At 35.1% G+C, this 576716-nt stretch overlaps 4 protein-coding genes across 6 annotated transcripts; 3 read left to right on the top strand and 1 right to left on the bottom strand.

Moving 5' to 3' along the window:
* Window positions 1-149739: 149739 nt before the first annotated feature.
* Window positions 149740-185401, bottom strand: Exo70 (exocyst complex component 7). Of its 2 annotated transcripts, XM_069836226.1 has the most exons (15): window positions 185190-185401; window positions 184551-184716; window positions 183608-183816; window positions 181240-181348; window positions 179602-179837; window positions 176596-176645; window positions 171878-171925; window positions 171560-171660; window positions 167051-167235; window positions 164615-164794; window positions 161497-161740; window positions 157029-157245; window positions 154408-154519; window positions 150218-150351; window positions 149740-150004 (listed from the first exon to the last, which is right to left on the bottom strand). In XM_069836226.1, the coding sequence occupies exons 1-15, from the start codon at window positions 185241-185243 to the stop codon at window positions 149902-149904; spliced, it is 2148 nt and encodes a 715-aa protein (XP_069692327.1). In that variant the 5' UTR covers window positions 185244-185401; the 3' UTR covers window positions 149740-149901. The 2 variants fall into 2 exon arrangements, with proteins under 2 accessions (XP_069692327.1, XP_069692328.1); XM_069836227.1 differs by lacking the exon at window positions 171878-171925 and having other exon boundaries at window positions 185190-185396.
* Window positions 185402-247077: 61676 nt separating this feature from the next.
* sn (fascin domain-containing protein singed) lies at window positions 247078-504743 on the top strand. The gene is made up of 7 exons (XM_069836225.1): window positions 247078-247229; window positions 334951-335471; window positions 354525-354939; window positions 489494-489650; window positions 492883-493044; window positions 499528-499664; window positions 501868-504743. Exons 2-7 carry the CDS (start codon window positions 334989-334991, stop codon window positions 502068-502070), a joined length of 1557 nt encoding a protein of 518 aa, XP_069692326.1. The 5' UTR covers window positions 247078-247229; window positions 334951-334988; the 3' UTR covers window positions 502071-504743.
* Window positions 504744-516662: 11919 nt separating this feature from the next.
* On the top strand, window positions 516663-545155 carry RNaseZ (ribonuclease Z). Of its 2 annotated transcripts, XM_069836224.1 has the most exons (12): window positions 516671-516808; window positions 516968-517046; window positions 517129-517315; window positions 526364-526649; window positions 527649-527888; window positions 530088-530232; window positions 533287-533694; window positions 536647-536856; window positions 539280-539577; window positions 541077-541266; window positions 542145-542368; window positions 544884-545155. In XM_069836224.1, exons 1-12 carry the CDS (start codon window positions 516778-516780, stop codon window positions 545028-545030), a joined length of 2445 nt encoding a protein of 814 aa, XP_069692325.1. In that variant the 5' UTR covers window positions 516671-516777; the 3' UTR covers window positions 545031-545155. The 2 variants fall into 2 exon arrangements, with proteins under 2 accessions (XP_069692324.1, XP_069692325.1); XM_069836223.1 differs by having other exon boundaries at window positions 516663-517046.
* A 3232-nt stretch (window positions 545156-548387) lies between these two features.
* On the top strand, window positions 548388-566044 carry Cwc25 (CWC25 spliceosome associated protein homolog). The gene is made up of 8 exons (XM_069836222.1): window positions 548388-548529; window positions 548726-548764; window positions 549978-550150; window positions 554757-554920; window positions 557345-557502; window positions 560322-560660; window positions 560933-561222; window positions 565775-566044. The coding sequence occupies exons 2-8, from the start codon at window positions 548747-548749 to the stop codon at window positions 565887-565889; spliced, it is 1257 nt and encodes a 418-aa protein (XP_069692323.1). The 5' UTR covers window positions 548388-548529; window positions 548726-548746; the 3' UTR covers window positions 565890-566044.
* Window positions 566045-576716: the final 10672 nt, after the last annotated feature.

Below are 576716 nucleotides of genomic sequence, written 5' to 3'. Positions count from 1 at the left end.
GAATTGATTTTAAATTATTCATATAGCCTACTTTTATTTCACAACATTAATAAGAATACACTACTACACGAAAATAGTGAAACTGCAGTTTATATGGTATTCCACAGCCTTCCTTATTATCCATAGATGCTGTCATTGTTACAATCGATATATACGGTCAGTTACGTTTCATATTGTATTAACAAAAGAAGTATCAGCTTTATTATGTAACTAGCCGTACCCGTGCGCTCCGCTGCACCCGTTAGAAATAAATATAAAGTAATTACATAATTAAAATAGGACATTTGATCCAGGGAACATTCGTGTTTGATAGAAGGATAAATCGTTTAATATGTTACTTAATTTAAATTGTATTTAAAATATTAAAATGCGATCATTTTGATCCAGAGAGCACTCATTTGGTGCAATGACAATTCCTTTAACATGTTTCTTAATTGTTATTACCAATTATTTTTGGAAAAGCGAAAATTAACAAAAAAAATTTTGGCTACAGATTTATTATTATGTTTATATTATATTATATTATATTATATTATATTATCTCGGGAGGAAATTAAACGCAGAATAAATATGGGAAATGCCTGTTATTATTCGGTTGAGAAGCTCTTATCATCCAGTCTGCTGTCCAAAAATCTGAAAGTTAGAATTTATAAAACAGTTATATTACCGGTTGTTCTATATGGCTGTGAAACTTGGACTCTCACTCTGAGAGAGGAACATAGGTTAAGGGTGTTTGAGAATAAGGTGCTTAGGAAAATATTTGGGGCTAAGCGGGATGAAGTTACAGGAGAATGGAGAAAGTTACACAACACAGAACTGCACGCATTGTATTCTTCACCTGACATAATTAGGAACTTGAAATCCAGACGTTTGAGATGGGCAGGGCATGTAGCACGTATGGGCGAATCCAGAAATGCATATAGAGTGTTAGTTGGGAGACCGGAGGGAAAAAGACCTTTAGGGAGGCCGAGACGTAGATGGGAGGATAATATTAAAATGGATTTGAGGGAGGTGGGGTATGATGATAGAGACTGGATTAATCTTGCACAGGATAGGGACCGCTGGCGGGCTTATGTGAGGGCGGCAATGAACCTTCGGGTTCCTTAAAAGCCATTTGTAAGTAAGTAAGTAAGTATATTATATTATATTATATTATATTATATTATATTATATTATATTATGTAAAAAGTGTGTTGATAACGCATGTACTCGAATTAGAAAGTTTTTAATTTGTTGTGGGAGCTCTTGAATCTCATGAGGAACAGCTTTTACAACAGCGCAACATAATCTGCTTGGCTCATTACCCAATTTTTTTGCATTGCATTTACTGCATATATATTTTAACAGGATTCAATTGAGCATAGTTAAAATTTGAATTATACAATAATGGATTGCTAAGCTAACGTACTATTACTGCATACGAAATCAATACACTCTCGTTGTTAGTTAATTCTCTGAGATAAAAATGAATATGTTCATAAACATTATTTTAAGAAATACAGGAAATGAATATACAGAATAACCTATCAAGTTTTCTGTGCATAAGAAGCTATTTTAATCTTACCTGTCCTCAATTCACTCACAAGTTACTGTAATAACATTATAGCATTATGTCCATCCAGAGAAACTACACTTTCCAATGATGAAATAATAATTAATTATACAAATCGGTTAATTTAGCTTCCGATATGACTTCATACAAACACAGAAACATTGTCTGTAGGCTATGTTTCATGTCCAAGGCCCCTTATAGACGAAGTCATTTGTTTTTTATTTCAATACACCGCCTTAGATGACAGTTATTTTAATTTTAAAACTCATTTATCTCATTAAATATCAGACCTATCAAACTTTTTCAAAGAATAAAACTTATCAGAAATCATTTTTAAAGGAACTTTTGTTATGTAATATTTTTCACAAAAATCAATAATAAGCGAGATATTTCGATTTATTTAATTCAGGCCCCCTTATAACCCCCCTTGTAAATAACGTATTTTGAATGCCATATAGCCTAAAATCTAAGTTACAACGAACTTAATTTATATTCGAATTTTCATCGAAATCGGTTCAGCCATTATCGCGTGAAAAGGTAACAAACATACAGACAGACAAAAATTTCAAAAAAGCGATTTTCGGTTTCAGGGTGGTTAATTATATATTTTAGGACCAATTATTTTTGGAAAATCGAAAATTACCAGAAAAATTTCGGCTACAGATTTATTATTAGTATAGATGATAACAGAGCAATAATCGAGTTTATATGCAATGCCTTCTGTGTATCTCTATTTCTATTGTTTCCAAAGCAAAGTCCTCGTAACACGATAATATTTCAAATCGATAGCCACTTCGACTGGCATTTCTTTTGCAGCCCAGGTTACAGTTTAAATTTATTACGATTTTTGTATAAAGATTAATAAAGCGTTATAATAAATTTCTCTGATTTTAAGAACATTGAAATCAATAACCGATGGGTAATAAAGGGATTTATTAAGACATATTTAATTATTATTTTCTGAACAAGTAAATATTAGTGGCGTGAGAGTTGAATTACAAGCACTTCTATATCTTAATATTCCATACTGGAGAATATATATCGAAATAATTATACGTAGATTATAAAAGACGAGAACGTATCTATCACGGCCTCTTAGATAAAACCTATTCGGGAGTTTAAACTTTTATTCTTACGTCACAGCAGTCTGTCGGTAAATTTAGATATTACTCATAAGCATTGTTGGAAGTAGGCTATATACATTTTTGACAATCTGTGGACATCATTTTCATTAGCAAAACATGACAAGAATGACATGAATTGTTGCTTTCGAAACGTATGAAGACAGGCTGACCGAATCGGAGTCACATGGTTATCTTGGTCTAATCATGGTCATTGAGGTGTGGTAGTCCACACCTGTGGAGTAACGGTTAGCGCGTCTATCCGCGAAACCAGGTGGCCCGGGTTCGATTCCCGGTCGGGGCAAGTTACCTGGTTGAGGTTTTTTCCGGGGTTTTCCCTCAACCCAATATGAGCAAATGCTGGGTAACTTTCGGTGTTGGACCCCGGACTCATTTCACCGGCATTATCACCTTCATCCCATTCAGACGCTAAATAACCTTAGCTGTTGATATAGCGTCGTAAAATAACCTACTGAAAAAAAAATTGAGGTGTGGTGGCAGCACTGGTTGCGTACTTCAGCAGCGAAAGTAAGCTCCATATTTGTTAAACAAATCAGAGGTAAAACAGTAATTTAATTGGAAAATATTAATATAAACTAAACATTTAGGGTGCTATGCATAGACATTTCGCTAGCCCGCGCTACGAGCGTGCTAAACAACCCCCGGCTATCGAGTGATTACTTGTACAGGATTCATATCATATCATATCGCTAACACTGGTTTATGAATACGAAAAACGTTAGTTCGCTGATCATCCACCGAAAGCCCGCGCTAAGAATGTCTATGAATACGGCCCTTAACTTTTTTCCTACAGTTACATATATAAATTTTATAAATACGTAACAACTAAAATAGTTATAATTGAATGTTAGTTCCTAGACTCCCAATCAGCTGATCCGGCCGCCATATTGAAGTTGAATAGTACCTGACCAGTGCAAAACCCACTCGGACACATTGTCAAAAATAGTAATTAATTAATTGTATTTTGGTGTACATATTTATATTTTATAATCTTGAACTGTTGTGTACCTACTTGTAAAGAGCAAAATATAATAGATAAGAGGTGAAGCTAAATGTAAGAATAATACAATTTAGTGTCTTATTATAATCTAGACCTTGCATACTTTCACTCGATAATGAGTTTTGGAATAATATTCTGGGGAAATTCCACAGATAGTAGTAACAGTATATTCCTATTACAAAAAAGAGAAATTAGAATAAAAGTAGGTGCCAAATCTAGGGAATCTTGTAGGACTATTTAAAAAACTACAAATAATGCCCATGGCTTGTCAGTATATCTTTTCATTAATAATCTTCCTCTAATGTAATCGTGAAAACTTTGTAACTAATTCAACAGTTCATAGCATAAATACACGTCAAAAGCATGACTTTCATACTCCATCGGCAAGTCTATCGTGCTATCAAAAAGGAGTGCGTTATATGGCAGTAAAAATTTTTAATAGCCTCCCTATCGATATAAAAAATGAAACTCAAAACATAAGATTATTTAGGACCAAATTAAAGAAGTACCTAATTTCTCACGCCTTCTGTTCTGTAGGTGAATTCATGACATTCAGTAACACTTCATGAAATTGATACTAAAACTCTGTGTTGTACTAGTAGACTATATTGTAAATCTCTTCTGTATATATTTCATCTAGACTGTGACTATAAATTAAGACTTTATAATAGTATTAAGTTTTTTTTTTTACTTGTTCCATATTCTAGCTGTGAAGCAATGTATGAATCCCATGGAATGTTAATAAATACAATAAAATACATTGTAACAATCACCTAATACAAATACATATTTAAAGTTCTGAAAAATAAAGGAATTGCTATATTAAACTCATGTTAAATGTGCATTTATATATAAATTTGTTCAATGTTGGCCATGTTATGACTAAGAATGTGACGTCACGCCATAGCCTAACATAATATATGTGACGAAGTAGTACGTACCATTTAATGACGCTCATTTTTCCTGTACCTTGCGTCGTTTATCGGAGGCTGGGCCAGCTCTCGCTATGTTTGTGTTGATTCGGTCCTAGTGGGCAGTGATGGAGATCCGAACATGTCGCACAGGGAAATGCCATTAGTGAAACTCCGGGCTGTACACGGCCCAGATTTATCTCAGTCCCGGACAACAAAGCCGCGGTGAAGCGACGTTCGTGTTTGTCACTCCGAAACCAAAGTGACATTGTTGAGCACAGGTTTCAACCAACTTTTGTCTTTCCTTCAAAGGCAACGTAGTTTGAATCGTTACAGATCCTGCTACATGTGCGAGATGATCTATGTGAGCGGATCTTTTATTGATTGGTTAACGACACTGTATTATTTTGAAGCACTTATGTTTTACACGTTACAATATATCATTAATACATTACAATGAAAAGCAAAGAAAAAGTGGTAGAATTTCTAATATTTACGAGAAAAGTATTACAATACCTGTCTTCTTATAAAGTTACCGAGTAAATAACTCAAGACTTTGGAGAAACTAAATCTTAAGAGAGTTTAGTCATATCATGATATAAGATAAGAAAATACTGGCCTTAAAATCACTGCACTTTTCATGAAAAGTCAAGCAGCCATTTTATTTAAGCTAGGTTTCATAAGTGAAACAATTTCTCACCAAAATCTATATATATATAATTTGAACTGGTAATGGAAATTACGGGAAAACGGCTGAACGGATTTTAATAAATGGCCCCTCATTTTGAAGCTTGGAACCCAAAGTTTTTCAGAAAAATAGTAGTTTTCAGCGAAATGTTAATTTTCCTATATAATTTTCCTATTTTTCCAAAATCCATCTGCCGTCAGTTTTGAGAATTCAGAATAAAACAAAACACACACTACAATAAACAATATTACAAGAAGGCCATGATCTGCAGGATTGCTGACATATTTAGAGCTCAAATTCAAATGGTTATTAAAAACTTCAAAGCTTACTAAAAATAATTTACAGGCCTGATTCTGTAGCGTGTAATTTCTGAGTACAGCTGTGTATTGGATATTAAAAACTACAAAACTTGAGGCGGTTTGATGACATTATTACCATAATATTATGCCACGATGCGACTATTTTTCATTAATTATATTACATATTATTAATGCTATATTTATGATATGAAAGTGAAACGTTTTCGGGTTATATAAATGGATGTAGAGAATATCTTAAGTTAGATCTTCATTTCTATAAATTACTGAGTGGCGGCTATATAGTATATATAGTATATGTTACTGAAAACTACAAAACTTACGTAAGATAATATTATTAAAAATATAAAATATTTTTATAGTTATTAATTAATCAAGTTATCCTTCGAAGAGGTGGAAAAATTCAAATATCTTGGAGCAACAGTAACAAATATAAATGACACTCGGGAGGAAATTAAACGCAGAATAAATATGGGAAATGCGTGTTATTATTGGGTTGAGAAGCTCTTATCATCCAGTCTGCTGTCCAAAAATCTGAAAGTTAGAATTTATAAAACAGTTATATTACCGGTTGTTCTGTATGGTTGTGAAACTTGGACTCTCACTCTGAGAGAGGAACATAGGTTCAGGGTGTTTGAGAACAAGGTGCTTAGGAAAATATTTGGGGCTAAGCGGGATGAAGTTACAGGAGAATGGAGAAAGTTACACAACACAGAACTGCACGCATTGTATTCTTCACCTAACATAATTAGGAACATTAAATCCAGACGTTTGAGATGGGCAGGGCATATAGCACGTATGGGCGAATCCAGAAATGCATATAGAGTGTTAGTTGGGAGACCGGAGGGAAAAAGACCTTTAGGGAGGCCGAGGCGTAGATGGGAGGATAATATTAAAATGGATTTGAGGGAGGTGGGGTATGATGATAGAGACTGGATTAATCTTGCACAGGATAGGGACCGCTGGCGGGCTTATGTGAGGGCGGCAATGAACCTTCGGGTTCCTTAAAAGCCATTTGTAAGTAAGTAAGTAAGTAAGTAAGTATTAATTAATCAAGTGGGGTTGGGTCTTTTTCATATATATAATGGCGGTGTGGTGTAGATATTTATATGCGTGATTCTCTTCAGTATTGGCTCGAGAGAGCGCAAAAATAACAGTTCCTAAGGTAAAATAAGAGTCCTACAATGTATTGTAGTCTCCCGATCATTTCAGCAAGATTTCTTAGCAGGATGAAATGATTTTACCCTTTACATTTCAAAGTAGTTCACGAAACATGCAGCAGCTATACCAAGGTGCTATGTCTATTGTTCGAAAGCATGGCAAACCTGACATTTTTTTAACTTTCAACTACAAACCACTATGACCTGAATTAGCTATTGCTTTACTCCCACATGATTAACTCACTGATCGTCCTGACATTGTTACTGGCATTTTCGCGTTCAAACTCAAAAACTGAACACGTATAGGTTCAAGAAAATGTATTTGGGATAAAAAAAAGCCATTCAGAGGGAGTATGTTTCATTATTATGGAAGTAAATAACTTTCACAACATATAGTATTTTTCATTGAAAATAAATCTGAAAAATGATTATTTGAACGTCTAATGAACTTAGTTCGCAGCAGTTGCTGTACAAGCCACTAGTATTCTTATAAATAGGAAGTACACAATATAGAAACTGTATGAAATAAAAGTTCCACATTATCCTATAATTTTAAAACGCTGATGAAATGTTCCACTTCTCATGGAATGACCCTCTGGATGGCAGACATACATGCTTGCCGCCAAATTCGCAAGGTAATGCCCTGGGACTGATTTCAATTATAGGCTGAGTAAATTCTAACGCAATTGTGTGGACGGAAGGATTAGTTCAATGGAGAAAAATCCATGACCCCATCGGGAATCGAACTCGTGTTGTTTCGGCTTGGAGCGCAACGCCTTAACAGCTATCGTACCGCGTGCCCCTAACATCTGCGTTGTGTACCACAAATTCCATCAAGACCAGGCCGCGGATCGAACACTGGCTGCCTCATTTAAAATTTAATTTTATTTAAATTTAAATATACAGAATAATAAAGAATATAATTACAAAACAAACAAGAGAAATAGAAATAAAATAATACAAGCAATATAAAAAGAAGATACAGTAGTATTAACAAAATTTGAGACCGAATGAGCAGCGCTCGTGCTCGGTCGCAGTTCTGATATAATATTAAAAATAATAATAATAATAATAATAATAATAATAATAATAATAATAATAATAACAATAATAATAATAATAATAACAATAATAATAAATAAGCAAAATAAAATAGGAACTAAAATATAATTACAGCGGCAATGGAATTATATAATATAATATTAACACTACAGAAGAATAATATCGCACGTGAAAAGTAGGACTAATATATATTTCAAAATTATAGAATACAAATATAATATAGGTTGATTAATTCATACACATATGCTATAAATTTATTTAATCAACTTGAAGATATTAACACGTTTCTAATTTTCTTGTTATATGTTAGTGGGTTACATGTTAGAAGTTCTGGGTGTAATTTAGTTAAAGCATTGTACAACCGAGGGCCAAAATTTATGCTATGCTTTAGACCAGCAGATGTGAGACATTTAGGTTCTACTAATGTTGAATTAATATTTCGTCTTGTGTCATAATTGTGTGTCTGTAATACAAACTTATTACGATTTTTATGATAAAATTTTAACAGCGTATACTTATAAATTTGTTCAATATTAAATACATTAAATTCAGAATAAATTAATTTAGTTGGATAATCGAAACGTTTCTTCAAACAAATTTTAATTATTCGTTTCTGTAGTAAATTTAACGGACTAAGATTAATTTTTGTACTTCCACCCCAAACAATTATACCATATTGAATGATAGACTGAATAATGGCCAAATAAACATTTCGTAGAACTCTAATAGGTAAGTAGCATCGAAGATTAACGAATTTATAAATTGTTTTACGAAGCCTCATGGATGGCTAACTGGCATAGCAACTCTGTACGTCAGACGCAGTGTCCAGTGAAATTTTATTCTTAATTAGGATCATGTATAAGCCTATTATACGAGATTAAATACATTTAGTCCCGCGCCGTGCCGTCGTGGTCTAAGACATCCTGCCTAGGACTCGCGTTACGGAATGCGCGCTGGTTCGAGTCCTCATGGGGAAGAAATTTTCTCATGAAATTTCGACCAGTGTATGAGACCAGTGCCCAGCCAGCATCGTGATGCACTTGGGGAGCTACGATAGGTAGCGAAATCCGGTTGCGAATGCCAGCTGGGGGGGATCATCATGCTAACCACACGATACCTCCATTCTGGTTGGATGATCGTCCACCTCTGCTTCGGCATGTGGACGTGAGTGATGTCAACTGATGCCCATTGGAGCAAGCGCGCGCTTTAGAGCCAGGAGAGCCTGAGCGTTTTACAGCGGAAAGGAAAGAGACAGACGAAAGAGGTGATATATGCCGCTTGGTCGAGCTATATTCAGGGATGGCCAGCACTGATTGAATGGATAAAGGGAAAATAACTTATTAAAACTGTATCCATGTTAATTTTTTAATTTGTCTGAGAAGTATAAGTGCATTATAAGAATGTAAAGTTTTAATTTTAATTCTAATTTTTCACAAGTTTGCTTTTGTATACAAAAGAAATATTTTCTCAACTTTTTTTACAGAGAAGTGAAATTTTCAGATATGTTTGTTTAGTAGCCTTAGCCTTACAGGTACTAAAACAATGTTTTGTAAATCTAATATATCGTAAAAACGTATTACTAAAGTTAGTGTATTAAAATGTTTGAAAATATTCGCATGGAAAATGTTTGTAAGGAAATGAATTAACAAAGCAAATACTGTTGCATCACAAACAAAAGATATGTGCATATATGTTGGTAAAATGTCAGCTCTATAGGTTCAGCAGATTTCGAGATAATTTAATATTTTGATAACAGAAAGTTGCGCACCAATATCACCTAAAAGCATAATGCGATAAGAGTTTTATTATGTAATATTAGTTACAGTTAAAACATATACCTAGGCAACTTTGCTTTGTACTATAATATTGTTTTGATTACTTTTATAAGGCTAAAGATTCCATCAATATCAATTTCAACTTATCATGTCATATTCAGTGTCTTTCTTTGGGATAACACTTTCTTTATGAATGATGTGTTTAATTCACTTAGTACAGTATAGTTGTAGTTATTATGGAATTTGTATGAATATTCCTTCTTTACTCTTTTTTATGTTATTAACGTTCAAAACACAACTGCAATATTAGGAAATAGGTGTTAGTACTTTTGTTTTACAGACAATATAGAAAATAATAAACAGAAAGAAGCCATATAAAAATAACGACATAAAATCTCACATTCCGTTTGAAGTTTGTGCACCACTGTTTTCTTAATCCAACAAGCTGCTTATTCCTCCTAGCATACCTAGCGCTTAATGCCCGCGCACGAGGTCAAGGTCAGAAAAATGCGCTTGCTTTGACATCACTGGTCTAGGCCCTTCACGGGCTGTAGCGCCACGGATTAATTAATTAATTAAATACGTCTGTGTTAATATTTTCTCAAATTTTGTAAAAATGCTCTTCTACGCGAATGGTTAACGTTTGTCGGCTCTATTTGTCTTCAGGAAAAACGAAATTTAGCTTGAGAAACAATTTACAGTTTATCAGACAATACACACTGTATATTTGTGAAACTTTCCCCCCTCTAATCACGGGTACTTGACTGTTCGTCATTCACTTACATGAAGCCAGTTGTATAGAACTGTTGACCAATTTACCGACAGAGTCGTGGCCCAGGATGTGCCGTTGGAAGGTGGTCTACGCTACACCCCGATGAGATGATGATAGAGATTCATTAGGGTGCCACAGGGGAACCGGAGATCCCCGAGAAAACCCCTGTGTTACCTGGACAACGGGCTTGCCCATCACGAGTTATAAACTGGGGTATGCCGGGAATCGAACCCAGGTTCACACCATTATGAGTTCAGCGCTCTAGCCACTGTATTAGCGTGGCGGCTTTTTGTGAAACTAATTTCATTGGATATTTTAAAATGAAATTATCTAGAACAGGTTTTAGAGAGAGATGTCCGAATGTATGACCAAGCGAATTCATTCATTCATTCATTCATTCATTCATTCATTCATTCATTCATTCATTCAATCATTCATTAATTCATTCATTCGTTCATTCATTCATTCGTTCATCCGTTCGTTCATTCTTTCATCCGTTCGTTCATTCGTTCGTTCATTCATTCATTCGTCCATTCATCCGTTCATTCGTTCATTCGTTCGTTCGTTCATCCGTTCGTTCATCCATTCGTTCATCCATTTATCCGTTCATTCGTTCATTCGTTCGTTCGTTCATCCGTTCGTTCATTCGTTCGTTCATTCATTCATTCGTCCATTCATCCGTTCATTCGTTCGTTCGTTCATCCGTTCGTTCATTCGTTCATTCATTCATTCATTCGTTCATCCGTTCGTTCATTCGTTCGTTCATCCATTCGTTCGTTCATTCGTTCGTTCGTTCATTCATTCGTTCATCCGTTCGTTCATTCGTTCATTCGTTCGTTCATTCGTTCATCCGTTCGTTCATTCGTTCATCCGTTCGTTCATTCGTTCCTTCGTTCATTCGTTCATCCGGTCATTCATTCATTCATTTATTCATTCATTCATTCATTCATTATCCTCCATAGATCTTACATGAGCAATGAAGCTTTAAGATGTGGAACAAGTCAAAATTTTACAATATTACAATTAGAATTTTTACAAATTTTTACAATATTTTACCATTTTTACAGTTTTACAATGTAGTAATTTTCTACAATGGTGAGGTGAGGTCCGAGGATTCGCCAAAAGATTACCCGGCATTTGCTTTTTGGTTAGGGAAAACCTCGGAAAAACCCAACCAGGTAATCAAATCAAAGGGGGAAATAAAATGATGCCGAGGACTCGCCATAAACTATCCGGCTTCAGTCCCACGGCTGTTTCGACGACGATCTTCAAACTTTGCCTGACAATCGTACGAAACAAGAAAAACAATAATAATGATATAAAAAGACAGTTTTTTGGAGCTCATCATGTGTAAACTACTAAAATTACCATATATGAAGCCATCTGGTGAGTACACTCCCATTTCTTTAATGGAATGCATGTAAAGTGCAGCGATTGTATAAGAAAGTGTTGTTTAACAAATTTATAAAAGCTTGAAATCTCTTCCATTGAATATAAACAAGACATAACTTAATCGCATACACTCTTTATGCAAATGTAATGGGACAAACTGTAGTGTAATGGCACTGAGAAGAGAACTCTAGCGGTCGTTAAGAAACATCTTGTTCGCCTCGTCTTTGGCATGGCTGTTCCGGTATTGAATATCTGCTGGAGTGGAGAAGATTCATCTGTGTGGCGGACGAAACTCTCTCGCGTAGAAATGAGACAGCGATGTATCTGCTCGACTTGGAACACAGCAAAATAATGCCGTCCAAGTTTGCCGTCTTCCGGCTGATGGAAAAAAGAGATTAATTGTCCTTAAGAAAAGATGCGGTTTCTCGTACAGTTTTCATGCCATGCGAAGACCGTATCCATAGGCAGAAGCTGTGAGCTACTGTCATTTTCCAAGATTGGTGGCATATGTTCACGTGTCGCTGTGTCTGTCTATATCTATACAGGGTGATTCACGAGGAAAGGTCAAACATTTAGGATGATATCTTAGGCCATTTTGAGTGAAAAATTTCATATGAGCATAGGTCCGTTTTCGAATGATGTGCGGAGCTAAATGCATTTATTTTGGTAAAAGTCTCGCCCCAATGTTAATCAAACGTTACCATATGCTGCTGACGTGAGAACGTGAGACAAGGTCACCGATCGCAATGAATGACGTAACATTGGAATCTGCATTGTGAGCGATGTAGATAAGAGAAAGAAACCGGGTGGTGGGGCATTACAAATGTCCAATCGCCTGCCCTTGTCTGATGTAATGAGTAGGGAGCGGATTTTTATGTGCTAAAAATTTTAAATATATTTATTTTTTATGTGCTAAAAAGTACGAAAATATTTGCTAAAAATAAAAATATATATATTTTTTTTAATATGACAAAATACCTTACCTAGCTTGAAAAAATAAATGTTACTAGGTACTCACCAATCACACTTGAGTATCAGTTGCTAGTAGCTGTCCGAGAATTGCAGTGAACAACAAAGGTCATTTCCAAATTCTCTATCACAAATGCATGCCGATTATCTCTGAACAACGACTTATACTGTGAAAACGATCTTTCCACACCACAGGACGTCAGACGTGCATATTTAAAGAGAGGAATGTCACAAACACCTACACCGTCAATTTCAATTAGTCATACCCTCCAATACTTGGGCAACTTTACACATTTTTTTATATCCACTGTTTTGCCGTGAATGCACACGTGAAGCAGTGACAATGTGCTTGTTTCCAGACAAATGTTGGGTTACCTGAGAGCTCTGATCTGCACTTACTGATTTACCACATGGTTGGCAAAATAACACTTTTCCGTCGGTAGTAAAAATGTTTTTAAATTCATGTACATATTGCTGTAGACGCGATCTTAAACTCGATTTGATTTTAGGCATCTTAAGAGGCTAATATACACACGTCTTAACGTAAAAAAAAATTGTTTCTAGCTACTGACTGACAATGTCTGAGAAAAGCTTCCTATAGCGACGCCACCACGTCTACACTACGCAGCTTATGCTTATGGTCCGATAACGGGGAATCACAACAAGATGCATTTCCTCACTTCATAGGCATGAGCGAGAGGCAAGAGATTTGTTTAAATTAAATAATATACCCTAGCTCTTATCCGTTGTGTTTTACAAACAACGCGTGGAATGAAATCATCTTCAGCAACAACAAACATTCCTAATTATGTGCTGCAAAATCTCTCCTCCTTGTCCATGTTAATTTATTCTCTAATAATAACACTGATATGCTGCCTAGCAGTTCTCAGAACTTGAGGCGATACTATTACGAAAATGGATCACGGATACACCACACAGCCCATAGAAACACGAAGCAACCAAGAATTCTTAAAAAGATAACTTATTTCTGAGTGATATAATTGATTTAGTTTTAAAATATTTAAAAGTTCTTGCAAAAAAAAAAATAAAAAATAAAAAAACTCCAAGATTTATGTGTTTATAATAGATTTCCTGAAAATATGTATTTACATCAATTTTTTCTGAAAATATGTGTTTTTATGTGAAATAAAATTCGGGTTTTAAACTTGAAAATTGACATTCGGAATTTTTAACTTTGTTAATGGTGTTTTATCACACACAAGAAAAATATTTAATTACATAGGAATCTGCTCCTTAGTAATGAGACAGAACCCGGTGATGGGAAGAATTAATTAACTCTTTTTGTGTAATATATATTTATTTATGATTAGTTGATCCATTTTTGTTGATTATAAGATTAAATTACGTTAGGGATAACAGCGTAATCTTTTTTGAGAGTTCTTATTGATAAATGAGTTTGCGACCTCGATGTTGGATTAAGATTTAATTTAGGGGTAGAATTTCAATTTGTTTAGGTCTATTCGACCTACACTATCACTTATCAATTCACAGCAGTTCAGTCAGCTAGCTACAGTACAGTAGTTATACAGGTACAGTTATCGGAAGTGTTAAGTTGTGTTTTTCAAGATGCCTTATAAATTTTCGACTACAGAATACGCCGATATTGTGTATGTTTATGGTTTGTGTGATGGAAGTTCCTTGCGTGCCGTCGCTGAATATAAACGACACTTTCCGAACAGAAGAGTACCATATCGAAGAGTACTTACTGTCTATAGGGTTGGATGAAATACTTGGTATAGCAAAGGAAGGTGGAAATGAGAGAGGCACTAATCGACCGGCATAAAGAACAGCCACGTGCAACTCTCCCGAGCGTTGAGCGCGATTCACGCTCGAGCGCAACAGTGCATTGAAGCAGAAGGAGGTACCTTTGAAAATGTGCGAAAACATCGACCCCGACATCTAGAATATTAGGTATGTATTTATACGTGAATATAAACTTTAAATTTGTCCTCTATCTGTCTCTAAATGCGAGTTAGTAAAATGGAATCTTAGAAGTTTTTGTGAAATCAAAGCGCCATATCTCCGTAACCGTTCGAAAACGGACCCATATTCATATGAGCTTTTTGACTCAGAATGAGTTCAGAATTCACATCCTAAATTTTTGACCTCTCCTCGTGAATCACCCTGTATATCTGCCTGTCTAAATCAGTGGTTCTCAAACTGTGGAGGGGGTCGTGTAAAGAGCTTAAGGAAGCCATGAAGAGTGGGAGCATTTTTTTTTCTGAATATGGCGAAAAATGTTAGACGACATTAAATTATATGGGTCATTGCGAAGACTAAGAGGAAGGCAGAAAATAGAAAAAAAACATTGAGAATGGTGGGTTTGCAGTGAAAGACCTGCCCTCCAGCGTGTTTATAGAAAGTGTGTCAGCTCCTGTGTGTCTGTCGAGAGAAGCTACGGAGATCGAATGTAAATACAGGGTGTTTCCGGGCTAGTGTTACAAACTTCCAGGGATGATGGCGAAGGGCACATGTTTTAATTTGATATAAGGAACCCTGGTCCAGAAATGAATGAGTTGAAAGTTACAAGCAAAAATAGTTGTGTGGAAATGAAATAATTTTATTCCTCTATACACTTTATTTATGTGTATTTATCTGTACATCTTACACATACTGTATTCATCTGACGTTGTTTACGTTGTCTACTTACAATATTCCATTCAGTGCGCTGTCTGAGGGGTGGGGACAGGAAACTACACTAAAGCAATGCAGATAGCGTAATGTGTAACGGACATGGTCGGTCCTGATATGCACGTCTGTAGACAGCAGTGTATGTGTACAAGTTGCAGTGTCCAGTCGATCAGTCGTAGTGAAATGGAGGAGTACACGAGAGCGGAATAAGCAGACCTGATTTTCGAATACGGATGAGCCAATGGGAACAGTAGACAAGCTCACAGATTGTATCGGGGCAAGTACCCACGTAGGAGATATCCGGCCCATACCATCTTTCCACGACTGTTCCAAAGGTTAAGGGAAGGAGGGCACGTGGTGCGAAATTATAATTCCATTTCAACACAACTATTTTTGCTTATAACTTTCAACTCAGTCATTTCCGGACCATGGTTCCTTATCTCAAATTGATACATGTGCCCTTCGCCATCATCCCTGATAGTTTGTAACACCAGCCCGGAATCACCCTGTATAATCTAAGAATGCGATTGTGTTACAAATAGGAATGTAAATGATAAGTAAAGAAACTGGAATGTTTCGGAATGTAAAACATATACAGGGCCATTCACGAAGATCGTGCAATATTCTAGGAACTGATTCCTCATATCATTGTGAAGGGAAAAAGTTCATAATTATGCACATATGATCGACTTTGAATAGTTTTAAAAATAATAACGGTTCTTGCTTCCGTAATACAGATTCTTGTGAACTTCGCTCGAGCTTTTAGAATTAGTATTACACTGTACTGTAAAGAACTCACACCAGTTGCAATAATGGACAGAGCACTGCATAATAATTCACAACGAACTGGGAATTGGATCCATTGTCGACAATTTTGCTTGATTCATTACTGTTATATGTACTAAATTGGAGCGCGCAGTTCACTCTCGGGCGACCACGTGCATTGCTGCAGAAGGTTTCTTCCGAGGTTTTCCCCAGCCGTGGGACTGAAGCCGGATGGTCTATGGCGAGTCCTCAGCATCACTTCATTTCACCCCTTTGATTTGATTACCTGGTTGGATTTTTCCGACGTTTTCCCCAACCAAAAGGCAAATGCCGGGTAATCTTTTGGCGAATCATCGGACCTCACCTCATCTCACTACATCTCGCCAAAATATTGTAAAATATTGTAAAAAATTACGAAATTGTAAAACTGTAAAAATTGTAATTGAGGGGTTTGCCGGAAAAAGGGCGTATACGTCAATATGGCGAATTGAGATACATTCAATCTAAGATTTTAAAACGCACCTGAATAAAACGTTACGCACGCACGCAGTCCTATCCTGCAGGTATGTACAGTACAATCAAAACAAAATTTCGCTACTATAATTATTCACTACATTTTAAACCGTTTTCCCGAAGAAGGGAGTATAATTAGGTCTATCCGCCTTTCTTCAGGCAAAGCCCTCAATTGTCATATTGTAAAATTTTGACTTGTTCCACATCTTAAATCTTCATTGCTCATGTAAGATCTATGGAATGTAATGAATGAATGAATGAATGAATTCATTTATTTTATTCCATAGATCTTACATGAGCAATGAAGCTTTAAGATGTGGAACAAGTCAACATTTTACAATATTACATATTACAATTACAATTTTTACAAATTTTTATAGTTTTACAATTTAGTAATTTTCTACAATTTTTTTTTTTTTTTTTTTTTTTTTGGCGAGATGTAGTGAGATGAGATGAGGTCCGAGGATTCGCCAAAATATTACCCGGCATTTGCCTTTTGGTGGGGGAAACCTCGGAAAAACGCAACCGGGTAATCAAATCAAAGGGGGGTAATCAAATCAAAGGGGTTGATGCCAAGGACTCGCCATAGACTCGCCATAGACCATCCGGCTTCAGTCCCACGGCTGGGGAAAACTTCGGAAGAAACCAAAGACCAAAGGGGGATCCAACCCAAGCCCGAACGCAGCTCCGGATCAGCAGCCCAGCGAGTCTGCCGACTGAGCTACATCGATGGCTCTACTAAAAGTATACAATACATAGCCAATCAGATTAGTAAATTTACAAACGCAAACGATCATTCATAAGTTGAGCTATATGTATAATACAAAACAAGTTAATTAAATTTAAGGCATAAACAATTCAACCAGTTGTGATATACAGAAATTGATAATACATATCATGCAAACTACTTCAAATTAGAAACACAAACAATTTATCAGTAGAGCTATATATAGATTACTATTCAATTTAAAGCATATACAATTCATCGGCAAAACTATACAAATATATACAATACAAAGTAGCATACTTTCATTAAGCTATACAAATTTGTGCAATTAATATCAAGTAGATTAATTCAATTTACAATCATAAACAATTCATCAGTTGAGCTATACATATTACCATTCAATTTACAGTAGGTCTATATACAATTCATCAGTAGAGCTACAGAGACTAGTAATCATTTTAAGAACATATACAATTCATCAGCCAAACTATACAAACATATACAATCAAATTAGTTCAATTTACAAACTTATTTTCGTTAAGCTATACAATTCATATGAAGTAGATTAATTCAATTTATAAGCTTAAACAATTCATCAGTTGACCTATACAGTATACTATTCAATTTACAGTACATACAATTCATCAGTTATGCTAAACAAAAAAATACAATACAATGAATGGTGGGAACTTTGAAACCTGCTTCAATACCAATTTTTCTTGAGAGTAGTAATGTGAATAAATGTATAATACATGCAGTGCGCCATTTTGCTAGATATTTAAATGCTTATAAAGATTTTTATCACGTTCTGGCAAAGAGTTCCTAAGAAAACGGTACCAAAAAAATGCAAATTTTCAGAAAATTTGATTTCAGTGTTATAACTATTGTCATGGGAAAGAAAATAATCCTAGTTTTCGATATTTACTGTGGGTATAAATCAACTCAGCAGGGCCTATTTCATGATTGGTGACAATTTTTTTTCTGTCTTCTATAGTTTTGGAGAAAATTCAATCCATTTTCAAGTAAAGTAAAACATACTGAATAGCTGGCAATCTCTACCAAGGGTCCTTCAATGCAATATCACTGATGGAGGAGAAAAATGTTGATATGTATATTAATATGTATACATGGTAAATCGTAAATAATGTCATTAATTTCAGGGGATTATTATTTGAGATATTTCAAACGAAAAAGTTTAATAAAATTATGTTATATGAAACAATTTTTATCTCGGAAAGGAAGCAAAAACGAGTAAAATTGTATTACACTTTTTTGTTTGAAATGTCTCAAAGAAAAATTCCCTGTAATTAATGATATTAATTACGATTTATTCTGTATATTACTTTAAGCTTGGACAAAATGTTCTTTGTTATGAATCTTAAGAGGAGGCAGAGGTGAATATTTCAAAATCCACAAAATTTATCCGATTTGTTTGAAATTGATCATGGATACTAAGTATGTTATTAGTAATGGACATACCAAGTTTCAACTTTCTAAGTACAATAGTTCTGTAAATATTAATAATTGTATAAAACGTTATACCGTTTGATAGAGAGAGAGAGAGAGAGAGAGAGAGAGAGAGAGAGAGAAAAAAACTCATCCGGCCTTAATTAAGGATGGCCACGAGGATCCGGAAATGAATAGCAAACAAATACAATTAATTAAATGTGAATAGTGTTATAAAAATAAAATGTAATAATGAAGCACCATTGATTATCAATTGTAAAATAAAATCTTAGAAGATGACTAAATTATACTGACTATTACACTCTTACTACGTCATACTACTATCGACCAATAAAACGGTACGAAAGGACGTATTTCAACCAATCATGGCTGCTTATCGCACAATTTTATCACGTCCCTAGCATTTGTTTAATTTTATCACGTCCCTAGCATTTGTTTCTTTGTTTGCCAACATTTGAAACTGCGCTGGTCTGGACGTCAAAAAAAAAAAAAAAAAAAAAAAATATATATACATATATATATATATATATAATTACAAACCACTCCAGTCGATGCACAGCATTGGCATTCAAGAACAAGAATTAATAAAAATCACTGATCATACCTATGCATCTTCTGAAATCCTATTTACAAATAAATGAAGAGCACCATGCGGAAATCCTGAATAAGTTGAATACACCATGTAGGCCTAAATCAACGAGTTCCACTTCTATTACGCACACGTCCAATATAACATCAATTGAACCACCAACCACATTCAAATTCGAAAATTGTATATTCAATAATTATTCCTTTTAAAATTATTCATGTTTATTTTTTATGTCATTGTCGTTAATTAAAACTTTTCTAACACTTGTTTATATTATTTAGGTTATGTTATAGCTTCTGCTATATGATATTATGGATAGTCACGTATCAGAGATTGTTTAATGCTGAGATTTATTGAAAATCATCTATCAAGTGACGTTGATTACTGGGATCCGGATGATTGAAGTGGAATGCAAATGTTTTAATAAAAACGAAACTGAATCAACAAACCCTTCTTGACTAGTAACCGTCTACAGAGTTCAATGAAGATTCCATAGTTGACTCAACTGCCATCTTGCGTAATGGTGCAATAATACATTTGAAGACAGGTTTATTTTCGTAAGTCAATTAATATTTTATTGTATTGGAGTACTTTGTTATTTATAATCTTTATATACTTTCTTCTAATCGTGTAATAGTCAATTAAATCCCACTCGAGTTTTGATTTTCTCTAGATAAATCAAAACCTCTAGTGAGATTACTGTTGATAAAAAAAAAGATTTTATTTAAAATTAGCATATCCTTAATTAAGGCCTTCTGAGTGGTATAAATGAAATTGTATAATCTGCAGGGAATCTTTGAGAATTTGCGAGATGATTTTTTGAATTTCAAAAGATGATATTGATAATTGTTTTAAAAAATGATATGTAATTTTGGTAAAGAACTCCGAGCACCAAAAAATAAACCTGTCACTGACCAATTGAAGAGAGGGATGTTATACTTGGCACTGAGGTAGGGAATACAAGGTTCATAAATGGCCCTCTTTTCCTGATCAACCTGATGAGCTTGGTTGAGATCTCTCTCCATGCGTATAGTTGGGTCTATGATAATAGCCTTTTGTTGTTGCCTGTTTATTGCTATTATATCCGCTCTTCTGTGGGAGTCGTCTTCAGAAATACAGTGGACCTCTTCATGAACTTCCCAACTCTTGTTCCGAAGAAGACAGGCGATAGCTCCACGGACTCTATGATGCCTGTTGTTACGCAATAACTCTCCTTTCCGACAAAAGCCCAACACGTGGCTAAGAGTTTCTGTCTCGTTGCAGCCAGGTTGACGGCAACGGGTCGTGCTGAACGCTCCATACACCATATTGTACGAAATTTTTAATATTTCTTTTTATTTATATGTTCAGAGAAGGTATATAAATAATGATAAGTATTAGTTTATTATGGGAATAATATAGTAATACAGTTATCTTGGTTTTAATTTCATGCTTTTAAGGGCACAAAATCAAAAACTAACATCGGAATATCAAAATAAAGATAATAAAAATGGAAAAAAACAAATTTTCATTTTATCTTCAGTTTTGTTCGAAAATTTCACCTCTGTCTCCCCTTAAGCTTGGACAAAATGTTATTTATTATGACTACATGTACAAAAGTTATGTTTTTTTTTTTCAATAAATGTAATGTTACAGAACTAAATTCACTGTATTCACTCTCAATTTTAATTTTATTTTTGTCTGTATTTGAATCCCCTCCTGAGCACGTCTTACTCATTCAGGAGTGGGCTAGTTTATCTTTCATTGTATTTATTAATTTGTATTCATTTCAAACTTACTAGCAATAAATAAATAAATACATAAATAAATAAATAAATAAATAAATACACTTTAATAACTTTACGTTCATATTCAACTTTCAGGAGACTGAAACTAAGTCAATTTAAAAATTATTACTTACGTTTACATAAACTTTCTTCGTCGCAATTTTGTGATAAATCAGTTTGTAAAGTATTATATGACCTTCGTGAATCACCCTGTATAATGAGAAATCATACGAGGACTTCGTGACTCTCATTTCTATTCATGTTCTCTATTAGAGAGCTTCAATAATTCTTATTAATGAAGTGGTAGGCTGTTTTGGGATGAAAAGGCATCGTGCCTTTGTTTCGGCTTTCTTCGTCAGAGGCTTTTAAAGAATCTATATCAAATTGTGGGATTTCGGAATTAAACTCTCTGTGTTTCTCAACACTTTGTTTATAATGAACAAGCTCTGATTATGTTCAGCAACAGCGGTAGTTCGAAAGTGCAGACAACGTTATGATGTTACTCAAAGGAAAACAGATTTCTTGTGGCGTTGATAATAATATTGAGTCGTACGTGTTAATCTTAGTGCTTCTCTGAACGTCATATTGCTAAGTTGCCATGGTTACAGGTGGGTACGCCTTTTCTACAGTCACAACTTTGTTCATTGGAAGTCACAATAATTGTCAGTTTTCGTGCCACTTCCAAATCGTGTCCAATTTTTACTGTTTTCCGTTGTTTGATTCCCTTTCCGTTACTTTTTCCTTGCTTTCTTCCTTCTATTTGAGTATATTTTTTGTTTTATTTGTATTGTTTTTCTGGACGTCCTTTCTTACTGTTTTTTTTTTACATATCCTTATCTTTTTTCACCTCCGCTTCCACTTCTTCTTTGTCCTTCTGTGCTGTTTCTCTTTCTGTCTATAGCTATATCTTCATCTTTATCTCTTCCGCTCTTAGTTAGTCCATTTTATCCTTTTACCCTTCCTGCCTTTTCAGTCTCACCATAATAGTTCTCCAATCTTCCCTCTCTTTAACATTTCTTATTTTAACAATGCTTATTACAGGAGAAATTTGTACATAGAACTAAGGACCTGGGTTCGATCCTCGGCACTGGAGCGAATTTTTCTCCTCTAATAACCATTGTTTCCATAACAGATAAATTCTGTAGGACTATAAATTAATCTTTACGTAGATTTCTTATTCTGTTCATCTACGATTTTTTATTTCTATTGGTAATCATCATCTTCTCTATTTCTTTTTTTCTTTCACTATTTTGTTTATTTGCTTTCTCTTCTCTATTTTTATCTGTGTAACTTTCTACCATTTTAGATTTTTTCCTTCTCTCTATTTTCATTTCTCAATTTTTTCCCCTCTCACCCTTCTTTTTCTCTCTTCTCCTTGTTTTCTCTCCCTTCTTCTCTTTCTTTCTTATCTTCTCTCTCTCCTTTTCTCTTTTCCTTTGCTTTCGCCTTACTCTCCTTTTTTAATCGTCTCTCAATTTATTCTTCTATTTCTTTTACTTCTCTATCATTCTCTCTTTTTCTTCTCTCTGTTTATTTTTTCTTCTTTCTGTTTCTTTTTTCTTCTCTCTTCTTTATCTTTTTCTTTCTCTTCCTTTTGTCTTCTTTCTGTTTCTCTTTTTTGCTCCCTTTTTTATTTTTTATTCTCTCTTCCTTTTTTTCTTCTCTCTTACTTTTTCGTACCTATTTTTTAATTTTTTCCTCTCTCTCTTCCTTTCTTCTTCTCTCTTTCTTTTTCTTCTCCCTTTTTAGTGTTTTATTCTCTCTTCCTTTCTACTTCTCAGTATTTCTTTTTTATTTTCTCTCTCTCTCTTCATTTTGTCTTCTCTCTGTTTCTTTTTCTTCTCTCTTTTTAATTTTTTATTCTCTCTTCCTTTCTTCTCCTCTCTCTTTTTCTTCTCTCTTTTTAATTTTTTATTCTCTCTTCCTTTCTTCTTCTCTCTGTTTCTTTTTCTTCTCTCTTTTTAATTTTTTATACTCTCTTTCTTTCTTTCTTCTCTCTGTTTCTTTTTCTTCTCTCTTTTTTATTTTCTCTTTCAATTTTGTCTTCTCTCTGTTTCTTTTTCTTCTCTCTTTTTAATTTTTTTATACTCTCTTTCTTTCTTCTTCTCTCTGTTTCTTTTTCTTCTCTCTTTTTTGTTTTCTCTTTCCATTTTGTCTTCTCTCTGTTTCTTTTTCTTCTCTCTTTTTATTTTTTATTCTTTCTTCCTTTCTTCTTCTCTCTATTTCTTTTTCTTCTGTCTTTTTTATTTTCTTTCTCTCTCTTCCTTTTGTCTTCTCTCTGTTTATTTTTCTTCTCCTTGTTTCGTTTTCTTGTCCCGGTTTCTTTTTTTCTTCTCTGTTTTTTTCTCTTTTTTATTCTTTCTTTTCTTGTTTCTCTATCTATCTTTTCTTGTCTGCTTTTTCCTTCCTTCTCTTTTTTTCTTTTTTCTTCACTCTATTAATTTTCCCTTCACTCTATTAATTTTCCCTTCTCTCGCTTCCTTTCCTTAACTACCTCTTTCTTTTCTCTCCCTCTCTCTGTCTCTCTCTCTTCTTGTGTTTCCTTAATTCCTAACTCTACTTCCTTCCCTCTCACCCCACACACCTATGCTATCTAACAGCTGATCTCTGATATTGATGTGATCCACACTTTGTTCTGTTCCGGCGCTCTGGTTGCTCCATATTTCTCAAGTTCAGTTCACTGAGGACGTCGTATCTCCGTTTATCTTGCTTCCTGCAGGTTTTATTGACTTTTAATCAGAATGTAGCCTACATAGTCCAGAGCGCCAGGTGACCTGGGTTCCGCAATAACTGGTTACAAATTGAATCCTCGTTAATTTCGACACCGCACAGTCGGTTTGGTCGCGGACTGCATTCCGTTTCACCGCACATCGCAGCGACGCGCTCTTACGTGTTGTTCTTACGACGGGACAAAGGTTTTCCACGGAACAGCTCTGGCTTCCTGTGTCATTCCATCAATTATCTAGAATCACAGCCTTCAGGCGGGATGTCCGGCCCTCATCAGTAAACACTGCAACATATCTTCCGGCTTTATTTCTTATCGGCCATTTAACCTCAAAATTAAAATCGAGATTCAGGAAAACTCTCCCGTGACACCCGTCCATTCCGGTCAGTTTTCCATAGATTCGACTCCGGATCTATTTTACACCATCACATTCTTTTCTTTTTAACTAAATTACTTCACTTCGAAGCATAAGAATTCACCTGTTCTTTGGCTTTCTCGTATACAGGATGAATCGTAAGTAATTTAATTAATTTCAGGGAGTTATTCTTTGAGATATTTCAAACAAAACCGTATATTACAATTTTGTTGGTTTTTGCTTCCTTTGCGAAATTATATTATATGAAACATTTCATTGCGTATTTTGGGAAAGTCGTTGATTTAACTCCCAATATTCTCAGTCAATTTAAGAGAGCAGTGTATTATGATAATAAATGATTGAAACAATTTTAGTTTTGTCCTTTGCAGAAATTTGATTCGAACAAACGTAACTTTGCAAAATTCCTCTATTCATGGTAATTGGGCTTTGCCTGTTATAATAAATAAATTAATTAATTAATTAATTAATTAAATGTATGAATGAATTAATGAATTAATTAATAACTTAATGGATCAGTGAATGAATCAATGAATCAATGAATAAATTAATGAATCAATGAATGAATAAATGAATGAATAAATAAATAAATAATAGTGTTACATTTGATGATTGTCTTGGAGACCCCATTGCACAAGTTTAATTTCTAAATTCGAAGTGTTTGTTATCAAATCAGAATTTTGAGGACGACAATAAATCACGATGTATTAATGTCCTTTTATTTTGCACACGTTGAGTCAAGGCTTTCATATGGCATTTGTTTTTGGGGATCTGGAACCATGCTGAATGATATATTTATGGCTCAAAAGCGTATTGTCTGGAGCATAGCGGGCGTTGACACTAGGACCTATTGTAGGGAATATTTCTTACAGTATAATATTCTCACTATTTATGGTATATATATTATTAATGTTTTACAACTAATTTATAAAAATCTGTCTGATTTTCACCAAAATAGTGACTTTCATACTTATGATACCCGTAACAAAAGTAGTTTAACTATTCCAGTACACCATCTTACAAATATTAGCAGAACCTATATGGTCTTTGGTATCAAAATCTACAATAGTTTGCCTGAGGACATCAAATTTACAAAAAATACTCATAAATTCAGGAATTATATAAAAATGAAATTAATAAATTTGTGTCCCTACAATCTAGAGGATACATGCATGGGCCCTTGAAATGAAATGAATAATGTATTTTATATTTGACATATTTTAAATTTTAATGTAATGCACATATTTGACCATGTCTATGCATATATTATGCCTTCAACAATATAAGTTCTATAAATAAATAAATATATATATATAAATAAACAAACAAATAAACAAATAAACAAACAAACAAATAAACAAAAAATTAAATAAATAAACAAATAAACAATAAATAAATAAGAAACAAACAATTACAATAAGTTTACAAAGTTAATTTTTTTGTGATTTTATTTCTTGTCTGTTTTTGTTGTATACATTATATTGCTGTGTATTAGCGTTTTCATTTCTAGTGTGTACTATAGATAAAATAGAACTACATCAGAACAATAGCTTTGCTCATACGGAAGTTCCTGATTCTTTATATCTTCTATGTAATTTAATCAAAATATATAAAGAAATCGAATACTATATAATATTTTATTATATTGAAATATATTGCACTATATTCTTTATCAGCACTAACAAATTACCTATTGTATACCACTATTTGTAACAAAGCTCTATCTTTTCTGATATTTTACATTCTAAGCAGTGAACAAAATGTTGACTTGTGGAAAGAAAGTATTAGGGTGACTGCTATTTCATTTGTTTTCTCGCAGAGAACGATATTTTACAAACAATGTTGCGATTTATGTATATAGTTTAAGGAGTGCAATATTTTGTATAAAACAAGGGCAGTGTTTGTTGGAACTGTCACGTGGAGCGCTGAAAATTTATCATTCGCCTTTTTCATAAGAATTGTTGACTTCACTACATTATGAGAAAGACAGGCTACAGCTCGACGTCACATTCTTCGTCGTAACATGGCCAACATTGAATAAGTTTAACATGATGTTTAATAGCAATTCCTTTGTTTTTCAGAACTTTGAACATGCATTTATATTTGGCGATTGTCAAGATGTAAAAGAGACAGCAGAAGGCAACAATATAGGCTACGTTTTAGTGCAACTCATAATACAAATGTGTCGAGAGTTATCTGTCAGGCAAAACGTTTCCCGCGTTAAAGAATTTACGTATTTGAAAATGTTCATACAAATGAAATACAGTATAGCGTAGGTTACTATTGTGACATGGTCTTTCTTGCGTGAGAATACCAGACGTTCCATTTTCGCAGAAAGATATCCTGCATGCTGTAAGACAGCGTTTCTCAAACTATGGTCCACGGACCACCTGTGATCCTCGAGTTCTGGTCTTGTGGTCCTTCAAAAAAGACAGAAGAAAAAAATAAAATTCAAACGAATTGCGTATCACACTATAGCTGAAAATCTCAGATTTTGGAAATGATACATGGCAATCGTCTTTCACTTTTTCTCCGAGTACTAATATTTTATGAAATTTCTTACCCTACCCGTCTACCCACTTCTGATTCTACTTTCAACAACAAAAGAGGGCTTTAAAGCACTATGAACGTGGCGTTTCTCGCCATCTTTTCCCTGCATATCTGGTGCCAAGCCTATAACCCAGCCAGGGACCACCCAAATTCATAACAGAGGACCAAAGTACCGAATCTTTTCATGTGTTGATGATTTTCTTAATAGTTTTGCCGACACCCAATCTGCACATTGAAATGGGCACGTTTTGTACGTCATACACCAATAATAGAACGTGCCAAATTGCATCTTTACTTATTGAAAATCGGGTACGTTTCTGCATTAACTTTTCTATTTGTTTTTCCAGTTGACGATATAAGAAATTTTATACTCCTCCTATTTTAAAATCCCACAGGTTTACTTTTTACACTTGCGTGTTTCGTCTCTAAGTGTCGTTTCAATTTCGCGGGTTTCATACACTCGTTGGAAAGCACTTCGTAACAAACAACGCACCGAGGTTTTTGTTCACTCTCATTGCCACACCAAGTAAATCCGAGTTCCAAATAACTCTTGTCATATTTACGGAAGGGCTATTCCATATGAAATCGGACAACGAAATATCATGACATGTCAGAATTGTCTGAAGATTCGTACAGACGTTTAGTATATGGGAACTAGTAAATGTACAATTTTTGGCTTTCCTTAGCCCAGTAGTTTTTCAGATAAAATTCCTTAAAATTTAGCGTATTTTGTATTTTCTTCCTGCTTTAAACGCGTACTACTACGCCTGGCTTCCAAATAAAAATTTAAGCTATAGCTAATTTTGTAGTGCACATTTAAGTGTATTAATGGGGTGTAACACATATATTTTATTGTTTGTGGAAATCATGGATATACTGTTTTTTGTGATTTACAACTTGTTACCACCAAAAAAGTATGGATATAAAATACTATAATATTAGTTATTGTTGAGACAAAAACCATACAATTTTTTTTAAAAAGCTATTTTAAATGAAAAGCCTTAAAATAAATATTTCAAATCTCGCTATAAAAATACGCGCTCCCTGCAGCGTCATGCGGCGATGTGAGAGAAGCCAGAATATTCTTATCAGCTGGCCTTGAAACAGCTGGTGTGTAGTCACAACACAAGGAATTAGACGAATACGTGACCCACCAGCCAGTCTTCTGCGTATATTATTACAGGGTGACAGTAGATATTCAATTCCAGTGTTTGAAAGTTTTCTTTTATTGTGTTGCAGAAAATTCAACAAAAACTACTAGGCCTATATTAAGGTAAGATAATGATTACGTATTGCTTAAAAGCAAGACTTACCGATATCAATCATGCTATTACAGAATCGCGTTACAAAAATACATGTGCTCATTTTCGGTACTGAAAAGTCAAATCCTTTTTTATGGGGTGCCCAAAATGGAAAATCGTTTTAGGACAGATCGCTGCTTCAACCCCTTCCAATGATTACATAGAAAAAGGACCACAGAAAAGTTAAAGATAGTGCCAAATCGGATATTGGAAAAGTTTAACATTCCCATTAACTTAAAAAAAACCTCTGTGAGAATGTGTAAAACTTGTTCCGTGCAATTATACAAGCCTAGACCATCCCCTATGGATTATACCGGTACTTCTAATGAAACTTTTCTCCCATGCTGCTGACAGCGTTGAAGTAACCATCAGTAAACAGTAACAGGTTACTGTAGTGTTTATGTAATTATTTTAGTATTCAGAGAAATACATCTTTCATTTCGAGTTGTTTTCAAATGCGTGAACTACTCGCATGACGTAACTTACGAGCTGCTAGCGCTGGCCAACTACGCATGCTCAGCTTGCTGTGGGATGGAGCCGCGTGGCGAAGAAATCCACGATGAGAATTCTTTTCTTTATTTTTTTTCCACCCTTACCCAAAGAAAATTTCGGATCTGTAAACTGTGTTTTATTCTATATTAAGTCGCCCATATTGTCGTATTTTTATGTTTGAGCTATTTCGTCAAGAAAAAAAGTAAAATAAATAAATCTGCCTAGTCATGTGAATAAAAATTAAAAAAAAAATCTCTCCGAAGTCATTATATTACTCTCTGAGTCTGCTTTAAAAAGAGATGTCGTTGAAAATTCTACCACTAAATGTCTCTGAACAATGTTCTTCCAAAGCTGGGAATTTTACGAAAGTACGATAAATTTGACGCTATATAAAATGAAAAGTAATACTAGTTAGGGATACTTTAATTCACCATTAGGCTTGTCCAGTGAAGGCCTTTCAATGACGGAAGCACCGCTTTTTTTTTTAAAAATGCGAGGTCAAATTTTCTGAAATTTTGTCCGATTTCACATGGAACAGCCCGGAAGTATTTTTATTTGAATAACTACCACTAGGACTAGATATTTCTTTAATGACACTGTAATTAATATATTTCTTCACATATGTAGCTTCTGAACTATTAGCACTGCCTAAATAAAGCGTATCATCATGTTTCTTTCTTTTCAAAGATCCGGATCAAAGCCAGTTTTCCATTATTTATAATGGACACTATTTAACGGAGACATGGACAACTACTAGCGTGTACCACATAAGAAGGATTTTAAACAACTAACTGCTAACAGGCAAGCGATGAATCAATAATGCACAGAATTTGTTATACAGGGTGTTTCAAAAATACAGGGCATAATTTCAGGTATGTATTTCCCACATGTAGACAATCAAAATAGTTCATTACAACATGTGTCCGGAAATGCTTCATTTCCGAGTTATGGCCTTCACAACATTGAAATTCACCGGAAAGTTTTTCTTTCCGCAGGTCGTTGTCATTACAGAAGATGTTCAAAATGTCCACCTCCTGCCTGAATACAGACCTCACATCGATGTCTCATTAACCTGCGAACACGATTCCAAACTCCAGGAGTATTGCGTATGTCCTCAGAACATGCCGCAATTCGATTCCGAAGGGATTCCAAATCAGGCACCGGAGACGAATACACCAATGATTTTAAATGGCCCCACAAGTAGAAATCGAGAGGGTTCAGATCAGGTGAGCGTGGAGGCCAAGCAATTGGGCCACCTCTACCTATCCATCGATCAGGAAACCTTCGATCCAAGTACTGAATGTAACCTTCGCCTCGGAATGAACTGTCAGATTGCCCTCTTAATGTCATTTGAACGGCAACGACCTGCGGAAAGAAAAACGTTCCGGTGAATTTCAATGTTGTGAAGGCCATAACCCGGAAATAAAGCATTTCCGGACACATGTTGTAATGAACCATTTTCATTGTCTACATGTGGGAAATACATACCTGAAATTATGCCGCGTACTTTTGAAACACTCTGTATGTTACTTCTAATTGGCTACAAAAATGTAATTACAAAAGTATTATAATTAATTAATTCTATTTTAAAATATAGGTATACTGGTATTAAAATATGCTACAAAAATGAGGGGAAAAAGATTAAGGTAGTCCGCGGAACTGTTCTGACTGAAAAGAGTGGTCCCCGCTTCAAAAAAAGTTTGAGAAACGCTGCTGTAAGACAAGCATGTTCTTCCGTTGATAATGTCCACTTCGCACACTCAGTAAAATACTATCGTATGTCGAAAATCACATATTACTTTCGTAAACTATTTCCAACGCTGTTTTACTAGCCGGAGGTATGAAATTCTAATAATAAAATAGTAAGTTATCAAAGGCCTCGGTAATTGTTTAGTTAAATGTTTTTGTGCGAGATCGTGCGTATTTGCTTGGTTTCCGCACAGAACCAATACGCGGTAAGTGTGAAATACCACATTCAGTATTCCCAACGTAACACACATAACAATTTCCCTCTTCTTACCGCTTAAGTGACATATTGATTTTACTGCTTTAGGCTTTTAACATATTATTTTTAGAGACGTTTAACATAGTAATAATTATAAATTGGAAACTTACCACTGCAATTTCACCTAAATTTCACTGTTAATTATTACTTTTAAATATTTGCAAAAATTAAATAAACTCTACAACTCCACTAAAGTTACTGCATTCGTGATGCAATTAACATTAAGGAAGCCGTGAAAAAAATCAACAAGATTCCAGATGCCGATGTTATTACTGCAATATGTTATATAAATAATATTGTTAAAATATTAAAATGAAAAATAAATCATTACATAACCTTAGAGTTTGTTTTATGTTCGCATTTATAGATTGGGAGAAAAAAAAAAGACAGACGTATATCACGGCCTGCTGGAGTATAGTAAACACAGAAAACATTTTAAAGCAACAATGTCGAAGATATATATTTTTGTTTTGCAAATTTGCCGTCATTGAACAGAAACCAACATGGAGATTTCATTGCAACTAATTAGAAATTCCTCTTTCAGGTATGTAATAAACGATCTTCGCACAAAATAATGTACGATACTCGAGCGGTAGGCCTATGTTTTCTTTCAATTCTCGGAAATTAAAAAAGCTCAACTACGTTTCGCTTTTTCAAACTTTTCCTCGAACATGAAAACTTCAACATACCGCTCTTGTAACGCATATTACTATTACAACAGTATTTGTGCGAGATCGTGCGTATTTGCTTGCTTTGCGCACAAAACCAATACGCGATAAGTGTGAAATACCACATTCAGTATTCTCAACGTAACACACATAACAATTTCCCTATTCTTACCGCTTAAGCGCCATATTCATTTTACTGCTTTAGGCTTTTAACATATTATTTTTAGAGACGTTTAACATAGTAATAATTATAAATTGGAAACTTACCACTGCAATTTCACCTAAATTGCAATGTTAATTATTGTTTTTAAATATTTGCAAAAATTAAATAAACTCTACAACACCACAAAAGTTACTGCATTTGTAATGCAAGTAACATTAAGAAAGCCGTGAAAAAATCAACAAGATTCCAGACTCATCATAGACTGGGGGAAAAAAAAGACAGACGTATATCACGGTCTGCTGCAGTATAGTAAACACAGAAAACATTTTATAGGAACAATGTTGAAGATAGATATAGTTGTTTTCCAAAGTTGCCGTCACTGAATAGAAACCAAGATGGAGATTTCATTGCAAGAAATTAGAAATTCCTCTTTCAGGTTTGTAATAAACGATCTTCGCACAAAATAATGTACGATACACGAGCGGTATGTTTGTTTTCATGTTCTCGGAAATTAAAAAAGCTCAACTACGTTTCGCTTTTTCAAACTTTTCCTCGAACATGAAAACTTCAACATACCGCTCTTGTAACGCATATTACTATTACAACAGTATTTACAAGGCAATAGCATATCTTTACAAATCAGAATTTTCGAGTTACGCCACTATTTTACTGGATATATCCCACACGGTGTCCCATTTCACTGACAGGTACTGATCGTCATATCTCTACAATTAACCATGCTGCAGTGTTAATTCATATACTTAAATTAATCGGCAATATGTTCTCTTACCCCGCAGTTGTGTATCAAATTTTGCAGGCTGGCGGACGCATGGCGTCGGATGACGTCAATCTATTAGCAGCAGTGTGCTGTTTGTTGCACTAATACTAGCAGAACGAGCCACAAACATTTAATAGGAATCTACGTCCAATGTTGCGATGTGCAGTTGTTACGCACACGCAAAATAAATGCTGAGTCGAAGTCGCTATCGATTTCAAATATTGTCTTACGATGAGTTCGCATAGAAATCAATAGAAATAAAAATTTCTAAAGAGTTTTTATTCCATGCAAAAGAGAAATTCAATTAGATTCAATTTTCAGTTATGTATCTGTATTCATAATAAAATTTTATATTTATATTTGTAACAAAATTGATAATTTTTTTTGTTCGTACAATATGAAACGTAACTGGCCGTATATATCGATTGTAACAATGACAGCATCCGTGGACAATAAGGAAGGCTGTGGAATACCACATAAACTGCAGTTTCACTATTTTCGTGTAGCATTCTTATCAATGTTGTAAATAAAATTATATGATTAATTTAAAATCAATTCATATTAAATAATAACGCGAACATGTTATAAAAGTCGTATATGCATGTTTTTAAAAAAACTAATCTCAAGAAAATAGCTTTCCACCTCGCCATGTTTTCTGAAGTCCTCGGAAAACGATATAATTTTGTATCGACGTTTCGTTTGCAGCCCAGTGTATGTCTAAGACGAAAGACAAAAACACTTCGGGCCTTATTCATAGACACTCTTAGTGCGGGCTTCCGGTGGATGATCAGCGAACTAACGTTTTTCGTATTCATAAACCAGTGTTAGCGATATGATATGATATGATATATATGATATGATATGATATGATATGATATGATATGATATGATATGATATGATATGATATGATATGATATGATATGATATGATATGATATATGATATATGATATGATATGATATGATATGATATATGATATAATAATAATAATAATAATAATAATAATAATAATAATAATAATAATAATAATAATAATAATAATAAAGCGCACAAATTGTGCATAAATGAAAGTCACTTGGATTGAACAAAGTTAATGACTGATAGCTGCCGATTCCCACAGACTAGGATATGGTATCTATCACATGTCTTGTTGCATAGGACACACACACAGTTGTCGTCCGGTTCGTGGAAACACTGAATTCTGCATATCTTTGTGGTGGTATCCATGAACCGCCAGCGATGTCACGAAGTGGCGGAGCTTCTGGTTCGTGTCTGTCCAGGTCCGGTTTATCATGGCCTCCGTTGTGTAGAAATCCTCCCAGATGTCTTCCCTCTTCCTTATCCTCTCGTCTATATGATATGATATGATATGATATGATATGATATGATGTGATATGATATATGATATGATATGGTATGATATGATATATGCCATATGATATATGATATGATATATGATATATGATATGATATGATATGTGATATGATATGTGATATGATATGTGATATGATATGATATATGATATGATATGATTTGATATGATATGATATGATATGATATGATATGATATGATATGATATGATATGATATGATATGATATGATATGATATGATATGATATGATATGATATGATATGATATGATACGATATGATACGATACGATACGATACGATACGATATGATATGATATATGATATGATATGATATGATATGATATGATATGATATGATATATGATATGATATGGTATGATATGATATATGCCATATGATATATGATATGATATATGATATGATATGATATGATATGTGATATGATATGTGATATGATATGATATATGATATGATATGATATGATATGATATGATATGATATGATATGATATGATATGATATGATATGATATGATATGATATGATATGATATGATATGATATGATATGATATGATATGATATGATACGATATGATATGATACGATACGATACGATACGATATGATATGATATATGATATGATATGATATGATATATGATATGATATGATATGATATGATATGATATGATATGATATGATACGATATATGTTATGATATATGATATGATATGATATGATATGATATGATATGATATGATATGATATGATATGACATGATATGAATCCTGTACAAGTAATCACTCGATAGCCGGGGCTAGGTTAGCACGCTCGTAGCGCGGTCTAGCGAAATGTCTATGCATAGTACCCTTCCTGTGCAATGAATGTATTATATTTTATTGAGATTGGCTTCTAAGTTATAACAACTGTTTGATCGTGAGTACGATTTTTTATTTTATTAATATAAATATTGCGTCTGATTGAGGTTGTGGATGATACATCTATTACCAGTATTATCAGGCAGTACATTTCACTTGACGATAAGTGTCAGAGGAAGAACAATTGTTCGTATGCATCTGAAGCCTACTAGTGTATATGTAGCTACTTGGCGATGTATGTAATGGAAGGCGAAATGAACTGGAAACCCTATTCCATTATCTCCTGGCCTAGTTGCCTCATAAGTGATGCCTTGTTGGTATCACTTGTGAGGTTCAGACCTGTCTTTGGACAGTTGAGTGAACAACTATATAAATATCACGGGGCAAGCTTTTTAATATATTTTACTTACTTCCCTATTTACTTGCTTACTTATTTTCTATTTGTTTAATTATTTATTTGTTTGTTTATTTATTTATACATTTATTTATGTATTTATTTATTCATGTATTCATTTATTTATGTGCGTATTTAATTGTTTATTTATTTACTTATTAATTTAATTATTTATCTATTTGTCTGTCCGCCTGTCTATCTACCTACCTATTTGTCTACCTATTTATTTATTTCTTCAATTAATTATTTATTTCATTATTTATTTATTCATTCATTCAATTACTTAGTCGATTTATTTCATTATTTATTCAATTATTTATTTATTTCTTCAGTTACGCATTTATTTAATTATCTATTTATTCATTCATTCAATTACTTAGTCTATTTATTTCATTATTTATTCAATTATTTATTTATTTCTTCAGTTACGTATTTATTTAATTATCTATTCATTCATTCATTCATTCATTCATTCATTCATTCATTCATTCATTCAATTACTTAGTCTGTTTGTTTCATTATTTATTCAATTATTTATTTATTTCTTCAGTTACGTATTTATTTAATTATCTATTTATTCATTCATTCATTCATTCATTCATTCATTCATTCATTCATTCAATTATTTAGTTTATTTATTTCATTATTTATTCAATTATTTATGTATTTCTTAAATTATTTATTTATTTCATTATTTATTTATTTATTCATTCATTCAATTACTTAGTCTATTTATTTCATTATTTATTCAATTATTTATGTATTTCTTAAATTACTTATTCATTTCATTATTTATTTATTTATTCATTCATTCAATTACTTAGTCTATTTATTTCATTATTTATTCAATTATTTATGTATTTCTTAAATTACTTATTTATTTCATTATTTATTTATTTATTTATTTATTTATTTATTCATTCATTCAATTACTTAGTCTATTTATTTCATTATTTATTCAATTATTTATTTATTTCTTCAGTTACGAATTTATTTAATTATCTATTTATTCATTCATTCAATTACTTAGTCTATTTCATTATTTATCCAATTATTTATTTATTTCTTCAGTTACGTATTTATTTATCTATTTATTCATTCATTCAATTACTTAATCTATTTATTTCATTATTTATTCAATTATTTATTTATTTCTTCAGTTACGTATTTATTTAATTATCTATTTATTCATTCATTCAATTACTTAATCTATTTATTTCATTATTTATTCAATTATTTATTTATTTCTTCAGTTACGTATTTATTTAATTATCTATTTATTCATTCATTCATTCATTCAATTATTTAGTCTATTTATTTCATTATTTATTCAATTATTTATGTATTTCTTAAATTACTTATTTATTTCATTATTTATTTATTTATTCATTCAATTACTTAGTCTATTTATTTCATTATTTATTCAATTATTTATTTATTTCTTCAATTACTTATTTATTTCATTATTTATTCGATTATTTATTTATTTCAATTACTTATTTATTTCATTATTTATTTATTTATTCATTCATTCATTCATTCATTCATTCATTCATTCATTCATTCATTCATTCATTCATTCATTCAATTACTTAGTCTATTTATTTAATTATTTGTTCAATAATTTATTTATTCAATTATTTATTTCATTACTTATTTATTTATTTAATTAATTATCTATTTGTCTGTCTATTGTCTGTTTGTCTGCCTGTCTATCTATCTACCTACCTACCTATTTGTCTACCTGTTTCTTTATTCAATTACCTATTTATTTATTTGTTTATGTATGTATTTATTTGTCTGTTTGTTTGTCTGTCTGTCTATTTATTTTTTATTTTTTTATCATTTTTTTTTATTTTTTATTTATTTATTTATTTTATTTTTTTATACGTCCAAAAAATGTCCAAAAATCGTACGACTTTGAACAACCTGAAAGTATCGAACTCTACTGGTTTGGGTCCACTTCATCTATAGTTTTCTGCCCAAGGGCAGGTCTTTCATTGCAAACCCAGCATTTTCTAATCTTCCCTATTTCCTTCTTATTTTTTCAACAGATTTATGTTATGATCTGTAGTACCTCCCGTAACACAGTGTCTCCCACCATCACGAGGAAAATGTATGACTTGAGAGCTGTGCCCCACAAATGTGTGTGACATGGAGGGTCGTGTGTTATGACTTGTCGCCGACACCCAGCCCCAGAGGAGGACCACGCCTCTGCGTCCACCTCATACATCACATTGGCCTTAAAGCAGAGGCCCCTGAATTCTAGACACATGCTAGTCTCGTGTGACAACGCAGATCTGCTGTCCACGTGTACGGAATTCCCACTCGTTGGATGACGTAAAAATAATGAAGAAACGAAGAACTGGATGGTAGATGAAATAAAAAAAATTAGTTTCGGAACCATCTCGTCTATCAATATTTTATAAAAATAATTAATATTTCCCTTACTCTTATTATATTTTCGTCCCCTAGATGACACTAGTGTTTCTCATCCGGTGATCGGTGGGGAATATATGAGCCGTTTAGAGCATAAGTGGTGTAAGTCAAAATTGGGATAATGAGGTTTAAAGTAAAAATTCTGTAAAATAACTAGTTCGATTAATTAAAATGTGTCTCAGTGAAACATACAGCAGAGTCCGTATAGGTCAGTTTCTATCAGATGCTTTTCCAATTCACTGCGGGCTAAAGCAGGGAGATGCACTATCACCTTTACTTTTTAACTTTGCTCTAGAGTATGTCATTAGGAAAGTTCAGGATAACAGGCAGGGTTTGGAATTGAACGGGTCACATCAGCTTCTTGTCTATGCGGATGACGTGAATATGTTAGGAGAAAATCCACAAACGATTAGGGAAAACACGGGAATTTTACTGGAAGGAAGTAAAGTCATCGGTTTGGAAGTAAATCCCGAAAAGACAAAGTATAGGATTATGTCTCGTAACCAGAATATTGTACGAAATGGAAATATAAAAATTGGAGATTTATCCTTCGAAGGGGTGGAAAAATTCAAATATCTTGGAGCAACAGTAACAAATATAAATGACACTCGGGAGGAAATTAAACGCAGAATATATATGGGAAATGCGTGTTATTATTCAGTTGAGAAGCTTTTGTCATCTAGTCTGCTGTCAAAAAATCTGAAAGTTAGAATTTATAAAACAGTTATATTACCGGTTGTTCTGTATGGTTGTGAAACTTGGACTCTCACTCTGAGAGAGGAACATAGGTTAAGGGTGCTTGAAAATAAGGTGCTTAGGAAAATATTTGGGGCTAAGCGGGATGAAGTTACAGCAGAATGGAGAAAGTTACACAACGCAGAACTGCACGCATTGTATTCTTCACCTGACATAATTAGGAACATAAAATCCAGACGTTTGAGATGGGCAGGGCATGTAGCACGTATGGGCGAATCCAGAAATGCATATAGAGTGTTAGTTGGGAGGCCGGAGGGAAAAAGACCTTTGGGGAGGCCGAGAAGTAGATGGGAGGATAATATTAAAATGGATTTGAGGGAAGTGGGACATGATGGTAGAGACTGGATTAATCTTGCACAGGATAGGGACCGATGGCGGGCTTATGTGAGGGCGGCAATGAACCTTCGGGTTCCTTAAAAGCCATTTGTAAGTAAGTAACAGCGCAAAGTAGCAATTAATATGTCCTTCTTGCTATCCACTGACTACTAATAGCTTAAATAAAGTGAATATTAATTGTTACTTTGCGCTGTATTTTACAGAATTTTTACTTTAAACCTCATTATCCAATTTTGACTTACACCACTTATGCTCTGAACGGGTCATATCCTCTGTACTTGCGACGCTCTTGGTTCAGTTCATTTCAGTTCAATAGTGACTTGAAGTCGTGTGTTAAACACATTGCCTGTAAGGTAATGACTACGATCCGTAATTTGTACGAGGTTAAAGGGAGTCTGTACACCGAATTTTGACCAAAAAAAAATGAAATTTTGGTTTTATCGTTTTTTAGTAGTTTAATATGTGTAAAATAATAATACGATTTTATTTCTTCTAATTGTCAACTTTTAGCTCTATCTTCAGAAAAAAATATTGTATCAATTCTTAATGCAAAAAATGCTATCAATGAAACATTTTTTCTTGCCAACAGCTCAGTGGAATTTTAAAGTTATTTAGCATGTTCTATACATAAAAGTATGTTAACATACGCCCTATTTTTTCTACATTTGTATCTTCTATCACTTCTGAGAAAAGTGCACCCAAAATTGAGGAATTCAGGGGAGAGTCGGGTAGTATCGGACAGTGCGTTTCTTTCGTCTACCACCATATGGTAGTACCTGAATGACATGGTTACGTTTCTCTATGCGACATCACAGAAACGTAACCATGTCAATCAGGTACTATCATCGTGTGGTAGATGAAAGAAACTCACTGTCCGATATTACCCGATGTCCGATACTACCCGATTCTCCCCTAACATTGTAAGATACGGAAACTTTGACACCATTTTTCTGCACTTTCTTATTTTTGTGACATTGGTGCACTTTTCTCAGAAAGTATTGTACCCATAAGGCTGAAATTAATATACAATATCAATGTGATGGCATTTTACACAGTAGGTTAAAAAAATTAAGATTATTTCTATCTTCAGCAAAAATAAAAAAATAATTTGCAGTAATCCTTAATGCAAAAAATGTTATCAATGAAATGTGTTTTTTTATTATATATATATATGTTTTGCCAACAGCTTGGTGGAATTTTAAATTTATTTAACCGGTTGTATACATATTAATAATAATAATAATAATAATAATAATAATAATAGTTTTATTTTCGCTGGCAGAGTTAAGGCCATAAGGCCTTCTCTTCCACTCAATCAGCCTTAATCAATACAATACATACATTTAAATTACAAATATTTTCACTACACTTAAAAGGTTCTCCAGCAATATTCTTCACTACACATTTATTTAAATTTAGATAAATCTATAAGGTAAAGTAGTAACTTAATTTATGAGCTAATTTAATTCAATGAATTATAATTAATTTAATATTTGAGATAGCTAGTAATATGATGAAAATTAATTTAATATAAGCTTACTAGGACTATGTTACAGGGAGAATATATATATATTTCTATTTCTATAATGAGAATATTAATGTAATTGCCATTAGAGGTTTTGTAAATCTATTTAGAGAAATTAAAGATAATAATAATAAGAATGGACAGATGTTAGTTTCATTATAAGTAACAAGTAACATAAAGGTATGTTAGCCTACATATGCCCTATTTTTTCTACATTTGTATCTTTCATAACTTCTGAGTAAAGTGCACCCAAAATTGAAGAATTTAACATTTTAAGATATGGAAGTACAGACTCCCCTAAGTATTATTGAAATTCTCACCGCGAGAGTGCGTGCATGTAGCAAGCTATTTGCGTCTACTCTAGCAACTCCTGTTTGGTCAAGTTGGGCAGAACAAACCACATACCACTTTAACAATTTCACTGATATTTATAATTTATATTATTTAAACTATGTGCACTAGAATACGTTATTCTCACTATTTACACTATAATAAAGAATGTAGGCTTACATTCATCAAATGGAGCCTTTACTTAGATAAATACACATTTTCATATCTTCTTTCAGACTTTTCTGGTATTAATTTAGCGCAACCTACCTTCCACGTTTCTTAAATCTCTTCGTACACTGAATCCTCAACTAATTCTTCTCTTATAAGCATTAAATAATTTATTAAGCTCATATTATATTGATCAGATTAATACAAATTATTTCATTATCAGAAGCAACAATAACTGTTTACACTGAAACAAAATATGTACATACATCTTGATTACACAACTTTTAGCACTGTATCACTTCGGAATATGTATGATAAGAACTTTCTTGTGTTAAATTTTAACGTACCTTGTTAACATGTTTCGACCTATTTTGGGTCATCTTCAGAACTGGTCGTTGTTGGTCTTGGCGCCTCTTGTTTCCTGTGAGGGTGCGTTCGTAGTGAAGAGTCAAAGAGTGTAGAGCTCAATTTCAAAACACATACACTCTTTGACTCTACACTACGAACGCACCCTCACAGGAAACAAGAGACGCCAAGACCAACAACGACCAGTTCTGAAGATGACCCAAAATAGGTCGAAACATGTTAACAAGGTACGTTAAAATTTAACACAAGAAAGTTCTTATCATACATATTCCGAAGTGAAACAAAATAACTTACGTACTGCCTTGGCAACGACGTTCAAACTTTGTTACTGGAGAAATGTTTACTTATGAAACAAGCTTATGCAATATTCAAAATTAAAAACAAATGTGTTTATTTAAATGATGATCGTCCAAAAAAATAATATGCAATACACATGCGTTAAATGCGTAACAGAATCTCGGAAAATGACAAAACGAAGCGAAATCGAGTTTTTTCAAACTGTTTCCTCGATTCTGTTATAATACACTTATCACACTTGTTTTGCAATATACAGGGTGTTTCTAAATTAGACCGACAAACTTTTGGATCAGATAACCTTCTTTCAAACACTTTTTGTTAAGGAACCCATGGGATCGGACGCTTCGTTTCAGTGCAATACAACCACCCAGTTTTTTTATTCCATCAGCGCAATATCATTTTTCGATCGGGTTTATTTATTTCCTGATCATGCACTAACTCAATTTTATTATTGCCTTTGGTTTATGAAACCCCTGTTGACTCTGAAGAAGAACTTGCAACACGCATTGTCTGTGCAGTAGCTGAAATCAGGGAAATGCCTGGTGTCTTTAAGGGTATATGTACGTGAACGACCACAAATATTATCAGAAAATGCAGGCTCTAAATGTATAAACTTTTATAAGAAAACGAACTCACAATTGGACAAAAATTACAAGGTACCGCAACAAGACTTATTAGAACTTAAATATCTGATAAAAGTGTAAAAAAAAAAGATTACTAATAATTAGACTTCGTGGAATTGCCACGAGAATCGCAAGGTTTACTGCGCACGCGGTATAGACTGTATGACAAGGGAGCGTGCAACGGATGGACTATGCCTCTAATGTAAACACTGAGCGGTATACTGCGGTTACAATAAAACCTGTATCCTGCATTCAAGAAATATAATGAATGATCATTGAAGTAGGAAATGTCTAAACATGTAAATACACAATTATTTTATACTGAGATATATTAACTCTTAAAATTTAATGTAATATACTCACATCATCCTTGAATATGTGCATTGCAGATAAGAGTTACGTACATTTTGAGCGACTGCAAAGTAACCTCCTCCGATGGTCACTTAAACAGTTTTTATATTGGGAAAATGTACGTTCAACATCACACGACGTAATACGTACATATTTGAAGAACGGAAAGTCACTACTTTTTAGTACACCAACTTCATATGTCTTGTCGTGACCTGATAGTACATCATTTATAATACGAAGTTGTGAATAGGCAGAATTTTTAGCAATAATGTTTCTAAACTTACATTTCACTTTTTCTAAAATTAGTGAATTGTTATTTTGGATAACGGTTTGTGATACTTTATCCATTATATTAAGGGCTTCTGAGAGTTGTAGTTTAGACGATTCTAACAGGATGATGCTTTTGGACACGATTTTAAAATTAGAATCAATGAACAGAATATCTTCCAATAGCTGTTCAGAAGGAATGATTTTACAGCTGCAACAGCGGAACTGTCTGTGCTATTCAATGCATCAATTACCTCCATTATTTTGCCGTAATGTTCTGCATAATAATTAACAGCATCCAACCACGTTCCCCAACGGGTCAAGATTGGCTGCGGGGGTAAGGGTATTCCAGGGGCAATTATTTGTAACAGCAACACTCTCATTGTAGTATGTTTGATTGAATTCTTGTCTGCATTGAACAAATGTTAAGCTTTGACTATTCCAACCACAGTCATGCAAAAACAAGTGCTTACATAGGTATACATTAGCTGTAGCTGCTCTCTTTATTGGACCGGTCACAACTCTTAACATGAACTGCTTATACTACGAGATCGGGCGGTCGCTCACCTCCTCTATACTACCGTACATCGGCAACCTGATTGCATGCTGCGTATGGCAATTCAACGAAGTTTACTAATAATATTTTTCAAACCAGTTTTATCAAACTATGAAACAAAAAAAAAACAACAAATTCTGCAGTTACAGCATTAATTGGTAACCATAACATTGTTATGGTCTCTCTGACATCTTTAATGTTTTTCCTTCATGTAATAAAAACTTATTTCTGAAAAGTAGACTACTCTCAGACATGTAGAGTTGTTTATTTTAATACATTAATTTTTTATTTGTCCTATATAAAATATATTAAAATTTACGTAATGTTTTGTGACCTAATTTTTCTATTTTCAAAGAAATGGGCATTATTTTAGTCTAGCTTTTGTATAAATGCATGTTAAATCAGTATACAAAATTTCATATTTCTATCTCTAATGGTTGTGAAGTTATAAATAATATGTGTGAAAATTGTCAAATTATGGAAAATTTAATTTAAAGTAAAAAGTGAATTAAAAAAATATTATTAGTAAACTTTTTTATACTTTTGTCAGATATTTAAGTTCTAATAAGTCTTGTTGTGGTACCTTGTAATTTTTGTCCAATTGTGAGTTAATTTCCTTATAAAATTTTAGAAATTTAGAGCCTGCATTTTCTGATAATATTTGTGGTCGTTCACGTACATATACGATAAAGTATGGCACGTCGATGCATTCTTTGTCTGGAAGTCAATGGGCGTTTATTCCAGCACTTGTAATGATGAGAAAATAAAGTAATGTATCCATACTGATAATTTAACATTGAAGTGAGTGTTTTTCCTTCTCATTCGGTTTGTTTTGTTTGTATTTTTTGTATGTTTGGGTCAATAAATTGTGCCTGTAACATTAATGATTCGTTAATTCACTTTTCACGTAATTAATTACTTCGATCCTTTCCTGTATCATCGAACTATGTAATGACATAAACCCCTCTTGCTCTAAAGAGAAGTGTCGCAGCCCATGGGTTTCTTAACGAAAATTGTCTGAAAGAAGATTATCTATCCGATCTCAAAGTTTGTCGCCCGAATTTAGAAACACCCTGTATTATTAAAATGTTTATCTGTTCATTTTTTCCATCTGGTAACCGTAGCTCGGGGCCCATTCAATCCATCGAGCGCTCAATATCGGAAGAGTGTGACGTCACAAACACTCATTGACAAAAAATTCCTAAGAATTAAAAAAACAGGGTCATTGCAACCGTGACGACATTCGTTTTTGATGCTGTCGGAGATTCCTCCCCGCGCCATCGCATCTCGATTGTGTTTGTAGCGAAGTTGTACCTCAGTCTACTATATACAGTCACGAAACTTGAGTTTCGAGAGTGCTGGAAACAATAGACTGTGACGGTACTATTTTGCATTTCCTGTAATGAGGCGATATTAGCGATCCTAGTGGTGAGCAACTATCTAATGTTTGCATATTTACTACGTATTGAGCTTCATGACTGTATATACTAGACTGTGGTTGTACTCTCTTACGTCACTCGCTTGTTTTGTTGTTACGCCTGAAACAAATGACGACCTGCAGCCGCAGTTAAATAATGCATGACGAATATGGCCGCTACCAGCAATCTGGTTAATTGGGCAATTACTAATTATCGATAGACAGTACTACGGGCTGTGTGACGTGAGACTGGTGCAGCGTGCCCGAAACACGATTTCCTGCCCGATATCTAATTAGTTCCATCGATGTTCTGCGTATGACGTAATTAATATATTATGGAATTAGTGTGAGTTCATGTTAGGTGCAATTTTGCATCCTGATGATCACTCTTCAGTGGCAAATTCAGACGATGGCTTGCAGCTCTCTCTGCAGAATATTTATAAATTGAACAGAATTATTTATTACCTGGAATTTCAGTTAATAAAACAAAAGTATATTATTCAGCGGTCATGTAATAGGGATAATTCCATTGTAACGGTTGTGACATTTATAGTATAATCCACGAAAGAAAATATGTTTAATAATAGAACTACATGCTTGAATTTGTTTACAGAAGTACTGCAAAATCTCTAAAAACAGCACTACAATAGAAACTGTAAATTATATAAAATTATATTTATTTATTTATTTATTCATTTGTCCATTTCTTTGTTTTTTGTTTATTTATGTACTTATTTATATATATTCTATATATTTATTTACTTATTTATTTCTTTATCTACTTATTTATTAATTTATTTATTTATTATTTTTATTTGTTTCTTTATTTATTTACTTACTTTCTCACTTATTTACTTATTTATTTACTTACATATTTACCTATTTACTTACTTATTTACTTATTTATGTATTTATTTATTACTTACTTATTTATTATTACTATTATTTTTATCATCATCATTATTATTATTATTATTATTATTATTATTATTATTATTATCATCAATAATTGTCTTATTTTTTTATACTTTGTATGTCTCATTTATTTTGACCTGCTGTTCACATTTTATTATGCTTTTTTCTTTCTTTCTGTATGTTATATATTATGTCTGATTTCTTCTTACTTGTTGTTTACATTTTATTATTATTATCTTATTCTGTTTTGTGTGTAAAATTGTAGTGTACTTTGTAAATTTGTAGTGTTTTTTGTAACGCAGTTTTACTCCTGGTTGAGTGTTAGAGAAGGCCGTATGGCCTTAACTCTGCCAGGTTAAATAAATTATTATTATTATTATTATTATTATTATTATTATTATTATTATTAAAAGCTAGGAGTGAACTATGAATTTATGCATCGCTGTATTACAACAGAAAACTTTTGTAGCAAAAATTCTTTAAATGAGTCATACATTGTAAAGTGTTATAAACATAGGCCAAATTATTGGTGCAGAAATAAAACGCAAAAGTTTTCTTTCTTACAAGGTATGCGGGATGTTAAGATATTCCACTACATTCTGAAATACGTTGGCTGGGTATTTCTCTGTCTAAGAAAAGAAATTCTTGCATTTCATAAGAAAGAGATTCCGAGGAAAGAATTCACAGTTAGCTGGATAGCATGCAGTTCATACGTTCTGTTGCATTTCTTGCTGATTTGATATCCCACGTGAAGACATTGAATCAGGAACTACAGAGCATTTCCTAGTTGGTTGGACATGTAGAAGGATTCCGCAAGAAACTCAAGCTGCTTGAATATGAGATGGATAAAAGCATTATTATAAATTATTATCCATCTAAAGGAGGAAGCGAATGATACAACATATTTCACCTAGGTTAAAAATATGTGATATCTTGTATTTTTAAGGCATTCTGACAAAGATTTCGTGATTTTGAATCGTCAGGTCCTAACTTTTACTTTTTCTACGACTGTATGGGCACTGAAATCAAACATAAAGTTTCGTTAACTCAACCTGATTCATTTTCGTATAAGAAGATGGCTAATTACAGTGACTATTTCTCTTATAAATATCAATTAACCAATGTAATGTAAGAAACCGTTGAATTTCAAGCAATCAGAGCCATCTATCACTTCAATATTGTCGATATTTACTTCTGTTTTATTGCATACTAGCCGTACCCGTGCGCTCCGCTGCACTCGTTAGAAATAAATATAAAGTAATTACATAATTAAAATAGGACATTTGATCCAGGGAACATTCGTGTTTGATAGAAGGATAAATCGTTTATTATGTTACTTAATTTAAATTGTATTTGCATAATTAAAATGCGATCATTTTGATCCGGAGACCACTCATTTGGTCATAAAAATTATTTTAGGAAATACAGGAAACGAATGTACAGAATTGCCTATCAAGTTTTCTGTGCATAAGAAGCTGTCCTCGATTCACTCACAAGTTACTGTAATAACATTATAGCATTATGTCCATCTAGAGAAACTACACTTTCCAATGGTGAATTAATAATTAATTATACAAATCGGTTAATTTAGCTTCCGATATTACTTCATACAAACACAGAAACATTCTCTGTAGGCTATCTTTCGTAGCTTTCGATTGTTGCTGTCCAAGGCCCCTTATAGACGAAGTGATTTGTTTTTTAATTCATTACACGCCTTAGATGGCAGTTATTTTAATTTTAAAACTCATTTATCTCATTAAATATCAGTCCTATCAAACTTTTCAAGGAATAAAACTTACCGAAAATTATTTTTAAAGAAACTTTTGTTATGTAACATTTTTCACAAAAATCAATAATAAGCGAGATATTTCGATTTATTTAATTCAGACCCACTTATAACCTCCCTTTTAAATAATGTATTTTGACTGCCATAGAGCCTAAAATCTAAGTTACAACGAACTTAATTTATATTCCAATTTTCATCGAAATCCGTTCAGCCATTATCACTTGAAAAGGTAACAAACATACAGCAGACAGACAGACATACAAACAAAAATTTCAAAAAAGCGATTTTCGGTTTCAGGGTGATTAATTATATATGTTAGGACCAATTATTTTTGGAAAATCGAAAATTACCAGTAATATTTCTGCTACAGATTTATTATTAGTAGGCCTATAGATGATTCGCAATTGTTTCTTTCCACGTAGACAATGTAGAAGGCCATGGCGACCATGCCGCTATTAATAAATTCTAGCATTAACAAATATAAAAGTAAATAATACAGTTGTTTGGAATCAATATTCAGAATTCTGCGTTGAAAGAAATTGCGTGATTTAATAAATATCAAGCAATGAAAACCTGCTTCTCTACTATCACTAAATAAAACTAGCTAGTTTAGAAATAAAATGTTACATAACCTCAAACAGTTGTCTGATTTTAATGCTTGTTGATGAATTTCTATAGCTATTGTCAAATGTTTACACTTGAATTTCACATGATAGGAGGTCAAAGTTATGACGGTCATTGAAGTATAGCTTATTGAGTGAGTGAATTAATTAAAATAAATATCTTCTTTAAGTACTACACGTCATCTTCTTTTGCCACGTAATGTGTATATTCGACCTAATAATTTAATATATTTTTTTTATTTAATCTGGCAGAGCTAAGGCCAATAGTGTTATGATCGTGTGTCTAGATTATGGTGGGTGGATACATTTTGAAAACGAGACGCAAGATAGACAGGAGTGGAGAAATTTAATATGTGAAAGAGGAGGGAAAGACAGTGGATTTTCCTAGAATCTTCTAAACGGAGCCAGGGCAATATTTCGAGGAATGGTGTTACGTGATCAGCCCGGCGAATATTGCAGACGAAACGGACACACATATTATGAACACGTTGCAGTCTCTGCGCTGAAGTAACGCTTAGAATATCACAGTAATCGAAGTGGGGCATCACGAGTGTCTGTACTAAAATCTTTTTCAGGGAAAAGGGTAGAAAATTCTTCAATCGCCTAAACGAGTGGATTAGTGAGAATACTTTTTTGCACGTTTCTGCAACTTGAATGTTCCAATTTAAACTTTTATCCGTATAAATACGTACACTAATGCAAAAAATAAAAAGATTTTGTGGAACGGAAATTACACTATTGACTTCTATAACAGCACTAAAAATTGATTTTCAGAACATTTTTTTTTTCGAAAAACTGTTAAATCTATATAGACAAAGTTTTTTAGGTAGGCATATCTATGAAAGGGGCATTTACTAATAAAATATTATACCGACATATCTTTATATGCTTAAATGTACCTCTAACGCATACAAAATTTATACTCTACTGGGTACAAGCCAGGAAATTCTTGAAGTAGATGCAAAATTAAATAATAACAAAATGAGAAAGACAATATATATCTGACTGAATATTTATTCTACTAATTTCACGTCTACTAATTTACAACGTTGCCAAAGCAGCTGGATCTTAGCATGCAAGCTTCAATTGATACAAGATAAAGAAATGTGACAACATTGTTGTAAAAAGGTATTATCTTTTTGGAGAAACGGCTGACCGTCCATGCCTACAAAACTGACGTGTTAGAGTCTACTCTTCAAACCCTACAAATTCGTATATACAGTATGTATTTCATTGAAATGTCCCGTACCTAAGTTACCTTTCCTTCATACACGTTTACACATCTGTCAAATTTTATGACAAATTATATATACAAGTGATAAAATGTGATGGCAATGTATTAAATTATAATATATTCAGGATGTGTTTTCTTGTAGGTCCGTCCTGAACTTCGGTTCATTTAGTGAAGGATAATATTCACAGTAATTCCTTGGTCAATAGAAGATACAACACAATATGAGGAGGCATTGGTAAAGCAAACAACACACTTGCGGTCACAAACAAGAAATAAAGATGTCTTGCTGTCACATACCAGTTAAGTAGCCTACATTTCCATGTTTTCGAATTGCTTGTCGATTAAATGGCATTACTGTATAACTGGGTGATGTAAATAGCATTTGTGTTACGATACAGAATACAATACTAACAACCATTTCATTGTTAATATTCTTTGAAGGCTCGTTATATTACACATAAGTCGAAGAGGTAGCAAGAAGTGACGTTTTAGCGTTGCTAGTATCTGCAACACTACGTACAATACATTCTTTTAGTAAGTAAAAATTTAGAGTGTTTCTGAAAATTTACTATAATTGCTTTAAACCTGTAGCTATATTATTGACTCAGTATATACTTTGAATTCAGCGCACTATAATTTAATGGGTTATTTATAAAAGGGCCTAAGTGGCTAATTTTGTGAACATGAGTTTGTAATGTAATAACTGCTCTTTGGGTGTAGATACATGGATTTAGATATGAAGGGACTAAGTTTCACACCCTAAAGCTTTGTAGAATTTATGATACAATTTTTATTTCGGCCATAATTTCAAAATTTTGGCCTGTAAGCAGTTCTTCTTAAATTACTAACAATTTAGTATTCAAGACTTAGGCCCTTTCATAAATGACATTACCCAAGAACTAGTTGCTTGATACAATTTTCAAAATTTCCCTCGAATAGAGCAATCAATACACTGGCTATGTATTTTTAGACAAACTGTATTACTTTTCATTTGTAGTTACAAAATTTATTATAAAGCGCATCTACAGTCAAAAAGAACGATTATTAACGTATTTTCAGATTAATTATTCCCCTTTAGTTCTACAAAGTGTGTCGCCATGAATTTCACAATTTTAGATGCTCTATTAGTGAGAGTGGCATAATGATGAAATTCTATTATTTTCATAATAATAATAATAATAATAATAATAATAATAATAATAATAATAATAATAATAATAATAATAATATTATTATTATTATTATTATTATTATTATTATTATTATTATTATTATTATTATTATTATTATTCATAGTGTTCTGCCCAACAACACATGTTTCACTGCAAACCCAGCTTTCACCGATCTTCCCTATTTTCTGCCTTCCTCTTAATCTCCGCATGTGATCCATATATCTTAATGTCGTCTGTCATCTGATATCTTCTTTTACCTCGAACGCTTCTCCCGTTCACTATTCCTTCCAGTGCATCCTTCAGTAGGCTGTTTTTTCTCAGCCAGTGACCCAACGAATTCCTTTTCCTCTTCTTGATCAGTTTCAGCATCATTCTTTCTTCACCCAGTCTTTCCAGTACAGCTTCATTTCTTATTCTGTCTGTCCACTTTACACGCTCCATTCTTCTCCATATCTACATTTAAAATGCTTTTAGTCGCTTCTCTTCAATTCGTCGGAATGTCCATGTTTCTGCCTCATACAATGCCACACTTCACATAAAGCACTTCACTAGTCTCTTCCTTACTTCTTTTTCCAGAGGTCCGCAGAAGATGCTGCTTTTTCTATTAAAAGCTTCTTTGGCCATTGCTATCCTCCTTTCGTTATTATTGTTGTTATTATTGTTATTATTATTATTATTATTATTACTATTATCATTATTGTAATATTATTAATATCATTATTGTATTATTACTATTATTAGTACTATTATTATTAATATTATTATTAATATTATGATGATGATTATTATTATTATTATTATTATTATTATTATTATTATTTACTTACTTACAAATGGCTTTTAAGGAACACGAAGGTTCATTGCCGCCCTCACATAAGCCCGCCATCGGTCCCTATCCTGTGCAAGATTAATCCAGTCTCTATCATCATATCCCACCTCCTTCAAATCCATTTTAATATTATCCTCCCATCTACGTCTCAGCCTCTCTAAAGGTCTTTTTCCCTCCGGTCTCCCAACTAACACTCTATATGCATTTCTGGATTCGCCCATACGTGTACATGCCCTGCCCATCTCAAACGTCTGGATTTAATGTTCCTAATTATGTCAGGTGAAGAATACAATGCGTGCCGTTCTGCGTTGTGTAACTTTCTCCATTCTCCTGTAACTTCATTCCTCTTAGCCCCAAATATTTTCCTAAGCACCTTATTCTCAAACACCCTTAATCTATGTTCCTCTCTCAGAGTGAGAGTCCAAGTTTCACAACCATACAGAAGAACCGGTAATATAACTGTTTTATAAATTCTAACTTTCAGATTTTTTTGACAGCAGACTGGATGATAAGAACTTCTCAACCGAATAATAACACGCATTTCCCATATTTATTCTGCGTATAATTTCCTCCCGAGTGTCATTTATATTTGTTACTGTTGCTCCAAGATATTTGAATTTTTCCACCTCTTCGAAGGATAAATCTCCAATTTTTATATTTCCATTTCGTACAATATTCTGGTCACGAGACATAATCATATACTTTGTCTTTTCGGGATTTACTTCCAAACCGATCGCTTTACTTGCTTCAAGTAAAATTTCCGTGTTTTCCCTAATCGTTTGTGTATTTTCTCCTAACATATTCACGCCATCCGCATAGACAAGAAGCTGATGTAACCCGTTCAATTCCAAACCCTGTCTGTTATCCTGAACTTTCCTAATGGCATATTGGACATATTGGACATATTGGACATATGTAATGGAGTGTTAGAGAAGGCCGTATGGCCTTAACTCTGCCAGGTTAAATAAATCATTATTATTATTATACTAAAGCGAAGTTAAAAAGTAAAGGTGATAGTGCATCACCCTGCTTTAGCCCGCAGTGAATTGGAAAAGCATCAGATAGAAACTGATCTATACGGACTCTGATTATTATTATTATTATTATTATTATTATTATTATTATTATTATTATTATTATTATTATTATTATTTTATGACTCCACTTATTGAATTCAATATTAATTTTCAGACATCACTGCTACTGTTGCATCATGAAACATTTCTGGCCGATTGTAGCAACACTTCTTTCTCTCCTACGATGCGTTCGATCACATGCTTTAGTCTTCGAGGAACAAGTGCCGGTGGAAAAAGAGATGTCTCATACTGTCATCGATATTGCTAACAAATACTTCGACACAGACTTGCCTGTGATGATGATGACAGCAAACAAAGGGCATTATCCCTTTATAGATCAACTGCTGAAGTCAATGGATCTCATAAATATCTCCCGTTACACTCTGACAGCTGATGGAGATCGCTTGCCAGACATCATTGTAAACAACGTGAAGCCCGGATCAGCGGTCTTGGTTCTGAATGGAGATGATGTACAATCTCAACTGTCCGAAGGGCGACGGATGTTGGTGAAGCTGAGAACTGAAGCGTGGTACCCTACAATTCTCATTGTTGTCGTCTCAATGAGTAGCAACATGGATTCCGTCATGCAGACTCAAGTAATTGGTAACATGTTTAATTATGCATGGAAATATCTGGGCTCTCAAAACATTGTTGTGCTGGTGCCAGAAACAAGAGTATTCGGAGTAGATGATATCCATGTTTTTACTTGGTTTTCACATAACCAGCCAGATCCTTGTGTTAAATACGTCAGACACTTCGATTATCTGGATACCTGGGTGTCTACAAGAGGAAATTTTGTCTATAATGTTGATTTATTTCCAGCGAAGGAAATTACTGATATGAAAGAATGCTGTATCACTTTTGATGTCGTCACATGGATGCCCTTTATATCAGTACCACCCCTCTATTTACGGAACATACTCCAGGAATTTCACATAGAAGGTTTGCTAAATAAAGTGGTCAAGGTTTTTGCTCAAAAAACGAATGCCAGAATATCATACCATTCAAAATATGAAGACACTTTTGCAAACGGAGAAAGACAAGGAACATACTCAATAGCCGGAACTGGTTTAACCATGCATCAAAACACAGAAGAATTCTTCTTCACTTATCCATATTTTAAAGACGATATCAAATGGTTTGTACCAGCTGGTGTTCCTATTCCGTTATGGCAAGGTCTGATCAGAGTTTTCAGTCCCAAGATGTGGGTCTTAGTTTTGATATCTTGTATTTCTGGATCTGTTACATTTTGGATTATTCTTAAAATGGAAAATCAGACTACACAATATCAATACAGAGTAACTGATAACGAATTTTATGTCGTAGCTATGAACACGATGCTAAGCCATCTCGGAACAGCGATTAATGCAAAATTCAGGAGGTCGGGATCTTTGTTATTCTTTGCATTATGGTTGATTTATGTTCATCAGATAAACACAGCTTATCAATCTGCTCTTATAGGGTTTATAGTTAATCCAGGAGAAATCCCACCCATCAGAAATCGAAAAGAGCTAGACGAATCAAACCTGAAGCGAGCTTCTACAGTTTCCTTCTCAACGGATTTCTTAAATGAAGACGAAATTGATCGTCAGGATTACATTGAATGCATTGTGCTAGATTGTATATTGCAAGCAACGACTCACCGCGATATAGCCTTTCTATCAAGTTCTTTCACAGAATATATCATAGGCCTCAATTTTACTAAAAACGGCAAACCACAGGTTGTTCCCATAGAGGAGACACTGGAGAGCGTCTTCATGCCGTTAATGGTACCGAAAGATAACATTATGTTCAAACGCCTGGAATATGTCATGCACACATTAATGAGTGCGGGTTTTATCCAGTATTGGTTGGCATTGTATGAACGTATTTTCACCGAAATTTCGCAGGAGAATATGGTGGAAGAGAACGCCCTCAAACTGTCCCTAGCACATCTTCAAGGCGCTTTTTATGTCTTATGTATTGGATTGTTTTTCTCTCTTGTGGCCTTTACAGTTGAAATAATCTATAATAAATTCCGTTTCCGTTGTCTGTAAACTTAAATTATGTAGAGTGGTCCACTTGATGTTTCGATCTGTTATGCTTTACTTATTTGTAAATACCGGATGTCCCAAAAGCGTGGACAACAGGCGGTAGTTCTACATTGTATTTGAAATAAATAATGATGCAGAATTGTTGGGATGTCACAGGACAACTGGAGTATCCGGGGAAAACCTCCTATGTTGCCCGAACCAAAGGCTTGAGCAACAAAATTATAAAATCAATGTGGATCGATAGGGATTTGGACCAGAACTCCCTGACTTATGAGCCCAGCGCAGTAATACAGACCCACCTTGTCGTATTATGTTATATAAATTAATTATTTTATTAAAATAAAAATGGGACAGCATCAAGTTTTAATAATAAAGGTGTATTAAAAATAACTTATATTAATGGATAATTATATAATGTACGTAATTCTTCAATTAATTATTTCCTAATAAATAAGAATAATAGTGTAGAAGATGCTGAAGATTGTGAAAAAAACATTATTCCTTCCACTCGAACTACAGTCTTCTATTAAATGCTGTATATAATTTCAAGACTCGGGTTAAAAGTCATAACTATTAATTTGGAATAAACCTCTATTGACTATTGGTTGTTTAAAACATGCACTACAAATTGTTTTTTTGCACGATCGTATTTTTGTTATATTTACAGCTATTGTTGTTAGGCCTTGAAAGTTAGGATTCCCACACAGAAACTTGTTGCTAGGGAAACCATTCTTCATAACATAAATCTATACTGAAATACGCCCATTACAGTGCAGATTTGCGAAGGCTTTGGAATAATATTGCTCTAAATTTTCAATGCAAAATATAATGTATTTAAAATTTTAAAAATATGATCGTGCAAAAAATGTTGTACAACACACGATTGTGAAGTGCATTAAAAAATCTCAGAAATTGAAAAACTCGAACTGTTCGTTTTTTCAAAGTTTTCTTCGATTTTGTAAAAAAACACTTCCTAATCTTGTATACTATTATTTGATGTATGTATGTATGTATTTATTTACACTGCAAGTGGGCATGCACCCGGTGGCAGTGGTATACACAATATAAACAATACACAATAAAGAAATGATAAGCAATATTTACAATACACAATACAATTATACAATACACAATAGGCCTACAATTTTATACACAATACAATAAGAATACACAATATAATTTAACACAATAATAATAAAACATAAATAAAATACCTAATTTTACATTACAACCTACATTATTATGTACAGGCCCTACGTAAGTTTCAATAGTCTTTCACTTTATTCTCATCTCACTCACTGTAGTGGCACTATGACGCATTTCACTGGCACTTTAGCACACATTTCACTGACACTATAGAACACATTTCATTGACGCTATAAATTATCACTGATCGGAACTATTCACTGCACTGTAAAACCATAACTTCACTGACTCACCTCGCTTCACTGATACAACAGTTCAAATAAGTCAAATAATTACACCATTATGCATACTTATAAACAGAACTACATTTAAACTAAACATTTCTAGTCTAAGGCCCTCTTACACGCTATTTTTAAATAATTTACAATTCAAACCAAGGAAGTAACTCGTCAGGCTAAATAAATACACGTCACCTTAAAAAATTAAATGTTAAATGTCGCCTTAATTTTAATTTGCACTTTAAACACAACTTTTTAAATTATTCTTGAATCTCCTTAAGGAAGGACACCCCTCAAAGACCGCTGCAGGTAGGTCATTCCAATCATAATTTCCGAATATATTTACTTGTAGAGGTTGAATAAGAACAAAAGACATCCAAGATTTTCGAAGAAATACATGCACTCAAAGAGAGAAAATAATGGTAAGATCGAATCCACTTTATTGGAGAAGAAATACCAAAAACGTGTATTTCCATGAACATTACAAATAATTCACAATAATTGGATCTCCACTTGCTATAATGGAAATTTAAATTCTTCAAAGAGATTATAAGGAATTCCTATAAAGCAACGAAAATGTCATGATCCACACTTATCCAAGTCTAATATATTCGTGATTACAGTACTGCTGTACATTCTCTTTTCATTTAACCCAATGAAAAAATAAAAATTTCATATATTTTGTGTTTCAGTAAATACATACTTATATTCTCCGTTGATTTATTGAATAAAACAAAGGTTCCTACAATAATTGTAAATACTGTTTGGTGCCAATCTTCTGCAAGTACGCAAATCTTATATAACTTGTGTGTTTATGTAATATTTTTATTCCGTTCGATGAGATGAGGCTAGACATGTTTTGGTTTGGAATTTACTATGCTGCTAGTTCCGTTTGTTGTTGCAATTTGATTAAATTCAAATGTTTAATATGATTTTAGTAAAGTTGACCTGTGAAACTATGTTCGTCTGCCAAAGTTCTCGCACAATCCTTTTTAAAAACTACGTTCGTCTGCCAAAGTTCTCGCACAATCCTTTTTAAAAACTACGTTCGTCTGCCAAAGTTCTCGCACAATCCTTTTTAAAAACTATGTTCGTCTGCCAGAGTTCTCGCACAATCCTTTTTAAAAACTATGTTCGTCTGCCAAAGTTCTCGCACAATCCTTTTTAAAAACTATGTTCGTCTGCCAAAGTTCTCGCACAATCCTTTTTAAAAACTATGTTCGTCTGCCAAAGTTCTCGCACAATCCTTTTTAAAAACTATGTTCGTCTGCCAAAGTTCTCGCACAATCCTTTTTAAAAACTATGTTCGTCTGCCAAAGTTCTCGCACAATCCTTTTTAAAAACTATGTTCGTCTGCCAAAGTTCTCGCACAATCCTTTTTAAAAACTACGTTCGTCTGCCAAAGTTCTCGCACAATCCTTTTTAAAAACTATGTTCGTCTGCCAAAGTTCTGGCACAATCCTTTTTAAATACTATGTTCGTCTGCCAAAGTTCTCGCACAATCCTTTTTAAGTCATATAGCCCACTATCAATTACTATATATTTTAAATGAGCTTAAGTTGTCCACCATCACTGGACAAGTTTTAGCACCATGAAAGAGTGAAGTAATTGTTTTTACCAATATGCAAGACTGTCTTGAAAAACATTTTTAGCAAGAATAATGTTAAATTGTATATTTCACTTAAGATAAAATTATGTTGTGTGTAGTGTTGTATGTTCAGCAAGATGACCAAAAGATATATATTTCACTTACGATATATTATATGTGTTGTTTTATTGTGTCAATGTTAATCAAGAATAATGCTAAGCAAAATTTTTTATTTATGATACATGTATGTATATAAAGAATGCACCTTAAGTAATTTAATTAATTTTATGCTCGACCATGCCGAAATGTAGTAATTATACACCTGGTAGCAGTCCTTTAATGCATGTCATTAAAGTACACCTACTCATTAAAGTACAGGTGTTCAGCCAATGACAACTCAGGTTGCAGGTGTTCAGCCAATGACAAGTCAGCTTTGTACCGTTATAAAACCGCAAGTATCGATTATTCTCGGATATGCAATCGAAAGAGAATTAGCGAAAAGTCACGGAGGCTGGAAATCCAATACTGTCGCAGAAGGTTATGTTCTGTTACTATAATAATTAGCGTTAATTGTAAATAATATTCAAATAAATTCAATTTGTCATCTAGTTTTTCAATGTCGAATTCAATAATCAAGTTTATATCAAGTTTAACGGGATTACATCAAGGTCAATGACATTATTGTTCCTCGGAAAAAATCAATACTTTCGCGTCTGCGCACATCTCACAATTCACGACCTAGAACAAGGTCACTTCCGATCTTCTGTCAGATACAAATAAAATGTATACATCTGAATAATTTCAAGTTAGAAATATGGTCGAGCATAAAAAGTAGTATGAAACTTGTCTATAATGGTAATTAAGACGCTCGTATGAATATTATGAAACTCGCTTGCGCTCGTTTCATAAACATCCATACTTGCGTCTTAATTACTATCATTATAGGCTCGTTGCATAATGTACTATTATGGAGTTATTATTTGAGATATTTCAAATAAAAAAGGTTTAATACATTTGCTTCCTTTTCGAGATAAAAATTATTTTATATGAAACATTTCATAACGTGTTTTTGGGAAAGTCATTGATTTAATTCCCAAAATGCTCAGTCAATTTCAGAAAGCAATGTATTATGACAATAAATTATTAAAGATTTTTAATTTTTCCCTGTAAATGTGCAGAAATTTTACCAGAACAAATGTAACTTTTTGGTTCTGAAAAGGAATTTTAAAATGTTTCATTTATTCGGATCGAAATTTCTTCACATTAAAAGGTCAAAACTAAAATTCTTTCAATTATTTATTTTCATAATACACGGCTCATTTAAATTCACTAAGTTTATTGCGAATTTAATAAGTGGCTTTCGCGAAAAACACTATGAAATATTTCACATAAAACCATTTTTATCTCGAAGAAAAAGGAAAAACGAGCAATATTGTATTAAACTACTTTGTTCGCAATATCTCAAAGAATAACCCACTGAAATTAATGATATCACTTATAGTTCATCCTGTATATACATACACATAATTTATAATTTATTCTGGGTAACATTCGGTGCTGGACCCCGGATTCATTTCACCGGCATTATCACCTTCATTTCACTCAGACGCTAAATAACCTGAGATGTTGATATAGCGTTGTAAAATAACCCAATAAAATAAAAAATATATATAATTATTGTGTTGCGTCCAGCAAGAATAACATGATATATTTCACTTACAATTTACATGATTTATTTCTTGTGTGTTATGTTCAGTAAGATTAACTCAAGATGTATATATTTATGTTGCGTTCAGCAAGAATAACACAAGATCAGTAGCGGCTGGTGGTCAAAATAATGAGTGTGCTACAATCTCTATATAGGCATACTGTAGAGGCCTACACTTATGTATTTATCTTAATTTGGAGTCTCGTCTAGTGATGAAATATGAAGTCCATACGACGTTCTTTCGTACTGCAGAACTTGTCATTTGGTGTTAAACCCCTCCATCTTGGACATCATACACTTTTCTATTGACAGTATTGCAAGAGCAGTGAGGCGATCCTGGGACATAGTGTTCCTTAAAAACGTTTTTACGCGTTTCAAGGAAGAAAAACATATTTCTGGCTCAGCAGTGGTAATTGGTGTTGTAACCAAACTATTTAACAACTTCGATACTTCACAGAATGGATCCTGTAAATTGTTGGATACTATGTATTGTGACAATTGAACAGCCATCTATATTTCGGAAGTCAGGTCTTCCGTATGGAAATCCAACGTGTATCTGGAATACTCTTTTGTTCAGTATAGTATAGCTGTTGACAGCAACTTTAACTGGTAGATGGCAGCAGCAGTCGGACACTTGAATTACCAAACACATTGTACATAGTTCCGAATTCTTCCACAAACAAGCATTCTTTCGTTACGTTTTACTTTTGCAATCTCCGAGCTGTGTTGTGCTGAAGCTCACTACAGCACTTTCCCGCGTAAAAATAGCCAATCGGAGCAGTGATTTCAGCTTCGCACATGCGCATAACTGTCTACATTTTTCATGTGGATCTTCGAGTAGCACAACGAACTCCCTGAGGCACCAAAGAAGGCACGAAGACTAAACACTTTATAACGCGTCATGAACATAACCACGGGAAATTGTCAAATAACAGATCAAATACTATGGTGGTATTACAAATACATTATTTGAGCCAAAATTATCATTGTGCTGTAGCACTGTAGCACATAAGGACGGGCCGCCCCTGCACAAGATGATATTTTACTTATAATTTACGTTAATTGTTGTGTTGTATGTTCAGAAAGAATAACTCAAGATTATATATTTAACTGACTATTGTGGTATGTTGCATTACATTCAGCAAGAATAACACAATATTATACATATTTCACTTAACCAGCATGAAATGTAATATCATCTATTGGATCTATAATTTCATTTGTAGGAGTTTTAATATTTATTTTCGGTTCACAATTATCTTACAGAGCACCTTGTTTATGATCATTAGGATTTGTATTTTTATTCACCATTGGAGGTTTAACAGGTGTTATGTGTCGTGTGCTGTGTTCAGTAAGAATAACTCAAGATTGTTTATTTCGTTTACGATATATATTTTGACTAATTTACGTTTCGTTCAATAAGACTAACACAAGATTATATATTTCTCTCGCAACATATTCCTTGTGTGCTGTGTTCAGTAAGAATAACTCAAGATTGTTTATTTCGTTTACGATATATATTTTGACTAATTTACGTTTCGTTCAATAAGACTAACACAAGATTATATATTTCTCTCGCAACATATTACTTGTGTGCTGTGTTCAGTAAGAATAACTCAAGATTGTTTATTTCGTTTACGATATATATTTTGACTAATTTACGTTTCGTTCAATAACACTAACACAAGATTATATATTTCTCTCGCAACATATTCCTTGTGTGCTGTGTTCAGTAAGAATAACTCAAGATTGTTTATTTCATCTACGATATATATTTTGACTAATTTACGTTTCGTTCAATAAGACTAACACAAGATTATATATTTCTCTCGCAACATATTCCTTGTGTGCTGTGTTCAGTAAGAATAACTCAAGATTGTTTATTTCGTCTACGATATATATTTTGACTAATTTACGTTTCGTTCAATAAGACTAACACAAGAATATATATTTCTCTCGCAACATATTCCTTGTGTGCTGTGTTCAGTAAGAATAACTCAAGATTGTTTATTTCGTCTACGATATATATTTTGATTAATTTACGTTTCGTTCAATAAGACTAACACAAGATTATATATTTCTCTCGCAACGTATTACTTGTGTGCTGTGTTCAGTAAGAATAACTCAAGATTGTTTATTTCGTTTACGATATATATTTTGACTAATTTACGTTTCGTTCAATAAGACTAACACAAGATTATATATTTCTCTCGCAACGTATTACTTGTGTGCTGTGTTCAGTAAGAATAACTCAAGATTGTTTATTTCGTCTACGATATATATTTTGACTAATTTACGTTTCGTTCAATAAGACTAACACAAGATTATATATTTCTCTCGCAACGTATTACTTGTGTGTTGTGTTCAGTAAGAATAACTCAAGATTGTTTATTTCGTTTACGATATATATTTTGACTAATTTACGTTTCGTTCAATAAGACTAACACAAGATTATATATTTCTCTCGCAACATATTACTTGTGTGCTGTGTTCAGTAAGAATAACTCAAAATTCCACTTGTAAGAGATGTAACTTGTATTATATTGAACAAAATAACACAATATTATAATAATATTATTTTCCATGTCCTGTGTGCATAAAAAATAATGTAAGATTGTATTTTTCACTTATGATAGATACGATTTGTAGTATTAATTCAACAGAATAACACATATGTGGTATAGACCATTTTCCTTGCTTCTATTTCCCTCAAAAGAAACAATTTCATCTCCTTTCACATCGTTTTTTTAATTTTGCAGTGTTTGTAATTTCGTAACAATGAAGTTTTGCAGATAAAGATCGTTATTAGCGACATCTGTTGGCTAATATGGGAAACTATTACGATGCATGTGCAGGGATAGTGAAAGAACATGATAATGATAAGGAAATAATTTTTCTAAACTAAACTAAAGTAAATATCATTGCAGGGTTACGAAATTCGTAGAAATATTACAGTACTACGAATCTTTGCTGTATAACCTATCTTAAAATGCAACATTACGATTAAGTAGACGAACATAACCTAATTTGACAAATGAAATACGAAGATAAACAGCTGTTTCATGTATGACGTATGTTCGTTGATATGATGTCACTTGTAGCGATTCACTGGGAATGTACATGACCAAAGGACGGATCAGAGTGACTGTTCTTACAAGTTTACTAACCATTTACTATAGTCTGTTTATGTTGAAGCAGAGACGGTGACTGCAGAAGTACACAACGGGCGCGTACCTGCAATGTCCGTACAGTTGTGTCAAAAGAATGCGTACACTGTGCTGTACATGACGGCTGTGAATTTGTACTCCGTTATGTTAAAAATGTTATGTTTTATTTAACGACGCTCGCAACTGCAGAGGTTATATCAGCGTCGCCGGATGTGCCGGAATTTTGTCCCGCAGGAGTTCTTTTACATGCCAGTAAATCTACTGACATGAGCCTGTCACATTTAAGCACACTTAAATGCCATCGACCTGGCCCGGGATCGAACCCGCAACCTTGGGCATAGAAGGCCAGCGCTATACCAACTTGCCAACCAGGTCGACTGTACTCCGTTATAAAACACTACTTGTATTTACGTGTAAAGTGAATACTACATAGTCTGTGCATTGCAGTGGACAATAATGTACATGCGGAGATTGTCGAAAGTGAACGTTCTGCGTCTTTCACTTAAACAAAAATTATATCGTGAGAAACTCCTTTCGACATTGCAAGACGTAATAGGTGCATACGAATAATATACTATATCAGGAATATCAATATCAATATCTGATATATTTCTTTCACTGTTTGATCTCGAGGGCTCTGTTTTTTTGCAGCAACACATCTCGCACGCCATACATGATTGAAAAACCATTATTTTTTGCTAACACATTCTGAAGTTTCTCGTCCACTTTTTTCGTAACTTCAGGCTTTGGTTTCCTTAAGTTTTACAGATATTTCTTCTATATGTTTATAGCCTTTGGCATGTGTAAATCAGATGTTTGTAACAACGTTATGGCTTTCGGTAATTGATAAAAGTTATTCTGTATGAAATCTAAAGTGCTCGCAAGATCATCTGAAATTAGGAATTTTGCTATTTCAATTTTACATATGCCTTTGTAGAATCTAAACTATTGATCACTTTCACAATTTGAACACAATATATGGCATAATAGAAGGCAGCCTCCAGCTAACTACCCCATCTTGTTATTATGGGGTTTGGTGGAAGGGGAACCCTGAGAGCGATTTCCTTGAATTTTTGTATTCGGGAAGGTTCTTTCAGAAAAATTAACATTGCCTATAAAGCTATTGACGTCACTATAAGTAGACCGAATTACTTCCGCCACCCTATGGAGTCAATGTGCTAAGCAAGTAAGGTGAACCAACTTAGGATATATTTTTTTATGTCCTTGGCCCCTTTATCTTATAGGGCGCAGCATCTGTGACTAAAAGAAGTACATTATTATACCTGATACCAGTAGGACACAAAATACTCATTGCATTAGAAAATACAGTTGCCATTGTTGTGTGGTTCACATTTTCTATCGTCTCACACGTTAGTACATATTTCTTTCCAGTAGTTTCTATCTGATGCTTTTCCAATTCACCGCGGGCTAAAGCAGGGAGATGCACTATCACCTTTACTTTTTAACTTCGCTCTAGAATATGCCATTAGGAAAGTTCAGGATAACAGGCAGGGTTTGGAATTGAACGGGTTACATCAGCTTCTTGTCTATGCGGATGACGTGAATATGTTAGGAGAAAATACACAAACGATTAGGGAAAACACGGAAATTTTACTTGAAGCAAGTAGAGCGATCGGTTTGGAAGTAAATCCCGAAAAGACAAAGTATATGATTATGTCTCGTGACCAGAATATTGTACGAAATGGAAATATAAAAATTGGAGATTTATCCTTCGAAGAGGTGGAAAAATTCAAATATCTTGGAGCAACAGTAACAAATACAAATGACACTCGGGAGGAAATTAAACGCAGAATAAATATGGGAAATGCGTGTTATTATTCGGTTGAGAAGCTCTTATCATCCAGTCTGCTGTCCAAAAATCTGAAAGTTGGAATTTATAAAACAGTTATATTACCGGTTGTTCTGTATGGTTGTGAAACTTGGACTCTCACTTTGAGAGAGGAACATAGGTTCAGGGTGTTTGAGAATAAGGTGCTTAGGAAAATATTTGGGGCTAAGAGGGATGAAGTTACAGGAGAATGGAGAAAGTTATACAACACAGAACTGCACGCATTGTATTCTTCACCTGACATAATTAGGAACATAAAATCGAGACGTTTGAGATGGGCAGGGCATGTAGCACGTATGGGCAAATCCAGAAATGCATATAGAGTGTTAGTTGGGAGACCGGAGGGAAAAAGACCTTTAGGGAGGCCGAGACGTAGATGGGAGGATAATATTAAAATGGATTTGAGGGAGGTGGGGTATGATGATAGAGACTGGATTAATCTTGCACAGGATAGGGACCGCTGGCGGGCTTATGTGAGGGCGGCAATGAACCTTCGGGTTCCTTAAAAGCCATTTGTAAGTAAGTAAGTAAGTAAGAGGTAGGTATAAAATGTTCCTACAATTACATTTGCATCCGATGTTGACGGATTCTCTTGTATGTATTCCCTGTGATGTCTGCTGTTGCAATGCCTTTCTAAGTGCCATTTTTTCGTAGCTCTTAACGTCACTTAACATATATTACACGTAAATATTTCTCCTTCACTGCTGAAGATATTACCTCCGAGCTGGATACAAGCGTTCACTTTTTCACTTTGTAGACGTTTTTCCTTAGGCATATCTGACAGTTTATAAATAACACCACCAATAGCACACGCTTGTTCCTAACTGTTCTGTTTAATTGTAGGCCCACTACTATGCGTAGTATTCCCAAATAATGACTTCGCATTTGCTTTCATTAGTAGTAGCATACGCCACATGTTTGGGAAGGGGAACGTGATGTTCCTACTACATACTGTATAATTCTTTATCCACTGTCTGTACCTAGGGAACACGTGCCGAGACATTCTGCTCTCTGCATCAGTAATATGAAGCCACGGAACTTGGTCACTCTGATCCGCCCTCTGTACATGACACTTTAATTCTTTCGTGGAACAGGAAGATACAATTCCATACTTTACAACTACTTTCACACTGTAATTTGTAATGTACAACACAATACCTTTGTGGAATAGGGCCCGATTGTAGTATTCAACGGATGTAGTACGACCAGATAACCTGGAGATATTGCAACATTTCACTGAATTACACGAGACGCTACCAGTCGTATGGGACTCGTACGAAACGTCATATGTGAACAAAAATAAACACAATACAGCTATTGACATACTGTTGGGCATGTTCAAGAAAATGAAGTCAAATGCTAAAAATAGTAGAGGTTTAAGGGGGGAAAAACAAATAGCTTGCACTCAAATTACTGGAAGGAATAAAAAGATAATAGCGTAGAAAGCTCTAAGGAATTGGTACCGATGATGAATATGAACCATATATGAAGGGTTCAGAGCGATAGTGGGCCAAGCGCCATTTATTAAAAACGGAGACAGCAAGGGTTAAAGTTAAGTGAATAATAATTGGGCAAGAAAATTTGGGCTAAATATCAATCCAGATAAAACCCAAGCCATTCTCTTGGGACAGCAAAGGCTTTTATCCTCTATTACTATGAACACCCTTCAGCCTGTCTCTCTCAACAACAAAATAATTCCTTTCAGTGCTACTGTAAAAAACCTCGGCATCTATTTCGACTCTGATATGAACTGGAATACGAAAATCAGATATATCTGTAGAAAAGTTTTCTCTATCATGCATTCTTTGAAACGCCTGAAAAATTTCCTTCCTACTAAACTAAAACAAATTCTAGTACAGACCCTTGTAATGCCTCACTTTGACTATTGTGATGTTTTATATAGGGTGTTTAAAAAATACGGGGCATAATTTCAGGTATGTATTTCCCACATGTAGACAATCAAAATAGTTCATTACAACATGTGTCCGGAAATGCTTTATTTCCGAGTTATGGCCTTCACAACATTGAAATTCACCGGAACCATAACTCATGTTTTAGAAGACACTCCACTGATCAATCGTCAACACATTCACTTCTTGCATGATGGCACTCCTGCACACTTCAGTCGTACGACTCGCCGGTACTTGGATCAAAAGTTTCCTGATCGAGGGATAGGTAGAGGTGGCCCAATTGCTTGGCCTCCACGCTCACCTGATCTGAACCCTCTCGATTTATTCTTGTGGGGCCATTTAAAATCATTGGTTTATTCGTCTCCGGTGCCTGATTTGGAATCCCTTCGGAATCGAACTGTGGCATGTTCTGAGGACATACGCAATATTCCTAGAGTTTGGGATCGTGTTCGCAGGTCAATGAGACATCGATGTGAGGTCTGTATTCAAGCAGGAGGTGGACATTTTGAACATCTTCTGTAATGACAACGACCCACGGAAAGCAAAACGTTCCGGTGAATTTCAATGTTGTGAAGTCCATAACTCGGAAATGAAGCATTTCCGGACACATGTTGTAATGAACTATTTCGATTGTCTACATGTGGGAAATACATACCTGAAATTATGCCCCGTATTTTTTAAACACCCTGTATAGTGACCTAAGTGCTGAACTTTCTCAAAAACGTCAACGTGTACATAATGTCTGCGCCCGATTTATTTTCAATATCCGCCGACATGATCATATATCGGAATATTTTCTACGACTCTCCTGGCTCCGCTTGCAAGATCGACGATTAGTACATTCTCTTTGCCTGCTATATCGAATTATACATGATTCCACATCCAACTACCTTGCCTCTCGGTTTACTCTCCTAGCTTCACATCATAATCGTAATACACGTTCACAGCACAATCTGTTGCTATCAATACCACGTCATCAGACATCTCTGTACTCAAGTTCTTTCTCAATAGCCATGGCCCGCTCATGGAATTCGCTGCCGCTGGAAATCAGGAGTAGTCTTAGTCCCCAGTTGTTTCAAATTAGGTTGTTTAGAAATATTTTAAATGCACAGAAATAGTTTTTAGGTATTATTATTATTATTATTATTATTATTATTATTATTATTATTATTATTATTTTACACAGTCATTACTTTATTTTTCCATTAACACTAATATCTAGGTAATTGTCATTGTCTCAATGTAACACGTGCTGTGCTGATCATACTAATTGTACTATTCCTTTAGTTGTGAGATTATATTCATATGTAGTAATTCTTTTTTTTTTTCTTTTAACTTAATACTTGTATACTAGAATGTATTTTTCTGTTTGTGATTATGTATTCAGTCTCTTTTTTTTATTACATATATATTTTTTTTATTATTGTTATTTCAAAGTTAATACTGATTGTGTATATGTATTCAATCTCTCTTTTCTACTTAATTATGTTTATTATTATTTTTAAGTTCATATTTGTATACCGGTATGTATTTTTTCTGTATGTGATTTGATCCTGGTTGAGTGGAAGAAAAGACCTGAAGGCCTTAACTCTGCCAGGGAAAATAAAACTATTATTATTATTACCATAGTTTAATGAAGATTGGCATATCATTCAGTTTTAATGTGTATACTTTATATTACTTGCTATATGTTTCCATTGAATTATGGTAATAACTTCATTTTAACCCTTGTTTTCTACGGTTTTAGTAAATGGCGCTTGGCCCACTACGGTTCTGGACTCCTCATCTGACTCGAGGCTTTCTCGGAGCTGGTACTCTGTTATGATTTCACGGACTATCAGCCGAGAAGATATCAACAATTTAATATTTGCAGATTTTCCCCGAAATCATCATGGATGTTTCATGCCATTAAATTTCTAAAGAAATCAGAAGTTCGTCTTTCTCTCAACAACAAAATTTTCAACTCCTAATCGAAAGAAATACAGAGTGTACCGTAAGTAATATCATTAATTTCAGGGAGTTATTCCTTGAGATATTTCAAATAAAAAAGTTTCATACAATTTTACTAATTTTTTGCTTCCTTTTCGAGATAAAACTTGTTCTACATTAAACATCCCATAGGGTGTTTTGTGAAAGCCATTGATTTAATTCCCAATATGCTCAGTCAATTTAAGAGAGCAGTGTATTATGATAATGAATGATTGAAGGAATTTTAGTTTTGTCCTTTAGATGCGCAGAAATTTCATTTGAACAAATGTAACTTTGTAAAATTTATTTGCACAACTGAAAGTTACATTTGTTCGGATCAGATTTCTTCAAATTTAAACGAAAAAACTAAAATTCTTTCGATCATTTATTATCATACTAAAGTGCTCTTTTAAATTGACTGAGCATATTGAGAATTAAAGCAATGATTTTTCCAAAACACGCAATAAAATGTTTGATATAAAACAATTTTTATCTCGAAACTGTAGCAAAGGCGAGTAAAATTTTATTTAACATTTTTGTTTCAAATATGTCAAAGAATAACCCCCTGAAATTAATGGTGTTAGTTACGGTTAACCCTGTATACACTTTTATTAAATGTCGTATACCTGGATCGTAAACTCTACTTCTCACGCACTTTCAAATTCTGTGGCAAAATGTACACAGCCAATAAAATTGCAGTAATGTATCGTAAATTATGATATATTGAGCCAGTGTTTTCTTCTAGGTCCATTCCGAACTTTGGTTTGTTTTGTGAAGTATAATTCGTAGTAATTCATTAGTCAATAGAAGATATTATAACATAAAAAGTTAGAAGACAGCCAAGTTGTAATATAAACAACACACTGTCTCCTAACTTTTTATATGTCAGACAATAAGAAAGTATGTCTTATTGTCATACACAAATCATTAAGTATGTTTTCACTGTTTTCGAATTATTTGTCGATTAAATTATATTACAACTTTGTGGCATAAATAATATTGTTGTAATTATACAAAATGCTATAATACCAACCACTTTGCTCCAACTATTTTGTGATTGTCCGAGAAGTTTTATGCAAGAAGTTAATGCGTTTGTGGTCGCAGAGGTCACAAGAAGTGTGAATTTCTACGTAGCCAGTTTAAGAGACAATCAGTATCTATGTTCTTGTAGTAAGTAATGAGTTTAAGTATTTCTGAAATTCTTAAGGCGTGTTTCAAATATTCCCTTCAGATATTGTGTGATAAATATCAAGTAACAATGTACCCTAATGTTCGTAGTGAGTTATTGTTTAGATTAGGTAACGGTGTTCAACTTTATGCGAGATTTTGTGGCTTTTGTTGCGAGTCATAATACGTGTATTATGAAGACACATTCATCGTTTTCAATGTACAGCGCTTATGAAAAGTAGCACATACTTGCAAGTAATTGAATCACGAGATTTTTGGACAGACATTTCAAATACGTCAAATCTTGTAAGAGTTTCGACGTGATCGAGAATATTTTGAAGCGAAACCCTATAGTTTTTTTAATATCATCCAAGAGAGCACATATTCTTCGTATAGCTATGCAATACTTCATTTGTTTTTTACACAAACACTACTGTTATGGTCACTACGGTAACATCTTTTTGTTGATAAATTTTGTTAGTCCTTTTTTTATGAAAGTAGTTTTATTGATGAATTAAACAACAAACAAGATTTAACAGAAAATTAGAGAATTTAGGTTCTGGTAATTACGGGATTTAGTGATAGAAAACGTACAGTACACATCACGAGATATGTATGCACACTTTTTAACGCTCTCATTAAAATCGGACTCTTATTATTCAGTCAATTGTCTAAAGATCAGATCTCAGTTCCTTCATTTTGCGTTAAACAACTCGAAAAATAACCTCTTTAGCTTATTTATTTATTTATTTATTTATTTACTTATTTATTTATTTATTTATTTATTTATTTATGTTTGTGTTTGTGTTTTTTGTTTTTGTTTGTGTGTTGTTTGTTTGTTTGTATCTTTCTTTCTTTCTTTCTTTCGAGAAATTCTAAAGGATTCAATTCAAATTTTGCAGTTTCATCTTTATTTCAAGTAATATGATTCACTTTAATTTTCTTTTGAAATTTATTGTATGTATTTTCATTTATATATGCATTTGTTTTCTGTACCCTTGTGGTCATCCTTATTGAAGGGCAGATGGTTTTATTTTATAAATCCGATATAAATATTTGTTTATTTACTTGGTTATATGTTTATTTATCTATTTGTTTATTTATTTATTTGTTTACATGTTTATTTATTTACTTATTTATTTCTTAGTTTACTTATTCCTTTACTTATTTATTTTTTATTTATTTATTTTATTTATTTATATGTTTATTTGTTCGTTTATTTATTTCTTTGTTTATTTATTTATCTATATATCTATTCATTTATGTTTATTTACTAACTCATTCATTTGTCTGTCTGTCCTTTCATTTATTGAGGCGGAGATAAGGCCACCAGATCTTTTTTTTTTTCCACTCAGCCAGAAACAAAAGCATACAGTAATCTACAAATAAATTAATAATCACAAAATATAACTTTATAACTGAAAACAATCACAACCGTAATATTAAAATAGATAATATTAATTAAGCAACTGCCTAAGGATATTATACATAATCATCAGCTAAAAAACAAGACAAATGAGATATTACAAAATAAAATAATTCCAAAAGTAGGCTAAATGATGATTAACTCTCGAAGAACACTAGGGCTAAGGTAGAAATAGGTAAATAAAGTTTTGTAATTGCACAAATTAAAAATAGAAAGTAATATAGTGTGTTAATTATATATAAAACCTCGAGAAATATCTTAAAGCAGCAAAATTAAATGTAACATGGCAGATAGAAATACAGTGCATAAAATTGTTATCAGTGAATTATTTAATGACATAGTAATTAAAAATTTAATAAACTAAAAAAAAAATATAAGGTTAACCGTGGTAAGTGTAACTTTAGGGCAAGTGTAACCCATGCTATTAAACAGAAAAAGGCGAGGTTGTAAAGTGTCGCCAACTATCGAATGTTCATGCTACTATAGTCGCGACGCTGTTATTCCCGGCGTGACTCCTCTTTGCTTACGTCTTAGGAAGTGAAGGCTCTATAAAGTCTAGGTAGGTAGTATCGTTCGCCATTTTTGTTCTTTCGTTGCCGAGCTACCATACGAGGAATCTATTTGTCGCACCGTTAAACATTATGATGTCGTAGCTCCTATGATAATAAATCAAACGCACTGTAATTCAGCAAATAATTGAGCGGCAAATAACGTCCTCTGTGAACGCCGACGAAAGAGCCAAAATGGCGGGTGATTATATTAAGTATTTATCCAGCCTTAAGAAATGAATGACGTCTTCATCAGCGAATCACAAGACGCACACGTTTAAACGTAGCCGACCTGCAACGCGATTGACTGCCGGAAATTAGAGCTATAGAAGCTACTTCAATAGTATATACTTGACAAGAAATATTTTAGCGCCCAAAATATATAATTCTTTTCCTATGTGTTCTTTGATTCTTTCAATTTGTCTTAACCAAGAGTTCTTAGGAACATAAAAAAATGCTTTTTATTTAGTTTATGTGTCATTTTGTCATTTAAATATTTTCACTGTAGTAAATGCCCAAAATATAGCCTAAAATTCTCATTCTATACAGAATGTTATGCTCTTTCATATCCACTTGCCCCAAGACTTCTCCTGATCTTTGCTGCAGAAAGGTACTATGTTACATTAGCCCCAACACTGGGGGCAAATGTAATGAGCCTACAAATATGTTTTTCATTCGTTGATCTCAACTTAATAACGTAATTTTTCTTTCTTTTCACCACAGTTAGGTAAGGTATTGATGGTCACCTGTCCAAATTTTAGACAAATTTTAATTTCAATTCACCAAATTATTAGATGTCAAAGTTGAACTAATAAAGTTATAGGTTGCGCTTATCCCTGGTTAACTTAGATAAAATAAAACCTTATATATAAATTATTGCTACTATTGTTATTGCTGTGTATTAATTTAAGTCGCCACTACTTGATTTCCTCATTGTTTTTCAGACCTCACTGCTACTGTACCATCATGATCATGAAACACATCTGGTCGATGTTACCGACAATCTTTTGTCACCTACGATTCGTTAACTCCTATTCCTTATTCTCAAGAACACAACAGCAGATAGAACACAATATGTGTAACTGTGTCATCGATATCGCTAACAGATACTTCGACACAGACTTGCCAGTGATGATGATGACAGCAAACAAAGGGCATTATCCCTTTGTGGATCAACTGCTGAAGTCAATGGATCTCGTAAATATCTCCCGTTACACTCTGACAGCTGATGGAGATCGCTTGCCAGACATCATTGTAAACAACGTGAAGCCCGGATCAGCGATCTTGGTTATGAATGGAGATGATGTACAATCTCAACTGTCCGAAGGGAGTCGAATGTTGTTGAAGCTGAGGGCAGAGGCATGGTACCCTACAATTCGATTTGTTGTCGTCTCAATGAGTACCAAGAATGATTTTCGCGATCAGAGGAATATAATTGGTAACATGTTTAATTATGCATGGAAATATCTTGGCTCTCAAAACATTGTTGTGCTGGTGCCAGAAACGAGGAACCTCGTAGCAGGTGATATCCATGCTTTCACATGGTTTTCACACAACCAGCCAGATCCTTGCGTTAAATACATTAGGCACTTCGATTATCTTGACTCCTGGATATCTGCAATAGGACGTTTCGTCAATAATGTTGATTTATTTCCTGATAAGGAAATTACTGATATGAAGGGATGCTACATCAGTTTTCTTGTCAGCACGTGGATGCCGTTTGTTACAATACCACGCATGGAATTATGGAACACAATCGAGGAATCTGATACGGAAGGTTTACTTAATTACGTGGTGAAGATTTTCGCTCAAGTGACGAATGCCAGAATCTTGTACCATCCTAGAAAGGACGGTACTCATTTTTCAGAAATATCAACACAACACCCCTACATAGTAGCTGGAACTGCTTTAAACATGTACCAAAACACAGAAGAATTCTTCTTCACTTACCCATATTTTAAAGTCGATATCAAATGGTTTGTACCAGCTGGTGTTCCTATTCCGTTATGGCAAGGTCTGATCAGAGTTTTCAGCCCCAAGATGTGGATCTTAGTTTTGATATCTTGCATTTTTGGGTCTGTTACTTTTTGGATCCTTCTTAAAATGGAAAATCAAACTAGAAAATATCAACACGAAGTCACTAACAAAAGTTTCGTTGTCGTTGCTATGAACACTGTGATAAGCCATCTGGGAATAGCGATTAATGCAAAATTCAGGAGGCCGGGATCTTTATTATTCTTTGCAATATGGTTGATTTATGTCCATCAGATAAACACAGCCTATCAATCTGCTCTTGTAGGTTTTATGGTTAATCCAGGAGAAATCCCACCGATCAGAACTCAGAAGGAGCTAGACGAATCAGACTTAAAACGGGCCTCTTCCTTAGATTTCTCAGAGGAAGTTTCAGGTGATGAAGGTCGCTATGATTATATAGGTTGTGTCCTCTTCGAATGCATAAAGCGAGCGTCTACTGCCCGCGATATAGCCTTTCTGTCTCCTTCTTTCACTGAATATCTTATAATCCTCAATCAAAGTCGCGCTGGTAAAACGAAGGTCGTTCCCCTGCAGGAGCACTTGGAATCTGTGTTCATGCCCATAATGGTACCGAAAGATAATGTCATATTGAAACGCCTTGATTCTGTGATGCACAGGCTATTCACTGCTGGTTTCATGCAATTCTGGTTGGATTTATACAAATATCTTTCATTTCAAATTTTGCAGGAAAGTAGGATGGCAGAAGGAGCCTTCAGGCTCTCTCTAGCGCATCTTCAAGGCGCTTTCTACGTCTTACTTTTTGGATTAGCATTCGCGTTTGTTTCCTTTATAGTCGAATATTTTTTTATTAAATTCTGATTTCACTACTTATTAATCTTGCATGTGGGCTATTCCATCTCAAATCGACCGAAATATAGAGAAAATTGACCTTGCAATCTTTAAATACAATGAAACTTTTTTTGTATGTAGAGAACTGTGATACAATGCTTTGTGCAAAGTTTGAGGCATCAGAACTTCATAGTGTTTAAATTAAAAATATTTAAATTTATCGTATTTTCATAAAATTAGCAATTTTAAACTGTTGTGGCTCCGAAACCCTTTCACCCAATGATCAAAATCATGGTTTATTTTGATGCTGAGAAATTAAAGTTCATACTGACATGTAAACAGTTTTTCTTACTTTTTATGGAAATGGAGAAATTTAGATTTTTCTACATTAAGACGCCTTTGCCCACGAAAAAATATTTTAAAAATATATAGTTAGATTCCGCATTGAAAGTACAAATAAACACATATTTTTTACAGGTGCACCGTTGATAAGAAAGTATTGAAAATATCAAATAAAGAATATAAATAGTACGCGCGTGAACTAACCAGCTGACTGTGAGACGGGATCTAGCCGAGGAAAGCAAGGCCAGGAGACATAAACACGTGATGTTTCGTCTAGTAGCGCATAGCTGGGCTAGCTTTATCACAAGTTTTCATAAACACAGGAGTAAAATAACTTCAAACGCTCGCTTACCTTCATCTCTCGACCAGTTCGTGCGGTACTGCGCCGTTCAAGTGTAGGGGTGTGAAAATAATTTATTTAATACCCTCGAAACTTATTGCCGAGCCACTAAGCAAATAATGCCGAATCCCTCTTAATAATGGAAGGTTTTTTCTCAATATTTTTTACATTTTTACAAATGGACAAAAAGCCTAAAAGTAAGTAGGGCCTAAATTCAGATTATCTGTCTCTCTGTAGAAAATAAAAATAAGGATTACTTCTTAACATAACCTACCAAATGTCAGCTTCAAAATGAGCTCCCGTTCAATATTCTGCAGTAAATGGTTCCAGAGTTCTGAGCGCTGAAAGAGGCTTGTTTTTTTTTAAATACGCTAAATTTGTCGGTCAATAGTACGAAAACCGTTTGACTTTCGATAGTATATTTTTGAAAATGCACTGTCCTCAGCACTTTGTATAAATAGGAAAAAAAATAGGGTATTAAAAAATGCGAGGTTTTTTACTGATCGATTTCATGTGGAATAGCCCATGTGAAATGAACCACTTGCAGCTGCGAACGTTTTGGACAGTTATGTAGGCACTAGAACTACAAAAAATCGAATATTTATGAGACCTTAAATAACTACGTAATTGTCGGCAGCGTTTAACAAAGGTTACACAGTTAATAGTGTGTTAAATCTAACTATAACTATTATAAAAATAATTGTCTGTATGTTCCACCCTGTTCTTCGAAAACGGTACCTCATATAGACAGACACTAACAAGGAAATATTCTCATGGGGGTAGATAAAAAAGTTAATTTTTTTCTACCACCATGTTAATGATGTCAAAGCAAGTGTTTACGAAAATTTTGGCCACTCGAGCGCAGTTACGAGGGCTGTAAAAATAAGTTTCTCTGGGACCGTTTACAGAAAGAAAACACAATTTCATGAAAAAATTTATTGAAAGAGATACAGCAATTGTTCAGCTATATTTCAACCAGAATTGAGACATTTGTCATACCGTTGTTTCAACTTTTGTATACCTGTGTTGCCTGGGATCGGAACCAGTGTGTGACAGTCATCTGCACCTCTCTGTCAACCCCACGGTACCACAAAAGGCTCAGTTCGGATTGGGAATATGCTGCAAACTAGCTCAACAGTTGTTGTATCTGTTTCAATAAATGTTCCTATAAAATTGTGTTTTCTTTCTGTAAACGGCCTCAGGGAAACTTACTTTCTACGGAGATCTCGTAATTGCGCTCGAGTGGCCAAAATTTGTATAAGCATTTGTTTTTCCATTATTAACATAGTGGAAGAAAAAAAAAAGTAATTTTATCTCCCCCATCAGAATGTTTGTTTGCAAGATTAAAAACATTCCATTTTGAAAGAATAATAATAATAATAATAATAATAATAATAATAATAATAATAATAATAATCCGTGCCGCTACAGCCCATGAAGGGCCAAGACCTACCAGCCGGCTGCTGGCCTCACGGCCAAATGCCGAAGCAGAGGTGGACGATCATCCAACCAGAATGGAGGTATCGTGTGGTTAGCACGATGAGCCCCCCAGCCGTTATAGCTGGTTTGCGTAACCGGATTTCGCTACCTATCGTAGCTCCCCAAGTGCATCACGATGCTGGGTGGGCATCGGTCCCATACACTGGCCGAAATTTCATGAGAAAATTTCTTCCCCCATGAGGATTCGAACCAGCGCGCATTCAGTAACGCGAGTCCTAGGCAGGATGCCTTAGACTGCGACGCCACGGCGCGGGACATTTTGAAAGAATACAGTGGAAAAATTAATCGTTTCCTTCTCATCCCACTGTGAGCCACTGTCTATCAACAAAGAATGTTCATTTTATTTTGTTGCAAGGCCTGCTACTATACGACGTTAACAATAATGTAATACAGATAAATCTGTACAGAAGCAGGCCGTGGATAGAGATGTAACTTTGCTTTCACATGTTTCTCGCATTACGCTTGTTGTAGTCATTTGCAGTTGTTGTACATTAACTGTTACGTAATCACTGGGAATATATTATATACTAGCCGTACCCGTGCGCTCCGCTGCACCTGTTAGAAATAAATATAAAGTAATTACGTAATTAAAATAGGACGTTTGATCCAGGGAACATTCGTGTTTGTTAGAAGGATAAATCGTTTAATATGTTACTTAATTGAAATTGTATTTAAATAATTAAATTGCTATCATTTTGGTCCAGACACCACTCATTTGGTGCAATGACAATTCCTTTAACATGTTTCTTATTAGTTATTACACGCAACTATAGTTTAATGAAGATTGACATATCATTTAGTTTTATTGTGTATACTTTATATTACTTGCTATATGGTTCCATTGAATTATGATAATAACTTAATTTTAACCCCTGTTTTCTACGTCTTCAGTAAATGGCGCTTGGCCCACTATGGTTCTGAAACCTTCAAATAACTTAAATAGTGATACAGCATAAACAGTGATATGTAATTATATTTCTTTCTTTCGAAAATGTAAGAATTCACGATCTCCTATGTACCATTGCCATGGAATGAATAAATGTGTTTTTTCTTCCTACTCAAAAATTTTATATTTTGCACATGGGAATTACTGCAGGAACAACAACGCTACAATCTGAGGCGGCGGTGAAAACGTATTGTATTATTATTTTAAAAGTCTATCAGACCTACCAAATTTTGCATAGAATAAAACTTATCGGAAATCATCTTTAAAGAAACTTTTGTTATGTAACACTTTCACAAAAAAACAATAATAAGTGAGATATTTCGATTTAATTCAGGCCCCGTTAAATGAAGTATTTTGAATGCCATATAGCCTAAAATCCAAATTACAACGAACTTAACTTATATTTCAATTTTCATCTAAATCCGTTCAGCCATTATCGCGTGAAAAGGTAACAAACAGACAGACAGACATACAAACAAAAATTTCAAAAAAGCGATTTTCTGTCTCAGGATGAATAATTATACATGTTAACACCAATTATTTTTGGAAAAGGGAAAAATTACCAGAAAATTTTCGGCTACATATTTATTATTATATTATATTATATTATATTATATTATATTATATTATATTATATTATATTATATTATATTATATTATATTATATTATATAAAAAGTGCGTTGATAACGGACGTACTCCGATAAGAAAGTTTTTAATTTGTTGTGGGGGCTCTTGAATCTCAGAAGCAACAACCTTTACAACAGCGCAACATAATCTGCTTGGCTCATTACCCAATTTTTTTTGCATTGCATTTATTGCATATATAGTCTATTTTATGTATTTTAACACGATTCAATTGAGCATAGTTAAAATTTGAATTATAAAATAATGGATTGCTAAGCTAACGTACTATTACTGCATATTAAATCAATACACTCTCGTTGTTCATTAATTCTCTGAGATTAAAATGAGTGTGTACATAAATATTATTTTAAGAAATACAGAAAACGAATGTACAAAAAAGCCTATCAAATTTTCTGTGCATAGGAATAGTTTAATAGCTTTCGACTGTTGCTGTCCAAGGTCCCTTTTTCGATTGTTGTTGCCCAAGGCCCCTTATAGACGAAGTCATTTGTTATTTCATTGCACCGTCTTAGATGGCGTTATTTTAATTTTAAAACTCATTTATCTCATTAAATATCAGTCCTATCAAAATGTTGCAAAGAATAAAACTTATCGGAAATCATTTTTAAATAAACTTTTGTTATGTAACTTTTTTCACAAAAAACAATAATAAGCGAGATATTTCGATTTATTTAATTCAGGCCCCCTTATAACCCCCCTTTTAAATAAAGTATTTTGAATGCCATATAGCCTAAAATCTAAGTTACAACGAACTTAATTTATACTCCAATTTTCATATAAATCGGTTCAGCCATTATCGTGTGAAAAGGTAACAAACATACAGACAGACATACAAACAAAAATTTCAAAAATGCGATTTTCGGTTTCAGGGTGGTTAATTATATATGTTAGGACCAATTATTTTTGGAAAATCGAAAATTACGAGAAAAATTTCGGCTACAGATTTATTATTAGTATAGATTTGATGTCTTTGAATATTTCTATTGTCGTGTGTTATACAGTAGATAGCCTGTGTTCGTGTAACTGGTTTTAGATTTTGATTAATGTCATGATATTGATGATTGAGGCTGTGATGAATCATGATATATAAATTTCCAACTCGACATTTACCTTTGTGACTGAAGAAAACCATGAACCCTCCCCCAAGTCAGATTGGATTGCCATAGAGTTTGAACCCTGGACCTCTCGAATGCTGAATGTTACCGTCTAAGCCAATTCGCTTCGTCGAATTAAATTTGTTAAATATTTCATGAGAAATACCTGTGCGATAACGGAATGTTACAAACCACGCACATTGATTTCTTGTTTCTTCATGTTTGCCTTGCATTATTTTGGTCCAATAAAAATGTAAAATATTTATCTCTTTCCAGTTCATTAAATATATAATTATGTTTGCCGTAGTTACATTATCGAATGCCAATAGCTCTTCCTCCTCTTTTTCCGTGACAATATCATGAAAAATTGAATTATCGCCAGTCTAAACGGGAGAAATGAGAATGTTGGAAGCAATAAAATTGAGAATATACGCGTTATTTTTCTCCTGTTCAACTCCGTACTAATCAACACAAATTACCTACAAACTGACAAATCTCATTTCTTGTCTGTTCACACAAAGTTAATTCTGTCCAGTGAAGTGAGACGTTTTTTGGTTTGCAAGTTATTCTGCTGTAAATTTAGTCTATTATTACAATTAGGTTAAGCTCAAATTATACGTTCTATTTAGTTTATAGACTTTTTAACCCTATGTCATCGTAATGTATGTTCGTCTGGTTAAGTTATCACTCACACAAATTGATGCTACGTAATCTCAGTTAAATCTAAAATTAAATCAAATGGATCACCACTTCGAAGAAAGAGTTATAGACTTTGTACTACCAGACAGTAAAGTAACTCGAACAGTGTGCACGATTGTCTTGATATTTTTCGGAAAGATTAACACAAGATTGTATACTTCATTTCATACAGTATTGCTTGTGTTATATACAGGGTGATTCAGACCACCTGTAACAGTAATTTATTTCGGAAACTAGTGCATTAAAATTTTCGAGACAAAAATATTTATGACTAAAGCACATGTGAACTTTCACTTGAGCTTGATTTCATCAATCAATCTTAACAGGAAGTAGGGTCAGTGGCGTATCACTTTAAAAATTTCAAATGGGAGTAGTAGTCAAATATGGTACCATTTGATAGAGCTCTTCAAAACAAACAACTTTCATAGGAAACGTTTTTTATTAATTCCTACTATTTCAATGAGAAAACGTACGAAAAACAATGCCATCAATATTGAGAAATGTTACAATACGACTTCCTGAAGAACATCTTAAACCAGCTTTTGGAAGACGTGCCACTGGCAACACGAGGAGTAATGTGGCTACAGCAGGATGGTTGCCCAGCCCATTTCTCTTTGGTGGCACGTGACATGGCAAATCAGGTCTTCCCTGAACGATGGATTGGGAGATTCGGTCCTGTGACATGGCCAGCAAGATCTCCTGACTTGAATCCTTTGGATTTCTATCTTTGGGGACGGTTAAAAAACATCGTCTATCAAGATCGTCCCACAACAAGAGATGACATGAAACAGCGAATCCGAGAGACCTACCAGTCACTTGACCACGCCGAAGAATTAGGAGTCACTGACAGTGTTAGAAGAAGAGTACGGGTGTGTGCTGCTCAGAACGGCAGATAGTTTGAACATTTGTCAAAATTAATGAGATTGTCCAGTTTTCAGTAACATCTGTCAACATTAATTGTCTTGTGTAACATTTCTAATATTGATGGCATTGTCTTTTCGTACGTTTTTTCATTAAAAGAGTAGGAATTAATAAAAACGTTTCCTATGAAAGTTATTTGTTTTGAAGAGCTCTATCAAATGGTACCCTATTTGACCCCGACTCCCATTTGAAATTTTAAAGTGATACGCCACTGACCCTACTTCCTGTTAAGATTGATTGATGAAATTAAGCTCAAGTGAAAGTTCACATGTGCTTTAGTAATAAATATTTTTGTCTCGAAAATTTTAATGCACTAGTTTCCGAAATAAATTACTGTTACGGGTGGTCTGAATCACCCTGTATATTCAGCAAGAATGACACAAGTTTATTGATTTAACTTAGAATACAGTATTACTAATTGTGGTGTATATTTAGCCAGAATATCACGTCTTGTATGTTAGAATACTTACAGTTTTATATTTTGTGTTACATATTCATAAAGAATAACACAAGTTCGCTCATTTACTTTACAATACAGTATTATGTTGTATATTCAGCAAGAATAAGACGTTTATAAATTAATATTACAGTGTATAAACTTACAGTATTATTTTTTATGTTGTATATTCAACAACAATAACACGTTTGCAAATTGAACTTATATGTGTAATATTATTTTTGTGTCGTTTATTCCCATTTGTAAATTAAGCTTACAATATAATATGCAGTATTATTTTTATGTTGTATATTCAACAACAATAACACGTTTGTTAATTAAAGTTATAATATATACAGTATTATTTTTTGTGTTGTGTACTCAGCAAGAATAACACGTTTATATAATGAACTTACAAAATATAGAGTACTATTTGTTGTGTTACATATTCAGCAAGAATAACACAATTTCTTACAATATATACAGTCCTATTTATTGTGTTATATGTTTACCAAGAATGACACGTTTGTATAATGAAGTTACAAAATATAGAGTACTATTTGTTGTGTTATACATTCAGCAAGAATAACACAATTTCTTACAATATATACAGTACTATTTGTTGTGTTATATGTTTACCAAGAATGACATGTTTGTATAATGAACTTACAAAATATAGAGTACTATTTGTTGTGTTATATATTCAGCAAGAATAACACAATTTCTTACAATATATACAGTACTATTTCTTGTGTTATATGTTTACCAAGAATAACACGTTTGTATAATGAACTTACAAAATATAGAGTACTATTTGTTGTGTTATATATTCAGCAAGAATAACACAATTTCTTATAATATATACAGTCCTACTTATTGTGTTATATGTTTACCAAGAATGACACGTTTGTATAATGAAGTTACAAAATATAGAGTACTATTTGTTGTGTTATACATTCAGCAAGAATAACACAATTTCTTACAATATATACAGTACTATTTGTTGTGTTATATGTTTACCAAGAATGACATGTTTGTATAATGAACTTACAAAATATACAGTACTGTTTATTGTGTTATATATTCAGCAAGAATAACACAATTTCTTACAATATATACAGTACTATTTGTTGTGTTATATGTTTACAGAAATGACATGTTTGTATAATGAACTTACAAAATATGGAGTACTATTTGTTGTGTTATATATTCAGCAAGAATAACACAATTTCTTACAATATGTACAGTACTATTTGTTGTGTTATATGTTTACCAAGAATGATATGTTTGTATAATGAAGTTACAAAATATAGAGTACTATTTGTTGTGTTATATATTCAGCAAGAATAACACAATTTCTTACAATATATACAGTACTATTTGTTGTGTTATATGTTTACCAAGAATGACATGTATGTATAATAAACTTACAAAATTTAGAGTACTATTTGTTGTGTTATATATTCAGCAAGAATAACACAATTTCTTACAATATATACAGTACTATTTGTTGTGTTATATGTTTACCAAGAATGACATGTTTGTATAATGAACTTATTCTAACATTCACCGTTTTGGAAGAAATCGTTATGTTTCTATGAAGCATTTGACAACATCACGGCTACTGTAATAGCTCTAGCAAGCGGTGCCTGCACTCCTTACCTTCCCCTCCCTCTCTGCTGTACTCAGTCGGAGACACGCGACAATGTGCTGCGTTGCAAGTTTATTCTAGCGATTTTCGCAGTAAATATTCAATTTAAATTTATGGTTAAATCGTTTAATTTGCAAAAAAAAAAAAAAAAAAAAATTAGACATTAACTATTCAGAATATGTTTACCTATCTGCTTGTATAGCAATCAGCCATTTCTCTCTTGTTATTACCGCAATAGAGCGCTGCTAACATTGGATAACTACTATTTTTTTCCCGCTTAGCGGTGCTTCATCGAAAAAAAGTGTAATAAAAGCTTTAACATGTAGAATAGCCCCTTAAATTTTGGTGTATCGGTCCCCTTCCACCCTGTATAAGGGTGCAAGATTATTATGATTGTGCTATTGAGTTCTACCTCATATTTTTATAATGTCATAAATGTATCATGTCTGGGCAATAAAGAATTTCTATTTATGTTTGTGTTTATCATTGACTGAATGTCCACACCTATAAAATATTTGTATTGGTGTTTACACAATAAATCTCCTAATTTCAATAGGTTTCCTTAATATATCATATTCCCAATTCGTGAAGTCTCCTTCACACAGCTGTATGATAATTTTTATCCTTGACACAGCAAAAGAATTTTGTACTAATACTAGCATATTAAATTAAAATAAACTATGTTGTATTTTCTTGTTGGTCTGTCCACTTCAACAGTTTGCTTCGCGAATTAAAATAACGTCGCCATTTCGCAGTAAACAGTAAATATAAAAATGTGAGGCTAAATGTCAAAACAAATAATAGAACTGCGATCAATGTCGATTACGTATATTTTCATATGTTTTAAATTACTTGACTGTTAAATTGTTTTAAACTTGTTGGTGTAAATTGTATTTTCATTTCAATTATGGTACACAGTACAATAAAAAAAAAACAAATATTTCTTTGTTTCTGTTATGATAGGGCATGTTGTGTTGTATTCATGAAGCTACAGTAGTAAGAATTACAGCTAGGAGGTAAACTGCATCATAGACAGTATTTGCAACACTCAGTAGGTATATTTTATAATACGTAGGTTAACAGTTCTATGACTCCAAGGCAAAATGTGATGTCATTTCTTACAGTTTTTTTAGGAAGAAGTATTTAAACTTCTAACTACTGTAAAAATGATTGTAATCATGTTTCATAGCAACGGGTTAGAGAGAAAAATAATAAAGATATTCATGTCATCTTTTGCTGCAATTGAGATACCATCAAGATGCACAACATATCGCAAAATCTCATTTTCGCCAAAAATTGACATATCACCTTTCGCCCTGGAACTACAGAATTTAAATGGATGGTGAGGACTGATTCAAATGATATCTTGCGATATTGCGGATATAAAATAATTATATTCAGGGTTAACCGTAAGTAATGCCATTAATTTCGGTGGTTATTCTTTAAAATAGCCCAGGAGGGAATGGTAGTGGATAAGTGATAAGTATAAAGATGAACGGGTGAATAATAAAATCAATAAAAATAAGTAAATTCTTAGGATGGACAGTGTAAGAAAAGTGGTTGCTAAGAGAAATAATGACAATAAGAAAAATTAGTATATAAATGGTGAATAGAAATGATAGGAAGTAGTAGACTGATTGTAGTAAATAGAAAGTAAATAATAGTATTAGAACAAAGACAAGTAGAGAGTAGAGTGGAGATAAGGTTTAGTGGTTAAGAGGTATGGATAGATGGATAGATAGATAGATAGATAGATAGATAGATAGATAGATAGATAGATAGATAGATAGATAGATAGATAGATAGATGGATGGATGGATGGATGGATGGATGGATGGATGGATGGATGGATGGATGGATGGATGGATGGATGGATGGATGGATGGATGGATGGATGGATGGATGGATGGATGGATGGATGGATGGATGGATGGATGGATGGATGGATGGATGGATGGATGGATGGATGGATGGATGGATGGATGGGTAGGTAGGTAGGTAGGTAGGCAGGCAGGCAGGCAGGCAGGCAGGCAGGCAGACAGATAGATAATTGTCATTCAGCACAAATACAGCACACAAACAACGTCAAAATACACACATATATAATACATGCCCTACTATATTACGAGTAGACAATGAAATAAAATCAAATTAAATACAGGATGTTTCAGAAATACTTTGACAAACCTTGGGGGCATGTTTCTCATAACAAAACAAGAAAAAAAAGTTCATATAAACATATGTCCGAAAATCCTTAGTTTTTTAGTTATTAATGAAAGAACATAATGAAACATCTGTTAGATATTGTCAGCTTGGTAGTAAGTGTTGCAACTTTAATCAAGTCAGAAACTCATAACAATGAAAGTGGAAGCAAGAAGAGAACATTTTGAACATTTGTTATGAGCAAAGACTGGAAGTTTAGGCATTATGAATCATTAAAATAGGCAGGAAAAAAGGCATCATAAATAGCTAAAATAGGCAGGCAAAAAGGCATTATAAGTAGCTAAATACGCAATAAAAGGCAATTACAAAAACCTTGCACTAGACCGACAACCTTGCACTTTCCACAAAGGGATTTCGGCAGCAAGGAAAGCTTTAAATAAGTCGAATGCAAATTGAGATTTTCGAATCGATGTTGCAATTACTGTTGCAAGCAAAGAAATCTTCTTCCCAGTAGCCTTGGAAAGTGCATTTTTGTGTTTGGTTGTACTGATATGTTGCTATATGAAATATTTAGCTAGCTACAACAACGTCGCAATGAAAACTGAAAGAAAAATAACCGTTAAAAATAACGTTAGACCCGCACTCATTGTTGCCTTGTCAAATAAACACAAGCGATAATTAAAACGCTTACTGTTACACATTTTTGCACGGCAGCATTCATTGTTGCAAAGAGAATATGAACTGACTGAAAGACTAATATACATTCGGTGAAGTCACTTTCATTGTAGCGGTTCTGCAAATAAATTAAAATATACCTGCAGGCAATTGTTAATAATAAATTAATAAATAATAAATTAATAATAATAATAATAGATAAATAATCAAATAAAGGCAAAAAAGCATTTATTTTGTAAATTATAGTCGCGACGCTGTTATTCCCGGCGTGACTCCTCCTTTTTTTCTTACGTCTTAGGAAGTGAAGGCTCTATAAAGTCTAGGTAGGTAGTATCGTTCGCCATTTTTGTTCTTTCGTTGCCGAGCTATCATATGGGGAATCTATTTGCCACACCGTTAAACATTATCATGTCGTAGCTCCTATGATAATAAATCAAACGCACTGTAATTCAGCAAATAATTGAGCGGCAAATAACGTCCTCGTGTGCTTTCTGCGAACGCCAACGAAAGAGCCAAAATGGCGGGCAATTATATTAAGTATTTATCGAGCCTTAAGAAATGAATAACATCTTCATAAGCGAATCACAAGACGCACACGTTTGAATGTAGCCGACCTACAACGCGATTCGCTGCCGGAAATTAGAGCGACGGGACTATAGGCATTTATATTAAAAAAGGCAGAAAAGGGCAACATAAAACTGTGACGTTTCAATCACAAATGTATAATTCGTAGAGATTTACTTTCAAAATGGAGATAGATTTAACATATTTAGAAAAGGTATTCTGCCAAAGTTTCAGTCTCTTATTATGAGTTTCTGACTTGATTAAAGTTGCAACACTTGCTACCAAGCTGACATATATCTAAACGATGTTTCATTATGTTCTTTCATTAATAACTAGAAAACTAAGGATTTTCGGACATATGTTTATATGAACTTTTTTTCTTGTTTTGTTGTGAGGAACATGCTCCCAAGGTTTGTCAAAGTATTTCTGAAGCATCCTGTATACAATTTTCAGATAATTTACAAAAGCAGTTTAAAAGAAGTGATATAAGATCAGATTAACATGTATAAATAAAAGCAAAATTTATAAAATAATTTATTTTAGAATAAAAATTAATCTAAAACATTTAAAAAGATTTACAACTAACCACTTCTGTAACCTTGCTTTAAAACTTTGACATATCTCATTGTATTCCTATTAAATGTTTGAGATGTCATTTACCTAAAATTAAAAGTATTGTATCTAAAACATAATATTACTAAACTCATATATATCGAGTCTTGAAGGGTTGAATAATTATGAAGGAAGCAAGTAGGAAGATTATGTACATTACGCTTAACATACAGAAGGCAATCGAGAATAAACATTGACGGTAACATAAGCATTCCTAGTTGAACGAAAAGTGGTTCACAATAAGTATAGAATCTTAGATGGTAGTAGGGGCTAAACTTGGGAAATTATAGGAGAAGAGTATAGCAATGTAATAGGAAAAATACAAATCAAGTGTCAACCATTCTGCTACAGCTGGCGCCAGCGTTTTTGGCGTGTGTCCTAGATATATAGTGTCCAGTTTGTGAGCATGTTGCTAGTGCAGATGAGAATGGTACCACTTCCTATACACGTCACATCAGCCATTTGCCAAACACAATTGTCAGAATGACTGTGGAAAATGTAAAACACTCGCACTTAACGTTCCCATTACTTATTTCACACGCCAAAAACGGTGACGCGAACTGCCAAAAGGGGTAATAGGATTACCCAAGTGATTATTTTTCAATATTATTTTCATTTTTCTCCATACTACTGTTTTAAATTCCATGTATTTCTCCGTTGTATGTCCACTAAATATTCGAATTACAGTAAGTGTAACATACATAATTGATCTATTTTAAGATGCAATTCACATTCATGTGGGGTGATCTTGATAGTTTGTGTCGTGAAAATTCCACAATATTATATTCCATCTAATTTTCTTCATTTATGAGTCTGTCTGCTTCCAAATTATTTTATTTTGTGTTATTTATAACAATTTTTGTATTGATACTTATATTATCATGACATTTTGTTCACAGTTTTTTTTTTCTGTGTGTATGGTTTTTCTAAAAGTAATTTTGTTAGAGATAATTAATGAAGTTTTTTTTTGTTTGAGATGCTCATTGTAGTACAGGTGATGTTGAAATATTTGAATTTCAACAGAGAACTAAAATTTGGTTTATTACTTTTATATTTTTATTTATTTATTTTTAGAACTTAATATTTTATTATATTTTATTATAAACAAATGTTCTTGAAATGCTCATGATTGTATATATATTGTATTCGAATGTTTAAATTTCAAGAATAAACTGAAATGATTTCTAATTTATGTTACAGTACTGTGACCTTCATTTCTTGTAAATGTGTTTTCTACCATGCCAGAACTATATAGCATTGAGTAGTTTATCTTGAAATGGAAGGGAGGCAAATTCAAATATATTGTATATGTTACTTCATAATGTCACCAGTAAGACATCGAAAGTTACTGTAATTAATTTTGGTATGCGTTTTCAACAAAATGGAACGGGACTTTCGAATCACTCTGTGTTTTTAAAATAGTTTTATATATTTTATATTTTTACATTTTTTGTAAGTCTATAGTCAATAATACATAAATTGTTTATATTCCAAATCATTAACAAAGTTCGGGATATGATTTTGATGGAGGTAATTCTATTACCCCTTGGTAGTAGTAAGTTTGCGAAAAAACTTGGTAACAAGAGGGTTAAAATGATAGTAATGTAAATGTAAATAAATGTAGTGATGGTACCATATGCAGAAATGTGAGCCACATCGCTACATGTAGGTATATGAAACAGCTGTTGACAATAAATATTTATAATTGATTAAATGGCGATCTTACTCGTGTTAATTATGTAAGCATGTGTGCCTTACAGCTGTTTCGGTGTTACTTGACACCATCCTCAGAGCCTACTAGATCTCGGCGCTATCTCAACTTCGCTGCTTGTTGAAGTTGAGATAGCGCCGAGATCTAGTAGGCTCTGAGGATTGTGTCAAGTAGCACCGAAACAGCTGTAAGCCACACATGCTTACCTAATTAACACGAGTAAGATCGCCATTTAATCAATTATTTATATTCAAGTGTTAAAAGTAGTGTACGAAAGATCAAAATGGAATAAATACTTATTCTCATTTCATTATTATTATTATAATTATTAGATGTTCAGTCCTTGACTTCAGTATTATCTTTCTAGACCTCTCTGCTACTGTTGCGTCATGGGGTATTTCTGGGTGATGTTAGCGACGTTTCTTCCTCTCCTGGAATACGTTCAATCACATGCCTTAGTCTTCGAGAAACAAGTGCCGTTGGAAGAACAGATGTCTCATTGCATCTTCGATATCGCTAACAGATACTTCGACAGAGACTTGCCTGTGATGGTGATGACAGCGAACGAAGGGCATTATCCCTTTATGGATCAACTGCTGAAGTCAATGGATCTCGTAAATATCTCCCGTTACACTCTGACAGCTGATGGAGATCGCTTGCCAGACATCATTGTGAACAACGTGAAGCCCGGATCAGCAATTTTGGTTCTGAATGGAGATGATGTACCATCTCAACTGTATGAAGGGCGACGGATGTTGGTGAAGCTGAGAACTGAAGCGTGGTACCCTACAATTCGCATTGTTGTCGTCTCATTGAGTAGCAACATGGATTCTATCATGCAGGCTCAAGTAATTGGTAACATGTTTAATTTTGCATGGAAATATCTGGGCTCTCAAAACATTGTTGTCCTGACGCCGGAGACCGAGGTCCTAGAAGTAGATGATATCCATGCTTTCACTTGGTTTTCACATAACCAGCCAGATCCCTGTGTAAAATACGTCAGACATTTCGATTATGTGGATACATGGGTGTCTGCAAGAGCACGTTTCACGAATAATGTTGATCTGTTTCCTGATAAGGAAACTACGAATATGAAGGAATGCTTCATTTATATATTTGTGAAGTCTTGGTTACCCTTTGTTTCTTATCCCCTTGAACATTCAAGTGATTTGAAGCAGGAAACCGATACCGAAGGCTTGCTGAATAACGTACTGAAGGTTTTTGCTCAAATAATGAATGCCAGAATATCATACATTTCGAAAGACGATGAGACTCGATATGAAGAAATAAGACAACAAGGACCGAACTTCATTGCTGGAAATGGTTTGGCCATGTTTCAAAGCACAGAAGCATTCTTATTCACTTATCCGTATTTTAAAGACGATATTAGATGGTATGTACCAGCTGGTGTTCCAATCCCATTATGGCAGGGACTTGTCAGAGTTTTCAGTCCAAAATTGTGGACTTTAGTTTTGATATCTTGCATTTTTGGGTCTGTTGCATTTTGGATTTTTTTTAAGATAGAAAATCAAACTATGAAAAATCTATACAAAATACCAAACAATGGATTTCTTGCCATAATTATGAACACGATGCTAAGCCACCTGGGAACGGCAATTAATACAAAATTCAGGAGGCCTGGATCTTTATTATTCTTTGCAATATGGTTGATTTATGTTCATCAGATAAACACAGCGTATCAATCTGCTCTCGTAGGTTTTATAGTTAACCCAGGAGAAATTCCACCGATCAGAAATCAAAAGGAGTTAGATGAATCGAACTTAAAACGAGCAACTACTGTTTCCTTATTAGGGGACGTGTCACGTGATGGTACCTATGAATATCTGAACTGTACCCCCTTCGAATGCATTCAGAGAACGTCCACTGTACGCGATCTAGCGTTTCTGTCTCCATCATACACTGAATGTCTAATAATATTCCTCAATCAGACACGCGCTGGTAAGCCAAAAGTCGTACCCCTAGAGGAAGTCATGGAGACTATATTCATGCCCATATTTGTACCGAAAGAAAACGTCCTGTTCAAACGTCTTGATTCTGTCATGCACCGACTAGTGACTTCTGGTATTATTCAATTATGGTTAGGGTATGTTAAAGAATTTGTTGCGACAATTTTTCGGGACAATATCATAGAAGAACACGTCTTCAAACTATCCCTAACACATCTCCAAGGCGCTTTCTATGCCTTATCTTTTGGTTTACTATTCGCTCTTGTTGCTTTTATAGTTGAAAATGCCTTTAACCGATTTTGAACCCACTACCCGTAGAAGTGCATTATGTCAGCGTTGCTGTGAGTTGTATTTCCTGCATTATTTTCTTTAGGTTTTAATAATAGTAATAATCAGATCTTGGAACTTCGTACCGATCGCTATCTCCCTATGCAGAGTACGTCCAGCCAGGTGCGACGTCATCAAAACACAGCTACGGCTACTCATATAAATAGGAACGTACAGTGGAAAGGAAAACAAACTCGTCAAGGCAATTCCAGTTACCGGTAAAGAAACACCTATGGGGCATTCGTAAATGCACAGCTAGTTACATAATTATGTTTGTGTACAACTACACAAATTGTTACATACATAAATCGGTCGGGGAGAAAAGGAACTAAGTCAAAATATACAGTTTTGTGTTATGCAGTAATTTGAACAACAGATGTCATGCGCATCGAACGGTGGAAGAAGGAACTAAGACTTTTAAATATTCTTTTGTCTTCTATAACATGAAAATATAATATTTGTGTTATTAGTGGAATGTTTTTTGCTTCTTCTGAAAAGTTGTGAAAAGTGACTTAGTTCCTTTTAGCTCCGACTGATTCGCTCTTCACATATTTACATCATTTACACCTATAAAATATAACACAGAGTCTAAAATTTACAGAAATGATGCAAACAATAGGTTAATAATGAAATACATTTCGTAAACATATTGAAACTTTTACTAAGTAAAGACCAAAGAATAAAATAAACTGAAACATGCATACATACATACATACATACATACATACATACATACATACATACATACATACATACATACATACATTCGACCTGGTTGGCGAGTTGGTATAGCGCTGGCCTTCTATGCCCAAGGTTGCGGGTTCGATCCCGGGCCAGGTCGATGGCATTTAAGTGTGCTTAAATGCGATAGGCTCATGTCAGTAGATTTACTGGCATGTAAAAGAACTCCTGCGGGACAAAATTCCGGCACATCCGGCGACGCTGGTATAATCCTTGCAGTTTCCAGCATCGCTAAATAAATCACAACATAACATTTACATTCATACATACATACATACATACATACATACATACATACATACATACATGCATGCATACGTACATATACACATACATACATATACTGGGTGTTCAGTTCAAAGTGTGTCATGGCTCGCTGTATGCCGTCATGTGGCTAGTCGATGAGCCTAGAGAATTCAATCTTCCTACACTTCCGCAGATACGTATTACTTATGTGCCAGAGAAGTTGCCTAGCAAGTACGGCGTTCATTCAGAAGAGTACTTACCGATAAGTACGGTAACGCCGGTAGTGGCAGGAATGTGAACTGTTTCGAAACGTACTGAGGTGAATTTTTTCTTACTATTTGTTGACATTAACTTGGACGGTCAACATGAACACGGAGCATTTGATTTGCGTTGTGGAATGTTGCCTTACGCAACCGATGATAACAAATACCTGCGTACGACTTGCCCGCGCAAAACACAGTTCGAAAGAGGTTATGGTAGCACACAGCCCATACAGACCGCCATCTGTTGCTACGACGTTTAAGTTATACCATACACGTTCTCAAGTTCAGATTGAACACCTTGATTAATAGGCAACTTCTCTGACACAAAAGCTGAAACTCGCTTCAAATCGCTGACTCATCAACAGTGACGTCATGACACACTTTGAAATGAACACCCAGTATACATACATACATCATACATACATACATATATACATACATACATACGTACATAGATACATACATACATAGATACATACATACATAGATACATACATACATACATAGATACATACATACATAGATACATACATACATAGATACATACATAGATACATACATAGATACATACATAGATACATACATACATACATACATACATACATACATACATACATACATACATACATACATACATACATACAGTGCTAGGAAACTTACTGTGTTTATACAGAGAATGAATCTCGCTCACATTTGCAGTAGAACAATATGTTGTTACTCAAACGTCTTCTATACTGCCGATGTGGCCCTGTTGCATGCAGTAAGGGTTCCTAACATGAATATGATGCACTCCAAGGCTCGCAGGTCGCCCGTTTTGTATGCCCATTTCCTGGCTGCTCGCACCCTGAATAACGAGATCGGTACAAAGTTCCTAGCGCTGGTAATAATAATAATAATAATAATAATAATAATAATAGTAATAATAATAATAATACATAACAAACAGAATTAAATTTTGAATACAATTAAATAAATAATTAATTAATTAATAATAGTAATAATTATTATTATTATTATTATTATTATTATTATTATTATTATTATTATTATTATTATATCTCCTGTGAATTACTTTAAAATATTGAATGTCCACAGACTGTTTACACAATAAATAAGATTCAATTATATAGAATTTTATCCGTGCAAAAAATAATATTAGCTTTATGGGACGAATCTTTTAAGTGACCATCATTTGCAATCTGTACGAGCTTCTAATAACTGTAAGGTGGACTTTATTTTGGAAAACAATAAACAAATGAATAACAATGGTTAGAAATTAAACAATTTCAAAGACAGATTTATGCACTTTTGCCAGTAAATGGAGGCCATTTTAAGGGAACTGGGTAGTGGTGCTTGTGCGATTAAAAAATTTCAATACAAAAGTTTAGTTCAGTATTTCTAGGCTTCTAGTGGTCAGAATGGAATAAAAATTTCCAGGCTCATACAATCAATCATTCTGAATTCAGTGGTATAAAAGACAACTAATTTGTTTCGTATTCAAATGGAAGAGAAAGGTCCTAACTGATAACCTGTTTTCCCACGTTGCTAAGTGTACCTGATTCTTCAGGTGCACATTACTTGCTACAATTTTCTCTCATATGCCTTGTACTTTTTAAAATTATCTAGTAATGTGTATTGTAAATTCTAAAGCAAAATTTAGTTAAATATTTCACTCCTAGTGAAACAGAAAAAAATACTGAACTTTGCTTAACATATTTTACAATTTTTTTCAATGCATATACTATTTTTTTCTCGTGTTATGTATGCGACATTCTTAAACCTGTAGGTGTACTGTGTAGGACACAGGCTGCAGGAAACACTGTAAAAGTTTCATGTAAATTGATTCAGTAGTTTCAGAGAAAAATTCACTTAGTTTGGAAAATGTCAACATATGGAAAACTGCATTAAAAAAGAAGAAGAATGTATGAATTACATGCACCGCCAAATTTATTTAAAAGGCTAAGTTATATGCAGAAATACTCCCATAATATTTAAATTGTTTTAAAGAACAGTTTTGTACTTTATTTTAAAATACAAAACAAAAAATCGGATTTTTGACCTCTAATACCTACCTGGTTCCCTTAAGCACCTTTTGTGAATTGAAATCAACACGTGATACAACACTACAATGCTAATTTTGGTTTTAATGGGTTTTCTTGCTTTAAAATCCATGTATTGCATTATTATTGCAATCAAATTTCAATGTTGCATATCTTACAATGTTTCTTCTTTGAATTATAATTTTAAATAATATTAATATTGTTATTCAACAGTTTTATTGGTTTTTCACTTGTTTCTATTAGATTTTGTCTGCATTTATTTAATCCAAAGCTTCCTCTAATTGATAATTAATTGATGTACTGAAGCATTAAAATTTCCCTTTATTCAGTACACATACATTGCCATTAAAAGAAGTAATTTTTGCAAAAGAATAGTTTAAAAATGACAAAAAATATGATTTTCTACGTACTGAGACCTGGAGAATCCAAAATTTTAAAAATGAATGCATGATGCTATTTAATAAAAAAACAGACACATTGGCACAACCTTTATAAATGAAAAGCATAGTATTTGTAAACATGTTCAAAATATTCCTTCTTTGATACCCTCCAAATTTTGTATAAATAGTTTCTTCATAAAATTAGAAATAAGAACGTTACAAGGATTGTTCCATACTTTTTACTCGCCCTGTATATATTTCAAAATTTAACTTACTTTTGAATAACCCTATACATAACCTACTTGGGAGTATTTGTTGTATCCGATGGGGCAGTTGCAATATAGGTATGGTTTAAAAATAATATTATTCAGTTGTGCTTTGATTTTTATTATTTTTTTTAATTTTACTTCGTTATTTAACGACGCTGTATCAACTTCTAGGTTATTTAGCGTCGATGATATTTGTGATAGTGAGATGATGTTCGGCGAGATGAGACAGAGGATTCGCCATAGATTACCTGGCATTCACCTTACGGTTGAGGAAAACCTCGGAAAAAACCCAACCAGGTAATTAGCACAAACGAGGATCAAACCCGAACCCCGAGCGCAACTTCAGACCGGTAGGCAAGCGCCTTAACCGACTGAGTCACGCCGGTGGTTTGTGCTTTGATGTTGGCGCATAACCGATGCGTGCACAACACATGCGTAACTATAAAAAGTTAATACAAACTTGGCATTACTCACATAGAGGTGGATAAATTATAATATTTACTGTATATTCTCATGTGCTTATATGCAGTATACCAGTTAATTGTTAATTCTGTGACTCAGAAACAGTTCTTTACCTTTACACTTAATAGTAGGCCTACTTACTTACTTACTGGCTTTTAAGAAACCCGAAGGTTCATTGCCGCCCTCACATAAGACCGCCATCGGTCCCTATCCTGTGCAAGATTAATCTACTCTCTATCATCATATCCCACCTCTTTCAAATCCATTTTAATATTATCCTCCCATCTACGTCTTGGCCTCCCCAAAGGTCTATTTCCCTCCGGCCTCCCAACTAACACACTACATGCATTTCTGGATTCGCCCATACGTGCTACATGCCCTGCTCATCTTAAACGCCTGATTTAATGTTCCTAATTATGTCAGGTGAAGAATACAATGCGTGTAGTTCTGTGTTGTGTAACTTTCTCCATTATCCTGTAACTTCATCCCTCTTAGCCCCAAATATTTTCCTAAGCACCTTATTCTCAAACATCCTTGATCTCTGCTCCTCTCTCAAAGTGAGAGTCCAAGTTTCACAACCATAAAGAACAACCGGTAATATAACTGTTTTATAAATTCTAACTTTCACATTTTTTGACAGCAGACTGGATGACAAAAGTTTCTCAACCGAATAATAACAGGCATTTCCCATTTTTATTCAGCGTCTAATTTCTTCCCGAGTGTCATTTATATTCGTCACTGTTGCTCCAAGATATTTGAGTTTTTCCACCTCTTCGAAGGATAAATCTCCAATTTCTATATTTCCATTTCGTACAATATTGTCGTCACGAGACATAATGCTATACTTTGTCTTGTCGGGATTTACTTTCATACCTATCGCTTTACTTGCTTCAAGTAAAATTTCCGCGTTTTCCCTAATCGTATGTGGGTTTTCTCTAACATATTCACGTCATCCGCATAAACAAGAAGCTGATGTAACCCATTCAATTCCAAACCCTCTCTGTTATCCTGAACTTTCCTAATGTCATACTCTAGAGCAAAGTTAAAAAGTAAAGGTGATAGTGCATCTCCTTGCTTTAGCCCGCAGTGAATTGGAAAAGCATCAGATAGAAATTGGCCTATACGGACTCTGCTGTAAGTTTCAACACTTAATAGTAAGCAAACAAATTAAATTACTTTATGTTTGTTATGGAGAATTGAAAAACATAAACTGTGGATATTTACAGAAAGCAAAAAGCGAGTTAAAATAAACAGAGGAAAATGTATGAGAATTAAGTTGTGAATTTTCATGTGTGCTTCTCATTAAAACGGCAAAAAAAGTCTCTCACGTGAGCTGTGAGCCGCTGGACATCGTCCAGAGAGAAGCGAGTACGATGAGAATTGTTACGTTCATTTTTCTTTCATTTGCTTACGTAGTTCTCTAATTCATGAGCAAAGCCGCCTGGACGCTTACTCTAAACCAAAGCCTGAATATTTATAACAGCTGCACAAAATCAAGTTCAGTATTACAACACACGAATTAAAATAAATTTACATTCCTAAAACTGAGGATTAAAAAATCACACTGACTAGTTTCGACCAATGAAATGTAATGAAATTTTGAATTCCAACCAATCACAGAGACACTTTGCGATAATTTTTGCAGCTAGATTTATCGCTATCAATTTATCGCATGGTCGTTCTTTTGTTTAGTCGTTGTCGCCAATTGTTTCCCCGTAAATTGATATCATGAATACATTAAGATGCAACTACACGGTTAAACATTTCTTTCAACTTTAAAGCAATGAATGCAAGATTGATATTTAATATTAATTAATATATTTACGCAGTGAAGACGACGTTCAAAACGGCGCACCATGTAGACACAAAAGCTTCATGCATCTTAATTGAACGTATCTTTTAAACTTGATTCTTTCAATATTCTTCCCAGATTGCATGCATACGCGATTGGAATATTGAACTGTGTAGATGCAGCTTTAGTTCCGCTACGCACTACAGCGAGAATGCGTTTGTCGAGCTATAAAAAGTGCACGAGTAACGGTCGAAATAAGACACAGCTGACATTGGTCCTGCTCCCACAGGTAACTTAATTTATAATTGTAGCCTATAAAATTTGTATTTTGTGAATGAAATTAAACAATTAATAGAAAGTCAGATGTTCAAATTTATGTAACATCATCGCATATCAAACACAAAGACCTTGCATAGTAATATATATCGCTTCACTGTGTAGCAACATGTCTCGCTGTGGATACATAAGCATTCCTATATAGCTGTCCCCACACAGTTCTTAGTTTCTCGATGTAGTGTGTAATAACTACGTTTTAAACAATTCTTCATTTATGTAATGTATTAATCAGGTTACTGTAATTATATTATAAGATTTTAAATTATATTATGATTTCAGCAGATAATGAAAATGTATTTATGTTATAATAATAAGAGAAAAGTGCAGTACATGTAATTAACATTGTTAGAACTGCATTTTGCTTTTCCCAATTGGCATTACTGAATAATAACATCGAATTTCCTTATTGCAGTAATCGATATTCATCTATTTCAACTTCACAATGTCTGAATAGTTTAAGTATTCGTAAATATATAATTATTAATATTTTGTAATCGAATTTTAGGAATATATTATTTACATTTTTATTTTATTCACGAAATAGTCCTAATAAATGTAAAATAAACAAAAATTTGAGCAGAATATCCTTGCAGATATTTGCAAATGCTTACGAAAACACGCTGTTAAATAAGCAGAAATTATGAGGAGAAGAAATGTCAAATTATGACAGATTTCATATTAAAAACATTTTCCCAATTCGTTCGTAATTTTTAGTGCTATAGAATGACAGACACTAAAGGTTGGTTCACAATAAACCGGGAACGGAAACGAGAACGAGAACTGAAATATTGTTAAAATAAATCTATTTAAATGTGAGCCTTCACAATTCTTTATTGGAACACATAAAGCAACTGTTGAACTATTTTTCAACATATTCTCCACCGGAATTGAGACATTTGTCATACCGTGGGATCAACAAAGAGGTGCAGACTGGTTTCGATTCCAGGTCACAGACTTCTACGACACAGGGATATAAAAGTTGATCCTACAATATGACAAAGTCTCGATTCCGGTGGGGAATATGTTGAAAAATAGCTAAAAAAATTGCTGTATCTGTTTCAATAAATTTTTCCAAGAAATTGTGTTTTCTTTCTGTAAACAGCCTCAGGGAAACTTATTTTTACTGCCCTTGTAATTGCATTCGAGTGGCCAAAATTTGTACAGGCACTTGTTTTTGTATTATTAACATGGTAGAAGGAAAAAAAAATAACTTTTTATGTGCCCCCATGAGAATGATGTTTGCTGTCAGTCGTTGTTCAGTTTCAAAGAAAGAATACTGAGGGCAATTGAATAAGATTTAATTAAATGAATACGACATGAATAAACCTTTTTTCAAAATTATGAGGTTGTTACAGTGTCAATGAAACTTAACTTGTGCTTTCTTTCTATTTGTATGGAGACCTGAGTTAGTTCATAATAAAATAAAATAATTTTAGTTCTTCTTTCATATTACACGGCATATAAGAACGATGTAAACAGTTCATTCATTTAAATACGAATACACCTCTACCAACATAATTTCCATGATTGATGTTTATTTAGTAAAATTACGACGTTTGTTCTAGTAGTAGTTACTGCTGTTGAGAAATCAATAGGAATGTAGACAGGCCAACTTCGAAATGCAATGCAAAGCATGCGTAACAAAATATCTTTGAAGTTTCTCTTTCCTTTAATGTACTATTTGAAGATCTTTTTGTTATGTTATTTTTGGTTTCTTACTTGTTTATGTACTCTTATTCGCCATTATCAGTCAAAATTATCCTCGTTTCAGGATATATCATAGTCCATTATATTATATTGCATTGCATTGTATTGAATCGTATCGCATAACATATTATCATATCATATATAATATCATTATTATATTATATTAAAATGTATTGTATTTTACTGTATTGTATTGCATTATATTGTATTGTATGGATTGTATTGCATAACATATTATATCATATCATATATAATATAATTATTATATTATAATAAAACCGGCCCGTGTTATGGCATTGATAGGTACTAATGATTTGAAACAAACTTCAAATGGAATGAAAATAAAATGTATTTACCTTCATAATAAATGTTGGAAGTGCCCTCCATCTGCATCTAGACACTTCTGTGCACTTCTGTTCCTTGTTACATTTTTTATGGATCCAGTCGTACGCCATTTTCGCACCATTTTCTTGAATGCTGCTTTTCGCTGGTACTGAGCGAAGCGGATATTTGTCTGTGAATAATTGTTGTGTTTCCTTAATAGAGCTGGTCTGTACGTACGCCTCCACAATGAATATTCGCTCTGGTATCGAATAAGTCACGCTTATTTAAAGAACAACTCTTTACATGTGTTTAGAATGTCTGACTTTTAAACAGCAACCAGAAGAGGTTATAAGCAACAATAATGACACAAAACACGCGGAAGATACAGTACATAATTACATTTTCAAGAAAAAAGAAACAAAAGAAATCAATAACCTACATAATTTATTTTCCAAATCATATGACATGAGATGGGGCCGGTTTTATCTGCCCAACCTGTATTAAAATATATTGTATTTTACTGTATTGTATTGCATTATATTGTATTGTATTGATTGTATTGCATAGCATATTATATCATATCATATCATATATAATATAATTATTATATTATATTTAAATGTATTGCATTGTACTGTATTGTATTGCATTATATTGTATTGTATTGATTGTATTGCATAGCATATTATATCATATCATATATAATATCATTATTATATTATATTACAATGTATTGTATTGTACTGTATTGTATTGCATTATATTGTATTGTATTGATTGTATTGCATAGCATATTATATCATATCATATATAATATCATTATTATATTATATTACAATGTATTGCATTGTACTGTATTGTATTGCATTATATTGTATTGTATTGATTGTATTGCATAGCATATTATATCATATCATATCATATATAATATAATTATTATATTATATTACAATGTATTGCATTGTACTGTATTGTATTGCATTATATTGTATTGTATTGATTGTATTGCATAGCATATTATATCATATCATATATAATATCATTATTTTATTATATTATATTACAATGTATTGCATTGTACTGTATTGTATTGCATTATATTGTATTGTATTGATTGTATTGCATAGCATATTATATCATATCATATATAATATAATTATTATATTATATTTAAATGTATTGCATTGTACTGTATTGTATTCCATTATATTGTATTGTATTGATTGTATTGCATAGCATATTATATCATATCATATATAATATCATTATTATATTATATTACAATGTATTGCATTGTACTGTATTGTATTGCATTATATTGTATTGTATTGATTGTATTGCATAGCATATTATATCATATCATATATAATATCATTATTATATTATATTACAATGTATTGTATTGTACTGTATTGTATTGCATTATATTGTATTGTATTGTATTGATTAGCATATTATATCATATCATATGTTGTGTATATTATATTATATTGTATTATGTTGTGTTGCATTGTATTGTATTATATTATATTATATTATATTATATTATATTATATTATATTATATTATATTATATTGTAGTATTATGTTGTGTTGCATTATATTATATTATATTGGGCTTTCATTTCAAAACTTCCCTGTCTAAATGACTATTTCAATTAAACAAAAAACATTTCAATTAGAAAAAATGTTATGTTTTATTTAACGACGCTCGCAACTTCCGAGGTTATATCAGCGTCGCCGATGTGTCGGAATTTTGTTCCTCAGGAGTTCTTTTAAATACCATTAAATCTACTGACATGAGCCTGTCACATTTAAGCACACTTAAATGCCCTCGACCTAGCCCGGGATCGCACCCGCAACCTCGGGCATAGAAGGCGAGCACTATACCAACTGCGCCAACCAGGTCCACTTTTAACTGTAGTTATTGAGAGGGAAGTTTAAAACCAGTATTAATTTCATTTCAGGTTTCACCCCATCATCCCTACCCCCCCTTTGAAATTTGAAATGGCATTCCTATAATTATAATGATACTTAAATTAATTGAAAGAGTATTCAATTGTTTATACCCGTATATCTCATTCATTTGTTCTCACACCTCTGTTTTCTTTTGTCGTCTGGCAACCTGGATTGTTATTGTCAGTTGGTTATAGTATGGAAAAACAGTTTACTTTAGGTAATTCGTAAATTTAATTAATTAAATCAAATGTTCAAAAGTGTTCTATTGTTGGCTAGACACTAATAAGCCTATTTCGGAACTCCTCCGCCTAAGGATATTCAAGAACTGAAGAATGTAACCCAAGAATCTAAGCGGATTAGTCAGTCTACTTACTTTATACTTTATACTTCTTACTTTTATGAAATCTAACTATTTTGGATATTACTACATACTGTGCTACTGAATTTTAAAATTATCAGGTTGATTTTTTTTTTGCCAACTTTGCTTTGAATGTTCGTACTAACAAGTACTACTACTGGCAGTTACTTTTCCGTCATATTGACATCATCCTTAGCCTTTGAAGAAACTGCCAACGTTCATGAAATGAAAGTTACTAGCGAGTGTTATTTGAAATTTGAAGGTAATTAATAATTAATAAAAAAATACTCATCATAAATAATATTCTAAGTGGTATTCGGTTTTCGGAGTTGCAGGTAATCACTTCATGTGATCAGAGAAAATAAACTTTTGGATTAGGTCTCATGAATCATAACACTGTTTGTTCAAACCAATGAATTTAATTTATTCAGAGAAAATACGCTAAATTTTAATACTAGATCAGTCATTATTATTATTATTATTATTATTATTATTATTATTATTATTATTATTATTATTATTTATGTACATAACATTGTGATTTTACCTACTTTGGTCATAGCTGGTAACCGCTGGCAACATTAGCAACTAAATTTTGTGAACCCCAGTGTAATTATATTTGGATGGATGGATGGATGGATGGATGGATGGATGGATGGATGGATGGATGGATGGATGGATGGATGGCAGATGAACAAACGAATGGACGAAAAGATGGACAAAGTATTTTTACAAATTAATGAATATGTACAGTGTATGGAAAAACAAATGACACTGAAATTATTGCTCATCTGCCGTCCACGTTTCCCTAGAAACGAAGTATTTAATTATTGCTCATCTGCTGTCCACGTTTCCCTAGAAACGAAGTATTTAATTATTGCTCATCTGCTGTCCACGTTTCCCTAGCAACGAAGTATTTAATTATTGCTCATCTGCTGTCCACGTTTCCCTAGAAACGAAGTATTTAATTATTGCTCATCTGCTGTCCACGTTTCCCTAGCAACGAAGTATTTAATTATTGCTCATCTGCTGTCCACGTTTCCCTAGAAACGAAGTATTTAATTATTGCTCATCTGCTGTCCACGTTTCCCTAGCAACGAAGTATTTAATTATTGCTCATCTGCTGTCCACGTTTCCCTAGAAACGAAGTATTTAATTATTGCTCATCTGCTGTCCACGTTTCCCTAGCAACGAAGTATTTAATTATTGCTCATCTGCTGTCCACGTTTCCCTAGAAACGAAGTATTTAATTATTGCTCATCTGCTGTCCACGTTTCCCTAGAAACGAAGTATTTAATTATTGCTCATCTGCTGTCCACGTTTGCCTAGAAAAGAAGTATTTAATTATTGCTCATCTGCTGTCAACGTTTCCCTAGAAACGAAGTATTTAATTATTGCTCATCTGCTGTCCACGTTTCCCTAGAAACGAAGTATTTAATTATTGCTCATCTGCTGTCCACGTTTCCCTAGAAACGAAGTATTTAATTATTGCTCATCTGCTGTCCACGTTTCCCTAGCAACGAAGTATTTAATTATTGCTCATCTGCTGTCCACGTTTCCCTAGAAAAGAAGTATTTAATTATTGCTCATCTGCTGTCCACGTTTCCCTAGAAACGAAGTATTTAATTATTGCTCATCTGCTGTCCACGTTTGCCTAGAAACGAAGTATTTAATTATTGCTCATCTGCTGTCCACGTTTGCCTAGAAAAGAAGTATTTAATTATTGCTCATCTGCTGTCAACGTTTCCCTAGAAACGAAGTATTTAATTATTGCTCATCTGCTGTCCACGTTTCCCTAGAAACGAAGTATTTAATTATTGCTCATCTGCTGTCCACGTTTCCCTAGAAACGAAGTATTTAATTATTGCTCATCTGCTGTCCACGTTTCCCTAGAAACGAAGTATTTAATTATTGCTCATCTGCTGTCCACGTTTCCCTAGCAACGAAGTATTTAATTATTGCTCATCTGCTGTCCACGTTTCCCTAGAAACGAAGTATTTAATTATTGCTCATCTGCTGTCCACGTTTCCCTAGCAACGAAGTATTTAATTATTGCTCATCTGCTGTCCACGTTTCCCTAGAAACGAAGTATTTAATTATTGCTCATCTGCTGTCCACGTTTCCCTAGCAACGAAGTATTTAATTATTGCTCATCTGCTGTCCACGTTTCCCTAGAAACGAAGTATTTAATTATTGCTCATCTGCTGTCCACGTTTCCCTAGAAACGAAGTATTTAATTATTGCTCATCTGCTGTCCACGTTTGCCTAGAAAAGAAGTATTTAATTATTGCTCATCTGCTGTCAACGTTTCCCTAGAAACGAAGTATTTAATTATTGCTCATCTGCTGTCCACGTTTCCCTAGAAACGAAGTATTTAATTATTGCTCATCTGCTGTCCACGTTTCCCTAGAAACGAAGTATTTAATTATTGCTCATCTGCTGTCCACGTTTCCCTAGAAACGAAGTATTTAATTATTGCTCATCTGCTGTCCACGTTTCCCTAGAAACGAAGTATTTAATTATTGCTCATCTGCTGTCCACGTTTCCCTAGAAACGAAGTATTTAATTATTGCTCATCTGCTGTCCACGTTTCCCTAGCAACGAAGTATTTAATTATTGCTCATCTGCTGTCCACGTTTCCCTAGAAAAGAAGTATTTAATTATTGCTCATCTGCTGTCCACGTTTCCCTAGAAACGAAGTATTTAATTATTGCTCATCTGCTGTCCACGTTTGCCTAGAAACGAAGTATTTAATTATTGCTCATCTGCTGTCCACGTTTCCCTAGCAACGAAGTATTTATTTATTGTATACAATAGTTTGATATATTTTGAGTTCAGTGTTGTGTTTATTTTTGCAATTATGGTTCTCACAACAGAGGAGAAGGTGTTTATCGTCGAGCATTATTTCCGGTCATACGGAGGGGGCGTTACAGTTTGTAATTTCAGTATTCTGAAAATCAAGATAAGTCATCATAACATGCAAGGCGACATAAGACTAATCCCGTAGTAGTTTATAGTAGATTTACGGACACCTCCGAGATCTTCCATCGTTTTCAATAAGTCTACTACCAGAGGAAAAATAGCGCAGCGCAACTAGTAACTGATGCAGAAATTCAACAGAATGTCTTCAAAAATAAAAAAGAAATCATTTATCCCTTCAAGTAATCTTTAAATTCAAACCCTAAAACACATATTTTTGCACTTTCTCATTTTTCTGTTTCATGTTGTATCCGAGTTTCAATTTTTCGGAACAAGGTTAGGACTGTATGATTTGAGGCTTTCTCGGCGTTGGTTCGCTAATATGTTTTCGCGGGATATCAGCCGAGTTAAGATTTTGGAATGCTCCAAGCTTTCGACTGCTATCTCTGCAGCCATCTTCAGGGAAGTGATGTCCGAACAGAAAGTCGAAAGGTAATATAGATGTTAGACTGTCTCAGGTGAAACGGGATTGGTTGGCGGATCGGCCAATCCGGGGCCGGGAATTGTCATCCCTCGTAAGCTCCGCCCCTCCCGGGATTCCTGCGTGAAGTTTGGCGGGCGGCGAGCCCTGTTCCGCCGGTTGGAAACGGTTGCCGTCCTCGGTCCGTGATCTTCATGACCTTGATTGTAAGAGGGCCTAAGTTGGTCCAAGGCCGGTGTCCATGCCTGACTGAGCTGGAGTCCACTGTCTCTGTTAAAGTTGTTTTTCTCCAGCTTGATCTCTATGGCCTCCTTGATTGTACGATCCCAGTAGTGGCTTGATTTGTTAATGACCTTGGTGTGGTCAAACAGTATTATATGCTCCTTTTCTATGCTGTGTTGCGTCACTGCAGATTTTTCCGGGTAATAGAGCCTCAGGTTCCTCTTATGCTCTTTTATTCTGTCTTCTATTGTGCGGCCAGTCTGCCCTATACAAGGTTAGGACTATAAGCCTAATTCTGAAGGTTTTCTGTTTTTAAAACTTATGTTCATCTATGTGTATTTCATAGTGGTGCACTCTATTTTGAAAAATTCTTGGCCGCCGTGGGCGTTCAGTAATATTGATCATTCACATATCGTCACTCACAAGTTCTTGAAAAACATCTGCAATATCCATGTGCATTGCGGGAACTGCCATCTTGCACTGATGAGCCTTGAACTGCAGTTTAAAAGGCAGAGAACTGCCGATCTAGTTAAACTCAAGTTAACTCAAGATTAACTGGTAGTTAAGGTTTATAATACGAAGCAGAACGAAAAACTTCAGTTTAAACTGAACGTAAGGTTTAAACGGCTTTTATAATACCGGCCATTAATGTTACTAAAACAATATTATCTATACTAATAATAAATCTGTAGCCGAAATTTTTCTGGTAATTTTCGATTTTCCAAAAATAATTGGTCCTAACATATATAATTAACCACCCTGAAACCGAAAATCGCTTTTTTGAAATTTTTGTTTGTATGTCTGTCTGTCTGTCTGTCTGTATGTTTGTTACCTTTTCACGCGATAATGGCTGAACGGATTTCGATGAAAATTGGAATATAAATTAAGTTCGTTGTAACTTAGATTTTAGGCTATATGGCATTCAAAATACATTATTTAAAAGGGGGGGTTATAAGGGGGCCTGAATTAAATAAATCGACATATCTCGCTTATTATTGATTTTTGTGAAAAATGTTACCTAACAAACATTTCTTTAAAAATAATTTGCGATAAGTTTTATTCCTTGAAAAATTTTGATAGGACTGATATTTAATGAGATAAATGAGTTTTAAAATTAAAATAACTGCCATCTAAGGCCGTGTAATGAATTAAAAAACAAATGACTTCGTCTATAAGGGGCCTTGGACAGCAACAATCGAAAGCTATGAAAGATAGCCTACAGAGAATGTTTCTGTGTTTGTTGTATGAAGTAATATCGGAAGCTAAATTAACCGATTTGTATAATTAATTATTAATTCACCATTGGAAAGTGTAGTTTCTCTAGATGGACATAATGCTATAATGTTATTACAGTAACTTCTGATATAATATAATATATAATATAATATAATTTATAATGTAATGTAATATATTGTAAATTTATTTCACCTCAACAATGTAATTTTATTGTCACAACAATAAAATTCTTCACTCTCTACAATTTAACTTAAACGCTCTCGTCAACAATAGGATTTTCACTCAACATAGTATTCGTTATAGCACTCCACTGACGATAATGACAATTCACTTGGACTATTACGAACAACAATGAACTATTAATCAACTAATATTTACAAAGCACTATTTACAAAATCAGAACTGTCAGTTCTCAGTTCATAGTTCTTCTAGCTCAGTCACTCGAGTTCGCAGTATCTCGAACCACAGACCTTTAGAGACAGTCCACTGTACTCGAACTCAGGTCCCTCCAACTGCGGTCCACTGCACTCGAACTCAGGTCCCTCCAACTGCGGCCCACTGCACTCGAACTCAGGCCTTCGGATGCTGACACAGTTGCGGACGCACACTCGAGTCGAACTCCGGTACTGGCTTGCTTGCTCTGGCTTACTCACTGAATGGCTGAATAAACTGAAAAACTGCCCAAGTTCGCTCGCGTTTCTTCTTTTATAGCAAAATCATAGTTGCGAGAAATTTCTACGGGTGTGCAGAGATAGCTCTCTCGAATTATCTGGCTATCTCCACTTCGACGGACTTCTGGAAGAGTCGGGAGGGTCCGTCCCCCTTCACTCCGCACGCAGCAGTTGCGCGCGCACCCTCCCTCGCAGCGTAGGCCCTTTCCCCTCTCTTCTCTCCGCCGCGCGCCGTCCCTCAGTGCTCCGTGGAGCCCGCGCGATCTTCTCTCTTGCGGGACGCTGGTCGTGAGTTCGAATCTCACGTCGCTGTCACAATATAATATAATTTAAGTTATTTGAAGGGTTCAGAACCATAGTGGGCCAAGCGCCATTTACTGAACAGGCTACGTAGAAAACAAGGGTTAAAATGAAGTTATTACCATAATTAAATGGAAACCTATAACAAGTAAAATAAAATATACATATTAAATCTAAATGATGTCAACGTTCATTAAACTATGGTTGCATGTAATAAAAATTAAGAAACATGTTAGAGGAATTGTCATTGCACCAAATGAGTGTCTCTGGACCAAAATGATCGCATTTTAATTATTTGGATGCAATTTAAATTAAGTAACATATTAAACGATTTATCCTTCTATCAAACACGAATGTTCCCTGGATCAAATGTCCTATTTTAATTATGTAATTACTTTATATCTATTTCTAACGGGTGCAGCGGAGCGCACGGGTACGGCTAGTTAATAAATATATTAGTATGAACCTTCAAGAGTAAATGCTGTTAGAATAGAATTCAGGAGCAAATAAGGTCTCGGCACGGCACTTTTAGCGCGTCTTCTCTTGCCTGTCCCCACCTTTACGGAGCCGTAGACTCGCGAGTTGAGTAGCCCGCTGCTGCAGTGTTGCACTGATATTTTAAACATGAAGACAAATGTGGAAACTTTGCAAGCCAGAGATTAGCATCTCGCATCAAAGAGCCCGGTCCACTGTGAGCATGCTGGTTTGCCTCATCCGCTCTCTGCCCTTTCAACTTCGTTCAACTGTTTATAGAGAGAGAATAATGTTTATATCAGTGGGGCAGATTTTAAGCGCAGCAAGGACAATGATTTTGAAGGCCTAGAACGTTTTATAAATAAAAACGTGTTTACAGGAAGTAAGCGTGCGTATTCAACTTACTTACTTACTTACTTACAAATGGCTTTTAAGGAACCCGAAGGTTCATTGCCGCCCTCACATAAGCCCGCCAGCGGTCCCTATCCTGTGCAAGATTAATCCAGTCTCTACCATCATATCCCACCTCCCTCAAATCCATTTTAATATTATCCTCCCATCTACGTCTCGGCCTCCCTAAAGGTCTTTTTCCTTCCGGTCTCCCAACTAACACTCTATACGCATTTCTGGATTCGCCCATACGTGCTACATGCCCTGCCCATCTCAAACGTCTGGATTTAAGTTCCTAATTATGTCAGGTGAAGAATACAATGCGTGCAGCTCTGTGTTGTGTAACTTTCTCCATTCTCCTGTAACTTCATCCCGCTTAGCCCCAAATATTTTCCTAAGCACCTTATTCTCAAACACCCTTAACCTATGTTCCTCTCTCAAAGTGAGAGTCTTTTTTACCCTTGGCTGATATCCGTTCTTAAATTCCTTTATACCCTTTTATAAATCTCGAATGTTTTTATTCTTACTATTTGTTTCTACCTCATTCAGTTTTTCCTTCAAGTAACCTCTCTTTTTATTCCTAAGTGTACGACTTGCTTCCCGTCTTTCATTGAAATAATTATCTCTCTTCTCCTTAACTGGATCCTGTAAGAATTTCAATTTTGCCTGTTTCCTTCTTTCTACTACCATGCAACAATCTTCATCAAACCACGGTTTCTTTTTCTTAGTTTCATAATAACGCTGATTTTATTTTTAATTTTAGCTGAGTTGAATGTTGAAGCTTTTCATATGATTGAAGACCTGAATTGACAACATCGCAAATCCAAAATTTTTAGAATTTAAATTTTTACCTGACATGTGTTTTGCATAGGCTACCATCCTGTTAAAGAATATCCCAAGCCCGATTCTAATGGCCAGTTTGTCCAAGTAATGTTTAATTTTGCTTAACGAATGTTAAATTAACAGTCTTTATTTTTAACGCTTTGTTAATCTATTTTCCATTTGTTCAACATAATTTTGTTTAACATAACCAACACTTAACTATAACGTCTGTTAGCAATATTTTAACTACTCAACAACAGTTGGTAATGATTCTACACATGTAAGACAGTTTTTGATTGGCTAAAATTAATCTTTAAATTCTATATTATAGAGTGAGTCATGAAACTTGCATAAAATGACAACCTGTTATAGTAGGCCACGCTCCATAAACAAACAGTTGACAAATGAAAGTTGTAGGTGACGTGCTGAATAATAATTACAAAGTAAGGTTATATTTCCTCATTGCTATTATGGATACGAAATACGAAAGAAATAAAATAACACTGATGTATTTAAACAGTCCAAAGTATTTTTTAAATGTTATATTACCAGTCATATGCTAAACATTCCCTACAGAGAGAGACAAAATATTAATTTCGCAACTTCTGTTCGAACAGATGTGGAGACATCGGCCATATTTAACTAACTTTTAAACGAGTTAACTGCCCGAAATCCTACATTTAAAATTAACAAACTGTTAACAATCCGAATAATTTCAAGGGAAAAATTTTTCCGGGGCCGGGTATCAATCAATCTGTTAAACCAAACTGGTGTTGAAAAAATACAATTTTATTAATTAACAAACTGTTTAGAGTTTAACAGACGTTAAATTTTCTAACAATACTTGGAAAAACCGGCCATAAGACTATGTTTTTTAATCATACAAATATATTCCAAGCAAGCCTATGTAGTTTCCTAGCTCTCCTGAACAATTTATTTCAGCCATCGGCGTGGCTCAGTCGGTTAAGATGCTTGCCTGCCGGTCTGAAGTTGTGCTCGGGCGCGGGTTCGTTCCCCGCTTGGGCTGATTACCTGGTTAGGTTTTTTTCCGAGTTTTTCCCCAACCATAAAGTGAAAGCCAGGTAATCCATGGCGAATCCTCGGCCTCATCTCGCTAAATACCATCTAGTTATCACCAATCTCATCGACGCTACATAACCTAGTAGCTGATACATCGTCGTTAAATAACCAACTAAAAAAATAAATAAAAATCAAAGCACAACTGAATAATATTATTTTTAAACATATCTATATATATATATTGGTGAGTTGCAATATAGGTATATATTAGAACTACAGAACTCACGTAAGATAATATTGTTATTAAAAATTATATATTTTTATAGTTATTAATCAAGTGGGGTTGAGTCTTTTTCATATATACTTAATGGCGGTGCGGTGTAGATATTTATATGCGTGATTCTCTTCAGTACTGGCTGGAAATAGCGCAAGAATTACCCACAGTTCCTAAGGAAAGACCAAAAGGTATTACTTACTGACAAAATATGAGGCCTACAAGATTTTGTAGTCTCCCGATCATTTCAGCAAGACCTCTTAGCAGGATAAAATGATTTTACCCTCTACATTTCAAGCTTTCCATATAGCAGCTATACCAAGATGCTATGTCTATTGTTCGAAAGCATAGCAAACCTGACATTGATTTAACTTTAGCCTACTATCCACAATGATCTGAAGCAGCTATTGCTTTACTCCAACATGAAAACCCCACTGAACGTCTGACATTGTTACTTACGTTTTCCAGTTGAAACTCAAAAACTGAAGGAGGATAGGTTCAAGAAAAAGTACTTGGCATAAAAAGTACCATTCAGAGGGAGTATGTTTCATTATTATGGAAGCAAATAACTTTCAAAATGTCTGGTATTCTTCATTGAAAATAAATCTAAAAAAATTTTATTTGAACGTCTAATGGACTTAGTTTGCAGCATTTGCTGCAACTAGTCATAATATAAAAGTGTATGAAAAATATAATATAACAGAAGATCGCAAGCTTTCACATTTTATCTGCGCAATTTCAATATTGAGCAGCATGGTTCCATTTCACTACTACACTTGAGAACCTTTTGTCGAAATTTGAATAAAAACAGAGTAAGGCCCGATTGTATAAACCATTTAATCTTAGATCAGAGGTTAAATTGATCCTTGTTTCAGCTGAACTTGGAATTTTGTGTTGTATAAAGTCTAATCTCAGATTAATTTGTCTCAAACTAAAGTCAACTTTGACTGAAGAAATTTCTCCGATTAAGTTAGATGATCCAAGTTCAGTTATTTCTTTTCTGTTTGAAATATACGAGTGACAGATTGTGCAAATAAAATATCCATTATTATTAATATTAATAGATATGTTAGGTACATTTATATATATTTCTTTCAATTTCTTGCCTTAATACACAAACATTCTTATATTTTATAAGGCTCTATCGTGTTCAGCAGTATCAAATAACATAACCTATAATTATATTATGTTTATAACAATCATTAATTATTAATGGATATGATAGGTACATTCATAAATGTTCAATTAACTGTATTACTAAACGAAAATTGTCGTTTTATAAAGCTTTATTATGTTTAGCAGTATCAAACACCATAACATGATAACAACTTGGAGAACAGTCAACCTTCTTCTTATTGTCCGCCATTATTTACATTGCAAAAAAAAACAGTGTCTCCAACAGAGTGTAATACGGAAAGTCGCCAAAAAGTAGTTGTAAAGTCGCTAGATTTCTCATTATCAACAAAGAAAGATTAAATTTTGTCACTATGGGGTGCTAAAAAGGTCACTAAATCCCTATTTAAGCAATATAAAAGTTAAAAGAAATTGTTGTTGAAAAAGAGTTAAAACCGCTAGATTGGCAACACTGAACAAACCTGTATAACATGGTCCGCGCATCACGTATTTCACCTGTTTATGCGATGTTGCCAAATCCTTTTCACGTGAACTTAGGTTGCATTTGAACCAAGGTAATTTGATCGCAGAAAAGTTTTATACAATAGAAGAAGTGTCTGAACTCGGTTTACTTTTCGATCTTCGATCAAAGTTGATCTTTAGTCAGGGAGTTTTATACAATTGGGCCTAAAAGTATTTAAAAGAAAACGTATGCTTTGTGCCGTCTACAACAATAGTGACCATAGCTGAACTCCGTCCCGGTCTGTGCTTCCGTAACAACAGAGCGCTAATTAATGCCGTATTTATACGCCAGATTGTGCTGCTGACTCACTCAGCTACAACACATGATCCAAGTGGCTCTTCAATTCCATGATCCGTTTGTGGGATACCGGATTATCTGTCCCACAGCACGCCAGATGCGCGAGCATTTGCTTCACTAATTCAGCCCTGGTTATGAACACAAGCACCTCCTCTTCCCAGTTTTTAGCTGGATGCTGCAACTATTTGAATGAAGCGATATAATATTTAGCGAATTACTATTCGATTCATCGATCGTCCATACTGCATCATTCTTCTTCTTCTTCTTCTGCTTGTATTGTTTCATTCACAAACAAACTTAGGCTTAACGTTGCTATGGTAACTGGAAACGTCGCCTTTATGCTAAATACAACAATTTGCAATACGTTCACATGGATTTAACCACCACGTAAACTTAGAAGCTCGGTAGATTTAAAGATTATTACGCAAGCCAAGCCTCCAGACATGTTTGGAAGTCGTAGGAATTTATATTGAACATATTTATTATTCAGCTCCTTCGGAGCGGGAGAGCGGTGTTTACCGCTCGCCGAAACGGAGAGGAAGATACGTCAGAATGACATAGACTTGCTATAGGGTAGAGGAGAGGGAAACGACCACTCAGCTATCTAGTGGAGTGCAGTGTGTAATTGAAAGGTCGGTAACTGTTTCACGTTCACCTACTGCTACAGTACAGTATGGAGGAATCTAAAAGACGGAACATAACATTTAAAATTTAACGATTTACAGCTCGAACTTATTGATCTTCAATGTGACTTAAGGGCTAAAGACCGTTTGAATAATACTACTAGCCTGGTTGAGTTTTACAACACTAAACATTAGCATTAGTATCCACGACTACACAGGCTGACTGTGAAAATGATTGCTATGTTTGGTTCAACATTTATATTTGTGAGCAACTCTTTCTATAATCAACTTTAATAAAGGCAGACATCGAACATCTATAACTGATGTTTCATTACGATCAGTAGGCTACTGTTTCTTTCAGCTGCCAACAGCATAAAACCTCGTTTTGATGTACTGATAAATAAAAAATATAACAAAATGATATTGTACATTTAAGTAGCTATAGAATTTCTATTAATAATAATAATAATCCGTGGCGCTACAGCCCGTGAAGGGCCAAGACCGACCAGCCGGCTGCTGGCCTCACGCCCACATGCCGAAGCAGAGGTGAACGATCATCCAACCAGAATGGAGGTATCGTGTGGTTAGCACGATGATCCCCCCAGCCGTTATAGCTGGTATTCGCAACCGGATTTCGCTACCTATCGTAGCTCCCCAAGTGCATCACGATGCTGGGTGGGCACCGGTCCCATAAACTGGCCGAAATTTCATGAGAAAATTTCTTCCCCTATGAGGACTCGAACCAGCGCGCATTCCGTAACGCGAGTCCTAGGCGGGATGCCTTAGACCGCGACGCCACGGCGCGGGACAGAATTTCTATTACCTCTGTAAAATAAATATTTCTTTATTAATTAATAATAGTCCAAGATAGTTTTGCAAACACTGAACGGGAATTCATTTCATAACACTCGTAATAGCACTTCATTTTGTGTACATTTTGTACGAGATCCACCCCTTCTTCTCAGGTCCACACCTGTGGAGTAACGGTCAGTGCGTCTGGCCGCGAAACCAGGTGGCCCGGGTTCGAATCCCGGTCGGGGCAAGTTACCTGGTTCAGGTTTTTTCCGGGGTTTTCCCTCAACCCAATACGAGCAAATGCTGGGTAACTTTCGGTGCTGGACTCCAGACTCATTCCAACGGCATTATCACCTTCATTTCATTCAGACGCTGAATAACCTAGATGTTGATACCAGCGTCGTAAAATAACCCAATAATAAAAATAATTAATCCACCCCTTCTTCCAGTCCACCCTTATACAGAGCGCAGCTAATATCTGCATTCCGCTCATGAGCTGTGAGCCGGCTCGGAGAGCGCAAACCTTGTGCAGGCCTGATTTAGCCTATGATACGGGACTTGTCGGACACTCTGTAGTTACTGTGGACGAGGAATAGGTATTGGAAAAGATACGGTTTTATACAGAGTGTTAAAAATTATGGAATATTACTCTCAACTTCTTAAATTTTAATTTTACAATATATATAACATACAAAAGCTGTTCGAGATAAACCATACAATAAGATGCAGTGTTCGAAAAAAGTTAGTTATTCAGACATACAGAGTTTCGCAGTAAACATTTTTTAAATGGCACCCTATATTAAAAATTATATATCCCGAATCGTCATTAAATTTTACGTATAAATATGTAGAAATTTCACCGTTTTGTTCTTTTAACTATTTAGTAAACTTGTTTCGTGGACTTAAACTTCAGACAAATAAGTATATAAAATCATGTTGAGTAGGCCAAAAAACTAAACAAAACACTATTACTAATACGGCTTTACAAAATATGCTCAAAATGAGAACCATTCACAGCCAAGCAATGTCCCAGTCTAACACAAAAACAGTTCATTGTCTTTGTCACAGTTACATGACTGATCTGTTCCATTTCATATCACAATGGACAGTTTTCGTTATAGACTGGAACATTGTTTGGCTGTGAATTGTTCTCATTTTGAGAATCTGTGGTAAAGTTTGGTTAGTAATAGTGTTTAGTTTTATGACCTACTCAACATGATTTTACATACTCATTTGTATCAAGTATGAAGTTAACGAGAAACGTACAGCGAGATCGTATAGGTCAGTTTCTGTCTGATGCGTTTCCAATTCACTGCGGGCTAAAGCAAGGAGATGCACTATCACCTTTACTTTTTAACTTTGCTCTAGAATATTCCATTAGGAAAGTCCAGGATAACAGAGAGTGTTTGGAATTGAACGGGTTACATCAGCTTTTTGTCTATGCGGATGACGTGAATATGTTAGGAGAAAATCCACAAACGATTAGGGAAAACACGGGAATTTTACTGGAAGCAAGTAAAGAGATAGGTTTGAAAGTAAATCCCGAAAAGACAAAGTATATGATTATGTCTCGTGACGAGAATATTGTACGAAAAGGAAATATACAAATTGGAAATTTATCTTTTGAAGAAGTTCAAATATCTTGGAGCAACAGTAACAAATATAAATGATATTCGGGAGGAAATTAAACACAGAATAAATATGGGAAATCCCTGTTATTATTCGATTGAGAAGCTTTTATCATCCAATCTGCTGTCAAAAAATCTGAAAGTTAGAATTTACAAAACAGTTATATTACCGGTTGTTCTTTATGGTTGTGAAACTTGGACTCTCACTTTGAGAGAGCAACATAGGTTAACGGTGTTTGAGAATAAGGTGCTTAGGAAAATATTTGGGGCTAAGCGGGATGAAGTTAAAGGAGAAAGTTACACAACACAGAACTGAACGCATTGTATTCTTCACCTGACGTAATTAGGAACATTAAATCCAGACGTTTGAGATGGGCAGGACATGTAGCACGTATGGGCGAATCCAGAAATGCATATAGAGTGTTAGTTGGGAGGCCGGAGGGAAAAAGACCTTTAGGGAGGCCGAGACGTATATGGAAGGATAATATTAAAATGGATTTGAGGGAGGTGGGATATGATGATAGAGACTGGATTAATCTTGCTCAGGATAGGGACCAATGGGGGCTTATGTGAGGGCGGCAATGAACCTCCGGGTTCCTTAAAAGCCAGTAAGTAAGTAAGTAAGAAGTTAACGAAACAAGTTTAATAAATAATTAGAAGACATAAAACGGGTGAATGGGTAAATGCGTAAAATTTCTACACATTCATATGTAAAATTTAATGGAGATTCGGAATATGTAAATTTTAATATAGGGTGTCATTTAAAAAAATAAAGTTTGCTGCCACGCTCTGTATGTCTGAATAAGTTTTTTTCGAATACTTGTACCATATTGTATGGGTTATCTCTAACAGCTTTTGTACAAAACTTTTTTTTTTTTTTGTAAAATTAAAATTTAAGAATTACGAGTAATATTCCATACTTTTTTTTAACATCCTGTATATAAAATATAATTAAGTGCAATTTTTAAGCTATGAAACAGCTTCCAAACACGCCGCTTGCCGGAAATGGTCATCGATCCGCCTACAAAACATGACGTATGCGTAGTTCCTGGCAGAAAATCAAAGCAGAATTTTTAAAAATACATTAATAACAGTACTCAACCATTTCACAATATTAATTGCTGTAAATATCTGGGCCTGCGCCTAGCTGGTTGTGTGGAAGAGAAGGCCTTACGGCCTTAACTCTGCCAGCTAAAATAAATCATTATTATTATTATTATTATTATTATTATTATTATTATTATTATTATTATTATTATTATTATAGGTATAACTGACATGGCCTGAGGAAGTTCGAATTTGCACAAAGGCGTTCTTGGAAGCTTACGAGGGAAATCCTCTCCTAATATCGCGTTTCCTTTCTTTTGAAGAAGACTGGTACAAATCACACAGCATGATGCCGGGAGAGAGATTTCCAATTTCATCCAACTTCCCTTCTCTTTTAGCACAAGACGTAAGCAATTCCGTTGTCTTTATTAAAGCAGACCCGTTACTTTTAGTTTTAATTACAGATCTGTATATGGTGCTCCTGTTGGAATGGCGATATCATGGAACTCACTTTGTAATACAGTATGCTTGTTGATCCCAGTGACTCACTACCCACGTAAGTAACGTATAAAAATGTTGTAACGCATAACGTATTGATTTAAATAGCGAGGGAGGAAACGTGGTGAATTGTTTAGACGACTTATACAGGGTGATTCACGAGGAAAGGTAAAAAATTTAGGATGTGAATTCTGAAGTCATTCTGAGTCAAAAAGTTCATATGAATATAGGTCCGTTTTCGAACGGTTACGGAGATATGGCTCTTTGATTTCACAAAAACTTCTAAGATTCCATTTTACTAACTCGCATTTAAAGGCAGATATCGGACAAATTTAAAGTTTATATTCACGTATGCATACATACCTAATATTCTAGACGTCGGGGTCGATGTTTTCGCACATTTTCAAAGGTACCTCCTTCTGCTTCAATGCACTGTTGCGCTCGGGCGTGAATCGCGCTCATCGCTCGGGAGAGTTGCACGTGGCTGTTCTTTATCCCGCATCCAAAATACGGTCGATTAGCACCTTTCTCGTTTCCCCCTTCCTTTGCTATACCAAGTCTTTCATCCAACCCCATAGACAGTAAGTACTCTTCGATATGATACCCTTCTGTTCTGAAAGCGTCGTTCATATTCAGCGACGGCACGCAAGGAACTTCCACCGCACAAACCATAAATATACACAATATTGGCGTATTCTGTAGTCGAAAATTTATAAGGCATCTTGAAAAACACAACTTAACAGTTCCGATAACTGAACCTATATAACTACCAGAGGTCTGCATCGGAAGTTTTCGCTCGAGCGCCAAGTAGTCCATAGCATAATCCGATAGGTAGCGCACATGCATGATGGGTAAAATTGTCACGAGCGATAAATCCTCGAACGGTATAAGCCGAGCGTTAGACATTCGTTCTTGTTACAGTGATGAACTATGTAGTAACATCATAGATGTTTATCATTTCAAAACTTTGCAGTGTTTAACTAACCTCCCCATAGTACAACTGCAAAACTTGCTTTAAAATGTAATATATATGTTGTAGGTAATTTTTTTTTCCACACAGGAGTGATTTTGTTTTTGCCACATCTGATAGATGTTATTGGATGTAAATGTAATTATTATAAACGGAGAACACAATCACGATAATGCAAGAACTGTATCAAGTATTCTAGTAATAATAATAATAATAATAATAATAATAATCTCTAATAATAATTAGTGTTTCAATCTTTGCGTCTGTAACAGTTGTGAAGCATGATTATTCGTTTTATTATATTTTCTGTGACGTTATATCTGTACTAATATTGTTATTAATCTACTGCTATATCAATAATATTGTAAATTTTTATACTAGACAACAATGTAACTTTATTATCTCAACAATAGGATTTGCTCTCCACACCGTAACACAGTATTCGTTAGTGTACTCCACTGGCGACAATGACAATTTACTTGGACTATTACGAACAACAATGAACTGTTAATCTTAACTAATATTTACAAAGCACTATTTACAAATCAGAACTGTCAGTTCTCAGTTCACAGTTCTTCTAGCACAGTCACTCGAGTTCACAGTATCTCGAACCACAGACCTTCAGAGACAGTCCACTGTACTCGAACTCAGGTCCCTCCAACTGCGGTCCACTGCACTCGAACTCAGGCCTTCGGATGCTGACACAGTTGCGGACGCACACTCAAGTCGAACTCCGGTACACAATACTGGCTGGCTTGCTCTGTTCACTGGCTTACTGACTGAACTATTCATGAATCACACAATGTCCTAGTTCCCTCGCGTTTCTTCTTTTATAACCACAGCGACGTAGCCTGGAAAGTTCGAATTCGCGATTTTTCCACTTCGACGGACTTCTCGGCCTCTCTAGGCAAGCAGAAGATGCGCGCGCAAACTCCCTCGCCGCGTAGGCCCTTTCCCCTCTCTTCTCTCCGCCGCGCGCCGTCCCACAGTGCTCCGTGGAGCCCGCGCGATCTGCTCTCTTGCGGGACGCTGGTCGTGAGTTCGAATCTCACGTCGCTGTCACAATATTTTGTAAAACGTTTCTACATTGTCGCAGTATATAGACGGAACACTATGTATGGACCTATCATATTATATATGTGGTAAATCAAATATTGAATAATTATTAATTAACAATAATAACTGTATATCGAAGTTTTTCATACTATTTTATTTATAACTTCATGTTCCTGTTTTGGTACGTTCCATTGACTGTTCCATTAAACGTTTGTCATAAACGCAGAAAATAAAGCCTTATTTTTACCGTGTGAGCAAAACATATGTGTATCTTATCTGTCGCCTTCCATACAAGATAAGACATGTCGGTGAGATGACCTTGTACTGTGCTTCTATTTATTACGAGCGTATGACGACCGATCGTATCTCACTCGAGGGTGCGACACTCGACCGAGTTCATGCGAGCGATTTAACTCCAATGCAGCACTTTGATTAACTACTGTACTGTAGGTAGCTGACTGAATTGCTGTGAATTGATGTCATTACATCAGACAAGGCGGCAATGAACCTGCGGGTTCTCTAAAAGCCATTTCTAAGTAAGTATGTCACCCTAATTTTGGTGCTCCAGCTAGGCTCTTACCCTGACTAAGGAATAGCTTGAACTGAAGATTTCAGAAAACTTTCTGTAGTAAGATTGTGATCTACAAACTCCCCCGCGAGTTCTCCGCATCTTAACAAGTCTGCCTCCCTTCCACATCAGTATTCAAATCTCACGCATTCAGCGACTTCCCACCGAAAGTGTCAGCAGATGGCTTTCTGATCAGCTTTGTGAACTTGCGAAGGAATTAGTCTGCATTTAGCAAACAAAATTGTTCAGTTCTTATGGATTACGTCATCATTCTTTATGCATGTATGTATGTATGTATTGTATGTATGTATGTATGTATGTATGTAAAATGTTACGGTTTATTTAACGACGCTCGCAACTGCAGAGGTTATATTAGCGTCGCCGGATGTGCCGGAATTTTGTCCCGCAGGAGTTCTTTTACATGCCAGTAAATCTACTGACATGAGCCTGTCGCATTTAAGCACACTTAAATGCCATCGACTTGGCCGGGATCGAACCCGCAACCTTGGGCATAGAAGGCCAGCGCTATACCAACTCGCCAACCAGGTCGACTGTACGTATGTATGTATGTATGTATGTATGTATGTAATATATGTAATATATGTATGTATTCAAACTGCAAATGGGTAAATACCCGGTGGCAGTGGTAACTAATTGCACTTGATAATGACAATAATGAACACAATTAATAATAAATACAGTTAATAATATATACAATTTTAATAATCAATTAATAATACTAATAAAATAATTAATACTAAAAATAAAATTAATACTAATAATAATAATAATAATAATAATAATAATAATAATGTGTCTCAGTGAAAAGTACAGCAGAGTTCGTATAGGTCAGTTTTTGTCAGATGCGTTTCCAATTCACTGTGTGCTAAAGCAAGGAGATGCACTATCACCTTTACTTTTTAACTTTGCTCTAGAGTATGCCATTAGGAAAGTCCAGGATAACAGGCAGGGTTTGGAATTGAACGGGTTACATCAGCTGCTTGTCTATGCGGATGACGTGAATATGTTAAGAGAAAATCCACAAACAATTAGGGAAAACATGAGAATTTTACTGGAAGCAAGTAAAGAGATGGGTTTGGAAGTAAATACCGAAAAGACAAAGTATATGATTATGTCTCGTGACGAGAATATTGTACGAAATGGAAATATAAAAATTGGAAGAGGTGGAGAAGTTCAAATATCTTGGAGCAACAGTAACAAATATAAATGATACTCGGGAGGAAATTAAACACAGAATAAATATGGGAAATGCGTGTTATTATTCGGTTGAGAAGCTTTTATCATCCAGTCTGCTGTCAAAAAATCTGAAAGTTAGAATTTATAAAACAGTTATATTACCGATTGTTCTTTATGGTTGTGAAACTTAATGAAGTTTTGTGCATTTAAGTATTTTAAAATCTTTCTTTCTTACATATAATAGTACATGATGCAACGAGCCTATAATGGTAGTAATTAAGACGCGAGTATGTTTGTTTATGAAACGAGCGCAAGCGAGTTTCATAATTTTCATACGAGCGTCTTAATTACCATTATAGGCAAGTTTCATATGACTTTTTATGCTCAACCATTTTTCTAACTTGAAATTATTCATAAGTATTCATGTTATGGTTATGTAAGTGAGGAGCGGAACTGACCTGAATTGTGAGATGTGCGCAGACGCGAAAGTATTGATTTTTCCGAGCACGAATGTCATTGACCTTGATATAATCTAGAGAATAACATGAACATTAGTCTTGATATAACCTGGAAATTTATTTAGAATTGAAAAACGAGATGACAAATTGAATTTATTTGAATATTATTTACAATTAACGCTAATTATTATAGTAACAGAACATAACCTTCTGCGACAGTATGGATTTCCAACCTCCGTGACTTTTCGCTAATTGTCTTTCGATTGCATATCCGAGAATAATCGATACTTGCGGTTTTATAATGGTACAATGGTGATTTCTCATTGGCTGAACAACTGAACTATAATGAATAGGTGTACTTTAATGAGGTGCATTAAAGGGCTACTACCAGATGTATAATTACTACATTTCGGCATGGTAGAGCATAAACGTATTTATTCGTTATTATTATTATTATTATTATTATTATTATTGTTATTATTATTATTATTGTTATTATTATCATTATTATTATTATTTATTGATACTCGATACTGCAATTTTAAAGTGAAAACTGAAAACGGGACACAACAAAAGATTTAAATATGGTATCCAACTTCAAAGAAAATTGGAATTATTGATTATTTACACTTTACTAACAGATTTTTACTCCATAGAACGATCCTTCAGACAATCCGTAATAAAAGTTTAATTTTTTGATGCTAAGTATATGCAAATTCTTTGAAACAATTGCTCCAAAATATGCATAAATGTAACTAATAAAAATATACATTTCTTCACAGACATCAAAGATAAGCATACTTTGTTATTGTAGCAGCAAGAGTCGAGCAAATGAGCATCGCGTTGCGAACAATAACAGTTGAAAGTGGAGCTGCGCGTATGATCTGCTTTAATATTCCAATTGTAAGTGCTGCTCTCTGTCCCTGAATATTCAGCAAGCCACTTGAGGGACCACATTAGCATGCCGTGGTAATATGTGCACACGGACTGACTGTGTCCCGCTACCAAGACCTGACTGAGTCACATTCCTGACGAAATACAGTTCTCCCTCGGTATGGAATTCTTGCTTAGTTCATCGTCATCATTATCATCATCAATCATCGTTGAGATTTTGTACTGAGTGTCAAATTCTTTTGTGCGAGGTCGTGCGTATTTGCTTGTTTTCCGCACAGAACCAATACGCGGTAAGTGTGAAATACCACATTCAGTATTCCCAACGTAACACACATAACAATTTCCCTCTTCTTACCGCTTAAGCGCGACATTCATTTTACTGCTTTAGGCTTTTAACATATTATTTTTAGAGACGTTCAATATAGTAATAATTATAAATTGGAAACTTACCACTGCAATTTCACCTAAATTGCAATGTTAATTATTGTTTTTAAATATTTGTAAAAATTAAGTAAAGTCTACTACTCCACGAAACTTATTGCATTCCTGATACAAGTAACATTAAGGAAGCCCTGAAAAAATCAACAAGATTCCAGATGCCGATGTTATTACTGCAATATGTTATATAAATAATATTGTTAAAATATTAAAATGAAAAATAAATCATTACATAACCTTACCGTTTGTTTTAAGTTCGCATTTATAGACTGGGGGGAAAAAAAAGACAGACGTATATAACGGCCTGCTGGAGTATAGTAAACACAGAAAACATTTTATAGCAACAATGTTGAAGAAAGATATTTTGGTTTTCCGAAGTTGCCGTCATTAAACAGAAACCAACATGGAGATTTCATTGCAACTAATTAGAAATTCGTCTTTCCGATATGTAATAAACAATCTTCGCACAAAATAATGTACGATACACGAGCGGTATATTTGTTTTCATGTTCTCGGAAATTAAAAAAGCTCAACTACGTTTCGCTTTTTCAGTCTTTTCCTCGACCATGAAAACGTCAACATACCACTCTTGTAACGTATATTACTATTGTGCGAGATCGTGGGTATTTGCTTGGTTTCCGCACAAAACCAATCCGCGGAAAGTCTAAAAGTCCATATTCAGTATTCCCAACCGAACACACATAACAATTTCCCTCTTCTTACCGCTTAAGTGACATATTGATTTTACTGCTTTAGGCTTTTAACATATTATTTTTAGAGACGTTCAATATAGTAATAATTATAAATTGGAAACTTACCACTGCAATTTCACCTAAATTGCACTGTTAATTATTGTTTTTAAATATTTGCAAAAATTAAGTAAACTCTACAACTCCACTAAAGTTACTGCATTCGTGATGCAAGCCGTGAAAAAATCAACAAGATTCCAGACTCATCATAGACTGGGGGGGGAAAAAAAGGCAGACGTAAATCACGGCCTGCTGGAGTATAGTAAATACAGAAAACATTTTAAAGCAACAATGTTGAAGATAGATATTTTTGTTTTGCAAATTTGCAGTCATTGAACAGAAACCAAGATGGAGATTTCATTGCAACTAATTAGAAATTCCTCTTTCAGGTATGTAATAAACGATCTTCGCACAAAATAATGTACGATACACGAGCGGTATGTTTTCTTTCAATTCTCGGAAATTAAAAACCTCAACTACGTTTCGGTTTTTCAAACTTTTCCTCGAACATGAAAACTTCAACATGCCGCTCTTGTAACGGATATTACAATTTTTCTTGTTGAACTACTATTTTTCAAGGAATATAAATATACAGGGTGACTCACGAATAGTAACGCCACTTACGGGGCTTATTTATGAATACATTCTGAGCAAAAAAAGTCATAAAAATGTAGGTCCTCTTCTCGATATTTTCAGAATTAAACTAATTTGAATTTGTTAAAAAAAATCCTATTTTGTTTAGTTTTAAGGATAAAAGAATGTTATAAATAGCGAATGAAACATTCAGAAGTATACTTTATTTAATTGGCCAGTGTTCTGAAGCTAGAAATGTGTTAATTTCTCTACTGGCTGTCATTCCAGTCCACACTTGATCACTATTACTGTCTGTATTTGTTAATTTACTTACAAATGGCTTTTAAGGAACCCAAAGGTTCATTGCCGCCCTCACATAAGCCCGCCAGCGGTCCCTATCCTGTGCAAGATTAATCCAGTCTCTATCATCATACCCCACCTCCCTCAAATCCATTTTAATATTATCCTCCCATCTACGTCTCGGCCTCCCTAAAGGTCTTTTTCCCTCCGGTCTCCCAACTAACACTCTATATGCATTTCTGGATTCGCCCATACGTGCTACATGCCCTGCCCATCTCAAACGTCTGGATTTAATGTTCCTAATTATGTCAGGTGAAGAATACAATGCGTGCAGTTCTGTGTTGTGTAACTTTCTCCATTCTCCTGTAACTTCATCCCGCTTAGCGCCAAATATTTTCCTAAGCACCTTATTCTCAAACACCCTGAACCTATGTTCCTCTCTCAGAGTGAGAGTCCAAGTTTCACAACCATACAGAAGAACCGGTAATATAACTGTTTTATAAATTCTAACTTTCAGATTTTTGGACAGCAGACTGGATGATAAGAGCTTCTCAACCGAATAATAATACGCATTTCCCATATTTATTCTGCGTTTAATTTCCTCCCGAGTGTCATTTATATTTGTTACTGTTGCTCCAAGATATTTGAATTTTTCCACCTCTTCGAAGGATAAATCTCCAATTTTTATATTTCCATTTCGTACAATATTCTGGTCACGAGACATAATCATATACTTTGTCTTTTCGGGATTTACTTCCAAACCGATCGCTCTACTTGCTTCAACTAAAATTTCCGTGTTTTCCCTAATCGTTTGTGTATTTTCTCCTAACATATTCACGTCATCCGCATAGACAAAAAGCTGATGTAACCCGTTCAATTCCAAACCCTGCCTCTTATCCTGAACAATACTGACAATATTATTGACCGCGTACTATATGCATTGCAAAAGTCATTGCCATCACCAGGGAAAGGATTTATATGTAAATACATATTTACTTATAAAGCTAATATAATTTATATTTTGCATTATCTTTATGTTTCACAATGTGTAGGGTTGAAAAATCCTACTTTTATTTTCCATATTTTTCCATATTTTAGAGTTTAGTACATATTTTCGTTAATTTCCATATATTTTCCATATTTAATATAAAACAGTCCATATTATATTAGGTTTAACAATAAAACAAAACAAAATTCCATTAACTTTTAAAAATACATTTCAACAATAGAGATTTAAACACATGTTCAGTAATCCCTTTAACATCAGAGTTATTTGAAAATTAGCAGTCCTATCAACAATGGGAAAGTAAGTTACAAAACTGTATTAATTTAATTTAAAATTTTTAACAGACTTCAGTTGTGCAGCTCAACAGTTAAATGCCAGTCAGAGTACACATAGGTTCAGTTTTGTAAATCATACTATAAAGACGGTAAATATGCCAAAAGTACGTCATTCAGTCAATTTAAAATCAAAACTAACAAGTTACATTTCAGAATTTAAAGAAGATGGTTTATCAACTGACAATAAAATATTATTTTGTAATTTGTGTCAGTGTGCAGTATCATCTACACAAAAGTTCCTGGTGCAACAACACATTACAACTAGTAAACATCAGGCCAACAAACAACTAAATTCCAAGCAGAGACAATTGTTTTTAACACAACCAACAACATCGAATGTAAGATCTGAGTTTAACATCGACCTGTGCCGTTCTCTCATCTCTGCTGATATTCCTCTCTACAAACTAAAGAATAAGGTCTTCAGGGAATTCCTTGAAAAATATACTCAACATACAATCCCGGATGAGTCAACACTTAGGAAGACGTATGCTCCATCCATCTACGATGAGACAATACAGAAGATAAGAGATGAAATTAAAGATAGTTCAATTTGGGTTTCCATTGATGAGACTCCCGACAAAGAAGGTAGACTTGTTGGTAATGTAGTTATCGGTTTGTTAAGTGAACAATATTCTGAACGAATTCTTTTACATTGTGATGTTCTAGAAAAGTGCAATAACAAAACTATAGTTAAACTGTTCAACGAAGCTATGGGTATCCTGTGGCCAAAGGGTATTATGTACGATAATGTGTTATTCTTTATTAGCGATGCTGCCCCTTATATGGTCAAAGCTGGACAAGCATTATCTGTTGTATATCCTAAATTGACTCATTTTACTTGTGTGGCGCATGCATTTCATCGTGTGGCAGAAGTGGTCAGAGACAATTTCCCTAAAGTAGATTTGTTGATTTCATCAGTGAAAAAAGTATTTCTCAAAGCTCCCAGTAGAGTTAACGTGTTGAAAGAAATGTACCCTGAAATTCCATTGCCACCAAAGCCAATTTTAACTAGATGGGGTACATGGCTAGAAGCAGTTGAATATTATGCCGAACATATAGACTCTATTAACAATGTTCTCCTTGCATTGGACTCTGAAGATGCAGTCTCAATTGATACTGCGAAAACAGTTACCTGTGACATAAGTGTGAAGAATGACTTAGCTCACATTCAGCATACATTTTCATGCATCATAAAAACGCTCAAAAGTCTCCAAAATAGGCACCTTTCACTATCTGAAAGTTTTGAAATTATAAATAGTACTGTGGAACAACTGAATCGTGGTAGAGGTAAAGTTGCAGATGCAGTAAGAGCTAAGGTGGACACTGTACTTTCAAAAAACCCTGGATATGAAGAACTACAAAAGGTTGTTGCTGTGATGAGTGGTGAATCAACAGTGAAGATTAACTTGGACTTATCCCCAGCAGACATTGTGAAATTGAATTATGTACCAGTTACTTCTTGTGACGTCGAACGCTCTTTTAGTCAGTATAAATCTATCCTCAGAGACAATAGAAGAAGATTCACTTTTCAGCACTTGAAAGAAATGTTTGTAACCTATTGTTATGGTAACAGACAATAAAAATTGTGTTTTGTTGAAACTACATTGGAAGATAAGGTACGTCCATTATATTTTTTGTTTAGTTTGATTAAAATGTACCAATATTTAACGTACATAGTCATTTTTTTATAATTTTAAGTCCATATTTAATTCCATATTTTGGTAAAAATCCATATTTAATTCCATATTTTGGTAAAAATAACTACATATATATTTACATATTTCATATATTTTTAGTCCATATAAATCCGTTCCCTGGCCATCACTATTAAACCTTTCCACTCAACTGAGTCCATTTGGAATCACTAAATATATGCTCTTTCTAGCAACATGATATTATACATAGTACATTGCTTGGACCATACCCTTATCGACATCCCAATAATGCCAATTGGAATCGTTTCAGAAAAACCAGATCTGAAATATATATATATTTTGTTTTTTTTCACAAAATTCTTATAGAAGTTGGTATTCCGAAGAAACTAGTTCGATTAATTAAAATGTGTCTCAGTGAAACGTACAGCAGAGTTCGTATAGGTCAGTTTCTGTCAGATGCGTTTCCAATTCACTGTGGGCTAAAGCAAGGAGATGCACTATCACCTTTACTTTTCAACTTTGCTCTAGAGTATGCCATTAGGAAAGTCCAGGATAACAGACAGGGTTTGGAATTGAACGGGTTACATCAGCTTTTTGTCTATGCGGATGACGTGAATATGTTAGGAGAAAATCTACAAACGATTAGGGAAAACGCGGAATTTTACTTGAAGCTAGCAAAGCCATAGGTTTGGAAGTAAATCCCGAAAAGACAAAGTATATGATTATGTCTCGTAAACAAAATATTGTACGAAATGAAAATATAAAAATTGGAAATTTATCCTACGAAGAGGTGGAAAAATTCAAATATCTTGGAGCAACAGTAACAAATATAAATGACACTCGGGAGGAAATTAAACACAGATAAAATATGGGAAATGCCTGTTATTATTCGATTGTCATCTAGTCTGCTGTCAAAAAATCTGAAAGTTAGAATTTATAAAACAGTTATATTACCGGTTCTTCTGTATGGTTGTGAAACTTGGACTCTCACTTTGAGAGAGGAACAGAGATTAAGGGTGTTTGAGAATAAGGTTCTTAGGAAAATATTTGGGGCTAAGAGGGATGAAGTTACAGGAGAATGGACAAAGTTACACAACGCAGAACTGCACGTATTGTATTCTTCATCTGACATAATTAGGAACATTAAATCCAGACGTTTGAGATGGGCAGGGCATGTAGCACGTATGGGCGAATACAGAAATGCATATAGAGTGTTATTTGGGAGGCCGGAGGGAAAAAGACCTTTGGGGTCGCCGAGACGTAGATGAGAGGATAATATTAAAATGGATTCGAGGGAAGTGGAATATGAAGCTATTTAGGGACTGGATTAATCTTGCTCAGGATAGGGACCGATGGCGGGCCTATGTGATGGCGGCAATGAACGTCCGGGTTCCTTGAAAGCCATTTGTAAGTATCCAATATTCCTCTTTTCTTAGGTCAAAATACAAAATAGATGCAAAGAAAAAATTTTCCACTCACAAAAAAAATAATTCAGGTCAGAAAGGATCAAATGGTTCATAAATAAATTTTTGATCTATTGTTTACTGGATTCATTATTATTATTATTATTATTATTATTATTATTATTATTATTATTATTATTATTATTATTATTATTATTATTTGTAACGAACCAATATCGTAAAATTTTATAATAGGCTACATTAGTTGTTTCATCTACGTGTTGATCTATAGTCTACCAGTTCCTCCATGTTTATTTTAAAGTGACACAAAAAATGAAACAGAAGACTGTCGTTTCTCGGAGAGGAAGTGAGTTTGTCTCGATCTCATTGCTCCATTTTATTGGTGTTCTTAACGCAGACAAATCGTCTCAAGTTTCTCAATATAAAATTTATGTCATGATTTTATAGCTTATTCAGACGAATTTATTTTTATGTTGTAATACGATAAGGATTTTATGACGTAACAATCAGGAGTACGTTCGTGTTTGTTATTGCCTTTTTCAAGATTCTCGCTCTGGACAAGTCGTTAAGGATTTGACATGTGCGATTATAGCCTTTACTAGTGCAGAAATATGTCCCTGTATACAATATATTAACAATGATCGCTGGACACATAATGAACTCGATTACTGACCATCTTTCGTTCACTCGTCGATATTCCTTCTCTCCTTTTCTTGTTCTTTATCTTTCCTTTCTGCTTCTGCTGGCTTCCGGAATTTCTGAAGCGAACATCAGAATGGCGTCCGTTTCGGTGGAGTACGGACGTCAGCAAAGGATTTATTATTATTATTTGACTTTCTAGTAATATTATATTACTTATAGATGTTATTACATGACAGTAACGTTCTACTTACATGATTATTCATACTGTTGACAGTAATGTTTTGTACATGGACATCATTTTATTTTACTTCAATTTTCATTGTACCTGAGTTTTTGAATGTACTTCACTCCCACCCCTTCTACTAAGGAAGTTCCAACTCCACACAGAACCAAGACCGCAGATAGTAAGCAGTACTGAGTTACTGAGTATAGTACGTTCCAGAAATATGTTCACGTTTTTCAGTGACGAAAGAGCTTTCAATATTGAATCATATTTTCGCACAGGTACTGTCCGTTTGCCTACGTCTCATCCCGATTTCCCCCACCTGCTTCTGCTCGCCCCTCTGTAATAGCTGGGCTGTCTTAGCTCTTTTCTGAGAACATTAATTTCTGTTAGGAATTGGACGTCTATGTAATATTATACAACTGTTTCAAATAACTTAAATAAAAGGGCCTCGTTAAGTAATTAACTGTCACGTGATTTCCTCCCTTTCTACAATCCTGCGGCATAACCACTTGGACGGACAGTAGATAGCATGTCTGAGTAATTTTATATTTTCGGGTCGGGAAGAAGTGAAGATTGAATTTACAGTACGTAGAGTAGGTACAGAATTATTTCAACATGAATTACTAGTACGAAGGACGAAACTGGCAATTGGAATTAGATGCAATAGTCTATAGTGCGATAATATGCACAAAAGAACTTAAGCCTGTATCGAAATGAACGGCCACCATTTTCAAAATTGTGTTTAAATATTCATATTATGATTATTTTTCAATTTAACTTCTTTCTCTATATTGTACGCTAATGTGCTGTATACAGTATAATATACACTGCATAATGAATACGTTCGCATGGATAACTCACTTCGTGAGTAAAAACACTTATTCTTAATACAGTACTGTACTTTGATTAAAGAAAAACCTAATGAAAATTATCAAACTCAAAATCGCGATATTTCCTAGTTTACGTAAATGGATGAACTACTTTTCTTCCTTCCTATACCTAGTAGAGTGATTTGTGTTTTACGCCAGTATCATCGAACTCCAGTCTTGGAGGGGGGAGCAAGCGGTGTTTCCGGTTCTCTAAAGGTATAGACAGGTTAATATTAAAAATGTTAGTAAAAATAAAATGATGTCCCTGTATATTGATAGTGATTTTTGTTTCCAAATTGGAATTAATATAGATGTTGGAATTTCGGAACGTATCTGCTGAATAGACCGTCCCTAAATAAGTCAAACAAAATCAAATCATAAAATGAACATAACTAGAACATCAAAGATAATCTTTTTCCCTTGCAAATTATTATCAAGCCTTAAATTCTTACATTCAGATCTATTCTGTTGCCTTGTTAATCTCTAAAATTCAACCTTTCTTTTTTTCGTTTGAAATATTTGGACACATTTCAACAATTTATAGAAATTAATAAGGTTATAAATGAATCTAAAATTTTAATTTGCGCGTTTGAATTTATTTCCTTACTGATAATCTTTATTTATTTATTTGTTTGTTCACTTGTTCACTTATTTATTTTATTAATTTATTTACTTATTTGTTGTTTATTTATTTATTTGTTCATTTATTTATTTGCTTATTTATTTGTTTATCCGTATACATTATTCATTTATTTATCTATTTACTTGTTTATTCATTCATTTATTCATTCCATGTATTAATTTATTCATTTATCCATTTATTCATTTACTCTATTTATTTGTTTGTTTTTGTTCATTTATTTATTTCTTTGTTTCTTTGTTCATTTATTTATTTTATTTACTTACTTATTTATTTGTTTGTATTTTTTATTTATTTATTTGTTTATGTGTTTGCTTCTTTATTTACTTGTTTAGGTATACATTATTCATTTATTTACCTATTTATTGTTCATTCATTCATTCATTTTTTTCATGTATTAATTTATTCATTTATCCATGTATTCATTTATTCTATTTATTTATTTCTCTATTTATTTATTTTATTTATTTATTTATTTGTTTCTTTATTTGTTTATATATGCATTATTCATTTATTTATCTATTTACTTGTTTACTCATTCATTCAGATATTTCATGTATTAATTTATTCATTTATCCATTTATTCCATTTATTTATTTGTTTATTTATTCATTCATTTATTTATGTATTTATTTATTTGTTTATTTATTTGGTTATTTACGTGTTTATTTATTTATTTATTTTTCTTTATTTCTTGATTTATATATACATTATTCATTTATTTATCTATTTACTTGTTTGTTCATTCATTCATTCATTCATTCCATGTCTTAATTTATTCATTTATCCATTTATTCATTTACTCTATTTATTTATTTGTTTATTTATTTATTCATTTATTTATGTATTTATTTGTTTATTCATTTATTTATTTATGTATTTATTTGTTTATTTACGTGTTTATTTATTTATTTGTTTTTTTCTTTATTTCTTGATTTATATATACATTATTCATTTATTTATCTATTTACTTGTTTGTTCATTCATTCATTCATTTCATGTATTAATTTATTCATTTATCCATTTATTCATTTACTCTATTTATTTATTTATGTATTTATTTATTTGTTTGTTTATTTACTTGTTTCTTTATTTATTTGTTTTTCTTTATTAATGGTTTATATATATATACATTATTCATTTATTTATCTATTTACTTGTTTGTTCATTCATTCATTTCATGTATTAAATTATTCATTTATCCATTTATTCATTTACTCTATTTATTTATTTATGTATTTATTTATTTCTTTGTTTATTTACTTGTTTATTTATTTATTTGTTTTTCTTTATTAATGGTTTATATATATATATATATATATATATATATATACATTATTCATTTATTTATCTATTTACTTGTTTGTTCATTCATTCATTTCATGTATTAATTTATTAATTTATTCATTTACCCATTTATTCATTTACTTTATTTATTTATTTGTTTCTTTGTTTATTTATTGATTTGTTTCTTTATTAATTTATTCACTACTTTCTTATTTACAAGTTATTTTATTATTTGCTTATATTTATTAACTTAAAATAATTATTTTTTTAATTTATTAATTTATACACTGTTTATTTCTTTATATTTACATGCTTTTATGCATTCAAAATGTATTGTTGTTAATTTAATAACTTAATTTTTTACTTGTTTATAAAATTAATTAATAATGAATTCGTTTCACTGTCATTCAAGACGACATTAATTAATTTGTGTGTATAATAGGTCCACAACATCTTCGGGTGTCAGTCTCTGTAAAAAGTGCGATTTGATGGCATTAAATGTTGTAGTAAACATCTAATTATTTTGACTGCGTTATAAAAAGTGTGATTTATTTGACTGAAGACGTTATATCGTAACTCACCGCTTTAAACATAATGGTCTGCTGTAAACCTTCTTTCTAAGAAACCCATAAAAACTTAAATAACTTCTTAAAATCTACGAAATCGTTAAACACGCATCTAATAAAAACTAATTTGGATTTTTACATCCTAGAGCTTCTGAATTTAGTTATTATTCTTGACTGTGCTATCATCTCGTTAAAAGAAGTACGTGGGTGGCTACGAATGTTTTGAGAACGAAGGCTATAAATGGAAATAATATATTATTTTATTCAAGTCAATTCTTTATTTCTATCCATAACACCTCCTGGTGTTATGGATCATATTGAAAATAATAAAATACATAAGAAACTGATATTTCAAATTTATTTACATTACATTGTGTAACTACAAATTTACATTTTGTAGGTATATACAAAAAATACACATAAATATGAAATACAGATAAATAGCAATACAAATAGAAAAAATAATAATAATACATAAAGAGGATACAATAATATTAATAAATTTAAAGACCGATGAGTAGTGCTCGCGTTCGATCCTAGTTCAGATATATGAAGGGATGAGAATGAAGCAATCCAAAGCCACACTTTTAACATTATGGTTTTTTGTTCCAGTTCATTTCTTGCACAAATGGGGAAGCTGCTATTAAGATATCATAAAAATTACCCTTTAAGTGACGTAAATATATGCCGAGGCAACTAATAGCATTGAACTCTAAACCTTTAACACGCTCTCCTGGTCACGGAACTGTTCACGGTGGTGGTGGTCGTGGTGTTGGTGGTAGTGGTGGTGGTGGTGTTGATGGTGGTGGTCGTTGTCGTGGTGGTGGTGGTTGTGGTCGTGGTCGTGGTGGTCGTGGTGTTAGTGGTGGTAGTGGTCGTGGTGTTGGTGGTGGTAGTGGTCGTGGTGATGGTGGTCGTGCTGTTGGTGGTGGTGGTCGTTGTGGTTGTGGTGGTGGTCGTGGTGTTGGTGGTGATGGTCGTGATCGTGATGGTGGTCGTCTTGGTGGTCGTGGTCGTGGTGGTCGTAGTCGTGGTGGTCGTGGTCGTGGTAGTCGTGGTGGTGGTCGTGGTCGTGATGGTGGTCGTGGTGTTGGTGTTGGTCGTGGTGTTGGTGGTGGTCGTGGTCGTGGTGGTGGTCGTGGTGTTGGTGGTGGTCGTGGTGGTCGTTGTGGTGGTCGTGGTGGTCAGCGTGGTCGTGGTGGTGGTCGTAGTGTTGGTGGTCGTGGTCGTGGTCATGGTGGTCGTGGTGGTGGTCGTGGTCGTGGTGGTCGTCGTCGTGGTCGTCGTCGTGGTGCTGATCGTGGTGTTGGTGGTGGTCGTGTTGGTCGTGGTCGAGGTGGTCGTGGTGGTGGTGGTCGTGGTCGTAGTGGTGGTCCTGGTGTTGGTGGTGGTCGTGGTGTTGGTCGTGGTCGTGGTGGTCGTTGTGGTGGTCGTGGTGGTCGGCGTGGTCGTGGTGGTGGTCGTAGTGTTGGTGTTGGTCGTGTTGGTGGTCGTGGTCGTCGTCGTGGTGCTGATCGTGGTGTTGGTGGTGGTCGTGTTCGTGGTGGTCGTGGTGGTGGTCGTGGTCGAGGTGGTCGTGGTGGTGGTCGTGGTGGTGGTCGTGGTCGTGGTCGTGATCGTGGTGGTCGTGATCGTGTTGGTCGTGTTGGTGGTCGTGGTGATCGTGGTGTTGGTCGTGGTGATCGTGGTGGTGGTCGTGGTCGTGGTGGTAGTCGTGGTCGTGGTGGTGGTCGTGTTGGTGGTCGTGGTCATGGTGGTCGTGGTGTTGGTCGTGGTGTTGGTCGTGGTCGTGGTGTTGTGGTTGTGGTGGTAGTGGTAGTGTACTACTCTGTACGTTGGCACAGTAAAAATCCATGGTAAAACTGTAAAGCATTGACGACATTCACGGTTCAGTTTTAATCTTCAATGTATACATAAATTAGACCAAGACAAAATTACTTCACGCTGTAATAATATCTGAATTACCAGTGAAGGGGAACTTAAAGCGCCACAGTCCGCTTCTAGGCGATTACCCCCCACCGAATCAGCCAGCAGAGGAGGAACTTAAAGTTTGCCAGATATTACTGTGATTTCGTCTTCCCTGTCACTGCACTGCAGAATCCGCCAGCGAAATGAGAGCAGAACTCTTTTAACTTCCGCGCCTGTACGAGGCAGTGTAGAGCGGAAACTCTGATTTTAGCTGATTGCTCCACATTTCAAATGGATACCGACTGCAGAGATGGAATAATGGGTGGCGCACTACCAGTTGCTGGACGGTGAGTTTGAAAGTTAGAGGAGGCCGAGACGTAATGATGAGAGGTTGCGTTATATATATATATTAAAAAAAAATAAAGAGCCTTATTACATACTTGTACAGCAAATTCACTCAACGATCCTTCTTTTTCACAAACGATCAATTAGGTCACAACGTGCTCAATAACTGCTACAGTGTGGTCCAGAATAAAGTATACACGGAAGTTTATGTTTCACTCGCAGCTCATGAGAAAAAATCATTGGAAGCATTGTTAGTTGTTACTTCAGTTGTTGCTGAAGAAGGCTGTGAAAGAAACATAATCAAAATGATAATCATCAGAGCTAGAAAGTTGGTACAGAAAAAGTTAAGTTGTGTTAGGTTGAACCATATCTCTACCGAATGAAAAGTAGTAGCGCAGCTTGCAATGTCAGTAAACCAGAACGACAAACATGTACAGCCGGGTGGTAACCAAACGTGTGCTCCAATCGTCCACGGCCTTAGAACAAGAAAATAATACGCGAATAATATAAAAAAACAATAATTTGTAATTATAAACTTCGTAACTCCCACATTAAAATAATTTACTCATACATACTGTATAAGAATAACATACATAGTATGCAATTATGATTTTAGCCCCATTATAAAAAAATAACACTGAAACTTTTTATTTTATCGAAAGAAATACTCATTTTATGTTCAGAAAAAAAAAACAATATTTGCACTCTGTAAATATTTGTTCTACGTCACAAGAACCTCGAGAAAAACCCCAACTGCGATCTTCCATAAGTCTCACTATGTATGTTTTAATGAAAACTCCCGAGCCTAACCGCGACTCGAACCCGGACCGTCTGCGCGACAGGCTGAAAGTCTGAGCTCTCAGTCACCGCAGAGATCCAGGGCCAACTTACGTGAGAACACGTTTAGCTGAGACTTGGACAGTAATGCCAACTGAGTAAGAGGAGCTGAAGGGTTGTAGAAGGGGCCAACTTAAGTGAGAACACTTTAGCTGAGACTTGGACAGTAATGCCAACTGAGTAAGAGGGAGCTGAAGGGTTGTAGAAGGGGCCAACTTAAGTGAGAACACTTTAGCTGAGACTTGGACGGTAATGCCAACCGAGTAAGAGGGAGCTGAAGGGTTGTAGAAGGGGCCAACTTAAGTGAGAACACGTTTAGCTGAGACTTGGACGGTAATGCCAACTAAGTAAGAGGAGCTGAAGGGTTGTAGAAGGGGCCAACTTAAGTGAGAACACGTTTAGCTGAGACTTGGACGGTAATGCCAACTGAGTAAGAGGAGCTGAAGGGTTGTAGAAGGGGCCAACTTAAGTGAGAACACGTTTAGCTGAGACTTGGACGGTAATGCCAACCGAGTAAGAGGAGCTGAAGGGTTGTAGGGCAGTGGGTCAGGCGACACCTCGCAGTGCGGCGGGAAGGGATCGCGCAGCTCACAATGCACCGAGTTAAAGCGAATTCAATTTTCTGAACAAATTGAATTCTAATCTGTTGGGAATATAACCCAGCCGGCGTTGAGGATAAAGATGATATGATATATTTTATACCTTCTTATATTGGTTGAATGGGAGGACGAGTGAATTACTAGCTGGCTGAATTAACCAACGTATTAGATCCAGCACCTAGCGCAATGATAGGGGTGTGATTTTATGGTGATTATTTTACCCTGATTTCGATGATTAAAATGGTTTCATTCTGGGTAAATATTTCGTAAAAAAATCAATTTTGCTCACATTTGGCAACCAAAAGAATCTTAAAAAGTAATAAAATAATATTTTTATATTATTATTGAAACAATCCCTTTGAAACTAACAGAAAATTGTTTTATTGTTAATTACATTCATAATTATTCAATTTTAGTCCACACCTGTGGTGTAACGGTAAGCGCGTCTGGCCGCGAAACCTGGTGGCCCGGGTTCGAATCCCGGTAGGGGCAGGTTACCTGGTTGAGGTTTTTCCGGTGTATTCCCTCAACCCAGTACGAGCAAATGCTGGGTAATTTTCGGCGCTGGACCCTGGACTCATTTCACCGGCATTATCACCTTCATCTCATTCAGACGCTAAATAACCTGAGATGTTGATACAGCGTCGTAAAATAACCCATTAAAATAAAATAATTCAGTTTCATTCAATTCTAATTATTATTGAAACAATCCCTTTGAAACTAACAGAAAATTATTTGTATTATTAATTAAATTCATAATTCAATGTCATTCAATTCAAATTATTATTGAAACAATCCCTTTGAAACTAATAGAAAATTGTTTGTATTATTAATTACATTCATAATTCAATTTCAATCAATTCTAATTATTATCGAAACCGTTTGAAACTAACAGAAAATTATTTGTATATTAATTAAATTCATAATTCAATGTCATTCAATTCAAATTATTATTGAAACAATCCCTTTGAAACTAATAGAAAATTGTTTGTATTATTAATTACATTCATAATTCAATTTCAATCAATTCTAATTATTATCGAAACCGTTTGAAACTAACAGAAAATTATTTGTATTATTAATTAAATTCATAATTCAATGTCATTCAATTCAAATTATTATTGAAACAATCCCTTTGAAACTAACAGAAAATTGTTTGTATTATTAATTAAATTTATAATTCAATTTCATACGAAGTCAGTTGTTGCGGGAAAGAGAAATGACCGCGCTGCTCTCTAGAAATAGTCTCTGAAACTATGCGTACATCGTTGCCAGATGTCACACGCATGTGTGAGCTACGCCGGTGGCTTGTTTGATGGACTGTGAATGAACTAATACATGAATAAACTAATGACTGAAAGAACAGACTCATGAATGGACGAACTAATAATTCAATGAGTCAATTATTGAAAGAATTAATGAATAAATGAATTAATTAATGAACTAACTAATTAATAAAATATTAAATTAATAATCAAATTAATGAATGAACAAACTCATGAATAGACGAACTAATGATTCATTAAAGGAACGAATTCATTAATTAATGATTGGATGAACGAACTACTGTATGAACAAACTAATTACTGAAGGAATTAATGAATTGGTTAGGGAATGAATGAACTAGTGATTGTACGAACTAATGAATTAATTAGTGATTGAACAAACTAATTCATGAAGGAATTAATGAATGAACGAACTAATGAGTGAACGATCTAATGAATGAAAGAATAAATGTAACTAATTAATGAACGAATTCATTTTAAAAACAATTAGAAGTATCCCGCTGTTGTGGCTATGTAAATAGCGTTTGCGCTTCCCAATTCAGGGGTCCAAGGTTTAATTCTCGACATGGGAAATGAAAGAAATGTATTTTCCGTCCGCCGGACTGCGTGTTTGTCCGTTGTATTTTGATTGTCCTGTGATGTCTCTGAGGTGGTCCTACGTCATTACCAGGGATTTGTAAGATGTGTAGTGTAAGATCAAATGAATCTCCCTCCTGGTGTGTAAGTTGGATAAAAGGAGAGGTTAAGCAGAGTAAGAAAGAAAGAAAAAAAATATTAGAAGACTACACAGAGCTGTAAAAGAGAAAGATGAGAAAAAGGATAAATATAGGAAAAGGATGCACAGGAAGAAAAGAATGAAGAAGGGAAAGGAGAAAAAGGAAAATAACTAATTAAGAAAAATGGAAAAGAACAGGAAACAAAGAGAGACATGGAAGGAAAATAGAAGAGGATATAGTAGAGTGAGTAAGCATCGGTAGGAAGAAACGGGAAATGAAGGAAAGACAATTAGAAGAGAAGGAAATCAAATGTTATTTACATAATTATGCAACCAATTACAACGTTTAGATCTTGAAGAGAATTATACGATATTTTTCTTTTATCAAGTAATTATCGCCATTTACGAGGTAGAAGTAGAGAAAAAAGTAATTTGAAATCATCGGTATAATTCCTGCATGTTGTATCGATGATTGCATAATCCATTTCACCTCAGTATAAATTAATTTAAAGTTCTATTAGTTGCTATTTAAAGACATTGTTTAATTTAATTATTGAATCTTTGTATCAGCAATGTACTCGTAGCAGTCATTATTGCATTTTACACGAGCGTCTTTGATTCCATAAGTCTTCTACTTCCTTTCTTATTTAAATATCGTCAAAGCAGTCGTTGACATTATCGTTACTACATTCATCACTATCATCAGCTTCCGTTTTGCATTTCATCTTGTACTTGTATCGTGCTGTACGTTGGCAACATAGATAAAAGTAAACTTGTCTGCTTTCTAATTTAAATTGTATATTGGGTGCAGTTCTATCTCTGACTGTACACAAGCCAGAACTAATACCAACAACGCCGAAAATCATTTATCTACATTAAAATGTCGACAAATCAAATATGTATGAATAATCAGTAGCTAATTGCATGCATGGAATTTTTTAGCTTAATGTTGTAGTCATCAGCTCGTGTCAACGATGAAAATTTTTAATTACTCAAACTTGTGTTCCAATGTGATAACGGGAATTTAATTTCCACAAAGCACTGCAACATTATTGGTTTGCAATCCATGGAAGCAATTACCGATGTATTTTGTTTGTGACCTTCTTTTGTTTCAATTCCATCAGCGCTTGTAATTGTCGGCAGTTCACTAGCTCTGAGAGTCTCTCAAAGTGCTAATTTCCCTTTGTGCTACTTTTCTATAACGAAATATACCCTTTCTCAATCACTTCCTTTACACTTTTACAAATGTGAAAAATTTTCACTGTGTATACAAAACGCTATTCAATCCATTCGTTAAACATAGGCCTAGTTCCACTCTTCAGACATTTAAGCTTCCCTGCACAATTTCTGGAGTAGTTTTCAATATTTTATTTGTTGACTGTGTTTTGTTTTGACATATTCTACAAATAACTACGTAAGCCCACTCAACCAAGTCCATGAGTACCTTTTATGGAAATATGATTGTTTGCGTCTGCTGACGAACATTAGATCCTTTGCTACGGGATGCGGCATTCAGATATGACTTTTTGACATAGAATACATCTTTTCCTGCACCGAGAATGAGCATCCGTTCCAGGATCCTCCCCAAAGGTCTTTTTCCCTCAGATCTTCCAACTAACACTCTATAATTCTACATTTCTGGATTTACTCATACGTGCTACATGCCCTGCCCATCTCAAACTCCTGAATTTAATGTTCCTAATTATATCAGGTGAAGAATGCAATGTGTGCAGTTCTGCGTTGTGTAACTTTCTCCATTCTCCTGTAACTTCTTCCCTCTTAGCCCCATATATTTTCCTAAGAACCTTATTTTCGAACATCCTTAACTTCTGTTCCTCTCTCGAAGTGAGAGTCCAAGTTTCACAACCATACAGAACAACCGGTAATATAACTGTTTTATAAATTCTTTCAGATTTTTTGACAGCAGACTAGATGACAAAAGCTTCTCAACCGAATAATAACACGCATTTCCCATATTTATTCTGTGTTTAATTTCCTCTCGAGTATCATTTATATTTGTTACTGTTGCTCCAAGATATTTGAATTTTTCCACCTTTTCAAAGGATAAATTTCCAATCTTTATATTTCCATTTCGTACTATGTTCTAGTCACGAGACACAATCATATACTTTGTTTTTTCGGGATTTACTTCGAAACCTATCACTTTACTTGCTTCAAGTAAAATTTCCGTGTTTTCCCTAACCGTAATGGATTTTCTCCTAAATATTCACGCCATCCACATAGACAAACAGCTGATGTAACCCGTTCAATTCCAAACCCTCTCTGTTTTCCTGGACTTTATACACACTTTTAACATTTTTATGGGTTAAATTAAATTACAAATTCACGTTAGATCTATTTATTCCCACATTTCTGATTATTCTGATATGTCGTCTGATGATACTTAATTTCACCATAATCGGAATTTAAAAATTAACAAACGTGTGGTCGTCCTTGGTAACGCAGTTGGTATAGCGCTGGCCTTCTATGCTCGAGGTTGCGGGTTCGATCCCGGCCGAGTCTATGGCATTTAAGTGTGTTTAAATACGACAGGCTCGTGTCAGTAGATTTACTGGCATGTAAAAGAACTTTGCGGGACAAAAATTCCTGTACATCAGCGACGCTGATATAACCTCTGCAGTTGCGAGCGTCGTTAAATAAACCATAATTTTTTGATTTTGTATTCCTGAACCCTGCAGTGCCCACTGAACTGTCGTGGTAGACACATAGAGGGCTGTTGTGGAACCAGACGAGCAGTGTATTAGAGTCAACAGGCAGTAAACCTTTCTCTAAAGGTAAGCGTTCACTACATCGTATCGCACTCCTCGTACGAATCGCACGCAACGGATATTTTAAGTGCAGTGCGTTCACTGTAACGGCTCCACCTCATCGCCTCATCGGATTCCCTATCAGCTGTTTAAAACATGACGTCGTACGATATTGACATTGCTGAAAACAGAGGAGTTGAGGTTAGGTATATTAATTATGACTGTTAGCGAATAAGAATTTGTAATTGCTTCATGCGTCTTAATTGAAGAGGAAGAAACGAAAGAAATATTGGTTACATAATATCATCATCATCATCATCATCATCATCATCCTAACAAGTATTAGGCCAAGTGGCCTGTTACGGTCTCAAACTAGAATTTTCAGTCCATCTCTTCTTTGGACGGCCTAGAGATCTTTTGCCATATGGATGGTAATGAAACAGTGCTTTTGGAATTCTGTATCGATTCATTCGTTCGAGATGACCCTTCCACTGAAGTTGATATTTGCTGATGAACTGCATAATAGGTTCTATTTGAAGTTCTTGCATTATGTCCTCATTTTTTTATGATCCCAGCGAGTATATCCAGCTGTTGCTCTCATAAACCTCATCTAACTTCCTGTTATTCTACTGACATCTTTATTCTTCACAGTCCACGCTTCACTACCATAGCTTAATACTGGCTGTGCTAAGGTTTTATACAAGCCTATTCTTGTGTGTCTTTGTACTAGTGAAGGTTTCATGATTTTATTAATGATCCCCATTGTTTTATTATATTTACATATTTTTCAGCAATATCTACTTCATCATAAGGTGATAGTGTATAGCCAAGATAAGTGAAGGTATTTACTCTTTCTATTATTTTATTATTCAAACAGATTTTGCTTGGTACAGGGAATTTCCCACAAAATGACCGAGTATCAGCAGTATAACTGAAATGACATATGCAGAGGAAATGCTGTATAGGTGGGAACCCCACTAATTGCACCTCTTTGGGCTAGCAACCCATTGAGCGTCATTTTTACATTGCTTTCAAGTCTCAACAGAAGCCTCGGTTACATAATATATTTGCAAGAAATGACTTGATTACTGTAATGGGAACGCCTCAAATTATATAATTCTTCGCAATTTTCTACACGCGAAATAAGTTTTCCGTCTGCCATTTTGGCGCGACACTGAACATGGCACAACATAATAGTAACAGTTGACCAGTTACAATTGATTTATTAAAGGAGGCCATGATCGCACGCATCGGAAAAGTTGCCCATCCGAGAAACGTGGACGGATTTGTCGCGAGGCGATGCGTCCGATACGATGTAGTGAACGCGGTTACGTAACAATTACAGCAAAGATAGTCTTTTTCCGATCCGTGCGATTCGTCCGATGAGTGCGATACAATGTAGTGAACACTTACCTTAATAGTCACTATGCCTCGTCGTGCTAAAAGGGCGCAGTATAAACAAACAACAGAGATTGAAGAGGGACGAATGATTGGCCTGCGTGAAGGTGGATTTTCTTATCGCGATATTGCTGCTCGTGTGGGACATCATGCCACTACAGTGATGCGAATGTGGAAGCAGTGGACCGAAGAGAATCAGACACATCGAAAATCCGGCAGTGGATCACGATCTGTGACGACATCACGGGATGACAGCACAGTCTACTATATACAGTCGCGAAGCTTGAGGTGATTTTTTGCAAATCTCGTGATAAAGCACTCCAAGTGGTTAGCAACTAGAAACAATAGACTGTCCACGGTCGACTTTGGACTGTGTCGTATTTCCATCGAGTGCTAGCTCGTTGCGTATTTCACATTGATGTTGTGAAATGTTCGTTATTGGTTGTAATGAAAATGTTAATGGCTAAAATACAATAATTGGAATAATAATATTTTAATTAAGTTTGTTTTAATGAAATTTATTGATAACGTTTTATTTTCAATTCTGGTGGGATTATTATTGCTTAGGCCTACTTTTTTTTTCAAAGGATATGTTTTTAATTATAGCTGTTAATTTTGTTGTTATTTTTATTTGTTACTTTACTAGAGACGTAGAAAAAGTCTGTTACAATAAAATTTATTGATCACGTTTTATTTCCAATTCTGATGTGATTATTATTGCTTAACCTCATCCCACTTTAACTACGTAAGCCTACACTACAAGTACCGGTACACGTAAGTTACTCCATTAATTCATATTTCCATTATTATTGTTGTAAAGGGAAATGCAAATTAATATTTATTGGTTTCATACTTAATTATCGCTATAATCTTGAATGAGTGAAGCGATTATAGTAAATTTCAGTTCGTTTTGCACAAACAAAAATAATATTAACCTATTTCTTGCAGGTATCTTCGAGTTTATGGTGGAATTTAATATACTTCATTAAAATAATAAATTAACTTTATGCATTTAATATTTCAATAATGGAAGGAAGGTGTTAATTTTTCCAAAAGAACACGACAACGAAAGTGTAACATTTTGTCGTGTGCTAGGAGAGAGATCTGCGATGATGAGGCGATAGTAGCGATCCTATTGGTGGGCAACTATCCATGTTTGCATTTTTATTACATATTGAGCTTCGCGACTGTATATAGTAGACTGTGATGACAGACTTCTCGTCCGCATGGTAGTGACGGATCGTTCAGCTTCATCACAAGTGTTAGCACAACGGTGGAACACTGCAACAGGTGTAGAATTGTGTTTTTCCACTGTTCGACGACGTTTGCTTCGTAGAGAGCTGGTTGCACGCACTCCTTTGCGGCGGATTCCCTTGATTCCCAGCGGTGGCGAAAATGTAATCGTGCGCCGAGCCACTGTGTAACCTGCAACGTGCATAGCACCTATGGAGGGAGGCGGACACCCGAAGCGGAAGTGAAGCAACTGTCTGACTTATTAACGGATTTTCATTTTCCTTCAGTCAAGAACTTAAATATAATTTTATACAGTACAAGGCTACAAACTAATGTTTAGCACGTGTAACGAAGAAAGAAATGAATAATAAAACATAGGCCACTTTATCACAACCTAAAATTAACTGTCTTCAGAATGTCTCTGCGACAGAGTTTCAAAATCAGGAATTATGTCACTTACTGCCAGTCGTAGTTGATCACGAAGGTATTTGTCTGTCAGTCGTGATCTAAATTTGGTTTTTACTATTTTAATTGTTGAAAATAATTTTTTACAAACGTAAGTTGTAGCGAACATGGCTTCAACAGAGCAAGCGAAAGAACGAAGCTTCGGATATTTATTTTTTGGCAAAGATTTGAAAGTTCAACATTTGTCAAGTCCTTACATCTAGCTTTCATTTGACATCACATAGTAAATCAGTGAGTTCAAATTGAAGAGCTAACCGCATTATTCGTACATCTGCTGAAAAAGGGACGACGTACAGAGATGATGATGATGATGATGATGATGATGATGATGATGATGATGACGATAACATAACCTTTTAATGTTTCATCAGTACGATGTAGTATAATGCCGTTTTATGTTATACAACCGTTTCCTCGTAATACTTGTGAACAAATCATACATTTAATATTCTCATCATATTGACAGCAAAAAATGCGTCCTTCCATCCTACTTGGAACTTTCGTACATGGTTTCGAGAGAGAAATATGCCACTCGCAGGTCAAAGACAAATACAAATGGAACGGAGTTTGACTCCAGTGAGTGAGAGGGTGGGGGTTGGCGGAGGTTAGAAACAAGCGAAATGCAAAACTATCACTATGAGCCACAATGTCTCGCGAGTCACGTTCTCGCCACGGCTGCTCTAGATCACCGACGTCTCAGGCTACAACGGCCTCGTGAACACACAGAGTGGCGTACAGATTGGCAACACTGGTGTTTTCGGACGAATCCCATTTCAAATTGACTACAATGATGTTCGTATACGCATTTGACGATATCGTCTTTCAGCGCACTCCTGACGCTATATTCCAGCAAGACAATGCCCGACCACGTGTTACCAGGACTGTACGAACTCTCTTCAACGCACAGCTTCTTCAATGACCTGCCCGTTCGCCAGACATGTCGCCTGTTGAACATCGTCGTTGTTCCTGCAATAACTCCTATGTGTAAAATATACATTTTTTTTTTAGTAGGAAGAAAAAACACATTTATTCGTCCTATGGCAGCCGTACATAGGAAACTGTGAATTCTTACATTTTCGAAACAAATAAATATAATTACATATGGGAGATTTTATTATTTGCTGTATCACTATTTAAGTTATTTAAGTACTAAAAAGTACTAGAAAAGAGACAAAAATTAAATTTTATAAGGTAATGGCAGTGCCAATGTTGCTTTATGGGTCTGAATTTTGGATCCTGACTAAAAAAGAAGAAAGAAGAATAGAAGCAGCAGAGATGAAATTTTAAAGGCATATTGGTTCCTTTAAGTACAATGTTAACTGATAAATTAGTTTATCAATTAGAGATGAAATTTCTAAGATCTGTAGCAGGTTACACCTTATTGGATAGGAAAAGAAGTGAAGATATAAGGAGGGAACTAAGCATTTTTAAATTAATAGACAGAATAAAACAATATAGAAACGATTGGAAACAACATATACAAAGAATGGAAGCAGACCGCATACCAAAACTGATGATGAACTATAACCCAATAGGTAGAAGAAATGTTGGTAGACCGAAAACAAGATGGGCTCAACAGTGTTTAAAAAAAAAAAAAAAAGGAGACCGGAACGAGCCTTATAAGGCTTAATCCATGATTATGATGATGATGATGATGATGATGATGATGATGATGATGATGAAATATGTCACATAGGAGTTATTGCAGGAACAACAACGATATGTATGGAATATGGTTGGTCGACAAGTAATCTGTCAACAACCTCGAGTAGCCAACTGCAATGGACTGTGGGCATGTAGGCTATACAAGCAACCTGGCAGGCCAGTCCCCAGAAAGAGATCCAAAGCTTCTTTGATTCAATGCCACGACGTATAGCAGCTCTGATTGCAGCTCGTGGAAGTTTCACAAAATACTGATGTCCTCATGTGTATTGGTCTGAAACGTTAATCATTTGTGTACATCAATATTAGTAATATGTAAAATACATTGGATTCAGATCTCATGATTCCTTCACGGTGTTGTAATTTTCACAGACAGTAGTGTAATTATGATCATCACCATCATTATCAAAATCAATCATAAAATAGTCGCGTGATGAGCAATATCAATATCGTCAACATTATCATCTATAAGATTTAGTCCTTCGTGACGCTGTTATTTCCGACGTGACTCCTTCTCTTTGCTTACGTCTGAGGAAGTGAAGGCTGTTCGCCATTTTTGTTCTTTCGTTGCCGAGCTACCATACGAGGAATCTATTTGCCACACCGTTAAACATTATCATGTCGTAGCTTCTATGATAATAAATCAAACGCACTGTAATTCAGCAAATAATTGAGCGGCAAATAACGTCTTCGTGTGCTTTCTGCGAATGCCAACGGAAGAGCCAAAATGGCGGGCGATTATATTAAGTATTTATCGAGCCTTAAGAAATGAATAACGTCTTCATAAGCGAATCACAAGACGCACACGTTTAAATGTAGCCGACCTGCAACGCGATTGGCTGCCGGAAATTAGAGTGACCGACAGGATTATACATTTACATTTTACATGGAATATGAAATGATTTGTAAGTCTGAAGGATTTTAAATAAACAGGCGACCATACTTACAGTAACTAAAGCGCAGAATTCTTCGGAATTCAAAAAAATTATCAGGTTTTTCAAAATAATTTTTAAGAAGTTATTGTTGTTGATCCAATGTCTAGGCACTAGACAATGCAGTCCTTCACTGTCTTGCACTCCAGTATTTTTGTACGATGTCATCATCTTCTTATAGTAATGCCATGCATCTTTCCATTTGTTTCATGCTCATCTCTTCATTTGCATCACACAGTACACACTACACAGATGTATGGGAAATTCCTATCCTGTGCAGGTGGCTTGCCGAACAATCCTGACCTGTTATCAACCTGAACATTGCAACAGCAGATTTACGTGGCTCTGGGGTTTAGTCACTAAAATTTCCCAAGTTTTATCTTCTGCTCCATCAAAATTTTGTTTTTGGGCAGATCTGAAATTACTTTTGATTAGTTCTTTCTTTAGAATATAATGGAAATCTGTTGTTATATGGTTCTGAAATTTCAGTGCCCTTTTCAGCCAGAAAGTCTGCCATTTCATTTCCCTCTATACCACAATGGAACGGAATCCACTATAAACAATTATTTTTTTTCTGAAGTTTAGTTAGATAATAGGTCATTTTCTTACAGTCCTGAATTCCAGCACCTTTTGTACATTGTTATGAAATTATAGCTTATATGGCTCCCTTGAGTCTGACAATATGACAGCATTTTGGAACCGACTTTATTTAATCCAAATAAGTTTTGCAAAGATATAAATAGTATTATCTTCTCCATATTGTTTATATAGTTATTTTTGTCTGTGTTAGTTTGGATATTCTCTATATTGTTTATATAGTTATTTTTGTATGTGTTAGCTTGGATAGTTTGTTTGCGTGTTTAGCAGGTAAAATTTATGTGTTTAGTTGGTATAATTTATGTGTTTAGTTGTACAGTTTTTTTGTGTGTTTAATTTGGATAGTTCGTGTTTTTAGTTGGTACAATTTAAGTGTTTAGTTTGTATAATTTGTGTGTTTAAATTGTACAGTTTTTTGTGTGTTTAGTTTGGATAGTTTGTTTGTTTAGACTATAATTTGTGTGTTCACTTTGTGTAGTTTTGTGTGTGTGTGTTTAGATTGTATAATTTATGTTTAGTCTGTATAGTGTTTGTGTGTTTAGTTTGGATAGTTTGTTTGTTTAGACTATAATTTGTGTGTTCACTTTGTGTAGTTTTGTGTGTGTGTGTTTAGATTGTATAATTTATGTTTAGTCTGTATAGTGTTTGTGTGTTTAGTTTGGATAGTTTGTTTGTTTAGACTATAATTTGTGTGTTCACTTTGTGTAGTTTTGTGTGTGTGTGTGTGTGTGTGTTTAGATTGTATAATTTATGTTTAGTCTGTATAGTGTTTGTGTGTTTAGTTTGGATAGTTTGTTTGTTTAGACTATAATTTGTGTGTTCACTTTGTGTAGTTTTGTGTGTGTGTGTGTTTAGATTGTATAATTTATGTTTAGTCTGTATAGTGTTTGTGTGTTTAGTTTGGATTGTTTGTGTGTTTAGCTGATATAATTTGTGTGTTTAGTTGATATAATTTTTTTTGTTTAATTTGTATGTTATTTGTGTATTTAGTTTGGATAATTTCTTTTGTGTGTTTATACTGTATAATTTATGTGTTCAGTTTGTATAGTTTTTTTGTGTGTTTAGTTGTATAGTTTTTGTGTGTTTAATTTGGATAGTTTCTTTGTGTGTTCATTTGGTACAATTTATGTGTTTAGTTGGTATAATTTTTGTGTTTAATTTGTAGCCTATAGTTTTTTGTGTATTTAGTTTGGATAGTTTCTTTGTGTGTTTAGACTGTATAATTTGTGTGTTCAGTTTGTATAGTTTCTGTGTGTTTAGTCTGTATAGTTTTTTGTATGTTTAGTTTGGATAGTTTGTGTGTTTAGTTGGTACAATTTGTGTGTTTAGTTGGTATAATTTATGTTTTTAAATCCTACAGTTTTTTTGTGTGTTTAGTTTGAATAGTTTGCTTGTGTGTTTAGACTGTATATAATAATAATATAATATGTATTTATTTTGCTAATAATTGTAACATAAAATATAATATAAACAGATAAATTTATGTGTTTAGTTTGTATAGTTTTTTTTTCTGTAGGTATATTTAGTTTGTATAATTTGTTTCTATGTTTAGTTGATATAATTTGTTTCTATGTTTAGTTTGTAAGTGTACAGTGTAAGCTGTCTTGGACTGGCTCCCCAAGTTTAGTAGACCTTCAGCTCACCCTACACTACTGTAGGAGGCCGTTGCCCTTATGGGATTTCAGGCTTTTCATATTTCATATCTTCATCAAAATTTGTTGTATATTCTCCTACAGAAGTTGTAGTAAACTTAATCTCATAATAAACTGAAATTCTAAGCTTATGTCAGAGGACAAGCAAAATATGAAATTTCATATTCCAAACCATGCTTACTAACCTATGGGAATAAGAATTGTCATCACGATTCACGCCAAAAAAAATTTTCATAGTTCATAATGTTTTGTAAAATTTTCCTATTTTCATAAAAAAAAACTCTACATTTTTTCCATTACACATTAATATTTCTATAACTACGACTGAATAAGGTGACAATAGAGATGTTATCCAGTACAAGCCAGTACATTTTTGGAGCCTTAAAATCCCTGGTCTGTGCTGTTCTACAATATATTATTTTCATGTTTAAAGTCTACTTTGACCTCAGATACACTGGACTGCGATAAGAAAAAGTTGTTGTTGTTTTCTAATGCCAGACGTTTGACAATAAAGTCATTTGACCTCTTGCATTCCAATATTTTTCAAAGATATTATCATGGCCAGCCACTGAAGCACAGATTTTGAGGTGTTCCGAATCCATTTCTTGGTTTGAGTTGCACAATGGACAGTTAGGGGACTGATATATTCCAATTCTATGCAGGTGTTTGGCCAAACAATCATGGCCTGTTGCCAATCTAAATGCAGCTACAGACGATTTTCGTGGTAAATCGGGAATTAACTGTGGATTTTGATGCAGAGAGTTCCATTTTTTCCCTTGGGATTGTGTTATCAAATTTTGTTTATTGAAGTCTAAGTATGTAGATTTAATAAATCTCTTCACAGAGTAATACGTAGATTTAGTAACAGGTCTGTAAGTAGCAGCGCTGCCCTTCTTTGCTAAAGCATCTGCATTCTCGTTTCCCAGGATTCCACAATGGGATGGTATCCATTGGAATACAATTCTTTTATTGAGTGATATTAATTGAGAGAACATTTTAGTTATTTCTGCTGTTTGAGATGAAGGTGTGTGTTTAGAGACTATGATAAGAAAAAGTAGTTCTTGCACAACAATAACAATAAATTGATTTATTATTATTATGCAGTATACATGTATTGTACTTTTTTTTATTTACAAAGCATATTTCCACTTATTTGCCATCTCTAATATACAGAATTACAAAATCCTCTAGATACATTTATTTACAAAACGCTTATTATCCATTGCATATACAGTTAGGCAGCAACATCGAAGAAGCGGTCTATCAAAGCAGACACTTGTGCAGGGGTGTACTTGATGTACTTCTCAGGATTCTTTGTGAATGGAACATTGCTGTACCTGCAAACACAACGCACGAAGTCACATCATTACAAACCCCGAATATTTTAGATCTGAAAAACTTATGTTAGTGCTTTTTCTATATGTTTTTCAGGATTTTATTAAAAAAATGCCATCTAGGATTTTAATTTTTTCTTTCTATTTTGAAACAAACGAAAAAAATTTTTGTCCCATGCATTTAAAAGACAATCTAGAAGGTACTGGTGTACACACTTTTCATAGAACGCGTGATATTTGGGCAGGATGTACTCCTTGTTGTCCCTTTTTAAACTCTCTCGCAGTTCCACATCGGGAATGGAGTAGCTGCGTTGAACTTTTGCAATCTCTTCCATCTCCTTGTTGAAACCCTGAAACAGTGAAAAAATACAAATTACTATTGTAGTTTACACAAACCTAGCACTTACTTTTTCCTTCATTTCGAAATGATAACATTACTTTTGATTGTTTGGTCCTCAATCAATGGGACATTTCTCTCAAAATTCACTGCTTCCGTGAAATGTAATGCATGTCTAAATTTGACACTAGAATACAAAGTTCTAATTTTATGACGAGTTTTATTCTCTTGATTGCTTGCTTGCTTGCTCCTCAACTCAAGCTCAAACTTGGCCGAGAATAATGGATTTGTAGACAGAAAAAATGTGTTCCGCAAGACTATCAGTATTAGTAACTTATGTGTATCTTCTTTAGATTTCTTGGAAGAGAAAGGAAGGTGATACTTTTAAATAGTATTATTTTTATACAGTATTTACTTCAATTGATTTAAATACATAGTAGAGTAGACGCAAGAAGAGCTTGCCACGGAAAGCTGCGCGAACTTTCGGAAACGTTCGGGTGCACTCGACCTCGCTTCGATTCGATTGGCAAACTGTCGACAGTTCTCATTCGTCTGCTGGCTTGATGTTTCGAGTGAGATTTATCACAGCGCATGTAACGTAACCTAAACCTAGTTGCAGAGTAACTAATAACATAACATTGTTGAAAACACAGAAGCACGATTTCTTTTACATATAAAATCACTGAATGAAATGACAAAGATGTTATAAGAAATATGTGATCGTGTAATAATTGATATTTGACATTGTAATAAAATACTAATAACTAATACTGTGTGATTTTATTAAAATGTTCCGATAACTAGCGTGGTACTATGGTCGATTTATTTTAATCTGTATATACTCCTTACATTACGAGCGGAGTGTGTTTTGTTTTTCATACATTTATAAACGTTATAAATAATTCCCTAGTTTGACTGTGTAACGTTTTATTAGCACTTCCTAATTTAGAGCCAACGGGGGGCGTTGTTAAGTACATAGAATGTTATACAGAACTCTGTTATTTAACAAACACACTTTGAACTATATAAAAATCCTGATATGAGGGATAAAATGCAGGACATGTAACGCATACGCTGGCTTCTATCCGCTCTGTACAATACATTTTACGATACGCACAGCTCAAGACTGCGCTTTCGAATGCGCCCTGTAATCAGCATTAGGTGATTCATAGCAGCCCTGTAACGAGCATGGCGGCACGAGGACCGAATAGCATTCTCTGTGCATCAGTCAAATGGGCAAGCTTTCTTTGTGCTTCCTCCAATAGTAAAAATGATGCTGAAGTTAACGAGTTTTGCCTTGTATCTAGAAAAGGAATAAACAGCTCTATTCTATATTGTTAACAGGAGGTACAGATCAATATCTTTGCATGACACAGAACTATGTTATAACATTCTACATACAGCAGCAAAGCATGTCAGTTAGACATCAGTAGTTACTAACTACACTGCTTCCTTATTCAATATGCCATATAAGTTCAAAAATCTCTTACTTTCCAGGGATGCAAATAAATTATTAATGAATTATGCTATCAGTTGTAACTACTGACAAATGAAGTGTTTGCTAATAATATAGCGGACTTGCATGTCATATTGTGGAACAGAAAAATACAGCTCCATACTTTACAAGAAGTTTTATTTATAACCTACAAATTATTAATTAATCTTTTGTCATTATTATTATTATTATTATTATTATTATTATATTACATTTTTATTATTATTTTCTTATTATTATATTATTGTTTCCCATTATTATTTTATTATTAAACCATCATGAACTAGACCTGACAGACCTATGTCATTCAGCCTTATCTAAAGCTCTTTTCATTGGTCTTCTAGGACATCTGTTAATCAAAATAAACAATGAACTATCTGATTTAAATATAATCAACAGAGGAGTCCGACAAGGCTGTCCACTCTCACCCACATTGTCCAACATTTATATAAATGAAATTTTAATAAAATGGAACCAAGTTAATAAGAAAAGATTCAAAACTGGAGATAACACCAGAGTAAATACATTCTTAATCGCAGATGTTGTTGTTTAGTCAATTATCCGAAGACAGACCTGAACCTCACAAATGATACCAAGAAGGCACTACTTATGAGGCAACTAGGTTAGGAAATAATGGGGTAAGGTGGCCAGTTTCTTTCTCCCTTCATTGCATTCATCACTGACTAGCTACATATTTCACTAATCAGACTTCAGATGTATACAAATAATTGTTCTTCCTGTGACACATATCATCAAGTGAGATGTACTGCCTGATAATAGATGATTCGCGGATGATCAAGTGATAATTAAAATTCTGAAGACAATTTACAGGAGGAATATTCACCTTAAATAACATGGCAACCGATTTCAGAATGGAAATTTCAACAATAGAATCAAAAGTAATGCCTTTCATTGGCACAATAATAATGGATGATAACTGTTTAGAACAAATACAAAACTTTAAATGTCAAGGTTTCGAATTATCTTACATTAATGTAGTAAGATATAAACCAAAAACTTTCGAAATACACACAAATTTTATGAATTCTGAACAACAGATTAATACCCAGTCTTGTACAAAAATCTTCAACATTAAAAATATACAAAAATTTGGCTCTACCAACCCTACTATATGGTAGTGAAATGTCAACAGTGAAACAAAAACATAAAAGAAAGATTGCAGCCAGTTGAGATATTTTTACTACAAAGGGGAGGTTACACACTTTTCGATTATAAGAAGAATGAAAATATTTTAAAGGAATTAGAAATGAATGAAGAGAAAATTCAAAACTACAAAACATAATTTATTGCAGCATATTTTTGTGGTACGCCTTTATCTGTAATAGATACTGACCCTCCCTACCAATCACATGGTGATTTTATAGGAGATTTTTTCGCCCATCTGTTGCCATAAGGATCAGTCTTATGTTAAGTCTACCTTCAGGATATCAATGGCTCAGAACCTAACTGTTCCAAGTCTATTTTACTATTTCATTTTTCAGGAGAGCTATTTTAAGCTCCTGACATTCAAAGCTTCATGAAACAATTTGGAATAGCTTCATAGCAACCTTATGGGCAGGAGTATTCACAATTTTGTTCAATTCATATGCAGACAAGAAATGTTGTTGTCGTTTTCTAATGCCAGGCATTTGAAAATGAAGTCATTTGACCTCTTGCACTCCAATATTTTTCAAAGATATTATCATGACCAGCCACTGAAGCACAGATTTTGAGATGTTCTGAATCCATTTCTTGGTTTGAGTTGCACAATGGACAGTTAGGGGACTGATATATTCCAATTCTATGCAGGTGTTTGGCCAAACAATCATGGCCTGTTGCCAATCTAAATGCAGCTACAGACGATTTTCGTGGTAAATCGGGAATTAACTGTGGATTTTGATGCAGAGAGTTCCATTTTTTCCCTGGAGATTGTGTTATCAAATTTTGTTTGTTGAAGTCTAAGTATGTAGATTTAATAAATCTTTTCACAGAGTAATATGTAGATTTAGTAACAGGTCTGTAAATAGCAGTGCTGCCCTTCTTTGCTAAAGCATCCGCATTCTCGTTTCCCAGGATTCCACAATGGGATGGTATCCATTGGAATACAATTCTTTTATTGAGTGATATTAATTGAGAGAGCATTTTAGTTATTTCTGCTGTTTGAGATGAAGGTGTGTGTTTAGAGACGATTGATAGAATAGCTGCTTTGGAGTCTGACAATATAACTGCATTCCTAAATTTATTGATGTGGCATAGAAGATTCCTGAGACTTTCCCTTATTGCAATGATTTCACCATCAAAACTTGTTGTTCCATATCCAAGAGATCTATAAAGTGAGAAGAGACAGCACGTAACACCTGCACCGGCACCTTGTTCTCTGGAGATCAAGGATCCGTCGGTGTATAAATGAAGCCAGTTTTGCGGATGGTACCTAATATTAATTGTCTCTAAAACAATTGTTTCAGTATTTTAGTGTTTACACAATGAAACACAGATTTATTTATTATAAAAATTTGGACTTAGAACAGTCTGGTTCTCAGCCATCGATATATTGTAACATCACTGAATACTCACTGCAAACCTCTCCTTGATGAGATGTCTATCTTTGTCTCGCAGTTTTCCTGCATGCGGCATGGCTACGGGTGCATCCTCCATGCCCCAGATGTGACTCAGGACTTTACTCCAACTGGAACCCAGAACAACCACAAAATTCATCACAACGTTTCCATTGAGACGGCAGAGGTGAGTAGGCATATGCTGTTTTCTTTAAGCTTTTTGTCTGTTAATGAGCTATAGCACATTGTTTTTCTTTTTTTCGAATAAATGCTTCTTGTTCTTCTTCAAAATTAATGATTTTACTTCATTTATTTGGAAAATGGACTTTACTACAGTCTGCATTTACTGACGTTTTATAATGAGATACCACCAGTTAAATGGTCACGAAAAACGTTGTACAGCTGCGTTGAGATATGGGAGATGTAGCATTGTCAGTTACTAAAACATTAGTACGACAATGTGAGTTTAATTGTTCAAGTGGCAGGATTGCTTTTATTATTATTTACCCACGTGTACATGTCTTGAACCATACGAATTTGGTAGATAGTTTAGCGAATAAATCTTTTGCTTACCGAAGTTTGGAAGAAAACTTAGAAATAGGCCTACTCCAGATATAAATTCAACACAAAAAGCGCAAAGGTTGACATAATGTTACGTACAATAGGATAAGGTACAGTTGGATATGTGGTTGTGAGGTTAGAAATGCTCTCTTTGGTTTCTTATGACTCCTTTATGAATTCTGGACATATAAATATAATGCTTTAGATCTTTACGTCATTAGTAGTGTAAACATTGTATTTTCTTTAATTGGTTATTTAATAACGCTGTATCAACTACTAGGTTATTTCGCGTCGATAGCATTGGTGATAGTGAGATGGTATTTGGCGAAATGAGGCTGAGAATTCAACACAGATTATCTGACATTCCTCTTACGGTTGGGGAAAACCTCGGAAAAAAACTAACCAGGTAATCAGTCCAAGTGGAAATCGAACCCATGCCCGAGCGCAACTCCAGATCGGCAGGCAAGCGCAACAGCCGACTGAGCTATGCCAGTGGCTAATGTATTAAGCTGTGTCTATCACAATGAGAAAGTTATTGTTTTTATTGACTAATGTTGAGTTCCTAGCAATAAAGCCATTAACTTTCTTGCTCTCGAATATAGAAGCGTGATGTAGCAAAAAATATAACTGTTCTAAAGCTGTTGTTGTTTTCTAATGCCACGTTTGACAATAAAGTCATTTGACCTCTTGCACTCCAATATTTTTCAAAGATATTATCATGACCAGCCACTGAAGCACAGATTTTGAGGTGTTCCGAATCCATTTCTTGGTTTGAGTTGCACAATGGGCAGTTAGGGGACTGATATATTCCAATTTTATGCAGGTGTTTGGCCAAACAATCATGGCCTGTTGCCAATCTAAATGCAGCTACAGACGATTTTCGTGGTAAGTCGGGAATTAACTGTGGATTATGATGCAGAGAACTCCATTTTTTCCCTTGAGATTGTGTTATCAAATTTTGTTTGTTGAAGTCTTAAGTATGTAGATTTAATAAATCTTTTCACAGAGTAATACATAGATTTAGTAACAGGTCTGTAAGTAGCAGTGCTGCCCTTCTTTGCTAAAGCATCCGCATTCTCGTTTCCCAGGATTCCACAATGGGATGGTATCCATTGGAATACAATTTTTCTATTAAATGATATTAATTGAGAGAGCGTTTTAGTTATTTCTGCTGTTTGAGATGAAGGTGTATGTTTAGAGACTATTGATAGAATAGCTGCTTTGGAGTCTGACAATATAACTGCATTCTTGAATTTATTGATGTGGCAGAGAAGATTCCTGAGACTTTCACTTATTGCAATGATTTCTCCATCAAAACTTGTTGTTCCATATCCAAGAGATCTATAAAGTGAGAAGAGACAGCATGTAACACCTGCACCAGTACCTTGTTCTCTGGAGATCAAGGATCCGTCGCTGTATAAATGAAGCCAGTTTTAATGTAGGCACCATATTTTTATATTAAAGCAATGCACTATCACCTTCACTTTTTAATTTTGCTCTAGAACATGCCATTACGAAAGTCCAAGAAAACAGGGAGGGTTTGGAATTGAACAGGTTAAATCAGCTGCTAATTGATGCAGATGACGTTAAAATCTTAGGAAAAAATCCACAAACGATTAGCGAAACACGGAAATTCTACTTGAAGCAAGTAGGGAAGTAGGTTTGGAAGTAAACCTCGAAAACACAAAGTATGTGATTATGTCTCGTGACCACATTACTGTACGAGTTGGAAACATAGAAATTGGAGATTTATCCCTCGAAGAGGATGAAAAATTCAAATATCTTGGAGCAACAGTAACAAATATAAATGACACTCGGGAGGAAATTAAATACAGAATATGGAAAATGCCTGTTATTATTCGGTTGAGAACCTTTTATCATCTAATCTGTTCTCGAAAAATCTGAAAGTTAGAATTTATAAAACAGTTATATTACCGGTTGTTCTGTAAGGTTGTGAAAATTGGATTCTCACTTTGATAGAGGAACAGAGATTAAGGGTGTTTGAGAATAAGACGACGAGGACTCAGTTGGTAAGCCCGCACAATACTGCACTGACTACACTATGTTGCAAAGACCCACCTCTGAGAGTACGTCTTCTTGTGCTCTCTGATCATATCATGGTAGCTCTCTTCACAGTCAGGCTCTGATAAGCGGACCAAATCCAGCAGTCCTGCACGCTGCAGAGCTTTCAAAACATAATTGTTGTTGTTGAGTCTGAAGACGGCTCGCAGATATACGTCATTGTACAAGTCACTCTTTCCCACCAGAGTCAGGTTCAGCTGCACCAGGACCTTCTCTGTGAAGGACAACAAATGATTTATTTAAATACTAGCCGTACCCGTGCGCTCCGCTGCAGTCGTTAGAAATAAATATAAAGTAATTACATAATTAAAATAGGACATTTGATCCAGGGAACATTCGTGTTTGATAGAAGGATAAATCGTTTAATATGTTACTTAATTTAAATTGTATTTAAATAATTAAGATGCGATCATTTTGGTCCAGAGACACTCATTTGGTGCAATGACAATTCCTTTAACATGTTTCTTAATTTTTATTACATGCATTCATACTTTAATGAAGACTGACATATCATTTAGATTTAATGTGTATACTTTATTTTACTTGCTATATGTTTCCATTGAATTATGATAATAACTTAATTTTAACCCTTGTTTTCTACGTATTCAGTAAATGGCGCTTGGGCCACTATGGTTCTGAATGCTTCAAATAACTTAAATAACTTATATTATATTATATTATATTATATTATATTATATTATATTATATTATATTATATTATATTATATTATATTATATTATATTATATTATATTATATTATATTATATTATATTATATTATATTATATTATATTATATTATATTATATTATATTATATTATATTATATTATATTATATTATATTATATTATATTATATTATATTATATTATATTATATTATATTATATTATATTATATTATATTATATTATATTATATTATATTATATTATATTATATTATATTATATTATATTATATTATATTATATTATATTATATTATATTATATTATATTATATTATATTATATTATATTATATTATATTATATTATATTATATTATATTATATTATATTATATTATATTATATTATATTATATTATATTATATTATATTATATTATATTATATTATATTATATTATATTATATTATATTATATTATATTATATTATATTATATTATATTATATTATATTATATAAAAAATGTGTTGATAACGGATGTACACCGATAAGTAAGTTTTTAATTTGTTATGGGGGCTCTTGAATCTCAGGAGGAACAAATTTTATTTTACAACAGCGCAACATAAACTGCTTGGCTCATTACCCAATTTTTTTGCATTGCATTTAATGCATATGTATTTTATGTATTTTAACACGATTCAATTGAGCATAGTTAAAATTTGGATTATAAAATAATGGAATGCTAAGCTAACATATTATTACTACTGCATACTAAATCAATACACTCTTGTGGTTCGTTAATTCTCTGAGATAAACATTATTTTAAGAAATACAGGAAACGAATACACAGAATAGCCTATCAAGTTGTTTGTGCATAAGAAGCTATTTTAATCTTGCCTGTCCTCAATTCACTCAGAAGTTACTGTAATAACATTATAGCATTATGTCCATCTAGAGAAACTACACTTTCCAATGGTGAAATAATAATTAATTACACAAATCAGTTAATTTAGCTTCCCATATTACTTCATACAAACACAGAAACATTCTCTGTAAGCTATGATCATAGCTTTCGATTGTTGTTGGCCAAGGCTTCTTAATAGACGAATTCATTTGTTTATTTCATTACACCGCCTTAGATGGCAGTTATTTTAATTTTAAAACTCATTTATCTCATTAAATATCAGTCCTATCAAAATTTTTCAACGAATAAAACTTATCGGAAATGATTTTTAAAGAAATGTTTGTTATGTAACATTTTTCACAAAAATCAATAATAAGCGAGATATTTCGATTTATTTAATTCAGACCCCCTTATAACCCCCCTTTTAAATAATGTATTTTGAATGCCATATAGCTTAAAATCTAAGCAACAACGAACTTAATTTATATTCCAATTTTCATCGAAATCGGTTCAGCCATTATCGCGTGAAAAGGTAACAAACATACAGACAGACAGACATACAAACAAAAATTTCAAAAAAGCGATTTTCGGTTTCGGGGTAGTTAATTATATATGTTAGGACTAATTATTTTTGGAAAATCGAAAATTACCAGAAAAATTTCGGCTACAGATTTATTATTAGTATAGATAAACAACGATAAAAGAGGAAAAAAATGCAACAGGACTGGGAAGGGTGGAATATACAGAAGAAGAAAATAGATACAATAACCTTCAGGTTAGTCACAAATGTTTTAGATGGGCAGGGTATGTAGCACGTATGGGTGAATCCAGAAATGCATATAGTGTTAGTTGGAAGACCTGAGGGGAAAAAAATCTTTGGGAAGGCCTGGATTAATCTTGCTCAGGATAGGGGCCAATGGTGGGCTTATGTGAGGGTGGCAATGAACCTACAGATTGTCTAAAAGCCATTTGTAAAAAGAAAGTTAGTCACAGTCTGTATGTGGTTATTGCCTGAATATCGAATTTTGAAAAATGAAATTGTGTGGCACGAAATTGCAGAACTCAGAACAGATTATTTCGAACTTTAAACCATCCATGCAAATTATGATACTGTATTTTTTTCACACAAAAGAAAAAAAAAGTGACAGGGAACTCATCGAATCCTATAATGCTATCAAAAGTGTATGCTGTTCGTGATTGTTATTGTGAGCATGGTTGGGATTGTGAGGATGTTTGGGATTTGAAATTAAATTTTGATATACTTTTATATTTCTGTATTATAGCCTATTCTACTATTACTCCTATTTATTGTTTCATTGTTTGTTTATTGCCAGTAGTGTAGTTAAATGGATTTACAACAAATTATTAACTGATAACTAAAGGACGTTGAAATGTGGTGCTGCCTGAGAGCTCTTTAACTTTCAAGCATGAAGAAGAAAACAAAACAGAAGTTTAATAAATAATGGAAAGAGAACGGTTATTACTTGAGGATGTCACACAGAGAAAAACGAGCATGGTTGAGAGATCCTGTAGATGAAATGAGCAAAGAATTCTAGAAGAGAAGATGATGAAGACTAGGCAAGGAGGGAGAAGAGGAGGAGGAGGAGGAGGAGGAGAAGAAGAAGAAGAAGAAGAAGAAGAAGGAGGAGGAGGAGGAGGAGGAGGAGGAGGTTGAATGATTTAAAAGATTGGATGGAAATAAAAACATACTCTGAAGGAAATTAAATGGTAGAAGTTAGGAAAAAAAATGGAAAGCCATGATTGTACATCTTCAAGAAGAAGAAGGAAGAAGAAGAAGGAGGAGGAGGAGAAGGAGGAGGAGGAGGAGGAGGAGGAGAAGGAGGTGAAGAAGAAGGTGAAGGTGAAGAAGGTGAAGGTGAAGGTGAAGAAGGTGAAGGTGGTGAAGGTGATGGTGGTGAAGAAGGTGAAGGTGGTGAAGGTGGTGAAGCAGGTGAAGGTGGTGAAGAAGGTGAAGGTGGTGAAGGTGAAGGTGAAGATGAAGAAGGTGAAGAAGAAGAAGGTCGAATGATTTAAAGGGTTGGATTAAAAAAAACATATCCTGAAGGAAATTAAATGGCAGAAGTTAGGGAAAAAATGGAAAGCCATGATTGTACATCTTCAAGAAGAAGGAGGAGGAGGAGAAGGAGGAGGAGGAGGAGAAGAAGAAGGAGGTGAAGAAGAAGGTGAAGGTGAAGGTGAAGAAGGAGGTGAAGGTGAAGAAGAAGGTGAAGGTGAAGAAAGTGAAGGTGGTGAAGAAGGTGAAGGTGGTGAAGGTGATGGTGGTGAAGCAGGTGAAGGTGGTGAAGAAGGTGAAGGTGGTGAAGGTGGTGAAGAAGGTGAAGGTGGTGACGGTGGTGAAGCAGGTGAAGAAGGTGAAGGTGGTGAAGGTGAAGGTGAAGGTGAAGAAGAAGAAGAAGAAGAAGAAGAAGAAGGTCGAATGATTTAAAGGGTTGGATTGCAAAAAAACATACTCTGAAGGAAATTAAATGACAGAAGTTAGGGGAAAAAAATGGAAGGCATTATTCTAGAAGAAGAAGGCAGAATGATTTAAAGGGTTGGATTAAAAAAAACATATCCTGAAGGAAATTAAATGGCAGAAGTTAGGGAAAAAATGGAATGCCATGATTGTAAATCTTCTTCAAGAAGAAGAAAAAGAAGAAGTAGCAGCAGAATAGAAGATGATGATTCAGATATTACTAATTCGGCAAAAAGAATCTCATTAAAACTGATGTAACATTTATCTGAAGTGGCAGTAAAAACTCAGTCAGGATATTCAACCTTTCCAATTAAACCTCACAGTAATCAACAAGAAGAATGTTAACCAAAAAAATCCTTGCTGTAAAGGACCCAAAAAAAAAAAGTGTTTGTAAAGCGACATAATGTATATAAACCGAACGCACTGATATATATGCCGACCAAAGCCTTGTTCTTGTCAACTTTTCCATGTCCTGGGATGAGAGTCAGGGCGTTGCTGTACACAGAGTCCTGAGCCAGGACACCCCCGATCGTGTCCACGTAGTCCAGCAGCTGTTCCAGGAAGACGAGAACATTGCTGGTCAGTTCATGCACTGTACCATCCTTGGGCAGCTGGGTGCTTGGATCTGACCGCACACTTTCGATGAAGTCTTCCAAAGCTTTTGCTCCCTATGAACACACAGACATATAAATACAGTGAAACCTGTCTAAAGCGGCCATCTGAAGTTACCTTGTAAAATGGCCGTTTTATCGGGTGGCCGCTTGATCAAGGTTACGGTTTTTTATGAATCAGCATGAAAATACTGATTTTCATTGACTTTTTAGTACTGTGCGTGTACAATAATCGTGCATATGGATGATTACTACAAACTCTACATGCAAATGGGGCATCCATATTCTTCATTTGTATTTATTTACATATTGGACGAGGAATATACTACGGCTCATATAAATTTTTACACACCTGATCAGTGGGTATAATAATTTTATTCTTAACAATAGCAACAGCTTGTCTCTTCCATTCTTTCAACTAGCCTTTTCAAATCTCGCTTGCGGTACCTCAGTTTAAATGACTGGATAATACCTTGATCAAGGGGCTGGAGATGTGATATCGTATTTGGGGGAAGAAACACCAATTTCACGGATCACATTGCGATAAAGTTTTGTTAGGGAGGGCACTGAAAAAAAAAACCTGTTTCGTCAACATTGTAAATGTCTCTGAGTTCATATTCCGCAGGAATTGAAGGCAGTCTATTTTTTACATTCTTCAATAACATTGGTTGCAATGTCTTCTCCTTCACCAGACACAGAACGAAATGCAATGTTATGCCGTTTTCTAAAGCTTACATTGAGTTCTTTGGCAATTTCAAGAGCTTTCTCTTGAATCATAGGCTCATTTACTGACAATTTCTTCTCCCTCGCACACTTGAACCATTCATAAACGAAATCATTCATATTACTAAATACAGATTCTCTCTTCCTTTTTTGGCCGCCACGCATATTTTTCTCCCATTATTTTAATATTTCATCTTTATTCTTAATTATATCGTTTATTTGTGTCCTTCCACATTTTAATATTTCTGCAATTTTTCTCGCAGATGTTCCCTTCTCACTTTTTTCAATCATTTTTCGTCTCACCTCTAAACTTAACTTATTGTTAGACATGATTTCTCTCTTAGACTAACTGCACAGTTCCTCTGAATCAACTGAATGAAAAGAAGAAAAATTCGTAAAAGCTGGTCCAAATAGAGAAAGACGAGAAGAAAAAATAAAAATTCGAATGGTTAACTACTGACCTAAAACATTCTGTGACATTTTCGATAGAAAAAGTCCGTGTTTCAATCCTTTAAAAACGAGTAAGAATTTATAGCTGTGCAGGGTCGGAGTGGAAAGTGACAAAAGAGTCATAGAACAGTAACCAACTAACCCCAAGATATGGAGGGTGTACTGTTGTACACTTAGCTATTGTCCTCGTGACATTGCTTCCTGTCCTTAACCATCGAAAAAATAGGTCAGACAGTATTCGTGAAAAGATTTTTTGTCGGACAGTGACTGTTCTAGTCAGGTTCCAATCCAAATAGACCCCGGCCGCTGGCCGGCGCATGAGGTGGCCACTAAATAAAGAGAGAATTTGTATTGATCTTATGGAAAATCCAATTGGTTCCAGAAAAAATTGGCCTTTTGGCCAGATGGCCGTTTAAATGAAGAGACCACAAAGGCAGGTTTCACTGTAGATGGGAATCGAAATCTCTCAGAATACTTCCAGTGATACTCTCTATATTTCACATCAGAAATAAAGTACATCTAAAAACTGATATCAAGAAAATTGTTTTCCCACTTATTAAGGTATGGTACTTATCTACCCTTTGAGAGAAAATTTGCCATTTTTATCTAATTTTTAAAAACTCTTTTTTCCCTGATTACTTGACACAAAATTAAGGGTTTTCACATAAAATAAATCCCTCAAATATTTTTTAGGTAAGGGAGACGATTTTTCGAAGCAAAAACTGAAATTCGTTTTAGTCCTTGGCCCACAATTTTTATGTTAAAAGAAAATTTATTTCACTGTCCTTATTCCTAAAAGAACACAGAATAAGCTGTGAAAACGTTTTTTCCTGTCTTATCCCATTAAGGAAGAATGTAATTTTTATTTTATGAAAATTTCAAACATAAAACTAAAATTTAAGTCCTTGGAATTTTAAATTAACTTTCTCAAGAAGTAGGACACTGTTTGTAGTTTGGCACGTAACTACGATAATCAGCTTCATTTTGGTGCAAGAATGATTAAAATAACTCAGTTCTAAGTGCACTTTGTGTTAACATTAGTGTTGTAAAATGCTGTAAAACTGAATATGGAGAAAAATCATCTACATCCTGAGGGTATGAAAAAATGAAAATCAACACAGCTTCCTGACTGTATGGAAAATAATACAAACTCTACCACCAAATTCGAATCATTACACGAAAAATATTAAAAAACTGACAGAATGTGACGGATTGAACTTGCAGAATTGCACTTCTGGTTTAAAGAAAGGGTGCTTCTGGTCAATAAAAACTCAGCCAATTAATTGAAGTGTCGGCTGGAACAATGTTGTAAGTTACAAAATTTTTATTCGGCGTGTTTCTGTGTAATAATGTTGTATGTCATGTTATCTTACTATGCTCCTTGGCTTGCAACTGTCCATCAATGCAGTATGTGAAATTTGTCCACTCAAAAGTTTGCTACCCTATAACAATAATGTTGTACGTGTACACATTTTTGCAGCTCCTGTAAAGTTTACCAAATGTAACTTATAACATTGTTTCAGCCGATGCTTCAATTAACCAAACATCATAGAGACAAATCTGATATATTTTTGAAAACTAGAAAGTTCAACTTTTCAGATGACATAAAAACAGAGAAATCAAATTTTTGAAAGAAAATTAAAAATTAAATTCACAAGAAAGTGGCAATCATATTCATGCAGAATTAATGATTTTCAGGAATAAATATTGCTATTAAATGGAAGATACAGTATCTATATCACACAACTGTTTGCTTACTGTGCTATGTAATGTGTTGAGAATAGAGGCGAACTTGGAGCGGACATTGTAATCGCAGCCTTCCACAGTCCGTTCAAATTCAGGGCGCATCGTCAGCAGGTGTTTCAAAATAGGGAATACAACTAGCACTGCAGCGAAGTCGTGTCGGTTGATGCATCTCTTGGCTCTTGATGCTATGTTCTGAAACAGGACATGATATGATTATGATTTGAAGAAACAAAAAAGCACAAAAAGGATTTTAAAAAATGTTACACAATCTTATCGGGGTTTTAGTTAAACTTTGTTTTGATTTAAACACATTGTTCATGACACCAGTAATCTTTATGAAATTGTTTAATTTATGATAATATCAAATTCAGTTTCATATGAAATAATGTTACCTAAATATTTAAACTGATTTAGCTGTTCGATAATTTGGTTACTTATGGCAATTTTGCTTCTTATTGGTAACTGACCTTTAAATGCCATTGACTTTGTTTTCTGTATAGTGATAACAGAATAATTTTTCTTGAGAGTTCTTATCAATGGGGCGGGTTTGCGACCTCGATGTTGGATTAAGATTTAATTTTGTTGTAGAAGTTCAAGTTGTTCAGGTCTGTTTGATCTTTAAAATTTTACATGATCTGAGTTCAGACTCTCATAGGCTACATTGGTATCTATTTACAATTAATTTTATGTCTTAGTACGAGAGGACCAGGTATTTGAAATAATTTTTATTTTGTGAACATTATATTAATGACTAGTGGCTTGTGCAGCAAATACTGCAAACTAAGTCCATAAGAAGTTCAAATAAAAATTGTTCAGATTTATTTTCAATGAAGAATACCAGACATTTTGAAAGTTATTTGCTTCCATAATAGTGAGACATACTCCCTCTGAATGGTTTTTTATATGCCAAATACTGTGGGAGTAATGCAGTAGCTATTTCAGGTCATTGCGGATTGTAGGTGAAAGTTAAGAAAAATGTAAGGTTTGTCATGCTTTGAACAAAAGACTTAGCATTTTGGTATAGCTTCTGCATGTTTTGTGAACTACCCTGAAATGTAGAAGGCAGAATCACTTTTTCCCACTAAGAGATCTTGCTGAAATGATCGGGAGACTACAAAATCTTGTAGGCCTCTTATTTTATCAGTAAGTAATACCTTTTGGTCTATTCTTAGGAATTGTAATTTTTGGCTTCCCTACAGACAATACTGATCTACCAAATAATGCTGGATTAATTTGTGTAACAATGAATGTTATTCCGTATATTTTCTGTAATATAGGCTGTTGTGAGGAATCTATTGCTGAGATGCGGAAAATGAGACGAATGATATGTCAGAGTTGTAGAATCTTATATGCGCCCTAAATAAAATTGTCCATCGTAAATCGTTAGCAGTTTCAGTGTTTCATTTGTTTCTGGTTGTGGGAAATAAACTTACTCATCAGGGTAGCAAGAAGTGAAATGGCCTGCTATTTTCCCTACAACAAAATATGCTTGGCAGCGATCACAAATACAGTAATCTAATCGATTAAACGAAAGAAATATGAAATTAACTTTGATGTAGTTTAAAGACGCAGCTAAAGTAGGAAGCATGACTCAATTACTACCAAGGAAAATTAGAGAATCAGACATGTAAATATCTATATCACACTGTCATTAAATATATGAAAAAGAACCACACTAGTTAATTAATAACTATACAAGTATTTCATTTTTAATAACAATATTGTTACCTTACGTAAGTTTTATAGTTTTCAGTAACATATATAGCCGTTACTCAGTAAATTATAGAAATGAAGATCTAATATAAAATATTCTTTCTCTGTGTCTACTTACAAAAGGTTTCACTTTCATATCATCAGTATACCATTATGAATTGCATTAACTATAATAATATTTCATTTTTAATGGTAATGATGTCATCAAACATTCTTAAGTTTTGTAGTTCTTAATATCCAATGCACAGCTGTACTCGGAAAACTACAGACCAGAGAATCAGACCTGTAAATTATTTTTTATACGTTATCAAAAAATTACACAAATGAAGATCGACATATTGGCATTATGATGTGAAAGAATCTGAGCCATCTGAACCCTAACTATGTCAGCAATCCTGCAGGTCATGGCCTTCGTGTAATAGTCTATTGTTTATTGTAGTGTGTGTTTTGTTTTATTCTGAAATGCAATTAATTAGTTCTCAAAACTGACGAAAGATGGATTTTAGAAAATAGGAAAATGATGTAGGAAAATTGACATTTCACTGAAAACTACTATTTTTCTGAAATATTTGGGTTCCAAGCTTCAAAATGAGGGGTCATTTATTAAAATCCGTTCAGCCGTTTTCCCGTAATTTCCATTACCAGTTCAAATTATATATATAGATTCTGAAAATAGCCAAGACGCATAACAAGCCCAAAACCACTTTTATTATATATTTTAATGAAGATGTGTACCTCGCCGTCTTGTACAACCATGTCCATTGCGTCACGGATCACGATCTCGAACACCTGGTGCTGGTGCTGTAACGGCACGATGCCCACCATCAGAGAGCGCTCGCTTTGCATCAGCCGCTGCAGTGCCATGACGCACACCAGGTAGTTCTCCATCTCCTGCTCGTCCACTATGTCCTCACGGGATTCTAAACCAAGTAACCACCATTACAAACAGACAAAAATTATGCGACCACTTTAGTAACAACCAATACCTACAGAGACTTATTTAATTGGCTATTTAATGATACTGTGAGGTTATCTAGCATTGGTGTGTGGATGCTACAGCATGGACAAACAATTAAACAGAGACGCAAAATTTAAATTTTATGCTTTTCATTAAGTAGAACAAAATGGTAAACCAGCCGGTATAGTGAGACCAGAATTTCTATAGTATAATATGACAAACTAATATAAATATCAACCATTACCAGTGCACAATCAATGTAAAGTTACCAACCAAGGCATAACTACTATAGAATATCACTTCAGTATTTTTTCTACATATCCACACTCTTTCTCCATGAACTGATCCAAAATTACAGTAATGATTTATTTAATCATATTAAAAGAATAAATATGATAAGTCTTTCTTGTGTTAAATTTTAACGTACTTTGTTAACATGTTTCGACCTATTTTGGGTCATCTCAGAACTGGTCGTTGTTGGTGTTGGCACCTCTTGTTTCCTGTGTGGGTGCGTTCGTAGTGTAGAGTCAAAGAGTGTATGTGTTTTGAAATTGAGTTGTGTGTTGAGAATATCGTTGGGGTGTGTTTTCGTGTGTCTGTATATTTCATATTGTTCTAGTGTGTTGAGTTTCTGGCTTTTTGGTTGGATGTGCAGTATTTCCATGTCTGTGTTGATGTCTCTGTAGGTGTGGTTGGCATTTGTGATGTGTTCTGCATATGTGGAGGTGTTTCGTAATTTTGTTATGGCTGTAATGTGTTCTTTGTAACGTGTTTGAAATGATCTGCCTGTCTGTCTTATGTAGAAGTTGTTGCAGGTGTTACATTTGAGTTTGTATACGCCTATGTGGTTGTATTTGTTTGTTTGTGTGTTGAGATGTTTTTGTAGAGTGTTATTTGTTCTGTATGCGATGTTGTAATTTAATTTCTTGAATGAGGTTGCAATTTTATGTGTGTTTTTGTTTTCGTATGTTAATGTGATGTATTTTTTGTGTTCTTGTGTTTGTGTTGTATTCTTCTGTTTTTTTTTGTTTGTTTTGTCTTACGTATTATGTTGTCTATTATGTTGGGGTTGTATCCGTTTTCTTGTGCTATGTATTTGATTGTGTTTAGTTCTTCGTTGTAATCCTGTTGGTTTACATCAACACAGACATGGAAACACTGCACATCCAACCAAAAAGCCAGAAACTCAACACACTAGAACAATATGAAATATACAGACACGCGAAAACACATCCCAACGATATTCTCAACACACAACTCAATTTCAAAACACATACACTCTTTGACTCTACACTACGAACGCACCCACACAGGAAACAAGAGGCGCCAACACCAACAACGATCAGTTCTGAAGATGACCCAAAACAGGTCGAAACATGTTAACAAAGTACATTAAAATTTAACACAAGAAAGACTTATCATACATATTCCGAAGTGATACAGTGTTAAAAGTTGTGCAATCAAGATGTATAAAAGAATAAAGTTTAACTTAACGAATTTAGTTACAATACAGACTGTTCGGAAAATGCAATCCAAGAAGCTCAGAATGTAATATGAGATCAAAATGTTCAAAATCAGGATAGCAACTTATTAACTCGCAATTTTACCCAATAATAATATGGCACAGATCGAATTTGTATAGTTTAACATAGTTTTAACCAAACCTTTGTCTATGTATCACTCTAAGTATCCCAAACGAAGCAGGCTAAACTTCATACTGGAGAACCAAAACCTGACTCAACCAAACAACTCCTGGCTTTGGAAGGGAGAATTCTGAGATGGGTAACCGGACTTTTGACCGGACACTGCCATCTTAATAAGCACCTACATAATATATTGGGTCCAGGGTTGCCAGATTCATCAGGAATCCAGGACAGATGATGATGTGCGTACCTTAACATAACTACACATTTTAATTAATTCAATTTGCAATACAACTTATTTTATTCGTTTTATGTATTTCAACTAATTACACAGGGCCTGTCTAAACTTTTAATTTTGTTAAATTTTTGCTAGATTATGAGATTTCCTTTGCATTATTGATAAAGTCTGAAAAAATAATGTCACATTAGAGCCTGACCTACACAGAAAAAATGCATGATACAGTATTTAAATCCTATGAATAATAAATCAATTTTCAAACAGAGTAAAGAATAAAGTTACTGTACAATAACTAATACATATTATAGTCATCATCATCATCAGTAGACGTTTCCACTCTGTTACATACATAATATTAACGTTTTTATTTAAATACAACCCGACGCTGAACATAGGTCGGACACAGTCTTGAAAAAATGAATAAGGAATTTTAAAAAATAACTTTATAAAAATGAGCGAAAAATTGTGTTTTTATAATTTTTTTGACGTTTCAGGACAAATATAATTATTCAATCCAGGACACATCATTAAACTTTAGAACGATCCTGGCAACCCTGACTGGGTCTTAGTGATGACCCAACTTGTAGGAAATGTGGCATGAAGGCTGAGTCATCATCTCACACTTTTCTGGACTGTCCAGGTCTAAGTCAAATCAGATACTGTTATCTCGAGACACACAGGTTGTCTCCAAGGAATTTCAGAAAATTAAATCCAATGGCATCGCAAGGATGATATCACATTGCGGTCTTCTGGGGTGCACAATGGGCCATTTGTGCCTTAGTGTTATACTATACTTGTTTTTTCGAAAGATGGGACATGACAGTTAAGCGGTCGAGCATGGAACTACAGTGCCATGTTGCCAATATGGATTACCATGCTGCCAGCTGATGGAAGCTAGCAATTGACGTTAAAATGGCTGATGTTAAAACATTCAATGACAGTTGACACGAAGATAAGAAAACAATACAAAAATCGACAGAGAATCAAACACCATACGTACCAATGCAACATTGTGTGCACAATAAATGTCGCCCACAGAGCTATTAAGCACTCACCACGTGGGAACGGTAAGTTCGACAACTCAACCGTTGTTACCATAGCAACAGGCCCACCACGCTATGTGATATTCAGTTGTTTTCCTGATCGCAACACTCTTGTCATATCCCATCTTTCAAAAAAATAAGTATAGTAGTAGTATACATCTTTGTAGAAGAAGAAGAAGAAGAAGAAGAAGATCTCAAACGAAGTCCCCTACACTTTCAGAAGTCAGTTTTGTAATGTTAGAAGCAATTACCAGTACTTATAAATTCTGTAAACAGAGCAGACATCTGATGGCCAACTCATTACTTTTGTAGAAGTGGCACAGTAGAAGGAAGTAGTACGTGTTTTATTAAGGTAAGCGTTCACTACATCGTATCACACGCATCGGACGAATCGCACGGATCAGAAAAAGACTATCTTTGCTGTAATTGTTACGTAACCGCGTTCACTACATCATATTGGACGCATCGCCTTTCGGCAAATCCGTCCACGTTTCTCAGATAGGCAACTTTTCCGATGCGTGTGATCATGGCCTTCTTTAATAAATCAATTTTAATTGGTCAACTGTTACTATTATGTTGTGCCATGTTCAGTGTCGCGCCAAAATGGCAGACGGAAAACTTATTTCGCGTGTAGAAAATTGCGAAGAATTATATAATTTGAGGCGTTCCCATTACAGTAATCAAGTCGTTTCTTGCAAATATATTATGTAACCAATATTTCTTTCGTTTCTTCCTCTTCAATTAAGACGCATGAAGCAATTACAAATTCTTATTCGCTAACAGACGTAATTAATAGACCTAACCTCAACTCCTCTGCTTTCAGTAATGTCAATATCGTACGACGTCATGTTTTAAAAAGCTGATAGGGGAATCCGATGAGGCGATGAGGTGAAGCCGTTACAGTGAACACACAGCACTTAAAATATCCGTTGCGTGCGATTCGTCCGATGAGTGCAATACGATGTAGTGAACGCTTACCTTTAGAGTACTATAACAAAAAATGAAGAATATGTGCATTGAAGGCTAGCAGGCAGTTAAACCACTACCCTAAATGGTAGTGCTTAAGCATTTTCGGTTCTGAATTAAAGAGTGCATTCGGTGCACAGTGTAGCAGAGCATTGTGATGTGTGTCTCGTCTTGTTGCAGTAGACCAGCATCATTTCAAAGACTGTGGAGAAAGATATCTTGCAAACCACAAAAGACTAACAATAGCACATATTAATAACAGCTTTTCATGTAATCAAATCAATCGGGATTAAATCCTCTTCCTGCGGTGCTTACTTGTAAGACATTTTCCGAACACCCTGTATATAGAAAACAGTTTTCATTTGAAGAAATGTAATAATGTCAAGACACTCTCACCTAAATGTAATGCAGAACGTCGAGTCCCAAGAGTGAAACCTGTGGAATGTTCCAGAGTTTGTGTTGCAATCTGCAGCATCTTATTTGCTTTCTTTTCAAACCTTAACACAATGAAACATTCTTATTAGACAAAAGAATAAGCTGTATCAAGCTGATTATTGAACTGGAAGGTCACGGGTTTTATCATAATGAGAAACTAGGTACTTTTTTCTTCACCACCACTTTGAGAATGACTTTGACCTCATATCAGAGAATTCTGGGTGACCTCCTCGTTGGGGGGGGGAAGTGGCCAACAGAGCAATATGTGATTCAACTCACCTCCTTTTTATGCCCCCTATGCATCTCCTTAGCATGCCGTATAGTTCCCTGGGAGGACATTATCAAGGACGAGAGTTAGTGGTGTGGTGAATGAAATTACATCTGAAGGAACAACGTAATTGCATCTGCGAGAGAAGCTCCAAACTAAGGTACACTAGTGCTGCCATCGCACAATTCTCAAGACATAGCAGACCTTCGTCACTAATTGTCTTGTGACTCTCAGTTACATATTGCAAAACATGCATTTTGAGGTTATGTTTGTATTGTATTTATTTACATTCCATAGTATTCATACATCGCTTCACAGCTAGAATACGGAACATGTCAAAAAAAATCTTAGTAGTACTATGAAGTCTTAATTATAGTCACAGTCTAGTTGAAATTATATACAGAAGAGTTTTACAGTATAGTCTACTAGTACAACACAAGGGATTAGTATCAATACTTAATTACAAGACAGAAATATTCATGCAGCGTTGTTGAAAGTCATAAATTCACCTCCAGAAGGCGTGAAAAATTAGGTACTTCTTTAATTTGGCCCTAAATTATCTTATGTTTTGAGTTTGATTTTTTACATCCATACCCTACAGAGGCTATTAACATTTGTACTGTTATATAACGCACTCCCTCCTTTCTGATAGCACAATAGACTTGCCGATGGAGTATGAAAGTCATTTTTTGACGAGTATTTATGCTATGAACTGTTGAATTAGTTACAAAGTTTTCACGATTACATACGAGGAAGATTATCAATGAAAAATTAAGCCATGGGCATTATTTGGAGTTTTTTTTTTTTTTTAATGGTCCTACACGATTCTCTAGATTTGGAACCTACTATTATTTTAATTACACTTTTTTCTAGTAGGAATGTACTGTTACTATCTGTGAAATTTCCTCAGAATGTTATTCCAAAACTCATTATCGAGTGGAAGTATGCAAAATATATTGTTTCTAAGGTATGGATATTTACTACCTCTTGCCTAGATCTAATAGCAAAACATACTGAATTTAGTTTGGGAGTAATTTCTTTAATATGATTTTTCCAATTTAACACATTATCGACTTTTAAGACAAGAAGTTTGGTTGTTGTTGTTGTTTCCAATAGAGCCCTATTGTTAATTATTGCACTTGAAATTTGCGAGGTTGAATTTGGGTAAGATTTAAATTGAATTATGTTAGTTTTGTTAAAATTTAATACTGATTAATTGGCTGAAAACCACGTTTCAAAATGTTTTTGACAGAAGAAACATCCAATAGAGGGGTTTGTGCTGTAATTTCGTTTTCCAATGCAAACCAAAAGTCATCACCAGAAGTTCTCAAAGAATCAGTGACACTCAAATTCTTCAAAAACCTGAGAAAAACTATTTGTAAAACAATAGTGAAATCAAACGGTACCCAGGTGGGAATTACAAGAAAAGAAGATATAATATCAATTTGTTTTTACCTATAACATTTATTAAACCCAGTAAGTCTACACACCTATAAAAACCCTAAAATCCATAAGTCAAATATTGATTTTTTTCCCCAGTACATGTAAAATGTGTAAGGTTCAGTAATTGCCACAACATTCATACAGTAAATTGCCAGTTCAGTTGCAATAGAACATTTCAATTCAACTATTTTTAATGTTCTACTGCTTGCTTATACAGTCAACTTTAAATTATCTGGGATCAGATTATAATGTGAATAAACAGGTCTCCCCACCCCCTCGTTTACTTCCCTTCTCTTTACAATCCTGACTCTCATGTCAGAATCCAACTGTGTGAAAAACTGAGAGAATACTTTCCAGGAAAAATTTTTGTCTCTGAATAATACTTGAAAAATGAAACACGAAATTGGCTTGCCAACTCATTTGAGAATTTTTATAAAGAAAAAATTTTGAAACTGACATCACATTGAAGCAAACACTTTGAATATTCTTAGAAATTATGTAAAGAAGTATATCGTCGTTGTTCCTGCAATAACTTCTATGTGCAAAATATAAAATTTTTTAGTAGGAAGAAAAAACACATTTATTCATTCTATGACAGTGGTACATAGGAGATTGTGAATTCTTACATTTTCGGAAGAAAGAAATATAATTACATAATAGGAGATTTTGTTATTTGCTGTATCACTATTTAAGTTATTTAATAAAGCAAAAATCTGTTGTTGTTGTTGTTATCTAATGCCAGGCTTTGGCAACGAAGCCATTAGTGTTCTTGCACTCCAATATTTCTCTGTGGTGGATCCATCAGGTAGAACTTCACAGGTTTGTAGATGATCTTCAGTCATTTCTTCTTCTTTGTTGCATTAGAGGGCAATTTGTATTTGTGTAAATTCTTATTTTATTCAAGTGTTTGGCCAAATAATCGTGTTCTGTAAGCAGTCTGAATTTTGCTACTGCAGATTTACGTGGGATTTCTGGAATAATTTCTGGTTGTTTTATTAAAATGCTCCATTTTTTATCGTTGGCTTTGGTACATAGTGCTTGGTTTTGCTTGATTTTATATTTATTTTTAATTAGTCTTTTGATGGATGTAAAAGGTAGGCTTGTATTTGTATTCTGAATTAAATTGGATCCTTTTTTGGCAAGAAAGTCAGCAGTTTCATTTCCAGCAATTCCGCAATGTGCAGGTATCCATTGCAATTGAATTCTTTTCTGTAGTTTTTGAAGTTGTTGGACCATTTTGTGACATTCTTTAATTTGGATTGACATCATTTTATATGAATTTATTGCATATAATGCTGCTTTAGAATCAGAGAGAATGACAGCATTTTGAAATTTATCTATTCTGTATAGTAGGTGTTGGAGTGAGATATGAATAGCCATTATTTCCGCATCAAAATTTGTTGTACGATATCCTGCTGGTTGATAAAATGAGAATAACGCACACATAATTCCTGATCCTGAGTTGTTATCGATAGTAGACCTATCTGTGTAGCAAAAATCTCAAAATCGATAAATATGTCACATAGGAGTTATTGCAGGAACAATGACAATATATGAAATATATTTCATTTTGATAAACGTGTTCACCAGTATTTGTCAGAGGCGTATACTGGTTAAAGGGTTTGGGCTACCGCTGACCCTATTATTACACAAAATATATCTAACAATTACTTTAATTTTAATTACTATGGTAAAACTAATAATACAAAATTATTATATTATGTTATATTATAAACTTTTTCTTTTGTAATTTCCTTGGGCTACCACCGGTAGCCCCGGTAGCCCGCAAAATACGCCCCTGGTATTTGTACTATAGTCTATAGCAGTAACGAAAAAAAAAAAGCAAATGGAAGACATGTTGTCCTAGTTACACATAAATCATTGCTCATGAATTAATTAAATAAGGATAAAATTGTCACATTTTTAAAAAGTGTACCTTAGTTTTGGAACTTCCTTCGTACATTATTTTCATATTTCTAGAAATTAAACAGGTGACATTTAAAATACAGATTTAAGAAATAAACGACACATTGTCCAGTTCAGAGTTTTCACATTCTGGTTTCTAAAATTTTATGTAGAGAATTTCATTCGAAAGATTTTAAATGACGAATAACATCGAAACGTGCTTTTACTAGTTTTCTAGGTTATGTCAGCTGTTTAGATTTGATAACAATTGACTCTCAACCAAACAGCCACGACATCCCACACAATGAGCTGTTAATTAAGAATTAATATGAAAATTCATACAGGACGAAACTTCCGAAAAAAATATACATATATTATACTGATATCGAAATACTGAATAACGAATTCAGTTATCTCTTACTTCCAAATTTCCAAACTATTTTTAATTTCTGCATAATTGCACACAAAATTTCAAAATTATAAGAACATCAGTAATAAAAGTGAAAGACACCCCATGGAAAGGATGTCTTGGTCCAAGAAAAGTTGAGAATTCACTAATCTGCATCATAATGGTCACAGAAGCATGATTATAAACGATGTCTGATAACTACAATACTGGTAACCATTAATTAAAGAGCCTTAAAACAAATCTACGCAGTTGCGTAATAAATCTTCAAAACTGGATTATTGGGTTTCAGACTATTGACATATTCTGAAGGGATAGCATCTGCGCACCAAATTTTGTTAAAAATCAATCGATTTATTCAAACTTGTATGTGAATCTTTTTATACAACATTCACACACTCGTATTAGACAACATGAGTTCGTCTTTTTTCATAACTTTCAATTGTTTTGTATAAACAGATCTTGACACATAAAATGTACGTTTCTTAAGATGAAAATAATACAGAGATTAGATAAAAAAAGTAGTAAGCGTGCACCAAGAATCTGTTCTCTTTTAAAATCTATCAAGTTTGTTATTTTATTTTACACTTTTCATGCTATTTTATGTTCAATTCACTGAAATTATTTTCAACAGTACACAAATTATTATAACACAAAACAAAAGATAATCACAAGAATCATTATAGCATTGTTCTCAACATAAATATACACAGCTAAATTATATTGTGTTTCCATTATTTTGTGTATCCCCAGTAGAAAATTTATTTTCACGTAATAAAACATGTGTAGAACATGTTATGACCTGAAAAAATCATCCTGTAAATAGTTAACCAATTTCTCGCTTAAAATGACTAGAAAATCCTTCTTTGAATATTTATATAGAACACAAATAAATGCATTACCATTTCTGTACAATTTCTACAAAATTGTTTAAAAAATATTTTCACACTGATGAAAAATGGATAGAAAACTCACATGTGTAGTCTTTTTGATGCTCTCCGACTCGGGGTTTGAAATTTTGGTCTCTGGAACATGACACATAGTTATGAAAACTACTTAGATGGTCAGATCAGAATATTTGTAACAAGTAATGATATAGCAACCAAAAAAAGGCTTAAAAGAAGCACATATTTCATGAGGACAACAAAACGAGAAGATACTGCTCAATCCTTCATTACATTACACATGATTATTATGAAATTTTAGAAATGTTTAAGTTGAAATACAACTTCACACGATCAAATTGTTAGACAGAAACACTAATTCTTAATATAGAATACAGAATATAAAACAGACTACAGAATATAATTTCAACAATATAAATAGAATAAAATAATACGTAAGTATAAAAAAGAGGATAAGTACAATAAATTAATAAAATTTGAGGATCGAAAGAGCAGCGCTACATATACTGGTAAATCAAAATTAAGAGAAACCAAGTACATTAAATTAGCCAACAGGTAACCAGCGAAATCTTGTAAAATATATTTTAAAAAGTTGTGAAAAGTATAAAAACAAACCAAAAAAGAAGCTTAAGCTAGCAAAAATTGACTCCAAAGACTTTTTTTTTTTTGCAATTTTAAATAATAATAATAATAATAATAATAATAATAATAATAATAAATTTAGTGAACTACTAATGTAACTTTAATATATTTGTTTTTAATTATTCAATAATAACGACAGTCGACTGAACAAACAATGACTTACTTGTCATGTTGTCATGTGTAAGTAGGCCTACTTATTTAAAGTGCATTATTTTTATTATTATTTTAAGTGTCTATGTACTTATATCTCAATTATTTTAACCAATTTAACTTACAAAATGTAAAATGTAGTTATTGCAAAAAAAGAAAAAGTTGATGATGCCACAAAGGCGAAAATATTCGTTTAAACCGTTTGTAATATGATAACAAAACAATAAATTTTCATACTCACACATGATAAGTCGTTACCAAGCTGCGGATTTTTAGGCACTAAAAACAGTTGAAATAGGCAGGCAAAATAGGCATTCAAAATTCTAAAACAGGCATTTAAAAAGGCACTAACAAATTTCTAATTCTCAAAGGCTAACACGACCATAGCGTAGCATTATACACTACTTTCTATAGTAATGTCATTATGGCAGTGAATAACTAAATATTCGTCCAAATGTTGTAATGAGAACTGATGTCTATTGTCTATAAGAATGTTCTTAAATTGGGAGAACCTCTCTTCCACTTCACATGAAGTGATGGGACAATACTTCAGGGATCCAATCTCATCTGGGGACCAAAGCAGTGGGAACGCAGTAATGTTAATGTATTTTCCAATCAGTACTTCTGATGACTTTTGCTTTGGCATATCTCCACGATATACTTCACGTATTATAGCAGAAAACTCAACTCCATACTCAATTCACAAACTCACAAAACAGATACACAGTTTAAAACAACTACCCTATAGTCAACTACCACAATGGTTCATGCGGCTTTCGAAATACATTTTTTTTCTTGTTGGTTGATTTTAAATTATTCGATTTCTCCGTGCTCTGGTGGCAGTAAAACATAACACACAGAATTATCGATAGTTCTATATCACTTCTCTCTGCTGGATAAAAAAAAGAAACAAATTACAGATTCAAAAAATATCGATAGAATTGTCAGTAAAGTCAAGTATAATATATAATACGGATATTTAGGTAACTTTTAGGCATTTATAAGCAAATAGGCATTTACTAGTGAAATAAGCAATTATAGGCACTATAGAATTCGCATATAATACTCACAATGTCTTAAAATGGATATATATAAAACCTAGAATTTTCCGCCTTCAGATTAAGGATTAAAATAGGCATATAGGCATAAATCCGCAGCTTAGTCATTACGATTAAATAATTAATGGTGGTGGGTCCCTATCACCATGGCATGGCGCGTCCTCAGGTTGCGGATAGAGGAGACGGCCTCCAGATATGGAGGGTAGTTGCGAATATATTGAATAAGCAGTCGTGGACAGCCGATAAGGGGTGGCCCTCCAGCTTGGGGGTTGGGCGAAGGGCTAACAACCCATCACCGTAAAAAACAGCTTGTTACGAATCTCTACAATAAGCCTCGGAATAGGACTGATTCTCTGGCACGACCACAGCAAAGGAATAAGGTTTTGAGATTTGGCACTTGGAACGTAACTAGTCTTTACAGAACAGGAGGGGTAACATTAGTAGCAAAAGAACTAGCTAGATATAGAATAGACTATGTGGGAGTACAAGAGGTTAGGTTAGATGGGAATGGCATATCACAAATAGGAGATTACTTGTTGTATTATGGGGAAGGAAACAATAATCACCAATTAGGAACAGGATTCTTTGTTCATAAAAGAATAAAATGAGCAGTAAAAAAGGTCGAATTTATCAGTGACAGGTTATCATATTTAGTACTTAAGGGTAGATGGTGCGACATCATAGTTATATATGCTCACGCCCCTACAGAAGAGAAAGACGACCATATAAAGAATAGCTTCTATGAGGAATTGGAACATACTTTTGATCAGTTCCCTAGATATCACATGAAAAATTAACGTATGGGCGAATCCAGAAATGCATATAGAGTGTTAGTTGGGAGACCGGAGGGAAAAAGACCTTTAGGGAGGCCGAGACGTAGATGGGAGGATAATATTAAAATGGATTTGAGGGAGGTGGGGTATGATGATAGAGACTGGATTAATCTTGCACAGGATAGGGACCGATAGGGATGGCGGGCTTATGTGAGGGCGGCAATGAACCTGCGGGTTCCTTAAAAGCCATTTGTAAGTAAGTAAGTAAGTAAGGTGGTAGTGGTAATAATAAGAAGTGAAGGAAAATGTTAACTTTATCATCATCATCATGAAAATATGGAAAGAAAAAAATATATCGAAAAGAAGAAGACAAAGAATGTGACGACAAAGATGGTGGAGGATGATAAAAGGAAATAAAAATTAGGACAAGAGGAAGACGATATGGACACTCACCACCATTGGGGAATTTGCAGCCTGCACTCCCTGTATGCTTCCACCACTGGAGGACCTCTGCTGTTCTTTGAGCTGCTGCAGGGATTTCATGAGCACCGTGGCACGAACGCGGGCATATACGTTCATGTATTCATCCCGGTTGTGCACGATCAGCCAGTCTGCTATGCGAACCAACTCGCCAGACACTGATTCTGGGAAGTTATTCAGTGAAACTGGAGTCTCTTCTACAGGCGTGTCTGTCAAATTAAGTCATCCACATGATTAATTTTATTTCCTATATGTAGTACATTTGGGAAGAGGTTGTCATCTAAGTTTACCATTCAATATAAATATGTGTTTTTTTCTTTCTCTATTATGCCCACCCTGATACTTCGTAATATTTCTCTTCCTGTAAGTGTGTTGTAACAACTGCTATATAAGATGTAGTTGTTGTTGTTTTCTAATGCCAGGCATTTGACAATACAGTCATTTGACCTCTTGCACTCCAATATTTTTGAAATATATTGTCATGGTCAGCCACTGAGGCACAGATTTTTAGGTGTTCCGAATCCATTTCTTGGTTTGAGTTGCACAATGGGCAGTTAGGGGACTGATATATTCCAATATATTAATATCACTCAATAAAAGAATTGTATACCAATGGATACCATCCCATTGTGGAATCCTGGGAAACGAGAATGCGGATGCTTTAGCAAAGAAGGGCAGCACTGCTACTTACAGACCTGTTACTAAATCTACGTATTACTCTGTGAAAAGATTTATTAAATCCACATACTTAGACTTCAACAAACAAAATTTGATAACACAATCCCAAGGGAAAAAATGGAACTCTCTGCATCATAATCCACAGTTAATTCCCGATTTACCACGAAAATCGTCTGTAGCTGCATTTAGATTGGCAACAGGCCATGATTGATTGGCCAAGCACCTGCATAGAATTGGAATATATCAATCCCCTAACTGCCCGCTGTGCAACTCAAACCAAGAAATGGATTCGGAACACCTCAAAATCTGTGCTTCAGTGGCTGACCATGATAATATCTTTGAAAAATATTGGAGTGCAAGAGGTCAAATGACTTTATTGTCAAACGCCTGGCATTAGAAAACAACAACAACATATACCAATTCCATGCAGAACTGTAGATTATGATGCAGAGAGTTCCATTTTTTTCCCTTGGGAATGTGTTATCAAATTTTGTTTGTTGAAGTCTAAGTATGTAGATTTAATAAATCTTTTCACAAAGTAATACACAGATTTAGTAACAGGTCTGTAAGTAGCAGTGCTGCCCTTCTTTGCTAAAGCATCCGCATTCTCGTTTCCCAGGATTCCACAATGGGACGGTATCCATTGGAATACAATTCTTTTATTGAGTGTTATTAATTGAGAGAGCATTTTAGTTATTTCTGCTGTTTGAAATGAAGGTGAATGTCTAGAGACTATTGAAAGAATAGCTGCTTTGGAGTCTTGACAATATAACTGCATTGCTACATAAGATGTAGTAATGTCTAATAGAAAACATCGATTACAGGAGAGATACTTCTAAATATACAAGATTATCAAATTAAATGCGTGTTCTTTTCAATGTAAGTGTAATTTAAGTGATAATTACTCAATATTTACGACATGAAAAACATTACCTTCAACCAACTCCAGAAGCATTATTGGGGGAACAGGTTTGCTATGTCGAAATAGCAAATCTTTAAATTCTCGATTCAGAGCATCACCACCAGAATTGAACAATGTTGACTGAAAATTAGAGAAACAACGCATTAAGCTCAAAAAACACATTCTTCATAAAAGTTACTACTATAAGAAATCAGCACTGACGCCATTATTTATTGAATGCCCTGGTACGTGCAATTTTTTTTAACTTATACAGCACTGTAAGTGCCAACATGTCAATTCAAACATTTCTCAAGAGCTGAGATATTATGAAATACCCCTCAAGAGGTAATACATTATTTTAAGTTAGAAAATTGATAAACTTGATCAGTTTCTTTTAAGTAAACATAGTATCATAATAGTCCTTCTAGCATATCATAATTTCCCTAAAAAGTGCATCATGGTAGCCTTTCTCATTCACACACTAATTACTGCTAAAATGGTCAACATTCACAGCTTTTCTTTAGAGAAAAATGAAGCTGGCACTATTTTGAGTGAAAGGAAAAGTAAAAAATTATTCATTCAAGAGAATAACAAAAGTAAAAGAGTATCACATCAAAGTTTTTTTTAAGGGGTTAAGTACAGCTTCCAGCAGTAAAATTTTGAAAATATCCAACATTTTTTTCCTTCATTACTGTATCTTGTACAATAATGAAAATTACTATGTGTAAAACACGGTCCTTCTGCTATATGAAAAATATATATATATTTTTACGATTTAAAAAAAAAATATTTATATATTTTTCTTTTTCAAAATTCAAAATGGTGGCAGTTCACTGTGGAGTGACGAAGCATTTCCCTCATAACTGAAAAATTATCCAACATTCTGTGATGAAATTGTTTGTGTGTATTTATGCATGTCATATCTACAATATGATGAAAAATCACTTCCCTACCTTTGATAGATTGTCTGATAAAAAATAAATTCATTTAATAAAATGGTCAAATATCAGTATTTTCTTCAAACACATGAAGAGAAATGTGTTATATACCTTCATGCTGTGATGATCTCAGTCATAAATATAATATTCAAGATTGGAATGTGATTGGACTTATGTTTGGTGCGCGAGGAACAATTCCCAAATTTACATTGGAGATCCTCAGAAAATTAAAGGTTCCTGATAAGACTCTTCAGACAATTGCATCAACCATTTTAAAATCTTCATTGAACATCATTACCATCTCTATTCATCTTTATAATATTCAATGTATATTATTTATTTTCAATAAATTTTTATCGTTTTGATAGCTACCAAATCTTGTCGCAGAATATTCTTTTTTAAAATTTCATTATGTATTTTTTAATATTTATTTACATTTTCTTTTTTGTTCATTTGAATTGATTAGGATGCCGATATTTTAAATCCAAGATTTGGACGGCTATCATTTCGATGATATTCTCTCTGAGGAATGTAGTTGAAACAGCATGGTATTGTAAACATGAGTTTCAGCAATAGAATTAAAAGAGAGAGAACGTGAAAAAGTTAACACGTTTATGAGTTATGAGGAAAATACTTCAGCACAGTGAACTACCTTCATTTTGAATTTTGAAAAAAATATGTAATTTTTTTTTTAGTCATAAAAATATTTTCTTCATATAAGAGAAGGACAGTACCAATTTTCATTATTATACAAGATAAATAATAATAATAATTTATTTATTTAATCTGGCAGAGCTAAGGCCAGTAGGCCTTCTCTTCCGCCCAGCCAGACTCTAATTCTAATTAAATACATTTGCTTACATAGTTATTACATTAATATCTAGATCATAAAACAACATGAAAGTAAATGATGAAAATTGGATAACTAATGTTAGTGTGACAATAATAAACACTGGTAAGAAATAGTTATAATAATAATGATAATAATAATAACAATAATAATAATAATGGTAATTATAATAGTAATAATAATAATAATAATAATAATGAGATAAATTATATATTTATCTGTGATATATATAACCATTAAACACTGAGAAACCTGAAACAGCTATTATTGTTGACAATAATTGTTAGAAAAATATCTCGTTAACCTATTCTTAAATTGATTTGATGTCTGACAGTCCCTGACATTACTCGGTAGGGCTGGATGAAGAAAATGTTGAATATTTCCAAAAATTTTACTGCTATAAGCTGTACATAACCCCTTAAAGAAACAAAACTGCCTTTTTTTTTAATGCATTTATGAGATTAATAAAGCCTTTTTAAACTTTGTTCAATATTGCTCCTTAAACAGCATGAAATGTACTTCATATTCACAGTTTTAGTGTTGAAAAGATATGAGAACGTTCCAAATTGAAAGCACTGCTAAGCTAGTGATATAATATGGTCTAAGCCTTACCACATTCTCCAGTTCCACACTTTGAGGATTGTTCTTTTCAAAGTACTCCTGCGCAAGTTGCAGCTTGTCCATTGCCTGCAAGAAGGCCTCTAACCCAGAGCCACCATTTGCTATTGGCCCTGGACCTGACCGAACAACAGGTTCCACCTCTTGGCTCACCCCATAGAAACCAATGACATGATCTAATGCTGTTAGAGTGCGCTCAATATCTTGGGGGAACGTTGAGGAAAATTTATTTCTGAGCATTAGAACGTAACTAGAGGCGATTTTGGTTAGTCCTGGGTTCTTTAAGCTTCTATGAGTTCATTGTTCTACCTCTCCTCACAAATTAAACTCACCATTTATTATGTTGTGGTTTTCTCTGAATATTTATGATAGTAAACTGCTGATATATCCTAAGTCTTAATGAATCATGCTTATATAATTACATGTTAGACTTTACATAGCTCAAAAATTCTACAATAAGGGTTTCCATCAGTGTGTCTCATTTGTTTTCTAAGTGGAAATGTATAGAGTATTTCAAAAGTCAGTTCAAACATTAAACTGCTATAAACAGGCCTATTATAATATTTGAGATAGGGGAAAAAACAAAAACATCACAGTGTTGGGCAAACAACGGGGTTTACAAAACATTGGGAAGATGTCAGCCGTTCTCTTGTTCAATGTACAGCATTCTGCCAGCAACACCATGGACAGCATTTTGCAGATAATATCTTGGAATACTGGCAATTTCTTGCGAGATGGCATCTTTCAGTTGAAGTAGGGTTGTTGGAAGTGTCAGGAAAACTCGTTCTTTAAGGTAACCCCACAACCAAAAGTCGGCCGGATTGAAATCTGGAGATCGCGGAGGCCACACTGTTGGAAAGTGCCAAACCAACCACGTTAGTATCGTTCAGTGAATGGTGTTTACGTTTATGAATCCTGTCACTGGTTAAAAGGATACTTTCCTGTCGACGTTGCAGGTTCCCCGTTTCATTGTAAACAGGAAGAATTGTTTCTTCTAGTCGAGCCAAACGATGTTCAAATGATGACAAAATTCCGACCATTCCTTTCGTAAGCTGGCTACTGCGACTCACTCTCTCTTTCAAGAGATTGAGGTTATTTAGTTCCTGATATACAAAAACCCATGTTAATGCACCTCGTAAGACATGTCTGTTATTACCTACCGTACGCTGAATCGGTTGTATTTACGATAAACTTACTGATAGGTTAGCAGAGTAAACATTAACAATTATTATGATATACAAAAAACATTTGAGTGTAATATGTCAAATTGTTACATATATTGTGCCACAATGTTACAATAGATTTAGGCCTATAATATTGCACTTTTTATGAATAGTTTAGTTGCGCTAAAAATCTAGATAACAAAAAGTCGTAAGTCATGATCCAAAGTCAAATTAATGTGTTTAATTGCTAAGGTAAGTATTGTCTTGCCAACAACTTGAAAGTGACACCTTGATATACAATTCAGTTTTAGGTTATGTTCGTGAAACCGCCCATATTCTTCATGAAAGTCGGTCATTGTACTTAAGACATATAAAACGCTTGAAATTACTGTGAAATACTTGTAAGAGCTCACCTTTTCTAATTTACTTTCTATTTCGTACTTCCTTTCACTTGGGTCATGCATCATTACAACTACGAAAAACACTTGTAAACAAAAATATTCAGTTTCTCTGTTTTTGCTGACATATAGCAAGGCTACCAATACTTAGTGCCTAAAACTAAGAAATATATAATATGATATTAATTAATTTGGGAAGCTTCTTCTGCTTCAGGTGAATAATAAAATTGTATTATATGTTTACTGAGATATATAAATAATGTTTTGTGATAAGAATGAGACTAATGTCTGCAGGTAAGTGATGCTATATTGTTGGTACAACTGCTGGTGACGTTTGCGCAAGTTGGGATGTATAAGATCGAGGCGTTACAAATTCAGTCACACCCATCTCGTAATAATGTTTTTTACATCGCTAGTCTAGCATCAAGCTTCTAGAAAACCTTTATTATTTCTTCATTCTTATACCGAATTCAGCACAGTCGTGTGTTACTGAATGCCCATGACAAACAACAAATAATAATTATGTTGCTTTAGAAATATTTATCCTTGTAATGTAAATGTTAAGGTTGAATATTTATGGTTATGAAATACGCAAATAAATAATAATAATAATAATAATAATAATAATAATAATAATAATAATAATAATAATAAATATTTTAATTCGGTCGTGAATTAGTGGTTAGTGGTTGATAGATTGAAATTAAAACCATCTGAATTTTCAGTCAGGTGTGATTTACGTTTTGTGGCATAGTTTCCAGTGTCACTTTTGTTTAGAAAATATTATAATCTCGTTTATTAAAATAGTTATAGCCTATACAGTAATTAAAAATATTTCAATTTACGATGGCAAAACAACAAACATTGTTTACTTTTCTTATAAAGAAAAACGTATTGATGAGTCAATGGAAGATACATTAGTTGTCTTTTATTGAAGAAAATTCTGAATTGGCTTTAAGTCAAAGTGAAATCCGTAAACACGAAATTCCATCTGTCTTAGCTTCACCTATTACTGTTAGTGGTAATTAAATGAATAAAATGGTTGAACGCGTGTAAAAAAATGATCCCGAAACGTACGTCACTGTTCGTTAACAGACAACCACAATTCAGTCACTTAGGACCGTATTCATAGACATTTTTAGCGCGGGTTTCCGGTGGATGATCAGCGTTTTTCGTATTCATAAACCAGTGTTAGCGATAGGATATGATTTGAATTCTGTACAAGTAACCAGTCGATAGCCGGGGCTAGCTTAGTACGCTCGTAGCGCGTGCTGCGAAATGTCTATGAATAGCACCCTTAGAGCCGTATTCATAGACATTCTCAGCGCGGGCTTCCGGTGGATGATCAGCGAACTAACGTTTTTCGTATTCATAAACCAGTGTTAGCGATATGATATGATATGATATGATATGATATGATATGATATGATATGAATCCTGTTTAGCACGCTCGTAGCCCGGGCTAGCGAAATGTCTATGAATACCACCCATAGAGTTTGTGGGCACTCAATATTGGGCCTCTGGCAGCCTGTCAGCCCACTTGAGGTATGTGGATAAAAGGAAAAATTGACCCGGTGTCTTGTGTAGTTCCTGGGTAGCTCAGTCGGTAGAGCGTTGGCGCGCTCAGTCAAAGATCCCGAGTTCGATACCTGGCCCCCGGAACAATTTTTCACTTGAAATGATTCAAATCAGTTTTACAGGGAGCTATACCTGAAAGCTAGATTTGTATTCTCTCCCCTGTTTATTTCAGGGAAAAGTTTAGGTATATATTTTTTAAGAATTAAAAAATGAATCTGAATACAACAATAACAAATTTATTTTGTATTTACTGTTAGAGAAAAATAGCAATCTTACTACTTTTATTAATTTTTATATGAGTAATTCTGTTTCATTAATGTCGGGCGACTGCCTCCGTGTTGGTCAGCATGCTGGCTTTCAGATCAGGAGGTCCCGGGTTCGATTCCCGGGCTCGGCTCTCGGTGAATTTTTCTTGAAGAACAAGAAAAATTCCCTGAGTGTCTAGAGTCTGGAAATTTGTATGAATGTGAGTGTGATTGTGAGTGTGCCGGGTTAATATTAATTAACCAATCATCACAAACATAAAAATACATCAGGACTGTCGCTGGGCAGTAACCTGAACACACGTTTCAGCGTCACATTGTTGACAAGTAACTCCATCTGTTGGCACAACCATAAAGCATCTAATAGATGCTATAGTTACCAACAACGAAAAAAAAAAATTATGTCGTGCATGATTCACAACAATGTTGTAACGTTTATAACAAATGAAGATCATGAGGTAAAAGGCATTTGGCGTGCAAGAAAATTAACTGTAAATATTATATCTCTTACATAGCGTATGGAATTTCCACCATAGTATAATTTCACAATCAGTACTTCTTCTTTCACACTGTAATTCATTTCAGTTTTGTTGTTAATGAAAAGCATTAATAGCAGAAAACTCCCATAATCTTTTGGATCTACGAACGATGAACAAATTCAATATGGCTTCAAGGAACGTTTATTGACAATGGAATCACCAAATCAAATGACGATCTGCGAGTCGTTAAACAGCAGGAATATCCCACAGATTTACTTCTTAGACTCAATTTTGCTTTCACTTTGAATAATCCGAGAATCAACATGTATGTTAACGCCACGTCTAATGCATCAGATTCTCTCTCTGCGACAGAAATAGAAGCAATAAACTATCTCGTACGCATTGCGTCACAGACGGATCTGCAACACATCATCAAATTTTTGCACTTTCAAGCACTGACATGAATTTAATGCTACGGAAATGCCTGCGTACCAGATATTAGACAGATTTCATACTTCCAATAATAAAGTCATGACAGAAAACGAAGAAACAGTACACAAGAGTAAGCTGCAGGCAGTACGCTGTTAGAGAGTGGTTTGTCACCGCTCGAAATCGGGTTCGATCCTCGGTTGGAGTTTTACTTATGGCGGACAAGACTGAAAGAAAGCCATTGAAGTAGATCAGGGGTAAGGAGAGGGGTCTCCTGAACCAAGGCTCCGCTCGGGCTTGGGTTTGAATCCAGTTTGTGTTGGTTACTAAGAAATATTTTTTTCGAGATTTACTCCAACATAAACGGAAAAGTCAGACACCGGCATAGCACATACATTAACGAGTTGGACTCAATATCTAAGCCTGTGCTGGGACAAGGGTTTGAATCCCGATTGAGGTGATTACATGGTTTGTTTTTTCTTTAGGTTTTCTCCGACTGTAAGGCGAACGTCAGGTGATTCCATAGCGAATTCTCGGTCTCGTCTCGGCAAATATTTCGTTCACCTATTCACAAATACTAGATAAGGTATATAATATTAACAAATATTTGTATTTTTTACCCTTTATTTCTTTCGACTATATTCATGTTTTTATTGAATATCACTGGCTTCTGTCTGATTGTCAGTTTATATTAAATCTGGTTTTCTCTCTTTTTATCTCTCTCTCTATTTTTTTGCGTTATTTATCGGTTTGAAGAATTAAGTTACTTACTGTATTTAGTAAACTGTTCTTGTAAATTTTATGTTATATTATTGGCTAAGACCACACCGTACACGAACCTGTACGGTATGGCTAGAAACATTTTTGTTTTATAATTTTAATTTGTACTCGCTAGCTAGCTAGTTAAATAAATTAAAATTAAATAAGATCGCAATCGATACAGCGTCAATTAGTAAAGAATTAAAAAATTCCTCTTCATGTCTTTTGAAAGTAGACATACGTCGTGCTGTCCCCAATTGTATGGTATGTATGTATGTATGTATGTATGTATGTGTGTATGTGTGTATGTATTGTATGTATGTATGTATGTATGTATGTATGTATGTATGTAAAACATGTTATGTTTTATTTAACGACGCTCGCAACTGCAGAGGTTATATCAGCGTCGCCGGATGTGCCGGAATTTTGTCCCGCAGGAGTTCTTTTACATGCCAGTAAATCTACTGACATGAGCCTGCCGCATTTAAGTACACTTAAATGCCATCGACCTGGCCCGGGATCGAACCCGCAACTTTGGGCATAGAAGGCCAGCGCTATACCAACTCGCCAACCAGGTCGACTGTATGTATGTATGTATGTATGTATGTATGTATGTATGTATGTATGCATGTATGTATGTGTGCGTGCGTATGTATGTATGTATGTGTGTATGCGTGCGTGTGTGCGTATGTATGTATGTATGTATTTTTTAAACCTTGTTTACAAGCATGTTCCATTACAAAAATGCAATACTACATGCTAACAGATTACACATTACAATATTGCTAACTCTTCCGAATACAATGTATACACATTATTGCTAGCCTATTCTACTTTCCCTAAATCTACTATATACAACATGTTAACATCTATGCTACTGTTGAAGCTTTTAAATACTTTGTACAACACTATTTTAGTACCTATTCCTTTTCTATTTACAGATTTAAAAAAATCAATACTAATGCTAATCATTTTAAAAACTATGTTCAGAAATACATTAATGTATGTATGTATGTATGTATGTATGTATGTATGTATGTATGTATGTATGTATGTATGTATGTATGTATGTATGTATGTATGTATGTATGCGTGCATGCGTGTGTGCGTGTATGCGTATGTGCGTATGTATGTGTGTATGCGTGCATGTGTGTGCGTGTGTGCGTATGTGTGTATGTATGTATGTATGCGTGCATGCGTGTGTGCGTATGTGCGTATGTATGTGTGTATGCGTGCAGTGTGTGTGCGTATGTGTGTATGTATGTGTGTATGTGTGTATGCGTGTGTGCGTATGTGCGTATGTACGTATGTAAGTATGTATGTGTATGCGTGCATGCGTGTGTGCGTATGTATGTATGTATGCATGCATGTATACACGTATGTACGTATTTGAAATTAATATCACAGTTAAGTACTTCAGATTTAAACTAGGTTAAATCATCCATTTCTGTTTTTATTTTCTCCACATTTGTTAGTCACCTCCATTTGTGTACGAATAATAATGAATTCATTATTATTTCACATTCATTTTATCACAGCTGGCTGGATCCGAAACTAACTTATTTTGTTTTAAACACATTATATCCAAAGTACTTAATGACGTCACCGCATTACCAGAAAATTTTGATCATATTTTTCCAATGCCAAGTGCATAAACGTTTCACGTTAAAAAGGACGAATGTTTCTGTTACTCTGTAAGTTGTAACTTTGTGTAAGCACTGTACTGTGCCAGCTTTGGGGCTGGCAAGGTATCGCAGCATTGCTACCGTAACACCCACAATCTGCTCCAAGCTCTGAATTCTCGATAGCTCAATAACTGCGTGTAGAAAGATAGGATTTGATCTCTTGAGCCGATCACTCATCCCCTTACGTGCTGCAACCTCTCGCGCAGCTCACCGGGATAGGGACTTGTTCCAGCGCTAAGTGCAGCCTGCTGATCGATTCTTGGCAAGTACAATCGACGTCTGTGCTTGGTTTTACGACTACAATAACGATTACAGCAGGCCGTGCTCAACGCAGCGGTTAAGTGCAATTTTGATGTTCCGTAGAGTTTACGGTTGCGAGTTCAAATCTCGCCTTCTACACCAGTATTTCTTCATTGTTAATGGGATGTTTTGTGCAGTGGCGATTTTATTTCTGGATGTATTGGGCTTCTGCCAATGCTGACTTTGTAAAGATGTTTATATAAAGTGAAATTTGGAATTATCTTGCGTTTGTGCTTTTCAGTACTTGTTCTGCAGCAAATAACACATAATTACAAAAATTATAATTACAAAACAAACAAAGAAAAATATAAATAAAATAATACAAGCAATATAAAAAGAAGATACAGTAGTATTAACAAAATTTGAGACCGAATGAGCAGCGCTCGTGCTCGGTCGCAGTTCAGATATAATATTAAAATAAAAAAAATAATAGTAATAATAAAAATAAATAAGTAAAATAAAATAGGAACTAGAATATAATTACAGCGGCAATGGAATTATATAATATAATATTAACACTAGAGAAGAACAATATCGCACGTGAAAAGTAGGACTAATATATATTTCAAAATTATAGAATACAAATATAATATAGGTTGATTAATTCATACACATAGGCTATAAATTTATTTAATCAAATTGAAGATATTAACACGTTTCTAATTTTCTTGTTATATGTTAGTGGGTTACATGTTAGAAGTTCTGGGTGTAATTTAGTTAAAGCATTGTACAACCGAGGGCCAAAATTTATGCTATGCTTTAGACCAGCAGATGTGAGACATTTAGGTTCTACTAATGTTGAATTAATATTTCGTCTTGTGTCATAATTGTGTGTCTGTAATACAAACTTATTACGATTTTTATGATAAAATTTTAACAGCGTATGCTTATAAATTTGTTCAATATTAAATACATTAAATTCAGAATAAATTAATTTAGTTGGATAATCGAAACGTTTCTTCAAACAAATTTTAATTATTCGTTTTTGTAGTAAATTTAACGGACTAAGATTAATTTTTGTACTTCCACCCCAAACAATTATACCATATTGAATGATAGACTGAATAATGGCCAAATAAACATTTCGTAGAACTCTAATAGGTAAGTAGCATCGAAGATTAACGAATTTATAAATGTTTTACGAAGCCTCTTACAAAGATAAGTAATGTGATGGGGCCATTTTAAATTCTGATCAAAATAAAAATTTTAAACTCTATTTTCTATTTCTATTTTTTTCTGTTTCTTTTTTTTTTTTTTAGAAATATCTTCAAACCCAAGCTTTTAGTACAAAATCTCAATTTTTAAGCTTCCCTTTTTTTGGTTACATTCACAAGACGTAGAGAAACATTTCTATGCATTCATTTTATGAAATATCTCATTTATTCACTTTCAAATTTTTTTAAAATTTTGAATGTATTATTTTTTCTGTAATTCATGAAAAAATATTAATAAAATAGACTAGCAGCATTTCTTACAAAATAAATGCATAGAAACATGCAGCTACCTCATAAATACTTGCAGTAAAATTTTCACCGAAATTATTAATATTTGGCATAAAAAAGTTAGTGTTGAATCAAGAAAAATAACCTTACAGAAAAATGTATTTGAAAGTAAAATGAATATTTATGTAACACACATATATTAAAATACTCCTTCGCTACATTCATCTAGTAACTTTAGGGAGCCAAATTTAGAACAAAAATGTACTAGATTCGAAACCAGAAATCTGTAAGTAATTCCTGATGAAAAAATAATTTCGACAGCTCTTTAAATGCCACGTCCCCTCACAGTCTTAATTAAAAAAATTAAACGTATTTCGAGTCATAATTGAACTAAATCCATTTTGGGTATAAAAATAACCATTCTAAAGAAGTGAAATAGCCAATAAAATCTTTTTGAAAAATTTTCATGATTTTCAGTGGAGTCTCCCCTTCAAATTAAATAAAAATAGTAATTGAATAGTACTACTAAGGAAAAAATGTGAGAACTGTAGCTTTAATTCTAAAACGATTCACTTTTACAAGCGCTTAAAAAATAAAAGACGAGATTTGCTGGGGCTAATTCAGGAAGTTGTTTGTGGCAATGGCATATCATACGGCAATGCCTCGTACCATTAGGAATGCACCAAAAATATGATTTAATTCGCTGCATATTATTAAATGTTAATATTTTCAGCGTATAGAATAAATTTATAAAACTTGTCTTTCAAACTGTGAATTATATAACAATTTTTCTGCTATGAATACGTATTTAAAAATACACTTTTTGTAGAAAAAAAATAATAATAATAACTGCAGAATGGGTGAACTTAGATCAATGAATTTTGGGTTAGAGTTAGACATTATCTGAAATGTTTCTTGTGTAAATATCACTTTTAATTTTAAAAATTTGTGACAGCTCGTTCACGCATTGTAATCCATATTTTTTCTTTTTTTAATTTAGAAAAAATTGTCAGTTTCTAAAATTCTCTTGAGTTTTGAATTTGCGGCAAATTGGTAATGGACCGCCACTGGCATTTACATCATAACGTTGGGAGTTACCAAAACTTATCAATCAGCTTATTCCCTCCATTTTTAGTAAACAGTTGTGGAGTTTGTTACAAGTGTGGAAAGGTTAGATTTATTCCTTAAAAAAAAAAAAAGTAAAAATGGTTCGAAATTCAGAGAATATGGTTCATAAAGTGGCAGATTATTGTAATGCGGAAGAATGACTTGAGATAATATCTAACTCTATCCCAAAATTCATTGATATAAATACATCCATTCTTAGTTTCATAATAACCTATGCTCTGCTCAGCTGCAATTTTGATATCTCAGATATTCTCCCACGCGCTATTAACATCTAACTCTTCCTCAACTTCGTCGGAACTTGCTAATACGGCAAACCTATTTGAAATTTCGACCTGATAATGTTGCTTAGTTTCCTCGTTCTTTAATTTCGGAATATTGAATCTTCTAATATTAACTTGTTGCTCTACTCGCTTGGCTACTGATAGTCTTTCTCTAAGTTCTCCAATTACCAAGTAATGGTCAGAATTACAATCTGCCCCCCCCCTAAAGGTTCGAATATCTATTGTACTAGTTTCTTGGGAATACCAAATTCAGTAAGCCACTGAACCATCTGAAGTGAACGAAGAGAAAAAAAAAATCTACGAGCCTACGATTCAGTACCTATCGGCGAAATGCAACATAGAAAAAATCACAGTTACCGGTCTCTTCTTCGGAGCGAGAGGCACCATTCCGAAAGCCTTTGTAAAGTGAAGGGAAAAATACAAGCTGACGAGAGATCTTCAAGATGCCATCGTCACCACCATAATAAAATTTTCTTTGGCGATATTTCGTCTACATCTTTATGGTGTACAATCAATTTAAATTACACTTGGTTCTATTTTTTTTATGTCTTATTCACTTTTATTTGAAACCTGTTTATATAATTTTTCATTCTAAATTTTATTGTGAGCTATTCTGAGTCGCAGGGCAAACCCAAAATATTGGGTCAGACCAATAAATTAAAAATAAAACTTCTCTCTTTACCGAGTCATATGCCTTTTTGAAATCTATGAATAACTGATGCACTGTGCCTTTATACTCCCATTTTTTCTCCATCATCTGACGAATAAAAAATGTCTGATCAATAGGCAATGAACTTCTGGGTTCCTTAAAAGCCAGTAAGTATGTAAGTACATCCATTCTAAAGAAATTATTTTTTTCCAACAAAAAATGCAACAGAAAAATTGCTATAAAATCCACAGTTTGAAAGGTAGAGAGATTGAGTTTGCGGTAAAAAAAAAACTTTACCTTTCAAATTCATTTGGTCCTGTATAAAAATCAAGAGGTTTCACAAAAGTATAAGGACAGGAGTGAAACATCTATTTTGAATGGATGTCCTCAAACTTTTGGTAGAAACTGTAATTTCAAGACAGCAATTTTTTCCCCTGAAAGAAAACCTGGCAACCCTAGTCCAGAAACATCACCACTAAACCCGTCGTTGGTTCAATACGTAATAAAAGCGCCTAGTCGTGCCTGCTGGTCGATCCCGTCAAGTGTAGTCGACGTCCCTCGCTGCAGATGAGTCCCATTGTTCTCCACACTTCTGTCATGGCCTCATGCGTTGTTTTATGACCTGCAATACCGACTGCAGCAGGCCGTGTTGAGGCAACGGTTAAGGTGCAGCTTTAGCGTTGCGTGGAGGCTACGGTCATGCGTTCGAATCCCGTCTCTGGTGCGTGTTTGCCTGTTAATTAGATGTCTGTGAACTGGAGATTCTAGCATCAGTACGCCCGGGTCCACCTAAGAAGCGAGCTTTTTTACATGCTCATTACACGAAGTATCGTTTTCTAAGTCTTCGGTCGGGGTTGAACCCACGAACCTCGGATTGAAAGACAAGTATATTGGCCACTATGCAAGGTGATTCACGAGGATTTATCGTCACTTACGGAGCTTATTTCCGAAGACATTCTGAGCAAAAAAAGTCATATAAACATGTGTCCTAATCTCAATACTTTCAGAGTTACATTAATTTGAAGTTGTTAATAAAATATATTTTTTCTTTAATCTTTATGGGTAAAAAAATTACAAATAGAGAATTAACTATTCAGAAATATCATTTCTTTTAATTGGCTAGTGTTCTGAAGCTAAAAATGTGTTGTTAATTGCTTTGTACAGATTTTATTTTTCAATTTTTAACTAAAAATGACATCATTCTTATGCACTTATCACAAGAATCGTTACAAATCATACGACTTTAGGAACTTGATTCTTTACAGTTTAATCTAATGTATAGTCTTGAAGAATTTAAAAGAGCGGCGTGATTTGTAACAATTGTTGTGATAAATGCGTAAGAAAATGTAATTTTGTAGTTAGAAATCGGAAAAAAAAATTTGTACGGAATTTACAACATATTTTTAGCTTCAGAATACTAGCTAATTAAAGAAATGATACTCCTGAATAGTTCATTGACCAATGACGTGATTTGACCAATGAAATACAAGCAAGTCTGGACAAACTTGGATTGGCAAATACAGGGTGTTTCAAAAATACGGGGCATAATTTCAGGTATGTATTTCCCACATGTAGACAATCAAAATAGTTCATTACAACATGTGCCCGGAAATGCTTCATTTCCGAGTTATGGCCTTCACAACATTGAAATTCACCGGAACGTTTTTCTTTCCGCAGGTCGTTGTCACTACAGAAGATTTTCAAAATGTCCACCTCCTGCTTGAATAAAGACCTCACATCGATGTCTCATTGACCTGCGAACACGATCCCAAATCCAGGAGTATTGTGTATGTCCTCAGATATGATAATGATACAATTGATACTCTTTCAACAGTCTCCAGACAGTCGTATGAGGAACATTGACTTGCAACGCTACCCTTCGTGTGCTGATAGAAGGAGTCATGTTCACAGCCTCCAGAATCTCCTCCTGTACTTCTGGAGTTGTAGATCTTGGTAGTCCCCTTCCCAAACCAGGAGAGTTAAATTTTCCATACTCGCACAGACGCTAATGGAGACGTACAAATGTCTTCCGATCTGGACATTGTCGCTGTCGGTACCTCTCCTGGTACAAACGTCGAGCCAGCGCAGCATTGCCGTCCGCCTTACCGTACACGAAGTGTATCTCTGCCAGCTCTTGATTTGAATACATGTCGCACAGTCTAACGCCTACACAACACTGAATGTAACCTTCGCCTCGGAATGAACTGTCAGAGTGCCCTCTTAATGTCTCCTTTGACGGCAACGAAATGCGGTGAATTTTAATGTTGTGAAGGCCATAAATCGGAAATAAAGCATTTCCGTACACATGTTGTAATGAACTATTTTGATTGTCTACATGTGGGAAATACATACCTGAAATTATGCCCCGTATTTTTTAAACACCCTGTATTGACTCCTCTGATCAGATAAACGTATCATCTTTACGAAAACTCCTACGAGACAAAGAAAGGAAAGGGAGTCATTCTATATAAAGAATACACGCCTGGTAATAAATGGCTATCTAAACCGAATGGATTGACCAGCAGCGAATGGAAGGACGCTATTAAGATGACTGCCAATGTACGTGCTCTACCAGGTAGGTCTCAGAATGGAACCCACTGCCGAAATTGTCGGAGTGAGAAAGAAACACTTGCTCACATTCTGGGAGCCTGTCCTCATGGAGAACTGCTGAGAAATAGTCGTCACCACAAGATTCGATCCCTCCTAGCATCGGCCCTACGAGGAAAAGACTACCAAGTAGAGGAGGAGGTCCATGGTTTGTCCACAAATGGATCTACAAGGCGCATTGACATCATCGCTATCCTGACAAGATCAACAAGCGGATTCATAATTGATCCAACTGTAAGAATGGAAAGGTACGAAAATCAACCTACTGAGGTACATCAGGAAAAATGCGACATATACGACCCCACTATACCATATTATAAGGAAAAATATCATCTAACATCGATCGAAGTTGTTGGATTACTGATTGGGGCTATATCTATATAAATGAAATTATTTTAAAATGGAACCAAATCTACACATCAGTAATCAAAATAACCAGTGCTCTAACAATAAATACCTTACTCTATGCCGATGATCAAGTCATAATTTCCAATTCAGAGGATAATTTACAAAGGGGATTGTGTACATCAAATAAAATATTAAAAGATTTTGGGATGGAAATATCAGCACAAAAATCAAAAGTAATGGCATTTTTAGGACAAGACCCAGTCAGAAGTAAGATAATACACAATAACCAATGTCTCGAACAAATGCAAAATTTCAGTTATCTGAGTTGTGAAATATCTTATCAAAATGAAAAAGATGTGAACAAGAAAATTACCAAATTTACACAAATTCTAGGAATAATAAACAATACATTAAAAGCTAAATTAGTACAAAAATCTACAAGAATAAAAATATATAATACACTAGCATTACCCTCCCTTTTATATGGAAGCGAGATTTGGATATTAAAGAAAAAAGACATGAACAGAATCAAAGCAACGGAAATGAAATTTTTCAGGAGGACAGCAGGATATACTCTTTTAGACCGAAAAAGGAATGAAGAAATTTTAGAACAATTAGAAGTAGAGTCAGTAGAAGAAAAAATCAGCAGATACAAATTCAATTGGCTAGATCATGTAAGAAGAATGGAAAATTCAAGAATCCCAAAAATTATGATGCAGTATAAACCTAGAGGACATCGTCGACCAGGAAGACCTTTTAGAAGACTGCTAGATGGGGCCGAAACAGGTCTACAGAGGCCTAATTCGTGAAGGATGATGATGATGATGATGATGATGATGATGATGATGATGATGATTGGGGCTAGAGGGACCATCACAAAAAAATTCGCTCATTTTTGCAAGCAGTTTGGTCTAGGACAAACTCTTTTCACTGAAGTATATCTGTCTGCAGTGAAGGGATCTATAAAAATCCTAAGAAACTCTCTCTACACGTAAATAGATTGATCTTTTCCTATGGCGATCTGCTCACTTAAGTTGGGTCTTGCAACTAGTGCTAAATAGACGACTGCGATCACTTGATAGCAAATACATACCGTACTAGGAAATTTTATGTTTCTTCTGGAATTAATGATCTTTTGTTTAGTCGTCTTCAATTATTTATAATTCTGTTATTTCTTTTTCTTTTCCTTCTCCATTGTTTTTTTTTCATTATAATTGTGTACCTACCATTTACTCAAAAAAACAACCATTTTTTCGTAAGCTTTGTCTTCTAGGCAGCCTTCACTTGGAGGAAGCTGAATAAAATTCAGAATAATAATATTCTTTTACCCTTAAAACTCAAGAATAATGGTATTTTACAAACAACTTCAAATTAGTGTAGCTCTGAAAATGTTGGTAGATCAATTCTTTACAATATTTAACCATTTTTTCAAAGAATTTCGTCCTGATGTGAGGATTCACAAAATATTATTGTGCGAGATCGTGAGTATTTGCTTGGTTTCCGCACGAAACCAATCCGCGGAAAGTCTAAAATTCCACATTCAGTATTCCCAACCTAACACACATAACAATTTCCCTTTTCTTACCGCTTAAGTGACATATTGATTTTACTGCTTTAGGCTTTTAACATATTATTTTTAGAGACGTTCAATATAATAATAATTATAAATTGGAAACTTACCACTGCAATTTCACCTAAATTGCACTGTTAATTATTGTTTTTAAATATTTGAAAAAATTAAGTGAAGTCTACAACTCCACTAAAGTTACTGGATTCGTGATGCAAGTAACATTAAGGAAGCCGTGAAAAAATCAACAAGATTCCAGATGCCGATGTTATTACTGCAATATGTTATATAAATAATATTGTTAAAATATTAAAATGAAAAATAAATCATTACATAACCTTACCGTTCGTTTTAAGTTCGCATTTATAGCCTGGGGGAAAAAAATACAGACGTATATCACGGCCTGCTGGAGTATAGTAAACACAGAAAACATTTTAAAGCAACAATGTTGAAGATAGATATTTTTGTTTTGCAAATTTGCCGTCATTGAACAGAAACCAAGATGGAGATTTCATTGAAACTAATTAGAAATTCATCTTTCAGATATGTAATAAACGATCTTCGCACAAAATAATGTACGATACACGGGCGGTATATTTTCTTCCAATTCTCGGAAATTAAAAAAGCTCAACTACGTTTCGCTTTTTCAAACTTTTCCTCGAACATGAAAACTTCAACATACCGCTCTTGTAACGCATATTACTATTATTTGTACAACAACCACTTAATCCTAGGTTCAGACTGTGGGGAAAACACAATAAATCAATTACATTCCTAAAAAGTTTATTCTCCTGATGTTTTCCGTAAGGTCCGGAACTTGTTTACATAGCAACGAATTCCTTGCGGTAGCAGATACTTGCGAGATTTGTCTGCACAATTAAAGAGGCTGCGAAAGCGTCGACATGTAGGTTATTGGTCTGGCGAGGTCTCCTTCACGCTGCTGCCTCTTCCTGCAAAGCGTGGAGCGTAAACGTGGACTCCTCAGTGGGTGAACACTGCCTTATCCATAATTTATAAGAGTTGTCATGTCCAGTAATCATTTTAATTACATCTTTTTATTATGTTTCAGTTCCCTGCCTTCACACGAGACACAGAAAGAAAGAGAGACAGAGATAGTGAGTCAAGTTCACTGACTTGGAGTGCAGAGCTAGCTAATAACGCTCCCATTGATTAGTTTTATGGCGTAATTGCTTATCAGGCAGTTACAATTGCATTGTAACAGTTGTTAAAGCGAGTTGTTTACGTATGTGTGCTTCATGGAAAGAAAGCTTAGTAGAAGGAAGAAGATAAAACGTAATTCAACCCACAATGTACGATGTGTTAGGCAAGCGGTTTAATCAGGGATGGACAAATATATATTTTATCTGTTACTCACCAAAAAGATAACGCACAATTTCCTCATTCTATGTTCTACGCTTTTAAAAGGAATTCATTTATTTTTATCATGTTGCCAATGATGACACACAAGCACCCAAAGAAGATTAAATTTCGTTTTATCGAATTCCTACGATTGCTTGAAATATTTATGTTGTTCGTGTTATTGTGACGATGGTTGGTATTATAAGGCTGTTTGGAATTTGAAATAAAAGTTGATATTTATTTTCATTTACCTTCATACTTACTTACTAACTTACTTACTTACTTACTTACTTACTTACTGGCTTTTAAGGAACCCGGAGGTTCATTGCCACCCTCACATAAGCCCGCCATTGGTCCCTATCCTGAGCAAGATTAATCCAGTCCCTACAATCATATGCCACCTCCGTCACATCCATTTTAACATTATCTTCCCATCTACGTCTTGGCCTCCCCAAAGGTCTTTTTCCCTCCGGCCTCCCAACTAACACTCTATATGCATTTCTGGATTCGCCCATACGTGCTACATATCCTGCCCATCTCAAACGTCTGGATTTAATGTTCCTAATTATGTCAGATGAAGTATACAATGCGTGCAGTTCTGTGTTGTGTAACTTTCTCCATTCTCCTGTAACTTCATCCCTCTTAGCCCCAAATATTTTCCTAAGAACCTTATTCTCAAACACCCTTTATCTCTGTTCCTCTCTCAAAGTGAGAGTCCAAGTTTCACAACCATACAGAACAACCGGTAATATAACTGTTTTATAAATTCTAACTTTCAGATTTTTTGACAGAAGACTAGATGACAAAAGCTTCTCAACCGAATAATAACACGCATTTCCCATATTTATTCTGTGTTTAATTTCCTCCCGAATGTCATTTATATTTGTTACTGTTGCTCCAAGATATTTGAATTTTTCCACCCCTTCGAAGGATAAATCTCCAATTTTTATAGTTCCATTTCTTACAGTATTCTGGTCACGAGACATAATCATATACTTTGTCTTTTCGGGATTTACTTCCAACCCTATCGCTTTATTTGCTTCAAGTAAAATTTCCGCGTTTTCCCTAATCGTTTGTGGATTTTCTCCTAACATATTCATGTCATACGCATAGACAAGAAGCTGATGTAACCTGTTCAATTCCAAACCCTCTGTGTTATCCTGAACTTTCCTAATGGCATATTCTAGAGCGAAGTTAAAAAGTAAAGGTCATAGTGCATCTCCTTGCTTTAGCCCGCAGTGAATTGGAAAAGCATCAGATAGAAACTGGCCTATACGGACTCTGCTGTAAGTTTCACTAAGACACATTTTAATTAATCGAACTAGTTTCTTGGGAATACCAAATTCAGTAAGAATATTATATAAAACTTCTCTCTTAACCGAGTCATACGGTTTTTTTGAAATCTATGAATAACTGATGTACTGTACCCTTATACTCCCATTTTTTCTCTAATATCTGTCGAATGCAAAAAATATCTTCATACTTTCCGAATTTAAATTTAACAAGGCGGAACCTTCTCGTAAATTACTTTATAATTGCTTTCTTAGTCCATGAGGCCTAGTCTCGAGACAACAATGCAATTGATAGTCGAAACGATTCGCACACCAATATCACGTCAGTGAGTTATTTGAAGTTTTACCACAGTCTAGTATAGACAATCACGAAGCTTGAGTTGTGAGGGTGCTAGGAACAATAGACTGTGCCGGTACAATTTCGCATTGTGTGTAATGAGGCGATATTAGCGATCCTAGCGGTTAGCAACTATCTGTGGATGCATGTTTACTACGTATTGAGCTTCGTGACTGCATATACTAGACTGTGGTTCTACTGAAATAATATTAACAAGAAATAAATTCATTTCGGAATTTTGTTATGACAACTTTTTTCCGTCATTTTTTTTTCAACCAAATTCTGAGATCATGTTTACTATGTAAAGAACCAACAAATGCTTTCGCTTTTGATTTTTTACTTTCTTTTTTCTATTATTTTTAGAAATATTTTCAAACCCAACTTCATAGTAGAAAATCTACATTTTTAAGCTTCCTTTTTTTGGTTACATTCACAAGACATAGACAAACATTTCTATGCATTCATTTTATGAAATATCTCATTTATTCGCTTTCAAAACATTTTTTGAACTTTTAAAAATGCTATTTTTCTATAATTCATGAAAAAATATATTAATAAAATAAATTAGTAGCATTTGTTACTAAATAAATGCATATAAACATGCAGCAGCCTCATAAATACTTGCAGTAAAAATTTCATCCAGATTGATTGGTAAAAATTTGGTGAATAAAAAAAATAAATTTACGGAAAAATGGATTTGAAATTAAAATGAATATTTATGTAACACATAGGCCTACCTATTAAAATTCTCCTCCTCTACATTCATCTAGTAACTTCAGGGAGCCAACTTTAGAACAAAAAGTTACTAGATTTGTAATCAGAAATTTGTAAAAAAAAAAGAATTCTTGATGAAAAAAATAATTTCGACAGCTCTTCTTCCTTAATTAAATAAAATTTGAAACGTATTTGTAGTCATAATTAAACTAAATCCATTTGGAGTATGAAAATATACATTCTAAATAAGTGAAAGTTTCAAAAAAAATATTTTGCAGAATTTTCATATGATTTTTCAGTGGAGTTTCCCCTTAAGTACTTCAATTGTGCTTTAAAATGTGTGTCTTTCGACACTGGTAGGAATTCCATTGTATTCAATGATTTTTCTCTCGTGGACTGGCAATATTGTTGCGTTTCCGCGTTAGACAGGTTTCCGTTTTGAACTGTATAAAATGCATTATAACTTCTGTGGACCAGAGAAAATTACGTTTAAGGGAAGACTCCACTGAAAATCATGAAAATTTTTCCCAATTTTTTTTAGCTATTTCACTTATTCAGAATTTATATTTTCATACCGCAAATGGATTCAGCTCAATTCTGATTACAAATACTCGTATGTTTACACTTTTTAAATTAAGGCTGGAAGGGAAAAATTTTCATGATTTTCAGTGGAGTCTTCCCTTAAGGCAGGTTTCCGGTTTATTCAGGTTCCGCTTTAGATGAATTGTATGTACTGTAAATTGAATAGTATACTGTATAGGTCAACTGATGAATTGTTTAAGCTTGTAAATTGAATTAATCTACTTCATATGAATTGTATAGCTTAACGAAAATAAGTTTGTAAATTGAACTAATTTGATTGTATATGTTTGTATAGTTTGGCTGATGAATTGTATATGTTCTTAAAATGATTACTAGTCTGTGTAGCTCTACTGATGAATTGTATATAGACCTACTGTAAATTGAATGGTAATATGTATAGCTCAACTGATGAATTGTTTATGATTATAAATTTAATTAATCTACTTGATATTAATTGCACAAATTTGTATAGCTTAATGAAAGTATGCTACTTTGTATTGTATATATTTGTATAGTTTTGGCCGATGAATTGTATATGCTTTAAATTGAATAGTAATCTATATAGCTCTACTGATAAATTGTTTGTGTTTGTAATTTGAAGTAGTTTGCATGATATGTATTATCAATTTCTGTATATCACAACTGGTTGAATTGTTTATGCCTTAAATTTAATTAAATTGTTTTGTATTATAATATAGCTCAACTTATGAATGATCGTTTGCGTTTGTAAATTTAATAATCTGATTGGCTATGTATTGTATACTTTTAGTAGAGCCATCGATGTAGATCAGTCGACAGACTCGCTGGGCTGCTGATCCGGAGCTGCGTTCGGGCTTGGGTTGGATCCCCCTTTGGACTTTGGTTTCTTCGGAGGTTTTCCCCAGCCGTGGGACTGAAGCCGGATGGTTTATGGCGAGTCCTTGGCATCAACCCCTTTCATTTGATTTCCCCCTTTGATTTGATTACCTGGTTGGGTTTTCCCGAGGTTTCCCCCACCGAAAAGGCAAATGCCGGGTAATATTTTGGCGAATCCTCGGACCTCATCTCATCTCACTACATCTCGCCAAAAATGTAAAAAAATTGTACAAAATTGTAAAAATTGTAGAAAATTACTAAATTGTAAAACTATAAAAATTTGTAAAAATTGTAATTGTAATATTGTAAAATGTTGACATGTTCCACATCTTAAAGCTTCATTGCTCATGTAAGATCTATGGAATAAAATAAATGAATGAATGAATGAATGAATGAATGAATGAATGAATGAATGAATGAATGAATGAATGAATGAATGAATGAATGAATGAATGAATGAATGAATGAATGACAGATTTAATTGTAATAATATGATTCTTTACTTGTCAGAGGTCATAAATGGCTCGAGCATCAGAGTTTGGCTATCCCTGGGCAAGAGCTCTGTTTTTCACGTCGACCTGGGTCTAGCTAGCCGATAGTGGGAATGAGATTGCTTTGAACTGAAGATAGGGCTTCGGAAAAAAGTACTGTTAACACATCATGGTAAATATAAGAGCACATGTTGTCGCATTGTTTGCTGAATGACACACTTCTGTATTTGCTTTCGAAGAGCTTTTTAACGCTTCCCTGTCCATGTATGGGTATGCACACCCATCGAGACAAGTATTTGTCTCGTTAGCACTTCGCACTAAATGTTGTTCTCTATTGTAATGCCGGTTTGCTGTTTGAGTCCGGACAGCGGAGAACGGATTTTCAATGTTTGGTATAACTTAGTTTGGAAAGACGTGAAGCCAGGTGATTCTGTAAGCAAGACTTTTCCTCGTGGTAAAATTAATATTTCTACAATGTACCCTGCGGTGGCTGAGTGGTCAGGCCTGCAGCCTGTCACGCAGGAGGTCCGGATTCGAGTCCCAGGCAGGCCCGAGATTTTTCACTGAAAAATCCATAGTGAGACTGGCGGATATTAGGCATCTACATCTTCCGTTAATATTTCTCCATTTCGTCATCATTCCATAGCATTTCCCGAACACCGGCTGGCGACGTACGGAGGGGGCTGGCCTAGGGACGGGTGGCTTGCTCGAAACGTGGGTACGCAACGAACCTTATTGTTGTCAGCCGATGTGGGTTTTGGAATGCTCCTAGCTTGAGGGTTAGCGCAACAGATCGTGAAAGGTCGCAGTCCATTCCAGTTCCCTTACAATCTCTCTCTTTCTTTGGCGTTAAGGCCTCTCTAGAGCCAGTGGCTGTCGAGTATTGAAGACCCATCTTCCTGTCATGAGTTCGTCTTCTCCAACAGCTTATTCCCAGTTCTTTAATATCCTTCTCCACATCTTCCAATCATCTCTTTCTGGGTCTGCTGATGGATCTTTTACTATTTGGTTTACCATTGAATATTTTTTTGATTAGGGATATCTCGTTGCTTATTTCAATGTGCCCAAGCAATCTAAGTCTTGATATGCCTACAATAGAACTTGGTTATAAGTGGTAAGAACAAATTAATTCCTTTGGAAATTTTAAGGCGTTATTGAAGATTACAATGACCAAAACTCACAGGTTATCAATTAAAATTATATATCTTGGAATATATTAAACTAATAATCACCAAACCTAAAAAAATGATATATATATATGTATAGCCTATATATATATATATATATATATATATATATATATATATATATATAATAGGCCTATGTGTGTATCTTGCGTATGTCACATGAATTTTATTCTGATTGGATGAATTGTTTAGCTATATTGAAGAGTTCTTTCAAATTACGTTTTTTCTTTGGTAAATCAAAACATTAGTTTTTAATGTTAATTTTGGTTTTAATATTGATATTTGTGTTTGTAATATTGTTGTAGTTAACGATAATGCTCGTGTTAATATTGATACTGTATTTGTGTTCTGATATTGTTGTAGTTAATGATAATTTTGGTGTTATATTGGTATTTGTGTTTGTGATATTCTTGTAGATGACGATAATGCTAGTGTTAATATTGATACTTAATTTGTGTTTCTAATATTCCTGTACATCATGATAATTTTGGTGTTACATTGATATTTGTATTTCTGATATTGTTTTAGATGACGATAATGTTGGTGTCAATATTGATAATGTATTTAAGTTTCTGATATTGTTGTAGATAATGAATTTTTATGTTATATCAATATTTGTGTTTCTGATATTGTTGTAGATAATGATAATTTTGGTGTTATATTGATATTTGTGTTTCTGATATTGTTGTAAATGACGGTAATGCTGATGTTAATATTGATATTGTATTTATGTTTATGCTCGACCATGCCGAAATGTAGTAATTATACACCTGAGTAGCAGTCTTTTAATGCATGTCATTAAAGTACACCTATTCATTAAAGTTCAGGTTTTCGATTATTCTCGGATATGCAATCGAAAGACGAGGGAAACGTCACGCAGGCTGGAAATCCAATACTGTCGCAGAAGGTTATGTTCTGTTACTATAATAATTAGCGTTAATTGTAAATAATATTCAAATAAATTCAATTTGTCATCTCGTTTTTCAATTCTAAATCAATTTCCAGGTTATATCAAAATTAGTTCATGTTATTCTCTAAATTATATCAAGGTCAATGACATTATTGTTCCTCGGAAAAAATCAATACTTTCGCGTCTGCGCACATCTCACAATTCACGAGCTATGCACAAGGTCACTTCCGCTCTTGAGTCAGATACGAATAAAATGAATACTTCTGAATAATTTCAAGTTAGAAATATGGTCGAGCATAAAAAGTCGTATGAAACTTGCCTATAATGGTAATTAAGATGCTCGTATGAAAATTATGAAACTCGCTTGCGCTCGTTTCATAAACAAACATACTCGCGTCTTAATTACTATCATTATAGGCTCGTTGCATAATGTACTATTCTAATATTGTAGATAATGATAATTTTGGTGTTATATTGATATTTGTGTTTGTAATATCGTTGTTGATAATGCTGGTGTTAATATTGATACTGTATTTGTGTTTCTGATGTTGTAGATAATGATAATTTTGGTGTTACATTGATATTTATGTTTGTATTATTGTTGTAGATGACGATAATGTTGGTGTTGATTTGATGGTAACCGTGTTGCTTATAATATTGTTGATGGCGATAATTGCAGTGGTGTAGTTGATGGTGGAATACCAAGTCGTCCTGTACTCGAATTGCGCCGTGTCCTAAGAGCAATTAGCAGCGGTCTGGTGCCATGACTCCTCGAGGCTCGACTAATTGCGTCCTCGATGCAACCAGAGCGTAAGGCACGCAGATCTCAGATAAACGCCTAATTAACCGTCAGATAACGTGCACATGCGTTCATCCATCCAACCATTCGTAGTAACCACCATCATCATCATCATCATCATCATCATCATCATCAACGTCATCATTAATTGCAACATATAGAACTTTCAAACTGTTACTTACGTACAGCTTTTAGAGAACCCGGAGGTTCATTGCCGCCCTCACATAAACCCGCTATCGGTCAAAACTGAGCAAAAGTAATCCAGGCCATACCATCATAACCCACCTCTCTCAAATCCACTTTAATATTATCCTCTCATCTACGTCTCGGTAGCATATAAAGTCATAATACTCTACAATAACTTACCATACCATAACTTATCCTTCCATGCCATAACATACCATGCCATACCTTACCATATCATACAATATCATACGTTATCATACCATACTACATTATACCATACCATACTACACCATACTATACCGTACCATATCTTACCATGTCAGGTCCACACCTGTGGAGTAACGGTCAGCGCGTCTGGCCGCGAAACCAGGTGGCCCGGGTTCGAATCCCGGTCGGGACAAGTTACCTGGTTGAGGTTTTTTCCGGGGTTTTCCCTCAACCCAATACGAGCAAATGCTTGGTAACTTTCGGTGTTGGACCCTGGACTCATTTCACCGGCATTATCACCTTCATATCATTCAGACGCTAAATAACCTGAGATGTTGATACAGCGTCGTAAAATAACCCAATAAATTAAAAAAATCTTACCATGTCATACTATATTATACCTTTCCTTACCACACCATGCCATGCCATACCATGTCACAACACACATAACCATACCATAATATGCCATACCATAACTTACCGTACCACACCATGGCATACCGCAGCATATCTTGTCATGTTATACCATACTATACCATACCTTACTGTGCCATACTAAACCTTAACGTAAGACATTATATTTATCATAACATACCATACCATATCTTATCATACCATGCTGTACCATAACTTACCATATCATACTATATCTTACCACACCACACCATGCCATACCATATTAACCATATCATACATACCATACCTTACTATACCATACCATAACTTACCGTACCACACCATGCCATACCGCAACATATCTTACCATATCATACCATATCTTACTGTGCCATACTATACCTTAACATAACATATCAACTTATCATAATATACCATATCATATCTTATCATACCATGCTATACAATAGTTTACCATACCATACTATACCTTACCACACCATACCATACCATACTAACCTTGTCATGCATACCATACCTTACTATACCATACCATAACTTACCGTACCACACCATGCCATACCGCAACATATCTTACCATGTTATACCATACCTTACTGTGCCATACTATACCTTAACATAACACATTATACCATGCCATGCCATAGCTTACCATACCATACTATACCTTACCACACCATGCCATACCATACTAACCTTGTCATGCATACCATACCTTACTATACCATACCATAACATACCATACCATAACTTACCGTACCACACCATGCCATACCGCATCATATCTTACCATGTTATACTATACTATACCTTACTGTGCCATACTATACCTTAACATAACACATCATACCATGCCATGCCATAGCTTACCATACCATACTATACCTTACCACACCATGCCATACCATACTAACCATATCATACATACCATACCTTACCATAACCATACATTACAATACAACACCTTACTATACTACACCATACCATAACATGCCATGTTATGTCATACCATACCTTAAAGATTTATTTTATATTCATATTTTGTCTTATTGTATTACGTATTTATTTACAAAAAAATTAGTCTGGAATGGATTTATTGTCAAGAGATCAGTGCGGTAATAAACGTCCTATTCTGACTTTTACATAGTTCTATTGTATTGACATACAGATTTTATTTCACCTGTTTTTAAAACATTTTTGACACTTAACTGAAGCTTAAGTTATTTCCTCAAAGACTTTCTCTCTAAAGCTACTTAATTAATAGTTAAGTAGCTACTTTTTTTCTCAGAAATTGTTACATTAAATTGTTTTCTATTTCTCATTTCCAGAATGATAATTTTGTCAGTTAGGAAGGAGATGGCATTTCATGATTAATGCCATTTAAAATTTAATATTACGAATAATATGCCTCTGAGTATGTTTAAATCGGTGGTGCAGCAGCTAGTACACCTGCTATTTATTCGGGAGTTCCGAGTTCGATCCCAGAGGCCGGCTATTCTGACTTGAGCTTTTGTGGATACTCAAGTCTCCGGAAATATCGAGATACTGTATTAACATTTACAAAAGGCCTACGATTGGCTTTCTGCCCATCTACAGTATGTATAAAATGTGAAAGATAATGAAATAAAAACATAATAACGATTTCTATATACATTTAAAGGTTCATGGCCCTCTAATCTATATATATAATTTGAACTGGTAATGGAAAGTACGGGAAAACGGCTGAACGGATTTTAATAAATGGCCCCTCATTTTGAAGCTTGGAACCCAAAGTTTTTCGGAAAAGTAGTAGTTTTCAGTGAAATGTCAATTTTCCTACATAATTTTCCTATTTTCCAAAATCCATCTGTTGTCAGTTTTGAGAACTAATTTTATTGCATCACGGTCGACTTGATTGAATTTCAGAACAAAACACACACTACAATAAACAATAGGCTATTACACGAAGGCCATGACCTGCAGGATTGCCGACATATTTAGAGCTCAATTCAATTTGTTATTAAAAACTGATTCTGCAGTGTAAATTTTCTGAGTACAGCTGTGTATTGGATATTCAAATCTACGAAACTTGAGGTGGTTTGATGACATTGTTACCATTAGAAATTAAATATTATTATAGTTAATGTCATGATGCGTCTATTTTTCATTAATTGTACATAATATTGATGCTATATTGATGACATGAAAGTGAAACGTTTTGAGGTTATGTAAGTAAATGTAGAGAATATCTTAATTTAGATCTTCATTTCTGTAATTTACTGAGTGGCTGCTATATATAACTACAAAACTTAAGTAAGATAATAATATTGTTATTAAAAATCAAATATTTTTATACTTACTAACCCAGTGGGGTTGGGTCTTTTTCCATATACTTAATGGCGGTGTAGTGTAGATATTGATATGTGTCATAGTCTTCAGTATTGGCTCGAGAGAGCGCAAAAATTACAGTTCCTAAGGAAATGTCAAAAGGTATTACTTACTGATAAAATAAGAGGCCTAGAAAATTTTGTAGTCTCCAGATCATTTCAGCAAGATCTCTTAGTAGGATAAAATAATTTTACGCTCTACATTTCAAGTTCTACATGCAGCAGCTTTACGAAAATGCTATTGTTCGAAAGCTTAGCAAACCTGACATTTTTTTAACTTTTGCCTACAATCCACAATGACCCGAAATAGCTACTGCTATCGTCCTGACATTGATACTTGCGTTTTCGCGTTGAAACTCAAAAACTGAAGTTGGATAGGTTCAAGAAAAAGTATTTGGCCTAAAAAAAATCCATTCAGAGGGAGTATGTTTCATTATTATGGAATCAAATAACTATCAAAGAGACAAGTATTCTTCATTGAAAATAAATCTGAAAAATGTTTATTTGAACGTCTAACGAACTTAGTTTGCAGCAGCATTTGCTGCACAAGCCACTAGTTAAATTATATTATTAAATAAGTATAATTGTTACCATGGTTTCGCATGTAGAACATGTTACAACGGAATATTCCGATTAGACTTAACAAATATCTGTCACAAGCTTGTATGTCAATCAGTGAATATACACGTAGAGTTCAGAGACATGTTCAGATATTTAGACAAGAAATCTGACACCCAAGCCCGTGAGTTCCTTTTTATGTTCTACAGTGACTCCAATCAAATAAGACTTTAATAAGATACTAATTACAGGCCTAATATATAGTTATAATCAGATATATTTTGCTTATTCAACAAGGTTTGAGTTCAGTCAGTGGTAGTTTGAGTTTGTGGAGGTTTCTGGAAAACGATACGAGATTTTACCGCTTGCTTTAGCAGAATAGTTTTCTTCGCTTAAAGATCTCCAGACAGTCTGGAGTTTGACTGTCAAACCTCCAAATCTGCTCTTGAAATGCGCCAATTCTGTATTCGACTCGAAGATAGTAAATATTATTCGCTTATATTTTGGACAGTAATTGCTGGTATACGTTTTATAATATTTATCTCACTTTTCGAAAAATAGCAGAACGTGGTTTGCCTTCCATTAAATGGAATGGGAAATTACGACCTAAAGGGGCAAGATCTATAAAAACACTTTTGTTTTACACACACACACACACACACATATATGGCGATTCACGAGGATTTACCATCACTTACGGAGCTTATGTCCGAAAACATTCTGAGCAAAAAATGTCATATAAACATTTGTCCTAATCTCAATATTTTCACTTAATATTGTAGTTGTAATCCCCTGGTAGAGGGGAAGAGAAAGCCTGATGGCCTTATCTCTACCAGGTTAAATAAATAAATACATTAAATAAATAAATAAATAAATACATTGAATAAATACATGAATAAATAAATAAATTGAAGTTGTTTGTAAAATACCACTATTCTTGAGTTTTAAGGATAAAAGAATATTACAAATAGAGAATGAACTATTCAGAAGTATCATTTCTTTAGCTGGCTAGTGTTCTGAAGCTAAAAATATGTTATCGGTTGCTTTGTACAGATTTTGTTTTTCAATTTTTAACTAAAAATGGCATCATTCTTACGCACTTACCACAAAAATTGTTACAAATCATACGACTTTAGGAACTTGATTCTTTACAGTTTAATTATGTACAGTTTTGAAGAATTTAAAAGAGTGGCGTGATTTGTAAAAATTGCTGTGATAAATACGTAAGAAAGTGTAATTTTGTTGTTAAAAATCGAAAAAAAATCTGGACGAAGCATTTATGGAATTCACAACACACTTTTAACATCAGAATATTAGCTAATTAAAGAAATGATACTCCTGAATAGTTCACTCTTTATCTGTAATATTCTTTTACCCTTAAAACTAAAGACTAATGGTATTTTACAAACAACTTCAAATTAGTGTAACTCTGAAAATATTGAGATTAGGACGAGAGTTACTGCGTAACAACAGGCATCATAGACTCCGTGGAGCTATCGCCTGTCTTCTTCGGAACAAGGGTTGGGAAGTTCATGAAGAGGTCCACTGCATTTCTGAAGACGACTCTCACAGAAGAACGGATATAATAGCAATAAACAGGCAACAACAAAAGGCTATTATCATAGATCCAACTATACGCATGGAGAGAGATCTAAACCAAGCTCATCAGGTTGATCAGGAAAAGAGGGTCATTTATGAACCTTGTATTCCCTACCTTAGTGGCAAGTATAACATCCCTCTCTTTAATTGGTCAGTGACAGGTTTATTTTTTGGTGCTCGGAGTTCTTTACCAAAATTTACATATAATTTTTTAAAACAATTATCAACAGTAATCTCACTAGACGTTTTGATTTATCTAGAGAAAATCAAAACTCGAGTGGGATTTAATTGACTATTACACGATTAGAAGAAAGTATATAAAGATTAGAAGTAACGAAGTACTCCAATACAATAAAATATTAATTGACTTACGAAAATACAACTGTCTTCAAATGTATTATTGTACCATCTCAGCATTACAAATATTACGCTAGATGCATGCTAGATGGCAGTAGTGAGCAATGCCTTCTCGTCGAGAAGTTGTCGATCTATATACACGATGTCTACTAGTCAAGAAGGCTTTGTTGATTCAGTTTAATTTTTATTAAAATGCAACATTCCACTTCAATTATCCGAATCCCAGTAATCAACGTCACTTGACAGATGATTTTCAATCAATCAATATTAAACAATCTCTGATATGTGACTATCCATAATATCAAATAGCAGAAGCTATAACATAACCTAACTAATATACACAAGTGTTAGAAAAGTTTTAATTAACGACGATGACATAAAAAATAAACATGAATAATTTTAAAAGGAATAATTATTGAATGTACAATTTTCAAATTTGAATGTGGTTGGTGGTTCAATTGATGTTATATTGGACGTGTGCGTAATAGAAGTGGAACTCGTTGATTTAGGCCTACATGGTGTACTCAACTTATTCAGAATTTCCGAATGAATAATTTTAAAAGGAATAATTATTGAATGTACAATTTTCAAATTTGAATGTGGTTGGTGGTTCAATTGATGTTATATTGGACGTGTGCGTAATAGAAGTGGAACTCGTTGATTTAAGCCTACATGGTGTATTCAACTTATTCAGGATTTCCGAATGGTGCTCTTCATTTATTTGTAAATCGGATTTCAGAAGATGCATAGGTATGATCAGTGATTTTTATTAATTCTTGTTCTTGAATGCCAATGCGAGTCATATTTGAAACTGCTGTGCATCGACTGGAGTGGTTTGTAATTTTATATATATTTTTGACGTCCAGACCAGCGCAGTTTCAAATGTTGGCAAACAAAGAAACAAATGCTAGGGACGCGATAAAATTAAACAAATGCTAGGGACGGGATAAAATTAAACAAATGCTAGGGACGCGATAAAATTGTGCGATAAGCAGCCATGATTGGTTGAAATACGTCCTTTCGTACCGTTTTATTGGTCAAAAGTAGTATGACGTAGTAGGAGTGTAATAGTCAATATAATCTTTTGAAATTCAAAAAATCATCTCGCAAATTCTCAAAGATTCCCTGCAGATTATACAGTTTCATTTATACCACTCGGAAGACCTTAATTAAGGATATGCTAATTTTAAATAAAATCTTTTATTTATAAGTATAATTTTATAGTCATATTCTAAGATTTTATTTTATAATTGATAATCAATGGTGCTTAATTATTACATTTTATTTTTATAACAATATTCATAATTAATTAATTATATGTATTTGCTATTAATTTCCGGATCCTCGTAGTCATCCTTAATTAAGGCCGGATGATTTTCTCTCTCTCTCTCTCTCTCTCTCTCTCTCTCTCTCTCTCTCTCATATGATATTTTTTGCTCAGAATGTCTCAGAAATAAATCTTCAGATTTCGCAAATAATACCTGATCATCTGCATATATAACAACTCAATAATGTTAAATCAAATTATACAGACAATGTAATAATTTTGATATGTGAAGCAGAGCGCTGATTCAGTAAAAATTAAAATTATTCTGATTCAATTAATACTGTGAAAGTGACAGTCTAGAAATAGGCTACTGGAGACTAGAAGCATTAGTACTGGTCTTCATGAAAAGTTACAAAATAAAGCAGAAAACTGCGTGGGAATGTGTGTGCTGCGTACGGTACTAAAATTAACAACAAAATTAATTACACAGAAATTCTTGGAAAAGCTAGTAATTACTGTAAGGAAGAACAACAAGAATTTCGCAGAGGACGCTATTACACAGAAGCTATTTTTATCACGAGAACAAATGAGGAGCCTCGTATCAAAGACGGACAAGAACCATTTTTATTATTTGTCAGTAGAGTCATATTTTTGTTTCATTATGTTTAACTTGTAGTATAAGGTATGAACATTTTTGTGTGTCATGTTGGTAACTTTATTAACAAAACAATTCAGGTCTCAACTTAAATATATTAGTTTAATGCGCTTTAAAGCATACCTAAAATAACATTGTCCACTTTTGTAACTAAGTTTGACTTCTGTCCGTTTTTAAAACAAACGAAGATGCAAGTGTCCATTTTTGAAACCTGCAAGAATCAGGATAATTCTATGGAAGTAAATATACCACACTTTTATAGCATAGAACCCTATAATATATATTGTCAAACATATACAGGGTGAATCAAAAGTCTGAAATCATATAAATATATTCGACATGCTTGATTTTCGATTACTAATGGTGTTACCAATATTTACAAGACCAAATGCTCCACCAGTGACACATTCGATTCTAGCCCTCAGCATTTTGAATGCAACTTTGGTATTTTAAATGGAAAGGGGGTCATGTAGGTGCTCAAAATCATGTGAAATTTCCTGAGAAAAACAATGGTGCAATCCGTTTTGAGATATCTCTAATTGTTTTCAAGTTATTTAAAGATAACTGTAATAATGACACAGACATTAGTTATTGCATCTACAGATATTTTGTAACATGGTACAGTACTAAGGAGGCTTTGGAAAGGGTATTTTATGCAATTCTGGTAATTAACTTTTCCTGCTTTACTGTTTGCTTAACCTGTGACTGTTTCAATGCATTGTTGTGATTATTTGAAACTTTTCTATAACAAATTTCTTGATTCTACTCTCTCACGGGGAGCCATATGACTTCTCTTCAACCCCTTTCTTCTCTGCCGAACACCGCTCAGCGTTGATGCCGTTACGGATGAATATTAAGCGTCAACGTTTAGAATTTGAATTCGCTCCCGGTGCCTAGCCCTGGTCTAACCAGTCTATTTGATAACCGGGTTTTGAAATTAGTAAATGTCTGACAGCCCCTTAAGGTATGAGGTAGGGAGTTCCAATGACGAGAAATTGAAACTGTGAATGGTGAAGAGTATTATTGGGTCTTAACCCTGTCAGAATAAATGAAATATTATTATTATTATTATTATTATTATTATTATTATTATTATTATTATTATTATTAAAACTCACCAAATCATCTAAGTAAATTCTATAATAATGCAAAGACGCAAGTAAACAGTACCTTTCCGTACCTCATATCGTTTTTTTAATTGGGTTATTTTACGACGCTGTATCAACATCTACGTTATTTAGCGTCTGAATGAAATTAAGGCGATAATGCCGGTAAAATGAGTCCGGGGTCCAGCACCGAAATGTACCCACCATTTGCTCGTATTGGGTTGAGGGAGACCTCCGGAAAAAACCTCAACCAGGTAACTTGCCCCGACCGGGATTCGAACCCGGGCCACCTGGTTTCGCGGCCAGACCCGCTGACCGTTACTCCACAGGTGTGGACCATATCGTTTCAGTTCAGCAGAACGACACTGGCCTCGTCTTCTCCTGAGCAAAATCACAGTAAAAATCTAAAATCTTTTATATTCTTCTCAATAATTCACCATTGATTTCTACCTCACTTTACAGCTCCTTTACCTACAATGTCCCCCTCACTACTGAAGGAAGTAATGGGAAGAAGCGTTTCCAACACGGAGGTAGGCGAAGTCAGAAAATCCAGATCTCCCAGACGTAAATTTAGAACTATCCACCACAAAACTGATAATAGACAAAGCAAGGCTTCTGACCCGATTAAATCAACTTCCATCTCCTTATACGATATGAATAACACCAAGTACGTGAGTCCTACAGCAGAAAAATCCCCATCTACCTTAAGGAGCGAAACACAAACCCAAAATATAAACGAAGATTGTGTTAGGAGGAGCAAAGTTGGTGTAGAAAGTGACAGGAAAAGTCGTACAAAGCACAAAAACGAGCACAAAGATTTTGAAATGGATTTGCTCAAAATTCAAGACATTGGATACCCAGTGTCAAATACTCAAGAATATAAATCTGTGTCTCCGTCACTAGACAAAAGGAGTCCGTCAAGAAGAAGAAGAGAAAGGAGAAGCAGGAGACGGTCTTCTTACTGCAAGTTCGAAGCCAGTTTTGATCGATTAGATCGCAGTCTATCAACGTCGCCAGTTCCAAGCGTCGTTTATTTCCCACTTTTAAAGTTGTCTCCAACGGATCACCATATTTCCTTGAAGTCTAAGAAAAATAAGTCCTCTAGACACAGTGAACATTTATTTTCAAATAATTCGTCTGAAAATAAGCACTTAAGACACCAAAGAAAATTGTCTCCACAAGTACTGGACAATATTTCTTCCTCACTGCGTGGAGTCAACTTACTTGCAGAGGATTCATTTGGAGAATTGCTCTTGAACAGTGCTGAAAAATTACGGTCCCGGTACCCGTGTCAAGAAGAGTGCGTAGAATATGTTGAACATTTATTGGCACAGAACTCGAGTGAAAATGAACACTCAGGATGTATTAAAAATGTACCAGCACGTATTTCAGGAAAGAATCTGGAATCAAAATACGCTGAGAATTCATCGGCACAAGTTTCGTGCAAAATTCGACAGATAAAAGAAGTTGACAATACAACGAACCAAATTTTATATGGAAATCGGCATTCGATATCGAATGGTAATTCATCAGCACAAATATCATGTGAAAATGCGTGCTTAAAACCTGCCGATATTTTGACAAAATCTTCATGTGAAAATCTACACTCAAGACATGCTAAGACTTCAACGACACAGATTATATTTGAAAAACAGCACTCCAGAAATGTTAAAAATTCATCCACTGAGATTTCACTTGTAGATGTTCACTCAGAAAATATAAAAAATTTATCGACACAAGTTCCATTTGGAAATGTGCTTTCAAAACACGCCAGCAATTCATTTACACCAATTCCATGTGAGAAATTGGAATCAAAACACAATTTAAATTCACTGACACAAGACTCGAGTGAAAATCGACAAACAGACCATGTTGGAAATTCATTTTCACAGGTCTTATGTGAGAAATTGAAGTCGAAGCATTTTGTGAATTCATCGACACATGATTCGAATGAATATCGTCACTCAGTACAAGCTAGAAATTCATCGAAACAAGTTTCATGTGGAAATATTCCCTCAGAATTCAGAAATTTATCTACACAACTTTTAAATGAAAATGTGAGCTCAGAGCATGCTGGAAAAACATCGACAAAAGTTCCATGTAAAAATAAGAGCTCAAAGTGTCATGTAAATTCATCGACAAAATTTTCATGTGATAATATCAGCTCAAAACATGCTGGAAAGTCATCGACACAAGTACCATGTGAAAATAAGAGCTCAAAACTTACACAAGATTCACCTGCAGAACTTTCGCGTAAAAATAGCAGCCAAAAACAAGTCATAGATTCATCGAGACAACTTTCGTGTAAAAATGTGAGGTCAAAACATGGTGTAAATTCGACACAAGTTTCGTGTGAAAATATGAACTCTAAGCATGCTGGAAATTTATCGACACAAATTTCATGTAAAAATCAACTCTCAGATAATGATAATGTAGCCATTTCTGCTCCATTGAAAAATCAGCACTCAATATATGAGAAACTTACCTACCAATCTCCATCAGAACTAAGAACTAATGATATCGATAATGGAATGAGATTAGATTCAAATCGGTCTTTGAGAAACTATATTTCAACTGTTACTGAAGTTCAGATAAATGTTCAAGACAACAGGAGAGAAGATAATGAAGAACTAACTTGTCCTTTAAATACCACCAGAAAAGCTATGAGTTCAAGAATGTTCAGTAATGTTACAGTACCAGAGGAATCAAATAGAGAGAAAAGTAATCATGATATGTTTGACCATCCCCCTCTGGAGGAAATAAATTTGCTGAATACAAGCAAAGAACAGAAAATTAATCACAAAACAATGACGCCATTTTCTGAACATGAGATGACATTGCAAGCTTTCCAGCATTTACGTAATGAGGCCTGGTACGAAGATTCAAATGTTGACATTGCAAGATCGTCCACTGACAAAAGCCATGTAACATCGAAGGAGTCTTGGAAGACATCTGATATCGATTATACAACAGCTGACATTTTATTTCCTAAAGAAACGGCTCAGAATGTGTTTATGTTCAGGCATCAGAAACAACAGGAAGATTGTTTAGTCCCTTCCAGATGTCGTGTATCAGGAGTCCAATCTCTTCCTGAAGTCGTATCTAAGCAACGCAGGCAGGAAATAAACAAATCGCAACAAAATGAGAAAACAAGTGAAGACCAAATATGTGATCTTTGGTGTAAAGAAACTAATTTATACCAATCAAAGAAATTAAATTCCACTGATGTTTCTAGAAAAACTGAAAAACTATTAATTTCCATCGAAATTTCACCATCGTCACACACTGAAAGTGTTGTAAACGAATGCATTGTGTTCGATTCTGATGAAATATTAGACAATGCTGAAGAAAAAATGAGAATAGAATCTCAGGACGCTGATACAACGAGAAATACAAACAATTGTAGAAGTAACACATCTGGTATAGTTACTAAAGATGTCAGCACAGAATCATGGCTTTCCGAACATAAGATTGAAGAAAAATTGTGTCCTTCTGAGTACAATATCGATGTGGAAAACGCTGGTACTTGTTTTACTGGCAGTCTTCGTATTGACAGCTCTGTGCATTTGGCTTGCAGGTGTTCTCCAGATAGCATAAAAAAATTCTCAACAAAAATAGATAATATTTGTAATGAAATGGCTAATAGTAAGCATAATGAAGATGTAGAACCTGCAACATGCTTTATACTTCCAACAGGGCTGATGCATGACATGAGAAATCATAGCAGAAAGAATATTTCAGAGGACTGTGAACATCCTTCTACTAATGAATATGCAAATTGCAAATGTTTGAACCTTCTTAACGATGAAAAGCAGAGAAGTTCTTCCAGTAAGAATAGTAATTCGCAGACATTCATAACTTCAATTAAGTCTGATCACGACCAGCGACTACCAAATTCAAACGACAAGAGTAAGTCAGAAAATTTACATCATTATCAACTTCATCATTATTAGAGCTGGGATTTTGATGCATTTGCGTATTTTTTTTAGCAAGATCTACACATTTTTCAGTATTTCGAAACAAAAGAAGCTAAAATCAGCATCTAAGGGAATGTTTTGTTGTTGCTTTATTATTATTTTTTTTATCTCATGGGATATGGCATTTTTGGGTGTTCTATTGAATTCTAGTACATTTTGAACTAGTCTTAAACATTTTATTTCCATTTTCAAATGTTTCCATCCTTGCTATGTATTAATTTTATTATTTTATGAATAAAATAAAGTTAGTTTTGAAAATTATTTCACATTTTTATAATTTAACATAAATTATTATATTTCGAACTAAATCAAATTTCAGTCTAAAATTTTGAAATTTCTTTATATAAATTTCGCTAGACTTCCTTTGTACTCAACGTTTGTTGTAGCACATGAATAATTTTGTGTTTCAACCTATAGAATAGTATATGCACTGTATTTTACATTATAGAGGAAGACATCTTAATTTTACTGATCACATTCCAATTAAAACTCTCAAATCCAGAATTTGACTAGCTCTTCTTACAGTGCTTACTAGAAATGTTCATTCCAGGAAACACAAATATGCTAAAAAAAAATGTATGATATCACTAATTTTGTTATATAAATTAACATATGGAAAGTGATATAATCAATTATGAAAATATAAAACTTAGAATCGCTTATCATTGCTTACTTAATGGAATACATTACTTTATATTTGCATACCTTCAAGAAAAGGAACAATTCTTAGCGCTCATGTTCCTTTTCTTGAAAAGCAACTGAGCATTTTTCTTAACGTTTTGGAACTAAACACAGGTTCCTTCAGAGCAGATGGTCATCCTATTTGCACTGATGATGGAACCTGTATGTAGTTCTTAAACTATGAAAAATGTTGATTTCAAGGACACGATGGTATACTCAGAAGTCTGTTAATGATCACATTATCCTACAAAAAAAAAAAAAAAAAAAAAAAACACATATAAAGTATAATACGTTTTGAAATTCATGCATATTTTAAATTCGGGTTTATTGTAAAAGAATTTACTATTCCTTACTAACCGATTTGTTACGCGTCTGTGAACAACTGAATGGAAGTCTTGAAGATTATAACACTTTAAAATGCCGATATTGGTAAATTAAAATGATACTAGAAGTAATTACAATATGTATGAAGTAATTTTAAGTAAATTTGTGGGGGGGGGGGAGCATTTGCGCTTTAGAATTGAGAGTGAAGTGTAATGCCTTCATTTTGTATTATAGACAAAGCTTTTAATGTGTAGTCCAGAAACCTAAAGATAATTTCCTTATTTTAGTGCATTTGAATTAAGATATGTGTTTTGAAAAATAGTTCCATACAAACTACAAACGAATAGACAAGTGAAGCATTCTTTATATACAGAATGTTTCAAGAGAAACGCAAAATTGTAATTAAAATTGAATGATGGGATTTTGAACAAAGAGCTCAAACACGTCAGGGTATTTAGAAAAGAATATTTTTTATGGAACAACATATTTTTTTAGTTATTGTTGTGTGAGTTATAACTACATCGAGAACATTTTTAAATAGCATCCTATAATATGTAAAATGATCTGAAAGAGTATATTTTTTATGTAATATGTAATATTTCATATTTCATTTGTTTATTGAATTATTAGGACCTATATAAAAATTAGGGCGGCCGGGTAGGCTACGGACAGGAAGGTCCGGGGTTCGATTCCAGGTGGTGACAGGATTTTTTGTCGTTGCCAAACTTTCAGAACGGCCCCGAGGTTCACTCAGCCTCCTATAAATTTGAGTACCGGGTCTTTCCCGGGGGTAAAAGGCGGTCAGAACATGATGCCGACCACACCACCTCATTCTAGTGCCGAGGTCATGGAAAGCATGGGGCTCTACCACCATGTCCCCCAAGTGCCTTCATGGCATGTTACGGGGATACCTTTACCTTTTTATATAAAAATTATGCTGACTCAGCGATGATATTAAACTAAAGGGTGCAATTTATAAATGTTCTCTATGACGTCATGACTTGCACAACAATAGTCTAAAAAATACTGGTTGTTCATTTCAAAGTGTGTTATGACGTCACTGTTGTGAGTCAGCGATTTGAAGCGAGTTTCAGCTTTTATGTCAGAGAAGTTGCCTATTAATCAAGGCGTTCAATCTGAACTTGAGAACGCGTACGGTATAACTTGAACGTCGTAGCAACAGATGGCGATCTGTACGGTCTGTGTGCTACCATAACCTCTTTCGAACTGTGTTTTGCGCGGGCAAGTCATCGCAGGGTATTTGTTATCATCGGTTGCGTACGGCAACATTCCACAATACAAATCAAATGCTCCGTGTCCATGTAGACCGTCGAAGTTAATGTCAAAAAATACGTAAGTAATCGTCTTAACCCTCTCCCCAAATCCCGACAGTAAGAAAAAACTCACCTCAGTACATGTTTCTAAACAGTTCACATTCCTGCCATTACCGGCGTTACCGTACGTATCGGTACGTACTCTTCAGAATGAACGCCGTACCTGCTAGGCAACTTCTCTGGCATATAGGTAATACGCCTCTGCGGAAATGTAGGAAGATTGAATTTTCTAGGCTCATCGGCTAGCCACATGCCGGCATACAGCGAGCCATGACACATTTTGAACTGAACACCCAGTATGTTGTTCCATAAAAATATAAAAATATTATTTTCTAAATATAAGGTTTGACGTGTCTGAACTTTTTGTCCAAAATCTGCTCATTCCACTTCAATTGCAATTATGCGTTACTTTTGAAACGCCCTGTATATTCATTTTATAGACTTAAGGAGCTTGCTTTTTGATTCCCACTTACTTTCTTGAATTTTTCAGATGGCGTTGGACGTTGCAGCGAGGGAAAGTATGTATCCCACTCCTCGAAATACGACGGACATTGTGAGTCTAACGTGGCAGATTGTTTCAAAGACAAATCAAAAACTCTTACTGCAGAAGTGGTCTCTATAGATAATACTCTAAATTCACCGAAACAAAACATTATGACAGTTGTCAGTCGCAGTAGCAAAGACGTCGTTGAAGATGATGGGAATAGTGATGCATCTGTCCAATCGCTTAGAAGGAAGAGTGGGAGACATTCTGACGCTGCTTCTCGGTATTGCGACCAGCTTCATGAGCAGATCAAGAAACATCGACGCCGCATTCAGGACTCCAGCGACAGTGTATCCAGAAAGTCCAGCGGTGCGTCGTCTAACAATGTCGGGCCTGGACGGTGCAACAGAGGCAACGGCTGCGTACCACCGTACCACAAGACACTTGCCTTGTTCCAGAGGAAGTCTGCAGAACCACAGATGCCCTTCTACGACTGGAAGCGGAAGCGACGTTGTGGCAGAACGAGAAGAATCGTGGACGACGGTGAGTTCTGCCGACTTAAAACCCAGTAATTTTTCTGTATGATTTTTTCAGAGAGAGCAGATATTTTGTTAGTCTAGACCAGCAATTTCAAAGCAAGCGCATTTTTCTGACCTTGACGTCGTGCGCGGGCAGCAAGCGCTAAGTATGGAAAGAGGAATGGTTGTGTATATGAACAAGCAACCTGTTGGATTAAGAAAACAGTGGTGCACAAACTTCAAACGGAACGTGAAATTTTATGTCGTAATTTTTATATGGCTTCTTTCTGTTTAATATTATCTATATTGTCTGTAAAACAAAAGTACTAACACTGATTTCTTAATATTGCACTTGTGTTTTAAATCTTAATAACATAATAGAGAGTTAAGAAGGAATATTCACTTAAATTCCATAGTAGTATAATATTATACTGTATTAAGTGGATGAAACACATCATTAATAAAGAAAGTGATATACCAAAGAAAGAGATTGAGTATGACATGATAAGTTGGAATTTATATTGATGGTATCTTTAGCCTTACAAAAGTAATCAATAAACTAATCAAAACAATATTACAGTACAAAGCAAAGTTACCTAGGTGCTGTATCTGTTTTAAGTGTAACTAATATTACATAACAAAACTCTTATCGCATTATGCTTTTAAGGTGATATTTGTGAGCAACTTCCTATCATCAGAATATTAAATTATTTTATCGAAATGTGCTGAAGCTATAGAGCTGACATTTTTACAACACATGGGCACGTATCTTTTGCTTATGATGTAACAGTAGTTGCTTTGTTAATTCATTTCCTTACAAACAATTTCCATGCGAATATTTTCAAAATTTTCAATACCGGTACACTATCTTCAGTAATACGTATATACGGTTTATTAGATTTACGAAAGCATTCTGTAAGGCTACTAAATAAATAGGCCTATGCCTAAAAATTTCACTTTTCTATACGAAAAGTTGAGAAAATATTTCTTTTGAATAAAAAAATCAAACTTGTGAAAAATGTGCATTAAAATTAAAACTTACATACTTATAATGCACTTATACTTCTCAGGCAAATCTAAAAATTAACATGGATACAGTTTTAATAATTTCTCTTCCCTTTATCTATTGAATCAGTGCTGGCCATCCCTGAATATAGCTCGACCAAGCGGCATATACCACCTCTCTCATCTGTCTCTTTCCTTTCCGCTGTTAAGTGCTCAGGCTCTCCTGGGCTCTCAAGCGCACGCTTGCTCCTATGGGCATCAGTTAACATCACTGGTCTACTGTGTACAATATTTCAGTAATCTATGTCACCAATATTTGTTTTTTACTTTATTGTGCCTTGCCGATAATATTATAGCTATCAACTTCTTTAAAAGAACCCTTACCTATAATAATAATAATAATAATAATAATAATAATAATAATAATAATAATAATAATAATAATAATAATGTTTTATTTTAGCTGGCAGAGTTAAGGTCATAAGGCCTTCTCTTCCACTCAACCAGCCTTAATCAATACAATACATATTTAAATTACAAATATTTACACTACACTTAAAAGGTTCTCCAGCAATATTCTTCAATTTTAACGACTAGTAGACTACATATTTATTTAAATTTAGATAAACCTATAAGGTAAAGTAGTAACTTAATTTATGAGCTAATTTAATTCAATCAATTATAATTAATTTAATATTTGAGATAGCTAGCAAAATGATGAAAATTAATTTAATATAAGCTTACTAGGACTATGTTAAAGGGAGAAAAAAATATATAAGTCTAAAATATATTTTTATAATGAAAATATTAATGTAATTGCCATTAGAGGTTTTGTAAATCTATTTAGAGAAATTAATGATAATAATAAGAATGAACAGATGTTAGTTTCATTATAAGTAACAAATATTAATCAGCAATTAATCTGTTAAGTAAGAATTTATGTAATTTTGACCTAAATGAAGTTATTGTCCAACAACCCCTTACATCACTCGGAAGCAAAAAGTAACCAAATAATTTTTTTTTTTTTCAAATTTTTATAAAATAAGATTCCACAATAAATTCTAAACGGTTTTATATATGTTCCGACATATTTAAATGGCCGTGGTTGCCTACAAGAGGGGATATGTACAGTCTTAGAAAAACGTTTCGTCGCACAGATACTTTATAAATCCCAGAAAGGAGGCAGTGGGCATGATCAGACATACAACGAAACAAAACTAATTTTATTACCTCAAATGGTCCTCTTGTGAACCAGGTCGCTCGTTCTCTGATCATGACAAAACGTTTTTCTAAGACTGTACATGCTATCTCTAAGGATTGTACATAATTATACGTCGTTTTGTAGTTTATATATATATATATATATATATATATATATATATGAATACATAAACCTTATTAGCTAAATTCATTACCGTCCTTCATAGACGAAATTTAATTACTGGAAGAAATTATCATTAAGTTATTTCGAGTTGTTATGAATCTTCAGTGATATATGATATGATATGACATGACATGGCATAACATGATATGAGAGATAGGCTGAAAACTTTTGTGGACAGTAACAGTCCTTCTGGAACTATAACCTGTGTGGCTGATGATGATGATGATGATGATATGATATGATATGATATGATATGATATGATATGATATGATATGATATGATATGATATTATATATTACACGATATAATATAATATACGATACGATATATGATATATATGGTATGATATATGTTATGATATTGGTCGACCTGGGTAGCGCAGTCGATATAGCGCTGGCCTTCTGTGCTCGAGGTTACGGGTTCGATCCTGGCCCAAGTCGATGGCATTTAAGTGTGCTTAAATGCGATAGGTCATGTCAGTAGATTTACTGGCATGTAAAAGAACTCCTATGGGACAAAATTTCGGCACACTGGCGACGCTGATATAACCTCGGCAGTTGCGAGGGTCGTTAAATAAACTATAATTTAATTTTTTATATGATGATATGATATGATATGATATGATATGATATGATATGATATGATATGATATGATATGATATGATATGATATGATATGATATGATATGAGTCGCGCGCCGTGGCGTCGTGGTCTAAGGCATCCTGCCTAGGACTCGCGTTACGGAATGCGCGCTGGTTCGAGTTCTCATGGGGGAAGAAATTTTCTCATGAAATTTCGGCCAGTGTATGGGACCGGTGCCCACCTAGCACCGTGATGCACTTGGGGAGTTACAATAGGTAGTGAAATCCGGTTGCGAAACCAGCTATAAAGGCTGGGGAGGATCATCGTGCTAACCACACGATACCTCCATTCTGGTTGGATGTTCGTCCACCTCTGCTTCGGCATGTGGTCGTGAGGCCAGCAGCCGGCTGGTAGGTCTTGGCCCTTTATGGGCTGTAGCGCCACGGATTATTTATGATATGATATGTTTGATATGATATGATACTATACGATATATTATATGATATGATATACGGTACGATATGATATGATATGATATATGATATGATATGATATGATATTATACGATATTATATGAAATGATATATGATATGATATGAAATGATATATGATGATATATGATATGATATGAAATGATATATGATATGATATGATATGATATGATATGATATGATATGATATGATATGATATGATATGATATGATATGATATGATATATATGATATGATATGATATGATATGATATGATATGATATGATATGATATGATATGATATGATATGATATGATATGATATGATATGATATATGATACGATATTATATGAAATGATATATAAAATGATATGATATGATATGATATGATATGATATGATATGATATGATATGATATGATGTCCACACCTGTGGAGTAACGGTTAGCACGTCTGGCCGCGAAACCAGGCGGCCCGGGTTCGATTCCCGGTCGGGACAAGTTACCTGGTTGAGGTTTTTTCCGGGGTTTTCCCTCAACCCAATATGAGCAAATGCTGGGTAACTTTCGGTGCTGGACCCCGGACTCATTTCACCGGCATTATCACCTTCATCTCATTCAGACGCTAAATAACCTAAGCTGTTGATAAAGCGTCGTAAAATAACCTACTGAAATAAAATAAAATAAAATATGATATGATATGATATGATATGATATGATATGATATGATATGATATGATATGATATGATATGATATGATATACGATATGATGCGATATGATATGATAGTAACATTCAATGTAATTATAGTTACTTCAGTGCTTAACAACTGGCAAAACCAGATTGGCTTGAGGGATCACGTGATTGCGCATACGCAAAAACATTCTAAATCTGGACTTCTTTGAAACTGACAGTCGGAGTAATAAATTTTGTCTTCTCATCGAGGCTAGAGGATTCTACCTTACAAGTATTCCTCCCGCATCTCAGAAATTGAATTCAATAATATATCAAACTAAGATAATTCCAGGAAGGTCTGAGTTGGTCATATCTGGAGGCTTTGGAAGCCAACCAACCAAAAAGGAATACTAAGTAAATAATGGCCATGGTATTCCATAGAGTGCATGTACCTTCCTGGAACGTGTTAGCGCCAACAGATCCATGAACAAACCTGAAATGATGCCAACCCAGAGTGTTGTGTACATGACTCAACGAGGGATATAGCGGGGTGGGTTCATTAGTGACGAGCAGCTGAGCAACTGGGCTGTCCCGGGCAGTCACCTAGCAGAACAGGCGCTGCAGCTTGGTGGCATGTAAATCAACACCAGTGCCAACAACCAAGTAACACTACAGTCACCTATCCATCCATCAGTCCATCTTTACTTCGTTCCATCCTTCCTTCTGTTCTGTTCTTCTATCCAATTTTCTTCAACCCCTCCCCCCAAGTCATTCATCCATTATCACTGAACAACAAGAATTTAGTTCCGACTTAAAACAATGTGTCCCTTATGGTTTGGTGTGCGCTGAATCCGAAAATGCATCTCTTTTCTTCGTATCACGTAAGGGTTTCAAGATATTACTATGATTTCACTCTTCGATAAGCGCTCTGGCGCGGGTTGGGGGATTGTAAACCAAAACAAAAGTTAATGCATTTTATGAGTTTATGACCTATTTCCGGTTTCTTATGACTGTTGGCATGTTCTTTTGTACTTCTACAGTCTTACTAATAAACTCTGTATAGTTTTATACGAGATTTATGCAGAGTTGAGACAGAAAACTTTACTAATAAACCATGCGTAAGCAATGGATGTATAAACAGGCTGTAACTATACAATGGGAATTGCTTTGCAGTAGTTATATACACGAAACCCCTTGTTTAAGCGTTATATATAGAGAAAAAAATGGCCACCCCTCAAATAGCTGTTCGTATCGACTGTCATTTCATGATGATGGTTGCCTAGTAACCACAGAAGAATAAACCAAAGAGCACAGAATAATTAGAATAATATTGCTGTAGCTTGTACTCTTTGACCAAAATATAGTGTGGTAATCGATTAGGGCCAGTTGTACTGTCGATACTTAACACGCCACACTAGAGCGCTCTACCGGATGTAATAGAGAACCTAAGATATTCTATTACCTTTCGTAACGAAGTAATGACGTGTTATACACGACGTATGTAGTGATTATTAGTAAGGAATTTACACACGACTTATAAACGAGCTACTCATTGTTTAAGTGTAAGACAGGTAAACGTCTGTATATAGAGTTTTTATTAGTAAGACCGTTAATAAACAAGCAAATATTGGTCCCTTCTATTCAGTAAATTTCATAACAGTTCAAAGTGAGGTCTAACAATGAACAAACAAGAGTGTGGTTTTCTGTATTTGAAAGAAAAGTTTACCATTTTGAGTGAAGGCAAATTAAAAGAGGGCATTTTCATTGGTCCACAAATTCACAAAGTTATAGCTGACTCTTTGTTTGAGGAAAAACTTTCCGTTACAGAAAAAAAAATGTCATGGCGCGCTTTCAAAGTTATCTGCTCAAATTTCCTTGGAAATTCTAGGGCAGATAACTGCATAGAAGTTGTTGTGGAAACCATGTTAAGTTCACATGAGAAAATGGGGTGTAATATGTCTCTCAAAATACATTTTTTACATTCTCATTTGGATTTCTTTCCTCCTAACCTTGAAGCGGTAAGCGACGAGTATTGGGTAAGATTAAATTTCATCAAGAAATATCTGAAAAGGAAAGGTGATAGGCCTATAAAGGAAGATCATCATCATCATCAAGCATGTTTGTAGACTATTGTTGGTTCCTTTTAAAAGACAGCCCGGGTCTAGTTATGAACAGAAGTCATCCAGAAAATTCTTTTAAATGTAAGTTCAAATTCCGAGATTTTTCTCGTTATACGCATGAAATATTTTTATTGTTGTTGTATTTTAAACTATGTAACATCATTTTTGTATCCAGTACACATTTTTCAAATATTATGAGGCATTTTGAATTCCTAGTGTGTTGTAATTTTATCAGTAACAGTGAAAAATAAAAACAAGAAGTTTCTTCATAAAAAACTAAATTCATTTTCCCCGGAAAATGGTACGTGATGGAACAATTTGGATTTCGAATTCATATTTAGGGCACACATATTAGTAATATTCACCTATTTATTTCGGAGCAAGACAAAAATTAAAAATTTTTTGTTCAGTGAAATTATCATTCCATCCAAGCAACCTGATTCTTCTTCTCTTGTGACTGGTTCATAATACACCGGGAAAGAGAACCGGAACGAGAATGGGAAGTGGAGGATGTGAAAGTGAAGATTTTTTTATTCACACTAAATCGAGAACGGAAACGACTATGCATATCGATTTGTATATTAATAACAATATGTTGCGTCCTCCCATCCATACGGCCATCCTTCTTCCACTGTATCCTTCCATCATATCATCTTGTCACACATTCATTTATCCTTATTCATTTCCATCCATCCATATATCCATGCATAATTACACTCATACATTAATCTTTTCATTATTCTTACTTTTATTCCTTCTTTCCATCCAACGTTCCGTCCACCCAAACATCTCTTATCCATTCATACTCCTCCCTTTCTTCCATCTAAATTCTCTTTCGCCTATTCTTCTGTCATTCGACCATTCTTTCATTTCCCATTCATTCATGCCTGGTGAATTGTTCAGTTAATTACGAATTTGTTCAGTCAGACAGGTGAGCAATCAATTAACCTGTGAGACATCTAGCTGGCAATATTTAAAATAATGAACATTTTCAAAAAAAAATTATTCGCTATTTCACTTCTTTAGAACATATATTTTCATACCCCAAATGGATTTAGTTCAATTCTGATTACAAATATATTTAAAAAGTCTGTAAATTAAGGTTTTAAGAGTACGTAGCATGTAAAGATCTGTCAAGACTATTTTTTCATAAAATAATTCCTTTTTACAAATTTCTGATTACAAACCTAGTGACTTTTTGTTCTAAAGTTGACTCCCTGAAGTTAGGAGATGAATGTAACGGAGGAGTATTTTAATAGATATGTGTTACATAAATAAACATTCATTTTACTTTCAAATCCATTGTTCCATAAGTTTATTTTTCTTGATTCAACACCAACTTTTTAAAGCCAAATATTAATCAATCTGGATGAAATTTTTACTACAATAAATTATTTACGAGGCAACTGCATGTTTCTATGCATTCATTTTGTAAGAATGCTGTTAGTTTATTTTATTATTTTTTTCGTTGTTGGTAACTCTACAGCATCTATTAGATGCTTATGGTTGTGCTAACAGTTGGAGTTACTTGTCAACAATGTGACGCTGAAACGTGTGTTCAGGTTACTGCCCAGCGACAGTCCTGATGTACAGTATTGCATTTTATATTTTGATGATTGGTTAATTAATATGAACCCGGCACACTCACAATCATACTCACATTCATACAAATTTCCAGACTCTAGACACCAAGGTAATTTTTCTTCTTCAAGAAAAATTCACCGAGAGCCGAGTCCGGGAATCGAACCCGAGACCTCCAGATCTGGAAGCCAGCATGACCAACAGACCACGGAGTCAATATTTTTAATGAATTATAGAAAAAATAACATATTCAAAATTTTATATTTTTTTTTAGTGATTAAATGAGATATTTCATAAAATGAATGCATAGAAATGTTTCTCTATGTCTTGTGAATGTAACCAAATAAAGGCAGCTTAAAATTTAGACCTTCTATTAAAAACTTGGGCTTGAAAATATTTCTGTAAAAATTTTAAAAAGTCAAAAGCCAAATACATTTGGGAGTTCAAAATTTGGATTTCGTTAGTCCTTTACATAGCAAACATGCTATCAAAATTTGGTTGAAAAAAAAGAGATTAGAAAAGGAGTTGTCATTTTTATAATCAGTATTCTATGAGAAGGTACAGTTACCCTTAAAAGGAATGAGACGACTCTTGGTCGTCGGAAGTTAAAGTTCTACAGCGCGGTTCACTCGATATCGACGTAACGATAAGTTTCATGACAATACAACAAGAATTGTTACAAGGACCACAACAAGGACAAGGACCAGAATAAGGATCACGAAGAAGACAGCCATTTAAGGCCACGATTTCACAACATAGCTCGGGTCACAAAATATCATTGTTTCTCTGTACCGAATGGCAAATGCCTGCTATGGGATCTACATTCTAGACTGCTGCTGCTGTCACTGTCTTGTCTCGGTAGCTCATATAGTAGCGTGTCGGCTCCACTGCTTAACCGAAATGTCTCCTGTTCGATCCCAGGTAAAACATTTTTATTGAGGTGTAATTAATTTCTTCAGAGTTCCTCGACTATCTAATTTGTCGAAAAATATGAATAATTTATGCCCAATTTCTGGGTCTTACAAGTGGGTTGAACCTCGTCAAAAAAAAATAAATCTTACTTGGAAGTTAAAAGTATTCTTCCTCAAACAAAAATTATACGAAACAAAAAGAGACCTGTTAACTTAAAATCTTGTCCACATGCCATCAGCTTCTATTACAGCTCTAAGTCAGTACGGCATGGATGTCACGAGATCGTGGAATAAGTTCTAATCCCCGGCGAGATCTTCCCAGGTTTCAACAAGTTGATCCCACAATTCGTCTCGATTTCGATGGCGTCGGTGGGCATAGGTGGCTATCCTTCTCTTTTTCAATTATGAAAGAGGGAAATAGAATACATTTGAATAGAAAAGTTTAAAATTCAGATAATGCAATTAAAGCTATTCGGAATATTATTAAAGGTGAACTTGTAGATATCCTAAGAAAGAAAATATTTTTTCATTAAAACCAGTGATTATAAAGTAGAGGATCCCAAATCTATTGAAAATTCTTTTAACGTCTTATAGTATATAGTACAGAAATATTATTGACAACTTAAACATTCAAGATTTTGCAAAAGATACTGCAATTAGTTACTTAACAGATGCATTTAATAATTAGTATTAATATATGTAATCAGTCAATAACTGCAACAGTGCTTTTTCATTCAATCATAATATGAATAAAGTTGAAAGCACATTAAATTAAACACTATTGCAAACACGTAGATAAAATAGTTAAAATCAACTGAAGGGGTGAGAATAAAATAATCCAAAGCCACACTTTTAACAAAAATTGTTTCGTGCGAGTGCATTTATTACACATTTGGAAAAGCTATTAATAAAATATTGTAATAATTACTCAACAAATGACATAGCCTAAGGACTCTAAACCTTTGTAAAAGTTTGTCTGTGTGGCTTAGGAATATCTTTTAGTTTCATTTTAATTGTTAGTTTTTAATATATGTGCATTTACATTGTATATGTGTGTATATAAATGCATTCATTAAATTAACGTTTATAATATTATAACTTGTAATTTTGCATTGTTTGTGATCATTAACACTTAATCTGAGGACTTTGTAAAACTCTATTTCAACGTTATTTAGACAAAAAAATCGTTGATGTAGACTAAGAATCGAACTCGCTCTCTTCTACACAACACGCGGAAGTCTTAGCGTCTGAGCTATTGCAACGACACGAAAGCTTTCCTTTCTGTGCGGAGTGTCGATCTAGTCATGAAGGTCCATTGTCGATTTAACTACACGATTTATGTATATATTTATCTTTTATTTACGTAATATTATCATATTTTTTGCAGTTTTTGAAGTGAATTTCGGAACGATGCTAGTAACAAACCAAATAGCCTGAATCTAAGTAACTCAATATTCGTTATCTTGTGTATCAGTGCTCTGGTCTCTGATCATGCGCAGTGTCTTACATCTGAGACTTAGGAATATTCAATCGTCTCATTATTTTCCAGGGAAACTGTACATACAGGGTGATTCACGAAGATTGTGCAATACTCTAGGATGTGATTTCTGACATTCTGATGAAAAAAGTTCACATGTATAATTTTGTGTCCGATTTTGATAACATTTCGGATAAATTAACGTTTCTTTCTTCCGTAACACGCATTCTTGTGAACTCCTCTCTCTCGCTCTCTCTGGACATCTGGAGCTGTATGTGTTACAGTACAGCTGATAGCAGCGACACAAAATCTCGTGACATGAGGGTCACAATTAGAGATAACTCAGCACCGGTACAATGTATCTACGGAAGTTAGGAAATGCGACGCGCGCCGTTCACACTCGGGCGGCTACGTGTATTGCTGCAGAAGGTGGAGTCTTTGAAAACTTGCTTTAATACAGATTTTTCAGGTGAGTAATAACGTGAATGTTCTTTAATGAATTTATAATACACCCTGTACCATTGTTGTAAATAGTTTACATACTTAAACCATCATAATATCTACGTTTATGTTTAACATTCAGGAGGGAATAACTCACCCAATTAAAAAACTATAACATAATATGTTTATATGAACTTTTTCATCAGAATGATGCCGGAAATCACATCCTAAAGTATTGCACAATCTTCGTGAATCACCCTGTATACCACGACTATCCATTCACGCAGCTGAACAATTCAATAGTATCCATTTGAATATCGTGTGAATCAAAATTTCGAATTTATTCGTAATATGTGGAACTCGAATCACGAAAAGTGAAGTGGGTATATACTCGTATTTGCTACATATATAGGCCTACATACAAATCTCAAACTGAAAAAGCATACGGGACGTATATTATGGGTATAGCAATCATAAGAATAAAATCTACATTACAGCCCAAGTACTAGAAAATCCTAAAACCTCACATGGGAATAGAAGATACGTGGTGGTAAAGGGAACTTCAGATATTCCTTTTATGATTCTGCAGACCTTCCGAATAGCTCTGAAAGTTACATGAGCAGGATTTCTTTTCGTTGTGGAGATGTTTAAACATTTAAAGCCAGCTTTGATCGCTCGTCGCCAGGACATGCAGCAAAGCGGAAAATTTACATGGAGAGCGGCTTCAAGTGGCTTCAGCTGAGGCCAGAAAAAAAATTCAAGTGCTTGTCTTACAAAAACACGAATGTAAGTGTAAGTTGTTTCAAGCAAACATTTTAAATTGGGTAAGAAGATATAAAATGCTGCAGAAGAAAGTATAGAGTATAAATCAGAAGAAATAAGAGATTGAAGGAGCCACCGGCGTAGCTCAGACGGTAGCGCGTTTCCCTATTGATTCGGAATTGCGCTCGGGCATGAGTTCGATTACCGCTTGGGTTGATTACCTGGTTGGTTTTCTCCAAAGATTTCTCCAACCATAAGGCGAACGTCCATATGAAAGAATCTTATCCAGACGCTTGTGATGCTCCATTTTGATTATTGCGATTCCTTGCTAACTAATGTAAGTTCACTCTTAGCTGAGAGACTACAACGTATTCAAAATGTGTGCATACGATTCATCTGCAATACTCGTAAATTTGACCATATAACACCTTCCTTCCAGTTACTTTCATGGGTGCGTCTGAAGGAACGAATAACAATACATTCACTGTCTCTTCTGTTTAGAATCATGCATACTTCTACTCCGAATTATCTGTTATCGCGCTTTCAATTTCTTACAACTCTTCGAAACCGACATCAAGCACTTCTTTCTATCCCTCATCATAGAACGTCTTTATACTCATCCTCCTATACTGTAGAAATACCTCGCCTCCGGAATTCGTTACCTAATCACGTCAGGGACTGCCGGACTTTATCACAATTCAAAACTAAATTGGAAAATTTTGTCTTAATGTTTTTAGGTATTGCTAGAAGTATTGATTTGTGTTTTTTTTCTTTTTTAATCTAGATTAAAATTGTAAGTTTCTTGTTCATGTTAGTTAATTAGTTAGGATACAATTAATTATGATACTTAATCACTCATTTAAAGTTTGTGTGACTGAAACCTGTATAGGCCTATATTTTTGTGTGGCTTTACTTTGTTTATAGTGTTTTTTCTCTCTTTCTATTTTTTGTGTAGCTTTATTTGGTATATAGGCTAGTGTATTTTTTTCTGTTTACTTCTATTATTGTATTTGTATTTCTGGTGTTGTGGAAGAGAAGGCCTGATGTCCTTAACTACACCAGAATAAATAAATAAATAAATAAATAAATAAATAAATAAATAAATAAATAAATAAATAAATAAATGGCAGGTTATCTATAGCGATTCTCGTCCTCATCTCGCAAAATACCATCTACCATCAATGACATCGACGTTAAACAACACAGTAGTTGATACAGCGTCGTTAAATAACCAAATAAAAAAAGATTGCATGAGGAAGAAGTGCAAGAAAGGAGCGAAGGAAGGAAGAAATACAAGAAAATGAAAGGAATAGAAGAATTTTTTGTTTTTTTGTTTTTGTTAATGGCGAGTACTTGACTGTTCGCCATTCCTAAACACAGAACATCCTCCTACTCTTCATCTTTCACCGTCTCTGCAGCTCATCTCTGGAACTCTCTACCACAACATGTCAGAGACTGTCGGACATTGTCTAGTTTCAAAAATAAATTAAAATTGCACTTTTCGAATTAGATTCCTTTCAGTTATAAGCCCTTTCCTCTGCCATAGTTTTGTAAAAATATAGGCTATATCTTTGATGAGCGATCATAAGAGTACAAGTCAAAAAACCTTATTTTACAGGAGAGGAAAAAAACTGTTTAACATCGTACATGATTTTGAAGATACTGTTACGTGCATCAGAGAATGCGGCGTTCTACAGCAGGTTTTGACTTGTACACTTTTTACCAGACATAGATGTCGAGCTGATGATGACAAAAGCGTACATATCTCAATTTCGCCAAAAATTGACTTGTACTCTTATGATCGCCCATCAAAGATATATTTCTTTTTCCTTCCTTTCCCCTTTTTGTTCTCTTTATCAGCCGATGAATTTATTATCATAGCCTTTTTATCGTGAATTTTATTTAATTTTCGTATTTCTTTTCTTTTTTATTATTATTTTATTACATTCAATTTTGATATAATCTTCCTTACGTTTTTCCATATTAACCATTTGTACTAAATGAGTTGCTTTTACTATATTCCAATGTATTTTACATTTTTTTCTATTATGGTATTGGGCCTATTTTCATGTTGTTTAGTGTCGATTTTATTATGCTATTATTATTATTATTATTATTATTATTATTATTATTATTATTATTATTATTTTTTGTAATATGTTAGTATTCTGTTCTTTAACTATTTGTTAAATTTTAACTGCTTGTATACTTTGTGACCTGGTAGAGTGTAAGCGAAGGACCTATGGCCTTAACGCTGCCAGTATAAATAAAGAATTATTATTATTATTCACCTATGTGAAGCCAGTTGTGTCGATTAATTCTGTAGTGCTCGGGAAAAGTGGCACAAGTCAAAAATGTTAATTTTACAGGAGAAGGAAAGAAACCGTCTTCACACTGGTTTATGTCGATTTGATTTTCTTCTGTATGAATTATTGTAATGGGAGAAATACTTATGTCTCTTTTCCAAGAGAGCAGATGTTCCGTAAGTTGTCAATAAATTAATAAAAAATGTTTGTGGAAACTGACTTATGCCACTTTTCCCAAGCACTGCAGAATTCACCGACAGAGTTGTTGCCCTGGGTGCGCCGTAGGAGGCTGGTCTACGCTACACCCATGAGGAGATGATGAAATTTTTTTGGGATGTCACAGGGGAACCGGAGCTCCCGGAAAAAATCCCTGTGTTACCTGGACCAGGGGCTTGCTCAACACAAGTTATAAATCGGGGGTACACCGGGGATCGAACCCGGGTCCATAGGATTATACATCCAGCGCACTAGTCACTAGACCACCAAGGAGGAAATATTGACTGTTACGAAACAAAAAATTAAGGAAGGAATGGTTTACGATGTCAGGGAGGTAATAGGAAAGAACGACGGTGAGAGTAAAGAAAGAAAGAAAAATAAACTGAGAGAACGAATAAAAATTCTATTATTTTTTTAAATTCATTGTTAACTCTTTATACTACATAATCTTAGTGCTTCTTACTTGTGCTCATTGATGGCGTTACTTGCCAACAATGTGACGTTGAAACGTGTCTAGTGTTCAGAATTATCTGACATACGTTTTTATGATCGTATAAGCGAACTTTCCAACCACGGGATAAGTCAGAACCAAAGATATAATAAACTGACAAACTTTGAAAGAGTTTCGCCAGTTCTCAACAGGTGGCACCATTATTGGGGCATTTAAAAAGTGTCAGGAAAAATGATTATGTAGATTAACATAAATTATTCTCACAATTGACAATGTCAGCGGTTTCCAGCTAACCCAGTGTTGTTTTTACAATCAGTAAAGTGGGATGAAAAATTGAATTCTATAATGCGGGTATATTTATGTACGATTGGCAACAATGACTGTTACCTTCGCCATCTATTCAAAGCAGTAATAACTAAAGAGCCCACACTTACAACAACAAATTATCGATCACTATCGATTAGTAGGTAGAACTTAATGACGTCACAATATATAGTGTAAAGTCTGTAGATTATGATCATATTATCGTTTTTGTTACATTGTAAAAATTTAAATTATAGCAATATGTTGCTCATGACTTTCAGCTCGACCCTTTGTAATTGAAGGGTTCAGAACCATAGTGAGCCAAGCGCCATTTACTAAAACCGCAGAAAACAAGGGTTAAAATGAAGTTACTGACAGAATATGTGCGTCAGATACGTGTGCAACATCCGACAATATGATCACATATCACCGTCCTTCGCAAGTCTTTCGTGGCTCCGACTTAAAGAACGTAGAACTTTACACTCTTTGTCTTTACTCTTTCGAATTCTGCACACCTCAACACCAAATTACCTTTCGTCTCGTTTCTCTTATCTATACTCTAACCACGACGTAAATACCAGATCACTTATCTGTGGCACGCTAAGTATACCTCTTCATAGAACATCATGTTATTCATCATCTTTTACAGTATCCACCTCGCGTCAATGGAATTCCTTGTCACAAAGTATTAGGGGCTGCAAGACAATAAACACCTTTAAAAACAACTTACAAGATAACCTTATTAGCATTTCACTCCAATCATACTGATTTAAACTATCACTGACTACATTGTTACTTCTTTCTTTAGACATCATCCTGATAGTGCTGTATTTTCAAAATTGTCTCATAATAATCTCTTTCTATTATCTAATATTATTTGAAATATATTAACGTTCTATGTAATTTAGCTTAATTTTGCTACACAGTTTATTTCAGTGTTTAATTAATAGTTCACAGTATTTTGTTGTTTAATTCGTAAATAACTCTTGTATACATGTAACTCTCATCTAAGTCAAATTGTTGAATTCTTTGCAAGTTTATGCATATGTATATATACTTTCTGCTGGTTGAGTGGAAGAGAAGGCCTTACGGCCTTAACTCTGCCGTTAAAATAAATCATTATTATTATTATTATTATTATTATTATTATTATTATTATTATTATTATTATTATTATTCAATGGAAACATATAACAAGTAATATAAAGTTTACACATTAAAAGTAAATGGTATGTCAACCTTCATTAAACTATGGCATTCACTTAACTTTAACCCTTGCTTTCTCCGTTTTTAATAAATGGCGTCTTCATCAGCGAATTACAAGACGCACACGTTTAAATGTAGCCGATCTGCAACGTGATTGGCTGCCGGAAATTAGAGCGACGGGTATATAGTTAATTGGTCAATAAATAAATAGTACGTAATACATTATCAATATATAGCCTCAATTAGTTAATTATTGCATCACTCAGTTCGCCCACAGAAACGAATAACCATGCAAAAGCACGAGGAATTGGCTAGACTCAACGGGACAGGAAGGATCAGAGCGGGGACCGCATGTCGTGTGTCTGTTTTCACGCTTCGTAATTGGTGTAATTAGGTGTAGGCCACTCACCTGAAGAAGGTGACCGAAGGGCCGTCCATGAAGGTGTCGAATGATGCGTGAGCTTGCAAATTCCTGTTAATTTAATTTATTGGTTAATGTCCTCTCCTTTCCGCAGGATTTACATCAATTAATTAGCGCTTCTGCTACATAACAACCATGGGTTACAGGAAAATGGTTTCCTCTTCAATTCTTTTCGATTAATTCGCCTGCAGTAGGTGTTTTTCTGTGTAGGGATTTAATAATGCCATTTGAAATCTATGTAAGTTTGTAATATTAATATGCGTTACAAGAGCAGTATGTTGAAGTTTTCATGTTCGAGGAAAAGTTTGAAAAAGCGAAACGTAGTTGAGCTTTTTTAATTTCCGAGAACATGAAAACAAACATACCGCTCGTGTATCGTACATTATTTTGTGCTAAGATCGTTTATTACATACCTGAAAGAGGAATTCCTAATTAGTTGCAATGAAATCTCCATCTTGGTTTCTGTTCAATGACGGCAAATTTGCAAAACAAAAATATCTATCTTCAACATTATTGCTTTAAAATGTTTTCTGTGTTTACTATACTCCAGCAGACCGTGATATACGTCTGTCTTTTTTTTCCCCAGTCTATAAATGCCGCCATGATGAGTCTGGAATCTTGTTGATTTTTTCACGGCTTCCTTAATGTTACTTGCATCACGAATGCAGTAACTTTAGTGGAATTGTAGAGTTTACTTAATTTTTGCAAATATTTAAAAACAATAATTAACAGTGCAATTTAGGTGAAATTGCAGTGGTAAATTTCCAATTTATAATTATTACTATATTGAACGTCTCTAAAAATAATATGTTAAAAGCCTAAAGCAGTAAAACCAATATGTCACTTAAGCGGTAAGAAGAGGGAAATTGTTATGTGTGTTAGGTTGGGAATACTGAATGTGGAATTTTAGACTTTTTAGACGGATTGGTTTTGTGCGGAAATATGCACGATCTCGCACAAAATATTTAACATATGGCTTGTATGGTGGGCCATGTTCATGAATTTAGTAGGCTTAGGAAAAGAATAGAATATCATTTACAGACATTCTTCAATTATTGTAGTAAAAATTAAAACATTTTCCACGCTTTATCATTTTGAAGACCGAGAAGTAATGACTAATATATTATTGTGCCATGAAGAAAAAATATTTTGTTCGTGAAACTGTACTGAGCGTGAATTCGCTGAGAGAGGTGAATGACATATTCATTGCAAAAGATGGCTTGATTAAGCACATTTTCAAGTAATTCGATTTGTCTGTAATTTCTTAATGTTGTTCCTTAATTTGTTGTAAGAGTTACTAGTTAATAAATTTTATCTTTATTATTTGTTACGTTTTTCTTCCGGTAAAACCAAAACTAATCATTAAGAAAAATAAATACAAAACTAGTTGTAGCATTGTTTAAATAGTACATAACCTAAAAATAATGAAAACTATCAAACCACTGCCTGATGGATTGCATCTTATGCCTGCGTAAATAGCCATAGGATGTGATCCAGCAGGCAGTGCATCAAACATTAAATAGCTTGATGATGGGGAGATGTTTTATTGTTTTCCTAAGCCTACTAAATCCCTGAACATGACCCACCATATAAGCCACAATTTTTATCTCTTTATACTAGATTTTAAATGGCAATATTGAATCTCAATGCTCAGAAAAACACCTGGTTTATTTAACATACATTTTTTTATAAAGGCAAATTTTGCTGCGGAGATGATTTTTTCTGATGAATCCCATTACTTTAATTTTATTACCTGAATTTTCCATCCCGTATTCCTCAGAAATTAGTTTCAATTGGAAACAGAACGATAGAGGCCCTCTTCAGAATCTGCTAATAATATTACATCATCTGCGCACTGTAAAATATCTAACTTTAAATTTCTATTGATGCTCAAATTACCATGTTTTGTTCTTTACCAGTTTCTAATCATATGATGCATCTATATATATATATATATATATATAGATGCATCATATGATTAGAAACTGGTAAAGAACAAAACATGGTAATTTGAGCATCAATAGAAATTTAAAGTTAGATATTTTACAGTGCGCAGATGATGTAATATTATTAGCAGATAATATTATTATTATATTAATATTATTAATATTATTAGCAGATTCTGAATATATATATATATATATATATATATATATATATATATATATATATATATATATATTGTGAATTTTATTAGTAACAACAATGTAATTTATTCGTCACAACAATAATTCCTTTCTACAATTCACCTTAAACGCTCTCGTCAACAATTGGATCTTCACTCAACACAGTATTCGTTATAGCACTCCACCGACGACAATGACAATTTACTTGGACTATTACGCACAACAATGAACTGTTAATCTTAACTAATATTTACAAAGCACTATTTACAAATCAGAACTACCCGTTCTCAGTTCACAGATCTTCTATCTCAGTCACTCGAGTTCACAGTATCTCGAACCACAGACCTTCAGAGACAGTTCACTGTACTCGAACTCGGGTCCCTCCAACTGCGGTCCACTGCACTCGAACTCAGGTCCCTCCAACTGCGATCCACTGCACTCGAACTCAGGCCTTCGGATGCTAACGCAGATGCGGACGCACACTCGAGTCGAACTCCGGTTGGCTTGACTGGCTTGCTTGCTCTGGCTTACTCACTGACTGAATAACTGAAAACTCTAAAACTGCTGTCGTTCCTTCGCGTCCGTAATTTATAACCACAGCGACGTAGCCTCGAAGGTTCCACGCGTCTCTAGAGATGGCATTCCAGAAAAAGCCAGAGGCCTCTCCTCTCTACCAGCACCAGATGCGCGCGCACTCTCGCTCCACTCTCTCGCCGCGTTGGCCCTTTCCCCTCTTCGCCGCGCGCCATCACAAAGTGCTCCGCGCGATCTTCTCTCTTGCGGGACGCTGGTCGTGAGTTCGAATCTCACGTCGTTGTCACAATATATATATTAATGGGGATAGTCTACAACCTTAGCGAACACTTTGATTAATTGATTTCCACTTAGTTTGTTTCCAGTCCATACCGAAATATAATGTTAACAATATAAATAAATTAATTATAGGTTGCATTTATTAATTCGTTTAGAAGATGATCTTCTTTCAGTATTTCAAATAATTTTTTCTTTTAACTTTGTCAAAAGCCTTTTTAAAATCGATAAAAGCCAAATACGTGTCTTTATTAATCTCCCTTTATTTTTCTATTATCATTTTTAGAGTATAGTACCCATCAGCACATGATCTACCTTTCCTAAATCCATTTTGATCTTCCATTAATTTGGTTTCGTCAAATATATGTAATTTTTGTTTTAAAAGTTAATATTTTCACTGCTATTAAAGATAGGCCCCTGAAACTTTTACCACCTATTAAACACATCTTTTTTTAATATAAAAATGTGAGAATGATTCCTATGGGAGTGCTTGTTTATGATTAGGTACAAGATTTTTTTAATTATGAAGTGCACAGAAAAAAAATTTTTCAATATATATACATAGATAGAACCTATCGAAGATTTTTTTAAATCATGCTTTATTTAACGACGCTCGCAACTGCCGACGTTATGTGAGCGTCGCCAGTGTGCAGGAATTTTGTCTGGCAGAAGTTCTTTTACATGCTAGTAAATCTACTGACATGAGCCTGTCGCATTTAAGCACACTTGAATACCATCGACCTGAGCCGTGATCGAACCCGCAACCTCGAGCACAGAAGACCAGCGCTATACGGACTACGCTACCCAGGCCGACCCTATCGAAGATAAAGTGATGATTTTTGTATACATAGGGTATTATATTTTATATGAAGACCTATTATAGTATTTTGTAAAGTTATTGAATTAAAAAATGAGCATAAAATTTATATATATATATATATACAGAGTGTAACAAAAGTTTCTGGTACAGTTTGTTAAAATTATTCTCTTGTTTAGTTCCCATTTTCCCAGGAATGATGACCAAATTTTATGATGCAGGAGTTGGTACTACTTGATTGTGGTGTGATCCAATTCTTTATTAATAATTTGGCGGGAAATGTCACATTGTTGAAGACAGGTGTTCAATATATTAACAGTGTGAGTTAATTTGTAGTAAAATTAGGCAGTGTAAATTACGAGGTCATAAATTTTTCCTGTGATTTGTGATTTTAATTCTGGTGAGTATTGTTTTATATTCTTTAATCAATAAATTATCGTGTAGTATGATTGAAATTAAGTGTCATCTTCTTTCAATATTAATTATTCGTAACACAAAAATGTAACAAAAGTTTCTGGTACGTACGAGGAATTATTGTTACATCTTTATTTTTCTATACTTTCCGGATAATAAACCAGTTAAATGTAATTTTTAATGCGTAATTTTAATAAACGATATTGACACTTATTTTTAATCACTCAGGTCACCATGGCACCAACAAAACGTGAGCATGCTCGGTCTCAGGTTCAAGCCTTGGTCAAGACTGGAAAATCAGTACGTGATATTGCCAGGTTGTTGAAAATGTCACCAACAACAGTTTTAAAATGGAAGAATCAAACGGATGGTCCTGTTTCTGATGCTAAACGATCAGGCCGACCAAGCAATGTGTCACCTCAAACAAAAAGAAAAATGAGGGAGTGGGTGAAGGACAAGGTTGGTGTAGGAACTCGGGCTGTGGCTAAAAGGCTGAATTTTTCGGAGTGTTACCGCTCTATAAACAACAACATTTCACACATGACAATCGGTAGGCATTGTCGTAGTCAGGACTGGGGTCGCAGGTATTATGTACCAAGAATCAAGCCAATGCTGAGTGAAAAGAATATATCCGATCGAATTAAATTTTGTGAAAGGTTGCTGAAAGAAGGATACATAGAGGATGCACCTGCTGCCAGAATTCTAAGGGCTCATATTCTGTTCACGGATGAGTCACTTGTGGAACTTCACTCTGTTCCGAATCGTCAAAATGCCAGAATTCGAACAGCGGATCCATCCTCTATAAAGCCTTCGCAGGTACCCAAGTTTGGCGTTAAGATTATGGTGGCCGGAGGAATCTCACGTTATGGAAAGACACAACTTGTTATAGTGAATGAGAAGAAAACTGTGAATGGCGAATGTTACTGTACACACATTCTCCCAGTATGTTCTAAAGTTCTAAGGGATACCACTAAATTTCCAAAACAACATATTGCGTTCCTCATGCAAGATGGAGCCAGAGCCCACACAGCTAAGAGTACACTGGACACAATAAAGAATTCTGGCATCAAAGTCTGGACAGACTGGCCTGGAAATTTTCCAGATTTAAATCCCATAGAGCACCTGTGGAGCAGATTACAAGAAAGTGTGTTTCGAACACACAGACCAAGAAATCGCAATGAGTTGATTGCCCGAGTGTTGAAAGAGTGGGAGTCCATTACTCAGGAAGACATTTTCAGACTCATAGATAGTTTTGGTAGACGTGTGTTGCAATGTCTTGGAAAAAAAGGATGTAATACCGACTACTGAAGAACAGTAATGAAAGGACTGTTCACTAAGCTATAAAGTGGCGTTATTTTGTGATATTTACCACAAAAAATTAAGAAATAAAGTAAAATTTTCACTGTACCAGAAACTTTTGTTACACTCTGTATATTGTATTTTATCTGAATACAAGTAACAAAAAATTTCACCGTCTATGTGAAATAAAGTGTGTAATATAAGATACCGCTGATTGGTTGGCCCAAAAGAAAGGAGTAAAAATAGCCTTTCATTTAACTTGTCAAGTAATATGGCATGTTTAAAGTAAGGAATAATGTTTGGTCCAACCAATCATAACTGATTAAGCCTGTCTTAATTCATAGCACAAGAGAACTCTGTTTTGTGGTTTCTTGGTCTGCAATTCTAATTTTATAAAATTATTTCAGAATCAGTTAATCATCAGTATATTTCGGAATTTAGGTTAAATGTCCATTTTTTTCTGTTGGAATAAATTAAAGCTAGTTAAATATCTTCACATTTGATATAAAGTAAGAACGTTTGAAAGCGGTTTTGTGGTGTCTGAAATGCCTAGTTTGCCCATTGAGGCCTATTTTAAAGATATTAGAGCCTAAAATTTTCCATTTCTATTTATTACGTATATACTTTTTTTTCGTGTAGCAGTGAAAGAGAAAGTTTTGAATGTCGAGGGGAGGGTTTAAATATGTATCCATTGCTTCAATATCATAGGGAAGAACTTTTTCGCTTATAAAATGGTATTTTTGATTGTTCTATATACACTTTTAAAACTTTTGTAATCACTGATTAACCCTTAACCACCCAGGTCTATATTAAGTCACACACTCACCCAGACATGGTCACAGAGACCGCTGAAAAAAAATTATATATAAAAATAACAAAACAGCACAGACTACTGAAAATTATTCCAGATATATTTCAATATGTCTGAAACAAGATTATCACATTGAAATTATTTAAATGAATAATATCAAAGTACTATTTTGATAATAGTGGAGGCTGTCATAAATGTTGTTAAAATGAAAGGGATTTTCAAAATGATCAATTCTATGAATTTTTTCTTGCACTGATTAACTTTTCAACTTCTTTACTGTTGTGAAGTTAATTATTGAAAATGGTTTTGCCTAGCCAATTATGAATAATGTGTTAATTGTAAATTCATTGGTAAATTAATTAAATTCTAACATGAGCACTTACTATATGTATCAACGGCCTTACAACAATAAGGCCGATGAATTCATTTAAAATTACGTACCGGTATTAATAATTTAAAACTTAACAAAAGTAAAATTTCTAACCGCAATATTTTTAATGTTTTTGTCACTGTACCGTAATGTCAAATACTCACTAATTAATTGCATTTTTTTTTAAATTAGCCTACTGTAGTTTGTGTGGATAGAAATTAAACATTAGTAGCATAAAATAGTATTGTAGCTGCTTGAAATTGTGTTTTTAGATGTCTAAATCTATGTTTTTCGTGCCTATTATGATAAATTCGGTGCCTGGTTTTGATTCCTATAAGTTAGTTTATAAGTGCCTAAAAATCCGAGATCTAATCATCGGCTATATTCGTCGAAAGTAATGCCAGCATTGAGCATTGAGTGTTGTAAATAATTATAGATTGTAATTATTGTTAATAACCATGACGACTAAAGCAGGCGATGTCCATCTAGTAAACAAACGAAAGCTAATTTTTCGGTGATCGTCAGTTTTGTTTCCGCGGATTCCAAAATGTCGTCACGCGTGTTTGTTATCTTGTAAATAACCTTTCAATCAACAATAAAATCTCTCATAGCTTTAAGAAGATGTGACGACGGAAAAGGAAGTACAATTAGTGGCCTCTTTTGTTTTGTAGGGGAGCGGAATATCATAAACCAAAGTAATCTCGTTTTACTTAAGTTTCAGTGCGTTTCGCGCGGTCAGCGTCGGGCTACGGGTTTTTGTAACAGCTCTCATGATTGGCTAGTGAGTAGGGTAACAAGACGCGTGGTTGGTATCTGGAACCAGAGAGCGTGGAACGTGACGTCACAACATGTCTACTTGTCTGTTCTTGCTGGAAGAGCGGTCAGTTCGCGTTGGGCTGAGGTACCGGTCGTGTGAGAGCTAGCTTTGTGTGGTGTTTTGTAGGCAGTTCATTGTTTACGATAGCTACAAATTTCAGTGGGTCTTATAAAGCTTCTAACGTGATAAATATTGTTTTTGTGGTGAGTATTGTGATTTAATTCTCATACTTTTACTGTAAACGTAGCCTGTTTTTGTCCAGAATATCTCAGTCAAAAGTCCTCATTCCTTTTTATTATTTTTGATCACAGCTATTGTCATACGATGGGAAATATTTTTGTTGTTCTAACTTTAAAGCGTTTTCAGTGTGAATTGTTCGGCTTTATTATAAGTACAAAATTATTTCTGTCTTCCCGCATGTGATTGATGTTTCGTGTTACAATTAAGAAAAGGGGAAAGTTTAAGTATACGGATTCTTCATTGACGTCTTCGAGTCTTATTGCTGCGAGAGCAGATTTGTTTGCGTTTGTCGAATACGTATCATCATGCTTACGAAAAGCCAATAATTTATTTTGTGTGCACAAGGTTGGAATCCGTGTTCTGAAATTTATCTGCGTAAACCAGCATGCTCTTGATTTTTATTATATAATTTTGAACATCTCGCAATTAATAATGCAATGTACTCGCGTTTTGCTATCATTCATGTGATCCTCTGTCATTGGAATCTACACTGAAATGGCATGTAATCGATTTTTTTTTTTAAATCATGGCCAGGTTGTTCAACTTGCCATCCCAGTGAGTCACCTAGGTTTTTTTCGAACGTACCGTAAATATAACTTTGTACGTATATACTAAGGTTTTCAAATTTGGGTAAAGTGGAACAAAATTAAAGGTAGTAGATGTCAACGTCATCTTCTTGCCGCTGCATAATTATGCCGAATATCTAAGGTTCTGTCTCTCTTTTTTCTCTCTCTTATATAAATAAGGAGAAGAGAAGATACTAATTGATTAGATTGTATTGATCATCTGGAATAGGGGTATTTAAGCGTGGATTAGCCTCTTGGTCTAGTGGTTAGCGATGCTGGCTCCATACCAAAAGGCTTCGGGTTCGATTCCCAACTCTGTCCAAAGATTTTTCTTTGGTAAATTAGGTTTAGATAGCTGTGTTAGGAAGAGACTGGTGCTCCCTACCAAAAATCCCTACCTTTAGGGATCACTTGGGCGCGACAAGATGGATTTACATTCATCCATTTAAATGTTTATTAATTCATAGTGTACTGCCGAAGGGGAGGTAGCCTATATCATTGCAAACCCAGTATTCTCTAGACTTTCTTCGTAGCCTCCGCCTAGGGGAGTAGTGGGTACAGTGAGACAAAAAATATTAAGAAATATGTATGCAAGTTATAATTCAAGTATTTTAAAAATCAACTGCAATAGAAATAGACATTAAAACATGGAGTATAATAATACACAAACAAAAATGTTAATAGATAAAGGACATAATATACAATACGTGTTTGTCAAAAAAATGCAAATGTCTCACTGTTCCCATTCAGGAGGGTACAGTGAGACACCACAGTGTCTATTAACGGACATTGAAATGATTTACATTTATTTCAAAAGAAAACAAAAACTTGCTGTATCTCTATCTTGACATGTTCTGTAGACTTATTTAGAATCATTTTGATGTCTGACTTCGAAACCATTGAAACATCTGAAACATTTGGAAAAGTGAATTTTTCATGACATTTCAAACTTTTGCGAAAAAATGAAATGAAATCCTCATTTTGATTTCCTGGCAGCAGCTCATGTTACTGCTTATAGTACACGTCAAGTATTTGAAGCTGTCCACTTTGTTCTACTGCAACATTTCGAAGTCGCACGTTAACCTTCGTTATTTTTCGTCTTCTTTGCATTTATCTTCATCCTAAACTTTACAAAAGTAAAAATATCTCGAAATGTAACGCAGTTAACAATCAGAAAAAGAAAACAAAACACAACATGGGCAGTTTGTTATATCAACAAAACTAATGGCATCGTATAGTATACTAGACCCAGAAATAGTTTTTAAGATTAATCTCTCATACTTACGACGTAATTTATTGTCTCCTCATCCAAATCCTCCATTTCCAAATCATCCGCGGTAATTGTTTTCCTTTTCCCTTTGCTTTCGGCCATCTTCTACTCTAATAGGCAAAATGGACGCTGTTTCTATGGAAACTGCGAGAGCTATTGGCACTGCCCCCTGCACATCTTCCGTGATTTGATGCACTTGGATTCAGATGCATCACACGCATTGGCGCCATCTAGCTATGTTACGTTAATAATCTGTTATTAATGTAAAGGCAGTACGCGTTTCAAGACCCGAGTTCTAATTCCGATGAGCCCAAGTAGAATTTCTGACGAAGACTGTATTGGAGCAAGTTTTGAAACAGTTTTTCCTTTATTTTATCTTGAATCTTCTTTCTTAGAACCAATTATCCGTACTTATCATGCGCAAAATGAGGGACGCTGAAATATAATTATGAGAAAATTGTAATGGACATGAGAAGACTATAAACATAGGGTGGAGCTCGGTGTAGTAATCCTGTGGTGACCAGGCACCGAGGTTAATGCGACGTTGCCTAGATAATAAACGAGCTACACCAGAAAATCACCCACTGAGGTTACCGGTACTGAGAAATTGGTGTATTGGGTGCAATGATTCGATATTTATTCTGCAGATGTTCCGTATACGTGTTGTTTTTGGGTTTACCTGAAAATTTAGCAATCTCGACCACATTATTTTGATGTAATTATACAGAGTGGGCGGAAAGTTCCGTTACCCCCTGTATGTACCTCAAATATACACACTATTTATGTAATTCCGATCATAATGCAGATATACATCCACTTTACACTAACTGTGTGTCCAAAGGGTCGGTATATCTCCCATCATTCTCCTTACTCAAAATAATGCATCGCCAGGTTCGGTGCGACATTCACCTCAGCATTGCTGATGTACTCTGTTGGAAAGCGCGTCACACGGCGTCCTTTAATTCATCAATGGTGTCTTACCGTTTCTGTGCAACAATGCTCTTGAATGAAACCCCACAGCGCATTGTCACAGATTGTGAAGTCTGGACTGCGGGGTGGCCAGTCGAGAGGTGCTAGTAAGATGGGTCACCCACGGCCAGCGTTGTGAAAGTAGGACTTGTTAATGTGAATATTACCTTTAAGGAAAAAAAAAAAAAAAGAAATTTAAAATCTTGGAGTAATTTTTAAAGAGAAGTTTGGTACAAATCACGAAATAAAAATTCCTTAGGTTGTATTAATTGTCCACAAGTAAAATCCAGTTTTAAATGCAACGGTTTTTGGTCATTACGCCTGTACTGGATTTTAAACAAAAGGATCCGAAGGTTATGCTACTGTAAGCATAATATTTACGTAGATAAGAATTTCGTGTCATGGTCGCGGTTGTGTGATGGACTATTTACTATGAAGATAATTTCATTTGCATGAACGTATGGGGCAAGCGTTAAAAGTGGGTCTTGTTAAATGTCGCATGCTATCTCATTTTCATTATAGGCTTACATGTTACGCAATTACAAACGAGGGACTGAAGGTAATAACTTCTGAAACAAACGTAAAATAGCACCGAATGAGAACGAACACTTCAGAGAAGATGATATCAATGCAATGGCTAGGAGCCATAGAATTTCGTATTTATTTTGAAGTAATTCGTGATACAAATTTATATTTCGCGGTTTATCGCAAGTTAATTATCATATCATAGGTAATATTACAAGAGTTATGAACTTGTCGATAATTACCGAATAATAAATATATAATTAATAAAAATACGATAACATTATTATGTTACTTTAAATTATTTGACTTATATTTTATTCATACATATTATTTTAATGTACCGAAGTACATATGATATTTCCATGCAGATATTCTGCATCATCATACGATGAAAGACGTCTATGACGTAGTGCAGAGGGCGGCCACTAGAGGGAACCCAAGAGTTGGAGCTTAATCTGAGACGATTCTGTCCGACGCCGGGGTGGTATCCGGTGTGGCTTAGTGGATAAAGCATAAGCACGTAGAGCTGAAAACCCGGGTTCAAATCCCGGCGCCCGAGAGAATTTTTCTCCGTTCCATTACTCTTTCATCGTATGATGACGCAGAATATCTGCATGGAAATATCATATGCACTTCGGTACATTGAAATAATATATGATATGCGTAAATCACTAAGTGATTTAAGACTGCGCTTATTCCGTTGGATCCCGGCCAACTAGTCACTCATAACGAGTGCACCTCAGCACATGTGTGGACTTCGGTCCTATGTTCATAGACATCTATGACGTAGTGCAGAGGGCGGCCACTAGAGGGAACCCAAGAGTTGGAGCTTAATCTGAGACGATTCTGTCCGACGCCGGGGTGGTATCCGGTGTGGCTTAGTGGATAAAGCATCAGCACGTAGAGCTGAAAACCCGGATTCAAATCCCGGCGCCGGAGAGAATTTTTCTCCGTTCCATTACTCTTTCATTATATTTTATTGCTTGTCATGGTCTTGGCCTCCTGCAGTATGAAATTCATAGGTAAACATTTGACAGTAGCTATAGAAATAATGATCAGTGAAACAGCAAAATTAAACAAATATTTGAGGTTATAATATTTTATTTTGAACTAGGTTTTTTTCTTTTAGTGAATTATCGACAAGATAAGAACTCTTGTGATATTTGAGTGTAGATGGAAGTACAGTTGCTCCATGCAATTCAAATGGGAGATACGACGTGACTCCCTCTACTGTCGCTAGATGGCAGTATAGTAAACTTGATAAAAGTTGTTGCCGTCAAACCTATAAGGCTGAACAATCTGTTATACAGGGTGTTTCCGAGGTGGTATTTCAAACTTTCAGGGATGATGGCGAAGGGCACATGAATCAATTTGAGATAAGGAACCATTGTACGGAAATGACTGAGTCGAAAGTTATAAGCAAAAGTAGTTGTATGGAAGTGGAATTGTAATTTGGCACCACGTACCTTCCTACCTTTAACCTTTGGAACACTCGTGTAAAGATGGTATGGGCCGGATGTCTCCTACGTGGATACTTGGCCCGATACAATCTGTGAGCTTGTCTACTGTTTAAATTACGCTGTCTACATTGCTTTAGTGTAGTTTCCTGTCCCCACCCCTCAGACAGTGCACTGAATGGAATACTGTAAGTCATACATGGGCATCGTGCCTCACTTGAGAATTAGTGCCTCACTGACCTTCACAGAGCTTATCGCTCTGAGTGACATCATCTTCACAGTCCCCGTTCCTCCCTCACGTAGTTCCTAGGCGTGGGCAGGTTCTATATCAGTTTCATAAGCAATATCAGTGGTGGCATAATGGCATTATCAAAGCAGTGTACGCGTTAGAAAACGATTTCATGGAAAATGGGAGGAAGAGTTTTTTTGCTGTTTAGAAGGGGAGAACATACGATGTATGTTATGCTCGAAAATCCTATTAGGCATTAATACATTTAATATACAACGACATTACTGCTTATGTCATAAAGAACATGCTGAATTAGAAGGTAAGACTAATTAAAAGTTATTTTTTCGTGCTATTCCGAAGAAAATGTATGATCTTTACATTTGCATAGTGTACTAAATACGACATTATACCTTAAACACGCTGCATTAAAAGGTAGCCTACGAGGAATTAAATGTTGTTTGTACGTATTATTTCCAAAAGAAATTTATAAATATATATATGAAATGTGCGTAGAAAACGAAATATGATTTTCTGAAATTATTTTAGGTCGAGAACGTGCAAATCTATTAAGTAATCTTGAGAAACGCCAGAATATTCAACAAAATAAACGTAGACAACGTGATGGAATATTATTGGCTAGTTACGCAATTTCTCGCCTGTGATTTAAATCAATTCAATGATGGAGAAATAGTAAAGAGGTTTATGATTAAAGCTGCCGAATTAATTTGCCAAATTGAATAAAAGTTTTCGAGTGTCTCACGTTAACCAAGCGCTTTCCTAATAATTCGCCACTGACCGCCTTAGCGATTACGATAAGGTGACGCAGGTCACAGCAGTTTATATTTCCCATCCTACTCTGCAGTCTCCTCTCCTAGTAAACAAACTATTTCAAATCGAGTGCCTCACGTAACCGAAAATTGTGCCCATGTATGCTGTAAGTAGACAACGTAAACAACGTCAGATGAATGCAGTATGTGTAAGATGTACAGATAAATACACATAAATAAGGTGTACAGAGGAATAAAATTATTTGATTTCCACACAATTATTTTTGCTTGTAACTTTCGACTCTGTCATTTCCGGCCTAGGGTTCCTTATCTCAAATTGATACATGAGCCCTTCGCCACTTCCCTGAAAGTTTGTAACACCACCTCGGAAACATCCTGTATAGTGATCAGGGCTTATAGGTCGCAGTGCCTCCTCCCAAAATTCATTCAATTCTTATTATAAACTAGCCGTACCCGTGCGCTCCGCTGCACCTGTTAGAAGTAAATATAAAGTAATTACATAATTAAAATAGGACGTTTGATCCAGGGAACAACTTTTACAACAGCGCAAGATAATCTGCTTCGCTCATTACCCAATTCTTTTTGCACTGCATTTATTGCATATATATTTTATGCATTTTAACACGATTAAATTGAGCATAGTTAAAATTTGAATTATAAAATAATGGATTGCTAAGCTAACGTACTATTACTGCATACTAAATCAATACACTCTCGTTGTTCGTTAATTCTCTGAGATTAAAATGAGTGTACATAAATATTATTTTAAGAAATACAGAAAACGAATGTACAAAATAGCCTATCAAATTTTCTGTGCATAAGAAGTTATTTTAATGTTACCTGTCCTCGATTTACTCAGACGTTACTGTAATAACATTATAGCATTACGTCCATCTAGAGAAACTACACTTTCCAATGGTGAAATAATAATTAATTAAACAAATCGGTTAATACACAGAAACATTCCCTGTAGGGTATCTTTCATAGCTTTCGATTGTTGATGTCCAAGGCCCCTGTTTCGATTGTTGTTGTCCAAGGCCCCTTATAGACGAAGTCATTTGTCCTTAATTCATTGCACCGTCTTAGATGGCGTTATTTTAATTTTAAAAGTCATTTATCTCATTAAATATCAGTCCTATCAAAATTTTGTAAAGAATAAAACTTATCGGAAATCATTTTTAAAGAAACTTTTGTAATGTAACATTTTTCACAAAAATCAATAATACGCGAGGTATTTCGATTTATTTAATTCAGGCCCCCTTATAACCCCCCTTTTAAATAACGTATTTTGAATGCCATATAGCCTAAAATCTAAGTTACAACGAACTTAATTTACATTCCAATTTTCATCGAAATCCGTTCAGCCATTATCGCGTGAAAAGGTAACAAACATACAGACAGACAGACAAAAATTTCAAAAAAGCGATTTTCGGTTTCAGGGTTGTTAATTATATATGTTAGGACCAATTATTTTTGGAAAATCGAAAATTACCAGAAAAATTTCGGCTACAGATTTATTATTAGTATAGATAAAAATGTAGGACTATCTGAAGTTAATCTGACTCAGTCTAACCTAACCTAACCTAACCTAACCTAACCTTTCTCCACTTCCGCGTCATCTCTCCCATGCAGATATGTAACTTAAAAATAAATAACCTGACTTCAGTTGGCTTCCCTATAAGATAACGCTAGCGTCTTGTGTTTTTTTTTTTTTTTTTTTGAACTCTAGACTATGGCGTAATGGTGGATATCGTAGTATCTATTTAATTGTGAAGGAGATAAAATTCAGGAAATAATTAATACTGTTAAATAACACATAGTGTACAGTGTTCCTTTTACATGGTTTTAGACTAAAAAGGGACAAAAACTTGAGATATGGTTTGGTTACTTATTTTCTCTCTACTACTGAATGCCCATCAATAATTACATTGGCCACTGTGTTGCGTATTCTTTGCTAGATGTTTGGATGGATTTGAGCTGTAGGATGGGACAAACTCACGCTATTCATACAGACACGCATGTTACCGCCAGAGTTAAGTTTTGACGTGGACGAAAATGAACTGTAAATTTTGCCTTTTGTAAGAAATTTCATCTTTCGGTTTCTTGAATCACTCTTTCTAAGTGTCCATCATTTGTAGCGAAACAACTAAATATGTGTTTTGTGCGAGATCGTGCGTATTTGCTTTTTTTCCGCACAAAACCAATCCGCGGAAAGCCTAAAATTCCACATTCAGTATTCCCAACCTAACACACATAACAATTCCCTCTTCTTACCGCTTAAGTGACATATTGATTTTTACTGCTTTAGGCTTTTGACATATTATTTTCAGAGACGTTCAATATAGTAATAATTATAAATTGGAAACTTACCACTGCAATTTCACCTAAATTGCACTGTTAATTATTGTTTTTAAATATTTGCAAAAATTAAGGAAACTCTACAACTCCACTAGAGTTGCTGCATTCGTGGTGCAAGTAACATTAAGGAAGCCGTGAAAAAATCAACAAGATTCCAGACTCATCATAGACTGGGGGAAAAAAAAGACAGACGTCCTAGATCATATATGTAACAGATAACTCCTCGCTACGTTAAAATCGGCAGCACTTTGAAGAGAACAACCGCCAGGATCGCCACCCGTCCGCCGTAAACGAACACGAGATGGCAGCACAGTCGCTAATGCAATTCAAATGGGAATTATGACGTGACTCCTTATGTAACAACTAGATGGCAGCGTAGTAAACCTGACAAAAGTTGTTAACCTCAAAGCCTGGAAGTTCGACATATATGTTACATATATGATCTAGGCAGACGTATATCACGGCCTGCTGGAGTATAGTAAACACAGGAAACATTTTAAAGCAACAATGTTGAAGATAGATATTTTTGTTTTGCAAATTTGCCGTCATTGATCAGAAACCAAGATGGAGATTTCATTGCAACTAATTAGAAATTCCTCTTTCAGGTATGTAATAAACGATCTTCGCACAAAATAATGTACGATACACGAGCGGTTTGTTTTCTTTCAATTCTCGGAAATTAAAAAAGCTTTTTCAAACTTTTCCTCGAACATGAAAACTTCAACATACCGCTCTTGTAACGCATATTACTATTGTATATTTCAGTGATTGAACCTCAGTTTCGTTAAGGCCCGATTGTATAAACCATTTAATCTTAGATCAGAGGTTAAATTGAACCTTGTTTCAGCTGAACTTGGAATTTTGTGTTGTATAAAGTCTAATCTGAGATTAATTTGTCTCCAACTAAAGTCAACTTTGACTGAAGAAATTTCTCCGATTAAGTTAGATGATCCAAGTTTAGTTATTTCTTTTCTGTTTGAAATATACGAGTGACAGATTGTGCAAATAAAATATCCATTATTATTAATATTAATAGATATGTTAGGTACATTTATATATATTTCTTTCAATTTCTTGCCTTAATACACAAACAATCTTATATTATATATAAGGCTCTATCGTGTTCAGCAGTATCAAATAACATAACCTATAATTATATTATGTTTATAACAACCATTAATTATTAATGGATATGATAGGTACATTCATAAATGTTCAATTAACTGTATTACTAAACGAAAATTGTCGTTTTATAAAGCTTTATTATGTTTAGCAGTATCAAACACCATAACATGATAACAACTCGGAGAACAGTCAACCTTCTTCTTATTGTCCGCCATTATTTACATTGCACAAAAAACCAGTGTCTCCAACAGAGTGTAATACGGAAAGTCGCCAAAAAGTAGTTGTAAAGTCGCTAGATTTCTCATTATCAACAAAGAAAGATTAAATTTTGTCACTATGGGGTGCTAAAAAGGTCACTAAATCCGTATTTAAGCAATATAAAAGTTAAAAGAAATTGTTGTTGAAAAAGAGTTAAAGTCGCTAGATTGGCAACATTGAACAAACCTGTCCGCGCATCATGTATTTCACCTGTTTATGCAATGTTTACAAATCCTTTTCACGTGAACTTAGATTTCATTTGAACCAAGGTAATTTGATCGCAGAAAAGTTTTATACAATAGAAGAAGTGTCTGAACTCGGTTCACTTTTCGATCTTCGATCAAAGTTGATCTTTAGTCAGGGAGTTTTATACAATTGGGCCTAAGAATGTCGCTGGTGTGCCCTCCCGAACACCTCACAAATTGAACTCCTGGCCTCTTCATCCTGCTGGTATTTCAACACCGCCCTGCCGTCAGGCGCTTCCAGGGCGTGGGACAGTTCCGCGCATTCTCACTTCTACTCGTCAATAGGCGTCTATTGAAGTGTGTGGCGTCGGCACAGACATTATTGACTGCCTGCATTCCATTTTTTCACTCCTAATTCCCTGTGGAGCATCACCCAGCCCCTCGTCTCTTCTCATCAGTTGACAGCCCCTTAACAAAGAGACAGCCCAGAGGTTGACGTAAAATCCTTCATAAGGAGCTCTTGTTGAAGACATGTTTGAAAGCTATCGTTTTTGTTTTTCTACAGTAATCTCACTAGAAGTTTTGATTTGTCTAGAGAAAAACAAAACTCCAGTGGGATTTAATTGACTATTACACGATTAGAAGAAAGTATACAGGGTTAGTTAAAAGTCCCGCACCACCTAAATAACTTTTGAAGCATACGGTTCAGTGACATGAAACTTGGTATGTGGGGATAACCATATATAGTTCGCACGAAAACATGACGACCTTCCCTCATACCCTTCACCAGTTAACTGCAGGCACGCGCAAGGGATAAACCCTAGGCCGAGTTGCCATTTCTTGAAGTCGTTGTGATTTGCGAACGTTTTTCAAACTGTGTTCCGTGAAACCGCGATTTTCAGCGAGACTATATTATCTTTTTAAATATACCTTAATTTATGATTACCAAAACAAAATTGGTATAAAAATGAACAAACTTATTTTAAAAACACTTTATTAAGATTTGTACTTATCAAACTGCCTCAACTTTCGATTACTCTATGGATAGAATTTCTAACGTTAGACACAATTTTAACACTTTGTTTTCTTAGCTACGCTCCTCTGCAAATAAGATATTCTGTTTTCTTCGACGGTGTTATTTGTTCTTGTCGTGATCTTCAGGTGAATCAGGAGGCCTGGCTGCGGATCATCTGCTCCAACACCATTAATCATGGCCGGAATAAATTAGACATATTGAAGCGCACAACGGTATAAAACAACACGTCGGCAAATGTCTAAAAAGACACTGAGAACGGGTGAAACCCAACAGGTAGAAGCAATGACTTAAATTTGGCAATGCTGGGATCCATTGTATTTCTGCCACGCGGCTAGGGGTTGAGTAGAGGGTGGGGGTTTGTGAGGGATTACCAATTCCAAGAAGAGAGGCCGTCATGTTTTCGAGGCAAGTATACTAAGAACTCAATAATGGTATTACCGAGTTTTTTCTACTTCCGGTTTAACCGGAAGTAACTCCAACTCTCTTATTTTAAATGGAACACCCAATATATATTTTTTTAATTTTTAAATAGTACTCATTAAGAGCTTTTCAAAAAGTACCCACACTCGATACTTCTGTACAAATTCAGTGTTGCTAAATAAAAATGGAAGTGGTGCAAGATATTCCTAAAGCCTGGTTAAATCATTCCTTAAATGGTTTCTATGATCAAGTGACACATTGTAAAGCAGTTGAGGGCTACCAATTTGAACACATATTTTAGAAGGTGGGCTACCTTTGTTTTGTTTTTGTTAAGGAAGGAGTATTTTATTATTTTAATATTCGATACACATTTCTGTTTCCTTGCATATATCCTTGCTTTAGTCAATAAATCAATCAATATTACGCGTAAATAAAGGTCTCATGCGAGATGCCGGTTTTGGTGCACACGACGATTAAGGCGCACTTGTGGTCGTGTGTTCGACTCCCGTGTGTTCCGCTGGCGTGCCGTGCCGCTCGGCTGCGCTCACTTCCGGTCTGCGTGCCCCTTTGTTGAGGAGTCTGTGCACATGAATGGCAATGATCTTGGGCCAAGGACAGGAAACCAGTCGGCCGGCCGGCGGAGAAAGCGAGGTGTGCTAGGTAGACCTGTTTTAAAGGGGGAGCACCACGTAATATGCAGCGGAGGAATTTATGGAGACGCTCTGTACAGCCGGTTTCATTATCCACAAGCAAGACATCTAGACAAATAATATCGGATGTGTTAGCAACGGCCGTCAAGGTTTGAATTGATTGAGCGCTCTTTGAGATCTGAAATTAGGTTTATTTCCTGGAATACACGTGCAGTATTTCGGGTTATTACATTTTCTAGTCTATCACCTATTTCCAGACTGCATCTCTTTCATTGGATTATGTAAGATAGTAATTACTAGACGTCAGATGTATATATTTTTCTTAAAATTACCAATTCACTGCGAGCTAAAGCAAGGAGATGCACTATCACCTTTACTTTTTAACTTCGCTCTACTCTAGAATATGCCAGCTAAGCAGAGCATAGGTTATCATGAAACTAAGAAAAAGAAACCATGGTTTGATGAAGATTGTTTCCATTGCAGTAGATAGAAGGAAACAGGCAAAATTGAAATTCTTACAGGATCCAATTGATGAGAATAGAGATAATTATTTCAATGAAAGACGGGAAGCAAGTCGTACACTTAGGAATAAAAAGAGAGGTTACTTGAAGGAAAAACTGAATGAGGTAGAAACAAATAGTAAAAATAAAAACATTCGAGATTTATATAAGGGTATAAAGGAATTTAAAAATGGATATCAGGCAAGGGTAAACGTGATCAAGGATGAGAATGGTGACTTGCTTGCAGACTCTCATTCAATACTAAACAGATGGAAAAACTATTTTAGGCAACTACTAAATATACATAGGCCAAGTAGAAATGATCGGGACGAAATACAAATACAAACTGCTGAGCCATTTATACCGGAACCCACACTTTCTGAAGTCGAAATTGCGATAGAAAATCTGAAAAAGTACAAGTCTCCAGGTATTGATCAAATTCCAGCAGAATTAATACAAGAGGGTGGAAGCGTATTATATAGCGAAATTTATAAACTTGTACTTGCAATTTGGGAAAAGGAAATTGTACCAGAACAATGGAAGGAGTCCATAATCGTACCTATTTTTAAGAAGGGGGACAAGACTAACTGTAGTAACTTTCGAGGAATATCACTTTTGTTGACGTCGTACAAAATTTTGTCCAATATTCTTTTGAGAATATTAACTCCATATCTAGATGAAATTATTGGGGATCATCAGTGTGGTTTCAGGCGTAATAGATCGACTATTGATCAGATTTTTTGTATTCGACAGATATTGGAGAAAAAATGGGACTATAAGGGTACAGTACATCAGTTATTCATAGATTTCAAAAAGGCTTATGACTCGGTTAAGAGAGAAGTTTTATATAATATTCTTATTGAATTTGCTATTCCCAAGAAACTAGTTCGATTAATTAAAATGTGTCTCAGTGAAACTTACAGCAGAGTCCGTATAGGTCAGTTTCTATCTGATGCTTTTCCAATTCACTGCGGGATAAAGAAGGGAGATGCACTATCACCTTTACTTTTTAACTTCGCACTAGAATATGCCATTAGGAAAGTCCAGGATAACAGACAGGATTTGAAGTTGAACGGGTTATATCAGCTTCTTGTCTATGCGGATGACGTGAATATGTTAGGAGAAAATCCACAAACTATTAAGGAAAACACGGGAATTTTACTTGAAGCAAGTGGAGCGATAGGTTTTTTAAGTAAATCCCGAAAATACAAAGTATATGATTATGTCTCGTGACCAGAATATTGTACGAAATGGAAATATAAAAATTGGAGATTTATCCTTCGAAGAGATGGAAAAATTCAAATATCTTGGAGCAACAATAACAAATATAAATGACACTCTGGAGGAAATTAAACGCAGAATAAATATGGGAAATGCCTGTTATTATTCGGTTGAGAAGCTTTTATCATCCAGGGCTTGGGCTTTCTTTGAGATCTGAAATTAGGTTTATTTTCTGGAATCCACGTACAGTACTTCGGTTTATTGCATTTCGTAGTCTATCACCATTTTCAGACTGTATCTCTTTCTTTGGATTATGTATTGTAATAATTACTAGACGTCAGATGTATATATTTTTCTTAAAATTACCAATTCACTGCAGCTAAAGCAAGGAGATGCACTATCACCCTTACTTTTTAACTTCGCTCTAGAGTATGCCATTAGGAAAGTCCAGGATAGCAGAGAGGGTTTGGAATTGAACGGGTTACATCAGCTGCTTGTCTATGCGGATGACGTGAATATGTTAGAAGAAAATCCAGAAACGATTAGGAAAACACGGAAATTTTACTTGAAGCAAATAAAGCGATAGGTTTGGAAGTAAATCCCGAAAAGACAAAGTATATGATTATATCTCGTGACCAGAATATTGTACGAAATGGAACTATAAAAATTGGAGATTTATCCTTCGAAGAGGTGGAGAAATTCAAATATCTTGGAGCAACAAATATAAATGAACTCGGGAGAAAATTAAACGCAGAATAAATATGGGAAATGCCTTTTATTATTCGGTAGAGAAGCGTTTGTCTTCTAGTCTGCTGTCAAAAAATCTAAAAGTTAGAATTTATAAAACAGTTATATTACCGGTTGTTCTTTATGGTTGTGAAACTTGGACTCTCACTTTGAGGAACAGAGGCTAAGGGTGTTTGAGTATAAGGTGCTTAGAAAAATATTTAGGATTAAGAGGGATGACGTTACAGGAAAATGGAGAAAGTTACACAACACAGAACTGCACGCATTTTATTCTTCATCTGACATAATTAAGAACATTAAATTCAGACGTTTGAGATGAGCAGGTCATATAGCACGTATGGGCAAATCCAGAAATGAATATAGAGAGTTAGTTGGGAGGCCGGAGGGAAAAATACCTTTAGGGAGGCCGAGACGTAGATTTGAGGGAGGTAGGATATGATGATAGAGACTGGATTATTCTTGCTCAGGATAGGGACCAATGGCGGGCTTATGTGAGGGGTGCAATGAACCTCCGGGTTCCTTAAAAGCCAGTAAGTAAGTAAGTAAAAAAGAAATTTATAAAATTATTCATGATATATAATATTAACAAATGTTTGTATTTTTTTATCTTTTATTTCTGTCGACTATATATTCATGTTTTTATTGAATATCACTGGCTTCTGTCTGATTGTCAATTTATATTAAATGTGTATTTTTCTTTCGTTTTCTCCTTCTTCTTTATTCTTGCTCTTGTGTTGTATTTATTGCTTTGAATTAAGTTACTTACTGTATTTAGTAAACTGTCCTTGTAAATTTTACGTTATATTATTAGCTAAGACCACACCGTACACTAGCCTGGCTCTTACGGTAGTGGCTAGAAACATTTTTGTTTTATAATTTCAATTTGTACTCGCTAGCTAACTAGTTAAATAAAATAAATAAATAAATAAAATAATCATCCATATAAGTGTTAACATTTTCTTAATCACTCTGTATAGCATTTTTGAGGCTTTCTTCAGGTTGGAGGAAACTATCGGTATATTTTGACAGCTCTTAAGACAGCTATGAAGAGATCCAATAAGAACTCTGAAAATGAATAGCAAGTTGGGATTTCAGACAAGCTGTGACAGATTTATCAAGGCGATAGTGAGTTTACGATTACTTGCAAGAGAAGAGAGGAACGCAGTTAAATAAAATTGATCGTTAATGGATCGAGCTAGGAACACATTATCGGGATGTTGTACTGGTAATATGTATTCATCATCTCTGCCTTATACTTGTTAACATTTATGCAGTAAGAAGTTAGGAATACTTTCATTTGGTGGAGAACCTTTCTAAATGTCAGCTTCATTGAAATGCCAACCACATCTGTCGCACGTACCGTACTGCCGTGAGAATGAGAATTAAGTGGATGCATCTTGCAGCGTTGCCGGCTTGAAAGACTTGCAGTACACTTACGTATTGAAGGGACGGAAGTGAGCTATTTATCCATTACTAGAATCAATTTACTCCTTTTCTTCATCATCACAATCTGTATCATATCGCCATATCATCTCCCAGTTAGTCTCATCAGCATTGTATCAACATCTCAAGAATATCATCATTAGTGTTCCCAGAAACACCAGAAAAAATACGGGACACTCAGCACTGACTTTAAAAATTAAGCTTTGGTGTGTATTTTCCGTCGCGATTATCCATGTTGTCTTTTTCGTTAGGAAAAAAGTATTTACATGAAGCACTATTTTAAGCAACGTGATATTTTTATATACCGCTCATAATGAGAAGTAAAACAAATGCTACCGTTTAAGACACTTTTCTAGCCATAACTATCTGTATAAGAGTTAAAAAGATGACTGCAGATGTGGGTGTAGTTTCTATGGAAACAGGTTTGTCAGCTTTGCGCTGATTCCTAGAACTACACACAAAAAGAATACAATGACACCGTAATAGGATGTGAGGGCCATTGAGGTGCATGTTCGAAATGTAAGAACTGAGTAGTGTTACAACTTGCTGGCTGTTTGCCATAACTTTACAATTCTGTCACGTTTACAAGAAATAAACTTTTCTAGCCACTTTTATTGCTTCTAATGATGTTCGATAGACACACTTGTCTGTCCTTGTGAATAATTCGTTCTTTACATTTGTATTGGAGAAAGGAACTTGCCACCCTACTCTGTTATCTTCCGACCTAGTTGCCTCGTAAGTGGTGTGATGTTGGTATCACTTATGAGGTTCAGACCTGTCTTCTGACAGTTGACTATCGATTGTATGAAACGAAACAGTTTTCACAGAAGCCAAAGAGTACAGAATGGTTTTCTAAAACGCTTAACAATAAAATTTTACACAATATTCTCTATAAAATTTACATACAGGGTGTAATATAATACATTATACAAACTGTGCGAAATTTTATAGCAGATAAGGGTGTTAAAATCGTATAATATTTTGAGAGAAGGTAATAGGCTATTGATGAAAACAAGAAAATATGTCTAATAAATATGGGTCCTAAAATTGATATCTTTTTAAGAAGCTAATAGACCTACAAAGAAATTGGCATTGTAACAACAGTATATCTTCTAATGTGAATTCTTTGCTCGTTTATTTTTGGATTTCATATCTGTCTGTCTACTGAATTGCAATAAGAAAAAAAAAAAAAAAAGGAATTTTAAAATGTTACATTTACATTTCTTTTGATCAAATTTCTGAATATTTAAAGACCAAAACTAAAATTCTTTAAATCATTTTTTATCGTAACATGCTGCTCTTTTAAATTCACTGAGCATATTGGAAATTAAATCAATGGCTTTTCCAAAACGTGTTACGAAATGTCTCTTATAAAAATTATCTTCTCGGAAAGAAAGCAAACACGAGAGAAATTTTATTATTTTTGTTTGTTTGAAATATCTCAAAGAATAACTCCCTGAAATTTATGACATTACTTACGGTTCACCCTGTATAAAAGATAATTCTTTTTTCTTCATGGTTTGAGATTAAGCACATTTCGACTTTACAATTAAAATGGACTTCATATAGTTCAATATTTCAATACTTGTTTCGGATTACTATGTCTGTCATTTGTTCCTTTTGTGACTTCCAGTTTCTTTTTTAATTTATTTCATGCCACCCGTATCTACAACAGAATAGTACATTATGTAACGAGCCTATAATGGTAGTAATTAAGACGCAAGTATGTTTGTTTATGAAACGAGCGCAAGCGAGTTTCATAATTTTCATACGAGCGTCTTAATTACCATTATAGGCAAGTTTCATACGACTTTTTATGCTCGATCATATTTCTAACTTGAAATTATTCAAAAGTTATGTTATGGTTATGTAAGTCAGTAACGAACTGACCTGAATTGTGAGATGTGCGCAGACGCGAAAGTATTGATTTTTTCCGAGGCCGAATGTCATTGACCTTGATACAGAATATGATGAAGATTAGACTTGATATAACCTGAAAATTGATTTAGAATTGAAAAACGAGATGACAAATTGAATTTATTTGAATATTATTTACAATTAACGCTAATTATTATAGTAACAGAACATAACCTTCTGCGACAGTGTTGGATTTCCAGCCTCCGTGACTTTTCGCTAATTGTCTTTCGATTGCATATCCGAGAATAATCGATACTTGCGGTTTTATAACGGTACAAAGGTGATTTGTCATTGGCTGAACACCTGAACTTTAATGAAAGGTGTACTTTAATGAGGTGCATTAAAGGGCTACTACCAGGTGTATAATTACTACATTTCGGCATGGTCAAGCATAAATTATATTAAGTTGGTTCTTTCCTTATGTCTTTTTTTGTTTTTTGTATTAACCCTCAGCATCTCTTTACAGGTCTTTAAAATTCCATTTCGGAGTTCTATTTTTCTTTTCTGCGTTGTCCAGGTTTCGATTGCATTAATTAAAGTTGTTACGGTTATAATACAGTTCATTGCACTAAAACTTTGCTTAGAATGTGACAATTTTCTATTATAAAGTATTTTTGTAGCTCTTTGAAATATTACACTGTAGTCTGGCATATCTTCTATTGTGATTATTATATTTAGGCATATTTTTATTATTTCAATTTCCAAGTATTTCGGATTTCTTTCTAACAGATCAGTACCGTTATTCATTTTTTTCAGTAGGCTATAACTTCATGTAGTTTTGCGGTGAAGCAATAGTGTCAAGGCAATTAAATGAATTTTATAGGGTCATATTACTGGTATCTAATCTGCTGTTTCTTTCGTTGTCCTTGGCAACCTGAACATGACTTTATACTTAGCAGTGAATTAAACAATTTTTGCGTTACCCAGAATGTAAGGTGATCATTATTAACAAATTTTTGTTAGAGTAAGTAGAACTTTCACTTCATTTACTTTTTGCCATGGCAACAGGACTGTAATATTTAAAAGTTAATATATTACAAGGCATGAATATCCACGTTTTTGCGCTGCACTATTTTCGAAAAGGATTATAACTAAATTTATATCTTCGCTTGTATTTTTTTTGGGTAAAAGTGATGTAAAAACAATACCTGCAGCTATTTCGAAACGAATGTCATCCAGTCTTATCACTTTTTACTGCATTAACAGTTTTACCACTATATCACAGTTCTTGGTATGCAATATATTATTGACTATGAAACATTTGAAATCAGCGTCTCCTTGACAACCATTTTAACTGTTTATTTTATTTATTTATTTAACCTGGTAGAGATAAGGCCATCAGACCTTCTCTTCCCCTCTACAAGGTGATTACAACTGCAATATTAAGAATACAATTACAATTATAATTACAATTAATATTAAATTTACAAATACAATAAAAATCAAAGTAGGTACTAAAATATTAACTGATTAATAAAAGCTAGAGAGTTTATTGTAAAAGTTAAGAAGAGAGAAGCATTTCTTTTATTAACTAAGTAAAAATTAAACCTACTCTACGCAGTAAGAAAATGCTTAATAAGTTTGCTTTTGAACGCTACTAAATTCCGACAGTCTCTGATGTCACTGGGTAGGGTATTCCACAAGCGCGAGAGCGAGATTATCACCAATTTCCAGTTCGGGGCTTTTCTTTAATACTCGAATAGGCAGAAGGCATTTTCTAGTAGGAACTCTGCATATGGTGGATTAGTGGCAAGGGATGACACCCTTCGTTTTCAACCCCACTGATCCTGGCGCGAACAAGACGTATGGGAGTTGGTTGGGGTGTCTGTGGTGTTATTGATCACTTTGGAATGCTTCCCTTATTCCAATAACATCGACCCTACAAGAGTGACGTCAGTAGTTATATCAAATGATTTTCCTTCTTTGTACTTAACCCCTAAAATCTTGGAGAAAAGGCTAGGAACATAACATTTTTACTGCTTGTTTTATACAGTGTGGTTAACAAATTAGAATATCAGATTTTTTATATGTTAATTACTTTTTAGATTAAAAACTAATTTGTATAACAATAGGTACTAGAAAAAAATATATATCTTTTGACGAAATAATATATTTTTTTTCTTTATTCTAAGGATATATTTCTAAAATATGGATGTTTAGTGTTTTTCTAGGTACATCAAAGATAACTGTAATTTTTTTCTAGTTCATGCACTTAAAATTTGTACGAGAAGATAGATTTTGAAAATATGTCCCAATTTTTGTATAAAAAGGGCAGAAGATATCTGGGTGACATGCATGAAAATTTGTAGTATGTGTATATAGGTCTTATCATAATGTGGAATGTGTGTGCCAGAATTGAACCATCTATCTCAAAAACTACAGAAGTTAGAAATTTCACCCATTCTCCGTTAACTTACCTTTAAGATAAATTCCTTTATTACACTTACTTACTTACTGGCTTTTAAGGAACCCGAAGGTTCATTGCCGCCCTCACATAAGCCCGCCATTGGTCCCTATCCTGAGCAAGATTAATCCATTCTCTATCATCATATCCCACCTCCCTCAAATCCATTTTAATATTATCCCCCCATCTACGTCTCGGCCTCCCCAAAGGTCCTTTTCCCTCCGGCCTTCCAACTAACACTCTATATGCATTTCTGGATTCGCCCATACGTGCTACATGCCCTGTCCATCTCAAACGTCTGGATTTAATGTTCCTAATTATGTCAGGTGAACAATACAATGCCTGCAGTTGTGCGTTGTGTAACTTTCTCAATTCTCCTGTAACTTCATCCCTCGTATTCCCAAATATTTTCCTAAGCACCTTATTCTCAAATACCCTTAACCTATGATCCTCTCTCAAAGTGAGAGTCCAAATTTCACAACCATAAAGAAGAACCGGTAATATAACTGTTTTATAAATTTTAACTTTCAGATTTTTTGACAGCAGACTAGATGACAAAAGATTCTCAACCGAATAATAACAGGCATTTCTCATATTTATTCTGTGTTTAATTTCCTCCCGAGTATCATTTATATTTATTACTGTTGCTCCCAGATATTTGAATTTTTCCACCTCTTCAAAGGATAAATTTCCAATTTTTATATTTCCATTTCGTACAATATTCTCGTCACGAGACATAATCATATACTTCGTCTTTTCTGGAATTACTTCCAAACCGATCGCTTTACTTGCTTCAAGTAAAATTCCCGTGTTTTCCCTAATAGTTTGTGGATTTTCTCTTAACATATTCACGTCATCCGCATAGACAAGCAGCTGATGTAACCCGTTCAATTCCAAACCCTCTCTGTTATCCTGGACTTTCCTAATGGCATACTCTAGAGCAAAGTTAAAAAGTAAAGGTGATAGTGCATCTCCTTGCTTTAGCCCACAGTGAATTGGAAACGCATCTGACAGAAACTGACCTATACGGACTCTGCTGTACGTTTCACTGAGACACATTTTAATTAATGGAACTAGTTTCTTGGGAATGCCAAATTCAATAAGAATATCATATAAAACTTCTCTCTTAACCGAGTCATACGCCTTTTTAAAATCTATAAATAACTGATGCACTGTACCCTTATACTCCCAATATAAAATATCTGATCAATAGTCGATCTATTACGCCTAAAACAAAACAGGTTACTAATAATATTTTTCAAACCAGTTTTATCAAAGTGTGAAAAGAAAAGAAAAAAAAAACAAAAAAAAAGTTCTACAGTTACATCATTTGGTAACCATAACATTGTTATGGTCTCTCTGACATCTTTAATATTTTTCCCGCATGTAATAAACACTTATCTCTGAAAAGTAGACTACTCTCAGACATGTAGAGTTGTTTATTTTAATGCATTTAATTTTTTATTTGTCCTATATAAAATATATTAAAATTTACCTAATGTTTTGTGACTTAATTTTCCTATTTTCAAAGAAATGGCCATTTTTGTAGTCTATCTTTTGCATAAAAGCATGTTAAATCAGTGTACAAAATTTCAGAATTCTATCAATAGTTGTGGAGGTATGAAATAATATGTGTGAAAATTTTCAAAGTTTGGAAAATTTATTTAAAGTAAAAAGTGAATTCTAAAAAATATTATTACTTACTTACTAGCTCTTAAGGAACCCGAAGGTTCATTGCCGCTCTCACATAAGTCCGTCATAAGTACCTATCCTGAGCAAGATCAATCCAGTCTCTATCATCATATCCCACCTCCCTCAAATGCATTTTAATATTATCTTCCCATCTAAGTCTCGGCCTCCCCAAAGGTATTTTTCCCTCCGGCCTCCCAACTAATACTCTAAAGTAACCTTTTTTTTATTTTTATCAGATATTTGTGGTACCTTGTAATTTTTGTCCAGTTATGAGTTCATTTCTTTATAGAATTTTAGAAATTTGGTGCCTGCATTTTCTGATATTTGTGGTCGTTCATGTACTTATACCCTTAACTTACCTTTAAGTTAAATTCCTTTATTATTATTATTATTATTATTATTATTATTATTATTATTATTATTATTATTATTATTATTATTATTATTATTATTGTATTTTAACGTATAGTAATGAAATGTATTTAACTTGCGTCGTATATTCTATTGTCGACAGACTTTTTGTGGCCACACTTTTATTACCTACAGGAGCATGGTAAGAAATACAGTACAGACGTATCGAGTGTATGGCCATAAACTCAGTAGAGAGATTGCAAACTGCTCGGAAATCCCCTTCTCCCTCTCCAGCGATTCGTTCTTGTTTCAGTAACTATGGCATCTCGTATTGCATTGCACGTAAGAGCGATATCCGTGAACTAGTGCATCCGTTTGAAAGATTATTAAACTTCCAGGGGTTTCCGGCCTCCCCCCACATCCCCTTCCGCCTTCCTGTGTTCTTTCTTTTCTGTTATTTTCGAACTTTTATTCCCTCCCTGTCTTCAGTTTCCGTTATACGTTTTTATTGTCTGTTTTCACATTTAATTGATACCTTGAACTGCATGTTCGTATACATTTATGTAAAGTGTTAGCATTGATTTTCGTTTCTCAAGTAGTTGAACCTTAATTTCATTTTCATTTTCCTCCCTCTTGTTTCCCCGTTCGTCCCCTTGTTTGTCCCTTAGTATTCTTATCACAATTCTCTTCCTACTCTTTTCTTTCCTTTTGATTTCTGCTTCTATTTTTTCTTTTGATAAAGGTAAAGGTAAAATTTTCCTTCTAAAACTCCAGTGAGGACCACGAAATATAACTTTCATAGTTATTTGACCTCTGCACTACAAGATTTTGTGTTCAGTACACTCTATGGCTGTCTTATGCCTCCGAAAAAAAATGATACTCAATTGTGTGTAGTTTGAGTGGACCACTTGGCGATTTAGAATTCCACACGATGAATTTTTCGCCTTAACCCAATTTTGAACCCTGTCTCTTTCAGTCTGCAATCTGTCGTTCTGCCCACAGAGCTACGTATTGCAACTTTTTCATTCTTCTAATTTTCTTTCTCATAATTTACTTCTAATTTTTATTTTCCATTTCTTGACTACTTCTTTCATTCGAATTCATATGCTCGTGGGTTTTTCTTCTGGTCTTAGGATTTTCTTCTGCTCGTAGGTTTTTCTTGTGCTCGAGGGTTTTTTCTTGTGCTCGTGGGGTTTTTCTTGTGCTCTTAGGTTTTTTCTTTTGTTCGTGGGGTTTTCCTTGTGCTCGTGGGTTTTTCTTGTGCTCGAGGGTTTTTGTTGTGCTCTTGGGGTTTTTATTGTGCTCGTGGGTTTTTTCTTGTGCTCTTAGGTTTTTTCTTTTGTTCGTGGGGTTTTCGTTGTGCTCGTGGGGTTTTTCTTTTGCTCGTGGGTTTTTTCTTGTGCTCTTAGGTTTTTTCTTTTGTTCGTGGGGTTTTCGTTGTGCTCGTGGGGTTTTTCTTTTGCTCGTGGGGTTTTTCTTTTGCTCGTGGGGTTTTTCTTGTGCTCGTGGGGTTTTTCTTGTGCTCGTGGGGTTTTTCTTGTGCTCGTGGGGTTTTTCTTTTGCTCGTGGGGTTTTTCTTCTGCTCGTGGGGTTTTTCTTCTGCTCGTGGGGTTTTTCTTCTGCTCGTGGGGTTTTTCTTCTCCTCGTGGGGTTTTTCTTGTGCTCGTGGAGTTTTTCTTGTGCAAGTGAGTTTCCTTCTGCCCAAGGGTTTCTCTTCTTCCAGAGGGTTTCTCTTCTACCCGAAAGTTTCTCTTCTGTCACCGACTTTTCTTCTGCTCGTGGGGTTTTTTCTTCTATTTGTAGGTTTCTCTTCTTGTCCGTTTCTATTCTTCTGCTTGTGAGTTTCTGTTCTTGTCAGTTTGTCTTTTTCTTCTTGTGGGTTTCTCTTCTGCTTATGGGTTTTGTCATCTTCTGCTTGTTTGTTTATTGTATTTATGGGTTCTTTCCGTCTCGTCGATTTCCGGAACGTGAAGTAAACCGGTTTATGATAAAGGGTTCAGACAAAATTCATCACTCATTTTTGTTCGCGTCGAATTTTGATTCAGAATAACTTCTGTAGTTGAAAGCCTTTTAAAATGAAACACTATTGTCTTCGTTTGTTTATCTATTTTTTCTTTTTCTTTTTCTACTACTATTTTTTCCGTTACTACTAATTTTCTGTTTGTAATCCTAGTAGTAGATGCTAATTTTTTTATTTTACTTCTACTGTTGTTGCTACTCTAACTTATCTACTATACTATCAGTAGTACCACAATTTACTATTTTATTTAGATTTATTTATTTAACCTGGTAGAGATAAGGCCGTCAGGCCTTCTCTGCCCCTCTACCAGGGGATTACAACTATAACATGAACAATAAGATTACAATTAATATTAAATTTACAATTACAATTACAATAAAAATTAAAGTACGACAAGAATACCTGATTAATGAAAGCTAGACATTTTATCATAGAAGTTAAGAACAAAGAATATTTTTGTATTTACTAAATTACAAATTAAACCTACAATAACAAAATTCTATAGTGATGAAATTACCGGATATTGAGATATTTTGTGGTAGATTAAAAGAACTATTTACAAGAAACCATGTCTTAACGAGTCTCAATTACTGACCAAGTGCCTCGTAAGTTTGCGTTTGAATTGAATTTTATTTCGACAGTCCCTGATGCTAGCAGGTAACGAATTCCAGAGTCTTGGCAGGGCTATTGTGAAAGAGGATGAGTATGAGGAGGTGTGATGGGATGGTATTGTTAGTATTGTTTCATGGCGAGAGCGTGTGTTCAGATTGTGGTGGGAAGAAAGGTAAGTGAAGCGAGACGACAGGTACGAAGGAATAGAAGAGTTCAAGATTTCGAAGAGAAAGAGAAGTGAATGTAAATTTCTTTTCTTATCTAGTTTAAGCCAACCTATTGCTTCCAGGGATGGGGTAATATGATCATATTTACGAACATTGCTTACAAAACGTACACACAAATTATGAGCACGTTGAAGTTTCATTTTGTTGTCGCTGGAAAGGTCAGTCAGTAAAATGTCAGCATAGTCAAAATGGGGAAATACAAGGGTCTGCACAAGGGACTATTTTAAGCAAGAGGGAAGATGAACATTTATCCTTTTTAGCACATGAATAATAGAATATACTTTTCTGCAGGTTTCTGTGATTTGCATGTCCCAGTTGAGATTATTATCCATGTGAATGCCAAGATTTTTTACCGAAGAACTGAAAGGGATATGCACTGTACTTACTTTAACGGGGGAAATGTCGAGGTGCTTTACAGCGTCGGTTTGCCGTTTGTGTCCCAATATGATTGCTTGTGTCTTTCCAGGATTGATATTAAGATGGAATTTCTTTGTCCATGTCACAATCGAGTTAATGTCTTTGTTCAATTTATCTATAGCGTCAATTTACCTCTGTGAAGTAACGGTTAGCATATCTAACCGTGAAACGAGCGTGCCCGGGTTCAAATCCTCGTTAGGACAAGTTACCTGGTTGAAGTTTTTTCCTGAGTTTTCTCTTAAATGCTGGGTAACTTTCGGCGCTGGATCCTGGTCTCATTTCACTCTGACCCTAGATAAGCATAACAGTTGATAAAGCGTCGTAAATAAACCAATTAAAAAACTACTACATTACTACTATAATTATTATTTATCCTCTTGTTTTCTATCTCTATTATGTTCTTTGGTTATTTCATAATCAACTCCAGAGAAAAGTATTCTCTTTGTAGCCTGAATCGAGCTAGAAGAGAAATTAAATGAGGCAATATAAAAATATCGTTGCATCCCCAAATGCGTGCTGCAGCATCACAAGCCGATGCGCCATTGTTTCCTGTCAAATCCAGCGTCGACGGAGGCTCTGGAGTCTGTTGTGGCGATGCTCCTTTGTTTGGCATTCCTATATGTTGTAGAATGTTGTCGTTATTTCGGGAACTAATATCTTCAGAGGGGGTAGTAAAAATATCGTCGGCCTGCCCGCCCGTGTCGGGCGAGATCAATGCAGCCCCTGTTGCCAAATGGGCGGCTGGCGGGCGTGGTCGGCCCAGCGCGTGTGTGCACCGCGGAGGGAATCTCTTTCACATTCATGCAGACCTCGCTGATCGATGCCGTCGTTCCTTTCATCAGCTGCTTCCTTCATCTGTTTAATTTAGTTGCCAAGCGACGAAGTGATTAAATCCGATTCTGTGAATAATACACACAAATTATGAGTAATTAAGACTGACGGTGTTGAATGTGGTCCGAGGTGTTCATACTTTTATACCGTACTCCAGATAAAGAAACGCCCAACGTTTCGGAGCTATAAATCGGTTCTAAGATCAGGGAAAACAAAATGTGGTATGAAAGTCACATATTCTTTTGTGCGAGATCGTGCGTATTTGCTTGTTTTCCGCACAGAACCAATACGATGTAAGTGTGAAATACCACATTCAGTATTCCCAACGTAACACACATAACAATTTCCCTCTTCTTACCGCTTCAGCGCGACATTCATTTTACTGCTTCAGGCTTTTAACATACTATTTTTAGAGACGTTTAACATAGTAATAATTATAAATTGGAAACTTACCACTGCAATTTCACCTAAATTGCAATGTTAATTATTGTTTTTAAATATTTGCAAAAATTAAGTAAAGTCTACTACTCCACGAAACTTATTGCATTCCTGATACAAGTAACATTAAGGAAGCCGTGAAAAAATCAACGAGATTCCAGATGCCGATGTTATTACTGCAATATGTTATATAAATAATATTGTTAAAATATTAAAATGAAAAATAAATCATTATATAACCTTACCGTTTGTTTTAAGTTCGCATTTATAGACTGGGGGGGGGGGAAGACAGACGTAGGCCTATATCACGGCCTGCTGGAGTATAGTAAACACAGAAAACATTTTATAGCAACAATGTTGAAGAAAGATATTTTGGTTTTCCGAAGTTGCCGTCATTAAACAGAAACCAAGATGGAGATTTCATTGCAACTAATTAGAAATTCGTCTTTCAGGTATGTAATAAACGATCTTCGCACAAAATAATGTACGATACACGAGCGGTATGTTGACGTTTTCATGGTCGAGGAAAAGATTGAAAAAGCGAAACGTAGTTTAGCTTTTTTAATTTCCGAAAACATGAAAACAAACATACCGCTCGTGTATCGTACATTATTTTGTGCGAAGATCGTTTATTACATACCTGAAAGACGAATTTCTAATTAGTTGCAATGAAATCTCCATGTCGGTTTCTGTTTAATGACGGCAACTTCGGAAAACCAAAATATCTTTCTTCAACATTGTTGCTATAAAATGTTTTCTGTGTTTACTATACTCCAGCAGGCCGTGATATAAGTCTGTCTTTTTTTCCCCAGTCCATAAACGCGAACTTAAAACAAACGGTAAGGTTATGTAATGATTTATTTTTCATTTTAATATTTTAACAATATTATTTATATAACATATTGCAATAATAACATTCGCATCTGGAATCTTGTTGATTTTTTCACGGCTTCCTTAATGTTACTTGTATCAGGAATGCAATAAGTTTCGTGGAATAGTAGACTTTACTTAATTTTTGCAAATATTTAAAAACAATAATTATCATTGCAATTTAGGTGAAATTGCAGTGGTAAGTTTCCAATTTATAATTATTACTATGTTAAACGTCTCTAAAAATAATATGTTAAAAGCCTAAAGCAGTAAAATGAATGTTGCGCTTAAGCGGTAAGAATAGGGAAATTGTTATGTGTGTTACGTTGGGAATACTGAATGTGGTATTTCACACTTACCGCGTATTGGTTCTGTGCGGAAAACAAGCAAATACGCACGATCTCGAACAAAAGTCTTTAATGCAATTTTGCTCGTTCTAGTTTCTTTTTCGAGATAAAAATTGTTTTATGTGAAGCATTTCATAGCGCTGTTTAAGAAAGTCATTGGTTTAATTCACAATATGCTCAGTCAATAATGGTGAAAAATTAAGAAAATCGATTTAAAAATTTATTGTGGCTCTCTATTTAGACGGAGCTCAAAAAGCTAATTAATTTATGTTCCCATGACTATTTTCAAGCTTTTGAGCTAATATGAATTAAAAATTGTGAAAATTGTGACGCAAGGAGCCTTTTTAGTGATGTCAATATAAAATACATTTAAAAAATATCATTTCAAAACTATTAGCCCTAATGGCACAAAATTTTGTACAGATGATAGTATTGTAGGTATGTTTATTAGTTTAAAATTCACAAATTTTGGATGAAAATTGTTAAAGTTTTAAAACTCGCAGAACTGTCCCCTTAAGAGAACAGTGATATTATAACAAATGATTGAAAGAATTATAGTTGTGTCCTTTAAATGTGCAGAAATTCAATCCGAACAAATGTAACGTTGTAAAATTCCTTTACACAACGAAAACTAGGTATAATGGCCAAGGAGATCATCGTACTGACTACACGTTACCTCCGTAATGATTGGATGTCAGTTCACTTCTGTAGAAGCTTGTGGACGTGAGGCCAGTAGTTGGCTTATCGGCCTTGACCCTGTGTGGGTTGTCGTGCCATTATTTAGTTTCTTCCCAGAATTCTGTAGCGTTCGAGTTGAAAGCACGTAAGATTTATTTACATTTACTTGAGAGAAACTTCTAGAAATTATTCAAGAATAAACGAGTAAATACTTACTACAAGATGTACAATATATCTCATTGCAGTGATGTGATCTGCGAACTAGTTTCTTCTGTTTTTAAAATGCCTTTCCAGGTTGTATGTTGTATGTGTGTATGTATTTATCTACACTGCAATGGGTATATACCCGGTGGCAGTGGTAACTAATTACACTCAATAATGACAATAATAAACTTATTAATTAAAAATACAGTTAATACCGATAATTAATAATAATAATAATAATAATAATAATAATAATAATAATAGGGAATATCCTAAATTAAATGAAGCACGATCACTTAAAATAACATTTAAAATAAATCTAATTCGTATCTTAAATCTAAGTTCGAACTAAAACCCACGAGTATGATATGTTCATATCTGCACAAGTACCTTTCAAATTATACTCATTTCGCTGTCAACTCACTCACTGCAATGGAACTACGACACATTTCACTGATTCTATCCTGATTTCACTAACACTTCAAAAACATTTCACTGTTCAAATACTTTGCACTGCCACTATAAACTATAAAGCTTCACTGACAGGAACACGTTTCACTTACACAGCACACTTCACTGACACGACATACTTCTTCACTGATACAACACACTTCACTGACACAACGTAATTCTTCACTGATACAACACTTCAATAACAACATATCATTTACACCCTTTAAATACTGTGTATAATTACCGTCTATTAGTAAGGTCCTTAAACCTATTTTTAAATACATTTTTGGTTGTTGGTAAAGACTTTAGTAAGTCTGCAGGTAAAGCATTCCAGTCCCTGATAGTACGATTGAGAAAAGAAAACTTTCCAGTGTCCGTCCTCTGCCTTCTTTCCCTCAATTTATATGAGTGGTCGTTCCTTGAAGAGTAATTTGGCGGCTGCAACCTATTTTTTATTTCTCTCCAGGCAGGCTCACCTCTGTATGTTTTGAACAGTGCACATAATCGAATTCGCGTTCTCCTGTCCGTGAGTGTGTCCCATTTTAATGGTGAATTTTTCCGACAACACTTGAGAGCCCGTTTTTTAATCTTTTCCAGTGTCTTAATATGTTTTAAACTGCAAGGATCCCAACATGCAGCACCATTACTGGACGTTGATATTTTGTATGGTATTTTCAACTCCTCTGTAGATTACACTTGCATCTGGAAGCCAATGTTAATCGACGACATTAAAAGAATCACAATCCCACGCAGGTCTGTATTTATGTCTGTGTTCAACTAGAGGAAACGACGGATTTGTTTTGTTTTGTTTCCATGGCGACTATAAATGTGATCGTATTTTATTTTATAATGTTTCTCCTTTATTGCATGAAAGGTTGTGTAGGGGAGAGTAGCTGAAGAACAACATACTAAATTATTACCGAGATCTAAAAAAGAAAACTCCCTTCTTCTTTTTTTTTTACATTTTTTTTTTACCTTCAGCTATGAGACTATACAATATCAATGGATAAAAATACTTCAAAGCAGAGTAATATCAACAGCTAAAGATTTTGCCGACAACATTAATGTAAACACTTAAAACTACTGGTAACAAGATGAAGACCTACAAGTACTGTAAACAACATTATACCGTTAACTCTTGAAGATGTTGTCAACAACAGTCTAATGGTAACTGTTGTGAATGCTTGGTACTTGTATTTTTTTTATAAAGTATTAGCAACAGTACATAAGTTTTAAGTCAGTTTCTGTCAGATGCGTTTCCAATTCACTGTGGGCTAAAGCAAGGAGATGCACTATCACCTTTACTTTTTAACTTTGCTCTAGAGTATGCCATTAAGAAAGTCCAGGATAACAGAGGGGGTTTGGAATTGAACGGGTTACATCAGCTTTTTGTCTATGCGGATGACGTGAATATGTCAGGAGAAAATCCACAAACTATTAGGGAAAACACGAGAATTTTACTGGAAGCAAGTAAAGAGGTAGGTTTGGAAGTAAATTCCGAAAAGACAAAGTATATGATTATGTCTCGTGACGAGAATATTGTACGAAATGGAAATATAAAAATTGGAAATTTATCTTTTGAAGAAGTGGAGAAGTTCAAATATCTTGGAGCAACAGTAACAAATATAAATGATACTCGGGAGGAAATTAAACACAGAATAAATATGGGAAATGCCTGTTATTATTCGGTTGAGAAGCTTTTTATCATCCAGTCTGCTGTCAAAAAATCAGAAAGTTAGAATTTATAAAACAGTTATATTACCGGTTTTTCTTTATGGTTGTGAAACTTGGACTCTCACTTTGAGAGAGGAACATAGGTTAAGGGTGTTTGAGAATAAGGTGCTTAGGAAAATATTTGGGGCTAAGAAGGATGAAGTTACAGGAGAATGGAGAAAGTTACACAACACAGAACTGCACGCATTGTATTCTTCACCTGGCATAATTAGGAACACTAAATCCAGACGTTTGAGATGGGCAGGGCATGTAGCACATATGGGCGAATCCAGAAATGCATATAGAGTGTTAGTTGGGAGGCCGGAGGGAAAAAGACCTTTAGGGAGGCCGACACGTAGATGGGAAGATAATATTAAAATGGATTTGAGGGAGGTGGGATATGATGGTAGAGACTGGATTAATCTTGCTCAGGATAGGGACCAATGGCGGGCTTATGTGAGGGCGGCAATGAACCTCCGGGTTCCTTAAAAGCCAGTAAGTAGGTAAGTAAATAAGTACATAAGTTTTAAATTAAAAAACTGAAATAAAGCTTCCTGGCACTTACATCGTTTCCCACAAACACTTCTCAATTGCATTCGAAAGCTGTAGACTAAACATATCACTTCAGCATTGAGAAAAGGCCTACTTGGATTTAACAAAAGAGAGGGATTTGTACGAAAATAATCATTGATAGTTTGCATAATTAGTGCTAATTTTAATTGCTTCTCAGTATATTTTATGAGACAACATGAATAATTTAATGCCATGTTCATTGTTTTCCATTATTTTCTCGCAAAGTACTTAAATCGATACAATAAAGTTAGGATTATGACATTTTAGATCCTGAAGATGATCTTCTGTCTCGTTTTCGCTCCGGGTCACATAAACTCATTTGTATGACTTCAACGGACGCGGAATCATTTAATTTCGCTGAAACCAGCTCCAGTTTGTGCTGCGTGCAATGCAATTATCTCGCATCTCTCATGGGTACAGTCCGTGCCAGGCACCGGATGTAATTTAAAGTGTGTGAAGGAATCCTAAGTTTGTTGAAGACGAGTACAATATTCTTTACTACCCCTAGTGCCCGGTTTTATTAAATGTGCGAAAACTGAAACCTTGAAAATAAAAGCTGTCTAATTACTCGTAAAAGATTTGTTATATATATATATATATATATATATATATAATTTGAACTGGCAATGGAAATTACGGGAAAACGGCTGAACGGATTTTAATAAATGACCTCTCATTTTGAAGCTTGGAACTCAAAGTTTTTCAGGAAAATAGTAGTTTTCAGTGAAATGTCAATTTTTCAACATAATTTTCCTATTTTCCAAAATCCATCTGTCGTCAGTTTTGAGAACTAGCTAATTGAATTTCAGAATAAAACAAAACACACACTACAGTACACGAAGACCATGATCTGCAAGAATGCTGACATATTTAGAGCTCAAATTAAATTGGTTATTAAAAACTTAACTTACTAAAATAATTTACAGGTTCGATTCTGTGCTGTGTAATTTTCTGGGTACAGCTGTGTATTGGATATTAAAAACTACAAAACTTGAGGCAGTTTGATGACATTATTACCATTACAAATTAAATATTATACATGTAGTTAATGCCATGAAATGACTATTTTTCATTCATTATACATACTAATGCTATGTTGATGATATGAAAGTGAAAAGTTTTGGGGTTATATAAGAGATGTAGAGAATAACTTAAATTAGATTTTGATTTCTGTATTTTACTGAGTGGCGGCTATATAGTATATGTTACTGAAAGCTATAAAACTTGCGTAAGATAATAATATTATTAAAAATCAAATATTTTTATAGTTATTAATCAAGTGGGGTTGGGTCTTTTTCATATATTTAATGGCGGTGTGGTTTAGATATTTATATGCGTGGTTCTCTTCAGTATTGGCTCGAGAGAGAGTATTTTTCATTATTATGGAAGCAAATAACTTTCAGAATGTCTGGTATTCTTCATTGAAAATCTGAAAAAAATGTTTATTTGAACGTCTAATGAACTTAGTTTGCAGCATTTGCTGCACAAGCCACTAGTAAATATATAAATTCGTCTACTTCACGGCTTGAATTTCAGTAATATAAGTTTTGTTTGTTATTTTGTCGTCTTCGATTTTTTTTTTCTTTTCGGTGTGTACATTGGTGTTCATTAGAAATGCCAGTAAATTTTTCACGTCTCACGAAAACCTTGGTAAGTAAAAGAACGTATTGTGGACTATATTCGATCTATTTTAAAGATATGTTATATTTTAGCGAATCTTGTTTATTTCGCTCGTGCGATAGTGATTTATTAAATAAAAAGTTGAAAGTAGCGTTTCATTTCTTATTGTTGTTGTTTTGTTATTTCTAGTTGGTCTCATCTTTCACATGATTATTAATATTTTAAGAACGTATTTTTATTATTATGATATAAAACAGCAATAAACAAAGAAAAATAATAATTGAAATAAAGTTGAAATATAGTCCAATCACATTTCGGATAATTTTTTAGAATTAATTAATTTTGACCGCGACATGCCTCGTCGAGTTCTCGAAAAATGGTACAAAAATTTACTTGGATTTCTGATGAGCGCTAGTGTAGCCTATACTGCGCTGCAAAAAAAATGTCGTGTCAAGGTCGCTATCGATTTGAAATATTATCGTGTTACGAGGACTTCGCATATGAAACAATAGAAATGGAGATACACAGAAGGCATTGCATATTATAAACTCTATTATTCCTCTGTTATCATTAAATCATTCAGCTTGTCCGTGTATGTCTTCAATAAACTATACATATGAAACGTTACTGGCCATATGTAGTGTACAATATCGATTGTAACAATGATATCCATGATTCCTCTGTTTTTATAGTCTAGAACCGGCCTAATGAAATAAATGTTCACGTTATTACATGGAGTAAATTAACGTTAATGAATTAATTTTACTCTTATGGCCGGTTTTTCCAAGTATTGTTAGAACATTTAATGAATGTTAAACTCAAAACAGTTTGTTAAATATAGTTTTTTCATGTCTGCAACTCCAGTTTGGCTTAACAGATTGTTAAGTGTTTGTTAACTTTAAATGTAGGATTTTAGGCAGTTAACTCATTTCACAGATAGTTAAATATGGCAGATGACACCACAGCTGTTCAAACAGAAGTTGTGAAAATAATATTTTATGTCTCTCTTTAAGGAATGTTTCCTGAATGACTGATAACATAATATTTAAGACACATTAGAAAGCTAATATCAGGAAGATAATTCTTCAAAAGTGACCTGATTATCATATTGGCTGCGTATTTCGATACTGAGCTAGTATTTATTGAATATTTAGAAAATGTTTGATCTTAACGTGGCAAGGTAACTAGGAATGATTATTTACATACTATGCTTGATACTCAATTTGTGACAATATAGATTTTCAAAACAAGTAGGCCTCAAGATTTACAAGAAATCCTACAAACAGAAATAGACCACTTACTTCAATTCAGCATCTACTATTTACTCTTGATTCTATGATACTGGCTCTTTTCAACTAACTACAGTCAATGTCAATAGTGTTTCAAAATACACATTGAGTATAACAGTATATTAAAAAGTTTTCAGCAAAAATCGCTTCTTTGAGAAGTCATCTATTAGCATTAGTACTATAACCTCACTTTTTAATAATATTATTATTCAATAGTAGTCATCTACAACTTTCATTTGTCTTCCTCTTTATCGGCCATGGCCTACTGTACCAGGTTATGATTTTATACACGTTTCATGACTTACTCTACAATACAGAATTTAAAGAACAATATCAGCCAATAAAAAATTGCCTTACATGTGCAAAATCATTACCAACTGCTAATGAATGGTTAAAATAGTGTTAGCTACTGTTATAGTTAAGTGTTGGTTGTTTTAAACAAAACGATGTTGAAGAAATGGAAAATATATTAACAAAACGTTAAAATAAACAGGCTATTAATTTAACACTAGTTAGGCCAAATTAAACATTTCTTGTGGAAACTGGCCATTAATGTTTGGAAATAGATTACTTGCTGAGCAACTTTTATTGTATAAAATATTCAACGGTCTACTGAATAATAGCGAAATATTGTCACAAATCCAGCTTAACGCTAGAACAACACATTTAACCCTTTGCAGCACAATTTAATTTTTTAGGTTTTTCATATCATAACAAAGCTTCGATCAATTTTTTTTTTTCATTAGGAAATATTAACCACTGCCTCCTTGATCGTCAGTATCATTAGGGTGAGTGAAAATCCCATCCGTATTTTAATGACTCTTTGAGTACGTTAAGTTTGCTTTAAGGAATAGCCTATATTGACTTTCATTCGTTCTACAGGCTACCTTAATTTTTTTTCAGCTTTTCATATTTAAGTGCTGTTTGCACTGAAATATTTCAATAACAAAAAATAATCCTTTCCGCCGAGTCCAAATTAAATTGTGCAATGAGAAAACTTTTGAGGCAGGTTTCCTCGAAGTAATTCAGTTTTTTCAGCGATCATTCTACCAGTCAATCTATTACTCATCAGTAGACATCAGTAGACTTCGTGGAATTGCCACGAGAATCGCAAGGTTTACTGCGCACGCGGTATATACTGTATGAGAAGGGGGCGTGCAACGGATGGAGTATGCCTCTAATGTAAACACTGAGCGGTATACTGCGGTTACAATAAAACCTGTATCCTGCATTCAAGAAATATGATGAATGATCATTGAAGTAGGAAATGTCTAAACATGTAAATACACAATTATTTTGTAGTGAGATACATTAACTCTTAAAATTTAATGTAAGATACATCATCCTTGAATATGTGTATTGCAGTGAAGAGTTACGTACATTTTGAGCGACTACAAAGTAACCTCCTCCGATGGTCACTTGAACAGTTTTTATTTTGGGAAAATGTACGTTCAACATCACACGATGTAATACGTACATATTTGAAGAACGGAAAGTCACTACTTTTTAGTACACCAGCTTCAGATATCTTGTCGTGACCTGATGGTACATCATTTATAATACGAAGTTGTGAATAGGCAGAATTTTTAGCAATAATGTTTCTCAACTTACATTTCACTTTTTTCTGAAATTAGTGGATTGTTATTTTTGATAAGAGTTTGTGATAGTTTATTCACTATATTAAGGGCTTCTGAGAGTTGTAGTTTAGACGATTCTAACAAGATGATGCTTTTGGACACGATTTTAAAATTAGAATCAGTGAACAGAATATCTTCCAATAGCTGTTCAGAAGGCAATGATTTTTACAGCTGCAACAGCGGAACTGTCTGTGCTATCCTATGGATCAATTACCTCCATTATTTTGCCGTAATGTTCTGCATAATAATTAACAGCATCCAACCACGTTCCCCAACGGGTCAAGACTGGCTGCGGGGGTAAGGGTATTCCAGGGGCAATTATTTGGAACAGCAACATTCTCATTGTAGTATGATTGAATACTTGTCTGCACTGAACAAATGTTAAGCTTTGACTATTCCAACCACAGTAATGGAAAAACAAGTGCTTACATAGGTATACATTAGCTGTAGCTGCTCTATCTATTTGGACCGGTCACAACTCTTAACATGAACTGCTTATACTACGAGACCGGGCGGTCGCTCACCTCCTCTATACTACCGTACATCGGCAACCTGATTGCATGGTGCGTGTGGCAATTCAACGAAGTCTACTCATCAGTAAGAAAGTAAATTCGTGCTAAATCGAGCGGATTCCACTTCTCCAGACATGTCATGTGTAGTGGTTGGTGTTTGGGAACCAGCCCTCAGTAAAACAACCCACAATAGTTGTGTAATCTCGCTTTCCCAAACAAGACAATATTTGGTTTGTTTTATCTTGGATGTGTTTCCTTTGCACATAACTAAAATCTTCGTTTTATCTCCGATTTTGTAATGTGGCCCTTGATAACTCTGCCATTAGTTTCACAACGAAAATATTTTTACTGCCAACATAAAGCTCTCTCTCGTATCTGAACAGGACGTTGCTATAATAAAACTCTGTGGTAAGGAGGGCGACAACTGTGCCGCTCCCGCACCTCTGCTGTCCCAGCCGCATCTGAACCTGACGACAGATTCCCGTAGATCACTAATTTAATTAGTTACCGGTACCTGTTATGTTTCATCAAAGATAATGTGGATAAAAGTGATAAGAAAATTTGGACTGTACAGAACTCTTCGCCAGGAAGAAAGAATGGAAATCGAAATAGTATAAATTCTGTAAACAGTATCATGTTAACTAGTTAAACAACACACTAAACGAGCCATTGGCGTAGCTCAGTCGGCTAAGGCGATTGTCTACCGGTCCGGAGTTCTCGGGACTGGGTTCGATTCCCACTTGGACTGATTACCTAGTTTGGTTTTTTCCGAGGCTTTCCTCAACCGTAAGGTGAATGTCAGATAATCTATGGCTCATCGTGCCATCACTCCTGCTGTTGTTGCTGAGGTTGATGGTCTTATATGGGGAAATCGACGGATCACCGTGAAAGAACTTTGTCGTTTGGTGGGAATGTCATAATTCCGTACACGTCATTGTGACGAAACACCTGCATTACCGAAAAATCTGCGCGCAATAGTTTCTACGTCAGTTGACGGAGGAACAAAAAAACAAACGGAATGACTGCTTCACTGAGTCACTTGCAACGATACCACGTGGAAGAGTATACATTTCTGTCTGGTATTGTCACTGGGGACGAATCGTGGTGTCACCATTTTGAACCGGATAGCAAACGGCAGAGCCAACAATGGAAACACATGGATTCTCCCCCTCCGAAAAAAATCCAAAGCAATACACACAAGTTCCGGTAAAATCATGTTGTGATATTCTTCTTTGATTCTGGGGTCCTCTGCTTGTTGAATTTCTTGAGCATGGGGCCGCAATCATTGCGCAGCGTTATGAAGAAACTTTATGCGCCACTAAGTCAAAACGGCCTGGAATGTTATCGAACGGCGTTATCCTTCATGATAATGCCCGCCCACATATTGCCAACTCCGTGAGGAATACGATTCAGAGATTTGGTAGGGAAACGCTACAGCCCAGATCTCTCCCCATGCGATTTTCACATTTTTGGAAAGTTTAAGAAAGACATTCGTGGACTTAGTTTTGCATCGGACGAAGACGTATGTGACTGGGTAAAGAACTGGTTCGACAGACAGCCCACAAGATTTAAAAAAATTGAGATTGATCGTCTTGTCTCGCAGTGGGATAAATGTATCAACAGTTTTGGAGATCAATTTTGAGGTAATAAATGTTTTATTATATTTTTTGCCATCTGACCCGTTTTCATTTGACTGCCCCTTATATGTCGCTGCTACGACTTGACTTGATTCTCGGACCTCGATGCTTAATATTTTCCAGCGTGAATTTCGCGTTAACCCGAATGACAATTTTAGACAAATTCACGCTTCAGGAGAGCGAGCATTTTTCCGTGTCAAAGGGTGTACATCTATTATTCTATTATGAGACAGTACATCTCACTTGGCGATATGTGTCGGAGGAAGAACTATTGTTTGTATGCATCTGAAGTCTGATTAGTGCAATATGTAGCTAGTCAACGATGTATGCAATGGAAAGGGAAAGGAACTGTCCACCATACCCCATTTTCTCCTGGCTTAGTTGCCTCATGAGTGATGCCTTACTGGTGTTACGAGGTTCAAACCTGTCTTCGGACAGTTGACTAAACAAGAGAATTTTTATAATACATTCAAACTGAAATACTAGGGCATTCAACAAGTAATAACAATACTGTAAATCAGCGCTTCTGGCGGTGAGCATTGTAATCTTTTAGTACATAATAGAGGAGCGATGCATAAATATGGGATATAGCCTATTAAATGTTTTTTAAGTAACCATATTTTGTGAATACAGGGCCTGTTTCTGATTTGTATTAAGTAGACTAATACCGCTAAAAAATGTTCAGTAGGTTTGAACAAAGATCCTTCATAAAATACAAGTTGCAAGAGGAAGAAATGCAACCCAGTGCTTTACGACATTACAAGAAGCATGTGGGAGAGAAGTCCTACCATAACGAACTATTGCAAGATGGGTGGAGACATGGCATTCGCTTTCAATTAAGAGTTGGCATCCAAACAGCTTGAGACAGAGATCCAGAAATGATATTGCAGATGGAGTCCGCCGTCTTTCAAGGATTTGGCATCCTGGAACTATAAGGGCTCCTACAAATGACCTTTCCGCTTTCGTTCTATCAACTTGAGGTGCATGAAAACAGTACCAATGGAAATATAAACGCAAAAAGTTTAGTTTCATACCTTAAAGATGTTCAATGTGTCCCCCTTGGTAACATGGCACACATCAAGCCTATAGTCAAGTTCCACGTAGGTATGCGGATTTCCCGACCCACAGATCCTGAGGTTATGTCTGTTCACCTTACCAGAAGGATGAAAAGTGGCTTCATCGGAAAACACCACGGAACTAATAAATTCATGATCGTTTTCAATTAAAGTGTGCATACTTATGTAGAAATTTCTTCGTGGCAATTTATCCTCTGGTTTTAGGGCTTGCAGTGACTTGCAGTCGGTACGGATGAAATCGCAACCGCTTGCGAAGAATGTTGCCTTAAAATCAGTGTACCATTTACGGATTGTAAGCCCACTGGATGAATCTGCACCAAATTTTGTTCGATAATGCCGTTGCACATGAATAACTGACTAGTTCATATGAAAATAAAGCTTATCTATCCTCTGTAGCAGCCATTTCGCCTCAACAATGAATAAATTTGTTTATATGCGCTATTATGAGGCAGTGTTACCAACTAGGAAAACAATGTTGCCACAACTAAACTTTATGAGTTTCTCTTTCCATTGGTGCTATTTTAATGCATTTCAGATTCATAGAACGTAAATTATGTGTTCGAAACTGGAAAAGTCTTTTGTAGGAGCCCTGTGTTTGAAGTGTTTAATGCCAAAAATAACACAAATAAATGTAATGTGAAACAGTAACTATGTTGCCATTACTTTTCGAGTGCCTTAGTATAACATTATATAATATAACAGATGTTTGTTGATTTTGAATGAGATGTGATGAAAGATTATTTTAGATAGCCTAATTGATTTTTAAGCCTGAAAATCCGAAGTTTGTTGGTGATATAACAGATATTCAAGGAACGTTCTTCGCTTTTCATCTTTTTTTTTTCTTTTGATACCTATCACATTGTTGTCATACTTAATCGGAAATCATTGCTTCTAATCGCCATAATATACTCCCGACGTACAATAGTAATATACGTTACAAGAGCGGTATGTTGACGTTTTCATGGTCGAGGAAAAGATTGAAAAAGCGAAACGTAGTTGAGCTTTTTTAATTTCCGAGAACATGAAAACAAACATACCGCTCGTGTATCGTACATTATTTTGTGCGAAGATCGTTTATTACATACCTGAAAGACGAATTTCTAATTAGTTGCAATGAAATCTCCATCTTGGTTTCTGTTTAATGACGCCAACTTCGGAAAACCAAAATATCTTTCTTCAACATTGTTGCTGTAAAATGTTTTCTGTGTTTACTATACTCCAGCAGGCCGTGATATACGTCTGTCTTTTTTTTCCCCCAGTCTATAAATGCGAACTTAAAACAAACGGTAAGGTTATGTAATGATTTATTTTTCATTTTAATATTTTAACAATATTATTTATATAACATATTGCAGTAATAACATCGGCATCTGGAATCTCGTTGATTTTTTCACGGCTTCCTTAATGTTACTTGTATCAGGAATGCAATAAGTTTCGTGGAGTAGTAGACTTTACTTAATTTTTGCAAATATTTAAAAACAATAATTAACATTGCAATTTAGGTGAAAGTGCAGTGGTAAGTTTCCAATTTATAATTATTACTATGTTAAACGTCTCTAAAAATAATATGTTAAAAGCCTAAAGCAGTAAAATGAATGTCGCGCTTAAGCGGTAAGAAGAGGGAAATTGTTATGTGTGTTACGTTGGGAATACTGAATGTGGTATTTCACACTTACCGCGTATTGGTTCTGTGCGGAAAACAAGCAAATACGCACGATCTCGCATTGTACCCTACATTAAATTCAGTTTACCTAGTAGACAAACAAATTGTCTTCGCTAAAACAATATTGCCTTCGATAGCGTGAGACAAACTTAAGATTCTCTTATGGCAGATCACATCAAGTAAGCACGTTGTTACGAAGGCTTGAACCCTGCACGGTGTGCGTGCGGTGTGCCTGTGGTTTTGTGGACAGGAAGCGTTTCCTGGAGTGTGACTGGACTGTGTGTGGCAGGCAGGCAACTCTGTTTAAGCTTTTTATAACGAGTGTTGGTATCTCTGGCGAAAGAAGCGTTAGCTAACGGAGATGAAATGCCTCGTACGTGTCCTTGTGAGCAGACCGTCTGACGTGGTTCAAGTGGGACTATTCGTCTTCATTTTGTTGTACGCCAAGAACGGGGAGATCTGAGGCCTGCTGTGTTTACAAGAGATACATTTTCATCTTCTCAATTTCTCTGCATCTTCCAGGTTGATAGTTCAACATTTTATGTTTGCGTTTCCTTTTTTTATGCGGGACTTCCATTTCAAAACTTCTCAGTCTAAATAACGAATTATTTAAATTGAATTCAATTTACTTACTTACTGGCTTTTAAGGAACCCGAAGGTTCATTGCCGCCCTCACATAAGCCCGTCATTGGTCCCTATCCTGAGCTAGATTAATCCATTCTCTATCATCATGTCCTACCTTCCTCAAATCCATTTTAATATTATCTTCCCATCTACGTCTCGGCCTCCCTAAAGGTCTTTTTCCCTCCGGCCTCCCAACTAACACTCTATATGCATTTCTGGATTCGCCCATACGTGCTACATGCCGTGCCGATCTCAAACGTCTAGATTTAATGTTCCTAATTATGTCAGGTGAAGAATACAATGCGTGCAGTTCTGTGTTGTGTAACTTTCTCCATTCTCCTGTAACGTCATCTCTCTTAGCCCCAAATATTTTCCTAAGCACCTTATTCTCAAACACCTTTAACCTATGTTCCTCTCTCAAAGTGAGAGTCCAAGTTTCACAACCATAAAGAACAACCGGTAGTATAACTGTTTTATAAATTCTAACTTTGAGATTTTTTGACAGCAGACTGGATGATAAAAGCTTCTCGACCGAATAATAGCAGGCATTTCCCATATTTATTCTGTGTTTAATTTCCTCCTGAGTGTCATTTATATTTGTTACTGTTGCTCCAAGATATTTGAACTTCTCCACCTCTTCAAAATATAAATTTCCAATTTTTATATTTCCATTTCGTACAATATTCCCGTCACGAGTCATAATCATATACTTTGTCTTTTTGGGATTTACTTCCAAACCTATTTCTTTACTTGCTTCCACTGCAAATAATGTGTTATTGTAATAATATGTTAATGGTGGCACCGGATACAGAAATGTGAGGTACACGATTACATGTAAAGAAGTGCTGTGACGAAATATATATGATATATAATATATCATATATCATATCATATCATATCATATATCATATCATATCATATCATATCATATCATATCATATCATATATCATATATCATATCGTATCGTATCATATCATATCAAATGGACAAGATATTGTCACGGCCTCCTTGCTACAAAATATGCGACCAAATAGCTTTTGGATGACAACAGAATGAATCTAGTAAGCTGTGATCGGAAACTAGAACTGAAAAGTTACAACTTGGCCAACTCTCCGTTCTCTTTCCCGGACTCAGACAAGCTTCTCGTTAATAGTGAATGCTCACATTTAAATACATTTATTTAAACCCTTTTCCGTTCTCGTTCTCGTCGTTTCCGTCCCCGCTTTATTGTGAACCAGTCTTTACAAATGGTTAAATCCAAGTCAATTTAAGTCTTCTCGCCCTTCCACTCATTTGAATCAAAATTATCTTCATGAATGTATTCACAGAAGTTCTGGTAGTCCCTCGACAAGAAATCTTTCTCTCTCTTTCGCTCTCTCATTGTTAGACGGACGCGTGGCCTTACAAACTTGGTTGTCGTTCCTTTGTGAGGCCATCTCCGGTTCCCAACGCTGCTTTGGGACTTGATCTGGGAAAGGATGACGGAAGGTAATGATGATGGGAACCTTCTAATAAGAGCTGGTCTTCCTCCCATACCTTCACGGACGAGCGGCCTCTGTGGTCAGTGCACTTTCATGGGCAGTTGCCTCCCGGCTTCTTCGTAATACGGAAACTGTTACCGGTTACAATTGAAAGTTGTGTTCATGCAACTCGGTCGTGGTCCACTTTTCTCCCAGAGTTCATCTCAATGGATACCGTGAAGAGCTGACCAGCATATGTATCAGTAGCGTAGTCTGAATTTTGAACTGGAATGAATTTAAGACCTTCCCTCACAGGGAAACTGATTAACGTACCGTACTGATCTACCCCTGGGGGTAAAATTGCAGTTTTTAGCCAATTTTTAAAAACTCTTTTTTTCCCTGATTACTTGACAAAAAATTGAGAATTTTCACACAAAATAAACCTCTCAAATATTTTAGGAGGTAGGGGGGAATTTTTTAAAGCGAAAACTGAAATTTGTTTTAGTCCTTGGCCCACAGTTTTTATTTTATTTATTTATTATTTAAATTTAAATATAATAAATACAGAATATAATTACAACAAATAGAAATAGAAATAAAATACTACAATCAATATAAAAAAAGAAGGTACAGTAATATTAACAAAATTTGAAGACCGAATGAGCAGCGCTCGTGTTCGGTCGCATTTCGGATTTATTTATTTATTTATTTATTTATTTATTTATTTATTTATTTATTTATTTATCTATTTATGTCTATAACAGGGCAAAGCCCCAATTACAATAGACAGTACAGATATTTGTAAAAAAAAAAAAAAACAAAATTGCACATAACATGAAAAAAGAGATAAAACAGATACAAATGCAAGATACGAGTGTAATTACAAATTAAAAATTAAAAACGAAAAAAAAAAAGAATAGATACTACCTAAATAAAAGACACAGATATAGATATAAATGAAAAATACCAAATAAAAATAAATTAAAAAGAGTTAAGTATAGATATCATACCCAAAAATGTAAAATGTAGGTATAATTGGCAAATTACAGAGTAAATATAACACTATGTTAATGGATTCAGTATACAGTGTTTGTTATATAATAGGACTAATAGGCTTAATTAATTTATTTATTAATATAATTAATATAAATATTAATATAAATTAATAATATAAGAGGCATATAGCAAACTGAAATTAAAATTACAGCTGCAGTGAAATTATATAATATAATTTTGTCATAGAGAAGAATAATATCGTACGTGAATAAAGTAAGACAATTTATGAAAAAATAAATATTCCAAAATTATAGAATACAAATATAATGTAGGCTAATTAATTCATACACACAAGCTATAAATTTATTTATTCAAATTGAAGACGTTAACACGTTTCTAATTTTCTTGTTATATGTTAGTGGGTTACATGTTAGAAGTTCTGGGTGTAATTTAGCTACAGAATTATACAACCGAGGGCCAAAATTAATGCTATGCTTTAGCCAAGCAGATGTGAATTATTTCGTCTTGTGTCATGACTATGTGCCTGTAATATAAACTTATTACGATTTTTATGATGAAATTTTAACAGGGTATGTTTACAAATTTGTTCAAATTTTATCATAAAAATTGCAATAAGTTTATATTACAGGCACATAGTCATGACACAAGACGAACAAAATTACGTTAGAACAAAACTTCTTTCACCGTCTTACCCTTAAAATAACACAGTTGTGGAAACAGTTTTTGCCCTATCTTATCCCATAAAAGAAGAATGTCATTTTTTTTTAACATTTCAACATAAAAATAAAAAATTAAGATCTTTGAGTTTTAAATTAACTTTCTTAAGCAATAGGACACTGTTTGTAGCTAGGCACTTAGCTAAATTTTAAAGCAAAACTCACAGCTTCCTCACTGTATGACAGTCAAACTCTACCGCCAAATCCGAATTATTACAAGAAAATATGCATAAATCCAATTAATCTAATGTAATAACGTATGACAATAAATATGACATAAAAACAACTGAAAATACAGGTAGAAATTGAAAATAATAAAAATTAGCCTGACATTAAGAAATTATGCGAAAAAGAAAAAAACAAAAAGTAGAAACATACACAACAAATACAGACACAAAATAACAGTGACACCCAGCGTCATTATTATTAATCAAGGGACAATAAGCTGTTCTGGTATCCTGGCACAAAGATAAGAGAAAGGGCTAATCTAACAAAATGAAATTATTGCCAAAATACTAAAGATTAAAACTTTGGTATAAATCTATCAACTTCTTAGAAGCGGATTTCGTGAGATAAAACATTCTGTTCTAGTATGGGGATATGAACATCTACATTTCTGCAGGAATCTTGAAACCGTAAAACAAGAAGCTCTTTCACAATTAAACCTTCCCAACAACGTAGGAGCACATTCGATGACAGGACGAAGTTTAAGATCTGAGTTACGGCGGAGGTCGTTTAATAATAAATTGGTGACGTCTTTCACTAAAAGAACTGGTGACTTACAGTAAAGATCCGAAAAACAACACTTGGATTAGTAATAGAAGAGGGATATCATCCTCAGAGTGGACCAATGCCATAAAGATGTCCGCAAACATCGCAGCAGTACGATCTGTGCCAGGTCGTTCCTTCCAAGATCAAAACTGTCGTCATCCAGGATGCAGCGAAGTAGAAACCCTTGGGCATGTTTTGGGTTATTGCCCTGAAGGAGAACTACTGAGGAACAATCGCCATCATAAAGTGAGAAGCTCCATCGCAACCACTCTTCGGAAGGCAAAGTGGGAGGTTTACGAAGAAGTGCATTGCTTGGCTGAGAATGGGTCAACGAGAAGAGCAGACATTGTAGCCATCGATCGCCGGAATCAAAGAAGCCTCATTCTTGACCCCACTGTCCGTTTTGAGAAGGATGATCAACAAGCCAATAACGTTAACGATGAAAAGAAGTCTATTTACAATCCATGTATTCCTCACTTCAGTGAGAGATACAAAATGGATATTAATACATAGGAAGTGAAAGGACTTCTTTTTGGCGCTAGGGGAACTTCATTTAAGTTAACCAAAACCATTCTCCTTTCTCTTAAATTTTCTAATGAGGACAATAACAAAATTTGTCTAATGGTATTGAGAGATTCATTATATCCTACATTTTACACAGTCACTTGTATAACACTACGTAATATATTTTTTTTACTTCATTTCATTACTCTTCATTGTACTTTCATCTCATGTTTCTCCGAAATAAAATTGTACTTTTTAAAAATTTATCATTGTTCTGTATTCTCTCTGCATATCATATTGTATTTTATTTTGAATTTAACCTCTGCTTTGTATTCTGGATCCTAGTGATCAGCCGTAGATGTCGGCCAGATGTCCCAAATTGTGGAATTAGTAGTTTAAATTGTACAGTATCCGGAAATCCCTGACGTCACTAGGTAACGTATTCCAGAGGCGAGGTAATGATACAGTATAGGAGGATGAATATAGGGAAGTTCTGTAACGAGGAATGGAAAGGAGAGATTGATGTTGATTTCGTGAAGTAGTTAGAAACTGAAAGCGTGAACACAAGTAATTTAGACAAGACTTATTGTATGTAAAACTGTATATAGCAGTGAAAGACCGTGTATGATTATTCGTTCCTTTAGACCAGCGTTTCTCAAACTTTTTTGAAGTGGGGACCACCTTTTTAAGTCAGAACAGTTCCGCGGACCACCTTACTCTTGTTCCCTTCGAAAGCAAATTTATCAGTTTTGTACATAATTTAATACCAGTACATTTATATTTTAAAACAGAATTAATTAATTAAAATATAATTTTATATTAGTGTTAACTAATTAAATTAACGTTAATAAAAATTATTTTCGTTTTTTAATAAATCAAGGCTATTAGACTTCGGATAATCTTTAACATATTAACTAAACAACATAAATAAATGGTGGTATTCACATTAATGAGATGGATAAGCCTACCGATTCTTGCACAGTTGTTCTATGTTTGGATGTATGCTGGTAAGCTTAAGTCGGAGATCGTCACCTACATCAAGTCGATTTCAGTACTTTGTTTTTATTAGAGTTAGTGATGAAAACCCTTTCTCACACAGATACGTAAAAGCAAACTGAATTATAATCTGTAAAGCACCATTGTACAGTTCACTATATTCTCTTGTGATGCGGTCCAGAAATTAACCATACCTTCCGCTTTGAATTTCATTTTAAGTCCGGTGTCATTCGAGAGTTCAATTAACTGTTCTCTTTCACTCAGTGAAAGTTTGTTCTTTTCAATATCGCAATGAAAGGGGTCACGAACCCATGAAAATTCGTCATATTTACTTGGAAAATAAGCTTCAAATTATGACCTTAGAGTTTCAAGATGCGTGCATGTCATTGCATAATTCTTTTCCAATAACGAAATCATTTTCAACCAAAAAAGACTCTAGGGTTGGAAATACTGAAAAAATCCTGTTTTACGGAACTGACCCACAAATCAAATTTCCTCTCGAACACTATTTTCTCATGCGTATTGAGAACAGTCAAAGAATTACCTTGCAGATAGAGATTTAGTTCTTTTAGTTTTGAGAATACATCAGGAAGATTTGCCAATGTACTTAGCCACATGTCATCAGCTGATGTGTAGGGAAAAGATGGCGAGAAATACCACGTTCATAGTGCTTTAAATCCCTCTTTTGTTGCTAAGAGTAGAGTGGGAATTCGGTAGACAGGCTGGGTAATAAATTTCATAAAATATCAGTACTGGGAGAAAAAGTGAAAGGTGGTTGCCATGTGTCATTTCCAAACTCTGAGATTTTCAGCTATATTGTGATATTCAATTAGCTTGAATTTTATTTTTTCTTCTGTACTTTTTGAAGGACCACAAGAGGAGACCTCGGGGACCACAGGTGGTTCGCGAACCATAGTTTGAGAAACACTGCTTTAGACAAATCCACGAGAACAGCTCAAGAGACGATGTTACATGGTCAAATTTCCGAATATTACAGACGAATCTTATACACACATTATGAACACGTTGCAATCTCCCATTTAAGTTAGGCCTACTATAAGAATGTAGTTCCCAAGTAACGGAGCATTGTTTGTTATTATTGTGGGTAGTAGAGGACTGACTGATTGTAAGAGATTATTATAGGACGTTATATTCTTTGTACAGCTCTGGGAAAGGAACTCCATCCGATCTGGTTGGCAATTATAACGCATATGCAAGGCGAATACTAATGTCTTATTACTGATGTGGGAGAGTTGATACACAGGTTCAACCGTAACTAACGTCGTTATCTTCAAGAGGGTTATTCTTTGAGATATTTCAAACAAAAAAGTTTAATAAAATATGCACTGTTCCTCGAAGAATGTAGGTAAAGATTATTATTTTTTTTGATCCTACAGAATACATCTGCTATGGTAACAATTAATATTACTGTACAGATTACTGTGCATATTACTGTGGAATCCCGTTTACCTAGTCACTAAACTGAGTGCGCTCCTAGTACAGGGACATCACTTTATTTTTACCAACATTTTTAACATTAACCTGGCTATACTCGGAAACACTGTTGCCCCCTTCCATTACAGGAGTTTGATGTTACTAGTGCAATATGTAAACAAATCATTTTACTAGCTATAGGAGGAGAGAAAAGTAGTGTATCCATTTATGTTGTAGGGAAATACGATTTTACGATTTTCAGTTTGATTATCACTTTTACGGAATTTATGTACAGTAGTAACATTTTTTTTTTTCTAAAAACTCAACTTTTCAGGCGGCTATGTTCGTTATGTAATGTCTACTTTATTTATCATATTAATTATTGGTGTTAACATACAATATAGAGAGTGCATTTAAATTGAGGGGTCATAAGTAAAGGGCTGTAAGTGCACTTAAGTTACTTTTGAAAAAATGGGGATTAAATATTTAAGCTTTCGTAAAACCGGTAAAATTTTTATTTAAATTTTAATGTGTGATGCGATTAAAATATCCCTTTGCCACTAAAATTTTAGATACTTTAGCTTACACTGGATGCACTTAACTCATGTTATTACAAATGTCACTAGCATTCCTTTGCTTCTAGCCACCTCAATTCAAAATAAGCTAATATGAATTTTTAAACAAGTTGCTGCAAATGGTTGCCGTTCATTACAATGCAGGCTTCAATTCTTTACGCATATTATTAAAAACATTTTGAATCATATCCTCTGAAATTGAATTTATCGTTTCTTCAATATAATTTTTTAGTGCGATATTATTAATATAGGTTCTTTCTTCTATAGAAAACGCAACCATATTTCTGAAACACACTCTACACTGCAGTGTTTACTTCACTGCTTGAAGATTTCGAACGCAACAGCGGCCGTAAGTTTGTGTGTCTGACGGGAGCAAGGACATTAGTGAAGGGGTGAGAGTGAAGTACATTCAGAAATGCAGGTACAATAAAAATGCAAGTAAAAATAAAATGATGTCCCTGTATAATGGCAGTTGACTGAATATAAAGTGTTAGCATACATGCCCAACTTGGAGTCAGGCCAGAAAGGGAAAAACACTGGAGGACAGGGATTCGATTCGGTGCTGTGGATTGAGCCTCGGCGTAGCTCAATGGTTAGAGCACTCAGTGCGTAGAACTGGGGACCTGGGTTCGATCCCCGGTGTCGGAGCGAATTTTTCTCCATTAATAACTAATGGTAACCATAACAGATAATTCTGTAGAGCCAAAAACGTAATCTTTACTATAACGTGATTTATTTTCTCGATCATCGGAAAAAGAGAATAATTAAATATTCGTATATAAAGCTTAGCCTAAATGAAAAGACTGTAAAACAAAGAGCAAATTAGTACTAGCACAAATGTTACGTATGGATGAAAACTTGCGAGTTAAACGATCAAACTGAGGAATCCAGATTGGGAGACCTAGACCTAGAGTAAGCTGGAACGGATGTGTGTGTCCCTTGGTATTCAAGAGTGCAAACCAAAGTGCATAGCCCTTAATAAAGAAGAAGCTGTTCGGCTTAACATGGAAAACTGTCAAGAGAGTCTGTGTTCTGAGTTAATTTATTGAAGCGCCCAATTACATCGCATTATGTGGTTAATTTGTGAGTTGATGTCATGTTTAACATTCCATTGTTCTAAAGCTCTCTTCTGCAATTAACTTCCTGTGTGCATACCAACTACAGTACAAGATCCTGAGGAAGAGGAACAGATACAATTGCTCTCAGAGATGCCAAGCGAAAGGAATTTTTGAATTAAAACCATATACTGTATTATTATTATTATTATTATTATTATTATTATTATTGTTATTGTTATTGTTATTATTATTATTATTATTATTATTGTTATTATTATTATTATTATTATTATTATAATTGGCGGCCGGGTAGCTCAGTTGGTAGAGCAGCTGGCTACGGACTGGAAGGTCCGGGGTTCGATTCCAGGTGGTGACAGAATTTTTTCTCGTTGCCAAACTTTCAGAACGGCCCCGAGGTTCACTCAGCCTCCTATAAAATTGAGTACCGTGTCCTTCCCGGGGGTAAAAGGCGGTCAGAGCGTGGTGCCGACCACACCACCTCATTCTAGTGCCGAGGTCATGGAAGGCATGGGGCTCTACCTCCATGCCCCCCAAGTGCCTTCATGGCATGTTACGAGGATACCTTTACCTATTATTATTATTATTATTATTATTATTATTATTATTATTATTATTATTATTATTATTATTATTATGGAACAACTGGATAATACCCACGGCAGAGCAATGTCAATAGTCGACGTTACTCGCTGGCCACTAGTCACCGGGCCGTACCGAGCCGTGCCAAACAAAACACAATCGAAATGGTGGTAGTAAAATTAGCGGCTATATTCTTAAATAATTCACTGCATTAGTCAAGTGCAAGACTTCTGGCTTCTGTTGTATTCAAACAATTATAAAATACGATAATTTGGTCCAGGGAGCATCCGTTTTTGATGCAAAGATAATTTGTTTGGCTTGTTTCTTAAATAAAATTACGAAATGGCGTTCCTGTGCATAAAATTTAATAAAAAAAAGAAATATAGCAAAACTGTTTTGTCTCGAGACTCTCATCTAAGTCACGTAATAGGTCACGTAATATACTTCAATATATTTGCGCAAATATACCTTGTAGCTAACAGTGGTGTTATCTCTCAGTAATATTCAGAACGAAGGAGGCAGAGAGAGAGAGAGAGAGAGAGAGAGAGAGAGAGAGAGAGAGAGAGAGAGTGAGAGAGAGAGAAAAGAAACAAATTTCTCCCTCCAACGACGCCACACACCAACGTCGTGTTCTTATGTTGGCAAGATTGTGTATTTACTTAAATTTGGTGCTAAACGTAACGGCACGGTTCAAAGATACCGTGGGAATTTTCCAGTTTAGCGAATAAAAATAATAATTTATAAATACCGGTACTAGTGTTCTTGGACTGGTTACGATGATTATTAAAAGTTGCAGTTCTTTGTTTTATGATTATGTTAAGACGATTCTCATCGAACGATGACCTACGTTTGTTTGAAACGAATTAATTGTTTTTATTATTTTTAAATTACAAAAACGATTATTTCATACACATCATAACCTACAAAGACAGGCTATGGCGTGACGTCACATTCTTAATCATAACATGGCCAACATTGAACAAGTCTATATGTAAATGCACGTTTAACAGGAGTTTAATATAGCAATTCCTTTGTTTTTTTTTTTTTTTTTTTTTTTTTTTTTTTTTTTTTTTTTTAGAACTTTGAACATGTATTTCTATTAGGCGATTATCTAGATGGCCATGTCCAGACCATAATAACCACGTGACTCCGATTCGTGCCCCAAAGCCATACAATCGCACAACTACCGATCTTTGAAACATTTCGTAGAATTATAGGAATTTTACGAATCTTCTGCAACTTTTTTGTTTCTGAGCTTTCAGTCTATAATTTTCGCAAGTGAAGAAATTCTGGCAATAATCAATTAACTTGTGGCATATCAGTCTGTTGCATTACTTTGTTGCCTTTATAAACATTTCAAGCTTTATTTGAAATAAGTTTTATTGTCCACTTATTCTATAATAATTGAAGTCAGATTTGCAAACCTGTATACAAAACATTCATCAACATCTATTGCTATTGTTGCGTCATCTAGAAAATGCAAAGAAGTTGTCAAAGACAGACATTTCATTTGTACGAATACTAAACGAATGTGAACATAAGAGCTATTTCGTTGTTCATATTTATGTAGCAGTTCATTTAATGTATTAATGGGGCGAAGATTTGCTTTACACTTCAACTGTCGTGTCTCATATTTCATTTATTATATCTTGCTTGACTCCTATCCAGTTGCCTGGTCGCTAATGGCTTCTTCAAACATCAAGACTATTATAAACATCTTCGTAATCACCAGGAATATTACACGGCACTTGAGGTTGTGGAGATCTTCTGCAACCGCTGTACATATTTCAGAGATGCTGACATAAAATTGTTGTAATAATTTGGGTACTGCAGTTACATACGGAAGAGAAAGCAGTTCTGTGAACCTGGTGATAGGAGATTCGGTTATTATTTGGAGAGTTCTTAACCTAACCCGCCTTACCAAATTAAGAGTATTCTCACTGAACACTTTCATTGTAATATGTTTTAATAATAATTGTAGTATTATTTTTTGTTAAGTTTATTTATTGTGTGTTGTAGATGTCTTGTGTTCAGTTCTGTATCTGTATTTATAATAAAATTGATACATTTTTTGTTAATACAACGTGAATCGTAACTGGCCGTATATATCGATTGTAACAATAACAGCATCCATGAGTAATAACTAATCAGGAAGGCTGTGGAATACCATATAAACTGCAGTTTCACTATTTTCGTATAGTAATTTTGTTAATGTTGCAAAATAAAAGTTATAAATAATTTAAAATCAATTCATATTAAATAATAACGCGAACATGTTATAAAAAGTCGTATTTATATGATTTTAAAAAACTGGTCTCAGGAAAAAAGCTTTCCAGCTCACCATGTTCCCTAAAGTCCTCGGAAAGCTATATAATTTCGTATCGGCATTTCTTTTGCAGTCCAGAGTACCTGATGCGCATGTGCTTAATATTTTATCGCATCTGATGTTCAGATGTTTAATATTGTCATTCTTTCCTTTACAATACAGTTGGCCATGATAATATAATCTGTTTTTGTGTTATTTATTATTATTTATTAATATTTATGCGAAATAATCTTATTCAAATATCACTAGAGTTCTCATATTTTGGACAGTTCACTAAATGAAAGTACCTAGTTCAAAATAAAACGTTATAACCTCAAATATTTCTTTAATTTTGCTGTTTCACTAATCATAATTTCTACAGCTATTGTCAAATATTTATCGATTATCATTGAAAAATAAATTGTTAGCAACTTAAATATATCTTATTCAATAGTAATATACTTATATCTTCTTTTTATTAATTATTTACTTACCATGCGAGAAATAGTATTATCACAGTGTAGTATATACAGTCACGAAGCTTGAGTTTATGAGGGTACTAGGAACAATAGACTGTGCAGATACTATTTCGCATTGTCTGTAATGTGGCGATAGTAGCGATCCTAGTGGTTAGCAACTACTTATGGATGCATATTTACTACGTATTGAGCTTCGTGACTGTATATACTAGACTGTGGTATTATTCCAATATGATGCAATTTTCCATCTCTTTGGATAATTCGACAAGATGAGAACTCTATTATCACAGATAATATCACAGGGTGGCTCTGGATCGTGTTAGGCTGCACATTTCTGCGCTGTCTCTAGGATAGCAAGGATGTGTAATTCTAATCAGCGGTCATTTATTAGAGGAAATCATTTTAGTTGACCGTTATTATGGAGAAAGCGAAAATTGCTGAGTCCGACCATAGATTGCTCTATCCGACATATTCAGCGGAGCGCGATGGATTTCACCATCTCCTAGCAACACAGCGATGCTCAAATATTTGGATTTGAAGATTTTAATAGGATGAAAAGTAGTGGAGATCTGGAACATCTCGTTCAACGTTACGCGTGCGAATGTCCAGACATAAATAAAATTGACAGGAGGTTAAGAAAATCCTGATGCTTGTATTCGAAATACAATATATAGGGATCAGGTTTTTGTCGTGACATTTTTTAATTAATTTTTTTTTTCGTGAAAATAATTATTAAAATATCGTATTAAGATTTTTTCACCTTGTAATGTCATGCATATATACACAATCTTAATTATAAATCTTATAAAAGCTGTTAATAATACCTATTATTATTATTATTATTATTATTATTATTATTATTATTATTATTATTATTATTATTATTATTATTATTAGCTGAAAGCACCCGGCGTTTCCCGGTTTTTTCTTTCTGCTTCTATTTTTAATTAAACTGGTTATTAAATTTTCGGAAATCTCTGAAACCTAACTATAGACAACCAAAACGAATTGTCTTTACTAAGCTTTCCTCGCCCATAAAGATGAATCTTTACTTAACGTCACTTACATGATTTAATGAACTTCTTAGCCAAATGCCTGCCAGGGTTAACTCAATTTAAAACAGTTGTAAATCAGGCACCGAAAAGAAAACATTTCAACATGTGCCTGCCGTTAAACTGTTGTTTTAAATTTATATATTTACTTTTATTTATTTATTTATTTAATTATTTATTTATTTATTTATTCTGGTGAAGTTAAGGCCATTAGGCCTTCTCTTCCATACCACCAGAAATACAAATAAAGTAATAGAAAAGTCAAACTATAAACAAAGTAAAACCCAACGAAAATATATATATATATATATATATATTTTTCTCTTTCTGATCAGTTTCAGCATCGAATCAATATATACATACTGTATATAATTTAATTTAAGTTATATTGAATGATTTTTTTACTCCTTCACCGCTGTACACCCACTTATATCATACCCAGTTTTTTTTAAATATGACTTGAAACTATAGGCCTATCTCATAAATTCAGAACATGTTATATTGTAATTTTATACACAGAATACAGATTATCCTTTGTAAATCAGCCGTAACTCAGTTTTAAACTCGGTTTCTTTATTTTTTTACAACTAACATTTTTAAAATTAATATGATGTAATTTCTTCAAAATAATTTATAAAGAAATTTCCTTTTTCGTTTTTATCGCAGAAATTAAGATTTTTTTTCGCAGAAGCAGCCAATTTTCGCCTATATTCGCGTCAAATTTGTTCTCATAAATCAATCACATTGATCCACAGGGAACGTGAAATATTGCTGAGCGATAATGTAGCGTGAACCACAGTTCTCAATGTAGAATATCATGATTGGTTGATATCTAACATACTGTTGCATATCGTTGTTCCTGCAATAACTCCTATGTGACATATTCATCGATTTTCAGATTTCTGCTCTAATAAATAACTTATAGTAATACAGCATATAATAAAATCTCCTATATGTAATTATATTTCTTTGTTTCGAAAATGTAAGAATTCAGTCTCCTATGTACAGTTGCCATAGAATGAATAAATGTGTTTTTCTTCCTACTGAAAATTTTTATATTTTGCACATAGGGGTTATTGCAGGAACAACGACGATATTATTGATATATTATATCAAATGACTGAAGGGAAGCGGAAGAGTCTGTGCATATGTAGCGAAGGATTACGAACTTTCTATTTGTCAAATTCTTTTGAAGAGAAAGGGCACACTTTTTATATCACATTCGTATGAATGTCTCTTCTTAAAATGTTGCTGTTGTAAATATTTTCTCAATTTCACTTGTTATTTTTTTTTTAAATACAGCGTCTCTCTACAAAATCTTAACAGTTATATACACCAACTTCCCAATTTTTCCACTTGTTCGTGTTCAACACATGTAAGGAACCTTTCCCATGTGGTGTGCAGAGCTTGGATGCACATTTATTGTAGAACTGATGCAGTTACATCCGTTATTCTTTCTCAGAGGTCGTGATCATTTCATATTCGTGGTCTTTCAGCATACCCCACAGCCAAAAATTGCAGGGAGTAGGATCCGGCGAACGTGCTGGCCATTGCATTGGTCCTCCTCCACCAATCCATCTTCGTTGCATATGATATGGTCACATTCCAAGATTCTTACTCAAGGTTTTTCTTGCAGTTGACCTGGAGAGATCATAATCTGAACTTATCTTGATAATTTGCTTGGACCACGTAAAAAAGCCTCTTGTACAGCAACTTTGTTTTCAGGGGATCAGCCTATTTCTTTTGCAATTGTCGTCGGTTTCGACGAACTTATATATGGTTAATCTAGATTGTGGATCATTGTTGTAGTAGGCTATATATTTTTTTTTGCGAACCATTGTTGAGGACCGAAACACCTCCATCCATGCCGCGATATTTTGTCTAGCTCGAAACAATCTTGTAGTCATTTTTACAATAGAGATGAAAATAAATTCATTGTAACCATGGAAATACAATTACCTACCTTATTTCAAAGAAATGAAAACATGTTGCCCCCAAGGTCCTATGTATAATTCCATAAACATAAACTGAATCACTACCCGTAAAATGTTACAACTTTTTAGAGACACGGTGTATTATAAATGCTTTTTTATTGTTACGTTCCATGCAATTTTTTTAAACTAAAATCCTAATATACCTTACGTGCTACAGAGTTACCATCTGAGAAGGCTGAGTGGCCATTCTGGATGTTTTGGCAATGAGAAAAATCTCACCACAATCCGGGACTGTCCAGTCCGTAGCCAATTGTTCCACCAACTGTTGTACGTGGTCACCGGTTCAATTAATAAATTAGGTCCCTTACTTTTTCTAATGTTTATAAATGTTCTTGCCCCCCTAATAAAAGATGTAGGTCATCCCATATCATTTGCAGATGACATAAGTATAGTAATTACAGCCAATAACTCCAACACATTCCAATCTTCAACAGAGAAAATTCTCTTCAAAATATGTGACTGGTTCTCAGTCAATAAATTGGTATTAAATTGTAACAAAACTAACATAATTCAATTTAAATCCTGTCAAAATTCAACCTCACAAATTTCTAGCACAATAATTAACAATAGATCCCTATTAGAAACAACAACAACAACCGAATTTCTTGGCTTAAAAATCGATAACGTGTTAAATTGGAAAAATCATATTAAAGAAATTACCCCCAAACTAAATTCAGCTTGTTTTGCTATTAGATCTATGCAAAAGATAGTAAATATCAATACCTTAGAAACAATATACTTTGCATACTTCCACTCGGTAATGAGTTTTGGAATAATATTCTGGGGAAATTCCACAGATAGTAACAATATATTTCTATTACAAAAAAGAGTAATTAAAATAATAGTAGGTGCCAAATCTAGGGAATCGTGTAGGACTATTTTCAAAAAACTACAAATAATGCCCATGGCTTGTCAGTATATCTTTTCATTAATAGTCTTCCTCGTATGTAATCGTGAAAACTTGTAACTAATTCAACAGTTCATAGCATAAATACACGTCAAAAAATGACTTTCATACTCCATCGGCAAGTCTATCGTGCTATCAAAAAGGAGTGCGTTATATGGCAGTAAATATTTTTAATAGCCTCCCTATCGATATAAAAAATGAAACTCAAAACATAAAATTATTTAGGGCCAAATTAAAGAAGTACCAAATTTCTCACGCCTTCTATTCTTTAGGTAAATTCATGACATTCAATAACAGTTCATGAAATTGATACTTAAACTTCGTGTTGTATTAGTAGACTATATTGTAAATCTCGTCTGTATATATTTCATCTAGACTGTGACTATAAATTAAGATTTTATAATAGTATTAACTTTTTTACTTGTTCCATATTCTAGCTGTAAGCAATGTATGAATACCATGGAATGTTAATAAATACAATACAATAAAATACAAATTAGATAACACACAGAAATAATAATGAAATTACTCAGACCACTGCCAGATATATTTTGAACTTTTAGTTAAAAATAATTTTCGCGCTGACTATATTGTCGAGTTTAATTGTGTGTACGTAAGTCTCTTCAATGAACTTGATATAAAGAGTCAACGAAATTTTGTAACATAATAGCGTAAACTATCCCGCAAGCCAAATGAGAAACATTGACCTTGTTGGAATGTTCACAACAACCAGACTAATAAAATATCATGTCACACACAAAGTTGGTTTCATTGTCCCACGGATGTAGGAAACTTAAATGGAACCGTAGAAACCACTTACATTTAGTAGGTCCGAACGTTTTTTGTGAAAGTCACGAGAGAGAGAGAGAGAGAGAGAGAGAGAGACCTTGAACTTGGCAGGATCAGATATCTATGAAACGTTCACAAAACGCAAGACCTTGAACGTGATACATGCGATTAAACATTCCTAAATTTAGGCAGTTGTATAGAATATTGTAAGCTGAGGCCCTTGAACTTAAGAACTTAAGGCTGGTTCACAATAAACCGGAAACGAGAATCGGAACGAAAACGAAAACAGTAAAATTGTTAAAATATGTACATTTAAATGTGAGCATTCACAATTAACGAAACGCTTGCCGGAGCCCGGGATCGGGAACGGAGAGTTGGCTAAGTTTCAACTTCGGCGTTCACGTTTCCGATCACAGCCCACTAGATTCATTCTATTGCGATCTAAAAGCTATTTTGTCGTATATTTTGTAGCAAGAAGACCGTGACATAACCTATGCATTATTTTGTTCTGTGCTGTGCATCATGGAGCAAGTTTTATTTGATGAGATTCTAATATTGAGTGTTGAGGAAAATCCTCACTTTTACGATAAGCGGCGCGCCTCATATAAAGGTGAGAAAATGAAGGAGAATACGTGGCTTTCAATAGCTGCATCTTTGAACACCGATCGTAAGTGAATCATATTTTATTACTGTATTGGTGGTATTACACACTACATATTCATGCTTCAATTCAATAACTACTGTTGTGTTCATTTTTGTTCTATTACAAATGTTTCTTCTCTAATTATTTTACGTTATGGTAGACTTAAAATAGGTTGTGATAATTAAGATGCATGGGCATATTTATAGTACCGTTGAAATTTTGAAATTGGTTAACCTGTGTTTATGTTGGCTGCCTTGTACTCATGAGAGAACGCCATTGGTCAATTATACACAAATAACATCAGAATGCGTAATATCGACTTTACATATCGTTATTGACATGCATATCGATATGCATAGTCGTCCATGTTCTCGGTTTATTGTGAATCAAAAATTTTCATATTCACGTTCTCTGCTTCTCGTTTTTACTCTGGTTCTCGTTCCCGGTTTATTGTGAACCAGCCTTTAACGTAACAAGCTCGTGTCCAAACCTTCCCTCAAATTGTCGACCATAACACGCAGACCAAAAAAAAAAAGTAATTGGGAATTTAAGGAAATTGGAAAGAATGCGTGAAATGTCTATAACCCGAATTGAAGTAATGAAATACTTTATTTCAGCACTGTACTGTAGTCTGTTTTATTTGATATTCATGAGACAGACCGCGTTGAAAACCTCTTATGTACTTCTGTTTTCATGGTACTAGTGATGTGATCTTATTTTTTTAATTGCGTTATTTTACGACGCTGTATCAACATCTCAGGTTATTCAGCGTCTGAATGAAATGAAGGTGATAATGCCGGTGAAATGAGTCCGGGGTCCAGCACCGATAGTTACTCATCGTTTGTTCGTATTGAGTTGAAGGAAAACTCCCGGAAAAAATCTCAACCAGGTAACTTGCCCCGACCGAGATTCGAACCTGGGCCAACTTGTTTCGCGGTCAGACACGCTAACCGTTACTCCACAGGTGTGGACAGTGATCATATTACAAGAAAATATTATAGAGTATAGAGTTACAAAGGATACAGTGACAAAATTTTACAAAGCAATGATGGTAACCATGGCAACTATGTTGAAGTATGAACAAAAAAATTGGAAAACTTATGATTTGTCTTTCTTGTGTTAAATGTTACATTACCTCGTTAACATGTTTCAGCCTGCTATTGGCCATCTTCAGAACTGGTTGTTCTGTTCAGAACTCAATTTCAGAACACACACACTCTTTGATTCCACATTACGCTACACAAACACACTCCCACAGGAAACACAAACAAAAGGCGCAAAGACCAGCAATAGTTTGTTACAAATTGTTTGAATATTAGGTGAATGAAATTGAACAATTAATAGAAATTCAGGTGTTCAAATTGATTAACTTTATTTCTATCAACGCATATCAATCTCAAAGACCTCGTATGGTATTATATACAAGGTCTTTGATCAAACTTCCTTCTGTATGACGTAATAAAATTCGTGTTTTAATTATCTCTACAGAGATGGCTGCACTGTGTAGCAACATATTTATCGCTGTAGTGTGAAGACGTTAGGCTAAGCCAGGCATGTCAATTGATGCCCACAGGAGCAAGCGCGCGCTTTAGAGCCCAGGAGAGCCTGAGCGCTTTACAGCGGAAAGGAAAGAGACGGACGAAAGAGGTGGTATATGCCGCTTGGTCGAGCTATATTCAGGGATGGCCAGCACTGATTCAATAGATAAAGGGAAGAGAACGTATCAAAACTGTATCCATGTTAATTTTTAGATTTACCTGAGAAGTATAATTGCGTTATAAGAATGTAAGTTTTAATTTTAATGCTCATTTTTCACAAGTTTGATTTTTTTATTCAAAAGAAATATTTTCTCAACTTTTCGTATAGAAAAGTGAAATTTTCAGGTATAGGCCTATTTATTTAGTAGCCTTACAGAATGTTTTCGTAAATATAATATACCGTAAGCTATATACGTATTACTGAAGATAGTGTATTGAAAATTTTGAAAATGTTCGCATGAAATTGTTTGTAAGGAAATGAATTAACAAAGCAACTACTGTTACATCATAAGCAAAAGATACGTGCCCATGTGTTGTAAGAATGTCAGCTCTATAGCTTCAGCGGATTTCGAGAAAATAATTTAATATTCTGATGATAGGAAGTTGCTCACAAATATCACCTTAAAAGCATAATGCGATAAGAGTTTTGCTATGTAATATTAGTTACACTTTAAACAGATACAGTAACTAGGTAACTTTGCTTTGTACTGTAATATTGTTTTGATTAGTTTATTGGTTACTTTTGTAAGGCTGAAGATACCATCAATATAAATTCAAACTTATCGTGTCATACTCAATCTCTTTCTTTGGAATATCACTTTCTTTATGAATGATGTGTTTCATCCATTTAGTACAGTATAATATTATACTACTGTGGAATTTAAGTGAATATTCCTTCTTAACTCTCTATTATGTTATTAAGATTTATAACACAAGTGCAATATTAAGAAATCATTGTTAGTACTTTTGTTTTACAGACAATATAGATAATATTAAATAGAAAGAAGCCATATAAAAATAACGACATAAAATTTTATGTTCCGTTTGAAGTTTGTGCACCACTGTTTATCCAACAGGTTGCTTATACACAACCCTTCCTCTTTCCATACTTAGCGCTTGATGCCCTCGCACGACGTCAAGGTCAGAAAAAAAGGCTTGCTTTGACATCACTGGGCTAAGCTAAGCGGCGTCCACACATTACAAAGTTCGTAGCTCTCGCGTTTAAGACACTGAAAAACAAAACATTGCGTCGCGAAGAGTCGCGCCGTGTCTGATTCTCTGTGCACCCGGCCTTAGGAAAATAATTATGACGACTTGCATGTCTTAGACAAAAGAAATGGTATGAAGTGGAAAAGCACGGAGAAGTAGACAACTGCAGTTACATCAATGGACAGACAGAACAGAGTACAGGAAGACGGCGACAGGCTTTGTGGTGCAGAATAGCTGTAGCAATTTCGAGAGCTAAGTATCTACAGACTTCTTGCCGTCCCTTCAAAATAATTACACAGAAGAACAGCCCAAGTTGCTCAATAATTACTGTTTTGCTGGTTACGCCCGGGATTCTGCCTTCAATCTATGCAACTTGGTCGTCATTTGCACAGTCCGCTGGCTGCTGCTGGAAATAATGCAGCAGAGAATCGAATATCGGCCACTCAAGAATCAGAACGCGACGTTCACAACCTCCACCCCACAATTTCACGTATTTACATACATTCTCCGCTACGATGGACGACCTTCCCGTTCACGCATGCGTGCATCCTCTCAGATGAGAGGGAGTAAGGAAGAGTCTCAGGCTTTCGAAATACACGTAGTGTTTAAAAAAAAAAACATGTTTCATCGGTTCTTTAAACGCCGCTGTACCAACTGCCAGCTTATTTACCATCGGTAGGATTGGTTTTGGCGAGATAAGGCCGAGAATTCGTCAAAGGACTGCCTGACATTCGCCTTACATTTCGGGAAAACCTCGGAAAATAACCCAACCAGGAATTGATCCCGAGTGAAATTCGGATTTACGCCTAAGCCTAGGTGAGATATGATGGTAGTGACTGGATTAATCTCGTTCAGGATAGGGACCGATGGCGGGCTTATGTGAGGGCGGGAATGAACCTCCGGGTTCCTTAAAAGTCATAAATACTGTATATATATGACCCGTTCAGAGCAGAAGTGGTCTAAGTTAAAAATGGGTAATGAGGGTTAAAGTAAACATTCTGTAAAATACAGCGCAAAGTAGCAACTAATACTCAATTTATTTAAACTATTAGTAGTCAGTGGATAGCAAGAAGGCCATATTAATTGCTACTTTGCGCTGCATTTTACAGAATTTTTACTTTAAATCTCATTACCCAATTTTGACTTACACCATTTTTGCTCTGAACGGCTCATATGCATATATATATGTGTGTGTGTGTATATATATATATATATATATATATATATATATATATATCCTTCCTCTCTCAAATCCATTTAATATTACCCTCCCATCTATGTCTCGGCTTCCCCAAAGGTATTTTTCCCTCCGGTCTCCCAACTAATACTCTGTATGCATTTCTGGATTCGCCCGTACGTGCTGCATGCCCTGCCCATCTCAAACGTCTGGATTTAATGTTCCTAATTATGTTAGGTGAAGAATACAATGCGTGCAGTTCTGCTTTGTGTAATTTTCTCCATTCTCCTGTAACTTCATCCCTCTTAGCCGCAAATATTTCCCTAAGAACCTTATCTCAAACACCCTTAATCTCTGCTCTCCTCTCAAAGTGAGAGTCCAAGTTTTACAACCATACAGAACAACCGGTAACATAACTGTTTTATAAATTCTAACTTTCAGATTTTTTGACAGCAGACTGGATGACAGAAGCTTCTCAGCCGAATAATAACAGGCAATAATAATAATAATAATAATAATAATAATAATAATAATAATAATAATAATAATATAGAGAAACTGATTGAATATTACGTGCTAGTGTAGTAATGAAACGAGCTATTAAACTCCAAGAACTGAAATCAACCGTAAATCATCGTCAGGAAGAGAAAGATGACATAAGTAAATGTAAGGAAGCTTGGCGAATGAAATAGCTCGTTCTCTTAAGCCTTCCAACGAAGGAGAGTTTTATAAAAGCGTAATGATCAAGGTGGCTGAAATAATTTGTGCAATGAAAGTTGTTAATTAATTTTGAAAAACTGCTCTTTCTCGACTAAGTATCCACAAGAGAATTCAGGAGATTTCTGATTGTGTTCATGAGGAATATTTAAAAAAAAGCACACAGAGTGTTAAAAAAAATATCATATTTTAGGAGGTGCTAGTATGCATCAAAACATGGGTCCTACAACACATACTTCCTGAGATCTGAACACTTCTTCATAGGAAGTGCTCAATGTGACGTCCGTTCATGGCAATGCATTCCTCTGTCCTTGGGCGTAAGGAATCACGCACTCTTTGAAATTGACCTGGTTGTTCTTGATAACCAAAAGTCTAGGGGATTTAGGTTTGGGGAACGACCAGGCCAAGGCGTGGGGCCTCCCCAATCAATCCAGCAGTCTTGAAATGTCAGCGTCAGGTGTTCACGCTCATTGCGGAAAAAATGTGCTGGTGTGCCATCGTGCAAGAACAACATCTGTAGTCATTGCTGAAATGGCACATACTCCAGCAAGGTAGGCAATACGTTAATAAGAAAGTCCTGATAACGATCCCCAGTTAATCCCTGTGGTAGCACGTATGGCCCTATTGATCTATCACCAAGAACGCTTGCTCATACATTGATTGAGAATCGGTGCTGATGCCTTATTTCTTCAACTGCGTGGAGATTTTCATCAGCCCACACATGCTGATTACGAAAACTCACAGCACCATCTCTGCTGAACCCCGCTCATATCCGCAACCAAGCTTTTGTTTTCAGTATTCCTTCAACTATGGCATGATTATCTGGTAGTCTGCTGTAATGTAGGGCAGTGAAATGCATTGCCATAAATGGACGTCACATTGAGCACCTCTTATGAACAAGTGTTCAGATCTCAGAAAGTATGTGTTGTAGGACCCATGTTTATTAGACATTTTTTTCTTGTTTTGATGCATACTATCACCTCCTGAAATATTGGATACTTTTTTTTAACATACTGTATATATGGTGTATTATATTATTATTGGCTCTTGATGACAGTAGTGATATTACTGATACAGCATAGCTTGCGATTTTTATTAGCGGGTTGATGAAGAACTCAATGTTATTGCACAAACCACCACTGGTTGTATAATCTTTTCGCTGTAAGAAAAATCCTAATGTAAACAATAGCACGTGACTGAAGTGAGGCTTCATTGGCCGCTGTTTGGCGCCATAGATTCTCAGTACGTGTTCCCGCCTACTGTTGTACATTCTGTTTCATGTTAAACATTTCCCGTTACTCATGAAGTAGGCATAACCTCACTACAATGCATTAGTTTGCTTAGGAAACATTTACTTTATAATTACTACAATTAAATTATTTTTAAGTCTTGTGTCTTCACAATGGACAGTTGAGGATACAGAAGCGATACTTCAATACTAGCTTACGTGAACAACAGTTGTTACTACGAGCTCAAGTGACGCCAGCTTGTTACAAGAACAGACTACCTCGGTATTACTGTTGGTATTCATCCGCGTTCATAGTACATAAACTATAATAGTAATATACGTTACAAGAGCGGTATGTTGGGTCGAGGAAAAGATTGAAAAAGCGAAACGTAGTTGAGCTTTTTTAATTTCCGAGAACATGAAAACAAACATACCGCTCGTGTATCGTACATTATTTTGTTCGAAGATCGTTTATTACATACCTGAAAGACGAATTTCTAATTAGTTGCAATGAAATCTCCATGTTGGTTTCTGTTTAATTACGGCAACTTCGGAAAACCAAAATAGCTTTCTTTAACATTGTTGCTATAAAATGTTTTCTGTGTTTACTATACTCCAGCAGGCCGTGATATACGTCTGTCTTTTTTTCCCCCCCAGTCTATAAATGCGAACTTAAAACAAACGGTAAGGTTATGTAATGATTTATTTTTCATTTTAATATTTTAACAATATTATTTATATAACATATTGCAGTAATAACATCGGCATCTGGAATCTTGTTGATTTTTTCACGGCTTCCTTAATGTTACTTGTATCAGGAATGCAATAAGTTTCGTGGAGTAGTAGACTTTACTTAATTTTTGCAAATATTTAAAAGCAATAATTAACATTGCAATTTAGGTGAAATTGCAGTGGTAAGTTTCCAATTTATAATTATTACTATGTTAAACGTCTCTAAAAATAATATGTTAAAAGCCTAAAGCAGTAAAATGAATGTTGCGCTTAAGCGGTAAGAAGAGGGAAATTGTTATGTGTGTTACGTTGGGAATACTGAATGTGGTATTTCACACTTACCGCGTATTGGTTCTGTGCGGAAAACAAGCAAATACGCACGATCTCGCACAAAAGTATATTTTCTTTTACATGGCGTTTTATACATGAGTGAAGTTAAATGTTTAATCGTATTTAACTAGAATTCAATTTTTTATTTTCAAATAATACAAGATTGTGGTTTCCAAATACGAACTATATTTTCCTGCGTCATGCGAGTGTTTCGACTGGGAGCCAATCACGGGTATGACAGCAACGTGCTTATGTTTACATTAGGATTTTTATTACAGCGAAAACAGTATACAGCCACTATACCGAAATGATCCAGATCAGAAGACGGTTGCGTTGCTCTTCTACCAGCCAACCCTTTTTAATGGTCGGTGTGCGCAAGCTGACGAGAACAGCTGAAACCTGTCATCCGTTTCCTCCAGGCAGCAGATGTTCGCCTGACTGTGGGGTAGGTCTAGACAAACCCACCTACAAAACCAGGACAAGATACGTATATTCCAATTGCTGTTTTCGACACCCTTCTAAAAACCCGACTTTGAATTAGTCACTTCCTCTGCTTATAGGTTAAGATTCGTGGGATGCGGTTTAGAGCAAATCACAACTTTTGTTCAGTTTCAGCTTCAGATAACTGCTCGTTGTTTATGAAGTGTGGAACTGTAGAAAATGATTACAGGCAAATTTAATATGTTGTTTTCATCGACTTGATGTCAGGAGTGTTCATATTGTATTGCATTGATTAAATTACGTTTCTTTCAAATTCACTTACGTACATTGTAGAGATGAACAACGATCGAGAAAACGAGAATAACAGCGCCCGCAAAGCCGAAAACCCGCACGACAATGTTGTATTACATCGCGACCTTGACGTAAAGACTGGTTGTGAGTGTTCCAAGACTCGATCGATATTGATCATCTCCCGAAGTCCTGAAGTCAGCAGTTGTTTATACCTGATTGAAATTTTATCTACTTTGGAAACTGTTATATATGTATAAACAATCAAGAAGCCTATTTGAAACATTCATCTCTACCTTTCAGTGTATAATAATCCGTTCCCCAGTCTTTATTTAATTACTAGGCCCTTATTAAAAGGCTAGGAATTTTCTTTTCCTATGTTTAAGATCAAGTGTGCAATCTGAAGTAAAATAGTACATTATGCAACGAGCCTATAATGATAGTAATCAAGATGCGAGTATGTTTGTTTATGAAACGAGCGCGAGTTTCATAATTTTCATACTATCGTCTTAATTACCATTATAGGCAAGTTTCATACGACTTTTTATGCTCGACCATATTTCTAACTTGAAATTATTCAGAAGCATTCATTTTATTCGCATCTGACTGAAGATCGGAAGTGACCTTGTGCATAGCTCGTGAATTGTGAGATGTGCGCAGACGCGAAAGTATTGATTTTTGCCGAGGAACAATAATGTCATTGACCTTGATATAATTTAGAGAATAACATGAACTAATTTTGATATAACCTGGAAATTAATTTAGAATTGAAAAACGAGATGACAAATTGAATTTATTTGAATATTATTTACAATTAACGCTAATTATTATAGTAACAGAACATAACCTTCTGCGACAGTATTGGATTTCCAGCCTCCGTGACGTTTCCCTCGTTGTCTTTCGGTTGCATATCCGAGAATAATCGAAAACCTGAACTTTAATGAATAGGTGTACTTTAATGACATGCATTAAAGGACTGCTACCAGGTGTATAATTACTACATTTCGGCATAGTCGAACATAAATATATTAATGTCATGTTTGATGTTTCTTAGAAATGAAAATTTGAGATTTTTTTTCTGTTTATATAACCATAGGTAATATATTACAAAAGCAGGGAGATGCACTATCACCTTTACTTTTCAACTTCGCTTTAGAATATGCCATTAGGAAAGTTCAGGATAACAGGCAGGGTTTGGAATTGAACGGGTTACATCAGCTTCTTGTCTATGCGGATGACGTGAATATGTTAGGAGAAAATCCACAAACGATTAGGGACAACACGGAAATTTTACTTGAAGCAAGTAAAGCGATCGGTTTGGAAGTAAATCCCGAAAAGACAAAGTATATGATTATGTCTCGTGACCAGAATATTGTACGAAATGGAAATATAAAAATTGGAGATTTATCCTTCGAAGAGGTGGAAAAATTCAGATATCTTGGAGCAACAGTAACAAATATAAATGACACTCGGGAGGAAATTAAACGCAGAATAAATATGGGAAATGCGTGTTATTATTCGGTTGAGAAGCTCTTATCATCCAGTCTGCTGCCAAAAATCTGAAAGTTAGAATTTATAAAACAGTTATATTACCGGTTGTTCTGTATGGTTGTGAAACTTGGACTCTCACTCTGAGAGAGGAACATAGGTTAAGGGTGTTTGAGAATAAGGTGCTTAGGAAAATATTTGGGGCTAAGCGGGATGAAGTTACAGGAGAATGGAGAAAGTTACACAACACAGAACTGCACGCATTGTATTCTTCACCTGACATAATTAGGAACATTAAATCCAGACGTTTGAGATGGGCAGGGCATGTAGCACGTATGGGCGAATCCGGAAATGCATATAGAGTGTTAGTTGGGAGACCGGAGGGAAAAAGACCTTTGGGGAGGCCGAGACGTAGATGGGAGTATAATATTAAAATGGATTTGAGGGAGGTGGGATATGATGATAGAGACTGGATTAATCTTTCACAGGATAGGGACCGATGGCGGGCTTATGTGAGGTCGGCAATGAACCTTCGGGTTCCTTAAAAGCCATTTGTAAGTAAGTAAGTAATATATTATAATAGAATCAGAACACTTTGATAACATGAATTTTTCTTGAAGAAGAGGAATTCCCTGGGTGTCTAGAGTCTGGAAATTTGTATGAATGTGAGTGTGATTGTGAGTGTGCAGGGTTAATATTAATTAACCAATCATCACAAATATAAAAAAAATACATCAGGACTGTCGCTGGGCAGTAACCTAAACACACGTTTCAGCATCACATTGTTGACAAGTAACTCCATCTGTTAGCACAACCATAAATCATCTAATAGATGCTATAGAGTTACCAACAACGAAAAAAAAAAAAAAAAAAAAAAAACTTTGATAACTAAGATACTGTTCTATTTTGTCTTTTTGTCTCATTTAAATATTTATGTTATTTATTTCAATGATGTATGTTATTCAAAGCTACGAAATCTTTCCACGCCGACCAAATGCTATTTCGAGAATGACGATCGAGACTTGAAGCGCACGAGAATAACGAGACGAGACTCGAAAGACAAATGCAGCGAACACAGCGAGCGAGAGCGGCAGTTCGTTTTGTTCATCTCTAGTACATTGTCTTTCAGTTACCACCATAATGGTTACTGTTTTGTGTCTATCATGCTTGCCTTCTCTAGCGATGAGAGCACTGCATTGCATGTGTGTGCATTATTTTCTGAAGAGAAATGAAGCATACGTCGCCAAGAGAGATGGAAATTAGTTGTTGGTGTTATTGATTCTGTGACGCAGAGATGTCTCAAGGTTTAATAATTATACCAATCATTCAGGCAGAGACTCGTGCTGCTGTAATTATATGACAAAAAGTGAGTGTCACGAAGAAGGTGCTCTCTCGTGGGTTTACAGCACATTTCTTATATCAAGTTGAGAATGATATTCAGTACTGTTTGTAGTTTTTTAACGTGAAATGTCGAAGCGGAATCTTATATGGATAAAAGTGTCGCGTTTTCTTTTACATCTATACTAATAATAAATGTGTAGCCGAAATTTTTCTGGTAATTTTCGATTTTCCAAAAATAATTGGTCCTAACATATATAATTAACCACCCTGAAACCGAAAATCGCTTTTTTGAAATTTTTGTTTGTATGTATGTCTGTCTGTCTGTATGTTTGTTACCTTTTCACGTGATAATGGCTGAACGGATTTCGATGAAAATTGGAATATAAATTAAGTTCGTTGTAACTTAGATTTTAGGCTATATGGCATTCAAAATACATTATTTAAAAGGGGAGTTATAAGGGGGCCTGAATTAAATAAATCGAAATATTTCGCTTATTATTGGTTTTTGTGAAAAATGTTACATAACAAAAGTTTCTTTAAAAATAATTTGCGATAAGTTTTATTCCTTAAAAAATTTTGATAGGACTGATATTTAATGAGATAAATGAGTTTAAAATTAAAATAACTGCCATCTTAAGGCCGTGTAATGAATTAAAAAACAAATGACTTCGTCTATAAGGGGCCTTGGACAGCAACAATCGAAAGCTATGAAAGATAGCCTACAGATAATGTTTCTGCGTTTCTATGAAGTAATATCGGAAGCTAAATTAACCGATTTGTATAATTAATTATCAATTCACCATTGGAAAGTGTAGTTTCTCTAGATGGACATAATGCTATAATGTTATCACAGTAACTCCTGAGTGAATCGAGGACAGGTAAGATTAAAATAGATTCTTATGCACAGAAAACTTGATAGGCTATTCTGTATATTCGTTTCCTGTATTTCCTAAACTAATTTTTATGGCCAAATGAGTGGTCTCTGGATCAAAATGATCGCATTTTATTTTTTTAATTCAATTTAAATTAAGTAACATAATAAACGATTTATCCTTCTACCAACACGAATGTTCCTTGGATCAAATGTCCTATTTTAATTATATAATTAAATAGAGGCGTAGATGGGAGGATAATATAAAAATGGATTTGAGGGAGGTGGGGTATGATGATAGAAACTGGATTAATCTTGCACAGGATAGGGACCGATGGCGGGCTTATGTGAGGGCGGCAATGAACCTTCGGGTTCCTTAGAAGCCATTTGTAAATAAATAATTACTTTATATTTATTTCTAACGGGTTCAGCGGAGCGCACGGGTACGGCTAGTTAATAATATTACGTCACTGGACGGTGGTACCATGGAAACAGTGGTTGTCTACGCGGTCCGTCTCGCTATATTCCCTATTTAATATGCTTCGATGTTTTCCCCAATGAAATTCAGCTCGGGCTATTACAATAACATCCACTCTTCCCAAATAATGCCCTTAGAATCAATCGAGCCTTATTTCAGTAGAGTCACCTAAGAGCCAATTGTCTAGCCTCCTAAATTGAGACAATTCATCCATCCTGTGGTTCCCCCCGTGGTTTTCCTAAGGCGCTAAAAGAAATGTCTGGATGAGCTCGGAAAGAAAATAACGGATGACGGATCTACATTTTACTTCTCACAAAAGTTTCGGCTCTTTTCTAAATTAGAGCCTTCGAAATAGAAGCTTTGGTTTTCGCATATTGTTTTCAGTACAGTACAGTGTCACTCGCACAGTGTAAGGGCTCGGAACTCTTCTCTTGCGAGAACTGCAGCAGTCGCACTCATTGTGCAGCTTTTAACATATTTCGGCGTTCCTGTCCTGTGATGCTGTTATGTCATGCTTCTCATATGATAACTGTTAGATTACGTCCATTTTTAGCTTTCCTCGTCAAAATTTTCTAGAGTTCCTTCAGTGGAACGGATAAACTCGGAGTGAGACAAGTGGCCAACATGCTTGGAGCTCACATATTCAGTTTTTCTCAGCTCCAAACTCCCTTGCAAGGATATGTTTCGCATATCTTTCAATGTTTCTCTACCCATTTATAAAAATTACTAACTTCTCACCTTTCTAACGAGTTTTAATTAAACTTTGTACAGAAGTTAGAGATAGCATATATTTTTATGTACAAACTCTGATTACGTTTATATAAGAGGAACTGCCTCTACATAGGAGGTGCATTTAAACGAAATTAATTTCTCTCCTAACAGACCTTGATAAACCTTTGTACAAAAATTACAGAGAGCATATGTTTTTTGTGTACTACTCTATGTATGTGTAACAGAAACTACTCCTTCATAGAGAAAGAATGTAGACAAACAAACGTCTCTCCTAACAGATTTTTATTAAACTTTGTACAGGAGTTACAGGTAGCATAACCTATATTTTTGTGCACAGACTCTGATTACGTTTGTATAAGAGGAATTATCCCATTTTTACACTGTCCACTACCATGCAGCATCCACACAGAACTTTCAGACTCGATACTCAACGTAGAATCACTTAACGCGATTTGTGATAGGCAAAATTTGATAACCTTGACGTATCTGAAGTTGTTCATCAAAGAGTAACACAACCCAGCAGAATGTTTTGCTGTTGCTGGAAGCCATATCTCAATTAATTACTGGGGGCAAAGGCCAGCTGAGTTCCCATAACGGCTGCAGTTGGTGTGGAGTACATAAAAGGAAAATTGAAGAGTCTGAAGTCGGCTGTTACATGTTATTGGATTTAATTGCGTCTAGTTGAGTTGCAACGGCTTCGTAATGAAGCTGATGTCTCCTTCGCTAATCTAATAACACAGTTTATGACCTCGACTGATTTTTCTCAAGATAAAACTCTGGCCTCGCTGTCTGAAGGTTGACTGTGAGAAGTGACGCGAAATGGTAACGCATTGTTACGTATATTCCTTCTACTGACATCCAAAACTTCTGGAAGAAATGCGGATATATTGCCCGGTTGCGTAAAACTCGAGATAATGTATTCTAGAGCTATGTGTTCCATAACTTTATGGAATAGATAAGTATGTGCCCGTTTCTGAAAGCAGACCCATCTATCCAATAGCTAAGCATTCGAAAGCACGCTTTAAATTTGGCCGTTAGATGGTGACACGTGTTTCCAGTTTGATTTGAGCAGTCTTGCAAACTCGGTTAATTTGAACTTCTGTTTACCTAGTGACAAAATATTACTATTACACATTTAGTATAGTTGATATAGAATTTAATCGACTCTCTAACTTCTCAAGATAAAACTCTAGCCTCACTGTCTGAAGATTGACTGTAAGAAGTGACGCGAAATGGTAACGCATTGTTACGTATATTCCTTCTACAGACATCTGAAAGTTCTGGAAGAAATGCAGATATGTTGCCCGGTTGCGTAAAACTCGAGATAATGTATTCTAGAGCTATATGTTCCATAACTTTATGGAATAGATAAGTCTGTGCCCGTTTCTGAAAGCAGACCTATCAAATAGCTATGCATACGACAGCACGCTTTAAATTTGGCCGTTAGATGGTGACACGTGTTTCCAGTTTGATTTGAGCAGTCTTCTAAACTTGGTGAATTTGAACTTCTATTTACCTAGTGACAAAATATTACTATTACACTTAATGGGTAATAGTAATGTTTAGTCGATATAGAATTTAACCGACTTATTAACTTCTCTAGATAAAACTCTGGCCTCGCTGTCTGAAGGTTAACTGTGAGAAATGACGCGAAATGGTAACGCATTGTTACGGATATTCCTTCTACCGACATCTGAAAGTTCTGGAAGAAATGCAGATATGTTGCCCGGTTGCGTAAAACTCGAGATAATGTATTCTAGAGCTATATGTTCCACAACTTTATGGAATAGATAAGTCTGTGTCCGTTTCTGAAAGCAGATCTATCTATCCAATAGCTATGAATTCGAAAGCATGCTTTAAATTTGGCCGTTAGATGGTGACACGTGTTTCCAGTTTGATTTGAGCAGTCTTGCAAACTTAGTGAATTTGAACTTCTATTTACCTAGTTACAAAATATTGCTATTACGCATTTACTATAGTCGATATAGAATTTAATCGACTTTTTAACTTCTCAAGATAAAACTCTGGCCTCACTGTCTGAAGGTTGGCTGTGAGAAGTGACGCGAAATGGTAACGCATTGTTACATGTATTCCTTCTACTGACATCTGAAACTTCTGGAAGAAATGCGAACATATTGCCCAGTTGCGTAAAACTCGAGATAATGTATTCCATAACTATCTGTTCCATAACTTTATGCAATAGATAAGTCTGTGTCCGTTTCTGAAAGCAGACCCATCTATCCAATAGCTAAACATTCGAAAGCACGCTTTAAATTTGGCCGTTAGATGGTGACACGTGTTTCCAGGTTGATTTGAGCAGTCTTGCAAACCTAGTGAATTTGAACTTCTATTTAGTGACAAAATATTACACATTACACTACAGTTGATATAGAATTTAATCGACTTTTTAACTTCTCACGAGACAAAAATAGCTATAGTATTCATCATCCGTGATACAGGTATTTTTTACGACTTCAGCGTTCAGAATAGTTTTCTTAAGGCCTTCCAGGAATTGGAGTTGCCAACACTGATTGTATGTAATTACTCGCTGTAAAAATGATAACGAAGCGTGGAAGAAATTTCTACGATGATCATCCTTCAAATATTACTTTTGTAGAATATGATTTTTTATTTTTGATATATAAATTTTCCCACATTATGTTAATCATTCTTTCGATCCAAATTATCTTATTAAACGCTAAATTGTACAGGTTTAACTTTTTTAGAATGACGTGTAACCAAATACATCTATATTTTATTATTATTATTATTATTATTATTATTATTATTATTATTATTATTATTATTATTATTATTATTATTATTATCATTATTATCATTAACATCAGTATTACATTCTTTTTCTGTATTGATGTTGTTTTATATTTGATATGTATTTTTATACTGATTGAGTGAAAGAGAAGGCCTTATGGCCTTAACTCTACTAATGCCAGTAAACATACATTAAATACATAATTCATTCATTCATAGTGTTCTGCCCAAGGGCAGGTCTTTCCTATTTTTTGCCTTCCTCTTTGTCTCCTCATATGATCCATATATCTTAATGTCTATCATCTGATATCTTCTTCTGCCCCGAACTCTTCTCCCGTTCACCATTCCTTCCAGTGCATCCTTCATAAGGCAGTTTCTTCTAAACCAGTGACCCAGACAATTCATTTTCTTCTTTCTGATCAGTTTCAGCATCATTCTTTCTTCGCCCACTCTTTCCAACACAGCTTCGTTTCTTATTCTGTCTGTCCATTTCACACGCTGCATCCTTCTCCATATCCACATTTCAAATGCTTCTAGTCGTTTCTCTTCACTTCGTCGTAATATCCATGTTTCTGCCCCATGCAATGCTACACTCCACACAAAGCACTTCACTAGTCTCTTCTGTAGTTCTTTCTCCAGAGGTCCTCAGAAGATGCTTCTTTTTCTATTAAAAGGTCTTTTGCCATTGCTATTTTCCTTTTGACTTCCTGGCAACAGCTCATGTTACTGCTTATAGTACACCTCAAGTATTAGAAGCTGTCCACTTGCTCTATTGCCTCAATTAGAATTCGCAAGTTTACCTTCTTTACTTTTCTTCCTATGACTGTGGTCTTCGTCTTGTTACCCAACAGAACAAAATGCCAACAAAATAAATAAATGCACAAATAATTTAAATTGTAGCGAAGGTCATCGTAAAATCAGTCTTTATTACTGGAGTGCATTTTCAACAGCCTCCAAGATCAAGTTTTGAACCATAAATAGAACCTTAACTACAGAACAAACAAGATGCAAGTGTTCCCTCATAGTACCTGTGCTACGCGCCAACATATCACGCCAATATAGTGTATGAACAGTTAATCTTATCTCCGTACGCACTGGGACAGAAAACGGTCCCTACTTATAAGTTCATATCTTTTTATGTATGACATGTTATTTATATTTGATACGTATTTTTATAGTGGTTGAGTGGAATAGAAGGCCTTAGGGCAGTAATGTCAAAGCAAGCGTATTTTTCTGACCTTGACATCGTGCGCGGGCAGCAAGCGCTAAGTATGGAAAGAGGAATGGTTGTGTATATGAATAAGCAACCTGTTGGATTAAGGAAACACTGGTGCACAAACTTCAAACGGAACGTGATATTTTATGTCGTTATTTTTATATGGCTTCTTTCTGTTTAATATTATCTATATTGTCTGTAAAACAAAAGTACTAACACTGATTTCTTAATATTGCACTTGTGTTTCAAATCTTAATAACATAATAGAGAGTTAAGAAGGAATATTTACTTAAATTCCATAGTAGTATAATATTATACTGTGTTAAGTGGATGAAACACATCATTCATAAAGAAAGTGATATTCCAAAGAAAGAGATTGAGTATGACATGATAAGTTGGAATTTATATTGATGGTATCTTTAGCTTTACAAAAGTAATCAATAAACTAATCAAAACAATATTACATTACAAAGCAAAGTTACCTAGGTACCGTATCTGTTTTAAGTGTAACTAATATTACATAACAAAACTCTTATCGCATTATGCTTTTAAGGTGATATTAAATTTGTGAGCAACTTCCTATCATCAGAATATTATATTATTTTCTCGAAATCTGCTGAAGCTATAGAGCTGACATTTTTACAACACATGGGCACGTATCTTTTGCTTATGATGTAACAGTAGTTGCTTTGTTAATTCATTTCCTTACAAACAATTTCCATGCGAATATTTTCAAAATTTTCAATACACTATCTTCAGTAATACGTATATAGCCTACGGTATATTAGATTTACGAAAACATTCTGTAAGGCTACTAAATAAATAGGCCTATACCTGAAAATTTCACTTTTCTATACGAAAAGTTGAGAAAACATTTCTTTTGAATAAAAAAATCAAACTTGTGAAAAATGAACATTAAAATTAAAATTTACATTCTTATAATGCACTTATACTTCTCAGACAAATCTAAAAATTACCATGGATACAGTTTTAATAAGTTCTCTTCCCTTTATCTATTGAATCAATGCTGGCCATCCCTGAATATAGCTCGACCAAGCGGCATATACCACCTCTTTCGTCTGTCTCTTTCCTTTCCGCTGTAAAGCGCTCAGGCTCTCCTGGGCTCTAAAGCGCGCGCTTGCTCCTGTGGGCATCAGTTGACATGCCTGCCTTAGGGCCTTAACTCTGTCAATACTAGTAAAGATAAATGAAATAAATAAATGAAGAAATAATTTAAATTGTAGGAAAGATCATCGTAATATCAATATTTATCATTACAATGCATTTTCAAGTCTCCAAAACCTTCCGCCTGGGTATTAATTGGACGCTCGGACTATACAAATTTTTAATGGCTGACCGCCTACGCAAATAACGAGCTTTCAGTGTGCTCTTCAAATCGTAGCAATGGTAATGACTGTATTTAAAGCGCAGCGTTGCCACATTCCTAACTTCCAGCTAGCGGTTGCTGCCGGTGTTCATGTGACGGGCAGAGGAATTGTTGAGCACGATGCTATCTTTGAGCAGCTGCCAAGCTGTCAGAAGGCATAAACCTTTCTTTTCGCAGTTGCTATGATTTTGCGCACGAGAGGAGATTTGCGGCGCCATTTAATTCACGAATTCGTGATGTGCGGGTATCCGAAGGGGACCACGATTGTCATAAATAAGAACTAAGTAAGACTATTTGTCTCAGGCGTGCGCCTTTACTCGTAGAATGGAGCGAAAATCGTGTTGATGTCTGTTTTTGAAGTATATGTAAAGCTTGAAGGCAGAGGTGGGGAATTCTGTTTTTTATTCACGAACCACTAAAATAAAATCAGATATTAACGGGAGAGGATGGTTAAATTTTAATTATTTTTTTTCCTAAGTGATGAACAGTTTTATTTTTTATATGTAGAAATATGTAACTTAAATTCGAGATAGTTTTTCAAAAAGAATTTGGAGGCACAATTAAAAAAACGGGATACAGTAATTCCACAAAAATGGCTATATCTCAGCCATTTTTTAAGATAAATTCAAAATCTCTCTTACGTTTTATTCTTAAAAACACATTCTTAAAAATGTCTGTTGTACAGTTTCAGTATTGGTGTTCAAAATTTTAAGATTTATTTATTTATTTATTTATTTATTTATTTATTTATTTATTTAATACTTTACACTTGAGCTACATTAGGCATTGCAGCCCGAAAGAGCAGAAGCTCGTGCTCGGGCGCAGTTCAGATCAGTTATACAAAATATATCACAAAATTAAGAGAGTTCATTGAGCACAATAACATTAATAAATGGTAAAATAATACAGCATGTAATAATAGGGTCTATATACAAATAGAAAATACAAAAGTACCTAAATATTGGAGTAGGCCTATCAGTTTTAACTCAATTAGCTTAAACAATTAAATAATTAATCTGATTTGTTTCTTAAATCTATGTGTGTTAAGTATACTTAGCTCAGGGTGAGCTCTAATTAATGCATTATATATTTTGGGTCCAAAATTTCTGCTGTGTTTTAATCCAGCAGTTGTGTGGCATTTGGAAGTATTTAGAAAGAAACTGTAGTTTTGTCTCGTGTGGTATCATGAGGATCAAATTTAAATTTATTATGATTTTTATGGAAGTAACTCAGCAATGTTTGCTTATAAATTTGTTCTAGACTTGATACACCAAATTCCTGAAAAATTAAAAATTACATTTTACGAATGAGTTTTAGAGGTAATTCTTTTTATAGAAATATGAAGACATATTTTTCAAATGAAACAAAATAACAAATTTACCGAGCGAGTTGGCTCAGACGGTAGCGTTTGGTACTCGCATTCGGGAGGTCCCGGGTTCAAATCCCGTGGTCGACCAAACTGACTGAGGTTTTACACAGTTTCCCTTAGCCATAAAGGCAAATGCCGGATTGGAAACTTACATAATTATCATGATTCATCACATTAATCAGTTACATGAACACAAGCCATCTACAACACACAATAGAAACAGGAACTCAACACTAGTAAAAGCGGTCATACTGATATACCCACAGATCCTAAACACGAGATATAACTGCAGAGGTTGAAGCGTGTATAAATAAACTTAACAAAAAATCTATTAAAGAGAACCCGGGACCTCCCGAATGTGTCCCAAACGCTATCGTCTGACAAGCAAAGATTCTCATGGAGGCAGGTAAAAAAAGATTTTTTTTTTCTTTCACCATGTTAATAATGTCAAAACAAGTGCTTAGGCCTACAAATTTTGCGACTCAGTGCGATTACAAGGATCGTACCGAAAGTAAGTTTCCCTTGGGCCGTTTACAAAAATAAAACACAATTTCATAGAAAGATATATTGAAACAGATATAGTAACTATTGAGTTATTTTTTAACATATTCCCCACCGGTATTGACACATTTATCATACCATGGAATCAACAGAGAGGTACAGACGACTGTCACATACTAGTTCCGATCCCAGGCTGCAGACTTCTACGACACAAGGATACAAAAGTTGATACCATGGTATGACAAATGTCTCAATTCCGGTGGGGGATATGTTGAAAAATAGTTCAACTATTGCTATATCTGTTTCAATATATATTTCCATGAAATTGTGTTTTCTTTCTGTAAACGGCCACAGGCAAGCTTACTTTCTGGACGGCCCTCGTAATTGCGCTCGAGTGACCAAAATTTGTATAAGCACTTGTTTTGACATTATTAGCATGGTGGAAGAAAAAAAAAAAACTTCATTTGCCCCATAGGAATGTTTGCTTTTGAGCTAACTCGCTCGATTTTTAATCTCTTTATTAACATATTTTTTATATAAAAGAAAAGTCTTTCAAGAAACAGCTTACATTACGGTGTCTTATACAGGGACATCATTTTATTTTTACTAACATTTTAAATATTAACTTGGCTATATCTTTGGATCAGCGCCGTTTGCTACCCACTTCCACGACTGGAGTTCGATGATACTCGCGTAATGTACAAACAAATCACTTTACTAGGTATAGGAGGGAAGAAAAGTAGTTCATCCATTTACGTAAACTACGAAATATCGCGATTTTGAGTTTGATAATTTTCATTAGGTATTTTGTTTAATCAAAATACAGTGCAGTATTAACAATGAGTGTTGTTACTCACGAACTTAGCTGTCCATGCGAACGTATTCATTATGCAGTGTATATTATACTGTCTACAGCACATTAGCGTACAATATAGAGAATGAACTTAAATTGAAAAATAATCATAATATGGATATTTAAACACATTTTTGAAAATGGTGGCCGTTCATTTCGATACAGGCTTCAGTTCTAATGTGCATATTATCGCACTATAGACTATTGTACCTAATCCCAATTAGCAGTTTCGTCCTTCGTACTAGTAACTCATGTTGAAATAATTCTGTACCTACTCTATAAAAGAGACCTTACGTACTGTAAATTCAATCTTCACTTCTACCCGATCCGAAAAGATAAAATTACTCATACATGCTATCTACTGTTCGTCCAAGTGGTTACGTCGCAGCGTCGTAGAAAGAGGGGAAATCACGTGACAGTTAATTACTTAACGAGGCCCTTTTATTTAAGTTATTTTAAACAATTGTATAATATTACGTAGACGTCCAATTCCCAATCAGAAATTAATGGTCTCAGAAAAGAGCTAAGACAGCCTAGCCACCAGCTGGCGAATAAAAGCTGGTGGGGGAAACCGGGATACGACGTAGGCAAATGGACGACAATACCTGTGCGAAAATGATTCAATATTGAAAGCTCTTTCGTCACTGGAAAACGCGAAAATATTTTTGGAATGTACTGCTTACTATGACCGTAAGGCTACTATGACTGTATATGCGGTCTTGGACCTGTGTGGAGGACGGTTGAATAAATATTGAAGTAAAAATAAAATGATGTCCCTGTATAAACGTACGTTTAAAAGCTTAAAAAGAAAACTTTTAAAATTAGTGCAACATCCAGAGTCCATATATCACTCGGTTCAGAATGAAATGTTTAATGAAGATCACAAAAATCTAAAAATAAGAACTAGTTTTCAACTCTGATTTCCTTAAAAGGAACATCTCGCTTTTATAGGTTGATTCTCTCGTTTACTACCATAGTCGGTAATATTCTGTTCTTGGCAACGATCAATAAAAAATCTCGCGTGCCGCAAATAGACCGCGGGCCAGAGTTTCCTCATCCTTGATGTAACGGCAAGTAAGCCTCGATGACCTTGAGGACACGGGGTCACCATGGTTACGTGTGCGACAGCTGGCCGATGTGCAGCTTTCAACTCTTGAATGTTGTTGCTATTAAGAGTTCATTTGTTTATAATGTTGACCAGAGAAGATAAGTTTGATACTTTATGAGTTATACGGTCAAAAGAATGCAAAGAAAGCTGTTGTTTTTTGTAGTTTACATCGTATGAAGCTTATCTGCTCCTTAAATGTTCACAGTAGTCGTATTTCAATTTAGTTTGGTCTTTATTTAAACGCAGATGAGGGGCCATTGATCTTGCGAGTTCGTGACCTTGACTACATCATGGATGAAAAAGACAAACATAGGAACTATGTTGCAGGCCATCGTATGTATGCCTATATTAAAAAGAAATCTGTGCTATATCAGGGATACACCAGCGTATGGAATTCGTCACCCATTTTCGGGAGTGAAACTACAGTAATGTTACTTTTAATGTTTTGTTTTTGATTCGGTTAATAAATTGAGAGTCTGGGTCTATAATAAGAGAGCTGTAGCTGCTCTCGATGCCGAGATATTACTAAGGAAGGCAGCGTTGCAGGACTAATTTTATACGCAACTTCAGCGCACCATGCCCGTAGCGAGGGTAGGTGACGTCATTGGGCTAGTCATACAAGTTTTACATTGGTTAATGGCCTAACTATTAATAACAATATCATATATTATGTTCATTAAGCATTTGGAATTCTGCCATTTTTTGTTTCACCGAAGATTCCGGAACGGGTACCTATACTTCGTGCGGAGAATGACGTATACCACGTCAAAAAAAGCTCTTACCAGAACTTTGATGAAAATTAATTTTGATCCATGACATAATTTCTATTGAAGGATGAAGTTATTTTCAAATATCAACATTAAGAAAAAAAATTAATATTTATTACACGAACGTAAATTAATAAACATATCCTTCAAGGAATGTCACATAAATGTAGCCTTCTTTCATATCTGAGGCGCCTATTAGATCTAAGCTTGAAAACTATGAAGTCATTATTCAAAGGTTTTAGTGTACAGCTAATTGATGTTTGTAATTCTGTCTGATTTATTGCGTTATGTGCAAAACTGAAATTTCAGACATGCATTTTTTCAATGAATTCAGATCTTGGACTAAATTTCTGAAGCGTATAATTCACAAATTCATTAGAGTGTTCCTACTGTCTTCATTGCTTAGCATCAAATTACTGAATGAGCGCTATGTTTCACTTATGATGTGAAATGTTTCTGGAAATGGTTTGGCTTCATCTTGAAAAAGTTTGTGGTAGTGGCAGGAATGGTATTTCATTTGCAAAATATACTTCTATAATTCAAATTACTCGGAAGCAAAAGAAATCATCGATTTAGCAATAGTCGAAGCATCTCTAACATTGCCTTTGTTGCTCTGTGAACAATTTTGACCAGGTTCTAACGTGTTTTAAAGAGATTTTTACATGTTTTAGCCAGGTTTGCATCACTCTTAACTAGGTTTGGACAAGTTTAACTGAATTTGAATCAGTTCTGACCGGGTTTGAACCAGTTTTGACTGAATTTTGATCAGGTTTGACAAGTTTTTTTTACAAGTTTTGGCCGAATTTGGATGTTTTGACCGGATTTGAACCAGCTTTGACCAGCTTAGATCAGTTTTGACAGGGCTTGAACCAATATTTACCGAATTTAAATCAGTTTTGACATGGTTTGAACCAGTTTTTACCGAATTTAGATCCGTTTCTACCGAATTTAGGTCCGTTTTTACCGAATTTAGATAAGTTTTAACCGGATTTCAATTAGTTTTGAGTCGGCCTGGGTGGTGCAGGCGGTATAGCGCTGGCCTGCTGTGCCCAAGGTTGCGGGTTCGTTCCCGGTCCAGGTCGATGGCATTTAAAGTGCTTAAATGCGACAGGCTCATGTCACTAGATTTAGTGGCTTGTAAAAGAACTCCTGCGGGACAAAATTCCGGCACATCGGCGACGCTGATATAATCACGGCAGTTGCGAGCGTCGTTAAATAAAACAATTTACATTTTAAGGGGAGAGGATGGTATTTTTTAAAACTTTTTTTCTTATTTGGTGTACAGTATTAATTTTTTGTATGTAGAGAGCTCATAGCTATAGGAACTCAACCAAAAATAAATATTTTGAAAAAAAAAATTATTTGAGGGCCCAGATTTGAAAAAAATATATATCCAGTGCAGGACTTTACTAAAACCGATATATCTAAACCATTTTTAAAGGTAGATTCATCCAGTTTTTTGCAATGTACTTGAAAAAGCATGCTCTACAAACTGTCTGTAACAGAATTTTGATATTTGTCCCTACCTTTGTGAAATAAAAAATTAAAATTTAATAACACTTTTCTGATTTCCTTTCTTGCAAACAAACGGATGTAGCTTTAAAATGAAATCAATTAACAAAATTCTGTTACAGAGAAAAGTTTCCCAATAGTCTAAAGAATGGGTGTTCTAAATTTCATGCATGTAGCTTTAATAGTTCAGACGTTATATCCATTTTTGTCTGGCAATGTAGCAAAAAAATTAAGTTACCGTAAACCGATAAAAGGGGGCGAGTGATTTAAAAATCCATAGCGCAGGAAGTTTAAAAATGGCGTCTCAACATCAAATACCCACAAAATATTATGCTATGCATTCCACACATATCACAGAGTATTTTAAAGATTTTTTTTTTAATTTGCTCATTTTTCACCAAAAAGTACCATCCTCTCCCCTTAACCCAGATTTTCCCATCGTCCTTTTTTAAGGACAGTTGCAGTGCCTTCGGATATTATGTCATTGTTGGTGTTAGGGACATTTTATATATGTTGTGCGATAATGTTGGTAGTATTTGTTAGCTTTAGAAAATATACGTTCCTTGTTTCAGTTTATTTCAACATCATTTAATCGATTTTTGAGAGTAACTAATGTGCTACTGTATTTTTATCACAACAAAATTTTTGGGCTTATCTGGGTCAAATCAGTTTTGTCCGAATTTGGATCAGTTTTGACAGGGCTTGAGCTAGTTTCGACCAATTTGGATTAGTTATGACTTGGTTTGAATCAGTTTTGACTAAATTTGGATCAGTTTTTTTTTATGAGTTTGGGTTAGCTTTTTATCGGGTTAGGGTCAGCTTTTTACTAGGCTTGGATCGTTTTTTTTTTTTGCTGGATTTGGGTCAGTTTTTACTGAATTTATATCATTTTTTTCCGGATTTGAACCACTTTTGACCGAATTTGGATCAGGTTTGCCAGGTTGGAACCAGTTTTTACCGGGTTTGGACCACTTTTGATCTGATTTTGACCGGTTTTAGACCAGGTTTAACAAATTTCAACTAGATATGAGATAATTTCTGTAGTTGAAAATCTTGATAAAACAAATCTTGGCAACTTCATTAAGTATTACACGCTGAATTAATATTTTAAAAATTAGATATCACTTTTTTCGTGAGTTTAATTAATTTTGCTATCAAACATGATTTATTGCTTGCGCCAGTCATATCGTCGTGGTAATTGTACTTACAGTCTGGGTGTCGAAGTCGTAGTAAGAATAAGAACCCAGAAGATACCCGTTTGTTTGGCTGATGACATCGTGTAATCTGGTAACAGGAACTTGTGCTTGTCTCCTAGTCACGCCTCTTGCTACGTGCCTGACAGGCGTTTTTATTCTCTCATGATCTCTTCTTAATGGTCTTGCCATTTAGAGTTTCACTTTGTTTTAATGTCATGTGATCGTTTGACCTGCATTGACGGTGGTACATTAAGTAATTTTAAAGAAGTTTTAATCTTCTGCAGCTATGTCCTCTTAACAACCGCCACTTATTTTTTTTTTTAACTTAGAGTATTTCTTTTGCAACGTTACTTCTTCTCGTTGTTTTTCTCGCTCATCTTTTTTTTTTCCGTTTTCCCTTTTCAGATTTTCCTCTGTCGATTTGTTGCTTGTCTCATCGTTTTATGATGTTCAACGTGGTTCGAGACTTTTGGGAGTTTGAACCATGTCATACAGGCACACCATTTACTCTATGCAAAAAATTTTAACGTCCTTTGCTTCAATGTCCGCGTTATTTGCTTAAATTTCGGCATTACTTAAATTTCAGCCTACTTGCTTAAAATTGGGCTTTACTTGCTTAAATTTCAGCGTTAAGAATTATTTTCTTAAATTTCAGCGTTAAGAATTATTTTCTTAAACTTCCGCGTTCTTTGCTTATATTTCCGCTTTCTTTTCTCAAATTTTAGTGTTACTTGCTTAAATTACCTCATTTTTTTAATTCTTTTGTAGAATTTTCTCGATTATTTTGCCGTGTGTTATGCTTAAAATAAGTTTCTTGTTTCAGTACCAGAGTTTCTTGCTTAAGAGGGGGATGTTATTGAAAATACAACTTTTTCTTTAAAAAGTCATTAGAACCACAGTTTTTAAGCCAAAAGCATGAAATGTTGTGTGCATAAATATAAAGAACTGTGTTCAATGGAAAAATATAATGGAATACCTAACAGTAAGACTTGTGCATGTGAATATATTATAAATATTTAACAATTATGCCCTTTGTATATGAAAGCCATAGCATCAATTCTAATTATGCAATTTATTTGAAATTTTTACTGTATGAAGCTAACACTTCTGTAAGATTACTGAACTAAGTAGAGCATCGATTATCCGAATACTGATCAACTGGAACATCGGTTAACCGAAAGCGTTCCAGTCCACAAATTCAAATTTGCGCGCGAGTCATGTAGAAGTTTCGCTAGTGCTGTTTGCGAGATTTAGCGGCAAAAGAAACGAGTCTCAGCTTTGAAGCGAAAAAAAAGATGATCCAAATCAAGCTTTCAGGTATAACTCCCTGTGAAGTTGATTTGAATAATTTCGAGGGAAAAATCGTTCCGGGGCCGAGTAACGAACCCGGGACCTTTGGTTAAACGCACAAACGCTCTACTAACTGAGCTACCCGGGAACTCTACCCGACACCGATCCAATTTTTCTCTCTATATCCACAGACCTCAAAGTGGGCTGACAACCGTCAAGCAACCAACATTGAGTGCACACTAACTCTGTGTGACTTAAATTGTGGTTTTCTGTTATGGAACAGTGACGTACATATGTAATATACGATTGTACGATTAAAATTACATATTATGTAAGTTTATTCAGTACTTGACAGGAAAAACAACTTAAGTCCATGACTAAAGGTGTTTTACCCCTTAACCAAATATTCTGCTGCTAAGAAAAACTATACAAAAGTCGTGGATTAAAGTCATTCTGCTACTAAACGATGCCCCTTGCACACAGTAACATAATCATGCTCTCAACTCAAGACCCCCAAAATGTGGACTTAAGTCGTTTTGCAAATTCACCATTCAAATATGACACAATATGAATGACACCATGTAGATTACGAAAAACATATTCTCAAAAAAATCGATATTTGACACAAATTCATGACACCCCCCCTTAAGTCGTTGAGTTTGTTTTCATTGTCGATTTCTTGCTCAAGCTATCGAGTTTGTCTAGTTCAGGCATGTCAAAACCCTGCACATTGTGCACTTGTCTCTGTGCGATGTGCAGTTTCTATTCCCCTACCTGGAGGGAGTGAATCGGCTTGGAGGGGAATGCGACAGGGCTGTACAGTACCTATAGTAGCAGATCAGCTTTTGTTTCAGTAACACAGATCAGTACGGGTGCTCATTGAGCTGTGATTGTGAATGCGTTATGAAAAATAAAGTGAGGAGTCCACAGATATAAGGAAGAAGAGAAATCACGAATCATGTAACATAACTGTTATGATGTTTTCCTCAGCCAACAGTAATTATTTTAAAATGAAAGGTTTTCATCATATCATGTGGACCTAATAGTGATGTGAGAATTTAAATCAGATTAGTAAAGTTCTCAAAATATGATATTCGCCAGCTCTTATTTCTTAATGAGTACTCTCACGGCAAGACAAACATGACAATGATGTTGTTTTGGAGTCTGTACTAACACAGCCATCAATGGTTAGACGACTTACAACTTTTATTTGATAAGCTGATAAGTGATGAGAATATTGAGTGAAGAATATATGTGAGGATCTTGAGGTTGTAAGGGAAGGAAGAAAGCAACTATTTTTAAGGCGGAAAATTTTTCTGGAAAAATAATACATAATGGCGAATTTTCCATCTTACGTTACTATATTATCTAATACTTACGTTAATAAATCTTTAAACCTGACATAAAGAAAATGTCCTCGCTTCACAGCTTGTGAACTACTCTTTTAACTCAATTCAGTAACGCTTCCAACTTGCTGATACTTGCTCTCAACGTTTTCCACATAAACTATATATAAATTTAAACTCAAGCTTAATTTATCCAATTTATTAATAATAATGTGAATTTATATTAATTTACAGCAAGAGGAAATGATTCCAGTGTAAAAGCCTCACATTGTCCTATTGCATGTAATTGGGAGTAAAATATTTTCTTTAACATTTGTGCACCAATGGCCCCAATAATGCTTGAGGAACAATGAAAGAGTATTATTTTAAATAATCAGTACCTACTACGTAAAATGAAATACTGTGTTCGTTTTTTGTTGTTTCGAAATTACTGCAATATTTATATTTTCTTCAAATACTGTATACAAATCATGTAAATAAATGATTCTTTACAAACGACTGCTTTGTGAATTGTAACTGAGTAAGTCTATTGTTTCTTGTGTTACAATTATTGTCAAATATAGACACTGACAATAATTGTGTTTTTTCCTTCTGCTAAGTCTGTTTATAATGTCCAAATGTCAATTTAATTGAACACTGGAAGCGCAGAATAGATTCTTGTACATCCCTCCGACTAAGAACTGGTAAGAGCAACACGTGAATGACGCAATCTGCACAGACCGGCGTTCCGCGCACATACCCTGCACTTTCAGTGTCTGATTTCTGACATGCCTGGTCCACTTTCTTGTTCAGATAGCCTCTCTTTGGTGTCCTCCTTGTTAGCTTGCTTATCCCTTGGTTTAATTCTCTTTTCCACAAAACCTCCACAGTAATACTGAGCCTTCACATGATATCTTCCTCTGCCCGTTTCTTGTTTCTGACGCGTTGCTCTTCTTGTTCCACAGAACCCCTGACCCGCCGCTGTCTCCTCGAATCCACGACAATGAACGGAGTGAACGGCATGAACGGCCACGGCGACCTGAACGGAAGCGGGGGCGAGCTGATCTCGCAGAGCCTGCCCAAGGGCTGCTGGACCATCGGTCTCATCAACTCCAAGTTCCGCTACCTCACGGCCGAGACCTTCGGCTTCAAGATCAATGCCAACGGCGCGTCGCTCAAGAAGAAGCAGATCTGGACGCTGGAGCCCTCCTCCTCGAGCGGCAGCGAGTCCACCATCTACCTGCGCTCGCACCTGGACAAGTACCTGGCGGTGGACTCGTTCGGCAACGTCACGTGCGAAGGCGAGGAGCGAGACCCTGGCTCCAAGTTCCAGATCTCCGTAGCGGACGACGGCACCGGGCGATGGGCTCTGCGCAACGTGACGCGGGGGTACTACCTGGGCGCCTCCGCTGACAAGCTGACGTGCACCGCCAAGGTGCCGGGCGACGCCGAGCTGTGGCACGTGCATCTGGCCGCCAGGCCCCAGGTACAGCGCACTCTTCTGTTTCTCAGTAAATAAGTCCGGCATTCTAATACTTTTGCATTATTTTCCTGGGAAGAAAAACTGACATTACTTCACTAATTTAAAGACATGAGATTAAATAGTAAAAAGACAGATAAAGTTCCCAGATAGGCCTACAGCGCACTCTTCTAACTAATGCGTTCTTCAGTAAATAAGTCCGGCATTCTAATGCTTTTGCATTATTTTCCTGGGAAGAAAAACTGACATTACTTCACTAATTTAAAGACATGAGATTAAATAGTAAAAAGACAGATAAAGTTCCCAGATAGGCCTACAGCGCACTCTTCTAACTAATGCGTTCTTCAGTAAATAAGTCCGGCATTCTAATACTTTTGCATTATTTTCCTGGGAAGAAAAACTGACATAACTTCACTAATTTAAAGACATGAGATTAAATAGTAAAAAGACAGATAAAGTTCCCAGGTACAGCGCACTCTTCTAACTAATGCGTTCTTCAGTAAATAAGTCCGGCATTCTAATGCTTTTGCATTATTTTCCTGGGAAGAAAAACTGACATTACTTCACTAATTTAAAGACATGAGATTAAATAGTAAAAAGACAGATAAAGTTCCCAGATAGGCCTACAGCGCACTCTTCTAACTAATGCGTTCTTCAGTAAATAAGTCCGGCATTCTAATGCTTTTGCATTATTTTCCTGGGAAGAAAAACTGACATTACTTCACTAATTTAAAGACATGAGATTAAATAGTAAAAAGACAGATAAAGTTCCCAGATAGGCCTACAGCGCACTCTTCTAACTAATGCGTTCTTCAGTAAATAAGTCCGGCATTCTAATACTTTTGCATTATTTTCCTGGGAAGAAAAACTGACATTACTTCACTAATTTAAAGAAATGATATTAAATAGTAAAAAGACAGATAAAGTTCCCAGGTACAGCGCACTCTTCTAGCTAATGTGTTCTTCAGTAAATAAGTCCGGCATTCTAATGCTTTTGCATTATTTTCCTGGGAAGAAAAACTGACATTACTTCACTAATTTAAAGAAATGATATTAAATAGTAAAAAGACAGATAAAGTTCCCAGGTACAGCGCACTCTTCTAACTAATGTGTTCTTCAGTAAATAAGTCCGGCATTCTAATGCTTTTGCATTATTTTTCTGGGAAGAAAAACTGACATTACTTCACTAATTTAAAGAAATGAGATTAAATAGTAAAAAGACAGATAAAGTTCCCAGGTACAGCGCACTCTTCTAGCTAAAGTGTTCTTCAGTAAATAAGTCCGGCATTCTAATACTTTTGCATTATTTTCCTGGGAAGAAAAACTGACATTACTTCACTAATTTAAAGAAATGAGATTAAATAGTAAAAAGACAGATAAAGTTCCCAGGTACAGCGCACTCTTCTAACTAACATGTTCTTCAGTAAATAAGTCCAGCATTCTAATACGTTTGCATTATTTTCCTGGGAAGAATAAACTGACATGACTTCACTAATTTAAAGAAATGATATTAAATAGTAAAAAGACAGATAAAGTTCCCAGGTACTGCGCACTCTTCTAACTAATGCGTTCTTCAGTAAATAAGTCCGGCATTCTAATACTTTTGCATTATTTTCCTGGGAAGAAAAACTGACATGACTTCACTAATTTAAAGAAATGAGATTAAATAGTAAAAAGACAGATAAAGTTCCCAGGTACAGCGCACTCTTCTAACTAATGTGTTCTTCAGTAAATAAGTCCGGCATTCTGATACTTTTGCATTATTTTCCTGGGAAGAAAAACTGACATTACTTCACTAGTTTAAAGAAATGAGATTAAATAGTAAAAAGACAGATAAAGTTCCCAGGTACAGCGCACTCTTCTAACTAATGCGTTCTTCAGTAAATAAGTCCGGCATTCTAATGCTTTTGCATTATTTTCCTGGGAAGAAAAACTGACATTACTTCACTAATTTAAAGAAATGAGATTAAATAGTAAAAAGACAGATAAAGTTCCCAGGTACAGCGCACTCTTCTAGCTAATGTGTTCTTCAATAAATAAGTCCGGCATTCTAATACTTTTGCATTATTTTCCTGGGAAGAAAAACTGACATTACTTCACTAATTTAAAGAAATGAGATTAAATAGTAAAAAGACAGATAAAGTTCCCAGGTACAGCGCACTCTTCTAGCTAATGCGTTCTTCAGTAAATAAGTCCGGCATTCTAATGCTTTTGCATTATTTTCCTGGGAAGAAAAACTGACATTACTTCACTAATTTAAAGAAATGAGATTAAATAGTAAAAAGACAGATAAAGTTCCCAGGTACAGCGCACTCTTCTAACTAATGCGTTCTTCAGTAAATAAGTCCGGCATTCTAATACTTTTGCATTATTTTCCTGGGCAGAATAAACTGACATTACTTCACTAATTTAAAGAAATGAGATTAAATAGTAAAAAGACAGATAAAGTTCCCAGGTACTGCGCACTCTTCTAACTAATGCGTTCTTCAGTAAATAAGTCCGGCATTCTAATACTTTTGCGTTATTTTCCTGGGAAGAAAAACTGACATTACTTCACTAGTTTAAAGAAATGAGATTAAATAGTAAAAAGACAGATAAAGTTCCCAGGTACAGCGCACTCTTCTAACTAATGTGTTCTTCAGTAAATAAGTCCGGCATTCTAATACTTTTGCATTATTTTCCTGGGAAGAAAAACTGACATTACTTCACTAGTTTAAAGAAATGAGATTAAATAGTAAAAAGACAGATAAAGTTCCCAGGTACAGCGCATTCTTCTAACTAATGTGTTCTTCAGTAAATAAGTCCGGCATTCTGATACTTTTGCATTATTTTCCTGGGAAGAAAAACTGACATTACTTCACTAGTTTAAAGAAATGAGATTAAATAGTAAAAAGACAGATAAAGTTCCCAGGTACAGCGCACTCTTCTAACTAATGCGTTCTTCAGTAAATAAGTCCGGCATTCTAATACTTTTGCATTATTTTCCTGGGAAGAAAAACTGACATTACTTCACTAATTTAAAGAAATGAGATTGAATAGTAAAAAGACAGATAAAGTTCCCAGGTACAGCGCACTCTTCTAGCTAATGTGTTCTTCAATAAATAAGTCCGGCATTCTAATACTTTTGCATTATTTTCCTGGGAAGAAAAACTGACATTACTTCACTAATTTAAAGAAATGAGATTAAATAGTAAAAAGACAGATAAAGTTCCCAGGTACAGCGCACTCTTCTAGCTAATGCGTTCTTCAGTAAATAAGTCCGGCATTCTAATGCTTTTGCATTATTTTCCTGGGAAGAAAAACTGACATTACTTCACTAATTTAAAGAAATGAGATTAAATAGTAAAAAGACAGATAAAGTTCCCAGGTACAGCGCACTCTTCTAACTAATGCGTTCTTCAGTAAATAAGTCCGGCATTCTAATACTTTTGCATTATTTTCCTGGGAAGAAAAACTGACATTACTTCACTAATTTAAAGAAATGAGATTAAATAGTAAAAAGACAGATAAAGTTCCCAGGTACAGCGCACTCTTCTAACTAATGCGTTCTTCAGTAAATAAGTCCGGCATTCTAATACTTTTGCATTATTTTCCTGGGAAGAAAAACTGACATTACTTCACTAGTTTAAAGAAATGAGATTAAATAGTAAAAAGACAGATAAAGTTCCCAGGTACAGCGCACTCTTCTAACTAATGCGTTCTTCAGTAAATAAGTCCGGCATTCTAATACTTTTGCATTATTTTCCTGGGAAGAAAAACTGACATTACTTCACTAATTTAAAGAAATGAGATTGAATAGTAAAAAGACAGATAAAGTTCCCAGGTACAGCGCACTCTTCTAACTAATGCGTTCTTCAGTAAATAAGTCCGGCATTCTAATGCTTTTGCATTATTTTCCTGGGAAGAAAAACTGACATTACTTCACTAATTTAAAGAAATGAGATTAAATAGTAAAAAGACAGATAAAGTTCCCAGGTACAGCGCACTCTTCTAACTAATGCGTTCTTCAGTAAATAAGTCCGGCATTCTAATACTTTTGCATTATTTTCCTGGGCAGAATAAACTGACATTACTTCACTAATTTAAAGAAATGAGATTAAATAGTAAAAAGACAGATAAAGTTCCCAGGTACAGCGCACTCTTCTAACTAATGCGTTCTTCAGTAAATAAGTCCGGCATTCTAATACTTTTGCGTTATTTTCCTGGGAAGAAAAACTGACATTACTTCACTAGTTTAAAGAAATGAGATTAAATAGTAAAAAGACAGATAAAGTTCCCAGGTACAGCGCACTCTTCTAACTAATGTGTTCTTCAGTAAATAAGTCCGGCATTCTAATACTTTTGCATTATTTTCCTGGGAAGAAAAACTGACATTACTTCACTAGTTTAAAGAAATGAGATTAAATAGTAAAAAGACAGATAAAGTTCCCAGGTACAGCGCATTCTTCTAACTAATGTGTTCTTCAGTAAATAAGTCCGGCATTCTGATACTTTTGCATTATTTTCCTGGGAAGAAAAACTGACATTACTTCACTAGTTTAAAGAAATGAGATTAAATAGTAAAATGACAGATAAAGTTCCCAGGTACAGCGCACTCTTCTAACTAATGCGTTCTTCAGTAAATAAGTCCGGCATTCTAATGCTTTTGCATTATTTTCCTGGGAAGAAAAACTGACATTACTTCACTAATTTAAAGACATGGGATTAAATAGTAAAAAGACAGATAAAGTTCCCAGGTACAGCGCACTCTTCTAGCTAATGTGTTCTTCAGTAAATAAGTCCGGCATTCTAATACTTTTGCATTATTTTCCTGGGAAGAAAAACTGACATTACTTCACTAATTTAAAGAAATGAGATTAAATAGTAAAAAGACAGATAAAGTTCCCAGGTACAGCGCACTCTTCTAACTAATGTGTTCTTCAGTAAATAAGTCCGGCATTCTAATACTTTTGCATTATTTTCCTGGGAAGAAAAACTGACATTACTTCACTAATTTAAAGAAATGAGATTAAATAGTAAAAAGACAGATAAAGTTCCCAGGTACTGCGCACTCTTCTAACTAATGTGTTCTTCAGTAAATAAGTCCAGCATTCTAATACGTTTGCATTATTTTCCTGGGAAGAAAAACTGACATGACTTCACTAATTTAAAGAAATGAAATTAAATAGTAAAAAGACAGATAAAGTTCCCAGGTACTGCGCACTCTTCTAACTAATGTGTTCTTCAGTAAATAAGTCCAGCATTCTAATACGTTTGCATTATTTTCCTGGGAAGAATAAACTGACATGACTTCACTAATTTAAAGAAATGAAATTAAATAGTAAAAAGACAGATAAAGTTCCCAGGTACAGCGCACTCTTCTAACTAACGTGTTCTTCAGTAAATAAGTCCAGCATTCTAATACGTTTGCATTATTTTCCTGGGAAGAATAAACTGACATGACTTCACTAATTTAAAGAAATGAAATTAAATAGTAAAAAGACAGATAAAGTTCCCAGGTACAGCGCACTCTTCTAACTAACGTGTTCTTCAGTAAATAAGTCCAGCATTCTAATGCTTTTGCATTATTTTCCTGGGAAGAAAAACTGACATGACTTCACTAATTTAAAGAAATGAAATTAAATAGTAAAAAGACAGATAAAGTTCCCAGGTACAGCGCACTCTTCTAACTAACGTGTTCTTCAGTAAATAAGTCCAGCATTCTAATACGTTTGCATTATTTTCCTGGGAAGAATAAACTGACATGACTTCACTAATTTAAAGAAATGAAATTAAATAGTAAAAAGACAGATAAAGTTCCCAGGTACAGCGCACTCTTCTAGCTAATGTGTTCTTCAGTAAATAAGTCCAGCATTCTAATACGTTTGCATTATTTTCCTGGGAAGAATAAACTGACATGACTTCACTAATTTAAAGAAATGAAATTAAATAGTAAAAAGACAGATAAAGTTCCCAGGTACAGCGCACTCTTCTAACTAACGTGTTCTTCAGTAAATAAGTCCGGCATTCTAATACTTTTGCATTATTTTCCTGGGAAGAATAAACTGACATGACTTCACTAATTTAAAGAAATGAAATTAAATAGTAAAAAGACAGATAAAGTTCCCAGGTACAGCGCACTCTTCTAACTAACGTGTTCTTCAGTAAATAAGTCCAGCATTCTAATGCTTTTGCATTATTTTCCTGGGAAGAAAAACTGACATGACTTCACTAATTTAAAGAAATGAAATTAAATAGTAAAAAGACAGATAAAGTTCCCAGGTACAGCGCACTCTTCTAACTAACGTGTTCTTCAGTAAATAAGTCCAGCATTCTAATACGTTTGCATTATTTTCCTGGGAAGAATAAACTGACATGACTTCACTAATTTAAAGAAATGAAATTAAATAGTAAAAAGACAGATAAAGTTCCCAGGTACAGCGCACTCTTCTAGCTAATGTGTTCTTCAGTAAATAAGTCCAGCATTCTAATACGTTTGCATTATTTTCCTGGGAAGAATAAACTGACATGACTTCACTAATTTAAAGAAATGAAATTAAATAGTAAAAAGACAGATAAAGTTCCCAGGTACAGCGCACTCTTCTAACTAACGTGTTCTTCAGTAAATAAGTCCAGCATTCTAATACGTTTGCATTATTTTCCTGGGAAGAAAAACTGACATGACTTCACTAATTTAAAGAAATGAAATTAAATAGTAAAAAGACAGATAAAGTTCCCAGGTACAGCGCACTCTTCTAGCTAATGTGTTCTTCAGTAAATAAGTCCAGCATTCTAATACGTTTGCATTATTTTCCTGGGAAGAATAAACTGACATGACTTCACTAATTTAAAGAAATGAAATTAAATAGTAAAAAGACAGATAAAGTTCCCAGGTACAGCGCACTCTTCTAACTAATGTGTTCTTCAGTAAATAAGTCCGGCATTCTAATGCTTTTGCATTATTTTCCTGGGAAGAAAAACTGACATGACTTCACTAATTATTGTCTTCTCAAAACTGGGTGGGTTGGGACATTTATATTTTATTTGTTAGTTATTAGTTTATTCACTTCTTTACTGGTTTATTTTATTTGTTATTAATTTTATTTTTATTTATTTTTATTTTTTATTTATTTAACCTGGTAGAGATAAGGCCTTCAGGCCTTCTCTCCCCCTCTACCAGGGGATTACAACTACAATATTAAGAATGCAATTACAATTATAATTACAATTAATATTAATCTAAAAAAGTACTAAAAGATTAACTGACTAATAAAAGCTACACAGTTTATTGCAAAAGTTAAGAAGAGAGAACTTTTTTTTATTAACTAAGTAAAAATTAAACCTACTCTACGAAGTTTGTTTTTGAACACTGCTAAATTCCGACAGTCTCTGATGTCACTGGGTAGGGTATTCCACAAGCGCGAGAGCGAGATTGTGTATGATGATGAATACGATGATGTCTTATCTGTTGGTATGGCTAGTATGCGGCTATTTTGCGTGCGTGTGAAGAGATTATATGATGACAGGTAACTGAAACGGGAGGCAAGGTAGGTAGATGTAGAGGTGTGGAGGACTTGGAAAAGGAGAACAAGAACATGAAAATTATTAATTAGTTGTTAGGAGAAAATCCAGAAACGATAGGGAAAACACGGATTTTTTACTTGAAGTAAGTAAAGCGATAGGTTTGGAAGTAAACCCCGAAAAGACAAGGTATATGATTATGACTCGTGACGAGAATATTGTACGAAATATAAATATAAAAATTGGAGATTTATCTTTCGAAGAGGTGGAAAAATTCAAATATCTTGGAGCAAGAGTATCAAATATAAATGACACCCGGGAGGAAATGAAACACAGAATAAATATGGGAAATGCCTGTTATTATTCGGTTGAGAAGCTTTTATCATCAGTCTGCTGTCAAAAAATCTCAAAGTTAGAATTTATAAAACAGTTATATTACCGGTTGTTCTGTATGGTTATGAGACTTGGCCTCTCACTTTGAGAGAGGAACAGAGATTAAGGGTGTTTGAGAATAAGGTGCTTAGGAAAATATTTGGGGTTAAGAGGGATGAAGTTACAGGAGAATGGAGAAAGTTACACAACGCAGAATGCACGCATTGAATTCTTCACCTGACATAACTAGGAACATTAAATCCAGACGTTTGAGATGGGCAGGGCATGTAGCACGTATGGGCGAATACAGAAATGCGTATAGTGTTAGTTGGAAGGCCGGAGGAAGAAATACCTTTGGGGAGGCCGAGACGTAGATGGTAGGATAATATTCAAGTGAATTTGAGGGAGGTGGGATATGATGATGGAGACTGGATTAATCTTGCTCAGGATAGGGACCGATGGCGGGCGAGTAGTCTCGCAGCATGAGTACCTTTCGACAACCCCTACATCACGCCAGTGACGCTGACATGTTGTATTTTGTATGCACCAAATTTATTAATGTTATTTCACTTAATTTCTTTGTTGTTTTGTGAAGACAACAATAAACACATGTAATACATTGTGTTCCGTTCAGACTTCCCACTTTTCAATCAATTTTTGCAAAAGAGAGAGAGAGAGAAATTGTGAATTTTAATTAATGGTAGAAAAAAAATCTCAAATAATCTAAATATCACTACATTTACGTCACTAAAGGAAATAGACAAGAATTGCGACTACACTATTGCGAGCTCCAGTTGTCATGGTGATATAAGGAAACAAAATACTTTTGGTGCAGACAATTATCAACCAATTTACAGAGGAAACACACCTGATTGAGAAACAATTAACGCATAATTGGAGAAGAGTGTAGTGACCGGAAGTGATCTAAAAAAATCTGGGAGAGTATATTAATGGGTTTGTGGAGAGAAAGTGAATGAAATTTGTGGGCGGTGTTTCAGAGAAATCCAGACAAATCCATTCGTCAAGCATCAACTCATTTCATACCGCCAATACCATCACGGTTCATTGAGTGATGCACAAGCATCTTCATTTATATCTTGAGTAACAGCCTTGTAGAATACTGGTCCTGTAGTTACGGTAGAATACGAAAATCTCGTGTTTTCTGCAGTAGAAATGCTCGTAGAATTGGTAGTATTGGTCAGAAAAGAAACTTGAATGCTTGTATAGAAATCGAAGTACAGTGAAACCTCTCCTTACGGACACCCCCAAGATACGGACACTCCTCATATACGGACAGATTTTTATGTCCCAGCTGAATTAATATAGAAATAATGATAAATTTAACTCTCGTTTAGGGACACTCTCAGACACGGACACGGACAGCTGTTTCACAGTCCTAAAGCTTGCTTTACCTCCTGACTGCGGACAGAACTTGGATTTCAAGACCTAATGTGTTACAGAAATGGAAAATTTAGTTTTGAGAACTGTACAGAAATTCCTTAATATGAAAAAAAGACAATAAGGGTCTCGTAGACTACCACTAGCCCACCCGGCTACCCCTTGTTAGCTGGAAGCGGGTGGATAAACAAAGTCATAAAATTTAACCTGTCTGATGGGTCCAAGGTTTCCTCGATCGTGAAATTGTATTCGACACATGATAAAATTAGTAGGATTATTCTCTTCACTTCAATCAGTTCTGTTTCGAGAGACATGGCACCTGAACATAAAGGTTAAGTTGAAAATTATAAATTACATTACTGTATAATTGTAGAATTAAGAATAGAATTGCATGGGCACAGTACTGTATTTTCCTTTTTCGATCTTATCTACTGTAGTTCAAAGTTGTAAAGAATTTACTATAGTATACTGTATTTAGAATTAAACTTCAGTAATAAATTTCATTTAAAGCGTGAATAAATTTACTGTTAGATTGGGGAGCCTCCCTCCCAATAAAGGACACCTCCCAGATGCGGACAGATTGTTACGTCTCTTCGATGTCCGTAAATGAGAGGTTTCACTGTATTCTTTTTTAAGTTAAAAGTTACAGAATCATATAACAATCAACGAAATATCTTTGTACGATACTCAGATAGGGCTGTAAGCTGGTAATGTGTTACAATTGGTGTAAATGATAATTTGGACGTATGTTAAAAATATGAAACAGGCAGGCCTAGTTATTTAGACGTTCCAAACGTGTGGAAAGAATTTGTGTTACTTCTCTTAAACAACCATACCTTTTTTATTTGCGTTTTCTTATTAGAAACTTTTTTTTTTTCCTTTTCTGCAATACGATGCTTCTGGAACACGTAAAGATCTAGAAGTTACCCCGTTGATTGTATAGTAAAAATTTCTGTACGAAAAAGTACATTATAGCTTAACCCCTTCAGGCCTGTTGTACATTATAGTGTACATTGTTTCTTTTTTTCTTTTTTGGAATGTCCGATACTTTTAAATATTTTGAAAAATTCAATGTGATAGAAATGGAGAATTTTTTTTAAAACTTTTCTATACCTGAATTAAAAATAAAATTTAAAAATTTGGGGCCCCAGGGGTCATATTGTCCCCAAATTTTGATTTTCTAAGAAGACTTGATTAGGGAATTTTGGATTCCCGGAATGATTATGTAACCAATTTTTTCTCAATTTTTTTAAATATAAATTCAGGTCTGAAGGAACTAATTTTTGTACAAAGTCTTTCATAAGTAACGAGTCTATCGAAAAATCAACTATTTTGGATAGTTTTTTGAAGTAATGTTCATTCTCACGAGAAAGAACCCTTCCCGGTCCCTTACAGTCGATTTGGAAACAAATACCACCCCCCCCCCGCCAGAGGAAGTTACTTATCCATGTGTAATGTGCATTTGATGCCAACTTAAAATGACCTGGAGCATGGCCTTCTATACGCCAAGGATAATGGCACACGGCCATGCCTATACACATTGTTGTGATAGACTGGAATGATAAAATGCCACGCAGCCGGTTAACATTGTTGCAGAAGAGAAAAATTGCTGCCTGATTTGAACTTGGAAACAGTGTCGCTCAAATTAAGTGTCTATTCTGTAGACGAAGTGTTTCCAGGCAGGTGGATCGGTCGCACAGGCCCAATCCGTTGACCTCCGCGATCACCTGATTTGACTCCCCTGAACTTATTTTTCTGGGGTTTCATCAAGGATCGTGTCTATGCGACTAAGCCACGCACCATTCCTGAATTAGTGGAACGAATCCAACACACGATAGTTACGCCTGACATGCTCACCAGAGTCCATGAAGAGTTGATACGTCGCTTACATTTGTGTATTCAGTAGAACGGAAGACATTTTGAAAATTGTACACCATAATTTGTTAACAATTGAAACTGTTTTTACATTTAACCTGTGTGTTTTAATAAAGATTTAAAACACTAACCATTCTTTTGTTATTAGCTCTGCCGGCGAGGGGAGGGGGTGTTTGTTTCCAAATCGACTGTACGGCACCGGGAAGGGTTCTTTCTCGTGAGGATGAACATCATTTAAAAATTATCCAAAATAGTTAATTTTTCGATAGACTCGTTGCTTATGAAAGACCCTGTATGGATTAATCTTCAGTTTCATTTAATTACAAATGAGATATCAACGTTAAAGATATAAGTTGTTAAAATTATATTTTTGTCCAAGTTGAAAGTCCAAAGAAATAACGAAGATTGGAAATCACGAACTATATAACATGATAAATTATTATAATTCTTTCTTCATCTAACAAAAACGAATAATTCTTTTTCAATGATAGACTTTTATCAGTCCTTTGCGGAGCTAATAGTGTTGTAACAGTTTAGATTACTGTAGAAGAGTAAATTTAACAGAATATGATATTATTTATCAGCACTTTTTCCTTAGTCAGTAGTCACAATATTAAGGATGACAAAACTGACTAATTTTCCAGGAAAATTTTTCTTCTCACATAACTATTGTTTAGAATTCATCTCGAAAGGTGAAATGACGCTGGAACAACCACTAGACCAGCGGTGACCAAAGCGGGTGTCGTGATTACATCGTGTAATCACAGACATTCAAACGGGTACGAGGAGTTTCCTGTACATTGCTATGTGTTTCATTCACGTACTGAAGGCAAGCAGTGGCGGTATCATGTCGCTCTACAAACTTTGTCTCTACAAGCAGTAAGAGGTGGTTTCGTAAAGAATGAGAAGGAGAACTTTTTTGTTGTTCTATCGGACAAAATGTAATATGTTTACTTTGCTCAACGGTTCAATTAGGAGTATATAGAAACATTAATTGCCATGCTGAATAATGTATTATTATTATTATCATTATTATTATTATTATTATTATTATTATTATTATTATTATTATTATTATTATTACTGACACACTAAGGCCCGGTTGCAGAAACGCAAATCAAATCAGTCCCTGATCGCCAATCAGTTGATGTCTGATTTATTTGATTGTTCATTGCGTTGCACAAACGTGAATCTCCAATCAACTTGTCTCAATTTACTAATTGCTGATTTGAGAAAGAAATACATTTGACAACAGCGCTATTTAGCAACCACAGCCAATTTGATGTTATTTAAAAGTCGCGAAACGAATGCATCAAGTGGGCGGTGATTAGGAAAACAAGTGAATGTTCAAGTGAATGTTTTGTTGCTTTTTGTAGAAAGGAAAGAGGTGGTTTCTATTTGTGTATAGACTACAATATAGTGAAAAAAAAATGAAGCCAACAAAAAAAAAAAACGTGAGGGGGCTTCTGTTGTGGGATTTGCTAGGGGAGTCGACAAGAAATTGGAATATGCATAGTCTCCATAACCCAAAATAATTCCATTTCCCATCTCTCTGTTTACAAATGGAGCTCGTAACCTACTCATTAAAAATATTGTGTTGTCATGTGTAGAACCCTGCCAACGGGCTACAGCATTCCAGAATTTCAATGATGGCGTAGACTACATATTGCCTGTATATTCACAGAAAAGAAACCTTTTCTATTTCGATAAAGTTCGGCATCATTTCAACCAGGTGATTGGATGGGGATGTGAACAGTCTATACAACCATATATTAGGCTACTCTTGGAAATCCTGACATGACTGAAAATTCTCTCTGGATTTCAAATCGTTCCCTGTTTGAAGTTTGGGGATTTATGAGACCCTGCCATTACAAAGCAATTTCATGCGTAACATTCCTAACTACTCGGCAAATAGTTGATTTGTGGACCCTAACAAGATAACCCAAGACCGCCTGAAAAATTCCAACAACATAAAATCTCAGCATTATTAGAACTTGGTTCATAGGAGAAAGTGGAAGGTTTCGATTTGTCTGTCTGCATATATTTGTTTCAATGTTTGAAAGTAACAAAACACACGAATCCTTCCTACTCATATTTTCTGCCATTATACATAAAAACAATTCATGTCTATCACGGAAACGCCTTCTTCTTAATAATATTTTTTTCATTCCAAAATTTCTTCATCAGAAGAATCCATTATGTGGAGAACAATATTGTTACGCTATAACTATTTACTATATACATTACAGTAACTACATTACAACAGAACAACATAAATAGTCTACTTAATCGATGATCAGTGACTTAACCAGCAAAAATCTGTTGATCAAATCTAATGGAAGATTGATCTCCGATCAAACACTGATTGTTCTTTCTGCAACAGAAATAGAACTGATGGCCAATCAAACCCTCCTTGATTGCTAATCATATTTTGATCGGTGTTTCTGCAACCGGGCCTAAGTAGGTGTTCCTATAATTCTTCTGTACGTGCATGAATATTGATATTTTAAGATCTTCTTCCCAGAAGGATAAAATTATTAGGTTTTATCTCAATTTTAATCTTCTTAATTTTTAGATGAGGGTAACTACTTATTAGTTATTCATTTAATGATAATATTATAGAAAAACTGATTCAATATTATGTGCCAACGAACTGTTAAACGCCAGGAATTGAAATGTCTTAAATCATAGCCAGGAAGAGAAAGATGAGATAAATAAATGTAAGGAAGTCAGCTACCTAATGGGGTTTGAATTATCTCGTGCTCTAAAGCCTTTTGATAGAACAGAATTTCTCAAAAGAGTAATGATTAAAATAGCTTAAATAACTTGTCCATAAGAAGTTTTTAATTTTTGAAAAACTACGAATATCTCGACCAAGTATCGAGAGAAGAATTTAGAAAATTTCCGATTATATTCAAAGAAAGAAGCAAGAAAAATCGTAAATTATTCACTGGCTCTTGATGACAGCAGTGACATTACTGATACAGCAAAGCTTGAGATTTTTATCCGCGGGATTGATCAAGATGTTAGTACAGGAAGCACCACTGGTTGTATACCTTATTTTATTTCAAGGAGTGCAGTTCGGTGGCTCCTTTGAACACCCACTTACAGATTTATGACTTCCTACACAAACAACTCTGACAATTCCATTCTGTTCCCTCGTCCCAAATTTCCACAGTTGCGACAATCCTGGTGACCTTCGAAATTATGCAGTGAAACTGACGGGATTCTTGAAATTCGGAAAAGATGCGGCAAATCTGCCTCCACGTGGATTTGACGGGCACCTGTCAGTTCTTCTGAACGAGGGTTGTGATTGGTTACTAACAAGAGAAGGCAAGATTTCCGTCACAGTGAGGAAGACATTTATTTATGACAATCAATTAGTAGGGGGCAGTAGAAGGTTTGTCGGCAAAGTCCTTTCTATGAAACTGCACTCCATGAAAAAAAATAAAGTATAGTTTTCATGCCAAGTACCTTTCCTCCGTCTTCTTACTTCATAGACTGTCTGTCGCGTGTAATGACTGCAGCTCGAGTTTTGGTCACCGCTGCACTAGACCTATCTCTACACCGAAGGAGACACGAATGATAATAATGAATAAATCAAAATCTACTGGCCAAGCAATGTTTTTTCCACTTTCCGAGGATCTGTAATGCAATGTCATTTCACGCCCCAAGCTCCTCCATTCTCCGCTTATCCTGCAGGAACAATTTACTGCCCTACGCGGGCACCATATGACGCATAGGTGCGGGCTCTTTAATGGGCCATTACTGCAACACATGTCGGGGTGGTGATTCACCTCCTCGTCTCGCAGAGGGTTCCACTTTTTTGTAATCCCTTCTCGTGTTTTGTGACTCGAATCCCTGCTGTCATATAACCCAATTCCTCATACTAGAGTTAAGAGGGACACGTGGAGTTCCTGTATTAGATTAAATAGTTTAGGTTGGATTTCATTAGATTATTTTTGATTAAATTACAGTGGAGATGGAAGTGCGAAGTTTCGATATTAATAATAATAATAATAATAATAATAATAATAATAATAATAATAATAATTTATTTAATCTGGCAGAGCTAAGGCCAGTAGGCCTTCTCTTCCGCCCAGCCAGACTCTAATTCTAATTAAATACATTTGCTTACATAGTTATTACATTAATATCTAGATCATAAAACAACATGAAAGTAAATAATGAAAATTGGATAACTAATGTTAGTGTGACAATAAACACTGGTAAGAAATAGTTATAATGATAATAATAATAATAATAATAATAATAATAATAATAATAATAATAATATTATTATTATTAGTAGGGTAATAATAATAATAATAATAAATAATAATAATAATGAGATAATTTAGATATTTATCTGTGATATATATAACCATTAAACATTGAGAAACCTGAAACAGCTATTATTGTTGACAGTAATTGTTAGAAAAATATCTCGTTAGTCTATTCTTAAATTGATTTGATGTCTGACAGTCCCTGACATTACTCGGCAGGGAATTCAAAAGTCGAGGAACAGCCACAGTGAAAGAAGATGAATATGAGGATGTTCGGTGGGAGGGAATGGATAATATTGAGGAGTGTTGTGATCGTGTGTCTAGGTTATGATGGGTGGATAAATTTTGAAAACGAGACGCAAGATAGACAGGAGTGGAGAAATGCAATATGTGAAAGAGAAGGGAAAGACAGTGGATTTTTCTACGATCTTCTAGACGGAGCCAGGACAACATTTCGAGGGATGGTGTTACGTGATCAGCTCGGCGAATATTGCAGACGAAACGGACGCACATTTTATGAACACGTTGTAGTCTCTGCGCCGAAGTAACGCTTAGGTCAGTAAGCAGAATATCACAGTAATCGAAGTGGGCCATCACGAGTGTTTGCACTAACATTTTTTTCATGGAAAAGGGTAGAAAATTCTTCAATCGTCAATATTGGGTTGGATTACGTTATAGCCTATCGATTTGAAAAGTTGTGGCATTTGTATCAGATACGCGGTTATGTATCATCAGTGTATTGGTGATAGTGACGTAGTATGTGGCGAAATGAGTTTGAGATACGCCATTTGATTACTGGACATTACCCTTGCAATTGGGGAAAAACTTGAGAGAAAAAATCTACTGATAGAGGTAATAAATTCAACCGGGATTCAAACCCACACCCAAATGCAGTCTCAAAACAAGATTCCAACTCGCTAAGGCCGTGGCTGTTTTCATGTTAGATTGTATTAAATTTCTCTAGATTGTGTTGGGTTAGATCGCTTTCGTTTGGCTTAAATCTGTTTCCATTGACTTAAATTATGTATTAGATTATATTGTTTGGGTTGCGTTAGGCCAGGTTGGATTGGGTTGAATGAGATTGAATTGGGTTGGACTAAATTACATTGGATTGGGTTTTGGGTTGAATTACATTAAAGGCCTATTTGGTTGCTTTGGATTAGATTGGATGGAGTTACGTTAAATTGGGTTGGATTAGATAGGATTAGGCCTAGATTTGATTGAATTGGATTTGATTGGATTATAATATTAGATCATACGGGATTGGATTGGATTAAACTAGATCGCATTAGGTTGAATTAAATTAGATTGGGTTGGATTAGATTGGATTGTGTTTGATTAGATATAGTTGGAGTCGGTTACATTAGATAAGATTGTATTGTGTTACATTAATTTAGATTAGATTGTATTTCTTAAGATTGGACTGAATTGGGTTAGCTTAGATGCGATTGAGTTGGATTAGATTAGATTGGATTGGGTTATATTAGATTTACTCTTACATTAAATTAGATTGTACTGAGTTACATTTTATTTTTTAAGATTAGATTGGGTTAGATTAGAGTAAATTGACTTGGATTCGGTTAGCTTAAGATTGGATTGGGTTGGATTATTAAGATTAGATTTGGTTGGATTAGATTAGATTTACTCGTACATTTGATTAGATGGGGTTAGATTAGAGTCAATTGTCTTGTATTGGGTTAGCTTAGATTGGATTGGGTTGGATTACATTGGGTTGCATTACATTATATGTACTTGTACATTGAATTAGATTGAAGTAAATTGGCTTGGGTTGGATTACCTTAGATTGGATGGGTTGGATTACATTAGATTAGATTGGGCTGGATGAGAGTAAATTACTTTGGATTCGGTTAGCTTAAGATCGAATTGCTTTTGATTGTATTAAATTAGATTGCATTGGATTAGGTTAGATTGGATTGAGTTACGTGGATTGTGTTATTTTGTATTGGATTGCATGTCTTAAGATTAGATTGTATTGGGTTAGATTAGAGTAAATTGGCTTTGATTGGGTTAGCTTAGATTGCATTATATTAGATTAGATTGGGTTTGATTCGATGGGATTTGTTGGATTAGATTAGATTTCATTGGATCAGATTAGATTGGATTGCATTGGAACTGATTAGAATGTAAGGGATTTGATTAGATTGGATTGAGTTGAATTAAATTTTATTGGATTAATTGAGATTGGGTGGGGAAGATTAGATTATTTTGTTTACGTTAGTTAGATTAGATTAGATTTATACTAATGCCAAGGTTAGATTTAGGTTTGGATGTTATTAAATTAAGTTTTGATTGGAATTACTAAATTGTGATGGAATTAGATTGAGATTATTTTGCAATTGAAATTCGGAGTATGTTAGGGTTTGTGTCGGTATTGAATTAGGGTGAAAGACGAAGTTGCCGTGTTGAAAGATATTGCGCAGATTTTCATTATAGCTTTTTTTTTAACTTACTATTCCAATGCTGTTAGACCAGCCGTGGCGAAAACGTCATCGTGCGCCGAGCCACTGTGTAACCTCAACGTGCATAGCACCTATGGAGGGAGGCGGACACCCGAAGGGGAAGCGAAGCAACTGTCTGACTTATTAACGGATTTTCATTTTCCTTACGTCAAGCACTTAAATACAATGTTATACAGTACAAGGATACAAACTAATGTTTAGTACGTGTAACGAAGAAAGAAATGAATAAGAAAACATAGGACACATTATCACAACCTAAAATTAACTGTCTTCAGAATGTCTCTGCGACAGAGTTTCAAAATCAGGAATTATGTCACTTACTGCCAGTCGTAGTTGATTACGAAGGTATTTGTCTGTCAGTCGTGATCTAAATTTGCTTTTTTACTATTTTTATTGTTCAAAATAATTTTTCAAAAACGTAAGTTGTAGCGAACATGACTTCAAAAGAGAAAGCGAAAGAACGAAGCTTCGGATATTTATTTTTGGCAAAGATTTGAAAAATTCAACATTTGTCAAGTCCTTACATCTAGCTTTCATTTAACACCACATTGTAAATCTGTGACTTTAAATTGAAGATCTAACCGTATTATTCGTATATCTGCAGAAAAAGGATCGACGTACAGAGATAATAATAATAATAATAATAATAATAATAATAATAACAATAACAACAACACAACCTTTTAATGTTTCATTTAGTGTAACATTTAGTATAATGCCGTTTTATGTTATACAACCGTTTTCCTCGTTATACTTGTGAACAAATCATACATTTAATATTCTCATTCATATTGGCAGCAAAAAAAAAAAAAAAAAAAAAATGCGTCCTCCCATCCTACTTGGAACTTTTGTTTTTGTAGAGGTACATATATTCGAGAGAGACATTGCGACGATACGCCACTCGCAGATCAGAGACAAATACAAATGGAAAGGAGTTTGACTCCAGTGAGTGAGAGGGTGAGGGTTGTGGGAGGTAGAAAGCACAGCTATCATTGCGAGCCACAGTGTGCTCGTGAGCCGCATTTTCGCCACCGATGTGTTAGACGAATACTGCGTTTATTCCATTTCACCTATTTCGTCCCTGTTCGTATAGTCCTTTACAGTACTTTATTCATTAGAAATGATTACTATTTTTTTCAATGCTGCAGGTCAACCTGCGGTCCGTGGGCCGCAAGCGTTTCGCCCACCTGTCCGAGAACCTGGACGAGATCCACGTGGACGCCAACATCCCGTGGGGCGAGGACACCCTGTTCACGCTGGAGTTCCGTGTGGACGAGTCCGGCAAGTACGCTCTGCACACGTGCAACAACAAGTACTTGAGTCGCGAGGGCAAGCTGGTGGACACTTGCAACCCCAACTGCCTCTTCTCCGCCGAGTACCACAGCGGGCAGCTCGCCCTCAGGGACCGCCAGGGCGCCTACCTCAGTCCAATCGGCTCCAAGGCCGTGCTGAAGAGTCGCTCCCAGACCGTCACCAAGGACGAGCTCTTCTCCCTCGAGGACTCGCTGCCCCAGGCCAGCTTCGTGGCGGCCCTCAACGGACGCTACGTGTCTGTCAAGCAAGGTACTGTGTCGTATAACATTGCATTCCACTCGAACTTTAACCGTTCTTCTTTCGATGTGTTCTTTGTATCATTTTTGTATTGATCTGAATATGTTTTACGCATGTCAAGTCATTTGACACACGAGTGCACGTCTTTGAGGTAGGCGCCAGAATTACAGACGTGGACAAATTATTAACAGAATTGGCGATTTCTATGATAATTATGTTTACAAAATTTGATTTTTCAATTTAGACTACAGTTTACGATTTTGCATATTTCATCCTTACAATAGACAGAAATATGCAAAAATGTCAACTGTAGTTTCAATTGAAGAGTTGAATTTTGTAAAAATTTATAATAAAAATCTTCAATTTTGTTAATAATTTGTAAATTAGCAAAAATGTCAACTACAGTCAAAATTGAAGAGTCAAATTTCGTAAAACTATAAAATAAAAATCTTCAGTTTTGCTAATAATTTGGAAATATCCAAAATGTCAACTGTATTCCAAATTGAAAAATCGAATTTTGTAAAAATATATAATAAAAACCTTCAGTTTTGCTAATAATTTGTAAATATGCAAAAATATCAAATGTAGTCCAAACTGAAGAGTTAAATTTTCTAAAAATATACTATACAAATCTTCAATTTTGCTAATAATTTGGAAATACGCAAAAATGTTAACTGTAGTAATTGAAGAATCATATTTTGTAAAAATATATAATAAAAATCTTCAATTTTTCTAATAATTTGTCCACGTCTGTATGTTTCTATGGCAACCAAACGTCGAGAGATGGGTTAGTTCCTGAAACGTCCGTCGACACATATATGGGCTATTCCATATGAAATCGATCAGTAAAAAACCTCGCATTTTTTATACTTTAATTTTTTCCTTATTTATACAATAATAATAATAATAATAATGTTTTATTTTCGCTGGCAGAGTTAAGGCCATAAGGCCTTCTCTTCCACTCAACCAGCCTTAATCAATACAATACATAAATTTAAATTACAAATATTTTCACTACACTTAAAAGGTTCTCCAGCAATAATCTTCACTACACATTTATTTAAATTTAGATAAATCTATAAGGTAAAGTAGTAACTTAATTTATGAGCTAAGGTGCTGAGGAGAGTGCATTTTCAAAAATATACTATCGAAAGTCAAACGGTTTTCGTATTATTGAGCGACAAATTTAGAGTATTTTATAAAAACAAGCCTCTTTCAGCGCTCAGAACTCTGGAACCATTTACTGCAGAACATTGAACGAGAGCTTATTTTGAAGCTGACATTTGGTAGGTTATGATAATAAGCAATCCTTATTTTTATTGTATACAGCGAGGCAGATAATCGGATTTTACTTCCTTTTAGGCATTTTGCCCATTCGTAAAAATAAAATATTGAAAAAAACCTTGCATTATTAAGAGGGATTTGGCATTGTTTGCTTAGTGGCACGGCAATAAGTTTCGGGGGTATTAAATAAATTATTTTCACACGCCTAAACTTGAACGGCGCAGTACCGCACGCACTGGCCGAGAGCTGAAGATAAGCGAGCATTGGGCGTCATTTTACTCCTAAGTTTATGAAAACTTGTGATAAAGCTAGCCCAGCTATGCGCTACTAGACGAAACATGACGTGTTTATGTCTCCTGCTCTTGCTTGCCTCGGCTAGCTCCCGTCTCACAGTCAGCTGGTTAGCTCACGCACGTACTATTTATTTTCTTTATTTGATATTTTCAATACTTTCTTATTAACGTTGCACCAGTAAAAATTATGTGTTTATTTGTACTTTCACTGCGGAATCTAACCATATATTTTAAAAATATTGTTTCGTGGGCAAAGGCATATTAATTAAGAAAAATCTAAATTTCTCCATTTCCATAAAAAGTAAGAAAAACTGTTTACATGTAATATAAACTTTAACTTTTCAGCATCAAAATAAACCATGATTTTGATCATTGGGTGAAAGGGTTTGGAGCCACAACAGTTTAAAGTTGCTAATTTTATGAAAATACGATAAATTTAAATATTTTTAATTTAAACACTATGAAGTTCTGATGCCTCAAACTTTGCACAAAGCATTGTATCACAGTTGTCTACGGACAGAAAAAGTTTCATTATATTTAAAAATTGCAAGGTCAATTTTCTCCATATTTCGGTCGATTTGAGATGGAATAGCCCGTACCGTCGTTATATATGAACGACGCTTTCCGAACAGAAGGGTACCATATCGAAGAGTATTTACTGTCTATGGGGTTGGATGAAAGATTTGATATAGCAAAGGAGGGGGGGGGGGGAAACGAGAGAGGCGCTTATCGACCGTATTTTGGATGCGGCATAAAGAACAACGTGCAACTCTCCGAGCGATGAGCGCGATTCACGCCCGAGCGCAACAGTGCATTGAAGCAGAAGGAGGTACCTTTCCAAATGTGCGAAAACATCGACCCCAACGTCTAGAATATTAGGTATGTATGCATATGTGAATATAAACGTTAAATTTGTCCGTTATCTGTCTCTAAATGCGAGTTAGTACAATGGAATCCCAGAAGTTTTTGTGAAATCAAAGAGCCATATCTCCGTAACCGTTCGAAAACGGACCTATATTCATATGAACGTTTTCACTCAGAATGACTTCAGAATTCACATCCTAAATTGTTGACCTTTCCTCGTGAATCACCCTATATGGTACCGATTAGCGGTAGGACTGGTGCGAGAGACGGATGAAGTACACACCAGCATTGCATCCTTACTGTTTTTAAATTTTTTTTTACTGATTTCAGTAATCAGTCTACCACGTATCACAATAACAGATAATAATAATAATAATAATAATAATAATAATAATAATAATAATAATAATAATAATAATTATTATTATTATTAATATTATTATTATTAATATTATTATTATTATTATTATTATTATTATTATTATTATTATTATTATTATTATTATTAATATTATTATTATTAATATTATTATTATTATTATTATTAATATTATTATTATTATTATTAATATTATTATTATTATTATTATAAGTCCACATCTGTGGAGTAACGGTTAGCTCGTCTGGCCGCGAAACCAGGTAGCCCGGGTTCGATTCCCGGTCGGGGCAAGTTGCCTGGTTTTGTTTTTTCCGGGGTTTTCCCTCAACCCAATATGAGCAAATGTTAGGTAACTTTCGATGTTGAATCCCGGACTCATTTCACCGGCATTATCACCTTCATCTCATTCAGACTCTAAATAACCTAGATGTTGATAAAGCATCGTAAAATAACCTACTAAAAATAATAATAATAATAATAATAATAATAATTCCACACCTGTGGAGTAACGGTTAGCTCGTCTGGCCGCGAAACCAGGTGGCCCGGGTTCGATTCCTGGTCGGGGCAATTTACCTGGTTGTTTTTTTCGGGGGTTTCCCTCAACCCAATATGAGCAAATATTAGGTAACTTTCGATGTTGGACCCCGGACTCATTTCATCGGCATTATCACCTTCATCTCATTCAGACGCTAAATAACCTAGATGTTGATAAAGCGTCGTAAAATAACCTAATAATAATAATAATAATAACAACACGATAAATTATTGGATGGGCTCGGGCCCCATGGGACCATGTAAGTTGGCGACAGTGTAAAGGAGTAATATATAAGATGCAAAGAAATTATCAAGCCAAGTTTGTAAAGCATCTTCGATATCAAAGCAGTTCCCTTAAAGATTGTTGGATAGAAAAAGGAAAAGATGAAAATCTGAGGTCGCAAGGTCGGGAGAATACGGGGGATGTAGAATCACCTCCCAACCAAGCTCCTGGATAGCTGCTTTCGTCATGTTAGTGGAGTACGAGCGTGCATTATTGTGTTGCAGCAGCACTTGATGCAGTCTTCCCGGTCGTTTTTCTTCAATTGCGGTCGCAAATCGTATGAGTTGTTGGCTAAAAGTGTCAGAAGTTATGGTTACATCCTGGGCAGCAATTCGTAGTACACTACGCCTTCTTTATCCCACCAGACGCGTAACATCATCTTCTGTAGATGGACAGTAACTTCTGTCCTGGATCATAATATATGTAACAGACTCCTAATGTATCAACTAAATGGCACCGTAGCAAACCTGACAAAACTTGTTAACTTCAAAACCTATAAGGCCGACCTATCTATCTATCTATCTATCTATCTATCTATCTATCTATCTATCTATCTATCTATCTATCTATCTATCTATCTGTCTGTCTGTCTGTCTGTCTGTCTGTCTGTCTGTCTGTCTGTCTGTCTGTCTGTCTGTCTGTCTGTCTGTCTGTCTGTCTGTCTGTCTGTCTGTCTGTCTGTCTGTCTGTCTGTCTGTCTAATTATGATCTAGGCTTCTGTACGGGCGTTGTGTGTTGAAACGACAGGACCATTTTCTTGCAGTGTTTTCTCCGATAGTATTCTCCCCATACACTGAACAAATATTTCGAGCTGCCTCCGCTGCCTTTGCTCCTCTATTGAACTCAAAAGAATATTCCGGAAATATTCCTTTCCCCCCCCCCCCCCCACTTGAAATTTCGTTTTTCTTAGCCCACAAATAGTAAAAACTTTCTTCAAATCCTCAAAATTCAAGACGTATTTACAAGCACGACACTCCAATTAACAAATGACAAAACGGTGTTCAGTCTCCTAGCAACGCAATGTTGTAATGACGAACAAAAACGATACGAAGTACTGTATCAACCTAATAGGAAATTTATTTTGTGCGAGATCGTGCGTATTTGCTTGGTTTCCGCACAAAACCAATCCGCGGAAAGTCTAAAATTCCACATTCAGTATTCCCAACCTAACACACCTAACTATTTCCCTCTTCTTACCGCTTAAGTGACATATTGATTTTACTGCTTTAGGCTTTTAACATGTTATTTTTAGAGACGTTTAACATAGTTTACCACTGCAATTTCACCTAAATTGCACTGTTAATTATTGTTTTTAAATATTTGCAAAAATTGAGTAAACTCTACAACTCCACTAAAGTTACTGCATTCGTGATGTAAGTAACATTAAGGAAGCCGTGAAAAAATCAACAAGATTCCATATGCCGATGTTATTACTGCAATATGTTATATAAATAATATTGTTAAAATATTAAAATGGAAAAATAAATCATTACATAACCTTACCGTTTGTTTTAAGATCGCATTTATAGACTGGGGGGGGGGGGGGAAAGACAGACGTATATCACGGCCTGCTGGAATATAGTAAACACAGAAAACATTTTAAAGCAACAATGTTGAAGATAGATATTTTTGTTTTGCAAATTTGCCGTCATTGAACAGAAACAAAGATGGAGATTTCATTGCAACTAATTAGAAATTCCTCTTTCAAATATACAGAATAAAGAATAAAGAAATATAATTACAAAAACAAACAAAGAGAAATACAAATAAAATAATACAAGCAATATAAAAAGAAGATACAGTAGTATTAACAAAATTTGAGACCGAATGAGCAGCGCTCGTGCTCGGTCGCAGTTCAGATATATTATTAAAATTAAAAAAAAAAAATAAAATAAAATAAAAATAAAAAAATAAAATAAAATAATAATAATACTAATAATATAAATAAATAAGTAAAATAAAATAGGAACTAAAATATAATTACAGCGGCAATGGAATTAAGTATCAAGTATGTAATAAAAGATCTTCGCACAAAATAATGTACGATACACGAGCGGTATGTTTTCTTTCAATTCTCGGAAATTAAAAAAGCTCAACTACGTTTCGCTTTTTCAAACTTTTCCTCGAACATGAAAACTTCACATACCGCTCTTGTAACGCATATTACTATTATAGAGTGCAGTAGGAGTTAGAGAAAACTCGCCAGAAAATAAGGTTTTACATAGACATAGTGACAGTACGCATCTAAAATAGAAGTAAAAAAAGTGTAACTTCATACAATGGGCACAGAACAATGCCTTACGTCAACGAAACGTGCATTACTTTACATCTGTGTTGTTGAAAACAATTGCTTAAACGAATTCCAAGTGTAATGTGAAGAACCTTTAAAAAATGACAGAAATGTTTGACTGCGTTCTTCTGTAAGTGCTTCAGACAGATACGTTTTTTCGAAACACCGTGTGGGCGGAAGTGGGAAGTGTCGTATGAATAACAAACAGATCTCTTCTTTGTGTTACTGCCTTCGGATTCAGCGGTCGTCGTCGCCTGTTGCGATGGTAACAAACAATAGAATTATGAACCGCGAACTCGATGTCGCAGATGATGCACGAGGAGTCTGCAAATTGTCTTCACCATGGATCGAGATGTTAGCAGAGATAAATTTAATGTTAACAGCACTTTACAAACGAAAATGCTGGGTAACTTTCGGTGCTGGACCCCGGACTCATTTCACCGGCATTATCACCTTCATTTCATTCAGACGCTAAATAACCTGAGATGTTGATACAGCTTGGTAAAATAACCCAATAAATAAAATAAAAATTCAAACGAAAATTTACTCAATTTTCACGACTTTCATGATGACCTTGACGATTGTTGGTGGTGTTATGGTAACGATAATTGTATTTACTTACAAATGGATTTTAAGGCACCCGGAGATTCATTGCCGCCATCATATAAAGCCCGCCATCGGTCCCTATCCTGAGCAAGATTAATCTAGTCCCTACCATCATATCGCACCTCCCTCAAATCCATTTTAATATTATCCTCCCATCTACGTCTCGGGTCCAGCCGCGTATAGTCGCGAAACCAAGTAGCCCGGGTTCGATTCCCGGTCGGGGCAAGTTACCTGGTTGAGATTTTTTCCGGGGTTTTCCCTCAACCCAATATGAGCAAATGCTGGGTAACTTTCGGTGCTGGACTCCGGACTCATTTCGCCGGCATTATCACCTTCATTTCATCCAAGCGATAAATAACCTGAGATGTTGATAAAGCGTCGTAATATAACCTACTAAAATAAAAATCTACGTCTCGGCTCTCCAAAGGTCTTTTTCCCTCCGGCCTCCCAACTAACACTCTATAAGCATTTTTGGATTCGCCCATACGTGCTACATGCCCTGTCCATCTGAAACGTCTGGATTTGATATTTCTAATTATGTCTGGTGAAGAATTCAATGCGTGCAATAGATATTACAGTACGAAATTATTACATAGAATAAATATAGTGCACACCCGTATGAACAGGCTTGTGTTCGGGGGAGTTGCTCTTATGAACTATTTTGTAAAAAACTAAAACATAGTAAAAATTCAATAAAATTACAAAATTGAATGTAATAATTGAGATATTTAACTTTGAAAGTTCGGAGATATTATACCTTCAGTTCACGTAGTTAACTTTTTGCCCAGTATACAGGGTGAGCTGTAAGAAATGTGATTAATTTCAACAGGTTATTATTTCAGATATTTGTAACAAAATAGTTTATTACAATTTTCCTCGTTTTTGCTTCCTTTTCGAGATAAAGTTTCTTTCCCAGGCAGAATTCGAACCACGAAAGTCTTTGTTACCAGTCTATCATGCTCTGGAGTGAACAAGGCTCTGAAATCAGCTACAAGGGTCGGTCCGGGTTTTTTTTGCCACTACTGTACATGGTGCCATTAAAAAAGACTCATTGGCACACACTCTATAAATGAAAAGCATAGTATTTGAAAATATGTTCAAAATATTTCTTCTTTGATAGCTTACAAATTTTGTGTAAATAGTTTCTTCATAAAATTAGAAATAAGAAAGTTACAAGCATTGTTTCATACTTTTTACTCACCCTGTATACTTTCAGCCTTTAGAGACTAATATAGATTCATTATGCCCACAATACGCTGGATAGCGAAAACGGTTACAAGGAAATGCACGTGTCTTATAAATTGAATGTATCGAACAATGAAATTGCGTCACAATGATACGTTGCTAGGGAAGAAGCTAGTCAGTTGACATTCTTTCCAGTTGGCCTTGTATAACCAGAGTTGAAATAGCTTCGTAATAGCGCAATTACTTGAAAAGTAACTCTGTTACTTAGCTCAGAACATTACAAGGAACCTCAGCGTGATGTAAAAATAGGAGTTCCGTCAGTGGTAGTAAATTCAACGAGTGGTCCGAGAGATGTAGTCATTTCTCCTCACCCTTATCCTAGAAGATATAATGACGTTGTGAGTGTATTGTCATCGGTAGAAATGAATAACTCTACCATTCTCGTAATGGTAAATTTGATCATATTTCAATTTAACGACGTGTACAGGATGTTCCAAAAATTCTTTGACAAACCTTGGAGAACATGTTCCTCGCACCAAAACAAGAAAAAAGTTCATATAAACATATATCCGAAAATCCTTACTTTTTTAGTTATTAATGAAAGAACATAAAGGAACGTCTGTTAAATATTGTCAGTTTGGTTGCAAGTGTTGCAACGTTGATCAATTCAGAAACTCATAACAGTGAAAGTTTACGTACAACGCGTTTCGAGGTAGTATCCAACAACTTAAGTTTGTATCATTTTGTTAGATAATCGAATGATGTTATCGATACAAGTCTGCTGATGTATCCATTGTATCCTAGATGGGTATGTGTTGCTAAGGAGTCCATGACTCGACGAGTGCATGCGTGTGTGTGAACTTTTTTTCTTGTTTTGGTGTGAGGAACATGCCCCCAAGGTTTATCAAAGTATTTCTGAAACACCCTGTAGTATTCTTACGTTTATTTTAGAACTACAAAAATCACTATCTTGAATATATTTACAACGTGTTCCGTTCAAATACGAGTATCCTATATTTTAAGGATTCATAAAGCACACAGGAAGAAAGTTGCGAATAAAACTGCTCTTGCATTTCATGAAGTTTTATTAGCAACTAAGAGAAAATTAACCAAAATTTACTAATAAATCTTCACAAGTGGCCCATTAGTGGCATTGAAAACGCCCAATCTGAAATTAATTTCTTGTCTTGTAAAAGAACAAGTCCGTTGTTACCGTAGTAACCAAATCACAGATGTTAGCTCGTATACATTGCGTATACATTATCCTCCATTAAGCCCCACTAAAAGAAATCCAGTGGAGTGATATTGAATGCGTTGGCCACTTAAATTTTTAGCGCCATTACTGTTAACTTATAGCCCTAGATGATAACGTTTTAGTCATCCCAGAGACTGAGAACTTATAGTTGGCGTACTGGAACCAGTGGCGGAATAAGATAGACACCTTCACGTTGTGACGACACTCATTCAGAAATGTATTTCTGGTCAGAAAACACTACTGTGCACAGATCCGAGGAAAACAATGTTGAGAAAAAGAGACTTGCTTTTTTTCTCTGACGACGGGTTTGCAAGAAAAAACCAGAGTACGCCCAATCTGAAATTAATTTCTTGTTTTGTAAAAAAAATCAATTGTTAACGTAGTAACCAAATCACAGATGTTAGCTCGTAAAGTTAGGTAATCAGACATATTGGATGCATATACATTGTCCTTCTTGAAGCCCCACTAAAAAAAAATCTAGTGGAATGATATTGACCACATAAATTTATAGCGCTATTATCGTTAACTTACAGCCCTAGATGACAACGCGTTGCTTCCGTTTTAGTCATCCCAGAGACTGAAAACTTATAGTTGGCGTAGAGGAACCAGTGGCGGATTAAGATGGACACCGTTATGTTGTGACGACACTCATTCAGAAATATATTTCTAGTCACAAAATACTACTGTGCACACATCTGGGGAAAACAGTGTTGAAAAAAAAAGATACTGTTGTTTTTTTCTCCGACGACGGATTTGCAAGGAAAAAACTAGAGTACGTCACGAAAACTTAACACAACCCCATAATTTTATTGTGCACATTAAATTTCATTTCGATAGTCACGATTTGAACCCGGTTCTCCAGCATTGAAAAGAGACTTCAGTTATTGGGGTAGCAGTGTGCCTATTCTTTAGATTATTGTTATTTTTTTTCTGTACATTTTTTATTTCAAATCAAAGTCTCCCCCCTCCCAACTCCTTCGTTTTGTTTCCCCTCTCCATGTAGAGAAGACATCCGTATGCAATGGAGAAATGAACAGAATTGCATCTTCCGAGAACTATTTAATTTTCTCTTAACATGTTGAGATACGTTGCGTGTTCGGAAATTGGTTTTCAATTTGTGAACCGGTCGTGATTGGCTTGTGCATTGCAGTATTAACAGGAACCGGAATATCTTGTCGGTAATTACACTTGTCGTGCCTTGTTTAATGTGTTAGTTGTTGATTAAAAATTCCTTACTTTACTTGCTGTGGTTGCCATGTTAATTCATTCAATAGTTCCGATGTTGATTCTCAATTCCTTGGTTGCTATGGTTGTGTTTTAACACGCTCGTCTTTTATTTACATTTCCTTCGTTGCTATGGTTGTCGTGTTTTAACACGCTCATCTTTTCTTTAAAATTCCTCTGTTGCTATGGTTGTGTTTTAACACGCTCGTTTTTTATTTACAATTCTTCTGTTGCTATGGTTGTCGTGTTTTAACACACTCATCTTTTATTTACAATTCCTCTGTTGCTGTGGTTGTCGTATTTTAACACGCTCGTCTTTTATGTACAATTCTTCTGTTGCTATGGTTGTCGTGTTTTAACACGCTCGTCTTTTATTTACAATTCTTCTGTTGCTGTGGTTGTCGTGTTTTAACGCGCTCGTCTTTTATTTACAATTCCTCTGTTGTTGAGGTTGTCGTGTTTTAACACGCTCGTTTTTTATTTACAATTCTTCTGTTGCTATGGTTGTCGTGTTTTAACACACTCATCTTTTATTTACAATTCCTCTGTTGCTGTGGTTGTCGTATCTTAACACGCTCGTCTTTTATGTACAATTCTTCTGTTGCTATGGTTGTCGTGTTTTAACACGCTCGTCTTTTATTTACAATTCTTCTGTTGCTGTGGTTGTCGTGTTTTAACGCGCTCGTCTTTTATTTACAATTCCTCTGTTGTTGTGGTTGTCGTGTTTTAACACGCTCGTCTTTTATTTACAATTCCTCTGTTGTTGTGGTTGTCGTGTTTTAACACGCTCGTCTTTTATTTACAATTCCTCTGTTGCTATGGTTGTCGTGTTTTAACACGCTCGTCTTTTATTTGCAATTCTTCTGTTGCTATGGTTGTCGTGTTTTAACACGCTCGTCTTTTATTTGCAATTCTTCTGTTGCTGTTGTTGTCGTGTTTTAACACGCTCGTCTTTTATTTACAATTCCTCTGTTGCTATGGTTGTCGTGTTTTAACACGCTCGTCTTTTATTTGCAATTCTTCTGTTGCTATGGTTGTCGTGTTTTAACACGCTCGTCTTTTATTTGCAATTCTTCTGTTGCTATGGTTGTCGTGTTTTAACACGCTCGTCTTTTATTTGCAATTCTTCTGTTGCTGTGGTTGTCGTGTTTTAACACGCTCGTCTTTTATTTACAATTCCTCTGTTGCTATGGTTCTCGTGTTTTAACACGCTCGTCTTTTATTTACAATTTTTCTATTGCTATGGTTCTCGTGTTTTAACACGCTCGTCTTTTATTTACAATTCCTCTGTTGTTGTGGTTGTCGTGTTTTAACACGCTCGTCTTTTATTTACAATTCCTCTTTTGCTATGGTTGTCGTGTTTTAACACGCTCGTCTTTTATTTGCAATTCTTCTGTTGCTATGGTTGTCGTGTTTTAACACGCTCGTCTTTTATTTGCAATTCTTCTGTTGCTATGGGTGTCGTGTTTTAACACGCTCGTCTTTTATTTGCAATTCTTCTGTTGCTGTGGTTGTCGTGTTTTAACACGCTCGTCTTCTATTTACAATTCCTCTGTTGCTATGGTTGTCGTGTTTTAACACGCTCGTCTTTTATTTGCAATTCTTCTGTTGCTGTGGTTGTGTTTTAACACGCTCGTCTTTTATTTACAATTCCTCTGTTGCTATGGTTGTCGTGTTTTAACACGCTCGTCTTTTATTTGCAATTCTTCTGTTGCTATGGTTGTCGTGTTTTAACACGCTCGTCTTTTATTTGCAATTCTTCTGTTGCTATGGTTGTCGTGTTTTAACACGCTCGTCTTTTATTTACAATTCCTCTGTTGCTATGGTTGTCGTGTTTTAACACGCTCGTCTTTTATTTGCAATTCTTATGTTGCTGTGGTTGTCGTGTTTTAACACGCTCGTATTTTATTTACAATTCCTCTCTTGCTATGGTTGTCGTGTTTAACACGCTCGTCTTTTATTTGCAATTCTTCTGTTGCTATGGTTGTCGTGTTTTAAGACGCTCGTCTTTTATTTACAATTCCTCTGTTGCTATGGTTGTCGTGTTTAACACGCTCGTCTTTTATTTGCAATTCTTCTGTTGCTATGGTTGTCGTGTTTTAACACGCTCGTCTTTTATTTACAATTCCTCTGTTGCTATGGTTGTCGTGTTTTAACACGCTCGTCTTTTATTTGCAATTCTTCTGTTGCTATGGTTGTCGTGTTTTAACACGCTCGTCTTTTATTTGCAATTCTTCTGTTGCTATGGTTGTCGTGTTTTAACACGCTCGTCTTTTATTTACAATTCCTCTGTTGCTATGGTTGTCGTGTTTTAACACGCTCGTCTTTTATTTGCAATTCTTATGTTGCTGTGGTTGTCGTGTTTTAACACGCTCGTATTTTATTTACAATTCCTCTCTTGCTATGGTTGTCGTGTTTAACACGCTCGTCTTTTATTTGCAATTCTTCTGTTGCTATGGTTGTCGTGTTTTAACACGCTCGTCTTTTATTTACAATTCCTCTGTTGCTATGGTTGTCGTGTTTTAACACGCTCGTCTTTTATTTGCAATTCTTATGTTGCTGTGGTTGTCGTGTTTTAACACGCTCGTATTTTATTTACAATTCCTCTCTTTCTATGGTTGTCGTGTTTAACACGCTCGTCTTTTATTTGCAATTCTTCTGTTGCTGTGGTTGTCGTGTTTTAACACGCTCGTCTTTTATTTACAATTCCTCTGTTGCTGTGGTTGTCGTGTTTTAACACGCTCGTCTTTTATTTGCAATTCTTCTGTTGCTGTGGTTGTCGTGTTTTAACACGCTCGTCTTTTATTTGCAATTCTTCTGTTGCTATGGTTGTCGTGTTTTAACACGCTCGTCTTTTATTTACAATTCCTCTGTTGCTATGGTTGTCGTGTTTTAACACGCTCGTCTTTTATTTGCAATTCTTATGTTGCTGTGGTTGTCGTGTTTTAACACGCTCGTATTTTATTTACAATTCCTCTCTTTCTATGGTTGTCGTGTTTAACACGCTCGTCTTTTATTTGCAATTCTTCTGTTGCTGTGGTTGTCGTGTTTTAACACGCTCGTCTTTTATTTACAATTCCTCTGTTGCTGTGGTTGTCGTGTTTTAACACGCTCGTCTTTTATTTGCAATTCTTCTGTTGCTGTGGTTGTCGTGTTTTAACACGCTCGTCTTTTATTTGCAATTCTTCTGTTGCTATGGTTGTCGTGTTTTAACACGCTCGTCTTTTATTTACAATTCCTCTGTTGCTATGGTTGTCGTGTTTAACACGCTCGTCTTTTATTTGCAATTCTTCTGTTGCTATGGTTGTCGTGTTTTAACACGCTCGTCTTTTATTTACAATTCCTCTGTTGCTATGGTTGTCGTGTTTTAACACGCTCGTCTTTTATTTGCAATTCTTCTGTTGCTATGGTTGTCGTGTTTTAACACGCTCGTCTTTTATTTGCAATTGTTCTGTTGCTATGGTTGTCGTGTTTTAACACGCTCGTTTTTATTTACAATTCCTCTGTTGCTATGGTTGTCGTGTTTTAACACGCTCGTCTTTTATTTGCAATTCTTATGTTGCTGTGGTTGTCGTGTTTTAACACGCTCGTATTTTATTTACAATTCCTCTCTTGCTATGGTTATCGTGTTTAACACGCTCGTCTTTTATTTGCAATTCTTCTGTTGCTATGGTTGTCGTGTTTTAACACGCTCGTCTTTTATTTACAATTCCTCTGTTGCTATGGTTGTCGTGTTTAACACGCTCGTCTTTTATTTGCAATTCTTCTGTTGCTATGGTTGTCGTGTTTTAACACGCTCGTCTTTTATTTGCAATTCTTCTGTTGCTATGGTTGTCGTGTTTTAACACGCTCGTCTTTTATTTACAATTCCTCTGTTGCTATGGTTGTCGTGTTTTAACACGCTCGTCTTTTATTTGCAATTCTTCTGTTGCTGTGGTTGTCGTGTTTTAACACGCTCGTCTTTTATTTACAATTCCTCTGTTGCTGTGGTTGTCGTGTTTTAACACGCTCGTCTTTTATTTGCAATTCTTCTGTTGCTATGGTTGTCGTGTTTTAACACGCTCGTCTTTTATTTACAATTCCTCTGTTGCTATGGTTGTCGTGTTTTAACACGCTCGTCTTTTATTTGCAATTCTTCTGTTGCTGTGGTTGTCGTGTTTTAACACGCTCGTCTTTTATTTACAATTCCTCTGTTGCTATGGTTGTCGTGTTTTAACACGCTCGTCTTTTATTTGCAATTCTTCTGTTGCTATGGTTGTCGTGTTTTAACACGCTCGTCTTTTATTTGCAATTCTTCTGTTGCTATGGTTGTCGTGTTTTAACACGCTCGTCTTTTATTTACAATTCCTCTGTTGCTATGGTTGTCGTGTTTTAACACGCTCGTCTTTTATTTACAATTCCTCTGTTGCTATGCTGTGTTTCAGCACCCATTTTGTTTGTAAATTGCTTGGTTGCAATGGTTCACGTGTTATGTTTTATTACACCCGTTATTGATTCATTTTCGTCATGTTCCATGCAAGTCTTGCTCCATTTTAATGGAAAAGAAACTAGAGTTAGTTAATATTTTGTGATTTATTTAAGAAGCCACGTATCGCATTTTTATATTTGGTATGTAACTGCCACTTTTGACGTAATCCTTCCTAACCTCAACGAACTGAGGAAGCCTGCCCGATTTGTTTTACTGCTTGATGCAGACTTGTCATTTCTCTGTATCGCTGTTGAAATGGCTCCCCAGACGATCGTGTGCTGGCAGTGTTGGTCGATACGTCCACTCAGCCAGAAATTCAACTTCTGTTGGGATTCAGTAAAATACTCTGTAACCATTATCTTTTCCACAAAATTAGTAAGTTATTGTACTGTATCAGGGGCGGCCCGTCCTTATGTGCTACAGTGCTACAGCACAATGATAATTTTTTCTCAAATAATGTATTTGCAATACCATAGTATTTGATCTGCCATTTGACAATTTCCCGTGGTTATGTTCATGACGCGTTATAGAGTGTTTAGTCTTTGCTCTTACCTCTTTGGTGCCTCAGGGGGTACAATGTGCTACTCAAAACTCTACATGAGAATGTATACAATTAATGCGCATGTGCGAAGCTGAAATCACTGCCCTGATTGGCTATTTTTACGCGGGGAAGTGCTGTAGTCAGCTTCAGCACAACACAGCTTGGAGATTACAAAAGTAAAACGTAACGAAAGAATGCTTGTTTGTGGAAGAATTCGGAACTATGTACAATGTAGGCCTATTTGGTAATTCAAGTGTCCGACTGCTGCTGCCGTCTACCTGGTTTTTGAGGTTCCTCCTGAACCAGTCAGCAAGCGACGGAGAATGGAATCCCAGAAAACTGAAGCCAAGGAAGTATGTGACCGTATAATTCAGAAAACTACTCACCGTTTGCAGTCTTTAAGGTATCTAGATGCAACAAAATTGTTAAACAGCAAATTTTCTGGCAATTTTTGGATAGCGTAATTTTCCTGAACGCGAACTTGAAGTTGCTGTCAACAGCTATACTGTACTGAACAAAAGAGTGTTAAAGACACAAATTTGAGTTCTATACGGAACACCTGCCTTCCGGAATATAGATGGAGCTGTTCAATTGTTATGGTACATAGCCTCCAACAATTCACAGGACCCATTCTGTGAAGTAACACTGTCATTAGAAAAGAGTATGATATACAAGTTGAAGGATTTAACACCAGGGTAATTGACAAGTTCTGCAGTAGAAGGAACGTCGTATGGATTTCATATTTCGTCACTAGGCGAGTCTCAAATTAAGATAAATACATATAAGTGTATACAGTAGGCCAATATAGAAATTGTAGCACACTCATTATTTTGACCACCAGCCGCCACTGTACTGTATGTGTAGTAATTGATGTGTGGTATGAGAGATGCTAGTGACAGTGGGTGAATTAACGTTAGTGAGTGTGGATGAACTTTTATTTTTTATTTATGTTATTGGTTATTTAACGACGCTGTATCATCTATGAGGTTATTTAGTGTCGGTGGAATTGGTGATAGCGAGATGGTATTTGGCGATCTGAGGCCGAGGATTCGCCATAGATTACCTGACATTTGCCTAACAGTTGGGGAAAACCTCGGAAAAGAAAACCCAACCATGTAATCAGTCCAAGCGGAAATCGAACCCGCGCCCGAGCGCAAGTGAGCTTTGTCGTGCTATGTTTAATTTGTTAGTTGTTGATTAAAAATTCCTTAGGCCTACGTTATTTGCTATGGTTGCCATGTTAATTGTTTCAATAGTTTCGATGTTGATTCTCAATTCCTTTGTTGCTATGGTTTTCGTGTTTTAACACGCTCGTCTTTTTTTTTTTTTTTACAAGATTTTACAAAGATTTTATTGCAAGCAAAAACTAAATACAATAACAAATATTTTGTGCGAGATCGTGCGTATTTGCTTGTTTTCCGCACAAAACCAATACGCGGTAAGTGTGAAATACCACATTCAGTATTCCCAACGTAACACACATAACAATTTCCCTCTTGTTACCGCTTAAGCGCGACATTCATTTTACTGCTTTAGGCTTTTAACATATTATTTTTAGAGACGTTTAACATAGTAATAATTATAAATTGGAAACTTACCACTGAAATTTCACCTAAATTGCACTGTTAATTATTGTTTTTAAATATTTACAAAGAATTAAGTAAAGTCTACTACTCCACGAAACTTATTGCATTCCTGATACAAGTAACATTAAGGAAGCCGTGAAAAAAATCAACAAGATTCCAGATGCCGATGTTATTACTGCAATATGTTATATAAATAATATTGTTAAAACATTAAAATGAAAAATAAATCATTACATAACCTTACCGTTTGTTTTAAGTTCGCATTTATAGACTGGGGGAAAAAAAAGATAGACGTATATCACGGCCTGCTGGAGTATAGTAAACACAGAAAACATTTTATAGCAACAAGATATTTTGGTTTTCCGAAGTTGCCGTCATTAAACAGAAACCAACATGGAGATTTCATTGCAGGTAATTAGAAATTCGTCTTTCAGGTATGTAATAAATGATCTTCGCACAAAATAATGTACGATACACGAGCGGTAAGTTTGTTTTCATGTTCTCGGAAATTAAAAAAAGCTCAACTACGTTTCGCTTTTTCAATCTTTTCCTCTACCATGAAAACGTCAACATACCGCCCTTGTAACATATATTACTATTACAATATTATTGTAATACCCGTATATGAACATTGTGCCATTGTATTCGGATGTCTTCTCTTCAAGGGGTGGGGAAACAAACCGAAGGAGCAGAGGGGGTAAGGGCTTTGATTTGAAATAAAAAGAATGTACTGAAAAAAATAACCATAATGTAAAGAACAGAGGCACTGTTACCCGAATAGCTAACGTGCCTCTTTTCAATTCAGGAGGACGGGTTAAAATGATCAAAATGAAATTTAAGTTGTACAATTATGGCTGTTTGTGACTGTGTGTGTATGGGTGTGTCTTGAGGATGGCCGTTTGAGAGTGCGTGTATTGATGTGTGTTTGTATATTTATATAATAATAATAATAATAATAATAATAATAATAATAATAATGATTTATTTTAGCTGGCAGAGTTAAGGCCGTAAGGCCTTCTCTTCCACACAACCAGCAAAAAGTGTATATACATATGCATGAACTTACAAAGAATTCAACAAATTGATTTAGATGAGAGTTACATGTATACAAGAGTTATTTACGAATTAAACAACAAAATACTATGAACTATTAATTAAACACTGAAATAAACTGGGTAGCAGAATTAAACTAAAATACATAGAATGTTAATATATTTCAAATTATATTAGATAATAGAAAGAGATTATTATGAGACAATTTTGAAAATGCAGCACAATCAGGATGATGTCTAAAGAAAAAAAGCAACAGTGTAGTCAGTAATATTTTAAATCAGTATGATTGGAGTGAAATGCTAATAAGGTTATCTTTTAAGCTGTTCTTAAAGGTGTTTGTTGTCTTGCAGCCCCTAATACTTTGTGACAAGGAATTCCATTGACGCGAGGTGGATATTGTAAAAGATGAGGAATAACAAGATGTTCTATGAAGAGGTATATTTAGCGTGCCACAGATAAGTGATCTGGTATTTACGTCGTGGTTAGAGTATAGATAAGAGAAACGAGACGAAAGGTAATTTGGTGTTGAGGTGTGCAGAATTCGAAAGAGTAAAGACAAAGAGTGTAAAGTTCTGCGTTCTTTAAGTCGGAGCCACGAGAGACTTGCGAAGGACGGTGATATGTGATCATATCGTCGGATGTTGCACACGTATCTGATGCACATATTCTGAGCTCGCTGTAACTTGACTGACAGTTCAGAACTTAGATCACTTAACAAAACGTCACAATAATCGAAGTGCGGCATTACTAGGGTTTGTACTAGGGTAAGTTTTAGTTGCTGGGGCAAGAAGTTTCTCAAGCGACTCAAAGAGTGAAAGGAGGAACAGATTTTCTTTATCGTTTCTTTAACTTGAAAATTCCAACTTATATTTGTGTATAAAGAGACAAAACATTTCTTGAGGATACAAATTTGCAAACCCTTGGATTTAAATTAAATTACTGAGATGTACAGTACCTTGGTAAATGTCCGTCCTCTGGAAAGATTTCATTCGAACCGCTTCTTTCAGAATATCTATAATCAACATCATAACTAGGGGGCGGATGTTGATGACCTAAAAGTCTACTTAAAATGATCATTAAAATGCCCTCAAACTAATGGAAAAATGACATGAAATTAAAAGAAAATGACCTCTAATATTATTCACCGTACTCGCACCAAAATTTCTTAAAAATTAGTCACCTTGTTTCAATGACTGCCCTGCAAATCTTCGAGAGAGGAGGCAACTTCCTGGAATTTGGCTAAGATAGGAAAAGAACATGCAAAAAAGTTAAGGTTTTAAAGATAAATATAGATTTTAATTAGGGTTTACAATGTGTTTCAATCAGGGGTGGTACATGTCAGTGCCTTCATTCTGAATCTCCTCCTTCCGGGCTTCACTTTTGTTACCAGATCTTCCAGACGAGGGAGTGTGAATGACAAAACAAATTGTGGGCGCAGCGTGCATTCTTGCAATCTTTGTGTTAAAAATACTTTCTACTACAGTAGACATCCCTTCCGAACCATGTTGAGGACACAACGTCCTGCCCAGGACATGGTGAAAGTTTTCTCCCTTCCAAACATAAATTGTACCAACCCTTGTACCGACAAAAGGACAATAGCGGTCAAAGTCCTCACTTAAACTAAGCTGTTTTCAAGCATTTTATATTACTTCCGTTGTGTGAAGTGAAACCTTCAGTGGAATGAGGGATGGACTTTAGAGTCTGCTCCAAACTATAAAACTCAAACTTCACTGTTATTAACTTATTCAGTAGGTTATTACTACTGATCTATTTGGTTAGAAAATGATTTAACAGACCTATAATAATAATAATAATAATAATAATAATAATAATAATAATAATAATAATAATAATAATTATTATTATTATTATAATAATAATAATAATAATAATAATAATAATAATAATGTTTTATTTTCGCTGGCAGAGTTAAGGCCATAAGGCCTTCTCTTCCACTCAACCAGCCTTAATCAATACAATACATAAATTTAAATTACAAATACTTACACTACACTTAAAAGGTTCTCCAGCAATATTCTTCACTACACATTTATTTAAATTTAGATAAATCTATAAGGTAAAGTAGTAACTTAATTTATGAGCTAATTTAATTCAATGAATTATAATTAATTTAATATCTGAGATAGCTATCAGCAAAGAAGAAAGTAAAATGCATTGCAAGTGATCTAAAAGTTCTTCGAAGTATTAAAAATGACCCAAAAAATGCTGAAAAAAATTAAAATGACCTAATAGTTCAAAAACGTAAAAAAAATGCAATATAAGAAATTACTTTTTTAAGTTGATATTAACATAAAAAGGATTTCTATATTAATAGGCATCGTCCTAATATGAAAAATAAGAAGATGACTTTTATCAACATCCGCCCCCTAATCATAACCATTATCACCTTCCAATCAAGTAGGCCTACAAGGTCCTATGTCCTGATAACTTCTCAATTTTCAGCCCATCTGTTCTTTGGACGACCCAAGATTCTTTTCCCATGTGCACGAAAATGAATATTTTTGTGTTCTAAGGCCCAATTGTATAAAACTCGGCCCAATTGTATAAAACTCCCTGACTAAAGATCAACTTTGATCGAAGATCGAAAAGTGAACCGAGTTCAGACACTTCTTCTATTGTATAAAACTTTTCTGCGATCAAATTACCTTGGTTCAAATGCAATCTAAGTTTACGTGAAAATAATTTGGCAACATCGCATAAACAGGTGAAATACGTGTTGCGCGGACCATGTTATACAGGTTTGTTCAGTGTTGCCAATCTAGCGACTTTAACTCTTTTTCAACAACAATTTCTTTTAACTTTTATATTGCTTAAATAGGGATTTAGTGAACTTTTTAGCACCCCATAGTGACAAAATTTAATCTTTCTTTGTTGATAATGAGAAATCTAGCGACTTTACAACTACTTTTTCGCAACTTTCCGTATTACACTCTGTTGGAGACACTTTTTTTTTTTTGGTGCAATGTAAATAATGGCGGACAAAAGAAGAAGGTTGACTGTTCTCCAAGTTGTTATCATGTTATGGTGTTTGATACTGCTAAACATAATAAAGCTTTATAAAACGACAATTTTCGTCGAGTAATACAGTTAATTGAACATTTATGAATGTGCCTATCATATCCATTAATAATTAATGGTTGTTATAAACATAATACAATTATAGGTTATGTTATTTGATACTGCTGAACACGATAGAGCCTTATAAAATATAAGAATGTTTGTGTATTAAGGCAAGAAATTGAAAGAAATATATATAAATGTACCTATCATATCTATTAATATTAATAATAATGGATATTCTATTTGCACAATCTGTCAATCGTATATTTCAAACAGAAAAGAAATAACTGAACTTGGATCAACTAACTTAATCGGAGAAATTTCTTCAGTCAAAGTTGACTTTAGTTTGAGACAAATTAATCTCAGATTGGACTTTATACAACATAAAATTCCAAGTTCAGCTGAAACAAGGATCAATTTAACCTCTGATCTAAGATTAAATGGTTTATACAATCGGGCCTAAGTGGATCCATATATTTGATAAAAATGTATTTACCGGTACATTATCACCTCCCAAAATCAAATGATTATTCCCTAAGATAAAACATCTGTTTCACGTGGCTGTGGCTCTTATCGAGGTACTAATTTTTACATTTGTAAGTTGGAGTGCGGGGTAGGGATATAATTGGCGTTGACCCCGGTCTGTACCGTGATATCAAATGGGAGCTCATCGCCAGATCCGGACAAAAAGAGCCGGGACGGTAAAGTCATCGCCCTCTGAGTGGCGATCAATACAGCGAGCTGGTGGTGCAGTCTCCTCTCACCTCGGTTGCCATGGCACCCAGCTCAGATGAGACTACTTGGTGTCTAGGATACGACTCCAATGCTCTTGTTTGCAATATCATCTCGTGTACCTTACATCTTAACGGACAGTAAACAAAGTTAACAAATTCAAATTTCGGGAAAAAAAGAAAAATTAAAGAAAAATCAAAACAAAAGAAGGAAGTTACTACGCTTCCCATAATTAATCTATAGTTATGTCGCAAGAGGTCTGAGATTTTCCGATAGATGCAAGATTGAAGCGAGTGGATTTATTTGGGAAATCTCAGACCTCGAGTGACTGTTTTCGAGTTCGTCATTTTTTTCCTGGTTATTATATGCTTATTTAAGTTGTGTTAACTCTCGCTAGTGGTTTTATATTTTATTTTATCCGTCTTAGTATTTATTTTATTATTGTAAATATTTTTGTTTTGTCACTATTATTATTATTATTATTATTATTATTATTATTATTATTATTATTATTATTATTATTATTGAATTATTTTGTATTACAATCTTTGTATAATTTCTGTCACAATTCTATTATTATTATTATTATTATTATTATTATTATTATTATTATTATTACTATTATTTATATCATCAGCATTATTATTTGAACCCTGTAAAATTTATGTAGACTACTTGACTATACCCGAGCACGAGCATATGCTCATTTCGGGTATCTATTCATATGTATTCAATTCAAATGTAAATTGTAAATAAATTTGAAATTTGAATTTGAATTTGAATAGGACTATTTCATGAATAAAATAAAAATGTAAATAATATATCCCTAAAATTCACTTACAAAATTTTAATAGATTTAGATTACAAAGATTTTATTGAAAGCAAAAATTACACACAATAACAAATATTTTACAATATTATTGTAATACTTCTATATGGATATTCTTCAAAATTCGAAATTGATTACCAGTCTCATAGTAAAATAGCCTACATATTATAATTTATTGTATAAATACAAGGTAACTGGGTCACACCCGAAAAAGCAAGATGCTTGAGGTCGGGTGTGGCCAAGAATGAAAACTGGGTAGAAGAAAAAATAATAAATGAAATAATAATAATAATAATAATAATAATAATAATAATAATAATAATAATCACAACTGTTATTAAACTGTTAAATGTAATTACACATAAAGTTTAAAAAGAATAAGAATAAAAACAAAAACAAACAAACCAACGGTACCATAGCCTACAGTATACATAACCATACCAAGTTAAGAATACATCATTGTTAAAGTGACAGAAAAAAATAAATGGAGAGTAAGAATTTACATGATTATAATTTTAAAAACTGTTCAAGCATTTTTTTTTTAAATAATGTATATCGTATATTTATGAATACTTAACCTATTCAAACATTGTGAAGCCGAAATAGATGAATAACGATTACTGCAATAAAAAAATTGAATAAAAACAAAAACAAACAAACCAACGGTACCATAGCCTACAGTATACATAACCATACCAAGTTAAGAATACATCATTGTTAAAGTGACAGAAAAAAATAAATGGAGAGTAAGAATTTACATGATTATAATTTTAAAAACTGTTCAAGCATTTTTTTTTTAAATAATGTATATCGTATATTTATGAATACTTAACCTATTCAAACATTGTGAAGCCGAAATAGATGAATAACGATTACTGCAATAAAAAAATTGAATGTTATTCAGTAATGCCAATTGAGAAAAGCAAAATGCAGGTTTAAAAATGTTAATTACATGTACTGCGCTTTTCTCTTGTTATTATAACAGAAATACGTTTTCATTATCTGCTGAAATCATAATTTAATTTAAACATTTTATATTATAATTACAAATAACCTGATTAATACATTAATTAAATGAACAATTGTTATGAAGCAATGTCATTTTCTTTAGATACAATGGACATGAAATTAGAAGATGAAGATGTAAATGTGGAAGTAGGATTTCGCACTTTATTTAGTACAATGGATTCATGCTCATCGATTTACGTGTAAACAGTTGGCGACACTGACAACCATGGGATAAATCGATAGTAGTAAATCGAGCTGCAGAAATTATGGTGATGTATGACTATGTTTGGTTGGAATTCAAAATTTCATTACACTTCATTGACCGAAAATCGAATGACGTCATATAAACGAAATAGTCAGGAAAAGAAATAATATTAATATCAGTATAATTTTCAGAATTATCCTTGACAAAAAAAAAATGCATACCAAAATGCGTAGAACAGTAATATTGCAAGCTCGTAGCGTTAGGAAGAAGTTACTCAGTTTTGGTTTAAAATTTGTGCATGTTAGCGGAAGAATGTCACAAAGGAAAGATGCAAAAATCAATAAAAATAATTATTAAATAACTATTTCGAACAATTGGCGAAAGGTACCTAGAGAAAAATAAATAAGTGTATGTAGTAGAGTTCAACAACGAGCGAGAAAGCAAGTCTAACAGCGCCCCCAAAGTCGAAAACCCGCACGACAATATTGCCTACGTCGTTGATGTTTATGAGTGTATCAAGCGAACGTTCAAGACATCGGGAGTGGTCAACTCTCGAACGTCAAGCAGCCTTGAATCGTCATAGTTGTTTATACTCACAAACCAGACAGAATTTTTATCTGTGTGGCAACTGCTACATATACAGTATATGAACAATCAGGCTATTTGAAACATCATCTCTATCTTTCAGTGTATAATAATCCGTTCCCCAATCTTTATTTAATTACCAGGCCCTTATTAAAAGGCTAGGATTTTTTTTTCGTGTATTAGTTCAAAATCTCAAGTAAAAAAAAAAAAAACTTAAATGCTTTATTTAACGTTATGTTTTATGTCTCTTAGAAATGCGAATTCATTTGAGAATTTTTTTTTCTATCTATATAACCACATATACTTACTGGCTTTTAAGGAACCCGAAGGTTCATTGCCGCCCTCACATAAGCCCGCCATCGGTCCCTATCCTGTGCAAGATTAATCCAGTCTCTATCATCATATCCCACCTCCCTCAAATCAATTTTAATATTATCCTCCCATCTACGTCTCAGCCTCCCTAAAGGTATTTTTCCCTCCGGTCTCCCAACTAACACTCTATATGCATTTCTGGATTCGCCCTTACGTGCTACATGCCCTGCCCATCTCAAACGTCTGGATTTAATGTTCCTAATTATGTCAGGTGAAGAATACAATGCGTGCAGTTCTGCGTTGTGTAACTTTCTCCATTCTCCTGTAACTTCATCCCGCTTAGCCCCAAATATTTTCCTAAGCACCTTATTCTCAAAGACCCTTAACCTATGTTCCTCTCTCAAAGTGAGAGTCCAAGTTTCACAACCATAAAGAACATCCGGTAATATAACTGTTTTATAAATTCTAACTTTCAGATTTTTGGACAGCAGGCTGGATGATAAGAGCTTCTCAACCGAATAATAACAGGCATTTCCCATATTTATTCTGCGTTTAATTTCCTCCCGAGTGTCATTTATATTTGTTACTGTTGCTCCAAGATATTTGAATTTTTCCACCTCTTCGAAGGATAAATCTCCAATTTTTATATTTCCATTTCGTACAATATTCTGGTCACGAGACATAATCATATACTTTGTCTTTTCGGGATTTACTTCCAAACCTATCTCTTTACTTGCTTCAAGTAAAATTTCCGTGTTTTCCCTAATCGTTTGTGGATTTTCTCCTAACATATTCACGTCATCCGCATAGACAAGCAGCTGATGTAACCCGTTCAATTCCAAACCCTCTCTGTTATCCTGAACTTTCCTAATGGCATATTCCAAGGCGAAGTTAAAAAGTAAAGGTGATAGTGCATCTCCCACATATAATATCTGATAATAGAAACAGAATATTTTGATGACTATGATACTGTTTTGTTTTGTCTTTTTGTATCAATTAGACATCTGTGATGTTATTTATTTCAATGATGTATGTTATTCAAAGTTACGAAATCTTTCCACGTCGACCAAATGCTATTTAGAGAATGATGAGCGAGACTCGAAGCGTACGAGAATGACGAGACGAGACTCGAAAGTCGAATACAGCGAACACAGCGAGCGTGAGCGGCAGTTAGTTTCGTTCATCTCTAGCATGTAGTATTTGTGGACTACGCTAAGGCGTAGAGAATATTGAAAAAAAAAAATTATGGGAATCCTAAAGAAAATTTGTATTTAAGGATAGTAGGCTAATCAGTAATCTTCATATCATACAACGAGTCAATATCGAGATAGGAGAAAAAATGTCAGAGGGAAGTAGAATAGGGAGAGGGGTACGACAAAGATCCTTAAATAACCTCCCTGTTCAACATCTACTTGGAGGATTTAGTGTGAAAAACTGTTTCAGAACATGGGAGAGGTGATAGTTGGAGAGAGAATAATAAAGTGCATAAGATTTGCTGATGTGGCGTTGTTAACAGAAGAGAAGATGATTCTAAGGAATATGCTACTGGAGCTAAATGACAGCTGTGAGCAGTATGGGATGAAGACAGATACAAACAAGAAGAAGACCATGGTTATCGGAAGAAAAATAAAGAAATTCAAATGCAAATTCTAAATGAGGCAGTGGAACAAGTGAACAACTTCAAATACTTGGGGTGTGCTATAAGCAGTAACATGAGCTGCTGCCAGGAAGTCAAAAGGAGGATAGCAATGAAAAAGGAAGCTTTTAATAGAAAAAGGAGTATCTTGTACGGACCTCTGGAGAATTAACTAACAGGAAGAGAGTAGTGGAGTGCTTTGTGTGGGGCGTGGCATTGTATGGGGCAGAAACATGGACATTACAACGAAGTGAAGACAAGCGAATAGGAGCATTTGAAATGTGGATATGGAGAAGAATGGAGCGTGTGAAATGTACAGACAGAATAAGAAATGAAGCTGTGTTGAAAACAGTGGTTGATGAAAGAGTAATGCTGAAACTGATCAGGAAGAGAAAAAGGAATTGGTTGGATCACTTGTTGAGAAGGAACTGTCTACTGAAGGATGCACTGGAAGGAATGGTGAACGGGAGAAAAGTTCGGGGCAGTAGAATATATCAATTGATAAGAAACATTAAGATTATATGGATCATATGCGGAGACTAGGATAAAGGCAAAAATAGGAAAGATTGGAAAATGCTGGGTTTGCAGTGAAAGACTTTTTCTTGGGCTGGAAACTACAAATAAATGAAGTAATAATAATAATAATAATAATAATAATAATAATAATAATAATAATTAGACAGGCCCTAGACGCAGTATGTTACAAATGCTTGTCGAATGACAGAAATGTTCATGTCGTTAAAGATAAACCATAAATTAGTTTCTTAAGGAGTAATAATTGAGTCACATTCAAAGTTCAAGAAGACACAAACAAATCCATACCGAATAGACTGGTCTCCTGAATTTAATTGTCTCGCTCCTTTGTTGTCATGGCGACTCGTTGACTTTCCAAGAACAGTTGAATGTCGCCAGACTGTAGGCTACCGAGATATCTATGTTAATGCCTTGGTGACTCACGGATAATTTAGAAAAGACGAAGGCTATGGACCATAAAAAAGAAAATGGGAGGGATTTTACGCATATTGTGAGAAACGAGACGATTTCTAGGAATTCTGAACATAGCGTCTGCATGCGCAACATCTGTTTCCAACCTGTAGAGATTGAAGGCTACCAAGAAGCCGAGATATTCCCCGAAAACTAAGGTTATTTATTTTGTCTAGTTTACATATCTTGTGGTGCTAGGTAATCTGTGGGGATTTATTTTCCTTAAATTTGAAGCTTCTTTGGTGTAACGCCTGTAACTGAGATGATTTATTGTCTATTTAACATATAACAACCGCACTAATAATAATAATAATAATAATAATAATAATAATAATAATAATAATAATAATAAATAACAGTAATAACAATAACAGAATATTGTACGAAATGGAAACATAAAAATTGGAGATTCATCCTTCGAAGAGGTGGAAAAATTCAAACATCTTGGAGCAACAGTAACAAATATAAATGACACACGGGAGGAAATTAAACGCAGAATAAATATGGGAAATGCCTGTTATTATTCGGTTGAGAAGCTTTTGTCATCTAGTCTGCTGTCAAAAAATCTTAAAGTTAGAATTTATAAAACAGTTATATTACCGGTTGTTCTGTATGGGTGTGAGACTTGGATTCTCACTTTGAGAGAGGAACAGAGATTAAGGGTGTTTGAGAATAAGGTTCTTAGGAAAATATTTGGGGCTAAAAGGGATGAAATTACAGGAAAATGGAGAAAGTCACACAACGCAGAACTGCACGCTTTGTATTCTTCACCTGACATAATTAGGAACATTACATCCAGACGTTTGAGATGGGCAGGGCATGTAGCACATATGGGCAAATCCAGAAATGCATATATAGTGTTAGTTGGGAGACCGGAGGGGAAAAGACCTTTGGGGAGGCCGAGACATAGATGGAAGGATAATATTAAAATGGATTTGAGGGAGGTGGGATATGATGATAGAGACTGGATTAATCTATCTCAGGATAGGGACCGATGATGGGCTTATGTGAGGGCGGCAATGAACCTCTGGGTTCCTTAAAAGCAAGTAAGTAAGTAATAATAATAATAATAATAATAATAATAATACTGTACTAATAATATTTTATATTATGAGAAAACTGGTAACTATAAAAATACAGAAAAAAGAGGATTAAAATGCGTTTTGATAAAACTTAATACATAAAGAGTAGATTTGAATGTGCAAGTAAATAAATGTAATTGAAGGCCTGGGTGCAAGAAGGGCATTTTAGAGGATGTGCCCTTTTTGAGTAAAATGCTTTTCTTGTGTTCTTTTATCTGTTATGCATATGATCACCAAGTTGTAGTTCAATACTGTAATCATAGAGTTCAGGAGTGCCCAAAATGTAAACGCGTGTATAGGTCACATTATTACGATTTGAATTTTCAACATCAATTTTCTCAAAACTTACATTTGAGAGAAGTACCTTTCTTGCACCCAAGCCCTCAATTGATATTAAATAATAAAACTGTAAAAAAAATTGGTAAATATCTGCTTGAATTTGAAAAAGTATGGTGAATGTACGAAAGAAATAGAAAAAGGAATAAGTGATGAAAAGGGAGAAATTGATATGCTAAATTGTGTGTTACGGCGTAAGAACATTTTACCTAAAAAAGGACTGATATAGCAAGCTTTAGTCCTAAATATTTTATTACAAGTTGCAGAAACATGACTATTAACATATAGGAAGTCAAAAATTTATTCACAACAGAAATTTGTTTTCGGAGAAGGTTAGCGAGGAAATCTAAAAAAGAGAAAGTGAGAAATGTACAATAAGAGAAATTTTATTTTGGATGTGGAAAAGAATATTTTCGAATTAATAGAAGAGAAAATATTAAGATGTGAAAAGAATTTGAAATCAGAGATTGGCAAGGAAACTTAGAGCAGAAGAAGAATAAGAAGGATATGGAGTGGACAGAGAGAAAATTCTGAAAAATACAAAATTTGTTTTAGCCGAAGAAAAACTAATGCATTATAAGAAAATTTTAATTACTCGTAATAATAATAATAATAATAATAATAATAATAATAATAATAATAATAATAATAGTTTTATTCTCCCTGGCAGAGTTACGGCCATCAGGCCTTCTCTTCCACTCAACCAGAATCAAATCACATACAGAAAAATACATACCGTATACAATATTAACTTAAAATTAATAATAATAATAAAGTAAAAAGAGATATTGAATACATATACACAATCAGTATTAACTTAAAAAAAAATAATAAAAAAATATATATAATAAAAAAGACAGACTGAATACATACTGTAATCACAAACAGGAAAATACATTCTAGTATACAAGTATTAACTTAAAAAAAGAGAAAGAATTAATACTTACTTACTTACAAATGGCTTTTAAGGAACACGAAGGTTCATTGCCGCCCTCACATAAGCCCGCCATCGGTCCCTATCCTGTGCAAGATTAATCCAGTCTCTATCATCATATCCCACCTCTCTCAAATCCATTTTAATATTTTCCTCCCATCTACGTCTCGGCCTCCGTAAAGGTCTTTTTCCCTCCGGTCTCCCAACTAACACTCTATATGTATTTCTGGATTCGCTCATACGTGCTACATGCCCTGTCCATCTCAAACGTCTGGATTTAATGTTCCTAATTATGTCAGGTGAAGAATACAATGCGTGCAGTTCTGCGTTGTGTAACTTTCTCCATTCTCCTGTAACTTCATCCCTCTTAGCTCCAAATACTTTCCTAAGCGCCTTATTCTCAAACACCCTTAACCTATGTTCCTCTCTCAGAGTGAGAGTCCAAGTTTCACAACCATACAGAAGAACCGGTAATATAACTGTTTTATAAATTCTAACTTTCAGATTTTTGGACAGCAGACTGGATGATAAGAGCTTCTCAACCGAATAATAACTGGCATTTCCCATATTTATTCTGCGTTTAATTTCCTCCCGAGTATCATTTATATTTGTTACTGTTGCTCCAAGATATTTGAATTTTTCCACCTCTTCGAAGGATAAATCTCCAATTTTTATATTTCCATTTCGTACAATATTCTGGTCACGAGACATAATCATATACTTTGTCTTTTCGGGATTTACTTCCAAACCTATCTCTTTACTTGCTTCAAGTAAAATTCTCGTGTTTTCCCTAATCGTTTGTGGATTTTCTCCTATTATTATTATTATTATTATTATTATTATTATTATTATTATTATTATTATTATTATTTATTTTTTTTTTTTTCCAGTTCAAACATTCACAAGGATCATTTATACTTAATTACATTTTATTTCACTAAACATGTTCCTTTTAGTTGCAAGTGTTCATTATACTGTAACGACATGAATTCTTGAGGTGCCAGTCAGAGTATTTGGTTGTACCTCCTTGAAATACTGCACTGTAATATTTAGCGTTGAGAATACTGTATTATGATTTTGTGGAATTTTTAGTACCTTCCTTTATTTCTATCATATTAAATATTTCTTCTACTGAATATTTGTTTTTCAAAATGTGTTCTGTTGCTATTGATATTTGTTTAAGAATTCTATTGCCTTGTAAGAGGTTGTATTGAGTGTTTAATGGCAGTTCCTTGTAGCCACAGTCTTCCTCATTCTCCTCATTTGTTGTGTACTTGTCGTTCTGTTTGTTTGTTTGTTTGTTTGTTCCCAACATCCTTGTAATCAGTGGAGCTATGTCCAGTTGCATTATTCTGCGTGAAACCTAACTGCATTTTTTTCTGATATAGCTGATTCGAACTCTAGTACTTGAGTTAATATATTATCTTAAATACATCATGTATAGTATATTGTAACATAACATATTAGACTGGATTACATTAGATTAGACTATATTGAGTTAGATTGAATAAAATTATACTTGTTTGGGTCAGTTTATTTTAACCTAAGTTGGATGAGACTATAGTAGATTGGGTTGTGTTACATTGCATTAGACAGGACTTGAATTAGATTGGATTAGACTGTACTTGAGTTACATTTGATTGAAGTGGATTAGACTGAACTTGTTAGATTGATTTTGTGTAGCTTAGACTGGACTTGGGTTAAATTGGTTTGGAGTAAATTAAACTGGACTTTGGGTAGATTGGATTGTAGTAGATTATACTGAACTTGGATGAGATTGAATTAGAGCAGATTAGCCTATACTAGAGTGAGATTGGCTTGGAGTGGAATAGATGGACATGAGTGAGATTGAATTGGAGCTGATTAGCCTGTACTTGGGTGAGATTTTATTGGAATAGGTCAGACTGCACTTGGGTGAAATTGGAATGGAATAGATTAAATTGGACTTGGGTAGATTGGATTGTAGTAGATTAGACTGGACTTGGATGAGATTGAATTAGAGCAGATTAGCCTATACTTGAGTCAGATTGGCTTGGAGTAGAATAGACTGGACATGAGTGTGATTGAATTGGAGCTGATTAGCCTGTACTTGGGTGAGATTTTATTGGAATAGGTCAGATTGCACTTGGGTGAGATTGGAATGGAATAGATTAAATTGGACTTGGGTGAGATTGGATTAGCGTTGATTAGACTGGACTTGGGTGAGATTGTATGGAGTAGATTAGACTGAACTTGGGTTAAATTGGTTTGAAGTAACTGAAATTGGACTTGGAGTAGATTGGATTGGAATATACATTATACTGGACTTGGGTTAGATTTGATTGGAACAGATTAGCCTGTACTTGGGTGAGATTGGATTAGAGTAGATTAGACTGAACTTGGGTTAAATTGGTTTGATGTAAATTAAACAGGACTTGGGGTAGATAGCATTGGAGTATATTATACTGGACTTGGGTTAGATTAGTTTGAAGTAAATGAAATTGGACTTGGAGTATACATTATACTGGACTTGGGTTAGATTTGATTGGAATAGATTAGCTTGTACTTGTATGAGATTGGATTAGAGTAGATTAGACTGAACTTGGGTTAAATTGGTTTGAAGTAAATTAAACAGGACTTGGGGTAGGTTGCATTGGAGTACATTATACTGGGCTTGGGTTAGATTGGTTTGAAGTAAATGAAATTGGACTTGGAGTAGATTGGATTGGAGTATACATTATACTGGACTTGGGTTAGATTTGATAGGAACAGATTAGCCTATACTTGGGTGAGATTGGATTAGAGTAGATTAGACTGAACTTGGGTTAAATTGGTTTGAAGTAAATTAAACAGGACTTGTAGTAGATTGGATTGGAGTATACATTATACTGGATTTGGGTTAGATTTGATTGGAACAGATTAGCCTGTACTTGGGTGAGATTGGATTAGAGTAGATTAGACTGAACTTGGGTTAAATTGGTTTGATATAAGTTAAACAGGACTTGGGGTAGATTGCATTGGAGTACATTATACTGGACTTGGGTTAGATTGGTTTGTAGTAAATGAAATTGGACTTGTAGTAGATTGAATTGGAGTATACATTATACTGGACTTGGGTTAGATTTGATTGGAACAGATTAGCCTGTACTTGGGTGAGATTGGATTAGAGTAGATTAGACTGAACTTGGGTTAAATTGGTTTGATGTAAGTTAAACAGGACTTGGGGTAGATTGCATTGGAGTACATTATACTGGACTTGGGTTAGATTGGTTTGTAGTAAATGAAATTGGACTTGTAGTAGATTGAATTGGAGTATACATTATACTGGACTTGGGTTAGATTTGATTGGAACAGATTAGCCTGTACTTGGGTGAGATTGGATTAGAGTAGATTAGACTGAACTTGAGTTAAATTGGTTTGATGTAAGTTAAACAGGACTTGGGGTAGATTGCATTGGAGTACATTATACTGGACTTGGGTTAGATTGGTTTGTAGTAAATGAAATTGGACTTGTAGTAGATTGAATTGGAGTATACATTATACTGGACTTAGGTTAGATTTGATTGGAACAGATTAGCCTGTACTTGGGTGAGATTGGATTAGAGTAGATTAGACTGGCTTGGGTTAAATTACCATTACCACAGACTCAATTGACTGCAGTGGCCGAGACACGAAACGACGTATCTTGTGCGCCTTAAACCGCTTGTCTAACAAACCTAACACGACTTTACCCGATTATGCAGGCACCTATACGGACTTCTAGTTAAAACTTAGAAATTTGCACGCAACAGTGGTATAAGTCTTACGGACTCAAAGTGTTAATAATAACCATGTGAAAGTGTTACCATCATTTCGCAACACGTTGTATTTCAAAGTCTAGTAAAGAGACTAGACACAGAGGGAAGGGGGAGAGGAGAGGAAGAGAGAGAACGGAACAGATTAAACAGCTGTAAGAAGGAGCCTTCGTCAATACAGAAATAGAACCAGAAACCAGTAGCAGTTTTAGTAGATATTGACTGTGTCACGCGATCGGAACATAAAACACCAGGCGGAGGTTTAAACGATTCAGTTTTGAAGGTTTGAAACGCACAGCATGTATAGAGGATTTCACGTTAAGAAAAAAGCATTGAACATTATGGGGCTTTGTCATCAAATGACCAGTTGCCATAGAAACGCATAACTACCACATAGCTTAAGCAAGGCCCATAAAATCAATGCTTTTTCCTAATGTGGAATCCTATATAGTAGTGTACCAGTCCAATGTGCGAAGTTCACATTACACTGAACGTCAGTTATTATTATTATTATTATTATTATTATTATTATTATTATTATTATTATTATTATTATTATTATTATAGCTACCACTACCGCCCCTGCCGCCACCGCCACCATCACACTTATTTATGGCTTATAAAGAACCTGAGGTTCATTGCCGCCCTCACATAAGCTCGCCATCGGTCACTATCCTGAGCAAGATTAATCCAGTCCCTAGCATCATATCCCTCCTCCCTCAAATCCGTTTGTGTTATCCTCCCGTCTACGTCTCGGTCTTCACAAAGGTCTTTTTCCCCCTCAGGTCTTTCAAGTAAACACACTATATGCTTTTCTAGATTCACCCATAAGTGCTACATGCCCTACCTATCTCAAACTTCTGGATTGCTGTTCCTCCAAGAATTTTATATTTCCATTTCGTACTATGTTCTGATCACGAGACATAATCATATACTTTCCCCTCCCCCCGGGATTTACTTCCAAACCTATCTCATTACTTGCTTCGGTCCACACCTGTGGAATAACGGTTAGCGCGTCTAGCCGCGAAACCAGGTGGCCCGGGTTCGATTCCAGGTGGGGGCAAGTTACCTGGTTGAGGTTTTTTCCGAAGTTTTCCCCCAACCCAATATGAGTAAATGCTGGGTAACTTTCGGTGTTGAACCCCGGACTCATTTCACCGGCATTATCACCTTCATCTCATTCAGACGCTAAATAGCCTAAGATGTTGATAAATCGTCGTAAAATAACCTACTAAAATAAAAAAAATACTTCAATTAAAATTCCCATGTTTTCCCTAGTCGGTTGTGGATATTTTCCTAACTTATTCACGTTATCCGCATAGACATGCAGCTGATGTAACCCTCTCTGTTATCCTGGACTTTCCTAATGGCATATTCTAGAGCAAAGTTAAACAGTAAAGGTGATAGTGCATCTCCTTGCTTTAGCCCACAGTGAATTGAAAAAGCGTCAGACAGAAACTTGCCTATACGGACTCCTGTACGATCCACTGAGACACATTTTAATTGATGGAACTAGTTTCTTGGGAATACCAAATTCAATAAGAATATTATATAAAACTTCTCTCTTAACCGAGTCATATGCCTTTTTGAAATCTATGAATAACTGACGTACTGTACCCTTATACTCCCATTTTTCTCCAATATCTGTCGAATACAGAGATCTGATCAATAGTCGATCTGTTACGCCTAAAATGACATTGATGATCCCCAATAATTTCATCATCACCACCACCACCACCATTTCTTTTCTTTTTGTAGAAAATTGGAATTTCCACTCAAAGTTACATTCACATTCCTCAGGAGCAGTTCCCAAAGAATGGTCTTCTGTTTTCGAAAGACATGAAAAGATCACAAATAACAGATCTTCTGGTGTCCATATTTTCCACATCCAAGTTTCAACAGCTTTTATGCTAACCGTGCTTTATGGACAATAGATTCAATTACTATAATTTACACAAACTCACAAGATCGTCTGTACCTAGGGAAGCTCTTAACAGATTATTAAGTTTTGGTCTGGTGCTTACCAGTTGAAAGTTGAAGCGCGATTCACAGTAGTGCGCTTCACAGAAATTCATATCTGTACAAGTTATGCACATTAGTTATGAATCACTCTGTACATGTTTTTTGTCTTTAATTGAGAGGGAAATATACTTCGATATCTTGCTGCTTCTGGTTTATTAATGTTATGACCTGGCGGATCGATAATGTTCATTATATAAGCAGTTATTCTTTATTCATTGCATAGAACGACTTGATTTATGTGCTGGAATTCCTTTGTCCACAAGTAGCTATACGTATATAATAATAAAGCTTGTAATACTGGTTCTGTATTCTAAGTCGTGCTTTATACTCATTATAAGATCTACTTTCTTCTTCATTCAGAAGTCAGAGATGCCAGAGTTTGATTCCCAGTGCCTGGCGTACGTATAAATTTGCAGTCTACGTCGATATGAATAACCCACATTGTGAAAGTGTGTAACTGTATAGAGACTCTACTTTATGGTAAAATAAATTAGTTTTTAGCGGCAACTGTAAAGAGCTGTTGAGCGGTGATTATTTTATATTTAGAACTTTTCTTATAAGGCACATTTCACAATAATATTTAATTCGTAGTGAATGAAAAAGTTTTAGAACAGCTAAAATATAAACAATAAATAAATAAAACTAAATAATGAAATAAATAAATAAATAGGCCTAATCATTGTATGTAAATTTGAGCTTTAATTACCTTATTTAACTACAAAAAATCACTTAACTGTTCATTGTTGATTAATGTTAGCATTTTGTTAATTTCGTGGCCTACTCTACATGATTGTAGATATGAAATGGAGCAGATCAGCCATGTAACTGTGAGAAAGACAATGGACTGTTTTCATGATACACTGGGACATTCTTTGGCTGTGAATGGTTCTCATTTTGAGGATCTTTTCTAGTTTGGTTAGTGATAGTGTTTTGTTTACATGATAAAAATCTGAACTTGCATTACATTTTGAAACAAAACGTTAATAAAGAAAGGTATAGGAAAAAGAAGCTGAAAATGCAGTTTTAATGAAGCTTTTTGTAGGACAAGAGTTGTCATGTGTTTGGGAAGCCAAGTTGTGAGATTAGTGAGTTGTGATTTGCGAAGAAAACCAACTGGGGAGAACATGGGAACAGCTGCATGAAAAAGTTTTTTTTTTGCAAGGGAGCGAATTTTTTTTCTCGATGTACTGGTTTTTTCGTATAAATGAAATATGTTAAATTTAAACATCTTAACATTAACTTACATAGACTATTTTGTTTATATGACGTCATTTCATTTTCGGTCAATGAAGTGTAATGAAATTTTGAATTCCAACCATCACAGTCGTGCATCGCGATAATTTCTGCAGCTCAATTTATCGCATGGTCGTTCTTTTGTTTAGTCAGTGTCGCCAACTGTTTCCACGAAAATCGATGTGCACGAATCCATTGTACTAAATAAAGTGCGAAATCCTACTTCCACATCTACATCTTCATATCCTAATTCCATGTCTATTGTATCTAAAGAAAATGACACTCCTTCATAACAATTGTTCATTTAATTATTGTATTAATCGGATTATTTGTAATTATATTATAAAATATTTAAATTAAATTATGATTTCAGCAGATAATGAAAACGTATTTCTGTTATAATAACAAGAGAAAAGCGCAGTACATGTAATTAACATTCTGTATTTCGCTTTTCTCAATTGGCATTACTGAACAACATTCAATTTCTTTATTGTAGTAATCGTTATTCATCTATTTTGACTTCACAATGTCTGAATAGGTTAAGTATTCATAAATATGCGATTATTACAATTTTGTGAGCGAATTTTAGGGATATATTATTTACATTTTTATTTTATTCACAAAATACTTACTTACTTACTTACAAATGGCTTTTAAGGAACCCGAAGGTTCATTGCCGCCCTCACATAAGCCCGCCAGCTGTCCCTATCCTGTGCAAGATTAATCCAGTCTCTATCATCATACCCCACCTCCCTCAAATCCATTTTAATATTATCCTCCCATCTACGTCTCGGCCTCCCTAAAGGTCTTTTTCCCTCCGGTCTCCCAACTAACCTATATGCATTTCTGGATTCGCCCATACGTGCTACATGCCCTGCCCATCTCAAACGTCTGGATTTAATGTTCCTAATTATGTCATGTGAAGAATACAATGCGTGCAGTTCTGCGTTGTGTAACTTTCTCCATTCTCCTGTAACTTCATCCCGCTTAGCCCCAAATATTTTCCTAAGCACCTTATTCTCAAACACCCTGAACCTATGTTCCTCTCTCAGAGTGAGAGTCCAAGTTTCACAACCATACAGAAGAACAGGTAATATAACTGTTTTATAAATTCTAACTTTCAGATTTTTGGACAGCAGACTGGATGATAAGAGCTTCTCAACCGAATAATAACACGTATTTCCCATATTTATTCTGCGTTTAATTTCCTCCCGAGTGTCATTTATATTTGTTACTGTTGTTCCAAGATATTTGAATTTTTCCACCTCTTCGAAGGATAAATCTCCAATTTTTATATTTCCATTTCGTACAATATTCTGGTCACGAGACATAATCATATACTTTGTCTTTTAGGGATTTACTTCCAAACCGATCGCTCTACTTGCTTCAAGTAAAATTTCCGTGTTTTCCCTAATCGTTTGTGTATTTTCTCCTAACATATTCACGTCATCCGCATAGACAAGAAGCTGATGTAACCCGTTCAATTCCAAACCCTGCCTGTTATCCTGAACTTTCCTAATGGCATATTCAAGCGCGAAGTTAAAAAGTAAAGGTGATAGTGCATCTCCCTGCTTTAGCCCGCAGTGAATTGGAAAAGCATCAGATAGAAACTGACCTATACGGACTCTGCTGTATGTTTCACTGAGACACATTTTAATTTTCAAAATAGTCCTAAAATGTCACTCGAGGTCTGAGATTACTATAGATAAAATGCTTCGTAATACTGAATGTTTCTTTATATTGGCATTCGTTGTAACGACATTTTACTGTAGCTATTATTATTATTATTATTATTATTATTATTATTATTATTATTATTATTAGGCCTATTATTATTAGGCCTATTATTATTATTAGGCCTATTATTATTATTATTATTATTATTATTATTATTATTATTATTATTATTATTATTAACAACCAAAAGACAATCATCTGTTTTGTGAATGCACTTCTTACGTACGAAGATGAAGCGAATAAAAGTTGAATCAGAATGAAAAAAGCCTCTAGTTTACGGAGGGTTGCCGGGGCGGTACGATCTCGAACATGTGGCACTCCACGCTTTTTATGTCTCCGCAGGAGAGGGGCTGCGTGCAGCGCGTGGGGAGTACGTGTGCCCCTCGTACGCACTTTTTATACACACCCACATTTGGTGTTCCGAATTGCCAGCTGGTGCAACATTTAATTTCACAACATGTCTAAATAAGTTTAAATGATTATCCAACTCTGCGCTGCGCTCTAAGCATAGTCATGAGTGCATAACCCTGCACGGACCCCCCGGTCAGACGCAGTGAGACAGCGGTTCGCAATCTGTGGTCCACGACCCCCTGGATATCCGCTAGTGGTTAGGAAGGTATCCGCAAGACAAATGCTATTTTAATTATCATGTTCTCTGATTTTTTTCAGCCTGTTGGAAATTTTTTATCTCTGACTTTTTAGACACAGAGTTTAACAGGAAAGAGATCGCTTGAGGGACTTCTCTTGGTTTGCAATTCTTACATACTTATCTGATATTTTTAGTTTGTTAAATTGCCTATTTCAGTTTTCAGGCCCAATTTTAAGTGTTCACAAGTCCAGACCTGTGGAGTAACGGTTAGCGCGTCTGACCGCGAAACCAGGGGGCCCGGGTTCGATTCCCGGTTGGAGCAAGTTACCTGATGAGGTTTTTTTTCCGGAGTATTCCCTCAACCCAATATGAGCAATTGCTGGGTAACTATCGGTGCTGGACCCCGGACTCATTTCACCGGCATTAGCACCTTCATCTCATTCAGACGCTAAATAACCTAAGATGTTGATAAAGCGTTGTAAAATAACCTAGTAAAATAAAAATTTAAGGGTGCTATTCATAGACATTTCGCTAGCCCCGACTTTGCCAGAGCAGGGACGAATTATTTATATCGCTAACATTGGTTTATGAATATGAAAAACGTTAGTTTCGCTGATCATCTACCCGGAAGCCCGCGCTAAAAATGTCTATGAATACTGCCCTAAGTGTTCACCATGCTGGATTTAATTGAAGCAACGATAAATACAGGGTGTCCCTTAAGTCCTAGAGAACACGTTGAATGATGTCTGACAAGAAGTATGTAAGCATTAGCTTCAGGTGGCAACAATTGCTGTATCTGTTTTAATAGCCACCGGCGTGGCTCAGTCGGTTAAGGCGCTTGCCTGCCGGTCTGAAGTTGCGTTCGGGCGCGGGTTCGATCCCCGCTTGGGCTGATTACCTGGTTGGGTTTTTTCCGAGGTTTTCCCCAACCGTAATGTGAATACAAGGTAATCTCTGGCGAATCCTCGGCCTCATCTCGCCAAATATCATCTCGCTATCACCAATCTCATCGACGCTAAATAACCTAGTAGTTGATACAGCGTCGTTAAATAACCAACTAAAATAAAATCTGTTTTAATAAATTCCTTGCGATTGTGTTTTTTTTCTGTAAACGGCCCCAGGGAGAATCACTTTCTGGACGGCCTCGTAATTGCGGTCGAGAGGCCAAACTTTCTTTAAGAACTTCTTTTGACATTATTAACATGGTGGAAGAAAAAAAATAACTTTTTTATCTGCCCCCATCAGAATGTTTGCTTGTAAAGAGGCTTTAGGTAACCAAACTGAGGACTCTACTGACCAGTAATACTGACCGTGTAATGCAACCCTGACAACACTTTCTGTGTTGAGCAGGTAGCATTTTACATACTAGTCACGATGCGCTCTTTGGTGACAACTGCGTTAGGGATATCCTTTATCCTTTAGTATCCAGTCCAGTGATTACTCCGAACTTGGAAATCTCTATATAGTGACATTGAGCGAGTCACCAACAGCGCACACAAGCGGGAAGTGCACTCCGGTAGCACTGAACTTTGTACAGTCGTGAGAAGATAATAACACTGCTTACTTAACGGTGGTTCACAAACATCGGCCGTGTTGTTACAGTTCCAGTAAACTGCATGCGTTTGTCAGATAATTATGACGACTGCATACTTGTAGTCATGACAACTGCATTGCCCAAATACGGAACTCAGCGTTTGAAGTTTACATTAGGAGTAATTTTTTTTCTTTTTTTTTTTTCTAGTTTTTTCTCTACATATGTTTATTCCGTCTTCTCTTTGCTTTCCTTTTCTTCTACTACCTTTCTAATTGGTTTCTGCAGTGGTTAGTTTTCTTTCTCTCGGTTTTCATTTTTCTGTGAGTTCCAATTCCTTTATTTCTCCACTAGCCGTATCCGTGCGCTCCGCTGCACCCGTTAGAAATAAATATAAAGTAATTACATAATTAAAATAGGACGTTTGATCCAGGGAACATTCGTGTTTGATAGAAGGATAAATCGTTTAATATGTTACTTAATTTAAATTGCATCCAAATAATTAAAATGCGATCATTTTGGTCCAGACACCACTCATTTGGTGCAATGACAATTCCTTTAACGTGTTTCTTAATTTTTATTACATGCAACCATAGTTTAATGAAGATTGACATAATTTAGATTTAATGTGTATATTTTATTTTACTTGTTATAGGTTTCCATTGAATTATGGTAATAACTTAATTTTAACCCTTGTTTTCTGAACTCTTCAAATAACTTATATTATATTATATTATGTTATATTATATTATATTATATTATATTATATTATATTATATTATATTATATTATATTATATCATATCATATCAGAAGTTACTGTAATAACGTTATATGTAGCATTATGTCCATCTAGAGAAACTACACTTTCCAATGGTGAAATAATAATTAATTATACAAATCGCTTAATTTAGCTACCGATATTACTTCATACAAACACAGAAACATTCTCTGTAGGCTATCTTTCATAGCTTTCGATTGTTGCTGTCCAAGGCCCCTTATAGACGAAGTCATTTGTTTTCATTTCATTACACCGCCTTAGATGACAGTTATTTTAATTTTGAAACTCATTTATCTCATTAAATATCAGTCCTATCAAAATTTTTCAAGGAATAAAACTTATCGGAAATTATTTTTAAAGAAACGTTTGTTATGTAAAATTTTTCACAAAAATGAATAATAAGCGAGATATTTCGATTTATTTAATTCAGGCCCCCTTATAAACCCCCCTTTTAAATAATGTATTTTGAATGTCATATAGCCTAAAATCTAAGTTACAACGAACTTAATTTATATTCCAATTTTCATCGAAATCCGTTCAGCCATTATCGCGTGAAAAGGTAACAAACCTACAGACAGACAGACATACAAACAAAAATTTCAAAAACGCGATTTTCGGTTTCAGGGTGGTTAATTATATATGTTAGGACCAATTATTTTTGGAAAATCGAAAATTACCAGAAAAATTTCGGCTACAGATTTATTATTAGTATAGATTCGCTCGTCTCTTTTCCTCCACAACTCTCCCCCTCATAATTCTTTCTTTCACAGTCTTCCTAATTTTTGTTCCTCACTTTCTTTCCGTTCCTCTATTCCTTATTTACTAATTGTTATCCCTGTTGTTGCCTCCCTCTCTCCTCTTTCTTTATTTTTATTTACTTCTTGCTTCATTTCTTGCTCGCCCTTCCTCTTTTTCTTTTTACTATTATTTTCATCATTTTTACTCTTTTACTTTTTCTTTCTTTTCTTTTCTTTTCTAACTTTTGTCTTTCTTCCAGTATCTCTTACGTTATTCCTTTCCCCCTTCCTTACTTTTTTCACTGTCTATACGTTCTTTATTCTCTTTTTCTAACGTTCTTTTTTCCTATTTTTAATTTATTTCTTTCCCTCTTTTTTAAGCTCTGTTTTCCTCTTTTTAAGTATTTCCTCCCTTTTTAAATTCTTTGTTTTCCTCTTTTTAAAGTTCTTTCTTTGCCCCCCTTTTAAACTTCTTTTATCCCCTTGTTAAAGTTCTTTCTTTCCCTCTTTTTAAAGTTCTTTCTCTTTTTTTTAGTTCTTTCTTTCCTTCTATTTTAATTTCATTCTTTCTCTGTTTGAGGTTCTTTCTTTTTCTCATTTTAAGGTTCTTTCGTTCCCTCTTTTTTGAGCTCTTTCTTTCTCTCTTTTTAAGCTCTCTTTTCTTCTTTTTAAATTCTTTCTTTCCATCTTAAGTTCTTTTTTTCCTCTTTAAGTTCTTTCTTTTTGTGTTTTAGGTTATTTTCCCCCTCGTTTTAAGGTTCTTTCTTTCTCTCTTTTTTGAGCTTTTTCTTTCTCTCGTTTTTAAGTTATTTCTTTCCCTCTTAAGTTTTTTTTCCTCTTTAAGTTCTTTCTTTTTGTGTTTTAGGTTATTTTTCCCCCTCATTTTAAGGTTCTTTGTTTCCCTCTTTTTTGATCTCTTTCTCTCTTTTCAAGTTATTTCTTTCCCTCTTTTTCAGTTCTTTCTTTCCTTCTTAAGTTCTTTTTTCCTCTTTTTCTGTTTTAGGTTATTTTTTCCCTCATTTTAAGGTCCTTTCTTTCCCTCTTTTTTGAGCTCTCTCTTTCTCTCTTCAAGTTCTTTCTTTCCCTCTTAAATTCCTTCTTTCCCTCTTAAGTTCTTTTTTTTCTCTCTTTAAGTTCTTTCTTTTTAGTAGTATTTATTTATTTATTTATTTATTTATTTATTTATTTATTTATTTATTTATTTAACCTGGTAGAGATAAGGCCGTGAGGCCTTCTCTGCCCCTCTACTCTGTTTTAGGTTATTTTTTCCCTCATTTTAAGGTTATCTTTTCCCTATTTTTGAGCTCATTCTTCCTCTCTTTTTTAAAGTTATTTTCCCCCTCTTTTTAAGTTCTTTATTTCCCTCTTAAGTTCTTTTTTTCTCTGTTTTAGATTATTATTTCCCCTCATTTTAAAGTTCTTTCTTTCCCTCTTTTAAAGCTATTTCTTTCTCTATTTTTAATTTGTTTATTTCCCTCTTTCTTGGGTTCTTTCATTTCCCCTATTTTAAGTTCTTCCTTAACCTCTATTTTAAGATCTTACACTCCATTTCAAGTTGTTTCTCAATGTCTATTTTAAGTTCTATCTTTCCATATTTCTTACTTCCATTTCCTTTGTCTTTATATATTTTCCCCTTTCCTATGTTCTCTATTTTTCAAGTTCGTTTGTTCTCCATTTCTTTCTTTCTTTCTTTCCTTCCCTCTTCTTCCTCCACTTCCATATTTTCCTGGACTATTCTTATAGCTAACTCGGCCGTTTCCAGACTTGTTTTTGTAACACAATAATGCAAACTGCGTTGGTCATCTTCTCTCAAGGCCTCTCCGCGGAAATGACTTTCCCATGAATGCAACTCGCTCCTCCCTGCATTGTGCCTCAGCCTTGGCCTGTTTGCCATTCTATTCTCGGGCAGGCTTTTTGATTCCCGTTGTTCGCATTAATATATTCCCCACTTTTTTTCCGTCTCGTTTTGTGTTCGTGTTTATTTAAGGTACTAGGGAAGGGTGACACAAAGGATTGTATTTACATGATTTAAGACTTTCATATTGCGCATTTGGCTGGGAAATTTTTGGGTTTTTGTGCCTGTCGTTTATGTAGAAACGACCAACTATTTGGAACTCCTTATCTCCATCGCCAGGGAAGATGGGGAGATCCGTTATCAAGGACGCCTGCAGAACTGTGACGTATACAACAGAAATATGTATCCTCTTACAAGGGATGGGTTTCGGCTCGAGCAGGAATTTTTGGTTAAAAATTTGTACAGAGACTTACCTCACAATGGTGATGAAGACCGTAAAGGCATTCATTTGTGTGTCGACCTGGTTGGCGAGTTGGTATAGCGCTGACCTTCTATGTCCAAGGTTGCGGGTTCGATCCCGGGCCAGGTCGATGGCATTTAAGTGTGCTTAAGTGCGACAGGCTCATGTCAGTAGATTTACTGGCATGTAAAAGAGCTCCTGCGGGACAAAATTCCGGCACATCCGGCGACGCTGATATAACCTCTGCAGTTGCGAGCGTCGTTAAATAAAACATAACATAACATTTCATTTGTGTAACTCTCCGTTTGATTGGTATTGGTCAATACACATTCTTTAAAAATGTACATGAGGAGTCTCCATAAAATGCATGATATAGCATGGAGTAGAGCAATAAGCACAACACGCAAAAGCAACACCTGAACAATCTTCTGAACCACACTCCAGTGCTGAAAAATCAAATGCCACCTGAATTACATTTTTGAAGTCCGAGACTTGTTCAGGATTCACGTAACCAGCTGACTGCCAGGAATACTGAAGCATAGGGCGGTACACTGGAGCAAACAACTGGTTATGAATAACAGAGTGCATTTTCATTATAAACACTCGATTTCCCAAGTTAAGTTCTGGATTCTCAGCAAGAGTCCTTATGCAATCTGTTATCCTACGAGCATAATATTGTCTAAGGAAATATATATCCAGAGGCTGGATATATTTAGTTTTTTTTTTTTTTTTTAGGTGGAATGATCATACATTCCATGTCCTAGCCTTGGAATGATTCATTTATTAAGGTTGTGTCCTTGTGCGCATTCAGTGACTCACACAACATTTTTGATTAGCTGCAATATTTTCAGACAGAACGTATGAGAAAAATGTTTTTAAGTGGGCTTTAGACATTTTACCACTCGCACTAGCTTCTAGGCTAGGCTAGGCTTACGGGTAAGGTGCCCCATCCTTTTAACTTGTGCAGTGCTCTCCCCACCCCTCAACTTGTACAGTGCTCCAACAGACATACCACACATTACACAAACGAATGCTTTTGGGAGCTTTACAGAGATGTAAAGATGGGCCTGTATACAAATTTTGGATACGAAATTCCTGTTCGAGCCCAAACCTTTCCCTTGTTAGTGATGAGGCGGATACATTGCTGCAAAGCGTTGCATGACAGGTTGCTAAAATCCAAGTATTTCTCACCATGCTGTATTCATGCCTTTATCTTCTACATTATGCTCTTTTCTCTGTTGTTTTTATTTCCATCTCTGCTTTACGCCTTTCTCTCTTCTTTTGTTTTCTCCTTTTCTTTTCTTTTCCCATTCGGTTTTAACGTGGAGCGTTCTTCTGCGTATCAATCGAAGAGCATTGTAAAAAGGTTTGCAGTATTGCCCCTTAAAAGGCACTTGAGACGCTGCTATCCGCAATGTATTTATTAGTTAAGAGACTTCATTTGTTCATTCATGGTCCAGGATATGCTTCTACTTCAACAATGATCAAATGGAATGCGCGACCTATGGTTATTATCTTAGCGGATCCATCCTCATTTATTTTTATATTTTAATAAGTTACGTGCATTGCAGCATTTCCTAAAAAAAATCACCCAGTCATCCAGAATTTCGTCTCTTATTTAGGGGAAAAAACAATCAAAATCACGATTCTCTTAAGGATGATGTCATCTTCTGATTGAGTATATCACCACAGTCTAGTATATACAGTCACGAAGCTCAATACGTAGTAAATATGCATCCATAGATATGCAAATCTAATCTTTCAGGTGAAGGTCCCTGTAAAGCAGATTTGAATAACTTCAAGGGAAAAATTGTTCCGGGGCCGGGTATCGATCCCGGGACCTCTGGTTGAACGTACCAGCGCTCTGCCAACTGAGCTACCCGGGAACTTCACCCGACACCGTTTCAACTTTTCCCTTTATATCCACACAACTCGCGTGGGCTGACAAAGCACCAGAGACCCACATCGAGTGCACACAAACTCTGTGTGACTTGAAAAAATTGTCCATAGATAGTTGCTAACCACTAGGATCGCTACTATCGCCTCATTGCAGACAATGCGAAATAGTACCTACACAGTCTATTGTTCCTAGTACCCTCATAAACTCAAGCTTCGTGACTGTAATACTAGACTGTGATATTGCTGTTCCTAATGAAAAAGTAGGGAAGGATGAATGTATCCATGGTGATAATATTCCTTTACCAGTTTTGATAAAAAAAAACACTATCTCTCTTATGAGAATTGTGACTTTGATTGTTTGTCTCCTTTACTCTTCATATACTTATATTCCTTTTACTCAGGAAGGACCCGAAGGCTTACCTTCAGCCTGAGGCTTATTGTGCTCGCCACTTCTGTTCTGTGAATGATCCTTGTGCCGAACGTCCGCGCTCTTGTACAAGTACAGTAGCACGCCGCATCGTGAACTTAACCCGGGCTAATTGTATGGATGATGATATGTGAATTACGATGACGAATAAACAAATAAATAAATAAATTACGTGTTTTGTTACTTCTTTATTTCAGGGATTTATACAAAGGAGGCTGTGTTATAAACAGTTACTGTAGATCTGTGATTTCGGTGTCAGATGGACTTGAAAAAGACTCACGTCAAACGTTTTCTTAACTCGTAAAAGCTTAATGAAATATTAAAATTAACTTTAATTTAATCAGAAATTATCATTTTCACACAAATTGGAGAGTGATTAATAAATGCGAGGTGTATAAACACAATATAGTTAATTTAATGTAGCCTAATTCTGAAGTACTTAACTGTGGTATTAATTTCCAAATGTATCGAATTCTCTGTAATGACATTATTCATTACAATTTCAAACAACTCATTGGCGTCATGTTGATGTGTGAATCGTTTCGATTATTGCAATGTTATCTCGAGACTAGGTCTCGTGGAATGAGGAAGTGATTATGAAGTAGTTATCGCGAAGGCTACGCCTTGTTAAATTTAATTGCGAGGAATATAGAGGCAGAAATAGTTGATTTAATATGGTCTAATTCTAAGTAGGCTACTTAAGTATGATATTAATTCTCAAATCTATACAATTCTCTACACTGACATTATTATTATTATTATTATTATTATTATTATTATTATTATTATTATTTTATTTTTTTTCGAACAACTCATTGGCGTCATATTGATGTGTGAATCGTTTCGATTATTGCATTGTTGTCTGGAGACTAGGCCTCATGGAATGAAGAAGCAATTATGAAGTAGTTAACGGGAAGGCTCCGCCCTGTTAAATTTAAATGCGGAAAAAAAATGCGAGAAATATAAAGTCAGAAATAAATTGATTCAATATAGTCTAATTCAAAGTAGGCTGTTTAACTATGATCTTAATTCTCAAATGTATACAATTCTCTGCATTGATATTATTATTATTATTATTATTATTATTATTATTATTATTATTATTACTATTATCATTATCATTATTTATTTATTTATTATTGCTAGTAAGTTTGAAATTAATACAAGTTAATAAACACAATGAAAGATAAACTAGCCCACTCCTGAATGAGTAAGACTCATGCTTAGGAGGGGATTCCAATACAGACAAAAATAAAATTAAAATTGAGAGTGAATACACATTAAATAGTGTTTAATATGTTTAAAACCCAAACTATAAATCGAATACAATTTTTTTTTATTAATTTGGAGAGGATTCGTGGTTGAAATATTATTGGAATAAAATTTGTTTAACAATCTTGACCTTGACTCGTGCTATGATAAAAAGCTGCATTATTATTATTATTATTATTATTATTATTATTATTATTATTATTATTATTATTATTATTTCGAATAACTCACTGGCGTCATATTGATGTGTGAATCGTTTCGACTATCGATTGCATTGTTGTCTATAGACTAGGCCTCAAGGAATGAGGAAGCGATTATGAAGTAATTAACTAGAAGGCTCCACTTTATTAAATTTAAATGCGGGGAGTATAAAGACGGAAATGAAAAGAAATTTCACATTTTTATTTAAAATTCCGAACGTTCTCACAATCCCAACCATGCTCACAATAATAATCAAGAACAGCATAAAAGTTTTACGCAATTTATAGGGATTCGAAAAGTTCCTTGTCACTTTTTTGCACATTTACATGCCCACGTCACACGCTAAGTAACTTTTCTTGCTCGTCGAGGTGTTGTGACAAATCTCGCTGTTGGCTGGTTGTTAAAGGAATGCACAGTCGAGCCACTTTTCCTGCTCACAGTTTTTAAAGCTCTCGGCCCGACTTCAGTCACTGAAGCGTGGCGCTCTTTCTCGAAACAATGGAAGACTTTGTCAGGACGCAGAAGAATGCGGACGTCAGATAGAATACCTCAGTTTTGTTTTAAAAACTACCTTGATTTGTGTCTGCCATTCTACATACAATAAAAATCAACGTGAGATATAAATCGCATGTAAGATCAGCATAAGAAAGACTGTCTCAATTATAGTTTCACTTGGTTTACCATACTGTTTAATACAGGGACATCATTTTATTTTTACTTCAATTATTATTGTACCTGAGTTTTTTAATGTACTTCACTCCCACCCCTTCTACTAATGAAGTTCAACCGTCTTCCACACAGATCCAAGACCGCATATACAGTCATACTAGCCTTACCGTCACAGTACGTTCCAAAAATATGTTCGCGTTTTCCAATGACGAAAGAGCTTTCAATATTGCATCATTTTCGCACAGGTACTGTCGTCCATTTGCCTACGTCGCATTCCGGGTTTCCCCTCTCTGTAAAGGCTAGTGGCTGGGCTGTCTTAGCTCTTTTCTGAGAACATTAATTTCTGTTAGGAATTGGACATCTACGTAATATTATACCCATACAACTGTTCAAAATAACTTAAATAAAAGGGCCTCGTTAAGTAATTAACTGTCACGTGATTTCCCTCCTTTCTACGATCCTGCGACATAACCACTTGGACGGACAGTAGATAGCATGTCTGAGTAATTTTATCTTTTCGGATCTAGCAGAAGTGAAGATTGAATTTACAGTACGTAAGGTACTCTTTTACAGAGTAGGTACAGAATTATTTCAACATGAGTTACTAGTACGAAGGACGAAACTGGTAATTGGAATTACATACATTAGAACTGAAGCCTGTATGGAAATGAACCGCCACTATTTTGAAAAATGTGTTTAAATATCCATATTATGATTATTTTTCAATTTAACTTCATTCTCTATAGTGTACGCTAATGTGCTATAGACACTATAATATACACTGCATAATGAATACGTCCGTATGGACAGCTCAGTTCGTGAGTAACAACACGCATTGTTAATACTGTACTGTATTCTGATTAAACAAAAACCTAATGAAAATTATCAAACTCAAAAGCGTAATATTTCATAGTTTACGTAAATGGATGAATTATTTTTGTTCCCTCCTATACCTAGTAAAGTGATTTGTTTGTATATTACGCCATCGAACTCCAGTCGTGGAAGAGGATAGCAACCGTTGATTCAAAGGTATAGCCAGGTTAATATCAGAAATGTTAATAAAAATAAAATGATGTCCCTGTATAACTTGATACAGAGTAGAGGTTTCTAAACTTCAAAGAGTTTTATGTTTGGTTATTTTATTCATTCATTTCTTTAATTTATTATATTCCATAGATCTTACATGAGCAATGAAACTTTAAGATGTGGAACAAGTCAAAATTTTTACAATATTACAATTACAAATTTTACACATTTTTACAATATTTTACAATTTTTACAGTTTTACAATTTAGTAATTTTCTATAATTTTTACATGTGCAATTTTTTACAATATTTTGGTGAGATGTAGTGAGATGAGGTGAGGTCCGAGGATTCGCCAAAAGATTACCCGGCATTTGCCTTTTGGTTGGGAAAAACCTAGGAAAAACTCAACCAGGTAATCAAATCAAAGGGGTGAGAAACGACGCTGTATCAACTACGAAGTAATTTAGCGTTTATGGAATACGCGATAGCGAGATGATATTTTGGCGAGATAAGGTCGAGGATTCGTCATGGATTACCTGACAATCGCCTTATGGGAAAACCTCGGAAAAACCCAACCACGTAATCAGCTCAAGCAGGAATCGAATCCGCGCCCGAGCACAACTCCGGATAGGCATGAATGCACCTTAGACGACTGAGCTACACCGGTGGTTCACTCATATTTTCCAAGCGATTATGCATGTATATTTGGAAACATTATACAGATAATTGGTTACCTACTATTTGAATGTTCAATGTAAAAGCATGAGAGGCATTGGTCTGAAGCTCACCTCACTGAGTGTAATATACAGGGTGGAAGTGAAATAGCCTTGCAGGTTTTCAGAGCTAATAGCTCATTTTGTATGTAACAAAAAAACTATAATATCATATTGGTGGAAAGTTTTTTTTATTTTATTTTTTTCTAAAATGTTGAACAACCTCTTATTCGGTAACTATTGCGAGTAAGATGGTGATTTTCTTCCATATCGATAGGAAAGTTAATAAGGAATAATTTATCCCTCTGGCGTATTTCAAGTCTGGACGGTTTTCGTGTAAATTTAGTTTTAAAAAACCTCTAATTTGAAGCCACTGCACGATGCGATTTGGTTGCAACACAGCGCCAGATAAAAGCTCATCTAGCGAGACACACAGAGTTAGTTGATCTCTTACATCTGTATCACGAGTAGAGTGTGTTAGCGACGATGTTGCCGGGCTGCTGAAACTTCAAACGTAGGGCCTACAGAGCGTTCGCCTACGGGTGGGGCCAGGAAAGCGGCATGTACTGATACGCCGCTTTGTGCGCGCAGTTGTTGAGACACGCTCGACAATCAAGGTCGACAAGTTATCAGTTGTGAGCCAGATGTTGCAGCATTTAACACGTACAGTGCAGCTTCTTGACACAGTTGCTTAAATATTCAGCGTTGTGTAAAAATTTGTTAACAATGCAAAACGCAAAATTCACGCTTGAACAGAGAGTTTTTATGTATGATGCATATGTGAAAACAGAGTCATGTAGAGAGGTGCGTAGGCAATTTGAAGTGAAATATTCGGGTGGTCCAATTCAGGGTAGAGAAACTGTTAGACGTCTTCTTAACAAATTAAGGACAACAGGGTCGATAAATGGTACAATTCCTAAGAGAAAACAGAGAGTATTGACGGAAGAAAAAATTGTGAAATCAGTGCATCGTTTACACGCTCTCCTGATAACTCTCTAAGACGTGTTTCACAGGAAGTTAGTTTTTACTGCTGCTAAACTTTTAAAATTAAAACCCTACAGAGTATAGTATAGAAAGCGGAAGCTTACGGGTAGATGATTCCCGCAAGCGACACCGCAGCCAGGCCGCTTTCCTGGCCCCACCCGTAGGCGAACGCTTTGTATTTTTATGTATATGTAACTAAATTATCCGTATGACTAAAATATTAATGATATGGCGGTCTTTAAAAAATTCTAATTAACCGTGCATTTATTCAGAAAACGATTTTTTAATTATTTCAGTGTATCCTATCATCCCTTTCAATCTTCAAGATTATTTCACTTCCACTCTGTATGTATAATCTCTTTTTTTTTTTTTTTTTTTGTTAGAAATATTTCGAAAACAGTGTTTTTTTTAATGAGTTTATAAAATTTACAAGCATGTTCACGGCACTATAGAAATTAAATAAATTTCAGAATTTAGATTTTTAGGTTTAGATTTATTCCTACGTTTTGTAGGCCTATTTCTTTTGACGTGTAACGTATTAAATTCGAGTTACACTAATATAAAAATGAAAGAATTTCAAAGGACGTAAACTTGACTTCGATTGTCATTAGACTAATTCTTACGTCATATCCGATAAAATAACGACAATATGAATAAGTCCGTTCCTATATACAAAGGGAATCCACTTAACCTAGATGGAAGAGTTTATTGTAATCCATGGGAGAACGTTGAATGTACCGACATTAAAAAAAAACAGTGTTATTCAGTTGTACTTTGATATGGACGCAAAACAGACGCGTGCACAATACATGCGTAACTATAGAAAGTTAATACAAGTGTGGCATTGCATACAGATGGATGAACATGTACGGATATTATAGAGTATACCAGTTAATGTTCAATTTTATGAGATACAAAAGATTCTGAAAGCCTCTCTTCAATTCCTACGCTATCCTTTATGTAAAACTGTACATTTTTTAAATTACAAAACGAATAATTATTTCATTTCCATTATTTTTTTTTATTATATTTTCATGCTTGTAATTCCGGATTCTAATGATCAACCTTGCTTGAGGACTGATTTTAAATAAATAAATAAATAATAATAATAATAATAATAATAATAATAATAATAATAATAATAATAATAATAATAATAATAATAATAATGGGCTCTTTGGGTGTCATATTCTCACGGTGGTGACCCTGTGCCAAAGGAAACGTCGAACATTTAAGGCCGTATTCATAGACATTCTTAGCGCGGGCTTCTGGTGGATAATCAGCGAACTAACGTTTTTCGTATTCATAAACCAGTGTTAGCGATAAGATATGATATAAATCCTGTACAAGTAACCAATCGATAGCCGGGGCTAGTTTAGGACGCTCGTAGCGCGGGCTAGGGAAATGTCTATGCATAGCACCCTAAATTTATGAAATACCGTACTCAGGTTCTGACTTAAATATATTTTATATCCTAAATGTAGCCATTAGAAACAATAATGAATGTTGTGTCTGTACCAAGATGGCCTTTAAAGAAAAGTTCGGTTGATTGATAAATAAGAAATTCCTTGGAAATCCTGCTGGTTACAGCCCGATTGTAGACCTACAACGAACGAGAGTTTGTATGTTTTGAGTAGAATTCTCAGCTGTGAACTGCTGTACTTTCCAGAACATACTTTCATTATAAAAACAAAAATTAATCTGTGTTTATTTTTCTGACACAATTAGCACCAACTTTTTCCTTAGACAAAAACAAATTTCTTCACAAAAACTATCGTAATCGACTGTTAAAGATGCCTTCTTCGTTTTTATGAATATTTTGACATGCACGAACTCTCGCGGTCGATCCGAGTGACTGTGAGAAATAGCAGCGCATCACAATATTGTTGCGTCGCTGTTTCTCTTGGGAAGCCGTGCTGATCTGTCATTCCTGGCAGCTGCTTGATAAATACCAAGCGGTGAATCAGTCACACGCTCATCCGCTCCTTATTCTTCTTCGAGGATGTCCAACGCCCCTCTTTTCCGACGGCTTGTTGAGAATTTCTATTAGGGTCCTTCTGGAGAAGTTGTTCTTTCAGTGTTGTTTGGCTTCCTTCTGCTGTGTTATTTATTTTAAAAATCTGTACTTCGTTGCAAATAGTGAGGTTACTGACATCACTGTAATTTCGTATATCGAGCGACTTACCTTAAATTATTAGTTTTTTCTTTTGTTGGCACATAACTGGGTAAAGTTTCTGCTCCATAAAGGGTAATACAGTCTGATCCCTTTGGGTATGTATAATATTAATTTATTATTATAAAGCTACTAGCCGTACCCGTGCGCTCCGCAGCACCCGTTAGAAATAAATATAAAGTAATTACATAATTAAAATAGGACATTTGATCCAGGGAACATTCGTGTTTGATAGAAAGATAAATCGTTTATTATGTTACTTAATTTAAATTGTATTAAAAAATTTAAATGCGACATTTTGATTCAGAGACCACTCATTTGGTCATAAAAATTATTTTAGGAAATACAGGAAACCAATACCTATAAAGTTTTCTGTGCATAAGAAGCTATTTTAATCTTACCTGTCCTCGATTCACTCAGAAGTTACTGTAATAACATCATAGCATTATGTCCATCTAGAGAAACTACACTTTCCAATGGCGAATTAATAATTAATTATACAAATCTGTTAATTTAGCTTCCAATATTACTTCATACAAACACAGAAACATTATCTGTAGGCTATGTTTCAAAGCTTTCGATTGTTGTTGTCCAAGGCCCCTTATAGACGAAGTCATTTGTTTTAATTTCATTACACCGCCTTTGATGGCATTGTTATTGTAATTTTGAAACTCATTTATCTCATTAAATATCAGTCCTATCGAAATTTTGCATGGACTAAAACTTATCGGAAATTAGTTTTAAAGAAACTTTTGTTATGTAATATTTTTCATGAAAATTAATAATAAGGGAGATATTTCGATTTAATTCAAGTCCCCTTATAACCCCCCTTTTAAATAAAATATTTTGAATGTCATATAGCCTAAATTCTAAGTTACAACGAACTTAATTTATATTCCAATTTTCATATAAATCGGTTCGGCCATTATCACGTGAAAAGGTAACAAACATCCAGACAGACAGACAGACAGACATACAAACAAAAATTTCAAAAAAATCGATTTTCGGTTTCAGGGCGTTTAATTATATATGTTAGGACCAATAATTTTTGGAAAATCGAAAATTACCAGAAAAATTTCGGCTACTGATTTATTATTAGTATAGATTATGATAGTAGGAAAAATTTCTTGCTGGATATATTATGATTAAAAGATGGGAGTTTCCATATATGACAATCAACAATGCATAATCTGAAAGGACAAATGAACATCTTAGATGATTAAAATGGCTACTAAAAATCAACAGCGGGCACATTGTGTTTTTTTGGTATGCTAAATTTGAGAGTGTTAAAAGAGTTCAAAGGGAATTTCGATGTGAGTATGGTGTGCGCAATGTACCTAAATACGATTCTATGATGTTGTGGTGTCGAACATTTGTAGAAACAGATTCTGTGTGGGGGGGGGGGGAATGCATGATGTCACAGGCGAAACCCAGTACGAGAAGCAGCTATCTCTTGGCTTGGCCCCCAAACTCTCCAGCTCTAACCTCTCCTGACTTCTTCGTGTAGGGTTTTGTTAAAGACATTGTCTATTCACAGAGACCCAGGAACATCGGTGATTTGAGAGTAAGAATTACTCAAGCTTTTCAACAAATCACCCCTCTTATGTTACAACGGACATGGGCTGAATTGCATCACCGTTATGAGTTGTGCAGGGTGCGCAATGGGGTCATGTTGAGCTCTGAGGAATCTCCCATCTTTCAGTGTTGTATGCACAAAGTTTCAACAAATAAAGTTTTTATTTTATCCATACCCAAACGGATCACCCTGCAGTTTTAACAATTGTGTTATAATTTTTTGTTTTGTTGATGTTATATTCTTATCCCACAAAACTCCATTTAAAATTGGCATAGTAAATTTATCTTTATTATTCCTATATTTAATCTCATCATAATTTCAATTTTTATTTGTTTTTACTTCTAAGTATCCTTTTTCGGCGTAACCTGTTATAATTATTTGTCCTTGAATTTCTACATTCTACATACTTGGTCTAAACTTGTGGTGATACTGTATTAAGGGTACATGTTTCATAACTATTAGTGTGGTTATGAAATTGTAACATTTTGAAATTATTTTCTAGTTATTCAGTTTCACGGTTGCACATATAAATTGAAACCTTCTACATAGTTGTACGATATGTTACACTGTAATTAAAATTTATTATTATTATTATTATTATTATTATTATTATTATTATTATTATTATTATTATTATTGGTATACTACTACCATATGTTAGTAGAAAATCCACAAACGATTAGGGAAAACACGGGAATTTTACTGGAAGCAAGTAAAGAGATAGGTTAGGAAGTAAATCCCGAAAAGACTAAGTATATGATTATGTCTCGTGACGAGAATATTGTATGAAATGGAAATATAAAAATTGGAAATTTATCTTTTGAAGAGGTGGAGAAGTTCAAATATCTGGGAGCAACAGTAACAAATATGAATGATACTCGAGAGACAATTAAACACAGAATAAATATGCGAAATGTCTGTTATTATTCGGTTGAGAAACTTTTATCATCCAGTCTGCTGTCAAAAAATCTGAAAGTTAGAATTTATAAAACAGTTATATTACCGGTTGTTCTGTATGGTTGTGAAACTTGGACTCTCACTTTAAGAGAGGAACATAGGTTAAGGGTGTTTGAGAATAAGGTGCTTAGTAAAATATTTGGGGCTAAGAGGGATGAAGTTACAGGAGAATGGAGAAAGTTACACAACACAGAACTGAACGCATTGTATTCTTCACCTGACATAATTAGGAACATTAAATCCAGACGTATGAGATGGGCAGGACATGTAGCACGTATGGGCGAATCCAGAAATGCATATAGAGTGTTAGTTGGGAGGCCGGAGGGAAAAATACCTTTAGGGAGACCGAGACGTAGATGGGAAGGTAATATTAAAATGGATTTGAGGGAGGTGGGATATGATGTTAGAGAATGGATTAATCTTGCTCAGGATAGGGACCAATGGCGGGCTTATGTGAGGACTGGAATGAACCTCCGGGTTCCTTAAAAACCAGTAAGTAAGTATTATTGGTACTACTACTACCATCACCACCACAACAGTTTCGTGTGTGCAATGAACGTGCTACATGCATAGTCTATGAATTAATGTTATCTACTTCTTGAACGTCCAAGTTTCGTGAGATGCTGTGAGCCTTGTAACAAGTCGTGATTGCCAAAAGCCAGCTACACGTGGCACTTCTACCTGGACGTGCTCGCGAAGCTATTAAAACGGAACGTGTTCTGTATGCAGGATTTGTGGGCAAACCCGTTTCCGAGGCAACTGTTAAGACAAGTGACTACTTGCATTCCACGTTAGCGGATGATACTGTCAATGTACAGACTTCGTTACTGTGTCTATTTCTTCTCTTCGCCCTTTGATGACAGGTGCAAGCACATCCATTTAGTCAAGTTCCTTAGTGAGTAAGGCCCATAAACAAACAGGAAATCTAGTTTGTTTCTTTGTGTGTACGTGTTCTTGTACTGATCGCGTCTGCGAGATTCGACAAATGAATTTGAAGTTCATTTAACTATTTATTTATTTACACACACACACACACACACACACACACACACACACACACACACACACACACACACACACACACACACGCCGCATGCCCAATCCGTTACGTGTCTTAGTAGTTGATTATTAACGATTGTTAAATCTACGTAGCTACTAGCTCTTATTGTTTCGAATGTTGGTTCTGATCTCTCATTTACAATGTTTAAGTTTGAGATTGTCAAGAAGTCTTCCAGACTTTTCCCTCGCAGGTTTGTTGTCGTGTCGAACCATGTTTTGCTTCTAGCGTTACTATCTACTGCTATTAGTATGCCTGGTCCCTTTGAATAGTTCAAAATGTCTTCGATTCTCGTGATATTTATTTGAATGTCTTGGGTGAAATCAAAGTATGAGCTCACTCCATAAAATTTCATAGTTTTATAAGACATTTCCACTACGACGTTGTCTTCATCAGAGAGTTGCGTGATGAGTACTATATCTATTTCATTGTTATTTACGATCACCGCTGATCTTTTCCTCCCATTTCCACTCGTAAATGTTCTCAGCGATTTAGGTATACAGCACAAACTATTTCCTATAATGTATGGCTCTTGTACAAATGCCAAGTCTATTTCATTTTCTTTCATAATTCGCACCAGGTTATTCGCTGCTATGCGTTTGTGTTGTAAATTGACTTGTAGACAACGCAGGGTTTTGATACTTTTATTCATAGGTTTAGGATTATCTGTTTTAATAATCTGTCCTATTTGCATTCTTTTTTAGGGCAGCTACATAGCAACTGCATGTTTTGCCAAGCGATGAATGGTTTATGTTCACAGGCGCTGTTTTATTGTATTTATTATAATTAATACAATTGGCGCAACAAAAAAAAAACACAAACACACACGCACGCACGCGCACACACACACACAAAATTTGAACTGGTAATGGAAATTATGGGAAAACGGCTGAACGGATTTTAATAAATGACCCCTCATTTTGAAGCTTGGAACTCAAAGTTTTTCAGAAAAATAGTAGTTTTCAGTGAAATGTCAATTTTTCAACATAATTTTCCTATTTTCCAAAATCCATCTGTCGTCAGTTTTGAGAACTAGATAATTGCATTTCAGAATAAAACAAAACACACACTACAGTAAACAATATTACACGAAGGCCATGATCTGCAAGAATGCCGACATATTTAGAGCTCAAATTAATTTGGTTATTAAAAACTTAACTTACTAAAAATAATTTACAGGTTCGATTCTGTGGTGTGTAATTTTCTGGGTACAGCTGTTTATTGGATATTAAAAACTACAAAAGTTGAGGTGGTTTGTTTGATGACATTATTACCATTAGAAATGAAATATTATTGTAGTTAATGTCATGATGTGACTATTTTTCATTAATTACATATATTAATGCTATATTGATGATATGAAAGTGAAACGTTTTGGGGTTATACATACTAGGTTCAAAAAGTTCCCGGAATTTGCTAGCATCATAGAAACAACGTACCTTAAACACTATTCTACAGCATTCCCTTCAAAATAGTTGCCTTCCGCAACAACACACTTTTGCCAACGCGTGTAGAGTTCCTGGAAGCAGGCCTGGAAGCCATTTTGTGAAACCCGTCTTAGTGCTCTCGTCGCGTTTGCGATAACCTCTTCAGCATTGAATCTCCGTCCTTTCAGATGACTTTTCAGACGGGGAAACAGAAAGTAATCAGGTGGTGAGAGATCAGGAGAGTATGGTGGGTGATCCAAAGCAGTTATGTTGTGCCTGGCAAGAAAATTCTTTACAATAATTGCGCGATGAGCAGGTGCATTGTCATGCATAAGGAACCAGTTGTTTTCTACCCACTTTTCTGGACGTTTCCTTCTCACTGCGTCCCAGAGGCGACGGAGGGTTTCTACGTACAATTCTTTCGTTACAGTACGACCTTCTGGAATGAACTCATGGTGCATGAGACCCTGAGAGTCGAAGAAAACTTCCAACATAACTTTGCTTTAAGTGTGCTTAAATGCGACAGGCTCATGTCAGTAGATTTACTGGCATGTGAAAGAACTCCTGCGGGACAAAATTCCGGCACATCCGGCGATGCTGATATAACCTCTGCAGTTGCGAGCGTCGTTAAATAAAACATAACATTTAAAATAACTTTGCCTTTGGAAGTGTCCCTAGGAAATTTTTGCTTCCGAGGAGATGTTTTCGATTTCCACTCAGATGACTGTCGTTTAGGGACTGGGTCGTACAAGTAGCACCAGTTTCATTTTGTTTAAGAAATCACCATCTTCATCAGCCATACTGATCATGTCCCCAGCAAAACACAGAACTTGATGTTTGTACTTTGCTCTGTGGACATAATTACAAAATGCGACGAACAAACAAAACACTATGATAAACAATTGCCTACAACTCAAAACCAATAATTGCCATTATCAGCAAACTTTAAGGAAATGACATCATGAATGTTACCAACAAAACAAATGTATAATATCCCTTGTTATATATTAATACGAAAAATGGTAGTAAAATTCCGGGAACTTTTTGAACCTAGTAGTATAAGTAGATGTAAAGAATAACTTAAATTAGATTTTGATTTCTATATTTTACTTAGTGGCGGCTATATAGTATATGTTACTGAAAGCTATAAAACTTACGTAAGATAATATTAAAAAAAATCAAATATTTTTATAATTATTAATCAAATGGGGTTGGGGTCTTTTTCATATATTTAATGGCGGTGTGGTGTAGATATTTATATGCGTGGTTCTCTTCAGTATTGGCTCGAGAGAGAGTATCTTTCAGTATTATGGAAGCAAATAACTTTCAGAATGTCTGGTATTCTTCATTGAAAATAAATCTGAAAAATGTTTATTTGAACGTCTAATGAACTTAGTTTGCAGCATTTGCTGCACAAGCCGCTAGTATTTATGTATTTGTCTATTTTATCCATTTATTTTTAATTGATATTATAGTCTTATCTTTCTTATTTTTCTTCTTTTTCCTTTTCTCCTTTCTCTATGCTCTTAACAATCCTCTCCATTATAATCCCGTGTTAGGCATTTTTTCCCCTAGCAGCTACACTTGACCATTCCAGTGTTTAAGAACAAGAAAAGTGGAATCATTTAGCTGTCTCTGCATTGTAATTCGTGGCGCGACAGCCCATGAAGGGTCGAAGTCGGCCAACCGGCAGCCACCAGCGTAGCTCAGTCTGCTAAGGCGCTTGCCTGCCGATCCGGAGTTGCGCTCGGACACGGGTTCGATCCTCGCTTGGTTCATTACGTTGTTGGGTTTTTCCAAGGGTTTTTCCAAGGGTTTTCCCACCCGTAAAGCGAATGTGAGGTAATCTGTGGCGAATCCCCGGCCTTATCTCGCCAATTACCATCGACGCTAAATAACCTAGTAGTTGATGCAGCGTCGTTAAATAACCAAGTAAAAAAACAACCGGCTGCTGGCCTCACGTGTGAATGCCTCAGCAGAGGTGGACGATCATCCGACCAGTACGGGGATAACGTGTGTTCAGTCCGATCTTTCCTGAAATTTTATAAGAAAATTCTTTCTCTATGAGGACTTGAACCAGCACGCATTCCGAAACGCGATCTAGGCATGATAGGCTATATCTTCTACCACGACGCAACGGTGCGGGACTTTAGAACTACCTTTGGTCCTTATATCAAACACAACATTGCAGATGTTATTGATGTTCGTTCTATGATTTTTAGTTGGCAGTTAAACTTATTTTTTTTTTATCATTTTACAGTTGACAATTTTAAGTTCATTTTGCTACTCTACAGTTGAAAACTTACTGTAAGTTTTTTTTTTATAATTCACAATTTTATTTCATTTAAATTCATCCCATGAATTTATAGTTGGCAATTGAACTTATTTATGTCATTTTACACATGACAATTGAAGTTTCTTTCGTTATTTTAACAGGTATCAATTGAAGTTCGTTTTGTTGTTTTTCAGATGACAATTGAAGTTGTTATTGTCATTTTACATATGTTCGTTTTGACATTTTACAGTTGGCAATTGAATTTCGTTTTGTCATTTTATAGTTGACAATATTGAAGTTCGTTTTCTGATTTTACATTTGGCAATTGAAGTTTGTTTTGTCATTTTATAGTTCGTAATCGGATTTAGTTTTTCATTTTACAATTGGCAATTGAAATTTGTTTTGTCATATTCATAGTTGATGATTGAAATTTGTTTTATCATTTTATATCGTACAATTGAATTTAATTTTGTAATTTTATAGCTGACAATTGAAGTTCTTTCTGTCCTTGTATAGTCCATATTTGAAGTTAGCTTTGTCATTTTATAGCTATTTTTTAAGTTGACAATTGAAGTTAGTTTTGTCATTTTAAAGTTGACAATTGAAGTTCGTTTTGTCTTTTAAGTTGACAATTTAAGTTCGTTTTATCATTTTAAAGTTGACAATTGAAGTTCATTTTGTCATTTTAAAGTTGACATTTGAAGTTCGTTTTGTCATTTTATAGTTAATAATTGAAGTTCGTTTTGTCATTTTATAGTTATTTAAGTTGACAATTGAATTTAGTCTTGTCATTTCATAGTTTTTTTTTAAGTTGACAATTGAAGTTAGTTTTGTCATTTTATAGTTCATAATTGAAGTTCGTTTTGTCATTTTATAGTTATTTTTTTAAGTTGACAGTTGAAGTTCGTTTTGTTATTTTATAGTTCACAATTGAAGTTCGTTTTGTCATTTTATAGTTATTTTTTTAAGTTGACGATTGAAGTTCGTTTTGTCATTTTATAGTTCATAATTGAAGTTCGTTTTGTTATTTTATAGTTCACAATTGAAGTTCGTTTTGTCATTTTATAGTTATTTTTTTAAGTTGACGATTGAAGTTCGTTTTGTCATTTTATAGTTCATAATTGAAGTTCGTTTTGTCATTTTATAGTTATTTTTTTAAGTTGACAGTTGAAGTTCGTTTTGTTATTTTATAGTTCACAATTGAAGTTCGTTTTGTCATTTTATAGTTATTTTTAAGTAGAAAATTGGAATTCGTTTTGTCATTTTATAGTTCATAATTGAAGTTCGTTTTGTCATTTTATAGTTCATAATTGAAGTTCGTTTTGTCATTTTATAGTTATTTTTTTAAGTTGACGATTGAAGTTCGTTTTGTCATTTTATAGTTCATAATTGAAGTTAGTTTTGTCATTTTATAGTTCATAATTGAAGTTCGTTTTATCATTTTATAGTTATTTTTTTAAGTTGATAATTGGAATTCGTTATGTCATTTTATAGTTCATAATTGAAGTTCGTTTTGTCATTTTATAGTCATTTTTTTAAGTTGACAGTTGAAGTTAGTTTTGTCATTTTATAGTTCATAATTGAAGTTCGTTTTGTCATTTTATAGTTATTTTTTTAAGTTGATAATTGGAATTCGTTATGTCATTTTATAGTTCATAATTGAAGTTCGTTTTGTCATTTTATAGTCATTTTTTTAAGTTGACAGTTGAAGTTAGTTTTGTCATTTTATAGTTCATAATTGAAGTTCGTTTTGTCATTTTATAGTTATTTTTTTAAGTTGATAATTGAAGTTCGTTTTGTCATTTTATAGTTCATAATTGAAGTTCGTTTTGTCATTTTATAGTTCATAATTGAAGTTAGTTTTGTCATTTTATAGTTATTTTTTTAAGTTGATAATTGAAGTTCGTTTTGTCATTTTATAGTTCATAATTGAAGTTCGTTTTGTCATTTTATAGTTATTTTTTTAAGTTGACAGTTGAAGTTCGTTTTGTCATTTTATAGTTCATAATTGAAGTTCGTTTTGTCAATTTATAGTTATTTTTTTAAGTTGATAATTGAAGTTCGTTTTGTCATTTTATAGTTCATAATTGAAGTTCGTTTTGTCATTTTATAGTTCATAATTGAAGTTAGTTTTGTCATTTTATAGTTCATAATTGAAGTTCGTTTTGTCATTTTATAGTTATTTTTTTAAGTTGACAGTTGAAGTTCGTTTTGTCATTTTATAGTTCATAATTGAAGTTCGTTTTGTCATTTTATAGTTATTTTTTTTGAGTTGATAATTGAAGTTCGTTTTGTCATTTTATAGTTCATAATTGAAGTTCGTTTTGTCATTTTATAGTTCATAATTGAAGTTCGTTTTGTCATTTTATAGTTATTTTTTTAAGTTGATAATTGAAGTTCGTTTTGTCATTTTATAGTTATTTTTTTAAGTTGATAATTGAAGTTCGTTTTGTCATTTTATAGTTATTTTTTTAAGTTGATAATTGGAATTCGTTTTGTCATTTTAAAGTTGGCATTGAAGTTCGTTTTGTCATTATATAGTTATTTTTTTAGGTTGACAGTTGAAGTTAGTTTTGTCATTTTATAGTTCATAATTGAAGTTCGTTTTGTCATTTTATAGTTATTTTTTTAAGTTGATAATTGGAATTCGTTTTGTCATTTTAAAGTTGGCATTGAAGTGCGTTTTGCCATTATATAGTTATTTTTTTAGGTTGACAGTTGAAGTTAGTTTTGTCATTTTATAGTTCATAATTGAAGTTCGTTTTGTCATTTTATAGTTATTTTTTTAAGTTGATAATTGGAATTCGTTTTGTCATTTTAAAGTTGGCATTGAAGTTCGTTTTGTCATTATATAGTTATTTTTTTAAGTTGACGATTGAAGTTCGTTTTGTCATTTTATAGTTCATAATTGAAGTTCGTTTTGTCATTTTATAGTTCATAATTGAAGTTCGTTTTGTCATTTTATAGTTTTTTTTAAGTTGACAGTTGAAGTTAGTTTTGTCATTTTATAGTTCATAATTGAAGTTCGTTTTGTCATTTTATAGTTTTTTTTAAGTTGACAGTTGAAGTTAGTTTTGTCATTTTATAGTTCATAATTGAAGTTCGTTTTGTCATTTTATAGTTATTTTATTAGGTTGACAGTTGAAGTTAGTTTTGTCATTTTATAGTTCATAATTGAAGTTCGTTTTGTCATTTTATAGTTATTTTTTTAGGTTGACAGTTGAAGTTAGTTTTGTCATTTTATAGTTCATAATTTAAGTTTGTTTTGTCATTTTATAGTTATTTTTTAAATTGATAATTGGAATTCGTTTTGTCATTTTAAAGTTGGCATTGAAGTTCGTTGTGTCATTTTAAAGTTGGTATTGAAGTTCTTTTTGTCATTTAAGTTGACAATTGAAGTTCATTTTGTCATTTTTAAGTTTTTTAAGTTGACAGTTGAAGTTAATTTTGTCATTTTAAAGTTGACATTGCAGTTCGTTTTGTCATTTTGTTGACAATTGAAGTTCGTTGTATCATTTTAAAGTTGACAATTCAAGCCCGTTTTATCGTTTTACAGTAAACTACTGAATTTCCAGTGCTGGGTGCATTTCATTTCAGCCCATGCTTGACCATCCGTGCCACATTTAACGCTGTGTCAACTCACATGCCCGAGGCCAGCACACCAGAAGTGGACCGCGGCCGGTTTGCTCTTCGAAATGTGGACGTACCGTTACACACTTCAAACAGTCTTAAATTCGGAGCGAGCGGGTCTGCAGCTTTTACAAGCACCTCGCGATACACAGAGGTTCTTAACCCGTCGCATCTCACCGCGTTTGTTGTTGATGAATCGGACTTTCATGTCATTCCAGAGTCCAGTACGAACAGCATAGCAACGTCTGGCGTGACGCTGATGACTTTCATTTATTTTGAGAACTGAGTACTTTTATTCCTGACCATATAAAATAAGGATGGCGCACCGTTAGTCAAATAGATAGACAAGCCGGCTTTCCACATTGGAGACCGGTGATCAAATCTCGACATGTGGGATATGTGATGAACGAATACAGGATTACGGCAGGTTGTCTCATGATTGGCACATTTTACTCATACCAGGCTGATTAACATTCTACTTTTCACCTACAAGAGATCTGACATATTCAAAATTGTAATGCATTATTAATATACATATTTTTTTCTTGTATATAATATTTTTACTTGCTACTCATTAAATTTGGCATAGACTACTTATCGTTTGCATGCTATTAATTTGGTATAGTATTCATTTCACATACTTTGTATAATGTACTGACATTTACTTACTTACTGGCTTTTAAGGAACCCGGAGGTTCATTGCCGCCCTCACATAAGCCCACCATTGGTCCCTACCCTGAGCAAGATTAATCCATTCTCTATCATCATATCCTACCTCCCTCAAATCCATTTTAATATTATCTTCCCATCTACGTCTCGGCCTCCCCAAAAGTCTTTTTCCCTCCGGCCTCCCAACTAACACTCTATATGCATTTCTGGATTCGCCCATACGTACTACATGCCCTGCCCATCTCAAGCGTCTGGATTTAATGTTCCTAATTATGTCAGGTGAAGAATACAATGCGTACAGTTCTGTGTTGTGTAAAGTTCTCCATTCTCCCCTAAGCACCTTATTCTCAGACATCCTTAACCTATGTTCCTCTCTCAAAGTGGAGTCCAAGTTTTACAACCATAAAGAACAACCGGTAATATAACTGTTTTATAAATTATAACTTACAGATGTTTTGACAACAGGCTGGATGATAAAAGCTTCTCAACCGAATAATAACTGGCATTTCCCATATTTATTCTTTGTTTAATTTCCTCCCGAGTATCATTTATACTTTGTTACTGTTGCTCCGAGATATTTGAATTTTTCCAAATCTTCAGAGGATAAATATTATTATTATTATTATTATTATTATTATTATTATTATTATTATTATTACTATTATTATTATTATTATTATTATTGTCGTCATCATCATCATCATCAAATAAGTGTATCGCGATATCGTGGGCGTCCAGTAAAGTGTGTCCTCAGTCAAAAAAGGTTGGGAACCACTGGCTTAGTGGATAAAGCATCAGCACGTAGAGCTGAAAACCCGGGTTCGAGTCCCGATGCAGGAGAGAATTTTTCTCCGCTCCACCCATCCACCATATGGTAATGCAGAATTCCTGCACGGAAATTTGACACGTACTTCGGTACATCACAGTGATAATAAACTAGGACTTGCTTGTTGGGTCCGTTACCAAGAGCCATTTTCCAGGACTCGTCCGGTCCTGTGCGTGTGTGCAAGTAGAGAGGGAAGACTTGAAATCTTGTGATTCAGCTTTCTTGCTTGAAATAAATTTGGATGAAGCGCTACGAGTCATTAAACCCGCCATATCTTAGAAACGTGTAGAGGCGCTCTCTTAACTAAATGGTCACGAAAATCAGGCATCCGCGGACAGCAACGAGGTGAGATTAATTATTATCTGTCCGACGGAATCGCTTGACTGGCTCTTCGCTCGGTGGGACGTCTTCTGCATGTAATAATGTATGACGACTGGGACGGGACTTACAGGTGTGTGTAGACTACGCGATTCTACTTCTTCCGTAACTCTTGAAATACTGTTACTTATAAATGGTTTTAGAGAACCCGGAGGTTCATTGCCGCGCTCACATAAGCCCGCCATCGGTCCCTATCCTGAGCAAGATTAATCCCGTCCCTACCATCATATCCCATCTCCCTCAAATCCATTTTAATATTATCCTCCCATCTACGTCTCGTCCTCCCCAAAAATATTTTTCCTCTGATCTTCCAACTAATATTCTATATGCACATCTGCATTCGCCCATACGTTCTACGTGCCCTGCCCATCTCAAACGTCTGGATTTAATGTTCCTAGTTATGTTAGATGAAGAATACAATGCGTGCAGTTCTGCGTTTTGTAACTTTCTCCATTCTCCTGTAACTTCATCTCTCTTACAAGCAAACGTTCTGATGGGGGCAGATAAAAAAGTTAATTTTTTTTTCTTCCACCATGTTAATAATGTCAAAAGAAGTGCTTATACAAATTTTGGCCACTCGACCGCAATTACGAGGCCGTCCAGAAAGTGATTTTCCCTGGTGCCGTTTATAGGAAAGAGCACAATAATTGCATAGAAATATTAGTTTAAATAGATACAGCAATTGTTGCGCTATTTGTCAACATATCCCTCACTGGAATTGAGACATTCGTCATACCGTGGGATCAATTTTTGTGTCGTAGAAGTCAGCCGCCTCAGATCGGAACCAGCGTTTGACTGCGTCTGCTCCTCTCTCTGTCGATCCCATATATGAGAAATGTCTCAATTTCGATGGAAAATATGTTGAAAAATAGCTCAACAATTTCTGTGTCCGTTCCAATAAATTTGTCCAATGAAATTGTGTTTTTTTCTGTTAACGGCCCCTGGCGAACTTATTATTTTACGGCCTTCGTAATTGCGGTCGAGTGGCCAAAATTTGTATAAGGACTTCTTTTGACATTATTAACATGGTGGAAGAAAAAAATTTAACTTTTTTTCTGCCCCCATCAGAACGTTTGTTTGTTAGCCCCGAATATTTTCCTAAGCGCCTTATTCTTCAACATCCTTAGCCTCTATTCCTCTGAAAAAGTGAGAGTTCAAGTTTCACAACCGTACAGAACCGGTAATATAACTGTTTTACCAAGCTACATAATTAAATACTAAATAGAATTACTTCTCACGTTTAGTATGATTTCATTTGCATATATTGCCACCCCTGCTATACACCGTGTCGGGTGCCACCTAGTAGATGTGGATCGTGATGGCGGAGAGAAAATATGGGGATTTTCTTAATTACATTTAATTCGTTCTGTGTGTGCTTTATGAAATAATGAATGTGTTATTGTAGTGATAATTCCATATACAGGGTGATTCACGAGGATTTATCGTCCCTTACGGAGCTTATTTCCGAAGACATTCTGAGAAAAAAAAAAGTATATAAACATTTGTCCTAATCTCAATATTTTCAAAGTTACATTAATTTGAAGTTGTTAGTAAAATACCTTTTTTTCTTTGTTTTAAGGGTAAAAAAAAAATATTAAAAATAGAGAATGAACTATTCTGAAGTATCATTTCTTTAATTGGCTAGTATTCCGAAGCTAAAAATTTGTTGGTAATTGTTTTGCACAGCTTTTATTTTTCAATTTTTAACTAAAAATGACATCATCCTTACGCACTTATCACAAAAATTGTTACAAATCATACGAGTTTAGGAACTTGATTCTTTACAGTTTAATTATGCATCCTAATGTACAGTCTTAAAGAATTTACAAGAGTGGCGCAATTCGTAACAATTGTTGTGATAAGTGAGTAAGAAAATGTAATTTTATACTTAAAAATCGAAAATAAAATCTGTACGAAGCAATTGTGAAATTCACAACAGATTTTTAGTTTCAGAATACTAGATAATTAAAGAAATGATACTCCTGAGTAGTTCATTCTATATCTGTAATATTTTTTACCCTTAAAACTAAAGAATAATGGTATTTTACTAACAACTTCAAATTAGTGTAACTCTGAAAATATTGAGATTAGAACACATGTTTATGACATTTTTTTGCTCAGAATGTCGTCGGAAATAAGCTCCGTAAGTGGCGGTAAATCCTCGTGAATCACCCTGTATATAGTGCAATAAGAATTGAAATGTGTAGTGGGTGTGATAAAAGTGTTGAAAATTATTGCTTTATAGTGCGACATTGGCAATGATAAGTGTGCAGTATTCGTTACATTGGTAGATGGATGCTCTACCTTGAATAAGATGTATTTTCCTTGTATTATACATGGAGGTTGTAAAGTCTGTTTTAAGGGTCGTGTTCATAGACGATACTTTGGACCAAAGTTGACTTTGGAAAGTACAAAGTTGCCATTTTTCTATTCACAGTCGACACTTTGACGAAAGTAAACTTCGATCGTGACTTTACTTCGAAGCCGCCGAAAATCTAGTCTTTGACTTTGACTTTCGTTCGTGGACATAAGAAAAATGGCTGATATTTGGGAAAGTGTTATATTTGCCGAGAAGATTGATAACATCCAGGAAATCATTGAAGCCCCTCATGTTTCTCGGCATATTATTAAACATGTGCAAAACTCTATTAAATTTTATAGAGATAATGCATTCAAATCAAGATACAGATTTGAAAATGGACCGTATTAAATAATATCCACGATTCAACATGCACTGGTGAATAATAGAATAATAAAAAAGGATTACCTGTTCCATTAATAATACTCTTATTTCACTTCGATATTGCTCTATGGGTACAAGGATTAATGGTTTACTATTGATTTTGTATATTTAATTGTATTCTTTATACGTCTTCACCAGTTCTAGTAGCATGTCTCTTTCATAATCTGTCATTGGTGGCATCTTCTTATCTTTCACGTCTTCACAATTATTTTACATTGAAATAATATTATATAATGCTGCAACAATCGCTTAACGTCTGTCTATGTTCAATTGTTTCACTGGTTTGAGACTCAAAAGATGGCTTTTATTGTGGCAATGCCTACTCTACTTCAGCTATTCATTAATTTAATTAGTTTAGAAGGCCATGATTGTGATTGCCAACATTAGAACAAGATCGTCAAATCTCGACCTACCGAAGTCAAAGTCAAATTCTCAGAAGTATTATCTATGAATGGGACTTTTAACAAAGTTAAACTAATATTAACAGCATCAAAATGACAATAGAAGAAAAAGCACTGATTCAATATGAAAAACTTATTAGATTACCAGGAAACAATTGGCATTCATACAGTCCTCTCTGTAGATTGAAAACTCAAAAAAGTTTCATATCCATTGTTCAAGAATTAAAACAGAAAATCAATATCCCGAATTTAAAAGAAAACCTACAAATTAAACCAAACCCTTTAACTCTATTAAATATAGAATATAATCTAAATTTAACAGAAGAAATACTAAAATCAGAAGTAAACACTGAAATACTAAAACTGCCTTTAGAGACAATATTAGGTACCCTCCACAAAACTGCCTTCATTTATACACTGACGGATCCTTGATCTCCAGAGAACAAGGTGCCGGTGCAGGTGTTACGTGCTGTCTCTTCTCACTTTATAGATCTCTTGGGTATGGAACAACAAGTTTTGATGGAGAAATCATTGCAATGAGTGAAAGTCTCAGGAATCTTCTATGCCACATCAATAAATTTAAAAATGCAGTTATATTGTCAGACTCCAAAGCAGCTATTCTATCAATAGTCTCTAAACACACACTTTCATCTCAAACAGCAGGAATAACTAAAATGCTCTCTCAATTAATATCACTCAATAAAAGAATTGTATTCCAATGGATACCATCCCATTGTGGAATCCTGGGAAACGAGAATGCGGATGCTTTAGCAAAGAAGGGCCAGCACTGCTACTTACAGACCTGTTACTAAATCTACGTATTACTCTGTGAAGAGATTTATTAAATCTACATACTTAGACTTCAACAAACAAAATTTGATAACACAATGTCAAGGGGAAAAAATGAAACTCTCTGCATCAAAATCCACAGTTAATTCCCGATTTACCACGAAAATCGTCTGTAGCTGCATTTAGATTGGCAACAGGCCATGATTGTTTGGCCAAACACCTGCATAGAATTGGAATATAACAGTCACCCAACTGCCCATTGTGCAACTCAAACCAAGAAATGGATTCGGAACACCACAAAATCTGTGCTTCAGTGGCTGGCCATGATAATATCTTTGAAAAATATTGGAGTGCAAGAGGTCAAATCACTTTATTGTCAAACGCCTGGCATTAGAAAACAACAACAACAAAGTTAAACTTTATTACGAAAGTCGACTTTGGGAAGTCTTCATCCAAAGTCTCGTTTATGAATACGGCCCTATGAGATAAAGCATTCTCTTTTACCGGGATTCGCAATGACACAAAAGATAATTTAATTCTTAAGTGTCGTTACATCAGTGTCTCCAACATAAAGATAAATGTTGCTAAATTACATACCTAGAGTTACCATTACTTTGTACGTACTCCCGGCTTTCTTGCTTCTGTGACACGGAAATGAGCCGAGGCGGCCTGAACCGGTTGATGAATTGGAATCGTGCGGGGTAGAAATTCCGGAGTCAGACGCAGGAACTGGTTGACATCGTGAGTTACGAGGCAGGGGTCGATAAGCGATGTGGTCATTGAGGACGCAACAGCTGGAGATCGCCGGTTTGATCCCTGACCCTGGTTCTTGGCTGCAAGCAAGCAACGTGCTACATATTCGCATCAAAAAACTCCAACTTCCTCGTACTTAACTACTAATTTGTATGTAGGCTCACGAACACTGAATATACAAGTCGACTTCTCGATTCGTGTAACATTGCCTTCCAAGTCGGTACGGGTTATCCTTCTTCAAAAACTTGATAGCGCAGTGTCTGTATTCAACCTTATGCAAATGGAAAGTACGGTGTGGGGGAGTTACTTTATGTACCGTACTTTCAACAGTGATACTGTTACGAAGAGTGTTGGAATGTGGGGTTAATTCCCAACAGGAATATTCTCGCGGGAAGAAATTTATTTGAGAATATTTCCGCATTATTTTTGTGAGTATTCTCAGATTTGGAATAGTAATATACGTTACAAGAGCGGTATGTTGACGTTTTCATGTTCGAGGAAAAGATTGAAAAAGCGAAACGTAGTTGAGCTTTTTTAATTTCCGAGAACATGAAAACAAACATACCGCTCGTGTATCGTACATTATTTTGTGCGAAGATCGTTTATTATATACCTGAAAGACGAATTTCTAACTAGTTGCAATGAAATCTCCATCTTGGTTTCTGTTTAATGATGGCAACTTTAGAAAACAAAAATATCTATACTCCAGCAGGCCGAGATATACGTCTGTCTTTTTTTCCCCCCAGTCTATAAATGCGAACTTAAAACAAACGGTAAGGTTATGTAATGATTTGTTTTTCATTTTAATATTTTAACAATATTATTTATATAACATATTGCAGTAATAACATCGGCATCTGGAGTCTTGTTGATTTTTTCACGGCTTCCTTAATGTTACTTGTATCAGGAATACAATAGTTTTCGTGGAGTAGTAGAGTTTACTTAATTTTTGCAAATATTTAAAAACAATAATTAACATTGCAATTTAGGTGAAATTGCAGTGGTAAGTTTCCAATTTATAATTATTACTATGTTAAACGTCTCTAAAAATAATATGTTAAAAGCCTAAAGCAGTAAAATGAATGTGGCGCTTAAGCGGTAAGAAGAGGGAAATTGTTATGTGTGTTACGTTGGGAATACTGAATGTGGTATTTCACACTTACCGCGTATTGGTTCTGTGCGGAAAACTAGCAAATACGCACGATCTCGCACAAAATCACTTTACGCACCGTATTGTAAACAATGATACTGCTGCGAAATTAAGAGCATTGACACTTACGAATAGTGTTGGGATGTGGGAATATTCCCAATGGGAAGAAGTTTGAGAATATTCCCGAATGATTTTTAGAAATATTCCCAGATTTGTAAAGTTACTTTATGCACCATATTGTCAATAATGAAAAAGAAACTAGTTCGATTAATTAAAATGTGTCTCAGTGAAACGTACAGCAGAGTCCGTATAGGTCAGATTCTATCTGATGCTTTTCCAATTCACTGTGGGCTAAAGCAAGGAGATGCACTATCACCTTTACTTTTTAACTTTGCCCTAGAATATGCCATTAGGAAGGTTCAGGATAACAGAGGGTCTGGAATTGAACGGGTTACATCAACTTCTTGTCTATGCGGATGACGTGAATATGTTAGGAGAAAATCCACAAACGATTAGGAAAAACACGGAAATTCTGCTTGAAGCAAGTAAAGCAATAGGTCTGGAAGTAAATTCCGAAAAGACAAAGTATATGATTATGTCTCGTGACCAGAATATTGTACGAAATGGAACTATAAAAATTGGAGATTTATCCTTCGAAGAAGCTGAAAACATGGGAAATGCGTGTTATTATTCGGTTGAGAAGCTTTTGTCTTCTAGTATGCTAAAGTTAGAATTTATAAAATAGTTATATTACCGGTTGTTCAGTATGGTTGTGAAACTTGGACTCTCACTTTGAGAGAGGAACAGAGATTAAGGGTGTTTGAGAATAAGGTTATTAGGAAAATATTTCGGCCTAAGAGGGATGAAGTTACAGGAAAATTGAGAAAATTACACAACACAGAACTGCAGGCATTGTATTCTTCACCTGACATAATTAGGAACATTAAATCCAGACCTTTGAGATGAGCAGGGCATGTAGCACGTATGGGAGAATCTAGAAATGCATATAGAGTGTTAGTTGGAAGGCCGGAGGGAATAAGACGTTTGGGGAGGCCGAGACGTAGATGGGAGGATAATATTGTAATGAATTTGAGGGAGGTGGGATATGATGGTAGAGATTGGATCAATCTTGCTCAGGTTAGGAACCGATGGCGGGCTTAAGTGAAGGCGGCAATGAACCTTCGGGTTCCTTAAAAGCCATAAGTGAGTAAGTATTGTCAATAATGATACTGTTATGAACTTCAGAACAGTGATACTTTCGAATAGCATGGGAATGTGGGAATATTCTCCTACGGGAAGAAATTTATTTGAGAATATTTCCGGATGATTTTTGGCGATATTCTCAGATTGGGATTTTTTAATTACTGTTCTTGATTTTCTTTATTTTGGCAAATATTACAAGTTATTTAATGGTTTCCAGTGTTTTATGTAGGAAAAGGTTTTGTAGTTGACATAATTTTCGGTGTGATATGCATAATGTCGCATATTTTAACAAATTTTCCATTTTGGGGACTGGGAATATTTCGGTTAATATTACCGATGGTAAAGTTCACCCATCACTGATTACGAACTTCAGATATTCTCTTCTGAGTTCTTTGAATTAATATCTTTTATTTATATAATATTTTGAAATAAATATTCAGATGTAGTTTGGCCTTTTTGCACTACTTGTCAAAGTATGTGTTAAAAAAAGTGCAAATTAATATGTTGACGCGTAAGAGATAAATGAAATCAATATGAATTGAAAATCCTCTTCTGGAACTTGTTGCTTAATGTAACGGTTTGTCCAGTATTTAGCAGTAGGCTATTGTATTGAGATCGCATGCTTTTACAACGAAAACAACATGCAACCCCTGCAAGATTAGGCTGGCAGCAGAAAGGATTTGTGCTCTTTTTCTGCTGAAGACCTTCATTGAATCAGTCGTTAACAGATCGGTTAAATGTGTGTTTCTTCAACGTTTCGATAAATAAGATTTTTGCCATATATAAAAGCACATTTCTTATAGCTTTCAAAAATATATAACTTGTATCCACTATCTCAATAATTTAATTATTTGGGCCTTTACAATATAGGTGTACTATATATCTACACTATACGCTATTTTTAATACCACGAGACATATTATATAGGATATAACAATACCGAAGGCAATATGCGAAAACCAAGGCGTCTGTTCGTTGGAAAAATGCCGACACATTTATGTAGAGGGTGATGCAGATCCGTGGCCCATTTCGTTTAAGTATCATTTCGACAGGAAAACCACAGGCAGGATGAGTTCTTTCAATTTAGAAGATTAGCCAATTGGCTCTGAGGTGACTCTGTTAAAATATAGTCCGATCGATCCCAAGGGCATGATGTTGGGAAGTGCGAGTGTTGTGATTAATTATTGTAATAGCCTAAGTTCAATTTCACAAGGGAAGGGATTTGGAGGGATGGTTCTGGTCTAAAATGGGTTGGGGTCGGTCCTGATCAAGAGCCTCGAACAAGCAATGAATGTCGCTTCTTAAGTCATTTCCCTATGCTGTATTCCGGGTCACCAGTTACCAAGTTCAGACCTGTCAGCCCAAATGTCGGAGAAATTCTGTTACACCCTGAATACAGAAAGAAGTGTGACGGACCGAGTAGAAAAACCATAAGATACATGGCATGTTACACAAAAGTTTTTGGTATCTTGATTTCGTTATCCGGAGTCTCGAAGAAGCAATGAGTGTAGTTTCTCAAATCATTTCCTGATGCTGTTTTCCGGGTCACCAGTTACCAAGTTCAGACCTGTCAGCCCAAATGTCGGAGAAATTCTGTTACACCCTGAATACAGAAAGAAGTGTGACGGACCGAGTAGAAAAACCATAAGATACATGGTATGTTACACAAAAGTTTTTGGTATCTTGATTTCGTTATCCGGAGTCTCGAAGAAGCAATGAGTGTCGTTTCTCAAATCATTTCCTGATGCTGTTTTCCGGGTCACCAGTTACCAAGTTCAGACGTGTCAGCCCAAATGTCGGAGAAATTCTGTTACACCCTGAATACAGAAAGAAGTGTGACGGACCGAGTAGAAAAACCATAAGATGCATGGTATGTTACACAAAAGTTTTTGGTATCTTGATTTCGTTATCCGGAGTCTCGAAGAAGCAATGAGTGTAGTTTCTCAAATCATTTCCTGATGCTGTTTTCCGGGTCACCAGTTACCAAGTTCAGACCTTTCAGCCCAAATGTCGGAGAAATTCTGTTACACCCTGAATACAGAAAGAAGTGTGACGGACCGAGTAGAAAAACCATAAGATACATGGTATGTTACACAAAAGTTTTTGGTATCTTGATTTCGTTATCCGGAGTCTCGAAGAAGCAATGAGTGTAGTTTCTCAAATCATTTCCTGATGCTGTTTTCCGGGTCACCAGTTACCAAGTTCAGACCTTTCAGCCCAAATGTCGGAGAAATTCTGTTACACCCTGAATACAGAAAGAAGTGTGACGGACCGAGTAGAAAAACCATAAGATACATGATATGTTACACAAAAGTTTTTGGTATCTTGATTTCGTTATCCGGAGTCTCGAAGAAGCAATGAGTGTAGTTTCTCAAATCATTTCCTGATGCTGTTTTCCGGGCCACCAGTTACCGAGTTCAGACCTGTCAGCCCAAATGTCGGAGAAATTCTGTTACACCCTGAATACAGAAAGAAGTGTGACGGACCGAGTAGAAAAACCATAAGATACATGGTATGTTACACAAAAGTTTTTGGTATCTTGATTTCGTTATCCGGAGTCTCGAAGAAGCAATGAGTGTAGTTTCTCAAATCATTTCCTGATGCTGTTTTCCGGGCCACCAGTTACCGAGTTCAGACCTGTCAGCCCAAATGTCGGAGAAATTCTGTTACACCCTGAATACAGAAAGAAGTGTGACGGACCGAGTAGAAAAACCATAAGATACATGGTATGTTACACAAAAGTTTTTGGTATCTTGATTTCGTTATCCGGAGTCTCGAAGAAGCAATGAGTGTAGTTTCTCAAATCATTTCCTGATGCTGTTTTCCGGGCCACCAGTTACCGAGTTCAGACCTGTCAGCCCAAATGTCGGAGAAATTCTGTTACACCCTGAATACAGAAAGAAGTGTGACGGACCGAGTAGAAAAACCATAAGATACATGGTATGTTACACAAAAGTTTTTGGTATCTTGATTTCGTTATCCGGAGTCTCGAAGAAGCAATGAGTGTAGTTTCTCAAATCATTTCCTGATGCTGTTTTCCGGGCCACCAGTTACCAAGTTCAGACGTGTCAGCCCAAATGTCGGAGAAATTCTGTTACACCCTGAATACAGAAAGAAGTGTGACGGACCGAGTAGAAAAACCATAAGATACATGGTATGTTACACAAAAGTTTTTGGTATCTTGATTTCGTTATCCGGAGTCTCGAAGAAGCAATGAGTGTCGTTTCTCAAATCATTTCCTGATGCTGTTTTCCGGGTCACCAGTTACCAAGTTCAGACCTATCAGCCCAAATGTCGGAGAAATTCTGTTACACCCTGAATACAGAAAGAAGTGTGACGGACCGAGTAGAAAAACCATAAGATACATGGTATGTTACACAAAAGTTTTTGGTATCTTGATTTCGTTATCCGGAGTCTCGAAGAAGCAATGAGTGTAGTTTCTCAAATCATTTCCTGATGCTGTTTTCCGGGTCACCAGTTACCAAGTTCAGACCTTTCAGCCCAAATGTCGGAGAAATTCTGTTACACCCTGAATACAGAAAGAAGTGTGACGGACCGAGTAGAAAAACCATAAGATACATGGTATGTTACACAAAAGTTTTTGGTATCTTGATTTCGTTATCCGGAGTCTCGAAGAAGCAATGAGTGTCGTTTCTCAAATCATTTCCTGATGCTGTTTTCCGGGTCACCAGTTACCAAGTTCAGACCTATCAGCCCAAATGTCGGAGAAATTCTGTTACACCCTGAATACAGAAAGAAGTGTGACGGACCGAGTAGAAAAACCATAAGATACATGGTATGTTACACAAAAGTTTTTGGTATCTTGATTTCGTTATCCGGAGTCTCGAAGAAGCAATGAGTGTCGTTTCTCAAATCATTTCCTGATGCTGTTTTCCGGGTCACCAGTTACCAAGTTCAGACGTGTCAGCCCAAATGTCGGAGAAATTCTGTTACACCCTGAATACAGAAAGAAGTGTGACGGACCGAGTAGAAAAACCATAAGATACATGGTATGTTACACAAAAGTTTTTGGTATCTTGATTTCGTTATCCGGAGTCTCGAAGAAGCAATGAGTGTCGTTTCTCAAATCATTTCCTGATGCTGTTTTCCGGGTCACCAGTTACCAAGTTCAGACGTGTCAGCCCAAATGTCGGAGAAATTCTGTTACACCCTGAATACAGAAAGAAGTGTGACGGACCGAGTAGAAAAACCATAAGATACATGGTATGTTACACAAAAGTTTTTGGTATCTTGATTTCGTTATCCGGAGTCTCGAAGAAGCAATGAGTGTCGTTTCTCAAATCATTTCCTGATGCTGTTTTCCGGGTCACCAGTTACCAAGTTCAGACCTATCAGCCCAAATGTCGGAGAAATTCTGTTACACCCTGAATACAGAAAGAAGTGTGACGGACCGAGTAGAAAAACCATAAGATACATGGTATGTTACACAAAAGTTTTTGGTATCTTGATTTCGTTATCCGGAGTCTCGAAGAAGCAATGAGTGTAGTTTCTCAAATCATTTCCTGATGCTGTTTTCCGGGTCACCAGTTACCAAGTTCAGACCTTTCAGCCCAAATGTCGGAGAAATTCTGTTACACCCTGAATACAGAAAGAAGTGTGACGGACCGAGTAGAAAAACCATAAGATACATGGTATGTTACACAAAAGTTTTTGGTATCTTGATTTCGTTATCCGGAGTCTCGAAGAAGCAATGAGTGTAGTTTCTCAAATCATTTCCTGATGCTGTTTTCCGGGTCACCAGTTACCAAGTTCAGACCTTTCAGCCCAAATGTCGGAGAAATTCTGTTACACCCTGAATACAGAAAGAAGTGTGACGGACCGAGTAGAAAAACCATAAGATACATGATATGTTACACAAAAGTTTTTGGTATCTTGATTTCGTTATCCGGAGTCTCGAAGAAGCAATGAGTGTAGTTTCTCAAATCATTTCCTGATGCTGTTTTCCGGGCCACCAGTTACCGAGTTCAGACCTGTCAGCCCAAATGTCGGAGAAATTCTGTTACACCCTGAATACAGAAAGAAGTGTGACGGACCGAGTAGAAAAACCATAAGATACATGGTATGTTACACAAAAGTTTTTGGTATCTTGATTTCGTTATCCGGAGTCTCGAAGAAGCAATGAGTGTAGTTTCTCAAATCATTTCCTGATGCTGTTTTCCGGGCCACCAGTTACCGAGTTCAGACCTGTCAGCCCAAATGTCGGAGAAATTCTGTTACACCCTGTATACAGAAAGAAGTGTGACGGACCGAGTAGAAAAACCATAAGATACATGGTATGTTACACAAAAGTTTTTGGTATCTTGATTTCGTTATCCGGAGTCTCGAAGAAGCAATGAGTGTAGTTTCTCAAATCATTTCCTGATGCTGTTTTCCGGGCCACCAGTTACCGAGTTCAGACCTATCAGCCCAAATGTCGGAGAAATTCTGTTACACCCTGAATACAGAAAGAAGTGTGACGGACCGAGTAGAAAAACCATAAGATACATGGTATGTTACACAAAAGTTTTTGGTATCTTGATTTCGTTATCCGGAGTCTCGAAGAAGCAATGAGTGTCGTTTCTCAAATCATTTCCTGATGCTGTTTTCCGGGTCACCAGTTACCAAGTTCAGACCTATCAGCCCAAATGTCGGAGAAATTCTGTTACACCCTGAATACAGAAAGAAGTGTGACGGACCGAGTAGAAAAACCATAAGATACATGGTATGTTACACAAAAGTTTTTGGTATCTTGATTTCGTTATCCGGAGTCTCGAAGAAGCAATGAGTGTAGTTTCTCAAATCATTTCCTGATGCTGTTTTCCGGGTCACCAGTTACCAAGTTCAGACCTGTCAGCCCAAATGTTGGAGAAATTCTGTTACACCCTGAATACAGAAAGAAGTGTGACGGACCGAGTAGAAAAACCATAAGATACATGGTATGTTACACAAAAGTTTTTGGTATCTTGATTTCGTTATCCGGAGTCTCGAAGAAGCAATGAGTGTAGTTTCTCAAATCATTTCCTGATGCTGTTTTCCGGGCCACCAGTTACCGAGTTCAGCTCCGTCAGCCCAAATGCCGAAGAAATTCCGCTTCATCCTGTATACAGAATGGAGTGTGACGGACTGTGTAGAAAACCACAATACACATGGTATATTACACTTTTTTTTTTTCATATCTTGATTCCGTTACCCTGATTTCTGCAGTGACTCTACGATATACACGTATTTACGTCCAAAAACAAAATATGGTAAATCGTTCGAAATTGTTACGAGTCGCATAAAACTTCTGAGAAAGTATGTGTCACCTTCGTGATGACTTCTTGAAATTCTGTATGTGGGCCAGTAAAAGGACGACACAAATGATGGAGTATCTAGATATAATTATTGGTTGTGCTGTGTAATTAAGAAACTGAACTTCCGTAAATTAAAGCTGTACGTTCATTAGACCAGATAGAAAGAAAAGAATTGGACGAACATCAATTAGAGATCTTGATAGCTGGAAGAAAGTTCTGAGAGTGTAATAAGTGGGTGAATGTCTGTGTCAGCACATAGAATGAAGTGGAGCTATATCACCGGAGCGATAATGACTGCCAAGTCGAAGGTGTATGGATCTATCTATCTTGAGACTTTACGATATTCACGGTGGTGCGAGGTTTTCGGGTATTTGCACCGTATTATATGTAGAGACAACCAACATTTTGGAGTTGCATATCGAGTCCATCCTCAGGGAATGCAGGATGCATCATATGGTCAGCCTTTTCATTTTTCTGTATAGCTTTTCGTGTTTAGTTGGTATAATTTGTTTATGCGTTTAGTTTGTAAGTGTAAGTGTAAGTGTAAGCTCTCTTGGACTGGCTCCCCAAGTGTAGTAGACCTTCAGCTCACCCTACACTCCTGTAGGAGGCCGTTGCTCTTATGGGATTTCAGGCTTTTCGTATTTCGTATATAGCTCCGAAATGTTGGATGTGTGTACTTCTGAGACACTATAAAAATACGGGGGGAGGGAGGCAAAACACTTGCCAGTTTTCAAAAATTCTGAAGCAGTATGTTTAAACAAACATACAGTTTATTAACGCAGAAAGATACAGCGATTTATTTATTTATTTATTATTTTGCTAATAATTATAACATAACATATATTATATATAGAAAAAAACTTTAGCTCGGCCCTGAAAGAGGAGAACTCGTGCTCAGGGGCGGATTCCTGAATTGAAATTAATAATTATACAATACAATTTGTCTTAATGTCTACTGTGCAATTATAGTATATAAATTTAAATTTACAATTTTTCAATTTTTACAAAATCCATACATAACTTTTTAAATTTAGTAGGCTACTAGAACTATTAGAATTGACAAGATTAGTTTATTTAAATATAAATTTGTTATATATTCTTGGGCCTAAATTACTACTATGATTAAATACTGTAACAGTGTTGCATTTTGGTTCAAACAATCTTAAAGAATTCATACCTTTTGTTTCATAACTATGAGAATACAATTTATGGAGTTTGAGTTAATGTATTTTTATTTTATTTATTTATTTACCTATTTATTTAGTTGCAGTGCATTGGAATGTTGAATAACAATTGAACAGCTACTGACGTAACTCAGTCGGCTAAGGCGCTTGCCTGCCGATCCGGAGTTGCGCTCGGGCGCGCGTTCGATCCCCGCCTGGTTGGGTTTTCCGAGGTTTTTCCAACCTAATCGGTTAAGGCGCTTGCCTGCCGGTCTGAAGTTGCGCTCGGCGCGTTCGATCCCCACTTGGGCTGATTACCTGGTTGGTTTTTTTCCGAGGTTTTCCCCAACCGTAAGGTGAATGCCAGGTAATCTATGGCGAATCCCCGGCCTCATCTCGCCAAATACCATCTCGCTATTACCAATCTCATCGACGCTGAATAACCTAGTAGTTGATACAGCGTCGTTAAATAACAAACTAAAAAAAGTCCAACCGTAAGGCGAATGTCAGGTAATCTATGGCGAATCCTCGACCTCATCTCGCCAAATACTACCTCAGTATCACCAATCCCATCTAAATAACCTAGTAGTTGATACAGCGTCGCTAAATAATCAGAAAAATGAATTAATGTATAATTACTGTGTAATGAGGTGACATCGATCGATTTTATTCCATGTTAAATTGCGTAATAACTGTAAATTTCACTGGAAAGAGCGTATTTCAAAATATGTAACTTGACTATCCTTTTCCCTTCCAAAACCCTATGCACCAGAACTTCATACACAGCTTCTCAGCAGCTGACAAGGGCAAAAATATTAATTAAATTTTGTGTAATATATTTTTCACATACCAAAGATTATTTTAAGCCAAAGATTTTTTTAATTCAGTGGTTTTCCACCATATCTAACCATCCTTTTCCTTTCAAAACGCTTGCACCAGAGTTTTAAAAGTTGTGTCGTAGCAGCTGAAGTGGGCAAAAATGCTCACTAAGTCTTATGTAATTTCTCACATATCAGAGATTATTTTAATACAAATATATATATTTTTAATTTACTGTTTTTTTTGTTCCCCCATATTTAACCACCCCTTCCCTTTTAAAACCCTGGTCACCAGAGCTTTAGAAATAGCGTCGCGGCAACTAACAAGGGAAAAAAGTGCATAAAATTTTATATATTATTTTTTTTTTTACAAATCATAGTGTATTCGAAAGCATTTCTTTTTTAATTCTCTCCTTTCCCTCATATTAAACCAGTGATGTCAAAGCAAGCGCATTTTTCTGACCTTGTCGTGCGCGGGCAGCAAGCGCTAAGTATGGAAAGAGGAAGTGTTGTGTATATGAATAAGCAACCTGTTGGATTAAGAAAACAGTGGTGCACAAACTTCAAACGGAACGTGAAATTTTATGTCGTTATTTTTATATGGCTTCTTTCTGTTTAATATTATCTATATTGTCTGTAAAACAAAAGTACTAACACTGATTTCTTAATATTGCACTTGTGTTTTAAATCTTAATAACACAATAGAGAGTTAAGAAGGAACAGTATAATATTATACTGTATTAAGTGGATGAAACACATCATTCATGAAGAAAGTGATATTCCAAAGAAAGAGACTGAGTATGACATGATAAGTTGGAATTTATATTGATGGTATCTTTAGCCTTACAAAAGTAATCAATAAACTAATCAAAACAATATTACAGTACAAAGCAAAGTTACCTAGGTACTGTATCTGTTTTAAGTGTAACTAATATTACATAACAAAACTCTTATCGCATTATGCTTTTAGGGTGATATTGGTGAGCAACTTCCTATCATCAGAATATTAAATTATTTTCTCGAAATCTGCTGAAGCTATAGAGCTGACATTTTTACAACACATGGGCACGTATCTTTTGCTTATGATGTAACAGTAGTTGCTTTGTTAATTCATTTCCTTACAAACAATTTCCATCCGAATATTTTAAAAAATTTTAGTACACTGTCTTCAATAATACGTATATACGGTATATTAGATTTACGAAAAGATTCTGTAAGGCTACTAAATAAATACGCCTATACCTGAAAATTTCATTTTTCTATACGAAAATTTGAGAAAATATTTCTTTTGAATAAAAAAATCAAACTTGTGAAAAATGAACATTTAAACTAAAATGTACTTATACTTCTCAGGCAAATCTAAAAATTAACATGGAGACAGTTTTAATAAGTTCTCTTCCCTTTATCTATTGAATCAGTGCTGGCCATCCCTGAATATAGCTCGACCAAGTGGCATATACCACTTCTTTCGTCTGTCTCTTTCCTTTCCGCTGTAAAGCGCTCAGGCTCTCCTGGGCTCTAAAGCGCGCGCTTGCTCCTGTGGGCATCAATTGACATGCCTGTATTAAACCATCCTTATCAATGGTGCTGATATTTTAATAAGTAATTAAATCCGTGTATCCTTGATAATGAAATACAGCAGACTCGTGTATTGATCTCGGTTTGTTTGGTACTCTCGTTTATTTATTCGTAGCGCTGAGAGTAATTACCAATTCCGCGTGTACTGTACATGCTGTGCCGTGATTCCTATCACAGTCGTGCGAGCCACAGATGTTAACCGTCGCCTCGCGGGTGGCCTGTCTAGCCATGCTTTGTAGCTGTCATGTCGGTTACTGCAGCAATTTTTCTGTGAAATATAAAATGTAATATGTGTAAAATGAACAAGTTCCTTTGACCTTACGATTTTATAATATTACACGTAGAGTAGTACTTGAAATGAACCGGTGTAATGTCGGCATATTACCCGTATGAACATGATACTAGCACTTCCTTGTGGCTCCTGAATATCTTATCAACAATTCGTTGCTTCTTAAGATTATTCAGACATATTCTTTTCCTTCTAAATATAGAGACACGTCTTATTTTGCAAATCAAGATTTCAGGTATAACTCCCTGTAAAGTTGATTTGAATAATTTCGAGGGAAAATTTGTTCCGGGGCCAGGCATCGAACCCGGGACCTTTGGTTTAAAAAAAAAACCTGAAATCTTGATTTACATAATAAACGTCACTGTTCGTTAACAGAAAACCACAATTTAAGTCACATGGAATTAGTGTGCACTCGAAGTTGGTTGCTTGACGGTTGTCAGCCCACTTTGAGGTCTGTGGATATAGAGGGAAGAATTGGATCGATGTCGGGTAGAGTTCCCGGGTACCTCAGTTGGTACAGCGTTGGTACGTTAAACCAAAGGTCCCGGGTTCGATGCCTGGCCCCCGGAACAAATTTTCCCTCGAAATTATTCATGTCTTACTTTGCTTACGAATTTCAAATCGATACTTGTTTTCTTTTTAATGAACATTTCACTACTTCTATTTTGCTTCTCACTATCACAACGACACATCGTTTTACATAATAATAATAAGAATAATAATAATAATAATAATAATAATAACAATAATAACAATAATAATAATAATACTTACTTACTGGCTTTTAAGGAACCCGTAGGTTCATTGCCGCCCTCACATAAGCCCGCCATTGGTACCTATTCTGTGCAAGATTAATCCAGTCTCTATCATCATATCCCACCTCCCTCACATCCATTTTAATATTATCCTCCCATCTACGTCTCGGCCTCCCCAAAGGTCTTTTTCCCCTTCCGTCTCCCAACTAACACTATATGCATTTTTGGATTCGCTCGTACATGCTACATGCCCTGCCCTTCTCAAACGTCTGGATTTAATGTTCCTAATTATGTCAGGTGAACAATACAATGCCTGCAGTTCTGCGGTGTGTAACTTTCTCCATTCTCCTGTAACTTATCCCTCTTAGCCCCAAATATTTTCCTAAAAACTTATTCTCAAACACCCTTAATCTCTGTTCCTCTCTCAAAGTGAGAGTCCAAGTTTCATAACCATAAAGAACAACCGGTAATATAACTGTTTTATAAATTCTTTCAGATTTTTTGACAGCAGACTGGATGATAAAAGCTTCTCAACCGAATAATAACAGGCATTTCCCATATTTATTCTGTGTTTAATTTCCTCCCGAGTATCATTTATATTTGTTACTGTTGCTCCTAGGTATTTGAATTTTTCCACCTCTTAAAAGGATAAATTTCCAATTTTTATATTTCCATTTCGTACAATATTCTCGTCACGAGACATAATCATATGCTTTGTCTTTTCGGGATTTACTTCCAAACCTATCTCTTTATTTGCTTCAAGTAAAATTCCCGTGTTTTCCCTAATCGTTTGTGGATTTTCTCCTAACATATTCACGTCATCCGCATAGACAAGAAGCTGATGTAACCCGTTCAATTCCAAACCCTCTCTGTTATCCTGGACTTTCCTAATGGCATACTCTAGAGCAAAGTTAAAAAGTAAAGGTGATAGTGCATCTCCTTGCTTTAGCCCAAAGTAAATTGGAAACGCATCTGACAGAAACTGACCTATACGGACTCTGGTGTACGTCCATGAATAATTGATGCACTGCACCCTTATACTCCCATTTTTTTCTCCATTATCTGTCGAATACAAAATATCTGATCAATAGTTGATCTATTACGCCTAATACCACACTGATGATCCCTAATAATTTCATCTACATATCGATTTAATCTTCTCGAAAGAATATTGGACAAAATTTTGTACGACGTCAACAAAAGTGATATTCCTCGAAAGTTACTACAATTAGTCTTGTCCCCCTCCTTAAAAATAGGTACGATTATGGACTCCTTCCATTGGTCTGGTACAATTTCCTTTTCCCAAATAGCAAGTACAAGCTTATAAATTTCGTTAGATAATGAGCATTATTATTATTATTATTATCACCATCATCATCATCATCATTAGTGATTTATATCTGTGCCATGTTTAATTTTATTGCTTTTGAGATTAATTTTAACTTAAAGTAGATACACCAAGGCTTATAAATTTAATTTGAAGCAGTGATATTCACAACAAACGAACCAAATCCGGGCCTTTGGCACAAGTGAGCTCAGTGCCCCAGCAGGGATTCGAATGTGAATGTCCTGGATGAGGGCAATAAACCTGGAAAGGCGGCGGATCTACAGCTGTTGATTGCACTCGACAACATATGTCGGTGAATTAGCAAGCGTCTGTAACCGGGGATATCACAGGTGTTGGAGTAATGGGAAAGACTCCTTGTTCATGCCACGTGAACGTCTCCGTGACGGATCCTCAGAAATGTATGGACAGAGGGTCCGCTTCTCTGCCCGCGGTGGACCGTAGCCTCTCATACAATTTGCCTTTATTATTTTAATCTTTTCTTTTTCCACCACATTCTAATAACTCTTAAGTATCTAGCACTTGTATCCATTCCTTCGTTGGTCTTGCATGACTGTTTTCTTTTTGGGCTTCCCTTTCTGGGCCTTTTATTGACATTTATCGAATTACGATCGCTGTTTTCTGATTATTTTTAAAAAAATGATCACTTACATTATATACAGAATGAACCGTAAGTAATGTCATTAATTTTAGGGAGTTATTTTGAGATATTTCAAACAAAAAAGTTTAATACAATTTCCTCGTTTCTGCTTCCTTTACGAGATAAAAAAAAATGTTTCATATGAGACATTTCGCAGCGTGTTTCGGGAAAGTCATTGATTTAATTCCCAATATACTCAGTCAATTTAAGAGAGCAGTGTATTATGATAATAAATAATTGAAGGAATTTTAGTTTTGTCCTTTAATTGTGCAGAAATTTGATCCGAACAAATGTAACTTTTCGTTCTACAAGAGAACTTTAAATGTTGAGATATTTAAACAGTGAAATTTTTTTGAAGAATTAGTGATGTCAGGATAGTGTCAGTGAAATGTTTCATAGTTCCAGTGTATTGAGTGAATTGATAGCGAAGTGAGTGTAGTGCTGAAAAGTACTTGTGCAAGTATGAACATATATCATATTATATACTCGTGGTTTCAAGTTACAACTTAGGGTTAAGAGATAAATTAGATGTACTTTAATTAATTATGTTATATTAAGTGATTCATTTAATTTAGGATGCTCCTTGTTAATATTATTATATATTGCTATTCTTATTTTATTATTAATATTATGACGATTTTATTATTATTGTATTTATTGAGTGTAATTAGTTACCACTGCCACCGGGTATTTACCCATTTGCAGTGTGAATAAATAAATAAATACATACATACACATACACACATACATACATTTCAAACAAGAAAGTCTAATACAATTTTATTCGTTTTTGCTTCCTTTTCGAGATAAAAAAAAGATTTTATATGACACATTTCATAGCGTGTTTTGGGAAAGACATTGATTTCACTCCCAATATACTCAGTCAATTTAAGAGAGCAGTGTATTATGATAATAAATTATTGAAAGAATTTTAGTTTTGTCCTTTAAATGTGCAGAAATTTGATCCAAACAAATGTAACTTTTCGTTGTGCAAGAGAATTTTACAGTGTTGAGATATTTCAAACAAGAAAGTCTAATACAATTTTGCTCGTTTTTGCTTCCTTTTCGAGATAAAAAAAAAAAGATTTTATATGAAACATTTCATAGCGTGTTTTGGTAAAGACATTGATTTCACTCCCAATATGCTCAGTTAATTTAAGAGAGCAGTGTATTATGATAATAAATTATTGAAAGAATTTTAGTTTTGTCCTTTAAATGTGCAGAAATTTGATCCGAACAAATGTAGCTTTTCGTTGTGCAAGAGAATTTTACAGTGTTGAGATATTTCAAACAAGAAAGTCTAATACAATTTTGCTCGTTTTTGCTTCCTTTTCGAGATAAAAAAAAAGATTTTATATGAAACATTTCATAGCGTGTTTTGGTAAAGACATTGATTTCACTCCCAATATACTCAGTCAATTTAAGAGAGCAGTGTATTATGATAATAAATTATTGAAAGAATTGTAGTTTTGTCCTTTAAATGTGCAGAAATTTGATCCACACAAATGTAACTTTTTGTCCTGCAAGAGAATTTTACATTGTTGAGATATTTCAAACAAAAATTTTTAATAGAATTTTGCTCTGTTTTGCTTCCTTTTCGAGATAAAAATATTTCATATGAACATTTCTAGCATGTGTCGGGAAAGACATAGATTTCATTCCCAATATGCTCAGTCAATTTAAGAGAGCAGTGTACCAGTGTATTATGAAAAATGAAAGATTTTTAGTTTTGTCCTTTAAATGTGCAGAAATTTGATCCGAACAAATGTAACTTTTCGTCCTGCAAGAGAATTTTACATTGTTGAGATATTTCAAACAAAAAAATTTAATACAATTTTGCTCGTTTTTGCTTCCTTTTCTGGATAAAAATGTTTTATGTGAAACATTTCATAGCGTGTTTCGGGAAAGTCATTGATTTCATTCCCAATATACTCAGTCAATTTAAGAGAGCAGTGTGTTATGATAATAAATGATTGAAAGAATTGTAGTTTTGTCCTTTAAATGTGCAGAAATTTTATCCGGACAAATGTAACTTTTCGTTCTGCAAGAGAATTTTATAATGTTGAGATATTTCAAACAAAAATGTTTAATAGAATTTTGCTCATTTTACTTCCTTTTCGAAGATAAAATGTTTTATAGATGTTATGTTTTATTTAACGACGCTCGCAACTGCCGAGGTTATATCAGCGTCACCGGTGTGCCGGAATTTTGTCCCGCAGGAGTTCTTTTACATGCCAGTACTGACATGAGCCTGTCGCATTTTAGCACACTTAAATGCCATCGACCTGGCCCGGGATCGAACCCGCAACTTCGGGCATAGAAGGCCAACGCTATATCAACTCCGCCAACCAGGCCGACTGTTTTATATGAAACATGAAACATTTCATAGCGTGTTTCGGGAAATACATTGATTTAATTCCCAATATACTCAGTCAATTTAAGAGAGCAGTGTATTATGATAATAAATTGTTGAAAGAATTTCAGTTTTTTCCTTTAAATGTGCAGAAATTTGATCCACACAAATGTAACTTTTTGTCCTGCAAGAGAATTTTACATTGTTGAGATATTGAGATATTTCAAACAAAAATTTTTAATAGAATTTTGCTCGTTTTTGCTTCCTTTTCGAGATAAAAATGTTTCATATGAACATTTCTAGCATGTTTCGGGAAAGACATAGATTTCATTCCCAATATGCTCAGTCAATTTAAGAGAGCAGTGTATTATGATAATAAATGATTGAAAGAATTTCAGTTTTGTCCTTTAAATGTGCAGAAATTTGATCCGAACAAATGTAACTTTTCGTCCTACAAGAGAATTTTACATTGTTGAGATATTTCAAACAAGAATTTTTAATACAGTTTTGCTCGTTTTTACTTCCCTTTCGAGATGAAAAATGTTTTATAGATGTTATGTTTTATTTAACGACGCTCGCAACTGCCGAGGTTATATCACCGTCACCGGTGTGCCGGAATTTTGTCCCGCAGGAGTTCTTTTACATGCCAGTACTGACATGAGCCTGTCGCATTTTAGCACACTTAAATGCCTCGACCTGGCCCGGGATCGAACCCGCAACCTCGGGCATAGAAGGCCAACGCTATACTAACTCCGCCAACCAGGCCGACTGTTTTATATGAAACATGAAACATTTCATAGCGTGTTTCTGGAAATACATTGATTTAATTCTCAATATATGCAGTCAATTTAAGAGAGCAGTGTATTATGATAATAAATTATTGAAAGAATTGTAGTTTTGTCTTTTAATTGTGCAGAAATTTGATCTGAAGAAATGTTACTTTTCGTTCTGCAAAATAATTTTACAAAGTTACATTTGTCCGGATCAAATTTCTGCACCTTTAAAGGACAAAACTAATATTTTTTCAACCATATGTTTAATACATTGCTCTCTGTTTACAGCATATTGGGAATTCAATCAATGGCTTTCCAAAAACACGCTATGAAATGTTTCGTATAAATCAAATTTTATCTAAAAAAGGAAGCAAAAACGAGCAAAATTCTATTAAACTTTTTTTGTAGATTTATTAATTTGTCCTATAGAATATTATCTGTAATATTAACACTTTAAAGTTTTTTGTTTGCAATATCTCAAAGAAAAACCCCTTGAAATTAATGACATTACTTACGGTTCGCTTTGTATATTAAGATTTTATCACATTTGAAAATTATACCAAAACGTTATCAAAGATGAACATTTTTGGCTTTAATTGCATTCTACACATCGTGAATTGTGAAAATCCTTGTTCGAATACCGCTAGCAAGAATGGTTTAAAATGTTACATTTAATATTTTGCCCGTCACTAGTAAAAACAAGCGAAAAAGTGAAATTGAACATCTGTCTTACCACATCCGCTTAAATGCTGACTCAGGGAACCAAACTTACTTTTGAGATCATAACTCTGGAATTCTGCAGATATCTTTAAAGTTCTTGCACTACGCTGCACAGCTCTTTGGTTCAGACCCTGGTCACATTTATATCAGATTGCCCATTCCCATATTATGAAATTGCAACGTGACAAGATAACAACCACCAGAGACTTCACTGTCGAAAATATATTTTTGTAACGACCGCTAGATGGAAGTACAGTTACAAGCTATTACCACAGTCTAGTATATAGTCACGAAGCTCAATACGTAGAGAATATGCATCCATAGATAGTTGCTAACCACTAGGATCGCTACTATCGCCTCATTACAGACAATGCAAAATAGTATCGGCACAGTCTCTTGTTCCTAGTACCCTCAACAACTCAAGCTTCGTGACTGTATATATTAGACTGTGCTGTTACTCCATGTAATTCCATAAGGATTATAACGTGACTTATTTTGTAGTTGCTAGATGACAGCATAGTGAAATTGATTAAAATTGTTGTCTTGAAAGTCCATTAGACTAATCAATCTATTACATGTGACCACGTGTTCAGGTCAGAGTAACAGTAGCAGAGTAAGAGGAACTTTTCAGTGGACAATACACATTATTAGCCATTATTTGAAGCTTAGACATCCATCGGAACGGGAATGAACTTTCGCTTTCACAGTCGTAAGAACGGTGCCAGTATTTTGTGTCAAAACAAAGAGTACAAAATCTTCTATCCCAGATATAATTACTAGGTACGTTTTCATGGAGTTTTCAAGTCGATTTGAGTACGCTTACCGTATTGAAACTTTTCATTAAAACGGGGATTCAAAACGATCTGAGTCTCAAGATCGATACACCTAAAAAGTGGGATCGGTTCGTATTCAATACGGATTGAATTGCATGAAAACTATTTCAATACGCTAAGCTCATAAACGATCGTCATTTGTTTCATCTGTCATCTGTTTTACCAAGAGCGAGCACAATTTTGTATGTTGAAAAGTCGTGTTATTATACTTAATATTTGTATTTACCAAGAAGCCGTTATTAACATTCTTCATTAACAGCCAGAAAATTAACCCTTTCTTACCTATAGATACCATATGGCAATAATTAACTTTATAGCATTTATATACTTGTGTGTTACATATGAAGGTAAATTTTGCTGGATAACTTCTATTTCAATACATTTTCATGAATATAGTTTTGTTTCAAATGCTGCCACTCCCGTAACTTGGTCCTAATACAGCTATTTGTTTCAACATGGATTGCTTGTAAATTTAATTTGGGTTAGAAAGGGTTAAGTTTTCATGTGCGTCATTAGGCAACGCAACGCAACGTAGTTTATAGCCAACGCCTGCTTACAGGATGACCAACACGCTAACAACATGTCTATGACATGTTAACCAACGTAACTACTTTGGAAACTTCAGCTTCCGTATTCAAATAGTTATCAGTACTTATCGAACATTGCATGAAAACAGAGAACGGGGGAGGGGGTCGTATTCAGTATGGTAAATGTATTCAAATCGATTTTAATACTCAGTGAAAACGTGGATTTATCAACAGTAATCTCACTAGACGTTTCGATTTATTTAGAGAAAATCAAAACTCGAGTGGGATTTAATTGATTATTACACGATTAGAAGAAAATATATAAAGATTAGAAGTAACGAAGTACTCCAATACAATAAAATATTAATTGACTTACGAAAATACAACTGTCTTCAAATGTATTATTGTACCATCTCAACATTACAAATATTACGCTAGATGCATGCTAGATGGCAGTAGTGAGCAATGTCTTCTCGTCGAGAAGTTCTCGATCTATTATACACGATGGCAATGTTACTAGTCAAGAAGGCTTTGTTGATTCAATTTCATTTTTATTAAAATGCAACATTCCACTTCAATTATCCGAATCCCAGTAATCAACGTCACTTGACAGATGATTTTCAATAAATCTTAATATTAAACAATCTCTGATACGTGACTATCCATAATATCATATAACAGAAGCTATAAAACGTCTTTGAGCAGAAGCTATAACATAACCTAACTAATATACACAAGTGTTAGAAAAGTTTTAATTAACGACGATGACATAAAAAATAAACATGGATAATTTTAAAAGGAATAATTATTGAATGTACAATTTTCAAATTTGAATGTGGTTGGTGGTTCAATTGATGTTATATTGGACGTGTGCGTAATAGAAGTGGAACTCGTTGATTTAGGCCTACATGGTGTATTCAACTAATTCAGAATTTCCGAATGAATAATTTTAAAAGGAATAATTATTTGAATGTACAATTTTCAAATTTGAATATGGTTGGTGGTTCAATTGATGTTATATTGGACGTGTGCGTAATAGAAGTGGAACTCGTTAATTTAGGCCTACATGGTGTATTCAATTTATTCAGGATTTCCGAATGGTGCTCTTCATTTATTTGTAAATCGGATTTCAGAAGATGCATAGGTATGACCAGTGATTTTTATTAATTCTTGTTCTTGAATGCCAATGCGAGTCATATTTGAAACTGCTGTGCATCGACTGGAGTGGTTTGTAATTATATATATATATATATATATATATATATATATATATTGATGTCCAGACCAGCGCAGTTTCAAATGCTGGCAAACAAAGAAACAAATGCTAGGGACGCGATAAAATTAAACAAATGCTAGGGACGCGATAAAATTGTGCGATAAGCAGCCATGATTCGTTGAAATACGTCCTTTCGTACCGTTTTATTGGTCAAAAGTAGTATGACTAGTAAGAGTGTAATAGTCTGAGAAATCTGAGACCTCGAGTGACATTTATTAGGACTGTTTCGTGAATAAAATAAAAATGTAAATAATATATCCCTAAAATTCGCTCACAAAATGTTAATAATTGTATATTTACTATATTAACCTTCTACTGCTCGGGGAAAAAGAGTGTAAGTCAAAAAATGGCCAAAATAAGATAAGTCAATATTATGTTGCACCATGACATGTTCTACAGATTGGTATAAACAATATAAGTAAAATAATATAATTATTCAATTAAAATACAATCAGTTTTCTAGTATGTAACATTAGCAAACAGTAAGACTGTAAACCATTAAATTGCTTGTACTGAAAAGTTGTATATTTTGACTTATTCTCTTTTTCCCGAGCAGTCTAGCTATTCAGACATTGTGAAGTCGAAATAGATGAATAACGATTATTGCAATAAAGAAATTTAATGTTATTCAGTAATGTCAATTGAGAAAAGCGAAATACAGGTTTATAAAACGTTAATTACATGTACTGCGCTGTTCTCTTGTTATTATAACAGAAATACGTTTTCATTATCTGCTGAAATCATAATTTAATTTAAACATTTTATAGTATAATTACAAATAACCTGATTAATACATTAATTAAATGAACAATTGTTATGAAGGAGTGTCATTTTCTTTAGATACAACGGACAAGGAATTAGAAGATGAAGATGTAGATATGGAAGTAGGATTTCGTACGTCATTTAGTACAATGGATTCATGTTCATCGATTTACGTGGAAACAGTTGGCTACACTGACGACCATGCGATAAATTGATAGTGATAAATCGAGCTGCAGAAATTATCGCGATGTATGACTGTGATTGGTTGAAATTCAAAATTTCATTACACTTCATTGACCGAAAATGGAATGACGTCATATAAACTAAATAGTCTCGAAATGTTCATTCTTAACAACATGTTAGACTACGTGACGTCATACATTCTTCTGGAATTATTTTCTAGACGACATAGTAGCATGGCTGTTACAATTCATAGTTAATTTGTCAAACTTCTGTTTTGTAACTGCTCTTTGGGTCGTGGTATTTCAAGCGAACCGAAACAAGTGAAGGAGCTACAAAGAAATAAGCATTTTCCCCCCTCCTATACATGTATGCCTTCTATTGCCCTTAACAAAGTCTCTTCTGTTTTTTTTTTTTTCTTATTGACTATCTAAAAGCATAGGAATTTGACGTACTCTAAAGATGTTGCGAATGATTTGTCAAAAATTCTTCACTGTGCCAAAGAATGCGATGTTTCCATCGTTTCTGATTACTCTTTGACTTTGTGAAGATGACAGTTTGAAAGCAAGCTGGCTTGCTACATCTCGCAGGAAGACCAGAATTTCTATTTTAAATCGCCAGTTGAATAAAAAAAATGTTCGGAGTGCATGCGAGCAGGACAGCTGCACGAACGAACGACCGCCGGCAAACAAGACGTCAAGCGATTCTCTGCCGAGACTGAAGGCAGGAAGGCCCATGCCATCATTATACATATACAAACCGGCTCCAAGAACTGCTAATCCCAAATACTACATTCAAGTCTTCCTGAGCGCGGCAATTGTTTGTGTTGCTATGACAACATACATGCATAAACATGCAGAATAACTGGACTGTGTCATAAGTGTGATCAATATTACTTGAAGTTATCCATTTGTGCGTATATCATGTGTTTTTTTGGGTATAGGACATAGGCATTTAACATTGCAGTAAGAAGCCTTTGTATAAAGACAATAACTAACTTAATGGGCCATGTTAAAAAATTACAACGCTTTGACAATCTATAAAACAAGAGAACATCAGACTTTAACTTAGTAACGATAAGTGACGTTTTCTTGTTTCACAAATTGTGTCCTTCTGCTGTATGAAAAAATAATATTTTTACGATTTAAAAAAAATTATTTATAGTTTTTTTTTTTTTTTTTTTCAAAATTCGAAATGGTGGCAGTTCACTGTGCAGTGATGAAGCTTTTCCCTCATAACTCATAAACTTGTTGTTAGCTTTTCATGTTCTCTCTCTTTTATTTTATTCCTGAAACTCATGTTTACAATATCATGCTCTTTCAACTACATTCCTTAATAAATAATATATATATTTTTTTATTTTGTGCTAGAAGAAAATACTGATATTTGACCGTTTTTTGAAATGAATTTATTTTTATCAGACAATCTATCAAAGAGAAGTGATCTTGCATCATATTGTAGATATGGCATTCATAAATACACACAAAAAATTTAATCACAGAATGTTGGGTAGTTTTTTGGTTATGTGGGAAACGCTTCATCACTGCACAGTGAACTGAATTTTGAAAAAAAAAAAAAAAAAAAAAAAAAAAAAAAGTAAATAATTTTTTTTAATCGTAAAAATATTTTTTTTTCATATAGCAGAAGGACAGTGTTTTACACATACTACTAATTTTCATTATTGTACAGGATACAGTAATGGAGAAAAAAGTGTTCAATATTTCTAAAATTTTAGTGCTGTAAGATGTAGCCTACCTAACTCCTAAACTGAAAATTACATTATTATTATTACGCACTTATCATATGACTTCTAGCAACTCATTCTTTACAGTTCAATTTTGCATCCTAATGTACACTCTTAAAGAGGTTACAAGAGTAACGTGATTTCTAGCAATTATTGTTCTGAAAAGAGCTAAGAAAAATGTAATTTTGTAGTTAAAAATCGAAAAAAAAAACTATGGAATTTACAATATACATTTTTAGTTTCAGAATACTAGCCAATTAAAGAAATGATACGTCTGAATAGTTGATTCTCTGTATGTAATATTCTTTACTTTTAAAACTAGAGAAATAAATTATTTTACAAGCAACTTCAAATTAGTGTAACTCTGAAAATATTGAGAATAAAACCCATCTTTATATGACTTTGTTTTTTGCTCAAAATTTCTACGGAAATATGCTCCGCAAGTGGTAGTAAATCCTCGTGAATCACCCTGTATTTAAGATCGTGTTGTTATAATTTATATATGCTAACAATTAAATTTACAATTGTTACGATACAAATAACTAGACTTATATGGATGATTCTCGAAGTTGCGACGTCAACATATTGTGTAATTTACTGTAGTTCTAGTCTCAAAAATTAATATTGCTGCAGTATCTCCATGACAACCATTTGTGTCACTCGAACTTGTCATCATATGCTTTTTCTAACAACAGTAAATTAGCTTTCTCTCCGTTCCCTGTCGCTTTTTGGCGATAAAAATACGGTTGCATGCCTTTCTTTCTCTCCTCGGTAGAATGGGTTTAATTGAACAACTCCATTACGAGCCTAGGAGAGTTCCTTGTTAGCATGAAGAAGAATAGCCTGTGGCGAGGATAATACGAAAGTTGTGTTAGGAGGCCAACAGACAGTTGACGGTCGCAGACAGCTGACGATAGCGTACAAAGCCCCCTGATACCGCGACATTGGCATAGAGTCGAGTTTTCACTACGTTACGCATGTAAACTGATCACCAATTAAGCATAACCTACTCTGATGCGTTTTCTTCATGATTTTCTCCGCACGGCAGCATGAAGCTTCCTGGATACCAGCTGTTCAATTGTTCATCTGACTTCTTTAAGCAAGAGTCACGTAGGAATCTGTTCGTGTTGACGGGTTCTGCTTCACCTTGTCAATGTAACAATTGTGGAATGGAATCCCAAGAACAGCTGTGCTAGGTGAGAAACTTTGAAAGCATAGCTTGTGCCAGATTAAATTCACAACGATAAATCAAATTTGTACTGACGAGAATTTCCGGTGACGTTTGAGATATACAGTTACAACGGAAGTTTTAGTTACGTATTTAAGTTTGAGATATACAGTTACAACGGAAGTTTTAGTTGCGTATTTAAGTTTGAGATATACAGTTACAACGGAAGTTTTAGTTGCGTATTTAAGTAACTTGAATTTTGAAATTCTGTTCTGAGTTTCTTCAACTTTCTATGAAAATAAATTAAAAAAAAAAAAAGAAAGAAAGATGGCAGGGGATTTTAGAATTCCTATAATTGAGTGAAACGTTTAAGTGGTTGTGTGCCAGTATGGGCTTGAATGTTCGTAAGTTATCTATCATGTGTATGACATTAAAGATCATTATACAGGATGTTTCAGAAATACTTTGACAAACTTTGGGGGCATGTTCCTCACAAAAAAAAAAAAGAAAAAAGTTCATATAAACATATGTCCGAAAATCAATAGTTTTTTAGTTATTAATAAAAGAACATAATGAGACATTTGTTAGATATTGTCAGCTTGGTAGCAAGTGTTGCAACTTTAATCAATTCAGATACTGGTAACAATGAAAGTGGAAACAAGAGGAGAACATTTTTAATATTTGTTATGAGTTGCTGACTTGATGAAAGTTGCAACACTTGCTGCCAAGATGACAATATCTAACAGATGTTTCATTATGTTCTTTAATTAATAACTAAAAAACTAAGGATTTTCGGACATATGTTTATATTAAATTTTTTTTGTTGTTTTGGTGTAAAGAACATGCCCCCAAGGTTTGTCAAAGTATTTCCGAAACACCCTGTATATGTTTCATTACAGTAAAATGTCGTTATAACGAACGCCAGTGTAACAAAATATTCAGTATTACGAAATTATTTTCTGTCCCTTGCATCTTTCCCATATAATTTAATGTTGAATATTCCAATTTACGAATTTCGCTCCCTTGCCGAAAAAAATTGCCTTTTTTTTACGAAAACTAATTTAAATATGGGCAAAATTCGCTAGCAAGTAGAGACATATTTTATATTATAATAATACTACAATTGCATAGTGGTCATGTGGTCATTAAATATCTAGCTAATGTAGTAGTTATGTCTACTATAGTGCAGATGTCTGAATTTTATGTTAGTTTATGCTCGACCACGCCGAAATGTAGTAATTATACACCTGGTAGTAGCCCTTTAATGCACCGCATTAAAGTACACCTATTCATTATAATTCAGTTGTTCAGCCAATGACAAATCAGCTTTGTACCATTATAAACCCGCCAGTATCGATTATTCTCGGATATGCAATCGAAAGACAATTAGCGAAAAGTCACGGAGGCTGGAAATCCAATACTGTCGCAGAAGGTTATGTTCTGTTACTATAATAATAATTAGCGTTAATTGTAAATAATATTCAAATAAATTCAATTTGTCATCTCGTTTTTCAATTCTAAATCAATTTACAGGTTATATCCAGACTAATGTTCTCTAGGTTATATCAAGGTCAATGATATTATTGCCTCTAAATCAATTTCCAGGTTATATCAAGACTAATGTTCTCTAGGTTATATCAAGGTCATTGATATTCGTGCCTCGGAAAAAAATCAATACTTTCGCTTCTGCGCACATCTCACAATTCAGGTCAGTTCCGTTCGTCACTTACATAACCATAACATGAAAACTTATGAATAATTTCAAGTTAGAAATATGGTCGAGCATAAAAAGTCGTATGAAACTTGCCTATAATGGTAATTAAGACGCTCGTATGAAAATGATGAAACTCGCTTGAGCTCGTTTCATAAACAAACATACTCGCGTCTTAATTACTACCATTATAGGCTTGTTCCACAATGTACTATTTTCATACATTTGTTCCCTTCTTCTCTTCATTTACGCAACTCACTAGTCCCAAACATGACACCTCTTGTCTTACAAGGTGCTCCATAAAACTTGAATTTTGTACTTTTCTTAGACATTCTTTAAATTATTTCGTTTCAAATGCAATACAAGCTCAGCTTTTCATTTTATCCAAGGATATTTTCCAGAGCTATGTGTAAAATATGCGTAATTTATTACGTAAATAAAGATAAATGAACAAGCATGCTTTTATTATTTTTTAAGAATGACGTTTTCAATATAACGAAGTGATTTAAGAAGTTCCTAGGATACCAAGAAGGCACCACTTATGAGACAACTAGGCCAGGAGATAATGAGGTAGGATGGCCAGTTCCATTCCCCCTCCATTGCATACATCGCTGATAGTTACATATTACACTAATCAAATTTCAGATGCATACAAACAATTTGTTCTTCCTCTGACGCATATCATCAAGTAAGATGAACTGCCTGATAATAGATGTACACAGCAGCCAGAACCTCAAAGAGAGGTAGGTATTTGCTTATGGGTCTAATATTCGTATACAAAGCACTTTTACAAAACAATAGGCCTACTAAAAAATTAGGTGGGTCTTATAATCGATGGATTCTTATTTTCGAATAAATTCGGTACTCCTTAGCGAAGTCAGAGGGCTTTGAAATCTTTTCTGACTTTTGAATAACCCTTTATATGACTGATCTGGAAGTCGGTGACCGCGGGTTCCAGACCAGACGGCGAGAAGGAATGCTTCTCCTTGACTTGTAGAATCGTCACCATATTACTGACCTTTGTCCACAGTTCGCGGTTTAAGTGTATGTACTGCAGCCTAGGGTTGAGCAGGCGATGTCAAAAATAGGTAGGCCGTGAACGAACGAACGAACCCCCCGTGGTCGTCATAGCAGCGGGGACTATTCACGTCATCGGCACATGAGGCAGGAAATGACTTCTCAGAGCTCACGAGTGCGCAAAATCAATACAAAACCCAGCGGGAATTGCCCACATGTAATGTACGGGTTCAGGGGACCGATCACTGCAGAAACGGGATAAGTCGGGAAATCGCATCACATGATTTTATCTGCTACAGATCTAGGGAAATGCGTTTCTGTACCTTCAATTTTTGGTGTGTGTTGGTGTACAAGTCTTCATCCTACATCAACAGGATCGCTGTAAATTTTTGGTTTCAAACTGTGTGTCGACACTTGATGTTTTCGACTTTTCGGAACCACTTACAGGTTTCATCATCAGAGTTGGGTACTTTATATACCGGGTGAGGTACTTAAACTACTTTTTCTTCTTCTTCTTCTTCTTCTTCTTCTTCTTCTTCTTCTTCTTCTTCACTACAAGGATTAGGCTCATCTTGAATCTGTTCCGATGCCCATTTCATCCTTGGCATTCCTACGTCTCGCTTTCCCATTGGTATATAGGTATCTCTTTGCTTGAGCCAGTTGTCTGCTATTCTGCATTCTTTCTGGGTTTCTGGGTATTCGCAAAAATTCTTGTTATTTTCTCTCAGTTTCTCGAGTAATGGCTTCAATCTAAGCTCTTTCCTTATATCTGTATTCTTGTTCTTTTCCATATAACGATGACCTATTAATTAATAAATGAATAATGTAATTTGATTCTCCTTTATTTCAGTGATTTATATATTTATACAAGGGGGCCATGTTACAAACGGCTGCTATAGGTCTGTGATTTCGATATCAGATGGACTTGGAAAAGATTAACTTTCTTAATTTGTAAAAGCTAACGAAATATTAAACTTGATTTTAGTTTACTAAAAATAGTTATATTATAAATGGGAGTAATTAATAAATGCGGGGAGTATAAAGATATAAATAGTTAATTTATTGTAATGTAGTTTAATTCTAAAGTTTTCGAAATGTGTCCAATTTTCTATTATGATGTATATTACTCATTACAATTTCAAACAACTCATTGGCGTTATATTGATATATCAATCGTTTCGACTATCTGTAGACTAGTAATGTCACGAGAGGTCTGAGATCTGCCAATAAATCCACGAGCGAAGCGAAATGCAGGTTTAACAATGTTAATTACATTTACTGCACTTTTCTCTTATTATTATAACAAATACATTTTCATTATCTGCTGAAATCATAATTTAATTTAACAGTAACAGTGGAGACAGCTATATATCAATGCTTATGTATTCACAGCGAGACATGTTGCTACACAGTGAAGCCATCTCTGTATAGATAGGCCTAATTAAAACACGAATTTTATTACGCCATACGAAAGGCAGTTTGATCAAAGACATTATTACTATGCAAGGTCTTTGAGTTTGATATGCGATGATGTTACATAAATTTGAACGTCTATTAATTGTTTAATTTCAAAACAAATGTTATAGGCTACAATTTTATAGGTTACGTTAGGCTTACCTGTGGAAGCAGGACCAATGTCAGCTGTGCCTTGTTTCGACCGTTACTTACAATGAGTGCTACACGAAAGCATTTTTTATAGCTCGACAAACGCATTCTCGTTGTAGTGTGTAACGGAACTAAAGCTGCATCAACACAGTTCAATATTCCAATCGCGTATGCGTGCAATCTGGGATGAATATTGAAAGAATCAAGTTTAAAAGGTACGTTCAATTAAGATGCATAAAGATTTTGTGTCTACATGGTGCGCCGTTTTGAAAGTGGTCTTCACTGCGTAAATATATTAATTAATATTAAATATCAATCTTGCATTCATTGCTTTAAAGTTGAAAGAAAAGTTTAACCGTGTAGTTGCATCTTAATGTATTCATGATCATCAATTTACGGGGAAACAGTTGGCGACAACGACTAACAAAAGAAGGACCATGCGATAAATTGATAGCGATAAATCTAGCTGCAGAAATTATCGCAAAGTCTGACTGTGATTGGTTGGAATTCAAAATTTCATTACACTTCATTGGTCGAAAATGGAATGATGTCATATAAACGAAATAGTCTATAGTAATGTCACAAGAGGTCTGAGATCTCCCGATAAATCCACTCGCTTCGCTCGTGGATTTATTTGGGAAATCTCAGATCTCGAGTGGACATTTATTAGGACTATTCCGTGAATAAAATAAAAATGTAAATTAATATATCCCTAAAATTCGCTCACAAAATGTTAATAATTGTATATTTATGAATACTTAACCTAATCAGACATTGTGAAGTTGAAATAGATGAATATCGATTACTGCAATAAAGAAATTGAATGTTATTCAGTAATGCCAATTGAGAAAAGAGAAATACAGGTTCAAAAATATTAATTACATGTACTGGGCTTTTCTTTTGCTATTATAACAGAAATACCTTTTCATTATCTGTTGAAACATAATTTAATTTAAACATTTTATAGTATAATTACAAATAACCTGATTAATATATTAGGCTAATTAAATGAACAATTATTATGGAGTGTAATTTTCTTTACATACAATGGACATGGAATTAGAAGATGAAGATGTAGATGTGGAAGTAGGATTTCGCACTCAATTTACGTGGAAACAGTTGGCGACACTGACTAAACAAAAGAACGACCATGCGATAAATTGACAGTCATAAATCGAACTGTAGAAATTATCGCGATGTATGACTGTGATTGGTTGGAATTCAAAATTTCATTACACTTCATTGGCCGAAAATAGAATGACGTCATGTAAACGAAATAGTCAATTGCATTGTTGTCTCTAGACTAGGCGTCATGAAATGAGGAAGCGATTATGGAGTAGTTAACGAGAAGGCTCTGCCTTGTTAAATTTAAATGCGGGAAATATAAAGACAGAAATGAAAAGCAATATGAAACTTTTTATTTCAAATCCAAAACATACTTACAATCGCAGTCATGTTCACAATAATAATCATGATCAACACAAACTTTTTACGTAATAAATAGGGACTAGATAAATCGCATGTCACTTTTTTTAAGGCCTATTTTCGCAGTATGGACGAAGATGACAAGAACACATACAATTTCCTTTTGAGATGGAATAAGTCAGACGGTTTGAACAGTGTAGATTGTGTCATCTGAACAATTTTCATTCTTAATTCCTTTCTTCTAATAACAGAGCTTGGAAAGTTCTCGGAAATTCTTTGTAGGAAATGAGCCATAGTTTGTGGTTGCCATAACAAAAGAAACAAAAGACAAGCGAAGCCGACTGGATAGTAAGGGGCCGTGGCCATCCCGTAGTTTAAAAATATCAGCCGTGTTATCAGTAAAGACGCCACTTGGATATTTCCTGTCAGACGGGTTGACCAGGAAATGGGAAACCTCTGCTATCAGTCAACAGAGTGAATAATCGGGATTGCCCTGCATCCAAACAGCTCGCTATCACAACCCGCAGGCTCGATGTATCAGGTGCCTGCTGTACATTCCATCACAGTCTAGTATATACAGTCACGAAGCTTAATACTTACTAAATATGCAAACATAGACAGTTGAAATATGCATCCATAGATAGTTGCTAACCACCAGGATCGCTACTGTCGCCTCATCACAGACTCTTTCCCTAAGAGACGATATAGTAATATGCGTTACAAGAGCGGTATGTTGACGTTTTCATGGTCGAGGAAAAGATTGAAAAAGCGAAACGTAGTTGAGCTTTTTTAATTTCCGAGAACATGAAAACAAACATACCGCTCGTGTATCGTACATTATTTTGTGCGAAGATCGTTTATTACATACCTCAAAGACGAATTTCTAATTAGTTGCAATGAAATCTCCATCTTGGTTTCTGTTTAATGACGGCAACTTCGAAAAACCAAAATATCTTTCTTCAACATTGTTGCTATAAAATGTTTTCTGTGTTTACTATACTCCAGCAGGCCGTGATATATGTCTGTCTTTTTTTTCCCCCCCAGTTTATAAATGCGAACTTAAAACAAACAGTAATGTTACGTAATGATTTTTCATTTTAATATTTTAACAATATTATTTATATAACATATTGCAGTAATAACATCGGCATCTGGAATGTCGTTGATTTTTTCACGGCTTCCTTAATGTTACTTGTATCAGGAATGCAATACGTTTCGTGGAGTAGTAGACTTTACTTAATTTTTGCAAATATTTAAAAACAATAATTAACATTGCAATTTAGGTGAAATTGCAGTGGTAAGTTTCCAATTTATAATTATTACTATGTTAAACGTCTCTAAAATTAATATGTTAAAAGCCTAAAGCAGTAAAATGAATGTCGCGCTTAAGCGGTAAGAAGAGGGAAATTGTTATGTGTGTTACGTTGGGAATACTGAATGTGGTATTTCACACTTACCGCGTATTGGTTCTGTGCGGAAAACAAGCAAATACGCACGATCTCGCACAAAAATGTATTGTACTTTCGATATCGTGTTCTTTTGAAAAAATTAACACCTTTCTTCCACTATTGAAATATGAAACACATAAGATTTATATATTATGTTCAGAAAATATATATTATATTCTATAAACCCACCTTCCTTGATCTTTCGGAAGAAGGATAACTCTAACCTATTTTTCTTACAATTTATAGTATTACAAACGTCTCCTTGTCCCATATTATTATTTAAATTATTGTATTTTAGCCATTTACATTTATTACTACCGATAACGAACATTTTGACAGTTTACATAGCTTTTCACAAAAATGCGAAATACGGCACAGTCAATGCTTTTTCGATCTAGACCAGGCCGTAATGTTTGTTCGGGTTTTCTATTTCAGTGTATGGAGCTCAGTGAAATATTATATTATAACTTTATTGCTTATCATTCCTAAGCTTTATTTAGTGTAATGTGTCCATAAGTTCCGTTTACTTCTTGTTGCATAATATGTTGCAGAAATAATTACAAAACTGTGTTTTTTTAATGTGAAGAGAATTTTACATGTTAACATAATCCATTTCAAGTTTAGAATGGAAGCTATTTTGAGGTTTAATAAAAAAGAATTTATATTGTGATTTCAATTTAGCACATCTACCTTCCTTAATTTTAGACAAAACATTTACCATACCACTCCTATGAAATTAGTGTACGTACAGTTGTGTTACTTCGTCTCTTAAGTAGTAGATAAATACGTAATTCAATACTCAATTGTAGTATTAAAATACAGACAAATTGAATGTGCGGAGTATCATACATGACATTATACTTAATTATAATGTATAATTGCGAATTTAGGAATATAAGTTAAATATAGTAAACATAAACTATAATTTTCATATGAATGGCAGGGCATTGGAGATCACTGAATTTAGACAGAAAAGGGCAACTGGTACAGTAAACATAACCTATATTTCAATATATCTAAATATCCGTGCGGTGTAATTGAAAATTATTGAATCGTGCATAAATGAATGTACAAGAATTTCGCAATATTTAATCGAAATAAAGACAGGTATTACACATACGAACAACGTAATTTTCACAGCAAAAATAATATTACTCGCAAGTGAATTATGTCTGAAATGTCTCATAATCATTGTTATAAATTTTATTAATGCAATTACACTACATTTTAATGCATTCCAACTAATTTATATGATTGAAACGCCGCCCTTCGTGTTCGGGTTAAGCGAGTTACATGGTATGCCTTACGGCCTGTATTAGATCACGACGGCTGTGGCACAGTCTATTGTTCCTAGTACTCTCAGCGCTCCAAGCGGCTAGCAACTATCGCGAGATTTGCAAAAAATCATCCCAAGCTTCGTGACTGTATATAGTAGAATGTGATTCCATCATATTCTGTTTCTAACGTGGGACGTCTACGCGCTTGACATTCTAGAAAGCTGGTCACACTTTCTGTTAATACTGTGACGCAATTAATTATAGTGCGCCTTGGATGACTGAAACTGCGTGTTAAAGTAATTTCGAATCCAGCCAGCCGTGATGAATAGGCATACATAAAAGGGAAACAAATGAATGCGACATCGCAACGAATTCATTATAACTTATTTGCACGATCGTGTTGTTGTTGTTTTTTTTTTTTTGCTGTATTTATAGTGGGGGTCACATAAGAACAGTTCCTAAACACCAAATATTGCCGTCTTGTCAGTGTTGCCAACTGTTACTAGATATCACATGATCCTACATACTGAATTACTTATTTACTCACCGTACTTTATGTTGGAAGATTATTCTTAATAATTCAATAATTTGTAACATATTTTCGTTGGCAAACTATAAGGGAAAGGGACCAACATGCCAAGTATTGTCTGGCAATACGAAATTCATTGGTTTGACTAAACAATTGACTCACGAGACCTAACCTAAAAATGTATTTTGTTTGACCACATGAAATTATTACTACTAATTCCGGAAACTTACCTGATTATAGTCTTGAATTACAATCACAACGCAACACACAAAATAACTATTATGTATTAATATTAATACTGGTATTAATTAATTATTAGTAAGTTATGTTCAAATTTCACTAGCTTCCAGTAACCGGCCCAGAAATCTAGTACAATTTTAATTTCATGGAACTCCAGTACCGACAAATATTGTCGATATTTGTCTCAGCTGCGAACATACCAGTTACAAAATCACTATCATTTGTAGTATTTGTCAGTATCAAAATTCGAAACGAAGTTGGCAAAAGAAAATTCAACCTGCAAACTAGAAAATCACCACAATCCACTAGCATATGTAGTAATGGGGGGGAAAAATGGTTAGGTTTCACCCTTAGGGTATGAAGTAAGCTGACCCGGACTATAGAGCTATTGCTGTTAAGCCTTCAAAGTTATAATTCCCACATAAAAACTTGTAGTAGGGCAGGGGCATACGCAAGTGGAAGGTTACCGAGTTTGAACCTCCCCTAGAACCCCTAAACATTACATATTTAAATTTGTATATTTTTTATTCATAATCGTTTTCCCTTCTCTGATTTTTCACTGTTAGAGTAACAAAATCTACATCGACGTAAGGCATAGTCCTCCTACCTCTCCTTCAATATAAGCCCTATGCTTTGTGCTGCGGCATGTTTGAATTACAACAATGCTATCTTTATTATAGAGACCTACCGCCTAGTACCGACTTTGTAATAAAATGTAGCTGATACAGTAATGAAATTTAATTGTTGTGAAACATATTGAAAAGGTTATTTTTGACAGTTCTGCAGTGCAGATTTTAAATATTGTGCATTGTCGATTTTAAACTCATTTTAAGATCGGTATTCACCCGTTCGTTAGAGTTCTGACGTTATTGTGAAACGTTCGTGTAACATTTTCTGCATTTGACAGTTCATATTTTTAATAATAATAATAATAATAATAATAATAATAATAATAATAATGTGTGTATTTATTCATATTGCAAATGGGTAAATACCCGGTGGCAGTGGTAACTAATTACACTCAATAATAACTAATAATAATAATAATAATAATAATAATAATAATAATAAATAATAAAAATAAAATAATAATAGTATAATAATATTAACAAGGAGCATCCTAAATTAAATGAAGCACGATCACTTAAAATGACATTTAAAGTAAATCTAATTTATATCTTAATCCAAAGTCGAACTAAAACCCACGAGTATGATATGTTCATACACGCACAAGTACACGCTGCCAACTCACTCACTGCACTGGAACTACGACACATTTCACTAACACTATCTGATTTCACTAACACTTCAAAATATTTCACTGTTCAAATGCTTTGTACTATCACTATTCACTAACACAACACACTTCTTTATACAGTAATAATAATAATAATAATAATAATAATAATAATAATAATACTTACTTACAAATGGCTTTTAAGGAACCCGAAGGTTCATTGCCGCCCTCACATAAGCCCGCCATCGGTCCCTATCCTGTGCAAGATTAATCCAGTCTCTTATCATCATATCCCACCTCCCTCAAATCCATTTTAATATTATCCTCCCATCTACGTCTCGGCCTCCCCAAAGGTCTTTTTCCCTCCGGTCTCCCAACTAACACTCTATATGCATTTCTGGATTCGCCCATACGTGCTACATGCCCTGCCCATCTCAAACGTCTGGATTTAATGTTCCTAATTATGTCAGATGAAAAATACAATGCGTGCAGTTCTGTGTTGTGTAACTTCCTCCATTCTCCTGTAACTTCATCCCTCTTAGCCCCAAATATTTTCCTAAGCACCTTATTCTCAAACACCCTTAACCTATGTTCCTCTCTCAGAGTGAGAGTCCAAGTTTCACAACCATACAGAACAACCGGCAATATAACTGTTTTATAAATTCTAAATAATAATAATATAATAATAATAATAATAATAATAATAATAAATTACACAAAACTTAAAATTCCGATCATGTAAATTTTAAACAATTTAAGAATGACCATCCCTTGTCAAAATTCAGTGTACGCCACTGAGCTAGGGAAACCATTCTTCATAACATAAAACTATACTGAAATAGACCATTAAAGTCCACTTATTGTACTCTAATACAATAAAATATTAATTGACTTACTGAAATTCTACTTCACTAATGTTAGCTTCACCAAAACGTTTGAACGGAGCCGTCATTTTCAGTTGACTGTCTATGCTGTGAACAAATGACGATCGCAACGCATGTTTTATAGTATCGTAAAGAATTTGCAGTTTGAAATGTTGGCAAACAAAGAAACAAATGGTAGGGAGGTGATAAAAACTGAAGAAAGTATATAAAGATTAGAAGAAATAAAGTACTCTAATACAATAAAATATATATTAATTGACTTACTAAAATTCTGTTTCACTAATGTTACCTCCACCAAAATGTTTGAACGAAGCCGCCATTTTCAGTCAACTATCTATGTGGGAAACAAATTACGATTGCAAAGTATATTGTATAGTACCTTAAAGAATTTGCAGTTTGAAATGTTGGCAAACAAAGAAACAAATGCCAGGGTAGTGATAAAAAGAAACAAATGCTAGGGAAGCGACAAAATTAAACAAATGTTAGGGAAGCGATAAAATTTTGCGATAAGCATTTTATTGGTCAAAAGTAGTATGACGTAGTAAAAGTGTAATAGTCACTTTCATCTCACTCAATCGCTGGACAACTATTGAAGTTGATAAAGCGTCGTAAAATGTCCAATTTAAAAATGTTTCTGTTCCTGTGTTTCTTTTTCTTTATTTATTTCATTATCTCTTTTCTTGTCTCTTGTATACTTACTTACTTAGTGGCTTTTAAGGAACCCGGAGGTTCATTGCCGCCCTCACATAAGCCAGCCATTGGTCCCTATCCTGAGCAAGTTTAATCCAGTCTCTATCATCATATCCCACCTCCCTCAAATCCATCATAATATTATCTTCCCATCTACGTCTAAGCCTCCCTAAAGGTCTTTTCCCCTCCGGTCTCCCAACTAACACTCTATATGCATTTCTGGATTCGCCCATACGTGCTACATGCCCTGCCCATCTCAAACGTCTGGATTTAATGTTCCTAATTATGTCAGGTGAAGAATACAATGCGTGCAGTTCTGTGTTGTGTAACTTTCTCCATTCTCCTGTAACTTCATCCCTCTTAGCCTCAAATATTTTCTTAAGAATCTTATTCTCAAACACATTTAATCTCTGTTCCTCTCTCAAAGTGAGAGTCCAAGTTTCACAACCATAAAGAACAACCGGTAATATAACTGTTTTATAAATTCTGACTTTCAGATTTTTTGACAGCAGACTGGATGATAAAAGCTTCTCATTTCCCATATATATTCTGTGTTTAATTTCCTCCCGAGTATCATTTATATTTGTTACTATTGCTCCAAGATATTTGAACTTCTCCACCTCTTCAAAAGATAAATTTCCATGTCTCTTGTATAAGCATTTATTTTTATTTCCATCGCCTTGCTTTCTTCCTTTTGTTCATTTTTCTCTTTCCCTTTCCTGTGTCAGCAATGCTGAGAGAGAACGTGTTTGTCCCGTTAACTATTTAAAATATCTTTAAGATTGAATAATCTGTCATGACTATTACGAATGACATCTGAAGATGATTCGTATTAAACAATTTTCGTGTGATTATGGCATTTAACAGTACAAGCCCAACTGCCGACACCATTTCCTTAACAATCACTGCATTCTGAAGCCAGCGAGCGGAACCACAAACAAATGAAATAAAAGCCTTCACAACAATCACCACAGAATTGCCCTTGATGGACGTTACAATTACTGCCTAAACGCGTTTATTAACTTCGTTACGTGGTTTTTCCCCGCTAGACGGCTCTGTTACAGGAAGCTGCAGTGTTATGAACTTATGAATTATGTGCTGAATCATACCTGTGGCATGCACATCTGTCAAAATATCCTCTGCTTCCCCGACTTTATAATATATTAATTCTGTTTGTAGTTTTTTTGCATGCGGTCAAGGAACTGTAGAAGCCTTCGAGTGAGAAGGCCTTGGAATATTTCTTCAAGCAGCGATTAAAGGATGAAATGAATTTCAGATACTCAACATGCAATTCGTATTTAAGCTTCAGTCTTGTATTAATTCATAAACAAGTTAATACACTTAAAACGACATTAAAATGAACATCAATTTCTTTGAAGGGATAAATAATGATGAAGCAAAATACCTATCGACTAAAGCATGTTAATTTTTCATGCCAAATATGGTTTGACATACAGGAAATTATGACTTATAAACGGGAGGGGGATGAAGTAAAAGTCTTCATTTTAAATCGTATAGTTTTTCTCATACTAGTCGTTTTTGACTAATTTAAATCACATGAATCCAGAAAGCAAATACGGCACTATTTTACTTTACCGGACTCTGATTTCCAAAGCCGCACTTCGATTATTGTGACGTTCTGTTAAGTGACCTAAGTTCTGAACTGTCAGTCAAGTTACAGCGAGCTCAGAATATGTGCGTCAGATACGTGTGCAACATCCGACGATATGATCACATATCACCGTCCTTCGCAAGTCTTTCCTGGCTCCGACTTAAAGAATGTAGAACTTTACACTCTTTGTCTTTACTCTTTCGAATTCTGCACGCTTCAACACCAAATTACCTTTCGTCTCGTTTCTCTTATCTATACTCTAATCACGACGTAAATACCAAATCACTTATCTGTGGCGTGTTAAGTATACCTCTTCATAGAACATCTCGTTATTCATCATCTTTTACAGTATCCACCTCGCGACAATGGAATTCCCTGTCACAAAGTATTAGGAGCTGCAAGACAATACACACTTTTAAAAACAGCTTAAAAGATAACCTTCTTAGCATTTCACTCCAATCAGACTGACTTAAACTATCACTGTCTACATTGTTACTCCTTCCTTTAGACATCATCCTGATAGCGCTGTATTTTCAAAATTCTCAAAATAATCCCTTTCTATTATCTAACATTATTTGAAATATATTAACTTTCTATGTATTTTAGCTTAATTCTGCTACATAGTTTGTATTTCAGTGTTTAATTAATAGTTCATAGTATTTTGTTGTTTAATTCGCAAATAACTCTTGTATACATGTAACTCATATCTAAATCAAATAGTTGAATTCTTTGTAAGTTCATACATATTATGTATGTATGCTTTTTGCTGGTTGAGTGGAAGAGAAGTCCTTACGGTCTTAACTCTGCCAGCTAAAATAAATCATTATTATTATTATTATTATTATTATTATTATTATTATTATTATTATTATTATTATTATAAAGCCTTTGAATTCCAATTCGAGTAGTAATAACAAAATGAGACAAGAATTAGTTTTTCATATTAATTGCAATTTCACAACCCACAGTTCCCCAGAGCATAGTTACATTTATTAATAATATCTATCTTGTGGAAATCTCACTCAATCTTCTAATCTTTCAGATTTAGTAAACGATCTCAATATTATCTTCTAAACAGTTTCAATTGTCTCAAAACGACACCTACGTCGGGTGACCAGACGTCCTCTTTTATCCAGACATGCTCTCCTTTTCAGGCCTTTGTCCGGGACCCGGGCGGAGTTTTAAAAAAATCAAGAAATGCCCTCCTTTTCGTAACTTGCATGCCTGATATTTTGAAATTATCTGATTTGATACCGTTTCAAGTAATTTGCCTGTAGTTGGCAGCAGCATCGACGGAAGATACTCTTTGCCAACGATCATAACTCCCCTTGCTCTTCCTTGTTATGGTCGTTGCTCAGCGGTAGCTAGTAAATAGAGGTGCGAATGTAAATCTAAATAAATATTTTCTGTTCTCTTTAATAATTTTATTACAGTTGCCATTACGTTCATATTTAGCTAAGTGCAAAATCATTATTATTAAGTTTTTTCATAATTATTTTGTAATAAAATAGATATTAACACACTTTTAATATGATATAAGCCTAAATGTGCACTGTAAATATTTTGTACATTAATACCATAAAATGGATATTGACGTAATTTAATTTTATCGACGTGAATCTGGTCACCCTACGCCAACGGCCTTCTTAATTAACAAAATCAAATTTTTTCTCCATCCGACCACAGTTTGTCACTTGTTTTCAGTATTCTGTTAAGTATAACTCTTAGAAATTAGTTACATAAATTATTTTAATAAGAAATAAATAAATGCGACGTATTATAAAACAAAATATTGTACGTAATAATTAGGAAAGTGCCTTTACAACACTCGTTTTGAAACTTTCTTGGCGCCAAATCTCACTGGTACGGAAAATATTTTCTGTTGTATGTAGAAACTTAATGGGAATGAGTACTTATGTGAAAATATTTAAAATATAATTCAGGTTATATCCAAAAAGATATTAAAGCTTTAGAAACTAAAACTAAACCACTTAGAATATTTGAAAAAAAAAAATGAAATTTAAGCGACCTGCATTAAATAACAAAACTACCGGTTAAAATACAGGCAAAACTAAAACCCCGGATCGACCAAGATAAAAGTATATTGATAATATTTTTTTAAATGGAACAAAATCGTGATTTTTAATAAAACGACTGTCCCGTTCAAGACGGCTTATAATCGGCCTAGTTATGAGTCTTTCCTAAAGTTTAAATATTGATTTATTGTAGAGAAGTAATATGTCAATTCGAAATTACAGTTTTATGGAAGTTAGACTTATGCACAATTAAATTTAATATCGTTACATATTTTTGAAACTGAAATTACTCTGAAAGAGATGAGAAATTTGTAGACAAACTCGACATGCTGTTGTTTACTATCGTTTTTCTCTCCAGAAAGAAATAACAAATTCGAAGCGATGTTTCTTTCCCTAGCATTATTGACAGTTTAATGACGCAGAGGGCTTTGTTTTTCAAATATCGCTATCTATCATGGATCACAGGAATCATAAATATAGTATTGTAAGTGAAGTGATGTTTTTCCATCATAATGTTGGTTTATGGTACAGAAGTAACTGAATCTTACAGCGTTAAGGGAAGTTAGAATTTTGCAGAATCAAATCTAAATATTAGTACACTTTTTAGAAGCTGAAGGGCTGCATAGCCCTATAAAATTCCTTAGAATAGAAAATAAATAATTGATAAACTCTGATGTGCTATTGATCACAAACATTATTCTTTTCTTTAGAAGTGGGTATAAAATCGAAGCGAAGTTCAGTTCCTGACATTACTGGCTGTTTTGTGATGCAGATGGCTCTGTAGAGCAAATAACGCGATCTTTGAAGGATCACAAAAAGAGCCTGCATAAAGGATGTTCTGACTCGACTAGCAAGCTGGCAACAGGGGAGGGTTTTTTGTGTTCGCTAGGGGTTGTTCGCCTCAGCCACGAGGGTGCGTCGTGGTGCAGGTCAGACAGAGGCCCGGCTACGCTAGACCACACCCCCGCTTCGTATCCCATCATATGCCGTGCATTACGTTCAGAAAAAGCAAGCTATTGTATGCATGTTATTCGATGCGACACATACTTCAACCACCTCTTTAAATACGTAACTTCTAATGGGTTATTGTTCAGATTTAAATAAATTTGTACTGTTTATGAACACTTCACTTCTTTCTTTTAAGTACTTGATCTATGGAGTCAGTTTTGACTCGGAATTTTATTGTCCAAGTCGTCTTCTCTTCGGTCGTTCCACATTTATTTTCCTGTTTGTAATTAATTACGTAAGAATTCGCTGGTATACCATTTTACATTCACCCTTCGAACATTCTAGCAACTTAAACGTCCAAAATTTGAATAGTTTGTTTCCAAAACCTGCCATTTCATTTTGTTATTTTTACTGGAAGGAGCTTGAAGCTTTGACATAAACGAGGAAATTTTTAAATACGTGTTTATTCTTACCTTAATTATATTTTATGCCATTCTATGTACTTGATGTACTAGAATACTTCATAGTTTCTGAATTAAAATATTAAGGTAGTAGATTTTCGCTTAAAAACATAAAATAGAGGTAATTTCATTTTGTTGGAGTTTTGACCGATAAGCAGATTACAATAAGTTTGGATTGAATGGGCCGTTTACTTATGTACTAATATACAGAGTGTAACAAAAGTTTCTGCAACAGTATGTTAAAATTATTCTCTTGTTTAGTTTCCATAGTCTCAGAAACCATAACCGAATTTTATGGTGTAGGAGTTGGAACTACTTCATTGTGGTGTGATGCGATCTTTTATTAATAATTTGGCTGAAAATGTGATATTTATCATCAAATATTAAAAAAAAAAGAACTAAAAATTTTTTCTGTACCAGAAACTTTTGTTACACTCTGTAGTAATAATATGTTACAATTTATTCATCATGAACGTTTTCGGCGTATTTATGCCATCTTCAGATGTTTAAAAATCACAACAATACAGGCTTCTGCACTTAAGTTACTTCTAAAATTTCGCCTTAAGAACTAGAAATTATAAAAGTACTTTAATTTATATACAGTCCTAATATTTTCGCGTCTTTACAGTATGTCTGGCTATCTGAACTGCGAGAAGTGATAACGTGAAATCTGTTAATACACAACCATAGTAAGCTGAGACCAAATAATAACACCACTGCACTCCAACGTATTGCTAATGGCTGAAAACCATACAACACAAATCACTACAAACGCAGAGATTTAATTGTTTTAATGTTTTATTTGAAAATGTAAACTAAGTGATTGACATTAATGACATCACTTTTGAATTTTATCAAGCATCATCTGCTAGTGTGTTAATGCTCATGTTTTATACCTCTGGTTTAGTTGTTCCATTCATCCAGTGTGTGCATTTTAATTCATTACGAAGTGACAGTATAATCAACATCTGTGTGAACACTGTAACTCAGAAGTTCATTTTAAATAGCACACAACGATTATGTCGCTTTTACTCATGTTTCACCATTGTAGCATATATTAAGCATGTACAAAAACAATTTTTTAACATCTGAAGATGGCATAAATATGCCGAAAACGTTCATAATAGCCAAATTGGCTAGTCTCTTATATGAGACAACTCATCCTGCCTAAGGTATTCCGTGGTTTTCCTCAGGCGTAAGACAAATGTCGGGATGAGCCCTATAAGAAATGGGCCACGGACCTATATGCCCTTCCCCATATATATTCCACCTTTCTTATAAATTATGTATGCCCTAGTTCAGATAATATTAATAGTCTATTAAACATACGAGGTCACTCAATAAGTCGCAAATTGAAAGGACAGGGACCTCTCAAATTGCAGCTTAGATTTCACGGCGCTTCCTCCGACGGCCTTCACCTGCTTTGTCATCGAACAACAGATGACGGCGTCTTGCCATCCTAACGGCACACACCAGCCAACTCCTCCTCGCCCCGTTCCGTGATCAATTGATCAGTCTCAGCCCCCCTCGCGTATGTGGTACCTAAGAGGTTACGTCCAATTTCGGCTTCCCCTTCAAAATTTTCTAGAGCTCCTTCAGGGGAGCAGCGTAACCCGGAGTGAGACTAGTGGCCAACAGGCTTGGAGCTCACATATTTAGTTTTGTACAGCCCCCAACCCCTTGCAAGGACGCGTTTTGCGTACCTTTTAAATTTTCCTCCCAATTCTCCTTCGATTTTTCGATTTTCGATCATGATGAATAAATTGTAACATATTATTACTATATTAGTAGATAAGCATCAGACGGCCCCATTCAATCCAAACTCATAAAATAGAGGATTTTGGAAAAAAAAATCATACATTTAATAGTTATTTATGCAACAAGTGAATAATCTCGATGATTATGGCGTGAGTGAATGTTTGTCGCACTCATTTTCGTTCGTGTGACAATTTTCACGAGTGTCATAAGAAGATTATCCACGAGTTGGCATCTTAGTATTATAAATTGTAGGAAAGAAATTCAAATTTTGTTCATAGTTGACAATTTGTCTTCATATGTTTGTATCGATTAGTTGCGCTTGGCCTCGGCATTGAGTATATAGAAATGGTTGACCTTGCAGATTATGTTACAGATGTTCCTTTATTTTGTTAATATAGTTTCTCTGAACCACAGGACTGTTTTATGTGACATTACGAAAGTGATAAAAAATTGTTAAAGATTGGAAATAAATTATACGTTACCTTCTGTCCTGCATTTCATTTCTTGTTACATCGCGCGTAGAAGCGGTAAGCAAGATAGCAAGCGTTCCGGTATTACGTCATAGCAAATACATCATTGCTTTTATCGGCACGCGTGCTGTGAAAAGCTAATTACGCACGATTTTGGATGTAGCAACAACCTGTTTATAATGCTAGATGGCATAAATATCATTTTCAGTGACAAACGGCAGGAATTGGCAAAAATAAAATAATTTTACCATTGGATTCACAGTTTAAAATACACGTAGGCAATGTATATTATGTTATTGAGTCAAAATCTGTTTTTGAGCAAAATAGCAGGTTTTGGAATCAAACCATTCACATAAGTGCTTAACATTCCAGAAATCTGGTCACACTTTTTAATAATATGGTGACTTTAGGCCTTGGATGAGAACATTGTGTTTGAGAATAAGGTGCTTAGGAAGATATTTGGGGCTAAGAGGGATGAAGTTACAGGAGGATTGAGAAAGTTACACAACGCAGAACTGCACGCATTGTATTCTTCACCTAACATAATTAGGAACATTAAATCCAGACGCTTGAGATGGGCAGGGCATGTAGCACGTATGAGTGAATCCAAAAATGCATATACAGTGTTACTTGGGAGACCTGAGAGAAAAGATCTTTGGGGAGGCCAAGACGTAGATGGGAGGATAATATTAAAATGGATTTGAGGAAGGTGGGATATGATAGTAGAGACTGGATTAATCTTGCTCAGGATAGGGACCGATGGCGGGCTTATGTGAGGGCGAAAGTGAACTTCCGGGTTCCTTTAAAGCTATTTGTAAGTAAGTGCGTATGAATAATGTAATTTTATAGTTACCCCCCCCCCCCAAATCTGTACCAAGCAACTAAGGAATTAACACATTTTTAGCTTTAGAATACTAGCCAGTTAGAGAAATGATACTTCTGAATAGTTCATTCTCTATTTTTATTTGACATTTTTTTGCTCAAAATGTAATCAGAAATAAGCTCTGTAATTGGCGGTAACTCCTTCTGGATCACCCTGTATAATGCTAGAGATCTGAAACATAATCGTATATGACCATAAAAATGGCGAAATGGACTGAGCGAGTTTTGGGAGGACGGAAACTGAAAATACATGGCTTATCATATTTACGTATTAGGTTCTTTGACAGAGATATTCCGTACAGAAGCTATTACAGCTAAAAAATATGTTAAGTACGCATTTCCTTTATAAATGGTGTAGAAACAATAGGCCTATTATGGTGTAAAATCGACGGCGAACGCATTAAATTTACTGTCGAAGAAAATAGTGCCTAACTTCCTTCGTATTTTCTAGAATGCTACATGCACCCAAGCATTTTACATAATATAAATCCTGGCTGTCAGTTGTTTCTTCCCTCAGTTTCACACAATGCAGGACTAGAATTTATCATGTGTGGGTAGCTGGTGGCCATAAAGTGCTGAGATACTGAAGACGGCCGAGTTGATTGATAGCGTGTAGTTGCCATGGAGATACCTGATGCTCAATTATTAACGCATCGAGGAGGCTCTGCCGAGGAAATCGTAAATCAATAAGAGAAAGTGAGGAGTTCTCCCATAAAATACAACTTAAGAAAAAGTGTTCCATTGTAACGGTACAGGAATACTTTAATGTACAAAATTATCTCCCAATCGCCTTGAGTAAATACACGGCATTATCTTTTTTACTTTTAGTTGATGGTAGTAAGTAAATTAGCTTTACGATTAACAGCCTCGACTAGAAATTGGGTAATATATACAGGGTGTTTCAGAAATACTTTGACAAACTTTGGGGTCATGTTTCTCACACCAAAACAAGAAAAAAGTTCGTATAAACAAATTTCCGAAAATTCTTAGTTTTTTAGTTATTAACGAAGGAACATGATGAAACATCTGTTAGATATTGTCAGCTTGGCAGCAAGTGTTGCAACTTTAATAAATTCAGAAACTCATAACAATGAAAGTTTACGTTCAACGCGTTTTGAGGTAGGCTACAATCCAACAACTTAACTTAAGGGGAGGCAGAGGTGAAATTTTCGAACAAAACTGAAGAAAAAATGAAAATTTGGTTTTTTTCCATTTTTATTATCTTTATTTTGATATTCCGATGTTAGTTTTTGATTTTGTGCCCTATAAATTTTGAAATTAAAACCAAGATAACTGTATTACTGTATTATTCCCATAATAAACTAATACTTACCATTATTTATATACCTTCTCTGAATATATAAATAAAAAGTAATATTGAAAATTTCTTACAATATGGTGCATGGAGCATTTTATATCAAACGATATAAAGTTTTATAAAATTATTAATATTTACAGAACTTTTGTACTTAGAACGTTGAAACTTGGTATGTCCATTACTAATATCATACTTAGTATCCGTGATCAATTTCAAACAAATCGGATAAATTCTGAGGATTTTTAAATATTCACCTCTGCCTCCCCTTAAGTTTGTAAGCGATAATAATATTAATTTTGTTAGATAATCGAATGGTGTTATCGATACAAGTCTGCTGATGCACCCATTGTATCCTAGATGGTTATGTGTTGCCAAGGAGTGCATTCGTATTTGGAAGCAAGAGGAGAACATTTTGAACATTTGTTATGAGTTTCTGAATTGATTAAAGTTGCAACACTTGCTGCCAAGCTGACAATATCTGGCAGAGGTTTCATTATGTTCTTTCATTAACAACTAAAAAAACTAAGGATTTTCGGACATACGTTTATATGAACTTTTTTTTCTTGTTTTGGTGTGAGAAACATGCCCTCAAGGTTTGTCAAAGTATTTCTGAAACACCCTGTATAAAATCTCAGAAGATTGACATACTGGAATGGTCTTCTTAAATACTGGTTGTCATAGTGACAGGTTGACAAGTTGAAACCTAAGACGAAGAGACAAGTTAGAAACTTTTTGTTTCTTAAAAATCTTTGACAGCTTGTCAAGGGGCTGTCATTTCTTGACAAGTCTGAACAGCAACTACTGCAACCATGAGTTAACTTTATTGGAGATGAATGAATGAATGAATGAATGAATGAATGAATGAATGAATGAATGAATATGTGTGTATCTATGTAAAATATTTTAAATAGATTACTATTCAACCAATATATTAGTACTAAAATATTTTTAATATTTTATATATTATTTTAATGTAACGAAGTATATATATTTCCATGCAGATATTCTGCGTCATCATACGATGTAAGAGTAATGGAACGGAGAAAAATTCTCTCCGGAGCCGGGATTTGAACCCGGGTTTTCAGCTCTACGTGCTGATGCTTTATCCACTAAGCCACACCGGATACCACCCCAGCGTCGGACAGAATCGTCTCAGTTTAAGCTCCAACTCTTGGGTTCCCTCTAGTGGCCGCCCTCTGCACTACGTCATATATGTCTATGAACGTAGGACCGAAGTCCACACATGTGCTGAGGTGCACTCGTTATGAGTGACTAGTTGGCCGGGATCCGACGGAATAAGCGCCGTCTTAAATCACGAAGTGATTTACGCATATCATATATAAGTATTATTTTAATGTACCGAAGTACATATGATATTTCCATGCAGATATTCTGCGTCATCATACGATGTAAGAGTAATGGAACGGAGAAAAATTCTCTCCGGCGCCGGGATATGAACCCGGGTTTTCAGCTCTACGTGCTGATGCTTTATCCACTAAGCCACACCGGATACCACCCCGGCGTCGGACAGAATCGTCTCAGTTTAAGCTCCAACTCTTGGGTTCCCTCTAGTGGCCGCCCTCTGCACTACGTCATATATGTCTATGAACGTAGGACCGAAGTCCACACATGTGCTGAGGTGCACTCGTTATGAGTGACTAGTTGGCCGGGATCCGACGGAATAAGCGCCGTCTTAAATCACGAAGTGATTTACGCATATCATATATATTATTTTAATGTACCGAAGTACATATGATATTTCCATGCAGATATTCTGCGTCATCATACGATGTAAGAGTAATGGAACGGAGAAAAATTCTCTCCGGAGCCGGGATTTGAACCCGGGTTTTCAGCTCTACGTGCTGATGCTTTATCCACTAAGCCACACCGGATACCACCCCGGCGTCGGACAGAATCGTCTCAGTTTAAGCTCCAACTCTTGGGTTCCCTCTAGTGGCCGCCCTCTGCACTACGTCATATATGTCTATGAACGTAGGACCGAAGTCCACACATGTGCTGAGGTGCACTCGTTATGAGTGACTAGTTGGCCGGGATCCGACGGAATAAGCGCCGTCTTAAATCACGAAGTGATTTACGCATATCATATATAAGTATTATTTTAATGTACCGAAGTACATATGATATTTCCATGCAGATATTCTGCGTCATCATACGATGTAAGAGTAATGGAACGGAGAAAAATTCTCTCCGGAGCCGGGATTTGAACCCGGGTTTTCAGCTCTACGTGCTGATGCTTTATCCACTAAGCCACACCGGATACCACCCCGGCGTCGGACAGAATCGTCTCAGTTTAAGCTCCAACTCTTGGGTTCCCTCTAGTGGCCGCCCTCTGCACTACGTCATATATGTCTATGAACGTAGGACCGAAGTCCACACATGTGCTGAGGTGCACTCGTTATGAGTGACTAGTTGGCCGGGATCCGACGTCACTCATAACGAGTGCACCTCAGACTTCGGTCCTATGTTCATGGACATCTATGACGTAGTGCAGAGGGCGGCCACTAGAGGGAACCCAAGAGTTGGAGCTTAATCTGAGACGACTTTGTCCGACGCCGGGGTGGTATTCGGTGTGGCTTAGTGGATAAAGCATCAGCACGTAGAGCTGAAAACCCGGGTTCAAATCCCGGCTCCGGAGTGAATTTTTCTCCGTTCCATTACTCTTACATCGTGTTTTTAATATTGATTGAATAAACAATACTTTTTAATGCAACCCAAATGTTATATTTAACTACTATCCTATGATGTTCATTCTGATGATCCTTGATTTCATTCGTGATATAAGCCAATTAGTGGAATTAATAAAAATATTGTTCTGATAATTGTTCATATTATTAACTGTATTATCGGAAAATATTTCGGGCTAAGAGGGATGATGTTACAGGAGAATGGAGGAAGTTGCACAACGCAGAACTGCACGCATTGTATTCTTCAACTGACATAATTAGGAACATTAAATCCAGATGTTTGAGATGGGCAGGACATACAGCAGGTACGGGCGAATCTAGAAATACATATAGAAAGTCAGTTGGGAGACATTTGGGGAGGCCGAGACGTAGATGGGAGGATAATATTAAAATGGATTTCAGAGAGGTGGGATATGATGATAGAGACTGGATTAATCTTACTCAGGATAGGGACCGATGACGGACTTATGTGAGGGCGGCAATGAACCTCCGGGTTCCTTAAAAGCCATAAGTAAGCAAGTACTGTAATTATACTATATTTTTTAAATATATTTTAGACAATAAACGACTATTTGAAGATTATTTTCAGTATCTCAGAATGAAGCCGGGATTTAAAGTTTCCCGTTCTATTTTGAATTGTTTTTATTATTAATTTTCTGAAATACAAAGGGTGGTATTCATAGACATTTCGCAGCACGCGCTACGAGCGTACTAAGCCAGCCCCGCTATCCACTGGTTGCTAGTACAGAATGCAAATCATATCCTATCGCTAACACTGGTTTATGAATACGAAAAACGCTGATCATCCACCGGAAGTCCGCGTTAGAAATGTCTATGAATACGGCCCAAAGAGTTCAGTGGTGATAGGCCTATATTTAAATATCGCCTGAGGAATGTAATTGTAAGAAAGGCATTTTATAGTTGAGAAATATAAGTCTCAATGTAACACATTCTTGCCACGAGCTAGGTAACTTATTTTATTCATTGGTGCTTCTTAGGGGTGGTTGACCCGGGCAGCTAGTGTAATGTGGCCTCAAACCTCCCCCGCTCGGCGCGCACTCTCTGTTCAGAATTGGGAAAACAGTCGTTTATATTGATCCATCTTTCCCCCCCGTTTTCAGTTTGAAAAATAGCCGTCAGGGATGTCCATAAGGAACTTTGATATGCAAATAAATAACTTGAATATGCATTATCGTTTTTATTTTAACGTCAGCTGCAAAAATTAGCTGTTATAGTTGGGTCTTTCTACATACAATAGTTTATTTGGAGTTTTCTTCTCAAAACTCGGTAAGTCTGTCTTGTGTTAAATGTTGTTTCCTCGACCCTGTTTCTCCATTTCGGGCGTCGGTATACGACTCTGGTGGACTTTCTCATCGGTGTAATATGTTCTTTAAAAAATAATTGGAGAATCGAGAATAATACAATTGATTAATAGGTTGAATACCTTAGATGCAAAAGATATTACACGAATAAAAAAAATGAGTTGTCAAAATAAAAAATGATATGCAACGAAACTAAATATACACAGTGGACCGAAAAAAGGCACAAAATTTAAACGGTTATAATCCAATAGCTAATGATTTCACTTGAAAGTTTATTTCACAGGCAAATTTCACAGTCCTTGTAGACCGGGAAAGTAATGTAATATTTAATTTTTTACCATTTATTAAACATTATTTTTTATTTTTTGTAAGGCAGTGCAAAATCGATCATTTATGCCGAACTAAGCATTATGGTCTTACGAGTTCAGCAGGCCAAGCCGTTTGTTGTGCTATCATCATTTGTTTTCTTCCGTTTTGAATTCTCATTTTGTGGCAGGGAGGAGGTGGACATTTTGAACAGTTCATATAATGAAATGTAAACAGCATGCGTCATAATAATTCCAGCAAACAAACGTATGAAGTACAACATTATCATACTTGCAAGGTATACTCAAAAACCAAGTATTTCCGGGCCCATGTTGATAAAACTATACAGGGTGTCTCAGAAAGCATGTGAAATACTTCAGGATAATGCAGTTTGCGTTAAATTACATCGATTTAACCTCATATACCTATGTCCGAAATGTAACTGTTGGGAAGTTATTGATGGGCGAACTTTTAAATGGAGAGAGACATTATAGAAGTATTTCTACGTTTTAGAACACTGTCGTATGATACATTATTGTGTTGTTCCAATAAATTTATTTCGGTCCCAAGAACTGCCATGAGTCGAGGGGAGAGCCCGCAGTACCTAACACTACCATCAGCAACTAATGACCACATACCATGGGGCCCAAGATCGGTAACGACCGCAGCGAGCGAGCCCAAAATAAGGGATAGAATCGGAAGTGATGAAAGAGGAGACGTGTAATTGAAAACCTCCCCGGAATAAGGGTGTAACTAACAAATCTATAATACACGTTTCAGGAGAGAGGAAAATAATTTCAGAGGCATATTTCGTTAGGTCTATATTTACTATCAGAACCATTGCACTAATCAAGGATAGAACTTTATTCAGCTATTGGATGTAATGATTTATTTTTATAAATGAATGCTTCAAAATTACTTTTCCCACTTAAATCCAGACGTTTGAGATATGCAGGACATGTAGCAGGTATGGGCGAACCCAGAAATACATATAGAGTGTTAGTTGGGAGGCCGGAGGGAAAAGGACCTTTGGGGAGGCCGAGACGTATATGGAAGGATAATATTAAAATGGATTTGAGGGAGGTGGGATATGATGATAGAGACAGGATTAATCATGCACAGGATAGGGACCGATGGCGGGCTTATGTGAGGGCGGCAAAGAACCTTCGGGTTCCTTAAAAGCCATTTGTAAGTAAGTCACATATTTCATTTAATTTGATATTACATCCTTTTTCCGAGGAGGTCTATTATTATGATGACGAATTGGAGGTCCAACGCTGAAAGTTACCAAGCAATTCTGCTTCAGTTGGTTGTGGGAAAACCTCGGAAAAACCTCAACCAGGTAACTTGTCGCAACTTGGATTTGAACCCGGGCCTTCTCATTTCAGACACGCTAATCTTTACTCCACAGCAGTAGACATAGATGTTTTAGGTTGTGGGAACCTATTATTATTATTATTATTATTATTATTATTATTATTATCATCATCTACGAGGTTATAATTTATCGTCGATGGAATTGGTGATAGCGAGATGAGGCCGAGGATTCGCCATAGATTACCTGATATTTGCCTTACGGTTAGGGTAAACCTCGGAAAAAACCAAACCATGTAATCGGCCCAAGCGGGAATCGAACCCGTGCTCGAGCGCAACTCCGGATCGGGAGGCAAGCACCTAAGCCAACTGGGCTACGCTGGTGGCTATTATTATTATTATTATTATTATTATTATTATTATTATTATTATTATTACTTGGTTATTTAACGACGCTGTATCAACTACGACGTTATAATTTATCATCGATGGAATTGGTGATAGCGAGATGAGGCCGAGGATTCGCCATAGATTACCTGATATTTGCCTTACGGTTAGGGTAAACCTCGGAAAAAACCAAACCATGTAATCAGCCCAAGCGGGAATCGAACCCGTGCTCGAGCGCAACTCCGGATCGGGAGGCAAGCACCTAAGCCAACTGGGCTACGCTGGTGGCTATTATTATTATTATTATTATTATTATTATTATTATTATTATTATTATTATTATTATTATTATTATTATTATTATTATTATTATTATTATTATTATTATTATTATTATTATTAAGTAGAAATATCGGATTGTGGTTTCTTATTCCTCATTAGCATGAGCTATACTATAGACTCTGTTGTGTATATTTTTCCGTCAGTGTCCTCATTATATCATAACAATGAACTTACGTGACCAACGTGAGACTGGTGGAGCTGAGTACATCTCACGGTCCAAGTGGAGCATTGGATAGACCACCAGCAACACACCCGTGCCGGAGAAGTTGCCGCTCAGTCACGGCGCTTCTACCGTATACTATAAAGCACGACTGTAACGACCATGTAGGCATTGCAAGCTTACGAAGTCCTCTTATTATTATAGGCTAGTGTACAAGGTTTTTGAAAAGTAACGCATAATTTCAATTGGAAATTGAATGAGAGGATTTTGGACAAAAATCTCAGAGACGTCAAACCTTGTATTTGGAAAAGAATATTTGTATAATTTTTTTTTTGTTTCTATTGTGCGAATTCTGACGTAATCGAGAACATTTTTAAATGTTACCCAATAATTCTTTTATATCGTCTGAAATAGTATATTACGATACAAGGTTCCAAACACGAGGAAAAGTATGAAAAAACAAGCAGAGTGAGTTTTTCAATTTCCGAGATTTTGTAATGTACTACACCGTAACTGTGATACAGATTTTGATTCAGATTAGGTAAGACTACGGTTTCATGGTTTTATCTTTACGATTGTTTCTTATGTTTCAATCAGATTTGCGATTAAAATTACCATAAATGTTATTTTTGAGCTCATAAACTCCTTTATTGATATAACGTTTATGACTGTCATCCTGTGTCAACCTACCCCACTTGCGGGGTTGGTTGGCACAATTTTACGTAAGAGAACAAGCCATACCTTAACACAGGTTCATGTTATACAGGGACATCATTTTATTTTTACTAACATTTTTAATATTAATCTGGCTATACCTTTCTATTAACGATTGAAACAGGAAACACCGTTTGCTACCCCTTCCACGACTGGAGTAGGTATAGGAGGGAAGAAAAGTAGTTCATCCATTTACGTAAACTAGGAAATATCGCAATTTTGAGTTTAATAATTTTCATTACGATTTTTGTTTAATCAAAATACAGTACAGTATTAACACTTAGTGTTTTTACTCACGAATTGAGCTATCCATGCGAACGTATTCATTATGCAATGTATATTATACTGTCTACAGCAAATTAGCGTACAATATAGAGAATGAAGTTAAATTGAAAAATAATCATAATATAGATATTTAAACACATTTTTGAAAATGGTGGCCGTTCATTTCGATACAGGCTTCAGTTCTTTTGTGCATATTATCACACTATAGACTATTGTACCTAATTCCAATTACCAGTTTCGTCCTTCGTACGAGTAACTCATGTTGAAATAATTCTATACCTACTCTATAAAAGAGTACCTTACGTACTATAAATTCAATCTTCACTTCTGCCCGATCCGAAAAGATAAAATTACTCAGAAATGCTATCTACTGTCCGTTCAAGTGATTTTGTCGTAGAAATGGGGGAGGGAATCACGTGACAGTTAATTACTTAACGAGACCCTTTTATTTAAGTTATTTTAAATATTTGTGTAATATTACGTAGACGTCCAATTCCTAACAGAAATTAATGTTTTCAGAAAAGAGCTAAGACAGCCCAGCTACTAGACTTTACAGAGGAGCGAACAGAAGTAGGTGGGGGAAACCGGGATGCGACGTATGCAAACGGACGACAGACCTGTGCGAAAATATGATTCAATATTGAAAGCTCTTTCGTCACTGGAAAACGCGAACATATTTCTGGAACGTACTGTACTCACTCAGTACTGCTTACGCGCCCTCGGCTCTGTGTCGTGAACGGTTGGAAGTTTACTAGTAGAAGGGGTGGGAGTGAAGTACATTCAAAAACTCAGGTACAATAAAAATTGAAGTAAAAATAAAATGATGTCCCTGTACAATTTGTAAAATTACGGTAACATAACACAAATATTGGATGATGTTTATACACTTCAGTTATTAAAGTCAGATTGTTTTCTTCACTTAAAAAAAATAAAATAAAACACAAAAAGTGTGTCAATCAGCCCCGGTCTCCCCTATTCTGTGTGTAGACTGTATCTCTGATGCAGCGCAGAATTTTTAATTTCTTGCAGTATGGTTTTCCAAGAACTATAAATTTTAGATTTCATAATTTTACCAGGTTTTCACACCCACGAAAACCCATAAACATTCCAGGTTAAAAGCATATAAAGTTCTAGCAAGACCTGTCCTCATGTATGGTAGTGAGGCCTGGACTGTCCGAAACTCAGATGTTCAACGCCTAACAATTGCGGAAATGAGTTTTCTAAGGAGGACTGCCGGCTACAGCTTGCTTGACCACAAAAGAAATGAACTAACTACAAAAGAATTGAAAATTACACCTATTTATGAACATCTCAACGACTATAGACAAAAATGGCTTAACCATGTCAATAGAATGGACCGTTCCAGACTCCCAAGACAAATTCTCCGCTATATACCAGATGGAAGACGATCTTTGGGACGCCCCCTGAAAAGATGGACGGAGACCGTAACAGGCCACTAGGCCTAATACCTGCAAGGACGATGATGATGATGATGATGATGATGATGATGATGATGATGATGATTTACCCATTGTGCATTGCGCTAAGACGTTTTTTTATAGTACTGCTGAAGGGTACTAATTATTTGTCTGTGATAAGTTATTGCTTGCATCGTACCAACAATTTGTTGTTGTTTTTTTATATTAAGAACTTGTTTTGACTTGATGTAGTTGCTTGTTGCGATTCCGACTTGAATTAAACTTTGCGAAATTTAGAATCAGGAAACCTAGTCCCAAACCGGTTCTGTGATCATCATGTACACTATTTGCATCGTTTGTAATTGGAATTACTCCTTCATGAAATTCACGCTTTTATGGAACCGAGAAGTTCATCGCACTCTTACGAGAGATGACCACAAGTTTTCGCTGTTTTGTCCATATAACTTACAGCATCAATCTTCCCACGTTGCTTTACTATCACTTGGCATGCAACTTTACACAAATACAACTGTTCTTATTTTTACTGCATAAATAATTCCCACCTGCGGTTTAAGTGGTAGTTGTTCTGGCTGTAAATTGAACACGTCCTGGCTTCGAACTTCGAGTAGGAAGTGGAGATGTATCTTCTCTCACAGGAACAGTTCGTGTCCCTCGTTTCGTTTATTGTTTTGTTTTAAATTGTTATTTTGTGCCATGTCTTCTTCTTCTTCTTCTTCCTAAACACGGTTTAGGCCTTTGCGACCTGTTCCGAGGCTAATTAAGTGTTTTCAGTCAAATTGGTCACTCCATTTACTCACCGGTCTCCCAACGTCTCGGCCTCCAAATGGTCTGTAAAAAAAAGCTTGCCGTGGAAGTCTTGAAGGACTCATTCTTAATACATGTTCTTTCCATTGCTTCTGATATCTTTGTAACTCTTCCACCATATCCTCCTGTTGTAGTTGGTTTCTAATATATTTATTGCTTTGTGCCATGTAAATCACATAATTGAACTGTTATGTATTTGAAAGGGCATCAGTCAACAGACACACTTTATTGGGAAATAGAGGAAAACTTTTTAAAATGCAAAATAATAAAATTTGGTCAATTATATCGAAGTTGGCGAGTTATATGATTAAAATTTGATTCTCAGACGAGAGATTGTAGTGGTGTTTTAATTTCTGATTGTTCAAATTAGTAGTTAAATAGGTCTCTTACCTTTCTCGAAGAATTGTTTCCATACAGTTCAATAACTAAAATCTTTTTTCTGTAGTATAATAATCCATTGTTTCAAGATTATTGCCACCAAACAGAATTTTGGGGGGAAGCGAGGGAGAGTTGTAGAGCTGTGACACAATGTCGACGACGATTGTACACCTATTCATTATAATTCAGTTGTTTAGCCAATGAAAAATCACCTTTGTACTGATTGTACCGTTATAATTGTAAATAATATTCAAATAAATTCGATTTGTCATCTCGTTTTTCAATTCTAAATCAATTTCCAGGTTATATCAAGCCTAATCTTCATGTTATTCTCTAGATTATATTAAGGTCAATGACATTCGTGTTTCGGAAAAAATCAATACTTTCGCGTCTGCGCATATCTCACAATTCAGGTCAGTTCCACTCCTCACTTACATAACCATAACCTTGCGCTCGTTTCATAAACAAACATACTCGCGTCTTAATTACTACCATTATAGGCTCGTTGCATAATGTATTATTATAATATGGATACATTTTTTGTTAATACAATATGAAACGTAACTCTGGCCGTATATGTCGATTGTAACAATGACAGCATCCATGGATAATAAGGAAGGTGTGGAATACCATATAAACTGCAGTTTCACTATTTTCGTGTAATATTCTTATTAAACATCAATTCATATTTTTTTTGTTTGTATTTTATCAAATAAAATCATCTGCCCTTCAATAAGGGTGACCACAAGGATCCAGAAAACAAATACTAGTTGTGCAAATCAAGCTTTCAAGTATAACTCCCTGTAAAGTTGAGTTGAATAATTTCGAAGGAAAAATTGTTCTGGGGCCGGGCATCGAACCCGGGACCTTTGGTTAAACGTACCAACGCTCTACCAACTGAGATACCCGGGAACTCTACCCGACACCGATCCAATTTTTCCCTCTATATCCACAGACCTCAAAGTGGGCTGACAACCGTCAAGCAACCAACATTGAGTGCACACTAACTCTGTGTGACTTAAATTGTGGTTTTCTGTTAACGAACAGTGACGTGTATTATGCAAATCAAGCTTTCAAGTATAACTCCCTGTAAAGTTGAGTTGAATGATTTCGAAGGAAAAATTGTTCTGGGGCCGGGCATCGAACCCGGGACCTTTGGTTAAACGTACCAACGCTCTACCAACTGAGTTACCCGGGAACTCTATCCGACACCGATCCAATTTTTCCCTCTATATCCACAGACCTCAAAGTGGGCTGACAACCGTCAAGCAACCAACATTGAGTGCACACTAACTCTGTGTGACTTAAATTGTGGTTTTCTGTTAACGAACAGTGACGTGTATTATGCAAATCAAGCTTTCAAGTATAACTCCCTGTAAAGTTGAGTTGAATAATTTCGAAGGAAAAATTGTTCCGGGGCCGGGCATCGAACCCGGGACCTTTGGTTAAACGTACCAACGCTCTACCAACTGAGCTCGGCCCCAGAACAATTTTTCCTTTGAAATTATTCAAATACTAGTTGTATTTACATGTTTATAGAAAACTGATCTCAGCAAAATAGCTTTCCACCTCATGTTTACTAAAATTCTCGGAAAAAAAATATAATTTCGTATCGGCAGTTCGTTTGCAGCCCAGTGTACTATAGTTTTAAATACACATGATATATGTATAGTCTAAAACAACAAAAAGTACTATAAATTACCAAATTGTTGACTGATACCCTTTTAAAAATAATAAGATTCGATTTTGCGAAGAGCCTCCGCTGCTTCAAGTGCAGGACTGATTGAAGTGTGTGCGATGCTCTGAAGGTCGGGGTCGCGGTCTTGACCTCTGCCGTCACAGCTCGGCTGGCGACCGAATAAACTCTCTTCCACTTGGCGAAAGTTGAATCACTCTCAGCAGCACAGCAACTTCCACTTTATGAAAGAGCTGTATTGTATTACAACGTTAACATCTCTTTTAATTTAATTCATCACGTTTGTCTCCTGAATGCGGAGCAAGAATTCACCAAAAGGGATTGTATACTGGGGCATAACCAGGATTTCGATTGGGGGGAAGCGAGGGAGAATAATTGTAGAGCTGTGACACAATGTCGACAACGATTTCTGTACGACAGGGGAGGCTGGTATCTGAATAGTATGAACTTGTATTACAAAACATTACTTCAATGTTAATATTAGTGGAGATTCTCTATAAAATACCATGTTTTGAGACTTTTTGTATTTATTCAGCGTTTCCTTCGAAAACTTGTACAGGGACATCATTTTATTTTTACTAATATTTTTAATATTAACTTGCCTATACCTCTGGATCAACGCCGTTTGCTACTCCCTTCCACGACTGGAGTTCGATGATACTGGCGTAATATACAAACAAATCACTTTACTGGGTATAGGAGGGAAGAAAAGTAGTTCATCCATTTACGTAAACTAGGAAATATCGCGATTTTGAGTGTGATAATTTTCATTAGGTTTTTGTTTAATCAAAATACAGTACAGTATTAACAATGAGTGTTTTTACTCACGAATTGAGCTGTGGACGTATTTATTATGCAGTGTATATTATACTGTCTACAGCACATCACTGTACAATACAGAGAATGAAGTTAAATTGAAAAATAATCATAATATGGATATTTAAACACATTTTTGAAAATGGTGGCCGTTCATTTCGATACAGGCTTCAGTTCTAATGTGTGTAATTCCAATTATCAATTTCGTCCTTCATACTAGTAACTCGTGTTGAAATAATTCTGTACCTACTCTATAAAAGAGTACCTTACGTACTGTAAATTCAATCTTCACTTCTGCTCGATCCGAAAAGATAAAATTACTCAGACATGCTATCTACTGTCCGTTCAAGTGGTTATGTCGTAGGGTCGTAGAAAGGGAGGAAATCACGTGACAGTTAATTACTTAACGAGGCCCTTTTATTTAAGTTATTTGAAACAGTTGTATAATATTACGTAGACGTCCAATTCCTAACAGAAATTAATGTTCTCAGAAAAGAGCTAAGACAGCCCAGCCACTAGCTGGCGAATAAAAGCTAGTGGGGGAAACCGGGATACGACGTAGGCAAATGGACGACAGTACCTGTGCGAAAATGATTCAATATTGAAAGCTCTTTCGTCACTGGAAAACGCGAACATCTTTTTGGAACGTACTGTTTACTATGACCGTAAGTCTACTATGACTGTATATGAGGTCTTGGATCTGTGTGGAGGACGGTTGAACTTCATTAGTAGAAGGGGTGGGAGTGAAGTACATTCAAAAACTCAGGTACAATAAAAATTGAAGTAAAAATAAAATGATGTCCCTGTATTTTTATTTCGACATTACAGTGATCGATTTAGTTTCTTAATAAAAGGAAACACAACGTAAGTTCCAATTGTAGGCTTGTCTATTCAGTAAAAAAAAAAAAATCACAGACATTACGGCACATAATACAAACCGTCTTGAGTTCTAAAAAGATCTCTCTATAATTTCCTCCTGAAACTCCTCATAATCGCACACATAAAAAATCCAAAAGCCGCAGACATTACGCAGTGAGATACAAACTGATTTGACGAAAGGTCCTGTACTGTTATACACCTATAAAAAACATTCCGGCATTTTCTAGATAAAAAAAAAGAAAAGCGCATTCTGTCGGAGAATGTGGAATGTAAGTACTATAAAATCTTACACAATGTTGCCAGGATACGAGCGCTAATGTGTGGTGGAGAAGTGTTTAGTCAGTGAATATATTATTAGTTCAAGTTTGTAGTGAAATAGTCAACAAGGGTTAGGTCTTTTATATTAATAAGTTATGTGCATTGTTATTTAAAAATATGAAATTAGTTTCGAGGGAAGAAATATTAATTAATTTTAGAAATTATTTTTAGAATTTTTTAAGGGAACTGAGAAGAAGAGAAGGGAAGTAGAATAATAGTGGATAAAGTAAAATGATGGTCAAGTGAAAATGAAGGGACATCAAAGACATGGCAAGAACAGGCTTCAAGGATCAATACACATCTTGTTTAAAATTGTAAATAGTGCAAGTAAGGGAATGCTGGCCCGAATACAGAAATGTGAAGGGCCAGCAGGACCGAAGATTCTTTTTGAGAAATATATATCAATATCAATATCAATAAAATCTTACGTTCGTTGATGATCGGATGACTCTAGAAATACTATTATAGACAATGTAGCTACTTTTTGGTCAACAAATATCGTTCGAATCCAGATTTGAACAGTTGCCGAGCATATTAAATTTACATTTTGTACCTTGGATAATTGTGTAATTTTGAACACTTATTTATTTACTCTTTATTTATTTATTTATTTATTTATTTATTTTTATTTATTTATTTTTTTTTTAAGATTTAGGGGCGGGAAAAGACCTCTCCCAGCTCCCCCTGCCCAGACCATAATTGTATGTAACCATAAAATTGTACTTACTCTTCTTACCTGACGTTTAAGATGTAATACAAATGAACGCAATGCAACCCATGTGCTTCTTCTTATTTCATTTATATTACCTTCTTTGACTTTTTCAATTCTTATATGTGTATTATTTTGTGCGAGATCGTGCGTATTTGCTTGGTTTCCGCACAAAACCAATCCGCGGAAAGTCTAAAATTCCACATTCAATATTCCCAACCTAACACACATAACAATTTCCCTCTTCTTACCGCTTAAGTGACATATTGATTTTACTGCTTTAGGCTTTTAACATATTATTTTTAGAGACGTTCAATATAGTAATAATTATAAATTGGAAACTTACCACTGCAATTTCACCTAAATTGCACTGTTAATTATTGTTTTTAAATATTTGCAAAAATTAAGTAAACTCTACAACTCCACTAAAGTTACTGCATTCGTGATGCAAGTAACATTAAGGAAGCCGTGAAAAAATCAACAAGATTGCAGACTCATCATAGACTGGGGGGAAAAAAAAAAGACAGACGTATATCACGGCCTGCTGGAGTATAGTAAACACAGAAAACATTTTAAAGCAACAATGTTGAAGATAGATATTTTTGTTTTGCAAATTTGCCGTCATTGAACAGAAACCAAGATGGAGATTTCATTGCAACTAATTAGAAATTCCTCTTTCAGGTATGTAATAAACGATCTTTCAATTCTCGGAAATTAAAAAAGCTCAACTACGTTTCGCTTTTTCAAACTTTTCCTCGAACACGAAAACTTCAACATACCGCTCTTGTAACGCATATATTCTGTACCTCTTTATATCAATTTTATTTTTCTTTTCTCAGTGTTTCCACAATTAGCGATTGGCACACAACTATACCTCTCTTGTCTTCGCACATCTTACGTCCAGATCAGCGGTGGTAACACGTGAGTCCAACGACGTAGTAGGTGGTCAATTCGAAAATGTCTACGAAACAATCTTTGTACCATTGTTACTGATTTTGTTTTCGCAAGCTACAGAACGCAAAACGATTCATGTTATGGAGGTCAGTTTTTCAACAATGTCTCCCATGGCAACAGAAATAATACGTTTTCCGAAACTTTGAAAGATTGACTATCAAATGGCGTGTACCATTTAATTTCACACTAATGATTAATAATAATTATATGAAAGCGTTCAGAATTAATTAAACATATTTATTTAAACCGTAAATATACTTAAATGAAAGCAAATGCCTTGCTTTTCGATATACAAAATGCGCAGAATTACATTAAGATGTTTTTAGAGACGCTGTGTTTGTTGGAGGGAAATAATATTTTGCCAGGAAGAAGAAACTGGATTGATGTTATTGTTGATTACAGCTGAAGAGAATAAAGGTACAAAAATTATTGAGCATTTCATGGAATAGTTGTGTTTGTGTATTAAATTATTTTAAAATGGTGTATACCCTTCAAGAGATATCATAAATCATTCTTATTGATTAAATTTAGGAAATTACACAAAATAAGCTGTGTTTTCATTCTACAATCAACTGATAATAACAAAAATACAGGTTGCCAGGCGACGATAGAAAACAAATGAAGTGTGTAAATAATTGAATGCTCTTTCATATTTAAGTATAAACATTTGAATAACAGTTCAAGAAAATAAACTGTAAACAGTAATAGCAATTACAATAAGAAAAACGAACTTAATTATTTTGAAAAGCATAAAACGTATAATTATTATAAAGTAAGTTCTACTTTGTGACACAATTTTCTGTAAATTTCGTGATGTTTTACTTATGTGAAATTCCTTTGTTTCAGGCGTAGACGTAACTGCCAATCAGGACGAAATCTCTGACCACGAGACATTCCAGCTGGAGTTCGACTCCTCGACCAAGAGATGGTACATCCGCACGATGCAGGATCGCTACTGGACTCTGGAGACCGGAGGTGGCATCCAGGCCTGCGGCGACAAAAGGTCGGCATGGGAAAGTAATCATTGTTTAGTCAACTGTCCGAAGACAGGTCTGAACCTCACAAGTGATACCAAGAAGGCAACACTTATGAGGCAATTAGGCCAGGAGATAATGGTGTAGAGTGGACAGTTCCTTTCCCCCTCCATTACATACATCGCCGATTAGCTACATATTATACTAATCAGACTTCAGATGCATACAAATAATTGTTCTTTCTCTTGACACATATCATTGAGATATATTGCCTGACAATAGATAGATATATCAGCCAGAACCTCAATCGAGATAAAATGGTCATTATGTATGTATGTATGTATTTATTTACACTGCAAGTGGGCAAGCACCCGGTGGCAGTGGTATATACAATATTAACAATACACAGTTAAAATGATAAGCAATACACAATAAAATTTACAATACATAATAAAATTTACAACACATATACAATTTTATACACAATACAATAAGAATACACAATACAATTTAACACAATAATAATAAAACATAAAATAAAACACCTAATTTTACAACACAACCTACATGATTATGTATAGGTCCTACATAATTTTCAATAGTCTTTCACTTTACTCTCATCTCATTCCCTGTAGTGGCACTATGACGCATTTCACTGACACTTTAGCACACATTTCACTGACACTCTGTAACACATTTCACTGACACTATAGAACACATTTCATTGACGCTATAAATTATCACTGATCGGAACTGTTCACTGCACTGTAAAACCATAACTTCACTGACTCACCTCGCTTCACTGATACAACAGTTCAAATAAGTCAAATAATTGCATTCTTATGCATACTTATAAACAGAACTACATTTAAACTAAACATTTCTAGTCTAAGGCCCTCTTACACGCTATTTTTAAATAATTTACAATTCAAACCAAGGAAGTAAACTCGTCAGGCTAGATAAATACATGCCACCTTAAAAAATTAAATGTTGAATGTCACCTTAATTTTAATTTTCACTTTATACACAACTCTTTAAATTATTCTTGAATCTTCTTAAGGAAGGACAGCCCTCAAAGACCGCTGCAGGTAGGTCATTCCAATCATTTATAGTTCTATTTAAAAATGAGAATTTACCTACATCCGTTTTCTGTTTCCTACATTTGATTTTAAAATCATGATCGTTCCTACCATAGTATGTTGGCTTTTCTAACCGAGCCGTTATGTCTACCCATGCTTTCTGACCTAGATGTGCTCTATACAATGATGTTATTCTAGTTTTCCTACGTCTGTTTTCCAAAGTTTCCCATTTAAGTTCTTTTATCGTATCGTTCCCATCTTGTCTTTTACCTTTAACAAATTTAGCTGCCCTATACTGGATTCTTTCTAAGGAATTTATCTGGTATATTCTATAGGGATCCCAACATGTAGTTCCGTATTCCATTAACGGTATTATAATGTAATATTTGGTGAAACCAGCGCTGAGTTAGTTCCGGTGATTCTGGAAGTGAAAATAATTTAATTTGTAAGGGAAATTTTGTGAAGACCGATTTGAAAACTGAAGGATTTTTGTACACACAAGCTTATATTTGAAGGAAAGGAAATTGTTCAGAAATGTAGTAAATTACGTCTGAAATGAGAGGTTCGTGGTACTGGAAGTGCAAACGTTGTAGTTTTTAGTGAAGGAAAGGAACGTACGGACATAAACGCACCATACGATATAATGTGAAGAACGCAGAACTTTTATTAAGTCAATAACCACTAAAAAATAATGAAACACAACAAATGAATCGCTATTTGTTAGAAGGGCGGAAGTCGCATTTTTTTTCACAGCTCATTTTTTTTTATTGAAATGTGTTCTCTTATCATAGAGACATCAATTTATATTAAAAGGACTTAAAAAAACCAGTGCAAATGGTTAAAATTCAACATAACACTTTATAATTTATGTTAAAAGGGTGGATGTTCTGGGCAGTTTTTTTGTTTCCCTTGTAAAATGTGTATTTTTGGACTTGCGCCCTTTTAAAAAATAGCGATTCAAATAGTAATGAAATATATACACAGTTTCCATAATGTAACTTTGTTTTACGTCCGTCATTACGCTAGCCACTGACAGACCAGTATTAACAACATCACTAAACAAAAATCACTAGGCTTTGCCCAGCGCAGATTCATAAATGAGGGGTTCACAACCAGAGTGGACCAAGTCCTTCTGGAATGATTTTTGAGAAATTGAGTCTTCAAGTTCCTGGGTCATCCTTAGCAACATTCACCTTCCAAAGGAAATGCTGCCCTCTGTGGAGTAACAAATGAGTTATGGACTTGGTTTGTTATGGCAATGAATAAATCTAAGTTTTCTTCATCCAAGATTGTATTAATCCACAAACTGACCACTGGTGGACTTGGTCCACTCAGGTTGTGAGCCCTTCATTATGCAAGGCATAACAAAAACCTAAAGTAACCTAACCTAACCTGTAACCGATTCATAGCGTGACTTTAAGATAAATTATCCGTATATCCTCAGATGGCACTAAAATTCCCTAGAACTAGGGATAAATCTCTAAGGTTAGCAATACTGCGTTGATCATTGCATGAATGAATTTCTGGCCAATTGGCCACAATTCTAGCAACTTCTTCAACGAAATATTCTAAGAATTGTTAACAGGTAAATTCATCATTTTCTTATTCACGTGACAAATTAATAGATATTTTTATAAACGGACATAATTTTAAAAATTGAAATACTCTGTGCGAAACTCAGATATTCGAAAGTACCACAAATACTTAAATTAGCAAAATCATCTGTCTTTTGTTATGCTCGGCAAGCAAACCTATGTCGCTGGAAGCTCCCATTCAAATTTAAATACGGGTACTGCTCCTCTTTTTTTTACCGGCCAAAAACGGCAGTCCCTACTGTAGATTAAGTATGCTTGATTAAAAATGGTATTTACATAAAACAGAGTAATGTTTCTGATTAGCGTATATGTAGCTAATCGGCGATGTATGCAATGGAGGGGGAAAGGAACTGGCTTAATTGCCTCATGAGTGATGCCTTGTTGGTATCACTTGAGGTACAGACCTGTCTTCGGACAGTTGACTGAACAACAAGAGTAATGTTTAATATTCTAAGAATGCTTGAATCAATAAAATCAAATAATGAAGTTCTAGACTATAAAAAATATATACAGAAATTGCAAAACAAAACTTTTACCTCAAAAGATTTTATGACATACATTTAATGTTGATTTTCTTTTTCTTCCAGGTCTTCCAATGCACTTTTCGATCTGGTGTGGCAGGGCGATGGCTCAGTGGGTTTCCGCGCCAATAATGGGAAATTTGTGTCCACCAAACGCTCAGGACATCTGTATGCCAATTGTGACACTGTTGAAGACAATGCCAAATATTTCTTCTACCTTATCAATAGGTAAGACCACGAGATAAAGTTGTATGGTCCTGGTTTACTTTCTTTTTAATACATATACTATATGCTGTAGTTCACACCTGTGGAGTATCGGTTAGCGCATCTGACCGCGAAATCTCCGTCGGAGCAAGTTACTTGGTTGAGGTTTTTCCGGGGTTTTTCCTCAACCCAATATGAGCAAATGCTGGGTAACTATCGATGCTGGACTCCAGACTCATTTCACCGGCATTATCACCTTCATTTCACTCTGACGCTAAATAACCTGAGATATTGATACAGCGTCGCAAAATAACCCACTAATATATATATATGGCGCGTCCTCAGGTTGCGGATAGAGGAGACGGCCTCCAGATATGGAGGGTAGCTGCGAATATATTGAATAAGCAGTCGTGGACAGCCGATAAGGGGTGGTCCTCCAGCTTGGGGGTAGAAATGATCGGGACGAAATTGAAATACAAACTGCTGAGCCATTTATACCCGAACCCACGCTTTCAGAAGTTGAAATTGCGATAGAAAATCTGAAAAAGTACAAGTCTCCAGGTATCGATCAAATTCCAGCAGAATTAATACAAGAGGGTGGGAGTGCATTATATAACGAAATTTATAAACTTGTACTTGCTATTTGGGAAAAGGAAATTGTACCAGAACAATGGAAGGAGTCCATAATTGTACCTATTTTTAAAAAGGGGGACAAAACCAACTGTGGTAACTTTCGAGGAATATCACTTTTGTTGACGTCGTACAAAATTTTGTCCAATATTCTTTTGAGAAGATTAACTCCGTACGTAGATGAAATTATTGGGGATCATCAGTGCGGTTTCAGGCGTAATAGATCGACTATTGATCAGATTTTTTGTATTCGACAGATAATGGAGAAAAAATGGGAGTATAAGGGTACAGTACATCAGTTATTCATAGATTTCAAAGAGGCTTATGACTCGGTTAAGAGGGAAGTATTATATGATATTCTTATTGAATTTGGTATTCCCAAGAAACTAGTTCGATTAATTAAAATGTGTCTCAGTGAAACATACAGCAGAGTCCGTATAGGTCATTTTCTATCTGATGCTTTTCCAATTCACTGCGGGCTAAAGCAGGGAGATGCACTATCACCTTTACTTTTTAACTTCGCTCTAGAATATGCCATTAGGAAAGTTCGGGATAACAGGCAGGGTTTGGAATTGAACGGGTTACATCAGCTTCTTGTCTATGCGGATGACGTGAATATGTTAGGAGAAAATACACAAACGATTAGGGAAAACACGGAAATTTTACTTGAAGCAAGTAGAGCGATCGGTTTGGAAGTAAATCCCGAAAAGACAAAGTATATGATTATGTCTCGTGACCAGAATATGGTACGAAATGGAAATATAAAAATTGGAGATTTATCCTTCGAAGAGGTGGAAAAATTCAAATATCTTGGAGCAACAGTAACAAATATAAATGACACTCGGGAGGAAATTAAACGCAGAATAAATATGGGAAATGCCTGTTATTATTCGGTTGAGAAGCTCTTATCATCCAGTCTGCTGTCGAAAAATCTGAAAGTTAGAATTTATTAAACAGTTATATTACCGGTTCTTCTGTATGGTTGTGAAACTTGGAGTCTCACTCTGAGAGAGGAACATAGGTTCAGGGTGTTTGAGAATAAGTTTTTAGGAAAATATTTGGGGCTAAGCGGGATGAAGTTACAGGAGAATGGAGAAAGTTACACAACACAGAACTGCACGCATTGTATTCTTCACCTGACATAATTAGGAACATTAAATCCAGACGTTTGAGATGGGCAGGGCATGTAGCACGTATGGGCGAATCCAGAAATGCATATAGAGTGTTAGTTGGGAGACCGGAGGGAAAAAGACCTTTAGGGAGGCCGAGACGTAGATGGGAGGATAATATTAAAATGGATTTGAGGGAGGTGGGGTGTGATGATAGAGACTGGATTAATCTTGCACAGGATAGGGACCGCTGGCGGGCTTATGTGAGGGCGGCAATGAACCTTCGGGTTCCTTAAAAGCCATTTGTAAGTAAGTAAGATATATATATATATATATATATATATATATATATATATATATATATATATATATACTGTATTGTACAAACTGAGCCGAAAGTCACTATCCATTTCAAGAACTTGAGAACAGTAATTGAAAATGCTTTCGATTCGTATCAGAGTATGTTCAAGTATGTGTTCAGCGATGTATCAACCAGGATTGGGAAGTTTCGCGTAAAAAATTAATTTCTGCGTGACGCGTAAAATAGGCTGCGCGTAAATATGCGTAATTTGTCATAAATGTAAAAAAAAAAAAAAAAAAAAAAAAAAAAAAAAGAGTAATAAATTCGAAACTTGCTATAATACGTTAAAGAAGTAAAATGTTAATTTCTTACTCGAGTTCCCAGCTATTTTCAATGACTTCCTCCCTTAAAACTAGGAGAATTTAATTTAATTTTAGAGGAACTACGTGTTTACATTCTAACTAGTGACATGCCATAGCCTAGCTTCAGCCAGCTACGAGTTATATTTAACTGCATCAGCGTGCATTTGTTCACATAATGACAGCAGTTACTTTTTGATGGACAGCAATTATTAATAAATAATAATAATAATAATAATAATAATGTGACGGCTGCAACGGGGTTCGAACACGCGTCCAACAGGGCGCGCGGCAGACGAAACACTGGAACGGGGAGCATCTGCATGCTGAAGGGCAGAGGGGGTGTATTACGTCAATGCGACGAGGGGAGGTTGCGCGCGCAACTGCTACGTGCGGAGTGAAGGGGGGACGGACCCTCCCGACTCTTCCAGAAGTCCGTCCGAAGTGCAGATATCCGGATAATTCGAGAGGACAACCGTAGAAGTTTCTCCTAACTATGGTTTAGCTATAAAAGAAGAAACGCGAGCGAACTTGAGCAGTTTTCAGTTTATTCAGCCATTCAGTGAGTAAGCCAGCCAGTCTTGTGTACCGGAGTTCGACTTGAGTGTGCGTCCGCAACTGTGTCAGCATCCGAAGGCCTGAGTTCGAGTGCAATGGACCGCAGTTGGAGGGACCTGAGTTCGAGTACAGTGGACTATCTCTGAAGGTCTGTGGTTCGAGATACTGTGAACTCGAGTGACTGAGCTAGAAGAACTGTGAACTGAGAACCGACAGTTCTGATTTGTAAATAGTGCTTTGTGAACATTAGTTAAAATTAACAGTTCATTGTTGTTCGTAATAGTCCAAGTAAATTGTCATTGTCGTAGTGGAGTGCTATAACGAAGACTGTGTTGTGTGAAAATCCTATTGTTGACGAGAGCGTTTAAGGTGAATTGTAGAAAGGAATTATTGTTGAGATAATAAAGTTACATTGTTGTTTAGTTAAAAAAAACGTTACAATAATAATAATAATAATAATAATAATAATAATAATAATAATAATAATAATGGCTTTATTTAACCTAGCAGAGTTAAGTCCGTAAGGCCTTCTCTTACACTCAACCAGGATTAAAACTTGCTTACTTAGTTGAACAACAACTGGATCGGAATTATGTAATTACATACTGATACAATTTAGGTACATAATGAGATCAAAAGAGGTAGTTACTGTCGGTGACTCAGGAGAAGACTAGCGCGGACTGAGGAAAAAGGGTTGTTAACCGATAATGTTACGACATTAGTGCAATACTTGCACTACTAGTAAGTGGCGATAATGTTTCTGCTTACTAGTAGTACAAGTATTGCACGTTTTGTCGTACCGTAAAGTGGGGTGACTTTGAACGCCGAGGTGACATTGATCAGTAATTTAGCGCCCTTCCAAATTAAATGCTGTACCCTGTTGCGAAAAAACTGAACTAATTTATTGACAACTTAAACAGTTTTTTCGCAATTGGCTACAGCATTTAATTTAGAAAGGAGCTAAATTACTGTTCAAAGTCACCCCACTTTACGGTAACGTTATTTATTAACTATCCTTTTTCTTCAGTCCGTCCTCGTCTTCTCCTGAGTCACCGACTGACTATACATAATAATTTATCTCATAAAATAAAAATAAACATTGTGGAATACATATTAATGTTGTTGGAATCAAATACGAATCACATAAAAACAGAAGCCGATAATTCAATAAAAAATGTACACAGTAAAAATAAAAAGTAAACACATTGGTATACATTAGAGTTGAGCTTAAACGATATTTTCAAGTATCTGTGACAACTGTGACTGTGACAATTAAATATCTGTGACTTTTATCTGTGATTTTGTCACACCGATATTTTATATCGCTAAGTAAGCACAATATGCATGAATTATACCGATATTTTGTCACACCGATAAAAATTAACAGGAAATATTGAAGAGCAGTGCAATGTGAATACTGTTTCTCTATACACGCCACACTTCAGTGGTTTATATGGGAAAATCCAACAAATAAATTATGTACATGTACCATTAACAAATAAATACTAATCTAACTGAACAGTAACATGTAAAAAGTTAACCTTATATACCAAGAGGTTATATCGTAGTTGATTGTAGATATGGAATCAGTTGATAATTTTTAATGTAGTTGGGTACGGAGAAATTGAGGTTATGTGATTATCCTAATCGTTTTAAAAATTGATCCTTTTTATTGTATATAATATAATCGATAAATTATTTAAGTCGTGCATTAACATTATAATATTGAGTCAGAATAAAAATTAACGAAACATAAGTATTCGGAAAAACAATAGAAAATAATTACAGAACAAGACAGTTGTTCAGACAGGATATTACACAAGATAAAGTATTGGTAACCAATGGTATTATTTAAATCGTGTAATCACTATATCATTTATAATAAGATGGTGAAACTAGCGCTGAAGTAGTTTCGGCAATTTCGGATGTGAAAATCGTTGCATTTATAAGGAATTGTTTTGTGGAGAGACAGTTCCTCGGGTTAAACTAGCGCTGAGGTAGTTTCGGTGATTTCGGAAGTGAAAATCGTTGAATTTGATTGTTTGTGGAGATGCAGTTGATCGTATATCCAAGGCATAACAAAGCCTAAACTAACCAAACCTAACCTGTCACAGATTGGTATATGCAAGGTGTATAAGGGGAATACGAAGGAAACTACCTCAAGTTTGTTTAGCCAAATAAGTTTTATCTCGTTCGGTTTTAATTCTGTAGGTGCTGTTGTCGGCTTGTGAGAAATGCTTCGAAAGTTCGGAAGAGCATAACGTTCAGTGACACGGAGTGAACTAACATGATTTACGTTTGATACCCCTTATTTTCAAATGTAATTAATTATCCCATTTATGTGTAAGTGTAGGTCTATTTTAAAAGTGTGCAAGGGCAATGAGAACGATTTGTTGGAACAGTGTCTGCTAGATGTCAGATCTTTTTGGAATTTATAAAATTGACAATTTTTGCTAACTACCCCATATTATTATATTTAAAAGTTGAAAATTACTTGCAAGTTGATGATTTTAACAATATCTAGATAAATATCACTAAATATCAAGTTTAGAACATTGATTAGGCCTATTTGGGTGAAATAACACCCCACACGAGTACCAATGTTAGGAAGCACTGTGCGATTTCCTAAGAGTTAATAACCATAAACAACATACCGGTAATGAACTTATTACAAATAATTTTATTTTAAGTTTAATTATTTTAATTAATACTACCCTGCACTGTTCGTGTTAGAGCTATACATTAAAACTGGATCATACATAAATGAGAGAAGTACATGTAAAGTTATTAAAATAATGTAGGCTCCTGTAACTATTCTGTTTGTAATTAATAGTATAACTAAAAAAAATATTGTTACTGCGTAAAAATTGAGTGGAAAATCTTATACATTAATATATATTCACAGTAATATGAAAATGTGAAGCTCTCGGGGGAATATATAAAATATTTATAAAACATATATTCAGACTTAATATGAAAACAAAATGTCAGATTCATGATTATATTATTATAATGCCGCTAATAACTTTGCAACACATCACTTTGAAAAAAAATAATATTGAATAAAATATCACGAAAAAATAATCAAATACCACCGCCCGATTGCTGTTATTGTCGCCAGATTGCTGTTATTGTATCATGCGCATGCGCAAACCCACGACGTAGAGGAGAAAATATCAGTCGCAGACGTTGCAACAGTCACAGAGTACTGAATACGGAGCAGATTTCGATAGCGATATTTTGTCACAGATATTTCGCGTCATCAGTCACAGGTTTATCTGTGACAAAAAAATACCTGTGACAAAATATCGGTTTGTGAAATATCGGCCATCTCTAGTATACATATTAGTATTAGATTACAATGAAGTAGGATTCACATAATTAAACCAGAAACCGACAATTGAATAAAATGTACACAACAAAATAGATTAATAATAATAATTAAAAAAAAAACAAAAAACAATAACGATTTCATGAAGGAAAAGCACCAAAAAATTAGACATAATGTTAAAGATTTCATAGAAATGAGTTGTCATCACTTCTCCCACAGGCCCATCTTGGTGCTGAAGTGCGAACAGGGCTTCGTGGGCTACAAGAGCGCCTCGTCCCCCAAATTGGAGTGCAACAAAGCCACGTACGAGACCATCCAGGTTGAACGCAGTGAGAAGGGAGTTGTTTTCTTCAAGGGTAAGTTCCATACAATGTGTCCTCAGCCTGCAAAATTTTGAATTTGAATATTATTTAGAGTGGTCAGTTCTTCCGTATTTTCTGTAAACTCCTGTATTTGAGCTACTTTATTTTGATCCTTCCGGTCCCCTTAATATTTTCCTAAATCTCTCATATTTTTCTTTAGCAATCATGATCATTAATCTTTTAATGCAATCTATTAAGAATACCCATGAAATATATTTAGGTATAAACTCACATTATTATCGAAAGTTCAGTGTGTACCAATCAATACAATTCTTTTCTGGTCCCTTAAGAGAATAAATTGTGACTTTGATTGTTTTTCTCGTGTACTCTTCAAATATAAACCATTGCATCAATGCATCCTGATTTAACACCCCAAAAAATGGTACCAGTATAAAATTTTGTCGTGACCGAGTTTCCCGTATTTTTGTGATTACAAGTTAGTCACCCTAATACAGTCAATTCCGGATATAGTGAACCTCTGTGGACTTGCATATTTCGTTCACTATATCCGAGATTCACTAAATCCAAAGTGTATCTCCCGTAACCTTAAATGACAGTAATGAATGAAATTGTGAACAAGAAAATAAAATATTGTACAGTAATTAAAATATTTCATTTTTGTGGAATGGATTACACTGTATACTGTTACTCACAGCTGGTTTACTTGAACTATGCTGTGGACCCACGTCCGCTTGCTAAAGACCACGTTCAATGTCACTTATAATATTTGCCTTATCTTCCAAAGAAAACACTTTAAGCTTCGACATTTTTATACGGTACATTCACTGTTCGAACACTAGAAACAGACTGATCAGGTAGAAATGACAAATGCTGTTATGGTGTGATTGCGTACTCAGAAACATTTCCATTATGACGGATAGCATTGAAACAACGGAAAATGAAATTGCCTTCTTTTATTAAAAGCGGATGGACATTATGTCCAGCGCATGAATGAAGGTAAGATTCCGATGGCAATCAAACTCCATCAATCCCCTCTCAGTTTCCATTATGTGACCCGGGAAATATTTTAATTACTCTATAATATTTTATTTATACTATAATATTCCCTCTTTCATTGTTTCTTCCTTTCTTTTTTCTTTTCTTCTTTCTCTTTTTCTTTCTGGCTTTCTTTCTTTATCTTTTTTTCTTTACTTTTCTTTTTTTCTTTCTTTCTCTATCTTTTTTCCTTTATTTTTTCTTTCTCTTTCTTTTCTTTTTTCTTTCTTTCTTCCTCTCTTTATTTCTTTCTCTCTTTCTTTTTTCTTTATTTCTCTCTTTCTCTTTTTTTCTCTCTTTTTCTCTTTCTTTTATTCTTCACTTCTTTCTTTTTTTCTTTCTCTCTTTCTTTACTTCTCTCTTTCTTTCTTTACTTCTTTCTCTCTTTTTTCTTTACTTCTTTCTCTTTCTTTCCTCCGTTCTTTATTTTTTCTTTATTTCTTTCTTTACTTTTGCTTTCTTTAATTATTTCTTTCTTTTCTTTCTTATTTTTTTTCTTTTTCCTTTATTTCTTTCTTTCTTTACTTTTGCTTTCTTTTTTCTTTCTTTATTGCCTCCTTTCTTTATTTATTTCTTTCCGCCTTTATTTTTTCTTTCTTTCTTTTTTCTTTATTACTTTATTTCTTTCTTTACTTTTGTCTTTCCTTCTTTTTCCATTACTTTTTTCTTTCCTTCTTTCTTTCTTTTTCCTTCCTTTATTTATTTCTTTCTTTCCTCCTTTATTTCTTTCTTTTCTCCTTTATTTCTTTCTTTACTTTTTCCTTTCTTTATTTCTTTCTTTTCTCCTTTATTTCTCTTTCTTCCTTTACCTTTGCTTTCTTTCTTTTTTCTTTCTTTATTTCCTCCTTTCTTTCTTTCTTTCTTTCTTTCTTTATTTTTTCTTTATTACTTTATTTATTTATTTCTTTATTTTTTCTTTCTTTCTTTTTTCTTTATTTATTTCTTGCTTTCTTTCCTTCTTTCTTTATTTTTTCTTTCCTTCTGTCTTTGTTTTTTCTTTCTTTGTCTTTTTCTTTATTTCCTTCTTTCTTTATTTTTTTTTCTCACCTTCCTCTTTACTCGTCTCTTTCTCCTCTTGTTTCCCTTCATCCATTCCTCCTTTTCCTGTCCATCTCTCCTCTTTTTCTTCGTCTCCTTGCCTCTCCCTTCCCTTCATACACGCATACGTACACTAACTCTGTTCTATCTCTGCAATGTCCAGGTCAGAATGGCAAGTATTGGCACGTGGATGGTGAGTCTGTAACGGCCGACTCCGACACTCCTGAAGGTTTCTTCTTGGAGCTGCGCGATCCGACCAGGATATGCATCAAGAGCGTCTCGGGAGAGTACCTGGTGGCCAGCAAGAATGGAGCATTCCGTCTTGGAGACACGGACTTCGAAAACGCCACCAAATGGGAATACTAAGCCCCCTGCTTCACCAGTTTCCGTTGTCGTTTTTGTGTGCTGTTGAGCAAATTGTAAAAGTCATTATCATTGTGTGTTGGAATGGTGGGAAGTTTTGTAAACTAAAGGGGGTCGGGGGGGTACAGAGCAAGAAATTTGATATGCATTACTTAATTAAAAATTTTGTTGGTATGAGACACAACGGGACTGCCACATCCTCAATTATTTATTTGAAAAACTTGCACAAGAAATATTTATATGTTCACAATATTAAAAATAGCAAAACTTTTGTAATTTATTGTTATTAACATATGAGCTTATTTGAGACTAACCCACATATTTATAAACAGGAAACCGTAAAATATTAATGACTGAGGAAACTTAAAAAAAAAACTGTTTTTTGAGCAGTATGATAGGAATTCCAAAGATGCTTTTAACTTAAAACCCATAGTTAGTAATAAGGACTTTTTATGCATGTATGATTGTAAAATGGAGCATGAGTAGGGATTTAAAAAAAAAGAAGAGATTTCATTGGGGTACTGTTTTTATTTAAAAATAATTACTGCAATCTACGAAAAGACAAGTTTACTTCTAATGACTGGCAGATCAAATAAACACTTTTTTGTGTGTTAAAAAGTCTAAAAGTTCCTTCAAATATTATGATGGCACTGTCACATCACGCACTTGGAATTGTGCTCATTAGTGTTCAGGTTGCAATCAATGCTTTCTGTTGCATCTTTTTCATGTTGGTCCATTATGTATTACTTGTTCTGGTTGAAATTATTTCGTAAAATAGCTTCACGAACACGTTTGATATAATAGAATATGTTGAAATAACATAAACATATAATTATACTTAGACATGTTTATTTGGACCAAATGTAAAGACGTCAAACACACGACTCATTGCTCACTGCCACTCAAAAATCAGGGCCTGATACTAAATTTTTTTTAGCGAGGTAAGTTCGGTCTGTTATGAAACATTTAAAATACAGCAGGTTTAGGAAAAATTGTTGGTTGTCCTTTAAAAGAAATAAGGTTTTCCATTTGTATTGAAATTATTACTAATGTTCAAAATACATGCCATTGGTAACTCATGACATTGTGAGGAACATTAGTGACTTCTTCTCCATGGGAGAAGTCTTTTTATGATAAGAATAAAAAAAGAAAACTATAAACTTTGTCTCCATTGGAATTTGTACTCATAACCTCAAAACTAAAGGAATTGAAAACATAATTTCAATTCAAATGAGAGTCAGAATGAAATGTGCAACAATGGGAAGATCAGAGATGGGGAATATAAACATAATACAGGGCATATCAGAAGTCCGGTAACACTTTCATTATTTTATTACACAAAAACTACTAATGATAGCACTTTCAAACACACGTCAGTTTAAAGTCAAACTCTCAAAGTTCGGTTTTACACCTTACAGAGATTCAATGTGTGAACCACGAGTGACTCGGCAGATGTCCAAACGATAATCAAACTCTTCCCATACCCTTTTCGACATATCCTCTGTGACCGTGGCAGCAGCTTCTCGAATTCTGGTTTTTATTTCCTCTAAATCACGTGGCAAAGGCATTACAAATACACGGTCCTTTAGTTACCCCCATAGAAAAAAGTCACATGCAGTCATATCGGGTGACCTTGGTGGTCATGTCATGAAACATGTGTCCCTTACTCCAGCACGTCCTATCCAATGATCAGACTTCTCCGTATTCAGGTAAGCACGAACTGCATTGTGGAAATGTGGCGGAGCCCCATCTTCCTGAAAGATGAAATCGTCATCGAGATCTTGTCTAAGTTGAGGCACCAACCATTGCTCCAACATGTCCAGATATGAATTTCCAGTCACTGTAGCCTCAATGAAGAAGAAAGGTCCGTACAGTTTTTGTTGTGACAATGCGCAGAAAACATTCACCTTTGGTGAATCACGCTCATGTTCAATGATTCTGTGAGGTTTCTGTGTACCCCAAACACGACAGTTGTGCTTGTTAATTTTCCCGCTCGTATGGAATGTCGCTTCGTCACTGAAAATTAAGCGGCTGAATAAGTCATCGTTGTCTGCTACGAGTTTTCTTGCCAGTTACAACAACAGGCAGCAAAGGTGAATGTTGGATAGGACGTGCTGGAGTAAGGGACAGATGTTTCATGACATGGCCACCAAGGTCACCCGATATGACTGCATGTGACTTTTTTCTATGGGGGTAACTGAAGGACCGTGTGTTTGTACCGCCTTTGCCATGTGATTTAGAGGAACTAAAAACCAGAATTCGAGAAGCTGCCACCACGGTCACAGAGGATATGTTGAAAAGGGTATGGGAAGAGTTTGATTATCGTTTGGACATCTGCCGAGTCACTCGTGGTTCACACATTGAATCTCTGTAAGGTGTAAAACGAACTTTGAGAGTTTGACTTTAAACTGACGTGTGTTTGAAAGTGCTATCATTAGTAGTTTTTGTGTAACAATATATTAAAAGTGTTACCAGAGTTTTGATATCCCCTGTATATAAATCGTTAATGGGGGGTTAAATGCTCAGAAGACAGTATGATGTGTGTCAGGTTCTTGAGGATTAAGGGTCCAGTTTATATTGTACAGAGATCCTTAACATTCACATACCAAAAATAGATGGTCTGATATTCCCGATATTTAAATGTATGTGGAAAAAAAAAAAAAATAATAATAATAACTTTCTTAGACCTTCTGTATTATATCTTCCTATTTTCCATGCCAAGTTCAGCCTTCAATTCATATAAACTTACGAACAGAAGTAAACAATGATGTAGAAATTCTAGGTAGCAGTTTTTATATGGAAGTAATTTGCGTGATTGTCAATTTTATACATTTTTCCATATGTTTTATACAGCGTGAGAGGGCTGCACAATTTTTTCTTCGAAAAAGAAGTTGTGAACAATTCCTAAACTCATTTTTTAAAAAGATGTTTTTTCATTTTTTGATTGATGTAAATATGGTAGATAGAAAAAAAAACGTGTAATGGTTGAAACATTACTCGATAGCAATTGTTTTGTGTGGACTGCCACATGTCCAAATACTCAATAATAACAAGGATACCAGAATCTGCATTTAAGATATTCCAAAGAGGGGTCTTTGTGTACCCACTCAGAGCTTTTTTATTGCTGGTCTTGTGATTTCTACATCTTGAATGTTTTTTATTAAACATGTCATTCCAATCTAGAGCCTGCTGTTTCTATTGTCATTATTATTATTATTGATAACTTGTAAAAGCTCAAAACATGTGAACGTTAATTCACGTAAGTTCGTATATCATAGCTGCCGTGTAGGTATGATCTTCTTGATAAGTGTAATTTTGGTCTCTTAAAAATACTTGATGAAATACATATGATGTTGTGAAGATGGGATACGCAAGTTTATATAGCTATGTTAATGTATCATGCCTGTTCCTTTTTTATATATATATAAATATATGTCTACACTGTATATGTCACTGGAAACAGTCTGTATGCCACCAGATAAAGTAAAGGGGTTGGTACCCTGGAATAAGACTGTTGCTATACAATGTGTGGCTGATGGCCCGGCCTATAGGATCGTCTGGCCCTAAAATAAAAGGGCGCTAGTGTTTATTCCAGTTATTTGTATGTCTTTTATTACTTCATGTATCTTGTCCAAATGGTATAACTGTTCATGTAGGAGTAACATATCTAGTACTATGGTTTTGCCATTGTAAAGAAACCCTTATTTATCTCACATGTATTATATTTGTAGCAAATATTGGAGAAATTAGTAATTATTAATTATAACAAATCTTTTTATTATGCAAACCCTCACATTTCCTCGAACCTTGATTTCCTATTAAAGATGGGGTGTGACAGCGTTCTGCCATCACAACTCCGAACTGTAACAGCTCCGGAAACGTTGCTGTGAAAAATAATCATTTTTTTCACAGTGTGATTTTTGTGTTTGGATATTTTGGCGATTGTGGGACTCAGTTTACTGTCTGTAGATTTCCAAGCTGTCTAGAACTCACTATCGCTGCCATCTACTTATCACTGGACAATCACAAGGAATCTCATTATGAGCTGACAGATGTTTATTACTCTAAGGCCCATTGCATACAGTAGCATGCAAATTAATCCGAACAACATAATTATGCAAAAACATTCAAACGGAATAAAAAAAGGATCTAAGACATATCTCAGTAATCTGTGTGGCCTCCTTTGTTCCTAATAACAGCTCTGAGACGATTTGGCATGGATTCCACTAATTTCCCACAAATATTCTTCATTTCTTCATCGTGAAACCATACACCAATGAGGGCAGAAATCATCTTCTCCTTTGTAGAACAATCCATTTTTTGCATTCTTCTTTTGCAAATTGACCACAAGTTCTCAATGGGGTTGATGTCGGGTGAGTTGCCTGGCCAGGGGAGTACCTGAATATTATTCTTGTTGAAGAATTCTGTACTTTTTCGAGACGTATGGCATGGTGCCAGGTCTTGTTGGAACACACCTCTGCCATCCGGAAATGATTTTGCAGCTGGGGTATGATTCTGGTTTCCAATAAGTGAATATATTTGTCAGAATTCATCATTCCCTTGATAGGTATTAATGCTCCAGGTCCTTCATGTGTAAAACAACCCCAAAACATTACTTTAGAGGGGTATTTGGGTGCTTGTTGGAGATGAGCTGCTGTTACTTTTTCGGATCCTTTCCGTACATAAGAAACATGGTGGCCGTGGACCTCGAAATGAGACTCATCGGAAAAAAGTACATTCTTCCAGTCATTCACTGTCCAGTGTTGATGTAATTTTGTCCACATTAAGCGTTTTTTGCACATAACAGGGGTTAGTAAAGTTGCTTCTTAATAGGCTTACAAGCCCTTCATCCAGCTTCCAAAAGCCTACGCCACACTATTGTGACGTGAATATTCGCCCCAGTGGTAGCCATTAACTCGCGGGTTAAGTCGACAGCAGTTAGTCTAGGATTTAATTTACTTTTCCTGACAATTAAACGATCATCTGCAGGTGAAGTCTTCCTTTTCCGGCCACAGTTTCCTTTTTTCTGGGTGTGATGGATCCAGTCTCCCTGTACAGTATCATTTTATGATCGAATTAACAGTAGCCAAACCGATGTGACGTTTTGCAGCAATTTGCCTCTGTGTCATAGAAGAATGCTCTGCTAATGTTATAATTTTAGACCGTTTTTGTGGAGTTGTATCCATTTGTGAAGACGACAGAATGTACACAGGATTGCAGTATTAAGTCTTCAACACAACTGAAATGCTTATAAGTACAAAACGACAGGCAAAATGTCACATATTATAAAAAAAAATGACAGACCTTCAACAATGGAATTACACGTACTACAGATGTCAATTAAAGCTGTATGAGCAGCTGTGAGGCCAACAATGACAGAAAATGTAAAAATATGTCGTGTTCGGATTAATTTGCACGCTACTGTACTTGGAGAGATCTCGCTAGCGAGAAAAAAAGCGAAGAGCCCTCCACACACTACAGCAAGTTCTCGCTATGATCATCTATGCACTACCTTCATGCACAGAGTATTTTTCTGATTGTAGTAATCACTCGTTGGGGGAAATAGTATAGGTTATGTATTTAATAGTGTTGTGGGGCTTAATCGATTAATGTGATCGATTAATCGATTAATATTTGTTTTAAGATTAATCGATCAAAAACATTTAATCGAATAATCGAGTCGATTAAAATTAATCGATTGTACTTGATATTTATTATTATTTTGTTAATGCAAACTCGGGCTAAAAATTCCGACAATATTCGTCTCTCAGAAATTGCTTACTTTAAAGCACAATAGTACTGCTATTTTATAACCGCAAAGCAGGTAGCATAGAGTAAATCTTTGCACAAACACTTCAGAAAGAGGTGGGGATATGAGGACAGTGACCTCGTATACCCCTATTGAAAGTTGAGAACACAATGCGAAAACCCTTATTAAGCTTTATGATTTTCCAAAAAATCTTCCATCTTGTCAGCTCTTCTTCTTAGCATATTATGAAATACACACTTTTCTGGTTCGTCCCTAATTACAATAGAGGCCAGTTTGCTGTTTTGACCAGTGCATTGTTGCAGTTTCTAAACTGAGTTTGTAGATGAAGCTTGTGCGTTTAGTTTGTTAAAGAAAAAAATCAGATTTCTGAGGTCCGTGAAAAGTGAAAACTCCGTTATGTCATACGAGAATTTGAGAGGTAAACTCTGTGAAACATCTGGATAAATTGAGCGATCGTGGAGAAGCGTTTGACAGAAAATAATTTTTTTCGTGTTTAGTGATGCAGGAAACATTGTTACTAAACGTACAGCATGACTTAATTCAGAGCATGTGAATGCACTCACATGTTTAAAATAATTGATTAAGCAGTATTAACTAGTTGAGTCTTCATACTCTTTTATTTGTGTTTGCGTCAAAAATCCCCGGAGAAATTGACGCAATAAATTATAAGCCTACATTATAAATATGTTAGTCATCGTCTTCCTAAAAGTATTAGGCCAAGTGGCCTGTTACGGTCTCAAACTAGAATTTTCAGTCCATCTCTTCTTTGGACAGTCTAGAGATCTTTTGCCATACGGATGGTAATGAAACAGTGCTTTTGGAATTCTGCATCGATTCATTCGTTCGAGATGACTCTTCAACTGAAGTTGATATTTGCTGATGAACTGCATAATGGGTTCTATTTGAAGTTCTTGCATTATGTCCTCATTTTTTTTATGATCCCATAAATATGTTAGTAAATAACTAAAATATTATTATTTTGTAATATAACAATATATCATATACAGATATACAACATTTTATACTTATGTTTATCACCGAACATAAATTAAATTTAACAATAATTGTGTATTACAGTATATTAAAACTTTTTTCAAATCGGTTGAAGCTTGATTAATCGATTAAATTCAAATCGTGAATCGATTAAATATTTTGATTGATCGACAGCACTAGTATTTAAGTATATTGCACACTTTATGAATGATGTATGAATGCTACTACTTGAATCTGAATCTTCAGATGATGACGAAATGAAATTGTACGAACATATTTTGTCAATGAAAAGAAAATGTAGGCCTAAAATTAAAGCCAGTAAAATCTGGATGAGAAATCACATTGTATCTCATGAAGATAAAGGCGAGTTTCGGTCACTGATTTCGGATTTGGATGTTGATATGTTTAGGCGTTATTTCAGGTTGAATAGACCTCAGTTTTTTGCAATTCATGATACGATAGAGGATTCTATGCTATGTTCTGATTAAAATGATGTAAACTGTTAAGACATATAGATACAATTTCAAATGTTGTAATTAATACTATTAAATCTCATCAAAATAAAATCTAGGCATATTACTTATTTTCAGATCATCTGATATTTGTCTCCAGATATCTCCTTGAAATTTCGTGCTTTTTATAGTTTTCATCCCCTGTTTCATATAAATACGGGTGACATCGTACAGTTCAAGTTCGATAGTTTCTCACTGCAATTATTATCAGTCATCTTTCCTTGGTGTCAATAAAAACAATACAATACATTTACCGCCTCCTGTGATATTATTTCTTCTTCATCGTTTTCTATATTCACTTGTCATAAATAATACAAATATGTCAAGAAAATTCTCTGAGCTACTAATTCGAGCGAGAAACTTGCTCGAGATTTTTGCATCGAACAAGAATCTCTTCGTGTGTGGACGTCCGTTTGAATCCATGTTATCAATCTTTGAGTTTTCTCGCTAGTGAGATCTCTTCAAGTGTGTAACGGGCCTTATGCTGGTGCCGTGTCTTATGTTAACAATAGTGATTAGCATGGTGAGTATTACTGAAAACAAAATACGCTCTGAGCTGTTATCGTGATGAGTGGGCGTGTATAATCATCCAAGAATGATTAAGTGACTTGCAGTTGTCTAGACTCTGTGCATATGACATAAAGCAGACGACAATTCAATCTTACCTGCATTCAGTGTTCTGTGACTGATCACATTGCAATGTGCCAATGTAAGACTAGGAAACCTTCTTGTGCACGATTAGCTACAGTATTAAGCGACAAGCTTATGATCTCGAACTTAGAAGATTCATTGAGACATATATTCTTTGCTGTTGTTAAGTGCAGTCCTTTATAAATTGTCTGTCTGAATAAGTTCCATGTCTTGCGACAATCATGCGCGCTAGTTCATAACTTGCTCCCACAGCATCAACACTATACACCTCCATGTTCTATGAAAAGAAATATACTTGCTTACAAATGGCTTTTAAGGAACCCGAAGGTTCATTGCTGCCCTCAAATAAGCCCGCCATCGGTCCCTATCCTGTGCAAGATTAATCCAGTCTCTATCATAATATCCCACCTCCCTCAAATCCATTTTAATATTATCCTTCCATCTACGTCTCGGCCTACCCAAAGATCTTTTTCCCTCCAACCTCCCTACACACTATATACATTTCTGGATTCCGCCATACGTGCTACATGCCCTGCCCATCTCAAACGTCTGGATTTAATGTTCCTATTTATGTCAGATGAAGAATACAATGCATGCAGTTCTACGTTGTGTAACTTTCTTCATTCTCCTGTAACTTCATCCCTCTTAGCCCCAAATATTTTCCTAAGAACCATATTCTCAAACACCCTTAATCTCTGTTCCTCTCTCCAAGTGAGAGTCCCAAGTTTCACAGCCATACAAAACAACCGGTAATATAACTGTTTTATAAATTATAACTTTCAGATTTTTTGACAGCAGACTGGATGATAAGAGCTTCTCAACCGAATAATAACACGCATTTCGCATATTTATTCTGCGTTTAATTTCCTCCCGAGTGTCATTTATATTTGTTATTGTTGCTCCAAGATATTTGAATTTTTCCACCTCTACAATTTCTATATTTCCATTTCATACAATATTCTGGTCACGAGACATAATCATATACTTTGTCTTTTCGGGATTTACTTCCAAACCTATCACTTTACTTGCTTCAAGTAAAATTCCCTTGCTTCCCCTAATCGTTTGTGGATTTTCTCCTAACATATTCACATCATCCGCATAGACAAGAAGCTGATGTAAGCAACGGTCAAAATCCTTGAAGGAGAAGATGATGATGATGATGATGATGATGATGATGATGATGATGATGAAAAGAAGGGCATTGAAGTATCTTTTTTTTTATGTAAGATTTATTTTAGGTCGCACAACTGCTGAGTCTTTTTGCGACTGCAATTTCACATACAGAAAAATACAATACAAGCAATAAAGATTATAATAAAGTACACAGTATGTTACAATGTATCTGGACGTACAAAAAAGTAAACAAAAAGCTAATAAACAGTGTATATGAACAGTATAAATTCTACGATCAAATCATATTGTACAAAGAAATTTCTTTGAAGAATTGGATTACTTGTGGAAGAATATTTGAATCGTTGAGTGCTGTAGATATATCATTTGGTATGTTGTATTTTTTCCTTGAGATGTGGTATCTTCGGCATTCTATGGTGACGTGTTTGACGGTGAGGAAGCAATGACAGATTTCGCAGGTTGGTGGTTCATTTCTTGATATGAGGTAGGAATGTGCAATTCTTAATCTTGTAATAAAACCTGATCTTTTCTATTAAGCTTGCGAATTAATATTAATAGAGCATTTTGACTTGACCTCGAAAAGTTTTCTGGAAGGATTGAGAGTCCAAAGTTTAATCCATGATTCTTTATGTTTACTGTCTATGAGGGAAATGAAATCTCGATGTGGTAAGAGAGTATTCTTGAGGGTGGTAGAAACTTTAGTGCTTGTTTGGGTTCTCTATCAGCTGCATCGTTGCCTGGAATACCACAATGAGAGGGTATCCAGATGAAAATAAGTTATTTTCCTTTTGTTATAGGTTTATGGCATAATATCTGATTTTCTTGTGTTAATTTATCAGTTGTCCATACATTATTCAGCGTCTTTATTGAGCTTAAAGAGTCTGAAAATATGATGGAATTGTTGTGGTCTTTATGTAGAATATACTGTAGTGATTCTCTAATTGCTTAAAATTCACATGAAAAAATTGAAAAGGATTCTGGCAACTTAACAGATATTATTTCATTTTCAGATATCACTGTACATCGACTTTCATCACTTGATTTAGAATCATCAGTATTTATTGTGACGTTGTTAGTATCTTTGTTGGCAATGTAAGGTGAGAAACTGACACAAATCACAAGTTCCTCGTAACTTGATTGGAATCATTGTGCCTGATCTTCAATTAATTTTCTCTCTTCACTCAACTTCACTCGCGAATTTTTCCAATTTATCTTATTAACTGCTGGTTGTTACTCAATTGAGATTGTAGCCTGGTTCGCTTCGAATTGTTTGACACCACTACGAACGTTCTATCACTTAGGATTCTCGAGTTACACTGCCTCGATTGCTGTGCCAATTCGTGCCTCAAATTTCCCCCTCCTGCATATCACTAGGTAACATCACCTGCTCGGCTAGCGCGTCTGGCCGCGAAACCAGGTGGCCCGGGTTCGATTCCCGGTCGGGACAAGTTACCTGGTTGAGGTTTTTTCCGGGGTTTTCCCTCAACACAATATGAGTAAATGCTGGGTTAACTTTCGGGGCTGGATCCTGGACTTATTTCACTGGCATTATCACCATCTCATTCAGACGCTAAATAACCAAAGATGTTGATAAAGCGTCGTAAAATAACATACTTAATAAAAAACATCACCTGCTGCAACTCAAGGTCACGTTGGATGTCCTTTGTGAGTCCATTTACTCGTACTTCATTGGAATATGTGGTGCACTTTAGTACTGAACCCAACTTACAGATTTATTCACGTCAAAAACTTGTTTATTGTTAATGGTTTTAAGCCTATTTATAGTCCACCGCTGTAGAGTAATGGTTAGCACATCTGGCCATGAAACGAGTGGGCCCCGGGTTCAAATCCTGGTTGAGACAAGTTACCTGGTTGGAGTTTTCTCTCAACCAATTGAAGCAGAATATTGCTGGGTAACTTTCGGCGTTGGACCTCAGACTCATTTTGCCATCATTATTAATTCACATATCATCATCCATACAATAGCCCAGAGTAAGTTCACAGTATGCTTGCTATACTTGTAGAAGAGCACAGCCGTTTGGCTACTCAATCATTCACAGAACAGGAGTGGTAAGCACAATAAGCCTCAGGCCGCAGTGCAAGCCTTCGGGTCCCTCCTCCATACAAGAGAGAGAGAGAGAAAAAAACCTATTTCTAAATGCTTTGATGTTTCTTGGAAAAGCCTCTATTAATTCTGCAGGTAAAGTATTCCAGTCCCTTGTAGTTTGGTTTAAAAATGAAAATTTTCCAATATCCATTTTCTTAGATTTATTTTATGATAATGATCAATTTTTATTATGAGTTGGTGGCTGTGTTTTACAGTTTATATCTTTATATTATTTTTTTTTTCTGTTATTTATACTAGCTTTAACATCTCTGGTCATATATATAGCAAGCACTGCCTGCTGGATCACATCCTATGGATGTTTACACTGCCTGCTCAATCAACGCTTATGTTCAAGTCTTGAAAAAAGTTATTTTGCCGCTAGGTGGCAGGTAGTGCCCACCACTATTAACATTATCAGTATATGCGAAGTACCCTAAAATAACTATTATTACGAAGTCTTAAGTACCAGAAGAGACAAGGGCTTAGGGAAACGATGGCCCAGGGTGTCCGAATCCTTCCGCAATGCTTAATATGTAATATTAATACTGAACTTAAAACTTAATTTTTCTAAGCGATACTACATCCAAACAAGTAGCCTATACTTGGATTAGGCGTTACTAAAATTATTATTAAAATCAATTAACGTAATAAAAATAATATCTGAAACTTGTATAAAATATTTCAATAAGTTTAAACATATTTACGAATTTGGACTTTTTTTTAAATTTCTAATTTGATCCAGTATATATACAGCCATTTTGTCGCCATCATGTGCTGATTTCTTTATGTTCTCTACTGACTTTCTCTCAGTATAGTTATTAAGTTCTTCCTTCGCCTCTTGAAGTTCCTTCTCTATTTCCACAATTTTGTTTTCAAGTCTGTACACTTTCGCTCGAAGATTTTTATTTAATTTTTTATGATATTCCAGTTCACTTAATCTTAGAGTATTTACTTGAACAGCAATATGTCTGGAATCTACGTTTACATCTGCCTTGTTTTTTATAATTCCGGCTTCTATGTCTTTCTCACGATATTCGGCTTCAATGTCCTCCTGACATTGTGTAGTCAATCTTGAGACTTTGTTCTTCTCGGAGGATGATAAACTTGAGTTTCTGGCTTTTCTCTTCCTCTTGTTAGAAGGTTTCTTGTATGAAGGATATCGAGGAAATATGCTTGGTATCGACAAATTTTTCAGTTTCCTATATTTCGTATCTTCTTTAAAATCTTCTTGTTTGAAGTGTAAACTACACACACATGAACGATCAGAAGGAATCCACTTACTTCCTCTTTTGTCACCTTCTCTTGATATAATATTTAACCACTTTTCCCGCAGTCACTATTAGATGGAAATTCATGAAATGATAATCCTCTGAATTTCAATTTTCCTCTGTGCGCTTTGCAGAAAGGGACACAACAAAACACCCTTGCAAATATATTATAATAAAATTAATATTGTTATTTCAGGAAACGAGGTTTTATATCTCACAAAATTAAATGTATTTCAACTCGAATGTTCCTTCCTTCCATGTATTTTAAAGAAAAAAAATCATATCATTAATAAATAATCACTTACAAACACTGTAATTACTTATAAGATGTCAAATAAAACACTATAATTATTTCTACACACTTAGTACAGCCAAACCAACAGCAGTTACTTGCTGCGCTCTAGTGTTGAAACTGGACAATAATGGTCCACGCGAAACTCAATGCTAAGCAAGAGGAATGAGCAGGCAGTTACGCATCGATAAGATGTGATCCAGCAGGCAGTGATAGCAAGTTAATCTTTTAGGTGAAATCCGAAGGCCTGTGTACTATTGTTGAGTACTGGTTCTATTGTTGTAAACTAGATGGCGTCTATAGGTGTTTACTGATTTGTTATGAATATGATTTTTGTGATGAATGAAGCCGGTGATATTTAGGGATGTTGTGACCCGAATTTTCTGACATTTGCCTTACAGTTTAGAGAAAACCCTGAAGAACCTCAACTAGAAAATTCAACCCAACCGAGAATCGAACCTGGGCCCTCTGCGTAAGAGACCAGCATGTTGACCCCTGTACCACAGAGGAGGTCTATTATTTTTCTATTCACTAAAATCGGCATTAAAAGTTATATGAGTTAAATTAGATAGTTTTCACTTCAGTTCTCTCACTTGTAATAAATGAGATTAGGAACGTGGTCTTAATTCTGCTATTCCCTGGATATGCATTGCTGTTTTTTTCATGAAGAATAATGACTAACTGGCTTAGCCTGCAGGCTGTACTGGGAACATTTGCAATCAAAAGTATAACATTAATATTTCTTATTATAAGAATTATTAATTTCTACAAAGAGATTTTCATGTGTACTGAATTTTACATTTCAGCTATCTCTTCAATTTATCCTCAGAATAAGATTAAAAAAAAAAGATTTCAATAACAGATTTCCAGTTCGTAGCTATTTTGTGTAATTTATTTCAAATATTATTAAAAATTATTAAGATTTCATATTATTCCGAGTTAAATTCACTATGAATATGAATTTATGAAAAATCTCTACACACAGATAAATTGACTGTATGCTAAAGTCAGAATTGGTGATACTGAAACGTGTATTTTCGCTAAAATCTCGAAATGGATTTTTTGCATCATAGTAGCCTACTTTCTCTTACATTTCATGTAATGAGAAATTAAGCCATGTTTTGCGTGCTCCCACAAAGAAAATACATTACCTGCACGCAGGTTTTCTTATCATTTTATCCAATACATTATTAAACCCGTAATTCCATCTATCTTGATTACACCCATTAGGCCTCACTGCAGGCTAGTGGCGAGGAGCAAACAGTAGTATTAATAATCTTTATTAGGTGTAAACACGAATGTGTACAGTTCTCAGTCATTTCTTTTTAATTTGTTCTGGAGACCTGGCACAGGACGTCGCAGAGTGAAGGTAATTGTGGAGAGTTGGTGGAATGATTATGATAATAGTGAGGGGTAGTCTACACCGAGAAAAAATTCGCACCTGCTTTGTCTATCAAATTCCATCATGACCCTGACGAGGATCGAACCCGAGTGGCCTGAATGGAAGGCAGGGAGACTAATTACTCTGCCTTGGGCGAGTAAATTAGTGAAAACTCGGGCTTAGTAATAAATATGAGACAACAGCTATGTTTGGAACTGTGTGGATGATAATGAAAAAAATAAATAAAAATGAAATAATTTAGTCTTTACTATTTACATTAAATGGTTAACAACTGCAATAGGTTTGTAATGAGTAACTTTGAATCGCTCCATTTATTTGCAATCAGTCAGAGAACATGTGGGATCCACTGGAAACTCAGGAAGCAAGCGAAACTGCATTCTTGAACCTACCGCCAACTCGCGCAATCACAATTTTATTCGATAAATGGAAATAATCGAATTATTCCATCGTCGGATGTGTGTTCGATAGTGTTCATCTCTAATATCGATATGTAACACTACACTAATAAGCATGAAGTATTGCTAGCAGAAGCATGTGTTTACATCATTTTTGGAAATCCTCGAGAAAGAGAGAAACTATTCCTAATGATATATTTCATTTCACTGATACCTGCCGGTAGAGTAGCATTATTTAATAATTTATCTAAGTTGTATTACTCAAAGAAACATAACCTTAAAGAACTGCTACTAACTATGCCGAGGGATACGAGACATACAACAGAACTACAAAAGCAACGTCAAAAGTTAAAAGAAAAGGGACAAAAATATGTTCCAGGTACCGTGTCATTGCAAGTCCTTGGGAGTGGCGCAAAGGGGGCACCTAGATCTCTCTATGTGTTTACTGATCAGTCAAGGTAAATATTAAAATTAGTGCATGTGGTTACTAAACATTTAAGTATCCTCTGAAGTTACTAATAATAATTAATTATTTGACAGATACCTGTTCAATTGTGGTGAAGGGACTCAGCGGCTGGCTCATGAGCATAAGATGAAATTATCAAAATTGGAACACATTTTTATTACACATCCATCTTGGGAAAATATTGGAGGTTTACCTGGAGTAGCTCTCACTATACAAGATGTTGGAGTTCCAGAAATTACATTGCATGGGCCTGCAGGAACCGTAAGTTAATACATTAATACATACAATATAGCAATTACAATATATAAGTTACATATACCGGTACCGCTCTTTGAAACGTTTTTTGGTGTAGACCTAACCTTCGTAGGTAGAGGGTAACAATTTTTTTGATAGCACAGCTTTCTATTACGTCTGTAGGTAATTCTCCATAAAAGCTACACCAAAGGAGTCGCTACTTTTTTTTTTTTAATTCAATTGCATGAGATAGCCTATATGTAGTGATAAACATTTGGTTTTAGTTGGCAAACACAAAAATACGTTCAGCATAAGATCGTTTTCGTGATTACCTGTATATTCTTATGGACTGTTGATGTACAGTACGTACCCCATATTTACTGAACAATCTCCTTCTTTTTCTCCTTTCCGTGCAGTGCTCCACCCGTTTTCCTTCCCTGCCATCATCATCAATATAGCCTACATCACATGTCACGATTGGAAAATTTCTGTTGAAGTTCAGTACTTATTTACCTATTATGTGTAATAAACCGCCATGGTGTTCTAGTGGCTAGAGCGCTGGATTTAAAAGAAAACTTACAAATTAAACCAAACCCTTTAACTCTATTAAATATAGAATATAATCTAAATTTAACCGAAGAAATACTGAAATCAGAAGTAAACACTGAAATAATGAAACAATTGTCTTTAGAGACAATTAATATTAGGTACCCTACACAAAACTGGCTTCATTTATACACCGACACGGATCCTTGATCTCCAGAGAACAAGGTGCCGGTGCAGGTGTTACGTGCTGTCTCTTCTCACTTTATAGATCACTTGGATATGGAACAACAAGTTTTGACGGTGAAATCATTGCAATAAGTGAATGTCTCGGGAATCTTCTATGCCACATCAATAAATTTAGGAATGCAGTTATATTGTCAGACTCCAAAGCAGCTATTCTATCAATCGTCTCTAAACACACACCTTCATCTCAAACAGCAGAAATAACTAAAATGCTCTCTCAATTAATATCACTCAATAAAAGAATTGTATTCCAATGGATACCATCCCATTGTGGAATCCTGGGAAACGAGAATGCGGATGCTTTAGCAAAGAAGGGCAGCAGCAGCACTGCTACTTACAGACCTGTTACTAAATCTACGTATTACTCTGTGAAGAGATTTATTAAATCTACATACTTAGACTTCAACAAACAAAATTTGATAACACAATCTCAAGGAAAAAAATGGAACTCTCTGCAACAAAATCCACAGTTAATTCCCGATTTACCACGAAAATCGTCTGTAGCTGCATTTAGATTGGCAACAGGCCATGATTGTTTGGCTAATCACCTGCATAGAATTGGAATATATCAGTCCCCTAACTGCCCATTGTGCAACTCAAACCAAGAAATGGATTCGGAACACCTCAAAATCTGTGCTTCAATGGTTGGCCATGATAATATCTTTGAACAATATTGGAGTGCAAGAGGTCAAATGACTTTATTGTCAAACGCCTGGCATTAGAAAACAACAACAACAACATAATCTTGTGGACCCGGGTTCGATCCTCGGTGTACTCACTGTTTATAACATCTCTTGAGTAAGCCCATAATCCGGATAGCACAAGAATTTTCTCTGGGAGCTCTGGTTTCCTGTGACATCCCAACAAATTTCCATCATCTCATCTCATCACAGGTCTAGTGTAGGCCAGCCTCCTGTGACGCACCCTGGGCAGTGACTCTTGGTAGTAAATTGTTCTACACAGCTGACTTCATATGGATGAATGACAAACAGTCGAGTACCCGTGAGGAATTTTAGAAAATGAACCACAGTAGCGTTGTAGGGCTGATGTTGCATTGCGATCTTCTGGGTTGATTTCCAGCTCATGGGATGCACAGTGAGCCATTTATTTTGTGCCTAAGTGCTATAGTACAGGGACATCATTTTATTTTTACCAACATTTTTAATACTAACCTGTCTATACCTTTAGACAACCGGAAACACCGTTCACTACCCCCTTCCACGACTGGAGTTCGATGATACTGGCGTAAAACACAAACACATCAGTTTACTAGGTATAGGAGGGAAGAAACAAAAAGGCTTATGACTCGGTTAAGAGGGAAGTATTATATGATATTCTTATTGAATTTGGTATTCCCAAGAAACTAGTTCGATTAATTAAAATGTGTCTCAGTGAAACATACAGCAGAGTCCGTATAGGTCAGTTTCTATCTGATGCTTTTCCAATTCACTGCGGGCTAAAGCAGGGAGATGCACTATCACCTTTACTTTTTAACTTCGCTCTAGAATATGCCATTAGGAAAGTTCAGGATAACAGGCAGGGTTTGGAATTGAACAGGTTACATCAGCTTCTTGTCTATGCTGATGACGTGAATATGTTAGGAGAAAATCCACAAACGATTAGGGAAAACACGGAAATTTTACTTGAAGCAAGTAGAGTGATCGGTTTGGAAGTAAATCCCGAAAAGACGAAGTATATGATTATGTCTCATGACCAGAATATTGTACGAAATGGAAAAATAAAAATTGGAGATTTATCCTTCGAAGAGGTGGAAAAATTCAAATATCTTGGAGCAACAGTAACAAATATAAATGACACTCGGGAGGAAATTAAACGCAGAATAAATATGGGAAATGCGTGTTATTATTCGGTTGAGAAGCTCTTATCATCCAGTCTGCTGTCGAAAAATCTGAAAGTTAGAATTTATAAAACAGTTATATTACCGGTTCTTCTGTATGGTTGTGAAACTTGGACTCTCACTCTGAGAGAGGAACATAGGTTCAAGGTGTTTGAGAATAAGGTGCTAAGGAAAATATTTGGGGCTAAGCGGGATGAAGTTACAGGAGAATGGAGAAAGTTACACAACACAGAACTGCACGCATTGTATTCTTCACCTGACATAATTAGGAACATTAAATCCAGACGTTTGAGATGGGCAGGGCATGTAGCACGTATGGGCGAATCCAGAAATGCATATAGAGTGTTAGTTGGGAGACCGGAGGGAAAAAGACCTTTAGGGAGGCCGAGACGTAGATGGGAGGATAATATTAAAATGGATTTGAGGGAGGTGGGGTATGATGATAGAGAATGGATTAATCTTGCACAGGATAGGGACCGCTGGCGGGCTTATGTGAGGGCGGCAATGAACCTCCGGGTTCCTTAAAAGCCATTTGTAAGTAAGTAAATAGGAGGGAAGAAAAGTAGTTCGTCCATTTACGTAAACTAGGAAAAATGGCAATTTTGTGTTCGATAATTTTCATTAGGTTTTTGTTTAATCAAAATGCAGTGCTGTATTAAGAATAAGTGTTTTTACTCACGAACTGAGCTATCCATGCGAACGTGTTCATTATGCAGTATATATTATACTGTCTACAGCACATTAGCGTACAATATAGAGAATGAAGTTCAATTGAAAAATAATCATAATATGGATATTTAAACACATTTTTTAAAATGGTGGCCGTTCATTTCGATACAGGCTTCAGTTCTTTTGTGCATATTATCGCACTATTGACTATTGCATCTAATTCTAATTGCCAGTTTCGTCCTTCGTACTAGTAACTCATGTTGAAATAATTCTGTACCTACTCTATAAAAGAGTACCTTACGTACTGTAAATTCAATCTTCACTTCTGCCCGACCCGCACAGATAAAATTACTCAGACATGCTATCTACTGTCCGTCCAAGTGATTATGCCGCTGGATCGTAGAAAGGGGGGAAATCACGTGACAGTTAATTACTTAACGAGGCCCTTTTATTTAAGTTATTTTAAGCAATTGTATAATATTATGTAAACGTCGAATTCCTAACAGAAATTAATCTTTTCAGAAAAGAGCTAAGACAGCCCAGCTTTTACAGAGGGGCTTGCAGAAGCAGGTGGGGGAAATCGTGATGCGACGTAGGCAAACGAACTGTACCTGTGCGAAAATATGGTTCAATATTGAAAGCTCTTTCATCACTGGAAAACGCGAACATATTTCTGGAACGTACTATACCCAATAACTCAGTGTTGTTTACTATATGCAGCCTTGATTCTGTCTGGAGGACAGTTGAAACTTCATTAGTAGAAGGGGTGGGAGTGAAGTACATTCAAAATCTCAGGTACAATAAAAATTGAAGTAAAAATAAAATGATGTCCCTGTAGAAGTATACAATGAAAGAGTAATGGAACGGAGAAAAATTCTCTCCAGCACCGGGATTTGAACCCGGGTTTTCAGCTCTACGTGCTGATGCTTTATCCACTAAGCCACACCGGATACCCATCCCAGTGTTGGACAGAATCGTCTCAGTTTAAGTTCCAAATCTTGGGTTCTCTCTAGTGGTCGCCCTCTGCACTACGTCATAGATGTCTATGAACGTAGGACTGAAGTCCACACATGTGCTGAGGTGCACTCGTTATGAGTGACTAGTTGGCCGGGATCTGACAGAATAAGCGCCGTCTTAAATCACGAAGTGATTTACGCATATATATATCATTTTAATGTACCGAAGTACATATGATATTTCCATGCAGATATTCTGCGTCATCATACGATGAAAGAGTAATGGAACGGAGAAAAATTCTCTCCGGCACCGGGATTTGAACCCGGGTTTTTAGCTCTTATGTGCTGATGCTTTATCCACTAAGCCACACCGGATACCCAGCCCAGTGTCGGACAGAATCGTCTTATTCCGTCGGATCCCGGCTAACTAGTCACTCATAACGAGTGCACCTCAGCACATGTGTGGACTTCAGTCCTATGTTCATAGACATCTATGACGTAGTGCAGAGGGCGGCCACTAGAGGGAACCCAAGAGTTGGAACTTAAACTGAGACGATTCGTCCGACACTGGGATGGGTATCCGGTGTGGCTTAGTGGATAAAGCATCAGCACGTAGAGCTGAAAACCCGGGTTCAAATCCCGGTGCCGGAGAGAGTTTTTCTCCGTTCCATTACTCTTTCATCATATAATGACGCAGAATATTTGCATGGAAATATCATATGTACTTCGGTACATTAAAATAATATAAAAGTATACAAGCTTAAATTAGAAAAAGAAGAAGTAAACCACGTGCTTGGTACTCTATACTATTCATAGTACCGTACGCAATTGTTAAAGAAACAATTGGTGCCTTCTTTGGTCAAGTTCTTCTGTAGTATTACCCAATAATCTCTTTCTTTGGCTTCCAATTTGCCGAGAGGTCCAGGATGAATTACTAGTATTGCGTCAGCGTCACAAAACTCACAATTGAAGGGTTCGAACCATAGTGGGCCAAGCGCCATATATTAAAGACATAGAAGACAAGGGTTAAAGTTAAGTTATTACCATAATTCAGTGGAAACATATAGCAAGTAATATAAAGTATGCACATTCAAACTAAATGATATGTCAATTTTCATTAAACTATGGTATTCACTTACCTTTAACCCTTACTTTCTCTGTTTTAATAAATGGCGCTTGACCCACTATGACTCTGAACCCTTAAATTTGCCCATCGTTTCAGCCCCCTGTGGTCACACAAAATTGCAACATTTGGTTATTCTTCTTCAGAATAATAGAATAGAAACATTTCAGTTTACATATGCTGATTCATTTAGTTCCACACAATAAACAATTGGCCTATCAAAAAAGGCGTTTTTCAGGCACAAACATAGTTTTTAGGTATTTATGGTTCATTTAGGCATTTTAGGTTCTACAGAATTTTAATAGGGGGATCTTGTGTACATGAAATGTAGAGATATCTGAATACATGTGTCTAGGACCTAGCAAATAAAATAGTTATGATTAATTGATGAACTAGTGGACTTACTCGTGTTAAATATGTAATATTTGTCCGGCTTACAGCTGTTTCAGTGCTTCACGCACCATCATCAGAGCCTACCTGTTGGTGCGTGAAGCACTGAAACAGCTGTATTTATTTTATTTTATTGGGTTATTTTACGACGCTGTATCAACATCTAGGTTATTTAGCATCTGAGTGAAATGAAGGTGATAATGCAGGTGAAATGAGTCCAGGGTCCAGCACCGAAAGTTATCCAGCATTTGCTTGTATTGGGTTGAGGGAAAACCCCGGAAAAAACCTCAACCAGGTAACTTGCCGCGACCGGGATTCGAACCCGGGCCACCTGGTTTCATGGCCAAACTCGCTTACCGTTACTCCACAGGTGTGGACGAAACAGCTGTAAGCCGGACAAATATTACATATTTAACACGAGTAAGTCCACTAGTTCATCAATTAATTATATTCAAGTGTTAAAAATGGTGTACACAAGATTCAAAATGGAAATAGTTATGGATAGGGTAAGCAGATTCATTTCGATAAAAAAAGAGGACACAAAGCTTCAACAAGGAGGACAAAGGATTCGCCATAGATTACCTGACGTTTGCCTTATGGTTGGAGAAAACCACAGAAAAAATTCAACCAGGTAATCAACCCAAGCGGAGATCAAACCCGCACCCGAGCACAGCTCTGAATCGGCAAGCAAGGACCTTAGCTGAGTGAGCTATAGTACTTAGTTTTTACTAAAGATGTTATTAATTGGTCCAACAGAATAATATCTGTTATAATGACAATTAATATTTGAGGAATCCCGGCCATTAGTCACTCAGCTGAGTGCGCTCCTTGTATAATGGCAGTTGACTTGGAATATAAACGTCAATGTATATGCGCCACAAAAGGGAAACACTGTAGGGGAAGAGTTCTATCCGGTGCTGTGGATTGAATTCGGCATAGCTCAGTGGTCAGAGCGCTTGGTACATAGAACTAAGGACCCAGGTTCGGTCCCTGGCGCCAGAGTGAATTTTTCTCCTCAAATATTATAGTACTCACATTTAGGCTTAGGCCTATATTATACTTTAAATTACATCAGTATCTATTTTATTACAAAATATTTACAGTACAGATTTATGCAAATCAAGATTTCAGGTATAACTCCCTGTAAAGTTGATTTGAATAATTTGATTTGCATAATACACGTTACTGTTCGTTAACAGAAAACCACAATTTAAGTCACACGGAGTTAGTGTGCACTCGAAGTTGGTTGCTTGACGGTTGTCAGCCCACTTTGAGGTCTGTGGATATAGAGGGAAAAATTGGATCGGTGTCGGTTAGAGTTCCTGAGTAGCTCAGTGGTAGAGCGTTGGTACGTTAAACCAAAGGTCCCGGGTTCGATACCCGGCTCCGGAACAATTTTTCCCTCGAAATTATTCAAATTATTCAGTACAGATTTAGATTTACATCATACTTAAAAGTATGTTAATATCTATTTTATTACAAAACTAGCCGTACCCGTGCGCTCTGCTGCACCCGTTAGAAATAAATATAAAGTAATTACATAATTAAAATAGGACATTTGATCCAGGGAACATTCGTGTTTGATGGAAGGATAAATCGTTTAATATGTTACTTAATTTAAATTGTATTTAAAATATTAAAATGTGATCATTTTGATCCAGAGACCACTCATTTGGTGCAATGACAATTCCTTTAACATGTTTCTTAATTGTTATTACCAATTATTTTTGGAAAAACGAAAATTAACAGAAAAATTTTGGCTACAGATTTATTATTATATTATGTCATGTCATGTCATGTCATGTCATGTCATGTCATGTCATGTAAAAAGTGTGTTGATAACGGATGTACTCGAATTAGAAAGTTTTTAATTTGTTGTGGGAGCTCTTGAATCTCAGGAGGAACAGCTTTTACAACAGTGCAACATAATCTGCTTGGCTCATTACCCAATTTTTTTGCATTGCATTTATTGCATATACATTTTATGTATTTTAACACGATTCAATTGAGCATAGTTAAAATTTGATTTATACAATAGTGGATTGCTAAGCTAACGTACTATTACTGCATACTAAATCAGTACACTCTCGTTGTTCGTTAATTCTCTGAGATAAAAATGAATATGTTCATAAACATTATTTTAAGAAATACAGGAAATGAATATACAGAATAACCTATCAAGTTTTCTGTGCATAAGAAGCTATTTTAATCTTACCTGTCCTCAATTCACTCACAAGTTACTGTAATAACATTATAGCATTATGTCCATCCAGAGAAACTACACTTTCCAATGATGAAATAATAATTAATTATACAAATCGGTTAATTTAGCTTCCGATATTAGCCTACTTCATACAAACACAGAAACATTGTCTGTAGGCTATGTTTCATAGCTTTCTATTGTTGTGTCCAAAGCCCCTTATAGACGAAGTCATTTGTTTTTTATTTCAATACACCGCCTTAGATGGCAGTTATTTTAATTTTAAAACTCATTTATCTCATTAAATATCAGTCCTATCAAAATGTTTCAAAGAATAAAACTTATCAGAAATCATTTTTAAAGAAACTTTTGCTATGTAACATTTTTCACAAAAATCCATAATAAGCGAGATATTTCGATTTATTTAATTCAGGCCCCCTTATAACCCCCGTTTTAAATAACGTATTTTGAATGCCATATAGCCTAAAATCTAAGTTACAACGAACTTAATTTATATTCCAATTTTCATCGAAATCCGTTCAGCCTTTATCGCGTGAAAAGGTAACACACATACAGACAGACAGACAGACAGACAGACATACAAACAAAAATTTCAAAAAAGCGATTTTCGGTTTCAGGATGGTTAATTATACATGTTAACACCAATTATTTTTGGAAATTCGAAAATTACCAGAAAAATTTTGGCTACAGATTTATTATTAGTGTAGATAATTATGATAAAACTTAATAATAGGTAATGATTTTACAGTTAGCTACATATGAAAGTCAAGGGAACTATAATAATTAAACAGGACAGAAAGAGTATATTCCGTCGATCTGCTTACAGGCAAATTACTTTAAAAAGGCGTTAAATCAGATAACATCAAAATATCAGGCATACAAGTTACGAAAAGAAGGACATTTCTTTATTTTTTAAGAATTCACCCGGACCCCGGCAAAGGCCTGAAAAGGAGGACATGTCCGGACAAAAGAGGACGTGTGGTAATCCTAGTTATGGAACTAGAAATCCGTTCCCTAATCACATTTTGGCTATCACTGTTACTAAGTAACATATTATTATTATTTGCAGGACGAGATTTTCACAGCCACCCAGAGATTTGTCATACTGAAGGACTTGTCAGTGAAGATGGCAAATTGTATGCTAGAGGACCATTTTGAAGACAACGTAATGACCGTACATTATGTTCACATCAACAAATCCTCTGCAACAGACACTAATGGCGAAAGGGCAGCTCCAGAGGAGATAGTGAGAGCAATGTCACCAGATCGCATAGAGGACAGTGACGATGATGTGGACTATTACGAACACGAGAGGAAGAGGAACAAGCGCAAGCATTCAAGGAACAGGAGCAATGGTACGTTGAGGGTCTGTCAGAACAGATTTCTTTCAGCCAGTTAGAGATAACTGATCGTTCTGCCAAGTGGGGTCTAGTATACACAACTGTATACATCATGCAGCATATTGTTTTCATTGGATTTCAACTCAGGATAAGCAGCAGGGTTGTCAGACGTCCTAGATCCCCAAATTTGTTTTGTTTTCTTTAAAGACTTCTGTGATTGGACATAATATGCTTTGCTTCCCATACCACAACTAAGTATCAAGGAATATCTTACATCAGACGTGTATGAGGTGTGGTTAAATATATACTAACTAGCAATACTACTTTATAATGCATATGTATGTTACAATTATTAGCAAAATAAATAAATAAATAAATGATACGTAAGTAAATAAATAACTAATACGTAAGTAAATAAATAAATAAATAAATAAATAAATAAATAAGTAAGTAAGTAACTAATAAGTAAATAAATAACTAATACGTAAGTAAATAAATAAATAAATAAGTAAATAATTAAGTAAGTAAGTATTTAAGAAAATAAATAACTAATAAGTAAATAAATAACTAATACATAAGTAAATAAATAGGTAAATAAATAAATAACTAATAAGTAAATAAATAATTAATAAGTAAATAAATAACTAATAAGTAAGTAAATAAATAAGTAAGTAAATAAGTAAGTAAATAAATAAATAAATAAGTGAGTGAGTGAATAAATAAGATTCCGATCTTTAGTAATAATTCCTCTTAACCTTATTTACTACTTGATCTTTCGTATTTATATTATTATCTAGTTCACTTTGATTTCCACACTTGAGATCCGCATTCAGATCTTGATGGGTTAAGTGAAATTGATTGTGGAAAAGACGATTTTGTGTAGGTTTAATCAGAGGACTCCTATTTTCTCTAATATTTCACTGTTTACCCATGATTCATAATTTATATTTGATGCAGAAAGCAAAAGAAAACTACCAGAGCATCTTTTTTTTTTTTTTTTTTGTCTGTTTGCAGAAGCAAAACGACGAAAGTCAGACATTTCTGCTCCAAAAGAACCCATGGCACTCTGCTATATATGTCGACTGAAACCACGTCCTGGCACACTCTGTCTTGAGCGCTGTGTGGAGAGGGGAGTGCCCCCTGGTCCCCTGTTGGGCAAGCTCAAAGCTGGTGAGGACATCACTTTGGCTGATGGCACCCTGGTGAAGTCTGCAGATGTCCGCCTACCAGACGATCCTGGTCCAGTTTTCATAGGTAATTTGAACATACTATTCCTCAGCCTTATACAGTGATTTATATAGAATTGACACACTTCTTTATTTCAAAATGAATGATGCTAGCCACAATTTGTTATATCTCAAATGTAGAGTATCTTTGGGAGATTACTAAACTCTATAGCAAATGTTGAAAATTCTTTATTTATTCAGCTGGAAATACACTTAATGACCAGTTTTTAACGTCAAATTAAGCAGGAGTTTTGATTTCCTGTCACGAGATGCTCAGATGTTTATTCTTTATTCCGTATATTTATTGTCATCAAAACTATTATTCTTTTAGAGATCCATTTGTTTCTAATTTGTTCACCAGTCCCAGTATTGTGTTTCTTTGGGAGGGATTACGAACACCAAATTCTCTCTGGTATGCCCTTTGAGTAGCTGTAATTGAATTCGTAATCCAGTATTGCTTCACAAGGAAGAGCTGTTGACAAAATGTCGAAAACAGTAAGGAATAAAGAATAAACATCTGCGCATCGTGAATCACCCTGTATATGTTACAATTCCTGAACATCGGAGCTAGTCAGAAACCCCTGGCTTCCCATACTATTTGACCTTCCTAATATAAGTCTAGATCATCTTAGGACTCGTTTCCATCAAGGTTCAGATCTCCCTCCTACTCGCTTACCAGTACAATGCTGCTATTACATAGCTGGAAGGATAGGACATGCCTGTAACTATACACATGGAGTATATACGCGGTATTCACGGCTCAGAGTAAATTTAACCATTTGTAATGGCCCTTACAAGTAGGTTATCCTTTTACCCTTGTTCACCTCAAGATGAAGATAGAATAAACCTTTGAGAAGTAGTGATATTTTATTCTTCACCAGAATGAAAATAGTCCAAGCTGATCCTCTTCCGAATTAGTGTCTTGATAAAATTTCATAAATATTGCAAAGATAGTTGGGAAAATAGGAAAATGTTCATTGTTTTACTATCTTTCAATAGATCATTTTTAGAATGTAAAACCTAATGTAGGAAGACTTTTTTAATAAAAAAATTAGATACTATTTTTATTTCAACCAAGATTCATACACGTGAGAGGGGTGTTTTCCTTTTTCCCCTGTTAATTAGGACCCTGACCTAAAGAATGAACTTCCTTCAGTAATTTATAAAAAAACCACTAAAGGGACTGTTCATTTAAGTAGGTACAGTACTGGGTTGGCCACTGGATAATTTCTGATTAGCTTTTAAACATAGTAGAATAAATAGTCAAGACCATATCATCATCATCATCATCATCATCATCATCATCATCATCATCGTCATCGTCCTCGTCCTCGTCGTCGTCGTCATCATCATCCTGTCAAACAAGTACTAGTCCCAAAAGAACTGTTACGGCCTGAAAAAGCGATTTTCTTACCGTCTTTTCATAGGTCGACCAAGTGACCGTTTCCCATTTGAACGAAACTTCATTATTGCCTTAGGGATCCTGGATGAAACCATTCTTGAGACGTGTTCCTTCCAGGTTAACTGATATCTGAAGATATAGTCCAGTATTGATGACACATTAAGTTCTTGAAGGATATCTTCGTTTTTCTTTCAATCCCATTTAGTGTAGCCGCTCTTCGGCGCATGAATCTCATCTCGCTAGCTGTTAGTCTGCTTTCATCTTTTGTCCTTATAGTCCACGCTTCACTGCCATAACATAGGACCGGTCGAGCTATTATTTGATAAAGACGAGTACGAATTGATTTTTGTACTAATGAAGGTTTTAAAACCCTATTAATGATGCCCATTGATTTGTTGAATTTTACAATTTTCTCTGATAAATCCAAATTTTCAACAAAAGAGAGTTTATATCCTAAATAATTAAACTCATTAACTCTTTCCAAAATTGTGTTATTTAAACAAATTTTGCTTGGTATTGGGTATTTACCACAAAAGGCCATTATTTTTGTTTTGTTAATGGATATTTCCATTGAATATTTTTGAGCTATTAAATTTAAATTATGTACTGACCATTGCAAATCATCTTCAGATGTTGCCAGTAAAACAAGATCATCTGCAAACGTTATTACATCTAATTTAAAATTCCTGTTAATAGTGATATATCCATGTTTTATTTCTTTAAAATCTTTCACAGTGGCATTCATATAAACCTTAAAAAGCATAAAACTCAAGTGAAACTAATATAATAGTATCATATGATAGTGTCTGAACTCTTGTGTTGCAGTTGTGGACTGTCCATCACCCGACTATTTGGACACCCTGGTAAATAATCCTGCCTTCGTGAAACACCAGATGACAGCTGTGTCAGATGTGGATATTGCGTACCTAGTTGTGCACTTCACTCCTAAATTTGTAATGGAAGACCCAAGGTAAGGCTTAGATTGGGTTTGATATGGGCCCGTTATGCTGCGTCATTATAACTCCTCATTGTCTTGAACATCACTAAAGTCATCCAAAACTCTGGATTAACATGAGAATGTTTGAAATCTGAGTTCTGCTGATGATGACAATATCAGTCCAAAAATTTCCCAGCACGGATCCTTTTAATTTTGTGAAAACAGGACACTGATATAGGACATGTTCTGCTGCATTGCTCTCTAACTTGCACCTAGAATTCTTACGATAAAATTAGTCCTTGGTGAGGGTTCTAATATAGCAGCTCTTCTTTGTCTGTAGCAAGTATTGTGGATAAATCATAAAACAGCTAACGCCAGTAGGGGAAGTTATCCCCACCCTTGCTGCTCAGCCCCTCGCTCGCCTGCTCTCTCTCTCTCTCTCTCTCTACTATCTGTCCCGCTTTGGTGGATCACTGCCTGCTGCCTCGCACGTATTTCATATTTTACAACACATCACAACACAATACAACCAAATTAATATGCATTAGACAACAAGACATATCCAACGATACACATTGCATTTCTGCAATACGTTATGGCAGTTCCCTTGAACATAAATAGATTCATTTTCCCTTCTACCACCAACTCGCCTCGGTAGCCGAGAGGTCTAAAGCGTGACCAAAAAGCGTGCGTGCGTTTCATTAGGAAGATCTACAGATCAAATACTGCCCTCCGCAAAGTCATAAGAAAAAAAAAGAGAGAGACATGAAGCAGAGAGAAGAGACAGAGGGAAACAGGACGAAGTTCCTCTTTTGCTTCATAGATGCCTCATTCACTCTTTTTGTTCCACTTTCCTCCACTAGATGTCACCCCACTCTAAACCCCTATTTCCACACTTTCCCACTAGAGTGTGTGGTGATCTTGTAGGGGAAAAGTGAAAGGGGTCGTGGGCAGAGATTAGCGTTCGCTGTTTTACGATTTTCCCAGTATTGTTTATCCAACATTTGGTAAATTTTGTTTAAGTATATAATATTGTATAACATCATATTGATTATTGTAACAGAGTGATTGCAGGTTCTGGGGTCCAAAATATATTTTTCTGAGGGTAATACTGGAACTTGCCAATTTTAGTTTTTTTTTTTTTTTAGTAGATTATTTTACGACGCTTTATCAACATCTCAGGTTATTTAGCGTCTGAATGAGATGAAGGTGATAATGCCGGTGAAATGAGTCCGGGGTGCAACACCGAAAGTTACCCAGCATTTGTTCATATTGGGTTGAGGGAAAACTCTGGAAAAAACCTCAACCAGGTAACTTGCCCCAACAGGGAATCGAACCCAGGCCACCTGGTTTCGCGGCTAAACGCGCTAGCAGCCAATTTTCGTTGAACATGGAATTCATTCACATGTATTACACCCGACTGGTCACATGTCTAACGGGAACCATTCTGGACAGACAGTGACAATACTAAACCTTTCACAATATGTCTATGTCCTTTTAAATTCCTCATGTGAGTATAGTCACAGCAACATTTTTTTTCACCGTTATTTTAAAATATTAAAAGTTTCGCAATTTATACAGAACATTTTATTCATTTACGATCCGGAAAATAGTGATACAAGTGGGATTCGGAAGTATTACAAGAGGGTAAGATTATGCAGGATTATATATGAAATGTCCACAAACCGTATAGAAAGAGCATAATGAACAAAATAGAGACTGGGTGATGAATAGAACTGATAAAAAGAAGGATTGAATCCGCAGAGATGAGATATCTAAGAACAGTGCTAGGCTATAGAACAGACTAGATAAGAAACACACAAATAAGGAAAGAACTGAAAGAATAGTAAACCAAAAAGAGACTGGTTCGAACATACAGGGTGATTCACGAGGAAGGGTAAAAAATTTAGGATGTGAATTCTGAAGTCATTCTGAGTGAAAAAGTTCATATGAATATAGGTCCGTTTTCGAACGGTTACGGAAATATGGCTCTTTGATTTCACAAAAACTTCTGAGATTCCATTGTACTAACTCGCATTTAGAGACAGATGATGGACAAATTTAAAGTTTATATTCACTTATGCATACATACCTAATATTCTAGAAGTTGGGGTCGATGTTTTCGCACACTTTCAAAGGTACCTCCTTCTGCTTCAATGCACTGTTGCACTCGGGCGTGAATCGCGCTCATCGCGCGGGAGAGTTGCACGTGCTGTTCTTTATGCCGCATCCAAAATACGGTCGATTAGCGCCTCTCTCGTTTCCCCGTTCCTTTGCTATACCAAGTCTTTCATCCAACCCCATAGACAGTAAATACTCTTCAATATGGTACCCTTCTGTTCGGAAAGCGTCGTTCATATTCAGCGACGGCATGCAAGGAACTTCCATCGCACAAACCATAAACATACACAATATCGGCATATTCTGTAGTTGAAAATTTATAAGGCATCTTGAAAAACACAACTTAACACTTCCGATAACTGTACCTGTATAACTACTGTACTGTAGGTAGGTGGCTGAACTGCTGTGAACCGATAAGTGATAGCGTATTTGTTGTGACATTTGTAATGCCCCACCACCCGGTTTGTTTCTCTTCTCTTATCTACATCGCTCACAATGCAGATTCCAATATTACGTCATTCATCGGTGATCTTGTCTCACGTCAGCAGCTTGTGGCAACGTCTGATTCACATTGAGGTGAGATGTTTTACCAAAAAAAATGCATCTAGCTCTGCCATCGTTTGAAAATGGACCTATGTTCGTATGAAATTTTTCACTCAAAATGGCCTAAGATATCATATCCTAAATTTTTTACCTTTCCTCGTGAATCACCCTGTATAAACAGGATGAATGACGACAGAATTTCCAGAAAACTATTCCAAGTGGCCTATACCTTGTGGCTGAGAATGGTGATGATGAACGAGATAGCGTTATAATGGGGAGTATATTGACGAGGTTTTACTGAATAATATTGTACAGTGAAACAAAATGGGTGTTCAAATCTCTAAATATAGTTCTAAAATTTTTCATGCATCTTTAGTTACACAAACAACAGGAATTATTGACATAATGCAATTTGTTTTCCAGGTACCAAGAATGGATGAAGAAGTTCTCACCGAGCACATACCAGCTTGTGATCAACGAGAGCAACAGCTGCATGGGCAGCGTGGCCGTGCATAGGATACAGCACAAGTTGAACCTGTTACATCGGGGGATGTTCCCTCTCTTGCAGGACAAGGGGATCCCATCAGAAGATGTGTCTCTGAATAGTGAAAATGGAGTTGCAGAATCTGAGCGGACAGGAGACAATTTAATTAGTGAAACAAAAATACACTCAAATAACGGCTTGAAGAATAGTGAGCTAGAAGATGCATTAGTAAACGAAGTGGTTCAAAGGACGTTGGCTCCAGCTGGGAAGGTTTCTGATATTTTTTCATTAATTCAAGCGAGGACTTTTTGCAGTGTTCATCTTAGACCTCGCAAAGGTTTGGACAGGTGAGGTTACATACAAAGGGGTGAACAAAATGTCGTACACTGAAAAAGGGTTATAACATTTTTAATATATAAAATATAACTCTCATTAACTTCACCATGAGTTGGTATTAAAATACCATTATGCAGGACGTGTTCATTATGTTCTTGTTCTTCGAGATGAACCCTTATGTTTGTGTCCATTTTATGACACAATTCGTCTGCAAATCTCCGAGAAAAAAGTCATGATGGTTGCGATATATTTTCTGTTTTTTTTTTTTTTAAGATAATGTTATTTATTATTAATTATTAGTTACAAATGACTTTATACTTCATTTATGATCCAAACAACTGCATATAAGCGTTGATTTAAATCTTATTAACTTCACCATCACTTTCACTACTACTATTGTGTCATATAATTAAACAAATTGATGCAAATCTCATTAACATCACCATCAATTTCACTTCTGTTACTGGGCTCCATAATAGAAGTCGATGCAGCTCTCATTAACTCCATCATCACTTTCACTACTGCTACTGCACCATATATTTAAATCATTTTATGTAGATCTCATTAACTTCACCATCACTTTCATTTCTGCTTCTGAGTTACATATTTACCAGTAAATCACTTTTGCTGCTGGGTCACACATGTAAATCAGTTAATGTAAATCTCGATAACTTCACCATTACTTTCAGTACTGCTACCAGGTCACATTTAAATCAGTTGATGTAAATCATTTCTGTTGCTGGGTCACATTTTTAAATCAGTTGATGTAAATCTCATTAATTTCACCATTACTTTCAGTACTGCTACCAGGTCACATTTAAATCAGTTGATGTAAATCATTTCTGCTGCTGGATCACATTTTTAAATCAGTTGATGTAAATCTCATTAACTTCACAATTATTTTCACTACTGCTACTGGATCACATATTTAAATCACTTAATGTGAATCATTTCTGCTGCTATGTCAAGTTTTTTAATCAGTTGATGTAAATCTCATTAACTTCACCATTACTTTCACTAGTGCTACTTGATCACATATTTAAATCAGTTGATGTAAATCTCATTAACTTCACCATTATTTTCACTACTGCTACTGGATCACATATTTAAATCAATTGATGTAAATCTCATTAACTCCACCATTATTTTCACTACTGCCACTGGATCACATATTTAAATCAGTGATGTAAATCTCATTAACTTCACTATTATTTTCACAACTGCTACTGGATCACATATTCAAATCAGTTGATGCAAATCTCATTAACTTCACCATTACTTTCACTACTGGTAGTGGATCACATATTTAAATCAGTTGATGCAAATCTCATTAACTTCACCATTATTTTCACTAGTACTACTTGATCACATATTCAAATCAGTTGATGTAAATCTCATTAACTTCACCATTATTTTCACTACTGCCACTGGATCACATATTTAAATCAGTGATGTAAATCTCATTAACTTCACAATTATTTTCACTACTGCTACTGGATCACATATTTAAATCAGTTTATGTAAATCTCATTAACTTCACCATTATTTTCACTACTGCTACTGGATCACATATTTAAATCAGTGATGTAAATCTCATTAACTTCACCATTATTTTCACTACTGCCACTGGATCACATATTTAAATCAGTGATGTAAATCTCATTAACTTCACCATTACTTTCACTACTGCTAGTGGATCACATATTTAAATCAGTTGATGCAAATCTCATTAACTTCACCATTATTTTCACAACTGCTACTGGATCACATATTCAAATCAGTTGATGTAAATCTCATTAACTTCACCATTATTTTCACTACTGCCACTGGATCACATATTTAAATCAGTGATGTAAATTTCATTAACTTCACCATTATTTTCACAACTGCTACTGGATCACATATTCAAATCAGTTGATGTAAATCTCATTAACTTCACCATTATTTTCACTACTGCTACTGGATCACATATTTAAATCAGTGATGTAAATCTCATTAACTTCACCATTATTTTCACTACTGCCACTGGATCACATATTTAAATCAGTGATGTAAATCTCATTAACTTCACCATTACTTTCACTAGTGATACTTGATCACATATTTAAATCAGTTGATGTAAATCTCATTAACTTCACCATTATTTTCACTACTGCCACTGGATCTCATATTTAAATCAGTGATGTAAATCTCATTAAATTCACCATTACTTTCACTACTGCTACTGGATCACATATTTAAATCAGTTGATGTAAATCTCATGAACTTCACCATTATTTTCACTACTGCTACTGGATCACATATTTAAATCAGTTGATGCAAATCTCATTAACTTCACCATTACTTTCACTAGTGCTACTTGATCACATATTTAAATCAGTTGATTTAAATCTGATTAACTTCACCATTACTTTCACTAGTGCTACTTGATCACATATTTAAATCAGTTGATTTAAATCTGATTAACTTCACCATTACTTTCACTAGTGCTACTTGATCACATATTTAAATCAGTTGATTTAAATCTCATTAACTTCACCATTACTTTCACTAGTGCTACTTGATCACATATTTAAATCAGTTGATTTAAATCTCATTAACTTCACCATTACTTTCACTAGTGCTACTTGATCACATATTTAAATCAGTTGATTTAAATCTCATTAACTTCACCATTACTTTCACTAGTGCTACTTGATCACATATTTCAATCAGTTGATTTAAATCTCATTAACTTCACCATTACTTTCACTAGTGCTACTTGATCACATATTTCAATCAGTTGATTTAAATCTCATTAACTTCACCATTACTTTCACTAGTGCTACTTGATCATATATTTAAATCAGTTGATTTAAATCTCATTAACTTCACCATTACTTTCATTACTGCTTCTTGACCAGTATTCATAGCTCGTGTGTTTAAGTTGTTGTATTGAATTACTTTTGTTAATTCTTTTTCAGCCAAGGAGAATTGAAGCTCAACCCCAAACTGTTTGTTAATGAAACTTTGAATGTGGAGGGATTTCCAGAAATGTTGTCTGAATTGGAACAGAAACTTCAACAAACTCCTACAGACCAACTGAAGAAGTACCCACAAGTCCTGTTTCTTGGGACTGGCTCCTGTATTCCCAACAAGACTCGTAATACTAGTGGCATACTAATACATACCAGGTACAGTACGTAAACATATTCATAGCATTCTCTGAATTCTTTTAACTTGTCTCATATACACTGCTGTTCAAAAAGAATGAGTGGATTCTTTGTCCTTAAAAATACGAGTTTTAGCGCGCGATTCACAAGAGTACGAATTGTATTGTACATGGTACTACAACGTAAAGTTCTACTGGTGTTGTTCAATGCGAGACTCCCATTTAGTGATGCTAGGGATGCCAACCATCCTGATTTTAGTGGGAAATCTCGATTTTCATATGTATTTCCCTTTTTTTTCCGTCTCAATCTTGTCGGCCAGGGCAGGTTGGAACATTCCTTTTCCTAAAGAATGCTGTAATTGGCTCTGAGTGAGATCCGACATTATTTTACAGAAATATGGCCTGAAGCACTTACTTGAGAATTCTGTTTGTCAATATACAAGGCAGCTTTCATTTCAAAACTTTGCAGTCTAAATAACTATATAATTTAAATTTAATTTAATCAAACAAAAGACACATCAATTTAGATATTGCAGAGCAAATGCCAGATAATCTGTTGCTGAATCCACGGCCTCACCTCATCTCACTACATCTCGTCAAAAAATTGAAATTGTAAACATTGCATTTGTAATCTTGAAAAATTTTGGCTTGTTCCACATCTTTAAGCTTTATTGCTAATATAAGATCTGTGGAATATAATACATGGGAAAAAAAAAAAAAAAAAAAAAAAAAAAAAAAAAAAAAATGAAAAATGAAAAAATGAAGTTTAAAACTAATCTCTGCATATTAGGTTTCATCCCCTCATCCACAACCACCCCCACTTCGAAATTTCAACTGGCATCCCCAGCGTATAGATAACTAAGCTTGGACATATATTATTTTAATGTACCGAAGTACATATGATATTTCCATGCAGATATTCTGCGTCATCATACGATGAAAGAATAATGGAACGGAGAAAAATTCTCTCCGACGCCGGGATTTGAACCCGGGTTTTCAGCTCTACGTGCTGATGCTTTATCCACTAAGCCACACCGGATACCCACCCCGGCGTCGGACAGAATCGTCTCAGATTAAGTTCCAACTCTTGGGTTCCCTCTAGTGGCCGCCCTCTGCACTACGTCATAGATGTCTATGAACGTAGGACTGAAGTCCACACATGTGCTGAGGTGCACTCGTAATGAGTGACTAGTTGGCCGGGATCCGACGGAATAAGCGCCATCTTAAATCACGAAGTGATTTACGCATATCATATATATTATTTTAATGTACCGAAGTACATATGATATTTCCATGCAGATATTCTGCGTCATCATACGATGAAAGAGTAATGGAACGGAGAAAAATTCTCTCTTTCATCGTATAAGTTTGGACACTTCGTGTCGGTACCTTTGATGTAGCCGGACTGATTTCAATGACCTTCAAGCCAGCTAGAGCATGAGATTCTGCTTTCTCCCTAGAGTTGGCGCTGACATCACACCAGCTAGCAGTCGACACAGCGGAAATATAACACATATAATTAATACATCTAGGTACATTATGTACTCAAATAAAATAAATTGGATCCATAAAATAATAAATCCGTCATTAACTGTAATGTCTAGACTCTAGAGTTCCTTCATAATGAGAGTTGAGACGTTGACCCCAACAATAATCAAAATATAGGCCTATAATAATTTGATAGCAGTGAAAATGGAAAAACAAAACTCTTATGAGAAGTAAAACCATATACCTATATTATATTATATACAAATATTAAACGAATTCGATACTTAATTTTATAATGTATTATATTATTTTATAATATAATTTATTATATCTGAAATATAAAAAATTATTATTACAACTAGTTTGTCACTGAGAAATAAGGAAAAGCTGTTAACTTGAATTTATTTGAAGCAAAGCATTACTGGATTATGCAATAATGTAGGTGATGTTGGGATCCTGTGTCTCAACTCTATACTCAGTTATTATCTTAGCGTATGCTCGATTACACTAACCTCTAGCGCTTGAAAGTGGAACTAAACGCCGGTGCACAGAGAAACAAAACACAGGAAAATTCGCTCAGTGTCCATTCTTTATAATCCCTATTTGCTGGCATCCCTATCTTGTGATACTTAAATTTGAAAGAGTACTCAATTGTTTATATGTGTCATTCATTTGTTTTCTCTAGTCGTCTAGCAACCTGGATTGTTGTTATTGTTGATTAGAGCTGAAGAGAATAAAGGTACAAAGACTTATTCAGCATTTCATGTAATAGTTTTGTTTGTGTATTACATTGTTTTAAAATGGTGTATACTCTTTGAGTGAGAACAGAAATCATCCTTATTAATGAAATTTAACGACCTACTGGTATACCAAAAGATCCTGTATACAAGCGTATATAAATAAACTTAACAAGAGAAAATGTATATTATTTTGTATTAATATTATATTTCTTTTCAGTGAGGATGATTGTATCCTGCTGGACTGTGGCGAAGGAACCTATGGACAGCTTGTAAGATTTTATGGACCAGACGACGTGGATGCAGTCCTCTGCAAGCTTCGAGCAGTGTTCGTGTCCCACTTGCATGCTGACCACCACATTGGACTTGTCGGCCTTCTCAAGGGTCGCAGACGAGCTCTGCCACAGGGCCCCGTGTTCCTCATAGCTCCCAGACAGATCATGTCCTGGCTGAAGCTCTACCATCGTTGCTTTGAACCCGTGCTCCAAGAGTTTGTGTTGGTTGCCAATGGAGATCTGGTGAGCACGTTTATGCCAGTTGAGTTTCCTTTAGTCAATTCAGTAACACTGTTCCCACTTACTGTAAAACTTCGTTTCTTGAATTAACTAGTATTATGAAGCTAAAAATATATTGTGAATTCCATAGTTGCTATGTATAGAATTTTTTAAATAGATTTTAAACTACAAAATGACATTTTCTTACGCATTTATCATAGCAATTGTTACAAATCACGCCACTCTTGTAAATTCTTCAAGACTGTACATTAGGATGCATAATTGAACTGTAAAGAATCAAATTCCTAAAGTCGTATGATTTGTAACAATTTTTGTGGTAAGTGTGTAAGAATGATGTAATTCTTAATTAAAAATTGAAAAACAAAATCTGTACAAAGCAATTAACAACACATTTTTAGCTTCAGAACACTAGCCAATTAAAGAAATGATACTTCTGAATAGTTCATTCTCTATTTGTAATATTTTTTTACCCTTAAAACTAAAGAAAAAGGTATTTTACTTACAATTTCAAATTAGTGTAACTCTGAAAATATTGAGATTAGGACACATGTTTATATGACTTTTTTACTCAGAATGTCTTCTGAAATAAGCTCTGTAAGTGACGGTAAATCCTCGTGAATCATCTTGTATATGTATTTATTAACACTGCAATTGGGTATACACCCGGTGGCAGTGGTATATGTTGTTGTTGTTGTTTTCTAATGCCAGGCGTTTGACAATAAAGCCATTTGACCTCTTGCACTCCAATATTTTTCAACGATATTATCATGACTAGCCACTGAAGCACAGATTTTGAGGTGTTCCGAATCCATTTCTTGGTTTGAGTTGCACAATGGGCAGTTAGAGGACTGATATATTCCAATTCTATGCAGGTGTTTGGCCAAACAATCATGGCCTGTTGCCAATCTAAATGCAGCTACAGACGATTTTCGTGGTAAATCGGGAATTAACTGTGGATTTTGATGCAGAGAGTTCCATTTTTTCCCTTGGGATTGTGTTATCAAATTTTGTTTGTCGAAGTCTAAGTATGTAGATTAATAAATCTTTTCACAGAGTAATACATTGATTTAGTAACAGGTCTGTAAGTAGCAGTGCTCCCTTCTTTGCTAAAGCATCCGCATTCTCGTTCCCCAGGATTCCACAATGGGATGGTATCCATTGGAATACAATTCTTTTATTGAGTGATATTAATTGAGAGAGCATTTTAGTTATTTCTGCTGTTTGAGATGAAGGTGTGTGTTTAGAGACGATTGATAGAATAGCTGCTTTGGAGTCTGACAATATAACTGCATTCCTAAATTTATTGATGTGGCATAGAAGATTCCTGAGACATTAATTTATTGCAGTGGTATATAATATACAATGACATTAGAATAATTACAGCAATAAATAATAATAATAATAATAATAATAATAATCTCATACAAAATAATATCACAGTCATGCACTTGAAGTGAAAATAACACAGTTAAGTGTAAGTTTGTGATATCCCTCTGTTACAGAACCTGAACAATCGGAATGTAGATTCTAACTTAGACAAGCACCTACTATCATCTCTCAAGATGTCGGACATCAGCACAGTTCCTGTCAAACATTGCCCCAATGCCTTTGGAGTGGCACTCACACACTGTGATGGCTGGAAAATGACGTACTCTGGCGATACTATGCCTTGCGACAGTCTTGTGGAACTTGGTATGTAAATATACGAATTATGTGCTATACAGTATTCTATCTGTCCTGTTGTTATCTTTGGCCAACTAGTTGCGTTCTAGTTGAGCAGTTTAGAATGTCATATAACTGTAATGCTAAATACATTTTTCTCACTTCATAACCAATTTTCACGAGTCAGAAGTGATTAAATAAGTTAGGCATTAGGAGATTTACTACCCTTGCAGATAAGGGAAGATGAACTTGTGAGAATAGTCGAATCTGCATTTTTTCTGCAACTCTAGTTTTTCAGGTAAAGCTCCCTGTGAAGCAGACTTGGATAATTTCAAGAGAAAAATTGTTCCAAGGCCGGGTATCGATTCCGGGACCTCTGGTTGAATGTACCAGCACCCTACCAACTGAGCTACCCAGGAACTCCACCCAACACAGTCTCAATTTTTCCCCTGTTATCTGGCGTCTTGTCAGCTCACTCGAGTTGTGTGGATAACAGAGGAAAAATTGAGATGGTGTCAGGTGGAGTTCCTGGGTAGCTCAGTTGGTAGAGCACTGGTACGTTCAGCCAGAGATCCAGGGATCGAGTCGACCTGGTTGGCGAGTTGGTATAGCGCTGGCCTTCTACGCCCAAGGTTGTGGGTTCGATCCCGGGCCAGGTCGATGGCATTTAAGTGTGCTTAAATGCGACAGGCTCATGTCAGTAGATTTACTGGCATGTAAAAGAACTCCTGCGGGACAAAATTCCGGCACATCCGGCAACGCTGATATAACCTCTGCAGTTGCGAGCGTCGTTAAAATAAAACATATTATTATATCCAGGGATCGATACCTGGCCCCGGAACAATTTTTCCCTTGAAATTATTCAGGCATTTTTTCTGTTAGTCACTTGTATTACAATTGAATTGCAGGTAAAGGAAGTGATCTTCTAATTCATGAAGCCACAATGGAGGACGAATTAGTGGCAGAAGCTCGCAGCAAGCTCCACTCCACAACATCTCAAGCTATAGAAGTGGGACATCGGATGGAGGCAAAGTTCATACTCCTGACACACTTTAGCCAGCGTTATGCAAAGTTGCCTCGACTCAATGCCAACTTCACGAAGGATGTGGGAATTGCATTTGATAATATGCAGGTATATAAGAAAGTACTGTGAAAGGAGATATATATATATTTTAAACTTATGTTTATTGCACCATTCATTGAATTGCTGCAGCATCAAATTTTCATACTCGAAGGATGAATTTAAATCTGAGCTAGTGAAACTAGAATTTATAGTAAACAAAGATGATGTTGGGGTATATTTGCTCAGACTTCTCCCCTTCTGCTGTCATGATCCCACTTATGAGAGAGCCTGACCAAGGACTTCACACGTGTAAGTTTGAAGTTTTACGTACAGCCGTCAATGTACAAGGAGTCTAACTCAAGCCGTTCATAAATTGTTATAGGTATCACACACAACATGATTAGTGGTAGACACTTTTCATCGTTGAAATTCTCTAACTCGCAGCACTTGTATTTTACTTTTAAAGCTAAAATAATGCTACTATGATAGTTAATCAATTGCGGTGTAATTTTTTTATTTGATAGCTGAATGTCTAAAAAGGGCATAAAAAAATTCTAAATGAAAATCTTTTTGAAAAAAAAAAAAAACTAACTATGATGTGATCTGTTCAGAATAGATATAATATAAATTTCTAAATTATAGACATCAGCTCAAAGAATTTTGAGTGACCGCAAGGGTCCTGAATACAATAAACATGTACAATAATGTGATGTGATACATTAAAGAAAAAAGAAAGTTAATTGTTGAAGGCAAATATAAGTTGATTAATTGAAATAGAGATGATGATGATGTAATATTTGAAGAGAATCCTTGATAATATTTATAAGAATAGACATTACATAATCAAAAGGAATGTGAAGTTCCTTAAGATGATTCCATGTGAATTTTGTGATTGAACCTCTACTGCCAAACAGCAAACCAATGACGGACCATTGTTTAAGAGGGACGTTGTACTTTTGAGAAAGATACGGCAGACAAGGTTCATATATGGACTTCTTCTCAATATCAACTTCGGTGGCCTGATTTAGGTTTTTTTCGAAACGGATAGTAGGGTCAAGAACAAGAGCCTGTTTTAAGTGTCCGTTGATAGCAATAATGTCTGCAAAAGTTCGTAAGTGGTAAACTTTTTTGTTTTTTCACGTTAGATGAGGGTGAAAGTGAGAGAAATGTTGAGAAAGAATGGAAATTATTTTTAAAAGTGGTTGCTACTCAAAATATTTACTGGTTACCAAGTTACAACGAGTTAAATAAAGGAGTGTTTTCGCTTGGCGGAGTACTTATGACTCAATCTTTTTATCTGTTGGAAATTCAACGAAAAATTCTTTCCTGAGCCTTCTTGTACTTCGGCCGGAATAATTTATCTATCTAGAAGAGCTTTTCTAAGTACAGTAAAATCCCTCATAACCGGCACCCAAATAACCGGCAGTACCAAAACAACAGCACTTTGGCTGGGGCAAAAAAAAAAAAAAAAAATTGAATCTTCTACATTGTCATAATCTGGGCTGTCAGTTTTACCATATGAGGAAGTTCACACGAACTTTCATTTTCAGCGAATATTCAAACCTAAAATTAGTGTATTATGTGTGTTGTATGATGTGTTTCAATAAAGAAAATCCACACAGTTCATTTAGTTATGTTCGGATCGTCAGTGTTGCCACATTATACCTGGCAAGGTTTATCTTGTCTCAGTAGCAATAAAACCAAGTCCCTTGAAATGAGGGTGGAGATTATAGGAGGGTTGTAAATTTTCAGGATTCCTTTCAAAATCTTGTTATTATACAGGCTACCGGAACTCAGTTTTTTGAAAGACAAGCTCAGTGACGGAACTACACAGTACGAAGAGAGATATTTTGTTATTTTATTTTGTGCTACAGAATGTATCAATTAGTCCCTTCCGCCACTGGATGGATGGACAGCACTGCTCCACTCCTCCATCGCCATAACAACACAGACGAAATAAGACATATCTCCTTTCTCTCTCTTTTCACAGTGAGACAAGATACATCACACAGCCTTTAGGTAGATCGCACGAACTTTAATTTTTAGTGAATATTCGAACCTGGAATTAGTGTATTATTTGTGTTGTGTGATGTGTTTTAATAAGGAAAATCCACACAGTTTTTATGCTTATTCAGTTACGACCGAGTGATAGAGAAATAAGCTTCACATAGCTGCAATTTCAACATTTGGCATCATGGAATATGAACTTTTTTTTGTATATACGGTATTTATTCAATTATCTGGCAAAATCTCGTATCCGGAACTAGCCTGGTTGCTTTGATGCCGGATAAGAGGTATTCTACTGTAGATGAGTATCATCCAAGTGGTAAATCTCAAATGAAATGCCAGGTTGTAACACCGAATTAGGCCTATAGTAAACTTTCTTCACATCCACAGAGGTGCCTAGAGGTAGCAGGTTTCGCTATTGAAATAACTTGAGGTAAATGGCTCTGATTGGCCCTTTCACCAATGATGTCAACATAATGTTAAGCATTTAGAGTACCAGGAGGTGTGGAAACTCTCTACTATTTTGTCTACCCTTGCACAAGCAACAGGTATTTTAACAAGTACTTGTATGTAACAGGTGAGCCTTGGGGAGGTGCCGCTGTTGCCTCTGATGTACCCGTCACTGCGACTGATGTTTGCTGAGCACTATGAGGAGATGGAGCAGAAGACTGCCCGAAGACTCATGAAGCAGGAACGACAGAAAGAGCTTGTGGTCAGCACATGATCTGTATGGACAGACGATCTGGACTGTGACTTGGATCTTATTCTTATACTATCTGACTCACAGTACCAGATGCGCTGTGTATGTTATTGAAATAGAAAATAAATTTTCTCATGGTTATCCCAGAAGGCTGTTGTCCTATTTTAAATTGCATATTGAATTAACCTCACGCACTGTTTGTCGGATGGCTGGAGCATCAGCTTCCAATGCTGAAAACATGGTTAAAATCTCCCAAGTCTCAAGAGGAATCTGTGCGGTAAGAATTATTTTTGTATATTTGTAGTTGGCTTTTGCAGAGTACTTCAGATTTTATTGTCATAATTCCACCATTTCTTCATGAATGCTTCGTTATTGTCATCATTTAGTGTAGGCCCACTCCCATGGTAAACTACAAACAATAACTTTCATACGATGAAAGAGTAATGGAACGGAGAAAAATTCTCTCCGGCGCCGGGATTTGAACCCGGGTTTTCAGCTCTATGTGCTGATGCTTCGGTACATTAAAGTAATATATATGATATGTGTAAATCACTTCGTGATTTAAGACGGCGCTTATTCCGTCAGATCCCGGCCAACTAGTCACTCATAACGAGCGCACCTCAGCACATGTGTGGACTTCGGTGCAGAGGGCGGCCACTAGAGGGAACCCAAGAGTTGGAACTTAAACTGAGACGATTCTGTCCGATGCCGGGGTGGGTATCCGGTGTGGCTTAGTGGATAAAGCATCAGCATGTAGAGCTGAAAACCCGGGTTCAAATCTTGGCGCCAGAGAGAATTTTTCTCCGTTCCATTACTCTTTCATCGTATGATGACGCAGAATATCAGCATGGAAATATCATATGTACTTCGGTACATTAAAATAATAACTTTCATGCCTACTGTTAAATAAGTTTTATTTCTGGAATGTCCCACTTATAATTACCTACTTACAAATGCAAATCTAGCTGATTTGAATAATTTCAAGGCTAAAATTGTTCCTGGTATCGAACCCCGGACCTTTGGCTGAGGGCACCAATGCTCTACCGACTGAGCTACCCAGGAAAGTACCAGACACCGGCTAAATTTTTCTGTTCGTTAACAGAAAACCACAATTCAAGTCACACAGAGTTTGTGTGCTCTCAATGTTGGGTTTCTGACGTCTTGTCAGCCCCCTTGAGGTAAGTGGAAATAAAGGGGAAAAATTGAATCTGTCTCTGGTACATTCCTGGGTAGCTCATTCGGTAGAGCATTGGCGCATTTAGCCAAAGATCCGGGTTTGTTACCTGGCCCCGGAACAATTTTTACTTACAAATGGCTTTTAAAGAACCCAGAACTTCATTGCCGCCCTCACATAAGCCTGCCGTTGATCCCTCTCCTGTGCAAGATTAATCCAGCCTCTACCATCATATCCCATCTCCCTCAAATCCATTTTAATATTATCCTCCCATCTACATCTTGGCCTCCTCAAAGGTCATTTTCCCTCCGGCCTCCCAACTAACAATCTGTATGGATTTCTAGATTCACCCATATGTGCTACATACCCTGCCTATCTCAAACGTCTGGATTTAATGTTCCTAATTATGTCAGGTGGAAGAATACAAAGCGTGCAGTTCTGTGTTGTGTAACTTTCTCCATTCTCCTGTAACTTCATCCCTCTTACCCCAAATATTTTCCTAAGAACCTTATTCTCAAACACCCTTAACCTCTCTTCCTTTCTCAAAGTGAGAGTTCAAGTTTCACAACCATACAGAACAACCAGTAATATAACTACCTTATATATTCTAAGTTTCAGATTTTTTGAGAGCAGACTGAATGACAAAAGCTTTTCAACCGAATAATAACAGGCATTTCCTTTATTTATTCTGCGTTTAATTACCTCCCAAGTGTTATTTATATTTGTTACTGTTGCTCCAAGATATTTGAATTTTTCCCCTCTTCGAAGGATAAATCTCCAATTTTTATATTTCCATTTCATACAAAATTCTGGTCACAAGACATATATACTTTGTATTTTTGGGATTTACTTTCAAATCTATTGCTTTACTTGCTTCAAGAGAAATTTCCGTGTTTTCCCTAATCGTTTGAAGATTTTCTCCTAACATATTCACGTCATCTGCATAGACAAGAAGCTGATGTAACCCGTTCAATTCCAAACCCTCTCTGTTATCCTGAACTTTCCTAATGGCTGGCATATACGGACTCTGCTGTAAGTTTCACTGAGACACATTTTAATTAATCGAACTAGTTTCTTGGGAATACCAAATTCAATAACAATATTATATAAAACTTGTCTCTTCACAGAGTCATATGCCTTTTTGAAATCTATGAATAGCTGTTGTACTGTATCCTTATACTCCCATTTTTTCTCCAATATCTGTCGCATACAAAGAATCTGATCAATAGTCGATCTATTAGTCTAAAACCGCACTGTTGAGCCCCAGTAATTTCATCTACATAATTATGGAGTTAACTTTCTCAAAAGAATACTGGACAAAAATTTTGTACGACATTAACAAAAGTGATATTCCTCGAAAGTTACTACAGTTGGTATTGTCCCCTTCTTAAAAATAGGTCAAATTATGGACTCCTTCCATTGTTCTGGTACAACTTCTTTATGCTTATGTGGAGGACATGTTACTAGTATTGAACAATTCCTACGTTATGAGGAGACGGAGGGCGAAACGACGAAAATATAGGATATATCCGATGCTTAGAGAAAGGTGTCGCCTGTGTAAGTTTCATCATCTACACCTACGCAATAAACTTCTGGAGGATAGTGCTAAGTTTTTCGATTATTATGGGATGAATGTTGATACATTTCAATATATTTTAAATGTCAGTCGTCCATCAATCTCAAAATGGTCAAATTTCAGAGAAGTTGTACCACCTGAAAAACGTTTGTCAGTGATCTGAAGGTAAGTAGTACATGAATAATAATTTGTTAAACCTTAAAAATTTTATTTCACTTGTTTAATGAAAAAAAAAAAAATAATACAAGAACTAATTAATTTTTCGGTGTTCATGGCGAAATTTATGGAAACAGTCACCACGTGTTGCTCTGTTCGGCGGAATGAGACCGGAAAAATCCCATCTGAATTGGATCGAACAGTCATTTGGTCTTCTTCGGCCGCAAACGGCCGAATAGGGCGAGTATAATGGACGCGCGCCAATGCATTCTCTTGTGGGATCATTCGGCCATGGATATGATTCGGCCGTGTACGACAGTAAACGGCCGAGTTGCTATTCGGCCGAATTCGGTTCCAGTGGACGGCCAGAGAGACGGTCATGTGGCTTCACACGGCCGACTTGATGCTGAGATGCGAAGCGAGCATCAAGTCGGCCGTGCTTCATATCGTATAGTGGCTGCTACTGTCAAAAGATGTCGTTGCCGTTGACAAATTGAAAATGGCGAAGTGTTGAACATGTCGGATGTGGTGTTGTGTTCATAGTTCGGTTGTTTTGCAATTAAGATCACATAATACATTTTTTAAAAATAATTATTGGGAAGTAAAGTGTACTGAAGGTGCAGTACAGCAACTCTTGATTTATGTGTATAGATAAATTTGGGAGTAAACTTTGTTGTAATTAGCTGTTATGGACATCAAATAATATTATCGACAAGCACAAGTTTTTCAGTAGTCTTAATAATAGAAGTAATTTGTATGATGCAAGTAGTTCTCTACGAATGTACGTCATTTATAAAACTGGTATTGTTTTAGAGAAATTCATCAATTGAAACTATGGGTGGTGGAGATCTGGTGAGTAATCCGTACTTACATATTTTCATTTATTCATTGCTTTCAGCCCAAGGTTAGGTCTTTTACTGCAAACCTAACATTCTCTAATCTTCCATCAGTTCTGCCTTTCTTTTAGTTTCCGCATATGATCCATCTTAATGTTGTCTATCATCTGATATTTTCTTCTGCCCCGAACTGTTCTCCATTCAGCATTTCTTCCAGTGCATCCTTCAGTAGGCAGTTTCTTCTTAGGCAATGACCCAGCTAATTTCTTTTTCTCTTGCTGATCAGTTTCAGCATTATTCTTTCTTCGCTCACTCTTTCTAGCACAATTTCACGCTCCATTCTATATATCCACATTTCAAATGCTTCTAGTCATTTCTCTTCACTTCATCATAATATCCATGTTTCTGCTTTGTACAATGCCACACTTCACACATAGCACTTCATTAATCTTTTCCTTAGTTCTTTTTCCAATGGCCTGCAGAAGATGATCCTTTTTAGCTATTAAAAGCATCTTTTGCCATTGCTATCCTCCTCTTGACTTCCTGGCAGCAGCTCTTGTTACTGCTTATAGTGGGCCTACACCCCAAGTATTTGAAGCTGTCCACTTGTTCCTCTACCTCATTTCGAATTCGCACATTCACCTTTTTTATTTTTCTTTCGATAACAGTGGCCTTCGTCTTGTTTGCATTTATCTTCTACCCATACTGCTCACAGCTGTTATTTAGCTCCAGTAGCATAGCCATCTTCTGCTAACATAATATCATCTGCAAATCTTATGCACTTTATTCTTCCTTCTGCTATCACTCCTCCCATCTTCTGAAAACAGTTCTTTACTAAGTCCTCCAACTCCTCTCCCTATTCCATTTCCCTCTGACTTTTTTCTCCTGTTCTGAGTTTGAATCGTTGTTTATACAGAGCCTTTAATAAAAAAAAAGATACTCAAAATACAAATTTTGGTAATTGTGAATTACAGGAACGTCACTTCTTACCTTTTTCAAAATCGCTGAAATAAACTATAAAACGAAAGTATTAAAAAAAAATTGTGTTAGAAGATTGAATTTGTGTATTTTTGGTCCAGGGAGCATCCGGTTTTTGGTGCAAAGATAATTCGTTTGGCGTGTTCCTGTGCTTCACATTTAATCAATCAAATTTTTAAATGAGCGGTAAAATTAGCCAAAAAAAAAAAAATGTTCACTTATAATAATATTCTAACCTTTGCTAATTTCAGAACCTCAAAAAATCATGGCATCCATCCACAATGAGAAATATGGAGAAAGTGTGGAAGGCGGAACAGAAACATGACCAAGAAAAGAAACGAATAGCAGAACTGCAGCGGGAGATAAGAGAAGAGAAAGCAAGAGAAGATATTCAGAAATATGCAGAAGAAAAAGGAGTGGTGGAGTAAGCGAAACTGAATATGGGATTACTTTTCTGTTAGGCTAAATTAACTTTATAACGGAGAAGGAAGCTTGTATGGATTTTTTTTTTCCGTTGAAAGTAGGCCCTTTGAATAGAAAATATGATACATCCTCATAATATATAGGCTATTCGAAAATACTCTAAACTTTTATCTTCCTCTTGTTATTATACTTGTTTTTTTGAAAGATGGGACATGACAGGAGCGTTGCGATCAGAATAACAACTGAATATCACATAGCGTGGTAGGCCTGTTGCTATGGTAACAACGGTTGAGTTGCCAAACTTACCATTCCCACATGGCAAGTGCTTAATAGCTCTCTTGGCAACATTTATTGTGCACACAATGTTAGCATTGGTACGTTTCGTCTTTGATTCTCTGTCGATTTTTGTGTTGTTTTCTTACCTTTGCGTCAATTGTCAATGAATTAACTACTGAAGCTTTCTTGGCAACGTGATAATTCGAAATTTTCTCGGGCTTCCAGCCAGGCCATAAGTTGGTGATCCACCGACGTTTCGAGGATGTTCATTTTCCTCATCTTCAGGGTTAAATGATATCTGTAACCAGAACGCGGTAACCTGAACTGGGACTCTGGTCTCCAACTAAGCTCGGCATGGGCACCAGCTATTAAATTTCTCACCGCCCGGATGACGGGCCGTCATCAGCGGAGGACACATGAGAACTCGTCCGCCGAGCCCACCGTGAGACCCAAGGTCATTCAGCCGAAAAGCACAAAGCAAGACGACACGTCGGCCGCGTTCTCGCCGCGGTCCGCACTAATAACAGCCAATCGGCGCACAGCTCCTCGGCTGACTCCTCCCTCTGGCACTATAAATTAAGGAGCTGGGTACCCTCAGATATCATTTAACCCTGAAGATGAGGAAGATGAACATCCTCGAAACGTCGGTGGATCACCAACTTATGACCTGGCTGGAAGCCCGAGAAAATTTCGAATTGTCAATGAATGTTTTAACGTCAGCCATCGTAACGTCAGTTGATACCTTTCATCAGCTGGCAGCGTGGTAGTCCATATTGGCAACATAGCACTGTAGTTCAAGTTCGGCCGCTAAACTGTCATGTCCCATCTTTCAAAAAAACAAGCTATATTCTCACACCTTTTTCAATTTATGTTTCCTTGCTCTCTTTCCTATTTTGTTTTTGTTTTTAATAAGGATAGGTTTCGTTTTCCTTGTTTATGTTTTATAAATTATGTACTCATTAGTCCACACCTGTGGAATAACGGTCAGCGTGTCTGGCCGCGAAACCAGGTGGCCCGGGTTCGAATCCCGGTCGGGGCAAGTTACCTGGTTGAGGTTTTTTCCGGGGTTTTCCCTCAACCCAACACGAGCAAATGCTGGGTAACTTTCGGTGCTGAACCTGGACTCATTTCACCGGCATTATCACCTTCATTTCATTCAGACGCTAAATAACCTAGATGTTGATACTTACTTACTTACTGGCTTTTAAGGAACCCGGAGGTTCATTGCCGCCCTCACATAAGCCCGCCGTTGGTCCCTATCCTAAGCAAGATTAATGCATTCTCTATCATCATATCCCACCTCCCTCAAATCCATTTTAATATTATCCTCCCCTCTACGTCTCGGCCTTCCCAAAGGTCTTTTTCCCTCCGGCCTCCCAACTAACACTCTATATGCATTTCTGGATTCGCCCATACATGCTACATGCCCTGCCCATCTCAAACGTCTGGATTTAATGTTCCTAATTATGTCAGGTGAAGAATACAATGCGTGCAGTTCTGTGTTGTGTAACTTTCTCCATTCTCCTGTAACTTCATCCCTCTTAGATGTTGATACAGCATCTTAAAATAACCCAATTTAAAAAAAAAAGTAACTCACTAACTTTACGACTTCTTTACTGTGTAAACTTTTTAGGACATTACATGGCTGATTAGTTTCGAAGTGTTATCCTAGTGTTTTATAGACTTTTAGCCTCGTAGGTTTTTGAACTTGGGAGGGTTGAAGACAGTGTTGATTACTCCAGTGATTTTTATAAATCTAGATACAGTAGAACCCCGATTATCCATCACCCTATTAACCGATTGGTGGATTAACTGACTGTCTTCCTCACACCTTTTCTTTTTGGTGCAGAAAAAATACGACGTTCTGTACATTACGTTAGTACTGTTCGTACTTTTTATAGAGAGAGTTATTACAGGCCTTTAGCACTAGCATTACACAGTATGTAGTAGGAATGGTCCTGCCGATGTTGACAACATAAACAGTAACTGTGTGGGAGGGGTGTTTTTCAAACTTGTAAAATAGTCACAATCTGCCCAAGAACTTCCACACATCTGCAAACCCGTGCACCATTCAGTGCTGTCCTCCTGTTTGAGTGGCCATACTGTATTACTTGTATGCAAAAAGTCTTCCACGAGTGTCAAAAGAAAACTTGTGCTAATTACACTGGTCAACAATGATTTTGTTAAATGTACTATTTCTGCTGTTTCTTATGTAATGTCATCCGCTGATTGCAAAAATGAAGTCAGAATTTTTCTAGAACCCACCAATTTTTTGTAATTTTAGAAAAATTGATTTATTTTTATTGCTATGTACAGTCCTTAATGTGTTAATGAAAAGAAAACATTTCATTTTATTGCTTTAAGTATTGAAATATAACTTTAGATAATTGTTGCCTGTGAAGTTAGAATTCATAAAAATGAATTTTATTTCTCACAAGACTGCGAGAGTTAGTATTAATTCTCAGTTGAGTTGGAATTTACAATCATGAAACAAGTTTCATAACCCGTGTTTTCTTTGTCCTAATTTTAAGTGTGGTAAAAGTTTCTTATAAAGTGAAACATGCCTCGAAATACTATGTAAAAATCACAAACAATTTTTGTTATGTTTGTGGTTAATTAACTTTGAAAGCACACAGGTGAATTTTATTACACTAGTATATTTAAAAGAGCTTACGAGTGTTCTTTTGATTGCAAAATAGACGAAGACAGGAACTGGGCTCCTGAAATCTGTTGTGCTCCATGTAATTCTATTAGACTAACTGGTTAGCTAAAAGGATTCCGTCATATGTCTCTTCCAGTTCCAATGATATACTGGGAACCGAAGGATCAGAAAATTACAGAGAACTTGTCAGCGAGCTGATTTAGAAATATGACGTATTGGGGTGTTATGTATCTCTCAAAATAACTTCTTGGATTCTCATCTATTTTTTCTTTCCTTAAAACCTTCAGGTAGTGAGCGACTAATATGGGGAGTGTTTTCACCAGGATTTTTCTTAAATGGAAAGGTGCTACCACGAAAAATGAAGCTGGACACTGAAAAGAGAGGTTTCTCAAGCGAAGTATAGCCTAAAAACTATTTCACACACATTTTAGGTAAATAAATACGATTTTAGGTAAAATGTTACAAGGTACTAGAAAAGTCTGAAGTACATTTTATTTCTCGAAAACCCTGGATGATAGAAAACGCTTGCAAACAGATCTGAAATCAACACGAGAAATGCTATAAGAATCACCCATTCTTTATCTTTTAACAAAAAATATATTTGATTTTGTTGACCAGTGTTATCAGAAAAATGTGAAAATAATTGAGCGGCGTCAGGGTACGAGATCGGCGTTACAACTGTGAGCGATTTAATAGAAAACAAGAATAAAGTGCTACATATTACTGTACTTCATTGTGTTTGTTACAAATTACAAACATAATATTGCACAGTGTAGTGTCTAGTATGAAGACATCAGTGGTTGCAGCATGACAGGAACTTTAAATTACGTACGAAACTGTATTATACACTTAATTGATGAAAATCATTCATGGTACGGATTATCCGATTTTTTCGATTAACCATTCAGTTCACCCCCTTCATTACTGCGGTTAATAAAGGTTCTACTGGATTTTGCTTGCCATATCTTCATCAGTTATATAAGCTAAATTATAGCCTAAATAGTTAAATGAATTGACATGTTCAATTAGTTTATTATTTATCATATTTTACTTGGAATTGGATCTTGTCCTAAAAATGCCATGTTTTTTGTTTTCTCTGTTGAGATTTCCATATTGAAATCTGAAGTGATTATTAATTTTGTAGATTAGCTTTTGTTTTTTTTTTTTTTTTAGCGATAATAACCCGATCATCAGCAAACAGTAATGTATTGAGAAACATGTTTCGATTAGGCTAATTTGAATTCCGACATGACGATTTTGCCTCCAAATATACAAAATATGGTGCATATTATATGAAAAATATAAAAATATATGTCTAGCATCTTGATTTATTGAAGTCCAGCTAGTAGTTCTGCATTCAGTTCTTATGGGAATTTCATTTTGTTGATATAAATTATAAATGAAAAAAAAATGATTTGATTTGGTACATGTCATAAAATCTCAAAGTTTATTTCTGTTAACTGTATCGAATGCTTTCACGAAATCAATAAATGCTAAGTGTGTTTTGATATTAGACAGTCTGTGCTTTTCTATTAAAATCTTCATAGTAAAATAGCTATCACAACATGATCTTCCTTTTCGGAATCCATTTTGTTCTGCAGTGATTTTGTCTTCATAAAGATGTAATATTTAAATGTCGTGTTAATGTATGTATCGTTGTTTATTGCAGGAAGAAGGATAACATGAAGTTGGACTGGATGTATAAAGGCCCTGGAGGCATGGTGGACAGGGAGGAGTACCTCCTTGGTCGAGCTATTGACAAAACATTTGAGCAGATGCAAAATACAGAAAAGGCTTCATCATCTACTTCATCAAAAAATATTGTTGAGCTTGGTATATAACTTGGTATATTATCCTCCAATAGGAGTTCTGTGTGTAATGGAGTCATATTTCCCTATAGATAGGACTGTACCTTCAAGGTTAGATTCACATTATTGTATTTACTTTGTCAGATATGAAATGTAGAGATTCTGTTATGCTTGAAGTAAGGTGTATGTTAGAGATATTTCTTTTTGGGAGAAAAATATTTCATTATACTCATTCTCTGGTTGAAATATCATCTTATCATGGTAGAGAGCAGGGTCAAATCCCAGAGAATCTGGCGTGAATTTGTGGTGGACAAAGATGATGTTGGAATCAAGATTGTAGAGTCATTGGATTTTTACCATTTCTGACTAGGGTTGCCACCCCTCATGGAACTTAGGACAGGACACAGTAAGGAGTATACAGGGTGATTCTGTTAGTTTCAAAGGGATTGTTTCAATAATAATTAAAAAAAATGTTTTATTATTTCTTAAGTTTCTTTAGTTTGTGAAATATACACGAAATCGCTTGTTTCTTTCATCTTTTTTTTTTTTTTTTTTTTTTTTTACGAAATATTCACCGAAATCAGAGTAAAATAATCACCATAAAATCACACCTCTAGCTATTACAAATGAAACCACCAGTTGTCCCCAGTCGTGAGTTCGAATTTCTCTTGAAGTGATTACCTGGTTGAGTTTCTTCTAAGATTTTCACCCACTTAAGACGAATGTCAGGTAATTCCATAACGAACTTATCTTGCCAAAATATTATCTTGATATTACTAATTGCATCAACACTAACTGTGTAGTTGATACAGCATTATTAAATAACTTATTAAAGAAAACAACAGATGAAGTATATATGGGCTATTCCATATGAAATCGATCAGTAAAAAACCTCGCATTTTTTTAATACTCTTAATTTTTTCCCTATTTATACAAGGTGCTGAGGAGAGTGCATTTTAAAAAATATACTATCGAAAGTCAAACGGTTTTCATACTATTGAGCGACAAATTTAGCGTATTTTATAAAAACACGCGTCTTTCAGCGCTCAGAACTCTGGAACCGTTTACTGCAGAACATTGAACGGGAGCTCATTTTGCAGCTGACATTTGGTAGATTATGTTAAGAAGTAATCCTTATTTAATTGTATACATAGAGACAGATAATCTGATTTTACTTACTTTTAGGCTTTTTGCCCATTTGTAAAAGTGTAAAAAATATTGAGAAAAAAACCTTGCATTATTAAGAGGGATTCGGCATTGTTTGCTTAGTGGCTTGGCAATATGTTTCGAGGGTATTAAATAGATTATTTTCACACGCCTGGACTTGAACGGCGCAGTACCGCACGCACTGGCCGAGAGATGAAGATAAGCGAGCGTTTGACGTCATTTTACTCCTGTGTTTATGAAAACTTGTGATAAAGCTAGTCCAGCTATGCACTACTAGACGAAACATCACGTGTTTATGTCAACTGGCCTTTCTTGTCTCACAGTCAGCTGGTTAGTTCACACGCATACAATTTTTTTTTTTATTTGATATTTTCAATACTTTCTTATCAATGGTGCACCAGTAAAAAATATGTGTTTATTTGTACTTTCAATGTGGAATCTAACCATATATTTTAAAAATATTTTTTCGTGGGCAAAGGCGTCTTAATGAAGAAAAATCTAAATTTCTCCATTTCCATAAAAAGTAAGAAAAACTGTTTACATGTCAATATAAACTATAATTTCTCAGCATCAAAATAAACCATGATTTTGATCATTGGGTGAAAGGGTTTCGGAGCCACAACAGTTTAAAGTTGCTAATTTTATGAACATACGATAAATTTAAATATTTTAAATTTAAACACTATGAAGTTCTGATGCCTCAAACTTTGCACAAAGCATTGTATCACAGTTGTCAACGGACAGAAAAAGTTTCATCGTATTTAAAAATTGCAAGGTCAATTTCCTCTATATTTCGGTCGATTTGAGATTGAATAGCCCATATGTATGCATCGTGGGCCCACAGGCCTTATTAGCTACCATATTGATGTCTTTTTGTATATCGTAGGATTTTCCTATTTGACAATTCACTTGAGAGCTGAAAATGAATTTAGGGAATATTAAGATAAAGTAATAGATGCATGGTCGTTTTCTCAGGTGACTTGATACTATAGTCATTAGCTACTTAATTTCTTACTCATGACTGTAATTTTAGTTGCTTAATAAGATGTAAATGCAGATTAAACCTCTTGTTTGTAGTAAATTAGTTTAAAGAAAGGAAATTTTATCTTCATTTTTTTCCTTTTTGAAGTGTTGTGTGTTAAAATAATACATAGTAATATCTTATTGCTTACTGGTGTAAGATATTTCGTAATTACTTCTAAGTGGGTCAGCTGCAATATATGTGATTGTTTCAAAATGTTTCATAAAATGTAATGACACTAACAGAAATCTCTTTCCTCAGATTGCCTTCCGTCTTCTATATTCTCTGGTGGCGATGAGCAAGTGGATATGGCAAGAAAACTGCAAGAGGATCCATTATACATCATAAAGAAAAAAGAAATTGAGAGTCGAAGTCAGATTTTGAAGAATCCCGTCAAGTTGAAACAATTAAAAGAATTGGTAAGTATATGAAAAGTTTGTGAAGCTGCAACAGGAAATATTTTAAACATTTGGAATTTAATATGGAGGGAAGTAAATCTTTGAGATCCTTGTCATGGTTTTACTGAATGCGAAAAAAAAGATTTTTTTTCTCAATTGTCTAAATGAAAGGACTTTGGACTACAACTCTGTTGGTCATATTTCATAACCACCATCCTAATATCAATAATAAATTCAGTTTCACAAGCTCCCCTCCTCAAAAAAATAGAATTCTTGATGCTATACCGGGGACTAAACAACTAGGGGCTTCAGTGACGTCACTACAGAAGCGTCCAGACACAGCAAAATTGGTCGTTGAACTACAAACTGAAAACGTTGACCACTTACTTTCACTGATCCAGCTGCACTCTCACAATACAATAACTGCCGTTCAGAAAATGTTTTGCAGCTGAATGGTACTGTACCTGCTAGTGCAGGAGGAGGGGGTGGTCGGACTGCTTAAAAGTAACGGCCTCCAAGCTTCTGGATGTTCTGTCCCCGGTATAACAGAGAGCGTCACAAACAGTGTTATGGCAGATATTTGATAATTTTATTCAACACAAAAAACCAGCTCTGATTACGATGGAACCCCATCTGGCCTCTGTGATCTGTAAGACTAGGCCACTTTACGTAATTTATAGCCTAACTATGATCATTACCTTCCACAAGTTACCAGATATGTTAAGCATCATAAATTCGAGGTACAGAATAGTAGTAGTAGTAGGTTTATTTTGCCTGGCAGAATTAAGGCCATGAGGCCTTCTCTTCCACTCAACCAGGTATCAATAATACAAATACATGAGATACAAAATTTGATTACAAAACAACACAAAAGAAAATAACTTAGAAATTACATAAAATATAGTAGGAAATTACAATAGACAAGATCAGTTACATAATATAAAATTACAAATGGTCAAGATCAGTTACATAATATATAAAATAAATTAGAAAATTACACATAATCAAAATCAGTTACATAACATAAGGGGAATACACACACACACACATACAAACACACAATTTATAAGACCTAAAATGCCCGAGACAAATTGGACGATTAATTTACTTGAGATATATTATTCAGTTAATATACTAATTGGAGAATACATATGGGTGACAAGACATAAAATGTTGATTAGCAAAGTCCTACTAAATGGCATACAAACACAAATGATTAAGTAATATATGAAGATAATAAAAAAAGAAAAGAGAAGAAAAAGAAGAAGAGAGAGGAGAAAAAAAATAACTTGGTCATTTAAGACTATTTAGAAACTTCCGCAAGAGTCTAGTTCTGTTCATTAAAGACATTTCTAAGTAGAGTGTACTTAAAAGATTTTAGACTCCGACTGCTCCTGAATACTATCAAACAGATTTGTGAATAACTTCTGAAACTGTTTAAGACTCAGGATTCATTCATTCATTTATTCATTCATAGTTTTCTGTCCAAAGGCAGGTTCTTCACTGGAAACCTAGCATTCTCCCTATTTTCTGCCTTTCTCTTAGTCTCCGCATATGATCCATATATCTTAATGTTGTCTATTATCTGATATCTTCTTCTGTCACAAACTTTTCTCCCATTCACCATTCCTTCCAGTGCATCCTTCAGTAGGCAGTTTCTTCTCAGGGAGTGACCCAGTCAATTTCTTTTTCTCTTCCTGATCAGTTTCAGCATCATTCTTTCTTCATACACTCTTTCTAGCACAGCTTTATTTCTTATTCTGTCTGTCAATTTTGCACACTCCATTCTTCTCCATATCCAATGTCCATGTTTCTGCTCCATACAATACCATACTCCACATAAAGCACTTCACTAGAGTTTTTCTTAGGTGTTTTTCCAGATGTCAGCAGAAGATGCTCTTTTTTTCTATTAAAAGCTTCCTTTGCCATAGTTATCCTCCTTTTGACTTCCTGGCAGCAGCTCATGTTACTGCTTGTAGTACACACTAAGTATTTGTAACTGTCCACTTGTTCTACTGCCTCGTTTGGAATTCGCACGTTTACCTTCTTTATTTTTTTTTTTACTGATAATCATGATTTTCGTCTTGTTTGCATTTATCTTCAGCCCATATTTCTCAGGGGTGCACGGTAGCATAGCGGTTAAGGCATAACACTACAAAGTTGGAAGGTCGTGGATTCAATTCCCAATGGGGTCATGGATTTTTCCATTGGTTAATCCTTCCGGCTGCACTCCGGCCCTGGGATTTACTCGGCCTCTAACAGAAATAAGAACCAGGGACATTCCCTTGGTAAAGGTGGCAGGCACGTAGGATTGACATCTCTACTGCCATTAACTTGCTGATTGTCTGTAAAGGTGGGAAACTTAACCTCTTGCCATCCATCCTCTGGGCCGACTTGGCCTGTCATGGAGTTGTCTTTACCTTACTTTTTACCATACTTCTCACTGCTATTATTTATCTCCAGTAGCATGTCCATTAGTATTATCTTCTCTTCTGCTAGAGACGCCATATCATCAGCAAATCTTATGTACTTCTTTCTTCTACTATCACTCCTACCATGTTCTGAAAACAGTTCTTTACTAAATCCTCCAAGTAGATGTTGAACAGGATAGGTGATAAAGGGCATCCTTATTGAATGCTTCTCCCTGTTCCACTTTCGACTTCAGGATTACGTGATTAAATCTTAGCTTTCAAGGCAAAGTGACAATCATAATGGGTCCATTAGGACCTAATCCACTTTGCATTGAATCCTACTGCGTTTTATGTGTAACTTGGAGACACTGGGAAATGTTGGGATTTAGCATTTATTGATTGTATATGCGACATTTTATTCTCTTACAGATCAAGGAAGAAAAGTCAAGGAAGTCCAAAAAGCACAGAAAAAATAAAAAGAAGAAGAGAAGTAGGCATGACAGTAGCGATGATTCATCTGAAGACGGTGGGAAAGATTTGGATGCCCTTCTGGCAGCCAAGTACATCAAGCTAAAAGAGAAGCTGCATAGATCGAACATTGCGAAGTTCAGAAAACATGAGAGTGACAGTTCAGATGATGGTGAACAAAAAAGGAAACGTGGAGGGATTGACAAACGCGAAACAGCTTATAGGAAGAGAAAACATAAATCAGATTCATCAGAAGGAGACGAGAGTGATTCAAAACCAGTGAAGGGATATGGTTTACTGGTAAGCCATCTCTGTTTATGGCTATAAATAATTGAAATACATCATTATCTATCATAGCGTTATTATGTGTACAAGAAATCAAGGACGTAGCTTGAAAAATGTAGAAAATAGAAATTTCATCCATCACCTCCCTTAAGTAACAGATTAAAGAAATAAACGTTACATAATAGCATTCACAATTTTATTGCAGAACTGAATTGTTGTGACATTTCTAGAATGTATACTGACGACGTTTGTGTCATTGTCATACATATTTTTCTTTCTCATTTCAGAAAATGTCAAAGGACTCTTCTCGCAAAATAAAACATGAACCTGCATCAGAAAATAGGCACAGAAGATCTCGTTCAAGGTCCCCAGTTCGTCAAGCTGTACCTGTTAAACAGCCGTGGGTGAGACCAGAGAGGAAGAAGCTTACAGAAGAAGAGTTGGAACAGAAAAGATTAGAAATGTTGGACAATGCCAAATGGCGAGAGAAAGAAAGAGAAAGAAATGTCGCAAGGTACAAAGCTCAGGACGAAAAGGAGAGGAAGCAAAGCAGCCAATACAGCGGAGACTTTCTCAGGTATGTCAGTTGTTATCAGAGGACGCAGAAATCAGCACCAACTGTAGGAATCTATTCATCTTTGTGACACTCATTTTTTATAAATGCAGTTGGGACTTCCCATAATTCGCGATAATTAATTAATGCATGAACTTCAGCAAAATATCGAAAATAGCGAATAATTATCTGATACATTTATTATTATTATTATTATTATTATTATTATTAATTTATTTTTTTTAATAATTTATTGATCGATCAGCGCATTTAGAGCTATATAGATCATTTCTAAATAAAATACAATACATGACACTGAATTGAGGGCAGCCTACATTGGGCTCCTCAATGAACAAAAATAATTGTTAATAAATAATTGTTTACATAGGTTGGTGTGATGATAAATTTTGATTATAATATGAGATCCATTGGAAGTCGGCTCTTGATTCCGGTGGGAAATGAGGACTTCCTTCCGAGAGAGTAGTGGATGGCGCCTGGAACATTTTCTAGGTTGTTATAGAACTTCTTAGCTTGTGAATGAATAAACTGTTTGATTGTGTCAATACCAGTTTCTCTGTGTAGTTGGCTGTTACGGTCAAACCAAGGAGAATTGAGTGAAATTCGTAGGACTTTATTTTGAAATAACTGGATGTGTTTAATTTCACTTATTGCAGCTCCTCCCCAGACAGGACAGGCATAAAGCAGTAGAGGCCGTAATAGAGATGTGTAAAGTAGTATGACATTTCGTAGCTTTAGAGATGATTTCTTGTAGAGTGAGTCTTGAGTAGGCCAATTTAAGTTTGTTGTTGATGTGATGTTTCCATGATAGATGGCGAACTAAGTGCACTCCAAGATATTTTATTATTATTTAAAGTCCAGTAAAAGATGCTCAAACAAATTTACCATATTTACTCGCATAATTTTCGCACCCCAATTTTTAAACATAAATTTTGGACTTTTTCTCCTCGCGTAATTTTCGCACCCATTGTTTAAATTCGTATTTAAATTTTCTTTTTACTTTCATTTTAACTGGTCAGTTAAAACGGGAAAGTATGATGACATCACCACAGCGTACTCTGTAGCTTGCCGACCTTGATCAGCTGTAACAAAGGATTTATTTGTTGCCAAGGTCAGAAACATGAGGGTGATTTTTGAGGTATAAGATTTACCGGCAGTCATTCTAAAATGAGTTTAAAGAAATGTATTTAGAAATACGCAAACTAACGGTAGAACTTAACATTGATGCTGTATTATTAAAATTTGTTTCAGAAACATAGCGATTTTTCCATTGTTGCTTTGGGTTTTCACTCATTCTTAATCATACTAGTGTAGTGCGTATAGTTCTTTGAAATAAAATGCTATTCTTCGTAATGTCATGTCATCTTTTATTTCCTCGCGTAATTTACGCACCCCTACTTCGAAACGTGTGAAAAATAGGCAAGTAAATATGGTAATTATAAAAATACACTTCAAAATCAAGTACAAATTGAGAAACAGTACAAAACATTTTGAAACATTATGATATTATACAGAACTGCAGACGAATAGAATCTTAAAATAAGAAACGCAATTTTTACTAAATATAAGAAACTGTAGTTTAACAAAAAATAAAGTCATCTTTTTTTTTTTTTTTTTTTTTTTTTTGTTTCTGAGAGACTTGTTCAATTTTTTTTCTGATTTTAGATCGCAAGTTTCTTAAGAGAGAGGGAGAGAGCGTAAATTGAGTAAAAACGGAAATGACAAAATGACATTACTTTGCCACCTCCCTCTCCCTCCCCCCAAAAAAGAGGATCGCGAATTATCCAGCAAAGCAAACAACTGCACCCGAATTATCGAAAGTCGACTTGTACTTAGTCAGCTCTTAACTCGCATTAAATAGAGACTGAAGAATCATACCTTACTTTATTTCAGATATGACAATACTTACATAGCTATATTTTCTAAAACATGGAATTTAAAAAAAATCTCAACATGTAAATTCACTGTTATTGAGATGTACCGAAGTACGTATGATATTTCCTTGGAGGAATTTTTCTCCGCTTTACCCATCCTTCATCATAATGCAAATTGACGTTTTCCAAGTTTCCCATTAATTTTATGGTCAAACCTTATATGTGTTTAAAAATGAATTTTTTCATTGGTTTAGGTTAGGAATCTTTCGATATATAGGGAGGAAGGAAACCTATTACATTAATTCACAGTGGTACGGTAACAGATGAAGTCAATATGAACAAGTTTTGTCAAATAAGTTTTTTGATACGTCCAATAATTTTAAGAATACAAAATGTAACGTGTTGCAACACTGCAATGCTCCTTGAGGTCATTGCTCCGCAGTGGTGGTGAGAGTAACTGTAGTCATCCATTCTGCAAGACTGCGAGAGGAGATTGTAAACAAAAACGTCTCATCAGATACGTTTCGATCAAATTACTGTAAATGAAAATGCAAAGTAATGAATGAATGAATTACACAAATTGTTTGGTTTTTACCATTCTTTATTATGCTACAACCTCTTCAACTCTAAATTTAATACTATGGAACTTATTTAACATTCACAGTATCAAGTATTTGAAGTTGTCCACTTGTTCTGCTGCCTCATTTTGAATTCAGCATATGAAAAAACAAACAACTATTTTTGTAGTGAAACAGTTCAGATACTATCCAAATACACAATTCCAAGTCACACAGAGTTTGTGTGCACTCGATGTGGGTCTCTGGCGTTTCGTCAGCCCACGCAAGTTGTGTGGATATAAAAGGGAAAAGTTGAGACGGTGTCGGGTGGAGTTCCTGGGTAGCTCAGTTGGCAGAGCGCTGGTACGTTCAACCAGAGGTCCCGGGATCAATACCTGGCCCCGGAACAATTTTTCCCTTGAAATTATTCAGTTCAGATACTGTTATGAAATTGATTCAAAACATTGTATCAAAGTTGTATTGCAACAATTGATAAACAGTTATGGTATATTTCTATATAATCGTTGTGCTCTCATGCTTAACATTCGGCAGGTCTTTGAGCGGCCTCGTGCATAACATTCGGCAAGTCTTTGAAATTTAATTGCATTATTGTTTTCAATTTCTTGTGTCACCGCTCCAATCACTCATCTCAATTTCAATATTGCAACCAATAAGCTGCTTCCATTATAAAGTGACACCTACTTGTCTAATCCACGTGGACTAAAACCGAGGTTGCAATGTCTTGTGCTGAGGACGAACATTAAGGTATGTGATTAATAGTACATTATGCAACGAGCCTATAATGGTAATAATTAAGACGCGAGTATGTTTGTTTATGAAACGAGAGCAAGCGAGTTTCATAATTTTCATACGAGTGTCTTAATTACCATTATAGGCAAGTTTCATACGACTTTTTATGCTCGACCATATTTCTAACTTGAAATTATTCAAAAGTTTTCATGTTATGGTTATGTAAGTGAGGAGCGCAACTGACCTGAATTGTGAGATGTGCGCAGACGCGAAAGTATTGATTTTTTCCGAGGCACGAATGTCATTGACCTTGATATAATCTAGAGAATAACATGAACATTAGTCTTGATATAACCTGGAAATTGATTTAGGATTGAAAAACGAGATGACAAATTGAATTTGTTTGAATATTATTTACAATTAACGCTAATTATTATAGTAACAGAACATAACCTTCTGCGACAGTATTGGATTTCCAGCCTCCGTGACTTTTCGCTAATTGTCTTTTGATTGCATATCCGAGAATAATCGATACTTGCGGTTGTATAATGGTACAAAGGTGATTTCTCATTGGCTGAACAACTGAATTATAATGAATGGGTGTACTTTAATGAGGTGCATTAAAGGGCTACTAACCTACAGAGCAACAATCGGTCGGCAAAATTATGTTTTAAAAGCACACTGCACGTTATTGTATGATGCCGACATGTTAAGCTTGAGAGCGCAGTGATAATACATTGTTTGTAATAAGCTTAATATGTATATGTTTATCTTGCAGTGTAGGCTTTCACGGCCATAGTCTATAGATCTAGGATTAAAGAGTAATGGAACGGAGAAAAATTCTCTCCGGCGCCGGGATTTGAACCCGGGTTTTCAGCTCTACGTGCTGATTTTTTATCCACTAAGCCACACCGGATACAACTCCGACGCCGGTTAGAATCATCTCAGATTAAGCTCCAACTCTTGGGTTCCCTCTAGTGGCCGCCCTCTACACTACGTCATAGATGTCTATGAACGCAGGACCGAAGTCCAGACATGTGCTGAGGTGCACTCGATATGAGTGACTAGTTGGCCGGGATCCGACGGAATAAGCGCCGTCTTAAATCACGAAGTGATTTACGCATATCATATATGGAGCTTAATCTGAGACGATTCTAACCGGCGTCGGAGTTGTATCCGGTGTGGCTTAGTGGATAAAGCATCAGCACGTAGAGCTGAAAACCCGGGTTCAAATCCCGGCGCCAGAGAGAATTTTTCTCCGTTCCATTACTCTTTCATCGTATGATGACGCAGAATATCTGCATGGAAATATTATATGTACTTCGGTACATTAAAATAATCTAGATGTATATGTTTATGTTTTCCTTTTTTTTCCAGGAAACAGCTTTCGTACGCTGCATCTCAGGGTACTGTTGCGGGTCGTATAAAGGCAAATATAAACAACATTCAGCGGTCAGGAAAAGAAATGGATAAAAACTTTGCCCGAAGGTGATAATGCAGGTTACATCTTCAGCCACACAATTTAGAGTACAATCAGAACCAGATGCAATTTTTTTATAATTTTTTAAGAGAATTGTATTATATCAGTCTAATATCAATAAACAAGGTACTGTACATATTGAAAATAAAAATTATTGTCTTCTCCAAGTGGTTTATAGTAGAATGTGTACCTCTATCTTAGTCCTTCCTTTGCTCCTTACATTGGAAGTTTTGCTTGAATACCGCAGTGACTAATGCAATTTTTTCCAGTTCACGGACTATTAGTAAGTTTTTTAACCTTAATTACTGATATGGATCTTCCAGAATTTCTTCTGTATTCAAGGTCACAGTTAAGAACTTTGTTTTTCTTTAATTAATGTCTGGAGTACTCCCCAGACTCTAACTTGAGAGAGGAACAGAGGTTAAGGGTGTTCGAGAATAAGGTGCTTTGGAAAATATTTGAGTACAGTAGAACCCCGATTATCCATCACCCTTTTAACCAATTGATGGATTATCCATCTGTCTTTTTCTGCCTTTTTTTCCTGTAGAAATATATAAAGTACTGTACATTGTATTAGCACGTTATTTTTTCTAGAGAGTGTTATTACAAGCCTTTTTCCTTACACAGTATAGTATACTGTTCGAATTGTGGTACTGTATAACTACTGTATAAAATGTCTTCTACGGGTATCAAAAGAAATCTTGTTGTGCTAAGTATTGGGGGGGGGGGGAAAGGTGTAAATAATTGAGTGGTTTGGGGAAAGAGAAACTGTGGTTCATCTCGCAACAGAATACGAGTTTGGAGTGTATAAAGTATGTAAATCCACAATACTGGAGCTTCATTTTCTATAGGCAGCCATTACAAGGAGTTTTCTTGTCCTTCAAAACCCGTCATTGGCAAAGAGACTTAAATTAGTGAACTTGTGATCCACTACCTGGTATACAAGGCCCATAGAGAATTTACCAAAGTGTATTATTCAATAAATTTACGAAAATATTACATGGTACAGATTATCCAACTTTTTCGATTAACCGTTCAGCCCACCTCCTTCATTACCATGGATAATAGAAGTTCTGCTGTATTACTATGATGTACTGAAGTACATATGTTGTTTCAATGCAGTAATTCTATTTCCATGTTTTTCTCCGTTCTACCGATTCTTCACAATATTTGGAGCTAAGAGGGACGAAGTTACAGCAGAATGGAGAAAGTTACACAGTGCAGAACTGTATGCATTGTATTCTTCATCTGACATAATTAGGAACATTAAATCTAGACATTTGAGATGGGCAGAGCATATAGCACGTATGGGCGAATCCAGAAATGCATATAGAGTGTTAGTTGGGGTCAGACGGAAAAAAAAAAACGTTAGGGGAGGCCGAGATGTAGATGGGAGGATAATATTAAAATGGATTTGAGGACATTGGAATATGATGATAGAGAATGGATTAATCTTGCTCAGGATAGCAACTGTTATGTGAGGGCAGCAATGAATCTCCGGGTCCTCTAAAAGTCATTTGTAAGTAAGTTAAAATGAAGCTATAGAGGATTCCAGATTAAGAAAAAAGCATTGGGCATACGGGGCTCTTCCATTAAATGATCAGTTGTCATAGAAACACATACCTACCACAGAGCTTCTGCATTGTACTGGGCAAGGCCTATAAAACCAATGGTTTTTTTCTTAACCTGGGATCTATAAGGGTTCTATATAAATTTAAATGTTCACAAATTTAATTCCTTGTACTTGGAATCATCTACAGACGTGGACAAATTATTAGCAAAATTGGAGATTTTTATTACATATTTTTACAAACTATGATTCTTCAATTTAGACTACAGTTGACATCTTTGGGTATTTCCAAATTATTAGGAAAATCGAAGATTTTTATTTTATATTTTTACAAAATTTCACTCTTCAATTTAGACTACAATTGATATTTTCGCATATTTACAAATTATTAGCAAAATTGAAGATTTTTTAAATATATTTTTTACAAAATTCGACTCTTCAATTTGGGCTACAGGTGACATTTTGGATATTTGCAAATTATTAGCAAAACTGAAGATTTTTATTAGATATATTTTTACAAAATTTTACTCTTCACTTTGGACTGCAGTTGACATTTTTGCATAATATTTACAAATTATTAGGAAAATTGAAGATTTTATTATTTTTTTTTTTTATAAAATTTGACTCTTCAATTTAGAATAGCCTACAATTGAAATTTTTTCCATGTTTCTATCTACTGTAATGATAGAAATATGCAAAATTGTCAACTGTAGTCTAAATTGAATAGTCAAATTTTGTAAATAGAATTAACCATAAAAATCGTCAATTTTTTTAATAATTTGTCCACGTCTGTATATGATAAATAATGCTATATCTGAAAGTCTTCACCCATTATCATCGCCACCATCACCTGCCTTCCAGGTATTAGGCCAAGTGGCTTGTTATGGTCTCACTATGGCATTTCAAAGATCTACCCAAATTTCTTTTCCCTCGTGGTTGGTAGCGTAGTAGTTGCAGAGACTTTGTTGTGGGTAACATCCTCAAAACATGTGCACAGTTATTAATCAATCTTCTTAATGTATCCAGCTGTTTGCTGACAACATGAAGTCCACTATAGTCCACTGTAGTCTATTCAGTTGTTGTTTTTCACGAGAAATGAGGGGTATTTTGATCGGTGTTCATTATAGATGCCTGTTGCTAGTAACCAGAGGTGGGGTGTAGTCAATCTATACTGCAGGGCTGTGTCTTCTGCAACTGGTACTGATGATTTTAATTTACTTCTTTTGTGGTTTATGGATGGACAGTATAGAAGAATGTGTTCCAGAGCTTCATCATGATTATTACACCACATACAAGTAGGATTATCAGAAATGTGAAATCGGTGTAGGTACAATTGAGTGACAATGTGACCTGTTCTGGCTCTTGTTAAAAATGTTTCAACATGTCTGGGCAAGTTTTTGTACATTTCCAGGTCATTTGGTTTCTTTTGTACAGACTGTAAAATTTTTCCTTTGTCAGAAGAGAGCCAATTGTTGATCCATAGGTTTGTAAAATGAGACTTTACTGAAGCAAAAGCACTGGATAGAGATATCACTTGAAGAGGTGTAGGTTGCAAATATGTTGCCTGTTTTGCAATATTATCGACTTTCTCGTTTCCAGGTATACCACAATGAAATGTTATTTCCTTTTGGAGTGTTTTTAGTTTACTTAGTTGTCCAGTTATTAAGATAGTTTTGAATCTGTTGCAAAATAGGTTGGTTGCACTTACAGCTCTTATAAAATATCTATTGCGTATGTAATCTGAATGAGTGTAGCCTGTTGTACTGTGCATAAATCTTACATGTTTACAGCTGTCCCCAGGTTCAAGTGGTGTCCATGGAGATTTGACAGCCTTATAAAATAAGTCTAGCCTATAAGCATACTCTGTAAATCATGTATCTGTCTTTAGTCTGTAAGCATATGTTATAGTCTGAAAACCTTTCATTCATTCATTCAATAGACGAAAGAAGTTCAGAACTTTTCTTTCTCCAATTTTGCCTCAAACCATCTCCACTGATAAGCATTGTTCTACATCCATATTTCACTAGTGCGCCAACGCTGTTTTTTTTTCCAGCTACTTTTTTCCATTTTGGATTCTTCACATTATTTATTAAGATACCGTTTGTCCACCGCTGTGGCGTAATGGTTAGCTTGCCTGATCTTGTAACAAGCAGGTCCGGGTTCAAAATCTGGTTGGGACAAGTTACTTGGTTGGGGTTTTTTCCGAGGTTTTCCCTCAACCACTTGGAGCAGAATTGCTGGTAACTTACGGCGTTGAACCTCGGACTCATTTCGCCTTCATTAGTTTCAATTCGTGTATCATCTTTATAGTTTCATGTCGGCCAGGAAATCATGTCAAATGTGGTTCTGGGATTCGGCAACAGGTGTCGTCTGTCTAGGGGGGCTGTAGGAGCTTCTAGAGTGGACTACGGTAGACCAGGGAGTGTAGCTCCCTTGGATAGATGACACCTTGGTAAGTCGTGGAATCTGGGGTGGCACAATCTTCAGGTCTGAGAATGCAGCAGAACGAAGCACGTGAATTGCAAACAAATGGCATCGATCTGAGAAAGCGGCATATTAAGAGGGAGAGGAGGGACATTTGCGGACTTAGAACTGGATGCCATTACCGAATTGATAAGATGGCACGAAGAAGTGAATCACGTACTTGAAGAGTGGTCCTAAAGGATTTCAATAATCATCCCAATACAAGGACGTTGTACAATAAGTCTAAGGCTCTAGTGATTTCCCATGGGCCTCCAGAAAAAAAAAAAAAAAATTCATCAGTGATGTACCGGTACTGTATTTAGTTTTTGTTGTTTAATACTTGGTGGTCTGACGGAAATTCAAACCTAGCCAAGAGCTATGTAGATTTTGAAGATCGATTAAATTTTTAGCATGGTTTCCTCCAGAAGGGAAGTAAAGTTATAGGTCCCATGTAGTAGATTTACGGCACGTAAAAGAAACCTATCCTTATGTAGGACTCCTGGAAAAATAGGTTGGTCGTTTTCCCTGATGCTTACTACATATCCACCCTGTTTCGTATTTAAACATTCATGTATATGATGTAGTAATATTTGAGCTCAATGGAGTGCGCTATGTAATCATAACAAATGAAGCAATACGCAGTGATATAGTCTTTTGTTTTTATTCATTAATGGTATTGCCGTTTGTATTGCAATTGCGCATTATCCTTTAATACATTGCTCTAATAAATTTAAGACAAATAGAGTATCGGTAATTATTATTTTGGGTAAAACTTCGTTTTTCTAAGATATTTTGTACATATTATGTAAAGGTTTGATTACGTATTACCGTATTTGTAGTATATTTTTCGCTATTCAATAGAGTGCGCTACGTAATTTTGACAAATGAAGCAATAGGTATTAGTAATGGTGCCGGTTTATGCTTTTGTTTTCGTAATGCCGTTCGTGTTGTAATTTCGCATTACGTGCAAATATTTTGTGCTTCAAAACTGCAGAACACGAACTGACTGCTGTGATTTCCAATAGGACTTGGAAGAAAATACCGATTATTGCGAACAAGTAAGTACGAAATTGAATATTAAACTCTAAGAATAAGATACACTATTAAGAAAGGAATACAAACGTATTTTGTCTTACGAGAGATGGAATGTTTTTTAATGTATGGTAATTGAGTTGTTTTTGTAGGCCGTACGTAACTTTGATTCCTTTCGCGATCCTAGGAACCACGAGTAAAGAATGAAAACAAGCATGACCTCTTAACCTATCCTAGGTGAACAACTGTACACTAAACACGACGTAAATTGAATAACATCTGTTTTCGTCACGTAATGTCAGTTGGCGGGTCAGTGACATTTTTTCTGTGTTTGTATATTTTGTCAGCTGTTTTTATAAATTAGACTCATTTTGATTTTAAACGGCGATGTGTTTCAAATGCGGTACATTTTCCTAACAGAAAATAACGTTGCTAGGAAGGGGATTCTGTGCGAGACGGGCACATGTCTTTTTTTTTTTTATGAAATAGTTAATTACTTAAAAGCATGATCATGATTTTCTAATAGCATAAAGTTGAAAATAAAAGGATTTGTAGAACAAAATATTTTTGATTTAAGTTGTAGAATAGGTTGAAAAATAGGGAAAAGTGATGATGCAATATAACCTATCTACATGTTACTTAGTTGTGCCCTCAACTAACCCACTCTAACCTTGTCACTTAGCTATCACTTTCCATCATTTAGCTGTCCATCATCTAACCCACTCTACGCTCGACCTCCTATCACCTACCACTACCCAACAATTATCTATTCTCTCATCTAACCCATGCGATATTTTTCACTGTTCCCAGCCTCCTATCATTTAGCTATCACTTAGCTATTCCCTCATGTAACCCACTCGAAATTTGACACAGTTCTCAGCCTCCTGTCACTTAGCTATCACTTCCCATCACTTATCTATCCTCTCATCTAACTCATTTCAAGTCTCTCATTTAACACAGTCCTCAGTCTCCTGTCACTTAGTTATCACTTCCCTTCACTTAGTTATCCCCTTATCTAATCCACTCAAAATTAAACGCAGTTCTCAGTCTCCTGCCATTTAGCTATCACTTCCCATCACTTAACTACTCCCTCATCTAATTATCATATCCTATCACTTAGCTATCCCTCATCTAACACACACTAACTTTATCGCAGTCCACGTCCTCAGTCTGTTCCCTCAACTAACCCATTCGAAATTTGACACAGTCCTCAGCCTCCCATCTCTTAGCTATCGCTTCCTATCACTTAGCTATCCTTTCATCTAACACAATCTAATTCCTTCATCTAACCCATTCGAAATTTCACATAGTCCTCAGCCTACTGTTACTTACCTATCACTTCCCATCACTTAGCTACACCCTCATCTAATTACCATTTCCCATCATTTTGCTGTTCCCTAATCTAATCTACTCTAATCCTATCACTTAACCCACTTTAACCTTATCACAGTCCTTGGCCTCCTGTGAGTCATCTATTCCCTCATCTAACCCTTAGCTATCCCCTCTTTTAACCCACTCTAGTCTTATCATAGTAATTGACCTCCTGTCAATCATCTATTCCCTTACATAACCCACTCAAAATATGTCAGTTCTCAGCCTGCTGTCACTTAACTATCATTTACTTCCCTTCACTTATCTATCCCCTCTTCTAGCTTATCATAGTAATCGATCTCCTGTCAATTACCTATTACTTTATCTAACCTACTCAGAATTTGTCAGTTCTCAGCCTGCTATCACTTAGCTATCACTTACTTCTTTTCACTTAGCTATCCCCTCTTCTAGCTCAGTCTAGCTTATCATAGTAATCGATCTCCTGTCAGTTATCTATTCCCTTATTTATCCTATTCAAAATTTGTCAATTTTTAGCCTGCTATCACTTACGACCCTTCACTTAGCTATCCCCTCTTCTAACTCAGTCTAGCTTATCATAGTAATCGATCTCCTGTCAGTTATCTATTCCCTTATTTATCCTATTCAAAATTTGTCAGTTCTCAGCCTGCTATCACTTACGACCCTTCACTTAGCTATCCCCTCTTCTAACTCAGTCTAGCTTATCATAGTAATCGATCTCCTGTCAGTTATCTATTCCCTTATTTATCCTATTCAAAATTTGTCAATTCTCAGCCTGCTATCACTTACGACCCTTCACTTAGCTATCCCCTCTTCTAACCCACTCTAGCTTATCATAGTAATCGATTTCCTGTCAATTATCTATTCTCTTATTTAACCCATTCAACATTGTCAGTTCTCAGCCTCCTGTCACTTAGCTATCACTTACTTCCCTTCACTTAGCTATTTCCTCTTCTAACCCACTCTAGCTTGTCATAGTAATCGACCTCCTACCAATTATCTATTCTCCTATTTTTACCCCATTCGACATTGTCAGTTCTCAGCCTCCTGTCACTTAGCTACCACTTACTTCCCTTCACTTAGCTATTCCCTCTTCTAACCCACTCTAGCCTTACCATAGTAATCGATCTCCTGTCAATTACCTATTACTTTATCTAACCTACTCAGAATTTGTCAGTTCTCAGCCTGCTAGCCTGCTATCACTTAGCTATCACTTACTTCCTTTAACTTAGCTATCCCCTCTTCTAGCTCAGTCTAGCTTATCATAGTAATCGATCTCCTGTCAGTTATCTATTCCCTTATTTATCCTATTCAAAATTTGTCAATTCTCAGCCTGCTATCACTTACGACCCTTCACTTAGCTATCCCCTCTTCTAACTCAGTCTAGCTTATCATAGTAATCGATCTCCTGTCAGTTATCTATTCCCTTATTTATCCTATTCAAAATTTGTCAATTCTCAGCCTGCAATCACTTACGACCCTTCACTTAGCTATCCCCTCTTCTAACCCACTCTAGCTTATCATATAATCGATTTCCTGTCAAGTATCTATTCTCTTATTTAACCCATTCAACATTGTCAGTTCTCAGCCTCCTGTCACTTAGCTATCACTTACTTCCCTTCACTTAGCTATTTCCTCTTCTAACCCACTCTAGCTTGTCATAGCAATCGACCTCCTACCAATTATCTATTCTCCTATTTTTACCCCATTCAACATTGTCAGTTCTCAGCCTCCTGTCACTTAGCTATCACTTACTTCCCTTCACATAGCTATTTCCTCTTCTAACCCACTCTAGCTTGTCATAGTAATCGACCTCCTACCAATTATCTATTCTCCTATTTTTACCCCATTCAACATTGTCAGTTCTCAGCCTCCTGTCACTTAGCTATCACTTACTTCCCTTCACTTAGCTATTCCCTCTTCTAACCCACTCTAGCCTTACCATAGTAATCGATCTCTTGTCAATTATCTATTACTTTATCTAACCTACTCAGAATTTGTCAGTTCTCAGCCTGCTGTCACTTAACTATCATTTACTTCCCTTCACTTATCTATCCCCTCTTCTAGCTTATCATAGTAATCGATCTCCTGTCAATTACCTATTACTTTATCTAACCTACTCAGAATTTGTTAGTTCTCAGCCTGCTAGCCTGCTATCACTTAGCTATCACTTACTTCCTTTCACTTAGATATCCCCTCTTCTAGCTCAGTCTAGCTTATCATAGTAATCGATCTCCTGTCAGTTATCTATTCCCTTATTTATACTATTCAAAATTTGTCAGTTCTCAGCCTGCTATCACTTACGACCCTTCACTTGGCTATCCCCTCTTCTAACTCAGTCTAGCTTATCATAGTAATCGATCTCCTGTCAGTTATCTATTCCCTTATTTATCCTATTCAAAATTTGTCAATTCTCAGCCTGCTATCACTTACGACCCTTCACTTAGCTATCCCCTCTTCTAACCCACTCTAACCTTATCATAGTAATTGACCTCCTGTCAATCATCTATTCCCTTATATAACCCACTCAAAATATGTCAGTTCTCAGCCTGCTGTCACTTAACTATCATTTACTTCCCTTCACTTATCTATCCCCTCCTCTAGCTTATCATAGTAATCGATCTCCTGTCAATTACCTATTACTTTATCTAACCTACTCAGAATTTGTCAGTTCTCAGCCTGCTGGCCTGCTATCACTTAGCTATCACTTACTTCCTTTCACTTAGCTATCCCCTCTTCTAGCTCAGTCTAGCTTATCATAGTAATCGATCTCCTGTCAGTTATCTATTCCCATATTTATCCTATTCAAAATTTGTCAGTTCTCAGCCTGCTATCACTTACGACCCTTCACTTAGCTATCCCCTCTTCTAACTCAGTCTAGCTTATCATAGTAATCGATCTCCTGTCAGTTATCTATTCCCTTATTTATCCTATTCAAAATTTGTCAATTCTCAGCCTGCTATCACTTACGACCCTTCGCTTAGCTATCCCCTCTTCTAACCCACTCTAGCTTATCATAGTAATCGATTTCCTGTCAATTATCTATTCCCTTATTTAACCCATTCAAATCGTCAGTTCTCAGCCTCCTGTTACTTAGCTATCACTTACTTCCCTTCACTTAGCTATCCCCTCTTCTAACCCACTCTACTTATCATAGTAATCGATCTCCTATCAATTATCTATTCTCTTATTTAACCCATTCAAATCGTCAGTTCTCAGCCTCCTGTCACTTAGCTATCACTTACTTCCCTTCACTTAGCTATTTCCTCTTCTAACCCACTCTAGCTTGTCATAGTAATCGACCTCCTACCAATTATCTATTCTCCTATTTTTACCCCATTCGACATTGTCAGTTCTCAGCCTCCTGTCACTTAGCTATCACTTACTTCCCTTCACTTAGCTATTCCCTCTTCTAACCCACTCTAGCCTTACCATAGTAATCAATCTCTTGTCAATTATCTATTCCCTTATATAACCCACTCAGAATTTGTCAGTTCTCAGCCTCTTGTCACTTAGCTACCACTTACTTCCCTTCACTTAGCTATTCCCTCTTCTAACCCACTCTAGCTTGTCATAGTAATCGATCTCCTACCAATTATCTATTCTGTTATTTAACCCATTCAACGTTGTCAGTTCTCAGCCTCCTGTCACTTAGCTATCACTTACTTCCCTTCATTTAGCTATTTCCTCTTCTACCCCACTCTAGCTTATCATAGTAATCGATTTCCTGTCAATTATCTATTCCCTTATTTAACCCATTCAACATTGTCAGTTCTTATCCTCCTGTCACTTAGCTATCACTTACTTCCCTTCACTTAGCTATCCCCTCTTCTAACTCAGTCTAGCTTGTCATAGTAATCGACCTCCTACCAATTATCTATTCTCTTATTTAACCCATTCAACATTGTCAGTTCTCAGCCTCCTGTCACTTAGCTATTCCCTCTTCTAACCCACTCTAGCTTATCATAGTAATCGATTTCCTGTCAATTATCTATTCCCTTATTTAACCCATTCAACATTGTCAGTTCTTAGCCTCCTGTCACTTAGCTATCACTTACTTCCCTTCACTTAGCTATCCCCTCTTCTAACTCAGTCTAGCTTGTCATAGTAATCGACCTCCTACCAATTATCTATTCTCTTATTTAACCCATTCAACATTGTCAGTTCTCAGCCTCCTGTCACTTAGTTATTCCCTCTTCTAACCCACTCTAGCCTTACCATAGTAATCGATCTCTTGTCAATTATCTATTCCCTTATATAACCCACTCAGAATTTGTCAGTTCTCAGCCTCTTGTCACTTAGCTATCACTTACTTCCCTTCACTTAGGTATCCCATCTTCTAACCCACTCTAGCTTATCATAGTAATCGATCTCCTATCAATTATCTATTTCTTCATCTAACCCACTCAAAATTTGTCACTTCT

The sequence above is a fragment of the Periplaneta americana genome, chromosome 9, assembly GCF_040183065.1.
Source record: "Periplaneta americana isolate PAMFEO1 chromosome 9, P.americana_PAMFEO1_priV1, whole genome shotgun sequence".
In the NCBI taxonomy this organism is placed as follows: domain Eukaryota; kingdom Metazoa; phylum Arthropoda; class Insecta; order Blattodea; family Blattidae; genus Periplaneta; species Periplaneta americana.
The sequence above is the reverse complement of the archived record's forward strand: the minus strand, read 5'-3'. Positions and strand labels throughout refer to the sequence as shown.

Coding starts and splice junctions, on each gene's coding strand:
- Exo70 (XM_069836226.1), bottom strand. CDS start 185,243: ATGATGCATGACCCAAGTGAAAGGAAGTACGAAATAGAAAGTAAATTA. Junction 176,646..179,601: donor CTGCAAATTCCCCAATGGTG/GTGAGTGTCCAT, acceptor GTCATGTTCCAG/AGACCAAAATTTCAAACCCC. Junction 164,795..167,050: donor TGGTTGTACAAGACGGCGAG/GTACACATCTTC, acceptor GTCCTGTTTCAG/AACATAGCATCAAGAGCCAA.
- sn (XM_069836225.1), top strand. CDS start 334,989: ATGAACGGAGTGAACGGCATGAACGGCCACGGCGACCTGAACGGAAGC. Junction 354,940..489,493: donor CTACGTGTCTGTCAAGCAAG/GTACTGTGTCGT, acceptor CCTTTGTTTCAG/GCGTAGACGTAACTGCCAAT. Junction 489,651..492,882: donor CAGGCCTGCGGCGACAAAAG/GTCGGCATGGGA, acceptor TTTTTCTTCCAG/GTCTTCCAATGCACTTTTCG.
- RNaseZ (XM_069836223.1), top strand. CDS start 516,778: ATGATATATTTCATTTCACTGATACCTGCCGGTAGAGTAGCATTATTT. Junction 530,233..533,286: donor TTTGTAATGGAAGACCCAAG/GTAAGGCTTAGA, acceptor TTTGTTTTCCAG/GTACCAAGAATGGATGAAGA. Junction 533,695..536,646: donor CCTCGCAAAGGTTTGGACAG/GTGAGGTTACAT, acceptor ATTCTTTTTCAG/CCAAGGAGAATTGAAGCTCA.
- Cwc25 (XM_069836222.1), top strand. Junction 554,921..557,344: donor AAAAAATATTGTTGAGCTTG/GTATATAACTTG, acceptor CTCTTTCCTCAG/ATTGCCTTCCGTCTTCTATA. Junction 560,661..560,932: donor TGAAGGGATATGGTTTACTG/GTAAGCCATCTC, acceptor TTCTCATTTCAG/AAAATGTCAAAGGACTCTTC.